The sequence below is a fragment of the Solenopsis invicta genome, chromosome 15 (genome assembly GCF_016802725.1).
Source record: "Solenopsis invicta isolate M01_SB chromosome 15, UNIL_Sinv_3.0, whole genome shotgun sequence".
In the NCBI taxonomy this organism is placed as follows: domain Eukaryota; kingdom Metazoa; phylum Arthropoda; class Insecta; order Hymenoptera; family Formicidae; genus Solenopsis; species Solenopsis invicta.
Genome location: NC_052678.1, coordinates 6,900,157 through 7,357,384, shown reverse-complemented (window position 1 = coordinate 7,357,384; position 457,228 = coordinate 6,900,157). Strand labels below are relative to the sequence as shown.

At 38.6% G+C, this 457,228-nt stretch overlaps 23 protein-coding genes, 3 long non-coding RNA genes and 3 other non-coding genes across 52 annotated transcripts; 17 read left to right on the top strand and 12 right to left on the bottom strand.

Annotated features, from left to right (window-relative positions):
- The first annotated feature begins 34,095 nt into the window (after nt 1-34,095).
- On the top strand, nt 34,096-35,343 carry LOC120359638 (THAP domain-containing protein 5-like). Its single transcript, XM_039457830.1, has 2 exons — nt 34,096-34,564; nt 35,046-35,343. The coding sequence occupies exons 1-2, from the start codon at nt 34,412-34,414 to the stop codon at nt 35,199-35,201; spliced, it is 309 nt and encodes a 102-aa protein (XP_039313764.1). The 5' UTR covers nt 34,096-34,411; the 3' UTR covers nt 35,202-35,343.
- A 5,999-nt stretch (nt 35,344-41,342) lies between these two features.
- Nucleotides 41,343-54,723, top strand: LOC105198922 (HEAT repeat-containing protein 5B). Of its 5 annotated transcripts, none has more exons than XM_011165776.3 (34): nt 41,343-41,576; nt 41,800-41,994; nt 42,109-42,320; nt 42,398-42,545; nt 42,618-42,728; nt 42,795-42,978; nt 43,052-43,212; nt 43,436-43,685; nt 43,740-43,883; nt 43,968-44,218; nt 44,294-44,405; nt 44,492-44,744; nt 44,826-44,935; nt 45,014-45,177; nt 45,586-45,618; nt 46,064-46,138; nt 46,279-46,836; nt 46,915-47,104; nt 47,203-47,372; nt 47,446-47,767; nt 47,844-48,110; nt 48,183-48,364; nt 48,443-48,688; nt 48,802-49,021; nt 49,258-49,539; nt 49,641-49,803; nt 49,878-49,993; nt 50,086-50,370; nt 50,452-50,688; nt 50,888-51,039; nt 51,112-51,325; nt 51,569-51,583; nt 51,702-51,847; nt 51,924-52,100. In XM_011165776.3, exons 2-34 carry the CDS (start codon nt 41,866-41,868, stop codon nt 52,098-52,100), a joined length of 6,279 nt encoding a protein of 2,092 aa, XP_011164078.1. In that variant the 5' UTR covers nt 41,343-41,576; nt 41,800-41,865. The 5 variants fall into 5 exon arrangements, with proteins under 5 accessions (XP_011164078.1, XP_025994537.1, XP_025994539.1 ...); XM_026138752.2 differs by having other exon boundaries at nt 41,343-41,580; XM_026138754.2 differs by lacking the exon at nt 45,586-45,618.
- A 144-nt stretch (nt 54,724-54,867) lies between these two features.
- Nucleotides 54,868-59,334, top strand: LOC105198923 (prostaglandin reductase 1). The gene is made up of 4 exons (XM_011165777.3): nt 54,868-55,219; nt 57,304-57,595; nt 57,841-58,114; nt 58,759-59,334. Exons 1-4 carry the CDS (start codon nt 54,910-54,912, stop codon nt 59,098-59,100), a joined length of 1,218 nt encoding a protein of 405 aa, XP_011164079.1. The 5' UTR covers nt 54,868-54,909; the 3' UTR covers nt 59,101-59,334.
- A 725-nt stretch (nt 59,335-60,059) lies between these two features.
- On the top strand, nt 60,060-62,353 carry LOC113002668 (prostaglandin reductase 1). 2 transcript variants are annotated; one of them, XM_039458120.1, is made up of 3 exons: nt 60,060-60,477; nt 60,773-61,067; nt 61,709-62,353. In XM_039458120.1, exons 1-3 carry the CDS (start codon nt 60,372-60,374, stop codon nt 62,148-62,150), a joined length of 843 nt encoding a protein of 280 aa, XP_039314054.1. In that variant the 5' UTR covers nt 60,060-60,371; the 3' UTR covers nt 62,151-62,353. The 2 variants fall into 2 exon arrangements, with proteins under 2 accessions (XP_039314054.1, XP_025994544.1); XM_026138759.2 differs by having other exon boundaries at nt 60,071-60,477; nt 61,563-61,761.
- Nucleotides 62,354-63,128: 775 nt separating this feature from the next.
- Nucleotides 63,129-66,628, top strand: LOC105198926 (methionine aminopeptidase 2). Its single transcript, XM_026138758.2, has 6 exons — nt 63,129-63,335; nt 63,964-64,038; nt 64,146-64,471; nt 64,760-65,164; nt 65,587-65,854; nt 65,963-66,628. The coding sequence occupies exons 1-6, from the start codon at nt 63,188-63,190 to the stop codon at nt 66,166-66,168; spliced, it is 1,428 nt and encodes a 475-aa protein (XP_025994543.1). The 5' UTR covers nt 63,129-63,187; the 3' UTR covers nt 66,169-66,628.
- Nucleotides 66,598-116,981, bottom strand: LOC105198925. The gene is made up of 6 exons (XM_011165780.3): nt 116,736-116,981; nt 115,555-116,049; nt 82,046-82,100; nt 71,281-71,440; nt 69,905-70,076; nt 66,598-68,694 (listed from the first exon to the last, which is right to left on the bottom strand). The coding sequence occupies exons 2-6, from the start codon at nt 115,951-115,953 to the stop codon at nt 68,608-68,610; spliced, it is 873 nt and encodes a 290-aa protein (XP_011164082.1). The 5' UTR covers nt 115,954-116,049; nt 116,736-116,981; the 3' UTR covers nt 66,598-68,607.
- A 2,092-nt stretch (nt 116,982-119,073) lies between these two features.
- On the top strand, nt 119,074-122,435 carry LOC105198927 (dihydrolipoyl dehydrogenase, mitochondrial). The gene is made up of 7 exons (XM_011165782.3): nt 119,074-119,264; nt 119,834-120,119; nt 120,193-120,559; nt 120,637-120,981; nt 121,117-121,208; nt 121,328-121,653; nt 122,022-122,435. Exons 1-7 carry the CDS (start codon nt 119,220-119,222, stop codon nt 122,085-122,087), a joined length of 1,527 nt encoding a protein of 508 aa, XP_011164084.1. The 5' UTR covers nt 119,074-119,219; the 3' UTR covers nt 122,088-122,435.
- Nucleotides 122,436-123,053: 618 nt separating this feature from the next.
- Nucleotides 123,054-125,157, top strand: LOC105198928 (histone deacetylase 3). Its single transcript, XM_011165784.3, has 2 exons — nt 123,054-123,376; nt 123,459-125,157. The coding sequence occupies exon 2, from the start codon at nt 123,470-123,472 to the stop codon at nt 124,769-124,771; it is 1,302 nt and encodes a 433-aa protein (XP_011164086.1). The 5' UTR covers nt 123,054-123,376; nt 123,459-123,469; the 3' UTR covers nt 124,772-125,157.
- An 86-nt stretch (nt 125,158-125,243) lies between these two features.
- Nucleotides 125,244-180,473, bottom strand: LOC105198929 (cytospin-A). Of its 7 annotated transcripts, XM_011165788.3 has the most exons (14): nt 168,459-168,638; nt 167,201-167,334; nt 155,769-155,866; nt 149,746-149,901; nt 136,753-137,113; nt 131,903-132,271; nt 131,601-131,813; nt 131,075-131,530; nt 130,488-130,923; nt 128,160-130,091; nt 127,521-127,715; nt 127,166-127,339; nt 126,666-127,048; nt 125,244-126,505 (listed from the first exon to the last, which is right to left on the bottom strand). In XM_011165788.3, the coding sequence occupies exons 3-14, from the start codon at nt 155,852-155,854 to the stop codon at nt 126,416-126,418; spliced, it is 4,851 nt and encodes a 1,616-aa protein (XP_011164090.2). In that variant the 5' UTR covers nt 155,855-155,866; nt 167,201-167,334; nt 168,459-168,638; the 3' UTR covers nt 125,244-126,415. The 7 variants fall into 7 exon arrangements, with proteins under 7 accessions (XP_011164090.2, XP_011164088.2, XP_039314087.1 ...); XM_011165786.3 differs by lacking the exons at nt 167,201-167,334; nt 168,459-168,638 and adding an exon at nt 179,528-180,473; XM_039458153.1 differs by lacking the exons at nt 167,201-167,334; nt 168,459-168,638 and adding an exon at nt 173,548-173,566.
- Nucleotides 153,516-153,587, bottom strand: Trnac-gca. The gene has a single exon. It is a non-coding gene; the product is annotated as a tRNA-Cys (tRNA).
- On the top strand, nt 169,653-174,104 carry LOC120359687. 2 transcript variants are annotated; one of them, XR_005576445.1, is made up of 3 exons: nt 169,653-171,244; nt 172,638-172,900; nt 174,062-174,104. It is a non-coding gene; the product is annotated as an uncharacterized LOC120359687 (long non-coding RNA). The 2 variants fall into 2 exon arrangements; XR_005576446.1 differs by having other exon boundaries at nt 169,711-171,244; nt 172,732-172,900.
- On the top strand, nt 174,101-185,282 carry LOC105194723 (slit homolog 2 protein). The gene is made up of 5 exons (XM_026138756.2): nt 174,101-174,135; nt 175,064-175,490; nt 176,647-176,992; nt 180,470-181,057; nt 182,495-185,282. The coding sequence occupies exons 2-5, from the start codon at nt 175,096-175,098 to the stop codon at nt 184,031-184,033; spliced, it is 2,868 nt and encodes a 955-aa protein (XP_025994541.1). The 5' UTR covers nt 174,101-174,135; nt 175,064-175,095; the 3' UTR covers nt 184,034-185,282.
- A 154-nt stretch (nt 185,283-185,436) lies between these two features.
- Nucleotides 185,437-185,509, top strand: Trnak-cuu. Its single transcript has one exon. It is a non-coding gene; the product is annotated as a tRNA-Lys (tRNA).
- Nucleotides 185,510-185,788: 279 nt separating this feature from the next.
- Nucleotides 185,789-185,860, bottom strand: Trnam-cau. Its single transcript has one exon. It is a non-coding gene; the product is annotated as a tRNA-Met (tRNA).
- A 4,475-nt stretch (nt 185,861-190,335) lies between these two features.
- Nucleotides 190,336-198,715, top strand: LOC105198940. Its single transcript, XM_026138751.2, has 6 exons — nt 190,336-191,262; nt 191,728-192,078; nt 192,157-192,374; nt 192,634-192,777; nt 193,619-195,078; nt 195,318-198,715. Exons 1-6 carry the CDS (start codon nt 190,959-190,961, stop codon nt 195,688-195,690), a joined length of 2,850 nt encoding a protein of 949 aa, XP_025994536.1. The 5' UTR covers nt 190,336-190,958; the 3' UTR covers nt 195,691-198,715.
- Nucleotides 198,716-200,169: 1,454 nt separating this feature from the next.
- LOC113004675 (kanadaptin) lies at nt 200,170-203,676 on the top strand. Its single transcript, XM_026138762.2, has 6 exons — nt 200,170-201,532; nt 201,680-201,969; nt 202,096-202,238; nt 202,323-202,483; nt 202,570-202,935; nt 203,009-203,676. The coding sequence occupies exons 1-6, from the start codon at nt 200,699-200,701 to the stop codon at nt 203,438-203,440; spliced, it is 2,226 nt and encodes a 741-aa protein (XP_025994547.2). The 5' UTR covers nt 200,170-200,698; the 3' UTR covers nt 203,441-203,676.
- A 656-nt stretch (nt 203,677-204,332) lies between these two features.
- Nucleotides 204,333-206,077, top strand: LOC105198931. The gene is made up of 5 exons (XM_011165793.3): nt 204,333-204,559; nt 204,702-204,839; nt 204,948-205,054; nt 205,150-205,276; nt 205,757-206,077. Exons 1-5 carry the CDS (start codon nt 204,523-204,525, stop codon nt 205,837-205,839), a joined length of 492 nt encoding a protein of 163 aa, XP_011164095.1. The 5' UTR covers nt 204,333-204,522; the 3' UTR covers nt 205,840-206,077.
- A 150-nt stretch (nt 206,078-206,227) lies between these two features.
- LOC105198941 (roundabout homolog 2) lies at nt 206,228-325,125 on the bottom strand. Of its 2 annotated transcripts, XM_039457965.1 has the most exons (12): nt 324,095-325,125; nt 323,993-324,014; nt 285,514-285,822; nt 226,677-226,830; nt 221,895-222,025; nt 220,914-221,180; nt 219,390-219,670; nt 217,862-218,374; nt 217,020-217,250; nt 216,326-216,664; nt 214,422-216,240; nt 206,228-214,298 (listed from the first exon to the last, which is right to left on the bottom strand). In XM_039457965.1, the coding sequence occupies exons 3-12, from the start codon at nt 285,611-285,613 to the stop codon at nt 214,120-214,122; spliced, it is 4,014 nt and encodes a 1,337-aa protein (XP_039313899.1). In that variant the 5' UTR covers nt 285,614-285,822; nt 323,993-324,014; nt 324,095-325,125; the 3' UTR covers nt 206,228-214,119. The 2 variants fall into 2 exon arrangements, with proteins under 2 accessions (XP_039313899.1, XP_025994548.1); XM_026138763.2 differs by lacking the exons at nt 323,993-324,014; nt 324,095-325,125 and adding an exon at nt 313,921-315,506.
- LOC105198933 lies at nt 322,308-368,561 on the top strand. 8 transcript variants are annotated; one of them, XM_039457967.1, is made up of 8 exons: nt 322,308-322,430; nt 326,798-326,845; nt 334,243-334,375; nt 345,624-345,881; nt 361,534-361,780; nt 362,260-362,586; nt 363,625-364,308; nt 364,790-368,561. In XM_039457967.1, exons 5-8 carry the CDS (start codon nt 361,541-361,543, stop codon nt 365,000-365,002), a joined length of 1,464 nt encoding a protein of 487 aa, XP_039313901.1. In that variant the 5' UTR covers nt 322,308-322,430; nt 326,798-326,845; nt 334,243-334,375; nt 345,624-345,881; nt 361,534-361,540; the 3' UTR covers nt 365,003-368,561. The 8 variants fall into 8 exon arrangements, with proteins under 8 accessions (XP_039313901.1, XP_039313903.1, XP_039313900.1 ...); XM_039457966.1 differs by lacking the exon at nt 322,308-322,430 and adding an exon at nt 325,217-326,211; XM_039457969.1 differs by lacking the exons at nt 322,308-322,430; nt 345,624-345,881 and adding an exon at nt 325,216-326,211.
- LOC105198936 lies at nt 326,761-329,781 on the bottom strand. Its single transcript, XM_011165807.3, has 2 exons — nt 329,077-329,781; nt 326,761-328,346 (listed from the first exon to the last, which is right to left on the bottom strand). The coding sequence occupies exons 1-2, from the start codon at nt 329,274-329,276 to the stop codon at nt 328,094-328,096; spliced, it is 453 nt and encodes a 150-aa protein (XP_011164109.1). The 5' UTR covers nt 329,277-329,781; the 3' UTR covers nt 326,761-328,093.
- On the bottom strand, nt 329,948-333,154 carry LOC105198935. Its single transcript, XM_011165806.3, has one exon. The coding sequence runs from the start codon at nt 333,120-333,122 to the stop codon at nt 331,494-331,496; it is 1,629 nt and encodes a 542-aa protein (XP_011164108.1). The 5' UTR covers nt 333,123-333,154; the 3' UTR covers nt 329,948-331,493.
- Nucleotides 335,913-339,000, bottom strand: LOC105198934. The gene is made up of 3 exons (XM_026138767.2): nt 338,756-339,000; nt 337,502-337,677; nt 335,913-336,448 (listed from the first exon to the last, which is right to left on the bottom strand). Exons 1-3 carry the CDS (start codon nt 338,814-338,816, stop codon nt 336,179-336,181), a joined length of 507 nt encoding a protein of 168 aa, XP_025994552.2. The 5' UTR covers nt 338,817-339,000; the 3' UTR covers nt 335,913-336,178.
- LOC105198932 (defensin-2) lies at nt 355,411-359,280 on the bottom strand. The gene is made up of 2 exons (XM_011165794.2): nt 359,100-359,280; nt 355,411-356,484 (listed from the first exon to the last, which is right to left on the bottom strand). The coding sequence occupies exons 1-2, from the start codon at nt 359,230-359,232 to the stop codon at nt 356,288-356,290; spliced, it is 330 nt and encodes a 109-aa protein (XP_011164096.1). The 5' UTR covers nt 359,233-359,280; the 3' UTR covers nt 355,411-356,287.
- A 196-nt stretch (nt 368,562-368,757) lies between the features above and the next one.
- Nucleotides 368,758-372,104, bottom strand: LOC105198937 (peptidyl-prolyl cis-trans isomerase). Its single transcript, XM_011165809.3, has 3 exons — nt 371,722-372,104; nt 369,970-370,323; nt 368,758-369,677 (listed from the first exon to the last, which is right to left on the bottom strand). Exons 1-3 carry the CDS (start codon nt 371,923-371,925, stop codon nt 369,606-369,608), a joined length of 630 nt encoding a protein of 209 aa, XP_011164111.1. The 5' UTR covers nt 371,926-372,104; the 3' UTR covers nt 368,758-369,605.
- A 3,944-nt stretch (nt 372,105-376,048) lies between these two features.
- On the bottom strand, nt 376,049-422,804 carry LOC113004672. Its single transcript, XR_005576406.1, has 4 exons — nt 421,294-422,804; nt 421,076-421,153; nt 377,446-377,584; nt 376,049-376,887 (listed from the first exon to the last, which is right to left on the bottom strand). It is a non-coding gene; the product is annotated as an uncharacterized LOC113004672 (long non-coding RNA).
- LOC113002627 lies at nt 379,434-405,170 on the top strand. Of its 4 annotated transcripts, none has more exons than XM_011165812.3 (3): nt 379,434-380,074; nt 392,676-392,927; nt 401,000-405,162. In XM_011165812.3, the coding sequence occupies exons 1-3, from the start codon at nt 379,921-379,923 to the stop codon at nt 402,664-402,666; spliced, it is 2,073 nt and encodes a 690-aa protein (XP_011164114.1). In that variant the 5' UTR covers nt 379,434-379,920; the 3' UTR covers nt 402,667-405,162. The 4 variants fall into 4 exon arrangements, with proteins under 4 accessions (XP_011164114.1, XP_025994532.2, XP_039313649.1 ...); XM_026138747.2 differs by lacking the exon at nt 379,434-380,074 and adding an exon at nt 384,458-385,598 and having other exon boundaries at nt 401,000-405,170; XM_039457715.1 differs by lacking the exons at nt 379,434-380,074; nt 392,676-392,927 and adding an exon at nt 396,378-397,876 and having other exon boundaries at nt 401,000-405,170.
- A 913-nt stretch (nt 422,805-423,717) lies between the features above and the next one.
- On the top strand, nt 423,718-426,415 carry LOC105198938 (mRNA-capping enzyme). Its single transcript, XM_011165811.3, has 3 exons — nt 423,718-424,935; nt 425,055-425,187; nt 425,278-426,415. Exons 1-3 carry the CDS (start codon nt 424,016-424,018, stop codon nt 426,007-426,009), a joined length of 1,785 nt encoding a protein of 594 aa, XP_011164113.1. The 5' UTR covers nt 423,718-424,015; the 3' UTR covers nt 426,010-426,415.
- An 886-nt stretch (nt 426,416-427,301) lies between these two features.
- Nucleotides 427,302-428,470, top strand: LOC105198939 (transducin beta-like protein 2). Its single transcript, XM_039457716.1, has 3 exons — nt 427,302-427,723; nt 427,815-427,997; nt 428,087-428,470. Exons 1-3 carry the CDS (start codon nt 427,492-427,494, stop codon nt 428,311-428,313), a joined length of 642 nt encoding a protein of 213 aa, XP_039313650.1. The 5' UTR covers nt 427,302-427,491; the 3' UTR covers nt 428,314-428,470.
- On the bottom strand, nt 427,491-428,966 carry LOC120359628. The gene is made up of 2 exons (XR_005576407.1): nt 428,596-428,966; nt 427,491-427,709 (listed from the first exon to the last, which is right to left on the bottom strand). It is a non-coding gene; the product is annotated as an uncharacterized LOC120359628 (long non-coding RNA).
- Between the last annotated feature and the right edge of the window lie 28,262 nt (nt 428,967-457,228).

The following is a 457,228-nucleotide window of genomic DNA, read 5'->3' as shown; positions in this document are numbered from 1 at the left end:
TACATTAACATTGATATTAATACATATCAATACGTTTATGCCCATATTTTGCACAATCATATTTTTACTTAAAAAAGAAGTTTAATAGTAACAGAGAGAATTTGGTTCTTTAATAAAGAAACATTCATTTTACGCAGTACTTAAAAAATAATTGTAACTAACATCGCATCATATGATGAAGAAGAAATAAATGTCTTTCCACGAATAAATATACCATCTTTTTATTTTTACATAATTCTTTATTATTTAAATGTCTTCAAATTATGCTTTTGAAAAAAATAGCTTTTTTAATTTTTTTAAATCTTGACGCAACTCTCTCTCTCTCTCTCTCTCACTCTTTCTCTCTTTCTCTCTTTCTCTTTTAACGTGATTGTCCTTTAATTGTTTAGGCCTTCAGTTAGAGAGAGAAAGCATCGCGGTGATAGACATGGAGCAAGCGGCGATGTTATCTCTATGGATACCCTCCTCTTCACTCCCCTCTCGACCCATCATGTTTTCCGTGCTACGTTTAGGCCGTAAAATTCAGAAAGAGGATTTCGGACGATTTCTGCGCAGGGACGTAGAGAGACTAGAAAGCGCCCACTCTTTTTTTTTATGTTAAAAATAGCATATGCATGCATACGCATGATTTACAAATGACAATACGCGGGATTAATATGGCACAATAAATAATAATAATAATAATAATAATAATAATAATGTAAAAAAAATCAATGAAATATATGGATACTTGAGTATTATTTTTATTCTCTAACTTACAAACGTGAAGATTATTGATCTGATTTTAATACAACCTTTCAACAGTTTTTACGAAATATCACGTAAAGATTAATCAAAACTTTAGAAAAAAAAATTAATAAAGAATTATATAATAATATACGATATAAGGTATTAAAGTGTTAATCAGTAAAGTAACGGATTTTAATCAAATTCTTCTCGATATTAATCGATGGCAATTGTGGAAATGATGGAAATGGGATGGCAATGGGATGGAAATATTGGAATGAATGCAACGATGTTAATGGAATGGCAATAATGGAAATGATGACAATGACAATATATATAGCCTGACGGCAATGACGATAATGGTGGAAATGATGGCAATTATGACAATGTTCTCGATGTTAATGATGGCAATGGAATAGCAATATGGAAATAGAATCGCATAATGAAATGAATGCAATGATGGAAATGTTATCAAAAAAATGGCAATGATGGCAATAATAAAAATGGTGGCAATGTCGGCAGTGGCGGCAATGGCGTAATAATAATGGCAATGATGAAAATGGGATGACAATGATGGCAACGATGGCAATAATGACAATGATGGAAAAGATGAAAAATAGGCCATCCCATTGGTTGGCATTGATGGAAAGAATACAATTATGGAAAGAAGGTAGTTACATTAAATCTTTTGTTTCGGCTGGCCCGAAATTTTACGCATTTCTTGTATTAGGAGTACAAATTGAAAACCGCCGTTTTCCAGTAGATGGCGCCAGCGGTAAATGCTGGCGTCAAACGTTAGATCAAAAATTTTAAATGTAAGGTTGGGCATCTGGCAACAATTCCTTATTATTGCAGTTGTGAATTTTTATCGGCGTTATATATTTTTTTGTGATCGTAAATGTCGAAATTTGTGCCCAATAAACGTCATTTGCGGGAAGTTTTGCTTTTTGCCTTCAATTCGAAAAAATCTGCGGCTGAGGCGCGTCGAATGATTGTAAAAACTTATGGTGAGGCTTCCATTAGTGAAAGAACGTGTCGAGAATGGTTCCAATGCTTCAAAAGTGGTGATTTCGGCGTAGAAGACAAGGAGCGTCCCGGACAGGTGAAAAAGTTTGAAGACGCACAATTGGAAACATTACTGAATGAAGATTCATCTCAAACGCAACAGGAGCTTGCAGATTCATTGGGCGTGACTCAACAAGCTATTTCACATCGTTTGAAAACCATGGGAATGATCCAAAAGCATGGACACTGGGTGCCATACGAATTAAAGCCGAGAGACGTCGAACGGCGTTTTTTCGCGTGCGAACAGCTGCTCCAACGGCAAAAACGGAAGGGTTTTCTGCATCGTATTGTAACCGGAGATGAAAAGTGGATTCATTATGATAATCCAAAGCGAAAAAAGTCGTGGGGCTACCGCGGCCATGCATCAACATCGACGGCCAAGCCAAACATCCATGGCTCAAAGCTCATGCTGTGTATTTGGTGGGACCAGCTCGGCGTGATTTATTATGAGCTGTTGCAACCGGGTGAAACCATCACAGGAGCTCGCTACCGAACACAACTAATGCGTTTGAGCCGAGCATTGCAGGAAAAACGGCCACAATACGAGCAAAGACACGAAAAAGTGATGTTACTGCACGACAACACTCGGCCACATATTGCTCAGGTCGTTAAAACCTATCTGGAAACATTGAAATGGGACGTCTTACCTCATCCGCCGTATTCTCCTGACATCGCCCCTTCAGATTACCACTTGTTCCGATCAAGGTCCGTGGATTGGCGTTGGAGGGGAAGGAAGGTCGTTGCATCCACTTCAACGATGTGGAACGAAAATGGCGGCGGCCATACTTTTACTGCACACTCGCTCACTCACACAACTAATAGCTGTAGTACCTTACTATCTACGTACATACACTAACACTGACTCGCTGTCTCGAAAATGGCGGCTATGCAACGACCTTCCTTCCCCTCCAACGCCAATCCACGGACCTTGGTTCCGATCAATGGCGCATGGCCTGGCTGAGCAGCACTTCCATTATTACGAAGAGGCCAAAAACTGGGTCGATTCGTGGATCGCCGCAAAAGACGAGCAGTTTTTTCGACGCGGGATTCGTATGCTGCCCGAAAGGTGGGAGAAAGTAGTGGCCAGCGATGGACAATACTTTCAAGAATAAGTATGTAACCATTTTTCAACAATCAATCCTCAAATTTTGACAAAAAACGGCGGTTTTCAATTTGTACTCCTAATACGTAAACCCGATGGTAGTATCGTAGAAATTTGCAAAGCTAAAGGTATAACTCTTAATTTTGCAAACAATAAATTAATCAACTATTATTCTGTCAGATCACTCGTTACAGATAAAGGAGATACGTCTTCGATACGAGATAACACTTCATTTTGACTCTATCAGACGTACGGAGCTTCATAACGTAATAACGAGTACAGAGAGTAAAACATGTAAGCAGAGATTTGATAAACGAAGACGGTATGGGCCTTATGGGTCGTTACCATACGGTCATTGTAATTTATAATTATTTGTTATATAATTGTATTTTTGAGCTTTTGAATAAAATATCTATGTATTATCAGAAGTTTATCGATTTTTCTAATATTTACCTGTATTATAATATAAAAGTTTTTAAGTAAAAACATCAGCCACCAAGCGTTATTTGTAAAAATGGATACACGGTGGAAACACCCTTGGACCTCTATGATCTGCAGTCCCATAGGCTGTGGTAAAACCTTTTTTGTGAAAAGATTTTTTCGGAATATGAATTTTATGAGTGATACCAAGTTTGACCGAGTATTATTTTACTATTCAAAATGGCAATCAGGTTACACCGAATATGGTGATAATGTCGAATTTCGTGAAAGTCTACCGCGAAATGATGACTACGCTGATGATCCACTGCCAAAGCTTATTGTTATTGATGATCTCATGCACGAAGCATCCGATAACAGTGTTATAGATTTATTCACGAAAGGGAGTCATCATAAAAACCTTAGTGTCATTTTTATTACACAAAATTTATTTTACCAAGGACGTGGTATGCGCGATATTTCATTAAATGCTAATTATATAGTTGTGTTTAAAAACCCAAGAGATCGGGCCCAAATACAGCATTTAGCGCGCCAAGTTTACCCTAAAAATACACGGTTCTTATGGGAGGTATATAACGATGCAACTACACCAGCACACGGTTATTTATTACTTGATTTAAAGCAATCCACACCGGAGAGTTGTCGTTTTTGCACCCATATATTTCCTGATGTTAAGTACCAACATGTTTATATACCACGTAAAATACTAAAAGATAGGAGTACCGCACAGGAAATATCAATAATACGTATCTAATACTTTTACAAAATTTATCTGATATATAGATGTGTTTTTTAATGTGCTTAAATACGATCATGAATTCAAATTTTGTCAGTAGTCAAAATGTTTTTCATCTTGGTAGACAATGACGATACCATCGATGAGTTAACAGTTGAACAATTACAATTTATACCAAAAATTATTTTACTACGGGAATTCGGTAAGCACATAGATTATCTGTGGGATAAGCTTCCTGAGTATATAAAGAAAGATCCAGAAGTGTGTAGTTATCGCCGTTGTTTAAAACATTATAATCAAGTGACTCGACAACTGCATATTGATGGCCCAACGCCGCTAATTAAAGATTGTTGTAAAAGTAACAATAAAAGATCGGCTATTTAGTAAAATTTATAATGGCACCGCCCGTGCATATCTTATTTGGTCAAAAACACACCGCAATACTACGGGCCTTATGTCACCTCAGTAATAAACAGCGTGTTGCTATCTTGAAAAAGGCCGACCCAAAACTTATTAGGTGTATATGTGAGTGTGCTTTAAACATATTACGCGGTAATGTGGCTCTTAAACACTCATATAAGCGTCGTTTGAAGCGTCATGCGAGCATATTGCGACAATTAGTTGATAAACACGCTTCTTGGAAGAATAAGAAACGGTTAATCGTACAGCGAGGTGGTTTCTTACCTTTATTATTAGCACCTATATTAGGCACCGTGTTATCTTGCCTTATAGGTGGAAACTAAAAAATAATGGAACACGCAAAAAAAATGGTTTTGATATCCGAAGAAAAAATTGCGCATTAACACGGACATCGAACGATAGAACAATTCAAACTTCTGGTACGACGATAAGCAGACTAGATAAAGAAATGCTTGAAATTCCCAATTCAAGCAAATTTGCGGACGAAAGAGAAAAATGCAAGGCTTACTTGCAAACGTTACAACGTTACCTGTATTTTGTAGAAGAAGCAAAACGCAATATACCTACTAAATCTATTAACACTTTGATTGACACTGTTTACAAAACAAAGCAATCAAGATATTCGGAGGATGAAGAGGTAAAAACACCGGAACAAAAAGATTGTTTAGACGATTTATTTATTCTGGATAGCGTACCATCAAAATATCGACCAAAAGCTAGACTCTTATTAAATCATGGAGTAAACCTGCGGCTATTATTGCAAATAACGATGATCATACAAAACCCGGGACACACTGGGTCGCTACGTACGTCGGAAGGGACGGCATCGAACACTATTTCGACAGCTATGGGTTGCCACCCATCATCACCCAACATCTCAAACGACTTAGAAGAAACTGCAAAATCATACTCTACAAACCTCAACAATTTCAAAGCAACACTTCTGACGTGTGTGGACAATTTTGTGACATGTTTGCGCATCTTATGCGTACTGGGTTTGGCATGCATAAGTTTCGTGATATTTTTTTGAACGAATTATGACGAAATGATAAAATAGTTCGCGACTATTATAATTCGTATGTAAAACGTCATCAGCATTACATTTCTAAAAAAATCCATTTACTGGTGGCGGTATTTCAAATTTGTACGGGTCGCTGCGGCCTCAAAGTTGTTATTCACGAAAATAATATATCTTACATTCCGAACAAATATGTAACCACCTAACAATTACAAGAATTGATGTATATTTTGAACGATATGTGATCAATAAAAGTTCATAATTAATAATGATACTTTTGTTACTACTGTATTTTTAAGAATGTATAACCAATAAATATATATATATATATATATATATATATATATATATATATATATATATATGTATATATTAAACGATGTGCTTAATTTAAAACCAACCTCCCATAAATTAAGTTAAGACTGAATCTTCTTTTGCAGTAAATAAAAAAATTTTTTATTAAAACAACTATAAGACATAGAAAATGAAAATTGAGGTAAATAATGTTGGAAAGATGTTGCAACACAAAAAATATGAAAAAAGTCACTTAAAAATTTCACAAAAAGTTTTACTCAAAAATTTCGAAATTTGACTGATATAAGTCTTTCCTTTTTCAATTCAGAAATTCGAAACATCATGATAAAAGGTATATATCTTCTGTGCGCTATCAGAACACAGAGATATTGAAGAAATTCGGAAAAAAACCAATTTTACTCAAAAATTTCGAACTTTGACTGATATAACACTTTCGTCTTTCACTTTAGCGGTTGGATCCAGTATGATAAAAGTTAGAACTCTTATCGGGGATATCAGAACAGAGAGATATTGGAGAAATTCGCCAAAAAAATTTTACTCAAAAATTTCGAAATTTGACTGATATAAGTCTTTCCTTTTGCAGTTCAGAAAATCGGTACATCATGATAAAAGGTATATATCTTCTGTGGGCTATCAGAACACAGAGATATTGAAGAAATTCGGAAAAAAACCAATTTTACTCAAAAATTTCGAACTTTGACTGACATAACTCTTTCGTCTTTCACTTTAGCGATTCGATCCGCTTTGATAAAAGTTAGAACTCTTCTCGGGGCTATCAGAACAGAGAGATATTGGAGAAATTCGCAAAAAAAATTTTACTCAAAAATTTCGAAATTTGACTGATATAAGTCTTTCCTTTTTCAGTTCAAAAATTCGAAACATCATGATAAAAGTATATATCTTCTGTGGGCTATCAGAACACAGAGATATTGAAGAAATTCGGAAAAAAACCAATTTTACTCAAAAATTTCGAACTTTGACTGATATAACTCTTTCGTCTTTCACTTTAGCGATTGGATCCAGTATGATAAAAGTTAGAACTCTTATCGGGGATATCAGAACAGAGAGATATTGGAGAAAATCGCAAAAAAATTTTACTCAAAAATTTCGAAATTTGACTGATATAAGTCTTTCCTTTTTCAATTCAGAAATTCGAAACATCATGATAAAAGGTATATATCTTCTGTGGGCTATCAGAACACAGAGATATTGAACAAATTCAGAAAAAAAACAATTTTACTCAAAAATTTCGAACTTTGACTGATATAACACTTTCGTCTTTCACTTTAGCGATTCGATCCATTATGATAAAAGTTAGAACTCTTCTCGGGGCTATCAGAACACAGAGATATTGGAGATATTCTCACAAAAAATTTTCCTCAAAATTTTCGAACTTTGACTGATATAAGTCTTTCCTTTTTCAGTTCAGGGATTCGATACATCATGATAAAAGATATATCTCTTCTTAGGGTTATCAGAACACAGAGGTATTGAACAAATTCGGAAAAAAACCAGTTTTACTCAAAAATTTCGAACTTTGACTGATATAACTCTTTCGTCTTTCACTTTAGCGATTGGATCCACTATGATAAAAGTTAGAACTCTTCTCGGGCATATCAGAACGCAGAGATATTGGAGACATTCGCACAAAAATTTTACTCAAATATTTCGAAATTTGACTGATATATGTCTTTCCTTTTTCAGTTCAGAAATTCGATACATCATGATAAAAGGTATATATCTTCTGTCGGCTATCAGAACACAGAGATATTGAAGAAATTCGGAAAAAAACCAATTTTACTCAAAAATTTCGAACTTTGACTGATATAACTCTTTCGTCTTTCACTTTAGCGATTGGATCCGCTATGATAAATGTTAGAACTCTTCTCGGGGCTATCAGAACAGAGAGATATTGGAGAAATTCGCAAAAAAAATTTTACTCAAAAATTTCGAAATTTGACTGATATAAGTCTTTCCTTTTTCAGTTCAAAAATTCGAAACATCATGATAAAAGTATATATCTTCTGTGGGCTATCAGAACACAGAGATATTGAAGAAATTCGGAAAAAAGCCAATTTTACTCAAAAATTTCGAACTTTGACTGATATAACTCTTTCGTCTTTCACTTTAGCGATTGGATCCAGTATGATAAAAGTTAGAACTCTTGTGGGGATATCAGAACAGAGAGATATTGGAGAAATTCGCAAAAAAAATTTTACTCAAAAATTTCGAAATTTGACTGATATAAGTCTTTCCTTTTTCAATTCAGAAATTCGAAACATCATGATAAAAGGTATATATCTTCTGTGGGCTATCAGAACACAGGGATATTGAACAAATTCAGAAAAAAAACAATTTTACTCAAAAATTTCGAACTTTGACTGATATAACACTTTCGTCTTTCACTTTAGCGATTCGATCCATTATGATAAAAGTTAGAACTCCTCTCGGGGCTATCAGAACACAGAGATATTGGAGATATTCTCACAAAAAATTTTCCTCAAAGTTTTCGAACTTTGACTGATATAAGTCTTTCCTTTTTCAGTTCAGGGATTCGATACATCATGATAAAAGATATATCTCTTCTTAGGGTTATCAGAACACAGAGGTATTGAACAAATTCGGAAAAAAACCAGTTTTACTCAAAAATTTCGAACTTTGACTGATATAACTCTTTCGTCTTTCACTTTAGCGATTGGATCCACTATGATAAAAGTTAGAACTCTTCTCGGGGCTATCAGAACAGAGAGATATTGGAGAAATTCGCAAAAAAAATTTTACTCAAAAATTTCGAAATTTGACTGATATAAGTCTTTCCTTTTTCAGTTCAAAAATTCGAAACATCATGATAAAAGTATATATCTTCTGTGGGCTATCAGAACACAGAGATATTGAAGAAATTCGGAAAAAAACCAATTTTACTCAAAAATTTCGAACTTTGACTGATATAACTCTTTCGTCTTTCACTTTAGCGATTGGATCCAGTATGATAAAAGTTAGAACTCTTATCGGGGATATCAGAACAGAGAGATATTGGAGAAATCCGCAAAAAAATTTTAATCAAAAATTTCGAAATTTGACTGATATAAGTCTTTCCTTTTTCAATTCAGAAATTCGAAACATCATGATAAAAGGTATATATCTTCTGTGGGCTATCAGAACACAGAGATATTGAACAAATTCAGAAAAAAAACAATTTTACTCAAAAATTTCGAACTTTGGCTGATATAACACTTTCGTCTTTCACTTTAGCGATTCGATCCATTATGATAAAAGTTAGAACTCGTCTCGGGGCTATCAGAACAGAGAGATATTGGAGAAATTCGCAAAAAAAATTTTACTCAAAAATTTCGAAATTTGACTGATATAAGTCTTTCCTTTTTCAGTTCAAAAATTCGAAACATCATGATAAAAGGTATATATCTTCTGTGGGCTATAAGAACACAGAGATATTGAAGAAATTCGGAAAAAAACCAATTTTACTCAAAAATTTCGAACTTTGACTGATATAACCCTTTCGTCTTTCACTTTAGCGATTGGATCCAGTATGATAAAAGTTAGAACACTTATCGGGGATATCAGAACAGAGAGATATTGGAGAAATTCGCAAAAAGAATTTTACTCAAAAATTTCTAAATTTGACTGATATAAGTCTTTCCTTTTTCAATTCAGAAATTCGAAACATCATGATAAAAGGTATATATCTTCTGTGGGCTATCAGAACACAGAGATATTGAAGCAAATTCAGAAAAAAACCAATTTTACTCAAAAATTTCGAACTTTGACTGATATAACTCTTTCGTCTTTCACTTTAGCGATTCGATCCATTATGATAAAAGTTAGAACTATTCCCGGGGCTACCAGAACAGAGAGATATTGGAGAAATTCGCAAAAAAAATTTTACTCAAAAATTTCGAAATTTGACTGATATAAGTCTTTCCTTTTTCAGTTCAAAAATTCGAAACATCATGATAAAAGGTATATATCTTCTGTGGGCTATAAGAACACAGAGATATTGAAGAAATTCGGAAAAAAACCAATTTTACTCAAAAATTTCGAACTTTGACTGATATAACCCTTTCGTCTTTCACTTTAGCGATTGGATCCAGTATGATAAAAGTTAGAACTCTTATCGGGGATATCAGAACAGAGAGATATTGGAGAAATTCGCAAAAAAAATTTTACTCAAAAATTTCGAAATTTGACTGATATAAGTCTTTCCTTTTTCAATTCAGAAATTCGAAACATCATGATAAAAGGTATATATCTTCTGTGGGCTATCAGAACACAGAGATATTAAACAAATTCAGAAAAAAACCAATTTTACTCAAAAATTTCGAACTTTGACTGATATAACACTTTCGTCTTTCACTTTAGCGATTCGATCCGTTATGATAAAAGTTAGAACTCTTCTCGGGGCTATCAGAACAGAGAGATATTGGAGAAATTCGCAAAAAAAGTTTTACTCAAAAATTTCGAAATTTGACTGATATAAGTCTTTCCTTTTTCAGTTCAAAAATTCGAAACATCATGATAAAAGGTATATATCTTCTGTGGGCTATCAGAACACAGAGATATTGAAGAAATTCGGAAAAAAACCAATTTTACTCAAAAATTTCGAACTTTGACTGATATAACCCTTTCGTCTTTCACTTTAGCGATTGGATCCAGTATGATAAAAGTTAGAACTCTTATCGGGGATATCAGAACAGAGAGATATTGGAGAAATTCGCAAAAAAAATTTTACTCAAATATTTCGAAATTTGACTGATATAAGTCTTTCCTTTTTCAATTCAGAAATTCGAAACATCATGATAAAAGGTATATATCTTCTGTGGGCTATCAGAACACAGAGATATTAAACAAATTCAGAAAAAAAACAATTTTACTCAAAAATTTCGAACTTTGACTGATATAACACTTTCGTCTTTCACTTTAGCGATTCGATCCATTATGATAAAAGTTAGAACTCTTCTCGGGGCTATCAGAACACAGAGATATTGGAGATATTCTCACAAAAAATTTTCCTCAAAATTTTCGAACTTTGACTGATATAAGTCTTTCCTTTTTCAGTTCAGGGATTCGATACATCATGATAAAAGATATATCTCTTCTTAGGGTTATCAGAACACAGAGGTATTGAAGAAATTCGGAAAAAAACCAATTTTACTCAAAAATTTCGAACTTTGACTGATATAACTCTTTCGTCTTTCACTTTAGCGATTGGATCCGCTATGATAAATGTTAGAACTCTTCTCGGGGCTATCAGAACAGAGAGATATTGGAGAAATTCGCAAAAAAAATTTTACTCAAAAATTTCGAAATTTGACTGATATAAGTCTTTCCTTTTTCAGTTCAAAAATTCGAAACATCATGATAAAAGTATATATCTTCTGTGGGCTATCAGAACACAGAGATATTGAAGAAATTCGGAAAAAAACCAATTTTACTCAAAAATTTCGAACTTTGACTGATATAACTCTTTCGTCTTTCACTTTAGCGATTGGATCCAGTATGATAAAAGTTAGAACTCTTATCGGGGATATCAGAACAGAGAGATATTGGAGAAATTCGCAAAAAAAATTTTACTCAAAAATTTCGAAATTTGACTGATATAAGTCTTTCCTTTTTCAATTCAGAAATTCGAAACATCATGATAAAAGGTATATATCTTCTGTGGGCTATCAGAACACAGAGATATTAAACAAATTCAGAAAAAAAACAATTTTACTCAAAAATTTCGAACTTTGACTGATATAACACTTTCGTCTTTCACTTTAGCGATTCGATCCATTATGATAAAAGTTAGAACTCTTCTCGGGGCTATCAGAACACAGAGATATTGGAGATATTCTCACAAAAAATTTTCCTCAAAATTTTCGAACTTTGACTGATATAAGTCTTTCCTTTTTCAGTTCAGGGATTCGATACATCATGATAAAAGATATATCTCTTCTTAGGGTTATCAGAACACAGAGGTATTGAAGAAATTCGGAAAAAAACCAATTTTACTCAAAAATTTCGAACTTTGACTGATATAACTCTTTCGTCTTTCACTTTAGCGATTGGATCCGCTATGATAAATGTTAGAACTCTTCTCGGGGCTATCAGAACAGAGAGATATTGGAGAAATTCGCAAAAAAAATTTTACTCAAAAATTTCGAAATTTGACTGATATAAGTCTTTCCTTTTTCAGTTCAAAAATTCGAAACATCATGATAAAAGGTATATATCTTCTGTGGGCTATCAGAACACAGAGATATTGAAGAAATTCGGAAAAAAACCAATTTTACTCAAAAATTTCGAACTTTGACTGATATAACACTTTCGTCTTTCACTTTAGCGATTGGATCCAGTATGATAAAAGTTAGAACTCTTATCGGGGATATCAGAACAGAGAGATATTGGAGAAATTCGCAAAAAAAATTTTACTCAAAAATTTCGAAATTTGACTGATATAAGTCTTTCCTTTTTCAATTCAGAAATTCGAAACATCATGATAAAAGGTATATATCTTCTGTGGGCTATCAGAACACAGAGATATTAAACAAATTCAGAAAAAAAACAATTTTACTCAAAAATTTCGAACTTTGACTGATATAACACTTTCGTCTTTCACTTTAGCGATTCGATCCGTTATGATAAAAGTTAGAACTCTTCTCGGGGCTATCAGAACAGAGAGATATTGGAGAAATTCGCAAAAAAAATTTTACTCAAAAATTTCGAAATTTGACTGATATAAGTCTTTCCTTTTTCAGTTCAAAAATTCGAAACATCATGATAAAAGGTATATATCTTCTGTGGGCTATCAGAACACAGAGATATTGAAGAAATTCGGAAAAAAACCAATTTTACTCAAAAATTTCGAACTTTGACTGATATAACCCTTTCGTCTTTCACTTTAGCGATTGGATCCAGTATGATAAAAGTTAGAACTCTTATCGGGGATATCAGAACAGAGAGATATTGGAGAAATTCGCAAAAAAAATTTTACTCAAAAATTTCGAAATTTGACTGATATAAGTCTTTCCTTTTTCAATTCAGAAATTCGAAACATCATGATAAAAGGTATATATCTTCTGTGGGCTATCAGAACACAGAGATATTAAACAAATTCAGAAAAAAACAATTTTACTCAAAAATTTCGAACTTTGACTGATATAACACTTTCGTCTTTCACTTTAGCGATTCGATCCATTATGATAAAAGTTAGAACTCTTCTCGGGGCTATCAGAACACAGAGATATTGGAGATATTCTCACAAAAAATTTTCCTCAAAATTTTCGAACTTTGACTGATATAAGTCTTTCCTTTTTCAGTTCAGGGATTCGATACATCATGATAAAAGATATATCTCTTCTTAGGGTTATCAGAACACAGAGGTATTGAAGAAATTCGGAAAAAAACCAATTTTACTCAAAAATTTCGAACTTTGACTGATATAACTCTTTCGTCTTTCACTTTAGCGATTGGATCCGCTATGATAAATGTTAGAACTCTTCTCGGGGCTATCAGAACAGAGAGATATTGGAGAAATTCGCAAAAAAAATTTTACTCAAAAATTTCGAAATTTGACTGATATAAGTCTTTCCTTTTTCAGTTCAAAAATTCGAAACATCATGATAAAAGTATATATCTTCTGTGGGCTATCAGAACACAGAGATATTGAAGAAATTCGGAAAAAAACCAATTTTACTCAAAAATTTCGAACTTTGACTGATATAACTCTTTCGTCTTTCACTTTAGCGATTGGATCCAGTATGATAAAAGTTAGAACTCTTATCGGGGATATCAGAACAGAGAGATATTGGAGAAATTCGCAAAAAAAATTTTACTCAAAAATTTCGAAATTTGACTGATATAAGTCTTTCCTTTTTCAATTCAGAAATTCGAAACATCATGATAAAAGGTATATATCTTCTGTGGGCTATCAGAACACAGAGATATTAAACAAATTCAGAAAAAAAACAATTTTACTCAAAAATTTCGAACTTTGACTGATATAACACTTTCGTCTTTCACTTTAGCGATTCGATCCATTATGATAAAAGTTAGAACTCTTCTCGGGGCTATCAGAACACAGAGATATTGGAGATATTCTCACAAAAAATTTTCCTCAAAATTTTCGAACTTTGACTGATATAAGTCTTTCCTTTTTCAGTTCAGGGATTCGATACATCATGATAAAAGATATATCTCTTCTTAGGGTTATCAGAACACAGAGGTATTGAAGAAATTCGGAAAAAAACCAATTTTACTCAAAAATTTCGAACTTTGACTGATATAACTCTTTCGTCTTTCACTTTAGCGATTGGATCCGCTATGATAAATGTTAGAACTCTTCTCGGGGCTATCAGAACAGAGAGATATTGGAGAAATTCGCAAAAAAAATTTTACTCAAAAATTTCGAAATTTGACTGATATAAGTCTTTCCTTTTTCAGTTCAAAAATTCGAAACATCATGATAAAAGTATATATCTTCTGTGGGCTATCAGAACACAGAGATATTGAAGAAATTCGGAAAAAAACCAATTTTACTCAAAAATTTCGAACTTTGACTGATATAACTCTTTCGTCTTTCACTTTAGCGATTGGATCCAGTATGATGAAAGTTAGAACTCTTATCGGGGCTATCAGAACAGAGAGATATTGGAGAAATTCGCAAAAAAAATTTTACTCAAAAATTTCGAAATTTGACTGATATAAGTCTTTCCTTTTTCAGTTCAAAAATTCGAAACATCATGATAAAAGTATATATCTTCTGTGGGCTATCAGAACACAGAGATATTGAAGAAATTCGGAAAAAAACCAATTTTACTCAAAAATTTCGAACTTTGACTGATATAACTCTTTCGTCTTTCACTTTAGCGATTGGATCCAGTATGATAAAAGTTAGAACTCTTATCGGGGATATCAGAACAGAGAGATATTGGAGAAATTCGCAAAAAAAATTTTACTCAAAAATTTCGAAATTTGACTGATATAAGTCTTTCCTTTTTCAATTCAGAAATTCGAAACATCATGATAAAAGGTATATATCTTCTGTGGGCTATCAGAACACAGAGATATTAAACAAATTCAGAAAAAAAACAATTTTACTCAAAAATTTCGAACTTTGACTGATATAACACTTTCGTCTTTCACTTTAGCGATTCGATCCATTATGATAAAAGTTAGAACTCTTCTCGGGGCTATCAGAACACAGAGATATTGGAGATATTCTCACAAAAAATTTTCCTCAAAATTTTCGAACTTTGACTGATATAAGTCTTTCCTTTTTCAGTTCAGGGATTCGATACATCATGATAAAAGATATATCTCTTCTTAGGGTTATCAGAACACAGAGGTATTGAAGAAATTCGGAAAAAAACCAATTTTACTCAAAAATTTCGAACTTTGACTGATATAACTCTTTCGTCTTTCACTTTAGCGATTGGATCCGCTATGATAAATGTTAGAACTCTTCTCGGGGCTATCAGAACAGAGAGATATTGGAGAAATTCGCAAAAAAAATTTTACTCAAAAATTTCGAAATTTGACTGATATAAGTCTTTCCTTTTTCAGTTCAAAAATTCGAAACATCATGATAAAAGGTATATATCTTCTGTGGGCTATCAGAACACAGAGATATTGAAGAAATTCGGAAAAAAACCAATTTTACTCAAAAATTTCGAACTTTGACTGATATAACTCTTTCGTCTTTCACTTTAGCGATTGGATCCAGTATGATAAAAGTTAGAACTCTTCTCGGGGCTATCAGAACAGAGAGATATTGGAGAAATTCGCAAAAAAAATTTTACTCAAAAATTTCGAAATTTGACTGATATAAGTCTTTCCGTTTTCAGTTCAAAAATTCGAAACATCATGATAAAAGGTATATATCTTCTGTGGGCTATCAGAACACAGAGATATTGAAGAAATTCGGAAAAAAACCAATTTTACTCAAAAATTTCGAACTTTGACTGATATAACCCTTTCGTCTTTCACTTTAGCGATTGGATCCAGTATGATAAAAGTTAGAACTCTTATCGGGGATATCAGAACAGAGAGATATTGGAGAAATTCGCAAAAAAAATTTTACTCAAAAATTTCGAAATTTGACTGATATAAGTCTTTCCTTTTTCAATTCAGAAATTCGAAACATCATGATAAAAGGTATATATCTTCTGTGGGCTATCAGAACACAGAGATATTAAACAAATTCAGAAAAAAAACAATTTTACTCAAAAATTTCGAACTTTGACTGATATAACACTTTCGTCTTTCACTTTAGCGATTCGATCCATTATGATAAAAGTTTGAACTCGTCTCGGGTCTATCAGAACAGAGAGATATTGGAGAAATTCGCAAAAAAAATTTTACTCAAAAATTTCGAAATTTGACTGATATAAGTCTTTCCGTTTTCAGTTCAAAAATTCGAAACATCATGATAAAAGGTATATATCTTCTGTGGGCTATCAGAACACAGAGATATTGAAGAAATTCGGAAAAAAACCAATTTTACTCAAAAATTTCGAACTTTGACTGATATAACTCTTTCGTCTTTCACTTTAGCGATTGGATCCAGTATGATGAAAGTTAGAACTCTTATCGGGGCTATCAGAACAGAGAGATATTGGAGAAATTCGCAAAAAAAATTTTACTCAAAAATTTCGAAATTTGACTGATATAAGTCTTTCCTTTTTCAATTCAGAAATTCGAAACATCATGATAAAAGGTATATATCTTCTGTGGGCTATCAGAACACAGAGATATTAAACAAATTCAGAAAAAAAACAATTTTACTCAAAAATTTCGAACTTTGACTGATATAACACTTTCGTCTTTCACTTTAGCGATTCGATCCGTTATGATAAAAGTTAGAACTCTTCTCGGGGCTATCAGAACAGAGAGATATTGGAGAAATTCGCAAAAAAAATTTTACTCAAAAATTTCGAAATTTGACTGATATAAGTCTTTCCGTTTTCAGTTCAAAAATTCGAAACATCATGATAAAAGGTATATATCTTCTGTGGGCTATCAGAACACAGAGATATTGAAGAAATTCGGAAAAAAACCAATTTTACTCAAAAATTTCGAACTTTGACTGATATAACCCTTTCGTCTTTCACTTTAGCGATTGGATCCAGTATGATAAAATTAGAACTCTTATCGGGGATATCAGAACAGAGAGATATTGGAGAAATTCGCAAAAAAAATTTTACTCAAAAATTTCGAAATTTGACTGATATAAGTCTTTCCTTTTTCAATTCAGAAATTCGAAACATCATGATAAAAGGTATATATCTTCTGTGGGCTATCAGAACACAGAGATATTAAACAAATTCAGAAAAAAAACAATTTTACTCAAAAATTTCGAACTTTGACTGATATAACACTTTCGTCTTTCACTTTAGCGATTCGATCCATTATGATAAAAGTTAGAACTCTTCTCGGGGCTATCAGAACACAGAGATATTGGAGATATTCTCACAAAAAATTTTCCTCAAAATTTTCGAACTTTGACTGATATAAGTCTTTCCTTTTTCAGTTCAGGGATTCGATACATCATGATAAAAGATATATCTCTTCTTAGGGTTATCAGAACACAGAGGTATTGAAGAAATTCGGAAAAAAACCAATTTTACTCAAAAATTTCGAACTTTGACTGATATAACTCTTTCGTCTTTCACTTTAGCGATTGGATCCGCTATGATAAATGTTAGAACTCTTCTCGGGGCTATCAGAACAGAGAGATATTGGAGAAATTCGCAAAAAAAATTTTACTCAAAAATTTCGAAATTTGACTGATATAAGTCTTTCCTTTTTCAGTTCAAAAATTCGAAACATCATGATAAAAGTATATATCTTCTGTGGGCTATCAGAACACAGAGATATTGAAGAAATTCGGAAAAAAACCAATTTTACTCAAAAATTTCGAACTTTGACTGATATAACTCTTTCGTCTTTCACTTTAGCGATTGGATCCAGTATGATAAAAGTTAGAACTCTTATCGGGGATATCAGAACAGAGAGATATTGGAGAAATTCGCAAAAAAAATTTTACTCAAAAATTTCGAAATTTGACTGATATAAGTCTTTCCTTTTTCAATTCAGAAATTCGAAACATCATGATAAAAGGTATATATCTTCTGTGGGCTATCAGAACACAGAGATATTAAACAAATTCAGAAAAAAAACAATTTTACTCAAAAATTTCGAACTTTGACTGATATAACACTTTCGTCTTTCACTTTAGCGATTCGATCCGTTATGATAAAAGTTAGAACTCTTCTCGGGGCTATCAGAACAGAGAGATATTGGAGAAATTCGCAAAAAAAATTTTACTCAAAAATTTCGAAATTTGACTGATATAAGTCTTTCCGTTTTCAGTTCAAAAATTCGAAACATCATGATAAAAGGTATATATCTTCTGTGGGCTATCAGAACACAGAGATATTGAAGAAATTCGGAAAAAAACCAATTTTACTCAAAAATTTCGAACTTTGACTGATATAACCCTTTCGTCTTTCACTTTAGCGATTGGATCCAGTATGATAAAAGTTAGAACTCTTATCGGGGATATCAGAACAGAGAGATATTGGAGAAATTCGCAAAAAAAATTTTACTCAAATATTTCGAAATTTGACTGATATAAGTCTTTCCTTTTTCAATTCAGAAATTCGAAACATCATGATAAAAGGTATATATCTTCTGTGGGCTATCAGAACACAGAGATATTAAACAAATTCAGAAAAAAAACAATTTTACTCAAAAATTTCGAACTTTGACTGATATAACACTTTCGTCTTTCACTTTAGCGATTCGATCCATTATGATAAAAGTTAGAACTCTTCTCGGGGCTATCAGAACACAGAGATATTGGAGATATTCTCACAAAAAATTTTCCTCAAAATTTTCGAACTTTGACTGATATAAGTCTTTCCTTTTTCAGTTCAGGGATTCGATACATCATGATAAAAGATATATCTCTTCTTAGGGTTATCAGAACACAGAGGTATTGAAGAAATTCGGAAAAAAACCAATTTTACTCAAAAATTTCGAACTTTGACTGATATAACTCTTTCGTCTTTCACTTTAGCGATTGGATCCGCTATGATAAATGTTGGAACTCTTCTCGGGGCTATCAGAACAGAGAGATATTGGAGAAATTAGCAAAAAAAATTTTACTCAAAAATTTCGAAATTTGACTGATATAAGTCTTTCCTTTTTCAGTTCAAAAATTCGAAACATCATGATAAAAGTATATATCTTCTGTGGGCTATCAGAACACAGAGATATTGAAGAAATTCGGAAAAAAACCAATTTTACTCAAAAATTTCGAACTTTGACTGATATAACTCTTTCGTCTTTCACTTTAGCGATTGGATCCAGTATGATAAAAGTTAGAACTCTTATCGGGGATATCAGAACAGAGAGATATTGGAGAAATTCGCAAAAAAAATTTTACTCAAAAATTTCGAAATTTGACTGATATAAGTCTTTCCTTTTTCAATTCAGAAATTCGAAACATCATGATAAAAGGTATATATCTTCTGTGGGCTATCAGAACACAGAGATATTAAACAAATTCAGAAAAAAAACAATTTTACTCAAAAATTTCGAACTTTGACTGATATAACACTTTCGTCTTTCACTTTAGCGATTCGATCCATTATGATAAAAGTTAGAACTCTTCTCGGGGCTATCAGAACACAGAGATATTGGAGATATTCTCACAAAAAATTTTCCTCAAAATTTTCGAACTTTGACTGATATAAGTCTTTCCTTTTTCAGTTCAGGGATTCGATACATCATGATAAAAGATATATCTCTTCTTAGGGTTATCAGAACACAGAGGTATTGAAGAAATTCGGAAAAAAACCAATTTTACTCAAAAATTTCGAACTTTGACTGATATAACTCTTTCGTCTTTCACTTTAGCGATTGGATCCGCTATGATAAATGTTAGAACTCTTCTCGGGGCTATCAGAACAGAGAGATATTGGAGAAATTCGCAAAAAAAATTTTACTCAAAAATTTCGAAATTTGACTGATATAAGTCTTTCCTTTTTCAGTTCAAAAATTCGAAACATCATGATAAAAGTATATATCTTCTGTGGGCTATCAGAACACAGAGATATTGAAGAAATTCGGAAAAAAACCAATTTTACTCAAAAATTTCGAACTTTGACTGATATAACTCTTTCGTCTTTCACTTTAGCGATTGGATCCAGTATGATAAAAGTTAGAACTCTTATCGGGGATATCAGAACAGAGAGATATTGGAGAAATTCGCAAAAAAAATTTTACTCAAAAATTTCGAAATTTGACTGATATAAGTCTTTCCTTTTTCAATTCAGAAATTCGAAACATCATGATAAAAGGTATATATCTTCTGTGGGCTATCAGAACACAGAGATATTAAACAAATTCAGAAAAAAAACAATTTTACTCAAAAATTTCGAACTTTGACTGATATAACACTTTCGTCTTTCACTTTAGCGATTCGATCCATTATGATAAAAGTTAGAACTCTTCTCGGGGCTATCAGAACACAGAGATATTGGAGATATTCTCACAAAAAATTTTCCTCAAAATTTTCGAACTTTGACTGATATAAGTCTTTCCTTTTTCAGTTCAGGGATTCGATACATCATGATAAAAGATATATCTCTTCTTAGGGTTATCAGAACACAGAGGTATTGAAGAAATTCGGAAAAAAACCAATTTTACTCAAAAATTTCGAACTTTGACTGATATAACTCTTTCGTCTTTCACTTTAGCGATTGGATCCGCTATGATAAATGTTAGAACTCTTCTCGGGGCTATCAGAACAGAGAGATATTGGAGAAATTCGCAAAAAAAATTTTACTCAAAAATTTCGAAATTTGACTGATATAAGTCTTTCCTTTTTCAGTTCAAAAATTCGAAACATCATGATAAAAGTATATATCTTCTGTGGGCTATCAGAACACAGAGATATTGAAGAAATTCGGAAAAAAACCAATTTTACTCAAAAATTTCGAACTTTGACTGATATAACTCTTTCGTCTTTCACTTTAGCGATTGGATCCAGTATGATGAAAGTTAGAACTCTTATCGGGGCTATCAGAACAGAGAGATATTGGAGAAATTCGCAAAAAAAATTTTACTCAAAAATTTCGAAATTTGACTGATATAAGTCTTTCCTTTTTCAGTTCAAAAATTCGAAACATCATGATAAAAGTATATATCTTCTGTGGGCTATCAGAACACAGAGATATTGAAGAAATTCGGAAAAAAACCAATTTTACTCAAAAATTTCGAACTTTGACTGATATAACTCTTTCGTCTTTCACTTTAGCGATTGGATCCAGTATGATAAAAGTTAGAACTCTTATCGGGGATATCAGAACAGAGAGATATTGGAGAAATTCGCAAAAAAATTTTACTCAAAAATTTCGAAATTTGACTGATATAAGTCTTTCCTTTTTCAATTCAGAAATTCGAAACATCATGATAAAAGGTATATATCTTCTGTGGGCTATCAGAACACAGAGATATTAAACAAATTCAGAAAAAAAACAATTTTACTCAAAAATTTCGAACTTTGACTGATATAACACTTTCGTCTTTCACTTTAGCGATTCGATCCATTATGATAAAAGTTAGAACTCTTCTCGGGGCTATCAGAACACAGAGATATTGGAGATATTCTCACAAAAAATTTTCCTCAAAATTTTCGAACTTTGACTGATATAAGTCTTTCCTTTTTCAGTTCAGGGATTCGATACATCATGATAAAACATATATCTCTTCTTAGGGTTATCAGAACACAGAGGTATTGAAGAAATTCGGAAAAAAACCAATTTTACTCAAAAATTTCGAACTTTGACTGATATAACTCTTTCGTCTTTCACTTTAGCGATTGGATCCGCTATGATAAATGTTAGAACTCTTCTCGGGGCTATCAGAACAGAGAGATATTGGAGAAATTCGCAAAAAAAATTTTACTCAAAAATTTCGAAATTTGACTGATATAAGTCTTTCCTTTTTCAGTTCAAAAATTCGAAACATCATGATAAAAGTATATATCTTCTGTGGGCTATCAGAACACAGAGATATTGAAGAAATTCGGAAAAAAACCAATTTTACTCAAAAATTTCGAACTTAGACTGATATAACTCTTTCGTCTTTCACTTTAGCGATTGGATCCAGTATGATGAAAGTTAGAACTCTTATCGGGGCTATCAGAACAGAGAGATATTGGAGAAATTCGCAAAAAAAATTTTACTCAAAAATTTCGAAATTTGACTGATATAAGTCTTTCCTTTTTCAGTTCAAAAATTCGAAACATCATGATAAAAGTATATATCTTCTGTGGGCTATCAGAACACAGAGATATTGAAGAAATTCGGAAAAAAACCAATTTTACTCAAAAATTTCGAACTTTGACTGATATAACTCTTTCGTCTTTCACTTTAGCGATTGGATCCAGTATGATAAAAGTTAGAACTCTTATCGGGGATATCAGAACAGAGAGATATTGGAGAAATTCGCAAAAAAAATTTTACTCAAAAATTTCGAAATTTGACTGATATAAGTCTTTCCTTTTTCAATTCAGAAATTCGAAACATCATGATAAAAGGTATATATCTTCTGTGGGCTATCAGAACACAGAGATATTAAACAAATTCAGAAAAAAAACAATTTTACTCAAAAATTTCGAACTTTGACTGATATAACACTTTCGTCTTTCACTTTAGCGATTCGATCCATTATGATTAAAGTTAGAACTCTTCTCGGGGCTATCAGAACACAGAGATATTGGAGATATTCTCACAAAAAATTTTCCTCAAAATTTTCGAACTTTGACTGATATAAGTCTTTCCTTTTTCAGTTCAGGGATTCGATACATCATGATAAAAGATATATCTCTTCTTAGGGTTATCAGAACACAGAGGTATTGAAGAAATTCGGAAAAAAACCAATTTTACTCAAAAATTTCGAACTTTGACTGATATAACTCTTTCGTCTTTCACTTTAGCGATTGGATCCATTATGATAAAAGTTAGAACTCTTCTCGGGGCTATCAGAACACAAAGATATTGGAGAAATTCGCACAAAATTTTTAGTCAAAAATTTCGAAATTTGACTGATATAAGTCTTCCCTTTTTCAGTTCAGAAATTCGATACATCATGATAAAAGTATATATCTTCTGTGGGCTATCAGAACACAGAGATATTGAAGAAATTCGGAAAAAAACCAATTTTACTCAAAAATTTCGAACTTAGACTGATATAACTCTTTCGTCTTTCACTTTAGCGATTGGATCCAGTATGATGAAAGTTAGAACTCTTATCGGGGCTATCAGAACAGAGAGATATTGGAGAAATTCGCAAAAAAAATTTTACTCAAAAATTTCGAAATTTGACTGATATAAGTCTTTCCTTTTTCAGTTCAAAAATTCGAAACATCATGATAAAAGTATATATCTTCTGTGGGCTATCAGAACACAGAGATATTGAAGAAATTCGGAAAAAAACCAATTTTACTCAAAAATTTCGAACTTTGACTGATATAACTCTTTCGTCTTTCACTTTAGCGATTGGATCCAGTATGATAAAAGTTAGAACTCTTATCGGGGATATCAGAACAGAGAGATATTGGAGAAATTCGCAAAAAAATTTTACTCAAAAATTTCGAAATTTGACTGATATAAGTCTTTCCTTTTTCAATTCAGAAATTCGAAACATCATGATAAAAGGTATATATCTTCTGTGGGCTATCAGAACACAGAGATATTAAACAAATTCAGAAAAAAAACAATTTTACTCAAAAATTTCGAACTTTGACTGATATAACACTTTCGTCTTTCACTTTAGCGATTCGATCCATTATGATAAAAGTTAGAACTCTTCTCGGGGCTATCAGAACACAGAGATATTGGAGATATTCTCACAAAAAATTTTCCTCAAAATTTTCGAACTTTGACTGATATAAGTCTTTCCTTTTTCAGTTCAGGGATTCGATACATCATGATAAAAGATATATCTCTTCTTAGGGTTATCAGAACACAGAGGTATTGAAGAAATTCGGAAAAAAACCAATTTTACTCAAAAATTTCGAACTTTGACTGATATAACTCTTTCGTCTTTCACTTTAGCGATTGGATCCGCTATGATAAATGTTAGAACTCTTCTCGGGGCTATCAGAACAGAGAGATATTGGAGAAATTCGCAAAAAAAATTTTACTCAAAAATTTCGAAATTTGACTGATATAAGTCTTTCCTTTTTCAGTTCAAAAATTCGAAACATCATGATAAAAGTATATATCTTCTGTGGGCTATCAGAACACAGAGATATTGAAGAAATTCGGAAAAAAACCAATTTTACTCAAAAATTTCGAACTTTGACTGATATAACTCTTTCGTCTTTCACTTTAGCGATTGGATCCAGTATGATGAAAGTTAGAACTCTTATCGGGGCTATCAGAACAGAGAGATATTGGAGAAATTCGCAAAAAAAATTTTACTCAAAAATTTCGAAATTTGACTGATATAAGTCTTTCCTTTTTCAGTTCAAAAATTCGAAACATCATGATAAAAGTATATATCTTCTGTGGGCTATCAGAACACAGAGATATTGAAGAAATTCGGAAAAAAACCAATTTTACTCAAAAATTTCGAACTTTGACTGATATAACTCTTTCGTCTTTCACTTTAGCGATTGGATCCAGTATGATAAAAGTTAGAACTCTTATCGGGGATATCAGAACAGAGAGATATTGGAGAAATTCGCAAAAAAAATTTTACTCAAAAATTTCGAAATTTGACTGATATAAGTCTTTCCTTTTTCAATTCAGAAATTCGAAACATCATGATAAAAGGTATATATCTTCTGTGGGCTATCAGAACACAGAGATATTAAACAAATTCAGAAAAAAACAATTTTACTCAAAAATTTCGAACTTTGACTGATATAACACTTTCGTCTTTCACTTTAGCGATTCGATCCATTATGATAAAAGTTAGAACTCGTCTCGGGGCTATCAGAACAGAGAGATATTGGAGAAATTCGCAAAAAAAATTTTACTCAAAAATTTCGAAATTTGACTGATATAAGTCTTTCCTTTTTCAGTTCAAAAATTCGAAACATCATGATAAAAGGTATATATCTTCTGTGGGCTATCAGAACACAGAGATATTGAAGAAATTCGGAAAAAAACCAATTTTACTCAAAAATTTCGAACTTTGACTGATATAACCCTTTCGTCTTTCACTTTAGCGATTGGATCCAGTATGATAAAAGTTAGAACTCTTATCGGGGATATCAGAACAGAGAGATATTGGAGAAATTCGCAAAAAAAATTTTACTCAAAAATTTCGAAATTTGACTGATATAAGTCTTTCCTTTTTCAATTCAGAAATTCGAAACATCATGATAAAAGGTATATATCTTCTGTGGGCTATCAGAACACAGAGATATTAAACAAATTCAGAAAAAAAACAATTTTACTCAAAAATTTCGAACTTTGACTGATATAACACTTTCGTCTTTCACTTTAGCGATTCGATCCATTATGATAAAAGTTAGAACTCTTCTCGGGGCTATCAGAACACAGAGATATTGGAGATATTCTCACAAAAAATTTTCCTCAAAATTTTCGAACTTTGACTGATATAAGTCTTTCCTTTTTCAGTTCAGGGATTCGATACATCATGATAAAAGATATATCTCTTCTTAGGGTTATCAGAACACAGAGGTATTGAAGAAATTCGGAAAAAAACCAATTTTACTCAAAAATTTCGAACTTTGACTGATATAACTCTTTCGTCTTTCACTTTAGCGATTGGATCCGCTATGATTATGATAAAAGTTAGAACTCCTCTCGGGGCTATCAGAACACAGAGATATTGGAGATATTCTCACAAAAAATTTTCCTCAAAATTTTCGAACTTTGACTGATATAAGTCTTTCCTTTTTCAGTTCAGGGATTCGATACATCATGATAAAAGATATATCTCTTCTTAGGGTTATCAGAACACAGAGGTATTGAAGAAATTCGGAAAAAAACCAATTTTACTCAAAAATTTCGAACTTTGACTGATATAACTCTTTCGTCTTTCACTTTAGCGATTGGATCCACTATGATAAAAGTTAGAACTCTTCTCGGGGATATCAGAACAGAGAGATATTGGAGAAATTCGCAAAAAAAATTTTACTCAAAAATTTCGAAATTTGACTGATATAAGTCTTTCCTTTTTCAGTTCAGAAATTCGAAACATCATGATAAAAGGTATATATCTTCTGTGGGCTATCAGAACACAGAGATATTGAAGAAATTCGGAAAAAAACCAATTTTACTCAAAAGTTTCGAACTTTGACTGATATAACTCTTTCGTCTTTCACTTTAGCGATTGGATCCGCTATGATAAAAGTTAGAACTCTTCTCGGGGCTATCAGAACAGAGATATATTGGAGAAATTCGCAAAAAAATTTTACTCAAAAATTTCGAAATTTGACTGATATAAGTCTTTCCTTTTTCAGTTCAAAAATTCGAAACATCATGATAAAAGGTATATATCTTCTGTGGGCTATCAGAACACAGAGATATTGAACAAATTCAGAAAAAAACAATTTTACTCAAAAATTTCGAACTTTGACTGATATAACACTTTCGTCTTTCACTTTAGCGATTCGATCCATTATGATAAAAGTTAGAACTCTTCTCGGGGCTATCAGAACACAGAGATATTGGAGATATTCTCACAAAAAATTTTCCTCAAAATTTTCGAACTTTGACTGATATAAGTCTTTCCTTTTTCAGTTCAGAGATTCGATACATCATGATAAAAGATATATCTCTTCTTAGGGTTATCAGAACACAGAGATATTGAAGAAATTCGGAAAAAAACCAATTTTACTCAAAAGTTTCGAACTTTGACTGATATAACTCTTTCGTCTTTCACTTTAGCGATTGGATCCATTATGATAAAAGTTAGAACTCTTCTCGGGGCTATCAGAACAAAGAGATATTGGAGAAATTCGCAAAAAAAATTTTACTCAAAAATTTCGAAATTTGACTGATATAAGTCTTTCCTTTTTCAGTTCAAAAATTCGAAACATCATGATAAAAGGTATATATCTTCTGTGGGCTATCAGAACACAGAGATATTGAACAAATTCAGAAAAGAAACAATTTTACTCAAAAATTTCGAACTTTGACTGATATAACACTTTCGTCTTTCACTTTAGCGATTCGATCCATTATGATAAAAGTTAGAACTCTTCTCGGGGCTATCAGAACACAGAGATATTGGAGAAATTCGCACAAAAAATTTTCCTCAAAATTTTCGAAATTTGACTGATATAAGTCTTTCCTTTTTCAGTTCAGAAATTCGATACATCATGATAAAAGGTATATATCTTCTGTGGGCTATCAGAACACAGAGATATTGAAGAAATTCGGAAAAAAACCAATTTTACTCAAAAATTTCGAACTTTGACTGATATAACTCTTTCGTCTTTCACTTTAGCGATTGGATCCGCTATGATAAAAGTTAGAACTCTTCTCGGGGCTATCAGAACAGAGAGATATTGGAGAAATTCGCAAAAAAAATTTTACTCAAAAATTTCGAAATTTGACTGATATAAGTCTTTCCTTTTTCAGTTCAGAAATTCGAAACATCATGATAAAAGGTATATATCTTCTGTGGGCTATCAGAACACAGAGATATTGAAGAAATTCAGAAAAAAAACAATTTTACTCAAAAATTTCGAACTTTGACTGATATAACACTTTCGTCTTTCACTTTAGCGATTCGATCCATTATGATAAAAGTTAGAACTCTTCTCGGGGCTATCAGAACACAGAGATATTGGAGATATTCTCACAAAAAATTTTCCTCAAAATTTTCGAACTTTGACTGATATAAGTCTTTCCTTTTTCAGTTCAGGGATTCGATACATCATGATAAAAGATATATCTCTTCTTAGGGTTATCAGAACACAGAGATATTGAAGAAATTCGGAAAAAAACCAATTTTACTCAAAAATTTCGAACTTTGACAGATATAACTCTTTCGTCTTTCACTTTAGCGATTCGATCCATTATGATAAAAGTTAGAACTCTTCTCGTGGCTATCAGAACACAGAGATATTGGAGAAATTCGCAAAAAAAATTTTCCTCAAAAATTTCGAAATTTGACTGATATAAGTCTTTCCTTTTTCAGTTCAGAAATTCGATACATCATGATAAAAGGTATATATCTTCTGTGGGCTATCAGAACACAGAGGTATTGAAGAAATTCGGAAAAAAACCAATTTTACTCAAAAATTTCGAACTTTGACTGATATAACTCTTTCGTCTTTCACTTTAGCGATTGGATGCGCTATGATAAAAGTTAGAACTCTTCTCGGGGCTATCAGAACAGAGAGATATTGGAGAAATTCGCAAAAAAAATTTTACTCAAATATTTCGAAATTTGACTGATATAAGTCTTTCGTCTTTCACTTTCTCGATTGGATCCAGTATTATAAAAGTTAGAACTCTTCTCGGGGCTATCAGAACAGAGAGATATTGGAGAAATTCGCAAAAAAAATTTTACTGAAAAATTTCGAAATTTGACTGATATAAGTCTTTCCTTTTTCAGTTCAGAAATTCGATACATCATGATAAAAGGTAAATATCTTCTGTGGGCTATCAGAACACAGAGATATTGAAGAAATTCGGAAAAAACCAATTTTACTCAAAAATTTCGAACTTTGACTGATATAACTCTTTCGTCTTTCACTTTAGCGATTGGATCCACTATGATAAAAGTTAGAACTCTTCTCGGGGATATCAGAACAGAGAGATATTGGAGATATTCTCACAAAAAATTTTCCTCAAAATTTTCGAACTTTGACTGATATAAGTCTTTCCTTTTTCAGTTCAGGGATTCGATACATCATGATAAAAGATATATCTCTTCTTAGGGTTATCAGAACACAGAGGTATTGAAGAAATTCGAAAAAAAACCAATTTTACTCAAAAGTTTCGAACTTTGACTGATATAACTCTTTCGTCTTTCACTTTAGCGATTGGATCCAGTATGATGAAAGTTAGAACTCTTATCGGGGATATAAGAACAGAGAGATATTGGAGAAATTCGCAAAAAAAATTTTACTCAAAAATTTCGAAATTTGACTGATATAAGTCTTTCCTTTTTCAGTTCAAAAATTCGAAACATCATGATAAAAGGTATATATCTTCTGTGGGCTATCAGAACACAGAGATATTGAAGAAATTCGGAAAAAAACCAATTTTACTCAAAAATTACGAACTTTGACTGATATAACTCTTTCGTCTTTCACTTTAGCGATTGGATCCGCTATGATAAAAGTTAGAACTCTTCTCGGGGCTATCAGAACAGAGAGATATTGGAGAAATTCGCAAAAAAAATTTTACTCAAAAATTTCGAAATTTGACTGATATAAGTCTTTCCTTTTTCAGTTCAAAAATTCGAAACATCATGATAAAAGGTATATATCTTCTGTGGGCTATCAGAACACAGAGATATTGATCAAATTCAGAAAAGAAACAATTTACTCAAAAATTTCGAACTTTGACTGATATAACACTTTCGTCTTTCACTTTAGCGATTCGATCCATTATGATAAAAGTTAGAACTCTTCTCGGGGCTATCAGAACACAGAGATATTGGAGATATTCTCACAAAAAATTTTCCTCAAAATTTTCGAACTTTGACTGATATAAGTCTTTCCTTTTTCAGTTCAGGGATTCGATACATCATGATAAAAGATATATCTCTTCTTAGGGTTATCAGAACACAGAGGTATTGAAGAAATTCGGAAAAAAACCAATTTTACTCAAAAATTTCGAACTTTGACTGATATAACTCTTTCGTCTTTCACTTTAGCGATTCGATCCATTATGATAAAAGTTAGAACTCGTCTCGGGGCTATCAGAACAGAGAGATATTGGAGAAATTCGCAAAAAAAATTTTACTCAAAAATTTCGAAATTTGACTGATATAAGTCTTTCCTTTTTCAGTTCAGAAATTCGAAACATCATGATAAAAGGTATATATCTTCTGTGGGCTATCAGAACACAGAGATATTGAAGAAATTCGGAAAAAAACCAATTTTACTCAAAAATTTCGAACTTTGACTGATATAACCCTTTCGTCTTTCACTTTAGCGATTGGATCCAGTATGATAAAAGTTAGAACTCTTCTCGGGGCTATCAGAACACAGAGATATTGGAGATATTCTCACAAAAAATTTTCCTCAAAATTTTCGAACTTTGACTGATATAAGTCTTTCCTTTTTCAGTTCAGAAATTCGATACATCATGATAAAAGATATATCTCTTCTTAGGGTTATCAGAACACAGAGGTATTGAAGAAATTCGGAAAAAAACCAATTTTACTCAAAAATTTCGAACTTTGACTGATATAACTCTTTCGTCTTTCACTTTAGCGATTGGATCCAGTATGATAAAAGTTAGAACTCTTCTCGGGGCATATCAGAACAGCAGAGATATTGGAGAAATTCGCACAAAAAATTTTACTCAAAAATTTCGAAATTTGACTGATATAAGTCTTTCCTTTTTCAGTTCAGAAATTCGATACATCATGATAAAAGGTATATATCTTCTGTGGGCTATCAGAACACAGAGATATTGAAGAAATTCGGAAAAAAACCAATTTTACTCAAAAATTTCGAACTTTGACTGATATAACTCTTTCGTCTTTCACTTTAGCGATTCGATCCATTATGATAAAAGTTAGAACTCTTCTCGGGGCTATCAGAACAGAGAGATATTGGAGAAATTCGCACAAAAAATTTTACTCAAAAATTTCGAAATTTGACTGATATAAGTCTTTCCTTTTTCAGTTCAGAAATTCGATACATCATGATAAAAGGTATATATATTCTGTGGGCTATCAGAACACAGAGATATTGAAGAAATTCGGAAAAAAACCAATTTTACTCAAAAGTTTCGAACTTTGACTGATATAACTCTTTCGTCTTTCACTTTAGCGATTGGATCCAGTATGATGAAAGTTAGAACTCTTATCGGGGATATCAGAACAGAGAGATATTGGAGAAATTCGCAAAAAAAATTTTACTCAAAAATTTCGAAATTTGACTGATATAAGTCTTTCCTTTTTCAGTTCAAAAATTCGAAACATCATGATAAAAGGTATATATCTTCTGTGGGCTATCAGAACACAGAGATATTGAACAAATTCAGAAAGAAAACAATTTTACTCAAAAATTTCGAACTTTGACTGATATAACACTTTCGTCTTTCACTTTAGCGATTCGATCCATTATGATAAAAGTTAGAACTCCTCTCGGGGCTATCAGAACACAGAGATATTGGAGATATTCTCACAAAAAATTTTCCTCAAAATTTTCGAACTTTGACTGATATAAGTCTTTCCTTTTTCAGTTCAGGGATTCGATACATCATGATAAAAGATATATCTCTTCTTAGGGTTATCAGAACACAGAGGTATTGAAGAAATTCGGAAAAAAACCAATTTTACTCAAAAGTTTCGAACTTTGACTGATATAACTCTTTCGTCTTTCACTTTAGCGATTGGATCCAGTATGATGAAAGTTAGAACTCTTATCGGGGATATAAGAACAGAGAGATATTGGAGAAATTCGCAAAAAAAATTTTACTCAAAAATTTCGAAATTTGACTGATATAAGTCTTTCCTTTTTCAATTCAGAAATTCGAAACATCATGATAAAAGGTATATATCTTCTGTGGGCTATCAGAACACAGAGATATTGAAGAAATTCGGAAAAAAACCAATTTTACTCAAAAATTTCGAACTTTGACTGATATAACTCTTTCGTCTTTCACTTTAGCGATTGGATCCAGTATGATAAAAGTTAGAACTCTTATCGGGGATATCAGAACAGAGAGATATTGGAGAAATTCGCAAAAAAAATTTTACTCAAAAATTTCGAAATTTGACTGATATAAGTCTTTCCTTTTTCAATTCAGAAATTCGAAACATCATGATAAAAGGTATATATCTTCTGTGGGCTATCAGAACACAGAGATATTGAACAAATTCAGAAAAAAAACAATTTTACTCAAAAATTTCGAACTTTGACTGATATAACACTTTCGTCTTTCACTTTAGCGATTCGATCCATTATGATAAAAGTTAGAACTCGTCTCGGGGCTATCAGAACAGAGAGATATTGGAGAAATTCGCAAAAAAAATTTTACTCAAAAATTTCGAAATTTGACTGATATAAGTCTTTCCTTTTTCAGTTCAAAAATTCGAAACATCATGATAAAAGGTATATATCTTCTGTGGGCTATCAGAACACAGAGATATTGAAGAAATTCGGAAAAAAACCAATTTTACTCAAAAATTTCGAACTTTGACTGATATAACCCTTTCGTCTTTCACTTTAGCGATTGGATCCAGTATGATAAAAGTTAGAACTCTTATCGGGGATATCAGAACAGAGAGATATTGGAGAAATTCGCAAAAAAAATTTTACTAAAAATTTCGAAATTTGACTGATATAAGTCTTTCCTTTTTCAATTCAGAAATTCGAAACATCATGATAAAAGGTATATATCTTCTGTGGGCTATCAGAACGCAGATATTGAAGAAATTCGGAAAAAAACCAATTTTACTCAAAAATTTCGAACTTTGACAGATATAACTCTTTCGTCTTTCACTTTAGCGATTCGATCCATTATGATAAAAGTTAGAACTCTTCTCGGGGCTATCAGAACACAGAGATATTGGAGAAATTCGCAAAAAAAATTTTACTCAAAAATTTCGAAATTTGACTGATATAATTCTTTCCTTTTTCAGTTCAGAAATTCGATACATCATGATAAAAGGTACATATCTTCTGTGGGCTATCAGAACACAGAGATATTGAAGAAATTCGGAAAAAAACCAATTTTACTCAAAAATTTCGAACTTTGACTGATATAACTCTTTCGTCTTTCACTTTAGCGATTGGATGCGCTATGATAAAAGTTAGAACTCTTCTCGGGGCTATCAGAACAGAGAGATATTGGAGAAATTCGCAAAAAAAATTTTACTCAAAAATTTCGAAATTTGACTGATATAAGTCTTTCGTCTTTCACTTTAGCGATTGGATCCAGTATGATAAAAGTTAGAACTCTTCTCGGGGATATCAGAACAGAGAGATATTGGAGAAATTCGCAAAAAAAATTTTACTCAAAAATTTCGAAATTTGACTGATATAAGTCTTTCCTTTTTCAATTCAGAAATTCGAAACATCATGATAAAAGGTATATATCTTCTGCGGGCTATCAGAACACAGAGATATTGAAGAAATTCAGAAAAAAAACAATTTTACTCAAAAATTTCGAACTTTGACTGATATAACACTTTCGTTTTTCACTTTAGCGATTCGATCCATTATGATAGAAGTTAGAACTCTTCTCGGGGCTATCAGAACACAGAGATATTGGAGATATTCTCACAAAAAGTTTTCCTCAAAATTTTCGAACTTTGACTGATATATGTCTTTCCTTTTTCAGTTCAGAAATTCCATACATCATGATAAAAGGTATATATCTTTTGTCGGCTATCAGAACACAGAGATATTGAAGAAATTCGGAAAAAAACCAATTTTACTCAAAAATTTCGAACTTTGACTGATATAACACTTTCGTCTTTTACTTTAGCAATTCGATCCATTATGATAAATGTTATAACTCTTCTCGGGGCTATCAGAACACAGAGATATTGGAGAAATTCGCAAAAAAAATTTTCCTCAAAAATTTCGAACTTTGACTGATAAAACACTTTCGTCTTTCACTTTAAGGATTCGATCCATTATGATAAAAGTTAGAACTCTTCTCGGGGCTATCAGAACACAGAAATAGTGGAGAAATTCGCAAAAAAAATTTTACTCAAAATTTCGAACTTTGACTGATATAAGTCTTTCGTTTTTCACTTTAACGATTCGATCCATCATGATAACAGTTAGAAATATTCTGGGGGCTATCAGAACTAAGAAATATTGGAGAAATTTGCAAAAACAGTTTTACTCAATAATTTCGATTTTTGACTGATATAAGTCTTGCATTTTTCACTTTAGCGTTTCGATCCATTATGATAAAAGTTAGAACTCTTCCGCGGGCTATCAGAACACAGAGATATTGGAGTGTGGAATAGGCAAGGTAGGCCGATTTGCAAAGAACTAAAGGTATTAATATAAAGAACAGACTTTTATTATCCCATGATACATATGTAGGAGATGCGGGCGAGAGTGTATGTATATGTGAGCGCGGATGTAGGTGTGTAAATATGATTGCGTTTGTGTGTTACTGTGGAGCGTCACTCGAACAGTCGTCGGCTGCGGGTTGTGCGTCTCCTCTCTGTTCTTGGTCGTCCCGCGTCGGCGGACGGGATGTTGGTGTCGGTGGGTCGATATCCGATTCGTCACCGGCCACAGGGTTACTAGGGTACTATATTAAGGAGGAATATGCATCCGCCATATTGGCTCCTAGTCAGTGCCGGGAATTCAAGCAAAGTAAAGGCATCTAATTTTGTTTTACATAAAATTTTGTGTTTTACATAGACTTAAGTATATAAAATGGGCGCTTGCAGTGCAATAAATTGTAAAAATAGGAGTGAAGCCGGGTATCAAACGTTTCGCTTTCCAAAAGAAGGCGAAAGAAGAAAGAAATGGCTTATAAACTGTCGGCGTAACAAATGGATACCTTCCTCAAATTCAAGATTATGCGAGGTATATGTTGTATTTATTTATCACTAAATATTTAACACTTATATTTATCAATAAATGTTGTTTTACTTCAATCATTTAAAATACATAAGAAATGAAAGTTGAGGTTAGAAACTTTTTCATTCTTCAGTAATGCCCATTTCTACCAATATCTAGCTATATAGATTAACTTTTTCTTTCTTTAATTTTTTAATTCTAAGAATTGGAAAGATAAGAAGTAAATTGAACTGAGGTCAAAGTTAATCTGCGTTGGTGGAAATAGGCACAATTGTTTTAAAGATGACGTTTCAGAGCTTTTCTGAAAAATTAAAATTTTTCTGAAATTTTTATAATTATTTATGATTGTGAATTCTTTATGAAATATTTTTGCTGTATGAATACTAAACATAGAAAGCAAATATTTTCTTTCTATGAATACTGAACAAACATTTATAAGATATTGTTTAATTGTTTCTTCTAAGTTCTAATTTTATTTCTTTTGCAGATTCACTTTGAAAGCTTTCAATTTGAACAGCATAGGCAAGATGGGATAAAAAAATTAAAAGCGAATGCTATACCAATATTATTTAATGTACCAAATCCGCCAAAAATGATTAACAATATAAAACAAAAATGGTTTTCTATTATTTTTGTCTTTTAAATTAAAATTTTTTTAATTGATTTGTATAAAATTAATTATATAATAATTACTGTAATAAGTTTACACACGTATATATAATATATATTTAAAATAGGTTATTAAAGTTTGTTAACATTGTTAATTAACACTAAAACATATGGTTATAAATTTAAATTTAAAAAATAATTTAATTATGAAATAGTTAAATCAAAATAAAAATAATTAATAAATTTTTTCTATTCTTTCAGGAGTGCCGATCCTATTTGCATGAAATTTCCTTTGATACTACAATACAATTCAAGTATTTCTTGCTCTGACGAAAATGGTGCTCACTCCAATTCTATTTCTACAAATAATTCAAATGGTCCTAATATCTCGTAAGAAATATTCCTTTTTTCTTTTTTAAGAATTATAAGCATCAAACAAAATTCATTTGCAGTCCGTATCTTTATTCGTAAATTAATAATAATAATAATAAATATAAATTCATTCTAGAAAAAATTACGGAATAAAGTATAAATCAAGGTACGAATGCTGTTGAAGACTTTTGATACCATCTCTTAAATTTCTATTTTTATTAGTTACTTCTAAAAGTTCATATCTACTTTTGTATTTTTTATCGTTTTCATCGGTAGTACTAATTTAATACTTTAAATAATTTTGTTCTATAAGATATGAATTTTATTAAATTTATTTTTTATTTTTTAGATCCACTCTTCTTGAAGTGAGTAGTTCATCAAATTCACATACTATTGGAGTACCTGAAAAAGAAAATGTTAAAGCATCAGTTAAGCCACAGTTCAACTGTAATTGCAATATGTTTCAGCAAAAAAATATGCAATTAAAACAGGAACTAAATAAGGCCAAAGAAATTTAAAAAATATGTTTCTCTGAAGAACAAGTTAAAGCACTGCAAAGCGGTACAAAAATAAAATGGAGTAATGAGGCTATATCACAAGCTTTAAGAATGCGTTTTGCTCTCGGACTTCATGGATATAATTATTTAAGATTAAATTGCAAATATCCACTTCCTCATTATTCTACTGTGACGCGAAGAATTGCAAATATTAAGATCGACTTCGGAATTTTTTATGATTTGTTAGATCCTTTGAAATCTAAAATTGATGGGTTACATCCTAATGCTAAAGATTGTATAGTTTCAATAGACGAACTAAAAATAAGTGGAAAATTAAGTTATGACAAATGTGAAAAAAAATGTACGGTAAAATCACATTACCTTCAACTGCAAGCGGTGAAAGTAATCATGTAACACTTGTTTTAGCAAGAGAACTTTCTGCAACTTGGAAACAAGCTGTAGCTGCTGAAATAACAGGGTCAAGAACGGAAGGCTCTGATATGCGTGAATTCGTTCTAAACATCATAGAATGTCTCAGTAATGCAGGTCTTAACGTTAAAGGCATCGTTTCTGATATGGGCTCTAATAATCGCGCGATGTGGACGTATTTAGGAATAGAGGCTTCAAGAAATAATCGTGTGACATCATTTTCTTTTCATGATCAAGTTATTCACGTTCTTGCAGACGCGTGTCATTTAGTGAAAAATTTGAAACAAGCAACACAAACACATTGTATTTTTTTATCAGAAAATATTCAAAAAGCTCAGCAATTACCAACTAATGTTGTTAACGGAAATTATATTACTTTTTTATGGAAAAAAGAAGTAGAATCTGCAGTAAGTCTGAGATTGTTACAACATCTAAATTATATAGACATCTTTCCAACTAATTTTTCCAAAATGCATGTAGGGTCTGCTATTAGATATTTTGATATTAGAACAGTTGCAAGCTTAGAAACAGCAGTACAGTTAAAATTATTACCATCTGAAGCATTAACTACTGCTTGGTTTGTACGACTAATTTGTAACTGGATTAAAATGTGCACATCACGCGTTAGGAAAACATCTATAACAAAAAGAAACAAAATAAAAAAATACAGTTTTTAAATGATTTTATTGATATAGTTCAGGACATGCAAATTGAAAAAAGTGGCTGGAAACCTCTCAATACAGGTTTAATATTAACTTCAATTTCAATAATAAATTTAACGAAATATGTTTTTCAGCAAAAATATGACTTTTTTTTAACAAGTCGTACCACACAAGATGCCTTAGAAAATTTATTTTCTCAGATTCGAAGAAGGACTAGTGCTATGCCAAACGCACTTGGAGTACGCAGAGCTCTACAATATATTATAGTTTCGCAATATATTGGCAGTGTGAATAACTCGAATTATACGGAAGATTCAGATTATATTTTACTCGATAATCTTATAGATAGTTACACTGAAAGTATCAACAATGTTTCGCAAATTAGTAACACTTCAGTAGAATCTGTAGATTTGGTCAATTTTAATCAATATACCAATCTCGATGCAGCCATATTATACTACATTGCCGGAAGTACCATAAATGCAATCTTGAAACTTAAGATTTGTGATATCTGCAAACAATTTTTAACATGTCAAGATACAACTGGAATTCCTGATGAACTTCGTTGCTTTTCACACTATTCGAATATGGGAGGCTTAAAATTTGTCGGTATCACAATATTTAATTTTATAATGTATTGCGAAAAAAACATTTTTATATACGTATTATATTTTTTTTTTTTAAGTTGTTTTATTCACTTGCAAATAAAACTTTGATACATTTAAATTGTTATGTCATATAATATATTTTTGAATTGGCAGCATTACGTATTCAACATCATTGGCTTTGAAAGGCGCGCCAGCTGCTAGGAGCCAAAATGGCGAATGCACATTCCCTCTTAATGAAGGCTGTGTTCCGATATAACTGCCAGTACTGGCAGTGGTGAAAAATCCGTTCCGTTATTGGTACGCAGCGCACTGCGACAGCATCTAGTAACATCAATGACGTCATGAATGGTAGCCATATTGCCACTGTGACTACTGCAGCTTCCAAGGTGAGGTAGCTACAGTGCAATATGGCTACTATGCTGTTCCGAAATACGATGCTATAGCAGTGCTGGCAGTAATGCAGTAATATTGGAACAGTTGTGACAGTGTACTGTCATGACGTCACATTTACTGCACTGCCAGTAAAAACGGAACACAGCCATAGTACCTTAGGGTTACTAGTGGCCTGACTGGGCGACGACGGCGTTTGTACCGCCACGTCCTTCCCTCTAGGTGTGCGGGGGTCCGTCGTCTTCCAAGGTTTCGTCCTCAAGGTGACAGGGATGAGCCTCCAAGGTAGCGAGGTGCGGAGCTCCGACTCGTCCTTACTTGGTCGCTGGGCTGGTGGTTGCGACCGGATGGGAAGGTCCCTTGCTCGAATTAGGCGTTTCCTCGGTAGAGTTAGCAAGTTCTGCCTGGGCCGTAGACTCCTGGGCAGGAGTCGGTCAATTGAGAGTACAAAGTACTCAACAATAGGTTACTTCAGATGCCGTTACGGTACAGAGGCCCCTAGGATCTCACTTTGTGAGTGCGAAAAGGCTGCTGGGCTTGGTTCCGCCCGCGCTTATATCCCCTTGGTGGATGCTCTTTAAACACGAAAAAGCGTCCGCGCTCGGCCGCGTCGCCACCTCGCGGCGGTAGCGCGCACTAGCGTTTGGCGAGCGCGCGTCCGCGAGCGCGCGTAATGGTGGCGCCTAATGGAACGGCTGCCACAGGAGAAATACACAAAAACAATTTTACTCAAAAATTTCGAACTTTGACTGATATAAGTTTTTCGTTTTTCACTTCAGCGATTCGATCCGTCATGATAAAAGTTAAAACTCTTCTGGAGGCTATCAGAACACAGAGATATTGGAGAAAATCCCCAAAAAAGTTTTACTGATAAATTTCGAAGTTTGACTGATATAAGTCTTGCGTTTTTCACTTTAGCGGTTCGATCCATTATGATAAAAGTTAGAACTCTTCCGGTGGCTATCAGAACACAGAGATATTGGAGAAATTCGCAAAAGAAATTTTACTCAAAAATTTTGAACTTTGACTGATATAAGACTTCCGTTTTTCACTTTAGCGGTTCGATCCATTATGATAAAAGTTAGAACTCTTCTGGAGGCTATCAGAACACAGAAATATTGGAGAAATACGCAAAAATTTTTACTCAAAAATTTGGATCTTTGACTGATACAACACTTTCGTTTTTTACTTTAGCCATTCGATCCATTATGATAAAAGTTAGAACTATTCTGGGGGATATCAGAACACAAAGATATTGGAGAAAGGCGCAAAATGTATTTTACTAAAAAATTTGGAACTTTGACTGATATAAGTCTTGCTTTTTTCACTTTAGCGGTTCGATCCATTATGATAAAAGTTAGAACTCTTCCGGGGGCTATCAGAACACAGAGATATTGGAGAAAATCCCCAAAAAAATTTTACTAAAAAATTTCGAAGTTTCTCTCTAAATCTGAATCAGTGGATAATCACTGACATCAGTGCCAAGTATGCTACTGGTAATCAGTGACTATCCACTGATTCAGATTTAGAGAGTTGACTGATATAAGTCTTGCGTTTTTCACTTTAGCGGTTCGATCCATTATGATAAAAGTTAGAACTCTTTCGGGGGCTATCAGAACACAGAGATATTGGAGAAATTCGCAAAAAAAATTTTACTCAAAAATTTCGAACTTTGACTGATATAAGTCTTTCGATTTTCACTTTAGCGATTCGATCCATTATCATAAAAGTTAGAACTCTTCTGGGGGCTATCAGACTCAGAAATATTGGAGAAATTTGCAAAAACAATTTTACTCAAAAATTTCGATTTTTGACTGACATAAGTCTTGCTTTTTTCACTTTAGCGGTTCGATCCATTATGATAAAAGTTAGAACTCTTCCAGGGGCTATCAGAACACAGAGATATTGGAGAAATACGCAAAAAAAATTTTACTCAAAAATTTCGATTTTTGACTGACATAAGTCTTGCTTTTTTCACTTTAGCGGTTCGATCCATTATGATAAAAGTTAGAACTCTTCCAGGGGCTATCAGAACACAGAGATATTGGAGAAATACGCAAAAAAAATTTTACTCAAAAATTTCGATTTTTGACTGATATAAGTCTTGCTTTTTTCACTTTAGCGGTTCGATCCATTATGATAAAAGTTAGAACTCTTCCGGGGGCTATCAGAACACAGAGATATTGGAGAAATTCGCAAAAAAAATTTTACTCAAAAATTTCGAACTTTGATATAAGTTTTTCGTTTTTCACTTTAGCGATTCGATCCATCATGATAAAAGTTAGAACTCTTCTGGAGGCTATCAGAACACAGAGATATTGGAGAAAATCCTCAAAAAAATTTTACAAAAAATTTCGAAGTTTGACTGATATAAGTCTTGCGTTTTTCACTTTAGCGATTCGATCCATAATCATAAAAGTTTGAACTCTTCTGGTGGCAATCAGAACACAGAAATATTGGAGAATTACGCAAAAAAAATTTTACTCAAAAATTTGGATCTTTGACTGATACAACACTTTCGTTTTTTACTTTAGCCATTCGATCCATTATGATAAAAGTTAGAACTATTCTGGGGGATATCAGAACACAAAGATATTGGAGAAAGGCGCAAAAAATATTTTACTAAAAAATTTGGAACTTTGATATAACTCTTTCGTTTTTCACTTTAGCGATTCGATCCATTATGATAAAAGTTAGAACTATTCTGGGGGCTAGCAGAACACAGAGATATTGGAGAAATACGCAAAAAAAATTTTACTCAAAAATTTGGACCTTAGACTGATATTACTCTTTCGTTTTTTACTTTAGCCATACGATCCATTATGGTAAAAGTTAGAACTATTCTGGGGGATATCAGAACACAAAGATATCGGAGAAAGGCGAAAAAAATATTTTACTCAAAAATTTGGAACTTTGATATAACTCTTTCGTTTTTCACTTTAGCGATTCGATCCATTATGATAAAAGTTAGAACTATTCTGGGGGCTATCAGAACACAGAGATATTGGAGAAATTCGCAAAAAAAATTTTACTCACAAATTTCGAACTTTGACTGATATAAGTCTTTCTTACTAGAGGTACTCTACATCCGTCGTGTCGGATACGATGCATTATACGAAGTTGCGTCGCAATGCATCTTCAAAAGTGGCTGGTTTGCCGCAATTGCGACAGTCCTGCCACCACCAGACGTGGCCTGGACTTGGAGTGACCCAGTCTGATCTGTCCTAACCTTGCTGTCAAAATTTGTCATCCGCACGGAGGTGGCATCGTTCGACGTTGCGGAAATTCGGAGTTTCACGGAGGCAGACTACGACAACGCCTGGGACGATGCGGTTTTCGAGACGCTACTAATCTGCACGAGCGCGAAAGTGATGGAGTGACGAGGGATGCATGGTGCCACGAAAATGTCTCTTCACATCGATTGATGACATCTGAACCGCTGTTTTCTGTGGTGTGTAAGTCCACGTCGAGAGTTCTATCGCGTTCTCGCGTATATCCATGCGACAGACCCTAAAAGACAATAATACACGACAGACATACCCCGATAATGTCTTGGTATATAACATTATATTTTTTCTCAACACTTTAAATCCAAGCCTGTATGTCGTTAGCCAATAATATTGTAAAGTGGCAGAGAATCTGTCACTGTGGAATTTAATCTAATTGCATTGTAGGAGGAGATTGAGTGACATTTTGAGAGCAGCCTGTGCGTGCGTGCGTGCGTGCGTTTACTTAAAACAATGATGGAGTTGAGTCATAGTTTGACCCTCAATGAGGATGCTCTTAATCAAATTCCGGAGGCTAAGCGACCAGTCTTCATTTTTGAATGGTTGCGCTTTTTGGACAAGGTTCTGGTTGCCGCTCAAAAGGTATTGGTTTAAAACCTTAATATTGATAGCTGTTGTATGCATTAGAGGAAAAGTGAAATTATTCTGTCGAAACATTTATGATAAATTTTTAATTGTGATAAATCTTGTTTGAAGAGTGACATTAAAGGATGCCAGCAAAAGTTAGTTGAGCAATTAACCAGGCACATGCAAGGAGCGCCTGGTCCACCAACCCGACGTCTCATCGCAAGATGCCTGGCAACTTTGTTCAGCGTAGGAGACACATTCCTGCTCTTTGATACTGTCAACAAGTGCAATGATATCTTGAGGAATAAGGATGATTCGCCAAGCTTTTTACCCACAAAACTGTGAGTGTTGATCACTATTAATTTTGTTAGTTTAATTTGAGATAATTCTGCAATACATATACATGTCATTTCTCTAGAGCTGCTATCTGCTGTGTGGGATGCATGTACGAAAAACTAGGAAGAATGATGGGCAGGTCGTACGAGGAGACTGTTCAGATCCTAATAAAGTCCTTGCGTTCCGCGGAATCGCAAACACGTATAGAAATTATGCACACGTTAGAAAAGGTGATGAACAATCTTGTAAAAAATGTTGAGCTATTTAAATAAAATTATGTAATGTGTTTTTCCTTCAATTAGGTGTGCGCTGGTATGGGATCTGCGATAACCAATGTGCACAAGGAGATATACAAAGTTTCCAGGCATTACCTGACCGACAGAGTGATGGCAGTGAGATGTGCTGCTGCCAAGGTACTTATATTTTAAAAGATGTATTGATCATGTGCTTCGTTTTCTACATTTACAATAATTTTACAGTGTTTGTTGGAGATGTTGAATCATGCTCCATTTTTATATACGACCGAAATTGAAAGCGTCGCAACGCTATGCTTCCGGGCATTTGAAGGTTCAAATTACGAAGTGAGATGCTCCGTCGCTAAATTGCTTGGCACTTTGGTAGCAATGACGCAGCTTCCTTCACCTAAGATAAAAAATCCTACAGGTATATACAAATGAAGATATATTAAGGAAATATATGCACTAAAATTTTACTGTAACAATCTATATTTTTATAGTTGCACACAACAAAGGTGTTAAGCAGGCATCGCTCGAAGAAGTGTTAAATATCTTAATGTCTGGATTTTTAAGAGGCGGCGTCGGTTTTTTAAAAGGAACTGGCGAAATCATAAAAGGAAGTTCTAGTATAAATAGAGAAGTGCGAGTTGGAGTGACACATGTAAGCAATTATAAAGATGCATCTTTAACACTTTCACAATACAAATTTATGTGACTATGCGAAAAATATTGTTATTATATTGTTATTTTTTAAAAAGCAGAGTTACATAAATTTTTTTATTTGCTATTTTGTTTCTATTGCATTGAAAAGTCTTCAATTTTATTGAGGAATATATTTTTCCATAATAAAACATCTCGCAAACGTTTGATGATCGCCATTACAGGCGTACGTGGTATTTGTTCAAATGTTGGGCGGTACTTGGCTGGAACGAAACATTGGCGCGTTAATCGCCCACGTTTTAGACCTGGTTACAAACCCGAAAGCCGCTAGCTCGCACGTCGAGGCGGTATACTCGCGTAAATGCGTGAATTTTATATTACGCGGTACCATTGGCAAGTTATTAGGGGAAGGCGCTCAAGCAGCTGCTTGCAAAGAGATAGCGCATATCATCTTAAAGCAGATGAATTCCATTGGTAAGAATAATAAATAATGTATATTTGTGCGTAATCTTAGTGTGGTCTTATTAGATTTCAGTCCGGAAAACGCCAAAGATTGCAATCAGGAAACATTATTCAGCCAACACTTATTAGTGTGTGCGCTACAAGAAATGGGCAATCTGATACTGGGATTAGGTACTACAGCCACGAATTTGTTATCCGATCAATCTCTAAGTATGTATTCGCATATATAAAATATCTTGTTATTTCGATGTAGAAATAATTTGGAGAAAACGGTTAATTGTGCATTTGTCGCAGGTCTGATTGATGCCATAATGGCCGTTTTGGTGCATCCGTGTCAAGCGGCTAGATTAGCGGCTTCCTGGTGCTTACGATGCATATGCGTGGCGGTACCGAGTCAAATAACACCTCTGATCGACCGCTGCGTTGACGGGATTGAAAATATGCGTAGCTCACCGGAAGCTATAGCTGGTTATAGCAGTGCTCTTGCCGCAGTGCTGGGAAGTGTTCGTCTGTCACCTTTGGGAGTCCCTCACACCAAGGGAAAGGTATACACGCACTTATATGTCATCTTTTATTATATTAAGCACGCGGGGTTAATTTATCGAGTTTTTGATTTTCAGATAATTTTCAATACAGCGGAAGAGCTTTTAAGAAGCGCGAGTCAGAACAGTCGTTTATCTTTAAATCGTACGCATGCAGGATGGCTATTAATAGGAGCGATAATGACTTTAGGTATAGATATAATATTCAATGATGTCTAATAATTTAAATAATTTAAATATGAGTTGTATATGCATATATAATTTATATGTATTTAGGTACGGCAGTAGTAAAGGGCTTGTTACCGAGAATGTTACTTCTATGGAGAAATTCTTTCCCGCGTTCGAACAAAGAACTCGAGAGTGAGAAAGCTCGCGGTGACGCTTTCACGTGGCAAGTGACTTTGGAAGGACGTGCCGGCGCATTATCCGCTATGTATAGCTTCCTGTTACACTGTCCGGAACTTCTGAACGACGATATTACACGACGATTACTCACACCGATCGAATCTGCTCTGGCAATGTTGACGAAGTAAATATTAATATGGTTATTATATAATGCGGCAAAGAAAATATTTTGAGTGATTCTACAACTAGGATATATCTTTTTCAGTTTGTCTCCCGTTTTGAAAAATTATGGCCAACAATTGAAAGCTCCTGCGGCTATGGTTCGTTTGCGCTTATACGAAACGCTGTTGTTGCTACCACCGCAAATGTTCGAAAGTAAAATCTATATGCACTATAAAATCTATTAATATTTTATTCCTCGATTTGCCTGCATTAATATTTGGTGTCATACAGGTTCTTACACGCATCTTTTGAGGATGCTAGTATCGGAGTTCACGCTTACAGATAATCCAGGAAATACAACTACTTCTTTATTGAGTGTAGTTTGTCACGCTAACGATTCTGTGATTCTTGGTACGTGGCTACAGGAGACTGATCATCGTACAATAGAAGACCAAGTGAGTAAATTTGTCTATTTATTTTATATTATAATAATTGTGTGTTTTTATTCCAGTAAATAACATCTTTGTTTCCAATGCTTGGCTAGTGTCATTACTTGTTTGTGAATGATTCTTGTTTAAGAATTAAAAACCTTACAAAAGTATCACTGTCTTAAAGAGAGTCTTCAATTTTCAGACCAATTAATTTTAATTCTACATGTTTTATATACAATTCATACCTTTTTCTAATATTCAATAACAAAAAATTGTAATTAAAACATATGGTATTGTAAAATCTTTCTACTTAAAATTTATATCTGTACAATTCATATTTTATTTAACAATTAACATACAAACTCTCTCTTGCAATGTAACTTTTTATAAAAGATAATTTTTGCGTTAACTTTTAAATACCCTCGTGTTTAGATGGAACCAAACAGAAGGGCAGATTTGGAACATGTGAGTAAGGTGTTCTGTAAAACATGCCTTTTGTTTTCTTATTTTGGTTTTTTCTTTGCTTTCATTTATACATATATGCATATAAAACTATTTTATGTATAAAACAGATTTTTTTATACCCGCTTCATTTTTATATTATTATATTATTTTATTTTATTATGTTATTAATTGATTATAATATTAGTTAACATGTATAGTATTTTGTTTTTTAATTTGAATATAAAGAATATTTTACACATTATATACACATTCTATAATGTATTTATTATATAACATTTTATTCACGTAAGTTTGAAATAATCTATATCTTATTTATGTTAATAAAAAAAGTACATTTATCTGTATTAATTATTTAATACTTTTTTTAGGATTTGTATGATGCAGCTTTATTTTTTATTACAATCTAAAATTTGTACTTTATTATAATTTACGATCTTTCTTTCAGCTTCAACCAAATAGTGCTGCAGGATCTGGCGCACTGGAACATAATACATGCTGTCTTTATAGACCAATGCCACACGTAAGTTTAAGTAGCCATTCCCTATAATATGTAAATAAATTTAAAAAGTCCACAATACTTTTACAAATTAGTTTTCAAATTTTATTATTGTGAATTATATGGAGAAAATTATAATACGAATTTATTGCGTATGATTACAGTTTGAAATGATTCCTGGTCCCTTGCCGTTAGGTGTAGCAGTAATTGATTTATCAGTTGCGTTATTCGGCCAGATATTCCCACGTGTAGCAAACAAGCACAGACTGCAGATGTTGGATCATTTTAGCGAGTGCATAAAGCATACCAAATCTGGAAGACAGGAAGCAATACAAATGAACGTGTTTACTGCTGTATTGAGTGGCTTGAAGGGTCTCAATGAGGCAAAAACAGGCTTCGGACAAGAGGACGTCAAGAAATCTGCTACTAATCTTATCATCAGTACGCTGGTCAGTAGCAATCCTATTCTACGATGGGCAGCGGGAGAAGCGGTTGGCAGAATGGCCCAGGTGATCTCCGATCCCAAGTTTACCGCGGAATTGGCGCAGACTAGTTTTGATCGTTTGAAATCGGCGCGTGACGTGGCCAGCAGAACCGGCCACTCGTTGGCGTTAGGCTGCCTTCATAAGTACGTCGGCGGAATGGGCTCTAGCCAGCATCTCAACACTAGCGTTAGCATCCTGCTCGCGCTTGCTCAGGATAATTCGTCTCCTGTAGTACAAGTAAGATAGTGCCATGTTGCTTTATTTTCATGATATATATTTTCAGCAAAAAGTTACAAAATAACTTTTTTTTTTAAGGTTTGGGCATTGCACGCTTTAGCTCTGATAGCTGATTCCGGTGGACCAATGTTCAGGGGTTACGTGGAACCTACGCTATCCTTAGCACTTACTCTTCTTCTCAATGTTCCTCACTCTTACATTGATGTGCATCAATGCATCGGAAAGGTTTTATCGGCGCTTATCACGACGATAGGACCAGAATTGCAAGGTAAATACATAACTTAACTGATTATAGAACAATTGCAAAGTATAGTTGATTATTGAAGTTTTTGAGTAATATAATTTGCTGAACAATTGATTTTACAGGCAACACGTCAACGATTTGCATGGCACGGTCGTCATTTTTGTGCGCGTGTGCCATTATGCAGGATCATCAGGATCCACTTGTCCAAGCCGAAGCAACCGGCTGCCTTCAACAATTACATCTCTTTGCACCTAGACACGTCAATTTGTCTTCCCTTGTTCCTACATTATGTGTAAGGCTTCTTTATAAACACTATACCATTTATCATAAAGTTTTCATAATTTTACTTGATTAATCTTTTACAGCGTACACTATCCAGCAATCATTTGCTTCTGCGTAAAGCTGCAATATCGTGTCTTCGGCAACTTGCTCAGCGCGAAGCGAAAGAAGTATGCGAGCACGCGATGACACTGGCTAACGAAAGCAGAGACACTAATGTAGTAGAAGGTCTCGTTATTACTGAGACCGGTCTTCCAGGCGTGCTATTCAGTATGCTGGACACGGAAACTGATAGTAAACTAATTAAAGATATTCACGATACTTTGACGAGCATGCTACAGATACTAGCGGCTGATAACTTGTCTCAATGGTTGTCACTTTGCAAAGATGTTCTCACGATAGCCACAGGTAACAGTCGAATTCTTCTTTTAATTAATCGTTGACGAAAAATTCCTTGAATGATATACTCTGTTTTGTTACATAGAATCGAGTACGATCGAGGAAGGTAACGCGGCGAATGCGGAAGATAGCACTGCTGATAATGAATCAGCAGATGCGGAGGGTGATGACGACCAAGCTGAGTTCCACGCTGACGAATCTACCAAACAGCGACCGTCTATCACACCGAGATGGCCAACGAGAGTTTTCGCGGCGCAATGCGTCCGACGTATTGTCGCGGCTTGCATGAATAACAAGCAAGCGCACTTTGATCTTGCCCTGGCCAAAGAGATGCAGCAATCTAAGGGAAAAGGTATGATTAATAAAGCTCTAACATTTCCATTTCTTCACAGACTTGATTTTTATACTCGCTGGAATCTTACAGGAGATTTTCTGGTATTACATCTGTCGGACTTGGTGCGCATGGCTTTCATGGCCGCGACGAGTGATTGTGATCCATTGCGGCTCGAAGGTCTCAAAACTTTGCAAGAGATTATTGATAAATTCGCCAAAGTTCCCGAACCGGAGTTTCCCGGACACTTATTGCTCGAGCAGTTTCAAGCACAGGTAAATCTCATGTTATTTTATTTTTTTACAATTGCGTTTAATAATTATCATTGTTAAATAAATGAAATATGTTTGAAGGTCGGAGCTGCTTTAAGACCAGCCTTTTCCGCGGAAACACCATCACATGTTACAGCTGCAGCCTGTGAAGCTTGCAGCGCGTGGATCGGTAGCGGCGTCGCTAGGGATCTTAATGATCTACGAAGAGTACATCAGTTACTTGTGTCATCTCTGGAAAAATTAAGAGAAGGTAACACTCGACCACAGTTGTACAACGAGAGCTTGTCGACGTTGGAGAGATTGGCGATTCTAAAAGCATGGGCAGAGGTATATTATTAAATATTAGTCTCTATATTCAATATAGAAATAGCATAAGCAAGGACAAAAGAGAGATCTAAGCATTGTAAGAAAAAGAAAATTAAATTTGACTTTTTCAACAGGTATATGTAGTTGCGATGATAAGAGATGGATCCGCATTGAACAGCAAAGATACGACTAATCGAAACGCAAATCAAGTCGACGAGGTCAACGAGGAGGATTTTGGAGAATTCGAATTTCAAAGCGAAAGTTTATTGAGCCTCGTACAGCCGGAGCTTCTGAGTCTAAGTCAACATTGGTTATCCGCGTTGAGAGATCATGCATTACTTTCTTTGCCACCAGGTATTTTTTAATACATTGAAATGTAATAATGCAGAATTATGTAAACGTTAATATTAATGAGTAATAGCAAATGAAGTTTTTATTTCAATAAGATATATGACATATTAATTTATGATAGATACATGTTTTATTGAAATAAACTCTTCTTACACATTATCATATTATTATGTTTTTATATTATGCATATTTTTTTTAGATTTATTTAACTAATTAAAATTATTATCATATCTTCTTAGAATTCTCCAGTCAATTACCGCACGATGGTGGTGCTTTTTACACGACAGACACTATGGAATCCGCGCGTCCTCACTATGTAGAATCGTGGGCGCCAATTCTTCACGCCGCAACTCTCTGGCTCAATGCTAGAGGATTCGAAATCGGAGACAGTAATCAGGAAAAAGCGACGACAAATCTCGCTAATAATAACAATCATCATAATAATAATAATATTAATAATAACGATGAATCCGCTACTTCTAAAACTAACGCAAATGTTGAACGTTTTCACTTGTTATTTGGTAAGTATATAATGTATAAGGCATTAAAATGCTTAAATATAATATCAACATTTACTTTATACGTTTATATAACATTCTTTTTTTATTATAATTATTCGCAGGTATATGTATGGAAGCTTTGTGCAGCCCTCGCTCTTCCGAATCCCCGCAAAATATAAAGACATGTTTAAATGCATTATATACATTACTCGATTCAACATGGGCACGTAAAGTCTTTATCTCGGATCGCTCCTTGCCCATCGAATTATGTAATGTTCTTCATAGGTATGTACACATGTGCGAAAGTACAATTTATTTTTCTATCATATAATAATATTGATACATTTATTGCTTTAAAGATTACTTTTAACACGAGAGAGTTATGTCATTCAAATGATAGTGATGGAAGTATTGAAACAAGTGATGAAAGCAGCGCAGGAAGATCTTGCTGAAAGGAAAAGGTTGAAACTCAAAGGTACGCTAACTCTGAAATTATTTTCAGTAATTTTAACAATTTTTTACATTGCATACACGTATATTAAAAAAATGTATACCTTTTTATAACAGATAATGCATCGACACATAAAGAAAGCAATGAAACGGTAGAAATGGATTTGTTGGGCGAGGGAGAAGAAAGCGGCGAGCTCACGCCTGGCAAATCATTAGTGTTTGCTGTCCTGGAGGTGTGTCTGTGTCTCCTGGTGCGACAGATACCAGCGTTGAATCCAAATCCTGGCGGTGCCACTGCCATCTTATCTCAGAAGGGATATGTACCATCTGAGAAGAGTGGCAAGCTGATCGCATCATCCCTTAATATAATGGAATCTCTTCCCACTTTATGCTCCCCACAAGGTAGTCTTGCAAAGTGCCAACGTAATTAAATACGTTAATGTTAATTAATCGTTTCATAGTAATTTATCCTGTTTCTTAAAGGTGCAGTGGCAATTCTCCCGACGCTGCTGTATCTGGCGACAGGCGTGATACGCGAAACCGCGGTGCGTACAGACAACGATAACACCAAATCCGGTTCGGAAGCGCCAGTTCATGCCGCATTGCACTGCGTCAAGAGTCTTATCAGTAACAAATACGCGCGGGATCACAGGAGTGAGGAGCAATGGACGGGGTTACTGCGAAGCGCGCTTGCCAAGATTATCGATCTTGCCAAAACAGGTATGTTAATTTTAGCCTTTATAGGAGGAATATGGAACTAAACGTATGTTTTATTCATAAAATATCAGAATTCAGAATGAAATATATATTATACGCACGTTCCTCATATCAAAATATATGACATTTTTATAATAGTAATTGAAAAAAGTAATATGTATATATTTTACTTATTTTTATTTTATCTGTTTTGCTTTTATAGGCCATGATGAAACTAAAATGGATGAAGTGGCGATGATGCTAGGTATCGCAGTATTTGTGTTGCACGCGTCACCAGACGTAGTGAGCGCTCCGAATTTGCAATTTCCATGCATTAATCACTTTCGACATGCTTTCCAATCCGAAAACCTAACGGTGAGCTGATGACACTAAGAAAAAAATATTATTCATAATTAGATCTTGAAAATAATTGAATAATCTTGCTAGGTGAAGCTGAAGTGCGTGCAAACGTTAAGAACGATATTTCTGCATCCGGAACGTAATATAAGCACGCCGTACATTCATGCGCTCGCACCGCGATTGGTAGAATATCTATATAGCGACAAGAGCAAACAGGTGACGAATGACATGGACTTGACTTTTACGCTGGAGTGCATCAGTACAGTGGAAGCTCTCATAGGACTTGCCGATCTCCCTAATCGTATGTTACTTAAGCTGCGTTCCACTTGATGCTACAAATGCTTCGAAGTATTTGATTAACCTTTTGGAACAAAGAATTTTACAAATTGACCAATTAAAGGATGCTCCGAAGCTTTTGTAGCGTCAAGTGGATCGTAGCCTTAAATTGAACTTATGAGAAATCTCTACTATAAAATTGTTTTACGATTAGCTCATAGAACGTTAATGCAAAATGTTAATGTAATATATGTTACACGCTATACAGGAGATCTGTTACAAGGTGTGTGAAAAGTGCGGTCTCATAATTTCTTAATATGTTAATCAATTATTAATCATTTACTAAACATATATATTTTGAGTGTGTTTATCATACATGTGATATTTCATGAAATTACCAGGTATCCAAATGTTGACTTTGCTCGTACCAATTTTAATCAATTACCTACTGGAAGGAGACGAGCTCCAACGTGCTACTAAATATCAAGCGAGCCTCCATCAACAAAGTTTTCAGTGGCTCAATAAGATTGGGCCGAAGTATCCGCAAGTACGTAATTTCAAAAATATCTTCTAATCCCGAGTGATTCGAGTATATGTAAAAAAAATTGTTTTTGTATCTTTAGGAATTTAAGACGCTAATGTCGCAGTCCACCGAGCTGAAAACTAAATTGGAAAATGCTGTGAGAACCACCCATCAGCAAGCGCAACGCCACACCCGGCCAGTTGATCCTGTAAAACCACAGATCAAGATCTCCACGCCATCGATCAAGTTAAAAACCGATTTTTCCAACTTCAACTAAAGGAGATAACAGATAAGAGATAATTTATTAAGACCTCAGTAAGAGAGATTAACATAAATATAACGATATTAGCGTTTTTGTCGTAGATCCAATCGTGTTAACGCGATTGACTTCACCCAACAATTATCAATTATATTGAGCGAATCGAATTAATTGCTGTTTACCACATCTTAGCATCGTGATAATTATAAAGTGATATTTCCTCGTTAGAAAATTATACTTGACTGTACTTAGAGATAAAAGAATTAGAAGAAACATTAGTGACATTACAGGACAGATGTAAAGGAATAGGTGATGGGAATGGGAAAATCGATGTCGGACGATCAATTAATTGCTACTTTGAAATGATACTTATCTTACATTCTCATCCCATTTTAACTTCTTCATTATCAAGTACAATAACGTTCCTGATTTTCCAGTTGTGCTTTCTAAAGTGCAAAAAGATAACTTTATATCAGACTTTCAAATTGTGTATATATATATGTAGAAAATTTAGCGTATAACATAGAGATTATTAATTTATTTAATGATATAAATAAAGATGTTGATATATATTCTCACCTCACTACTTTGATGGATTATGAAAGAGATAACAACTAATAATTTATTCCGTGAAAAGTGTGTGGTGTTAAAAAATTAAATGACTGCAAGTGTAATATGCACAAACAAAGTTATATAGATAATATAATATAGATATTTCAGTGCTCATTCAAATCATTAATCTACGACTTGTAAGCTTTATTTTTAAATAATTTTTATTGTAACTGACTGTAACCGATAATTTTTAATGTAATCGATAGAATTATTTATTAACGACAAATTATTGTCACATGGGTTTTTTCGGGAAAATATTTGCCATAAAACAAATGATTAAAAATTAATATGAAATATAGACTGTTTTAACCCAGAACATATTTAATATTCTTCTGATAAGAAGACTGATAACTTCCTGTTTTGATTTAATGGTTTTTAATACACAGACGTGAAGAAAAAGTAAAAATGTACACATGTTTGCGTATCTAGAGTTGATAAGTGAGGTGGCAATTTCATCGAACGAATGTCTGTTCTGACATATCGAAAATAATACCGAGCCTTTTTTTTGTATCATGAATTTTTGTAAGAGTGATCTTTTTTCTAGATTGCAATGAGATATACGAGAAACGCTTTCGGTAAATTAATACCGTATAAATGCTGGGCATTACAGCAAAACGATCCATAAAATTTAACAATTTCTTTTGCATTCGATCTTTAAATAATAGATTGAAGTCCAATGGGAATGAAAAGTAAGAATGTACTGTGTGACATAAATCCTTACAGAAATATAATACCAGCAATATTAAATTGGCAAGTAATTATTATTTATTTTTAGTATTAAAAGCATTAACCAACAGTGCTTTTAATACTAAAAATAAAAAATAATTATTGGTCAATTTAACACTGTTATTATTATACTTCTATATAGGGAAATGTAAGAAATTAATACCCTTTTTTGAATTTAGTCGCATTATTGCGTTTTCGCCTTAGAAAGACAACGCAATAGACGACCACATAGATTAGATACAATTTTGAGATTGCCGGAGTTGCAGCACGGATATTGATTAATGTTTTTACATGGATTACGGACCATAATCGCGCAACGATATTACAATGCAAAAAAACGTAAAAGAATTGTATAAATTCCTAAAGATTTCGTCTCTTCTTTGGGTTCACAAATACAAAACTATTTTTTTTCCAACTTTTATTTGAAGTTCGGCGTGGCGAGTCTCGTGATGTCTGTATATAATTCAGTTTGAATTGTATGGTAGATCTGACGTAGTGCATATAAATTTTATAAGGTAAACCGAGACGAATTATTATAAAAATGTGGAAAGGATTAGATGCTCGATAAATATGTTCTACTATTTTTATATAATTATTTTAGGAATCCTGTTGAGATTGTTTGTAACTTTTAATTGCGTGCTCCACGAGAGGAGCACAGCCATTCACACATATAGGATAATTATGCCTAAAATGACATATCTTTTTTTATTAAATTTTATTTTGCAATATTTAAAAACTATTTAGATACACTCTCAGCATAAACATAATTTGCTAATATAAATGTTTAAAAACCTTCATTACCTTGACATATTTTTGTAATAACTTATAAACGAAAAACGTAATTATTTATTTTGCCCTGAGATATTGGGCAAAATGGCACACGAATATTATCCAAGATGTTATTTAAGGTATCCAATTTAAAAACAAAAGTTAATTATGAAAGTGCAACAAAAATTTATAAAAAAACTTAATGATAAAACATGAAAAGATTGGGCGCGTTTAGCACTCAACATGTTGAGATATTCTTCTAGATCATTCAATCAGAGCTTTAGATCTAGAAAAATATGCCAATAACAGCGAGCACTCGCTCAACTGTTGAGTGCCCATTTTATTCCAGTATGTCGTATTAAACACAATTTTCCCTATATATATTGTGTATATTTCTCTGATCAGCGCACTTCCATGTACCGATCAAGCGTCGCGTTTCGATTGATAATTTTCTTCGATAAATATGGTACAAAATTACAGTGTTGTATTGCGTAACTGCTGCAGTTTTGACGAGAAATAAAAATAACCGATTATACTCAATCGCGTATTCTGTTACCTTGTTACGTAAGTGTTCAATATACAAATTTTTTTAATCTTAGTGCCCACGTTTTACGTGGAATATTGATAAGAAATGATAATTCAAGTTATCCGCTTCTCCCCACTTTAAGAGATTCAATCCTATTTACCTGGAATGACTTTCAACTTGCAATACAAATAAAAGATGATCGTGACTAACATGTTCAAAGTATTGAGGCGCGAGTTATTGTCGTGGAATCATTGGAGAAGATTGGAATTCATTGATACAAGAAATAAGTTGATAAAAGAATTTGCCCGTTCCTTTTGCAATAACGCTGGTGAAATTGTAGCGACAAGACCGAATTCAACAAGCTCTTGGATCCGACAGTTTTCATCACACCCACGCAAGATGATGAAAGCAAAAAAATATGTGCTGGTGAAACATTTTGAGAACGAGGTGAAGCCAACGGATCTACAATTGGTAGAGGAGGAGCTGCCGAAATTGCAGGATGGAGGTAGGAAAAATGACATGAGGAGCATAGTAGAAAAACTTGAGCAGTAAGGGCCACTTTCACCAACGCCGATTAACTTAATCGCTGATTAGTCTATCGGAATTGACTAATCGTATTTGTTGTTAAGTAAAAACGACAAATGCGATTGGTCCATTCCGATAGACTAATCAGTGATTAAGTTAATCGGCGTTGGTGAAAGTGGCCCTATAATGAATCAACCGGTGAAGAACTTGAGACATAACCTAGCAAAGCTTTATGCGGCAAAATTTCGCTGGCACTTCTACTCCCAAATGCAAAGCAACATTGAAAAGCTGTCACGCCTTATCTTTTCACGAAATGAAGAAAAAAGAAAAGTCAGCATGAGATAGCGTTTTACCTCCGTTGATTACATTCCATTTTCATTACCAAAGCAGCGTTAAAAAGTTATAACATAAAAAGTGTCATTTATTTTTTGCCTGTGATTATTAACGTATAAAAATCATTTATCAATAAAATCAACTATTAATTAACTAATAGATTACAATATATATTTATATTCGGATTTTCTGCAAAACTTGTTTTTTGTGCCATATTTTTATTAAATTATCATTTTTATTGATGTATTACAAATTATTACAATTTTTTCACGTTTATTTTACTTTTATTTAATATTAAACAATAGAGATATTTAATATTAATAAAAGTTATACGACCATTCCTGATAATATTATATGAATATTGTATGAAATATGATTTACTTTTTATTTTTAAATTATCAGGAATATTATAATTTTTAAATAGTTGTAAAGTTTATAAATATTTTATTCATAATAATTTACATTAATTTTTGAATAAAAATAATATTGGTAGAAAATTTTCATAATATTCTGTTACGGATGTTGAAATAATAATATTCCACAAATATTATACAAAGTGGACATAACATTAATATTCCTATAATATTTAAAAACATTATATGGAATAATATTTTTGGAATATTATTTTAATATTATTTTAATTTTGAATAATATTTGAATAATATTTTAGGAATACTGTAGCGCATAGAATATTTAATGAGTTGAACTTTGAGCCTTCATTGAGTCACTTTAGCGAGAATCAATAGAGTGAGGATAAACTTAGTTTTTTTTTTTTTGCTGCATGATTTGGCATCTTTACAGTTTAACCACACAGCACACAAATATCTCAAGAACAAAATAGTGTTTTTACAGTAAAATATTTTACTGTAAAAACAAAACAATAAATATTTTAACAATGAATATTTCATAGAACTAAACATAGACGCGATTAATTTACATATCTTATTCAAGGCGCATTGGTAAAATGATCTGCACAAAATATACAGCATTAATTTCTTGATAAATAAACAAATTGTTTTATTTAGTAATAAGGATATAGATTGGTACTGCGAAAGATAACAAGTGATTCAATTTCATTTTTTTTTTAATTTATGTAATTACAATTTCATTGAAATATGATTAAAGGTCTCTACAAAAAAATATGCAAAAACACCTGCGATTAATTATAAATTCAAATTTACTGTTCTATTTTTAAAGATATGCTCATATCACTGTTTTGTTAACAATCACTGCTTGTGTTCAGCAGAAAAAGTAGTTCTTTTTACATCTGTTGTAAAATTCTTTAAGATGATTGGTTTTTGCTGTTAATACCTATCGGATCTGAATGTATAAATCAATCATATAAAAGAATTTTACAATAGTTGCAAAGCAGCTTTTTTCGCTGAACGCAATCACTGTCTCTTCCCCTGTTGTACGCTCAGCAGTCTGATTTAATCCACGTTCTATGTGAGGATCTTCACATATATCTTTTGGCTTATTTTTTTTTATTACCTCTCCACTATCAGACTTTTCAGAATTCTATTGTAAACTTTCACATGTACCTCTCTATAAATGATTCTAAATCTTTCAACATTAAATATATTGTTATCAACTTATAAAATATTATCATTTAACAATTTTTGCATAGTATATTGAGTATTTGATTCCTCCCTTTTTTGCTCTTAAGCAATAGTTAAATTTGAATTTTTCTTTTTTTAGAGCTTTTAGATCTTTTATATCTTTTTCTTCTAGAATATCTCGCGGAAGCTGAGTATCTTTCTGTGGACCCATACATGAGACCGTATGTACAAAGATTTCCAGTTGGAATCACGATGATCGGCGGTCAGGTCGCCAAGATCATAGAATCCAAGAATCCGGATTTCCCGGTCGGCAAGAGGGTCTGTGGGTACCTAGGCTGGAGAACTCATACAATTGTCAAACCAAATACCCCGGATAATCCCATAATGAATCAACCAGCGTACATTTTGCCAGACATGGGTGATTTGCCACCCTCTCTTGCCTTAGGTGTGTTGGGAATGCCGGGGTGAGAATTTTTGCAAACGTACTTATACCATCACATTACCATGACATGCACTCATATACTTATTGCATCGTGAAAAAGACGTAAAATAAAATTTAACGAACGAAAAAGAGCAATTATGTCTTTTATTTGCTGCGACGTTGATTTGTACTTCGAGCTTTATTCATGAATCAATACTAGCATTAAATAAAAATTCTTGTTTGCAAGAAGATATAAATTATTTACACGAAGCTCTTTTCTGTTTATAGCAACACGGCGTATTTCGGCTTGATGGAGCTATGCAAGCCGAAATCTGGCGAAACAATTGTCATCAGCGGAGCCGCTGGTGCGGTCGGATCGCACGTGGGACAGATTGCCAAAAATTTGGGTCTGACTGTAATCGGTATATGCGGCTCCGACGAGAAATGCAAATGGCTCACTGAGGAATTGGGCTTCGACTCTGCCATCAATTACAAGACCGCACCGATCGCGTCCAAACTACGCGAAACCGCTCCCAAAGGCGTTGATTGCTACTTCGACAATGTGCGCATTGATAAAATAATATTGTTTTACTTCAACTTAATTACACACACGTTCAGATCATTGCTTTTCTATAACTTTTCTTTAGTAACTCTTGACAGAATATTTCTCACTGGAAGCAAAGATGATCATCTATAATTATCAAAATTTTTGTGATACATCACAATTTTGTTAATACTAGAAACAAATGCCAACAAATAATTTCTACTATTAAGTATATTAAACAGATTTTTTGCAAAAAAAGAAATAAAAATGCAAGAAAATTGATTTAATCTAATTATGCCCCAACAAACATCAAATTACAGTTATATAAATGTAATTTTCTACTCAACAATGTAATTCTTACATAGCAATTATATTACTGAGTAAAAAATTATAACTAATATTTATATAATTATAACTTATATGTACTGGGATATATATATATATATATATATATATATATATATATATATATATATATATATATATTTACAAAAGTTATTGAGCACCTTAGAAAATGTACTTCTATAAATTGGAGTAATTTTAAAAATAATTATAAAGTAGTCATTTTAACTTTTTTGGTAGCTCTAGTGTTAAAAGATTTATTTGATTAAAAGATATTATTTTCTCCTCTAAAATTTAATCTATTTTAATTAACTTTGTAGGTCGGCGGGGATATCTCGAGCACAGTCATGTATCAGATGAATCTGTTCGGCCGGGTAGCCGTGTGCGGGAGCATCTCAAGCTATGACGCGGACCCCTCGTCCTTGCCCAAATGTACGATTTTACAACCTACTCTCGTATTCAACCAATTGAAGGTGGAGGGTTTTATCGTTACACGCTGGATTGATCGTTGGAATGAAGGAATTGGATATAATTTGAAATTAATACGCGAGGGCAAGCTCCGTTATCGCGAGACTGTGACCAAGGGCTTCGAGAATATGTTCGAAGCGTTCACCGGCATGCTGCGCGGCAATAACACCGGTAAAGCGGTCGTGCAGGTGTAAACATTGATTGGCGTTGAAATTTAACGTTTCTCACAAGTATTCCTGCCCGCTCACAATTTCATATCTAAATTTTTAATATTTTTAATATTTTTAAAAGATTAAAGGAATGAAACCTGTTCTTTATATGCACAAAATGTATACATTGTAATATGTAACTGTTCAATTTGTATAGACAAATATTACAAAGGTAATTATACATATAAGAAATAAATCATCACAAATATTTTTGAAATATTTATAGATTTTTCTTTCAAAATCCATTTAAAACCAATATGCGATATTTGCAATAAAATTACTACAATTGCTTGCGATTTTAATGCATTTATTAACATAATATTCATTCTAAATATTTTTATGTTTTTGATAAATCTTAACACTAATTTTTCTGTTTATTTAATCAAAATTTTATTATATTTTTAATCTATCAAACTTCAGTGTACCTTTAAATCGCAATTGACAGAAATCTTGTCCGATAAATATGTACAATTATGCATAGCGTTGTATTACATAACTGCTCGAGTTTCTAGATAAAATAACTCTTTGCTTTCCAATCGTTTGTTTTAGCGATTATCTTGCAAAAAACCATTGATAAGATAAAACTCAAGCTACTATTTATTTCAGAACTATTAAACATGAAATTCTATAGAGTGCGTTTCGTTAGTCTTCTTCTGCTTTTTTAAGAAAAACTCTAAGCGTATTTCAGTACATCTAATTTGCATATCTTTGCGTAGATATAGAAATGACTCATGTGTGAATACAAAAAGTTGTGAAGGATATTTAAAGCAGTGTAAAAACGTTTTAGAACTTTATAGTCGTTATTGCTTGTTTTCTTCGCAGTAATTGTAACAAAATCACTGCAAACTTTGGAGAAAAATTTTTTATAATAACCTTGCTCTCTATTCTATATTATTTTTAAAAAATTGTTATATTTTAATTTTTGAAAATTTCAGGAAAAATATCGTACACTTTTTCAGATTTTATAAATTTTTTCAGAAATTATAGAATTTGAAATCTTGGAATTTTTTATTTATATGTATGAAGAAAAAATATAGACTCTTTTAGCTTTTCTGTAAAGTGTTCTATGAATAAAAGAAATTTTTTATAAATTATTTTTTATACAGTTATACAGAAATTGTGAAAAATTTTAACATTTATATAAACATTCTAAATATTATATTAAGAATTCTCTAGAAATATTTGCATCAAGAAAAAAACTGAATTTGAATCTCTTAGTCTTAGATCCAAAAGTTTTCCTGAGGTAATTATGCAAGATGGTGAAAGCGAGAAAATACGTGACAGTAAATCATTTCGTGAACGAAGCACAGCCGACGGATTTAAAATTGTTAGAAGAGGAATTGCCACCATTACAGAACGGAGGTAGGAAAAATAACATAATTGTGACAACTGCTATGCCAGTATATCATCGATAAGTAATTAATAAAAATGAGCATGTTACTGCAAGTATGCTCTCTACCTTCCCATGGTTGTATAAAAGATATAAGCAAATTTAAAATTCGAAAAGAATTTATAAAATTTATTAATTATTAAATTACAAGATCAATACGACTCTCTTTTAATTATAGACATTAATTTTATTATTAGATATAAATAATTATTTTTTGTTAAATAATTATTGGAACGAATATTGAAATCATATATTTTTATCTTCTAGAATATCTTGTAAAAGCTGAATACTTTTCTGTGGATCCGCATATGAGAACGTACATGCGAAAATTCCCGCTTGGAAGCACGATGCTCGGTGGACAGGTCGCCAAGATCATAGAATCTAAGAATCCGGAGTTTCCGGTCGACAAAAGGATCGTCGGAAACCTAGGCTGGAGAACTCATACGATTGTCAATCCAAAGATCCCTGCTGATGCTACGTTGATTCATCAACAGCCGTACATTTTACCGGACATAGGTGACTTGCCGCCGTCTCTTGGCCTAGGTGTATTGGGAATGCCGGGGTGAGACTTTTTGCACAAATTTTATGTGTTTACATCACTCTACAATGACATACACTTAACTCGCGAAAAAGAAACGTAAATTATTAATGACTATAACAATAAAGAAAAATAATTCTATTTTTATAACTTAATAAAAGAAGTTAATAAATCATATGCTAATGGATCTTATTATATGTTACAAATTATTCAACTTTTGTTTGTTAATTGTTTAGTAATTGATTGATTACTGTTATTATGTTTGGATAAACTAACTATTAATCTATAAGTACTAAATTTTTCATTAATTAAACATTTGTATGAATATAAAAAAAGGTGATAAGGTAAATTATAGACGACTGAAACTAAATCGTTATGAGATCAGTGAAGCAGTTGTGATATAGCATGCTAGAAAAATCAGGGAGTTTAAATCTCTTCATTAATTTTTTCTAATTTTTACACATGTCATTGAAATTATTTCACTAAAGCTTGATTATAAATACCACATTCTTTTTTCAGTGCCTTAAATTAGGCTGTGTAATTTCAAAATTTATGCTGCCAATACTGAACATGTACAATATATGTAACGTAAACAATAAATACTCATATTTAGTACCAGCGGTGTATATCGGAAGTCTATGTATACGAAGCTTTCCTGTTTGCAGCAATACAGCATATTTCGGCTTGATAGAGATATGCAAACCAAAGTCTGGCGAAACAATCGTCATCAGCGGAGCCGCCGGTGGAGTTGGCTCGCATGTGGGCCAGATTGCCAAAATTCTTGGTCTGACTGTAATCGGTATATGCGGCTCTGACGAGAAGTGCAAGTGGCTTACTGAGGAAATGGGCTTTGATTCCGTCATCAATTACAAAACCATGTCGGTTGCATCTAGTCTACGCAAAGCTGCTCCGCAAGGCGTTGATTGTTACTTCGATAATGTGCGCGTTGATAAGATAATATTACATCTTAATTCAATTAAAAATACATCATTGCTTTCAATAATAATTCTTATCTTCTTTGGTCAACTCTCGACAGAATTTTTTAGCAAAAACGTCAAAAATAATCATTGTTCACTGTCTACGGTTAAAAAGTCCATTTGTACCTGATTGAAAACTATTTTCTCTCTGATTAGCTAAACTTAAAATCCACTTTAATTAACTTTACAGGTCGGTGGAGATATCTCTAATACGGTCATGTATCAGATGAGGCCGTATGGCCGGGTAGCCGTATGCGGTTACACCTCGAGCCTCAATGCGGACGCTTCTTCCTTGCCCAAGTCCACGATCCTGCAACCGACGATCTTGATCAACGAATTAAAGGTGGAGGGCTTTATTTATACGCGCTGGATTGTTCGTTGGGACGAAGGAATTGCACAGAATTTGCGATGGATACGCGAGGGTAAACTTCGTTATCACGAGACAATGACCGAAGGCTTTGAGAATCTGTTCAACGCTTTCATCAGCATGCTGCGCGGCGAAAACATCGGCAAGGCGATCGTCCGTGCATAGATATCGATTGGGATTGCGAGCTAATATCTTTTTCAAGTATTCCTGCCCACTCGCAATTCCATAACTAAATCTTCAATGTTAAATTCACATTCCTGAAAAATTGAAGAAGTGAACTTTTGTACTATGTCAACTCCTTTTCGTGTTTTAATGTCAATCGAGACATTTGGACACTCAAAATGCCATCGTAATCGGAACAACATTCTTTTTTAAAGATAAAACTTAATTAAAGAATATCCAGCTACTTTCCTTGTCAACCAATTCATTTTATACAATTTATTCAATGAAAATGTTTTAAGAAAATTTTGTGCTTTTCTTTTCGCCGAAAAAATTTTTATTACCTCTGTAAAATGATATAACACAAAACTAACAATAAATTATTGAACTACTGTTATACAGTATTGTATGCGTGTAATGTAAATTATACTTTTCTTGTAAACATCAAATCTTGATCAAAATTAACTTTTAAATTTCTCGCGCTTTTACCTTGCGTCGGAATAATATCGGTAAAAATGCTCGTTACCCGGCAGGCGGTCGGTAATCCTATTCCGGTTCTCGCACACGTTTTTTTACGCGGTTGCGACGGAGCGGCGGAGTTCCGTACGCCGCGGCATTGTTTAGCCGTCACATTACCGAAAATGGCTGCCGTGTTGGACGAAGTCGGCAAATCCGCTGAGAAACTCGTGGACGAGGAGAAGGTCGACGAAATCGTCGACGGCGAGGACAAGACCGGAGCGGCGGAGGCCTCGAAGAAGAAGAAGAAGAAAAAAAAGAAGAAGAAGGCCGGTGCGTTCTGTTCGAGTGTTGTCCTTAAGTGATGGATCTCTCCCCGAGTGTCACGCCTCGATTTCACGCGGCACGCGTTTTCCCGGTTGACGATTTAATGAATTGTAGATGTAGCCGGTCGCGAGGTCGCCGGAACGATTCACTCGCGCCTAAACGTTCTGCGACGAATGAAGTGAATACGTCGTTCACTGAAATATGTACTTGAGTATATTTGAAATGGAGCAGTGAGCTTGAGAAGTTTCAAGGCTGGATATTTCTTCTCCCAAAAATGCAACGTGGCGTGAAAACAATTTGTACTTATGTAAAATGTTGACAATTGCCGGCCGAAATGTTGACAAATTGACCCTTTTCTCTATGCGTGCTGTTGTCGATTTTTTTTTAAGTGTAAATATGAGTTGAAAGTGATAAGCTCGAGACAAGTTGTACGTCATTTAAATACTACAAATTGTAGGAAAAATACATATTTTGCTTTTCTAACATATGGAGCATTATTTTTCTTGGCTTTTCCTAAACTTATGTTTAACTATAAGTTTTGAACTCTATACAATTCATATGTGTTTTTAGTTTTTAATGAGAAATTGTATTATTGATCCTATATAAAATATTAATATTAGATATGTTCGTACAGGTGCTGGAGAAGCTAGTGCAGATGTGCCAGAAGGGGAAGAAGATAAGCCTAAGGATGATGAAGCAGTGGCCGAAGGTATCATCTAACTGTTTCTAGTTCTTCTATACTTTTGTAACTACAGGTTACAAAATCAACATTAAATGATTCTTGACAGTAATAACAAATTTGATAAAAATTTTTAGGCACCACTGAGGTGACCGAGAACAATGGTGAGAGCGAGGAGGCCAAGAAGAAAAAGAAGAAGAAGCGCAAACCCAAAGATAAGGGTGGCGTTAAGCAGCAGACAGATCCGCCGAGCATTCCCGTGTCAGAATTATTCCCAGATGGTAATTTCCCAGTGGGACAAGTGATGATTCACGGATCCGCTGGGATAGACGACAGAATGGCGAAGATGCGCTTCACGAGCGAGGAGGCGCGCGCTCTCGACAGAATGCACAACGATATTTACAATGAGGCCAGACAGGCGGCCGAGGCGCATCGACAAACCAGAAAGCATATCATGAAATGGGTAAGAGAACTAGATATGTTCTCGCAAAACTTGAGTTTTCAATTCTTAAACATGGTTTACATAATATTTTAGAATAAACATCGAAATATATTTGAATAAGCAATATAAATTGATCGTTCTTACAAATATATTTTTCTTTAATCTGTTCTTTCCTATTTATAGGACAGCATTTTCTCTAATTTTTTTTTTGTATCTGTACACAAGTATTTTCTTAAAATAGTTTGTTAAAGCTTTTTCAAAATTAAAATAAAACAAAATCGGAAATTAATGAGTTAATGAATTTCACAGATCAAGCCAGGAATGACTATGATAGAGATTTGTAACGAGCTGGAGGAAACCGCTCGAAAACTGATAGGGGAGGACGGCCTCCTGGCCGGATTGGCGTTCCCGACCGGCTGCTCCCGCAACCATTGCGCGGCTCATTACACTCCGAACGCCGGTGATCCAACCGTACTCGAGTACGACGACGTCACTAAGATCGACTTCGGTACTCACATCAACGGACGTATCATCGATTGCGCGTTCACTTTGACGTTCAATCCCAAGTACGACAAGTTGATCGAGGCTGTTCGCGATGCCACCAATACCGGTATCAAGGCTGCCGGTATCGATGTGCAACTGTGCGACGTCGGTGCCGCTATTCAGGAAGTTATGGAATCATACGAGGTGGAACTGGATGGCAAGACGTATCCGGTACGAAATATAGAATTATTTGCTTACTATTTGGATTTATCTTTGTTATTTTTGAACAGCTATCTTAATTGATTTTAACGAATCAAGCTGTGAGAATGTATGAAATTTCAAGTTTAATTAGAACTTGAACTTTAATTTGATATTTAAAAATATTTGAAAACAAACTTATCATACTGAGATCGGCAAAGTGTAATCAGTAAACCTTTCTTACTAGTGGAATTTATGACTAACTTTGTTATCTTTAATAGTAAGTATACTTTTACGGATTTTAATGATATAAGGCTGCAAGAATATATGAAGTTCCGAGTTTAATCGCAAGTGTTTAAATTTTAATTTGACATTTAATTACGGAAATATTTAAAAATAAACGTCAATGTTAAATGCGATAAAGATTTAATCAGTGGATTAAATTTTTTTTGTAGGTAAAATCGATTAGGAATCTAAATGGCCACTCGATTTCACCTTACCGTATACACGCCGGGAAAACGGTGCCGATAGTCAGAGGCGGCGAGGCGATCCGAATGGAAGAGAACGAATTTTATGCGATCGAAACCTTTGGATCTACCGGTAGAGGCGTTGTTCACGACGACATGGAATGTTCGCATTACATGAAGAGTTTCGACGCCGGTTTCGTGCCATTGAGACTGCAGAGCAGCAAGTCTCTTCTCAACACTATTAACAAGCACTTCGGTGAGAGAGAAGCTTTATAAAATATTTAATTATTATTTTAAAAAAGTAATAACAGCGTGATCTCAGCATTCGAGCATACTCATCATTCTATGTATATTTGCGTTTCAGGTACGCTTGCTTTTTGCAAGCGCTGGTTGGACCGCGTCGGTTGCACCAAGTACCAAATGGCGCTGAAGGATCTCTGTGAGAAAGGCGCCGTGGAAGCGTATCCGCCGTTGGTCGACGTCAAGGGCTGTTACACTGCTCAGTTCGAGCATACCCTCGTTCTGCGTCCTACGTGTAAAGAAGTCATCTCCCGCGGTGACGATTATTAAAGTCGGTCGTTGTTTTATGTGAATTATTATCGGATATCAAGGTGTATTTTAATCTCGATGTAACATCAATGTCAAAGCATCGTATTTCACGATGTGCGATGTGATAACAGTAATCATTGTAATACGTTAGTAATATGGCATTTCTGAGTGTGATGTACTATCCGTAATTTCGTTTTTTCTCATAAAAACATCGCAGTGACGATATTATGAATTCCGATATGAATGGTAAAAATGTACCGGCAACATTTATTATACACCAGATGTTTTCATGTACGTCTTAGGGATACATTTTCGCGGTTTGTTTCTTTTTTTCTATTGATATGTGTACTTCGAGAAGAGGGTTTGTATTCGTTGTATTCGCAACGTTTTATTTTATCCACTTTATTATTGGTTCCTTACACGTTGGAAATGGAAATGACGGGGTTGATGTTTAGTGTTGAATAAAATATATTTGGAATCCGAGATTTTATCATTGCGACGATCTCTCAAGGTCCTGAATATATCATGATTAAGTTTATGTTAAAACGACAGAAACTTAGCATATACATACATGTGACAACTGTACAAAAAGAAAACGAAAGTATCCTCCATTTGTGGCTCCTTTATCGGTTGGATATACGGATATATCTCCTTACTTAAGCGCGAATTACATATTATAAGATCCTCATGTGGATCCAGGTTGGTAAATTAAAGTTGTAACAAATTTAACGGCTTACATTATTTTTGACCTAAGATGCGCTGCACGCCCCTTCGCAGGATTCGTCAAACATAATGAGCCACGAAATACAGTTAATATTAAACGTCGATTCGATACTTAAATACGATTAATAATAATTGTTACTATGCAAGGCAGACGTCGGATTTCTCGTTCTCATTACCGTGTAACGAAGTATAAGAACACATGGTCCCGCGGGGTCCCGACTCATTTATCTTTCGTCTCCTCGCGGAAACTACCTTTACTTCCAGGTGGCATCATTTCCATACAATCGTAACGATGCAAATTTTGTTATATTCGTATAAGATCTGGAAATTCCAAATGATTTGTCGTCACAGTTGCGCTAACTCGTGGCGTCGGAAGTCACCGCGACAACTTTATCAACGAATCGTACGATTAGTTATACACTTTGCTTTCGTGAAATCGTCTATATTATAGTTTAGCTTGAAGAGGCTTGTTCCACGATGTTTCCAATCGAAGATAAAGACGAAATAATGCCACCGTCGGCGAGCTAAACCTCGTACAAAATACACTCTTTCTACGTGCCCGAAATCGCGTCGAGGATCGTGGACTTTCAAGAGGGTAGGGCAGGGATCGTCGCGCTTTCGGCACGAAAAGAACTCGTCCAGAGACGTGGATACGTATCGCGGATGCCCTAACTCGTGCTCGAGCGATTGGTACCATGGTATCGTTTTGCCCGTAGCGAATTAATGGTTTTTATTATCATTGCGGGGACGAATGTTCCATCGGCGTCATTTTTGTAACATGAATTTTGAACGTTTCCGAATTAAAGAGAACGCGTTACGTATCGCTTAAGGTCAAAGGCTCGGACCAGAGACAGTTTTTGCCGACAATACGTCGTCCACGAATAAATTCTTTCGCGTTATATCTCGCCGTCTACCGCTACTATCTATTGTCGATCTGTCCTACTGTGTTACTATCATGTCCTCGCGACGAATCTCCGTTTTTATAAGAAAAAATACGCCGGTTATTATATCCGAGTCGACGTTCACACGTACAATATAACTGGATTACCGTATTTACGATAACTACCATATATAATGACGTTATCGCGCCGACATATTAATTGGTCGTCAAGCTAAGCTTGGCATACGCTCATCTACTATTAAACGAAGACACGTGGTTGGTTGCTGATTGTATTGTTGTACATACATCGAGACACCCGATATGCGATGCGCTTTATGAGAATCATTTGTGTGCCACTTGATCCAGAGCAATACGCAAATACGACACCATAATTTACGGTGCCTAAACCCTGACACGTCGTAAAGATAGTGTCCTAATCTTCAAGACACAATGCGACGTCGTTTGGTCCTTCGCGTTGTTTGGGAATGATTTTACGGCGGATTGGCGCGACGATGAGGCGCGCTAACAATAAGTATTATCGAGATAGAACCTCCCCTCTCCCCAGCGACCCTCTCCTTGCGCTCGCGATGGCGATCAAATACGCGCGCTCGTTATTACGTCTCATTGCCTTATCTTAACGCCTATTAAGACTTAACGCCCGTTGCAACACGCGCCTCTCGACACGCGCTTCTCGACGCGCGCCAAATGACGCCGCTAATAATCCTCGTGCCAATGTTATCGGGTTATGCATATGTACATTGATTATGATCGATAAGGCGCCAAAGGGTGAAATTACGAGTCGTCTTTAGAGCGGATCGTTTCCTTCACCCGGGCGCGATCTTCGATCCTCGCCAGCTTCACTGGGACTCGGTGCGAGGCCTCAACTTCGCCCTCGCCGTTATCAGGAGATTGCTTGGCTCCGTCGTCGTCCGCGATTGCTCCTGCTACAAAAAGATTAGTCTTCGTTTAATCAACGTATGCGGAATTTAGCTTGATCACCAGTTGCAAATTTCGAAAGAATACAGAAAAAAAAATTGAACTGCATTATTTTACAGAAATTATAGAATATTTATGCGTTTTCTGTAATTTTGAGAAAAAACGAAATACGTAGTCAGAGATATTTTGGTCGGCAATTTAAAGCTCTCAGAGTTCAACTCTTAAACACAGCATAAGAGGAGAGATCCAATGTTGAGAATAACTTTGATTGCAATAAATATTTTTCAATAAATTTTTTAAAATGAAAGTTTAGAGTTTCAAAATTATGATTGGATAAACGGCATTGCCGAAAAACGATCTATTGTGAAATTATTAAGGAAAAATCATTAAGTGAAAAAAATAAAGATTTGTAAAAAAATTCATTTATTTAATTAAATCATATAGCAACAAAAAACTTTTAAGGACCTTAAAATACGTTTTAAAATTAAAGAGTGATACTTAAAAGAAAAAAATTATGGCATTGTTATTTCTTTTAAAGTTAGAATTATGTAATAAGAGAAATATGATGACAAAAAACTTTACTTCCGTGCCGTTTGAATTCTATTTAAAAGCTCTGAAGCGGATTAACGTCGCGAACAATAATGAAGAAGTCTAACTTTTTTTCTCCTCTTAACCCGAACCTTCTTTCTCATTCCTTCTTCACATAGAAAACGATTGCAATTTCCTATAGAGTCTCCCAGATTCAATGTTGTGTTTAAGAGTTAAGAATTCCACTCTCTAAATCTGAATCAATGAAATCTTATTGAGTTGCAATGTTGTATTTATAACTGTGATAATCATTGATTATTTACTATTTTTCAGTGATTCTGATTGAGAGGATGGCACTCTTACCGACCAAATCAGTGTATTACCATTGAAAAACAGTGCATATATCACTGATTGATATTTTATAATAAATATATCTGACAAAATAAAACTATTCATTGTTTTTCAGTGAAAAATACACTGAATGTTCCGATTTAAAAAATATGAGGGTAAAGGTGTTAAACGATGATCTTTGAGGATTAGAATTGAATGAGTTCTCTTAGAATACGAAAACTCAAAAACTAAATAGTCTCTTTCGAGGATTTGAAGACGTAAGGATTCAGATGTCAGAATCTGAAATCTAAGGATATAATAATTTCAAAGAAAAAGATTAGGTAATTGTGCTCGGATTACCGTCAGTTGAATGTGTCTCGCTCTCTGCTCGATCGCCCTTTGCAAGGCAGTCCTGGGATCGTCCTTGTAACTTTCCTCGCGGATCCTCTCAGCCTCCCTCCTCGACGCAGCCTCCCTCTGTTTCTCCAGGGCACGTTGCAGCTCGCTCTTCTGGTTCAAGACGTTCTTGCCACTGCAGAAAGAAAGGGAAGCTTAATTGAGATTTAGTGTATTCAGGTCAATCCTCTCTAATTAAAAAACAAGAGCGGCTTTGGCCGCTACAATTATGTAACAATAATTTCCAGCGAAAGATATAAAAGGTGAAGTGTTTTTGGGGAATGTAAATATCGAATGTGAAATTGCATGTAAATGAGAATTTAAAAAGTTCTCGAGCAAATGAAACGCATGAAGATTTTTGCGCGCATAAAAATAAGGATGTACGCGTTGATTTTACAGACGAGATAGGAACGCGCCCGTAAGATTACGTTGTCTCGATCGCAAGTGGAAAAACCACGCGTGCGAATTGGCGTGAATTACGTGCCAAGGTAAAAGTCGGTAAGCGTGAACCGCTTAATTCCATCGAAGCGTGAAGAATCGCAGGTGCGGCATGCCGTACAAGTGCGGCCGCGCGTAGACCGATTAGACGTAAACAAGGAATTAACGTGGAAAACGCGTTTGATTATATATCGCGGCCTGACCGCGATCGAAAATAGCGTAATCGCGCGAGAAATAACGTTTCCACGAGAGGCGAAACTCTCAGACGTACGCGCGGTGGTCTCCGCACGATCTCCGATACTCGATCGCACGCTCGGATTCGCGCGCAATAAAAATAAATCTGTTGCATATAGTGGTGCCAGCTTTCATCAGGAAGTTTTTACACGCGGCTAATCGGCTTTCCATTTTCATTGCGAATATTACCTCTACTCGCGGCATTAATTAATATATTAATTAATTCTGCACGTGCGCGGGGGCAGAGAAGCGATAAAGTATTTACTTTAGGGATCTTTCGAAATTCCGGCCTCGCAGACCGCGCAGATAAAAGAATGTTTGCCTGAACGTGAAGAATTTACCGTTATAGAATTAATGAAATTGTAAAAACATTCGGAGAAACTATAGATAATCAATTCAAGAGAAAATTTTGTATCAAAAAAATCTTAAGAAAGGAAATTTAAAGCATCCTGCGATTAATTTTATAGTAATTCCGACAGAAGAAAAAAAGGAACAGTAAGACGAAGCGTTTCTAATTTATGCTTTTAACTCGAATAAAGAATGTGTTTATTGACCTTAAAAAAAAAAAAATTATAATCTATCTCCACTATAAAAAATTTCGTTTGTTATTTTGCCGAGATAATTTCGCTTGTTACTGGAAGCTAAAATTTTGAAGCGATTCGACTTACATTTTCTGATTGAAAAGTAATTCCCTGTGAAGGTCCTTATGATTAGTGGAGATAAGGCAAGGGTTATACGGTTTTCTCGGCAAGATCAGGCCGTCTGGTCCCATGTGAGGAGCCGGCGGTGGCGGAGGCGGTACGCCCAGAACCGGTGCCATCTTCTTCCCTGAGAGAAAAGAAAAATTCAATAAATAATCCTACGAGATCAAAACAAGACATCGTATTTGCATGACAATTACGAGTTCTTATATTTTAATAAATTTCCAATTTTCAAGGAATTATTTCACTTTTGCAAGAATTCAAGAGAAATTCTTAAATCTTGAAATTGAACATAAAATAATATTCTATTACACGTAACCGAATAAATAATGTTCAATTTTTCCAAGTTATTGGAAAAGTGAATTAAACCACTTTTGCTGCTGACCGTTTTATTTGCTGCAGCGAAAGTAATCGCGTGGATGAAATCGAACAGTTTCGTTCACTTGGCTCTTCAGCCTCATTACAAAATTGCAACGTTAACGTTACGTTATGAAATTCCAATTAAAAAATATTTTTGATGTCTGAAACAATCGAGGAGACAATGGCGAACGATTTTTCCGGCGATCTCTCCATAATGGAAGAATAGGTGAACCGATACTATATAAATTGTTTTCTTCTCGACAGAATGGCGACTCGACCGATGCACACGATCACTCCCAAGATTGGCGAAAGTGTAGCCTGCGTTCAATAAGTATTCACCCTCCAACAACGCTATCCTCGTCCTGACTGAGCTACCCTGTTCGCACATCGTCGTGGTATCGCGACTGAAACGGAACTTCCTCACGTGAGGTATGTAGCAAAGAGAGAAAGAGAAGTTCTATATATTTTTGCATAAGGCTTCGCGGATATAGCGTTAATGGGATCAGGGTGCCGCGCGAGTTGAAATGGTCGCGGTTCAAGGTGAAACAAACGGTGCGCGTTTCCGTTGCGATTGAACCAGGTCGAGCACTTTAGCCCTCTTCTTTAGTTAGGTCTACATTCGAAAAAGGCACGCGAGAGGCACGACGCGACGGGTCGCTTAAAGTATACGTTAACGATCGAACAATTTCTGACATTGATGGACACCGATCGATACAGATCTCCCGATAGGACAGTTATTAAATTATATGACGAAATCTTGCGCAAAAATTATAATTTGCAATCATGTTAGGTATATTTACAAAAGTAGATGTAAAAGTATTGATCTTTTATAAAATATTCATAACCGTTTGCGCATGTAATTTCGAAATAGTATTTCGGCAAAACTATGACGATGTTGTTTCATTTATTTTTAACATTGCGAGTCCTATTTATTATATTAAAAAGAGAAAAGCTGAACTGTGCGAGAAGTTTAGCTAAAAAAAAGTAGACCTATAATTTTTGATGATGAATGTAATACATATCGATCGCTATGAATTGAAACAGGCGCGATAAAGGGTTGGCGAAATGGTTACGAGGACACTTGCCGCGACGTTCGTCTTGCGTGTCCGAGTGTTCTACTTCGGTTCTATACTTCCGTTCCCTTTGCGGGAGAGGACGCAACGCGGATTTCCAGATAAAAATCGTACCGTTTCGAAATTGCAGCTTCACGCTTAAGAATCCGCGTTCGCTGTTTCGATGCTTCGCGTCGCAATTTTCCTCGGTACGTTCGTGTCAGACCACGCGCCGAAGTTTGAGGACTGCGAATTGAACGAAGATTGAGGATTGCGAATTCAACCAATCAAAGCGAAACGAATTAGAATTATAATTATCCGAATGGTTGAATTCTAATCTTCGATTCGCAATCCTCAATCTTCAGCGCGGCGTAGTCTGATTTTAGCTTCAGGTTTGCTACGCGACAACAATCCAAGTGTACAATATGCTGGATACATTTGTCCGTTGCTTATCATCATTTATACAAGATACCACGGCTCTACCAATAGATTGATACAGACTGTCATTTCCGCACGCTCGTCTAGATAACGTTTCGAAATCGCTAGTCAAGTTGAAAAGCTAAAATGACGCTCTTCAATAGACGCTGTTAAATCGATTTTCGTTCGAATTTTAACAATAGAGTAGGGTCGATGGCCAGAGAACGACCACTTCGTTCGTTTTATCGATGAAAATATTACAGCGTAATTAATAACAAAATTGTGTAGCCTTATAATATTCATATATAAAATAATATTAATTTTTTATATATCAAGATTGACAGAAATATACAGAGTGTAAATAAATAATTGCCGAATATTCTAGGGACGTATTCTCGTCGATTAAGCGTAAAGTATGAATTTAAATCTAAAAACTTAGTTTCTGAGATAAAAAGAATTTTATCGTGAAACAGTGAAATAAATAAATAAATAAATATATATATATATATATATATATATATATATATATATATCGAAAAAGAAGCAATTGATTTTATGCAGAAATGTGTTGGAATAAAGCATAAAATGTACTTGATTTTTTTGATAGCTCAACTTTAGCACTTTTATGCAGAATAACTATACAAATTATATTATGTAGACAAAAATCATATAACTCTATCATTTAAAAATTGGAATCATATAAAAAATTGATTCTTTCGAAAATTGATTTTACTATTAAGTATTTAAATCCCCTTTCAGATCACACGATTTTTGTCTGACACTTTTTGTTTCACAATAAAAATTCTTCAAGAACCAAGCGTTGCCTGGCCCATGTTCATTTAAATGTTTCTTTTTTTCTTTTAATGTTTGATCGATGGAAAATGATGTTCTCCAGAATATTCGACGCTTATTCATTTACTTGTATATGCGAACGTGATCAATCGAAGGATCGCGATTCACTTGCAAATTTCTCGTGAAAGTTGCGAATTGGATGCTTCTCGCGTTACATTCGCACCATGGAAAAACCGAGTAACTTTATTTCGAACCGCCCGAGAGATGAAATGTTCGATCGAGTCGTGAAATGAGGTCGCGAAAGTAAGCGAACAGTTTCGTTCGCGTGCATAGCGCGAACTGCATATGCGATTTTATGGAAATCCGGTGACAGGTGCCATTAGGAAGAGATCATGATGCTAATTAAGCAACCTCAAATTATACACGTTCGATAAAAAGGCTCAAATTAAATTAAATTAAATTTCTTCTTAAATTTATCGTTAAGTTTATACTTCTCTCGTAAATGACATTACGATTAAAAAAAAAAAAAAAAAAACTCGCGACAAAAGTATTACGCGTACGACGGAAATAACGCTATTTTCTTATGCTCAGGGGAAAAAATTAAACGTCACCGGGAAAGACACTTCTTAGCCGGTTGTTCACACTCGGCTGCGTTCACTCTCTGTTTATTTGTTCGCAGAGTCATTGACTTGACGCGACGGTGCATTGATCCGAATTTTTGAAAGCGCAAGATAAGCTGGCATAACGCGTACGTACGACTAACGCAACGCATCATTAGGCGTAGATAATGCGCAGCACCGAGAGATAAACGTGTACTCGAGCCTGACAATTAGATACGTGCGCACGTAATCAATGACTACAAGTACATCTCCATTTTTTGACCTTTTCCAAGTGCTCTAAAAAATATTCAAATCACACGCTGTGAGAACTTCCCCGATAATTGCTAAAAAAAAAAAAAAAATCAACAATTCATTATTTCATATACAAGCAAAATTACAAAACCTTGAAAGGATTTGATAATCTTAAATATATAATTTGCTAACATTTTTGTTTCTTTATGTAAGCAAATTATATGTTTAAGATTATCAAATTCTTTCAAGATTTTAGATTTTTGCTTATATGCGAAATAATGAATTGTTCATTTAATACTAATTTTTTTTTATGTAATTATTTCGTGTGGCAGCTACAGCATTTCGCACCACCGTGTTTACATTAATTGACTAGTAATATTTTTTAAGTAGAAAACACGACAAGCTTGTTTCGTGTGCTACTTCTGTAAAATCTAAGTTAAAACTTCATATGTCAATGACACCCAACACGTACCAGAAAGCACGTGATATAATTTACATATGTATATAACTAACAAAAGTTGATTGATCATTTCACACCACGCGCATCTACACGGAATCAGTGCTGGAGAAAATGGATGAGATAAAACATAGAGAGAGAAAATTCATTTATTCATGTCCATCTCCAAATGTAAAATGAATATCTGTATAAATGTTGAAATACTATTTGCTTTTTTTTAAATATTTACGATGCAAAACATTTTTTAATAGAATTTTTTAGATACATCCTTCAAATAAATATTTCTATTGAATCTGTTTCAATTTTTCTCCAGCACTGCACGAGATTAATAACGTCAATTTTTATAATTTACGGCGCTTCGATTCTAGCGGGTATTCGCGTATTTTCATCGAACGGCATTCGGTTTAAATTCATCGAAGCATGATGCACAAAAGGTGACGTTGCGCATGACAATCGGAAGTCCGTTACACGATCGTCTACTTACTACGCGTCGTCGCGCATCGCCAGCCTCGCATGGAAAGTATCACTGATCTCGATTCAATTTACAAAAGATCGCTACGTAAGATAGCTTAAAACATTACACCAAACCGGAAAAAACAAGTCGACGAAAAATTATACGCGGAGATAAAAATTTGTACATCAATTTACGGTCGTAAATAAATTTTATAGTTATCATAGCGAAAATATACCTTCATTTAGATCTCCGATTAAGATGTTTTTTTTAAGCGGCAGCGAGTAGAAAAAACAATATTAATTATTTATATAGGCCCTCGCGTAATTTAAGGAACAATGGCATTGTTTACATATATCATATGATTAAATATAATAATTTTTATTATAAAATGTGCTTGTAAATGTAAAACAGTTAAAAATTTTTATTATTTATTACAATGCGCAATTAAAATTAATATTAAAGTGTACGTATTAAATTTGGATTTTGACAAATGTTAGCGGAATCTCGAAAGATATGATCGAATGCGTTGGAAAAAAAATCGCGGAAGACATACATCATGTTTCGTAAAACGTTCTTTCATTGCCATTCACACACGGAGCTGAAAAGAGACCTCGTGCAAAGTCACAGAAAGTGCATGCAGGTAACAGGATAACAGGATTATATAAGAGCGCATATGTTATGTTTATCACTTTTTGCATTTCGGCGAAAATAACTGAATTTCGATCGGCCGCGCGTATAATCATACGGTAATATAATTCTTCTATTACTACACGCGCATGCGATTACGTTTCGGCTCAACCAAACAGCATTGCACAACATTGCACGTGTGCTGCGATCACGAACTAATAAGATTTTAAACGATTTATCAAGATTGTTTCTATTTAGCACTCATTTAGCAACCATTAATCTATGTTTTATTAAACGCATACTCGATCTTTCTATCTTGATGTTTCTCGCAGGAAAAAAAATTTGTTGAAAAATTAAAATATTTTTAGTCCGATACGTTTAATTGAACATTGGGTTCAGTAGCTACTTAGTTGCAAAAAAAGATACAATCTATTAACGTCAACTATTAAAATTAATAACTCAAGAATTAATTGAATCAATTCATTAGTTGAACGTATATTGGACTAAATATTTTAGTTTCTTCAACAATTTTTTTTTAATACGAAATTCAAGAATCATTTCACTTTTTTAAACGTAAATAACTGAGCGTATAAATTTTTATATTTTACAACAGAATTTCCCATTATAAGATACAAATAAAGAAAACAATCCGCGGATTGTGAAGAGAAAGATGCGCGAATCGGAAGATTCGGGGCAAAATCTCAAAGGCCCCAGTTTCAGAAGATTTCGGGAATGCAGAAACATAGATAAATATAATGATCCTAGAAAACGAGGGCAATACAATTTCGGAGAAAAATTCGAAAAGTCGTAAAACGTCGATTTATAATTGCCCAATTTATAATTGCCAATATCAGTATTTATATCTCGGAGCAAATACGCTGTGATTCGGAAAAGAACGTGCAATCAAGGCGGTACTTTGTCGGGAAATTATCTCGTTTTACGATAATCAATAAAGTTTCTCGAAAAGGGACGTTCTTGGAAACCGGTGCTTTCCTTCAATTCGTCAGTTTCATTCACTGATGTAACAGTCGTCAGCGGACTGTCAGTAATTCGCTCTCTCGACGTGGGCGGCCCTGGTCGACGACGTCGTGAGAGGATCCGAGCCGGACCGGATCCGGATTGTTGGATTTTACGAGCGGAAAGTGAATTTCGCGCCCGGGACGTCCGGCGAGGCGCGACGTCGTTAATCGCGTGCGGAGCGGAGCGGAGCGTGTTTTACAGCCTCGCGGTACCCCGAAGCGAGACGGACGCCGAAGGAACGTATACGCGCGGGCGTGCGCGGGATAATGACGAGAGGCGTTTGCGAGATCCGAATCGAAAGTTTTACGGCCGCGAGATATCCTTCGCAACGACACTTTCCACGATCTCTCGATAAGCAAAAACCGTAACTCTCACTTTCGATACCGATCACGAGCGATCTCGAGGAGGTTTTAGCGCGAACCATCGGAGAATTTACGAAGCTATAAAGAATTATCGAGCGAGACTATAAAATTTTATTCGCGTACATCTCTGTCCATTTCAATCTTACTTAAAGGCTCTTCGAATGCATTATCGACTCGTCCTCGAAACATTTTTTCCCCAATGTTCAACGTTTAATGTTTATTAGTTTAATATTCAGATATCGTATTAAAGCTCCTCGCAGTGAATCAATGATAAGAGTTTAAGTAAACGGTAACCCATGTAAAAATTTATTTAAGAATGGTCTTAAACGTAACACGAGGCTTTGATCATTATTTATTAAGGACGCAATAAGAAAAGTTTTCTCATTTTATTTTACGAGTCCTTTATCGGGATTTGATAAGAAAGTTTTAACTCCATAATAAATATTTATAATACATATTTATTAAGATTGATTTATCAGGATTAATGAAGGATTTATAAATGGCACGACATATGTATAAAATAAGTATTCGATAAGTCCATGTTCAGCCCTACAGAGTAGACATAATAATTTTTTATTTAAATCTTATTTTACAGTGAGATCTATATATGATTAAAGTAGAAAGCAACGGAAACCCGATTCTTTTAATTTCTTTTTTCTTTCCATATAAAGATCTCGTGAACAATTTGTTGCATGCCATACAAGGCCCAGATTTGTATTCAGGTCAACTAATCGGGCTCTTATTAGAATATTACCAACATATATCCCATACGGGAACATTCTGTTTAATCGCGATTTGCTTAGAAAAATTTAGACCGTAAAGAAACTTGTGGAAAAAAACAATGCAATAATGAATATTGAAAACTTGAGATGATAAATGATAACGTAGAGCCATTAAACGAGATCTGATTGTTACATCTTATTTCAAAAAAATTAGATTACTCTCTCGGTAAATGAGCTCGTTCTAATCGTGGATTTCGTAAAGGCTCTAAGCTCGGGAGAAACTGCGCGGCGCGGACAAAGTCGTAACAATTAAGGCCTTAATCGCAGTTACGGTATAATCGCTAATTATTCATTAACAATTAAAATCTAATTACGAAACCATCCGCGTATCGTGCAGCGGTTAATTACGGTTATCCTTGAATTATCCTGGCGGAGAAAGATTATTAGACTCATCAACAAGACACGCGGCCGCTTACGCTGTTTCGATCAGCCTTACGTTACGTAGTATGACCGCGGTATGAATCAAAGATGACGTAATGATCTAATAATCCGCGACGCGATACGAATCCGCGCGATATCCTCTAGTGTTGCATCCATCCTCTTCCGCCTTCCTACTTTCACCGACCGAGCCTTATCTAACTTCATCGCTACACGCAATTGGTTTTCCACGTTAAACAAAAGCTCCAGTAAAAAAAAAAAACTGTAGCAATAACGGCGTTGCTAATTGCTATCGACGATTTGCAGTCGACATAATGATCGCAAAAAAAAAGAGACTCTGACGACCGAAGGATAAAGGTTGGAAAAAATGCCGCACAAAAGGGGCCTGTTATAAAATAAATAATGGAGGAGTTTCTCTGTAATCACTATCCCTGAATAATATTCGCCTTGAATAATATTCATTGCTACAGCCTACGTATAATTTGAAACGAATGGCACGTTTCGCTCGTTCTTCATTAATGTCGAAAGTCGCGTTGTCTTAGCGGCACTATTTAAATCTCAAATTTACACTGGATAAAAAAAGTTTTTTTTTGTTTTCAAGTGAATCTATCCATTTTTAACGTCACATTAATATTAAACGAAACGCTTTATATAGATCACAGTTAGATCTTAATGCTGACATTTATAGTGTGATATTATATACACTTTCAAATTCACGAAATTGCATCGAATAATTTTTCGGTATTAAAACAGTTCTAAGTTGAACAAGAATTAATAAAATCACGATATTAAATTGAAAGTGAATTTAATCATGACTAACAAGCATCTAAATGTGTGAAACTTTTCCCCCTTAAAAAAGCTGTAAAGAATTTTAACGTTATCTCCTGGATTTAAACAAATATTAACTAGAGTAAAATAATTTATATCTAAATTAAGGAAATATTTTTTAAATCAAATAAGTGACGTTAAAAGAAAAATATATTTACTTGACAATAAAAATGTTCAGTGTAGAAATAATTATAAGAGGAACTTAACATTAAATAACAAAGAGAATTCTCAAATCGCAAGATCAGGGAACGATTTTATTTACGCGATATTACTCGAAAATTAAAGAAAGTTCGTTCGTCGGTATCATGCGAACACTACACAGCATGCTCGGGACAGGAAAATTACACGGTGCGGGGGGTCATTCAAATTTACGAAGTGTGTCCGAAGGGATTAATCTCCGGGACCGAGAGGAGCGTCCTGCTCGAGATGACGCGGCGGATCTCGAATTAACGAGTACGCAGGGAGAGGAGACTAGGGCGGTGCGGCGCGGCGGGTGAGACGCGCGTAAAGCCGGCTCGGGACGTAATTTTCAGGCAGATGTGCGGCCGCGGAAGGGAGATCATTGCACCGGCAAGGAGCAGCTGAAGTAGCGTGAGAAAATGCGGCCGGATCATCGTGGTCGCCGTGTGTTGTTGTCGGCACACGCGGCGCCCGCCGCCCGTCGTTCGCTCGCCACTCGGCCCGGGCGCGTACGATAGTGACCGAAGGGTAAAGTCAGGGCCGTCGCAACGACGTCCTTGCCGAGGACGACGTGTTACGTCACCGAGAAAAAAACACGCTTTTTCCTTCAACGAGACCGCCTCACGTCTCTGCTCTGTGTTATTCTCATCCGGGAAATCCGTGTGTCGTATATAAAGCGCGAGCGCTACCCCCCGGTCGCGTCGTGCCTAGGCCCTAAATAAACTGACGAGTTCAGACGTACGACGGGATAATTTGTAGACAGGCAGATTAACATGCATCTGCCTTTAGCACGTTTGGCTAGGCGATCTTTGGAGCGGTAGAGTGGTTGAGAATCAAAGAGACATTTTTTCGAAAAGTTTAATAAACGATTTTTTGAAAGTACTCTTTGATAATAAAGAAACGATATATTAATAAAAGTTGTGGATAGAGATACTTGAGATATTTTCTTTTAAAAACTACAAATAATTAAGATAAACTTTCTCGAGATTCGTTCTAATATTCGCGATATCTTTTTTAATCTTTGATTGTAATTCGTTTACTAACATAATCGCAACGTAGTAAAATAACGCAGTCGCATTCAATTCTAAAAAAAAAAAGAAATTGAAAAATCGAATTATATCGAGATTTGTAACAAAATAAATGTTTTTGTTAAAAATGATTCTTCTATCTTTACAAGAGCGAATGTATTTAGAACAAACGATATTTTAGTATAAACGGTCAGCGATCGGAGCGTGTACTGCAACTGGCGCAATTATCGATGGAAACAGCTGTGATTTTTATGCAAACATAAACGCGACGCAACTATTAGATATAAGCGTGTCGCATAAGCGATGATAAAAAGGCCGATGCGTGGCGCGCTTGATTTACGAGGGGAAAACCACAGTGCAAATTACAGCCGAAGTTGTAAAAAGGCCGAGGCCGTAAATTTACGAGTGCGAAACGTCTCGAACATTAGGACTCAATTAGAATGATAATGAGTAACACACGAACGCGTCACGTTTCTCCCCTAAATAAAATCGCACATAATTTTTAAGTATGCAATCCATGCATTTTATATGCCAAGACTTCGAGAGCGAGAGAGAGAGAGAGAGAGAGAGAGAGAGAGAGAGAGAGAGACAAACGTTAGTTTCACAAAGTACTTAACTGATGCAAAAACAGTCAGTAAACTACGCGTGTTAAATTGTGAAAGTCATCGTAATGACTGAGTAATTAAATAAAATCAATCATAGAAGTCTAAAGGTGAAAACTTCGTTACATAAAGTTCAGCTATAGTTTAACAAACTTAACAAATAGGTTATAAATAATTCACACTTTATCCGAATTCATTCCTAATATAAAGAAACCATTAAGCTAATAATTATTTAATACAAGTTCTCAAATAGATATTTCAAATAAATTGCCAATAATGATCAAAAATTTAATTATATATAATAATAATTATAAATTATCATTTACATAAATTAAAGACTGAAGGGAAGGCGTCGAAAGACTTTCGTACAGTCCTGAGCTGCCTCATTGACGGACTCCTTTATGTTGTGGGATTTCGTCAATGAAACTAAGGTACCGCATCAAATGAATCTAATCTCGTTGATTGCGTCTCTTTATGAAGGAATGAATGAGTAAGGAGAGAAAAAGAATCGGGAAGAGAGAGCGGTCCTTTGAATGACTCACCGTTTGTCAAACCGTCGACGTCGTCCGTGTCGCACTTGAGACCGTTAGTAATCACCTGAAACACATACGTAGACATGATTAACGGCGGCTTATAGTTACAGTTAACGTACGGAGAGAGATTCCAAGCATTTTACACTGAGCGACGAGCAACTGTATATCTCGTAAAAAAAAACAATGACGGACAACGATCTAATTAACAGATAAACCGACAAGCTTATAAAATTCGTCGGGGCATGTCTATCTAAATTAATTCCTGAAATTATTACAGCTCGTTATTTAATTTTCGCATTCCTCTCTCGCAGCTGACGCAATCTTCAATTTATTAATTTAGTCTCGAAATAATTTCGATACGTTGTGCGGTGAAAGAAATTCCGCATTTTTCAAGTGTTATTAAATTTGTTATCTGTATAATTAATCTATATTATATTCTTTATATAATCGTATTATATTATATTATCTTGTATTAATTTTTGGTATTAAATAACGTTCAGCTACGTTCACCACTTTTGCATTCTGCCTCGCCCAAAGGTTGAGGAAGAATCGAAAGCCGCGTACATTCGCGGGCGGCGTCACGGCTTCCTGTCGTCATATCGTCATCGATGATTTCACTGAGATATCACTCTTACTTGGCCGTACGCCAACGGCATTCAATTACAATCGCGATCCCGATTGCCGCATCTTTGCGAAACGCCATACGTTTCCACGGACTCGTGTAAAATCGGATAAAGCTGCTTCCGGTTGGTATCTGCGAGATGATGACTGGCAATTGCAACGGTTTTCCATCCGGCATGCAGACTGTGTGCACCGCTACACAGCCGGTCGTCTATCATAATCGCTAAGCATATATAAACATGTCGAAAATCAAGTATCACGCATGAGAAATGTATGTATTTTTTTTTTAATCGCGCAAAAATCCCATCATCAAGCGTATGCTAATGACATGAAATTAGTTATCCGTCTTGCGATGCAACACAAGAGATACAATCCTGAGAAAGCCATTCTAATCCTTAAACGCGCAATTTGTTTCCGCTATCCACACGAGAAAATCCTTTCGAGCGGGTCTTGCAACATGAGAAAATTAATGAAGAAAATCTCTTTCGCCAGCTGATACGTAAGTCATAGATATCTTGGAAAAATTATCGCTTACAATACAAAAACCCTCTATTTGTAATACAAGCCTGGGCACCCAATCATTTTTTTTATTTATTTATTTATTTAAAAAGGTTCAAAAAAATCTCTAAAAATTCATAAATATTTGTTAAATTTCTAGAATAAATGTCTGTACTTTGTTTTAGAAAAAATATAATTTAATATAATTTAATTAGCAAAGATTAATCATTCACAAATTAAGTCAAAGTGTAATGTTATTTGAATTAAAAAATTTATAATAAATGCATATAGAAAAATGACTCTAGAGATTTTTAGTTTAAGTGTGAAGTTTAGAAAAAAAAACAGACACTCCAATTTCTTAAAAAAATTAATTATTCAAGTTTATAAAAATGAGTGATTTTGAACGGGCATTTTTAACAAGTATTTCCTAACAAGTACAAAATAAGCTTATATGCAAAGCAATAAATAAATGACCAAATAGTGAGCACAAGAAGATAGACGTTTATTTGTATAAATTTTATTATCTATGTAACAAACACGATTCTTTTACTTAGTTCTCATCAATGTTTTGATAAATAATCAAAATGTCATTTTGTGAACGTTTTGCGACAGTCGCGAATAATATAAACGGTTACTGTAAATAAACATTCTGTGAAATTTCATGAGAAAGGGAGCGACTGTTTGATTGGAAGTATTAAATAAATTAATGGTTGGAGAGAGGAAGCTTCACATTTGCGCGACATTTGTATAATTATATATAAGAGCAGAGAAATAAGACCGTACAAATCATATAAAAAATCATGCGTTGACTAATTGATAAACTTAATTTCCGTCTTTATATATGATTCTTTTTAAGTCTAGTTGTTGAGTTTAAGTCTTAAGTCTAGTGTTTTTTTTTTTTTTAATTCTTCTGTGGATCTTTGTAAAGATCTCATAAATCAATTTAAGGATTTTTAAATACTTTATTACAAAAATAATGTCTTCCCCAACAGGTTCAATCAATCAAACAACGAGATATTTAGATTTGTAGTAAAAAGACCTTAAAATTACCTTTACATAAAATTAGTTTGCAAGAAAGAGAGATATCGTCAAGCTATTTAACGCGTTTTGAAAAAAAAAAAAAAATTGTAAAATCTTTATCGCGTGTCTTTGTGGCACATTCTTTTAAAACGTTTGCTGAATACAAATGGAAAGACCTGTTGACACATGAAATTTATGCGTGGTCCGAAGCACTCTCGATTTCGTATAACTGGTTATGGAAAACGATGATTACCGGGTTCACATAATATCGCATCACGGGATCGTATCGAGCTCTGTCCGATGAATGAAAACTTCTACGTCAATTTATGCCTGATGATGCCTGAACATCACATCCAATGATGAAGGACCATAGTTATCGCTAACAGCTTCCGCCCTTGATTTCGGCTGCCGATAGCGCCTCTTCGAATGCCACGTGCAAGTAAAAATAAAATAAAATGAAATAAAATTATAATAAGCATGTTGCATTCGTCGTACCGTCATGATTTTTTTATAAAAAATATTTAAAATAATAACTTCATATCAATCTTTATGACAACATATTAATAAGAACGAGCTTATTCGCTGCAGTGTATAATTAAAAAATTGTTATTTATTAAGCGCGTGTTTAAAATCGCTCTTTCAAGCGAATTAAAGAGTTCGCATCAAAATTCAGGAATTTTATTTATCCTGTATTTCTCTCAAATATTTCTCGTCTTATTTCTCGTGTTATTTTTTTGCACATATGTACACGTAGAATTTTATAAATAAAATTCTGCAAATTATAAATTGTTTAAACTTGATATTAGCCAGCAGAATTTCGTTGAAAATTCATTGAGACGATATGACTTGTAGATCAAGAACACTGAACGTGCAAATCTTATATAGAACGTGTTTTTTTTTCGCCATTCATATGCAAAGCTACTGGATCTAATACAAAGATAACACGCCGAAGTGCACGAAGGTAACAGGACGAGAGGACTATAAAAGAGCGCACGTGCCGTTTTTGCCACTTGACTGCGACAGAAAAAAAGTCTTTTTATTTCGCATCATTTTTTTCTCATTTCAACTTCTCCAGAGATACTGGCACATACAGTGTACAAAATATTCTGGTAGGATATTTTTCAAAACTTAATATTTAAAAAGTGAACATTATTGCGTAGCAATTTATAAATAAGCCATATATTTATACAATCTACATTTGTTAATAATAAATTGCTAATTAATGTTTACTTTCTAAAAAAAAATTTTTTTTTAATATCCTCTTTAAGAATATTTTTTACACTCATTGCATGCATTTGTTTATTCTTTTTATTAATTCTAATATTGCTAATAAAAGCAAAATAAATAATATTAATTATATTAGATCTTTGTGTTATTTTCGTTTTCGTTTAATTGCTGTGCTTGTAAACAAAATAAAATCTAATTAAAGAAAAGATGAAATCACTTTTATTACTACAAATATTTTTTTTAAGTGGGTCAATTTGTTTACGCGTTAAACAATGAGATACGTAAGAAAATTATAATTCAATCTACTGATTATCTAGAGGTACTTACGAAGCGATGACTACGATAGATATATCTTGCGCTATCGCGATGAGGACTTTACGAAAACCATCATTTCAATTTGAGAAAGTTGCCAGTTAAAGGAACCGGGTCGCCTAACGAAGACGTTCAAACGCGAGAAAGAAGCAACCGCGCCCGTCGAGAACCCAAGGAGAATCAGCTTTGCGTCGCTATTTGCACACAGTTCGACGTTTCTCCTGACCGCCACGAAACGAAATCACCTTAACCACCTTAACGTATATAGACCGTAAGCAATTTCGCGGAGCATCCATCCTATTGTGTGTAGCTCGCTGCGGCGCGTAAAATGAAGCCGCTAATTGTATACCCCTCTCGCACGCGCGTTCGACCGCACGCGCTCGAAAAAGCGGGTTTTCGTCCTCGAGGGCTGGTCGGTGCTGTTTATACGTTTACACATGCGGCTACGGAGTTTCGACGGATTCGGTGTGTCGAAGGGGAACCCCGGCCGGGTGTGTTCCCCGGAAGGAAGTGGAGGGTATTAATATTTCTCGCACGACACTGACGGGACGGGGGAGCCGGCAATTGTTGACGGTGGTTACTCAATCTACTCGCATTTGCATCACGACGAGGGAAAAAAAAACACGAAGACCAGCTGACCGAATTGTTTGGGGGGATCGGACCTTTGCGATGCGCACGGGAGATATTGTTTGAGATTATTAAAACAATTTGAGAAGAGAAAAAGAAAGAGAGAAATAATTCTGTTAATGAATGTGAGAAATTTGGTGTATCTTCACACTTTTTTGTGCGTTTAAATTGTTATGATAAAACATGCTCGAAGGGCTAATGAAAGCTGAACTTACAAAACATAGTCCTGTTAATGATTCCGGATAACATAAAATTAGAAAGAACAATTAATTATTTTTTTAGAACTGAGTCATTTAAAATATTAAAGAAAATATATTTTCTATATTTGTCACTGCAAATATAGAAATATGCTACATTTGTACACTGAGAAAAAAGTTAACTCGATAAAATATTGTACATTTAATTCGCAGCGCGATTTTTTCAATTATATTACTTGTACTGAAAGAAAAAAATTTTTTTTAATGCAAAAATACATTTTCTTAAAACCATATATATTTTAATCCATTTGTTTATTCTGTTAAAGTAAAAATATTTACTTTTAATAAACATATTACCTCATATCATTTTTTACATTTAAATAATGATTTTATAAATAAGCTAATATTATTAAATTTCATAAAATTATTTTCTTAGATTAAAAAATCTGCAATTATCTTAAATATAAAAATAATCTAACAGTAAATATTTTCTAAAACTACAAGAAAAAAGTACTCGATTAAAAATTATTTCTTAATTTTATTTACATAAAAGATACTTCAATTAAGAAATGTTTAACTTAACAGTAAGTAAATAATTTTTCATTTTAAAATATTTTTTTCTCCGAGTGCACATATATTTAACTTAAGTACATAAATAAATTTGAACCAAAGAAATCGTTATGAATTAAATGCAATCAAAAGTTAACGACATTTTTTTCTCAGTCTATACATTACATGCTTCATTTATCAATATCATATTGATAACTTAAAATTTTTTACATAGCAAATTTATATGATTGAACGTTGATCGTCTACAATTGCATCGATATTTTACTCGCAGTGAATTAATTTATGAGCGATTAATTTATGACGTATGCGCGTTTTCTTCGCGTATCGTTCGCCTACGTACGAATTACATGCGTTCCATCGTAATGACGATGCATCGACTTGTTTCGCTCGATGAGACGCGCGTCAACATCGCGCGCCAACAATGGGCCGGGGAAAAGCGCATTTGCATACACACGGCATGAATGTACACGCACCGTAACACTATTCCATCTTCTTACGCGGTGCGAAGTTCAAGGGAATTTTCTTCGTTTTTTTTTCTCTTCTTTGCCAAGAGCAACCGCCGCCGTCGCGGCGAGCAAAGCGAGGAGGAAAAATCGAGCGCGCCGTCGCGCTTCTGAAAATTATGTTTCTCGCGAGAAGATTATTCCGGTAATGCGCTGCCGCATCGCCTCCAATGCAGTTCTCGTCCCGCGGCCTTTTGCCTCCGTTCTATCGGAGCTGTCCCCGAAACGGCTAATTTAACGTTCAAACACCCGCGTAAGAGCGCGCATTTTCTCTTCGGCACAGAGCGATAATTGTCCGCGATTTATTTCCACCGACCGGTCACGAGGCGAGGGAAGCCGAAGGATATCCTCCCGTCGCGGCCCTAGAAGTGAACACACCTAGTTCCCATTCGCTTAGATCGCTCGGAGAGATACTTTCGCTCGTAACTATTCCTTCTTTCATTTCGAGCTTTAACGTGCGGAATGCACGGGTCGCCCTCTCCCTCCCCCTCTCGGCTTCTTCAAATTTTCTTTAAGTACTTATGCACGGATTCGTACAACTATAAAAACAAACGAATGCAAATTGAAGCAATTTGAGAACGTAAAACGAAATTTATTTCTCTATCGATTTTCTAAGCTGACTCTCTTTTATTTCGATATATTATTTTACTTCGAGGATCGGCGATAAAGATGTTTGACGCCGCGGCTTGATGGTCTCGCTCACCTGCCTGTCGAGATTGACTGAAATTTGCAATTCAAAGGACGCGAAAACATTCCAGAAGAGATCGTAAATCTCGCTTTATTCCCCCGTTTACATAATCCACATTAATCGGAGTGGCTTGTTTTTAAAGTCCGTATCTCGAGCTGTGGATATAATTGACGTCGCGACGCGACGCAGCAATATGCAGCGGTCGTGACAGAGCGATTTATAATTCCTACAGTCTAAAGTCGCTCCCACTGCCGCACCGGTGCGCCGTACTTAACAACATAAACTTTACGACGTGCCGGATGCACCGTGAATATCCTGATTATTTCTCCGAGAGTTCCTTCCGCTTTCGATTTTCTCCGGTCGCACAAAGAGCGTCGATGAGCGGGAAAGCTGGGTGCACGTGGAACGAAAAAATGCATTCGGGCACGCAACGTTTTGCTTCAATAAATATTCAAATGTATAACATTATATTTTATACGCGTGCTGCAGTCACGAAATTAATTATCCGAACACACGAGATATTGGGAATTAATTTTATGCTACAAATCAAAAGTATACTTTTGGTGAAGGTTTAAAGATCATTGGCAAAGTTTTCACTTCCGATCGAGCTTTCCCTTAAAAATGATATTTAGTAAATTTTTATAGCATAATAAACTTTCAAATAAACTTCCGCATTTGTAGCGATGTTTTCAGTTCAATTTATTTATGTGCTTCATTAACAAGTTAAATATATGTGAGTAATATAAATTGAACTGAAGAAATCACGCTACGAATACGCATTTCTTAGTCTACAAATGGAGCATTTCTATATTTGTAGTGGCAACTACAAATATATACACGGAATACGCGCGTCGACACATGCACAATTTCTTCCTTGAGAAAAAAAAAATTAACGCGAAACAAAACTGCCAATTGCGCCTTGGGATGCGCGATCGATTTTCCGTGTCGAACCTATTCGCGGTGGGTGCGGCCAGCTGCATCCGTTCTCCTCATCTCGCGTATATATCGCGGGTCTGAGTTGACGTAATAAATGGTAATTACGCGAGACTTCGATTGGTTATGGGATAGAATCGGGTCCACGGGAGCGCTTTCTCCCGGTAGCTCTCTTCCGGCGCTTCCTTCTTCTAATAATTTATTGGCCAAGAACCCGTTCGACTGCTCACTCGCACAACTCGCAAGTTGCGAAAGAGCCGGCGCGTAAAATTTTATATACTCGCATAACATCCGCGATAATTACGTCTCGGGTCGGCAACAGAAGCGTTAGGTGAAGCATTTTTATAATTAACGCTTTGTTCGTCATGTAGTTATGAAATTAATTGTCCGGATACCAACAGATTATTTTATGCTACATTATTCATCATACATTACACGTTAATATTTATTTTAACATTATAATTTTACTTATTTCATTTTTATTTGATTTATTTACATATTTTAATTTAATATTATAATTTTTTTTAAGAAACTCGATTGGAAGTAAAGAGTCTAGATAATGATACACTTCTTCCATAAAAAAAATATGCCTTTGTACACCAAAGAAAAGAAGAATGTTCTTGTTTTGAGAATATCCTTATTTTCAAAATGTTATTGAAAAGAGATTACATAACGGATATAATTTACATACATGAAGAGATTTTGTATAGTTTGATCAAGAAAAATATATTCTCATTATTTAATAATTTTCACGAATTGAGAGGACAAATCATCGAAAAAAAAATAATATCCTCAAATCAAGAACGAGAATTTTTTAATATGTATATTATCAAAATAATTATATTGCGATTTTTAGAGAACTATTATAATATTAAAATAAAAATATATTTTATTAAAAGTTAAGATTACTAAATTCTTAAAAGATTAAATTATATATAGGCAAGATTATTATTATTTCATATAAGTAAAAATATAATTTTTTGTGATTATGCATGAAACTCTGACCGTTGAAGAAAATATATTAGTTTTAGTTTGACACTAATATTTGATATCGTTTTTATTGTAGCACAAAATAAACTCAGTGTCCTATTTTCGTGACTGAATATAAGATCAACTCGTTTATTTAATTATTCTGCCACACACAATTTCATCACATACGATAGAATATTATCTCTCATCAAATATGAATTTAACATTCAGCTAGATGGACAAAACTTGTTTGTTTTAACGTATCTATCCTAAAAGGAATTTAATCTACCTAAAATATACATTTATAGATAAACAGATATAACGATGCGAAAATTAGCAATGTGATTAACACACGCAAGCGGAAGAGCCAATGCCCTCGATAAGTCTTGCGTAATTTTTTCTTCGGCAATTTTAACTGCGTCGTCGAAAATTGACGGTGCGTTTGTGCCATTTTCGTGTGAACGGGGGACTTGTCTTAATGACGATAATCATCGAATGACCGATTAGGCGCAGCTGTGATATCCGGCGCCGTGATAATCGGGACGATCAACGATGATCACGCCCGTCTGTTTCATAATATTCACCCAGCGAATAACGCGTTACGTTCGTAAGAAGTATATATAAATCCCTTGTATCTTTTTTATCTCCACATCGCGAGATACGTAGCTCGTTCTTGCGCATTGTCCGTATCTAACTCGACGGAAAGAGACAAACTATAAACTATATGTTTTAATCGTTAAAATTAAAGACCAAAAAATCAGAGCAAGTCATCTTCCAAAAAATCCCAAATTTTCGTTTGCTTGCTAAACTGTTCGGAAAAATTGATTTTGCCAAAGTACCTGAAAACATTTAGTTGTATACAGATCTGAAAATAATTTTATCAGACCATCAAAATAGTTATGTATTATTACGCTCAAGCTAATTGTTAGAATGTCAAATCAAAATTTTTTGCTTGTCATACTTGAGTGTCCCACATAATTATTTTACACTGCAGGAAAAAGAAATAATTGTAATTGATATAATTTAACTATAATGGTCATTTTCAGTTATTATATTATTTATATAGTTGTTTTAGTCAAATTATAGTTATTAATTGTTATTATTGCGTAAATACTAAAAGAGAGTATTTAAAAAATAATTACATTCATTTTAATCGTGATTTTCGCTACATAGAAATGTTTATTATATGTTCACTATTTATATCTTGCTATTTTGCTATATTAATATTTGAAATTATTATAATTTATAATAAAATTTTAAATGTTATATTAAAAATATTATATGTAATAAATAATATTTGTAAATAATATTTATAATAAAATTTAGAACTATAAACACAAGATTATTATACTAACATTAAAGTAGTAATAACTATAAGAAAGAAGCTCTTAACTATAATTATTTTATCAATTGCAATTATAGTCACAAATACAAAACATCTTTTTTCAATGGAGCTAAATTTTTAGGCATTTCAGCAAAATCGTTCTTTCTTACGTTTTACATTAATTAAATATCGTATAGGCGTAAAAATGAAACGTTTCGAACGAGATATTGCGATTTGCGTCTCTCCACGATTAACGTAAAAGTTTTTCACTTTCTCGCTTCTCTCGTTGAGAATCCTAAACGAAGAGAACGAAAATCCTTCGAAGGCGAGAAGAGTACCTTCGTTTTATCGGCAGCCTGCGATCGGTCAAGGATACTCCGATAAATACGGAACTCGTGCTCTTGACACGGCGCATCGGTCTTACCTCGTCCGCTCCATTGGATAATCAACACGTTCGCCCACCAAGGACTAAATGAAAAACCGACTACGATAATGCTTCTGGTCGACTTCTTTCCGCTGTTACGAGCTGCTAACGAGAATCGTCGCGCAAACGATACTGTGTGATGTGCGAGAGACCGACAGCATACGTCATATGTGGCGCACGTGTTTACAACGGTCGAACGATTGGAATGTACGACGTGGTTATCGTGATACGAGAACTATACCAAATATCTGCGACCTTCGAGTCAAATCTCTCTCTGCCGAGTTTTAAAACTCTCGAGGAATCTCGACGATCATCCTTCAAACGTCGCCGGAAGAATCGTCGCAAGATAAGTTCAGCTAAGACGATCTCTCTGAAAAAGATAATCTCCAGAAGTTTTCGCGACTCTGCCGCACGCGATAAGGCGCTTTTGACATCCTGGTGGAACCTCCGGCGGGGTTCTCCAAATAACCACGGAGTTACCGTGCGTGCAATTGCGATCTAAATATTTTCGTATCTCGCCACAAATGGTAATGATTATTCTCTAAATGTGTTTACGCACAATCCCCAAGAACCGTGAAGACATCCTCTAAACACTCCGGAATCTCCCTCGCATGTGGCAGAAATCAAGTGACTTCCAAGAGAGACAGAATCACGGGCGTGACATTGCGACCGATCAACCCAATAATGTTCGGACAATACAATAATCCATCAATATTAAATTAAAAAAGAATATTTTGTAATAAAAAAAAGAGAAATTAAGAATACGAGAAAAAATAAATTTTGTGACAGTTATCATTAGTTTTTTATTTTATATGAACTATTTTATCATGCTATATACACCGTCAAAAATGTCATGAAATTCAATGTATCTTTAAGCTGCACATCAAATTTAATGTACATAAAATTTAATGCGATTATAACTGAAAAGCATGTGCATGAAATTTAGTGCACTTTTGACAACATTAAAATTTACATAAAATGTATATCAAACGTTTCTAATATGTACCTTGAAATGGCCTAATACATTTGTTTACGTTACATTACGTTAAACTCTGCTGCCGATTTTTAACAGTAATTAAATCTAGATCGTACGAGATAAAAAACTAATGATAATTGTCTCAAAGCTTATAATAATCCGATTCGTCTCGGTCCATGCTCTCGGTCCATGCTACAAATTCAATTACCTTTACATTAAATCTTAATATCGAACTTTTCGCGAGACACCCGAGTCTTCCGTTGTAACAACCAAAGAAAAAAACCGAGCGTATAAAATACGTACCAGGGCGGATGTTACGGCCTCGCAGCCGAAGTGCCGTGCGAGAGCGCTGCTTTGATGTCACGCAGCAGCAGCAGCGCGAGAATATATCTCGTTACTTTTACTCTCTTATCCGTCCGCGCGCGTGTTACGTCGTTACGTGTTGGCTACGCGCTCTTGCAGCCGTATTTACGACCGACCCGCTCGCCCGACGCGAACTGACTGACAGCCGCCACGCCGCGCGCCGAGACGCGGACAGCGCGCGCGAGACGCGAGGCGCGCGGGCCGACGACGAGGACGGGCCGGCGGCGAGCACGCGACCCCGTGGTGCGTTGTAAGTTGTAACGGGTACCTCTTACGCTATCTTCTACGCACCTCCTACGGCAGCAACGGCCGTGAATCTGCTGACATTCACGGAAAATTCTCTACAAAGAATAGATCGCACAAGGGTGGAGGAGAGCGAAAAAAAATCCCTTCCCCCCCACCTGTACTTGGCGTCGCGACGGTTGATGCTAGCCTCTATTTTTATGAGACGCGCAAACAGTACGCTCGCAGAGTTTCAAGGATAGAGCCTCTTTGCGCATTTAACACAAGGACCACGCTCTAAAAGAGCAGAAGGTCTAACGGACGAAAATAGAATAGTATTTAACACTTAATGCACACCTAAGGACATTTGTCCTGAGTATTTTTTTTAATATCAAGGACACCTGGCTAAACAATGATCTCTATCTCGTTTCTAAAAAAAAATTTGGCATCTAGAGGACAGGCCTAGTACATTGCCGGCCTGAATTCGTACATGTCCTTTATTTAGGATGCTTCAGAAATTCATCCTGGGGGACACGAATAACCCAGGATGTCTCTCGCGTATAAAGCGAAAAAAAATTTTTTTTTTAATATTCAATTTATTTTCATTTATATTGCAAGAATTTCGTGGATTATTTTTAAAAAAATTTAATTTTAAACTAAACAGAGAGCATTGTTATCACACTGCGTCGAATAAAAAAAAAGGAGATTCTAACCACAATTATTTTACCATGCAATTATAGTCAAAAATATCAAACGCTTTTCTCTGAGTGTAACAGCTTGGAATCTTACATCTCTAAAGTTACGATGATTTTTACGACACTTTATTCTGAGACAGCAGAGTCGAGTGTGAAACGACATTCTGGGTTTTGGATGTTTCTCAGAAGAGTAAAGGGAGACATTTTCTTTCTTTTAAAAATCGCACCGCGACACTTTTGTGCCACGAAATATACAGAAGAAATATCAGCGACCAGAAATGCATTTGCCAGTATTTTGCCGATGCAGGCTCGGGCAGTCGGATTGCAATGCTCAGTAGTCAGTAGTCCTGCGGTTCCACGGCGCAGGGTTCACGGTCGTGGGAACGAGCAATTTCCTCGTAATCCGTTACAATTATTTCACGCTTGTGAGAGATGGCTGATAAACGCGCAAATTGCAGCGCGTCCAGATATCGATTCAGATATCGATCGCGATCGTGATTTCGCTTGATCCATTTGAGTGTTATCAAACGCTATTTATCTAATGGAATCGAGACCGGTACCTTCAATATCTTCTCGACGATAAAGGCTCGGAAGGCCTTTTATCTTTACAAGTAAAAGAAATCAAAACGTATTGTTTTTTAAAAATAAAAAATTGAAGTATAATTCTAATGAGTAAATCAACATATGATATGTGAATTTTAATACCTTTAAGAGCCACCTTCGTTAGTAGCGTAATGAATTTACAAAATAAAATTAAATATACAAACGTTTCAATTCTGGTATTGGGTCCTCATCGGTGCAAGGTACACTGTTAAAAATAGGCAACAAAATTTAATATAATCTAACGAAAGCGAATTTCGAGCAAATACATCAAAAACATTTAATGTTACCAAGAGTGCACTAAATTTTATGCACATACTTTTCAGTTATAAATACATTAAATTTACTTTAAATTTAAATTTCATGACATTTTTTTATATAGTGTACAATAATTAACACTAAAGGGGATCCAACTAATTGTAAGATCGAAACGAGATTGCATTTGTACATTTTATTTTTTTAATTCATTACGCACGATTAATAACGATAGCTCTTACAGGCATTAAAATTTATATGCGTCATGTATTATATTTTCTCTTTCCCTTCCTCCAAAGTTTAACAGTTTGGATAACATTACCTTTGCCTGCTACAGAAAAATATCTCGAGTTTTCGCACAATGCGAAGTGCGTATACATCGGACACGCACTACGATTCGTAGCACCGTAATAGTCTGCATACGAGCAACAAATCGTCCGTCAGTTCTCTTAACGATGTCGATCGTTATCACGCCATTATCGACACGAGGCGATTGCAGATAATTTGCTTCTCCGACGCACGTGAAAATCGAACAAACGACAGGAGAACGATAGGAAAAAAAAAAGAAAAAAGGATCGCGATCGACACTCCGCGAGATCGTGCGTGCAACTGAATCCCAGCCGAGAAAACGTGCTACCTATCGAAAGCACCTGTACCACCGGCGTACACTTTCACTCTCTCGTAATCGACAACAGACTACCGAGCCATTTGAACGAGTCGATTTATGGAATTTTTTTTCTACTGTGCCGACACATCAGCGTCGTCAATAATTAAAATCAAAGGTCTTATAAACGTTGTAACGTATTGTTGAGTGAAAAAAATAAAAAATTTTTCGCTGAGGGAGGTATATGCAGAGACAGAACAGAATTGTCTTACCTCAAAATTTAACGCGAGGAGAAAGTAAAATTTGCAAAGTATACGCATGCTACGGCAAATATTACGCGACTAACAAACGCGACTACAGATTTCTCATGAATCATCCCGTGAGCAAAAAGTACAAAAATGGAACTTGAATTCTATTGTTACAGAGCGTGTTTATGCTTCAGCGCGAACAGATCGACCGAGTGTTAAAGTTCATCGGAAAACTGCAGTTCCGATGCAACTTCGTGACGCAGATGCAGCCGGGGCGATCAGAACAAAGTCACTCGGGGAACTCCCGAGAGTAGGAAACTGCGGCTAATTGAAAAGTTGCGGCGCATCATTCGATCGCGGTAACAAATGACGGTTGCATTAAGACGTCGATAAATTCGCGTTGATCTAAAACTCAATTAATCCTGCTTCGAGAGAGTACGTATCTGTTGTAGACGCTAATCAAATTATTGTACATTTCACGTAAAACTCAAGATAAATTTTCTTTCAATATTAAACTATTAGAAAAAAAAGTTATGTAAAAAAAATTATCTAAAAACAAATTTAATGAATCACAATTTTATTGATCGCACCAGAATACTTTTAGTAAATAATGGAAAACAAATAATGGGCAGAGTGTTAAGTGAACTTCAGTATGTTTGACCCTGCGGGTTTAGGTCGGAGATATCGTAAAAAAAAAAAAAAAAAAAACACGTAAATTGGGTAAGTATATCGCATATTTTTCGAATATTTCACATTTCCACGGCCGCAAACGCGAAGCGAATCGGCCCGTGAGATCGAGACTAATCGAAAAGCTGCGAGATGTTTTTCAGAGAGGCATTGAACAGCGGAATTTCTGTCGCCATATAATTCACGGCGCCTTTCCCTTACGTGACTCCATAATTTACGGCATTTTAGAAATTAGACATGCGCTACTGCATATCTTATCTGCGCCATTTATCCCGACCGTTTCCATATGCACAACGAACGTATCGATGAAAGTTCGAGGGCCGCGTTAATTGCAAATCGTCAATTGTGAGGCGCAATGTTGCGCTTAATATATGCAATTTATACAAGAGGAGTAGAAATTAAGGAAATAATTACAAGATGCGATACAAGTAACGCTGAGAAAACAAATTACAAGATACACGTTAATTAAAATTACCAACATTTGCATCATTAATTAATTAACAAATTAACTAATTTAATAAATTAGTAGTTGATTTATATTTGAATAGCGTGCGCTAAATGTTGAAGTTTAATTTCAGTTTAACTTTTTTTAATTTTTATAACTAGAAGAGGAGAAAGACTAAATTAAGTCGAGATCCAAGTTAATCTACATCGGGGAAAATGAACATATCAGTTCCTGGATCCTTCGAGCGACGAAATTTCAAATAATAAAAACGTGCCAATTGATTCCCTTTTTTTCCTCCTGCGTGTAAGGATAATTCGATGTTACGCAGCAACGTAACACGCAAATTGACAGAGTGACGAATGCTGCGGTTAGGACATCTCTCTCTCTCTTTCTCTCTCTCTCTCTTCCTCTTTCTCTCTCTCTCTCTTCCTCTTTCTCTCTCTCTCTCTTCGATGACGATGGCTCTCTGGTCGATTGAACATGCGTACGCTCTCGTCCCGCGGCGCGGTGCGTTCGACCATTTAGAAAGCGAGCGTGCGTCGTCGCACTCGACGCGCGCGTAGCTTTGTTTTCTCGCCCTCCCTGTGAGAATCGGGGAAAAGCGAAACCGAATATATGCGTGTGCATATACACGTCCTCCCCAATCTCCGCGTTGCGCGGAGACAATGAGAAACGACGAGCGAACTGCCGTGACTGTTGTATGTACATACATACACATTCGCGACATCGCGACGACGTGAGTTTCCATCTTTGATCGATATCAAAGGAAAAGGAACGTTTTGGCTCTCTGCCCTGCGAAATGAAGTTGATTTAGTAGCAGAGAATAGCAACGAGGAGAAAGACAAGCGGTTCTTTTCGCGAAACTTTTCACGACGACACTATCAGAAATTGCACGCACTGAGAGGAAAGTGTCTACTACTTGTGTCTAAAATCGTATGATAAAATAGAAATTCTATTTTTATAGTTATTACTGCTATAAGGTTAATAATAATAACTTTACATTTATCATTCTAACAACTATAAAAAAATATATAAGTTGTGATAATTTCAAATATTAAATTATAATGAAAGATCAAGATATAGATGGTGAAATAAACATTTGTAATAAATCATACAATTATAGTTAGTGTAACTATTTTTTCAACATTTGCTTACTGTCTTTACGTAGTAATAATAGCTATAATTTGCACGGTTAAAACTATAAATTAAAAAAAGAAGATAATAAAATGACTCATTATAATTTTGTTAAATAACTTTGTTAGTAATAAATATTTTATATTAAAACTTCAACAATTATATTCATCAAAATTGTTGTCTAACAGATTCTAAACTCAAAGTAATGAAATATTTATTACTTAAGATGTAATTTATAAGAATGTGACACTGCATAATCGGTGGAAGAGAAAAAATGGTGGCTAGCTCAAAAATAAATTGAAAAAAATTAGTTTAAAAAGTTTAAAAAACATAGTTTACAAAATTACAAAATTATATATTTTTAATTACCCAACGTATAGAATTTTCCTGATTTAAAATTTTCCTGCGTTCAAAAATATTTCTAATATCCATACTCTAATGTTCATAATAGTCATAACTCTCCCTTTCTTCTCTACATAGTTGACACCGAAAATGATGATAAATTATAGCTAAATTATGGTAACTGCGGCCATTTTTTTTCTCAGTGCATTTTTTCTCAGTGCATTTCCATTTCCAATATTTCATTATGTTGTCGGATGTAAGCAAATCGCACTCCAGATTTTCGATGTCAACGAGAAAGCTCGAGAGCGCGGTGCGTTCGCTGCAGAGATTTCGAGCACCCATAAAATCGAAGTAAAATGTGTCCGCTGGGACGGAGAGTTACAAATTATGGCGCATCGATCACCCTAATTATCATCGCTTCGCAATCGTCGCTCTTTACACGCGCTTCAAAGCCCTCGTCTGCCAGTTTCACGCGCACGTGCTGGTAACAACACAAAAACGGCAACGCGAGAAATCGTGTCTCCTTTTCGAGCCGCGTAATAAATTACCGTTTTCGCGTCGTTAACGCGCCGCGATGCGCAAGGTTAAGCCGTAAAAGTCACATCATTGTGAACATGAAAATTCGAATCTATAAACCCATACGTTAATTAAAATTCTGTGTCGAGAGACCTTTAAATCCTCAACTCTGCAACTATCCCGTATACGTCTCTTTGTTCTTTTCTGTTGACAAGAATACCCATTACTCAACCTCGCTTACAACACAAATGATTGCGCTTTTCAATTGCAGTTTTAACACAAAAAAAGGCAATCGAATTACGATAAATCTTTTAAATTCCAGGGAAAAAAATGTTTTCATAGATAATTATATATAATTATATATGTTCATATACGTGGGTAAAATTATATAATTATATAAAATTTTTTCCGGGTTCTTTAGTTAGTAGCATGTGAAATAATTCGCAACCAGTATGAGAAACGTTAAAAAGTTGTTCTGTATTTAAATATAAAATCTTGTATCTGCACACACGTATAATATAAAAAATATTTTACACGTATATATATGCTTAATTGTCTGATCTACGTTTTTTCCAGGAGCCAACATTTACTTCGCCGCGTGTATTCGCGGACGCGTGAAAATCGCAATCGCTCATCGACGCCAACGCGCGGCTTTTATGAAAATCGACGAAAATTAGCGCGAGCTGGTTCTGCTCTCGCGGCCGCGACGAATTTTCCCGCGTAGAACGAATTCCTGGCCTTAAAACGGCCGCTTTCCGCCGCGTTCACGCGCCGTGAAGTTCCTGCTGCCGGCAATGGTAATATCCCAGCCGCGCTCTATCGTTAGAAAGTAAAACGCCAGAAGACAAGTCGCGGAGCGTCTTCTGCCACCATCTTCGCCGCTAAATGTCGCGATGAGCAAACACGCGATGAGCAAACAATAGCGAAATGCGCACCTCGGGGCGACAGGCTCTCACTTCCTTCAACGATGCAGCTAGCAGCAGTAGCAGCTTCTACGCGGACGCGTTCGATAACAAAAGTTGCTTCCAAGTGAGACTAACGTAAGGCGGAATTATGCAGATTTTCTACGCGACACGGAATTTTCCGTGTTCCGATAAGAAAACGGTACTCGCGCGTTTTTTCGCAATTATGAGAGACCTGACCTTCGCTTGCCAGTTGCTCACGGAAATTATGTTATGCATCTCGTTTTGCATCCCTTATTTCGTTTACGCTTGATTTTATGAACTCGTTTAAGTTGAAACTTCAAAGATTCTTGACGTGAGATTTTAATTAATGGATTTAAATAGACTCGACTTCTTATTAGGATCTAGATTCTCTAGATTCTTGCAGGTTTTCGGTCATAGATTTCGCGACTTATAAATATTGATTTAGACATATTTTTGGTCCAGTAGATATAATTATAATCATTGGTATCTCCGATTTTCATCTCTCTCTCTCTCTCTCTCTTTACGAAAATAACTTATATTCAACATTAATTATTAATTAATTATTAATTCATACACAGCAGAAATAAAATTTTGCAAAAATCGATATTGCGAACAATCCGTTTTCACTAACGATAAAGTGTTCCTTAGATAATTCCGAAAAGCTGGAATTTTACTGCGGCAGATGTAACAGCAGGTTGAATCACGGAACTATCGCATTCGCTTTTTTTTTCACATGTACGAGAACCAAATAGTAGACGTCGCTGCCATAGGAAAGTGTTAATGCATGGTTATTGCGGGAGCGAAGCGCCTATCAGTGCGGTAGCGATGGAATCATTAAAGTGCCACCAAATTACAGCCGTTCCTCGCTACGCGTCCGTGAAATCAGCACGTTGTCTCTCTTCCGTACTCTAACGAATCCATCACTGAACTAAGACATATACGAAATACACAGTCGCAATCGTAGAATTATAGAATAAACCTCTAGTAGTTTTCTTTCTTCCGACAAGGAAGTGCAGCTGCTCCAAAGCGTCAACGCTCCTTCCGCGCTCGATTCAACTTCGAAATTCAAATATCTTATTTCTATTCAATTCGAAGTCTGCTTTGTTTCGACAGAATCCTTACATTTAAGATTGAATTCGATATACGTGAAAAATTTGCGATACTAAAAAAAATTTATTAAAATTCAAAAAACGCGTCGTATGCAAATACATTGTTCACTAAAATTAAGAAAAACATATTAAGAAAAATTTTTTTAATTTTAATATATCATATGTTTACATATGATCGCATTTTTTAAATTTTAGTAATTTTTCTCAATGTGGTCAACCTTCTAATCGTATTCAACGTCTTTTCCAATCTAAACATTTTTATAAAATGCATTAACAGAGTTATAGATAAGTTAACATATTTTTTTAACTCAATTAAGTTAAAGTTAATTATTTAGAAAATTAATTTTGTTTTGAAATAATTGCAATACATAGATCGAATAAAGATCAAATAAATTTTATTTTATTTGTAAATTAAGCGGAAAATAAGTGATAAATTATGTAAAATATTGAGAAATATTGTTTCTTTAATTATGGAAATATACTTTTTTACAATTCTTTTCTTTCGCATAGATGAACTTTTAACTTGAGAAAAAAATTAATAAATTAATTGTATTAAAAAATTTTATCTAACCTTCTTTTATACAATTATAAAATAAAAGATGTGGCAAAATATTTTAATACGATAAGATTTTAATACGTTTTTAATGCTAGATCTACTTTGATCCTGAACGGTCAGGTAAAATAAACACGATCAGAGGATTAACTATCAATAACATCCGACTATCTTCCGTAGCTTGAGCTTTTATAATCGGTTAATAAATTAAATTTTACATTCTGCCAAAAGCGATTATACATGCTAATCCGCGCCATGGTATCTCGTACATACATTCAATCAGAACGAGCCCGAGTGCATGTTCGGATCGGAAGCGAACACCTGGCGAACGCGATCCTGTGCACGCCACGTTTCTCCGCGGTGGATTATGTAAAACAAAAAGTACCGGTCCAACAGGATCGCCCGCAACATTCTATCGTTAGAGAGACAAAGAGGGAGAGAAGAAAGAAGGAAGAAGGAGGAGAGCGACGGAGGGTCGGACGGGGAGAACGCGTGCATTGCATCTGCTCTCGCCGTGCATCGCGATGCGAGCGCGGCGAGCTCGACTTTTGCGTGTTCCGACGGCAATAAGCACGGCGAAAAAGCGTTAACGCGCGATTAGCGGCATGTTAAAGTGCTGATCGTGGAGCGAACGTGGAGCCGTCGCGACTTCTAACGTCGACGACGACGAGACGCCTCGAGCGAGACTTTCTTACCCGTCCGCCTCCTTCGCGCGATCTAATTAAACCTATATAACATACGTTCGTTTGCACTTGTCTCGAGCGCATTTTTTGCGCCCTCCCGCCGGAAATTAACTGGGTTGGCGTCTCGCGCGAAATTCCGCGGCGCAAAAATTGCGGCGGCTTTCTCATAGAAATCGCGATGTCTACGGAATTACGGTGGCCGATATGATCTACGGCGAGACACTTTTACCGTCTCCTTCGTCTCTCTCTCTCGGCGGGCCGGGCGTGCACACGCGAACGCGCGATTTAATCGATTCCGCTTGATAATCACCGGTGTGACCGTCTTTAGAAAGCGGCCCTCTACCGCCGGCGATCATGTAGCGTCGCGAGCGCGAGCGCGAGCGCGCCGTCTGACCGTTACTTTAATTGAGATGAGTCACGTTGCAAATGTTATTAATACAATGATCGGCTCGGTAATGATTAAAACGACGTACGGCTCGGCCGATGATTTCTCTCCGTGCCAGCGGCGCACAGTGCCAGTGGGATGATGCAGTGCAAATCTAGCTGGACGAAATTCCAATTTTTTGCAAGACAATAATAGAATTGTATTGACAAGAATTTTTATGACTAATTTCTATAATAAATTTAGAAAATAAGCTTTTCTTGTGAGCAAAAATAAATAGTTTGTTAAAAAGTTGGACGATTATTAGAGTAGATAATAATAATTATTATTGGACAAGTTATTTATGTTTCTTGTTATTCATAGACTGCCTCTACTCTTCTACTCTTCTAAAAAAGCAATCCTTTGAAATTCATAATTTTGAACCGTTTCCGAACTAGAGGGTAGAGGCTTGATTTATTTAAAAATATCAATTTCTTTTAGTTTCGCTATAGAATTTTATCCCACTATCTCGAATGCATGTATATTACACGTTTCAGTGATGAAGAAAATATCCGCGATGAACGAATTACCTCGATCTATCATTGAAATAGAAATTAAACTTTTTTCTTAATCAAGTCTGTTTGTCACCTGTCTCGCGTTGATTCAACAGGCTGTCGGTCATCATGCCGTCGCTAAAAGAAAAAGATGATAAAAGAACACCGAGCAATACACCCGATCCGGTCAGTGGCGCGTATCGCAATTGATCGATACAATACGTGATCGTTAGAAAGTAAAACAGCATCACGCGCGGCAAAGGCGCCGGGATTAACATCGGATACGGCGATCGGCAGATCGTGATCGGCGCGATCTTTCACTTTAATAATCGCGTCTCTCGTGACTACGGACAAAACTGTTAGTTAGACTGCGTTTAGGTGTAGCTTCGAAATTGCGCATTCAGTAAAATAGCACTGTTTCTGTATGCGTATTGGTGAATTTGCGACACGTAGATGCGGATCCTTTTTTCGAAGGGAAACGACGAATCGACGTGCTCTCACGCGATACTTCGAATAAAACGATCATTTACGGCTGCATTCGTATTCAAAACCAATGTAAAGCAGATTCTCGCGAGTAGATTTTTTGCGAAAAAAAAAGAAAGTCGAGACTTGAGCGAAATAAACGATCTTTTATAGTTTTAATAATTCATAGCAGAGGAAACGGATAATAAACTTTTTTTTATACAAAAGATTTATATACAGAAAAATATCAATTCTATTGTTAAGAAAAGCGATTACTCAATTCATTTTTTTTTCTTTTAATTACGGTCTTTAATAAGGAATATTTTCTTGATAATTGTCTTAAAATGTACAAGTTTTAGAAAAACTCATTTTCCTATATTAAAAAACAAAAATTTTTATTCTTTTAAAGAATATTCTTATAAAATTGTGTCGTAGAAAAGCAGGGATGAGTTAATATATTTCTTAATTAAATGAAGTAAAATGAATGGCTTATAAAATTAATTTAATTACATTAAAAGTTACTTAAACAAAAAACTAAGTAATCAAAAGTTACGTTAAGATTAAATTAAGTTAAATCATATTAAATTAGAAACTCACAAGTTTTTAAAGTTAGATTATTCAAAACGATTATAATATGAATCATCAAACAAACTCAATATTTCATTTATAAATTATGTTTATATAAAATAAACAAAGAAATTATTTTAAATGAATATCACTTGTTTCAAGTAAATGATGAGTATATCTTAAGGCTATTCTGAAGAAAATATTTCTTGCAAAGATTACATAAAGGAGAAAACTAAAAATTGAGTAATCACTTTTCTTAGCACGGGAATGATAATTTTCTGCGTGTAACGACTACACGTTAAAAAATTATGCATTTAAAAGTAAAAAATTCGCCGTCGAGTTTGCGCTAATAAATATTTCTGTCTCCGAGAAAAGTCGACCCTGCTACTTGCTACTGTACACGAAAGTCGAGAACTCATCACGCGTAATAAGGGAAAAAGTGGCGGCTCGATTTCTTCGGCGTCATCATCTGAGTTAAAGGGAACGGAACAATGGCAAGTGCAATTTCCGCGAAAGAGAGAAAGAAAGAGAGAGAGAGAAAGCGCGTGCGGATTCGCCTTTCTTAGTCAGAGACTCATAATCGCGACGTTTTCAAGGGCCGTTTTCGCGGAACAATCACGGTGGTTGTACTCGACTTCGCGACAGGGTACGTCCTCGAGATCAGCCTCGTCGTCGTCGTCGTCGTCGTCGTCGTCGCCGCCGCCGCCGCCGCCGCCGCCGCGGCTGTGGCCTTCGCCCTTACATTTAATTACCGCCCAAAGAGAGGGAAATGCTCTCTGTTAGGCATTATTAGCTTCCGTCGGCGATTTAATCGAAAGGACCCGTTTCCCACGTCGGAAATGATTTCGCACCCTGTATAAAGAATGCGCGTGTCTGCCGCACGGAAACTAGTTTCCGTGAGCGGCGAGCAACCAGTTTGCAGTTTAATTAATGCCGCAAGACCTGTAGCCTGCCGTTTGCCGCTTCGAAGATACGCGAGAGGTGCATGTTTGTGTCTCGCCCTGAATCGTGCGACAACGCGTTATCTATTATCTCGTCAATTAACTGTAAAATCCGACCGATCAAATTGCGCGAGATCATCCTTGATAGCGCGCGCCGAAACGTGTAACTTTCGCTTCCGAGGTGGACGCGCGATTAAGCAATCTATTATCTGTGCTAATGTGCCTTTAATCACAAAAATAATTATATCTATAATAAAATCCTTACGAAATGTTTCTGAGTCAACAAAAGTTACAAGGTGTGCGTTTTCGAGAGTTTGGAAAAATATCAAATACAATAGATTCCATTGGAATATTTATTTGAATGTATCTATAAAAAATACTATTTGAAACAAGTATTTTGTATAGTGTATGTATAAAAAAAAACAAATAGTAATTTGTATTCACATTTATTGACAATATTTATTTTATATTACGATAAACAAGTTATATTTATTTTCCACTGTTTGTACTAATTTTCGTTTTGTACTGAAAAAATAGAAAATAGGAATAATTTATTTATCGGTGATATATCAAAATGTCTTATCTTAAAGAAATGTAAATTCTAATATTTGCTTTTTTGTGCATTACGCAAAAAACTTATTTCAATCAAATAGTATTTTTTATAGATGCATCTTTTAAATATTTCCATTACTATTTTCGATTTCAACTATTTTTTCCAATACTGCATTCTACTTTCAGGATCTTTCAAACTCTTATTTATCTTCCCTATCTGTATATTCGTTATTAGATTTGAAAATAATTTAGATTTAGAAAATATTTAGAATTGAATAATAATTTCTCTAAAATCTCTAAATGTATCTAATTAGTCGTTGAAATTTTGATAATGATTACTCAAATGAGAATTACATCGAATTATTTCCATGCTAATTAGCGATTACGTTAACAACTGGATGATTGTCTACACTTTGTTACACGTGTAGCCACAATAATCACATGGTCATCGATAAACGTTATCTCACATTAATTAGTCGAGTGTAACAAACTTTATCGATCGAAAACTGTTTACACTGCCCGTGCCAGTAGGAAGATTCCAAAAGCGTAAAATAAATATTAAAACGCAATTTCTATCACGATTACAAAAGAATCGAAAGCTGAGATCCTAAAAACTTTGATTTTACTGATATGCAAAATCAATTTAAAACTATTTAATTAACATTTAATTAACTTCTTTACAATTGAAATAGATCTTAGGCGCGATAATTGATGTATTTTTGCCGTACCACTAAAATTATAATGCATTCAAATTCGCAGCTAATTAAAATTGGTTCTACACTGATTGTGCGAACAAATTTTCTAAATTTCAATAAATATTTATTAAAATTTAATAGATTCTCCGTCAGTGTATCCGTATGAATTTTAAATACTTTGCTCTTTGCAAATTGTTTCCGAAAATAGGCATGTGATGCCGACGAGATGCGAACAGCGTGATTGCGAGAAAAACAGCTGCGGTTGCGTACCGATCGCACGTTCGTCGATCGCCGATGACGAAAGAGGGTTTCTACTTCGCACATACGTATGTAGAACGGGCGTGGTGTGTCGCGAAGGAAGGCGTTTTCCCGTTCCGTTACGCAATTGCCCCGCGACGACGACGCTCCGCTCGCGATCGTCTCTCACCCGCTCGCCGATCCGCGACTCGTGCACGTATTTACACACCCGGTTAGACATTACGTTACACATATTCGCAATGCGGTGCGGGCGGCGCGAAAGGAAGACGAAATTCCAAGGTTGCGATACCGCACGGCGCCCGAGGTTTATTATCGTCGACGGCTCGTTATCATTTTTTTTTTCGACTGCGAATATGTATCTGGGTGAACATCCGAAGTCTTTGAATTCCTTCGTAGAGCAATCAACTCGAGCGCGATTCCAATCGGCCTGATTCTTTTTACAAACTCTCCTACTCCAGTTGATCTACACCGAGGAAAAAAATTGTTAAATTGACTAAGTTTTTTAACTTGATTAAATTTCTTCAGTTCAAGTATTTATGCGTTTAACACAAATACATAAAAAAAAATATATATATATATTTAATTTAAATACATAAATACCTAAATTGAAGAAATTTATGATAATTAAGTTGAAAATTTTAGTCAAGTTAACAACTTTCTTTTCTCAGTGTGCGTTATATAATTTTTTTTAAAAGCAAATTTATATTGAGCATTTAATTTTGCATTCGTTGATATTTCGAACTCAAAACTAAAAGTTTGAAAAATATAAATAAAAATGTAAATTTGCTATAAAAAAAAAAAACATAAAATACTTTTCTAGGCTTTATGTTTTTCTGTACCGTTCTTCGACTTTCTGTCATTCTCTTTCTCTTTTATATACAGAAATAAATTACTTTGATTTTAGCATGATATTAATTTAAAAAAACACCATATTTCGTGTTCGATCAATTGATGCGCTAAAAACAAGTTGCGGTGCAGCTCGACTGCAATTCTACCGGTACGGCCGTGTATTGTTGCAGAGTTTGCCGATATATGCATTGACCTGGCCCTTGTGGCTTCGTAGAAAAAAAAGAAAATTAATTTATTTAGTGGGAAGTCGAAATTGAAAACGATAACGAGCTCAAAATAAAAATTTCCAGAAAAGCAGCGCGACATTTCCGCATATATTTTATTTGGAAAATAATAACTCTTCAAAAATTAGATTCGATATATACATTCGATCGTACGATCAAACTTTCAGATAATCACACTTAATTCGAAATAAAAGATAAAAGAATATTTTAAAAGCTGAAAATAGTTACATATACGAAATTAAGTACAGATTACCGCTTAAATCCCATTGATAATTTTAAAACGTAAGTATTTCTTAACTGTACACCTCTCGTTGATATCTGAGGAATTTGAGGTCGACAATTCCATAGGTATTTTCGTCTCTATGCGTCACGTACATGCGATACCGCGATTCGGCGTAACGGATCTGCGTCATGTACGTATGTGCAACGCATGGCGGAGTTAAAATTTGAATTACAATTCTCTCGAATTGTCGGGCACTTGTCGGGCGCGCGAAAACAAATGGCGTAAAGAGAAATGAGTTTTCTACTGCCGCTAAATAAACCTATTAAATAAAATCGCGATGTATAATTGCGACGTTCTTTCATATTCATATCCTGGAATGTTTGTTAACGTTTGACGGATATTTATTCGCGAAATCTTCCAAAGTACGTAATATGGTATCGAAATTTCTCTTTTTTCTTCTTTCTCTCACACATTCATACACACACACGCATAATGTGTAAATATTTTTCTTTACCTCCGTCATCAACCGTTACTTTCGACCATTCAATTCTCCTCGCGGGCCTAATTGCGGAGGCCTCGAAATCGGCGTCTCGCGCAGCAGAGCGTAAAGAATCGTCGATCGAAAACGGCGAGCCGGAATCTCGGTTTTACGAGCGTAGCCCGACCGCGCCGCTGTTACGTCGCCAAGCTGCGAAACACTCGTTCTTCGGGGGACCGGTGAAGTCACGCTGTTGTGCTCCTCACGCGTGAGGGAAGTGAGAGAAAGAGAGAAAAAGGATAGAAAAAGCCAAGCGAGACACGCACGGGACGAGAGATTACCACGACGGTGGCTTCCCGAAGCGGAGCACGCAAGGAAAAATGTTTAAAGCACGAGCGTAAACATCGGACTGACTGACGAGACTACGCGCGCCGCTGCGCCGCGCCGCCCGTGTGCGAGAGAAGCCACGCGCGCCGCGTCCGACCTCAACAGGCTGCTTTCATAACGAAACCGCCGCGCCGGATAGAAGATGCACCCGTGGGGATGCAGTTTGCATCTGGTTGGTCGGCGGTCTGGATCGAGCAACCTTGCGAATGCGACGCGCGCCTCGACGCTCGCCGTATCGTCATTGCGTATGTTGTTGTATTATATGCAAGAACGTACAACACGTAACGTATACATAATGCGACGTGGTTGTGCAACGGTAGATATGGTTACGTAAGAGGTAGCTCAAGACACAGTTTAGAAACAGTTAAAAATTTAGAATAATTAATATAACATTAAGTGTTACGTGTTGACGAAATTAAAATCAAGATAAGGTTGAAAATCATAAAACGAATGGTCATAGCACAACCTCAGCGCTCAATATTATTTCTTATGTGATTTCACGTGCATTTTCTTTAAATTATGCGCCGTTACTTTCATTCTTGAACGCAATTTTTAAATGAAATAAAAAAAAATTATATTTATATTTTATTTTTATCTTTGAAATATTGGTGATGCATTTCTTTTCATACATTCAAAAAAAATATTTTGCCGATATAGATAGATTTCTGGATGTCATAACAAAAAATTATCGCCATTTTTTGTATCTGATAAATTCTTGATTGTTACATATAGAATTTATAGTATATAGAATTTATAGATATTTTAGCAATTCTTCTAAAAAATTTAGGTCTGATTGACTCAATTATATAGTCAAATTTTATAACGAGTATGATTAGCCTTAACAATAGACTGAATAGGCGCCATAGAAAAATTTTCTTTCTAAATTTCATGAACAGTTCAGATATAAATTTTGTCTCTGCTATTTAGATTCGTTAAGTATCAAACATATGTAATAAGTATCACGATGTTTACTAATCATTTATCTACCTTAGTTTATTTTTTACAGTAAAAAAATTGTGACTGTATTTGACCATTATTTTAAATGTATATTTGCATCTATTTTATGAGAATACTTCATTAAAGCTCGTTGTAGCATTTTAGGACGGATTGTCAGATGATGAAATTAAAATACATTGATAATACTTGCTAAATATTCAGAAAAGTAAAATTATTTTTAGTTATACTAATCAAATATTTAACTAACATTATTTCATTCAACATTTGGTAGCTATTGCCACAAATTCTTTTTTCCAGTATCAAAAAATATCCTATCGAAGAAAGTCGGCGATAATTTCAGAAATTGCAGAATTTATATAAAACAATCTGATAAAGATAGGTAAAGAGATGGAATTTTCAAACGAACGTTGATTCGGTGTTCGTCTTGGCCGCTAACTCGATCGAGCTTAGGTGGGTTATTAGCAAGCAATCTCGGTAAGATGATAATTTCATGAAGGATCGATTGAATATTTATCAGCTGCGTTCCCGAGCCGCCTCTCCTCGCCCCGGCAATTAATCGTCGTCCCCCGAAATAGCAGCTTCCTCGTCAATATCGTAACGCTGCCCGCTGCCGGTCGTCGACCCCCGGTTGCACCGTGTAACCGGTGTGTATTTCGAGCAAATTTCCAGCTAATTCTCAATTCCCCTCACTCCGCGCGAGCACATTCGCGTCTATCTCCTTACGACGTATGTACGTAGCGGAAAATCGTGATATCGGCACACTGCTTGGCTTGTCTCGAGGACCCGGGTTCCCATTTGCATCGTACTCGCCGTTACTTCCCAAAAGATTTACGTATATACCAAAACGACAAAAAGGACGAATAAATATCACGGGAACTACAATAATTCCCACACCAAACTGAATTTATCTCTCGCATTATACACGCGGGAGTGAGAACGACCAGATATCAACTTAAAAACCTATAATGACACTTAGCGAGAAGAAAAAGATATTTGTTCTATTATCTTAAAAATGGAAATTGTTGAAACTTGTAAGAAAGGAAATATGAGGAAAAATACCAAAATGATAGCAAATGTAAGAAGAAAGAGAACGTAAATAGAAAGAGAGAGAGGTAATTAGAAAGCTAATATTGTCTACACTGAGAGAAAAATTTTTTTAAATAAAAAAAATATATTTTCTTAAAACCACATATTTTAATGCAAGCATTTGTTCGCTTTGTTTAACTGAAAATATTTATTTTTAAGTAAATAGACGTATTACCATAAGTATTAGAATTTTAACTATGTCCGCCTCAATAAGAAAATATCCTTTAAATTATAAAAAAATTTTTATAATTTTTATTTCATCCTAGTTTAACCGGAAAGATTAAATTACTGTGGTGCAAGCTTTGTGAACGCCCCTTAATCCAAATTCCGCACAAAGGCAGGCGTCCGATGGAAAAGAACCTGCTACGGGGCCCGCATCTTCCCTCCAGACCCTAATTCATCTCAGAGCCCTACAGGTTTTACAATCACCTTGCCTACCGTCACTAATGCGACAGTTCTGAGAATTTTAGAAACGACGCATCTGTCATCCGCAGCCGTCCACGGCAATTCTCACCCGAGACGTTTCCTCAAAGTAAAACCCGGCGGAAAAATTTCTCGGCGCATCAACGAACTTAAGAGCAGAAAATCGCTCGTGATTTCTAAATAATTTGTAAAACTACACACACACGTGCTCGCGCGCACACGTGGCAGGATTTTTATAATCTCTCTTTCTCCAAACTGCGAAACGAATTAAGAAAAGGCGGAGAAAAAAATAGGCTTTATAAATTTGTCTAGTATCAAATTCTCGATTTTACAAAAGAAAATATTTGCGTGTGATATTACACTGTACTGCGTGTTATATTAATTTATAATCGTACGTATTTTTTTTTATATATTGCACGTATTGTATTTTGCAGTCCGATAGTTTTAAATCTACTCTTAAATTTCTGACATCTCAATTTATTGTAAATATATATGTTTCAATTCATTATGATATATCAGAAATTATTCTTACGAAATTCACGTTTTTCTCTAATGCTCGATTTCTCACACCTCTCAATACATTGTTAAAAACGTGAAATTCAATGTATTTTTAAGTTACACATTAAATTTAATAAAAGTATCTATGACTGAAAAGCATGAAATTTAATGCACTTTTGACGCATTAAATTTAACAATGTAATTTTAATCTTTCAGATAAAGACAACCGTCAAATAAAAATTCATTTCTTTTACTGAAATCCCTGGTTACGTATCCAATGGCTAGTTATTCTTCATATTAATTCATTTCGACACAAAATGTACTAGAATTTACCATATTCTCTGGGAGATATCTCATAGATTATCTAGAGGTAACGAAATTGGGCATTACTCAGATTAAAATCAATCTTATTTACGCTCAGTTTTCACGCAAGCTATTGCCCAATGTGTAGAATCCTTGCCACCTAAATCCATGAGCATAATTTTATAAACTTATACTCGATGGCAAAAAACGTATCCAGTTGCTGAAACTGGACGAATCGGATCGTATGAACGGAGATATGTGATAAAAATGATGAGAGTCTAGAAAGTGAAGGAGCCGTAAAACGGTACCGAGTTTCTTAAGCCTCTCAAGGATAGCAGGCATGTGCGTATCAAGTGGCATAAAATGCCGGTTTTGAATCTATTTACGCTACTACTTTATCCCCGCACATGTATAATGCTCTAATATAATGAAATATAATGAAATAAATTATTGCGGTAGACCGCATCACGAGAGATCTGTATAATCTCTGGTAATGAGTGAAAAATAAGAGTTCTACTATAAATTTTGCCAAATTTCACGTTAATTAGCGAAACGCGCCGACAGACGAATCTAATATATACCTCATTAAATTTTTGTAATTTTCGTTTTTATTCTAGATTAATCTGAAAGATTAAAATGTAACGCGAAGACTTGCACAATTAAAATAACAGGGACACGATTTTCTGAAAAAACTTTTAATATCTTTACTTCCTCAATATTTACATCGATGGAAAAAATTCCTTAATAATTATTTATTCGAATAGTACTAATACAACGTTTACTTATACATAAATATTCACACTCTATAGGAAAAAAATTATACTTAAATTGAATTAGTGGTTCTTGTACTAAATAAATTGTATATTTACATCGCAGTAATTATTTCATTAATATTATTCGAATAAATACTGATTAAAATTTAGTAATGCATCCTTGAGCTTTTTCATGCATTACTTACTTTTGATAGATCGTTCTCTTTTTTTCACTAAATATATACATTGAGAAAAAGAAGTTGTTAAATTGACTAAATTTTTCCACTTGATTAAATTTCTTTATAATTCCAGTATTTATGTATTTAACTCATACATAAAATACTTGAACTTTAATTCAAGCATTTATATATTTAATTTAAACATCTATATATATTTAAATACATAAATACTTAAAATAAAGAAATTTAATCAAGTTGAAAATTTCAGTTAAGTTAACAACTACTTTTTTCAGTGTTCTAAGTTTTTCATTAAATATATTTGGTCCAAAGAACTTAACGTAATTAAGCCAGCTTTTAATACATCGAAATCAAGATATACTCGAGTTAAATTGGTAGTATCGACAATTCTCGAACTGAAGTTCTATTAAAGTTATTAAAAATTGAATGGAAGGAAAACTACTGCCTAGTTCTCAATAAGATCTCCGAGGTCTAATGATACGAGAACGGTATATAATTTCTACATGATATCTTGCGTGCGCGCATGACCACATCTCCAGGTTGTTCCTGATCAATGAAAGGCGGAATTCCTTGATTGCGCGTCCGGGAAAGCAAACCTTGCGTCATAAACCTCCCGCACACCTCAATCGTTGCGTCCATCTCGAAGGAAAAAAAAAAACGTGTCGAGGCGCGAGATTTCACCGACAAAAGCGAAGGCCGGCGCCGATTCCGCGCGAGCGAGTTCGCGAGTTTCTTCGGCGAGGCGTGTGACGCTTCCTCCGATACTTCAGCGAGATTCTCGCGCGGGTCGATAGTGCACCCGTACAACACACGTCTCTCGTCGGCCGAGAGATAAGTACCGTTGCGACCGGACCAACGTCAGCCACCGGTCCTGATACGTGTCTTTCTACCTGTTCCGATACGCGCCGGGCTAAATACAGCGAGATTTTTTTTTCCACCACAAAAACACGTTCCTTCTCCGAGAAATTCAACGCAATTCTTTCCAGTCTCACGTAACGCGAAAAAGTCACTCGTGACTCACGCTTCGCGACCGACCGCTCCGAACTCTTTATCTGCGATTTTTGTTGTCGCACGTGCAACACGCGGCGCGGTCACGTTTCCTGGCGATATATCGCTGTTAATCAATAACGCTTAATTTCTCGCTGCGTACGGAAAAACGGGTTAAACCAGTAAAAAGTACTGAATGCCAGTGCATGGGAAATGCACGAGTCGCGTAAAAACGCCGATTTGATTGCGAGTCTCTAGAGAAATTGTCAGAAGAAATGCCGTTCGATCGAATTCTCGTTAAAAAATAAAAGGAAAAGAAAAATGAATGACTCTCGAGATGCAGAACGCTTTTAATAATAAGTATATCGTTGGATATGTATCCTTGGATAGACGCGCGATACATATTTAGCTTCTCTGTAGCTATTTTATGAGAATCTCGACGTTAATAAGTGAACCAAAAGAGTCAAGAAGAAACGTGAGCCGATCGATGCTCCACATTGTTTCTTGATCTAATGACCTAATATTTCTAAAAAGGATGTCTTAAAAAAAAACCAACAAGCATCTAAACATAGCATGATCCACGTATAATCCGATTATCTCAATGACAAAACGGTACAAATTTATTTCGTCTCGAATAATTCGTGCTGCGAAAAAGGCATGAAGTAATCGCATTCTTCAAAAATCTATGCGTCCTTTCAAATGAAAACAGTCAACGATAAGATTCGGGATGCGATTAATTAGCCAAGCCTCTCGAAAATCAAACCGATCAACCTTGTGCAAATATCTCTCAATTTTTAGTACCGACATATAACAAATTGGCTTATATAATTTAAGGATGTATGTTTCACATCTCAAGTGTTATTAAAAATTTTTTAATTTTATATTGTTCTATTATTACATTTGAGTGTATGTATAAAATTTAAGCATATTTCTCTTATTAGTTTACAATTTAATTTTTTGTTTGCTCCTGTTATTGCTTCTTGTTATACAAAATCGCGTAAATTTATTTATTTTGATAAGAAAGTATTATTATATAACTTAAATCAAAATTTTTTACGTATATTAATAAAACGCTAATAAATATTCATTTGGATCCACTTTCTCCTTTAAAGATTATTTACTTAAACTGTGCAGTGAAGTACGGTCATTTTTGCTGCAAAAATCATTATAAACCAATTTTTCGTTTTCTTTTTGCAATTAGTTTCAGCGTGAAAATTCGGGCATTTCCAACAAAAATTTTTTTTGTTAATTAGAAAAGAAAACTAAATGTAAGAAGCCTTCAGTTTTTAATAGTTCTATAATTTTTAGCTATTATACAGCCAAAACATCCTTAAGATTCTCTTATGCTTGAGGATGTAAGAGTGAAATTCCGTCTGGGCAAAAAAGACCCAGTGTGCATACGGAGAGTTAATTCGCGAAATTGATCGGTTTAATTTTCTTCTTCCCACGAGACGTTTATTTGGCACAATTCACTGCTTGTTTTTTCCACGTACCTCGCTCGCGTGTTCGCAAGGGGAAGGCACTTTGGCGGAGAGTTCCCTCAGCAGGTCCTCGGTGCTCGCGGCGTCGGCCGTATCGGCGGAATCGTCGTCCGCTGCGCCGGATGCGGAGCCGGGGGTAGTGACGCCGCCTTCCTCACTGTCGTCGCCATCCTTCTCCTTCGTCGTCCGCTGCTCGTGCTTCGAGAGCAGCTCGCGCTGCTTCTGGAAGAACTCGGGCTCGCTGAAGCACTTCTCGAGGCTGGCGGCGCGCTGGAGGGTCGTCGGCGAGCTCGGGGTCGAGCGCGAGAACTCGAGCTCGTCCCGCAGCAGGTTATCCGCGCTCTTGTTGCATATTCGAGGCGGGTCCTGGTCGCGGAACGTCCTGCGCTGCCCCTTGGATACCTCGCACATCGCGCGCTAACCAGAGAATGCCCTTCGTAGGGTGAAAGCCACGCGGCAGCGCACCTCCAGCGACATTTCACGCGTACATTTCACGCGGACGAGCGCCTGAAAGAATTTCCAATAATTATTACGGATCAACGAGATGATTCGCGCATGGCGAAAGGACATGCGTTTAAAATAGATTTTGAAGCATCGTCATTGCACTGAGAAAAAAAGATGCTCGAAATTTTACACATGTAGGAAATTATAAATTTATTGCACCGAAATAAAAATTTATTCCTAGCAAATGAATCAATAAGAAAAATAAGATGTATTTCACAGAACTTTATCTCGTCATCGCAATCAAATCTCTTTGCACACAGTAAATATCGAAGAAAACATCGTAAGTAACATTTATCTCGACTTTCTTTCGCGGTGTATCATCGCAGAATACACCCGTTCTGCGCGACATAGGTTAAGTTTCGGAATTTCTTTTGCATTCGCACATGAGCGTCGTTAATAACGGATCGGCGTTAATTTATATTTGATATCTACGAGACGCAAGTATAACGCTGTCTTATCCTCGGACAACGAAGACTGCTCGCTTCGCGAAACGGCGAATCGTCTGGCGAGTAAATCGAACCGTACGCGAGAGGTGACAATTGAGAACAACCGCCACTTTCGGTCGCAGTGGTCGCACCCGCGGCGCGAGAACTTTCGGCATTTTCCGAAGGAAGGGACGCGCTTCGTTGAACGCGCGGAGCGACGTTCTCCGGAACACGCGAAATCCGTCGAGGACGGATGGGACTTACCTCCCTTGACCCGTGTCTCGTACGAGGTCCTCGGCGAGGACGCTCCGCTATCAGCCGCGACGACGCGCAGACACCACCAGACGCGAGACTACCTCTCCGAGGAACGACCAGGGACGACCACCCCGCGTGCGTCATGCGGAAGGACATCTGTTGTCCCTCGCCCGCGGCACCCCTCGGCGAGCGTCTCGCTCAACCCTAACCTCTCTTTCTCGCTCGCTCGCTCCCGCGAGTCCCGCGTCGCGGCGTCCCTCCTTCTCCCTGATCTCCCTCGCACGTACGCGGGAGATCGTTACGCTCGGTACTACGCACGCGTGATGTAAAATGTAGAGGGTGGCGCGAGGAAAAGCGCCCTGGCGCCAGTGTCGATGAAAATCGCCACTGTCAAGGGTACGTTATATGATTCGTTCTAGTTGAAGATGGTCTTTTAATAAATTTATCTCGAAAATTATGACGAGATGATGTATGATTCTAATCTCAGACACGCTTATTGTTATATGCAGAGCTGTGCAAGTTAATATATTCTTTAATTAAATAAAGTTAAATGACTTTATAAAATTAATTCTGTTAAAAATTGTCAAAAAATTAGCTCAATTAAAAGTTACATTAAGATTAAATTAAATTAAGTTAAAAATCAAGTTTCAGAAGCATTATGAAATATATATTTGTAATTTTTTAAAGTTAGATTAACTACTTTTATATACTTTTGATATAACAGTATGGATCATCAAATAAAATTTTAATATTTTATTTGTAAATTAAGTTTATATAAAAGATTGTTTTTTATGTAAAAACGTATTTTTTATATATATTTATATATATATTTTTTTTTTACATAAAGAAGGTTAATAAATTAAAATTTAAAATAAAGAGTGTCTCAAAAACAAATAATTAAAGTTAAAAATTGAATCATTTAAAATTAACCAAGTTATGTTAAAAGTTATCAACTTTTTTACTTTATTACTTAACTTTCAATTACTTACTGACCAGCCCTGGTTACATGTATTTTTTTTCAATTCTAATATTGGTAAAAAAAAAGATTTTTATCATAAGATTTTTAACTCTTAATTCTTTCTTCCTTATTTAATTACTTGAACTTAGATTGAATAAAATCTAAGCGGAGAAAACAAGATCATTATTTTCTAATTTTAAAAAATTTTCCTGAACAAATAAAATAGACAACTTTCCAAAATGTAACTTTAAGCTGCTTTAATTCTGCTATTGCTTTTTTTTTAATTTACGTTTCTTTTCTTTTTGCATACGTGCAGTTATTATAATCTATGACATTTAAAATGCAGGAGGCGTCGCTACGCAAAGGGGGCCCTTCGGAGACGCGTTTACATCACTGCTTATTCAACTCTATCTCTCTCTCTTTCCCACCCCTTTCTCGTTCCCCGCCCTTTATCTATTCTACCACTTTTATTATTATCGCCGTCTCTTTCTCTCCAATTACCCCGTTACCATTCCTTCTCTCTCTTCTCGAGTTTCGCTCTTCGCCCTTTCATCCCCTTATCGCACCAATTCACGCTCCCTTCCATACTCCGTTTCTTCCCTTCCTTTCGCTACGGTTTTTCCCCTCCCTCTTCTCCACCGCGCGGTCCTTCGAATCTACCCCAAAGAAAAAATAAAAAAAAGAGGAAAATTGTGGGGCTGGTCGTGAATTATGCCGTCGAGGGGATGCGCGTAGGCGAAACGACGACGCTTGCCGGCGTCGCGACGCCACCTAAAACGCTCATGCGTCAATCGATCCGAGACTTTCGCCGAAGAAGCACATTCTTCGGCGTGTCTCGGCGTTCTTATCAATCGTCAGAAATTCATCTTCGTCGATATCTCTCTTCCTTTAAAACGGAATAAACTATAATTCGATACTTATCTCGCGAACAAGTTGCAAGACTTTTTTTGTTTCTCTTCTGCATTTTCGAATATGAAAGGAATGTTACGACTAATCCATTTTTCGTCTAGATCTAGTTTTATAAATTTAATTTATAAATGAAATATTAAATTTTTTTGATAATCCATATTCTAATCGCTTGGAGTAATCTAACCTTAAAAACTTACGAGTTACCAATTCAGTATGAATAATGCTTTCAAAATTATCTTTTAACTTAAATTGATTTAACTTCCAATTAGTTTTTTATTCGTGCAACTTTTAATATAACTCAATTAAGTTTATAAGCCATTGGCTTTGACTTAATTTAGTTTAAAAAAATATATATTAACTTACCAGCTTACCTGTTCAATTTTGATTAAAATTGTTGCGTCGTTTCCTACGCATGAACTAGATGAATCTCCGATTTTGAACCTCTAGCGCCATCTCTCGGTGGAATCCACGAACTACGTTTGTTCTATGATCGCTGGCGTATCGGCAGTGCAAGACGACCTGTCGCGATAACCGGTAGGCCTTCCAGTTTCACTGCCGCACGAGTTTTTTTCCCTTTCTGTCCCTCCCCCGTGTGTTGTCGGGATTCAGGGTATATTTTGAAAAGTATGATGCAAGCAAGTCTGTGGAACCTGGTGACCACGTCGGTCAGGGTAAGTCGGACGGATAAACGAATTGTCATTCATGTGACATTATGCGGACTAGATTTCACTTGGATATCTCTTTCGTAACATCTCGTAAGCCAGACCGCCAGCGTGGTTCTGGTCTTTAATTTATTAGTGAGAATTTCTGGCCCGTACAGATCGCCAGAGTTATCCCTCAAATTCTTAGGAATACTCTAAAAAACACTCGGAGTTTTTATATTACATGCGAAGGTAGCTTCACGAATTGGTTATGTCATTGCTTTCTCTGTGTTAGTGTGTCTCTTCTCAGCTGTCCCACGTTACACCTTCTGCACTCAAAATTAAATATTGAAAAGGCAAAAAATTGAATGACAATGGAGAAGATTTAGCTGAATAAAAGCAAAGTGATAACATAGTGATAAGAATTTTTAAAAAAAGTAATAAATTTTATTTGTACATCCTTGACTGATAAATAAATATATTTTTATTTGTTTGTCTTTATTTTTTATGTACCGATATATACCTTTGTTTTGCAATTGTCAATGTCTTGTCAAGTATCGGTGAGTGTTGTAATAGATATCATTTCTGTTTCTTATCAGCCAACATGCATAAAACGTGTTCTACCGGGTTTGACGGCTACCCAGCAGCGCAGGTATGCCAGCACGTTAGACGCAGACATAGTGGTGATCGGGTCTGGCCCCGGTGGATACGTAGCGGCGATTAAAGCCGCTCAATTGGGCATGAAGACCGTGTGCGTGGAGAAAGGCCCGACCTTGGGAGGAACGTGTCTTAACGTTGGATGCATTCCATCAAAGTCGCTCTTAAACAATTCACATTACTATCACATGGCACACAGTGGGGATTTAGCGAACCGCGGGGTCGTCGGTGAGTAAACCGAGTTAAAATCGCATTTATCAGCAGTCGCGTTATCACACGAGACTCTTATGACTCTTTGCAGTATCAAATGTTACATTGGATCTCAACAAGCTTATGGAACAGAAAACGAACGTGGTCAAAGCCTTAACCGGAGGTATAGCGGGCCTGTTTAAGAAGAACAAGGTTGAATGGGTCAAGGGTCATGGAAAGATCACAGGCAAGAACCAAGTCACTGCCTTAAAGCCCGACGGATCGACAGAAGCGACTATCAACGCGAAGAATATTCTGATAGCGACCGGTAGCGAGGTCACGCCCTTCGCCGGCATTGAAATCGACGAAAAGCAAGTTGTGTCCTCAACAGGTGCGTTGTCACTCAGCGAAGTCCCCAAGAGACTCATTGTCATCGGTGCTGGAGTCATTGGACTAGAATTGGGCTCAGTTTGGCAGAGGTAAATCTACTAAACTTGCATTTAAAAAAATCCTTTAACGTAAGAAAGATACCTCGCTAAAATTATCATCTGCACAGACTGGGTTCCGATGTAACGGCTGTTGAATTCATGCCAACGATCGGCGGCATGGGTATCGACGGGGAGGTCAGTAAAACCATGCAGAAGGTACTCGCGAAACAAGGTCTGAAGTTTAAACTGGGAACGAAAGTCACAGCTGCTAACAAGCGCGGCAATGAAATTGTTGTCTCCGTTGAGGACGCGAAGGATCCTAGCAAGAAAGAGGACTTGGCGTGCGACGTATTGCTGGTATGCGTCGGTAGGAGGCCCTACACGCAAAACTTGGGTCTAGAAGATATGGGCATCGAGAGGGACGAGAAAGGGAGAATACCTGTGAATAACCGATTCCAAACGGTAGTGCCTAGGTAACTGTACATTTTTTATTGGAAATTAAATGCTATTATTTTGATTCTAGTTTCTTGAAATATCTATGACGGAATTATGTCAGTAATTGAGTTAATTATTTTATCCAGTAATTGTTTGTATAACTAAATTCACAGTATTTACGCTATTGGTGACTGCATTCACGGGCCAATGCTGGCTCACAAGGCTGAGGATGAGGGCATAATCACAGTGGAAGGTATTACCGGAGGTAATTATCATTTGCATTATAAGTACAATTTATCTCGTATCACTTTAGTGCTAAAGATACAAATGTGAACTTGTTATTATCAATATAATTAAACATGAACTATATCATGATACATATAGGTGCGGTTCATATCGACTATAACTGCGTACCGAGCGTGATATACACGCATCCAGAGGTGGGCTGGGTCGGCAAGACGGAGGAGGATCTGAAGAAGGAGGGCATTGACTATAAGGTTGGAAAGTTCCCGTTCATGGCAAACTCCCGGGCAAAAACAAATCTCGAAACGGACGGTTTCGCCAAGGTGCTTGCCGACAGCAACACGGACAAGATCTTGGGCGTGCACATGATCGGACCGGCCGCGGGAGAGCTCATTAACGAGGCGGTTCTCGCGATGGAGTATGGTGCAAGCGCGGAAGACGTTGCCCGCGTATGCCACGCACATCCAGTAAGTATTCAACGTTAATTTTATATCAAACAATTGTTGCTTTGCACATAATACATCCTTTCGATTAATTCTCTTGATGGAGCAAAATAATTGATATGATTAAAAATTATTTTTTAATTCGTTCTTTCTTTTTCTGTAATACCAAAATTTCTGGTAATACCACACGTTCAGAAATTTTGTGCAAAAAAAAGAACAAATTAAAAAAAATAATCCTTAATCATTTAAATTATGTTGCTTATTGTACTTGACTTAAAATCTTGGTTGACGACGAAGCTGAAATCAATTTTGAATTAAAATTTGCATTAAAAATGAAAGAAAGATTTAAATAAATTTGAATTATTTTCTGATACACATTTCTTTTTTTTCAGACATGCGCCGAAGCGCTCAGAGAAGCTCATCTGGCAGCCTACTTCGGCAAACCCATCAACTTTTAAGTTTATATGAAGAAAGGACAAATCATTACACACTTGTTAGTCCTGATTGCGTTTAGCATTAAACGTGCTTGTCCCTTCCATAACTTTATTGGAGGTAACATATTTTACGGACAAACACGTTTAAATTCCCCCCCGCTAAACGCGCATGATTTATGCGGCTCTTTTGACTTCACATCGTAGCCTGGATCTAGTCTACGTATCAACGTCTTTGCATCGCGCTAATGGTAGCGTATCGTATAAGAGAACTACGATTGTAAATAAAAGCCAACTACGCGAAAATGTGTAAGTTTGTCTCTGCCCGGTGATTATTGTATTTATTATGAATAAACGAAAAATGCGGCATTGTAATCTCGAAATTCTTCAAATCTTCGTTTTGAAAGGAGATAAAGAGATAATATAGATGTAAATATAGATAAGAGAGAGAAACAGAGAAAAAGCTTAATGTTATCAATTTCTGACTTTTAATCACTTAAATTTCAATAGTTATTTTAATAGACAAAACAAGCGTGCGTTACAAAATTTTTGATATTACGTAATTTTATATTTTTTACTTTGTTAACCCCTCAATACATATAATCAAAATACGCGATAAAAAACTTCGAGAATTCGATACAATGCACTTTTTCAGATATATAATATATATGCATATATATATATAACAAAATAAACTTTCGTAATATCATCGGTCTTTAATAGTATCTTATCTATGAAAGAAAATTATTTCTTAAATTTACCTAGAGTTCCATTAAACTGTCTCCATAAATTTGAATGAAAACTAACTCTAATTTAAATTGAATGTTTTATATATTTCTAGAAAAAAAATTGAGTAATAGCAATGCATTTTGCATTTCTTTTGAGCGCATAAACAAAAAATAATTTGTAAGTTCTACAATTTTTTTCTATTTCGGTTTTCAGTTCGATGTTATTTAATTGTTCGCACTCGGCTGGTCACGTGATACGATTTTTGCCGACGTCCCTTTGTGTACTCGCGCGTCTGCGACGGAAAAGACCGATTCGAACGTACTTGGCGTTTCGTGGTATTTGGTTCCATTTTGACGAAAATACTCATAAATAGTCATGCGAATTAGTCAGAATTAGTCGCCAGTGAACACCAAGAGCTCGACGAGAGTTGAACACGGGATTTCGTCACCACATTAAGGGCACAGGTAATTTAGAACGAAATTTTAATTCATCGTTCTCTTAGTTGCCCTAACCTGTCCGATTCGACGCTAATGCATCAGGATCGTCGAACCAGGACAGAATTCTTCGACATCTAGGAGGAATATGAGGTGTGTATTCGCGTTTTCCTCGACGAGCACGGATACATATGCCCCCGTGTACTGTGACGCTCACTAACCTTACGTCGCGCAGATAATCTCGACATGAGTTATAACAAGAAGGTAGCGTACTTCTACAACCCGGAGGTGGGTAACTTCCACTACGGGCCGGGCCATCCCATGAAACCGCACCGGCTGTCCGTGATCCACAGCCTCGTGCTCAACTACGGCCTCCACAGGAAGATGCAGATTTACCGGCCGTACCGTGCCAGCACCCACGACATGTGTCGCTTCCATTCGGAGGACTACGTGGAATTCTTGCAACGCGTCACGCCGCAGAATCTGCAGGGTTACACCAAGTACCTGAGCCACTTCAATGTGGGAGATGATTGTCCCGTGTTCGATGGTCTCTTCGACTTCTGTTCTATGTATACCGGCGCCTCGCTGGACGGCGCTACCAAGTTGAACAACAATTGCTGCGACATCGCCGTCAACTGGAGCGGCGGGCTGCACCACGCAAAGAAATTTGAGGCGTCCGGCTTTTGTTATATTAACGACATTGTGATCGCTATCCTGGAATTGCTTAAGTACCGCGCTCGGGTGTTGTACATTGACATAGATGTACATCACGGGGACGGCGTGCAGGAAGCCTTTTACCTGACCGATCGTGTCATGACCGTGTCGTTCCACAAGTACGGCAACTACTTCTTTCCCGGTACTGGCGACATGTACGAGATCGGTGCCGAGAGCGGTCGTTACTATTCCGTAAACGTGCCACTAAAGGAGGGTATCGATGACACATCATACATTCAGGTCTTCAAGCCCGTCATATCCCACGTGATGGAGTTCTTCCAGCCAACGGCGATAGTGCTTCAGTGCGGTGCCGATTCCCTCGCAAACGATCGACTCGGTTGCTTTAGTCTTAGCACGAAGGGACACGGCGAGTGCGTAAAGTTCGTGAGGGACTTGAACGTACCGTTACTGACTGTTGGCGGTGGTGGTTACACTCTGCGAAACGTTGCTAGATGTTGGACCTATGAAACATCTCTGCTGGTGGACGAACAGATCAGCAATGAACTACCATATACCGAGTACCTAGAGTATTTTGCACCTGACTTCACTCTACATCCCGAGGTCGTGACCAGACAGGATAACGCCAACAGTAAGCAGTATCTAGAAGCGATCACAAGGCATGTTTGTGACAATCTTAAGATGATTCAACATTCGCCCAGCGTACAAATGCAGGACGTCCCATGCGATGCGTTACCACCTGAGGAAGAAAGACAGCCCGAACCAGACCCAGATTCCCGACAGAATCCACAAGACACGGACAAGATCGTCGAACCGGCGAACGAATACTATGCTGGCGACAAAGATCAAGACAAGATGGACGTGAGCGATTCGTGATAAAAACAATATTACGAAGTTTACGTGAAAATGATCGCGCGTTCGATCCTACGTACAATGTTCAGATTTAACAGAAGATTTAACAGAATTAAATACAAATATGCATTTGGACTTTATCAATATCGATCAACAACAAACTGCTGTAAAGTGTGCTGAGATTATTTTCTACTGATTCCAAGACACTAGACGCTATTGTGCAATTATTGAACTTATAACTTTTAACAAAACTAGTAATGTATGGAAACAAAACGAAGAAGTATGTTATCTGAATACTTTTTTAAGTACGAAAAAGCTGTAAATATGGAAGCTGTACAGACTGATTTCTTTATACTGACGATGAAATAAGCATATTTTATTTTCAAATAAATCTTGCAAGGATTTTCAAAGAATGTGTAAAACACATACACGTGTATTTCAAACACTGAATTTGTTTATCCTAATATTGCTGAAGAGAGAAGAAACAAATTTTTTCGTTGAAAAAATGATATGCGATACGGATCACTCAGGATATCCGAATCTTAAATATCCATTAGGCAAGTTTATTGTTTTACATCAGACAGCAATATCCGTATTGTCTACAATGATACAACGACGATGAGGACGATATTAATAGCGATAATAGTATAATAATAGTAGTAGCAATAACGATAACGTCTGTATCTCTGTCTCGGAGCTATCTTGCTATATCACAGAGAACTTAATCCTCGCACAACATAATGGTTTTTTTAGAGCTCTTTTTTTCCTTAACAAGAGAGTAGAAACGTAAAACGATTCTCTCGGGGACGTAGGGATGGAGGAGGGGACGGACCTCTCCGCTTGGTAAGAGCACTAAATGCGCGACTAATTGCAATAAATTAGATCTCTTAAATTAAGGCGCTTTGTTCTGTACATTCGTTTTTTTGTAAACTCTACAAAAAGTCTCTCGAAAAATAATACACGTACAAAAATATTCGGTACGAGAGGAACGCAAATACACTCGACTTCCGATTTACTCTTTGCAAAAACGGTGCAAAAGACTACGAGGCAGAGGCAATGCGTGTGTACTCTTTGTGAGAACGCGTATCGCTGGACCTTTGAGGAACACCGCACGCACACGATTATTACTTTCGTTTGCAGAAAGCTACTCACGAAACTTGCAATTTTACTTGGCTCCTCTCTCATTCGACATACGAAAGATTCTTCCCGACTTCGCTCGTGCCTTATAAAGCGCACACGTTATGCATGCGTGTGTATGTGTACATATATATATGCAAATATATATATATGTATATATGTGTATATATATATATATATATATATATATATATATATATATATATATAAAGTTTTCAGTCTCATAGTAACGGCAATTCCATTTGGTGTTTGGTCTTCCATCGAACTTTTTGCATGCTTCAGCGGCTTGTACATTTTCCGATTGGAAACTATATACAACGCGTACGGGGCGTGAAGATAAAATTAATAGGCAGTGCTGATCCAGCTGATCCTCGATAAACGTTTAGAATCTTTCTTGCTGCATAGCTTTCTTTTCATCATAAAATTTGCTTGACTAGATGCTATTGTTCTTACTCGTTCGCTTCACAATGCCGAGCGCATTCAATGGTAGCACGTACCGCCTGACAGGCGATGTAATAGAACGATGATCAGTTACGTTTCGAAGTGCTTGTAAATGCTAGTCACGTACGTCATGACTTGTTGCCAATCAGGTCGCTCGAGTTGACACATTTCACCAATGTTCTGTGGAAAGAATAATTTACTTTCATAGGAGGATATACTCTTAGCAATTAGATGTACAATTGCACAACAATTGAAATATTTTATAAATTATTTTAATAAGTTATACTGTGCTTATGTATACTTTTACAACTATTCAAGGATGATATATCAGTCAACTTACTAAAGTTGTTGGTATGCCAACGCTCTCAGCAGCAGAGAAGGCGATCGAGAAGTTTCGCCGCTTTTCGACCGGCGTCAACGTGTCGTACGGTACCTTTCTCGGCAGATAGGAGTGCAGAATCGCGCACAATGCTAGGCCATCGTTCCAGGAACTGCTGAAGTTAGTGATATCGATATTCCGGTATCCTATTGTTTTATTCTGACACCATTTGAGTAATGCGTTACGCTTGGATCCGCCGTTCTTGACTAAGCCGCACAGAGGATCTTTACGTTCCGATAGATCAGTGACGCTGTTTCGACGCACGAAATCGATCGCTTTGGCATTCAAAGCAGCCGAATCCAATAGCTCACCCGGACTCAAAACCACAGGAGTTGATTTTGTTTCTGTGTATCAATATTCAAAGTACACGATTAAGTACGAAAAACGTCAAAATGCACAAAATTTCGTATAATTTATATTGTACGAGTGTTATAGGTTTGCAAGATTTTACTGATAATTACCTGATACTGGTTTTTTTGTGATTGTAGATTGTGTTTTATTGTTATTTGTCGAATTCGCTGTGCAGATTAAATTGTTGATTTGCTGCTGATCTCTGAGGGGAGTCTTCAAAGACATGATATCTGTAGTCCCAATCGAATTTAAAGACGACGTAGAGCTGCTACGGCTTCCAGGTCCTAAAATAAAACAAAACGGTATTTTTAATTTCGAGTTTTTACTTTTGAAATATATTAAAATTTGATAAAATAAAATATTCTTTTATTTATTATTTCACGTTGCAATTTCGAATAAATAGCATCGCGTACAATGTATATTGGCAATCGTTAATGTACTTGAAATTGTATTATAATCACTTACCGGCCTTAGCTTGCTTCGTGGCATTTTCGATGCTCTCGATCAGACATTTTACAGAAAGCCTCGAATCCTGACGCGAAATGTTCGCCTTTCTACGAGCAGCAATCTCTTGCTGCACACTCGTCAACACCGATTGTTGAGTTTCCGTCGGCGTACTGGCCGGCCTCGTAGGCGGTTGTTGTATCACTTTTTGATTAGCTGAAAGATTTCCAAATATTTTATTACAGTACTTAGCGAATCACTATGTACGAATAATTCTGCGAACAAATAATAAGCAATAAGCCATAAAATGGTTTGTACATAAAATGAAGCACAGATAATCGGTAATTAATACACTTGGACAATTTCGAAAGTCTCCTCCATTCACGATAGACAATGGTACGCTCATATGGATTAATTCAATAAGGACAGAATGACTTCATGATAGAAATATAAGTAAGCGAGTATATCGTAGCGTGTGAAGATACCGATAAGTCAAAAAACACAAAAAAAGCCAAGTGACAGTCAACCAGGGGACAACACGAGTGGCGCAATGTAGGTGCTAGCGATGCGAAGATACGCAAGTCTCGCCTAGATCGGGGAGCCGGGACGGACAACAGGCCGAATTTTGCAAGCGGTTCCCATATTAAGAGAGCGACTTACGGCCGCAAGACTCGCTCATATACGAGCGTCGTTTCGACAGCGTCCGCAATTCCACATCTTCTACGATCGTCTCAAACTTTTCTCTCAAGGATGACGTCCGTCCCAACGACGGAGGTTGATCCGATTCCAAGTCCACATTACTTTGTGTCATTTTAACTTCCTCGCTCATTGTAGGAAGCTTACTTTCAGAAGTCACTTTCTCGATATGAAAATCATTCTCGCTTGACAGTATGCTACCTTGCAGAAATCTTATGCGATTCAATCGATTTATCTCGCTCGGATTTGAGCACTGTAATACTTGTTTATTACACACTGACGATCCAGTATGATTTACCTGATTAACAGAAGATTCCGAGATTGACTTCGCTTCATTCTCCTCGAATGATTGAAATGAATGAATATTCGAAACTGCTGTTGGCCTGTCTAATGAAACAACTGGAATCGAGGAACATTTGGATTTATATGCGATTTCGGAGGGCGTTAACAACGGATACGATTTCCGTCTCATTAGAGGAACGTTTAGTAAGTCGTGAGAACTTTTTATTTCCTCACATGTGACATTTATATTTGTCGTAGGCGACTTTATTTCGATATTTTCATCAGGCGAACTTAATATTTTCGATTCTTCAAGCGTATCAAGAACTTTTTTATCCCCTGGCGCAATATTAAGGCATAAAGGCTTTGTTGAAATTTGGTCATCATCGATGATCACGTGTTCTGCTGTCCATAACTGATTATTACATGATGCTTCTCGTTCTTTTGTTTCATCGTTTAAAAGAAAAGATTCATGATCCTCGTATTTCGTTTTCTGTGATTTTTCTTTATTATCGTGCGTACTGCAACAGTTATTAAATTTGTATAATAACTCAGCATTTCTTGTTTGTGATTCTGCAATCGTTTTTGATTTCAAAGTTGTCTCATCCAAGATAGAGTCAGGTACTTCGCAGCTCGGTTTTGATTCATGTTTAAAAAACAATTGCTTTTGCTCATTACTGTTTTCCTTTGATTTCAGACAAACGGACGAATCCGAAAGCGCTTTTGCATTCCTAAAGTCTGGATCTGCGGGTTGTTTCGTCAAATCTACGCTCAGCGTAGTCGAAGTTTCTACTAATGTATCATCTAAAGATGACAGATTCGCTTTGGCATTGCCTAGACTAGACAAGTTAACTTGAGGGCTGCTGTAACTCCTTTGCAACAACCTTCCCATTTCCGGATCGACCTCGAACTTGAGGTCGTTCATCGCGCTCTCCACGCCGGAAAATATGTAATCTTTTGGCACGAAGAAACGACTGTTCGAAATGTTAATGCCGTATGAGTCTCCGTTGACGTTTTGAATACTGCGAATACTTTTCAATAAGGAACTCTTGGTCGTCGCATCCTTGTCGGACGTGTCGGTAACGGTAATATACAATTTTGGATAATCTTCCGCATTTATTGGGGATTTTTCAGATGAATTGTGAGAAATCCCGTCTGATTCAAAGTCGTCGAAGTAAAATTTGGACGATTCGGTCCTTGAGACTTTCGATTGTCTCGAATTCTCGTTTGCCGAACACTCGACCGTTCCATCCGTGACGCATTCGGTATGCTGGCTGTCGATGTGATAAGCAGGACAGTATTCAATCTCCTCGCCGGAAATCAATTTGTCCTCTAATTTGATGGCTTCCTTGAGTGTCGGCGTGCCCGCTGCGGTAACTAGATTATCATTTGGCAAACCGAGTCCGCTTTGATTCACGGTATCGACGTCCTCAAGCCTCGCTTTATACAATTCCCGGCCGCTCATTGTTGCTTTGAACAAGGTATTTCGTAACGCGTGCTTCCTTGAGTCGTAACGCTTCTTTAGAATCATCCGACCACGCTTTAATAAAACGCTCGCCAATTTCTCTTTATTCCCGTTAGTGACATCGAGTGCCTTGCAACTCACTACAGTGCTATCTAGTATGCAGTCCAATTGAGGAAAAAAGGAACAATTACAAAATTAATAAAACTTTCATTAACAAAATAGCTATATATATATATATATACCATATATATATATATATATATATATATATATATATATGTATGTATGTATATAGATAAAGAAAATAAAGAAAATTAATATTTACAGCAAATTGATTTTGTTTCATTAGGTAATCCTTTTTTCCGATGATTTTACAAAATTTTTTCGTCTGTTTGTTTTAGAAAGTATTATGTGATAGTATACCATAGATTATACATTTTTTACTCTATTATCGTTAAATCTTCACGATCTTGTTCGTCACATGTTACAATATACTATTACATAACAGTTTTCATTTTAAGAGAAGTCGATCGTTTCCGTTTATTTACCTTTGTTAAGTTTATCAAGTTGTGCCTCCAGCGTTCTCAGTTTATCTCTCTGCGCCTTGTTCTCCATGACCACGCGCTCCAACTCGCTCTGGGCTTCGGTCTTAAAATCATTGGCGACTCGCACGGTCATCAGCAAATCTGTTTGGAACTGCTCCCACTCAGCGCTCTCCTGTTCTCTCAGTTTACGCTCATCGGCCAACGCGCGCTCCAACTCGTACTGGCACGTTTGCACCTCGCGTTCTCGTCGTTGAGCCTCGCTCAACGCGGCCTTCAGCTCCCGTTTATCCTCCAGGTGCCGTTGACACTGCGTCTGCAGTTCCGCCAAGGAATCTCGGACGAGCTGCAATTCCGTGCTCACAGACAGTCGCTCGTCTTTCAATTGAGTCAGCCTGTATTCCAAGTCGTCTATAGCGGACTTGGCATTATTTCGTGCCACCTGAAATTTTATTTGCATTAGAACTTATTTATTATTTGCATAAAAAAAAATGTACTTTTACATTTTTGTAGTTTTAAGAAAAACTAGTTGCTCTCTTGATCAAAAAAGCTCAAAAATTTGTGTCTATTCTACACATACAAAACAAACGTACTTTATATTCTTCCTGAAGCTGTGAGTATTGGTCCTTCAACCGATCGTGGTCGCAATGTGAGCGCGCCAACTGTTCCTGCAACGCCGCCGCCTGCGTCTCGAGCGTATCTTTCTCCCTTCTGGCCGCATCAAGCAATTCGTCCGCCTCGCTCTTGTTCTCCAGCTGTCTCGATTGTTCCAACTCTTCGATCTTCGCCCGCGCGTTATCCAAAAGAGTTGCCAATCTACTGATCTCTATACTGCGATTCGCGCCTTCCTGCCTGGCCTCTGCCAATTCCATGTCCAGCTGCTTCCGTTCGACGTTCACCGCGTCCACCGACGCTTCTAGTAACTCGACACATTTCGTCAGACGTTCAGTCTCCGCCGCACTAGCGTCAGCGGTCGCTCTCAGACTCTTCAATTCACTGGTCAGCTCTTCCTGCTTTTGAAGCAGAGTCTCTCGTTCCTCTTGCGCACTCTGTAACAGTATGAGTAATCAGTAATCGGTCGCCATTTCGCGTTTACACGTATAAATTTAGTGCACTCACTTTCAGAAGGTCCACAAGTTTCTGTTCCCTCTCTGTATTGTAACCCTTAGATGCTTCCTGCGGCTGTTCCTCCCTTAAAAGTAACCCCTGCAAAGTGTCAACCTTGGAACGAGAGTCTTCCAGCTTCTCCGTCTGACGGCATAGTGATTCCAAAAGGACTCCCTTTTCCTCCGTTAGCCTCTCATTGTCCGCTTGCAACTCTGTCAGTTGTGCCTGTGTGATTAATAGCATTAATTCATTAAAGTTTGTATTCGCTCATCTCTATATGATGTCTCCTTCAATACTAACAAATCAAGGCATACCTGCAAGTCGCTCAATTCCTGAATAGTCGCCTGTAATTCCTCATTTGTAGAATAATGCGTTTCCTCCATTTGCAAGATCCTGTCCTGCAGGCACGCGACCGAGACCTCGGACATCGAGCTGGAGGAGTGCTTGTCCCAGTCCGGCGTGGTGCACTGAGCTCCTTCCTGAGGTGTACTGGTATTGTGTGCCGAACCATCGTCCTGGGGAATGGCGATGGAGGCTGGCGCAGAGTTGTGGAGCCTCGAGGCATCTAGCAACAACTGTTGCTTCTCCGAGTCTGACAGTGGAGAGTGCGCCACGTCCCTGAGACGAGCGCGAAGAGCCTCGTTCTCCTCGGTAAGACGCTCTAGCTCCAGACTATGCTGCTCCTGTTTATCAAAACGACAAATAACGTGAAAATCATTGACTAACAACTCTCTAGTAAAGCAATTTCGAGACACAGATGCGGTTTTTCAAGGCAAAATCAGGCTCTGGAGTATCTACACCGAAACAACAATGTAATTATTTAATTACGACTGTAAACCAACGTTCAACAGTTATATTTATATCACGGCCTCGTTTTGCACACAGGGACTGGAATATCCTACGATACGACACTGCGCGACTGCAGAGACTCATAAAAAAACGGTGATGATGCTGGCAATCATAACATTCGCGGTCTCGTTCCTGCTTGCAGAAAAACACATGCCAGCGTGGAACGACGCCGCTGAAGAGCGAGACGTCTCGTAAATATCGCGCCGACGGGAGAAGGGGGACCAAGGGGGAACGAAGAAACGGAGCCAATCCGGCTTCGAGGTTAGAGTCGAGCGAGCGTAAGGAGCGTATACGACGCGGACGGCGCCGGTAGGTCGGAACTCGCGGAACTTCGCGGGCGTACGCGGACGGCGATCGCGCGTGGACGGGGACGGTGCGCGGCTCCAACTACGCGAAATTATGCGCGCGGGCTTTACCGTGGGTGATGAGAAGCAACGCTTTTTCATATCGGATTCGCTCGGCCTCCCCGGCTCTCTTCCTGCGTAAACATCCCCGCTGCGCTCTACGCCCTCTGGCTCCGTTTTCGAGCACGCAAAAACGACTCTTCGTGCCCTTTCCCTCTCTCTCTCTCGTTCGCTCCCTCGACCCCTCCGCGTCTCTCTTTCTCTCTTCCTCGCTCTAATGCTCTAACGGTTATGTCGGTTACACGAACTCCGGGACTGAAACCGGTATAATTTCCGTCGAGTTCAGATTCCGACGCTGCGGCTAGCCGAAAATGATCCCCGCGTCCCGTTCGCGACGGCGACGGGAAACACGCCGACTCGCGAAACTTTCCGTTTCGCCACCGTAGCGTCGAAAATTCAACTCGTCGGGATTGCGTAACGGAAAGGGTCAAAAGGGTTCTACAATCGTCCTGGCAACGATCGTCGGAGAGGGGGAATGACGCGTCAGGGTGCTGCGTCCCGCGGAAATGGTTTTGTAAAACTGTAATATTCTCCGCGAGGATAGCTGCAGATTTTTATGTCGGAGTGAAACGAGCGTGAAAGAGGGACGGTTATGGCAAAATGCAACAATTTGCAGGTAGAAAGGAATCCGAGAGAATAATGGAATCCGTTTTTCACGCAGCGTTCCGAGCATTGTCAAAGAATATCAAAGGGATTCTCAGGCCGGTTATTCGTAAATAATTTTCAATATTTAATTGAGAGAAAAAAATAAATGACTGAATCAATGAATCTGTAATTAATTACGCTTTCAATCGAAGATTGAAAATTGTTTACGATTATAATTAGAGGAACTTTCGGGAGTCGATATTTTTTAGGAAAACATATTTGTGGAGATTTTACTGAAGAGAAATGCTGTAATATGAATTAAAACGTAATTCGATTCTCAATTAATTGAATCGCGAACTGTAACGAAAATATAATAAGTAGTTGATTCATCTAAATTTTATTCATTCATCGATATTTGTAATTGCTTTCAATTTCAATCATTTTGCTTCGTCAATACCGTTATTGAATTAACAAGATATTTTCAATTATAAACTGATACTTTCATTGGTTGATTCAACAGCATTTTTTCTTTTGTGTAGAGAAGTTTCTGAGATTTAAAAATAAAACGCTTTCTTATGAATTAAACAGCAAACAAGAAAAACGTGATTTTTATCAACAAAAAAAATCGTAATTTATATATCAATTTCTACCAAAGTAGATTGAATCAAAATTTTTACATATATCAATAAAACTTCAATAAATATTCATGCAAAATTCATTTAAATCTACTTATTTAAAAATTAATTATTTAAAGCTGCAGTAAGATATAGAAATTTACGCTGCAAAAACCATTATAAATATAAATCTAATTTTTTATTGTTTTCTTCTTTGCAACTAGTTTAGGACCAAAATTCGGACATTCGCGACTAAAACTGTACGGTTAGAAAAAAAAAGAATAAACCTAGAGAAGCCTGTAGTATTTAAAATTTCGAACTTTTAATTAGCTCGCATTGTATAGCCAAATCATCTTTAACATAAATGGACATTCGGCATGAAAACGATTAATATAAGATTAAAAAAATTGAAAGACTAATTCTCGAATAAATTTTGAAGGAACCAAAATCTAATCTTCAAAGTTAACTTGATCCCGAAATAAATCTCTTGTATCAGATACATTTTTGAAACAGCCTGTAACGTCAAAACGCCGGCTAATCTAAATAAGAAGGGAAATAAAAGCGTATCTCTTACTGGATCGATCTATTTAAGTGCAATTTAGATGCAAAGCGGATATTTTTACAGCCGTATGGCAGTCGTCCTCGACCGTGCCTTATGTTGTCTTCCTTCTACGGTACGCGGAAAAAAAACCCCCGCGAAAGGAGGGGAGAGAGGGAGCGACGCAGGTATGCACGTGTGCAACGTGCACGCTAGGTACGACGCTCACTTACGCAAGGGGGAAAGGGAAGGAATTATGCGGGGCGTCAACGTCAACTGCAGATGAATCAGAGCGACCGCGACGGTGCGACGCGGTATAATTCATTTATCGAGCGCATTTTGCGACGCACAAGGCGCTAAATGCGCCTTGCATTCCACGCGTCATTATTTTTCAGCCGACAGAAATGGAGTACGAATGATACATTGCGTTGGAACTGCGCGGAAAACATATTTTCCTCGCAGTAAATCGTACAGCTGCGAACTGAATTCATTCAACACATTTCATGGGCGTATGCGAGGAAAGCATGGCAGGACGCTTGTCTCCTAAATTATGAAAATGATTCTGACGAAAAATTGAATGTTCTTTAGCCAACGCGGTTTTCATTTTATTTTTTGGGGTGTGTTCGAATTCCCTCCTGAATGTCCCCTAGGTATCATTTTATCCTTGTCTAACATTTAAACATTAAGAATAAAATGACATCTGGGGGCCACTCAAGAGGGGAACTGAACTACTGGGAAAGATAAAAAAAATTGAAAGAGAATTTATTAGAAGTGTTAAAAGAAGTTAACTTTCTTCTCAGCGATGAAATATAGCCTGCATATTTCCTTAGTTCAATTGTACACGCGAATGCCATTGAAAGGTCTCTCATACAAAAGGTGAAAATCTGACTGCTGTTATCAATGTCAAAAAATCGCCTCAATGCACTATGTATGCTAAGTGTGAAAAATGATGCGATAAAAAAGAAGAAGTTGGTTGAAGATCCTCGAAAACTGACATCAGTATAACTATCTTTGATAAATTTACTGTGAAGATGAATTTTGGTCAGCCTCTGATTGAAATCCTAGATACGGTTTAATTCTAGCAAAATTATTTGATCAATCAAATTTTCGTTTAATTTTACAAATAAGATAATTAAATTTTAATAAAGAAACGTATTAGATTAGAAGTGCTTTAAATTTTTAGCTTAAAGTCATAACTACACTAAACATAAAATAAACAAGAAGAAGAGTCTGCTTTCCTGTATATCAAGGTAAACACATCCGAAATAACATGCTAAAGTTTATTTCAGTCGCGCAGTACAAAACGAGGAGAAGAACGCGAGGCATTATTGTAGAATAATACCGGATTGTGTGGAGATGTTCATGACACATTTATTTATATCAGCCGACCTTTCACTTCCGATAAGGAAAGAACCTCTTTGAACCCTTTCGCCATCGGGACGAATTTAAGCTTCCGTTGACCCACTTGAGTGAGGAATCTTGGAGATGAGAGAGTACGAGAACAAAATAACATTACGCGCACTTGATGCTGTCGGTTACGTTGCATAATAAAAATAATACGCAAAGAACGATGATCGTTTATCGCTTTTAATTTTAAGAAAAATAATTCAAAAGCCACGTTGAAAGGAATAATGAAGATAATTAATCTTTAAAATCCAATCTACGCAGAAAACAAATTATTATCAAATCAACAATGATATATTCTTATTCATATGCTTATGAGAATATGATTGTTAGTTTGATACTAATTTTTTTTCCATGTTGCGTATATGCCACACCCAGGTATAGCAACAGAATAATGTTACTGTAGTATTTGAAAATTTAGCTAGATGCAGATCAGAAAATAATTTTATTTTGGACTATCAAAAATAAATATGTAAGACGTTCGAGCGTGATGACACTGCTACAAAACATTTTAGCAACCAACTCAAACGTTCAATATAAATTTTTCAATGATTCAACATAATTATTTTTAGATCTGTATTTCAGCAAAATTATTCTTTCCGTGTAGGGAACGAACGAACGAACGAGTGACCAGAAACGACTTCTGTGAATGATCATCACGCAACATTCATGTAGCAGATATTATGTAAAAAAAAATATATATATAACAGTTGCTCTTGAATAATCAGAAATTATTTGTCGAGCTAATGCTCGATTGTTTAGATGCTCACCTTGAGGGAAGCTAGCTCGGCACGCAGCTCACGCAGATTCTGAGCATCGGAGGCCGCATCACGCAGGTTCGCCTCGAGACGTACACGATCCTTACGCAGGGCCTCGACTTCGCGCTCCAGCTCCTGCATCCTGGAGGCCTTTGCGGGGCCCTTCGACGCCGTCGTCGCTTTCGTGGGCCTGGCCGGCTCCTTGTTGCCCAGGGAGCCGGCCCAGTTGTTCCCGGTCGACGAAACGTCGCTCTTCGCCTCCAGCGAGGAGGCACTCGGCGCCTGGCGCAGCGACGCCGATTGCTGCTGTTGCGCCGATTGTTGTTGTTGCTGCTGCTGCTGCTGCTGCTGCTGCTGCTGACTGGGCTGTCCTCTGCGAAACAGCGATTTGAACTTCATCATGGTCACTCGACTGGTCACCGCGTAATTCAGACGATCCCGTTTCTCGTAGAACGAGGAGACTCCGACTTCGAGAGTCCGCGAGAGGAAAGAAAAACGCGAAACGGAATGATTCTTTTTTTAGATCCGAATCTCGTCGACGAGGCGGAACGCCTACGACCTGGAACGACCCTCCACGCCGTCCACGAACGATGACATCGTCGGCCGTTCCCGTTAACGGGTGTATCCAGAACTTGGACAGGAAAAGGAAAGCGAGCGGGACGGCACGACCGTCATCCTGTCTCCTCCGGTTACGACGTAACGAACGTAATCGTCGCTAGGTCACGGATACGAGTCGCCGGCGACTATCGCGAGCGCGGAGGCGTTCGATAGCAGAGTCCTGTCTCCCGATTAGATGTTCCCGCGAAGGACGCGAGTATGTCGGCGTACGACGAGACGACTGAACGACGAAGGTGGACGTTCTGATCGCACGTGCGCCGCCGGAGAGCCCCTTTAAAAATGTTTCTTAAATCGATACGTAGCTTTCTGTCACGTTTGCAAAAGAAAAGATCTAAATTAGCACTTCGCAGAGATTCCTTCGCAGTGCACTTCAACGATTCACTTAGAACCCTTATTGTCGACCCACATTGGGGAGCACTTAATCCACGCGATTAGTCACTTTGAGGGGCGATCGCAAAATCGTACGTCACAGTCCCGCTACCATCATCCATCTATTTAGATAGAGATAGATAATTAATATTTGTGTAAGTAGCTTCTCGCTACAAAGATTCCGAAATTTGCAACGAGAGTTCCTCAACTGTGTTCGAACGACACTCAAAAGTCATTAAATTTACGTGCGAATCTACGAACAGCCCGAACAATGGAAGCGAAAATTCGAAATGCATCAATTCACACGATCATATAACAGATAGAAAATCCTTTTATCTTCTCGTCGAGAAACAACCTCCGATTCACTCGATCTACGCGACGAGCATTAGAATACATTGATTAGATTCCCACGTCCGTCACGCGACTGCAATCCCATCTCGGAACGCATCCAGGTGCGTCTTCCGATGCGTTCAGCCTCCGGCGTGTTTCGTCGCATAAGAAACGCCGCCGCTTCGGCAATTTTACCGAGCAGCATCTTCGCGTCTGAGAGCGGCGGTGCCTCGGTCACGGTCCAGAAGCCGGCTTTCTCTCGTTATCCTTCCGTTTCAGGATGCGCCGATGGCGACGGCAACGTTACACAACAGGAGCGAGCCTCGGTCGCCGTATCGCGTGGCGCGCGCTCGTCGAGGAATTCCGAGATTCGTGCGTGAAGCGAGCGACCTCGAGCCACTTTTTTCCTCGATGTCTCTTCCTTCGCCTCCTCCTCCTCCTCCTCCTCCTCCTCCTCCTCCTCCTCCTCGTCGGAAGGAAGGAACGAGGCGCGACCCCGGAGACCGAGAAGACGTTCTAGTCTCGTCGCGTGGCGACCACTTGTTGCTCTCTCGGATTCGGCCAACGACCGCGAGACGTTTCGCCGGGCACGCCGCGGAAGGACGCCCCAGTGTCCTTGCGATGGCGCGGACCTCTCAAGGATCCCCAAGGACGACGCTCGCGCGAGTCGACGGACGGTCCTCGAAGAACGATCGGAATTTCAATCGGAGCGAGAAGGAGGACGGGCGTCGTTCCTTCTCACGAATGCGTATCGCCCCCGATTAATAATTTCGTCCCGGTGGACAATTCCCGGGCGGGGCCGCGTCCCGACGACGATATCCCGGACGACGTTCGGGGAAGAACGCTCGACGAGAACGCTCGAGTGAAGCGGTCGTAGAGCATCAGCAGCGACGACGACGACGACGACGACGCATACCACGCGACGGTGCATCGAGTACTGAATACTGCTGAATACACGAGCATTCGGCACGATCGTCCCCTCCCGTGTAACTCTGTCCCCATCCCTTCTCTCTTTCTTTCCTGCTCTCGTCGTCCGACCAAGGCTTTTCTTAGGCGGCCGCCTCGCCGGACTATACTCGAAGGGCCAACGAGTCGTAAGTGCAGCCTAGAGGTCGTACTTGGGCCGCCGCATTCGTCGGCCATTGAGGAATTCTCCTCGCCGCGAATTCTCTCCGCGTGATCCGCGCCGTCGCCTTTTAAAGAGCGTAATTGCGGGCCACTTGCGGAATAGGCCGCTGCCCGAGACCGAGAGAGATCACGGACGCACGTGGGATGCGCGAGGCTCAAATTTAATAACGCTGGATGGTACCTCAAATCAAATTACACGTGACTGACGCAAATCTTTGAAACGTAAATGCGCTAATTTGCACATTCTTATTACATCTGACGACGGGGGCGCCTCGTGTAAAATATACAATTCTGACGAGCAAATATCCCATGTAAATGCTACAATATTCCTAGAATATTATACGAATATTAATAAAAACATAATTTTTCAGCAACATTGCAGCAATAGTAAACTGTCCATTTCAGAAATATTAATAATGTAATGTTGCAGCAACATTGTAACAACATATATAATATTAATAGCTGCAGCATTATGTATCAATATTTCTGAAGCGAACATTATATTGTTGCTGCAATATTGCCGAATGTAATTGTAACAATATTTTGCAATATTTTTGTTAGTCTGTGCTATTACGAGCTGTTAATTCATATTTTTTCCGAGCTTCACGATCGAGCGCGAAATACGATCTAACGAATTCAACGTCTTAAATGAATGTAATCGTCTCAAGTGAATGCATCTGCGAAATGTCAATTAGCGGATTCGTTAATTGAATCGCCAACTCCATGCGCACTTAACACAAGGAGAGGGTTAGAGGTAAGAGCCGATCGCGGTAATCGCATGGATTAGCAATCTCCGAGCGGCTGCTACACAGTCGATTGCCCTTTGACGCGCTTCGATCACTTGGAATCGCGTTGATTTTCGATCAGAGAGGAAGGAGAGACAAAGAGAGGGAGAGAGATAATTGCCCGGGTGGGTTGGTGGGACGGGAGAGACCAGAGCCGTCGAGCTCTTGGGAACGGGTACGCGCCTCGTCGCCGTCGAGGATGGCACGATCGGGGGGAAGGGAAGGAGAAGAGAGAAGCGGAGGAGCTGCTTAAGGAGGCCACACGGAATCCGCAGACGTCTCACCGGTCGACCAGTTTTCTCATACGGTCGACATATGGTATGTACCCGGTGGCCGAAAGGTCTCCTTGCCTTCGCAATGCGAGCCGCGAAGTAGATAAATCTTTTCTCTGCCATATTCCGTATATACCACGCTCCCTCATTATGTGCAGCCATCTCGATTTGATTACTCATACCTGTCTCTCGAAATTACGCCAACATCTAAATCTACATGAGCTTTGTATACTTGTAAATGCACGTAGGCACTGTAGCTTCTCTCTTTCTCTCTCTCTCTCTCTCTCTCTCTCTCTCTCTCTCGATAAGTACTCGTAACTGTACCTAGACGAGGAGAACAAAGAAATTTTTATCGTTGCAAGGAGTTAGCCGAGGAGCAGGATGGAATGGCATGTTCGAAACGTCAAACCTAACTGTTTACCACTCGCTAGATGGTCGAATGACAGGCATATATTGCTATCGACCGTGTTTAGTTATTATCGATGCGTCAGTCGTAAAAGTATTTATGATATAGCTTACAACGTGACTAATAGCCTACGGTGTCACGGATTCCCGAAATTTATTAGAACGATCAATAAAGCAGAATTTGCTTTAGACACATTGCGGAAACACAGATCAAAGTGTTTATTGTACATTATAATTCCATTTTCTATATCATAAACATAATTCAATTTAATTATTAAATAATAAAATTAATTAAATAATAAAATATTAAACTACAGTCTATAAATATGGTTTATTTAACCTCTCCCGAATATTTTTTGTACTAACAATAAGTCCAATATTTTTGCAAACAAGCTGTGACACTTGTACAATTATTTTGAATTTTGAGCTCCATTGAGATGTTTACAAATTGGCCCCAAATTTTATAAGAAATACTTATTTATAAAAAAAAATTATCCTGCATAAAAATGTGTCCAGTTTGAAAATAAGGACCACCCTAATGTACAAATTAAAAAAATAAATAAATAAAACCGCTCTCTTCGTGTAAGAATCTAAAATCTTTTTTGATAAACTTATTTTTAAAGAAATTCCGAACAAGGGTGTTTCGATATTAAAAATTTGAAGAAGAAATTAAATTGAAAGGTAGACGACATCGATCGCATATGCCGTAAACTCACTCGTCCGCGATATGGGGTCCCATATTCCGCAGGAGCACATGCCGGGGACCCGGGTAGGTTGTATATTTGCACGTGCGCCCGAACCTCCGCCCGGGGCAAACCGGTATGCGTTTTTCCGGCCGACGGAAATACGACACTCCTCGACGACGCGGTCCCTCGAGCTCTCTCGTCAGCGGGTATATGAGCCGCTATACAATGGCCTCGAGTAAAAATGTACGATAAGCTGCAGTTCGCGCCAGATTTCCCGCATAATCGCCTCTACACGATTTAAAATCTTAGATTTCGCTCTCTGCAAGGCTATCTCACATTGGGAATGAGGGAAAAGTGAAAATGCTGCGCAGGGAGCAGAAATTCAAGTCAACAAAGAGAAGAAACGAAGTGTGAAACGCTCAGAAAAATGCGCAGTTATGTCATAATATCACAGTTCTCAGAAATAAATACAACGAACACGTGAATTAAAATTATTCATTCAATTTTAAAAGCTTATTGTTGGCTCCAAACTTTTCCACACTTTTATGAATTATTTTGTTTCTCGAAACGATATAAAGAGATTCTTAAATTATAGCTCTATATTTTCTTTTATATTTATGACTCAACTGTCGATCCCGATACAAGCAACCAAGTGTGAACGAGTAAGCAACAACGGCTGTTCGTTGTGCGAATCGACGCGGTGTCGATTTTCGTGCACGTGGCGAGACGATGAGTCCCCGCGATGGTAATGCTCAGAAGACGAAGTGATCGAGTCGGACGTGAAGCTCTGTCTGATCGCGCGATCGGTGAGATAACATGGAACAGAGACGGCACTGTGCCCTCGTGTGGCATCCATGGACCGTTCGATGGGATTCCGTTACGATGAATACCGATAGAAATTTTCGTTCGTTAGAATGAAGCATATTATTCTCGATCATTAAAAGCAGAATATAAATTTTCACTCGATTGCCTCTAGTAGAAACAAATACTGGAAGATTTGTACGTATGTCTGTATGCGTGCACGCGGAAAGAATAATTTTGCTTCAGAAATAGAGATCTGTATCAAATATCTATTTGTTTAAATTGAACAAATATTTAAACAAGTATCTTATTTACTTTAAAAAAGCCAGTGTCGTTTCTTGAAATCAAATAAATTTTTATTTTCCTCAAAGATATTTTCACTTCAATTAAAAAAAAAACCCAAGTTGAAGAAACGATTTAAACATACATAACTTTTTTTTGAGTGGACATGGCATGAATAACGAATTTTTTTTTGCACACCGTATATTGCAATCTTGCATTCTTAAACTTGAAAAAAAAAATCTGCAGGAAAGAGATACATTGCCTACAGGATGCATAAAAACAAAAAAAATTAATCGATTAAATTAAACTCTAAGAAAGCGGATGGGAAGAATGGCAAATTGCATTTATTGAGACGAGTGAAAGTTATTCGGGATAAATTTATCGGACGATTTTACGTCGCGCTTTCTAAGTATGTTCAACGAATTTATAATCGGAATCGCATGCGTCGGTCGTGCGACGTCAATTCAGGCCTTCGAAAAAAAAAACGTCTCGAAATTTACGGATCTGTTTATTAATCGTTATTCATCCATGCCATTAATATTTCGATATCGTATCACTGTGATGCGTAAGCAGTTATTAGCGCGCATACCGAAGCCGAGGGCTCCGGTACGATTAAAATTTCATGCGGAGCGTGCACGATACGGTGTCGTCGTCGTCGATGAGCGTCTCATGGATTTACCACATGGAAATTTATACATCGCAATCGCGGGCCGAGATAAAAGTGTTTGTCGCGTCTCCCGTGAGTTACGTGGCCTCACCTGAGAGAGCAAACACATTTGCATGCGAAGTCGCGACGTCGCTAATTTAAGCGCGCTTTAGATTCAGTATCTTTGATTCTCGGCTAGTAACTCAGGGTAAAATATACTAAACCTTCTAACGAGAGAATATTCCGCGAAGAAAATTACGGATAAATGATAAATTTACGCTCGGAGTTAGAAATTTATATTTTCTTCCCTGTCGTTGAAAAAAAATAATCGCACTTGAATAGTTATGAGCGTAAAAAAAATGCGTTCAATTATATATTTCACGGCGTTTTAAGATATCTCGTATCTCTGTCGTTTCTTATTTCAATTACCACGATTGATTTATCGCCCCAGACACTTTCATGTATTTAGAGCTGCGAGACCATTGCGAATTACGGCAATCGCGTTGTTTCGACTAATAGAATAAAAAAATTCTGCGGAGTAAAATTAAATTCTTCCATTTTCAAGCGTTATCAGAGGTGTCCAATTGCAAAGGCGAACGCTCGAAATAAAAAAAAGAACGGCTTCGTTTTGTCGAACGGCCTCGGGCTCGCTCTTATGTACTTTTATCTGGCTCGAACAAGACATAAGTAGATATCCTTATCGCAAGGTGTAGGATACAAGTTGGCAGTTCGAGAAAAGCAGTATCGACCGCTGACGTCACTCTGTTCATAAAGGTGTTTCTAGTTGAAGAGAGATAAATGTCTTCGAGTCGCGCATTAAAATTATGCAATTGTCATAATCGTGTGAAAAAGGGGGAGAGAGAGAGAGAGAGAGAGAGAGAAAGTGACAGTGGGAATGCGCGTCACGACGAACTAGATGCTCGAGAAAAGGGGGGGGAAAAACTGCAGGAACAAAAGGGAGAAATCTCTCTCGAGAAACGGGAGAAATCGGAAATACGAGATCGAGGTCCGTTTGCACCAATGTACATACAGTTTGACTTTAAACTCGGCTTAACTTTCTTTCCATCTTTTTCTAGTTCTAAGAATTAGAAAAAGACAGAAAGTAAGTTAAGCCGAGTTTAAAGTCAAGCTCACATTCGTGCAAACGGACCCGAGAGTCGAAAAAAGAAAAGATAGCGTTATATTTATTGCTCTGTAAATGCAGCCATATGCGCAAACAAATATTGTGACAGTCGTGTGTCACGCACACGCACACGTTAAGAGAAACCATGGTCACAAACATGTAAGAGAGACAATTTAGACATTTTAATAACTATTATGATTAAACTGTACTTGTATAGAGTAAACCTTTCTCTGTATTTTTAGGGCAAGAACAATTCTGTATATGGTACAGTGTCCTTGTAGTAAGTGAAGTATAAACATTTTGCATTATAGATAGTAAAAAAACAGATTGCAAATATGTGTTTCTTGGCAAAGATATCTTTTAAAGTTATTTTATGATGATCCAATAGTAAAATATTGTTTCAGAAAAGCAAATGTAAACTATCTTACATATAAGCTTGCTTCAATATATAAATATTAAATATAAACGCTTTGTCAGAGTTGTAATTGAATGGCTCGCAGCTAGCTTGAGTTAAGCTGATTTTATGTAAATACAAGTCAACTTGTCCCATTGGGAAAAAAAAGTTGTTAACTTGACTAAATTTTTCAACTCAAGTTAAATTTTTCAGAACAAGTATTTACATATTTGACTTAAATATATAAAATACTTGAACTTCAGCTAAAGCATTTTTATATTTTACTTAATTATACACATATATTTAATTTAAATACATAAATACTTGAACTGAAAATATTTAATCAAGTTAACAACTTTTTTTCTCAATGTACTCACGTTCGATTTCAATCATTTTATTACAACAAATTACTATTATAAATAACAAAGTAACATGTCTAATGTAGAAACTTTTCTTTTAACTTAATAATATATCACTTAGATTTAATCTCAAGCTAAAAAACATTAATACGAAATTTTGGAAATTTACTTGCTTTCTTTTGATCAGATTTTTCCTTTTTTATTGTAATTTATTTGAATTCAAATAAAACTTTGGAAATAATACTTGTGCTATGAAAGAGATATTTTAGAATAACTTTTCCATTGTTTCTTTCGCCATAAAAACATAAATAGAACGCAATGCCAACGAGTCTCTCGATCTGCTCTGCGGTTTTTCGAGCTAGATCCTTATTACTTGCACTCTAATTTTCATCAATTTTCTGCGATTCGCGATGATCTTTCCGAATCATCCTACATCTACGGGAGTTCGCGCTGATCGGCGAGGCCAACCGTGAACGACACGCGGATGGAAGCGTGGCGGATAGCGGTCCAGGCATCATTTCTTTCAAGAGCGAACGACGCGACGTCACTCGCGTGCTCATCGTCTCATCGTTCCTTTCTCTCTTCTTTTCTCTCTCTCTCTCTCTCTCTCTCTCTCTCTCTCGAATGCGAGAGAAGTCAATTGGCTTCTGCCCTTCTTTGGAGACCCTTTCGTTTAGAGCCGCTCGTTTCCTCCGCGCGGCGGAGGCGGCCGCTTAATCGCTCGGCGCACAGTGGCCACTCTGTCGGGCCCCGTTCGCCTCGCGACGAAACCGAGGGACAGCGTTTAAACGCTCGATACATCACGGCGAACCGTGGCTTGCCTTGCTGTTACCGCATCGTTAAATCGAGTGCAGACGCCATTGGGATCGCAGGACGTCCACGGACTTTGGAACAGAGCCTTCGTACAAAATCGCCCGTCATGCTACGACTATCCTTTCCTTCCCATATTTTTTTTTTCAGATTTTCCAATTGATCATTAGCGATGGGTTTCCTATCTTTTCAACGATACTTGGAATTCATTATTTCTATGGCGTTAAAAAATACCTCATTGTTCAAATTCAAAGCTTGACAATCGATGAAGTTGCCAATGTATCATTGAGGAAACAAAATTTTAAAAAAATTAAAAATATATAATTATATAATACAAATATCACTTTGTAACGTTACAAGCGTGTAATATTATTTAATATTCTAATTTAATAATATTCTATCTTAAACTTAATTTAATAAACAATATTCGTATAATATTCTAGGAATATTGTGCGCATACAAGGAATATTTGCATTCAAGTTGCTATAATTGTTAAGAAAAATCTAAAATTAAACTGCTATTCTATCATTACTCTCTTTCACATAAATTTAGGTATTTCCAAAATTGTTTTTTAAAAATCGTCTTCCGATCTCGTAATCTTGAAGTGATTGCAGTCGGCATTCGATTACAATAATCCGGACGTCGCGAATGACGACGTTATATTGAAAAGTGAGTTTCTACTTAGCGCTCTCGCGCAGGAAAAATTCGATTACGACTCTCCGTGAGTTCATATTCACGGTGTGTGTGCGTCTTCTCCCGCGGTTTTACGCGAGGCCGGCGCAAATTACGGCGAACGCACCGGCGCGCGTCGCGCCACCCATTGACTTTTGATTCACTGGGTATGTGGGTCGAAGTGCCGCTCTCATTGCCAGAGTGGGTCGTCGGTAGCGATGGGCCTGAGACCCACGCGTGTACACACGGAGCATCGATGAGGTATTAACGCAGAACGTACGAGTTTACCAATGATTACCAATGACTTACGCGTGCGCGATATCAGATTCGCGAAACGCTAAATTTATGCATACTAGATACGTGTATTGTGTATGACAGATATATAGAACACAGTCAAGGAACTCTGAAGGCTAAAGGCTGCAGAGAAAAAAAAATTTTCTTTAAAAAACAAAATATTTAGTCTGATACGATCGACTAAAGAGTTGATTCAACAATCATTTAGTTGCATGAAAAAGAATATAGTTCATTAATGGCAATTCAAATTTTTTAGGATTAATTTAAGAATTAATTAAACCAACTCAATATTTAGTTACACGTATCGGATTTAATATTTTTTTTAGTTTTTTAATAATTTTTATTTTCAGACTCCATTCTGTAGCGCTTCATTGCGGAGCTTCATCTGCCACTTTGCAGGCCTTCAAACTCATAAGTTACTTTTCAAGGGCCTGTCATCTTGTCGACGACACTTCGCATTGAATTCAAATCCGGGGACGGACGGAAGCCGATCTAGCTACTTTTTTTGTTGCAGCTGTTGTTGCAAGTTAGAATAAAATCAGACTATTCAAAAATGCTTATTTCATAGAAAACTTGAAAAGAATATCCTAATTCAATTAAAATAATAAACTTCCGTCTTTCGCTATATATCTGTAATTGTACATATTAATTTTTTTCTTTCAAATTTTCATTATAAATAAATAAAAATTTAGCTATTCATTATAGCTAAAAATTTTCTTTACTAAAATTAAAATTTATAAAAGAATTTGCAAGCGAAATCTGATGATGTCAAATATGGCGCAGCTTCGATAACGCAAATCATCGGCATATTATTGTAACCTCGAGGTTTAAACTGGTTTAAACCGTGCGGTGCAGCATGAACAGTCCGCCTCCTTTTATCGGCGAGCGATATTTCGAAAGATTCGCGAAATCCAGCCGCCGAGGAGCGGGAAATGAGAGAAAGTGAGCAGCGAATGCGAATCGCGCGAGACGCGAATGCGCCTCGAAGTGCACTAAGGAAATCTCGATATCCGTTGCAATGCAACGCGACAATGTGCGAAAGATAATTGTTTTCGAACCCGAAATAATCGACTATATTTTTATAATCTTTCCATATAGAAGGGCTCGATACTTTTTAAAACTTGATAAAATCAAACTATAATTGTAAAATGTATAATAAAAAGATATTGAGAATTTCTATTCAATAGCTTTCACTAAGAAAAAAGATGTAAACTAAATTTTTCAAAATTAAATATACACTGACAGAAAAATTTTTTTAAATAAAAAAATACATTTAAATAATGATTTTACAAATAAGAAATCTGATTATCTTGAATATAAAAATAATTTAACAGTAAAATTTGTCTAAAATTACAAAAAAAATCTTTGAATAAAAATTATGTCTTCATTTTATTTACATAAATATTTTAATTGAGAAATTTTAAATTTGACTGCAAGTAAATAAGGTATTGGAATCTACCGAGTAAATAATATTTTTGTTGTAAGATTTTTTCCAGTATGTACATATATAGTTAAGTTAAATATATAAATGCTTAAACTGGAGTATTTTATACATTTAAGTTAAATATATAAATATTTCAGCTGAAAAGATTTAATCGAGTTGACAAATTTAGTCAAGTTGACTTTTTTCTCAGTGTATGGATTTTGGAACTTTTTCATCTATCTAACCATCAATGATTAACGGGTACGTATACATATATAGAATTTTCTCTTCTTCATCCAGTAGAGATCTCATTACATTTGTGTTACAAGATTAAATAAATGTATCGAGTCAATACAGCATTACGTGTTGCCTCATACATTTTATTACGCTGTCGATTATCATGAAACTCGTTCCAGCGAGTCTGACGATTTATTTATTTCTGAGGTAACGTCTGGGTTCGCTGAACTCGCGTTATAAATCAGTAATGAAAAATCGAACCGGTCGTAATCTGGCTGAGCATATTTTCGGCGAAAGACCAATCTATCGATTGTGCATCGAAAATACGACGCCAATTAAGCGCGTTTAAGTTACACGTCGACCTGCCGCTTTTTCATGCCACTTTACGATATATGTGATACGACAACCGTATCAGGATCAAGGGAGATAAGAAAAAAGACAGAGCTCGCGCGTGTAGGAAATTCTCAATTGACCGCCAAGTGCCATAGCGCGTTCACCTGGGAATAAAAATTGATAGACACGGAAATAGAGCTCCAATACTGCACTAGATACATCGAGGTCAACGAGGAGAACGCGCGTGGCATTAAGGCAAAACGATTTTGCTGAAATATCTGAACATTTAGTCAGATACAGTCTGACAATACCTTTATTGGGCCATCGAAATAATTATGACGGATGTTCAGACGTGACGAGCAAGATTACAAAATTTTGACACTCTAGCAGTTAGTTTGAGAGTCCCAACATAATTATTTTGATGGACTAACAAAATTACTTTTAGATCTGTATCCAGTTGAATTTTTAGATGCTTTAGCAAAAAACTGTTCTTTCCGTGAAGAAGGTGCCAAGTAAATGTTTAAAAAATCATGCTATTAAAATACAAGGAAAAATGATAGAATGAAGGAACCTGGAAAATGCGCTCAGAACACCGGCAAAACAGAAATAACCGACGATGACGGAAAAACATGTGTGTCGCGCGCCTTCGCGGGAATCCACCTGTTACGTAAAACGATCAACGCTGTATCTCGCCGACCATCAAGATCGCGGTCGGACATTCGTCGCGGCGACCCGGCGCGATCCCGGCGACGACGTCCTCGCGGCGTGCCGGGATCGCCGGGAGATATCCGGAGATAATACCCGGAGATATATTCTTAATACCATTCAACGCGCGGCATCGAGAAATCGCGGGGGAAAGGAGCCGCCGGCGTCCGGGTCGTCGAACCCCGCCGTCCGCGAGAACTAGCGACGTACGGGCGCGCATCTCGCGCATCTTTTTCCCGTCTCTGCCTCTCCTTGTCACTCTCTTTCCCCAAGTTTTTTGCAACGGACGAGCACACATGCGAGATCGCGAGAAATGCTCGAGGACTCACTCACTTTAGCTGCTGGTCCCCCGGCTTTGTCGCCTTGCCTCCTTGGACGACTTTCCTCGCCGGTCTCCTCGTGCTGAAGAGCGACGCGACCGGGTCCCTTTTCCGCCCCGCGCTCGGCGCTGCTCTAGACGCTGGTGCCGCAGGCTCGGCTGGTTTCGCCCTGAAATCCCACATTAATTGGCTGTGGATTAAACTGAGGACTGGCGATATTTTTTTTCTTAATTAACGGAGGCATTGACCGCGGTTAATTGGTCGAATCGTCAATTAATTTTTTCTTTTCGGGAGAGAGACAGTCATGAAGATGGACGCTATCTTCGAGAGGCGCCACATTAATATTGATATTAATTCCCTAAAAGTTAAACGTTTAGGGTACGTACACGAAAAAAATAGTTTTACTAATTGTAAAGCATCAAAAAATTTAGCTGAATACAGATCTGAAAATAATTTTGTTGGGCCATCAAAATAATTATGTAGGACCCTCAAGTCGCTGGAATGTCGAAACATTTTGCAGTATTATTTATCACATTCTTCATTCATCATTTTAATCGTCCAGCCAAATTATTTTCAGATTTATAGCCAGCTAAATTTTTACATATCTCAGCAAAAAAAATCCGTTCTTTCCATGTACGAAAATCATTTGTGTTTAAAAATATTTTTAAAAAGTAAAGAGATAAAATATTTTACAGATATTGTTATCGGGTTACATTTCCATCGTATCGTCTCTCAGTCTACTACATTAATTCTCGTCTTTAACGAGTATAGAAATAACTTTCGACCGTATCACATTCGGGTCACAATTGAGGATACGTTTATATTACACGCGTCTCTGTTACATCAGGGATATATTTTATTCATAAAAGTGCTAGAATATTCTGTATTCCCGCCAACAATTTCCAGATCGTATCGATTTCACGCACGGCCATTTACTCGCGCCCACAACGGCGAGGAGACCACGAGCGACGCGCGGAGACAATCGTGTAGTCCGCAATTTCGTTGCTCAATAAAAATCGGAGGCGGTGGAACGATCGTCCGCCCGCGCGATAATGATCGTTCTAACGCGGGTTCTAATGTAGGAAAGCCGCTTATTCTCTCTCTTTCTCGTTGCGCAAAGAATCGATAGAATTAGCGTTACGTAAGTGCCGCCGCGCGCGTAGTAACGCAATGCGATAGCGCAGAGGAGTGCGTATACGGTACAGGTGATTAACGAGGAGGATTGTGTAACGTTTGTGCGTGCGTTAACCGTTCCCCTTTGGTATTCCCCCGCGGGAACAATCAGGAGGTACGGGGGCGGTCGGTTTCGCGCACCGACGCTAATTTCGTTATCGCGCGCGTTACGGCGGCGAAGTCATAATCGTCGAGAGAACAACGTCGTCGGGAAAGCTGACTAATGAGACGACGGCTTTACGCTAATACATCGCTTAATTTCTTAGTGACTTTCATACTGGACTGACAAAATACTTTTCATCGGACAAAAAATTATTGGCACACGTTTACACATAGAGAAAGAAATTAAAACTTAAATTACGTAACAGTATCAATAAAAATATAATAAGAGAGAGAAATAGATATATTTTATTTAATATATATGTATATTTATTATATATATATATTTTTATGTTACGTAACTAGTATTAAAAATTTTTAATAATAAAATTAATGTTAACAATATATTTTTAAACATTTGAGATATTTATTGTGTAAAAATATTGTTAATATTAATTTCAATATTAAAAATTTATGTATATACATATAAATTGAAATAAATATATATATGTTCGTACTATCTTTTCTCAATCATCGATGTGTTCATTTTTATGTAAACATAAAAGAATCACATAATCGTGTGTAGATTCGAAATAAGTTCTAGATAAACAGCTCGTATTACGTAAAGCTCACAGGAAATAATCAGGCTAACGAGCAAAATAATGTAATCTGCTAAGAACATCGTTTATTAATGTCGTTGTCTGTTTCCGACAGAATAAAACAAAAAAATATCAAAAACTGAAACCAAAAAGTTGTACGCTATGCTTCGACTCACGGAGACTTCATCAACAGCGACAAATAATGATTATAGATAGATTATCACGATTCTAAAAGTAAATGTCAGTTAGTTGCTAATTTCGATGCTGCCTATTTTCAGTTTTGTCGTCGAGGACGAATTCGCGCATTTGGAAAGGACGAGAGGCAGGATCGGGACACTCGAGAATCCAATTCGACGAGTTTAGCGTATCGACGGGTTCCAGCGGTGTGTATAGGCCACTTGATGAGGTCAGTTCGATCGCCGACTGCTGGTCAATGCCCTCTCGTCGGATCCGCCTGTTGCGAACGTACGATCGATCGATCGTATGATCGCTCAACGAATCCGGATTGATTTCGTTCTAAGCAACGTTACCGCACCTGGTTAACAACGCTCACCTGGCATTAAATTATGAGCAATTTGTCGTGCCGCAGATAAAATCGAACACAAAGCACGAGTTGTATTTCGTGCCGATGAGAGAAATCTGACATGTCGCCTCTTCTTGAGAAAATAGAGAATAGAAAAAAAAAGATTTAAATGTTTTTGATAGGCGACGTAAAAAAAAAGAGAATTATTAATTCAATCAATCACGAAAATAACATCGATAGCGCGTGCTGACTGTTAAGTAAACTGTAACACAAGAAGCTAAGTTATTGGTAAGGTTTAACGTCCCAGTCAATTATTCCGTATAATTTCCGATGTATCAAGGATAAGCTTGGGTGGATTTTTCGTATGCGTGTACGCCGCGGTTATCAGACATTATGTAAATTGAAAGAAAACGAGCCTGAGTCACCAGGCGACTGCGTTAAAAAAAAAGTTAAAATAAAGTAGATGCACGCGCATTTTTCCGGCTTGCGCGACGAACACGTAGCATATAGAGGAGCGAATCTCCTAGAGGAGACGGTCGTCACCGAACCGGCTCGCGATAATAACACCGGTCCACAGCACGTGCGACGGTCACCCGTTTATCTCCGTTACGTGGCGTTCCCTCGTACGCGAGAATTGGATTCTAAGCGATAAAACGCGACGTGAATTTACGGGAGCGTTCGCGGTAATTCTATCTGCGAGAACACTATCTCACGTTAATCGCGGCCAAGAGAGGTTGCGACACACCTTGCGCCTTCTACCTATTATTAATCCAGGAAAGTTACACGCGGGTAACATCCACCGCGAAGGAGCTATATATAAGTTTCACAGAGAGATTCATTTATTGCGTGCCACGCGCGCGAAAATTTCAGTAGGCTATTACGAAAACGGAAATTAATACCAGAACTACTTAATGATCTCATTATTGTAACGAGAAAATTCCTCTCTAATATGTTAACTACTGAAAGCGAAGAGAAATTTAATTTAAGAAAATAAACTAGCTACACAGAAAAAAAAGATATTCTTGTTTTGAGAAAAAAATTATCGTAATAGAAAATAGCGATATCTTCAAACCAAGAATTAGAATTTTTAATTACTAGGATTATCAAAACAATCATATTAAACTCTTTAAATGATTATTATAATATTAAGATAAAAATATAATATTTTATTGACATTTGAGAATTCTTTAAAGCAGATTATAATTTTTTTTTATGTATATACGAAGCGATAATGGTTAAAATATATTACTTTTAATTTGATACTACTGTTTTTCCGTGTAAAAAATTTCTCCCTTAAAACAGTTTAATAATAATTTTTTTTCAATCAAATAGTAATAACGCAGTTAATAAAATGAGAATTTTATTTAACTATTAAAAAAAAAAAACGACAGGGGACACCCGGGTTTGAACCGGGGACCTCTCGATCTGCAGTCGAATGCTCTACCACTGAGCTATATCCCCAATCATACTCACTACTCTCTAAATTACATCTTTCTTCATTGGCACATTAAAATCTTGCTTCGATAAATGTATAACAAAATTGTATGTTAAAAAAAAAATTAAATATCCAATAATAGTGTATGTATTAAATGTACCTATTTAAATGTTTTCAATTTTAATGTATCTTCTATTTATTTTGTAAAATTCTACAATACTTCCAGGCATTTCCAGTATTAAAAAAAGATACTAAATTATTTCGAGCTAAATAAAATGTTTTATGACTGAAACGAATTAGATGCAATTTTCCGATGTATTAAACGATAAAATCTGTCAAGTGAGATTTGGACGCTGAATGGTTTCTCGAATCATAATAAAGGATTCTCAGAAGTTAAGACGAGAAGCCGTCTGTAACGGCAGGTGGATAACGGGCTTCCCGGAAAACTAATGGCAGGACCGGTTTTTCGATCCGTGACGGGCAAGGAATTCGTCCTTAATATCGCGACTATCACGGTTACAGTAATAAACGTCTTTATTACGCTATTTTTTTATTAAATACAAAATAGATGACGTGAGAACATGTCACTTACAGTTTTATTTTGTAATGAAACTAATTCTAATGTGTGTCTGATATGACAGCTCAAATGCATCATTCTTTTTCTTTTAGACAAGGATTTCCTTATTCTAGTTCTTGCTGTGACTCTCCCGTTTGCACATGTGGAAGTCACGTTTTGCATCCGCTCCTCCTTCTTGTCGTCGTCCTCAGTTTTTATTTTCTTAACTAGAGATCCTTCACACATCTTGATAAAAAAAAATTAATACCAAATCAACAATTATTGTCTCATGTACATGTAAGTAAAAATGTAAAAATGTAAAAATCTTCTTTAAAGAATTCAATATTTTGATATTAGCAGACATAACTTGCTTATATGACAAAATTTCGAATTATTTCTCAAGAAAAATATATCCATCTTTATTCAACAATAATTTTTATGAGTTAAGAGAAAAAAAGTCGAATAAAACTTTCTTAACAATATCTGTAAGCCAATTAAAATTTTTTTAATTATCATCAAATTATATTGTGCTCTTCAGATGATAATATTGAAATAAGATATTATAGTATTGAAATAAAAGAAATGTTTGTATATATATTGCTAAAATTTATGATTATCAAATTCTTTACAGATTTTATTATATTATTTATAACTGTATATTTATTTTCTTGGATATATGAGACAATGATTGGCTTGACACTAATTTTTTTTATTATGTAATACTCAGTACTTTTATATCTTTTTTTTTATTCTAATACATAATCGCGAAGCTTTTTACATAGGGTCACTTTAGATATGATGGAAGTTTGTCATTGTACTAACATCTCCATAATTCTCATGTACATAGAAGTGGATAACTTCTCCTGTTTAATCATGTCTGAAATCCCTGTTTTTGCGTAAATACTTTTGATTATGATTGGTCGATTTGTTTACGACCTTACGATTACGAATAAATTTTTTTTACGTGTGATAGCTTTTAGGATCGTCATAAGAATGCCTTAACGTCATAAGGCCTTACAATAGACGTAAACAGGTCTTTATTAAAGGCCTGAGCATCTAAAATATAACGAATGGGTCATAAAATACAGACCAATCAAAAGATGGATCTGATTACCGCAACTCTTATTTTAGAATCTCTAGTAACAATTGCATTGTAGACTCTATATTATGCAATGTTATTTTTCTATTACGCGCGCGACGATGAAACTGCATACTGGCGTTCTCTACAAAGTGACTCGTTCACTACACAAAATCGGTCATGAATGCGCGGTCGATAATATAGGAATTCGTAAAACCGTATATAATTATTTTTTGAACACACACATTGTAAAAGTTGCAATAATTATTGCTCTCATATGTTGTATTAAAACATGTTCACAATTGCTTTTAATATATTAACATTTTCAATTTGCTCTTTTAGGATTACAATTCAAAAAGCTATCGTTGTTTATATATTCAAACCAACTTTTTAGCGTTTTATATATATCAATAAATATTCTGAAGTTTGTATATAATAATTCTCTAAATATTACATTAACGAATTTGTGTAAAACTGTGCATTTTCGCAGCTTGGATTATTTGTGGGTTCGCCCAGCAAATCCAGCGGAAATTTATTGTTATCCATAATGGCAATTATAAAATATGTACTTACTGGCTTCTACTGGGCCTCTTCGCAAGCGGCTGTATATTTTGCGTGGTCCGCTTAAACGGCGCCCGGCCGCCCGAACCCACGGACATCCCGCTTCGAGCCTGAAAGAAACGACATTCTCTAATGAGCACCCCCGTCTCGAATACAAGACAAATCACAAGTAACTGTAATCATCTTACGACTTAACGATAATTAAAGTTAAAGTCAAAAGTTCTGTGTAACAGTTGTAAGTAACGCGAAATAATTTAGTGACTAATTTTATACATTGACGAGAATTACGCTTAAAAAAAATATATATATAATATCTCTTGTATAATACTGCACTAACAAGCAGAAAAATGCGTTTTATTATCACGCAAAGAACACACCCATATAAGAAAATTTAATTAAATTAATTCAATTAATTGTTTAAAAAAAGAATTAAAAAACTCAAGTGTTAAACAGAACCCGAGAACTCTACGATTTCCTACGCCTCGATAAGCGTGAGATTAAAGAACGTAATTAAAGAACGCTCGCAGATAACGCAATCTTCGGCGATAACGTCTCGCGCGGAGATTACCTCCGGCAGAAATAAATAATTAGGAAAGAGGGGCGCGATGGGGCGAACACGCATTAAAACCGCGCTGCGTTCCACTCTGTTTCGCGCGCGCGCGTGCACAATAAGGAGCCGACAATTAAATCGCCGAGTTATAAGCCGTTACACACGTGTTTGTCGTATCGCGCCGGGATTACCGGGGGGATCGGGATTACCGGGGGGATGAGGGATTTAATAAAAAGCGGGACGCTATCGCCGATCCGGATCGTTCGCGAAACTCGCGTCCGACTTGCGGTCTCTCTTTTAGTGGGCCCGCGTGCCCGATAATCACCGTGCGCGCACGTGCGACACGCAGGTAATTATCCCCGGGCGCGCATTAAAAACAAATAATTATCGGCGGCTAACGTTTCCGTGACGCTCTGATTCGGCCGTGATTTATGCGTAACAGCTGGATGCGTAATCGGACGCCGTAAACGCGGGCAATTACACGCTGGGCGGTGACAGGTCTCGGATCACTTCGGAAACGCGTTACATCGATCAATATTATTGATCGTTTTATTATCGCCGCGCCTTAATAATTATGACACACAGACTTATGACACACAGACGACGACGACACGAGGCATATAAATAAAAGAAACTAATTTTTTTTTGTACGTGTAGAATTGAAACGCACAAATTTATCGCATTGCGTGTAATTAATTGCGTAAGTATTTGCGTAAATTATCTTAATGATCGAGAAACTACCGAATACTTTATAGCGGAAAAGTTAGACTGATAATTTATGAAGTTTAATTGTGAGGGGAAAGGTCAATATATTTAAAAAGTTACGTTATATAAGTAATTTTTAGATATTAAATATTTAAATTTTTTTATTAAAATTTCGGTCTTTATAAAAATTTGTTTATTTCGCTTCCACACAGTGCATATAGACACCAAATAGATTCAATATTTTTATTAATCATAGTAAAACTTCTAGATAAGATAAGAACGAATTATTACAGTACAGATACCGATTGCTATTTTTGGCCGAGCAGTAACTATATTAAGAATGAAGGATATTCTGAATTATATTTATTTCTAAATTCATACGCCGTCGCACTTTATAGACAATTTTGCCCAAATGTGTATCACGATTTAAAAATTGCGGAAGACTCGATGGATACGGTCGTGAATTATCTTGTCTTATCTGTTGCTATACATATATTGCAAAATAAGGCGTTTTCTAGGTAATCTTTAATCTACATTTGAAAAAGAAAATAATAACTAAGTATATTTATAAAAGGTACTTTCATGAGGCAAAGATTGCACTCAGTGAAATAATGTTTAAATTAATGAAATAGTTTCTTAATTTGATATGGTTTTTTTTAAGTTAAATTAAAAATATCTTTGAAGAAAATAAAAATTTACTTAGTTTCAAGAATGACATCATTAGTCTTTTTTTAAAGTAAATAAATTATTAGTTTAACTTAAATAAATAATTTGCTATTCAAAGAAAGAATAAAATGTAAAAAGTAATTTAGTTGTTCTGGTTTTACAAATCTATTACTTTCATTTAAAGAACGAGTGCACAATCAAAGTATTATTTTTTTAATTCTAATAAAAGGTACAACCAAAAGATTTTTTCAAAGTAACTTTTCTTTAACCATGTAGCAATGTACAAATTTCGTTGATTCTCACAAATATTTTTTGACTTAAAGAAACTTTTCTCTGGGTGTGCAGTACATCTAAGAAGTATGCAAATACGCAACAGGCGATATGCGGATGCGCGAGAAGATATTACCGAATTCCCGCCCAGCGCATCTAGAAACTGCCGGATCATCTTGAGCAGCAGATAAAATCCCGCATTGAATCACCGTCTCGCGCAACGCACCACGTCTTACGTTACACACGCGAGAGGAAGCCGGTCTTACACCCGCTGTGAACCGTCGCCGATGCGGGTTTCACACCTCCGCGAGATTAAACGCGCTCCCGTCACCGAAGAGACGCGCGTCGATACTCGATCCTCCCGAAGAATCGCGCCCTCGCGCTAACGGGAGCTGCGCGAGAAAAACGTCGTCGAGCGATCGCGCGCGGACCGTTATCGGCGCGCGACTTCGCGATTTCCGGCGAAACGCCGGAGAGAATCGCGCACCAATTCGACGGAAAACCGGACACGAAGTCGGCTTCGAAGCGCGGGAAGATGGTGAAATATTATTTCGAACGGAGGCGCGGTGGACCTTCGCCGACACACGCCGCGATACTCGGAGAAGCGCGTCCGAAGACTAACTGAGAATTCGAACCGGCAAGATAACAACGCGTTGCCAGCGATAAGCTAGAAAATATCTAGAGGTAGGTGTGTATATATATGTGCATTCGCGAGCGCATATACGCCTACACAAACGCGGAGCCTTAAGTCCGATACAAAGTTGTATCCGTCGAACAATTCGCTGCCACTTCAGTTGCCACGTTGTCCGCAAATATAAATATTTATAAAGTTTCATTATTTCATTTTTATATTTTTTATTAATAGTGTTTGCTACTGTCAATATAAAGTTAATCATCTATAATAAATAAAAAATACCTTCATCTTATCATTATTTAGATTAATACAAATGTGTATTATTTTCATTTTTATCTTGGATAAAAAAAGTGTCATCTTTTTTAATTTATTTAAGATAATATGAACAATAACGAGGATGAAGTATATTGTCCTTCCAGCCTCAACCTCCAAGTTATTCTAACGAAAGAATTTTTCAAAATGATAACAGAGTTACGCTCCGAAATTTACTGTTGCATTTGCGTATTGATTCCAAAGAGCAATATCTTTCATTAAATTAAAATATTTGAAGAACTTTTGTTTTTAAGAAATAAAGATTTCAAAATAAAAATATGAATATACATGTATTCTCATATCCTAAATTGTTTTGCTCGATAGCGATATCATCTACAAATTCATCTAGACAAAATTATACATAATTTTATCTTTCATCTATATAAATTAAAATTAAATTATCTTTATCTTATCTAAGTTACATTTACATGTAATTTATCTAATCTTCAACTAAATAATTTTAAGTTACCTAAGCGCAACATTGTTTATTAAGTAATCTCTCCATTTTAATATTAACAGTCTCATTCATTTTGATAATAATCACTTGCGCTCTCTCTCTCTCTCTCTCTCTCTCTCTCTCGTAATTTTATTGACGTATGTAGCGATTTAATCGCGCGAGGAAAGAAGCATGAAACCGTTCGAAGCTCACCGGAATGTCGGCTTTATCTCTGACACCTGGGACCCTTTCTGATCCCGATCCCCGATCCTCAATCGCATCGCCGCGTGCGGATCGACGGCGTTATCGCGCCGTCCCGCGAAAACACGGCGGATCGTGCGGCAGGATTTTGAACCGCCGCGGACACCACAGCACCAGGCGACTTCGATCGGAAGGCTATACGTCCGTATACGTGCGTATACCTTGCGAAGGTTCATCGAACCTCGGGCGCACGTACCGGCTTCTCTCTCGGCCAATAATAAAGATGCACGCCCGGTACGTAACTACGCTCTGTACATACGTACCTAAGTACTACCCTGCACTCATACCCCGTTCTCTCTCTCTCTTCCTTCCTCTCTTTCTCTCGCCACGAAAGACTCTAAGTGTATACGGGGTGTCCCCGTATAAATCTACCGCGTCCTCGCACACTCAAAAAAAAAAAAAAAATGTTTTGCTGACGTAGGTAGATTTCTAGGTGTCACGACAAAAATTTAAATTTTGCTACTTTTTGTACCTGCTAAAATTATTGTGTGTCACATATAGAATTTATAGCAGCAATATTTTAGTAATACCTTTTAGAAAATTTAGATCTCATTGCCAATTATACAGTCAAATTTTATAATAAATTTTATTTTCGCTACTCTAAGATTCCCCTAAATCTTTGATTTGTTGTTCAAAACGTTGCGATACTAGAGTATAATGCTTGTAAGTTACGTGAATCGAAATGATTTGCTAGTTACGTACGGAGGCCGCAGGATACAAATCAGGATGCGAATCGTCGCGAGGCGAACTGTTGTTTGGACTCAGAATTTCTGGCTCCCTGAATCGCTATATTCTCAGCACGACTTTTCGAATCGTTCTCGCAACATTCTTGAACCGTTACATTCTCGGATCGTGGATTCTAGGTTGCGCAACGTCCCCCCCTCTCCCACCCCCCGTGACTGTGTTACGTTCTGCGATTCTCGGTACGCGAATGGCAATAATATCTCCGGTGATTTCTCGTACCCCTCCGGAAAATCGATCTTATCGGTTGACCCGTCTTCCTTGATCTTTCTCTCGAATTTCAATCCAAAGATCAGTCCTTTCTGTAATAAATACACGTTGCTCAGATCTGCTTCGTGATAAGAGCGCGCGCATTGAGAACGTTCATGCGTCTCTTTCTGTGGATTTCTTTTGATATAAATTACCAATATTTCTAAATTATTCTAAGAAATTTCAATTAAAACATTTTTTTAGAAATATTCATCATTGAATAGAAGAAAACATATTGCATCTTTGAATTCTTTTACAATAATTACTGTTGTTTATATTAATATATTATTCTAATTAATATGATTCATATTAATAATTATTCCAATTTATTATTGTCACACGCATTACAGTCAGCGATTAAAATATGATTTTATACCCTTGGATTTTTCTGATTTATATGGAGACAAGATTTTTTTCCGAGATCTTCAACGTAAATAAACCAGCTTAGTTTTCCTCGGAAAATTTATGCGTACACCCCGTATACACGATCACGCATTTACGCCTGCCTGTTTAGTGGCGACTACGTCGCGTGTATCTTTCGTGCACGGGAATTGGAATTCCTGCGGAACGGATCATTGGCTCCCGATGATCCATTCCCGCGATCGCAATAAAAATCGCGACGGCGCGGCGCGCGGCGGCGAGACGACGACGACGACGACGACGTCGCTCGTAGCTCGTGGCAAGCGCGAAAGTGTACGAGGGATATAGTATCGGCTTTACGCGGTGCGTCGCGCGGCACGATAACGGGACGAGCCGGGATATTTTCGTGTTTGCTGATATTTACGACATAGTACACGCGACGCGCGTTTTACGGCCGTTCGCGGTATACGCCGAGAGACGTTGCGTCAAAATTATTCTAATTGCGATATCGTCGACCTCTTCCTCGCGCGAGCGCGAGCGAGAAGCCAACAACCGCGAACGCGCAAAAAACGCGTCGATGATCTTGCAGGACGAGCAACTGCCATTCCGCGAGAAGTTTGTTTTATTTTATTACAATAATTATAATGCGGATATACGCAGAGTCTCGATGAGAAATCTCACCGAGGATCGGAATAGACGAAGAATATCGGGAGCGAAAGAAAATCTAAGAATTCCAAGATTCAAGTTCTTTTTTTGCCAGAACGTTTCAAAGAATTCGAGTATTTAAAAAATTCGAGAGAATCGGAAACGCTCAGCCGCAGCAAGATCCGAATATACCCTAGCGTTTTAATGGGTTCAACGGTCCAAGGCAATTGCCTTGGATACTATTACTATGCATTATACACGCGTACGTACGTACATGCGTGCGTGCGTGCGTGCGTGCGTGCGTGTGTATTAAGCAATCACATACCAATTTCTCTCCGAAGGCGCGCTAAAAAGGCAATCCCGCGTTCCGTCGAGCGAGACTGCCGCAGATGCATCGGAGATGATAGTTATTGCTCGCGTTATCGGCGACACGGCGAGTCGTCGTCGTCACCGTCACTGTCATCGTCGTTGTTGTCGTCGTCGTCGTCGTCGTCGCCGTCGCCTTCGATGTTTCTCGCTTCTAGCCGCAGGGTGTGGCGGCGATTGGTCTTTTGCCTACACTTCGCCGGCGACAGCGGCAGCAAATGCAACGGCAATGTAACAGCGAGGCGCGTATTACGCTAGCTTCACATCGCACAAATGTGCACGCGAGAGAAGCGGTTCTCCTCAATCACTTTCCCGATTTGCGCCCGAGTACACTCGGCTTATATCTCCAAGTGCAAAGATACAAGTGCGTAATGAAAAGTAAACGCGGATCTTGGCGTACGTCCAAAGCTAAACGTACATTTATCTTAGTCGTGTCGTTAATATGAAAGAAGAAAGATATATTGAAAAGAAATAAAAGAAAACTCTAAACGAGCCGATCGTGTTGCTTTATTTAACCCATTCCCACCGTATTATTAATAGTACAGCATCTTTCCAATTTTTTTTTTCATGTGTACTCAATATTTTTCTCTTTCTACACGAAAAGAACAATTTTGCTTATTAAATACAGATCTGATAATTATGTCGAACCATTAAAAAAAAAAAAAATGTATCGAATGTGTTTAACTTGGTTGCTAGAATTGCAGCAACATTCATATCATGCTTGGGCGTCCTATATAATTATTTTGATGGCCCAACATAAAATTATTTTCTGATCTGTATCTAGTTAAATTTTCAAATGCTGTAATAAAAATTTCTTTCCATGTATATTTGAATATTAAAAAATATCAAATAAAAAAAGTCAAAAACTAATGCATTAAATTAAGAGACCTAACTTTTTGCTACCAGAATTTCTTTGCATTTCTAATGACGTACACTGAAAAAAAAAGTTGTTAATTTGATTAAATTTTTTAACTCTATTAAATTTTTTCAGTTAAAATATTTATGCATTTAAGCATTTATATATTTAACTTAAGTACTTGAACTGAAAAAATTCAATCAAGTTGAAAAATTTAGTCAAGTTAACAACTTTTTTCTCATTCCATTTTTTCGGAGATTTCACTTTCGAATATCAAAGATCAGATTTCACCGATCAGATCCCATGTATGTTATCTCAGCTCTCGCACTTTCAGTTATATTTGTTATCGTGTGTTTCAGTTCACTGGAATGATTTTCACGGGCACAGCGTGGAGGCAGCTTTAGAATCGCGCGGCCTACACGCGCGAACGGACGCGAGCCGCGCTCTTCTCCCCTTCGAACGAACGGATCGCTAACCTTTATCGCCTATCTTCGACGGTGATCGCGTTCGCTCAACCGATCGCGAAATTGACTCGCGCGAACAGGTGCGCGCGTTTATTAACGCGAGCGCGACGACGCACCGCTGGATTTCGCTTTCCGCGGAGAGATGCGCCGCTGCGCCGGCCGTCCGCGAGGGACAGAATCATCGCGATGGATCGGCGCGAGTGCGTGCATCCACAGATGACACGCGACGATACGAGTTCAACCAGCGACGACGATCTTGTTCCGGATTGTGTGACTATGTATGGCGAGTCAGCCGATCCGATAAACGAAGATGAAATTTTTGTAGCGCGTAACGATCGAGCCGAGTGTCATGTTCAGATCATGCTGCAAGTATCGGAAAGAGTAAAATGAATCAACTCTCTACATTCTTTGGAGTGAAATTTCATCTAAAAGAGTGGAATTTCACTCTAATTGTGTGAAAATCCTACCACTCTTTATCAAGACTAGCAGAATTTTCACACTTTTAGAGTGGGATTCCACTCCAAAGAATTTAGAGAGAAGACCGTGATTTGTAAACAACAATTTAAATCGAGAAAGAGCTATACGATCACGTAATAACAAGATCTTGGTACTCAATCAAATTTTTTCAAGATTTCATAATTTTGCTTATATGTATAATATATAAGATATGATTGTCGATTTGATAGCAATTTTTTTTCTGTGTGATGTTAAGTATCTTTAAGATCTTCCCACCCCAAAAAAAAATAAATTTTGGATTAAGGGAGCGCCATTGACATTTTCAACCTTTTGATGAATACCGATGTTCATTGATAACAGATTGTATACATATGTATCCTATTTTAAATTTGGCATGTTGAAGCCTCGTCTTTTTTCCGTGAGAATGTAAATTAGCTAATTTATTAATTGTTTAATTAATAAACATAAATTCTAAATTTATATTAATTAAATTTGAAAAGAATAATTACTGCACTACAAATCCAAATGTGTAATTTTTCACACACTTAAGTGTATAGAACTCGTAATTTAATATCGATACACGTCTAAGCGTATAGAAAAGTATAAAAATTACACGCATAGAAATATAAAAAAAAAAAAAAAATGTCTACACGTTTCACACATTTAAGTGCGTAAAAATTACACATTTGGATTTGTAGTGTAATACGCTTCTATTTAATATCCGTCACTAAATTATAGTAAGCAGGTTCATATAACATAAGCGTGAGTGCTATCTTTTCCAAAGTTAATGCTCGATTAACGGATTTACCGAGGCGCACGCGAGATTGAATTTAAACACGCTTTGTTTCGTCACAGATGAAGCAGCAATATTTGCTTCCTCGTTACCACGGTGTTACATTAGTACCGTTATGCGTGCATTCTAAAGAAAATCATAAGGCGAATGACGAAGCTGTCCGAGTGCAATCATGACATCCACGACGTCCCTTTTTTGACGAAAATTTAATGTCCCTTTAATTTATGGTGTGACTAACTCTCTGCGCAAAACCATTACCGACGACGTAGCTAAAAAAGAAACGTGACACTGATTTTAATCCCCACGTGCAGAGAGCTATCTTTTACCCGCATAATCCCTACATCGTATTTACAAATTTATGTACGTTCCGCGTTTACAGTGTCTCATCGTTAAACTTCTCAATATCATTCCACGGATTCTTCGGGAATCTTACGATCGTTAAGGGAATTAGCGCTCGAACATTCACGCCGCTCGTTATGCTTGATTAAGTCAGCGGGATCGCGGAAGCTCTGCTACTCGGTACACCACGCCGTACCCCATGCGGGTCTTATTTACGTCTGCCGCGGACACCGAGACAATCCGAATCCGAAGCTCCCGAGCCGCTCTTCTCGACACAATCCCAGACTGGAATGTCCGCGTAGATCCCACATCCCACCGCGTCCTCGGTATGCGAATCGCGCGAACCGACGTGAGAGGAATCCGGAAGGACGCACCTGCACATAGGTGATATCCAATTTTCGCCTGCCGACGACCACGGCGCCGTCCCGTCCGAGGAGACGTGGTCGTAGATCGGCGAACGATCCGCGTAATCCTCGATCGAGTTCCCTCCTCGCGAGGAGGAGACGCGTCCGATTCGGCAGTTCAATCCGAACTGACCGCGTCCCATGCCACTCCATTCCGCCACCGTTCCTTTCGGTCTTATTCCGCGAGTGATCCCACTCTCTTTCTCTCTCTATCTCACTCAGTCTCAAAGTGAGGCTCCCTCCTCTCAGCCGGGTCCTTCTCGCGATCTCCATCACTCAGACTCTCGTCGGTGTCGCTGTACCCAATCTCTCTATCGCCCGCGGTGCGTCTCGCTGGCAATTAGTTCATTAAGATAAGACCCGTCTCGGAATTAACGGAAAGGAAGGGACACTTATCCAACCGGGCGAGCAAAGTATCACGGAGCAGGACAAATCGTCGTATCTCGCCCAATTACTATGCTTGAGAAAGGTTAGATAAGTCGTATCTTGTTAAAGATGAAATAAGCTCATACGTTGCAAATAAACGCTCGGATCATTTAATGCGATATAGTTGCTCTAATCTAATTTTCCAAGGGTCTATTTCTCCTCTAAATATGTATTCGTGTGCATAGACTTGTGTCTTGGTATATTTTTTTTTCACACACAGAAAAAACACTAGCCTTAATAAATTATAATAGAATAAATTAAAAGTAATATATTTTATTTAACAATTATTGTTTCATGTATAAAAACAAGAAATTATATTTTTATATATGAAACAATGATAGTTTTGTTATACCAACACTAAGGAGAAAAAGTCGTTTACGTGACTAAATTTTTCAATTCGATTAAATTTTTTTAGTTCAAATATTTATGTATTTAACTTAAATATATAAAATATTTGAACTGTAGAAATTCAATCAAATTGAAAAATTTTGGCAAATTAACAACTTTTTTTCTCAGTTAATATAATTTAATCTCCTTTAAAGAATTTGATAATCTTAAATTTCAAAACAAAAATTACATTTTTATTTCAATATTATAACAGTCATTTAAGAGTGCAGCATGATTGTTTTGATAACGATAGTATTAAACAATTCTAATTTCTCATTTGAAGATATTGGTATTTTCTATCCAATACTTTTTCCTCTCAGCTGATGAAATTATTGAATAATAATACAATTTTCTTGATAAAACTAAACTAGATAAAAATATCTTCATATAAGCAAGTCTGTTTAACGCTAAATAATCTCAATAATGTTAATATTTCAAAAATAAAGATATTTTTAAAATATAAATATCTTTTTTTTTGTAAAAATGTAAATTATCAATTTCATCTTTCGTAACATTTCTGTTTGAATTATACCCGCATTCCACTAAATTGCAATCTAGAGCTCCAAGAGTGACGATCTCGTCATCGTTGCCCTTTGAGATGACCGATGATGCATCATTTAATCGTCTCTGATGAACGTTACGAGAAGTCGTCACGTTTAAGCGGAACTCGGAATCCGGTTTCAGAAATTCTGCTCATTTTATAAACTCATGCAAAGTTTCAATTATCTCGCGAATTTTTAGAACAATGATTATCGTGATGAAAAAACCTCGAAAAATCGACTATCAACTGTAGACTGTAACTACAACCAAAATCTCGTAATTTCCAATGCCAACGCAAAGTACAGTACCAATTTCTTGCATAACCAAATCGCTCGCCGTTCACGAGCACCCCGCGGAATTTTTCCGGCCGCCGCTGGCCTTGGTCTTAGCTAAGTGGGTGACCTTCTGACCTAATCGCCGCTAATTTCATTTGCTAGAAACCTGCCGTCACACGGCTGCGAAACCGCGCGTCCGTCGTCACGGCGGCGGCGTCCGCTCGCTCGCTCGCATTTTTACGCGTCGCAGCATCGGAGAGCTCGCCCGCCTGTCTGTCGCGCTCCAAATACCTGTTCGGCTCTACCCACCTGCCGTGATTATGGCTCGTGGCGTCCCACGTAAATCTAGCCGCGGCTCGCGACGGGGGAACCTCGCGCTACCGTCGTGAGAATCCATTTTTCCGCCAGTTGCACTCTCCTTCCGGCTGCCCTCGATCAGAACCCTGCATCGAGCATATATATATATATAGAAGAAAATTGCAGTCTGCTTCCTTCTTTTTTTCTATCATCTCTCTCTTCCCGGATCACCGAAAGAGGGACATCGGCTATCTTCCCCATTACACATTCCATGTAGTTTAAAAATTTTTTTATTATTTATAATGAGTATAAGTCGGTACATGTAGAAAGAACACTGAATAGAATAAGAAAACTGAATGTAACGATAAAATGTTATTATTTTATAAATATCTCTCTTTTTTTATAACGTATAATATATCAATCGATATTTATTTTTACAAAAAAATTTTTAAGCCGTACAAGAATATTATAAAGAAATTCTGAAACCTTCAAGATCCCTCGATATGCCAATGTCAATCACGTATTACAACTTCGATAAGGCGATCGAATGCAATCTCTTGTTACGCGATAACATTGCAATGAATATTCGCGACAATGAATTTTCAGAGTATTACACGAAAGTACTGAAATACAAAATGCGTTACTGCGATTCTTTAATAATTTAATAATTTAATAAAAAATAAGATAGGCGTTTAATTGTAGTAATTTCCACATATACAAATACACAAAATCTATATTAACAAGGTCGCGTTTATAAAATTTGGAAGCTGGAGCCCAAGGGCTTATAATCTTCAATCTAGGAACGTTTCCCCTCTCTTTTCCTTCTAATAAATAAGCAATAAATAATTAACATTTTTAATATCTATTAAACTATTAACAAGTAACCAAAACTTACAGAGAGAAAAAAAATTCCTAAATTTTAATAAATATTTATTTATTATATCAGTGTAAGAACAAAAATAACTCAAAAAATAAAATATCTTATTATCCCTTTGGCGCTTTAGTGCCTTAGGGCTCCAGTCCCATGAGCTCATAGATAAATCCGTTACCAATTATCTCAAATAATTTCACTTGAGATCCACGTTCTCCAACTGAGGAAATATGATCGCACGTCACGCAAAGGACAAATCTGGAATTCATACGCCGCGGATAAGAGACGGATAACGACTCTACGGAATAATTGACAGCACCGATCGCCGTCTCGTTAATGACATATCTAGATCGTACGACATTCGATCGCCGCGGACCATGCGATTTCGCGTGTACTCACGGAGCTGTTCGCGCGACACCATGGAGATGCTGTTGATCATCGCAGAGAGTCGAGGATCGCGCGATGCTCGTTTCGCAACGACGATCGTCGTGTCGGCGCGGCGGTAGCGAGCGTACGAGCGAAGGAATGAACGCGGAACTGCATGCGTCGCGAACGACAGCCCGCGCGAGACTGCCGGCCCCCCGATGACGACGCATCGTCTTTGGCATTCGGCTTGGATGGGCAAAGTAGACGCATGGATGGGTGGATGGATAGATGGATCGATGGACAGACGCCGCGAAGCCTCTAAAACGCGCGGGCGCGATTTTTGTACTTTTCATCGCGTTGAGTATCCCGTCGAACGCGCGATTAAGCTCCGAGCGCGAGTCTTCCCTCGAAATAATTAAAATTTACTCAAAACTGACAGGTGTTCCTAATCTGTCCCTCGAATGAAGAGATTAGTGAAATCTCGATATAGTACCAACTCTTCTCACGCCTGAACTGTTTATTTTCTTTATTCGTGCCAACTTTGCGTTTAACGTGTACTCGATTATATTAAACACATAAGATTAATCATCGCGGAAATCGATTAATTAATAAATGTAATTCATGTGCCCGCGCATAAATTACAACCCTATAAGCGCTACAATATTATTTAATATTAATAAAAAGTCATTATAAATATTATAAGCGTCCACTTCTAATATAATAGATAATATTATATGAATATTATATGAGAAAAGTGAATAATATTTATTTCAATATTTTAAATTATCCTAGGATTATATTAAGAATATCCTAGCTAACTTTTAAATATAATAATTATAAAGCTTATAAATATTTTATACATAACAATTTACATTAATTTTTTAAAATAATATTAGAACATTTTCATAATATTCCACTAATATTAAAATAATATATCATGAATATTATATAAAGCGGATATATAATATTAATACAATATTTTTATAATATTGAAAAATATATTTTCGGAATAATATTCTTGGAATACTATTTTAATATTATTTTAATTTTTAATAATGTTGTAGCGCTTATAGAAAAAGCATTAAATGTCGCAAAATTTTCAAGAAAATTTCTGACGCTATGTAATGTAATGCAATGCAAGTCATTTGATTTGCATTGTAGTTTCCTTTTTCCAATTCTCGCTATCTTTGATTAGATCGCCATCTTCCACGATGACTTAATTGAATTAATGGCACGTAAATGAAAAACATGCGTGAAGCGTTTGTTCGTTCGTTAATTATGCGCTTCCCAAAGTGCAATTAGACCTTCGTGAGTTGTATGATGTAACGCGCATTTCTGGACTAGGCCGTGACATTGCATAACGTATTAATTGCGTATATCGTAACACGTGAGTAGCGTGGAGTTATCGATGCACTGGATAATATAATAACACACTGCTGGACATTGTCGTCTCATCGTAATTACAAGTTTCTTAGGGGCAGTTACGGGTCTATATCATGTATCCATATTAATGTTCTAATACGCTTTTTAATTCGATGCAGCTTGAGTGCAAGAAAATAATCGATCTACTCTTTGCTCGAAGCTCAATTCGTACTTATTTAAGGTTGATATGTCGAGCTGTTTGACTGAATTTTCTGTTTGCAGGACGTGTGTGCCTAAGAATCTATATTTAAATTTTAATAATAGATTTTCTCATCAATTTGTAATCGACTTTTTGTATTTGAATTTAAAATATCGATGCAATTAGATAACAAAGTCTTGGCATTAATTTAAATTGAATTAAGCCTTGATGCTATAAAAGTTTTAAGTTCAGGTTTAAACATGAAGATTCAATGCCGCTGAAAACGTTTCCTCCGGAGAAAAGTCGATTGCAAAACGGTCGACGCGAATACGCTTGCAAGTTCAAGTCCACTACCGCTATATCCCGCGCCTTCATAAATTTTCTCTTCCACTTTGCCAAGGAGAAGCCTTGCCAACTCTGCTTCTTGAAACGTACGCTTAGAAAAGTACGCTTTACCTTAAAGATCGAATCAGCGAAAAATTTGAAAACTCGTTCATCTTTATTTGTACTCGAGATACCGGAATCGACGATTCGCGCAAAAATTAGAAATCGACGACAACGTACGCGGAAGAGGATGAAGACAGAAGAGATCAGACGAAGGGAGACAACGAGCGGAGCGTTTTGAAACGGTACGTGTTTCGTCACGCTAGCCTGTGCACCGTGTACGTGCGCCGTCGTAAATGCAATCGTCCACGAGGGACCGAGACAGCGGCAGAAGGAAGAAGAAGAGGAAGAGAAGTGGACGACCGAGGGAGACGAGGAGGGACCTCGACATCGTCGTCGTCAACGCGTCGCGAGAGACCTTGGCGGTCCGAAGAGCGTTACCATTTTCGCGGGGCGTAGTAGCGGATTGACGCAGGTGTGGACCGATCGCGCGGTGCCATAGGCCACGCGGAGTACTCGATTACGCGGCGTTAGGGTGGGGCACGAAAGGGCGCGGGCGTTTTCACACGGGGTGAAAAAAAAAGGCCGAAGGTGCGGACGGAGTTCGATCGTAAGAAGCGACCTCGAACTGACGAACGGTGGGAAAAATCTGTCGCGATCTCTGATCGCGACGGTGACGCTTCGTTAAATATCTAACGCTAAATGCCCGTATCTGATCCCGATGCCTTTCAAACCGTGTAGAACTTTTTTATCAAATCATTTTCTGGAACGATACGTTCGTAATTTTCAAAACCGCAACTCTCCAAAGTTCTTCGTCTAACATCACCAATTGATTCTACGTGGATAATTCAGAAGTGTATCATTATTAACAAAGGTAAGGAGAACGCAGTTGATATTAACTAATTAGAACTTGTACAGAGCGAACGGTCTTGCTGAAGTATTTAAAAATTTAGCTGGATACAGATAAAAATAATTTTGTTGCTAGTAAAATAATTATATAGCAAACTGCAAGAAATGTTGATATTCTAACAATTAGCTTGAACATTTTATATAATTAATTTTATGATCCAGTAAAAGTTATTTTGAGACTTGCATCTAGCTAAATTTTTAGATACTTTTATAAAATCGCATGTATTTTTCGTTTAATTATTAAAAATGTTTTGCTTAAATGAACTACAATTCTTCTTCATGTAAATACGTATTCTCTAAATTTTTAAGTAAAAAAAACTACTCAAAAACACAAGCTCAATTTTCACTCTTTTAGAATGATGTCTCATTCTATGATGCACAGACACACTGAAAAAAGTTTCTTGTGTTAAAATTATTTCCTTGATTTAGATAAACATTAGTTAGTATAAAATCATTTCTTTTTAAACATGGGAAATATTTTTTTAACAAAAGAAATGATGATAAAATAAATATATTTACTTGGACATAAAATTTTTTTCTAGTGTATAAATAAATAAATAAATAAATATATATATATATATACATATTATTTAAATGTAAATGTTATACGGAGAAGTGTTCACGCGACATTTCCGCATCTCCTCTTTCCTCGCGGACCTTGCAAACAAAAATTCACTGTCAGCCACCCCCACTCGTCCGCGTAGCATATTACGCGTCTAGTTTTATGCCAAACTAGAGCGCGCTGTGCTAAAGATAGGTCGTTGCAGGCAGGAATCGGTGTGCATCCATTACCAGCGTTAGGGAACAAGGGCAACCTTGGCCTTACGCACTTATATAATGAGGAAGCGGCCGATTCGCGAGCTCAGTTGTTTCGACGCGACACGCGCGAGCGATTGTAATCCGCCGAACGAGAAATGCATTTCCGGATGCATTTCTTTTTTCCCCCCTCTACTCGTGCCGTATCTCTATATCGATTTCAACGCGAAATTAGAACACGTCATTAGAACGCTCTTCGCGCTTTTTGCTTGAGAACAGATTGCATCGCCGATTGCACTACTAGAACGTCTATTACATATACCATTTTCCACGCCAACGCAAGAGTGTTTTTTTCTTTTTTTTTTGCTCGTTTAGTTGCAGCGTTTTTCCGCGCAGTTATCAAGTGCCATTTTAATTTAAAAACGCGATCTTGCATTTTTTTCCCGCCCTTTGAATTTCGTTCCGTCGCGATCGGAGGCCGCTCCGACGACGACGTGGGAAACTTCCACGAGGTAGTTACTGAAAATGCGAGCGACACCGTTCGAGATGGTAGCCGCGCGATCGGAAAAATATAAGTACCATTAAAGGAGCGCGCGCTAAAGGAGCGCGCGCGCCGCTCCGACTGATCGACTGACCGGTGGACGCGGTGGGGATCTCGCCGCTGCCGTCAGGAAAATCAACGTCTCTTCTTGGCAGAAACGGAGGTAGCCCGTGGGTGGCGGCGGCACGACAGACATCGCCGAGGCTCTTCCGCTTTTTTGACAGATGCGAGTGTCAGTGCCGCGCGACGCGTCGCAGTGCCCGTCGAGTGAAGAGGTCGAGCAATTGTTTACGACATTGTTTACGCGGCGTTCGCTCGTTTGCGGTGAGTTAATCCGAAATGTGGTTATAAGATTGCGTATTACCATTCTGAAAATTCTGCCATGATCACCAAATATTTTTTTTTCTTTTTTAAATTTGCTATCTCACGGAAAAAAAAACTTGGATTTAGAATCTCACATTTTATCTGATGTTCTTTTCTACTAATGTAGATAGTTAATCTCGGTTAATTTACTTTTTATCTTTTTATCTTTTTTCTAAATTCTAAGAAGTAGAAAAAGATAGAGATTAAGTTAATTGAGATTAAAGTTAATTGGTTAGACATAATGAACACGAGTTTTTTTCCAATGATTATATGTTGTAAGTTCAGAATATGATTTGTATTTCGTAATCTTTACTCAACTGCGCACAATGCTGCAAATAGTACACGGGAAAAAATTGTCTACAAAAAATAAAATATTTAGTCCCATACTTTCAGTTCAACTAACTATTGAGTTAATTTAGCGAATTTTTTATTAAAAAATGTTAATAGTTGACATGAATGAACTATATCTTGTTTCGTGTAGCTGAATAATTGTGGAATCAATTCAATGTTTATTTGAACGTATCGAATTAAATATTTTAGTTTTTCCACATTGTTTTTATTCACTTTAATAACGAACTAAATAAAATTGAAAAAAGAATTTAATAAACCTGATTTCGAGTTGCGTCTGTTGAAAAGCGTTAAACTCGATGCGGCCTTGATTTTCTTCATTATGGTCACGCGCGCACGAGATCACATCTGTTGAGCAGCCCGAGCCTATTAGAAATGCAAAAAAATCTATTCGACTCTTTTAGTTTAACACTCCGTGCAAACGACATTACGTCAAACTTGTTGTTGGGGACAAAATATCTTCTCAGCGGATAGTACCGTAAAGATTACTACTAACATTTTGAGAGTACGACAAGCGAAGCGCAGCGAAGCTTCGACGAAACGAGAATTTGGCATTGGCCTTATGCATTTAATGCATATGCAAACAAACATAAACACTTTGAGTCTGTTTTTATTCTTTGACCGTGAGATCATCGCAGAACTTATCATAACCGGTGCAATGCGCAAGTGAAGTATCATACGATGATTTATTTTTCGTTATTTCACGTGTTCCTTTATTATTCTTTTGTGTGTATTTTGGATATCAGAATATTAATTTGTCTCATATGATTCTAGGGCTGAAACGATTCCGACGAACTACGAAGTGAGCGAGATTACAGTGAGCGAGATTACGCAATACGAGTTTCCAGGTAGAGAGATGTTCATTTGAATATCATCAAAGCACTTACATTTCGCTTTCAATGCTCAGTATTTCTACTAATAATAATAAATTAATTTAGCAATTATAGTTTTATGATAATTTCTTATTAAGTTAAATTAAGTATAAGTTACTGTTTGGAAAGATTTTAAAGCGTGACGACTTATGTTTGCACTCGCATCATATATGCATGGAAAGAATAATTTTACTGCAGTAGCTAAACATTTAGCTAGATACAAATCAGGAAATAACTTTACGTTTGGCCATTAAAATAATTATATAGGACGTCCAAGTATAATAATGTTGCTGCAAGCAATTTCACATTCTACACTGAGAAAAAATTACTAAATTTTAATAAATATCTGTGTTTGAATAGTTGCAATAAAATTTACTTACAATACATAAATATTTATTAGATAAAAAAATAATAATTAAATTAAATTAGTGATTCCTGTATTAAATAAACATTTATTACTTAATTTAGTAAATATTTCATTGCAACTATTCAAGCAAATATTTATTAAAATTTAATATTTTTTTCTCTCGTTGTAATAATCAAGTTAAACATCCGATACAATTTTTTAAATAGTTCAACATAATTACATTGAGAAAAAAAGTTATTAACTTGACTAAATTTTTTTCAGTTCAACTATTTATGCATTTGACTTAAATACATAAAATACTTGAATTAAAGAAATTCAATCAAGTTGAAAAATTTAGTCAAGTTAACAACTTTTCTTCTCAGTTTTCTATCTATTTTCAGATCTGTAAATCAGCAAACTCGTTCTCTTTCCGTGTATCTTGTTTATGTATTGATTAACATTTTACGTAACATATCTCTCTTTCTTGTCGCGTGCGCCGAGATTTAAACATAAATTTGAAAATAATCATCTATATCAACGTTAATGGCGCTCCTCCAGGTGACCCACTAGCACTGCGATCACGAGGGAGGATGGTCAATTTGATATTGCTGCTTTGGGCGTTGGTCGGCCTAATTGGCGGAGTGCACGGCAAATGCAGCTTAACGGCGATCGCCGACAACGAGCGGTCGATCGCCTACGCCTGCATCCACAGCGACCTGCGCGACCTCGACGTGGTGTCCAGCGAGACCGAGTGGATCGAGTTCTCGGTGTCGCGCTTCCACGCCATCCCCGACGACGCGTTTCGCAACTTCCCGAATTTACGTCGACTGTCCTTCTACAATTGTCACATAAATGTGATCGAGCCCGCGGCGTTTCGCGGCCTGCAACGGCTCGACTGGCTGATATTCCACGGCACGAGGATCCACGCGGTGAGGTCCGCGTGGTTCCACTACGTGCCCAATCTCAGACGACTGGTCTTGGACAGGTATCATTTGTTGTCTCACAGTCTACTGATAAAATTACCGGTAAAATCAGAGAAGGCGCCGTTCGAATGAAATATATCGAGAGAATGTGACGGAATTGTAAGAAACTACTATAGTTTTTTTCAAGCGCTAGTACTGCAGAAAGTGAATTGTTTATAAAGTAATTGTAACGTAAGAATTATTCATTTTATTTTTATTATCAATTAAGAATCTTTTCGTTTCTTCCGTGGCAATCGATGCGACTGCCACATTCGCGATTCCTGCAAAATGTCATCGATAATATTGTTCTGCATCGCCACATCTCAAATTCGAGGCCATCGATAGATCGAGGCCACGTACAGCAGCTTATGTAAACCATCCGTCGGTTATACATTCGGTAATGTCGATGACCCAGTTACTCGTTGCACCATCGCGATAGTGATGTCATTCGGTGCCCAAATATCGACAATTAGATATTAAACGCGATTAACAGAGATCGCAAAGATTAAGCTCAGTGCCTGTCAAAAAAATTAGTTTCAAACGTGAAAAAAAATCTCGAAATCTGAAGAGCTTTAAGGATATATAGGGCATTTCTTAAAACATTAAGAAAATTATTAAAAAATTACAGATCATCCTTAAGTTCTGTTGAAGCAAATATTTCCGACTGTAATAAAATTCCAATTGCTCTAAAATTCTTAATTAATTTATTCGATTTTTAATAAATAAACGAATGCAATCTTTAACATCCCTCCCGTTCTGATGTTGAGTCTAACAGCGCAAAATTCTTCAGTTTTTTTTTTAATTTGTAAGAAAATTGGTTATCGATTTCTCAAAACGTTAAGAAAATTATGAAAAAATTACAGATCGTTTTATATTGCATTTGAAAGTAACAGAAAAAAATGTGACGGTGATTTATTTCTATCTGGATAAAAAATTGTTTCAATAAGGAGACATGTACTCTAATGAAAATATAATTAATGATAAAATAATGAAAAATAAATTATAAAAAAATTTGAATTTTTTAATTAAAATATTTTAAACATTCAAGATGATTTATGTAAATTTCGAGATTCGTGAGTGTTCGCGCTTTCTCCGATTTTCGAAGAGAAAAGAGTTAAAGTACACACTTGTGGTACGCACAGAACATAAGTAAAGCACGTTTGTGTTTCCCCTTTTCAGATGCGGCCTGGTGCACGTCGAGCCCAACGTTTTTCGCATGTTACCACGACTGGAGACCCTGGACTTGCGCGACAATGACCTCGATTGTCTGTCGGTGGAGGAGCTGTCGCATCTGACCGCGCTCAGGACCGTGCGCATCGACGGCAACCCGTGGTTATGCGAGTGCCGGATCAGAATGGAGAGATTCTTTCGCGAGAGATCGATCGTCCAGGAGGTAGAGTGCAGATTTCGACCGAGGATCTGCACTGTGCAGCATCGAATCCCGTCGCAGTGCATGGCGCAGATCGACATCCCACTTCCACCTCCGACGATAACCGTCGAACCGATAGGGCATCCTTATATCGAGGTAAATCAATTGTTTATAATCTAACATGGCGCAACAACTTCATGAAATGATAATATCAAAAGATTCTAAAAACTTTAAAATTATTAAACAAATAAAGAAAGTTAAAATGGATATTTTTCAATGCGTACACTGATTGTGAGAGAAAAATATTTTTGTTTGTTCGTTCAGTTTAGGTAAAAATATTTATCTTTGAAAAAATATAAACATGTTACCTTAAGTATATAATTTTATATTTTTACATTTTTTTTATATTTAAATCATGAATAATGATTTTACAAATAAGCTAATAATGTTATTAAACTTAATTAAATTATGTTCTTAGATTTAAAAAACTGATTGTCTTGATTATAAAAACAGTTTAACAGTAAATGTTTTTTAAATTGCAAAAAAAAATTAATTGTTTAAAAATTACTTTTTTATTTTATTTACATAAGTATTTCAATTAAGAAATTTTTAATTCAAATAAATAAGTTATTATTTACCTATTAAAATAAATAATTATTACTGCAAGTAATTAATTTTTTATGTTAAGTAAAATATTTTATTTTACGAAATTTTTTTCTCTGGGTGTAAGTGTGCAATTAAAAATACATTAAACAGTTAAATTTAAATTAATTAAATTTTTAATTTTATTTATATAATAAGAAATCAATATCATAGAATGATTGAATTTACTTTGATGCCTATACAGAAAAAACAGTTTTGCTAATATTTAAAAATTAGGTATAGAAATAAAATTGAAAATAATTTGCAAAAAAAAAACTGCAAAAGCTTTTGACGTTCTAGCAACCAACTTGAACGTCCTATGTAATTATTTTGATAGTCTGACAAAATTATTTTCAGATCTCTATGCAGATAAATGTTTAAACACTTTAGTAAAACTGTTCTTTCCATATATCACTGAAAAAAACAATTTATAATAATCAAGCTTTGATAAAATAATAATTTCAATTAAATAATTCATTAATAACCAGATATTTAATAATATTTAATAATTATAATAATAATAATCAATCGATAACTAAATATTCCAATCGGTTACTAAATATTATTCAATATTTTTATATTGACAAACATTTAATTGAGCATTTAATCGAAATTATTTCACCAAAGTTTAGTAAGCTAACAGGTAGCTTGATTATTATTACCGAACTGTTTTTTCAGTGTAGGCACTAACGGCACGATAAGATTAATATTTCTTATTCAGAAAAGTTCGAATTGAATATCGAGAATTTAAGATCGCTGTGAAGGTATCAGATAAATACTGCGAGCTTTCCAAACAGATCGTTCATCTCGCAATCTTGTGAAATAAGCTGCGGCCTCATGGAGTACCGATATATCTACAGTAAAGCAATACGACTCGAGCTGCGTTGTTTTTCGAAGTATCGCGTTTCATGGGGTCGAAACGTGGGATGAAGCAGAAACGCCTCGATCATAATTGCGTGTCTGACAATATCGCACAATGTGTCTCGCCGCCATGATTTCTATCGCCTAAAAAACCCATGGTCTTATCGCCATACGCATCGCGGGTGAAAGTTGAAATTTAATACTAACGTTCGCGCATGATAGCTAATTAAGAATGTAATTGCACGTCTAACGACCGTGTAATGTCGTTACTCTCGGTGCCTCTGATCCTATTAACCATTATCATACACACGAAGGAAAATCGTGTGCAATTAATATAATTTAACACGAGCTGTAACGCGAGATACCATAAATGGGTGTAAACTGGTGGCATTTCATTACAAATAATCGGAATCATTCGTAGCGCGAAAAATCGGACGCTCATAAAATTATTTATATCTTTCCTATATACTTTCTAAGTTTCATAAAGTGAAAAGTTAAATTTTCTCCGGAAAAAATAGAATAAACATCGTTTCTTATGGCTGGAGCACAGACTCTTGCACAGCTGTATAACCATATGCATAAGGAAATTGATTGATCCATTAGCACATGCGTAAAGAAATGGACCAATTAATTTCCTTATGTATATGATTATGCAAGAATCTGTGCTCAGACCTTTAGAGTTTTTGAGCAATCTGATGATGTTAATTAAAATTATGACCTATAAAAAATTGAGTTCAAATCGGGGAAACACGTGACGTTCTGAGATATTAAAAATATAGAAATAAAATGCTATAAAATGCGATATTAGCATATCAAAACATATCAGACGTAACGAACACGCGCTTGCACGAACATGTTCGGCTTCCCCCACCCAACTGTGCGAACGTACAGAAACTTTCCGTTGCGGTTGATATATTCGCATTGCTCATTTCAAAAATTGTAAGAAACAATATCTACTTAAACTTTCCCTGAGCACAGCGAAAATAGGCCTCTTCGTAACAGCCCTCTTTCTGTACAAGTTTTAAATACGTCAAAGTACGTTGGTTAACTGTGTACTAAATCACCTGCAATTTTCATTTACTCGTTTTGTTTCTCTTCGCTACATTTATAACCTAAAATTGCCGTTGTCGCGTGCGAACGTTCGTCCCTTCACCGGGAAAATAAATGAATAAACAAACACAAACTCACTTTATCGGAGGACGGAGTCACAGTGGTGGTGGCGGCGGCGGCGGCGGTGGTGGTGGCGCGAGCAACCCTCGCATGCCCGGCATCCCTTCGGGCATCCTTGTTCCCCTTCGACGACTCCTTTCGGATTCCGACGACACTGGTGCGCGGCCTCACCTCGCGACCGACGAAAATTGCGCACGACATGTGGACGACACGCCGCCGGTGGGCGCACCACACACCGGCGGAAAAACGTTTGCTGTCGCGACCGGCGGCGACGCGCGCACAGGTCCGCTCCGGCGAAAACCGCGCGCGACATATGGCGGACGGACGCGCGAATCACGTGATCCGCGGGACGTGCAATTGTTCGCGGGGACGCGCCGACTTCCTGCCGCCCGTCCCCCGAGAGCGACCGACGCGTACGTCCCTCGTCTTGGCGTATCCGACGTGCACGAGATCGCACACCGGTGCAGAAACCGCGCGGTCTCCGGTCTCCGTTCCGATCGACGCGAGCGACGGACGAGCGACTCGAGCGAGGCTTGTCGCGCGCGAGCCGAGTCACGTGACACCCGGGGCTATTGCTCTGATTGGCTCGCCGTGGGACCGACGAAAAGTCGCGCGCGCTACGCAATCGTACTACGCACGACCGATATGAGTAAATACGCGTAGGAGGCGAAGGTTACCGCGTTATCGTCGATGTTATGCGATTACTGCGATTAGCTGTCGCTCTGGTCCTCGTTGACAATTGCATTTCACGAACTTGTATGGAAGATCACAAGTGAAGAGGAGGGGAAAGGGGGGGGGGAGAAGGAACAGAACTCGAATCCCGGCCGTTATAAACGACACAATAACAGACACAAAATGAATCTAGAAATAAACTAACGCGAATTGTAACCGACTAGTACGCTCACCTCTCTGTCGCGATCGCACAACCAAAAATATCTTATCTCGCTCTTTCTCACGCAGGACCGTCCCGGTAACCGCTTCCAGGCGAGCGCGCTGACGTCGCTGGACCGTCTGCCGGACCGGACGACGTGGATCCAGATCACGGGACTGTGGATCGACCGTTTACCCGCGTACACGTTCTTCCGCTTCGGCAACAGCCTACGCAGCCTAGATCTGCGCGATTGCTCGATCGGCGTGATCGAGCCGGGCGCGTTCGCCGGTCTGCATCAGCTGCAACGGCTTACACTCGTCGGTAATCGGCTGCCCGCGGTCGCCGCCCATTGGTTTGGCGATCTCGTCGCGCTCCGCCAATTGGTGCTCGCGCGCAACGGCATCGAGCGCATCGAGCCTGACGCCTTGCGCCCTCTCGCCGGTAGCCTGAGTCAACTGGACTTGAGGTACAATCGCCTACGTTGCCTACCGCTGAACGAGCTGACGCATCTGCGACACCTTCAGCGGATCGAGATAATCGGTAATCCGTGGTACTGCGAGTGCCATAGAAATATGCAGAGATACCTGACGAATCACAACGTGGGATTCGAGATCAGCGGTCGCTGTTACGAGGAACACGAAAATATTGAGGAGCTCGACAGATGGCAGCAGCCGGGCGTAAGTTGCAGCACTTGAGAGAAAATATCTAAAGGCGGTTTTTCGATCACACTTTGATTAATTTAATTGGCGATTAATTCGACGGGATTGCTTAAAACAGAATTTCTAACTATTTAATTGATTTTAATCTAATTTTTTGTTAAATAAAAAATTATCCTAGGATTGGTTACTTTTTTTAACTTAAGTTAAATTAATGGCTTATAAAATTGATTAGTTACAAACAAAAAAACAAATTCAGTTTTTAAATATTGTATTAAGATTAAATTTAATTTAATTTAAGTTAAACTTTATTTTGAAAAACTCTTTTTATATTAAATTTTATATTAAACATAATTTTTAAAAGTTAAACTCTAAATAACCAAACAATTACAATAATAGATAAGGTTGGGCATTTTTTAAATATTTATATTTGAAATACGATTTGTATTTCAGCTCATATATTCAGCTCTGAATTATCAAATACAAATTTAATATTTTATTTATGAATCGAGTTTACATGAATTAACAAAGAAATATTGTTTTTTTATATAAGAATTTATTTTTTTCTTTACAATTTCTTTTTTTTACTTAGTTAAGTTTTTACTTACGAAAAAAGTTAATAAATTAAAGTCTATGTCCTAAAAGCTGGTTAAAGTTAAGAATTAACTCATTTAAAGGTAATTAAGTTATGTTAAAAGATATTGATTTTTTAACTGTATTATTTAACTTTTCATTTTTTAACTTATTATTACCCAACCCAAATGTTAACAAAATGCAAAGTAAAGGTACAATGAAAAGTAATCGTTGATTAAGTTAATCGGAGTTTAGTCACAATCATTCTATTATCCATTTCTATTAATATAGATTTTAACTTTAACTTTTGGTTTAACTTACTTTTTTTATCTTTGTCCAGTTTTAAAATTAGAAAAAGATAAAGAATAAGTTAAAGTTTATCTACATTGATAGAAATGGACTTCAATTTTTCGAGAAAAGATGAAAGTGCTTCACTTTTAACAGTGAGAGAAGATAGATCTTTTCAATTACGATATTTAATCTCTTGTTAGAGATATGCCAATCAAATTTGAATTTCATTGAAACTTATCCCGTATTTATATATTTTTTTATAAGAACAGTCGTCGGATATAAATTCTAAAAGAGCTCGGTATATTTGCCAAAAGTAAATCAAAAGCGAATTTAGTTTACTGATGAGAAGTAACACAGTGAGCAGAACATCTAAAAATCGAAGCATCAGACAACTTTAAGATATCTTACAGAGTTCTTTATGAAATATCTTAAACATATTTCTTACAGATTTCTTAAAGTTTTGTCTTCGATTTTAGACAATATTTAGACAATATCTACGAAATAGCATATTCCAAACAAACCCTTGGATTTTCCTAAATGTTCCTGAAATATTCTTAACAATAATCTCTAATACTATATCTAATCTCTTTTTAGACTGATTTAACAACCTCGGTTGTGGGCCACGTGCATTGGACTACTTTTGAAGAAACTCTGAGCCAGAAAAACATCTCCGTGATAAAACCGCCTATCGAGATTCCCACGGAAAGACCGCCGATTCACAAGGGTATCTGCATGCGGGACAGAACCCAAATGTCGCAGCAGGTTTACACTTGTAGCGGCATCACCTCGCTCAGCGAGCTAAATGCTTTATTACCTCGTTCGATTCACTCTCTTCGCATCGTCCTTTCGAACCTGAAAACAATTCCAACACGAGCGTTCGCTCACTTCGACAGCTGGCTGACTCGATTGGAATTACGCGACTCCAATATCGAGACGATCGAACATCGCGCTTTCATCAATCTATATAATTTACAGCATTTGTCGCTGCACAGTAACCAGCTGAAAACTGTGACACCTGAGGCGTTTGAAGGTCTAACGAATCTGCAGTACCTAGACCTCTCGCGCAATCACATTTACCGGATTCCCAACGAGGTGTTCAACACGCTGTCGCATCTATACAGCCTTGACGTATCCGAAAACTACATGAATTGCCTCGGCGTAGAACATATGGCGCGCATGATGCCGCATCTGAATTCTCTCAAGGTATCGGGCAACCCGTGGAGTTGTCTCTGCGGCACCAAGCTAGCCAGTTTCTTAGACTCTCGCAGAATACCGTACAATCGCGATTCCCTATTTGACATGAGCGACAATTGTTACGCTACCGGATCGCCGACATCTCCCACAACGGTGGTGATCACCCCGTCGACTACTACGACCACCGAGCCACCCTCTATAGGCATCTATAACGAAACCCTTAAGGGTTCCTGCTTCAGGGTTGCCGGATCCACGGAACCACGGTATCGTTGCATAGGTGGCAATTTACAACTGCTGAAGAACATACCGCGTGACGCTGTTTCCATAGAATTTCACGAGGGTCATTTGCCCGTTCTACCGTCCAGCTTTCTTTACGATTTTCGAAACTTGCAGGAGCTAATCATAAGAAACTGCGGCCTGAGAACGATTACGCCCGGCGCTTTCAGAGGTCTGGACTCTTTGGAACGGCTCACCATTCAGGGTAATCCGCTGACGTCGATCGAGGTGGACTGGTTCAACATAGAACGTCTCGAGCGGCTGGATCTGCGCGGTAATTCGATCCGCTACATCGCACCAGGCGCCTTTCGCCACCTGCACAGGCTGGTCTATCTAAATCTCGAGGGCAACGATCTGCAGTGCATCTTTACGAGCGATTTTCAGAATATGCCGAATCTACACATTGTCGAATTTGCCGGCAATCCGCTCAAGTGGCGTTGCCGCATGGATCTAGAGCAGTTTCTCGAGACACAGAAGATCAAATTCGTTAAAGTAGAGAACACGTGCGAGGGCAAGAAAATCATAAGAAACCTTCTCTATCAGAATCGAACCGTCGAAGTGGATTGTCCGCCGGGCTGCTCGACGGCGAACAACATCGAGCTGGGAAAGAGTTCGACATTGTTTATAGCATTTGTATTGTTCTTCGCGATACGGATGCATTAGTCGTTCGGTAAATAAGAGTCAAAATTGTGAGGCCAGAAATAAGATACTCGAAGACTCCGTCTTATCAACAGGCGAAATAGTTTTTCAAATTGATCCATCGTTGGATCGAGAATTACGTTCGGATATTAAATAACGACGTTTCGATCAAATATATAGATGGGAGTGATTTTAATAATCAATAGAGTTCTGGAAGCAAAGTTACCCTTTGCAATAAGCGAGGCTAGATTTGATATTGTTAATGTTGTCATTCAATGTGTTCATACTGTGAAAGCGCTTATAAACTAATAAATAGGTATATTTATTTTTGCGAATACATATATATATTTAAAGTTAAACCTTTTGCAGTAATATTGTGTATTATCGTACATATAGGATAACGCTTTTCGATCTCTAGATACTTCGTTAGATTGCTTAGATCATTAGTACCTGTTTGTCGCACACAGCACAATTACGGACGTTGTCATATCAGATACATCGCGATGAGAATACGATCTAAAGTATCGATAAGAATTTGCAAGAGACTTTAGGGCAACTTCGACCAAATTTTAATTAACTTAAATAACAATTAATTTAACTGCTTAAAACGCAATTTCTAACTACATAATTTGATGACTTTAATCCTTCTTTTTTCTTACACGAAAGAAAGAAATTAACAATTTTGTCCATAATGAAATACAGATATTATTAGATAAATTGATCATTGACTAATTGGCAAAATCGCTTAAAAGTGTAAAGTTTTTAACGACAAAAAAAATACTTGATTCATATTAATAAAATATGTATTACTTAATAAATTGATAAAATTATTTGAAGTTTTACAGAATTATTTGAAGAAATTTTTAATTACATAATTCGTGTTTTTTAATATCTAATCCCTTTTTTACATGTTAAACAATAAAAAATAATAATTTTATCCATATTAATTGATAAATAAGTTAATCGGAATTTGGTTGGTGCACTCATCATACTGCCGACAGGGACCATCATTAAACGATCATCATGAATAAATGTAAAAAAGTTACGTTAAACATTATGTTATAAATGTATATGTTAATTAATGACAGCAAACATATTCACGTGCCATAAAGATCCGTGCGACGCTAAAGTACTTTTTACCTGTGTTCATTTATATTAATATAAAAGAAATAATTGTATATAATATATAGTAAATATACTATCAAGATTGTAACAAAGCTATTTGCTACTGATGCAATGAGTTTTAATAAAGATTTATTTTGTGCAACAATTATATCTGGTCTTTCCTGCAATTTATCTTTACTTCAACTGTTTTTTTTATTTATTATTATTGTTTTAATAACATAATGTTGAAGACTATACAAATATTGATTATTACTGTGAAACTATTTCTATATGTACATATTAAATGATAGACTTGCCGAATAGCCCGGCTAGCTCAGTCGGTAGAGCATGAGACTCTTAATCTCAGGGTCGTGGGTTCGAGCCCCACGTTGGGCGATATTCTTTTATAATTTTTTTTTATAACATTAAAATTAATGTTTGAAAAATGTCGCTAAAAAAATTATTAAATAGACAGAAAACAATATAAAATAGTTTTTATATTGTTTTCCGTCTTATATAAATAAATATAAAAAAAAACAAATAGAAGTAGCATTAAGAATTTGTATAAAATATGAATAAATAAAAGCTGAATATAAATAAAAAAATTAACATAAAAATGTGTAAATAAAACAGCTTTGTTCGTGTATAAATGTAAAAAAAGTTGTATAAAAGAATTAGCAGAACGTGGTTTCGATCCACGGACCTCTGGGTTATGGGCCCAGCACGCTTCCACTGCGCCACTCTGCTCTTGAAAAAATCTTTCCAACTTTTGAATATCACCATTAATATTACTATTACACATAATTTTTTATTAAATTGTATAATAATTAATTTAGAAACATATAGGAATATGTAGAAACACATAGAAAATATATAAGCAGAAATTGGTCATATTTAAAATAACATTATTAAAAATATGTATTTAAAATAAATTAAAATAAAAAAAATAGTTGTTCAATATTTATTATTTATTATTTCAAATAACCTCTTATGACTATTTTGTATTACTATTTCAAATAGAAAAAAAAAATTATTTAATTTTAAATAAGTATTTTAAATAAGTGTTTACCATTGATTATTATAATTAATTTCGATTGAATTTGGCTTTCTTTATTGAAATATAAAAAAAAAACAAGAATTAGTATTATAAATGTACAAGAGTGGCAGAGGATGACGCAATGATCATATCTGTTACTTGTCAGATTTAATTAAAAATTCTATTGAAAATTATATATATATATATATATATATATATATATGTGTGTGTGTGTGTGTGTGTGTGTGTGTGTGTGTGTGTGTGTATGAAAATAATTAATGTACATTCAAACAATTAGACAAAATTATAAAAAATTACTTTATATTTGAAATTTTTTAAATATATATATATATATATATATATATATATATATATTTATTTATTTATTTATTTTATATTTTAAATAAATTTTCGGAATCTATTTCTTATTTTATATTTTAAATAAGTATTATTTTTAATAAGTCTGGAATTTATTTTATATTTTTTATTGAAAATAAGTCGTAGCAATTACTTTATTTTATTGAATTCTGCACGTGGGAAAGTTCTAAAATTTTCAAATATTGCCTTCATTTTCTTTAAGAAAATGTGATGAGCATACCAGTATCATACGTGACTCACGCGCGACCTGGCGAGTCATTTCAACACAACTCGACAAGTATGAACCTGCACACTCTAGTCCGAGCTAGCTGGGGAATGCCCGGTACCGGATGCCACGTGTGTGTCGCGTATCACCCAGCCGACGCGGACAATCGATAAAAAGACGCTAACGAAACCCGCGAAGGCCGCGCTAACGTAACGTGCACACATCAGACACACGTCCTCTTTGGTGATGCGTGCAACAAATCACGGGAAACGTCAACGTAACGAAAAATTCGCGACTAATTACACAAACGGCTTTATCCGTTGGAAAAGAAAAAGATCGGAGATTAAAATCAATTACGGTCTCGGAGAACTATCATGAATGTGGAAAAGTGTGACTTGCAGTTAACCGTTTTTATTCTCTTTCGCTGCGTTTAAAACGCGAAGATATATGAAAAATACGATTTACGATTTCGAGAATCTTACTTTTGAGCGATAACCAGATTTGCGCGCCCTTACGCAAACCCTACGAATCCGCCTGACCAATGAGAATCAAGTTAAGTAGCCGAGAATTGTCCATTTGTAAGTGGACAAGCCTAAATATGAATAGATTATATGAACGCGTTTGTTTGTCATTTATACGAATACCAACTTAAATAACGTTAAACGCGGATATAAATAAAAAAGAGCATGAACGACACATGATGCGGAGTTTATAACACAGCGCGTGTACACGGCTGTGGAAAATAAATAACGCATCGGTGGCCCTTCTTTCTATTTTAGTCAATAAAGGACAGATGGCGCCGGCAGTGCCGTTCGATACGCTCGCGACAAAAAGTAGGACGGGCGGGCCTGCGGTTTATCGATTTGCGATTGGAAACAATCTCAAATTCCTTCTCGGAAAAAATCCTCGAGGCATTCCCTTACGACCGAAAGGTATTCTCATCTTCCTTCCGCTCTTTTTCCATCGCAATGAAGAGCTAATCGCCGCTTGATTCACGTAGTGCGAATTTCAATAGTCACGAATCGCGAACGGCGGCGGCCATCTTTTCCGAGGGAATGATGCAATCGATGACACATTTCGACCTAGCCAGATGTTCAATTTTGTGAACGACGTGCGGACGAATTTTCCGGGAGCCGCTCGTTTCGCTTGGCTCGTCGAGATCGAAGTCCAGAGTTTGGTTGAGGATCAGCGAGAGCGCCTCCCCCGAGAGCGGAGCATTTCCGCGGACTTTAGTCCGCGGGTCGGGCGAAAGTCGCCAGCTGGTGAGAGCTATTTTGAACGGCGCGATGCGACGTTGCCACGCTTCGCCTACGTCGCGATCGAACAAGTTCAAACACGTGCCCCACCATGTTTTGCCCGCTCAACGCGTACAGATAACTGCCACAACGTCTCGACAAAACGACGGCGTCCGGAACTTTTCCGTGCTCCGGACAAGCACAGCTGCGTTCTCGTCGATTTTAGGCCCTTTATCACGACCCGTGCCAACAGAGAGTCGTCGTTTCCCTGAAATTTCTCTCCGCCGGAGATGAAGAATCGTTGAAAGCGGGAGGGACAAAAGAGGCTCACGTGAGGCTTGAATATGTGAAAACAACGTATTCAAGAAACCCGAAACTTTACATATTTCGGGAGATCGAAGGTTGAAATGCCTTCGGAAAGATGGGGACGCGGTGCGACGGGATTCCTGATCGAATTTCAAAATTAAACAGCGGGAGCGCTCTGGACAATTTTTCTAGGTGCGTCATCTCTCGCGACGACAATGCCGAGCTGGACAAGAAATCAGGTTGCTTGCTCACGGAGCAAGTACGGTGAGAGAGCGCGGGGACAGAGAGAGAAAGAGAGAGGGAGGGTGGAAGGGAGACGGAGAACCGAACGAAAGGAAGTGCGGCAACGTGGCGCGACTGCGTGAGCGGAGATGCGCGGCATGAATATAGCTCCGTGAGGTTTGACGGGCGAGCGCGTCGAGCGGGGTGACGGGAAGGAGGATCGAGCGTCGAGCGCTCGTAGCGCGAAGGGGTGAAGGGGAGACAAGGGGGAATGCGAAAGCGCGGGGAGCAGGGGGCGCGGAAAACTTTCCGCAACGGTGGGGATGCGGCCGGAGAGGAGCGGCGCGTTCCTCGGCTAGCGCGACAGCGGAGCGAGGGGGAACGTGCCGCCGGCTGGTCGCAGCCGTGCGCGCGTGCGATACGACGACCAAGGCGACGCGTTACTTGGGCAGGCTGTTGGTGCCTTTTGGAAATTTCATAAACTTCGTTCGTCCATCTCACTAGTCTTTCATCCTGTTCGAACGCTGCGCGCAACTAGCGTACCGATACGCCGTATTTAATCCTTAACCTTAAACCATAATTCGCGCCTCGACTGACTTGGAAAGTTGGTTCGACTAGCCGCTCACTTCATGTCTATTGTCTTTGAAAAAAGGCACGAGTACGCGCTCAGATACATAAAAAAGGAAAAAGAGACAACATGATCGGAAGAAACGGATCTAAAGTTTCGATGTCGATCTATTTGGAAAATGAGAGCTTAATTTTGTACGAAAGCTAACTCCTTTTTTACCACGCGGAGAGAAATCGTGCTTCGAATTGAAAAAAAAAGAGAAATAAAATGCCACAAACGAACTTATCGATAGGTGAGAGTGTTTTCTTGAGGGGCGACGCGCCTCGACGATGATTCGAAATAAAGATCGGAAGCCGTGTGCTTAATCGGTAGATAAATAATTATCGCGGGTAAATCAATTCCGAGAGATACGCACATCTAATTTTTTTTTCCTCTTCTGGACGATGAAAGTCGAATACGATAGCTACATCGATCATTTGAGAAAATCTTTGCGAGGAAATTGCAAATCAGACTGTCTTTATTTCGTTTATCGCTCTTTCTTTTATTTTGAAAATTTTGTCGTTATCAGTTTTACGACTACAAAAAAACTATTGAAATACGATAAGTGTTTCTCTTTCTCTTTCTGCCTGTTCTTTTTTCTCGAAACGCGTTTTGTTCGTTGCGCGTATGCAAAAAACTTAATGTTCTTTTTTCTGACTTTTTTTTAGGAATTAAAATCTTCAAGTCTTGTTATTTACGGTACTTGGAATTATTTTGAAATTGTTTCGTGCAAACTGATTTCCGATGGATACTGCATTGCGTCATCTCATAGGATAAAAAGAAAAGCGTTAATCGAAAATAAATTCTGCTCGTAACGTTATCCCTACGCGCCGCTGTAAACAAAAATATGTATACGGCCGCGAACTTCGCGAAGTTCAGAAACGCGCTCTTATCTCGCCTTGTCTATCTTCGGCGTAAAGCGCATTTCTAACTCGCAGTCTTACCGCGACCAATTAGAGGTCCGCCAGCGGGGGAGGCGGCACGTGGCGGCGAAGTAATTGGACGTAATGGGAAAGCGCGAGAGTCGAAAATACATATTACCATGTGACACGGGGCTTAAAGACGTGAAGTACGCGTCACGCGCGGTTCCGTTCCATCTATCGGCGGAGACCGACTTTCAAGGCTCCATCGACGACGATGCGACCCAGCGACCGACCGACCGACGACGACGGCGACGGTAGCGAGTGCACGTATGTTTCCTCGCCCGTCTCACCCTGCGTCGAGATTACCATTGCTGGCACGCGGAAATCGTCGACGGTCGAAGTTCAGTAGCGTCGATCGACGGTCCGCGATTGATCGCACGGCGGCATATTCGAAAACATGCAGCGAGTGCATTCCAAAATCTTCCGCTGCGGCCGTTTCTCGTCGGCGAACGTCGGCCGTGCTCGTATCGGTGAAATCGTTGATGACGAGAGAGGCGCGCGGGAAGGACGAGAAAGAAAGGGAAGGAGAGAGAGAGAGAGAGAAACCGTGCGCGCACGTGTGCGTACATGTGAGTCATGTTCGTATATGTGAGGTCGAGGGCAGCGGGAGAAGAAGAGGGAAACGGGACTCCCCTCTTGTGCTTCGGCTCTAACCATTCGTCGCTGATCCGCCAGTCCCCACCGCTGTCGATTCGCCGCCGACCGCAACGTCACTGTCCGCTCCCTCCCGCGTTGCCTTTCCCCTCTCTCTTTCCCGCGCGCGCGCAGACAGTGCAGTGCGCGCGGACCTACCCAGTAAATGCGAGGCTTCCGTTTGACGAGTATACGTTTCGGTGAGAGAGCGCGTAATAAGCGCACGGTACACGGACAGTTCTTCGTACCTCGGCGACGTCGTCGCCGTCGTCACCGAACGGATAGTCCCCAGGCGTCAGCATGCCGCTCAGCATCGGCGTTAACCTGCGGGTGACCGGCCACTGTAATCAGGGCGGTCGCAAATACATGGAGGACATGTTCTGCGTGGCGTTCCAACCGACACCGGACGACAAGGACCTGGAATACGCGTTCTTCGGAATCTTCGACGGCCACGGAGGCGGGGAGGCCGCAACTTTTGCCAAGGAACACCTCATGGACATCATCGTGAAGCAGAAGAACTTTTGGAGTGATCGCGACGAGGATGTGCTGCGAGCGATCAGGGACGGATACATGAACACGCACTACGCGATGTGGCGGGAGCTCGGTACGAAGAACACGATTGTATCCGCAAGCAATCCATTTTAGCTCTCTCGCGCGAATTTTAAATTTGCCGTCGCTAAGTAACTGTCGCTACGTCGTCCCTCGCAGTGACGATGGTCTCCCGTTGAGAATTTCTGTTATCGTCCCGCGTATTTCCCCCACCACCGCCGTCGCGACTAGGCCTGATTAGGTTAGAGTTTAGGTTATGTAATTCTTCGAGCTAACCTGAAAATTTGATTTCGAGGGGCGGCGGGACAGGCGATGCGCAGCTTCTTACGTCGCATCCTCTGTCCGCGAATCCGGATCGCGACGACTTCGCGGCGGTATCGTCGCGCGAGCACACACACACACACACGTGCGCGCGCGCGTTAAGCGTAACGGGCGCGTCGACCTTGATCGCAGAGAGCTCGTGCTTTGTATCGCGTCGCGAACCTTGAATATCATTGAATTGACGTTATTTTTTGCGCAGACAAATGGCCGAGAACCGCGTCCGGACTGCCGTCTACGGCTGGGACAACCGCCAGCATCGCCTTCATACGGAAGGGCAAAATATACATAGGCCATGTAGGAGATTCCGCTATCATATTAGGATATCAGGCAGAGGGTGAGACTCAGTGGAGGGCAAAAGCACTGACAAAAGATCACAAGCCGGAGAGTGGACCGGAGATGACGCGCATACAAGAATCGGGTGGAAAAGTAATCAGTAAATCTGGTGTCCCAAGGGTTGTGTGGAATAGACCTCGCATTGGGCACAAAGGTCCTGTTCGAAGATCCACTCATATGGATGAAATCCCGTTCCTCGCAGTAGCCAGATCTCTAGGTATGTGTAAATTCGCGAATATCCCTTTATACGCGATAGTTTTATGTAAGATAGAGTATAAACAGAATTTTATTTTAGGTGATTTATGGAGTTACAATTCTGAATTGGACACTTTTGTCGTCTCTCCTGAGCCAGATGTGAAAGTTATTCCAGTTGATGTTAAATCACACCGTTGTTTAATATTTGGTACTGACGGCCTATGGAATATGTTATCGCCCCAAGTTGCAGTAACTATTGTTCAAGCCACAGACAGACACAATGAAAAACATTTGATAGCCTCTCAGCAGACTGGTGGTGTAAGTATTATTTTATAGTAGGTCTGCTTTGCTACACTAGACTGCATTAGAATTTTAATTCTTGGCTTTGTTAAAACATACACATATAACAAATATAAACATATCTTACTTTAAGTTAACAGAGAGTTTATATTAATTCTGCTGTAAAAATTACTTATTACTTATCTATACAATTATTAAGGTGACAACGTTTAAGTTGTTGATATATAATATGATAACTTATATTACATATAGTAAGGTATATGAATCTTTTTGATAGGCTGATATGGGGCAAATGTGGATAAATCCTTCAAAAAGTCTTGTGGATCGTGCATTGGAGAAATGGTCATCGACGAGATTACGGGCAGACAATACCAGTGTTGTAACATTAATGTTGGATCCATCAGGACCATGTCGTAGTGAGGTACAATTAATCAATGTTGTGCACTATTAGGTATAAGTACGGTAACTAGGGACAAATTTACGTACTTCCGTACTAAGGTACCTTTTTTTTCTTTGGTATCTATATCTATACCTAAGTACAATTTCTTGTACTACCGGTCTCTACATTAGGTACATTTTATTTACTCTTTGGATGATACTTTTCTGCATTAAATGCATGTTCAACAAGCGCGAAATTCGAGAAAAATATTTCATATAAATTTTTTTTATAATTGGATATTTAAAATTGGAATATAATGAATGTTTATCAAGTTTCATGTCTGTTAAATGTGCATTTAATGCAGGGCAACAAATTTTAACACCGCGACAAAATAATTTGTCCAATGACAATTTTAAATGTTTAATATTTTTGAAACAGTGCGTAAACGTTTAATGAATTTGAATAAAACTAGTTGATCATTTTACAAGTTACTTTTTTTAATTTTATGTTGAACTTTGAGGTACTTGTATCTAGGTTTTTTTTTGTACCTATACCTCGGTATATTTTTTCTAGAGTACTTGTAATTGTTCCTGAGTACTGAAAATGAAGTACATTAGGCAATAATAATATTTTTAAAGAAATTAAAGAAACTTGATCTAATGTTATCTAATTTAATGTGTGTGTATAAATAAAATTTATTGTGTAATAATTATTACACAATAAATTAAATTAATATAATGCGTGCAAATAATTCATATAAAAATGTTGAGATAAAAGGTTCAAATTTTTAAACTTTGAGTGTTAATCAAGAATTTGTAGAAAATGTAAGATTATCATGGTTATAAAACCAATATTTTAGCTTGAATATTTTTTTCTGTCAAAGGTACTGTTCAATCAAAAGAAAGATCGCGTTATACATCATGGGATAAATACGCCAATTACAACGAAAGAGCCTGAAAATGTCGACGAAATCAGTCCAAAAGCTCCAACGCCATGCATGCCAATACCGTTGCCAAGCGCTTCCACGGATCTTGACATTGATTCCAAACAACCGGACTCATCAAATGGGAATGAAGAGACTGTCGATCAGATGTCACAGTCGGAGACAGCTTCGTGTCCCGAAAAATCAATTCTATCAGAGATTGATACTTCATCGGAATTACAAGAGACCGCGATAGACAAGAATATTGAGACTACTGATATCGGCGAAGGTATTCAGGTTGCCGAAGTCTCCTCTAGTCAAATGCTAGAAGAATCTGGAGATACGGAAAATAAAAGAGCAAATGAAACTAATTACGAAAAATTGGAACATATCGAAAACGACAAAAGGCAAATAGCAGCACAGAATGAAATTGAGAAAGCAAAAAATGACGATGCGCAAACTCCGATCCAATCGAATCCAAAATCGAACAAGTTCATCGAGCCTAAAGAAATCATAACCGAGACAGGAGTATCTAATGTGGTGCGGCAAAACACGTTTTCTGGTGTAAACAAGGAAATGCTTCAACCCGTTCCCCTCGTAAACAGGTTACGTCGAAGCGGCATCGTTTCCGTTAAGAGTAACAGTTTCGACAATGGTGAGGTAAAAAACGGCGTTTTGAACGGATCTAGGCATAAGCAACACCCTTTATTTCCCGCGAGGGCGGACGTCGGAACGATAAAGCGACGACACAGTCTGAGCGCCTCTCAGGCTCAAAATACCTTCACCGATGTCACGCCGACACCTGATCCGAAGACTTATGTGAGCGTAAAGTTGCGGTACAGAGTAACGAAATCGTCTGTTGCGGAAAGCACGACGATGGAAGAGATGACGAAAAGTGCATCGAAAACAAACGACGACTGTGCCATAAATAATAACAAACGCAGGCATAGTGCGATCACACAGACGTCGGTTTCGTCGTCCGGAATTAATAACAGCTGTACGCAACAAGAACCTTGCGCGAAGAGGAGAACGCGTTCCGAGGACCAACGGCATAGTCCCATTGATGAGAATGATCCGGCCAATCAAACGGTAGAAAATGCTAATGCTCGATTGAGTTGGCCCACGTCAGACAGACGTTCGGATTCGTCATTGAACGGCGCCACTTTAACGACGCTCTCCTCATCATCGAAGACGTTCCAACGTAGAAGTTTAGGCAAAAAGGCTACGCCTGTTAAAGCTATTAGAAGATCGTCTATCAATTGTTCGACTCGACTGCAACATCTAAGAGGTAGTTTTGGCCTACGAGATTGGGACCAAGGAAAGAATAACCGAACGAACAGTTGTAACAATAGAAGGACATTAAATAGGACAGTAACGATAATCGATCCTACGGATACGACGATGCCGCAACGATGGCTAAGGTTGGTTTATATTTCTTTTTTCCCAGATTATAATTTTTACATACTATTTGACGATATTTGAATAAAGTTAAATTTTTATTTTTTGAAACGATATAGACATTATTATTCATATTCAAGATTAACGATTGCAATTAAATAGAACACAAATCGTTAAAATTGTATCGTAGATTACCTCTTATCGATGTATAAAGATGCTCTACGAACTTTAAATAAACTTTGTTAATTTCTATTTTGTTTAGATCAGACACAATGGCGGCAACACCTGTGAAAACATTACGTTCACGTAACGTAGATATCGCCGGACATACAATATCTGCGCAATTAGTTCATCAATACGGAGTAGTGAAGCAAAATCGATTGTCTCTACCGAACAAGTTGAAGCAACCCGCGAACAGTGGATCGCTACAATCGAGTAGAGTCAGGTCTTCCTCATTGTCAGCCAATAAATTTAAACAAGCGAACGGTAATGGTGGAAGCGTGAGTACTTGCGCGACCATAAATCCTTCAACAGCAGGTTCTACATCTGGTATAGCCAAGAAAGTCAAATCACCGTATAATCCTAGTGCTCGATCCCTGAGCACACGATCTCGAATCAAACGTCTTGGAAAGTAAGAGGAATGTTAACGGCTGTTTGCGGATTCGCGAGTTTCTTAGGGTATGACACTTACCCTTCGCTATCTGCGAATCATCTAGTTACAGTATAAAGAGCGATTGTTACATGCATTTTATGTCTTTAAAACTTCCCCTACTTTTATCTTTAAAACTACATACATATTATCTTTTATTCGAGATATTTACTATGAATGGGGCCTGAGCACTCTATAAGTTATGTTTATTCCATTTTTATTACTCCATTATTATTTCATTTTTTAACATAAAAGAAATCAGATAAATATAAATTATTATAGTAGGATTATTTTTAAGCATGTGTTGAAATTTGATATCGCAATCTACACAAATACTTATATCTATTTGTGACAATTATTGATTCGTCGAATTGTATTTGTATTTTGTTGGAATTATTTACACTGACTACTTTTTTTATGTTCGCATGAAGTGCATATATCTTTTATTTTATAAAATTGTCTTCTTCATAGAAATAAATTGCTACGCTCTCCCATTCTATTTATTAAACATTTATTAATCATTAATTCCTTATAAAGGATATATACAATCTCAACAACTCTAAAATGGAACTAGTCATTCTTAAAAAAGTGTTATATTCAAAATTTTCTAGATAGCTTACAAAACTGTGCTTTCGCAATTTCTGATCAAAGATTGTACCATTCTCTCTGATATATAGATAGATACTAAAAATGCAAAGTGTTCGTACGTTTAAGTCGAGTCAATTGGCATACAGAGAGAGCACAGTCGAGGGACGATAAATCGTAAATTATTGCCCCGAGAAAAATTAAAAATTAAAAATACGAAAAAAAGATATTCCCAATCTTTTGTATGCTTTCCAATATTCTCGTAGACTAGCAAATTACATAGGACAAAAAAATGAAAGTATGTTTAAAGTAGCCTGACAATAAGAAGGTACGGTTGCGTATGAAGACATGAGTTCGTATGCATATCTCACATTTGCACATTCTCAGTGATAACTATTGTTTGCAATCTTAGACCGATTAAAGCTGACCAAATGCTGTAGGGCTGAATACGGAATACGAATGCGTATGATTCGTGTAACTGCACATGCGTGCATTCCTAGAAGTAATTTTCCCCTCATTGATTCCGCTTGACGATCGCAGTCTTCGACGATAGCTCGAGCAAAGAATTTGCAAGTCAAAAAGGCACCGTATTTAGAGAATACTTATGATTAAGCTATTGAACCATTTTCTAGTATGTAGGATATGCAATCACATTGATCTGCCTTGGCTGAGTACGGAGTGGTTGTTGAATAATTGCGTGTAGATAGAATTGTAAGGATAATTATATAGTTGAGGATAATTGGCAGCCTTTATCTCGCGAGTACATCGATATCGTTTCGTAGATGTAAAGTTATAAATTGTTGCATAGATAAATAATGTATGAAAAAAAGAAGATTTAAATTCACATCTCTGAACAGATTCCAAACGCATGGTCTCGAACAACGACCACTCGGTACGAAGCACCAAAACGACTGTTTAAAATCTAGGATTATATACTTAGGCGGAATATGTTTAAAGCATAGCTAAAAAACAATCGAAGGAGTTCAAAAATTGCTATCTCGGCAGGAACAATTGTACAACAATTATGTTCCAAATGCAAATGTGCACTTTCATACTAGTGATCTAATAACAATTAAGTCATCGGAGATAAGAAAGATTTATATCTGATATATTTATCTGATATTAATATATATACACATATATATATATTAATCTCAGAAATAAAATACAGTGTATAATAATCTTCTATATCAGTCTTTCATAGTCATCATTTTATCTTAAGCAAAGAAAACGAGGACAATTCAGGATGAAAATTCATTATTTGATTTCATCATACAGAAATTACGCACAACGCGTTTGCTTACATTTTATCGTACAGAAATCTGCTGTTTGAGTTTCACTTATTATTTATATGAATGTAATATCATTTCCTGTATTGTTTGAATTACTTGTGCATCTAGAAGAATGTTTCAGAGAGCAATCTGATGCAAGGATCAGAGTAATTAGAGTTAAAATACATTTCGGAATATAGTCACTTTAAGATTTATACATTTTTAAAGAAAAGGGGGAGAAAATGGAAAAACTCTGATGATACATATTATAATAAAGTGTAAAACGTTAACCACGTATATAATAATTATTGATATCATGTCGACTATTTATTAACTAGCTTTTAAAGGTGATTTTCTGTGTACATAAAATCGTGTGAATTATATATGCTTAGAGAGTCGTTTGGGAGCTGCTTAGAGACTATCACTGAAACGAAGACGAGAGAAAAAGGAAAGAAAGGGATGACGCGTGCCTACAATAGTTACCACATATGTGTCTGTGTGTATGTATGTGTGTGTGCTTAGATAAGGGATATATCTCCGAGGAAAGTTTAAAAGTAGAGCGAGGGACAGAGCCAAGTTACCGAGGAGAGAAAGAGAAAGATGTTATGTATTAGTTAACGGCGAGGATTTATTTTAAGAGTATTTATCGTTTTTTTTGGTGCATGCCCACAGGTCTCACGCTGCATGTAAATACAGTGTTAATAGACTTATATACGTATATAACACAGAAATTGTATAGATAAAACTTGAAATGATTATGCAGCAGAAAGAGGAGCAAAGAGCCTCGGGCTTAGCGTTCGTTCGTCTGTTAAACAAATTGCGGGGTGAAACGAGTGTAAAGTAAAAATCGAATCTACCCCCTGCGCGCCCGTAGATTTATCATTTGTTACATCGTAAAGAATATGATGAAACTGAGTATTTTTTAAGAGGCGAGGAGTAAAAAGATTTATGGCGTAAAACGCGAGAGAACTGTTAGTGAGAAGAAAAATATTATATAGCGCGATTTATCTCAGGTTAAGAGAAAATATTGCGGCAAAGGGGAGAGGGGGTGTGAATAGATATCGGAGAAACTTGAACAAATGTGTGATCACGTTTATATAATCTGTATATTTTAATTAAATAAACTGAGATATATAAATCCTATTATTAAACTGACGCTCAAGTCTCTGTTTCTGCGATTATGCCAATTTGCGACGAGCGTAAGAAATAAAAATAAGAAATTAAATTTTAAAGATTTTGTCATAAATTCAGTAACATTTATTCTGAATCTGATTGTAAACTGCAATTATTTTAAGTGCGTCTTTTTATATAGAAGTCTTAAAAAAATTTATTATAAATTTTAATTAATTTTCAGTTTCATGTCACAATAAAAATGACTGCTTTTTTTGTGACATAAAAGTCGTAAATGAGCGCCAAAAAAGATTTTAAGAGGATCCTATGAATACCGATCGCAATACAGAATAAATTAATTTTTGAATTGATTTTACATCACAAAATCCTTTTGTAGAATAAAAGTACGCATAAAAAAATACTTGGATAGGATAAATTTTATAAGAAAATCGAAAGAAAAAAAAGAAGAAGCCTGAGAATGGACATTCCCACGATTTAGATTATAGCTGATGCAATTTTTCGAGGCCATCTCTACATCGTGGATATACATTACGATTTTTTTTTTTACATATACATCACGATGTCAATGTACCTCGGAAAGCACGTCACGCGACAGTTGGTACACCTGACGAAGGAAGTGCCAAACGCGCGGACATAAACTTCAAATTTGCCCTAACGGCTTTTGCGCGATTTATTGAGTCGCCTTGTCGCGATTTATGCGAGCGCAATCGGAACGAGGCGCGAATACTGAAATGCAGGGACGAATAAACAATAAATATAAATGAATTGACTCACCGTTCGCCGCTGGTCGCTCCGTTCAGCTTCGTCTCGGTTGCAGCTCTCGAACGTTTTCTGATCAAAGATCCTCCTCACGACAATTCTCCTCCTCTTGATTCACACTTAGCACGAACGCGCGAAACTTCGCTTTCGATACTTCCGGTACTCACGCCGAAAACTCGAGATACGGGATACGGGGTAACGGAGAAGACGCGATTGAATGCGCGATGCGACTTTGCGTCGTCCCGTTGCTGTCTGAATGACACGGAATGTTCAAGATCCTTCTCACGACGATTCGTCTTGATTCATTCTTGGCACAAACGCGATCCTTCGTTTTCGGCACTCTCCAAACACTCCCGGTACACATACGCGTCTGAAACTCGGGATACGAGGCAACGGAGAAGATGCGAAACACCGATTAAACGCGACACGACTTCGCAACGTACACTTCGTATTCGACACGGCGGATTTCAGTACGAATGCCCGACATTTCATTTCTTTCGACACTCCACGGCACTCTCGAAACATTCGCTCGTATCAAAAACTCGTACGGGACGACGAGGATGCGAGTTGAAATGCGCTACGACGCGCCACGACCTTCCGCCGTGCTCCCTAACCAACCGACTGCTGCTACTGCGTAGCAGCGACGGTAGCGCCGGTAGCGGCGCAGCGGCGCGCAGGCGCGGCCACGCGCCAGTCACGCTGCTACGCACTCTACGCAGTAGCAGCAGCCGGTCGGTTAGGGAGCACGGCGGAAGGTCGTGGCGCATCGCGGCGCATTTCGACTCGCATCCTCGTCGTCCCATACGAGTTTTTGTGTTTTTGATGCGAGCGAGTGTTTCGAAAGTGCCGTGAAATGTCGAAAGAAAAGTCAAGAGTCCAGGCATTCGTGCTGATTCGTGCCAACATCCGTCGTGTCGGATACGATGCATAATGCGAAATCGTGTCGCGTTCAATCGTGTTTCGCTTCTCCGTTGCCTCGTATCCCGAATTTCCGTGAGTATCGAGAGTGCCGAAAACGAAGGGTCGCTTGTTCGTGCCAAGTGTGAATCAATACGTAGGTATCTACATACGTACGAGAGGAGTGGAGTCGTTTATGACAGTTGATAGGTTATGTGCAGCCCAGTGTGATCGTAGTATCCAAACATATTAAACTCTGAAGGTGCTACGCGATAAATTATAACGATATAAACAAGAATTTATGACTTGACTGTTTCCCCTGTCATAAGAATACTTTACAAGACTGCTGCTATGGAGGCGAACGAACGCGATCCTGTAACTTCCCGTCTTGAGGATACTCCTACCGACAACGTTGATGCAAGTAACGGCGAGGCGATTTCCGAATCGCCAACGTGCGAAAACGAGCAAAGCGTCGAGAAGTCAGAAACGGAGGACGCATCCGAGCCTTTTCAAAGCGGTACGGATGACACCTGCAAGGAAGCAGGATTCAAGAAGCCGCTTCTACTGATCGGCCCCAAGCGGGGTAAGATCGGAAAAATTCGAACTGTGAGCAACGACACGGCACGCCCACCGTCCGAAGTGTCGTCCGTGAGTAAGGAAGCTGTCGAAACTACTGATCCACAGGACGATATCGAAGACACTAGCAGCATTAAGTCAACATCGAAAAAGCCCATGGAAGAGAACGTTTCGTTCGACACAGGAAACGTTCCCATACCGTATTTGGAGCCAAAATGGGGCGGGCAACCAGCTCAGGAATATAAATTAGAGGTTCTTAAGTCAGGGATGATTCTAGACAAGATTGACCTTACCAAGAGAAGTTTTTATGTGGTAGGGAGGTCGCTCTCTTGCAATTTATCTCTTGCTCATCCGACGATCTCGAGGCATCATGCGATTATTCAATACAGAGCAACAGGAGATGAGAAGAACTCTACAGGTTTTTATTTGTACGATTTGGAGAGCACTCATGGCACATTCTGGAATGGACATCGTATAAAATCAAGAACCTATGTTCGCTTGCATGGTGGTCATATGATAAGGTTTGGTTGTAGCCACAGAAAGTACATTTTGCAAGCTCCACTAGATGATCAGGAGGAAGAATCCGAGCTGTCAGTCACTGAACTCAAAGTTGGTATTATTTATAATTAAATTAGTGTGCGATTAGCTTGACATTAGTATTAAGTAAAATATCACATAATCATTATTGTTTAACATTCTACTAGTCATTTTAAAATTTTTCTAAAAGTATAATTTCCAAACAATATTTGTTTATAGGAAAAACGATTGGAAGAATTACGGGAACGAGAGATTAGACAGCAAGAACAAGAAGAAGCAGAAAAGAGAGCCAGAGAGGCTGAAGAGAATGAGGGTATTGATTGGGGAATGGGAGAAGATGCTGATGAGGAAACAGATTTGACAGAGAATCCTTACGCTTCTATGGCAGATGAAGAACTGTATTTAGACGATCCCAAGAAAACACTGAGAGGCTGGTTTGAAAGAGAGGGATATGATTTGCAGTACCAAGTGGAAGAGAAAGGGATAGGCCAATTTTTGTGTTGGATAAAGTAAATATAATTATTTGAAATATATAAATTCTTTTATGCTGTGTTATTTTAAGATTGTCTGCATATAATGCACTTTGTTTTTTTTTACTTTTTATGCATATTATATAAAAATTAAAACAATTTCAGTTTACCTAAAGAGTGTTTTGGCGGTCGTTCCATGAAGGCTGAAGCTCTTGTCAAAGGAAAGAAGAAGGAATCCGTTGTTCAATGTGCTTTGGAAGCCTGCAGAATCTTGGATAGACACGGATTATTGAGACAAGCTAATCATGGTAATATGCATAATATGAATAGTATAGTAATACTGTTAAATGCAATCTGCTTTGTTTCTAATTAGTGGTGATTATTGATTACAGAGAGTCGAAGAAAGAAAGCAAGGAATTGGGAGGAAGAAGATTTTTACGATTCGGACGAGGATAACTTTTTGGATAGAACAGGAACGGTAGAGAAGAAACGTGAACAGAGAATGAAATTAGCTGGGAAATTTGAGGAAAGAGTTGAGACATATAACTCATTGGTAATGCTCATTTTGTTTACTTGCGTCTACATTGTGTGATATTATAAATGTATCTTTAATTAAAGATTTCATTGATATAATTTCAGACTGAGAAGCATAGCGAGATTGTGAACAAAATTTCACGTTTGAATGATCGCTTAAAAGAAGCACAGGAAAATAATGCTAAAGCGAAGGAGTCCAACGAGGATTCGTTGGATGCCTTTATGTCTAGTTTAAACACATCTACTTTAAGTAAGAGCGATATAACAAAAATGAAAGTGGAATTGCAGAATCTACATAAAGAAGAAATGAAACTTGTTAAATTAATAAATCTTACGAAGCCGGCTGATTTACCACCTCTTGTCAGTCAAGTGCAAGTGGAGGAAAGGAAGGATAATCAGCAACAAAAGTCAAAACTTTCTATGAGAAAGGTTTCCCAGCTTGAAAGAAGAAGAAAACTTTTTGAAGCAAACGTAAATAATTTATTTTTGTATTCTCTTATTTTTTATATAAAAATGTTTTATTTACAATTAAAACTTTTTTCAGAACAAAGGTGAATCTTATAGTAATAATACTATGAATGAAGAAGAAGAAGAAGAAGAAGATGATGACAATAATGTTGGTGGACAGGAAGAGGAAAATAAAGAAGATGGAAAAAAAATAGAGAAAGGTGCAGATGTACATAATTTTGAATGCAAAATATCTACACCACATAAAGATGAAACAGAATTGAACGACAGCGTGAAAAACGACGACAAACCGTGTATTATGAAAAGTGTCAATCAAGAAACGAGGAAATCAAATGTTAACGCTGCAGACGACAGGAAACGAAAAAAGGATAGTAAATCGGAGAAATTGAAAAATATGAAAAAACAATATGATCAAGATGTCCACTCGGATGATTATTCTACGTGGATACCGCCACAAAACCAATCTGGAGATGGAAGGACGAACCTTAATGATAAATATGGATATTGAATTAGCTCTAGTGCGCTATATATGTAAAGCTTTGTGTCCATGATGCTAAAAATCGGTGTCGAATGGCGAGAGAATGGACTAATCGCATTAGTCAGTTGACGATATAAATGCGACCAATTCTCCCTCTATCTCGGACCATCGGACCACCAATTTCTAGCATCATGGATACAAGACTTAAAAACCGATGTAAATACTTTCCATTAAGAATTTGACGTTAAATAGTATTATAAAAGGGATATTTATTTTATTACACCTGAAATGTACATTAAAAATCATACATATATGTAATCATATATATCACTTTTGTTTAAAACATTTTTTTTTTAAATACTTCAGTTTTAATATTTTTGCATATTTCTAAAATTTTTTCACTGTGTATATTAACAAAAGTATGCTTATAAATCTGTCTTTTTTTTTTAGAAGAACTTTCGCTGAACAGTTTTACTTTTCTCATTTTCTCTTAACATGAAAAAAAGAAAGGTAAACTGTGCAAGAATTGGTGTTAAAAGATTTTTTTCTCAACTTTGAGTTTTGTTATTGTCACGAGATTTTTTTGGGAAAATAAAAATCCATAGAGAGGGAAAGAGAATATTTTTATTCTCCCAAAAAAACCTAATTCTTCTAAGTCCTTAGCAACTAGTAACGATGGTTTCGAGTCAAGTTCAGGGGGTCGATCATGAAACTTTTTCCCTAAAGGGGAAACGTGAAAAGTGAAAAATTTCTCCATTCACATCAACAGTAAAGATTTTCACTTTTCACGTTTCCGCCCTAGAGAAAAAGTTTCATGATCGACCCCCAGCTAAAAAGAAAAGGCATATTACTCCAGTGCGCACAGAAATGGTAACACTAGGGAATAATGCTTCATTCACATGACGATCAACTCCCAAAGTAACCACACGAAGTCGAAGGTGGTTGGTTGTTGTCTCTTTATGCTTCTATGCCACTTTTGTGCGCAACAGTCATTATATTGTCAAACTGAAACAGGTGGATTGAGCTAGATTGTCCATGGATTTTGTCGATTCTCGAGTTGTGACATGTAAATCAACGTTTTGAAAAATTTCATCTTTGAAATACAAAGGAACATGGAGCACGTCAATAGTCCGAGCTTTCTTCAAATGAGTATGTATCGTAGAAACGTACACAAATATGTCGACTAATGTTAATTTACATATTTGTATTATCGCGATTATTTTCGCTTCCTACTTCCTGGAATAAACGTCATGCTCGCGAAGCAATTATCCACAGGTCTTTTGTATTTCAGTTTGGGTGCCGATAGCTTCCGTAGGATGGTATATCGTGGGACTCGGGATCATCGCACTGTACACGTATCCATATATTCAAGAAAAATTTAAGAGCTGGAATATCGCAAAGAACCAGCGGGATGTCGCACTCGGGAAGAGTGAGTCAATGATTTGTCTTTTGACAGTCTAATTTTTTATTTGACTTATAACAAATTGCAGTGTGACATTATGATTCACTTCACTTTTTGTGTTAATTGTATGTTTAGAGACTGACGAATTGCCACAGTTATCGGCTAATGTAGAAATGGCGCGACAGAAGATGCAAGAGGCATATGAGAAGAGTCTTGCTTTAGCACAAATCAAAGAGGAAGAGGTATTGTTCACTATATGTTGTTCGATACATTAAGATACATTTTGCTATTTATATTTCTTTAATACAAATTGGAGCACTCTATCTCTTTTGTTTAGGAAAAAGAGAAAAAGAGGCAGAAGGTTTTGAAAATCCTGGAAAATAAGAATGTAGGTACAAGACTCGGTGATGCAACTGATAATGAAACTCCTAGTACGAGTTCAAGATCGACATCATTAAAATCAGGTAACATTCAGGATCATTTCAACCAAACCCTTCAATTAAATTTAATTAGAAACTTGTTGACACAAGAAAAATAGTTTATTATTAGATCAAGTTACACAATTATCTTCTTTTCTCTTTATAATACATTTCATTGATCATAGTATCGAATATATTTTATAGTTTTAACATAGAAAGATGGAATTTATTTTTTTATTATAATGAATACAAGCTGTTGGTAACACTGCTGATCAAGTTAATCCAAGTTCGTTAAAATGACTCATTGTTTTAAGTCACTTCTAAAACCTTGTGTCCACAATGTTAGAAATTGGCCTGAGATCTCTGACAAAGAAAATTGACCAATCACATTTATCAATTTGCCAGAATTGTTCAAACATAATTGGTTGATTCTCTCTATTCAAGATCTGATTTCCAGCATCATGGACACAGTGCTTAAGATAAATTTAAATGATATGATACTAATATATATGTATTTATTTGCAGGGTATAATCCCTTGATGGGTGACAGCACTCGTGGATATCGTCCTCCTAAACGGACTTGTTGTAAAAAGGGTGGATGTGGTTAACCATGATTCTATAGACTTTCATGAAAAAGCCATTCACATTCTTCCTACTTAACGATCGTGAAAGTAAGACAGGAAGTAACTAGGGAATCAAATAAATTCCATTCCTTGAACTAAGGTATTTTTTACAAATTATAAAAATTATCAAGAATTGGTGTATGTGCAATTGTTATATCAACGTTAATTCGTAATGTGTATAATATTCTTAAGCTTTAATAAATTAGAAACGAGATGAATTTTATCTGTCAAATCAATAATTTTATCATTAACATAGAGATATAATTTTATATACTTTCATTATTGACGTTTATATTAATTTTACAATTAATTAATGAAAAAGCGATGCGTTGTATGCTACGTGTCGGTGAAATTCTAGATGAAACATAGGCCCTTCAATTTTCAACATTACCTTTTATTAATCATTATCAGTATAATATATGCAATGATATATAATCAGCATACGTCGCTTTATACGTGTACGTGGTACTTGACAATAGCAACTGTTACAAATTATCTACAGTCGTGCGCGTGTATGTCTCTATGTGTATGTATACGTGTGTAACGTGTGTCTTTGTGGAGTATGCACGCTCCTATTTTTTTACTTTTAAATCTCGTCGCGATTTCGCACGTGCGACGATCGACGGTCGACAAAGAGAGACGAAAGCGGCGCGTGTCTCTCTCCCGTAGTAAATAAATTATAAAATTAACTATATAAAAATGCTTATCATTTCCATTTATTCGCTGTATTTACAGAATATAAAAAGGAAAGCTTGAGCTAAATACGCGTCTCCACGAGCCCTAGTGCACGTGTGCCCACGGCGAGTATCGTAATCACACGTGTGGGGCCCGTGTAAAACGCAATCCAGAGAAAGAGAGATGAACAGAAAACGGCTATTTCTTTTTTCCTCTCTTCCTCTCTTATATTGCCTCTTCAATTCGAAATCACTATTTCGTGTTCTTAATGATATGAATTACTTTTACGTAGCTCTAGCTCTCTAACGGTCTACTTAATCTTTGAAGCGCAATCCAGGACCAGTTGCTTGCACCAACGTTAATCGATCGGTACTACTCTGATGTATTTAATTTTTCTACTTTAGACCCAGGCTGCCTCAGACTTAAAAATTATATTAAGAATACTTCGACGAACGCGGAATTGACTTTCCTCCTCGGGAGGAATATTGGAGTGAAGTTGCTATATCATTCTCAATATTGAATATCTCGAGTAAGTTTCACTGAAAAAGATTCTATTATTAACATTCGATTCCTAATATATAATCAGGACTTAAAAATCGTCATTAAAAAAAGTTGATCCCAAATTCGTCGATATATAATCGAAATATTTTCTTCATAGATACCCTGCAAAATAAATCTCATAAAAAATGCATCGATCAGTTCAATTGGTGCAGATATCGGCCTTTGTCGTTGCATTCGGTAGTCTTGGCAGCACCAAGTTTAAAAGTCCGGAGAGCGTCTCTCGCGAAAACGGCAAACTCTGTCTCGATATCACTACCAGATATGAGTTTACAGATCGAGATTTCGTGTTTTAAAGATTTATGCGATCGTGCTGCATTATTTATTAATGACCGCAGTTTTATTAACAAATAGGCTCGTCGGTTAGTCGATACCCAGTAGGCAAGTAACATTAACATTTAGAAACGTCAGTTTCACATATATTTTTAAATGTTGTATAAACATTTTAGAAAGATTAGTTGATAGTACATGATTTTTTTTGAGACATTGTTGAAATATTTTAAAAAGTCCAAGTCTCGGTCAAAGTTTTGTTTATATTGATGTTCGTACACCTCGATAGAACATTAATTAAATTATATGATGAAATCTTGCATAAAAATTATAAATTTGCAATTATGTAGGTATATTTACAAAAATAGATGTAAAAGTATATTGTATCTTTTATAAAATATTGATAACTGCGCATATAATTTCGAAAGAGTATTTCGATAAAATTATAATGATATGTCGATTCATCTTAATGATATATTTGCAAAAATTAAATTTAGAAAGAAACTGTTTAATAATTGAAAAATAAATATTTTAGCTGCATTATGTATAAAACATTTAGAAATATAATTAATTAATTTATTTCATTAATTCGTGGTGCCATTATTGTGTATTATTCGCATAATAATGTTGTCTATCGGGGCAGATTCGAAAACACGTTACATGTTATGGAACATTATTGTAATAGTATAATAATGATTTTATGCCTACTGGGTTAGCGAGAAACATTTATTACGCGCCTTCAACGAATTCGTCTGACTTGCTCGACGAATGTTTGTTTCAGGGGTGTATGATGTATTCATGTGTGTAATGTGTTAATCGTGTTAAATGTCGTTTACGCGATCCGCGCAGTTTTGCAAGTTAAACGTTAGCGTGTTTTATACAAGTCCTCTCAACCATCGTAACAACAATACAAAGATGACAAATTATAAAAATAATACGTTATCTCTTCTCTTTCATTCCTTCGCGCATTGATACGATGGTTTGGCAGCATGTCCGTTGGCTGAATCACGATCATTTAGGAATGGAGATACCAGACGCCTTCCGAAAAGGTCACGATTCTGTAGCCTTCGACGAGATGTATGTATATATCTGTATGTGCATGTAATAACCCTTTCCCTCGATAATATGCGACTGCATCTCGCCGATCCGAGGCCGCGCGTATAATTTGCGGATCCACCGCCGCTCGTCGTGTCAAACGCACAGATATAAACGGTACCGATCATCGTTGATGATCCAAACGCCTCTGTGCAGAAACGTTCGCGATGCACTCGCATCTAAATAGACGCCGTTATCTCGCTGAGAAAGATGCACCTTCGCTCGTCTAACGGAACACGTACCGATCACCCTCAGGGTTCTAACGATGGTGGAAAAGTCAAGAAGGGGTCACACTGTGTGGCTATCAGCCAACTCTGCTAGTTCATACGATTGATCACAACGATGGTATTGGCAGAGTTAACATCCCGAACCTCGTCGGAACGCTGAAGGTAACTCCCGTCGTTCCTGCGGTAGGACGTTGGACAAGCGAAGGTGGAGAAAAAGGCGGAGAGAGCAAGCCTTTGGAAACGACTGCTCTCGCCTCCCGTCTTCCTCGAGGGGTCGTCGCGCGGACCCGCATCGGACGCACGCACAACACACACACTCGTACGTGACGACGGAGATACTTAAAATACGCATCCTATCTAATTACGTGTAATGAGATGCTTCCTTTTAGCAGTAGTCTCGCAATCTACTCCCCTCAACAATTCGCCCTTTTCTTTTTCCGCTCTTTCTGTTCTAAGCCTAACAGTATATTCGAGATGATATCTTCTCCCTGCGTTTTACTTATTTCTTCGCCTGCTTGGATGGACTTTTTTTTTACTTACTGGATATAAATTTACTCGCGCGCGACCGCGCGTCGACGCGCGAATAAATTTATACGCAGATACTCTTATGAAACTATATATATATATATATATATATATATTTATATATATAGTCATGTATCACTATAGGTAGACCTTAAGTTCAACTCTCCGAGTTAACAAATTTAATTCAATATCTCTGCTAATTAATTACTCCTTTTCTCTTTCCTCCCGCACACCTCCGACTACTTCCACCGAAATCGCAATTCCTGCATGACCTATTTCCTTTCTTCTACTTTTACAGAATTTACATATACAGCAGTGGCAGTTTGTTGCGTCGAGTATCTGAATGGATAGTACCTGTCGCATGGGATAACTTCCCCTATTCAGACGGCACGGGACCGAGTGGAGCTAATTGTATTGTGTATGTATAACAAATTTGAGCGATTCACCACGCGCCATTGAACGAGCCGTGCGCTCTCGAGTTCCACGGGCGACACGTACGCGCGCGCGCGCGCGCCGTTAAAATAAACGCTAATCCGTTTACTTGTCACTTAATCGAAAGTCGTAATTAATAAGTGAGTCGCGTACCCGCGTGCACAAAGGAAAGCCACGCCCACGCTTCCCGCGACGGCGTCGTTACGGGGAGGAAAGGAAAAGGGTCATCGCTACGGGCCGCCGGAGTGCCTCGCCCCCGCGTAGCGCGCTATCGCGGTTGAAAAGAACCCGCGTCTCGACGGGGACCCCTTTAAAAATGCGTACAAAATGTCTCGGTTGTGTATATACATTGAAGGAGCTTCGCGCATTACGGATTAAACGGAAATTTAAACAGCGCTCAGCCCCGGCGATTAAAGGCAATCGGCTGTCGCACGCGCGAGCATAGACGGATTTAGATATTCTTTGTCGAATTTGCAATTTTACAATCGTATACTGAGAAAAAAAGTTGTTAATTCGACTGAATTTTCAACTTGATTAAATTTCTTTAATTCAAATATTGTATATATATATTCTTAAATTAAATATATAAATATTTAAAGTTCAAGTATTTTATGTATTTGAGTTCAATACATAAATACTTGAATTGAAGAAATTTAATCAAGTTGAAAAATTTAGTCAATTTAACTTTTTCTTTATGTATAAAAAAAAAGAGCTGAGAGCTACGCTGTCAGTAAATATGAAGCAAATGTGAAGTACACAAGCGGTTAATGATGCTTATAAATTCTTCTCCTATATGAATAATTTCACATAGGAAAGAATAATTCTGAATTTTCTGTTGAACAAACACATTTCTTATGTATCGTAGAAATGTCATGATCCTTTGATTATTAATAACTTTATTAAGAATTAGTTTAGTGTAATTTCAGCAAGACGAATATTGTGCAAAATCTTTCTAATGTATGATCAATGATACAAACTGTCTTTTCTGTTTGAAATTCAACGTATTTATCAATTTTTATATCGTTTAAATGATAAAAAAAATTAATTAAATATACATATAAATCATAATCTGATGCAAAAAAAATAGCAAATTTCAAGCGAAAAAGCATTATTGGCCGCTTGTGTAGATTCAACATGTGTACACAAATTACACTTTCAATATGCATAAATGCAAATAAGCACATTAAAAATAAAATCTTCTAACAATATTCTTATATTAAATATTTCATTCGTTGATATACACGTCCGCATAGGGGTTTCAGTTCTACATTAGATCCGTCTACACTGAAAACCGTACGAAAAACGCTGGTCCGAATCATCCGTAAACGCGACGTCCCGTTCATAAATGCCGCGTACGGACGCGACGTGTACTCCATCCTATTAAAAATGTGCGCTTCAAAGGAGAGAAAGACGAGGGCGACAATAGAATTTCACGGTTCTAATAGTATGCAATTCTTCTTCGACCGCCGTGCAAAAGACGATTTCAATAAGTCGGTCGTTACGAATGCAAATGTACTTCGTTGTGTCTTCCATCTAAAGTCCCATCGCGAAGAGAGTCGGAAGATAAATGGGAAAAAGAATAAGTAGACTTAAATACCTTCTTTTTTTTTCAAGTACAAATATTTTTAAGATTTTCGTGCAAATCGTGTCACCGTTACTATCAATTTCCAAAAATTTTGCTTTCCTGTATTTTTTTCTTTTCACGTGATTTTACGTACTATTTCTGATAGCATTATTAATATAATAATGTTCTAATATTAAAACAATTTATGATTTATAATTATAATTCGTTTCATAAACAAATTAAATCGCGGTAACGAGAGATGGAAATATCCGATAAATCGGAATCAGGTACGCGTTCGGGGATAACGCACTTTGTATCGGCAATATCTTCGAAGCGCACATTTTTGACGAGCACGTTCTCACTTTTACATATCAGGTCATGTGTAATAAAGAGTACATGAGATATCTTACGTATCTATCGCTTACGCGATGCGAGTTCAATCGGTACGGCGTATAAATTAATAACTAATGACTAATCTCGTTAAAGTAACTTTGTACAATTTATACAAGGATGCGTGATATGATAATATATGTATATATAATATGTATATTTTTATATATATATTACGCGTTTTTATTGTTATTTCGTTTCGTTAAAAACGTATCTACTACGTGCGTTCGTTTTGGAAGAATTATACGTGGCCCTTCTTCATGGAGATTAGCCCTCGGTTGCCTTAGGATTTAGGAACGTTATATCCAAAATAATATGCTCCATTTGTCGTGGCCTGGATACAGGTATAGGCTGTTGAAAATAAATGCCACGCTTTGTGAGGCCGGTCGCGATGCCGAGCACGAATCGTTTCGTCGGGCGCGACACATTAATCCTTTCGCTACGACGATTATGCGCCTGCCTATTTGCTAAGCTTTCGTTGTGCGCCGAGAGACACGACTGTAAATCGCCCGTCTCTAATTCTACGCATTAAGGACGACCACATCCAAAACGCCCATTCACATTTCGCGTTTGATCTCGAGCTATTTAATATACAGATAAGAGATGTTATCGTGGACTCAAAATCGAACGAGCTCGTTTAGCGTCAAACACGAGACGTGAATATGAGTAATTGCTGCGTTCTACAAACCGTAATATATTTGGGCATCACGATCGAAAACAATTGGCTTCGTTCGCGGGAAGTGAAGCCTGTCGACAAAAACCACCGTAGCGAAAGGATTATTCCGCGTGCGGAACAAGCAGGCGCATGGTCGATCGATAAGTTAATCTCGTGTACAGAACAATTGTGTACGATTGCCCGCTCGACTGTTTTCGAGGCAATGGCTCGAAATGAAGTCATTTTGACACTAAAATGAAAAAGAGATCGCGAAACTATTCTATACTGAATTAATGTAAAAATCTTGAAGTCTTATTCTCATAAACAAACTCGTCTTGACATATACGTATACTCTTATTATTGCTTACTCTTATGATATTAGAGTCTTACCTCTCTAGAGAATAATATTCACAACACTTTCAATCAAATATTTAGTTACTCGTCATAAAAAATATACTATTAAAAAAAAATCTACTTCATAGAGCTTACTTCCGTGTTCTACTTTTTAAAAAATGGAGATAAACTAAATTATTTGTTTCTGAGCTGTCAAATTTCTCATAGGTAAAATTTGTCAATTAAATAAACAGTTCGCTGCGCCTGCTCGATTCGTGCGCGATTTTTATGCGACCCAAATCCTTATTTCGCGCTCAGGCGGATCAACCTGTTATATCATATATTCTTCTCTCCGTTTGTGCTATCGCCACGTCAAAAAAACGTGACATGTCGCACGGGACATTTATACGCGTGGACATTTATCCCGGAGCGGTCGCGCGAGAACTTTTGTAGCTCGCTGACGCTCGCGAGTTAAAAATGTGACTTTTCGAGTCACTATTTAGGATACAACTTAATCGAACTAACAGTATATCAGCGGGAATGGCAGTATGTAGGGCAGTCCAGAGTATAGCGACGTTCAAAAGGCGTTTAATTGGAATATTAACCCGGCGTGACCGCTCAGGCATTAAAATTTTACTCAAGAAACACGTCGCGATAGCAAACCACAATATATAAGAGAAGATTTTTTTTCTTCCTCTTTCATCTTTCCCTTAATATCTCTCAAAAGTTGGAATCGTTTCTAGCTTTCAGCGTGATAAAGTAAAGAACAAAGAAAATATAAGCACGATCCGATGATACGTTAATCAGTCTATTTGGCAGAGTGTTCAAAGAAAGATAATACTACGCGTCGCCTCTTCTTTCGCGATGTTATCCGTTTTGAAAGCCCTTATCCGAGTACAAAGAATAAAACAATCGACTATATCGCGTACATAACGGGGTCTATCGACGTAGCGTTGAAGCGTCGCGAGCGTCGATTACGAAGTCCACAGTTCTCAAATCTCCAGTGTCGAAATTATGCTCTTACCGCGATAGAAGACCGTTATTGCGCTTCATACAAACACAAGAATACTCTACGAGCTTAAGCTACCGCCACGTAATCAACTAAACGTAAACGTTGTCAGTCATGGAATACTTATTACGCGAAACTTGTTAAATCTTTTCGATATTACGTAATGGATTACGTAGAGAAGAAAGTACGAGATTCGCTCTGACTCATCGCCATTGAGCTCACTCTCTTAATGAGCCTGTGGTATAATCAACAAATCAAATCGATGTACCCTTCCAGCGTACGGGCCGTCACTCAAGAGACGCGATAGCGTCTCATACCAAGTATATATAGAAATATATAGCAACCTTGCGCAAGAGATGCTACGGCATATCTTTTATTATATACACGGCGCACTCAATCAAACCGTACTTGACGAGCGTCCGCGACATTGCTGATTGCGAAACGACCTCCTGTAGTCGAGACTGGGATCGTTCGTTGTGATCGAAGGCCGTTTGTTCAGGCACGTCCTGTATTTACTATGTCCAGGTAGTATTTAGCTCTCACGATGATCACCCAGTCGACTAGACTCCGTCGGAGCGTTCGGATTATTGCCGCTTGCAAAGATACTATTTAGCTTATTGTATCGTTGACTGCCCGTACTACTCATCGTATTAGAGGCCGAAGAATTGTGTTGGCTGTAGTTGCCTGTCCTTGAAAAACCAGGTAGCTTGTCTGAAAGAGATAACGACAGAAATACGTTAGGAATACGCGTGTTTGATCGCTCGAACGAACTCGGGTAGGGATAATTAAAGGGCGAGACGATAAGTTTTCTATCTTTTCCCGGATCGATATTACCTTTACTGCGATTATGCCTCAGTCTCTCCTGCGAATTCGTACTTCCGCACTGCCTCTGGGGAATGCAGGAGTAATTACTGTCGCTACTATACGTGGGCGAGGATGTCCTGTTTCTCCTTCGCGGACTCCTATTACTCCTGCTTCGGGAACCCGTCCTGCTGCTACTGTGACCACATGCGGTACTATAATGCTGTGCGTTGTACTGCATGGTGTCGGCGTACAGGCAGCTCGACTCCGAGCACGAGCAACACGCGTCCGAGTGCGTGTTGGAGTCGCATGATTTCCTGTCCCACTCGTCATTTTCGGGCTGATAAAGATTGTCGTTGTGGAACATTTCGTCCCTGTGCCGATACAGCTCCTCGCTTACGGCGGACGGCGTCAGATGCAACTGTTGATTGTTGGAACGAGCGAACGCGGGATCAGCGCGTACGCCGTAATCGTCCGGGAGACCATTCTGATGGTGGCCGTAAATGACGGAGCCGCTCTCATACTCGTTCTCCTGATTCTTGTAATCGTAATGATTGAAACCCTGCGGGAACGAGGGCAACGGTGGTGGATTCGTCTGCGGCGGCAGCGTCGTGTACCTGCCCTGTGGAACTTGAAGGTTACCGGACTCCGAGTGCTGACTCTGTCCGCCGCCGCCGCCGCCGCCGCCGCTCCAAGGTGTCGGTGACGGGCTGAAGCTATTGGTCACTCTGATGGGCGGCGTAGGCGGACTCTGAGGATTGCACGAGCCGGCGCCTGAGCCGCTGCAGTGATCCAGATCGTTCTGTATGCTTCTTTTGCTAAGATGCGGACTGAACGGCACATGCGGCTGTTGCTGTTGGTGCGGATGTTGCAACTGCTGCTGCTGCTGCTGATGCATCCGGCTAGTGGCTATAGATGTGCCAAGGGGAGGTGGATGCTCAGGCGGCGGCGGCAACATGTCGCACCAGTTGGGCATCGACATACCGGTTTGCGGCGCGTCGCCCGCGGGGCCTGCTATTCTGTACTGTCTCCTTTGCATGTCCAGATTCTCGTCCGCGTAGGCGGCGTCGCCGCCGCCGCTCATGTTGTCGCTGCTTGGCGACACCGTAGACTTGTTGGGCTCCTGATTCGAGTCCAAGCTCGAGTAATCCGGTTTCAGACACGAGTCGCTGGAGTTTGACTTCTGGCAGCTGGTCTCGATCGAGTCTGAGTTACGGCTGCCCACGCAGAGGGTCGTGGTCGCATATGGCTCCGGCGGCGGCGCCTGCATCTGTTTACGCGTGTTGTAGAACGTTGTCAGATTTACTTCGGCGTATTCCGAACCGGCCATGCCCATTATACCGGCTGCCAGCATGTGCTGATTGTTGAGTAACTTGGTTTCGCAGTCCTTATCGTTGGCAGCCTGGAGAGTATTTGTCGGCCGCCAACCTCGTTCCAGCCAGAGCGTGTCCTTATTCAATTGACAGATATCGTTTGCGGTACCCACGGGTACATTTAAATGACCCAGTTGCTTGCTCATCGCTTGCCTGCGTCTCACATACAGGGCGGCCAGCAACGCGGCAATAACGGTGAATATCATCGTTATTATCAACACGAGGAACCACGTTTCCCTGACGACGGATGCACCTCCGTGACTAGGATCAGTACGCGGCGGTAATTGCGTCAGCTGTCCTGGATCCATATTCAATATAGTCGGACTGGAAAAGGGACCCAGCCCGACGCGGGTTTGGCCAGCGACGCGAGCTGTGTATAATCCGCCAGTGGTCAGGCTGTTAATGATCACCGACGTGGTGGACGCGTTCAGGGACATCTGACCTAAGATCTTGTTGCTGCTGTTGCTCTTGATCTGAATCTGTATCGAGCGGATACGAATCGACAGTGAGATATAGATACGTTACTGCGATATACTACTAGAGAAGATTAACGGCGACCCTTACCTTGTAACCGATCAATTGGCCGTTCTGAGTGTTCTTCGGCGGCGGTGACCACCGAACGAACGCCGAGGTCATATTTATCATCCCCACGTGAACGTTCTCGGGTGCGCCCGAAGGCACGTCCTCCAATGTGGTGACCAGCTTCACGTTGCTCGGTCGACCCTCAATTATCTTGTAGAAAGGAACTAGGAAGAATTCGTAGCGCGTATACTTTTTCAAATTGGTAAGCACGTAACTGGTAGCGCCGGCGTTGAGCACCGTAACCATTTGATATTCCGGTTTCTCGGAATCCTCGCGATACCGTATATAAAGGCCCTCCACTAAATCTGCTGCGCCGAGAATCTAAAATTTAAATTCTAGTATGTCATTCTAAATCCTTTGTTGTTATTTTAATGCGTTCAGCTCCCGCACCCGAGTACCTCAAATATTGGCTTTTTTTTTTTTTTTAAGAAAATTGAACGAAAGTTAGTCAATCGTTTATCGTTATTTTTATTTTTAATATAAATATAGACTCGTTAAATTAAATCCGTGTTAAAATAGACGCGTTTGAAATAAATATCTATTAAAAAACAGACAAATGTTTCTGTATTGTCGAATATGTATTTTTAGAAACTTTCGCGTTAGCATCCGCCGCAAAGTCCCACGCGTTGTTATGCTAAATCGATATGAAACGGAATAATGTTGCTCTGACACTTACGTCCCACATGATCTTCACGCTGGTGCTGGTCAACGGTTGCACCTCTTTGAGATGTAAAATCTCGCTGTTCAGCCGATCTCTGGCGCGAGTCAGTTCCACTTGCGGTACCGTATGCTGATTTACGTTAGTAGTTTGCACGAGGTCCGACAGTGGTCCGGGCAGCGAGAGCCCCTGGCTATTTTCCGCTCGTACTAGGAAAACGTAATTGGTCTCCGGCCTTAAATCTGTCACCTGTTGATGGATAAAACGGGAAACCGGATTCGTTAGCCGGACGAATAAAGTAAAAAGTAAATTCTATGTACATACACATACGTATGTATCTAAACGTGTTCCATCCTATTTATTGACCACTGAATGTTTACTTTTTTTTTTTTTATAACCGGACTGCGATATTTGTTCTTCTCGAGAGACGTGTTCCCTTCCTGAAGATCTGATTAACTCCATACCGCGTGCGACAACAAGATTTAAAGTACATTACGTCCGTTTGACAAAGGACATTAAAGCGCTTCTTACGCAGACGGCCATTACTTTGTGGTATTAGACTTTTCGGTCTTTTTATTAAAACGCAGTTCCAACATACACGAAACTTTGATATTAGATTTTTCAACGCGACAGTAAGCGACTTTGGTCTTATCCGGTACGTTACCCAACACCGTAATGTCGCGAACTGTCCTCGCCAGCAAAGCAGCAGCACGCGCTTCAAAACTTTCAAAAAAACAATGTACAAAGGAAGAGAAACTGAAAATGCCTACTCGAGAAGATCGTTGAAACTCGACGCGGGATATATAAGCACCGGGGAAAGGGGGTCAAGTATCATCGTCGATTCTCAATAATACGCTCACCGTGTAGATGTCGTCGACAATGCCCGTGGCCGCCACCACCCAACCGGTGTTCAGGTTGCTGCTGTAGTACTCGATGTTATAGCCGATAATCTTGCTCTGACCCTCGTTGCCCGGGCTCCACGTCAGGGTGACGGAGTTGCTGGTAGCGTTCACTATCCGCGGCTTACTCGGGTTCTGCGGCAGCGCCGAGACGTCGGGCGTCCGATGGAAGCTGGCGCCGGTGCTGACCGTCAAGTACGCCGACCAGGAGGTGTTGCCGGACTCCGAGGAGGCGATGCAGGTGTACAGGCCGGAATCGTTGGCGTGCAGGTCGTCGATGAACAGCGTGCCGTTGATGGCCATCGTGATGCGACCGCCTGGTCGCACGAGCACGCCTTCCTTGTGCCAGTGAACCCGCGGCGTGGGCGTACCGACCGCGCGGCACGGCAACGAGGCGACGCTCTTCAGCGGCAGAGTCTGGTTTGCCGGACCCAGCTCGATTATGGGCGGCGGAGTCTCTTCGATAGACGTCACCTATTTCACCGACGTGACAGGGATTTTATTTCTATCTGCGGAGCTCGGCGAGTGAAAAAGAGAAGTCGGTTGGCTAAACGCCATGTACGCGCTCTCTGCCTTCCTTCTAGGGTATGAGAATAAAGGCGAGTCCGGGCTTCGTAAAGTCTACTTTAATACCAAGACAAATTTTACTCGGGATATATCCCTTCAAGAAAAATGGAATACGTAAATGTTCATAATCCGCGATTGGAACCTATAGGTTCCAATTTTAGTTCGGAGCTTTGCTGAAACCACATCTTTTATTTTCTGCTGTGGCGTCCAGAATATAAATTACGAGCTGACCACACGTGATACTTGGCTACTGTATTAAACGAGTATCCTCCGTCTAACAAGTTCGTTCCAATAACCACGTCGGTGGAAATATGTAATTCAAAAGTTTCTTTTCTATATTACACCTTTCAACTTTGGCCGCGCGGCGAGCAAAGAAGTTATGGGGTTTCCATTCGCCAAAGTAGATCGCTGTAATGCTCCCTATATGTAGATAAGAATTTTATTCCAGAATGTGGGGCAACTCCCCTCAGGCTAGGACCATGGTACCACGCGGTGCACCAGCCGGAATGGTAATTCTGCGCTCATCTGGGAGGGAACGGGGAGAAGGAAGAGGGGATGATATAAATATGTATCGAGAAAATGAACCACTTAATGTGCACACTCGCCTTTCTCTCTCCCTCTCTTTCTCTTTCTTCCTTTCTCTCACCCGAACAGATTTATCTTGCGCGTATATTTTAAACTGTTGCGCTTAGCACGCGACTTTCATTGTCCTACGTGTAGACGCGCGTCATCGTGATTACTGTCAGTTTGCAACTACTCCGAGCTACATTGTAGCGTCGACGTGAAAAATAAAAAAGAAAAAAAGAAAAAAAGCCGTGAGAAAAAAAAATGAGACGTTCGTGACGGAGATTTTCGGGATCGTACGCGACGGCGTACCAGAGGTCGTATCCACGTCGAGACCTGGATTACAAGGCTTACGTACCTGAAGAAATACGGTCGCGGTGCTGGCGCCGGCCTGACTAATGGCGCTACACACGTAGTGGCCCTCGTCCTTCCTGACGGCGCCCTTGATACTTAGACTTCCTTCTTCCGTGACAGTGTAGTGGCTTTGATACGTGTGACCGGGGAACATTAGCTCCTGAGAGCCCTCCCGGGTCCAAAATATCGACGGTTTCGGGGCGCCGCGAGCCGCGCACGAGAAGGTGACGTCGGTGTTGGCGTTTACCGTCTCGTCCTTGGGGAAGTTGGTAAATACCGGTCTCGCTGTGACAAACGATTCCGTTTGAACATGTCGTATAATTTGCGGTAAAAGTGCTTGATTAATCTAAGGATGTATCGGATCTACAGTGCAAACTTTCTTAAAATTTGTTATTAAAAATTAAATTATTTTGAACATTAAGAAAATTTTATTTTTTTGTGTGAGAATTCAAAATAATTTATACAAAGTTTTATTGCGATTGTTTAGTTATTTCGTAAATAAATAAATAAATTTTATTTTACAGAACTGGTCTATGCATCGCAATAAAACTTTACATAAATTACCTTGAATAATTAAAATACTTAAGTAAAAAAGTTCAGACTTTTTCTTATTTGATTAATAGTTAATTTTCATTCAGAGTACATTCAGATAGAAAATCACCGTCAAATTTTTTCTACTACTTTTAAATGCAATATAAAATAATCTGTAATTTTTTCATAATTTTCTTAATGTTTTGAAAACTGTCCTATACATCCTTGATTCTGAGCAAATGAAAATTTTGATATAATATATTTTATATTTATGATTACTCCATTTTAAATACAAATTTTTATTAATTGAGAACGTCGATGAAGAATTTTAAAATAGCCTCAGCAGCGACAGAAATGTTAAAAATATTAAAGATTTCCCTGCTATTTCGATTTATAGTTAATTTAAAATCAATCGACCGAAACTAGATTTGTATTGAACTTCATATTTAAAAAAAAATGTATTAAACTTTATAAAAAAATATCGTGTTTTTTTAATGGGAAATAATAGAGGAGGATTACGGGGCTAAATGAACTTGAAATTTTTCGTTTGAATAAATTCGAAAAAATATGAATTTACAAAAAAGGAAAAAAGAATATGTAGAGGATCGGCAATAATGTTACCGATTACATATGACTGTTGAGAATTCATTCTGTTCGCTCGAGCGTAAAGTTCGATTGTCTGACTAATACCGTGTCCACATCGTAGGCCCCCTCTATATCGCACACTAGGGGCGACTACTCAACAACATGTTCGAATTTTCCAAGCCGCAGATTCGATTTCGCGTCGAATCCAGGCGCAAAAGTCGACATCCGACAGGATGCACACTGCGAGGCTTGATATGCGGTGATAATGCGCGTCTGCCCTCCTCTCTGGCACCCCCTTCACTCGTCACGATAATCGTACACCGGGCGCGTAATTAATTTCACGGTCGAGCGGATCCTCGAGCAGAGAGCGCAGAGAGGACGGGGAAGTGACAGAGGGAGGATTAGTACTCACAGTGCACGGTAAGAGTGGCGCTCGCTGATATCGCCCCGACGCTGTTCTCCGCGTCGCAGATGTAGGTCCCCTGGTCCTGGGGGTTCACCCGCTCGATGTGTAAACTTTTGTCGTTCAGAATGTGCGCCCGGCCTATCGGCATCTTGCCGTCGTTTCGACGCCACAGGATCTCCGGCTCCGGGTCGCCGCCCACCCTGCAGGCGAATTCCGCCGTCTGATCCGTGAGGATCGTCTGGTTCGACGGCATGGCCAGGAAGAACGGCTTCACTGCGAAGACAGAGCGAGGATTTGGTTGGAAAATCCGGATAGCCGCCCGAAAGGGGGGCCCTGGCTCGGTCTGGGCGGTATCCCGAATTACGGCCCGCGGCTTTTCATCGGATTCCGAGCGGCTTCGTGGTCACAAATTGCCACGCGGACGTTATTTATTTAACGTAGTTTAGTTACCGAGGCGCGATCGATCAGCCGCGATTTCAAAGAACAAATGACATTTTAAGCGATCAATGGTATTTAGACGAATCAATTCAATCGCTTACACTTTAATAACGACGCGTCATGAATAAACGACACGTTGCCGCTCGGAATCGGCGAGCGATGACACATCTGATTCGTTCGTTTTCATAAAACGTACGAAAATCGATTATTCGTTGAGACGATAAGTTGAGAAAAAAAAACACGATTAATCGTGTCATATAAACGTGACGGTTGTAAAATATTAAATTAGATAACGCTATCATGGATGAGCAAGACGTAAAGCTATACTTGAACCCGTTGATTCTTGAATATTTTATCCAAATTTGAGACTTAACTCGACGGAGCGGTACTTATCGGACAATCAGGATTAGCGTTAAGTGCGGCGTTAAACCAAGCTAAGCTCGATAGTGTCTACGAATCCGTGTTAGTCCTGGTAGTGCAGGGGAACGCGGGGATGAGGAGAAAATGGGGAGGGGCACGCCCGTGTTACGGGCTTTCGCTAACGCTTACCGTGAACCGTGAGGGTCGCTATCGCGGACTCCTTAGTGCCGACCATGTTTTCGGCGATGCACTGGTACTTGCCCTGGTCGGCCGGCCTCACGTCGGATATCATTAGGTTGCCCCCGTCCACGAGGGTTATCCTGAAACGGCCGATGAACGATTAATCAGGACGCCGCGACGTTTCCTATTCGATAAGAGCGGAGGCGGCGGCGACGACGAAAATTACGGCGATTAATTTCCGCCCGGCGAGATCGACGGCGTCTTTAAGCGCCGCGCGAGCATCGCCCGGGGAAAAGACGTAATGGGTCCAGTAATGGACCCCTATACCTCACGTTATCACATAATATATATGTTTATTATCGTGATACATTATTATCGTATTATGTTACCCAAGTTTCGCAACTTGAGACTGTCAGAGGTGCGGACGAAGGATCGCTCTTCGCGCGAACTGTCTCGCGCGAGGCAAATTCGGGGAGCGAACGGGGCTCGAGCACCCCGAGTACGTTAATCGTTCCGTTCCGGGAGACGCAGTTTGTCTTACCCGCGTGTCGTTTCTCCGCCAGGCGCGGGGGAAACTTTCGGAACGAGACGCGTTTTCGTACGCGCGCCTCGTGCCCTCCGTCCCTGATATTATTTATGCGAGGGAATAAGGCGCGTACTCAAGGCTGCGCGTACTTGACATTCCCGAGCAGTCCTCTCAGCCTCGGAGCGGAGGAGGAAATCGGTTCTTCCCCGCGTCGGCGGTCGCGAGATTAAACGGCCGTCTCGTTGAGGGGGTGCACATGCACAATATCGCGCGTATGGAGAACGGCGTTCGCGACGACGCGAATCGATCGATAGCTCTCGATCGCGCTCTCTAATTTATAGTGTCAATTAATTTTCGCGTCGGTGGTGCTCGATTACCTCTCTCCCCCTCGAGTCCCCTTTGACCTGCTCTCTCTCCTCTCGACGCCGCGTGCGACCATTCTTCCCTCGCTCTTCGTGTCCCGTTTTACCACGTACCGTGCGCTTCGACGAAGAGGAAAGAGGAGGAGGGGGAGGAGGAGGAGGAGGAGGAAGAGGAGAAAGAGGAGGACGCGGTAGAGAGGTGCGCGGTCTCGGCGTTCCGATACGGCCGGATTTAATTCCTATCGGTTGTCCTAATTTATCGCGGCTTCGGGCTTCCATCGGTAAATCCGGCGCGGGGACGGATGGCGGTGATGGAGGAGGAGAAACAAGAGGGAGCGAGGGGGGCAACGGGAGGGAGGGAAACGGGAAGAGACGGGGGTTTCCGCGGGCCGCCGCAACGGAGGAGAGTACCCTATTGATCGAGACGAAGGAGAGGAAAATAGCCGTCGAAACGAGCGTTGTGCGAGTCTCGTTTCGTTTCGTTTCGCTTCGTTTTCGGGCAGCGTGCGCGCGAGACCTCGGAAGAAAAAAAATGTCTCCATTCTCGCTTTCCGTCGGCTTTGCGCCTCGACGACGACGACGACGACGACGACGACGACTTCCCCCTTGAAAATCCGAAAGGTACAGAGGAGAAAAAAGGAAAATCGTATGTCACGTGCTCACGTCGCCGAGTCGGGGTGCCAGGGTCAAAACGTGGAACCCCGCTCCGTCCTGTGAATGACGCAAGTCCATAAAAGAAAGAGAAAGAAGAAATGTGCCGCGGTCCGTCCCTGAGAGTGTTAAGCCAACGTGTACAATACGGTGGTAAGCGACGGTGTAAATGGAAGTAATTACGCGAAATGGAGGAAAACCTAAGCCGTACAGGGATGTTTTCCGCGTGACGAGGCGCGTGACGGAAATAAAAATCGCGATCGTGAGCGCAGCTAATCAATTAGCAATTTATTAAGTCGATAAATTACACGCAACTTTCTACACCGCTCTCTCGTGCTGCAACACCGCGGATAAATTTCTTCGTAATCCCCAGCCACGTTTCTTTTTTCCATCGCGCATTCGAGAGAACTTCGGTAATAAGAACCTTTTTTTTTCCCTTATCTCCGACAGAGAGTTTCGTCGATCGGAAGGGAGGTCGCGCGAGGGTCCGCCGACATTCCTCTTGAGAAGGACAGAGAGAGAGAGCGAGGGAAGGGAACGGGATAGCGGCGCGAAAAAAACTAAGAGGCGTTCAGCGCCCCATGAAAGTTTGATCGAGTCGATCCACGGGGATTCGAGGGAGAAAAAAATCGTCTGTTCAGAGATACGAATGGCAGGCGGAGGTGCGCGGAAGTGTGTCGGGTCGTTACAACGCGGTGGCTCGCGCAAGCGTACGCTTAAAAGCTTCATCCTGGAGAAAGAGAGAACGAGCAAGGGAGAGAGAGAGAGAGAGAGAGAGAGAGAAAGGCAGACAGAAAGGAAGAGGGAGAGAGGTAAAATTCGTACCCCGCCGAATTTATGCGCTGATTCTTGCACCGAAGCGGTGGCGGGTCTCCCGAGCCTGTTCTTCCATCGTTCGGTTGCTCGCTTTCGAATAACGCGATCGTTTGAGACGACACGTAGATAAATACCGGGACATGCCTCTCGCGATTATGCGCTTTATCATACGTCAAATATCATCGGGTGATTTATTATTAAACCGATAAGCCTCAGCGCGGGAAATTTTATTGACACATCGCGTAACGGATTTACTTCCGATTGATGAAAATATCAGCGACGGAATTAAATACAGAGATATTCGATGCATCAACGAGCGCGCCGCGAATAGAAATGGATGATGTTTAAATCCGGACGGATAAATGGACGTGGTTAATTTAATCTGTCGTCTCTTCTTCAAATTTAATTGTAAAATGGCTTATACACTGTATTAATAGAGAGGTTCTAATAAAGTTTAGACGTACATTACGTCGTAACGAGCAGCTGGGTGAAAGAACATTTTAAGCGGACACGTGGGGGTTAAACTGACCCAGACGTACGAATAAATGAATGTTTCTTCGCTTTTGTTTGTGATTCTACCGCTCTCAGTATCTTTTTTCTACATCTTAGTCTTGACTTCAGCCAAGTAGCATCAATAATGCTCGAATATTTTAGCTACAAACAGTAGTTTCTCTCCCTTGGGTCAATTTTTGATCCCCAGCCGACTACGTACATAACTTTTTATGCCATTCGGCGTATTGTTTAAAAGTTTATTTTTAGTTTTCAGATTTTTTAGTTTATTTTTACTTTATATGTATTTAAAAAAATTTTTTTCAATATAAACTTATATTTTTTACACATCAATAATTTTTATCTTTAATAAACAAATGATAATTATTTTCAATTATTTTTTAACAATAAAAATGTGTATTAATATTTTCAATTTTTTTAAATAATATGTTTAAAAGAAATACGACAAAACAAATATGTATAAAAGTAAAGATACTATAATTACGTCACTTTCCGAATTATTACTAACTTTCAACGATCACATTATTTAAGTAATATTTATATACAACTTTGTGTGTTTACACTTCAATTTGAAGTGTAATAATAATTAAAATTTATATAAAAATGCTAAAAAAATACTGTTTTAAATATAAATTTTTCTTAATTTCTAATACTTGCAAATTATTATTTCATATTTAAAACACATGACAGTTTATAATTATTTACAAATAAAACTAAAACATTTTATTTACATATAAAATATAAATTAAAGTGTGACTGACCCTCAGATTGACCCTCGCGCGACCATTTACGTCACAAAAAGTATCGTGTCTGCTTAAGAGTTAACGTGCAACGAGACGAGTCGCGCGCGTGCATCGAGATGAATCTTCCGTTTATCTTCGGTGAGGCACCTACGCTTAAGCCGAGACTTGAGAAAAGCGAAGGCAAACGCGAGATAACCGTCCGTATTCGCGTTAGCGGCGGCGTTTGATACGATCTTTCTCTATTTTTTTTTGTTCTGGCGAGCCGTCCCTTTTACCCCGGCGCGGCGCGTCGCTGTTAGAATTAAGTTAATCCGGAGTTCCATCCTTCCCTTCCTCTTCTTCCCCCTTTCTATCTGCCCTCTCTCACGTCTATAAAAGTAGATTTCCCGGCCGTAATCCCGCGAGCGTAAAAGTTGCTCTTACTGCCGTGACATTATTGCGTATGGAGACACACAGCGCAAAATTCCCGTGTATAGACGCATTCTCGTACGTACGCAGCGACGTTGCAATTTAATCGGAAATAGGCGGAGGCTCGACGACGGATGTGCAATGCACTCGCGCATTTTAAAGGGCCCCGCGGAAATTGCAAATCGAATACGTTTATTATTGTTTTACCAGCCATTCGAGACCCAAGCGACAAGATTGGATTAATCAGCTAAGCGGCCGAGTGACGAGAGCGCGCGGCGCGCGTTAAAACACTTCACGCTTATTTTCGGGTGGATTCAATTTACCGCTACTTTACTCGCTTATGTTTATTGCGGCGGCACACGCGCGATCGCAACGCGTGTTTCTCGCTCGGTTTATTTATTAATATTGCGACAACGCGCGGTGCGTAACCATCCAGAGTTACGGTACGCCTCGTCCGCTTAATGCCGGCGACGAGTCGGATGACAATCGGACAAAGGTAGAAGAAGAAGAAGCGAAGGAAGCTCGTGACTTAAAGTCATTTTCACGCGACAGCTGCACTGGTCCAGTCTCTTCACCCATCGGGCGATGGGTCCCCGAGGGAAGGGGAGAAAGAGGGGCCCGCGGCGTCCGCCGGCAAAATAGTCAACCCCGCATTTAATCATTACGCTTTTTCGCTTCGCGACGGGCGTGCAATTTCGTTGCGTTTTCGGTGCCGTCGCGGTGTGTCGAGCGAAATTCAAAGGGACGGGACCCGCGGGTCACAAAGAAAGCTTACCGTTTTGTCGCTTCCAGGTCTATTATGTGACCGTTCCTCTTCCAATGGAGGGTCGGCTCCGGATGGCCGCGAGGCGGTCCGCACTCCAGCAAAGCCGTCTCCCCGGCGGCGACCCTCGTGTTCTGTGGCTCCGCGCGAAACTCATCCCGCAGCACTGCAACAGACAACAACCCGTCACGATGATGCACCGCTGCATTACAAAGACACTACGTTGCTAGTCGACTGTCTGGGTCGAGGACAATACTTGCTCGCGCGCAACAACAGGAAGCGAGAGAACGTTTGCACTTTTTGTTTTCTCTTCATTTTTTTTTGTTTTTAATGAAAACGAACAAAAGTAGGGTATCCTTACGTTTATATTTTTTTGGTTCTTTATTCTCGAAGTCATTTTATCGAATCATTTTGATTTTTGACTTATTCGCCGAGGGCACTAGTAGTTACGTTCGGTTCGAAGCGCGTCTCTGAAGTTTTAACAAGCTTTCGCAAAAGTCATCCGATTTTTCGCTCGTGTACCGTGAGTGTGGAACTGGGACAAACTAAAATGAATTTCAAACACCGGTGACGGGTCCAGGGGGAAAAAAAAAGAGAAACATATTCTTGGATGACCGAAACGTCTCGTCCTTCCAGTCGGATCTCGTGTAAATAATTCCTCGCTGAAATCTCTCGCAACGCCGTTAAAATATAATTTATTTATTCGATAACATTTATTTGCGTCCCCCCCCCCGAAAACTACACTTTCGATAAGGTCTCTTAGAATTTCTCTAAAATTACTTGGATAGCATTCAAATAAGGAAACTCTAACAACAGCTATTTCAAATGGAGAATATTTCCAGAATACCCATGCGTCTTTAGAAATTTGTATATGAAAAGAACTAGGCGCTCTATTCAACCTTTGTAAGAATGCAGAGGAAGAGAGAAAGAGAGAGATACAATGCGATATATATATGCATAAATATGAAAATATTTGGAAGTTGATAGACATTATTCTTTCGTCAACGGGAGAATTTTAAATCGTGTCGCCTCGAATAGATTAAGGCTTATATTTGAATTGTAAACCAAAGGTTACAAAACTTTAGCGCGATATAAGGAAGCGGAGATGTCGTCTACCATCGGATATTACCGGGTTAAGCGTGGAATGACTGTGGAATGAGACTCCGGGAAACGCGCAGCGTGAGCACGAAGCCAGCCGCGTGCCAGGCTGGAAGCTACGAATTGAAATTTGAGACAAACGGAGGGAAAGAGGCAGACGAGAAAGGGGCAGAGAAAGAGGAGCGAGAGGAGATGGGAGGACGAAGGGAGGAGAGAAAGAGCCCCCGACAAGAAGAAAGGTCGCTTTCATAGACGGCAAGGACGGTTTGAAAAACGTGGGTCGCTATCTCGGGTCCCGAGACCCTAACGATTCCGACGGTGAATCAAATGTAACGCAATTTCTCAGAAAACGAGGGGGGAAAAGAGGGAGAGATAAAGGGGTCGGGTGTGCTTCGCCCGTAGTCCTCGACGTAGTCGCCTCGGTCCCGGGTCCAGCTTTCAACCCCTTTCGCCCGTGTCGCGCAGTGGCACTCTGTAAACTTTCCCCGGGAATGACGTGCGCGAGAGAGGTCGGGAGGAACCTCCACAAACCATCTCATCTCTCCCACGTTCCTCGCTCTTCCAATTCTCCGCGGTGGCGGCGGTGGTCGCCTATGTGTGCCCGCCTTATATGGTATATACCGAATTTACGTGAATCCCATAGGCTACACCGCGCGTACGCGGCAACGTGAAAAATGAGGATTGCGCCCCCGTGGGCCAGGTATACGTCACGTAAATAGGTACACGGTGCATACGGAATCAGGATCAGGATCGGGATCAGGCGCGCTCTTTATAGCCTGGGGTTTCCGGATTATTCGAGACTCTCTCTACTGTCTCAATCTAAAAGGATATAAGATAGCCGTGGATAAATGCGCATGTGAAATGGGAGCGCTTTTCCAAAATCGATTACTGCAATTGCGAGACTAAGTTCGCTTTATTTAATAACGAAATTCCGGTAACATTAATTTAACGATCTGGTTTTTATTAGATGTAAAGACATCGCTCTATTATATTAACTGCACTCTCTGAGAAAAGATTTCTAATTAGAAGGCATAAAATATTTTTGATGTAAGTACTTAATCTTTCTGCAATAAAAAAACAAAGCAGTATTAAGACAAATAAGGTCTGTAATTTCTATTCTCCTTCATCGAATTAACTTATTTTTAGACAAGAATAACACGTGTAAATTATAGCGTATATGTAGTTCAACCCATTTCTTAGTCAAATTGTCGAGTTTCAAAGCGAGCAGTGTTCGTATTAACGTACGAACCAAATCAATAATCAATTCTTGAGTCTTTAACATTTTTACAGTTGACTTGTTCAACTTCATTACTTTAGTTCAAATTGACGATATATTAAGTAGAAGCAACGGCGACGTATAACTAAAAATAACTCACATTGGGATAGAAGGTACACTAATTTCATAGAAAGAAAAATGTTCGCTGTTATAGCTAAACATGTTTTGTTAAAGCTGTATTTGCTGTCCTAACTATAAATTTATGAACTACAGCAAAACGACTTCCTGCTGTTCCTAATACATTAGTACAGTAGCAAAACATGCATGTCTATCAGAATCACATCGTATAGAAACATAAAAATAGTTATCGAAAGTAACCGATATGTCAGTGATACGCAGATAATACATTTAATATAACTAATTAATGTAGTTACCTAGAATAAGAATTTTTAGCTACAGAGTATATTTTGGATACAGCAAATATTTTCTGTAGCTAAATTCATGTATCAGGTGGCTAAACACTTTCAATTAAAATCACAGATAAGATGTTAACTGTCCGTAATACTACCACGTCATTTAGTTATAGCATATGCAGTTTTTAGCTACGACAGCTATTGTTTTTTCCATGCACACTACTTATTTAACAGTATATGTTAATTTTATTTTCCGATACATAGAAGAATAATAGCATTAAATTCAGATGTCATTTCGGTGGGCACAGAAATGACGTTATATTTATTGTATGTTGCATCTACTTCCCGCTGACTTTATTACTTTTTTCCCCACTGTGATTTCTCGAAATAAAAAAAAGGATATATTTAGCGTCAATAAAAGACAATTACTCGCGTGATTGTGCTCGTGATATCTTTTTAAATCTTTATTACAAATGTCTAGACTACCGATGTGACATGTACAGATTAAGATCTCGCTGGAACTGCTCTCATTAGCGCCGAGCTGCGCTATTTTTTTTTTGCGACAGCAAGAATTTTACGGCGGTCATCGTCAGCCGCCAGTCGGACGGCTGGCTGTGCGGCGCGCGCGGCGAAGAAAATCTCAATCTCGCGTCGCGAATCTCGTTTACATTTACATAGAGCGGGACTCGAATCGATAATGTGACACGGCCGGGCGGTGCGCGCGCGAATGTCGCGACATTACACACGGGCGTGTATCGGAGCCGCGCGCGGAGCTAAAATTAGAGCGCGCAAAATTAGAGCGCGCGCCGGCAAAATTATCTGGTCGACGGTATGTACTACGTATATCCGCGCCCGCATTTACATAGGAATGGCGCGGCGTAAGGAGCGCTTTATTTATGCCGCGAACGCCGAACCGCGCCGCGCGATTCTGTCACGCGATCCCGCCCGTTGCCAGTTTCTCTGGACCTGCAGTTAGCCCTTGGACGAGCGGCCTGCATGCTGCGGTCGACGCGCATCACGACGGGAATTATCTCTCTCTCTCTCTCTCTCTCTCTCTTCGCTTTTGATTCGCGAAAGCGCGATTTACCGATTCGCAGCCGAAAGGCTTCCGCGAGCGAGCGCGAGCCGCGTCTCTCCCTACGCGAGCGATCGATATCATCGCACACAGCACTCCCGGGCATCTCGCCGCCGAATCCCCGAGTGTGTTTTCTGTGCCAACGACCGCGTATAATCGATACTTCACAGTTCGAGCCGCAGAGAGGAAAAAAAAGCGAGGGAAAAGAGAAATCATTTTATCGGTCGCGTCGGAAGCGCCGTTCCTACAATCGGCATGAACACACCGCGACCGTGTATCCCGGCGTCGCGGATCGTTAGCCGCCGTAAACCACACACGCACGTTGTTACGTCGCGTACACGCACAGAGGACGGGGAGTTTCTACACGCGTATACAACGGGGTTCACGCACATCGCCACTTCCCTTCCGTGTAATGCCGTTAATTTGGTATTGTAGGCGATCGTGGCTAATGGTTTCCAGCCGGGAGCCGAGTATCGACCAAATTTCGATGACGCCGTATTATCATCGTGCTGCTGAATGCGCTTTAATGAAGCGTGCATCCAGTTGAATAACGAAATGTCTAACCCGGGGCCCCAATTACGCGACAAGAAATCGACATCGTCGCGACCCCGCTCGTCACTTTCGCCGAAATGTTTAGAGGAGGCGAAACTTCGCCGAGCGAGGAGGGGGGGAGGGGGGTCGTTGGTCAGGAAGAAAATGTGTCGCAAAACAGAGAGGCGAAACGGCCAAACTTTGCCACTATTAGCGTCGACGAGATACGGGCTGTTCATGCGGTGTACATGGGTTCTCTATGGGAAATCAACGATCCTCTCCCGAGATCCTGCTTGCTTTAAAGTTGCGCGGGTTAATTTTTAATATAAATATTAGGATATGAATAAAACCTCTTCGCGAGCCTTAAGCGTATACTTAAACTTTTAACTTTACACAGGTGTTATTTTATTTAAGAGAGAAAGGGAGAGAGAGTTGCTGTATGCGCATCGGTCGCCTAAATACTTCATCAATATTTTATATTTGTATTTTGTGTACAAGCAACATTTAATGATAAAAATATGAAATAAATATGAGATACGATGTAGGTAAAAATTTAAGATAAAATCTTGTTTCGTGTGTGCTAACGATATTTTATAAAATCAGATACAACTCATGTTAACTTTTGGTCAATTTATGTAACTAATAACGTAATTATGTAAATTCTATGTTTTCATAAAAAAAGTTTATTGTACAATATTTTACATTTATTGTATGTGTGTACGTGTACATATTTGTAGTTATTACAGCGATAAAATTTGATTTAATTATTGTAAAGATTAAATCAATGTTTTCATATTAAATTTCCTAAATCGTATCACTAAATTTTATTACTAGTATTAATACAAGACTGATAACTGCAAAATTAAAATTGACATAAATAAAAATATGTCAAAAGCTAAAATTAATTCAAGCCAGTTTTATTTCGATATCTTTACCTTTTCGTTGTTAATTATTAAATAATTAATCCTTTTGTTTTAACGAAATATTAATAAACTAAATTAATTACCTATCTCTTGTATTTTCAATTATTTTAAATCGTAAAACTTTCAAAAACACACATCGATTTAGGCAATCGTTTGCCCAAAGCGAATTTTTTACAGCGTGTTGCAAAGAGCTTTATAATAAATTAATTTGTTTTATTGGAGAAAGGTTAAACATTGTTGTAATAGATACCTGAAACATCAAGCTACAATTTCCGTTTATTTCCGTGCAAATCAGTACGAAGTGGAAAACATAAAAAAAAATAACTCAAGTGGTGTGTGCTCGATAACTCCTCTCCTCACATGTAAATATACTAAAAGCAAAAAAAAAAAAAAAAAAAATATGGATGATTAACTTTTTGTCAAATAGAAATAAACTTTCAATATTTCAAAGTTCAAAAAATCTCTATCGTTGGAAATAGAATGTAAGGTTGAAAATTGGATTCGTAATTTTGCACTGAGAAAAAGGTTTATTGAAAACCTCAAACATTTATTCCGATACGTTCAACTAAATATTCAGTTGGTTCAATTAATTCTTGATTAAAAAATGTTGATGGTTGATATAAATTAATTTCTCTTTGTATTAAATAATTGTTGAATCAATCCAACGTTTAGCTAAACACAACGGACTAAATACTTTAGTTTTTCAACCAATTTTTTTTCTCAACGATATATCTTATGCTTCATTATTTTTAACGTCAAAATTCATATAATGTCCTATTAAAACGTCCTTTTATGAGCGGATCATTTCGAGCAGCAGCTTCCCTCTTGCTCGATCACCGGGTCCAATTAGCTCGAGATACGCGTCTCCGTTTGCGGTATCGGCGATCACACTCATCAACGTCCGTCACGTCGCTTTCGGTCCCTCGTTCGCAGGATAATTCCAGTCGGGCAATTACTTAGTCGGCCATTCGTCGACGTTACGTTAAGCGCTTGAACGGACGTCGTTCGACTCTCTCTCTCTCTCTCTTCTCTTCTTCCCGCTCTCACGCTCGCCCTCTCTCTAATCAAGCCTGAATGGCGAGCTCGAGATATCGCGCTAATAGCACCTAAAGCTCCTCGCTTTTCGTTAAAGTCTTTCAAGCACGATGATTCCTGCCCGCCGGCAAGAGGCTACGTTTCCGCGTGCTTTTCACTCTCTCTCTCTCTCTCTCTCTCGCTCTCTTCCTTTCGCGAGCAAGCGAACGCTGGGCGGAAGTTAAAGACGCTAGTTGCCGGCAGTTGGCGGCGAGTGAGTCGCTCCAGCGAAATCTAATCCAAGTTTATACGTGCTTCCAGTCCAATTAGGTACAAGTAGGCACCGGAGCGCGAGGCAACAGCGGCGGCTGCCGCGTCGTCGTCTTGGGACGCGATCCACGTTTCCGTAATAACGACGTTTACGCGATGGGAGAAAGGGAGGGAGAGCAGGAAAACTGGCGCGCGTGTACGCGAGTAAAGCGCGATGGGTTATCCCCGGCGGGTACGAGCATTCCGGTGCTTTAAAGCTCGTAAAGCTCGACAGTAACCGGCCCGCTCTTATTTCGTCGAACTTGCGAGTCTCGTCCGACTTTTCGTCGTTTCCACCCGCCCCCCTCCTTCGATTTCCTCCCTTTCCTCCCCCCCGCCGCCGCCGCCGCCCTTTAATCCCCGGGCGTAGCACGCGAGACGATATTACGGTCGCTATATATAGCGGTGTCGCATCAGCTGGGCGTAACGAGGCTCATCGTTTCTCGGTGAAAAGTTATCAACAGCCCTAACGACGAATCTGCTAGAACTGCGGCGCTATACTTTCAGCGTGAAATCTCCCGGTGAAGTCTCTTCCGCGAAGCACGCCGTAATGCGCGGACACTTTATCCTCGAGTCGTTTCTTAACAAATTTTTAACAAAAGATTGTGCCTCGAAGTATCTCGCGAACTTTCGTTAAATTAAAATCCGCCTGGAATTAAAAAAAGAGAGAGAAGAGAGAAGAAAGAAGAAAGACGAGCGAAGCTCGCTCTGTCGTTTATGCACATTTCTGAAATTTAATGTCGAAGTATAATGCTTTATATATTAAAACGTTAATGCATAATAGCCATTTTATTCGCTATTTCGCCAAATATGTAAAGTACTTTACCGATCTCCTCGGAAAAAGGCTTAATAAATGGGCTCACAAAGCCCTTTACGGTACATCCTAAAGTCGGTTTTTCAAAAAGCGATATCCCGGAGAAGACGAGCCGGTCTCTTTCTCTCTCGTCGCTGTTACTCTCTGCTGCTTCAACCTGTCGTTTTATTACCCTCTCTCGCTCCCCCTCTTCTGACGCTTCTCCGCGCTACCCCCGCTGTTTCTTAACTACTCGTCCAAAGGGATAAGCGGTCGAGCCTTATCCTCCGCGGTAATGAGACAGCGGGCGGTACTTGAACGCCCTTGCAACGAGAGGGAGGAAGGCGAGGAGAGGCAGTGGCGCGTAGGCAAACGACCTCCAATTAACAGATGTTGGATTTGGAGCGAAAGAATTGAAGGACCCTTCCCGCTCCCTTCCCGTTGTTCTACGCGCGCCACGGGCCAACTAATGAGAATGCCATGCACTCTTTTTGCGAGCGAGCGATCGAGCGGACGTGCGCGCACGTGCTCGTGACATACGGGGTGCGAGTGCGAGATATATCCGCGGGCCGCACAACGCGGAAGGTTTCTTCTTTTTTTTTTTTATTTTTTTAGAGAAAGAGAACGCGAGAAGTGCGCGCGAGCGAGCGTCGCGCTTATCTCGCGCGCTTAACGCCGGGATTTTATCGTCACGCTCGAGCGCCTCGCGCGAAGCGATTCTTCCGAGCGGTAACTTTGCATTCAAACGGCGCGAAATGCGATCTCCGGTGCGATCTATCGCGGCGAGAGAAGGAAACCGACTGCGCTGACTAATTTATATTAATAAATAATGCAAACGCGCGCGCAGCGTACGTGTACAGTAATGATAGAATGTCGATCGGTACCTGTTACACGTCGCGATGTACCTATTACTTATCGTTCCCTCCCTCGGGAAGTTGTGCGCTACTCTCGCGACGATCGATGTATCTCGACACGACGACGAGCGGTAACTTCGAGAGGAGGTATTTGCGAAGTCATGTTTACGCAAACTTCTCCCGTTCTTCCCTTTTTTGCTACCTTCTTGCGAAGTTTCGTCGCGCGACTTGAGGTACGTTTTACTTACACCCTGTATACATAACGACGACGACGACGACGACGACGAGGACGACGACGAGGACGACAAGGAGGAGGAGGACATGAGCGAGTAGCTAGACGTCCAGGCATGTACGAGCGTAACCATCTGCGCGCGACAAGGGGGGAGAGACACGAGGGAGATACGAAGCGCAACCCTCGCCGGTATACGTGGTGTGGACCGAGAACCATCTCGGAACGCTTGTACTCCCTTGCTTGCCAGAATGCACGGCACTTGACCAGTTTGGAGGATCGAGAGGGAGAGAGAGCGAGAGAGAACGAGAGAGGCACAGAGACACAAAGAGACAGAGAGAGAAAGGAAGCTCGAATATTGCTCGAACGCGCCGCGTAGCAAATGACGGGAATGTAACGACGAGAGAATAAAGCGGCGGATAACGGGAGGATTCCGGGCGATCCGCCGATGCAACCCCCCCCCTCCCCCCTCGTAGGCCTCCGTCGATTCGACCTATCAATCTTTTCCTTTCATCACGACGGATCACGCACGAGTGAGCTGAAAACTTGGTGGTTACGTGTGCGCGCATTTTATCTCGTCCGATATTCTATTATTTTTTCCAACCATCCTATTCCTTTTTATCATTTCATTTGGCTCTCGAAAACTCACCCTCCCTTCTTCCGAGTTAATCTTTTATAACAGGCTGTATAAGAAACGTTAGCGCGCACCCGGAGACATTTTAAACGGAGCATTTTCTCTCTCTCCCGTGGCACACGACTCACGCGGGCGTTGTGTATATGAAAATGGGAAGGGGGACTGCTAATTCTACTACTCGGGGCGCTCTTTAACGTAGAATTACGCACAACTTTTAATTCGAAACGGGCGTGTGTGCGCACGCCCCGCGCAAATCAACGTCAACACATCACCCGCCCACCGCGATGAAAGGGTTAATCGCTCACGTCGTAACATTTCGGCCCGCTTAGAGATGTATGTTTAGGCCCGGTGGCGTGCCGCGCTGATACAAACAACGGTCGCTTATATTCCCACATCGATCGCGGATATCGTGTTCGTTTATTTCCCCTCCCGTCTGCGATAAAGAATCTCGGCTGTATTTTCACGCAACCGCGCTCGCGAGTGTGCGGTGATATGCAGCTATCGCGTTATCCAGCCGAGCAGGAACGAAAGTTTCGAGTCTGACTCTTAACCCTTTCCGGTTCAGCGGTTTCAATTTACGTCACCTACATTGTATCTTCTACAGCGGAACCGACGTGGCGTTTAACTGCGCCAAGTTCGCGGAAGAGAGAGAGAGAGAGAGAGAGAGAGAAAGAAAAAAAAAACGATCTTTCATACACCCGAACGTACAGACACACACACGCGCGCACGCACGCACGCACGCACGCACGCACACACACACACACACACACACACACACACACACACACACACACACACACACACACACACACACACACACACACGCGCGCGTATCACTTGTCCGTCGAACTAGAATAGAAAAAATATTTGCGCACACTTTGAGAATCGATCCGCCGGAGATCAAATCCGCCAATTAGCGAGTAAACGATCCTCGCTTGCAGCCGGGGCTCGCGCGCAACGTTTGTTTAAAATCATTAGTGGTCCTCCTACCGTGCGGAGCTCCGGGCTCGCACGGAACCCATCGTTAGTGGTTAGAGAAGGATCTGCGACTATAACGGATCGCTCCGGACTACCTATATGCGCTGTATTCGGGTCCAATCCCCGGTCTTTATTTAACCGAAGTATCTGCTCTGGGGGATTTAGTCCTTGACGAACGGGGTTAATTGAAAAATCCGCTCGCGCGTGTTCGGCGTGTTACAAGTGCGAGATATTTCTCGTTTTCTTGACTCCGCGATCTGCGGTTATATCCCTCGATCCCATCTCGCTTGATCTCGCGTGTGCGCCGCGCACGAATCGGGTCTCGAGAACTCGCCGATAAATCGCGGCGCCGAACCAAGGTGGACGGCGGAGAGAAACAGTACGGACAAAATTTTTCACGTTGCCTCCAGCTGAAGGGCAACGTAGGGGGAACAAAGAGAAACTACGTAAGAGTTTCCTCCTTTTTGAACCCCCTTACGATACCACGCTCAAAACGGTTGCCTCAATCCTACCATTCTGCTGGCCCGCTATCTCAAATCTGTTCCTTTTTTCTCATCTATTTTAAATTGGTTCACATAATCCCTAAAAATTGACGAACATATATACTTTCAATTTTCTAGAACAAATGTTGAAACTTCACTTTAGAAAATAATAAAATGTATATAATTTAATAACCGAAGTAATTACAAGTCGGGTAAAAGTGGCATGTGCATGAATAGGTCTGACACGAAATACCTAGGATAGTTGGGAAAAGGTTAATAATTCACGAGCGTATTTCAGCACGAGAATTTATGTTATAAAGCGGTGGGCATCTTTCCTCTCTCTCTCTCGTATGGTGGCTGTCATTACGACAAAGCGCGGTTGTTCTAAACGAAGTTACCCTATGGAGAGGCTTGTGCGCGAGCTGAAAAATTTCCCGGGATGACCAGAGCATTCGCGAGAGACGATGAGAACGTGCGTGCGCACGCGTAACGCGCCGTCTGCTTCTTCTTACGCGGATCATCGTCGTTGCCATGCGTCGTCGTGGAAAAAGCCTCCTTTCCGGTCCACATACATACGCACACACGCAAAACACTCCTCGTAAATCTCCTCCACGGCGGCGGCGACTTCCACCGCCGCACCGCGCCGCGCCGCGTCGTGCGCGAAGAATAGCCCGCATTGAATGCTCGCATAAACGATATTTATCGGCGTCGCGTTATTCGACGATGTTCGAGCCGCGACAATCGAGCCGGCCGATATATTTGTTCGCACGCGTTAAAAGCACCGAGGATGATGCAGATACATCGATGCCTCGCGCGTTTCACATGCCATTGCGTCGTCTGGCGAACGATCGTGGAAAATACGAACTGAAACGGATCGAGTGGCGCAGACCGGTTCCGAAGGCGGAATCCAGGTTGATGAAACAAATTTAATCGACATTTTTATTCGTGTCTCTCTGTTACATATATATATGTACATACAATATATATATATACTGTAAAAGAAAAATACTGTTTCAATCAATTCACGTTATCTTTAGCGGCTCTCGGGAAATAACTAAAAATACGAAATGTAAATACGCCGAGAGGGATATATGTATCTGACACGTGAAATTGAAACCTTAAGAGAGCGACCTTCGTTCAAACAATCGGATCTTCTTGAAATACCTTCTGCGATTTAATATATATCGTTTAAAGAGGCGCCGCGGAGAGCGAGCGAGGCGGACGTCGACGGACGTATCGAATTGACGCTTTTAGAGAACAATTTAATTCAATTGATACGCTTCCGGAATGGACTTCCGGAGAGGACGGGTGGAGAGGAGATTGAAGAGGTACCTATATGTAGTGTACCGCTACAACTATACGTGTAAGCCGTAGTACTCTCATCGAGAGGCTATTCAACGCTGTGCCGCGCCGCGAGAAAGAATCGGAATCGCGCTTCCTCGGCGCGAGTGCACCCACCATCACGCACCGTCGGCGCGCATTCCATCCTGCATAGGCTCCCAAGTACGTGTATACGAGGCCGCGAACGCGCTCCGAGCCGCTTCATATCCGCGCTATCGAGTGAAAGAAAGAGAGAGAGAGAGAGAGAGAGAGAGAGACGGAGAAAGAGGAAGAGAAAGATAGCACGGTCGTTGCCGAGCTAAGAGCGCGTACCATATTCGATATAATTAAAGTGCATAAATAAGCACAATGGTACAAGGAGAGACTCCGGCGGTCGGTCGGCGGTGCAGCGGCGCAGCCTACCTATTCGCCGCCGAAGAGGTAGGCGAGCAAGAAAGGTAAGAGAGTATTCAATGCAAATGCCCGCGGAGAGTTTCTTCTCGGCTGGCACGACCGCGTGCTGCGCCGGGTTTTTCTCTTTCTCTCTCTCTCTCCTCTCCCGCGTGTTTATCTCTTTCTCCGCTCGCTGCATCCGCGGCTACCACGCGTGCACACGTACAACACGTACACACGCTTACGCGGAGGTCCGTATACGGGCCGCGCGATACGCTCGATCGAGGAGGAGGCCCTGTGGGCGAACGCCTGCCTACCTGCACGCGCGTTATAAGCCACTCTCCACACCGGAAGGCTATCGAATCTGGATTTATCTTCCTCCTCGATTTATACTTGCGCTCATACACACTCTCCTTCTTTCACACACACACACACACACACACACGTGCACGCGGCTCGCCGGTCATTATCTGTACCGCGCCGCGCGTTTCGCCGCGGGCCGCGCGGCTTTGCATTTTCAACGTGTCGGTCGGAATACACGAGTCCGAGTCTGACGCTGACGCCGACGCCGCGCCGCTGCTCTCGGCGTCTCGCGGGGATTCCGGGATGTGCGCCGGAATGGATGCAGCGGTTGGGTCGGTCGGTTGGTCCATAGAGACCCGCCTCTCTCGACATGTTGGATATGACGATGTGGCGTCGTGTTATACGCGGTATTACGCGAATCGCGAAAGATATTTCGCAATATTCCTCCGAAACATCGCTTTTGGACTTTTGCTATCGGAAAATCTGCGTTGGATTACGTCAAAATGCTTTCTCTAAAAATGTCATAGTGTTTCACAAGTCCTCGCGCGAAAACACGCAACGAGATGCACGGCTTCTCGCAATATTTATAGGAATCGTATCAAGTAGACGTACTTATCGCCATTCGATAATTTTTCTACCTCGATATGAAAAATCCTGAATAGCAAATCAAATAAATATTTTTTAATTACTCATATTTATTTTAAATTTTGATAATTTTAATAAATGATAATTACGTAATAAATAAATAATTATTCTGTTTTCGTTTTTTAAATTATATATATAATATATATTTTTTAATTTTTAGTTTATTTTTAATAATAAATAATTACATCTTTAATTTTTGCTTTTATAAATTTTTTTTTAATGGCCATGTTCAGCTAGCGCAGATATATTATAATTATAATTATAAACAGCAATTAAAAATCAAATAAAACACCGATTTTTCTACGTAAAAATGATAAGCTTCAATTCTTCCAATAATATCAGTTATATATGTTCGTACGTTTCGATTCTCTTCTCAGACCTCCTTCTGCAAAAATATAAAAATCTCTGCTTACAATATTTTGTCCGATTCAAATAAGTCCCTTGTTACGTATACTGTGATATATCAACTCCCAATTCCCAGATTGTAGGAAAATCTACAAATTTCAGTTGCGAAAACATGAGTTGATACATATCTCAATTTAAATGCAACAATCAGAGCTTTATTGAGATTTTTATATTTTCGCTAAAGAAGGTCTGACAAGGATCAAAACGTACAAATACATGTAGCATTATTGGAAGAATTGAAGCTTACAATTTGCACGCAAAAAAATTAGCGTTTTATTTGATTTTCAATTGTTAATTAGTGTTAGTTTATATCTAAAATTTTAGAGAATCAATCATTGAATTATTGTTATTATTATATATTGTATGTTATTGTAAAACATTGTTTTTTTTTAAATAGAGCTTCAAAAAATTTGCGATTTTATTATAGTTTACAGTTTTTTTTTAACTATTCATTATTCGATATAACGCATTCAGGATAAATATAAATAGTTTTTAATTGAATATATTTATATTCGATATTTGCTCGATATCGATAAATCTAGTTTCGCAAGCGCGGAAATCAATCAACTTGAAATTTGATACTGGCGTTTTTAATCACACTAAAGTACACCTTTGCATAAATGAAAATGTCAAGATTACGTTCTCGAACTGCTTTGTTTTTTCAAGCGAGCTACGAGATTGATTCGGTAAACTTTGATATACTTGTGTAATACTATATAGAACAGAGGTTGCCGCGTATAAACGATACTTTAGCATGTTTCCGAGATAATTAGCATTTTCACCGCTATCAGCCTTTCCAGCGACAAACGTTATCTCGGCGGAAAATCTTTAAAAAATTCTCTCACATTTTAATTAATCTCCTTCTTCCTGCCACGAGTTGAAATGCTTAATAGCACGGCGGAAAATATCCGGTCTGATTTCCAAAGTGTTGTGTATTCGTAACGACCGTCATAAACTTAAAAGCCTAGGACGCCGGAGAGTTAGATGGTACGCGCACGGTTACGTGTACGCTTAAATGGAGACATTTTTTTTAACGTTCGTGGACCGTCGTCGAGCCAGGGCATTGCGAGCCCCCATGAAGGCCCTTATTACAAGTCGTCCCCTCCCCCGTCCGACAAGCGAGCCGCGCTAACGCGCGGATTAAAATCGGCGCGACCGACGCGCGGCGCGGCTAGTAGTAAATCTGGTCGGGCAACGGTGTGATTAAGTTGCAGATAAACCGTCGCATGTTTGCGCGCGCCGCTCTCGCATTTATCGCGAGATACGTGAAAAATTATTTTCGCGGGCGCGCGCGGAAAAATGCGTTTCCCGATGCCCGGTGCCGCCGCGTCGCCAACATCGCCGCGGCCGCCGCGAGACCGACGGGAAATTGTATCGCGAATGTTGTTTTGTTTCGCGGATTCGCAACGCCCGGCTTTTTACACGGTCCAGCGTATTTACGCGACAGTCGGAGCGCGATGCTTTCCGACAGAGAGTAGCTGGATTGTCAACATCCCGATACCGTTTGCCCAAGCCACCCAGAATGTTTTCGATCGGGATTTGAAACCGGTATATAATGCTCGCGAATACAATTTCCAATATCCCATCGGTACGGAGAGATATGCCTTAGATCACATTTTTTTCGCGGATTTGTGTGTAAAGTGCAAATTTAAAAACTCACGGAGATTACATTCGGAGAATCCCTTCCTCCCTTCCGCCCCAGATCAGACTGAATAACTGTGTAATCGTCGAAGAAAAATATCTTTCGCGATATAAACAATGTGAGGCGGAGATTAAATCTCCAGTTATCGACGGGAAGCACGTCTCCCGCGATGCGAGTCGAGTCTCCCGTTCTCACCGAAACGGGACGTGAATATACGGTATACGTCTTCCCCGGGATTACGGAAAGTCGCTCTCCACTCCGGATGGCGTGTAAGTTATATAGGTAGAGGGCTTTCGCTGGAGAGCGCGATATCGAGCGAACGCGAAAACTGTGCAATTATAGCCGACCCATTTTCCCCGAGGACAATATAGCGCGCGCGGGAAAACGCGGGCTGGAATCTAGCCAAATCCAGGCGCGAGAGCGGAGCTTTCTATTCCTACTACGGTCGTCGCTCCGTTAAAGTCGGCTTAAGTTGAGCAAGGTCGCGAGTGCGCAAATTTATTGCCATCCGCGGCGACGGCGGCGACGTCTCGGCGGCTGCGCCGCGCCGGGAATGCGGTTCCGTAAAAGTGCGTATTCGCCAGTGTTCTCTGACAGAAGTCCTCTCCCCACGGTGTGCTCGAGGGTAAAATGCCTTGACCCGTGAGGGAGAAAGAGAGGGAGCGACACGAGAGGTCGCGAACCGCGAGCGAGCGCTCAAACGAAGATTACGAAGTGGAAACTCACGCGAGAGAGAGACACGTATTATTTTTCAACGATCCTCAGCCTTCGAAAAGATAACACTCGCAAGCTTTACACGGCCTTCTTATACCCCGTATTATCATCCTCGTTATTTCAAGATAGCCGCGAATGAAAATTCTCGGAGGATAAACCGCGTTTCCGTTTACCTTGCTGCGTTCAACTCAAAAATTACACACCGAACACCTGCTGCGAGCGGCTTCTAATTATTATTCGGTTGAAAATCCTTCTCCCAAAATGTTTAGACTTCTTCATCCTTGTATATTTTGCCGTTTGCCTAGTCATCATCATTTTCAAGGGTTTGCGGATGAAAGCAAGTGGATGAGAGGGGGAGAGAGAGAGAGAGAGAGAGATAAAGTACTCTGCTAAAACGCGTATCGAAAGGCGATGTTTTCTATTGTATATGCGGTACTCCGCACAGGTTCACCGCACTTCTCCTCTTTTATCTTGGGATACCGCGGCTCTCTCGCGGTTAGTAATAAAACGCTTTGTGCGTGGCTCCGCGCGCTATCTCACTCTCGTATTTGTGCCGCCATTATCGCGGCGTGATAAAGCGTGATGAAGCGGGACGTGTCTGACATTCGTTAATAATGTGTCAGTTTCAATCACTGACTTACTTCCATTGTTATTCGTGCATTACGCTCGTCGCTCGATGTTTAAAACGCAATTTCTCAAAAGATGCGGAGAGTAGGTCACACAGCAGCCTGTTTGCGCTTACGTTTAACAAATCCGATTGAGAATTCATTTACCTAACTGGATATCTCAATCGGCTCGTTTGATCGCCTCGAAACGCGTTTGATATTCGGAGGAAGAAACTGTAATTCTTCACATTTCGGTAAGAAATTTAAAAATAATCCATCCACAAAACGAGAGAAATAATAACCGAGAAGATGATACGAGATAAAAGTACGAGGAGTAGGGTGTAGAAAAAGCTTTCCTTTCCGTTCTCTCCGTTTTCTCTCTAGAAGGAAAGCTTTTTCCAGATATAATCAAGAGTAAAACGTCGTACCTCTGCGACAATACATAAAACTACACAACTCAATTCGCGTCGCTTCGCTTTGTCGCGCGGCGCGCTACAAACTCCGGACAATTCCCGTGTGCTGCCGCGAAGATTTCCCGACGATTCCACCGCGTTAAAACTCCTCTCGAAGTTAGCAAAAAGCGATCCGAGCGAGTGCGCTCGAGGGGTTAATCGATCGCGCGCTTTTCACACCCGGGAGATGATACGCGCCGCGCGGCTGCTGTGCCAGCCGAGTGGAGAGAAGTCAAGAGTGCGGATAGTTGCCCGCTTGTTTGACGATAATGAAAACTTTCTCTCGTCTGTGGCGGCCGGCTGGCTGGGATTTAGAAATAGCCTCTGCCCGGCGGCCGGTCCCGCCTGTCAGGGTGGACTTTTCATCAGCAGCGTGACGCGCGATTGTCCCCATCCGGTCATTTATTTAATCTTCCCTCGGTAATCGAGCCGTGCGAGTATTGTTTTATTGGAGTGTATACCGCGGCTCGATGAAACGCGTTATCGTCGGAGCGCGAGCGCGAATATAATGCCGCGCCCATTACTTAACGCAATTTGGCCGCGATATAACGCACACGCGAGATATTGAGCGCGAGATCAACGAGGTCGATGTGCAACGACACCTTGTTATCACTGTGTAATTACTGTTGCTACCATTTGTCGTATTTATTGTGCGCCCCGCTAATAAGGAAAAAAAATAGAGAGGGATACGGGGATGATGATTCGAATACAGTTAAGGAGGTTAGAGACGAAGCTACGGGGGATGTAACGAGAAAAGATAACAAGATTAAAATAAGATGTAAGGAGAATGGAAGGTTTTACGCAAGAATTAGACAACAAGTGCTAATAAATAAAAATGGGATAAGAGAGGATAGGTGAATAAAGATGTGATGTAAAGATTGCGACAGAAATAAGGAAAGAAAAATTGTATACTGAGGTGAAGTTGTTAACTTGACAAAATTTTTCAACTGGATTAAATTTCTTCAGTTCAAACACTTACGTATTAAATTAAATATATACATATGTAATTATATAAATGCTTAAACAAAAATTCAAGCATTTTATGTATTTATATATTCAAATACACAAATAGTTGGACTGCAAAAATTTAATCGAGTTGAATAATTTAATCAAATTAATAGCTTTTTACTCAATGTATGTAATCAGTGATATTTTTGTGTATTTGATCGTGGCTAGTTAAATAACTGTATACACCCAGAAAAAAGTTACGTTTGAACTGATAAAATCGTTTCTTTACCCTGCTTTTTTCTCAAGTTAAAGTGAAAATACTTTTGAGAGAAAAATAAAAATGATTTCAAGAAATGACGCTTATTAGCATATTTTAAAGTAAATAAATTATTTGTCTAATTCAAACAAATAATTTTTTAATTCAACGAAAGTACTGTCAGAAATATAAAAAAATTTAATTGCTTTGGTTTTAAAAATATTTCTTTCATTTAAAAAAAGATTTGCGTTACACAATTTTTTAAATTTTGATTAAAGAAACAACCAGAAAACGTCTTCAAATCAAAGAAACTTTTCTTTAATCGTAGCAGCAACGCACAAATTTCTTTGATTCAAATAAATATTTCTTTTTTTAGACACGAAGAAACTTTTCTCCGAGTGTAAAGGATTAATGAATGCGAGTTGGTAAAACTGTAAATCGAATCCCTTCCTGGTATATAACCGGAGTAAATTAACTATTTTATCTTACACGTTCCACTTATCTTTTTGTCGCATTCCGTGAATTTATATCCTAATCAAATCGTCTCGGACGTCCCGGGCACACCGGCGAAGCTACGCGAGGAAGATTTTCTCGGAATTAAACACAAAGTAGATAGAATTTTTCCGAAAACACGAAACTCGTCGGCGGGACAGTTTATTTTCATATATCTTACACTGTCCCGCGAAAATATTCGCGTTAGAATGAAATAGGTCGAGTTAGTTTAGTGCCGGGACTGTTTTTAAATCAGAGCCGAATTCGCTCTGGGGCACGCGGTTAAAAAACACCGGCTGTCGTCTTTCGTTTCACGGGCCGCTCTAACAGGGCGTATCTGAAGTTCATGAAAATCTCTCTGTATGAGAGACACGGGACGAACGGAGAGACGCGCGCGTTTCCTTGTTGGCCCCCGTCGCGGCAAAATTCGTGGCGCGAACATAAACACGCGGCGATCCGCGTCTCGGCTGTTCGTAAAGGGCCCGCCGACGCCGCCGATGGGGGCAGATGCCGGCGTTCGTTTACGTTTCGGTATCCTGTCGACGGAAATAGAGCTGCCGCGCGGCAGCTCTCTCTCCTTTATATTTTTTCTTCTCCCCGTTCTCTCTCTCTCTCTCTTCTTTTTCTTTTTTTATTTTCGTTTGTGCACCTCGATACGAGCGCGTCGTTTTCTCCCTTCGAAAAGTTCTCTCCCCGACCGCACAATTCTTTTTACGAGGTAGAGACTAAACAGTTGTACGAGACTAATGCATCGGGACGTCCCAGCCCGTCCCCGGTAAAGGACGACCGCCGAGGGATCGAGAGCGGGGGCGAGAGATCGAGAAGAAACGTTGACGAGGACAAAAAATAGATGCACTTGGTCGTTTCGACTCCACGCTTCGCGCGCGCGCGTCGTCGTCGTTCGTAATAAAACGTCGCATTTGCGCGGAGACGCGCTACGGAATTTCGTACCCGGCTCCGCCGAAAAGTATGCATGCATGCCGGGCGCATCGTAGTCCCTCGCTCGCTCGCGCACGCCCGCGTGGCAATATTCGCCAGGGAAATATACGAAATGGTCTCTCTCTAGGAAAATAGCGCGCTTTTATTCCCAGTACAAGTTCGGTGGCGCGAATTTTTCGCCCGACGCGACGCAAGTTTCATGTCGTACGTCATTGCGAAATCACGCAAAAACCAACATTTCGTCGGCGCCGCCGCCACCACCGCCGTGCTGCATCGGTGCATACGATTGACGCACAATGTTGCGCATTGACGTATCGATATAAAAATCATATGTTATTTTATATCTACAGCCGCGTGTCGCAATGTGCTTTTATGTATCGACATAAAATAGAACAGCGACATTTCGTGTGTCGATGTAAAAATAAATTGAACATTTTTAAATAAATAACTGAAAAAAAAAAAAATTTTATATAATAATAAAAATTTCACGTATGCACACTACGAAAATAAAAACTGCAAAAATGTGTGATACCAAAAATTAGATGGGGATGATATTGTAAAATTGAAAAAGATCCGAAACCGAAAATGATTCATGACTAAAAGGAAGATAAAAAAAGAATTGGAGATGGAGATGAAATATGATATTGTGCCTCGCGGGGCTCAAATAACCATAAAAATACCAAAACCAATGTTTTTAAATCCCAGTCAATAATATCTGGAAGACCGCTGTATATCCATTCCAACAAAAATAAATAAATAAAAAATTAAAAAAATACAATTCACAATTGTACGTGGTGAAGACGAATAGTGAATTGGTAGATGCTTAAGGCCACTTTCCACGATCTAGAATTTGCAACGGAATTCAAGACAAATTTCTATTTATAATTTCTTATAAATTTTTATAAATTATGTATAGAATATAATAAAAATATATCATGGAAAATTCTTTAATACAGTTTTAGTAATATCCACAATTATAATAATATACACTCGTGGAAATAAATTTTGTAAAAGAAATATTTAGAGCAAGTTGTGGCATATCAGAAGACAGCAAAGTAAACTTAATATGCATAACGAACTTTTGATCAAAGATCTTATATCAAAATTTTTTTTAGATTAAATAAAATTGAAGATTTACTTAAGCAATATTTTAGTTTAGAAAGAATTTTTTCTAGTGCATTGGCACGAGCATGTTTATTTTCGCAATTGACAGATTTTACTACGTATAGGCAAGGATATTTTCTTGTGTTCAGTTCATAAACAAGTAACTTGCTCCCGGGACCAAGACATTTTCATGTACCTGTAGATGATCAGATATGACACTAGGTTAAGTTGTAGTTCACGTTATGTCATTTACAATTTACGGATACACGTATACTGCACATATTTTATATGGCATGTTCATATATTCTCTGTATAAAGTTACAAGTAGAATTCTGTCATAAATTGTAAATCATGAGCTTACGATTGAAATTAATGAATTTGGAATAAGAATATATACATAAAAAAAAAAAAACACGGTCGCAGTTTTCGGCGGATCAATCGCAACGTGAAATATACAAAATCCATCTCGTGGTCCCAGGAGCGAAAATGGCAATCTCCGAGTGCCGGAGATGCCGGTGCTCGTCGCCGGACGCGACGTGGTTCCTTCCTCTCCTCTCTTCTCTCGCTAGCTTTTTGGTAAACGGCGCGACAACGGGCTCTCGCTCTCGCGCGTTCATGCGAGCGAGCGAGGCGAACGAGCGCGTTCTGCCTCGGCCACCGATCCGGTATGCCCACGGATTTGGTATAAATAGCAGCACGACGTGCCCGCGCACGGCTCTCAACCAACCGCCCGGGCCCCCGCGGTCCTCCGCCTCGACGCTGGCTAATAGACAACGATAGCCCTTCTTCCCAAGAGACAGCTGTAGCTCTCCGTCTCTCTTCTTCACGCTCTCGGACGAGGCACGAGAGAGCTCGCGTATATGCAAGAGAGAATACCCTCGGAGAGTGCATTTCTGCGCCGTGTGATCTCAACGTACGACGACGACGACGACGACGACGACGACGACGACGACGACGAGCGTCTTTCTAATTTTATGTGCAGAGCGCCGAGAGAGCGTGAACAGCTGTCTCGCGATCAAGCTGTCGTCCGGCACTTTATCTCCGAGCTGCTTTACGCGAAATTCGCGCGCGCTCTTCTCCTCCGCGCGCTCGGCCGAGACCTTAATTCGCGCCAAATTGCCCATCGGGCCCCCTCCCGAGCAATTCAGTTCCTGATTTGTGGGATTGTTTGTTAAGTTCGACTCGCCAGAGAAACACACGTCTGTTCGCCGTTGTTTCGCACGGGGCGTGAATCAACGCTCGCGGAAAAAATCGAGAATACTTGGAACTATTGACAAATCGGTTTAGCTTCTGCCGCCGTGAATGTACATTACTATAAACCGCTTACTATACTGTTAAGGATTAAACAAGTGTGTTGCTGTTACATCGCATATAAAGCGAAATCTGGATTTAATGTTCCCTCGGCTTAATGAAATCGTATGTAGTAAATATCCCCGGCGATTCCGGGCTAAAATTCTATTTAAAGGACGCGCTATTTCCGCGCCGGCCGGTTTAGTAAATCTCCATTTGACGAGGACTACGGTATTTGGTATGAAAATAAATCGATGCTGTAAATCTCGTAGCTCGATTTAGTGCGAAATTTGGGATAATCTGGCGAGCGCGCGTACGTCCCGCCTAGATAGCGCGCTAACAAATCATCAGATTTTATTACGCCCTTCAACATTTGAAATTATTCAGTCCCTCTCCCTGATATACGCAATACGCACTCGCGAATTTCGCACAAAATATTTTATTACAAAAAATTTCTGCATTATATTATTCGAGCGTAAAAATAATTCATTTGCGGCCATTTAATATGAAACGCTTTCGGCGCTACATACCTACCCTCCTATGTACATATAATTTTATAGTATAATTAAAATTAACTGACATACGTTATCTCTTTATATACATTTATAGCAGTACATGCAATAACCTTTTAATTTCCCCCATGCGAGTCGCCTCTTTCATTAACTTCACTGTAAAATTTTGCCGCGGGCGCCACCGTTTCGCCGCCGCCGTCGCTCCGAAATTCGTTCTAGCTGTGAATTTACGCGCGCGAGGACCGGCAGACACGAGTGTGCGGAGAGGATACGTCTCTTCAAAAAGTGATTTCGCGGTGGCTCGATTCAGCGAAAGAGAATCTAATCTTCTCGGGGCCTCGTAAAATCGGGGCTTCATGAGCGCACTTTACAAACGCGAAAGCGCCCCGGGATCGAAGTTCCCTGTCCCTCGCTCTTCGCTTACCTCAGGTTCGTGTATAACGCCTGGCATGCTCGTTACCGGTACGGGTTCCTGACTTATTAGTCCGCTCGCGGGTTCCGCTTTGCGCGCCAAGAACACGCAACCGCGCGGTGGACCATATGGCACATCGCTCGTTTCTCACGTCTCTCTCGTTATCACTGTCTCTCTCGCGTCGTTACTCTTCCCGCGCTATCCGCGCTATCATCCCTCACCGACGGCTGTAATGATTATTTCGCCGTTCCTCTCGGTGGCGAGCGCGCAGCGGGAGCGATCAAAGAATGACCCCTCGTATACCGCGCGGCTGATGAAAGAGAGAGTCTTGAAGAAGGAGCCGTTTAGAAGATTAGAGATATTTAATCGAGAGCACTCCCGATGACGAAAATTTAACTCCCCGAGCATAAAAAAGAATCTCTATTTCGTCAACGATAAAAAGCGGGAGAGAAATTAGCGTCCTTAACACGATTGTGATTTCAAGCTATAAATTTGTGAATTGCGAGATTAGCGGACGTATATTATCTCGTCGACATTTTATTGCCTGCTTATTACAGTATTTTCGATAAAGCGCCTAAAAACATATTTAACGCTTTAATTTATGAGAGAAAGAGAGAATAAAGGTATCAATTTTCCAAAACACTCGGGGAGGATTAAATAAAATTCAAGAACGCGTGCATGATTTAAGGACGCTCGCGATACAGCCGTAGGCACATCTCGATCGAGCGCATGGCAAGGACGGCGCGGGCGTAACGCGGGGGGTAAGACGGGGGGAGGAGTGTGCGCGCCGATTTTTATCGGGGTAGCCGTCGGACTGCTTTCGAAAACAGGAAAAAAAAAAGAGGAGAAAAGGAAATAATTGAAAGACCTCGGGGGCCACGATCGACGCGAATAAAGCGCTCGGACGGACGGACGGGCGCGCTCTCGGAAGAAATGCGTCGGGTAATCAGTCTTCTAGATCTCGATAGTTTTCTCCGGCCCCGAGTCTTCCGTTTACCTCTCGCTCTCCCTATCTAGATCCACCGAGCGCCGCCGGCGGCGAGAAATATACCGGCGCGCGCGGCCGGTATCTTGAATCTTGGCGTTTATTCGTTTATCGGTACCATTCGGCCGGCTCGAGGCTCGGCAGGGCTCTCCCGCGCGATTCCGCCTTGACGTACGTAGACTCGCATGAAAGGAAGCGGCAATTTGTATCTGCAACTCCACCTCTGCTTCCCGTAGCCCGGCCACCGCCCGAGCCGACGTGCCACACGGAAAACTGACGCAAGAAGGTACCCACGGGAGAATAACTGACGGAAGACGCTAGTTTCCCGTACGAGAAACGAGGCGATTATCGCAGTTATGGACAGGATTGTTTGTGCAAACGAGGCGCTAGAGTAAAAAAAAATATAAAAAAAATATATAAAAAAAATACGAGGTGTTGAACGTATCGGTATCGTTCGCGAATTGAGGGAACGTTCCGCCGAATCGAGTTTGAGAAATATAAATAGATAACTCTATTGATTTTCAACGTTAAACATTACATGTTGGAGCGCTGCGAACGCGGGGTGGCGTTATTTTTGACTAAGAAAAGTTTGATTCACATTCCGTCGAATACGCGCGTATTCGCTTTATAATATACAGTATATCTCGCACCCGACGCGCGCTGTACACACATCGCATAAATTAACGAAGGTAGAAGCGGGTTGGGCAAATTTACACAGCCATGTAGAATATTTGTGAAAGCTTTCACTGGAATAACTTTTTAGCCCGCGACGAAAAGGGGAGAGGACAAAAAAAAAGAAGGAAAAAAAGATATGCGCGCGCGCGCGCGCGCTCACACACACGTGCGTGCGCATACGGAATATCTTACACGACGGATGGTTAATGCGTACACGGAATTCCTTCGAGTGGAACAAGAATTATCCCTTTACCGACGTATCTCCGGGGAGGGAAGACGGGGAGGCGAGGGATCGAGATGAAGAATCCGACCGGAGCCGGCTAAGCGCGCACGAGAATCGAGAGAAACTCTGTTTTCAACATCAATTTACGCCCACGTTCTCTAGACGCGCGAGCGAGCGGTGTGGATTAAGTTAGGGATATTAAGAAAGGAGACGCGCGCGACCGCATATTCGCCGAATTGTAATTCGACCCTGCACACCCTCTCCTCTCCCTCTTGGCCGCCGTCATCTCGAACTCTCTTCACTCGCCCTCCGGGATCCTTGGTTCCTTTCCACGAAACGCCCCTTGTGCCGAAGCTACTTCACGCTCCTGTGGGGATTACCCCGGTTGCTGGGGCCGGCGAGGGCATCGAGAAGGAGGGAAAGAGAGAGAAAGTGAGAGAGTGTTGTCGGGAAAATATCTTTTTCCCCCCCGAAACGTTTTCCGACGGTGCCATTCCGCGGAATGAGAGAGAGAATGGTAGAGGCGGGTGGAATGGCGGAGGGAAACTGCGGGAGGGAAAAACGAAGTAGCTGAAGTTTATTGATGGAGGCCGCGGGTAGCCCCATAGGACGGGGAGGGATCCCCCGTCGGAGGGATCGAAGGGATAGGGGGAAGGAGAGAGGATGAGCTCTCTCTGGCTTTCTCGCCCTCTTCCTATTTCTGCCTCTCGCCTTCTCTTCTCTTCTCTCCTTCTCTTTTTCTCTCTTTCTCTCTCCGGATCTTTTCATCCCCCGTTTCCTGGCGCCGCACGCGCTCGGGGTTAGTATCGTTTCACCCTGTCTTGCGGAAACGCGACGGGAAGCTCGCTTCGGTCTCGAATCGATCGATTATCCGAAGAAGCTGTTGTTACGATTACGCGTTCTCTCCGTTCCCTCTCTCTATCTTTCCCCCGGTATCTCTGTTCCCCTCTCATGGCATGCCAAGTTCCGTAGCCGGGTCAGCACGCGATAACGCTGCCGGGACGAGTATCCACCAAGCAAGACCGGTTCGAGCAGAAACAAACGACTACCGTAAACTCCCTCTCTCTATTCATCGCCCTCTCTCTCTCTCTCTCTCGCTCTGCTGCTTGCTCTCGGTCGCCACTCGTCGGAGACTAGCAGGTATGAGAGCTTAACAGAGGGGCAACACGGACTTCCTATTATGAGATACGATCGACCAATGCTACGCGATCGCGTCGGCGATGGATTGATTTCTGTCGTGTCGCCATTAACGCACGTTTTTCCCTCGCGTCGCACACTTCGGACACTTTACCCCGTACTCCCGCCGAGTGTTTAACGCTGTATGTCGCCCCGTCCGATTGTCGGCCACCGTTGACATTTACCCGATTCTCGTATTAGCCAAATAAAGGCGAAAATCGGGCATTTGCTGCGGGCAAGTGCGCGTGAAATATTCAAGCCCCGACTATTATTATATCACGTTCAACGTTAACTGTGTCGGATATTAAAAAATAATTTCCCTTTTTAGATATAAATTTTCAACGACGGATTTGATATGCGACAATATGCATGAAATCGCATTAAGAATACGCTTACTTGTACTATTTTTTTGTACAATTTATACAATTTTAATCACAGCTTTTTAATTGATATTAAAAGCAACGTAAATTCTACAATCTCCCTCTCTCTCAAATTCCGTAATCGCTAATTGCTGAGCCAGTAATTACTAATTTCAGAAATATCATCATTAGACACGTAACATCGTGCTTGATCTCTCTTTATATAATGGCCGGTTGTAACACTCGAACCGTCAATTTTCCAACTCTGCAATAGCGATTACTGTCATCTTCAATTAGCGCCGAAAGTTAACAGGGAACGTCTTTGCCTATGCGTGATCGCGAATAAATACGGCTGTCCGCATAATGCAAACATCCATCGCGTGATCGATAAACGATCGCCGATGATAAACGATCGCCGATGTACGTTCACATACCCTACAGAAAGAGAGAGAAAGAGTGTGTGTGTGTGTGTGCCAGACAGGCGTCACTCTCCGGATGACGCGTATCTGTAACTCGTTGTCGACGATGGCGACGCGGCACACTCATGATTATCAAGCGTATCGCGCCGTTCCAGCCGTCACCGTGGGGTAACCGCCTCATCAAGGATTCCACGAAGAGACTCGTCGACGGGATCTTTACGGGAGAGTTTCAAGGTGAATGCCAGACGCGGCTCCAACCATACTTCTCGCCTCGCCGCCAAATGCCGCCGTCCTTTCGACATATGCCCGCGTTAATCCGTGAGAATTCACGCCTTACTTATACGCCTAATATCCCTTGCAGCTCCGCCAGACGCCTTCGTCCTAAACCTCCGAAAACCAACTAGCACCTAATTTCGAATCGTCGTTATGCATATATTACACCAGATATTATGTATTTTCCAACGGACAATGCTGGTAAAAAAAAGCTTGCAACGTATATTTTTGTACTTGCATCGCACATAATTTTCAAACACCGACGGGATACTTTGCAACGCGAGCGCGCTTGGCGTCTATCTCACACGTTCTCATGAATATGTTAGATAGATGCTTGTAAAAATATTTATCTCTATTCGTCTGTTAGCTTTAAGTATATAGTTTATCTTATCAAAGTCCCTGCGCGATGTCTCCGACGTGTAATATCGCGCACGATTTTATTCCGGCAGCAGCACTCCCGCTGGAACAGAGCCGGCGCTTCATCGTCGCTGAATTACGAGGACGATGAAGATTGCGTTGAATGGCAACGCGCGAGATGAGGCGCAGACAGCCGTGTTTCAGCGTCGATTAACGGCGCGGCTGGTTAACTCAATTTTCCTCTCCGCGTCTATATTACAGGTGTCTATGATCCCGCGAGGGAGAATGAAAGAGACGCGACGGCGGCGAATTACTGGCCCAAGATCGCTTAATTCACGCTGTCGGCGGCGCAGCAACGCGGCCCACGTGTGCCGTGTGCCAGGCCCGAGAACAATGCGTCGGCGTGCGTTTCACGCGCGATGAAGGTTCTCTCTCTTTCTCTCTCTCTCTCCCCCTCCCCTTCTCTCCCGGGTCGTCGGGTCGGTTCTTACCTCGGCAACGGCGACGTAACAAAATATGCGTGCGATTACAGAGAGAAAGGGAAGTCTAATGCAATTTTCAAAGGCCGAGACATACGTACGCCTTCCATTTTTTATCACATCGAGAACACTTTGCTATCAATTATTCGCTAGGCGTGTAACCTAGTAGGAAACGCGCCAATCTCACGTTTCCCGTGCAAACATCGATGCAGTGGATTACAGGGAACTACGTAAGCGCCATTAATAGTGATGATATTCGATGTAGTTTGGATAAGAGAAAAGGAGAAGCATGATGAACAAAACGAAATGTCCTACACTTTCGGCTACGTACCTCAAATGTAAAATTGGAAGAAGTTAAAATAAATTTCATAAAAAAAGATGTACTTAAGTGCATCATGCAGAATCTTGTTGATTTAATCTTTAATAATGTGGCGTGACTTGGAAGTTAAAGATCCGCACATCTATATTTTTCAAGCCTCAATGAATTAATTTACGCTTTCCATTTACCGGATGATTAATCTCTTTAGCGAAAAAAAAAACGAACTTGGTGAAAGAAGAATAATCCCTGTTTCAACATCGTTATTTTCATGTATACGCGATACATGTCTTTCGTCCGGATGTCGAAGCAGTCCTCTTTGCATAAAATTATTGAGCGACAGCCTTCCAAGCGAGAACGCAGCTGTCTTCGTCTTCTATCTAGCAGGCAGTGAACAAGCAATTGGCACCCGGGCTCTTTGCCTGAGACCGAATGGTAGGGGAGGAGTCCTTTATGTGTCGAGTTTCCCTCGGAATGTGTTGGATAGAATGTACTGCGTAGTGTCGGATATCTCGTAGCTCCACTCGAAACTCCGGCGGTGTCACTCCGTTTCTTCGGTATAATCTCCATCTAAATATCATTTTCATCGTGAAACTGTCGTCACTTCCGTGTATTTGAGCTCGTGCCCGATCCCCTTTATCCGATCAGTTGGATAAACACCCGAGGTGTATGCGTAGCGTTCTTTACACGAAACTATCGGCCGCTAATCCACCAATTTGGAATGCAGCTGCCTCTTCCGGTGATCAGACGGTAGGAGCAATTGACACTCAAATCCCGCCGCCTGAGACCCAATCGGCAGCGTCCTTTTGTACGTCGGAGACTCCCCGGAACGGCGTACGTAGGCGATATCTGGTTAGCGGGGTCCAACGCACCGCGAGGCCACTCGATCACTCAATTAGGCCGCGGTGTTGGTAGGCGTGGCCCTCCAACGCACTCGTGCACATATATCACCGGGGAACACACAGAGGACGAGACACATTCGGAGAGGATGCGACGTGTACGCGATGCAGACGACCAGCCCCTACATAGGGTGTCCCAAAGATATCCAGAATCAATTTATGCCTGTGAACGTTCTTTGGTAGATTTCGAGTCGATGGAAATTAACGTTGATAAATTATTAACTATTCATTTATGAATAATTGAAAATATACAAAGTTCTTCTTAGAAATTAAATTAAGATATACTAGAGCAAATGAAAGTTCGTCCCTCATCTCTAATTCCAAGTGGTCCCTTTTCTAAATTTCTAGATTTGCAATTCAAAGTCTCATTGTTAAGATCTTTAAACATTTAAAGTTAAAAGCTCACAATTGTCTAATTCGGATCTATTTCAAGTTTCTCGAAAAAAAAAAAAGAAAGAGAAAAGAAATAACGAACGAAAGGATTCGCAGGATTCTCTCGGAGACACCCAATAGAACGCACACGCTCCACTCTCACCCGCTTCTGCCAGTTATCCCCCCCTTCGAAACAGCGCGCGGACGTACCGACATTCTGGATCACCGACAGCCGATGGCTCCATGCGCGCCATGAATTTGGCCGGGCCGTCCGATTAATTAACTCGTCCTATACGCGGCATTAGCTCGTAAAGAACCGTCGCCGGTGTCCGGGGCGCGGTAACATTTTTCTGAACATCGCTGGTCCGTGAATTTACGCACGCGTGCACGCGCGCGATGTCTCTATCCCGCTCGTCCCGTGCGTGCGTGCGCGCGTACGTGCGTATACCTCGCGCGAACACCGAAATGCGCTTACACGGCAGTTTGCTCAGCCTCGCGCGCGTTTAAAGGGGTGCGCGCGCGGCCGGTGCGGTCGCACCAGCAGTCCTCGCGATTATTTCATACGCGCGGTCCTGCGAGGATGTGTCGTACCAGCCCCGTTAAAAGTGCTCGACACCCCGAGTCTCGATATTACGCGGTCGTGCCCTCGCACTTCGATAACGATACCGTTCGCACGGTGGGGTATTTATGTTCCTGCCGCCCCTCTATATGCACTTTCATTTCGGGATCCTCGCTCGCGCGGTCGCCACACACATTATTCATACTTAAACGTAAACCGTGACCCCAAGATTATTCGCTGGTATAAGCCTCGTACAAATGGACGTATAAATTGAATGGCCATGAATGCCAAATGGTATAATGACATCAGTTGTAATTGATGACAATGTGAGATTTTTCGAGTGGGTTTTTGAAATGGCATAAATCACTCATTTAACATCGATTAATAAATCAGAAGGACGAGGATAAAAACTTGTGCATTATTCTTCCTAATAAATATATCGGAGGTTAAATACATTGCTCTATTAAAAATGTCAAAAGTGACGTACAGTTGATGCAATAATTTCACAGAGAATGGTGATGCTTTCGGTGAAAGTATCATATGTTCGAAAACCAACTGTTAAATGTTGCGCGTCTAGTACCGTGGAACCTGGCCGGTCTAATGAAAAATGCAGCATCGATATCGATACAATGGCGACAGGAAGAGAAGAGCACGCGCGGCCGATGCACTTTCGTTCGATCGGGCGAGTCTCATCGAACGGAGGGGGGCAAGCACAGGCAGTCCACCGTGCGCGCGGCCGGTCATAAAATTAAATGGCACGCGGAAAACGGGCGAACGAGATAGACGGAGAGAGAGAGAGAGAGAGAGAGAGAGAGAGAGAGAAAGCAACATAACGCTTGCGATGTAAAATCGCTTCCTTTCCGCCGTTCCGTCGAGTCAATCGGACAATCGCGGAGCTGAAATCGCGATCGATATTTTCCGGCCGAACGGCTCCGACTTCCTTCCCTCCGTGGAGTATAAATTCTACTTCCGGAGATGGAGAGAGGGGGGGGGGAGGAGGAGGAGGAGGAGAAGGAGTGGTTGTGGCCCATCCACCCACCCACCCACCTACCTACCTACCTACCTACCTACCTCGCGTTCGACGCGTCGGCTTATCGAGTTTCCGCCGTCGTTTAAATCCGGGGAAAAGGGTCTAGCTATCTATTCCAGGAGGCGAATGAGACTTCTGTCTTCGGTTCGCGCCGCGAGAGGCGAACCGATACGAGTGACAAATGCGACTCCGACCCTACCAGCGGCCGTCCCACCCGGCCCTTTTCGCGTCTCTCAATCTACGAACGTATTCCGGAATCGTGCGAGACCACCGAGTAGTGAGCGGTAAATTCGGAGGATCCCGACATTTCCAGCGGTTTTATGCGCTTTTAAAGCGCCATGTTACCGCCCGTACCATACCGCCGCGCCACGCCGCGCTCTCGCTCGGGCTCCGTGTGATCGGGGCGGCCCTTTGTCGGGTTACGATCGATCACCGTCATCGAATTTTATGCCGGCCTCTAAAGTATCACTTTGGGGTCCTCTCTCTACTCTTCTCTCCCGGGCACCGGGAGAAGAGACCGGTAATAATAACTATTACCGGTCCCGCGACACACGGGCTGCTTAGGCGAAACATTTATGCGACAACAACGACCACGCGGGAGATCTAATGGACGTAAAGTTTACAACGGCTTCGTTATATATAAAATAACGAGCACGACCATGATGACGGTGATAACATTCTTAACCCTTGGACGCGCATGCGGAGCCTTTGAGGCCCCGCGGTATTCACTTGTTTTAATCCTGTATCTACGATCGAAATCTCTCCCTCTCCCGTACCACATAATCTCCGAACGAAAAGACAATCTCGCGCGCGCGCTCTCTCTCCCCGAGGCATTAAAATTAATTAATTCGAAATTATTATCATTTCAGTTCGTATAACAGAGCTACGAGGAGAAAATTCTCCAGGGCTTGAATAACTTATTGTCAACTTCGATAATGATCGATAAAGCAAAGCAATAAAAAGGTAGATAAACTGGTCAGAAAAGAACGAGTACGAGACGGTAATTCTAACTTTTGAGTTTTCGAGGCACATCTCCCCTTATCCCGGAACTTTTCAGCGTCGTGCCAACGACAGCCAGACAACGACGGGCGACGAGAGCTGTGCGCGCCGTCGCGCCGTGGCCGTTTCTTCATCGTTGTGAGCGGAACGTTCTCTTCCCTTCCGCGGGATCGAGAAATGCGCGAGAGAGTTTAGGCGAGTATTCAGTACATCGTGCATCGTGTATCTCGCTCCATTTACACGGTTGCTCGCGGGCATCGATTATTTAGCAATCACGGTGTTCCGCATCGTGCGCGGCCACTCTTGCCTCTCCGTCGTCCCCTTTTCACCTTTTCTCTCTCCGGTAATGGCTCCGGCTCCTCGTCCCTTCTTCCCCCTCCCTCCCCCGGCACGGCCAGTCGTTCTCTTCCTCTCCGTTTTGGCCCGGAGCTCCGCTCCGCTCCGGCCGACGCGTAGTCTGCAGGAATTTTTCGCCCAGCAGCGTGCATATCGTTACGGAATAATGCAACGGTAAGCGCTCCAGATAATGACACGCGTGTGTATGTGTATATCGGTCGTTCGCTCGCTTCTCGCGCAATAAAAATAAAAGAAAAAAAGAATCGAAGATTCTATCTTCCGCTGGAGAGAGTACGGTACGTACGTACGTATGCGATCGGCCCGCGGTGAAAAATCGCTCGCGTCCGAGCTGCCGCCGCGGCCGCGCGAAGACGTGGAAGGAACGCAGTGAACGGCCGGGTAGTGAGCATTCATTGAATTCAGATAAGCGTGCCTGTCTCACGCGCGATCGTATATTAAAATATAAAACCGCGTAATGCGGGGTCTTTAATACGGTGCGTTTTTGAGAGATAAAGCGCGAGGATATTAATTCGGGGCGGTCGTTCCTCCAATCGCGATCCGCGAGATCATTTGTCGGCGATACCGCCGTCTTAATGGTAGCCTTCCGGGCCCAGGTATGCGATTTTACGACGCGCAACTACGACTCGTAAAATTGCGCCGTTTCCCGTCGTCGTTACGTATCGTTCCGAATCTGTAATTGAGGAGGACAACGACCGCGGTGCGCGCGCGCGCGCGCCTGCGACGACGCGAAATTGGGACGAACGTTTGCATAAAAGCACATAAATATAAATGTATAAGCGATCCAGAAATTTATGACGCGCATCCTTCTCTTTTTCTTTCTCACAGTGTTTGAAAATATCCAAACGATCGCGACGAAGCGACAAGTCAGAGAGTTTTGTCTGGGATTGGCAACGTTAATTCGCAACGACGCGCCACGCTATAAGCGCGTTGCCTCTGATTAAATTCACCGGCGAAATTGTCGAATCGATATCTTGGAAGGCAAACAATTTTCTGAAGTAAAATATGCATCGCTATTCTCTCCCCGCTACGAGAGGTTCTCGTCTCTCTCTTTCTCTCTGCCTTCATTGGCGCTTTCGTTCTGAGCGCTCATCGAACGAGAAACGTTCAGTTCCATGTTAACGCTTTTGCTGCAATTTGCAAATGGTAGCGTCTAACCGGAGAAATTTCATTGCTGATAATGTTACGTAATGCGACTAAATGTTGAAACGTTCCTCAAAGCGATATTAACTGCACGTGTTTCGAATGTTACAATGTTCCTCCGTTACATCCGATAAATCTGACGCCCGCAATTTTTTTCTCCTCCCCCTCCCCGCAATTTTTCTTCGTCGATCTCTCGTCCTCATCGTGATTAATCCTTTGAGTGCCCGGCCTCTGCCGCCGTGCGAAAAATACCAGACGTGTTTCGCCAGTGAAACACTCCAAGTATAAATATCTCAGCTCGTTTGCAGCTCAGGGCTATAAGGTAACGTCGTTCTACGAACCCCGTCGCTGTCAGCGACTTCATTTTCCGCAAAAATCTCGAGCTACGCTGCCGCTCTAGGGAGTTAATCCACTGAAACGGCAAAAGCGAGCGGTAATGCGCGTCGATAAAACGAACTGGCTTCCAGAACGTGCGTCGTCGCGCCGAAGATCGCGTCTCCTCGAAAGTGCACCGTCCATCCGAACGGATTGCGATGGCAATTAGCTCGTTTCCTATCGGCAATAGGATTCGTGCGTAGGACTCGCTCCGGGTGGAACGAGACGCTGCAGTTTTTCTCGACGTCGCGCGATAAATCCACTACGGGTAATTACGAGGGCTCTTATCCCGCGAGACACACTTCGAGACGGTCGCACTTACGTACGCACGCACGCACGCACGCACGCACGCATGTACGTACGGCGTTCTAATTCCTTTCCCTCTCCCTCCTCGCGGGTGTCACGGAGAACCCGTGTGCCGTAAAAGCGGGTATCGATAACGCTTCGACGCCATGCTCGGAGGCGTTGCAAAAGGCAAGAGAAAGCTGTAGCACTACCCTGGACGTGGCTGCGCGACGGCATGCAGCGCACACTCATTTGAATATAAATTACGCTCACCGAGCCGTGAGCGGCGTCGGCGGCGGTGGCGACGACGACGACGACGGCGGCGGCGGCGGCGGCGGCGGGGTTTGTCCGGTTATTGTTCCGGCGAGATCCTCTCGCGCGAGAGATACTACTTTACGTCGCCTAAAGACCGTTTCGAGATTCCAATTGTAGCATCCTCGCTCGCTAGCCGGTACCCCGGCGCGGCGCGGCTGCCTCCTCGCGCGAGCGATACGTCTCGCGGCGCATTGTGCACCGGTACATCGCGGCGCGGAGCCTGGCGTTTGTGTGGAGCGCGAGATTAACCCCGGAGTTCAGCGCACTGGGGGCTCTCGCGATTGTATGCGCCCGTACACCTATCGAGCGTGGCAAATTTTGCGAACGCGCTTGAAATAACCATTATAGCAGAAGTAAGATTGTACGTTGCGATATATAGAACGTATTCAGTGTGATAACAGTTATATTGAAAATGAGGCAATTGCTTAAAGGATTGCGATTGGATCGTTGAAATACCACGTTTCTCTGCATCTTTCGATTCGTTATTGAGAATATTTTTTAATGCGAGTACAAGCGGCGGAGCTGAGTGATATTTCAGAAACAAACATCGTCCATATTTTCGCAATTTATCTTTCCACCGGTGCTATACTCCATTACCTTGAGTAATGAATGTAAACTATTCATGTGCCATTAGTATTGGAGCTCCGACGCATAAATAAATCGAACATTAAAATCGAACTTTACGTCTCGCGCTTTTAATCTTGGCAAACGTTGTTTTGCATATGTAATACGCGCTCCTATCTTCCTAAATTGAACGAATTATTTAGCATTCGAGGCAGAAACCGATCGCGCGCGCGCGGCTAGTGTGTTTTGTCGAAAATCCAATCCTCTCTCCCGGAGCATTCCTAATTAATGGACCATGCCGCGCGGTCGCCGAACGACGAAACGCGAGAACCGAGAGATGGTTAACGTCGCGAGACGAAGAAAGCGAACTTTACGAGCGTTGGAGTAAGCCGCTCTCGGGGCCTAACGAGAGTCATCTTCCCCGAAGTGTAATTCTAGCGCGCACGAAACGATCAATCGAATCTATTGTTTGCCGTACCGTTACGTACAATGACCGCGAGCAAATTCGACATCCTTGATTGTCCGGCAAATACCGTTGGACAATTCTAGACCTTGTTGAGAACGATCTATACAAGGTATAGATCCCAGAGGTAATGATGTTACAGCGATGAAATGTTTCGGTATAAAACTCGTAATAGATAGATAGATTGTACACTGAGAGAAAACATTGTAGTGGTGGCAACTATAAGGAAACAATGATACAAGTTTTGTTAATAGAATTGTAATATATAGTTAAGTGGACTATATTATAGACTGAGAGAAATCGTTTGGTAAGATCAACCAAAGTAGTGATCAAATGGATTTTGTAATTACTGGTACCAAAAACTTGGTAACATTTAACAAAACTTTTTGTCATTAGTTGTATAAAAATAATTGTTTGGTCAAAACAACTATATATTTAGTAATTATAACTACAAAATTTATTTGTCACTATTTGACCAAACTTTTGTTGATTTCGCCAAACATTTCTCTCAGTGTAGTTATTTGCAACTAAGTTAATGGTTAAGACAATTAATAAAAAATAGTTGCAGTGTACTACATAATATAGCATATTACAACTATTTTTTACAACTTAGTTGCAATAACTGCAATATAGTTCGCTTAACTATACATTATAATTCTATTAACAAAACTTGAATGGTCGCCCTGTTATAGTTGCCACCGGTACAATTTCTTCTTTCAGTGTACCCAGTGATAAAAGAATAATTTATTAGAACAGTAGCTGTCTACGGAACATCATTAAAAATTTAATGTACGGTCGTGTTATTATTATTACCATGAGCGTATAGCAAAATTCTCGTACGTATGCGTCATGGGATAGTTTTGGGAACGAGCACATGGACGGGCCACGTCGTAAACAACTCGGCTAAAACGCGGCGCGGATTAAGCTCGCGGTAGCGTGACGTATAAATCCGAAATTCGCAGCGGGACGCGGTCGCGCTTGTAATTTCGCGAGATCCCAGGCGAGGTTCGGGAGGATAGGGAGTAGTTGGGAACGATTCTATCATTTTCCGTCCCTCCCTGCATGCCCTCTGTTCTCCTTCTCTCCCCTCTGACCCTGCGCAACACCGTCTACCACTGATATATTCAGGATTCAGCTCGTCGCTTATATTTTGGAAGCACTTTCGAAAGTGCATTGGTAGCGGACGGATTTCGGTGATTGACACTGACGGAACGACTGCAAGAGTCGGCCGCACGGCGCGAAAGAGCATCGTATATAAAGCGGGAATGAGCTCCGGAACAAGAGCGAGCGAATGGGAACGGTGGCTGACGAGGGACAAAGGGGAGGAGAGGTGGGAGAAAGAGAGAGAAAGAGAGCAAGCGAGAGCTCTTTATGCAGCCGGCGCGGCACGTATCGGCGATCGTGCGCCGGGGTTCGGCTTGATGAAATAAATGAACGCCAGTGGACGCCGACGGTCGCATCTTAATGAGGCGACTGTCACACAATGAGCCTGCCCAATCAATTATATGCGGACCGCGCGCGGTATGTTTCGTGCCCGGTTACAAGCCGCGCGCTCGTGTCGGCGAGACGGCGATGATACGTGCGCTGCCAGTCACCATCTCTCTCTCTCTCTCTCTCTCCCCCTCCTGGCATCAGTAACATTATTGGCGCGATCGCCGAGCCCCGGCAATTACGATCACGCGACCGGGGTCCCCCGGATCTCGCGAGCGAGAAAACCGCGTTGCGCACGGTTGCGCTGTTGCAACTTTGCGCCAGTTTAGCCCTCATCCGTCAACCCATTTCCCGAACGCGAACGTTAATTATTTTCTGGAAAAGTCACGTTAGGCAAAAAAAAAGAAAAGAAAAAACATACGTACGCGAGCGTACATTTTATCGATTTTGATAAGAGTTTTAATGGGCCCTCAAGAGAGAGAGAGTGGAAATTTATTTCCAGAGAAAACGGATCTTAGTTGGAATTAAAAATCTTTTATCGACCCATCATCACGCTTAATTTGACTGCAAATGCTTCCGAAAACGCTCTGATCGCGAGCGTGCGGGACAATTGAATTAAAAGAGCTCACGTACCGTCCTCCGGTGAATTGAGAGAAGGCCATTTCTCACGGTTACCGATAAACCGTCATATCGCATTCCTCGACATGACGGTTCGCATCGGCGATCGATTATCGATCCAGGCAATCGGGGGAAAAACCGCGGGCGCCGCCGGTGCCGCGTCCCATCCCGTCCCGTCCCGTCCCGGCTCGTCGCGTCGCGTCGCGTCGCGCAGGGAACTCCGACAGATTTGAATCCTAACGCTAAGTTATTCGCTTGTCAGCGCGCTCCCAAGAGCGTCGCGAATAGAATATGACGCCCACTTGTACAACCCATCTCTACATTCATTCCCATTTTTACTCCCACGCCCCGTCCATTCCCATGCAAGAGCGAGCGCGCATGTCCCTCATCTCCGACGACCCGTTCGGGGGGGCGTTTCTCTCTCGTCCTCTCTCGCTCTCTCCTTCTCCCGCTCGCCCTATCCCTATCTCATTCCCTCTCTATCTCTCGGGAGAGATTCTCCCGAAGCAAAAAAGTCCCAGGGTCCGGGACAAGATAAGACATTCGGGCATGCAACCCGGGCGTGAAACGACCCGATCGAATGTCCCGCGCTGGCGTAAGCTCGTTCGCCGCCCGCGCCCAACTCTCTCTTCTCGAGAAGAAGAGATGCCCGATAAACCTTTATGTCGCCGTTCCTTCCTTCGCGCCACCAGCGGCAACGGCAGCAGCAGCAGCAGCAGCCCCAGAATATGGGCGGCGTGCGCGCGGAATTTATTGGAGAGCGGCTGCAGCGCGAACGAGGCTCGTTTCGTTTTCCGATAATAACCGGATGTACGCTCAAGCACTGTCCCGCGCACCCGATTACAACGCGGCGACAACGTTATGTATGTTAAATTGCCTCGAAATTCTATTCATTTGTCCGTTTACGTTTGGCCCTCGTTGACGGGATTTTCGGCAGCGGTCCCGTGAATGCGGCCGAGCAAGCGAAACAGCGAGCACGCCAGCGAAATTTAGTTAATTTACGCGATAATATATAATTACAACTATTATGTTAATCTATAATAATACAAAATACAAATTGCGCATTGAATCGCTGCGGACACGCGCCGAGAGGGATTAATTTATAAAGGGCAGAAAGTTGGAATGTGACGTGACCCCATCTTTTTCGGAGAACACCATCGTTATCCGTCGCCCCCAGGTCCATTTGGACCAAAATCAATTAAATTAGATTGTTCCCCGGTAAGCGATCCTATAAAAGCAGCACGATCCAATACATCCGTATTATTCTTGAGGTTCTTAAATCAATAATGGAATCGAGGTGGAATTAAGATCCGCGCGGGGACATCAAAAATAACAGTGGACAAACGGCGAGTCGAATCGACGTTTCGACAATTCAATTTAAGCGATTGATCCAAGTCGAAGACGGACGACCAGCGAGGGCGAGGGCGAGGGCGAGGGCGAGGGCGAGGGCGAGGGCGAGGAGCGAGGAGAACGACGGCGACGGCGACGGAGCGACGCGTCCACTCCAAGCAAATAAATTAACACTTTTTGTAATGTCCCATGTAATAACGGCTCAAGTTCGAAGGGAACACATTTCGAAACGCATATGAATCCTTTTCCATCCTTTCACATGGACACACACTCTTTAAACAACGCCCACGTAACGCGATACAGCCTACCCAAAAACGGTGAACGTTTTTGTCCCATTCAGCCCGGGCTCGGGGCCCGAATGTTTGTACAGCACGCAGGGCCCCGAGTGGATCCGTTACAAAGGGATCGGTTCAATCGTTTCGAACGATGACGATCGAGATACCCGCGAAAGAATCCAGGGCCTCGCCCCGGAAACGTGTCTCTGCGACGGGCGATCGTTAGCGAGAAACGTGCAAAGTCGACACGCGGGAGACGTGTATTTAGCGTACGTCTCGAGAAACTCGCCTCTCGCGGTCGCGGTAGAGCCGTAATGCACACGCTCGCCCGCGAGCGGCAAAATACCAGTCGGGATTTTTAGGTGAAGAGCGTTGCACGCGAGCGAGCGAGCGAGCGAGGCGGGCGAGAAACGTATTTTCCTCCGAAACGGCACGTTCCCCCCGGGTGCGCGCTCTATTTTCAAGAGCGACTGAGAAAGGCCAAGGAGCAGGAAGAGGTGATCCATGCCCGCCATTGTTACCCGACACTGGGAACGCTCGACAGGAATAGAACATGGAAACCGACTCGCCTGCACCACTCGCCGCCGCTGCCGCCTCCTCCTCCTCCTCCTCTCATCGCGTACGCCCGCGCGCGCTTTTGTCGCCGTTGCAACGCCGGCAATCCCCGCGATTGACACGCCGCATTGTTCGCGCCCGCGAACGGCTATAATTTCATCGTTCCTCACCGCGGATTCCTTACTCCCGTGATGAGAATGTCGAAGCGTGTGCGTGCGTGTCTCCGCTGCCCTACTGCCCGCTTTCGTGGGACGAGGAGGTGTAACCTTTTGTGCGAGGGTTCTTTTTTTTTTCATTTATCCTTTGTTAACACTTCACCGACGAGAGAAGTAAAACTAAGGGATATTACATGGATATAACGTAGATTATAATGCAGATTATTCATATTTGTTAATATGTAAATCCCGCTTACGATGACTTTCAAAGTTAACACCGGAAAAAATTATATTCTCAATAAAAGGATTATATACTTTGCGAGCTCCTCATCGCATATTCTTAACGGACGAGAATATATTCTTCTTCTTTAGAATACCCTTTCAACTTAAGAATATATTCTTCCTGACAAACTTTGGAACAATGACATTTTATATAGATCATGTTTCATTCCACGTTGGCAACTATATTATATATTATAATTTAACATAGCCACAGTGTTTGGTGCTGAAAATCTTGAACATTGTGATTTTTAAATAATGGACGAGACACACGCAGAAAAAAAATTAGCGAAAGAAAATTTTTCTCTTCGTGTAAGCAAATTATGTCTGCTTCAGATTATAAATTCTTCCAAGAAAATTTTATATTCTTGCTTGTATATGAAACGATGAATAATTGATTGATACTAATTCTTTCCTGTGCGGTAATAAATAGTGATTTGAAAAGTTAATTCGTCTCAAATAACATACATGTTTTAAAGACTAATATGTATAATTTTTATTAGTTTGTTTATATTTAACTTTTTAAAACGATAAAAAAGTGCTCCAATAACATTTAATATTTTAAAACCACATTTTCTCGCGTTATGTTTGTGGAAAATAAGTTCTAAAAAAAAAGACTAAATTAATTGTTGACTTGAAAATCAAATTTTGCAATTTAAATTGCAATTCAAGCATTCGTATATTTAACTTAAATACCTAAGTACTTGAAGAAATTTAATCAAGTTAAAAAATTTAGTCAGTTAAACAATTTTTCTCTACGTGTAAAAATTATATTAAGTTTCGTCTGCTACTAACATATCCCTTAGAGAAAAATTTTCTCAAGTTAAGAAAATCCCCTTAATGCCAATTTTAGCAGAGATGAAAAATTCTATTAAAAAATAGGAGGAAAATTCTTAAGTTGTAAATGCAGTTTTTTTCGGCGTATAAAATATACACGTTTCAAAATGTAAAATTTTAAATGGTTTTTCAAAAGCGTTATTAAACGCAATTAAATTAGCAACGTTGCTATTTCCAAAATACTCGACCTGTCGGCGACGTGTCACGATTTCAAGTTCTGATTTTATTTCATAAAATTGTGATTTAATTTGTATTTTTGGATTCGATATTCACCTTGTCACTTTAATAATTCCACGCAATAACGGGTTTCACATCGTTTTTTTATGATCGTGACAAGCATTCAAACTCCATAAATAATCCAAAGGGTAGTCCACAAATGATCGTAGACAATAAGGTACTCGAAGCGAGTCAGACAGACTTCGGCCTCCTCGACGATCGAGGGGGTTCAGAAAGAAGGAGAAAATAAACGCTTACCTTAAGTATAATCGAAAACGGTGGACGAATATCATTGTTGATGCGGACCGGCTAAGGGTGTGTTTCACATCCTTTCTTTCGTCGACGCTCTCCATTCCCGTTTTGTTCGGTCGCGGACGTGTTTCGTCGCAAAAACGTTATTTGAAAACGAGGCTCTCCCTCCGGAGCGGCTGATTGGGGTGCGCTATGGCGAATGAGGGCCACTTGTATTCAAATGTTTCACGACCCTTTTCCCCTCGGCCGGTCTTACGAGCGAACGAAGCGCCCCTTGGCACGGAAGTGTGCGTGCGCGACGGGCACGTGCGTACGCGTGCTTTCCGTGTACGTAGGAGTATAATTACGCGTATGTATGCGTATGCGTTGGCGTATTCCGTCGGTCGCGATCGCACGCGCGCGCGAGCGAGCGTGGTCATGATCCGCATACGTACACGCGGCGTGTGCGTGTGTATCGCGTGCGTGCGTGCGTGCATGCGAAGGCGTACCAGCCAGATCTAACGGAGAAAGGTAGCCTGGCGCCGCGTGTTCCAGCGACACCGTCCGCGGTAGAACGGCCCGAATTTTACGATTATGTTCTTACGTATACCCCTGCCTCGATGTATATACCCCGGGTGTAATTAAACCGGGAAATATTTAGCGCGACGTGCCTCACGCGCGCGACTACACGACTCTCTCTCCCCCTCTGTGTATCGCGTCGCGCCGAGTATTTCGTGAATTCGCCGTATAATGTAGGGTTCGGGTGACACGCTGTACGGGCTTTGCTTTTCCGAGGCAAGAGCCTTATATGTTGTGCAATATATATGCAATTTATTTCGTTGGAATTCTCATCCGAGGCGGAAAGCGCGCTAAATGTTAAGTTCTTCGAAAGTAAAGGTCCCGTGACGCTTGTTTCAGATAAACTCGCGTGGGTTATCTCGACTGCACTTTCATGTATCTTGCGATATACAAAAGTATAAAGCTTTCATCAACGCACAAGAAACGTAGTTTTTTTGTTCTCGTATGTCTGTTATCAGCGGTGACGTCAGGGATGCCGCCTTGGAACGTATCTTTTTTTTTTGTAACGGCACATGTTTCCTCTAATTCTAAAAGAAATTTGAAAAATGAACGAACCGTTAGGTTCTTACATCAGTTCCATCGGATCTTGGAGCGTGGCACCGAATTTCACGACACCTGGTATATAATACGCCTGCTAGACTCGACCGTGGTACCCTTGTCACCGAGAAAAGCACTACACGTTCCATCTAATTGTATCCTCCCCTGGGCTCCTTGCCAGCGATTATGGGAGATAGAAAGCAATCCGCAATTTTCAGGAAGTTCGAAATACAATACAATTTCTGCCCTAGCACACGTAGAGGAAAACCGTAAGCTTAATCCGGCACAGGTATAATATCGTTGGTTTGCGGCGGAAGGCCACAACGGAATTCAAGGCTGATTAATTTTGAGGAAGATAATTTTGAGAATTAAACTAACAATTAAAACACACATGTCCAAGCGCGCAAAAATAATTCACCGCAGAGCAATGTACGATAATTGCGCACCAAATAGAATATTTTACGTATCGGATATATAGTCCCTACAAAGTAAATAAAATTTGGAAATTTGTTCCATGCTGACACACATTAAAATAAACTGCACGCATATGAAAGTTGTGTGAATAAAATTATATTTTTATTTAATAACATATTTTTATAATTTATTTACTCTGTTATTAAATATTAATTATTTTTTTTACAACATTAAGATAAATCTCAACTTTTTGTATAACTTTAATTATTCAAGATTATTTATACAAAGTTCTATTACGATTGTTTAGCTATTTTGTAAATAAATAAATAAGCAAATTTTGTTTATTTTATAGAACTAATCTCTGCATCGCAGAGAAACTTTACATAAATCATCTTGAATATTTAAAATACTTAAATAAAATAATTCAGATTTTTTTATTATTTCATCATTAATTATATTTTCATTTTAGAGCATATATCAACTTCTTATTGAAATAATTTTTTATTCAAATAAAAAATCGTTGCCAAATTTTTTTTAGCACTTTTAAATGCTATATAAAATAATCCAATTTTTTGATAATTTTCTCAACCTATACATCTTTAATAGTGAATTCTTAAGATCTACGTCAAAAATCTTAATATAAATTAAAAAACTGTCAATATATTATGAGCTTTTTAATTTAAATATACGAAAACTAATTAAAGTTGTCAATTAAAGGTAGAGTGTAAAATTCATGTACCGACATTTATTATTTTTACAGCTCGGCTGATATTGATCCTTACCACTTGGGTAATTTTGTCTCGCTATACTGAGGAAGGGACATGACAATTTCTATTAGACGATTACGCGTATTCGCTTCGAAAGGCGGTGAATGACAGAACGCAGAATGCCTCGCACCACTACTCGGTCGAATCCCGTTTCTGCGCGAACGGCAAACACGGTGACTGCGTGTACCCAGTGGCGTGGCACACCTCCCGAAAAACGTAAACACTAACCACCGAGTGTCGAACGTCAAGGCCAGATCAATGCGTTACCACGAATTGTTTAACGTAAAATAAAATAAACGTATGCAATGAGTATTCTTGTTTCCGATCGACAAATTATTAATTATTCTCGCGCGCGTTAAATTAATGATAAGATCGACTTTATTTTACTTTATATGACAGGTCTTACTTTGTGGAGAGAATATCCATGTAAAATAATTTTCTTTGTAATTGCTCCTTTCAGAATCTTTATTAAAGCTGCCGTAACAGAAATGGTATGATTTCGTAATTAAATCAGAAAATAAAATTAAATCGACATAGAAGTATGACGAATCTCATTTAACGATTTATTAAAATCGTACAGGATATAATTTGATAAAATTTTAATGAATTAATTCTGATTTTTCTAAAGAAATAAAGATAATTTTTATTCTTTTAAATTTAATCATGCTTAATATAGTAGAAAGATCAATATTAATTAATGTTATTAATATTCTAATTGGTATAATGTAAATAATATCTAGAAACTAAACGACAAAGTAGCTAAGCGATAAACATCGTCATCATCTGTGAAAATTACTAATTATTCGATACATGTGTAAACAATATTACAAACTAACATTATACGATACTATTGGCTAATTGCAAATTGCAATCGCTCATGATTATGAGCTCCCGTATAAAATTATGAAATTTTGTAATTATTAAAAAAAAAAAAAATATAAAATAATTTATTATTGTGTTTCAACTCCCTCTCAATATATCAAATAAATTTATAAATATTGCTTGAATTGATATTGATACTTTTATGACGAGGTACTTAATGTTTTCGCGCTTGACTTTTTCTAAGAATCATTAGTATCTAGTTTTTATTAAAAGTTTTTAGGGATTATAAACCTGTAGTCAAAATTTTAAAATTTAAAGTGACGGGTTAAAATGAGTTTCACTCAAATTCAATAAAATTTAATATTTTGATCTAGTGGACCATTTTAAATTTTGTTACAGACTTTTACTGCAAATTCATCATCAACAATCCCAAAAACTTGTATGTACCAATTTATATGTAAATATAACAAAATTTAGTATTTTAGTCCGTCACATTAAATCTGGCATTTTGAAATTAAGCAGCAATTTTTTTCACATAGTCCTTACGTTGAGCTTCAAAATGAGTTCAGAAAAAACTCGCTATCTTAATTTTTGTGGAACGACGTACATGCATTTTTCACTTTTGTCTCTTTTTTACGAATTTGTGACGAAGTATGTAGATCAAGAGGGAAACTCTCAAATATTGATTTTTCATGAAGAGTCTTGTCTCTTATCTTTAAAATGAACCCAAGATGAAGTTGCTATCTTTATTTTTGTGGAAAATACGAATTTTTAAAGGTTTGACACATATGCGCCACCAGACACGAAAGGATTAAGAAAAATAATCTACTCAATTGTGGAATATGCTCTGGAATGTATTGCTCTGAGATTCCCAGTATTTCATCGCGTATAAATGCGAATGTTAAACGGCGTCAATTAGATCGCAATCAATTAGTAATGAGTCTAATCAAGATAATACCCGAGATTTTTTCGGTCGAGGAGAAAAAAGAGAGAGAGAGAGAGAAAGAGAAGCGTTATAACCGTATCCGGTGTTCTTAATCTGACGAATCGCTATTCACTCTGAGGAAGCGCTTAACTACTTCTCCGTAATCAACAGTCATCGTGCGCGAGATTCGCGGAACGTTACGTCCGTTCATTCAGCCTTCCATGAGCCGCTCGTTATGGATTTTCAGCGAGCGGCGATATCTTAATTTTACAATGTTATCGTTATTTCCGCCATCCGCCGCCGTTCGTCGCAATTATCGTCAATTACCACCGGCATAATCGAAATGCCGGTGTAACATAACACAGCTTGGTCGAATAGGGGAGGATCCTCTCTACTCGCCTAAACTTGTATTCGCCACCTCGCCCGGCTCACATATACCCTCTTTCTCATTTTCTGGGTAATCTTGTTCACGCTCTTCTCCTCAGACTTGGGCGCACACCCACGCACACATACACATATATTTATACACACACACAAACACGCGCGCATCGTGATCTTCGTCATGGGCCGCCGACCAATCTACCGTAAATTCGCCAAAATGTAACGTCAAGCGGCAAATACGCGGACGACCCCTCGCCCGACGCACTTAGCGCATTAACGCCGAGGAAAATTAGTACAGACTATCACGACGAAGAACGCGCGAGACGGCTATTATTTGCGATTATAACACCTATACTTAAAGCGGACAAATTATAGGGGAAGAGTCCGGATGAGCGTGCTGCAAATAGGAAGTATCCTCTCTTCGTTGTACGCGAATACCGCCTTGGTGTGTACCATGCATTCGTATATACGGTGTTATTATCAATTATAAATGAATGTCGTTATTGACGTTTACACGAGAGACACTAGCACCGATTTTGGGCGATTCAAAACTGAAGAGAACTCGACGAACGTCTTCTTTATTTTTTTTTTCACGGATTATTATTATTTAACTGTAATTCATCATACCTTGACAGCAACGGAATACAACTCCGGAAATAATATCGTAAGAAGCAGGGAAGAATAAACATTAGTATTTACTTCATAAATTTAAATTAATCCTACTGTTTCGATAAGAAGGTTAATGTAACTTCTTATCATTCCATTTATACGGCTATCATTTACAAGACGATTTATCTGGCGCCGCGAGTCGAGTCGCGGCTATAGAAGGAGGAATTAAATATTCGTGACGCGTGCGCGCGCGCGAGAAAGCGCATGCATCAAAACCGAGATAAAACCGAAGAGACACGTTGTAAGCGATTAATCAGCCGAGGGCTCACACAAGTCCTCTCCTCAATCGCGACGCCCGACGCCCACGACGACGCGACGTCGATTTCTTTCGTAACAACCGAAAGGAAATCTACAATATATCACTGATTACTACCCGCGGAGTCCCCCGGATAGGCGATGGAATAGAATAGCTGTTTCGTTACGCAACCCGAAGATTCGATGTAACAGGAAAACGACGCCATGAACCCGACTCTCTCTCTCTCTCTCTCTTTTCCCGTCGATGTATGGTAAACGAGAGGATACCGACGGGGTTGGGCGACCTCGTCGAATTGAGCCGACTTCGAACCCGACTCGATTCGGTTCGAATCGGCCGCCCGATTCAATTCGGTGCGGCTTTGGAGTCGAGAAACTCGGGATCCGGCTGCGACCGACTGCATACGTATTAAATAAGTCGGAGTACGACATAGAGAGGGAAGAGAGATAGAGAGGGGAAGAGAGAGAGATAGGTGAGAGCGCGGTTACCTCGTTAGGGGTATCCAAGTCGCGGGCGGAAGTTCGGGCTATCGCGTTACCACCCTCCGCGGCGTTCGCGTTTGTTTTGAGCTTTCGCAAGCCCGAAGCCTCTCCCCCGCTTCGGGCGATAGAATGAAATTCTCCCCGCGGACGGCTTTCACGCCAAACTTAATTTGGCCCCACAGCCACCATTTTGTCGCGCCGTTCCCGCGAGAGTATCAGCGCGGAAGAGAGAAGGTGGGAGAGACACGAGGAGATAGAAGGAGAAGTAGTTTCCTGTCTCTCGATTTTATTCCTCGGGAAATGATAATCAGAAAAAAAGACGTTTCTCCCCAAATGCCGCTGATCGTGTGTCTCGGTTATTTTGAGCTTATTTTAGTAATATATTACGTAAAATGTGATCGCTTTGAGAGATATAACTGCACGATGCACAGGAGGAAATTGGCACAAGATAAAAGAGATATTCGTGCATGTGCCAATTTTTTCCGCTCCTCCGCTGGGAGTTCTCTATACCGCACGGAATTTCTATCCCCCTCCCGTAGGCCGAGGAATTACTCAAGTGGATTGAGGGATTTGTACGTCGGGAAATATGGAATCAATTAATTATCGCTTCTTGCCCACCCGCGTCGGGGGGCTCGCGCCGGATTAGCCAAATAGATTTAAGGATTTCTAAGAGTAGAGAGATACGAAACTGATTAATAATCTCTTGCCAGCCGATTGCAACTTTCGCGATAAAAAATGCATGCCGCACGCGTATGTACGCATCGTATTACTAACAATACTTGTAATACGCTTGGCAATATTAATAAATTATGCTACACTGTAAACACCGGTTTACGCAGCGTAATTATTTATTCAGTAATCCCGAGACTTGGTATTAATTACCGCTGATTACGGAGAGAAAGGTGCTTTAAATATTACCAAATTTTTGTCCTAATCGGATAAATTGTAAAGCTTGTCGACGAATCTGAGATATCTCGCAGACCGCCGCCGCCGCCGCCGCCGTTACATTTGTCAAGAACAATAGCAGTTGGAGAATCGCGCGCGGGAACGATCGTGCGGTGACCAGATGACGAGAGAAGGGTGGACGCAGAGAGATAGAGAGGCAAAGGGAGGTAATCCAGCGCCCGGATGAAAACGAAAAGAAGAGTGAATCGTCGGATCGAATCGGATTCCGCGATTCGCCGATTGGCGATTGCGAGCATCGGCGGATCTGCTTCGAGAGAGATAAAGAGGGGGATGCAAAAGGGAGATCGGAATGACGGGGTAAAACTCGCTCTCGCGCCGCCGAGTCGTTGCAGTGGCACGGGGCTCTCGACGAGCACAGAATATCAGCGAGAGAGCGATGGATTAAAAGCTGCAAGAGATCCCCACCTTTCGCCGGCTTGTCCAGGGCATAGGTAAAGAGAAAGAGAGAGAGTGTGTGTGTGAGCGAAAGCCACGTCGCGCGGCACGGCGTCGCGACGCCCCGCGCCGCGCCGCGCCGCTCCGCTCCGCTTTGCTCCGCGCGTCGACTAATCGATACACACGCGCGCGCCACGCAACAGACTAGCTAGCTAGCTAGCGAGCGAGTGAGCGAGCGCGAAGCCGCGCGTAAACGAGGGTGTCTAGGTGTTATTTTATCCCGGGTCTTTTCGGGCGGTGGAGAAAGAGCGAGTCGGGGGGATGGAGGTGAAACCGGAGGGGAAGCTCGGGGGGGAGAAAAGGGAAGAGACAGGGGGGTCCAGGGAACGAACGCCCGGCAGCGCGTGTGCGCCTAATTGACGCATTCCGCTTGGAAATTTTTGCCGCGCCATACGCGCCTAATAGACGCGCGCGTCGAGGAACGAAAGTTGAATCACGAGGTACAACGACGATGACGACGATGACGATGACGATGTGGGCGATGACGATAATTCAACTCGTAAAACCCTCTCTTTTTCTCGCTATAATCGCGATATCGTGCTAAAATGCATCGCGTTGCATCAGGTTTATCTGGCGCGCTAACGAGCGCTGCTGTTCGTTCCTTTTCATTATCGCAGTAGATTCTCGCTCTTTCTCTCCCTCTTCTTAGACTTCTCTCTCTCTCTCTCTCGCTCTCTCTTTCCGTCGCTCTGTCGTTTGTGCAAAACGTTCGTAGATATATCGGTATAAAGAAGTTTATTAACCCGCGTGACGCCCGTGAGGTAACTGCGCTGCAGCGCTCGTTCTCGCAAGTAGGGAGAAATTTGTACAGTCATCGAGCGCGAGTTTTGTCGGCGTGCAAAACCCAAGCGAAACCGCGAACCAGGTCGCATCTGGTTTTATCGATTCTGTAATATTAGCTGGAATATATTTCTACAATGTATCAAATCTATTCGTATAAATCATACGTCGTACTTCAAATTGCGTGCTCCGCTAACTTTGTAAATTATATGTTAAGCTTACTTATTCAGGCACACGTTTTGAGTACCGAAATATCTCGGTTATTAAGACGTATATAAATCTCGACTGGTTTACGATCCATCTGTACATTTCCGGTGGCGCTCTCGTGCATTTTGCATTGATAAAATTGTTTCCATTGGTATTTAAAGAAAATATCAATTGGCACTTCATTTATCGGGTATTTGCATATCGGTATTTTTGTTTTCCATATCTTTCGTCGCTAAAATTTTGAGAGTACACAGTAAATAAAATTAAACTCCAATATTATATTAAAACTGAACAAACAAACAAAAATTTTACGTATCTCAAAATACGTAATAATACATTTTGGTACTTCTGGAAATATCAGTCTCAATTATTTCATAAGATCAACAAATCCAGACGCAGACCGATTTTTAGAGCTAAATAACAGCTCGCAAATGCTATTATGCGCGATCCGAATTGAATGCGATAAAAGCAATTAGACGCGAATCGGTATAAAATCGACGTTCCGCTTAATGCAATGGCTCGCGGTATTAAATAAATCCGTATAATCCGGTGTTTCCGAACGAATTGGACAACTAAATTGTAGGCGGGCGGGTAGTTCGTAAAATGCATAATAAAATGTGGTAAATAATTACCGTCGCCGCGCGCGGCCCATTGTTAATGTTAAACAGCCCGATCCTCCCTCCCTCCACCGTGGTAATTCCGGGTGTGCACGCGAAATTTTGCGGTGGGACGGCGTTCGCGAACAACACAGAGCGTTCGAAATTCCTGACAGGAACTGGGCGTTATCGCCGGCTGTTTATACAGTTGTCGGGCAAACATCACGAAATCTTTTACCCCAGTCCCGTCGCGCGGAAAGTAGTTGAGAAAAGTTCCGCGCGCCGGAGATGCAGTTAGGGTGGGATGCAGTCGAGTGCAATGCTGCCCCGGACGACTTCGACGCGCGAGATTCGCCAAATTTATCAATGTCGATCGGTTCGTGTTCGTTAACTCGCATCTCGGCTATTTTCACGCTAATAAAATCGTAAATACGGTACTTGGAACGAGCAAGATAAATAAGCTATACACCGTAAAGAGGAAATGTGTATGCTCGCGAGAGAGAGAGAGAGGAGGCGTATACTTGCGATGCGTTCGAGTGCATCGTGTGCATGCTCGATTACGACGCCAACCGTGAGACACGACGGAAGCCGGGGGGGGGGTGACAGGAGACAGGGGGAGATCGGAGAATTATCATAAAGTTTTCCGCAAGTGAACGCCCGTCGAAGGAACGGAAATCGCGCGACAAGATTATAGATTCTGCCGCCGCCCGTGAATGTCGCGTCAGGAAAATCGCGCCATTGTTCAGGCACGATGGGTGCAGCGAAGAGACTCTCGGCGGTATTCATTGCCAAAATTTTGTCAGGCACGAGAGATGCGGGCAGAAGAAAGTACGGCAGGGGGAGAAGAAATACGGCATGCGGTCGCGGAAGAAAAAAGAGCAAGATTTACGTTCGCGCTGCGCTCTAAAAACACTGCAATAATTATTCTTTAAATATATTATCCGTGCATTTAAACCGCGCGGTGTGTAACGACCGCCGCGACGATCATTCGTATCTTTCAACGGCCGTTTGTCGTAAATTGGAAACAAAGGCAAATAAAAAGTTAACCACCAGAGAGCTCGGCAGTCAATCGCTGCTGGCCCTCTGACGAGAGAATAATTTTCGATTTGGGAGCGGGTTATATAACAAAGAGGCGGCAGAGCGGCGGCGGTTTGCCTTCCAAAAGGAAACTACGGGGCCACGGCGAAACTTGTCAAACCGGCAGCGCGGCGGCGAGCGAGCGGGCGGGCGGGCAGGCGAGCGAGCGGCACGTGTTGTAAAGAGCGCAAGGTTATAACCATTTAATAGCCCGGCCAATAATGAGGGTTGTATCCGGGTACGTAGTTCGTAGTAACATGGACCGGGTCCATGAAGAAAAAGTGAGGAAACGGGGCGCGAGTGGAGCCGTGAAAGAGCCTGGCTTTCGAACGTTGGCCCGGAGGGGAAACGAGAGAGCTCGCGCGGGACGGCCAGGGGGGAGGGAAGGGCAGACAGATGTATGCACCACGTGGCGCGGTACGTGTTGGAGGCATAGAAAATGGGGTGCACCCCGAATAGTCCATTCGTTAGATCATACAGTAAGCTCTCTCTGCGCATTTGTTCCCGCTATACCTTCATCCCGTTTCCTCCTCCTTGGTATGCATGTACGCACGCATGCATGCATGCATGCAACGCCAAGAGATCGAAGGGGGCGACCCCTGCGAGGTAAGTGAAAACCGATAGAGTTTCTAACGTGATGTATAATTATTCGCGAACGGATTTTAGAGGCGAGCCCCGCCGAGTGGCGGGTAGGTATATAACTCTGCCGTGCAGGCGCGGAAGCGCTCGTGTGAATTGAGATGTGCGGACGTATACTTTTCGTTATAACAGCGGTACATAATTACGGCGCGTAATTAGAGTAACGATATGTGTCAATATTAACGAATAAATCATTTGCGATATGTCAATTAATGTATCTTGATATTAATAAATATCATTTAACGTATTTCGCAATAATTTCCAGCGCGATGAGTAAACCGGTCGATCGTTAGTTGAAATAAAATTGAGCAAACGCGGGAACAAAATTTTTTGAGAAAAGAATGAACCATATTATATACCGGTGACATATAAAATAAAGAATCAAACTCGATAAAGCCTTCACACGATCTTGCTCTTTCCTTTTTATTATTTTCCCGCCCCTTCTCCAATTTCCTTTCACATTCTCCCATTCCCAATTGGTTTTACCGTCTCTCTGCATCAAATCAATTACCGTCAGACCTATAATTGCCTGTCACCGCCTCCGACTACGATTTCTTACAAAGGATACCGTGTTCCCCGGTTATAGTCTTTTTCGTGACATCGGTTAAACTTCGTTTAGCTGTAAGCGCAACTATTAACCTGTAATATATCCCGCATTCTAATGAGAGACTCCGGCTAAAACACGCCCGAACTACCAACTTTCAAATGTTATTTTCCGATATGCACTCCCCCCCAAAAAAGCACTTCAAAGAAATTACCAAAACTTTGTCAACAATTCTCGAACGATTCTTCAACCATTTTTCCTTCCACGTTCAATCTGTATAAAACCCTGAGTGTGCAGAATTTCAATTTTTATCAGCGCCGCGGAAGCTAGCGTGGTGGAAGCGCCATCGGACAGATTGACTATTGTCGCACAAAGACGTGTGAAACCAAGAGTGTGACACCAAGGGCACGTGAAAGCGTCGAACGGAACAGAAGCTTCAGCGCGGCACCATTCATTAATCCCCCTCGAGCTTTTTCCATTTTATTGGCAGGACAAACGCGCCGCGTCACATCCGACGTTGTCGCACGGCTGGAAAATTATTATCTCAATAGTCCGATGAATAATCAGCCGGCGGCGACGCGTCGCGCAGGTTTTTAACAATCATCCGTCCGCTCGTTCGCCCGGATATACATCGGGCTGACGAACCCGAAGTGACACTCCACTAAAAACGTATCTGTCTCCGTGACGGTCCCGATATCGCCGTCGCGAGACGTGCCGGAGGAGACAGGAGGCACGTTAGCCTTAATGAAGATTAAATAGCAGCGACATTATACCTATTACCACCTATTTACTCCAATTTATCTTCATTTTCTCCCGTTTATTCTTTGGCGCTCTCGACTCCCCCCTCTCCGTCATCCTCGGGGCTCGCCATCGTCGCCGACGTTGGCTTCGTCGTCGTGAGGTGCGCGATAGCGACGCGTTAAAATAAATAACTTGAGTAGACTCTCTCCCCCCTCTGATAACGTTTAAAGGGAATAAGTACTCGCCTGTCGCCATACTAATCTGTCAAAATTCCGTCGTATTTATCTCGGGGAGGGATGGTTCAATTTCGGAAGTTGGCACGAGCTTCGCGGCTGGTTTGTTCTTCGATGTAGGTACGGTAAAGTTGGGAAACATCAAACTTGAGACGCATATACTCGGGGAAAAAGAAACGGTCGAGCTGGAAGCTTTTTCGTCCTCTTTATCTTTCCTCTTCCGTTTAAATCATTTGGGAAAGCGAAAGAGCAAAACCTTAATTCAAATTGAAACGTCTTCCCTGTGTACATATGTATATATATATATAATTATATATATAAAAGAATGAAGTATAAATTGACTGTTTTATACATTTTTCATCCGCAACATGTCCTAACTTCGATAATTATGCCGCTGGAGCTCACAATTCGTCGAGTTTGCTTAATTTCAAAAACCGGACTCTTTTACCTCGGTTCTCGTTACTCTTTATTTCAGCTTCTAGTTTCGCCGACGCGAACTTCCAGCCGAAGCCAATTATAAATTTGCAAGATATGCTTAACATGAACAACATTTCTTTATATTCCCGTTAGAGAGAAAGACATTTCTCCCTCTCTCGGATGCGGGACTATCTTGCGCCGTGCGTCGCGTCCTGTCGTCTAGGGATAATCTAGCTACTAGTCAAGGGGGATCATCCTCCATATCGTTTTAAAAATATATCTGGGTCATCCGCACACGCCCGTCGTGTTTCTCGGATGCACGAAAGTGACTTCGCTCGCAACAGCTTTATATTGAAAAGTGTATCGGCGGGCTGCTCTTGATATAATTCTTTAGCCAGGAAATAAATCACTGTCAGCGTGATAAATATGTTACTTAATTTAAAAAAAAAAAAAAACTAATACTATGCGTAAGCAAATTTTACAGCGATAAATTGCCCATCGATGTTGAACGTTGGACAAACTACGCGTATCAACAGAAGATATTAGGAGATTTTAAGATGACAGACCCATTAATCAGGATGCAGAAGCAATATTATGTAATAAGGTTTGCGTTTGGGATATTTGAGATAGAGAACGGCAAAGTTACCTAATGTACATTATTAACCGGTATCTATGCAAATTTGGAGAAAGTGTGACGATTACGTCATCTCGTATATTGTAAGGTACAATGAGAAATCGATATGGCGTCACGCGTTACAATTGCAGACGGGAATATGTCCGAGCAGATATAAATATTATAATCTCTTAAGCCTTATGAATGTTTCTTTAAAACATTCCCAAATGGAATGTTTTGAATGAACAAAGAACGGAAAAAAAAGAACCGGTCCGGAGTACACTAACAGGTTCCCAGAAAAGAGCTCCACACGTTCCGTGTGTTGCTCCGCGCGAAAAAGAAAAAAAAATGGGCGTAGCGGCGCCCATGGTCGAGAGCCTTATGGGTGAGCGAGGTACATGACTATTGTGCGTAAGCTCCCATTATAACGCGGTAAAGCTATGCATTATACGGCGATAGCCCGGATCGAGAAGCCGTGTCCGCCTGTCTCCGCGGCGTGCCGGGTCGCGTTCCGTAGTAGAGTGAAAAGGGGGCTGGGGTGCTGATCTCCGGGGCCTATTTATATTGCGCTAGGAATCGGAGAGAGCATGAGTCGAGACTGAGAGAGAGAGAGAGAGAGAGAGAGAGAGAGAGAGAGAAAGAGAAAGGGAAAAGGGAGAGAAAGAGCGACCGGCGCGAGCCACAGCAAAAACAACAAAGGGGCGCAAGAGACGGCTACTTGGCGAATCTAGTTACCGAGAAAGGCGAGGCTCGCGATGCTTAAAACTGCAACGGAGGAGAACGCGACAAAGCACGAGGCAGAGCCTCGTGTCTCTTCGCACCTTCGCATTTTTTTTTCAAAAGAGGATGAGAAAGACTCGAATGTCTCTCAATGTGTACGATTCTGTCTTCCAGTTATAATTTTATGAGAGAAGTTTAGTTTCTTCATTACGAAATGTTGAATTAATTTCCCATTCATTGAATAGAGCCCCTTTGTTTTATAAATTTAAAGTAAATCCTTGCTCTTTTACGAAATTAATTTCACTTCATGAATAATATCATGCTAATTATTGTACAATTGTCAATTACTAATTTATAATGAATAATTAAAAAGATCGGGAAAATTCAAATATATGTGTCAGGTTATAATTTTATAAAAAAGGGACTTGATTTTCTCATTATATAATAGCAAAATGATTTTTCAATTACAGCATTTTTTGATTCTTTTTTTGTTTCATAAAATAAATCCTTACTCTTTTACGAAATTAATTTCATTTCATAAATAATAATCATTCTGGGGTTATATCACGCAATTGCCTATTACTAATTCATTACTAATGATTAAACCGACGTTTAAATTATAATAATTAGTGCAAGAGATTTAAGATTCATACATTATATTAATATAATATAGAAAATGGGGATTAATTCGAGCGAATTCAGCTTCTCCTCGTAATGTGCGTAAGGGTCGCGCGCGGCCCCTCTCCACCCCCTCTTGCGCTATGGCATCCGAATAATTATGGCACAGATGCCACGGCAGAAATTTTATTGCGACGCAATATCAATATTCTGGAGATTCCGGGGCTCCGCGAGATAGAACAGCCGCGGCGCGCGTTCCGGTCCGTTCTCCGCTAAGCACTCCCATTACGGCTGCATATTTAACGTGCGCTGTCGCATAAATGCACGTTACGGATAGCTGCGCGTATTACAATAAGCAATTAACGAGCGATATCGTGTTCTATAAATTACGAAGCTCGGATGCATCGGCGTAACCGATGCTCGCGTACGCGAAACGCGAAACGCGCGGGTGCATCCATGATACGTGAGTGCACGCGTGAGTGTGCATGTACGGAGCTGTGCACACACAGCGGTTATGTACGCGAACTCGAAATAACGAGCCCACGGAAAAGGGAATAACATGGGAGCGGCGTGCGCGATCCGCTCTCGCATTATCGGGATTCTCCATTATCGTTCTTAATCTTCCGTAATGCGACGCGCGCTTATTCGCGATAGATTTCCACCTCCCCTTTTTTTATATTTCCGCGACAGCCAGTACACTCGGATCTTTTTGTCTCCGTGTGAAAATATAGTACACGATCCCGCGAGGAAGAGTGAGAGAGTAGAAATGGAAACGATTCAATTGCAACGAGAACGTTCGGATATTCAATAACCTGACATTCAATATCGCAACGCTACGGAGAGTCGACCGAGTTACACACAGATGTTTCCCAGCGTATTCGACCGATTCCAGAAACGCTACATTGACTCCGGGGCACTAATTCAATTTGTATGGCATCTTTTCTCGAGATCATAATCGGGATTAGCCTGAGCGCGAAGAGAGCGAGGCGACCGGGGGGGGGGGATGCTGCGTGAAAGATGGACCACAATAGAGGGAGGGGGAGGAAGGGAGATCCCCGACTCAACTCGTCGCGTTGCGTACACACGCGGACGGCCGAAGTGCATTCTTCGCCCAGTATAGCAGGCGTTGGTCGGTGTCGCATCGTCAGGCTCGTGGGTAGTAGAGGCGAGGTGAGACGAGCGAATCGGTCGTTACCAACCAGCAAGCAAGCAGGCGAGCAAGCAAGCAGTCAGGCAGGCAGGCAGGCAGGCAGGCAGGCAGGCAGGCAGGCAAGCAGGGCGAACGGGCATATACCACGGACGGGCAGAGGCGAGGGTGCGTCGCCCGGGATATCGATCGCCTCTAAACAAACATGGCTCGTTTTAGTCGAAGGAGTCGACTTCTATCCCGTATAAATCACGGTTATTCCTTCCTGCGCCCGTACATACGGGGTGTCCGTTTTCGTTCGTGTGACACCGACACCGTTGTCGCCCGTCGTCACCGCCACCGCCACCGCCACCACCACCATCACCGCCGCCGCCGCCGCCGCCGCTGTCGCCGTCGTCTTCGCCTTCGCCGACGTTCACTTTGCCTCGCGCAACCTCGCGAATGAACGAGCGGAAGGTGAGAAAAGTCGTTTGGAGGCACTCGAGGCTCTTCCGCGAGGGGAGGGAGCTCACCGAGGGTGAGCCACGGATGCAACCATTTTTACCGTCGGGAAGGGGTGGAGTTTATTCATTCCCTTGTTAACACGGCTGAGAATAGATTGAAATGCATTCCGTGCGGAATTCGGCCGATAAGCGCATTATGAAAGCATTTGCTTTCCGTTTGTAGTTTCCGTCTTTAATTAGAACGTAAACGGGAAAGTAAATTACTTCTCTGCAATTTAAGATGTATTCGAGTAGTGAATATTTTGTCTTCTCGTTAAAAGGCTCGACATTGCATAATATAGTAAAATTAATCTCTATTATTTGAATATATTTTATGAAGAGTGGAAGAGAAATGCGTGAGATTATCGTGAGAGAAAGAGAGAAAGAGCGAGAGAAAGAGACTGTGACGAATGGCACTCCGAGATAAGCAAATGCACCGCGTAAAATTATGAAGTCGTATATAAAATTTTAGAATTTTAACCGTCGAGTATAAAATTACGTTCATTGATGCCTGCGTGCTCTTTTTCACACATGAATTGTATTTACGCTTCGGCGATTTGTTAACTCAACCGATTTATCAACTGGCAATCCCTTGGACCGTAAACTGACATTGAAAAATTACTGGCGCTTGATCTTCGCGATAATGTACAAAAAGCGTATTATAACTGAGTGATTACAACGTTTTGTTTTACACGTCCGAGCGCATAAAGTTTCCTTAGCGAGCGCGAAAGATGAATTTCGCCGATTATGATTTCCATGGAAAAGAGCCCAAGTATATGTGTATCTTATCGGCCCGGCGCCGGCTACAAGATTACGCTAATCGACACCTGCGCGAGAAACAATTACAGACCGGCGCGGTGGACAACGCTTAATCGTATCGCGACTTTAGCTAATCCATACTGCGCCGGTTCACGCAAGAAAGAGAGAGAGAGAGAGAGAGAGAGAGAGAGAGAGAGAAAAGGTGCACAACCCGCGGTCGGTGCTTTTGTCCGAGAGAGTCTACGCTCTCTGGCTTAGCAGCTTGTCATTCTTCGCAAAATCGTCTGACGTAGCGGCGTGTGATGATCGACGCGGATTCTCGAGGTGTCTCGTGGAATTTCTTGAGGCGAGAAGCCCGTTTCACGGGGATTCGTTCCGAGTTTAACGAGCGGTCTCTCTCTTCCTCTCTCGCGTGAACCGGTGTCTGATACGCTACCCGGTATAATCCGGACGTATAAAAAGAAGACGAGAAGGAGGATAAGAAGGAGGCTCTCTTACCTGCGACTGTGAGAGTGGCGTTCCTACTCGGGACGGATCCAGCCTTATTCCGCGCGACGCACCAATATACACCGCCGTCCTGCTCCTTCTTGCCGTGCATCACCCGTAGAAAGAACAGGGATCCCGTAGGCAGCAGGACCCGATGCGACTTGGCGTCCCCCGGCGACGTCTGCACGAGCTCACCGTCCTTGTACCACTCTATCACCGGTTCGGGCTTACCCTCCGCTTTGCAGTTCAACGTCACCGGCTCATTTTTCGCGACTATTATGTCGGACGGGTGCTCGGTTATCCGTGGACTTTTCAGCTGTCCTGAAAGCAAAAAAGGTAACGGAGACTCTTTAGCGGATCTCTCTAGCGACGTGCGACGTGTCGTGTCGTCTTGGCAATCTAATTAGTTTCACCCCTTCAACCGAGATATTTTCGCCGCGACGCGAGAGCGCTTTGCGTTCTCTCACGTTCAAGTTTTTCGTCTCGAGTATAAAGGGGGGGAAAAAAAAGGTAAACACAACGAAGATTAATTTCGTCCAATTAATGCCTTCGCATTTAAACAATGGCTGTCGCCGCGTTTATCCGAAAAAATGTATTCGAATATTTCTGCGATGGTTAATCCATTTCGCTAGCTTAAGATTCTATTTTAGGAACGTATATTTAAGACCCAAGATCTGTTTACTCATTATCGAGTTATGCTAATCGATGTCTGCTGTGAGAAGGTCAACATAAATTATCCGTTATTTCTCGCGTCTGGTTATACAGCACCCCCGCCATCGCCGTCTCGAGACGACACTACGTAACACTGAGATCATATAAATTTATTGGCACATTGCCAATATTAATCTTTCGAAGAAGCCGCCGCCGTCTTGCCAATATTAATATCACGAAGCCGCTGTTTATGTACTCGCGCGATCGAACGCTTTTCTTCGCCGCGCGAATAACATCATGAATTTTCCTCTTGTTTAGCGTTGACTATCCCACCCCATCCTCTATCTCCTCGAGTTTCTCAATTTTGTATGGAGCGGCACACTGCGCAAAGGTGCACCGTGATCTCGTTAATTTTCAAACACCTGGTCGTAAACCAGCTCAGAAACGAAAATTAAATCCGGCTTCAATCCGCCTTATTTTTAAGCACCGTCTCGTAAAATTTTCAGCGCTTAATGCCCGTTGTGCATCGCGCTAGCGTAGAAAAGAGAAAAATTATGTAAAGTTTACATTTGCGTAGTAAAAACTATGTTAATGCAAGCTGTAATTTGTGTCAACGCGGTAGCATTAAATCCATGTAAACTCGATTCGACATGTTTACGAGTCACCGCAATTAGCGGCAATATAGAATCGCATTACTAGGAATTAATGCAAATAATGCAAAACGTTTCGCGACGCATATGGAGATTGCATTTCTAGCATTAATTAATTTTAATTCAATTATTCCCGTTTTTATGCGTGGACGAAGGGAGTGATTTATTGATGAATGCGATACAACATGTGTTTTCATCAACGCATGTAAACAAATCATAAACCGATTTGCCGTGACACACTGGGCGCAACGCTGTTCCGGCTCGGCTAATATTACGTAGCATCTCGCCGTGACATTTTATAAATAACGAACGTACGAATTATGCATCACAATAACTCGAATAACCTGACAGCGACGTAAAAGTGAGGGAGGCGAAAAACAATTATTTTCAATTAGATTTATTATATTGCGTTAATTATTTGCGAGCTTTTATATAGCGTGTAGATTTCGCGTTTTTCCGTCTTGAAAAGAAATTTCCAAAACACGCTTGTCAATCATGAAATCTCTCTCTCTCTCGCACAAAAGCAATCTCTCAAGTATATTCTACACGGGCAAAAAATATTAATTACTGCGCAAATAATCAACTTACGAAATAATTAAAAATTTTTTTAATTACTGTCCGCATGATAGCATCGCAACGCTGGTTGAAAAGCGCGATAGTATTCCAATAGAGAGCCACGGCATCACAACGAGACCATGCGCAACCACCGCCGTGCGACGGATATAGGGGCGATTCCGCGGCGGTTTTTCGCCATTCGCTCCAACAGCTACCAGAGATCATCGCATACGTCCCCGCGCGTTCAACGCGCTTTGACGCACGCACACGTGAACGCGTGCACGTGCGACTCGCGCGTGAGGCATCCAACAACGCGAAAGTCACGTGTATGTGTGTGTAGTACGGGTGTCCTATTTAGATAACTGAATTATGGATGAATTATTGGCCGCCGGTGTATACGTAGTGCAGGTATATAATTTGATAATATCGCCGCCTCTGGCGTCCTATCTCCGTGCCACGAGATTTTGGCTTGCCGTGGTGTACGTCGCTCGCCGAACGTCCATATGCATTATGCGTGCGCGCTCGCTTGCATATACGTGCATATAGTACGTGAGCGGCGCGACGCTTACATTGTCGCGTCGCGTCGCCTCGCGTCGGTGTGAGCGAAGCAACGAGCAGGCAGGTATTAGTCATCGATAGTGGCTCGGATTACCTGTGGTTACACGCATTATTAGATAGGCGCACCGTGCTGCTGTCTAGTCGGGGCATTCCTCCGCGAAAGTGCCTACCGCTCGTGTTCATGTATATTAAAAGGAGAAACCGATAATCGGATAACTTTTACGCAGAGAGAGAATCGATACTTGCGTATCGTAGCTGCGAAAGAGGCTTTTCGACATTTTTTTTTTTTTCTTTCGAAGAAGATAAGTGTAATGGTAAATGTAATAATGAGCGAACAATGGTAATTTGTTACAGAAATAACGATCGTATATTTTATAATTTATCATATATAATTTCTCTTTTGGATCAGTAACTTTAGAGGAATGTAATTTAAAATAAATTATACAGATATAAAATATAACCATCGATAAATTAATGGTTTTAATTATCTACCTTTTAATTACCGAGGTGTTAATCTAATTCTCTAAATTATGAATGGAAATGAAAAATATAATGATAATATGTAATTTAAATATTTACAAAGAGAAAGAATTCCGACCAGAATTTTCGGTATAAAATAATTGAAATTGACTCTTCGCTTTTTTTTTCCCCATAAATGCCGCATCATCAGCAGATCCGATTATTTTCACGAAAGCAAAAAAGTGCAGGTGCAATCTCCCGGTCACTAATGTGAGTAAGGAGGAGGGCACAGGAGAAGCAGAAAAGTGACGAAGCAAATTACACGGGTGCACCTATTATTAGCCCGTTATAAAGGCCACGGACGTTTTTTCCTTTTTTTCTTTTTTTCAGCAATATAGCCTCGTTCGTGTAAGAAATCGAGACCCTGTCGAAATCAGAAAGCGTACGGCAGATGATAAAAAAAGAGAGCTCGATAACACAAGAGGCCGCTTAACTTCGACAGAAACAAAAAGTGCTACACGATATCCCAACACTATATTTGTACTTTCACATCTAAGCTCGGCTATGTATGTACAATTCCCACTTCTTATAAAACGACGTAGAATTCTTCCTATTAATTTAAGGAACGAGCATCTAACGCGAGAACATCGTACGATTTATCTTCGGTCCGGTAGCAAATTTAAGCATGTTATTTTGATGATTGGACAGCGATTGATCTTTAAATTTAAATCGTCAAGAGTTAAATTGGCGGCAGTGATTTGCTCCGTTTGCTATATGAGCGAACCTTAAGCGACATACGAGGAGATTCGTAATGTTTGCAACTCATTATCATACCAGTTTCCACTTTTGCTATCACTAGAGCACACCGTGTGCGGAGTAGACGCCGTAGAAGGCCAACCAGGCGTCATATTCGCTAGTCATTCGCCTCGTTGCCATTGTGTATTCACTTAGCTTTCTCGTGCGTTCGTCGCGCAAGGTTAACGCAAACAGAATCTCGACCTTTCAGTACTTTGTTTAAACAGACGCAAATAAATTATTCAACGGGAAACGCGATCCGGATTTTTTTTATCCTTCACTTGCTAATTATACCGAGAAATATTAAACGATTTGTTTTTAATCCTTCGTTTGTTAACTGTACCGAGGGAAATAATAGAGATATCGAGTGTCTAACAATTTTTCATCATACTTAAAATACCAAGATTTTGAAAAGTTAAAAATATGTTGTCACTGTTATTGTAACACTTTATTGTTATATTAAAAATGTTTCATGTTAAATGTAACTACTTTTTATATATCACTATAAAATGATATTTATTCCATTTGCATTTATTAAAACTAAAATAACTAAAAAAAAGATGATATAATTTTAATTAATAATTTTTTTTGTGATAAAAAAGTCCATAAGAATCATCCTTTCTGGTTTTGTGATTAAAATCAGAAAGTTATATTTTTTATATATAATATCCAATTTTTAATTATAAAACCAGTAAAAATGATTTTATAGATTTTTTCGCTAAAAACGAATTTGCTATTAAAACTGTTCCATCACATTTTTTTAGCTGATTCAGTTTAAAAAAATGTAAATAGCACAAATATAATTTTTAACAATTTTAAATACAATTGTTTGAAAAACGTAACGTACTAGCGCAATTTCATTTCACGTGTTCACTGTAAATGACAAAAGATCTATACAAATTACATCTCGTCTAGTTTGAGGTCTAATAAAAGTTTAAATTTGTTGGACAGTGTATTTAGGTTACACATTCGTACGTTTCATTTAATTACAATTTTGTTTGTACGGCGTGCCTGAAGACTTACAGACGTCGCGTCTAGCATACCAAAATGTTTCGGCACGGATCTCTAGTTTAATGTAACTTTCCTAAGTCCGTAAAATTTAAACGAGGATCCGAATGTGCTCGGGATGTCGAATGCCGTTCTTAACATCGGTTAGACATCCGGGCTGCAAACGCTGGGTGCACGACGCTTAATCCTTTGTTTGAATTATTCAGAGGTGCATGTTGTAGTGGTAACATGCGCCGAGCATTTTCCGAAAAGAAACGGATACGCGCTTTATATGCAAACGAAACAAACAACGTTCACGTAGCCGCCGTCGTCCGCGGGAAAGTAACTCGGGACAGAACGGCGTGTCCGTAACGACGTGTAGCCCACACCCGAGGAACAATCCGTAGTTAACGAACAACTTACGTTACATCAATTTTCCGAATTTTCCCGGGTCTCCTACGATTCCGGATCTCGAAATTGCGCGATACCCCCAACACTCTCTCACGTGTAACACCGCCGTGTTCCGCCATAATCGGATTTCTGTCGCTGCTCGTGCAGAATCGTTCGATATCTATAAATCAGCATAGCGCCAGGTTACGCCAACGGCGAAGATTTATATTGGTCACGTATGCGTGTATATATGTATGTACACGCCACGTTTATCAATAAATTGCATCGGTGTGGTACTTCTTGAATCGTTAAAATAAGTAGAATTTATTTGCGCCGAGAAATACCGTCTCGCAATTTGCGAAAGAGCGTCGTTAAAATTTCAACCTGATATTATTGAGATATTGCTTCTGGTAGAGCACCAGAATTGCTGATCATTTATGAGCTATATTTAAATATTAGACGGATTAAGATCGCAAGCCGTAACGACTAAATTCGTCTCGATCCGCGTGACTGCGCCAATAATTTATGCATCGATGACTGAGTTCGACGCCTTTAACCGATTATGCGCTCGGTGCAGGGTCGTTGTACAGATATGCATATGCACCGTAAGCATACGACTCCAAGGTCTTTGAAAACGTTTGAGAAAATAATTAGCTTTAATATCAAAAAAAAAGAAATCTAGAAAGAAATATTTTAAAATAATATTAATATTTAATAGTATTTAATAAATGTTTAATATTCAATAAAAACTTGATACAGAATTTTACATTTTATCCGAAAATTGAATAGATATTGAATAAAATGGTCTCATTCATATTTGCAACGATTTTAAATCCACTTTACACGATTTATAATTTACAACAAAATTCAAAATATAATTTTATTTATAATTTTATATTAAATTGTGTATAGAATACTCGTTTGTTTCTTTGGCATAGTTGAGTTATTAAAAAATGTGATACGGTTATTAAATACGAGTAAATATAATCAAAGTATACCATAGAGAATTCTGTAATATAATAACATCAGTTTCAATAATATCCACAATTATAGCAATCTTCGTTCGTAGAAATAAACTTTGTAAACGTAAAAAAAATATATGGCATCAGAAGAGAGCAAAGTACATTTAACAAGTTACATAATGAACTTTTACTCGAAGATCTTATAACATATCAAAATTTTTTTTAATTAAATAAAAACAATTTAAAGATTTATTAAGTAATATTTTAGTTAAGAATTTTTTCTAATGCATCGGCATATTTATTTTTATAATTGACAGATTTTATTACGTACAAGCAAGAATATCTTTTTTATGTTCAGTTAATAAATAACTTGCTTCCAAGATCAAGACATTATCACGTAGATGATCAGATATGAGAGCAGGTTAAGTTGTAGTTTATCATTTACAATTCACAGGTATTTATGCATTATGCATATTTCATGCGCCTTGTTTGTTCACATATTTTCTGTATAAAAATATAAATAGAATTCTGTCCCGAATTCTGTTGCAAATTACGCACGTTGCAGATCGTGTAAAAATGGGCTTTTACAAATCAGATAATTGAAGACAAAAGCAATCACAATCTATTGCTCACTGTCTCTTTTTGTAAACATGCAGAATGAAATTCCGCTGTTATTCGATGTTAAACGAACTAGGTATTAAATTTTATACGATTACGGAGCTCTGTGAAAGTTAAACCGATCGAAACGAAGAATTAAACGAGGATTTCTCACTCGGAGGTCGGCTGTACAGGCGCAATAACAATGTCGACGACTTGGAAAACTCCACCACGTGGATGTAACACGCGCGTTGTTCATTTCCTCCTCTATTTCCGATGGCGCCATTTAAATCGCAACTGCCCTAACTAACTGGAAATCGAAGTCCTGCACCGCATTCCCGTCCTCAAGGGGTATGTCGACAGAATGCGCGGGCGCGTATGTATCTGTGTGTGTTTATGAAAGAGGGAGAGAGAGAGAGAGAGAGAGAGAAAGAGGAATAGAAAAGGACAGAGAGAAAGCGCCGAGACCCGATTGCCACGGAGTTTGATTTGTCCCGAACAAGCCCGCGCGAGAGAGGAAGAGTCCTATCTATTGGCATTAATATATACGAGAAATTGCTCGAGAGAACCAACGAAAATCGATGGGCGCCATTAAACCTAACAAAGAACTGCTTGGCGTCCGTGCGCGCCCAATTGCATAAGCGCGGAATAATGCAGTTTTACACAATGGAAACATGAAATGAAATTTGCAATTATAAACGGATCCATCGTTTATACCCTCATTTCGCGTCGCCGTATTGTACCATCCATCATTTACATTCGCATACGAGACATCGACTGTGATACGTAGACGTAAAATTCGTATCGCGCTTGCGCCGCAAAAAAATGGGGGAAAAAAAAACATTTAGCTTTGATTTTATTAAACGCTTCGAATTCGCAAAACCAACAATTCTCATCAATTCCGAGTTAAAACGAAATGCGTACCGCCCGGAGGCAGATCACATAGAGGAGAGGGGCACATGGAACAAAGCCCCTTCGTCGATTTTGATTAATTTTTCGATATTTTACTAAAATATCGCTTTTATTTTTTCCCCCTCCCAAAAGCCCTAAAATTATCGCGTGATAAAATGTAAATATATCAAATATATCAAATGCAAATATATATTAACCTCGCGATTCGGATAATAATCCCGCGAAAATCACATCCAGAGAAATGTAATTTATTAACCCCTTTTTTGCAGCAAATGCCGCAAAACTCGTCGATTGCGTTACGCATTGGAATATCCGAATTTCGCAACGCTGCCGCTCTTTGTCGCGCGAGATTACAAAATCGACTCTTGCGCGCGCCAATCGTGAATTTTAATTCCGGCTCTCGCCGCCCTCCCGCTGGAAAACTTTGTTTTCCACCCCTCTGAGCTCTCTCTTTCTCTCTCTCTCTCTCTCCTCTTCTCCGCCCGCGGCGCGTAATTACATTACACCTACGTCGCAACAGATGTCATCGCCGTTGATCTATTAAATAACGTGATTTATGGGATGGCGTTCTCCCGGCGTATCTCGCGCGCTCGGATGTTCTCTCCCGGAGCATCCGGACCCCGAGAGTCTCGACTCGCCTCGACTCGTTTCGTTTCGTCTCGAGCCGAGAGAGAGAGAAAGAGAGAGAGAGAGAGAGAGACTCGAAGAGAGACGACTACTCTCTCGGCCTTCGCTGGCCCTTTTTCTCGCGTATATCTCGCGAGCTCTATCGCCGTTCTCGAGCGAGCCCTGCGCCCTGCGTCGCGCACACACGCCCGCTCGCAGCCCGCTCGCTCGCTCGTTCGCTCGTTCGCTCTCCTCGCCATCGCGCGCGCGAGATTTTCTTTTGTTCGCCGCGCATCGTGCAGAGAGATGGGAAACAATGGCGGTGTTCGCGGCGAAATTAAAACCGCCTACGGACTTTTCATATTTCGCCGACGAGCTGAGTCTTCGAGCTCGTGGCTCTCCTACGCTAAATCGCCCCCAGGCGTTTCATTTCAGCTTCTCGCGTGTATCAACCGAGAGCTGTACATACACGAACGATATACACAGGGTGCGTGTATCGTTTTTCCCTTTACGAATACTTCCGGCATTTTCAAATTCATTTCTCGTAGACGACAACGTTATTGTAGCAGTTTTAGAAATTCTGCGAATACCCCCTGTCGAAAATGTAAAACATTTTTTGCAAAATACATTACGGAATCGCGATTACGTTTTACGAGATGTTTTCCCTTTGTTTAGAGCAGATTTTATAGGTAAATTTTCTTTCTAAAATTAACATGTCTCAGTGCATTCAATATATTCCATTTACATCGATAACAAACGTGAATTATTTATAAATAACAATGTGAAAAACACCTTATAAATACTCACGTGTCCCACTGTTTTGTTATCTATCTAAAATAATTAAAAAAAATCTTTGAAAATTCATGAAAATATTGTCAAGTTTCTTGATAAGAATAAATATCTATGTTTCGCTTTAAAAAAAATGTAACATAATTTAATTCTTGAAATTAAACTTTTGAAATTTCTAGAAATATCCATGGATAAAAATCGAAAGAATTAAATTTTAATACGCAAAATATCTTTAATTTAATATATGATTTAGTATATTAAATGATAACAAAATTATGATTTTAATAAATGATTTATTAAAGGATAGAACGCATATATATATATATATATATATATATATGAGTTGAGCCATAAAGTAACTCCAGATATCGAAAATTTATTTCTGTGGATTTTAAATTATCGGGAGATTGAACTAATTTAAAATATTCGAGAGAAAAGAACGTTTATCCATTATACGCGAATCGGAAATTATTTATAACTTAATCTTCAATGTTATTTTCCGTATAGCAATATCACGCTTGTTTCCTCGTAGCGAAAGGAAGACATCCCAAATGTCGGATTTCGTTAATAAAGCGCGATTTATTGTATTTAGTTGATTTGTTGCCGGAAGGCAGCGGCGCGATTCAATGGAGGGTTGATTCGTCCGGCACAATAGAGCTCTTCAGGTTTACCGTCGGGATAAAAACCGAACTCATCTCCCGTGGCGAAACGTACGTACGTACGTACGGCAGGCGCAGCGGAGTCGGGAATATCCGCCCGACAGGAAGGAATTGCGTATGCGACTCCCGACAGCCGGAGACGTAATATTCTCATTGTCGGTACATAACAGGCGCCGGGCACTTCCGCGCGTTTTACGCCGCGAGGGACGGCAATCGATAACTTTTTAAAGCGGATAGGCCGCAGCGCGTGGCGGCGGCGGCAGCGACGGCGGCGAAGCGAGGAGCCGAAATATATATATGCGTTACGTACGCGCACGCGGTCGCATAAAATAGAAATAAAGTCGACGTCTCTCTCCGTCTCGTGGATTCCGGCGGAATCGTAACGCAATACTAGTATACCACTTCGCGTATCTAACGGTATCGCTACCGGGTTTCGCAAATGCAATTCCGAATTCCGGACGTACTCCGATATTTGGATATCGCTGGGCCTGATATTGGAATATCCGGATGATTCAAGCGACTTGAATTCTCTGAATATCGCGCGCGAACGAAATTTTGTCATTTTTATCTCGCGAATAGACAGAATAGTAATGTCAAACATGTAAATTCCGCACATCTCTCGCATGCCAATAAATTTCTATTATCAATTGAAAAGCTGAAAATAATTCTCGCCATTCAAGTTGGCGGTGTAAATGGGACAGTATAAAATTCGCCTTCGGATCGTTTGAAGGATTCCGTTAAAGAATCCGGCATTAAGGATAAGGCATTAAGGCTAATGGATCTCGGGCTCTCGCTTCGTTCCACGAAGACGGCGAAGACGCGGTGTACTACGACTAATCGATCGGAGCGTAACATTAATCCCCAAATAATGATACGCGCGAGATATAGCGAGTGTTTTCCCAACGGCTGTCGGTATCGCTAGTCTTAATAGCCATTCTCTACTCGTTGTACGTCCGATGACTTGGCGTATGGCGTCACGACCGCGATGTCAGTATTGATTTACCGTCGGTTTGGTGGCTCCGACCCGTGCTATCTCTCTCCATCTCTCTCCGCTCTCCCGCCATTCTCCTCTCCCATGCTCTCGCTGGCGCTTATCATTCCCATTCGCTCTAATTCGCCATTTCCTCCCTTGTTCTGCTGCGGGGAGGAGAGTCCCGAAGTGGGAAGAGGCTAAAGAAAGGCCGGGCGGGCCAGCCGTTAGATCGATCTATACGGAGGGAAGGAGGACACTCGGAGAGTGCCCTCACAGATTGACGGTAGTTTCTACCTCTCTCTCTCTCTCTCTCTCTCTCCCTCTCTCTTTTTCTCTTTTCCCCCCTTTATGCCTGATGACGACGATAGTTGGCTACCACGAACGGAGGAATAGTTGCACGATGACTCGGCACGCGCATTTCACGCGCGCACGGACTCGAAAGAAAGAGACGACGCGAAGACCGGCTCCGCAGCTAAATGCGTGCGCGTGCGATCACACGCACGTGTGCGTGCGCGTGGGTGCATCGGAGGGGATCGGCCGGAATGGAAGAGACAAACAGACGGGAAGAAGGAGAGGAAGAGAGAAACTTTCTCCATCTCTCTTTCTCTCTCTCTCTCTTTCTCGCGGCAGGCGTCCAAAGGATCTTTTGCCACAGAAATACTTAATTACAACTACGCTGCCGGTAGTTTAGTGTGATTTTAATTTGGTGGCGGTGGCGGCAGCGGGTCTCTCCGGTGGCCTCTCCGGGTTAGCTCCACTTCTCGATCGTTATCTTCTTTTGTGCGTCTGAAATTATTACGGTCGCACGGCTACGTCGTCGTCCCGCTAACGAACGGGCTGATTTCTCCGAGAACGAGTGGAGGAAAAGGCGGTCGGCGGAATGCGCCGCGCGTCGCGCGCAATTAGATTTAAGCGGGAGATCCGCTTTGGAAAAATTGCTCCCGCTTTATCGACCTGTCAGCGGATCTATCTCGTTACAGATTAATTCTTCATAACGCAATTAATTCTCCATTCTACGACAGTATATAAATTCACAGTTTTTAAACGATTTCCCATTGGTTAATAACATTATGTCAATCATAATAATAACGGGTTATAAGTGATGTTCGATAATCGACATTTCATAGGGTAATAATCCTTGTGAAAGATATCGGAATTTTCTGCCGGAATTTTTGCGGAAAATGCCGGCGCTGCTGACGTTGTTCTTTCGGGTTCGTAGAATGATGTTATTTCATAGCCTTGGGCTGAAAGAGAGAGAGAGAGAGAGAGAGAGAGAGAGAGAGAGAGAGAGTTGAAATATTTATACTTAAACTGACCACAGGCAAAATGGTCTGGCATTTTTTTGCGCGAAAAGTGACAGTAGAACTGGCTCGAAAAGTTAATTAAACGTCATGCTTCCACGTGATTAAATGTTAGATAAGAAAAATGGGAATAACTGTTGAATATGCAGTTGATTAATTTGACAATTAAGAGAACACTTGAATCTTTCTCCTTCGTTCAAATTGAAGAAAAAAAAACACAAGAGAAAAAGAGAGAGAGAGAGAGGGAAAGAAAGATTTTGCTATCTATTCATATGTAATTATTCACTCGCGAGATATCGTTATTTACAGCAAGAGGGAGCAGAAGGAGAATCTATCGCGCAACGATTCATTGTACTCTGACGATATCACGCAAATGATTAATTGAAATATTGTTTTACAACGTCGAATACGCGCGTCGCACAAATCGGGCTACGTACAGCGGGAGCATAAAAAACTGCGAAACTCCAGTCAAAAGAATTCAAAGTGGCGGTTGATATCTACCCGATATCGATTATCGATGCCTACTATGGGCTTCGAAATACTCGTGCCCGTACTCAATTGCGTATTACGGATACCAATACCCCCTCCGATTGCGTATTATCGATACCCGGTACGCGCTTCGAGAGCTTTAAATCCGTGCTCAAGTTCATCGATCGCGAGCCTAATAACAGCCGAGACAGAACGAAGTGCGCAACTAATGCGCGATGAAATAATAATCTCTGAAAAATGAGGAATTTTGGAAGACGAGTTAGGTGAGTTTGCGCTCCAACTTAGTAAATAATCACAATTGCGATATACGCGATACGAACGAACGGTTCGTTGGAGAGATCAACGTGGATTTCTCTGTTCTCTTTTTCGGTACATACGACATTCTTAAATTTATGCTTAAAATATTTGTTATTTCAACACAAGGAAAAAAATAGATTGGATAGTTTAACGAAGCTACAGCTTGCTGCGCGTGTTCAACATCTAGAACTAAAGAGATTTGATAGTTTAACAAAGAAATTATGTTTGAAAACAATGTGTAAATTGTTAGAGCAATTAGTTCTTTGCCACAATGAAAGTTGCTAACGTAACAAGTTTTCTTCGTTACAGCAGCAAAAGTATGCGCCATTTTAGCTACCAGTTTTATTAAAAATTTAATCCATATGTTCAATTAATTTTCGCAAAAAGTTGTCTCGCTGTACTTACAAATTTGCTGCGCTATTTTAATAAATGTGATTAGTTATAATCGCTAATTTTATTCACCTATAAAACTTGGCTATTTTAACAACACTCGAAAAAGATTTAACGATTATCAAAAAATATATACTTAATTTATTTGTGCTAAATTATATAAAACGTTTTGGTCAATTCTAGCAATATCCAAGAATAGCCAAAGATGGCTAAATAAAGTCGAAACGTTTTCTATATAAATTAGCTCAAATAAATGAAGTATATAAATAATATCTTTTGATGCTCGTTGATCTTTTTCAGTATTGATTTTTTTGTTTTTATCGACATTTGAGCCAAATGTACTGTTAATTTGCTACTTTAACATGGAAAACTCGCTGTCCGTATATTACAGCTATGGATTGAATCAGCCGAGTTCTTAATTGTTTTAACAAAACTTTTTTTCCCAAACATATTCCGAATATATTGTTCCATGCACGCATCGATTTCTTTTCTTTGTTCCCTGTTTCTTATCCTCATGCTATATCTCGACGGATGCTAACGATCGACGTGGCAAAATCACCCAGTATAAAGGACAGTCACGTTCCAAGGAAGGGTGTCTTGTGTGCACACAGTCGCCGTCAGTTCGTTGACGAAGGGACGGAATTTCGCGGCGCGCACCCTTCGGGACTCCTTCGAGACGGGGTCGCCGAAACTTATAAAAAAATAAGACCGTTTCGGGGAGACTAACGCACACGATCGTTTCACGGAAAAGGGGCCCTTTCTCGGCGAGGCGAGGCGAGGCGAGGGTGCGAAGGGAGAGAGCATCATCTCTTCCCTTCCGCCCACGCCGAACCTCTCTGCCACCCTGCCTGCCTGCCTGCCTGCCTGCCTGCTCCTCTCTCGTCCTCTCTTCCAGTGCGCGCGCACGCATACACCTGTACCTAAAATGGCGATGGGTGGAAAGAAGCCGCCGCTTCTCTCGCTCCCGCGTTCTCTCTCTTTATCTATCTCTGTCTCGCTATCTCACCGCCCCAGAAGAAATTGTCTTACGAGGCGCTCTTATCGATCGTGCGTTTTCCCCCTTGCGATTCTCTTCTCGCACCCCACATCTTCGGCCTTTACGGTCGAGAAAGGGAACTTAACGGGGTCGAAGACACCTTCGGGCCGTACATCTTTCACGAGTCCTGCCGCGCTGTATCCGCGCCGGGAAAGACGCCGTTCTACTCTCTCTCGACGAGAGACAGAGAGCCACAATCAGCCTGCCAACCAGCCAGGCCAGCCAGGCAGCCAAGCCATCTAGCCATCTAGCCAGCCAGCCAGCCAGTCAGCCAGTCAGCCAACCAACCGCGTGTGCCAGCATCGAAATTGTCTGTCGCGACAGAGCGGCGCGCAACATCGAATATTAAAGGCGCCCTAATCGCGAGCGACAGGGTATAATAGCGCAATAATAAGATGATCTTGGCATATCGAGACTCTATACTCTCTCCTCCTCCGAGAATGTCGCGGCACGTGAAGGGGATTATTTCGCTTTCCGCCACAATGTCGGTACGAAAAGTTAATGGGAAGCTTAATTACAGGCTTGCTCGACGCTTGAAAATCGACGCTCGCGTTATTGCGCGCCGGGGAGATTCGAGGTAACGTATACGTCGTAATACAGCGAAATCGCTATTGGTGGTAGCGCGGATAACGACGCAAGTTCAAAATGGATTTTGCTCGAATAGAGAGAGAGATCTTGATTCCGAGAGAGTTTTCTGACGTAGGAAGCGCGAGAGAAAACAACGTTCTGAGTTTTTACCAGCGGCAAGTTTGGTTCGGCTGCGGATTAGCCGAAGGGACCCCTCCGTTAACAGATCGATGGAGAGAACGAAGGAGCAAAGGAGCAAGATGTGCACGCTTACGCATTCGCTTAACGATATTGCTACGATCTCTATCTGAAGCGCGCTGAAATTTTCAGGCCGCCGCCACTCCGAGTTTCCTTTGTGCCTCTCATCCGCGACTATTACTCTGTCTCTCTCTCTTGGTGCATTCATACGGGCCATCTGTGTACGCGCTCGATCTTGATAGAGAGGCCCAGGCCGGCGCGGTATTATAACCGTAATGGTACTCGCGCGAAATAATAGGACCTAATATGCCCTTTCGGAACGCGACGGCGAACTTACTCTGACGGAAATACCTCTCTCGCAGAAGAGTAGCGCGTAACGAGAGAAAGAGAATAAGAAAGAGAGAGAGAGGGAGAGCGCTCTCACGTCTCACGCCGGGTTTCTCTGGCTCCGCTGGGCGAAGTTCAGAAAACATCTCGGCGGATCTCGGCGCTCGAGACCGGGCGGCGAGGAAAGGAAGGCCTGCAACGCGCGCGAACAACGGACTCCTTTGTCCGATATATCGCGCGCGATCTTCTGCGATCTCTCGGTCGCTCATCATCGTCGTCGTCGTCGTTGTCGTCGTTACGCGTGGCCGCCAACAAAACGTAAGCTGTTGGGGCCCCGCGAACAGCCGATTCCTGTCGCGTCGCCGTTACGTTGCGGTGTCCCGCGTCCCCATTTTGTTAAATTAGTCTCTTTGATGTGTCATACGTGTCACGAGCGCGTTCTCCTCTCCCTCCCCCTTTCGTCTTCTCTCGCCCTAATCGCGCGCTACTTTAGACAGAGCTTTCTTTCAGCGCGCAGCAGCGCGCGCCGTAAACGACCGTGACGCGCGGCGAGAGTTTCAAGCCTGGAAATAAGCCGTTTTCCGAAGGTCTATTTTAATTGGCAGGGAAGTCAAGAGCGCATACTCCTGGAAAATCGCCGCGTTGTTCCGTTGTTGCTGCGAGAGAGAGAGAGAGAGAGAGAGAGAGAGAGAGAGAGAGAGAGAGAGAGCGCCTCATCGCAATTATTTCGGAAATAATACCCATGTTGCCTGGAACGCTGGAAAATTTGCCGCTAAATATCGCGGAAATTAGGCATGAAATTGAATTACTGTTGAAGCGCGGATAGCGTAGATCCGCCTTAATATAAAGTTGATTAAAATTATGAAACCGTATCTTGCGCGGAACGCGCGACTAGAGAAGGTATATACGTTTTTCTGCTGAAACGGAATTTGATGGGTCGCGCTTAATAATAAAAACTTACACCGTGTACATTTCCGACTTTTGCCAGTGCAAATACCGGTCCCATTACTGAAGTGAATCAAATTACGGGGGCGGCGGCGGCGGCGGCGGCGGCGGCGGTGGGTGCGCGCGTCAAATAAACGAGGCGGACGTTTTCTTGTCCTCGCTACGCCGAGGTGCTTTACCGCCCAAGGCGGAGACAAGATCCGCCGCTGCTTTACATTCTCGGATTTGTCGTACTCGCGGGTGCGAGGTCCCTGACGCTGTTTTACATTCCACGGTTAAAGCGCGCCTGAACCTCGCTTTTGTACCCGTATGAAATAACTGAAAATCCGCCGTCGCCGCCGCCCGTGTCTGACGGCCCGCCGCCCTTCAAAGTCCGTCACCTTCGTTCTCCCATTAAATCCCGAACGAGAGAACGACGGAGGTGTTTGCGGTAGGAAAGTTTAACCCGTGCGCTCGCTAGACTGCACTAACAGTTTATTTAACGACTACCACCACGTCGTGAAACGTAAAATCGCGTTTCCACCAACTTTTTAACGTTACGTCGCGGTGCAGCCAGCAGGGTCCTTGACCCTCAACACCGACGTGGTCAAACAGAGTCTTTATTAAATGCACAGTGCACTCTATACATCGTTTAATCGAGCGACAGATTTTATTTCGGAATGTTTGGATAATCATCGGTACGTTAACAAAATTGCTAAAAAAATAGAGCGCGTTTAAATTGTTTGTTACATTCTGACCGAGAGTATACCGTTATGCGCGAAAGATTCGTGCCATCGGTCAAGTCATAAAAAAAAATCCAAAAAAGAAAAAATCGATGCAAAAATTTAAAAGTGAAATATCACGCAGATATAAATATGGCGTATGCTGCGACGCTAAGTGATACATAGCACCGTCGATTTCGATTCTCGAACGAGCGTAATCTCCGCGATTAATTTCCAGGGCTCGAATTCGCCGACGACCCAGGCCGACACGCGTATCTTCGCGCGTACGTGTCGCGGCCCCGTGAAAGATAACGCGAAGTCACTTGTCATTCCGCGCGAGAAAGGAACGGGGCCCTGCCTTCGAGCAAGTTCTGATCAGCCCTTTTTAGTCTTCATTCGGATTCCTCGCCGGCGACGCGAGTGAGTGCGAATGGCAGATGGCGGGTAAAAAAGAGGAGAGAGAGGAAGGGAAAAAGGAGAAAGAGAGAGAAAGAGCAGGAGAGAGCGAAAAGAGAGGAAAAAAGATTCGAGCGCGAGAATGCATCCTAACGACACGCGGCATATCTCATTGGAGTGCTCGATGCAGTCGCGCACACGTGCTAAGGTGCGAGGGGACGGGTCGAGTGTGTGACGAAGTAACTAACATTCCTCTCGTGGACGCCGCAATATGCGAAAGACAACGTACAGCCGTCCCATTCCGTTATCCCTCCCAGCCGTGTCCGTTCGTGTCTCGGTATTCACGGTACACGGTGTTTCGTGAGATTTGCATCGAATTCCCCGATAGCGTACCGTCTAATCGATTAAATGGTTCGACACGTGAATGTGTGCCCCGTCCTATCCTTTTGAGAGAGTTGAGTTAAAAATTTCTTTTTTTCCTCCCTTTTTTTGAAGATTTTACCAAGTTCATAAAACGGTGAATCAAACAATCGTTTTCCTGTTATTGGTTTCTCTCACCTAACTGTAAAAGGTTGAATCGCATCGCCATATTTTCTGCACTTTTGAATTTTTCATTGCCTCCGATAAGAGCTCCAGAGTGAATTTCAATTTGGGATTTCTAAAAGAATCTAGTTTATTTTGACTTACTTACGGTTAAAAATAAAGTACATCATGAATAGACAACTAAATCAAATTAAATTTCATTAAAAAAAAATCTTTATCTACGATACTCAGCTTCCTGCCGTTAAATATTTCTAAAAAAGAATTTTGCTCAACAAAAAAAATTTTATTCCACTTTTGGAACAATCTATTTCACACTCACCACTATGTCAAAATACATTAGAGACTTCTCTATAAAATATTTCAGATAAAAAAGCATTCCCAATTTAAATATTTCTTTTAAAATCAAATAAATCCAATTTTTTAAATTATATTAGCTTTTTAAAGCTAACCTGCGTAAAACTAAATTTATATTGAGAGAAATATTATAGAGAAATGTATCAATTTGAAAAAATTTTATAAATAAAAGGTAAATAAAAAAGTTACAGTTTTATACTTCAAATAATATTTCCTTCTTCACTTTTATCATTATTAATAATATAAAAATTGTAAAATATATTGTAAGATAAGCGGTTAGTTAACATAAAATTGTCACAAGAACCAAGCAAGTTCATAACATTTATACAATTTATTTTTGTTCCTTTTAAAAAGGTTTTCAAATATTAAAGCTTACAACTTTGCTATTAATATGTCGGGGAAAAAATAATCATATTTACGCAATGAACAGTTTGAAAATGAGAAGTCTCTTGTTTCCTGAATATTTTACCTCTTGTTTGATTTTTATAGGAAACTCTTCAATTTCACAGAATAATTTTCTGCGTGTTACATTATAACGAATATCATGGATAAATATGCACGATATGTACTTATTGTAAACGTTATTATATTCCGCTCTTTAACAACGAAGGTTACATAATTTTCCATTCAGTCTATTTCCTATTTGCTTAGACGGAATAGAAGCAGACCCGCAATTTAATCAGTAACGTGAATGCAACTGTGGAGACATCGGCAGCTGTTTTATAATTCAGACTATACATAAGTTCTATAAACCATATATGGAATATAAGTCGATCTATAATATCTGTCATTATACCAGCTGGTCGGGCGTGATGCGGTTTATAAGACGGCTCTACCGAGATATATATCAGATTTCTATTATTATCGTATTATGTATTATTCTATTCTTTCTATTATTTCTGTTATCAAGTTTACTATTATCGCATTGAGGCTTTCAAAATACTTTGAAATTTAATTCATCAGACTACCTGTTTCAAACCTTGAATTGGATGATTGTCTCCGATGATTACGAGCGAGTATCCGAAATTGTTCGAGTAAACGGGAACCTTTATTGAACTTTGTCACGCCGTTCGACACGAGTTAATTGCGTATCACGAATATCAACGTCGTGCAAAAAGGATGGGACAGGGGGGCAGACGTGTTTACGTGAAACGACGCTTTCATCGACAGAAGAAAGAGAGGAGATACCCTTTTTTTAGATGACGGCGCTGCCGTTGTCTCGTAGTTGAAACTCTCGGCATTATCCACGTGCCGTTTTTACGAGCCGAGCGAACCGCGGAACAAAGACCATATGTACACGTCAGTCAGTCGCGAAACACTATCTTTAGATTCCTACTATAGATGGTGATTAATTATTCGTGTGTACGCGTCCGCGTTCGTTGTCGTCTAACACGACGAGAGAGGCAGAGAGATAGGACAGAGAGAGAAAGAGAGAGCAAGGAGTCGGCAACCCAGTGGTGGTCGTCTTCGTCATAAATTATTCATCCGCGTGCCGTTTTTGTTTCGCCGGCCGCGTACGCGATATTCCGAGAGTGCGGGTGCATCGATAAAGTCGGAACTGGTTCACGGAGCGAAGCCTCGTATCCCTCGTTGCGTCTCACTGTTAACCGCACATCCGTGGTAACCTTTGACGACCCGACGACGACTATAACTCCGCGACTCGTCCCGGTTTGGACAGAATTTCCGCTCGACAAAGAAATGAGCACCGCGCACCGAGCGATCGATTGTAGCTTCCGAGAGATTTAAATAACATTAAGTCTATTTAATCTACTCTCTAAATCTGTGAAAATCTTACCGACTTGCAATGCTATACTTATAACTGTGATCATCAGTGACTATTCAGTCTTCCACTGTGATTCCAATTAAAACGGGGTGATATTTTCAGATTGAAATCAGTGCACTCTCTGAAAAACAGTGCATGTATCACTGGTTGATTTAGTTCTAAATATAGCAATGAAATCAGACTGTCTTTCAGCGAATAATGCAGAATCTGATTTACGAGCAATAGCGACTTGTTAAGCATATTAATCCTTACACTGAAAAAAGTTATTTGACTGAATTTTTCAACTTGATTAAATTTCTTCAGCTCAACTATTTAACTCAAATACATAAAATACTTGAATTTCAGTTTAAGCATTTATATAATTAACTTAAATTACATGAAATACTTGTGTGTACGTGTGTGAACTAAAAAAATTTAATTAAGTTGAAAATTTTAGTGAAGTTAATAACTTTTTTTCTCAGTGTAATATTCCATATAAAAAAGATACTTTCTTTCAAAAGAAAATGAAAAAACAGTTTGGCTGAAGTATCTACAAATTTAACTAGATACAAATCTTCAAATAATTTTTTTGTGCCATTAAAATAATTATGTAGAACAATCAAGCGTAATGAGCAATTCTGCAAAATATCTTGACATTTTAGCTATCGGTTTAAATGTTCTACATGATTATTTCGGTAGTTAATAAAATTAAATACATTTTTAGATGTTTAACGATCAGCTAAATATTTAACAATAATTACGTTTCTTTGTGGATTTTTGTCTACAAATTAAGTTAGCACGCAGATATATATTGAATTTATTAGGATCTAAAACTTCTTTACTCATTCGCAGTCACTTCAAAAGCATTTCACCTTCTGTGACATTATTTTACATTTGAAAGATGCCACTTCGGATATGGTAACTCGCTCAGCCGTTATCGGACTGAGGACGAAGTCGGAGTGAATGACATGAGTGAATGACACAATGTCGGAGTAATTCGGTAATATTGTTACACTGAGTATAACTCCGAAGTGAGTCAAAATGTTCATCGTTTATTAAGTAATTTTATATTTAACAAATTTAATAAAAGTTTATAATTGGAACTGTACATTAATAACCGCATTTGATTCTCAGCCCTATTTAAATATTGTATTTTCTAAAATTAAAAATTAACAAGACTGCTTATCTGAGCCATTGCTGTTTTTCTCGCGTGAATTAATGAGTGCATATTTAAATACTTATAATTACATGCAATAATTACAAAAACGCATATGTTTTCAATCTTCCCTTTTCGGTGATATTGTTTAAATAAATCTATCACAAAAAGAACATCATTCTTCCAACAGTCTTTCCGTCAAGTGTGCGATCAATCAATCAATAAATAATTGTCACCGTGTATTGACATGTAGACGTAACTTTAAGAAATTGGAAGAAGAACAAATCTTAGAGGAATATTTCAATTTATTTTGAGAGAATAATAAAGGGAACTTTCCAGCAAGAGATACAAATCGACACAGGAGTCGACTCCATCATTCCGTTTTTGTCTCTCATTGAATGTCAAACAAAAACAGAATAACTCCTGTGTCGTTTTGTGTCTCTTGCTGGAAAGCCACCGAAATGTATTTTTTAAATCTCGAGAGTCCATTGTGCTCAGAGAGAAAAAAGTCGAAATATTCAGAAACAAATGTTACTCTTGTGATTTTTCTTCAATATTTATAATGGTTATAAAAAAAATTGATTGTGACGAAATTTACATTTCTGTGAAATATATGTTATTTTTTTATTAATTGTAAAAACAATTTAGTTTAATTGTTGCTGGAAAAGTAAATTAACTTGAGGCAAACTTGTATTTTTTGTAGCAATAGAATATTTAATCACAACAAGGTTGGTCTTTATAAGCAAATATTTATTTCCGGAAATCACACATCCTTAGAAACAAGCCTTTATTTGTTTGAATTGAAAGTTATATGACAGTTATTTGCATTGCGTCATGCAATAGAGCGAGCTTGATGGACTAAGTGCAGTGTAGTTCGGCGTGTCGTTCGGTTCCGCGTGATTTATTGCAGTACTATAAGTTATGGAAAGACAAATTGACACATATATTAAATTTGTTATATCTAGATCGTTGGAGTGACAATTTAATAAGTAAGTTAGTCATCATCATAATATCTTACTTGGATCATCAGTGGCGCCTTTCAATATAGACAAACTGTTGCTTTTCTTTGCTATAAGCTGCATAAGCACGAATGTGTTATATATAACACGTTGTCTACAAAAATCCATAAATTTCTATAGAAAATGCAAACATATACATATTAAACACATTATTATATATCTACGTAATATATATCTCTGCATTTTTTTATAGAAACTCATATTTTTTATAAATATAATAACGAAATATATTCAAATAAAAATGTGTACGAGTATTTCAATAATATTGTGATGTATCCACGCTCGTAATACCATAATACCATTATCAAATCGGATAAAATTAAATTGTGAAAAGAAATAAAAGTTATTCAGTAGAATGTAATTTAATTGATCGAAATTTATCGAATCAAAAGAATTGAAACAAGTTTTCATACTGTTTGTAACAATAAATAACTCATTTCGAGAAAATTAATAATTATTTGCTATTAATATTTATTTCAAAAATAAAATACACGATTTATTTTCTAGAAATAAAATTTTATTTTCCCGTATTTAAATAAGAGATTTATTTAAGTGGAATCAACCTCTTAACATTTCGTAAATAAATTTTTAGGTTTCTTTTTCTCAGTGTTTTTTTATCACTAACAGAATTATTTTCAGATCTGTATTTATAATTATATACATATATATTAAAAAAAATATCGATTATTCGATATTATCGTATAGCGATAAACATATCTAATTCCTGGGTCCTACTTTTGAAGTCCGCATTATGCTGATAACAAATGTAAAAATAACTATAAACATTGCGAGAGAGGGTATAAGTCGCATAATCTTGTTCTAATAGTCTTAACGGTAAATCGTGACGTTTTTTAGAAGCGTTTTATCACACAGTGCACACGGTATTCAACGTAATGTTAAATGCGGTGGCGTGATTAAGACGACGATTTATTGCGACGATACGCGGAATGTCGTCGCGAGCATCGTGCGTTGCAAATCGCGCGTCAGCAGCGTAACCACGCCTAACCGGCCGCTGCTCGCGACGGCGGTGGTTTCTCTAGTTCGCAAACACTTTCATCGCAAGTATGCTGCCCTCCATCCCCCCGTCCGGCTTCCGCGGGTAAGAGCAAAAATGCGCGGTAAATGTATTTTATGTCTCTCCCGACGTAAAAGGCAGGGGAGTCGCAGTATCGACAACGACGGGGCGGTTCGGCGCCGGTTCGCGGCCGGGAAAATGCCTCGTAAAGTTAGGCGATGCGAAAATTCGGGCGTTCTCTGTATCGCTATACACGCAAGCGATATACGGCCGATATTCGCGTTTGCCATGTCGTTGACGAAATTTTCCGTCCGCGGCGGCTAATTTTGCGAAAAGCCGCGCTCTGCGAGCGTGAGAGCGACGAGGCTGGAGGACGCGAACGTTTTATATATAAAGGTATACGTCGAGAGGAGAAACGTAATTTAAAGTTCGGAATATGTGGAACGCTCCCGATGTGTTATAGAAATCCTTTTGGCGAAAGTAATTTAACTAAATCACGTTTAAATCGCATTTTATGCGAGTTATTCTCCCACGTTTTAACAAACATTCTCTCAAAACTCCGAATCATTCGCATAAATTTCCGAGACGTGTGTAAATATCCTGGCGCGAGGCGCTCTCGGTAGCCTTTAGTTACTTTCTAGCATCGATAATTTCAATCGGTGATAGCGATACTTGGAAAAAAATTTCAGCCCCGCCGCGTGCGTGCGTGCGTGCGTCTCGCCTGGCCGTAAAGCCGAGACGTGCTTTAGGCGAGATATGCGTTTTAACTCGCGTCTTATAAAACTGTCACTTTGTACATCCTCGCTTATACGCGCGTCTCCTGTTCGGGAAGCCGGTAAATATGGCGCGCGAGGCTGAAAGAGAGAACCGCCTGTGTGAAAAGGATCTCTAAGGGAGCATGAATAGTCCGGAGGAGCCCGGGATAGCTTCTTACGCGCGCGCGTCAGCGTGCACGGACACCTGCGAAAGCGGAGACGACGACGACGACGGCTTTTCTCCTCGTTGTAAGCCACGGTTTTTCTTTTCTTCTCTTTTCTTTTTTTTTCCAACACGCATTGTCGTCGCGGCGGCGATTGAAGGAGATTAATCGCGGAGTGCGCGTCGAGGGATCAATCGCCGTAATGGCCATTTAAAACGTGTTTCCGACCGAGGACGACGGATCGTCGTCGTCGTCGTCGTCATCGTCGCGCCTCGGCGCCGTGTAATAACCAATAACACGACGGCAATTATATCGGGACTCGTAGTAAAAGGTGAGCGGTCATGCGAGAGTTAGAAAGATAAGGAGAAAAAGACGCGGACGCGGAAACGAGGTAGCCGACAGCCTGATCAAAACACGCGAGAGGCAGAGAGAGAGAGAGAGAGAGAGAGAGAGAGAGAGAGAGAGAGAGAGAAGAGAGAGAGAGAGAGAGTCGAGGAATTACGTAGTTACGGAACGGAATAAACTTGGCTTAATTTATCATTTACACATTGTCCAACCTGCCTTAACATAATCGTCGCGTGCCACCCACCTTTATTTCCCTCACACGCGCGTAATTATATGGAAATCGATATAACTCGTTCAACTGTGAGTTCGTTGCATACTTCCTTAAGGAAATGGAAATAGTTGACTAAGCAATGAATATTATTTCGTCCAATTCGCGAAATACCAGTCACAGACGAAGGCGTTCATTGCGGCAGAAAAGCCGGTGATCTTTTCTGATCGAGTGGCAACGGATATATAATGAAAGGTTTCCTATAAAAGAAAAGAATATAACAAGTCCAACAGAAGTTAAATTTAAAAAACGAAAAACAAAACTTTCCATGCCTTCAAACCGTGTAATGTATAAATATAGTAATTTTTCTTCGAATGTATAATAGGTATAAGAACAAAGTTGGTTCTGATTAACATTTTGAGAAAAGAAAAAAAGAAAAAAAAACCCTTTGATTGATTTGGATCTTACGGGAATGTTATATTACTTGTTTATCCAATAACATTTCACATTTTTACAATGTAAAATCCCTCGGGCGCAAAGGAGAACGCGTTTAACTTCTAATCCAAAGGTCGTGGGTTTGATCCCCACCACGAATGAAACACGAGTGGGATTGAAAGATTCTTTTTTTTATAAACCTTAATAATGCTAAAGGTAAAGAAGAAAACATTAAAGTATAGAGCAATAACTTTGTTCACTTCTACACAAATTTTTTTTTAATTTGTTTTCAACAAAAATAATCTTTTATACTTGTCTTTAAACTTATCTTTTGTAAAAATATGTTGTAATGTTTCTCCGGGCATATAATAGGCATAAAAACAAAAGCTTTGATTAACATTATGAAGACTTATTTAAAAGAAAATAAGACTTTGGACTTGTTTGGTTCTTAAAGGAATGTTATATTTATTATCTCCATCTCACATAATATTTTACATTTTTTACAATGTAAAAGCCCTGTGATGCAGACAATAGCGCTTTAGACTTCTAATTCAAAGGTGGGATCGATTCTCATGAGGAATGGAAAAGCGGAATTGAAAGACTTTTTTATCTATAAACGTTAATAATGCTAAAGTATAAAGCAATAACTTTTTCACTTTTTGTTAACAAAGTTTGCAATTTATTCTTAACAAAAATAATCTTTTAGACTTGTCTTTGTGTAAATATAACAATTTTTCTTCAAACGTATAATAAGTATAAAGTAAAGCTTTGATTACTATTTTAAAGATTCAGTTAAAAGAAAAAAACCTTTGAACTCAGTTCTTGTGGAAATTTTATATCCGTTGCCTGTCTATATTTCCCGTTTTTTATTTGATTCTTGCCAGGAGAAAATTGTTCGCGATACTCCTGTCAGAGAATAAAATTTGGATCTATAACCCAGATTTTTTTTCTAAAATAGACTCGTTTGGTTTTCGTAGCAAAGAAGCCCTTTAAATGATTTTCAAATGCAAAATTATATTAGCCGGTTGTTCAATCTTCAGTTAGACTATGCGGTAATTTATTTAATGGATAAATGTATCTATGTCTGTACATCCATTACATGTCTGCGTGTAGACATAGCCCCATTTATCCATTAGGTAAATTACCATATAGTACAACAACCAGCCCTACGTCTCCAAAACTTGAACTTTCTATCATATTCTCCGATATACGACACAGAAGGATTTATATTTAATTCCGCAAACGCATAATTCGCGTTTATAAGCCGCGACGGAATTGCATCTACAAAAAAAGGGCCATGAAACAAATGCGGAGAGGGAACGCGAAATGTTTTGAAAACCAAATGCTTGCCTACGCGCGCGGAGCACAATGCGGTGGACGCATAAGAATGGAGACTCGTAGTTTTGCTTGAATAACGATAAACATCGCGTTGCAAACAAAAATAAAGCACTACAAGGAGGCCTACCCCGCTCTGCGTATCGTCTATTTTTAGGCGGCTGCAGCATGGAAACTACTAAAATAAATAACCCGACCGTCGGAACTTTCCCTTAATATTCGACGAATCTTGTTTTTCCTACACCCGGTATCGCCGGCCGTCGCGATAAAATGTAAAATGCAACGTGTAACTGGCGCGAGCGAATGATGCCGCTTATACGTTCGAATATGTTCAGTGCATTTGAACGCGAGAACGTAAACGATCTCGAAAACACCGCGAGGGCCACAAACACTGTGTGCTTGGTCGCGTCCCTATATTACGCGGATTTTCAAAAAGCAATTTGTTTCACCGAAAGCTTAAATCTCGTTTATTTTCGATTTAAACAGCGTAAATGCAACGTTATGATTCCGCAGAGAAATAACGTCATGTTTTTTTTTTTTTACGTTTACGATTTGAAAAGCGCAACTCGAAGCCGGTTTCGTAATTAGCCGCCAAGAATAATCGGACTGCGCTTTGACCAATAAAGCTTTTGGTGGAAAAAAAAGAAAGTTCAGGTAAAATTTAATAAACTCGTCGAAATTCACGTGTGTCATCTTCAAAGGAAATAACTCGCGCGCCTAATTAGAAGTACGGGAAAAAAAGGGGAAGGGGATGGGGAAAAGCGAAAATAATTTAAGCAATATAACGAGTCACAGAGTTCAAGATAAAAGTGATATCTCACGAGCTATCTGCATCTGGGGGTCAGATGTGCCTTCATCAAAGTAATTGAGGGTTAATAGAATTGATTTCGGACGAGGAGATGATACCGGGGCCCGTATACGTGTGAGTATTAATGGAGGCTTGCGAATCGAAACAACGCTCTTCCGAAGCCTTTAACAATCGCTCCCCGTTTAAGCGATTAAAAGTTGCTTGCAGTTTAATCAATTATACATTATTTGTTACACGATTGGATGCAATTAATAATAAATGTACACACGCGGCGGTGACGTTGCGGTAAAAATACACAGCAAGTTCGTGAATTATAACTCGTTTCACATTATAACTAATTACGTGCAACCAACGTTGTAACCTCTACGGTTAGAGATTGAGGGAAAAGTTTAATTTGTCACCGCGCGGATTATTTTCTCTCTCTCTCTTTCGCGCCCTCCCCCCTTTCTATTTATTATACGCAGAAATACGTATTTGAAAAATCTTTGTTCTTGCTGCACAACCGAGACGTTAATCATTATATCCCCCGCTCGTACCGCGCTACACGAATCTTATCTCCCCTGTTTTATCTAAAACGCAAATGTTTGACTACACGCGCGCGAGTTAATCTACCATTGTAAATAAATACGGCAGAATCGACGAGAGAGATATCGGGGCCCATCTTTCATTGTGTCGCGACACGAGAGCGACGGCATTTTTCCTCCCCGATTTCTCCAACTTTTTAAGTGTACTCGTGGCAGCTACTCGGGAGCGACGGCGGGAATCGTCGTCCGTGGTTTCCCATTTTCCCTCGACGACTTTAACCGTGTGATGCTTGATGTGCAAAGTGCGTTCTCGTTACGCGCGAACTCGATTTGTGCGGATTCGATGGATCGGCGAAACAACGGGAGGGAGACAGGGTGAGCAAATCAATTTATGCGAATAGGATTCGCTACCGCCGCCGCCGCCGCCGCCGCCGCCGTCGTTGTCGTCGTGGAGAGCTGATCGAATCGCTCGGTGTTTTCGAGCCGAGAGAGCAATCCAGTGCTGGCGTCCGTTGTAAACGCTATCGCGGGAAGAGAGAGAGAGAGAGAGAGAGAGAGAGAGAGAGAGGAAAATTCGTGGGAAAATCAGGAATTGCGTTTAATCTGTCGCGTCGCGTCGCGCCGCGTGCAACGAGGACACCCTGTATACGCACGATATTATTTACGCACGGCGCGACGCGCGCGCGGGGCACGATGGACCGTAAAAGCACGCTAGGGGGGAAGAACTTGCCGAGGGCTGCGAGGGTAGGACAAAGGGGAGGGGTGAGGGAGAAGGGGGAATGAAAAGAGTAGAGAAATCAGCGTACCTTGGACTGTGATGCCGAACGCCGCTAGCAGGAGCAACCGATCGATCAATCCGCGGCACATCTTCATTAATGTATCCGAGGGCTGCCCCCGTCGTGCGTCGTACCCTTTTTCTTCCCCGTCGTGCTGTCCGAGATCGCACGCACGCACGCACGCACGCACGCACAACCGAAACGAGATAGAAGGCACCCGGAGTGCCGACGATCAACACTCGCGCGTCATCGGGCTGCCGTCGGACGACGATCTCGTTAACGGACAACGACGACGGCCGATGTCCTCCTCGTCGACGGACGAACGGACGAACGGACGGACAGACGTTTTCCTCTTCTTCTTATTTCGATGCACCACGGACACACTCTTTGGCGCCGCGTCTTGACGCGCGGCCACGCACACACGCGCGGGGGGGATATCGATACGGGTCGCCGTTAGATCACCGGCGGCAGTGGCAGCAGTGGCGAGCGACGGCGACAGGGATCCGTCGCTCACTTCAGACGGGTGGCCCGTCGCGGCCGGTCCGCGGCCGCGTCTGCCATTGCACGGGGACGAGAGCGGCGGCGAAAATCCATTCCCCTCCTCTCGTACGTTACCTCTCGTCGTATCCGTTAGCGCGTGATAATAACGTGAACGCGGAACTGAACTGCGGAGCCGGGGAATTCAACTCTCTCTCCTCTAGTCTCGTCCGCGCTTCGTTTACGGCGACGAGGGTCGCCCGCTTCCCTCACGGGTTGATCGATGCGCGCACCGCGCCGCTGACAACGCCGTCGTTACGACGACGAGTGTCCATTCTCTACGGGAGCGACGAACGCCGAGCGCACGCCGAGGGGGAGAATAATCCGACTCGGAGAGCCGCGCGGCGCGCGGTCGGTTGGTCGGTCGGCGTGGCGTCAACAGTCGCGCGCGCGCCGCTGTTCCGCTGTCCGATGATCCATCTCGCGCGCGCGGGGGAGACCGCGCGATCCTCGATCGAAGCGGGAGACTGATGGTAGTGGCGGTGGTGGTGATGGTGGCGATGGTGGGATGAACGAGGTGAGCGAGCGAGCGAACGATGGCTCGATCGATGTTTATCGCCGCGCGCCGCGAATGTCACTCGAAACGAGCCGGGGGAACGACCGTTAACTCCCCGCGAACGCGATGTATCCCGTGGGACGTTAGCCCGGACGACGGCCGCGGACGCCCATTTGCCCCGGGTGTCACTCCGCCGTGGGTGCCCGGTGCACCACCGCGGTGTACCGCGTTTCCACGGACCTCTCGCGTTTCTCGCGTTCTCGTCAGGCTGCCCGTCTGCCTGCCTGACCGCCTGCCGCCGCGCCGGTCGCTCGCGAGAACGAAAACAGAGAGACGTGACGTGGTAATAGCAGCGGCGACGGCGGGGAATACGAACCTACAGCCACACTGACGCGAAGACCGATCCGCGACTGGCGCGGGGTACGCAAGCGCCCGTATATTTAGCGCGCCGACCTAACGCCATCTGCGGTACCGGGCGGAACTAAAACCCCATGCCACCTATAGGGTGATCCGCGTGAACGGTGAAACGTTACGAGCTTTTTTCCTCACAGGAAAACTATTAGAGATGGAATTCTTTTTTGGTCATTTGAAGATTCGTCGGGGGGCTATCTCGCTAACAAATGGAGCTCCGCCGTTGCGTCCCGCTGGGGAACAAAAAGCGCAAGCTCCCAAAGCGCAAGCTCCCCTTATTCTTTTAAATTGGAAGCGCTTTTTTCTAACGTAAATCGAGTTTCCTCATCAGTCTGCATGTAAATTATTAGCTAAGATCCTCGCTGCGTGCGGACGCGAAGTGGATATTTTACGAGATTTTCATATTTTATCCCGATACTCTCTCTAACATAAAGGTACACGTAGTGTCTCATAAAATATGCGCTTCCCGATGACTCCACTTCGATACTTCATTTATTTACACGTAAAATGACGAAATAAATTGATCTCTGACACATTCCATGAATAGCTCCGGCGATTAAATTCCAACATGGATCGACTTCACGTATCCGGTGCACGTGACAACACCACTTTATTCAGTCGCGATTCGTGAATAATAATACTCGACTTTCGGGCGTTATCCAGAATCCCCGGGAAAAACATCTCGCTTGACGCTATTGCCTAATCTATTATTAAAAAGATAAACTTCAGCGCGAAACTTTATTGTGACTTTATTCTTCGCGCGTCAGATTCGCCCCCTTCGTTTGATGAAAATTTCAATGATGGTGCTAAGAAGTGAGCGCGGAGATAAACGCGTTCCGCGAATTGAGAACGAACTCGAGAGGAAGAGAAGGGGGAAGGGGGAGAGGATGCTGGATCCGAGCTCGTAAATAAATCATCGTGTGATATCATTTAACTTATTAGGTTTGTTTTTTTTCACATCCTAGAACTGAACTTCTCGCACGGTTTATCTTCTCTCTTTTTCTCTCCGATGTGAAAGGAAAAAGTTAAATCGTACAAGAAGTTCAGTTCTGTATGGAAAAAAAAAGAAAAAAGGATAAAAAAGCCTGTTATCGCGATGAACCGCGTGACAAACAATTATCGTATGCGGTTGTCGCGCGTTCGCGGCATTCGCTGGCACACCATCTACATCTACGAGATCGGATAGCATCACGTTTGAAAATTCGGTTCAGCCGCTATCTCCTCCGCTCTTGGAACACCCTGGACCCGTCGTCGTCGTCGCTGCCGTCGCGAACAGATTTCCCCGTAAGCGCTGCACGCGGCTCTTCGGTCGCGCTCGGCCGCCTTCGGTTCCGCTTCCCCTGTGATCGCGGTGGCTCGGGAATACGGCTCCGCGACGGCGGCGACGACGACGGGACGCAGGATCGTGCTTAGGTATGCACGAATCCCTGCCAATAATAGTGACGGGTGTCATTTTGTTATCTGTTATTGACAATTAGTATCTTTGTCGTCTCTCTCTCTCTCTCTCTCTCTCTTTCTCCTCGAATGTATATTTATCTCGCTTTAAGTGCAAATATTTTTAGGGATTTCGAGCAACACGACCTAATTTTACAAACACTACAATAAGATTATATTTGTCGTGCGACAAATTTTTGAAGCGTGTTGATTGGTTGCAGGATAGAAGATTTTTAGAAATTGGAAAATTTCTATATCTTGTAGCTATTAACACGCTTAAAAAATTTACAGATCAGTGTGATGACATGATAATCCAATGAGCCCAATTGTCAAGAAAAATTGAATTCTAAAAAAGTATGCTCATTGAATTATCGCGTATGCGATTAAGTGCAGTATTGGTTTTTGATCTGGTTTTGAAATAACAGTGATGATCGAATAATAAAATAACCGTTTAAGCTTTTAAACCATCATTAGATATCTAAATCGAGATAATTGATCCAGACTCGAATATTAGATTGTATTTGATATATTAATTGCATTATGTATGATAACTGTATCTAAGCCTTGAGATTTTTATCTGATTCTTTGTTCAGTCCAAAATTAAAAATGGCCAGATTCAAAGTAGGTAACATTTCTATATATTAAATAAAAATATTTGAAATTGGACAACTTCAAATATTTATATGGATGCAATAAAGACTTTTAGAAAAAATAGGTACTCAATATGTCCTAATTACATATTTTTTCTTTTTTGCAAAAAATGATAGAAAACTGGATAATAAAATGATCCAGTTACATTAGTAAGTTTATAAGTTTAGTACGCTGAGACATATTTATTGCTATATTAAAAGTACACAAAGAAACTCTTTTCGTCAACAATCTATTAAGTACAATTAACTCCACAATTGACTTAATTTTTTCCTCTTAAAACCATGACTTGTGAATCGCAAATTAGTAGGTGAATTAAAATTATGATCTGTAGTAATAAAAGTACCAAAAAAATATAATCGATGTGTGTGTACTGGTCTTGGCCGTATTGCTTTTCTTATCTTACAACGAATATATATATTCAATACAGCATTGTAAAGTAAATATAGAGCTACAATAATATGGCCTGCGGACATTAATAACCATCACTTGGTAGTTATAGGAAGCAGTAACTTTCCTACGAAATCATAGATCATGAGAAACACAATCACGAAAATTCTACTTTTGACCTCGCTGTTAATAACAGAATACATAAACTGAGCAGTCAACTGTTGCAAACAAGTTACATTGACAGCCTGTACGATATACTAGAACTAGCATTATTTGTTCAATTTATCACGTAACTACTTAGAAACAGTTATATTGAGTACAGTTACCTTACTACGAATATATACGATATAGTATACAATACATTTAATATACTGTATTTCATTGTTATGCGTATTATAATATTGTGTATAAGTCTGCGAGTGGGTATTTCATATATGGCAAATAGTTTAATTAGTTTCCTTAATCTGATATTCTCACGGGAGAACTAACTTCGACGATTGATACCTTCGCTCGCGATCGGAATACGATACCTCAAATTCAGCGTTCAAAAATACTAGATAGAAATGGAAATATAATCACCGTGGTTGGACGGACAGTTATTACCTAGATGTTTACATTGACTTTGGCTTATTTACATTACATCCAGTTGGTAAATCGCAACATGCCTTTGAATACACGAAGAGCTTAAATCCTACGATCCTACATCGGCGAACCGTTGTGTTTTCGATACCTGGTAAACAACAACATTACATAAAACACCGAAATCCGAGCTATTCGAGTGCTACAAATCGTTTCCAAACTTTCGTTGTAACGTAAAATGAAATGGCGATGACGCGAGAAGTGAAAATTGAGTGAGAAATAGAATCTTTGCACCACGACAGTAAAGAGCACATTAGTCTCAATGTTAATGTGTTCTTTGTTTTCTATTTCTTGCCTTTTACTTCTATGCGCATTGTTTTATGGAAATTGGCGAGATGAAAGCTGACGAACTCCAAAAGAAATAAGAAACAAGTGACAAAAAACACACGATTGTCGATAACATAGCAGCAAAAGGCAAAAAAGCAATAACAGTAAGAGGCAAAAAGGAAGAAACGGAGCAGAAAGCACATTGATTAGCCTTTACGTTGCGCGGAATATAGCAGAAGCGTCTGATTCCGTTTGCGATTGTATCCATGGTGTAAATAATAAAGTGACCCATTCCGACGGATGCGCAGTAGTTGCGCGGGGTTGATGGTAGTGGAGATCTTGTCAGCCAATCAAGTCTTGAAATTGTGCAGAAATTCAATTTCCGATTAGTCGAAGAATTGAGCTCATTAATGATCTCGCTCGCGCATCTCTGGCATTAGACGTAATGGGTCATCTTCTTTTTTATTTACATCATCATGATCGTGTCGCGTCGCGTCGAAGCCACCCGATCGTTTATCGTCGCGTGTCGCGGGGTACGCGGGGCATGTAGAGCCAGCTCTGTGTTTCCCAACCCGACTATTGCAGCAACATCGCAGGTCGTAACGTAAGCGGCTCACCGGCGCAGCGGCGGCGGCGGCGGCGGCGGGCGGGCGATGCCCATCGACCACGCGGTTGTACGGACCGCGTGTGCGTCTCTGTGTTGATACATGCGTGCGCGCGCGACGGCGACGACGAAGCTCGTTTACAGAAAACTCCTCGGCGGGGTATGTGACTGCCGCGTCCTACCTAGGGCTGCCAACTGTTTGGTTTTTACTCCGGACCGTCATAGTTTTCAGGAGTACTGTCTGGCATCCGGATGACACGGGTCAAACGTCGCGTGTGCGTCCGGTTTTTAAATATACTTAATTAATAAAATGAAATTTACATATAATAAAAGGAAGTTTACAAACAGAGGTTGAATTACAGTGAAATTTTTCCATTGCAAGCGTCTATTAGTTAGAGTACCGCGCGAAGCATCCTTTCAAAAAGAATTTCTAACAACAAAACTAAAAATATTTTTCATTTTACACAATATAGTTAATTTTATTACAACTTTATGCATGAAGTATAAAAAAAAAGAGTAATTCTCATATAAGGTCTATAATTTCTATTTTTCTTCATCGAATTAAATAAGGTTGATTTACTGTCTGAAGATAAGAGTAATCATATTAATTCATGTATTAATTTCAATTGATATATTCTTACACTTAAAATAAAAATTTGCTCAATATTATAGCACACGATGATTAACCACAGTTCGAGATTACTGATAGAAGAACGTGTACAAGAGAAAAAAGGTTTATTATTCAATATATTATTTATTTTAACATCATTTCCTCGATTTATTCAAATAGATTGAACATCAGTTGCAAAAACGTAATAAAATTCAATCACTAATGGATAAAAATTAAACGCAAAAAAACATAAAGCATTAAAGAGAAATATATTGGATTAACGTACATATTAAAATCCACGTTAATCCGATCTGCTTTATGTTTCTTGCAGTTAAAATGTATTATCTGTCAATAACCGAGTTTTATTATATTTTTACGACTAAAGAAGACTAAGTAAAATTGAAACTTGTATCGCTGTACTATTTGTTATATCATAGCCACAGATTAAATATTTTTAACTAACATCCGTGAATTTGTTGTTCTTGGCCTATCTTGACAAATTGAATAGTTTTTATTTAAAATAACGAGCAAGATACTCATTTTGATTTATAAAAAACTTTTCTCATTGCAGACAAGCGCTCTTTCGCAAGAAAGATTCGTATACGATGCATTATACATTAATTAACGCATTCATGGAAAGCCTAGCAGCCTTTGTTTATACGTAAAGCGAGTCCTTACGGGCCTTTACGCTTTGAGATGAGGTATTTGATATCTACGAAGCGAACTCTCTTGTGGAGTCTTCGTATAGTGATATATTATTAGAAAGAAAATTCTTCAAAAAAAATCTTCAGATCAATCTATTGTTAATCAAGAATGAGATTCGCCGAATTTTTTTCTAATCTGTCTGAGAAAATTAATAAAACATAGATTACTTTATTGTTTTATTTTTTGTTCATTTTCATTAATTTAAGAAGTTTAAATTAAAAACGCGGCCAATCGAAAACGGATCGTAATGCTCCATAATAATTTCCTGAGAATTTATATACATTTGCAAGTTTCCTTGGATTCCCATTCTGCATTTAAGAATTTTTCCATTTTTGAATAAAATATTCGCTTCCCAATAATAATTATGATTGCTTCTATATCAATCTTATTTTATACATAGAAGAATAACAGCATTGAAATTCTTCCTGTGGATGCAGTGTTATTTAGCGAATCGACCCTCAATTCTCGTATAGCTCTACATGTAAAACACGATTTAATTTCGTGTTTCATGATAAAACGTATTTCATATTAAATAATAGTAGTTTATTGTTGTTTTATTCGGCCAAACTCTGTTTTTGAAACTGAAAAACAATATCGAAAGTAATTTCATATTAAATTTCATATTTATTCTAGTTTTTACGATTGCTATTTCTATCCGAGTGGATTTTATTCCCGCGGAAGAAACGTCCGGCAATTCGGAATGTTGGAGGATTTGGCAACTCTAGTTCTACCCTAAAAGCAGAGTCGCATTCTCGCGAGCCTACCAAACTTATGCGTTTTATTTCTGCGTTTCCTTCTGACCGTCGTTGGCGCCGCGCGCATTGCCTTAGGTAAATATTCCGGAATGCGCTCCAGAATATTCGTTGTAAAGGGAATTGCTTGTAAAACGAAGAAAAAGGTAGATCTTGAAAGACGTGGAAGCGAGGTCGAAAAATTTCCGAGAAATTACTTAGAACCGTGCGGCGCGCGGCGTGCGTGGACTTGTTTATCTTCCGGGAATTGTCGCGCCCGCGGCTCGTCGAAAATAAGAGCGGGACGGAGCTTACTAACGAAGTTGATTTTGTAGTAGTAATTGAAGTGGGATATTAAACGCGATGTGCGATTAAATACATGAAATTTCCCGAAATTCTGTGCCAAGCGCGATAATGGTTGCGGCAAAATTTCATATACGTATCAATATTGGGGAAATCAACAATTTACAATTAATATCGCTCGTCGCGTATAAACGCATTTTGCAGATTATCCCCAAAAACCCTCTATCCCGCGGTATTACGTTTTACAAATTTATCAAAGATCTGGGTCATGAAGGAATTATCGCGTAAAACCGGATTGCGGGATACATCGGCCCTTATCCGTGGAGAATATTCGATAAAAGTAAGTCGCGGTGGAAGAGGGATCACGAGTTTTACCTTTCCACCAACTTCCCGAGAGGCGAGCGGGTTTCAAGCTTTATTTGTTGCCGAAACGGTCGACTTCATAAAATGTCTCGCTCTCTCGAGCCGCGCGTGAGGTATGTAGTAGTTCCTGGAAGCTCGCGCGCTCGCCGTCTCGGGTCCACCAGATAAACATTGTCGAACCCAAGTATTTTCCTCGAAACTTTTTCGAGACCTCGCGCGCTCTCAGGAATATTTTCAAAGTTCGTCTATTTCTCTCGCAGCACGCCCGCGCTCATCGCACGTCTCCCCGTCGTCACCGTCTCAACCCATGATGATCCAACGACACCCGCAACACCCGCGCCGAAGGATGTTCGGATCCGCCACGACAGCTGCGTTTCTAGCATCGAAAGGCACTTATCTGAGGTACTTGTCGCATTCTTTTTTTTCTCTTTCCTCGAGATTCTCCCGCTAGGCGAGTCTCCACACAGCGCGGATGTTACTACCCGACTGCGCGTATCGCCCAAGGATGCGCGACACCTGCACACAAAAAAAAAACGGGAGAAACGCCGCGCCGTGTTTGCAGCGCAATCGGAAAACGACGGGTCGGTGGTAGTATCAAGAGATAACGGAGATGCGAATGAAAGACCGGCTGTGTGACACTCGCGTAGCGGAACTCGAGCGAACAATCGCGCACCCCCAACTCTCCCCCTGCGTGCAAGCAACCGGAAGCTACCCGGCAATGGAAGCAAAGCGCGCGCGTCGCTTCGTTCGTTTTACGAACGTTTCTTCCTATCTTTCTTTCTTTTTGTTGTTTTTCGCAACCTGATTAATCTCGTTTCGCGACTAATCGCGTGACACGGCGACCGATCGAGCCGAACGTGACGACGGAAACGAGCCCGAGTTTTCCCTCCGCTGATAAATCGCACTGACAGCCCTAACCGATTCTTAATGGTGATCCCTGTTTCCATCTTGTCAGCGGTCCAATTAAGATATACGCGGTGTCCCAAAGAAGCGATACTTTTCATCACGAGAACCCGTTCAAAAGCCACAGGCGAGTTTTATTCTTTAAGGAAAAATTTCAGGATAATCCCTTATTCGCTGCAGTCTATTAATTTCATGTAAAAATTTATTAAGGTTTTTATGTAACATGAGTCTTCGATCATTATTTATTAATGAGCGATGTTATAAATAAGGTTTCTTTGTTATTATCTACTGAGACTTGTCAGGATTTAATAAGGAAAAAAAAATCAACTTTATAAATACTTATTTATGAGGATCAGCTTGTAACAATCAGAAAAAGATTTATGAATGATACCTCATGTAAGAAAAAAAAAATTTAATAAGTCGACTTTGTAGGCTATAATGACTCTGTATTTAAATCTTAGGTAATTATTTAGAATAGGAACTTTACCCTAAATTTTAATAAAAATATATTCATCCGATGCGTTTTCATTCAAAATGAAAAGATCTGAAAGAAAAACGTGGCGGTCTACTACGCGAAGTGAATTATTAAGCGTTAAAATTAGCGAGTTAGAGCTGTTAAGATATTTGCCATACTGACTAAGGCCACGGTCCGATTCATGTCCAAAGCGCTATTTGCATCTTTACTGTTCCAGCATAAACAAGAAGAGAATGAAGCCAATAGCGATTTGAGCGCGAATCGAACCGCAGCCTAAATGTATCGACATGGCGCAATATGTATTTACATTACTCGTATCAGCTAACCCGCCCTCTCACCAACGCAAAATTAATTTTAAAATATTTAGAAATTAAGTGTTAATTAGGTGCTCAAGTCTAAAATTAAATGCACGAACCGTTTGGTAAAAAATTAAAAAAAATTTGGGTGGGGCTGAGTTAATTTTACTAGCCCCCTCTCAACAAAAAAAATAAATATTCATTATATAAATGAATAAACAAATGCAGTAGAATTGAGTATTAATTAGATGCTTCAAGAAAAAAATAAAAATAAATAATTTCTCACTCACCGACACGCAGCAGCGGATTGATCTGCAACACACAAATACAAAATCTAGATTAGCGCTTAAACAACACAATTAACATAAAAAAATTAATATAATATTACTCACCACCGGATTGTTCCGCCGTTGCCTGATGTCCCCCGGACCTCCTCCTCCTCCCAGATCTCGTCAAGGCACAATTAACACAGTAACACTCGCGAACGACAGATTAATTACGATCGCGCGTTAATTATTAAGGCAATACTTTGTTGACGGCACTTGTTAATGGCAAAACGACATCACCACGTAGCGAAAGGAACACACGACCACGCGAGGTTATGATTTAGAATGCGTAGGTCGATATTTCGTCGGAACATTTCACCGTCGCACACGAAAACCCATAAGTAGCTGCGCGTACGAAGGAAATTCGTTCGACATCGATGATAAGACGCGAGTTGGTGCGCAATGCGTAAGTCAGACGGAGCTCGCGATTATTTACGGGGTCATCCAAACCTCTACGCCGTCCCGCAACAACAACACGAACGGCACGAACGTTGTTACAAACGAAGCTCGCGGCGAGAGAGGCTCACCGTCGCTAACTTCACGCCATCACGCTAACCCGAAAAAGAACGAAAGATCTAACGCGCGCGTAGCCATCTCAGGTCGATGGCTATTTCATACGAATATTCATTGCACACGAAAACGCGAATGTATCTGTACATGCGAGGAAAATCGGGCGCGAAACGTCTGTTGCGAAGCGACGACGAACACGGGAGCATCGCGGTCTCGCTTCTGTTGCCCAGCGCACGGCGAAGAGTCGACAAACACGTTTCAGGACGACCGTCACCTTGTACAATACGCAGTTCACTCTATACCACTGTGTATAAACATTCGCGAACTGTGGCTGAGACACACGCGACGAGAGATGCCGAATGCCGAAATGCGTAGTTGCGTAGCTACTACGCCATCGCCATAGCCGCCGTCCCATCGACTGTCGATCCGTCGACTGCGGCCCGTCGGCCGCCGAAATACGCACATCGCGGCGGCTCCTCGTCACACGATTGTTGCACGTGTGTCGGCATCGGGCTTTCTGCGGATCTACCTACCGCGATGAAATGCAAGACGATGCAAAACGAAACCGATCCGTCGAACGACTTCTCACCGCCGACCGACGTGTTTCACTACTAGACCGCAACGCGGCGGCGCGGCGCTGCTGTGCTAGTAGCGAAGCGTCGCGATCGGCGGCGAGAAGTCATTTGGCGGCTCGGTTCCGTCTTGCGTTTCATCACGGTAGGTAGATTCGCGGGAAGCTCGATTCCCGATTCGATACACGTACGACGAGGAGTCGCCGCGATGTGCGTATTACGGCGGCCAACCGATGATGGGACAGCAGTAGACGTGGCAACAGTCGACATGCCGGCGACGGCGAAGGCGGTGGCGTCACAACTACGCTACGCATTTCGGTGTCTGCGGATCGCGCCAGCTCCGATCTCGCCGCGTGTCTATCACAGCTACAGTTCGCGAGTGTTATGTACAGTGATACCGAGTGAAACGATTGTAGTGTTTTGACTCCGCCGTGCGCCGGTTGACGAAGGCGAGTAAAGGTTACCGCGGGGGATCGCCGTGTTTATTTCGCTACGGTCGTTTCGTGCCCGATCGTCCTTACATGCACAATGTCTTCGTGTGCACCATACATCAGTGCCGTGAATATTCGTACGAATAACTATCGCCCCGAGATGGCTACGCGTGTGTTTGATTTTTCTCTCGCTCTCTTGCGGGGTGGCGTGATGGCGTGAAGTTAGCGACGGCGAGCGTCTCTCGCCGCGAGCTTCGCTCGTAGCAACGTTCGTGCCGTTCGTACGCGCGCATTCTTGTTGTTGCGGAACGGCGTAGAGGTTAAGATGACTCCGCGAATAACCACGAGCTCCGTCCGGCCTACGCATCGTGCACTAACTCGCGTATTATCATCGATGTCGAACGAATTTTCTTCGTACGCGCAGCTACTTACGGGTTTTCGTGTGCGACGGTGAAATGTTCCGACGGAACATCGATCAGGATCATATTCTCGCACGGTCTTGTGTCCCTTTCGCTACGTGATGATGTCGTTTCGCCGTGAGTTCCGTCAACAAAGTGTCGTGCGTTGCTGAGATAATTAGCGCGCGATCGTAATTGATCTTTCGTTCGCGTTGATCTGAGAGGAGATAGAGGCTCAGGGAGAGCATCGGGCAACGGCGAAACAATTGTGGGTGAGTAACATTATTTATACGTTACTCGTGCTTAAAAAAAATTGTCGACTTGACTAAATTTTCCAACTGATTGAATTTCTTTGTTTCAAATATTTATGTATTTCAGTTAAATATATAAATGCTTGAAATTACTGAAGAAACACTGTGTGCTGCTCGCACACACCTTCTGAGTAACATTAGGAAGTTATCTCTAAAGTTAAAACAAAAATGATCTCTCTTGATAAAAAGTTATGAAAAAATTCATTTCGAAGAAGACGAAAAATCTCTTTCTTCCAAGTGAATTTTTTCATAACTTTTTTTCAAGAGGAGTCATTTTTTGAATCTTTACAGGCATCTTCTTTAATGTTACCCAGAAGGTGTGTGCAAAGTTTCAAGAAATGATCCCTTTTAGAATTATTATTAATATTATTATAAATAAATTAATTTCGAAGAGAGATTTTTCATCTTCTTTGAAGTGAATTTTTTCATAACATTTTTTCCAAGAGGTGTTATTTCTTAAAACTTTGATGCATAAAGAATTATAAATTTTTTAATATTAATTGTGTCGTTTGAGCGCTAATCTAGATTTCGTATTTGTATGTTGCAGATCAACGTGGCGTTACAACTCCGCTGCTGCACGTCGTGAATGATGTTGGTGAGTGAGAAATTATTTATTTTTATTATTTCTTGAAGCATCTGATTAGCACTTAATTTTACTGTATTTGTTTTTTCGTTTACGTAAGAAATATTTATTTTTTGTTGGGGAGGAGGCCAACTTAAACCAGAGAAAGAGAAAGCTCCACCTAATTTTTTTTTTAATTTTCTACCAAACGTTCGAGCGCCTAAATTTCAGACTTTAGCACCTAATTAACACTTTATTTTAAAATATTTTAAAATTTTCTTTTCTTTCCATATAAGAGCCAATATTATATTCAACTTGTTCCATGCTATACAAGACCGATTTATATTCAAGTAAATTAATCAGGTCCTTATTGAAATCACCAATATTTCTACACAGGATGTTTAATGATCGAATATTTTACTTGTCATCATTCGTCTTCTTTCCGAAAGTGTGACTCAATTTCACCGCATCTTGAGAACAATCCGCGTCAATCCATTGCTTTTAGTTAAAGAAAAATTGTCGTGGGATTAACCGGCGAGACCGTCGTTAATATAACAGTTCCGGTACACCCCATAGATAAAGTTAACAAAATTTAATTAATCGAGATTAGCGCCGATCGGCATCGCTGCAACCGGTCCTCACCGCCCATCATGTTACTCTGCAAGATAACCGCTGTCGTTAGCACGACCAGATAAATAGTGTCGCTGAATATTGTCAGGTAACTCGGGCGTAACTCGGGCCGCGTTTTCGCACTCCATTTTTATCTAATCGATACGCGCTCGTTACTTTCCCTATGTCGCGCGCATTAATTACAAATAATGGCTGTACGCACTGTCGCCTGTTCGACCGTTTAATAAATAGGATAAGGCTTAGATTAATAACAGCAGTAACGTATACGCAGAACCGGTTGCGCGATTAATACGTACGTAACTGTATAATCCACTGGTGTAATCACACATTGACGTACGCGAGGTAAACACTAGAAATAAGACTCGGATTCCAATGTAAGACGGATTATAATGACAGGTAGTATTTATATAGCGTTATATAAAGGAAACACAACCGTGAGTTCTTTATGGGACGTTATATAAATTATTTAGCTCCGCTATACATAAGTCGAACTAATTTTATACTAAATCTAAATCTATAATAAGTTCTTTCGACGGGATCGTACAAATCGCATTATTATTAGAATGGATAGGTTGCTTCTCTTCGCTACAAACATCTTCGTATACAAATTTAAGCAGTGTAAGTTGACTATAATTGGACTGCTATTAAAAATTATGAGTCGCAATTCATGCTGCTGCAGTCGCACAAGTCAGAATCGGATTGTGAGCTCGAGCCACTGCTACTGCTGGTTTCAACGCTGGTCGTTCGAAACAATTCCCGTCGAAGATCGTCCGTTATGTGCGATCGTTTATCGGTGGACGACAAGTAATCCAAAAGGTCAGCAACAATTTCACAACGTGGTCTGTTGAAAAATGTACCTACAACCTCGGGAATATCGATGAGCGGCCGCTCCGATAGGACGTGCCTGCGAGAGCGATTTTAATGACGTATCATTAATCTCGAACGATATTCTCGTCGCGTATCAAATATTGTAATTGGCGTTTCGCATTTTTTATAAAATTATTATTAGAGAAGAGCATGAATTAAATATAAATCCCACATAGTAGTACATAAATAACCATAATAAAACGCAAGTGAATGATAAAATAATTAAAATTAAATTGAGTAGAGGAGAAAATGATATTTTATGGATCATTTACATATTATGAGCGTCCGTATTATATTCGTTATTAGATAACGAATTGTTAGAAATTACTTATGGAATTATTTGTTTAGTAGCCATTATGTAGTGGTGCTAATGTCAATGTATAATAGTTAACAATTGTTATAAGGCATCTTCACTTTTGAGCATTTCGAAACTTTTTCAAGATACATTTTAATATTTTATTATACACACATAAGAAGGCATACCTAGAGAAAGATTATGTTAAATTGATAAAATTATTTTTTAAATTTGGTTTTTTTTAAGTAAGTTAAAGTGAAAATACTTCTGAGCAAAAATAAAAATTTAATCTCAGAAATAACGTTAGTAGCTTTTTCTGCAGTGAAAATATTATTTGTTTAAATTATTTATTTAATTTAAGCAAATTATTTTTTAATTGAAAGATGCTCCAAAAATTACCTTCTTCTCTACAAATTTAAGGAATGTAAAGATATATTTTTCTGAAGCAATTATTAGGTACGTGTCATTTTACCTCAATAAAATGGAGATCAAACATCTGATTTCCGGGTGCGCTTTAAGATAAACCTCGTTTTCTTTTCGAGTGATCATTTTCATTTCGTTCAAAGCTCGTTTCTGATCTCTCGTTAGAGCGCCCACATCGTAATTTTGCATGCCGTGCGGTGGATCCGCGGGATGAAAAGCGTTTTGTGCTTTAAAAGGCTTGTCGGACATAATGATCACCGAAATATCTCTTGACAAGGGAGTCCGCTAACGAAGCATGCTTGTCACACGTAATATTTCCCGTGTGTCAAACTTCAAATTATTACTACGTATGACATTTTTTTGCATCTGTTCGAGCGCAAATCCGCGCAGACGCGGCACGACGTGATCCGTAAAATGCGGGAGTAACTTGACCGACAAAAAATTTGACGCGTATAAATTAGCTTTTGTTTTAACGCGAAATAACATACACGAATCTGCACACACACGCGATGCACGGCATAAATATTGATGCAATCTATGACAGCGATACCCAGGCGATGACTCACGTCACGTCCACGTATACTTGCGAAGATTAGCTAACTATAAGCCTTTCTAGTTAGCAGCTTTATGTGAAAAACCCAAGATGAATAGGTATGTACGTATTATGTATTGTATAAATACGTTAAAAAATATATGTAAAATGAATGTTAACTCTAACAATAGAGATAAAAAAACAAAATAAAAATAAATCTGAGCAAGATCGTATTTTATATGAATAAATGCAATTTAAGTGTTAATAGTATAATATATCAATAATATTGTTTCGTAAAAAAAGCAGAGCAGGATATATATATATATATATATATATTTTTTTTTTTTTTCTTTATGCTCGTGAGAGGACACATATGGAAAAAGCGTTATCAGTTGAAACGTACATTTTAATCGCGTTTATAAATTGTTTACATTTCGTTACATAAATGTTGGTCATGGATATTTTCGTCCTGATAGATTCCCTGAGTTTGCGTCGAATATTTTTCTACAATTTTGCATATAAATTTATTTGCAGCTCGTGCTCTTGCATCCTAAAATAATAGAGCAATGCCGCACGAGCGGTTTTACCGCGAAAAAATAAACATTTCAGTTTGTTCTATTTATAATAAAGTATTGCAAGTTAGTCACATATATAGCAGATCGTATCTACATTAACTACAATATTTAATCACTATAAACAAATCGTACAAGCAACAAGCCAGTTGTCATTAATCTTTTTTATCTCTCCTATGCATATACATACGCGATGCGATATCCGTCCTTTATCACATTCTCAGAAATATCTAATTCTGATATTGTAATTGGCTTTAAAAAATTATAATTCTCTTTTTCTTTTTCATAAAAATGTCGTATCGCGAGCAAGGACACTAAATCAACATGTCTTTGATAAGTAGGCCGTCGCTTATCGATTCCACGCGATCGTTATTGCGCTATCGAGGGGATCGTGATTCGAGATAATTTCTTTTCCAGCAAGCCCTACTTGTCGTTAATTGACTTGTTTATTCTCCCATATATTTGACTAGATAACAGAATTTCTATAATACCAGCGATATTTACACGAGAGAGTCTCTTTCCGTCTACCTAATACTGGAGGTACAAAATTGACACACGGCAGAGAATAGAGAATATCTCTCGTGCATTTTACAGTTATATTTTAACCTGTTAGCACAGGAGGCGAGGTTTTTCCCTCGAGAGTAAAGAGAGAGAGAGAGAATCACGTTCTTATTGCGTCTTTCCGAGGTGCAGAGAGATCCACCGTCGTAAAAAGCGCCGCGCCGTTGATGTATCGCTCGCGTTGTACACTAACAGGTTAATATTCTACACGTTGTAAAACAAAAAAAAAAGATAATACGAGCACGCGGGGGCGAGTGATGGCGCGTCGCGAATACGGTAATTAAAATGCCCCGGCAGGAAACGACGTCGCGCCCCGACTCCTTTATTATCCTGCCGCGCACAGTGACGTCGCGCGCCCGAGTTTTTCTGCGACTCATCGCTCGGTTCGCGGCATCGGATATTGCGGCGGCGACATCGTTGATTTTTTTATTCCTTTTCCTCGAGACGGGGACTTTTTCTACAGGTTGCGCAAGAAAATAATGTAAATGCCCGTGAGCGCGAGCAGTTTGCGCAAAACTTAATGACGGGCATGCGGAACTGTCTTACCACCGCAAGATTGCATAACATTGTGTTACAATAGAAGAGGAACATCCGCGCGATTTTCCACGCCGCGGTCGCAATTGATAAGAACTCGATTCGCCACGCACGCATTTTTTTTTTCGCCGACGCGACGGTCCGCGCTTCTAGATCGCGCAAAGTCATTAATTTTACGATGGATCAAGACGCGGAGACAGCCCGTAAATCTCCTAGCACTTTTGACGAGAAGCCACCCTTGAAAGCCTTTAAAGTCATTGGAGTTGTCTACGCGATGGTTGCGACGGTCTTCCGCTTCTTCTTAATGCACCGCAACTTGTTCGTGAGCTTCCGCCGCAATTTCTTGTGAGTAGCGAGCATCAAAAGCCACAGAATCGGCCATATCAGCCGACATATCTTCATCACCACGAGCTTGTTCATGCAAGCGAGGAGCAAGCCGAAGAACCACGGCGCTCCCATCAGCAGATACAGCTGCAAAAAGAGGAAGTACTTCTTTCTGAGGACGTTGGTATGATTTCTCGTCGCTATCTCCGTGCTCCGCTGTATTCGTATGATCTTGTACGTGGTGAACACGAACAGCACATTGTTCCAGAAGAGCGTCAGCAGCGGTATGCCGAAGAAATATATGTTCACCACGTAGTTCGGCCCGTCATGGTAACGGCGGTAATTCGGCTTGAGCGGAAGATCCTCCGGGATGCCGGGGCAAAATTCCAAAATGACAGCGATAACAGCGGGTAAGAAGGCGCCGCCCCACGCGAATGCGCCGTACAGCAGGAGCCGTCTGTACTCCTCCTGACTCGTCTGCTGACCGGATCCCATCATCCAGCGGAACCGCGTGATGGACAGGGCCATGTCGAAGCAGATCACGTTCAGCCAGAACACCGTGGCGTTCGTGAAGTATTGCATTACTATCCAGAGGAGTGTCTCGAAGTCGTCGCTGATCGGGACGCCGCACAGGTTACAGTAGCCGAGAAACAACAGGAAGCATCCCTGCAGCAGCAGGCAGAGGTTGTGACGGAGCACCGCGCGATTGTAGATGCCCTTGCCGAGTTCCGGAACGGACAGGTACACCACGACGACGATTGTGCACAGGATAACATGAGCCAAGTTGGTGTCCATGTAGGTCTGCGCGCCCCAGAAGAATACTGTCCGCAGATCGTTGCAGTGGTAAACGACCTCCGTGTCATCCTCCTTCGACGTTACGTTCTTCGTGCTGATGGAGGTAATAGTGGTAATGGTCGTCACGGTGATGACCGTTGTCGTCGTCGTCGTCATCGTGGTTTTCTTTGCCACTGTCGAGTTTTCTCTGTCCAGAGTCACTTCCGAGCCGGCCTCCGCGCACTTAATCAACACCGTCGTGCCATTGATCATGTTCTCGATACAGAAATCCCTCGGCGCGCGCAAGATGGAACAAATACGAGGAAGGTCGCCTGAACGATGTCTCGAATCAGTGTCGTTCTTCTTGTCGTCGTATCTCAAGCCGTGCACGGTCGCGATTACCATGGTGATTCGCTGCGAATGTTGAGACGAGACGTCTCGCCAAACGTCGTACGTGCTGTAGTTTCGCTTGTTCGGCTCCGCATGGACGCACTCGAGATCCTCATTGAACGCGTAACCGGCGACGCAGCACTTCCACGACGCGCCACGTCGGCGCACGACCTCCGTCGTCGGACGAATCGAATAAGTCGCGATCGAGACTAGGCGTAGCAGGAAAATCACGGCAGACAATGGCACGTGCATTGCTGGTACACCCGATGTCTCACCTCCTCGCCACTGATCGCCACTGTCCAGACTGTGACGGTTGCGAACGTGTCTTCCCGGCGTTTGACAAGTCGGAAACAACCGGCGGCGTCTTGCCAGCGCACACAGTACAATGTCGCTGTGTTTTTCTTCCATTTCTCTGGATGACGCAGCCACGTCAACCACGCGTATCGTGCATTGGTGGTAGAAGATATTCAAACACTGACACTTATCGTATTCGGTTGTGTGAGCCACGGACACGTGCGGTCAACTTTTGCAACTGACCATTACAACAAAATCGTATTCTACGGAGATGAGAGTCTGGAAATCTTTCGATTGACGCATTGAGTAAATATTTTGAAATCGGTTGACAGAAATAGAAAGAAGAGTCACGTGAACTCTGTCTTGAACGTATATTTAATTAAATAATGCGAGACATTTTTTTCATACATTTCTTTTTAAATTTATGTAAAGCCATTATTTTTGGATTATATGTATATTTAATACATTTGATGCCAGACTTTTTATGTAATTTTATTAGATTTTAAACAAATTTTTAATTTGAATGATAAATGAACATTTGGATATACACACATATATGACATCCTTTTTAAATTCTATTTATTTGAAAAATATTTATGATTTACTAATAATTTTATTAAATTTTTATGAAAAATCTTATAAAATATTTTGGAAAATCGTTATTATTTTCGTTAATATGAAGTTTTATACATATAAAATGTAACAAACAAATTAAAAATTTAAAATTGAAATAAATTAAAAATAAAATTGCATAGAAACTGAGCTATTTAATGGCTTTACTGAACGAGATTTGGAAGAATTATTTATAAGATTTTATTTAAGATTTTTAATGGAAATCCAATAAAGTCATAAATAAATGACAAAGATTTGCTAATGAACGTAATTGAATCATACATCCAAGTATTCGAATTTGATTTCAAGTTTGTTCCAATTAGTCATAATGTTAGTTAGGCGCAATTGCATACTTCATCGCATCGCAGGGTTTCGCGACGTAGTACGGCGGCGAAAACTGTAGGTTCGACGTTATCGATTTTACGACCAATTAATCGCGGGACACAAAAGGATTTTTCGTATATTTATGTGACACGGCGTTCACATTTGCCTCGAACGCGCGTCAGTCATGCAGACGTGTGCGTGCCGATTGTGCAAAGAGTTTCCTCCTCTGGTGTCATACGTTTCTCGGTACTCGTCCACGGAAAGCGCTCTAACGTCACGTGCAATGCGATTGTTGCAGGCAATAAATCCCCATCTTGATCCTTCGTGGACGCGAGGAAGATATCGGCGCCGGCTGCGGAATAGCGGAGAACGCCGTGGACACGTGAAGGTGAACGCCGCCGCCATGGAAGGGGGACAAGGACGAGCAAAAGGTAGGGTGATACAACCAGAGTAGTGCGTCAGCGACGGATGTAACTACTATTAACGGTGGTGTTGCTGGTGGTGGTGGTGATGGTGGTGATGGTGGCGGCGGCGGCGGCGGCGGCGGCGGCGGCGAAGAGACGGTCGACTTGAATCGCGATCCTCTCGAGAGAATTGCAAATCGCGAGACCGAGCCTTACGAAATTAACCGTTCGAGTGAAGTTACCGCTAATCAAGCGTGTGATTGGTTTATGTAATTATTATATCTTTGCGTGGAAAGTGCATTTATTGTCCAGATAACTGGAACCGATTTGAAAGTATTCGATAATGCAGATTTATCTTATAAAAATAAAAGATGTAAATATATATTGTTTCATTACATAAATATAATGAAACGATGAACTCTCGAAATTTATGCAATACGAAAATTAGGCAGGACTAATGAAAATAATCGTGCGGTTATTAATGCATAAAAACGTTTATTTTTTAATGTATGTATATGTATATAATAAATTTACTTTATTTAATGTAAATGAAACGCTCATTTTGTATTTGATTTATGTATAATATATTTGGAAAGCGTTATAATTTATAGTTTAACTTGTGCCCATTAATAACCTCGCGGTACTCTCATCAGTCCTGCCTAATTTTCGAATTGTTTAAATATATTATAAAAGTATATTTTGACAGAAATTAATTCGGGTTGAACTGAACTCTTTTAGCCAGTTGTTAATAAATTTATTATTTTATTTTGTATTATAAAATATTATGTATGCAACTGATAATTGCCACCGCAACCAATAATCAATAGATGACGATCCGTCGGCTATGCTGCACAGATATGTCATTAGCCCTAAAAATGTTTTTTAGTAACTATCCATTTTGTTTCTAATTTTTCTGATGTTCTTTCCTCATTTAAGAAAAAAAAAATTTTATTTGCAATTTTAATCTTGCTGAGTTACATGCGGTCGATACTACTGCAACCTCGTCAGCTTCACCATAGAATATCGATGCTAGATGACGCTAGACTCTCGAACAGCTTACGGTCGGTAAATTTAAATGAGACATTGTCGTCCATTTTGTTCCAGGCTTCCACAGTAGCGATGAATTTAGGGTACAAATTGCAGTTTAGTTAGCTGACAAAAGATAATTAAACATTTACTGTATTTGAGACAGACCAACGTTAAGCAGTCGTAAAAGCCAGAACAATTGTTCTTGTAAATTAATTTTACTTTTGGTTTAGCCTCGCTTACTTTCGATTTAACTCTTCCTCTAATATTTGTTGTTGTAATTTGATTGTTCCCTTGGACAATCAGCTACAGTCGCTTTAGAAGCTAGAAGAATTAATCTTAATATTAAAATATTTAATATTAATATAAAAAGATAAAAATATTACTATTAAGAAAAGCCAAGCGATTTGGACTTTGTCAGCTCAAAAGAGAGAGATTCAAGAGTATGTTAACACTTCACCGATGGCGGCTAATATGCTAACACTTTGATCAGCGGACACGTTCAGCCGCATGCAACAAATAAAAACGCTTCCAAAAAGCCACTGTAATTTTTATATTTAAAAATATATATATTTATAAACTTTTGAAAAAGACATAGGGAGGTTTTACATGATAATGAATATAATCTATGCTATATACAGAATGTTATATAAAGAATAGTTTTACGCGTCCCGTCGGCGAAGTGTTAGATTTTCACGGGGTATGTTTCGAATGTTGGGGGGACGCAGACAAATTGGAGCGCCGCGGGGCGCCCGTGCTGGCGAGGGGGGCATATATTGTGATTAGAGGTTTTTATTGACACTGTCAGGACGGGTACATGATAACGGTCAAGACAGCTTGGAGCACGAGGGCCAGCAGGAAGTCGGTTTCTTTGATCGTTAGGTCGTTGGCAGTACCGGTACCGTTGTTGCATAGATTAGTCTCGCAACAGGCAGTGCAGCCGTAGAGTTTGGTGCGCTCGCCGATTATGATGCATCCGGGCTCGCATTTGTTCGTGCAGTTTCTCTCGAGGGCCCACATCTTCTGGCTGGAGGTCGAGTTCGCGGTGCTGGTGGTGTAGGAAAATCGCTTCACCTGCAACATACGGTCTCGTCACTTCGTTTTCCCAATTTCATTAAGTGTGCAGTTTTACCAGTTTTACGGGCTCTCGGTCGGACACTCGGTGTATGAGATTTATACACGCAAAAATTAAACGCGCCATATTCATAATTACATTTAAAAAGAAAGCTGTTTGCTTTATCATCATATGAACCGTCCAGAGAGCCCGGTTGGACGACTTCATATTATTAAGAGCTTTTATGGCGACGTTTTTGCGTTGAAAATTTAAATGCGGACTTTTATGCGAGGATCCGTGTCACAAAGGAAAACCGATAACTCGTCGTATTTTATACGTGGACTTGTATAGTTCGTAGATGAGTGTGATTAAGCCTGTTCTAAGAAAAACAGAATATCGTGCGAAAGTACGGTGGTTATGTTTTTAATGTCTGCATATTTGAGTAACGTATACGCGAGAATATTAATAAATGTAATGCACCATTCATAATTTTTTAACTTAATACTTTAAAACACATTTCTGTTTTAAAATTAAAAATTTGTTAAGGGTTTAAATGATATTTTCCGTGCAGCGTATTTTCTGTTCCGTTTCAACGGATGAAATTCTCTGTATAAATATATCATCTAGTATTTCGATTGTTGTAACTGATAAATAGACAGCCGTGATTCAAAGCATCTCATCCGCGTAATAATTTAACCACACGGATAAACGCTCGTGAACGTGATTGTGTGTGCGAATATGTGTTGAATTAGATATTAATTCGTCTAGATAAACAAGTAACATGGTTTAAATTGTCGTAGCAAGTTTGCATTAATTGCACGCGTGAATTCGCTATGAATTCGTTTGTGAAAATCCGGCTTCCGCAAATATGCAGCGCAATTGGGGAATTATTCCAATTTTGAAAGCTCCGAAAGCAGGTCAATCACATTTCTACGTAATATTGTACTCCGCGCAAAATTTTGTTTGCGTATGTATGTGAAATTATGAAACTTAGCATAAGAATATCGCGTCGCTCGCGTTCGACGTTAATCTTGTTGTGTAGAAACGAAAGGTACAAACCTATCTTGTCTTACCATGCACATTCTTCTGTCGTCCGTGCATTTGTGCTTGAAGGTACTGGAGTTGCCAGTATTGTCAGTGAGATTGGCACATCTCTCACCGTGCTCCATAGTAAAGCATTGATAGCACCACAAATCGTTGGCTCTTTCAGAAGCCGCGTGAGTCCGATGCTCTTTTGACATTAGTTGACCTGTTTTATCACACAAATGTCTATATTACACAAGCGCAATCGATATTAACTAATTATATCAGAAGTTTAAACGTCAAATTGGTCTATGGTTGCTCGATCAAATATTACGTTTATAAATATGTATGTATATATTGAGAAATAAATTTTGTGAAGACTTTGCATGATTCAATAATACTGGTCAGTAACATTGAATCAGTAATACTGATGAGTATGACTATCAATATTTTTATCCTCAAGCATGACCCAAGATTATTTCTGCATTTACATCATTTATGATTGTGAAAGTATACTAACGTTTTCAGTTTTCACACAATCAAGAAATTAGAATTATCATTAACGTTCTGCGTCAATTCATTAGTATTAATCACACGATCACTAATATTCAGTATTTGTTAATAATACTGTATTATTAATCGTGTGTCGTCCGTATTAAAAATAAGAGAAAGAGAAGAACGGCAGATTACGTTAAATAATTTATTTAGATTTCTTTCTCTCTCTCTCTCTCTCTCTCTCTCTCTCTTTTGTTTTCAATTTGCCTCACTTTTTGCGAGGATTATCAAAGATAAATTTATACTACAGAGATAAGTTTATTGATTGTCTTTATATATATGTATATACACACATGCACGCACGCATGCACGCACGCACACACACACACACACACACACACACACACACACACACACACACACACACACACTGTGGTGTTACAAATAAAAAATGCTTCGAGATAAAAAATTCCTTTTAAGCGTATTACGAATTCAATATCGCTAATCTGATCAAATCTATCTGAATTCAAAAATCTTTATTTATTTGCAATCGTACGTTGTGCGTGATGTATAACCTCTCGTTTACAAAAACCTTTTTTCTAAAAAAGAAAAAAAAACGAGCAGCGTTTTCTGCTATACCAGCATTACATCGAAAGAACTTTTAACTTCAACGTCTTTTCAGAGTCGCATATTAAGATCTCTCCGATTAAACTGTATTACAAAAGAATTTTTGCTACGCAACTTTGATATTCCTAAAAATGACAGTACATCACACAAGTATATTCTTAGTCGAGGTATTGCGCACTTACCGCTCGTAAGGGCGATCAGTGTGACCAGCAGGAAGCACGTGATAGCGACGTATACGTTCATCTCGGAGGGGTCTGGCCTCGTCGCGAAACTAAACTGATCGCAATGACGATCCGACAAGTGGGCGGCTCACATGTCGCGAGATTGCCTTCGCGCGATTCGCATGCCGGGCTTACGCGGCAGTAGCGAAACATCCGGACGATGGTCCAGCCAGCGGACGGCTGTCGGTTCCGCCATGCTGCGTCGGCGTCGACGCCTGCGTCACGGCTGCGTCGGGCTTGCTCTAGAAACCTCGAAAGTCGAAAATCAATATTCGCGAAGGGTTGTGGGATTTGTCTCCCCACAGCTACGACCCGCTCGACGTCAGACCGTTGCGTGCGCGTCGCCGCCGATCGCCGTCCGGATGAAACCTGAAACAACATCTGAGACGAAGGGTACCTGAACTCCGCGTCCTCTCCTTCATCACTCTCGTTATCCGCATGCGGTGCGCGATCAATCTTGGGGGTGAAACGCTGGGAAACGCCATCATGTCGCTCTGACGATTGTAGTAACCCTTCGCTAAGGCTTTAATCATCGGTGATGATTGTCGACGACGGAAAGGATGAAGCATTTCGTCGCGAGCGTCGAATAAAAGCGTGAACGTCGGCGTGATCGATAGAGGCGTTTGAAAAGTCCTTGGAACTTGTGGCGAAAAGTTCGAGGTTCGATGCACGATCTCAATTAACAACATTCAACAGTCTTTTAACGTAGCTTTTGTAAACGTTTCTCTAATTAATTCGGAATCAAATTTTTATATAAAAAAAGCAGGAACTGACAACAATAATAAATTCTTTAATTATTTAATTATTTTGTTAAAATGTAAATATGATATTTTTTTTAAAAATGCTACGCACTTTCAATATTTCATTTATATAATGGCAGATAAAATGTTTTGCACATATGTAAGATAAAATATTTTTTAAACAAAAATGTGCCTTGACGCTATTAGGAGTGTAGGCTAGTGACATCTAGTTTGAAAAGAAGCGATGTGATAGAGTACATGGTAAGGTATATTGTAACCCGATTTAAGCCATTCGATATTATCCCGAAGGATTTTTTTTTTATTAGATTACGTACATACATTTACGTAAAGCCGTAAACTATAAAGTGATAATGTAAATCAGCAATAATGGGAATCTTTTTCTTATCGTTTTTACGAGAATTTCTCATTCTTGAAGGTTTTATCCCTCACTATCCCTTTTTTATGTATAGTCGTACTCTAGAATCACCAGAAGCACTTTTCTCACGTGTTAGTGGGAATCATAAAGATTCCCTTTATGTCTTTTTTGCCATTTGTAACCGCCGGCGACTTTCAATATTACAGAAGAAAACATTCTTTTGAAATATCTTTGCGATAGTTTGCAAGAATGCGAAAACCACCACCCGGCGGTCCCATCCTAATATCTCCGTTTTTTAATCATCCATTTTCAAAAGATTAAATAGGAAAATAGTTAAAGTTTGTTGGAAAGCGGATTTGCCAAAGTTTATAATGGATTTACACGTGCACCTGCGGTAGCGTTTCACCACTTTAGCATGTTCGGACAGTTCTGGACATGCTGAATTAGCCACACACACACACACACACACAACACTTAGTGGTGTCATACTGCGACGATCTAACAATCTAACAATCCAAAGTTCTGATTGGCCTAACGCGATGCTCGCATCGCAGTAAGGTATATGCCCGTCATCCAGCAGCATTAAATAAAGCTGTCTACGTACGTACATTATCTTCTCTTTCCTTTTTAGTCCCAATTTCGATAGCGGTCATATCCTGCTTATCTTCAACGTTAATTGATCAAGACAACTTCGTTGCAGAATTATTCCTAGTGCCTCTTATGTTTATTTCTATCTTTGTAGATTAACCTTAATCTTGGTTTAACTTACTTTTTCTAAAAGGTAGAAAAGGACGGAGCAAGTTAAACTGAGATTGAAGCTAATCTACACTAGTAGAAGTGGACAATAATCGTTCATTATGTAATGGAGGTATGTAACGGCTGGATGTAAAGAATATACGTACGCGTATAAATCCTTCGAAATATGTGTTTATACCAAACGGTATTGTAAATAATTTGTAAGTTTTCGAACAAAGTTTCTTACTAGTTTTCCTTATCAAATCTTGTTTATCCTTTCGGAGATTTAGTTCGCTATGAAACGTTACAATACGTCTTTCTATTTAACTATACGTATAATCCGCCGTGTACTAAAACTTTGAAACAAGTGAACAATACACAATACACTGAACTCTCGTCTCTCCAGGTAGCAAATTAATACAGAACATTAATCCGTGGGTTACAAATTCCCTTTTTTTACAGAGAGCTCTTTATAAGAATATATTTTATAAATATTTATAAAACATACACGCTGACATTTTTACGAGATAGTTCCTGTGAGTTAGTATTAACTGCGTATTAATATTTTAACACGTCTCTCCACTTTTATCCGTTATATTGCGCGTCAAGAAAACGGAAAGAATTTTTTCTTCGAGACGTACCATCTAATAAATTTCAGGCGGTACATTCGCCACAGTCTATATTGCACCTGCACATTGCAGGGGTGAATACCCGCAGGGGAATCGATTTCAGGTTTCCCAGACAGCGACTGTTATGACTTCTACCGGCGAATGAACCTCTTTTGATATATCAGCGAGCATTGAGAGACGATATTTAAGGAAAACAGAAACTAAAGACGTAGCAAACGTGAATTGACCTGATACCTTTATTATAGGATGGAAACGATACTGATCGAGATATTTCAGAACTATTTTATTTAGTACATCATTTTCATGACGTCATGTATTTTATTCTGTAGATTTGAAAATTAACTATCAAGCTTTCAATTCTGTTTTTCTGTTATTATAATAATAATATCACGCTAATAGTAACACGAATTTAGCTTCTCGGCATATATTATAAATCGCCATTATCTGTTTAATAAATGATAATGTGATTAATTAAACCGATGCTGTATCGAGTAATTATATTAAATCGTGTATTTGTGATTGCATTCTTTTCAAGTGTTTCTTTTCAGAAATATTTGCTTTTGTTCGCTGAAAATTCCTCTGAAGCTATTATCTTTATAAACTACCATTTCAATACAAAGTATTTATTATATATAAATTGTAAAGGTATTCGTTTCAAAGAGTCAAATCATAGAAACGTGTAAGTCTGTCAAGCGGCGCGTATGACGCGATTGACTGTTTCGGTGGCACAAGTGCGCGAATTGCATTCGTCATTTCCAAAATACCAAATTTCGATATTTGCACAGAGGATGTCAACAACGGTTTACAAATACCGATGGACCGGACCCCTCGTGCTACATGCAGTCGACGTGCAGACAAGCACGGGAGCTTAATGTCACCGGATTTCGCGCGAGAGTATGTAATTCGTCTCGTCGCGCGTTATCCTATCGATCTTGTCCGAGATAAAAATGAATGAAGCGCGAATAAACGACGAAATCTGTCGGATCGAAGGGGAAGAAATATCCCGCGCGATAGGTCAGTCTCGCGGTGACGCGCTTGCGAGACGTCCGGTCAATTCGTGAATCCATGAAGAAGCATTTCGCGACGGAGGACAAGCTTTGATATATACATCGGGGAAAGTTCTATCCCCGAGAAATAAATTGCACTGAGGTAGAGAGTGAGAGAGAGGCTCGTAACTTTTCCAAGACTCGCCACGTCGTCGTTCGCGCGACGCGTAAGAAACCTCTCGGTAACGTCGTGCGAGGTGGAAGAGAAATGTCGGGCAATAAGTTTCGCAGTCTCTAATATCATTTTATGGGCCGTCTCGCAGGGCGAATAACTTTCGGACGACGAAAATTGTTTACGACGCGAATTTCGTGCGCGTTTCACCCTTGTTATGTACTAAATTAAGGGGAAATATTCAGGCGCCTACGCACCGCTGCTTATAACGACATATTTTGCGTTCTTGAGAAAAATTGAAGAGGATCGGTGGACCACGATTTTGGAATGTTTAATATATACGGCAATTAGCTCTGTGAAATTGTGTGGCTCTCTCGGGCAAAATCTCTTGGACTTAACTAGAGGTCTCATTGAATATTTATGAGGTTTTATACTGCTTTCTTAAATCTCAGTTTGTAAACACGTGCGACCTCTTAATTTAATTTCTTCTTAATTTTATGTGCGAAGAAAAAGGAACAGCCGCATAATGCTATGGGCGACTTTTCAGGCATTTTGTACAACGCCCGTGTAGAGCATCGCGAGTAAGACTTCTCGAGTAAAGCTGCTGATAATCGTTGTCTTGTAATGCGCGTTAGACTTAATCGCGAGATGCAATAAATGACTGCAGCTCCTCGCGCGTAGTCGAGGCTCTCAGACTCATAATACGCTTAAGCCTCGCAAATCTACCTATGCTGTTTTCCCCTTTAATCGCTCCGTTTGCAGCTGGTTTGCTGCTTCTACTTGGCGCAACGACGCCCCGTCGCCGTTTAATAATCGCATAAAGTTTCGATTGCCTCCACGCGTAGTCAGCGTAGTCGGCATTGTCACCGACAAACATCGCGTGTACACGGAATTTCGTCGTTGCGGTGAGAACAATCGGATCGCTTTAGAGAGTTGTGTAAATAAGTATCGAGCTCTTTGCACTTTGTTGGACGCACTTCGTCTCTATTACGATCTGTGACTTTGCGAGGGATGCGAAAATCTGTCGCTCTATTGCGTTTTAATCTCAAATATTAGGAAAAAAAAAGATGATTTTATTCGTCACGTTAAACAAGAGTTCTTAGCGTTAGAATATTTTTTTATCTCGTTCTCTCTTTCACTGACTGCAGATTAATATGTTTTCGTATCACTTAAAGGTTCGCGCAATTGAGGTAAATCAAGCACTCGCGTTCGTTCCAATTTCGTGACAATTGTCGTTACTTACGACGACCTTCGATAGGAAATTTAATACCTCGTTTCCACTCGTCCACTCTTCCGCGTGTGGTTGTATTGTGAAATTGCCGATATATTTCGCTCCAAGTAAAAAGCATAAAGGTTTCGCATCTTTCATCATTTACGACCTTCGATTTCTGTACGTTTCCCTCATTTTCTATTCCACGTGCGCTTGCACCTTCGAAACGTCGTCTTTCCTATAAGCTGACGTGAAAAATATCATCAAAATATCAGGACGAAGCTGACACAAAGAAGAATCTTTTTTACTTTTATATCATATTTGAAATATTTCTTTATTCTTTCGAATGATAAGAACCAATTTCTCTCTAAGTGCAACAGTTCAAATTCTCTTATCATCCTCTTCTGATCGCCTTTCAGTTGTACAAGGTTTAAAATATATTAGGATATTTCTGTGTTAGAGATGATTCGAGAGTGCAAATTTTGAATTTTGAAATTAATGACTTTTCTGCCTGTTAAAAAAAAAAAAAAATAACTTTGGAACTTTTGTACAAATAAGTATTGAAATTTCCACAACGGATTATCTAAATTTTGTAATAGTTTTATAATAGTTTATACGTGTATAATAGTCTATCGTCATTTTGCAACGCGGTAATAATTTCACAACATACTGATAGGCTCAATGAGATGCTGAAATGACGGTAACTATGAATATGACAACCGTTTGAAGCAACTAAATGACAGTTCGAGTAAAACCGTGGCACATCCGCACAAGGACTGACATTTTGTAAAATTTATTATTTCCGGTTATCATGTTGCTTCTTACGCGACGATGAATTTTCCCGGCGCAAGATAATCATGAAACTTTTCCTCCGTCTGCTGTGTGCCGCAGTTATTTTTCGTACGCTTTAACCCGAGCTTATTATCGTAACGCGTGGTAGAAGAGAGTGTCGCATTACAATATACAATAACGCCATTACAGTATTATCAGCTTACTACGTAATAATGTAACGTGCACCGGGAAAACAGGCGCGTCGCAGAACATCGTGTTATATAATGTAAAAGATATTTCAACGTGGCGCGATGTGCTCGACTCCTACGAGTCAGTTTTTTAACTTCGAGAGCAATTTGCATTCTAAAAATAGAGCTGAAATGAGTTTACGTGGAAATTTTTCGTATCTCTGTATGCATATTTAAAAACTTTCAGCGTAAGACACACATATATACATGTATCGCGTCGCGTTGGACTCGAGCGAGTTAACGCTGCAACGTCGTTGTATCGGAAGTGTTGCTTCGACCTTTTTCGAGTCCCATGCCCACGCGGAACATCGTCGGTCGACGTTCTCCTCGAGAGAGAGAGAGGAATGGCTCCGTCGTTGATGCCTCTGTCGTTGCGCCGCCGCCGTGTCGATTGCGCAATCAATTTTCCTCCGAGAAACGTCGCATGGTCAGCTGGCATCATTAAATTATGTGCCAGTGTTTACACCGAAGCAACACGTGAAACGACTCCTCCGTCGCCGCCTCCGACATCCGCTCCGCGCGGTACTACGCCACCCCCAGTGAGAGAGTCGAGCCACCCCCTCGGCTCTTGCCCGGATCCAGCGGAATGTACTTAAACGACAGGAAGGTGCACGCGTCGATTGGTCGGGCGAACCCCGGGTCGATGGTGAGAGGGGCGCCGGGTCTTTCGCGAGGCTCGTAGTGCCGCTCTGACCACCGTCGCGGCTGGGTTTACTCGTCGTCGCCCTTAACTTGGTAAGACCGCCGCGATCGCCCGTAAAGATCTATCGATATCCACGTACGCACGACCGATCCCGGGATCCTGGATCTCGCCCCGTGATCGATCGCGCGATTCCGGCCGGCGAGCTGGCGGCTAAATTTTAACCGCGCACGAACGATCGCGCGGAACGATCGCGATGGAGCGATCGCGGTGGTGCGACGTGTTGTAGTTATAAAGGGCGCCTGCCGTGTACGTGCCATAGGTGCAGCGGACGGATCGTTCGCGGGGTCGTTACACCGAACGAGGAGCCGACGGTGCCGGCGGTGCGGTGCGTGTGCAACAACGAGCCAGCGAGGGATCGGCGAGGAGTATAGCGGGTAGGCAGTAGTGGTAGTACATCGCGCGGGGTGGTGTGCCTGCCAGCGACTCCAGCGAGTGGATCGCAGTCGGACCGTGAATGCGGCCGTGTTAACAAACCCCCGGGATCAACATCGCCTCGCTCGCGGCCGACAATTCTACGGTAGGTGAGATATGTTCCGTCAGTTTAGCCGCTGCGCCGACCGCGCGCGAGAGCGGATCGCGAGCACGCGTTTTACCGATCCCATCGATTCCACCACCCTCGCGAGCCTTGGGGCTTTTGAATGTCCCGCGACATCGCCCCTGATACCGCACGCGAGGGATAGCGCGATAGGTATTCGAAACTTTATCGCCCTTGGCACGACGTTGCTCCCCTAATTGGCTCGGGAGTAAGCCCGGGATAACGGTAATGAGGGGCGGCGTTCTACTTACACGATACCTCGTGTCCTTAGGGCAGGAACCCCTGAGATACACGATCATAATTCACATAGGTGACTCGTGTTACTGCATGTGTATTGAGAAACTTTCGCAAATGGAGATTGATTATTTCGTACTCGCCCTGGAGCTAATTATTTATATTATGTTAGTTGATGACGTGAATATTTTAATGATACATTATTGCGACGATCCATGAAAACGGGCAATTTATAAATGAATCTATGTGAAAAATAAACTTTTTCTTAAAATGATCAAGAGACGACTCTACGTTCAAGAAAAAACCCACGGGAATAAGCTCGCTAGGTTGTATTTATTGGCGGCATAATGGAAAAACCGTGTAGATTGCTGTGAGCCTCCCTTAGGTCCGTGTTCTCTATTATTTATGCGATAATTACTGCTTTCTAGGTGGAAATGTTTATGTTTTTTCACTCGTTAGGTTTTACCGTTCAAGTGAGCACTTAAAATTTCATGCAACATAGAAATTAAATGCGATGAATAGAATTTGCCAAGTGTCAGCGAAGCGAATTTACATGTACAAGTTTATATTTAAATATAAACTCAGTTGATGGAACACAGTTTACCGTTTCTAAATATTATGGCAGCAATTTTACAAACGCGTTTGATTAAAGGGAAACTTGTTACTTGTGTTGATAATGCACGAAATGCACGCGCTACACGTGCATATATTAAAAATAAATCGGGGGGGATATCGAAGGTATCGGTAAGATTTCATTAAAGTCTCGTGCTTCGGACTCTAACTTCTTCATTTTATCCCGCGAATCGAAGAGTTGATCCTCTGGCAAAGCATTTGCCTTCTTCGATCGCGAATCCAAGTCCCTATTTTTATTCCGCAATTAAGAAAGCTGACACTCTTTGCTTTATCAACTCAATGATCATCTTAACCAAGTTTTCTCTCCCCGCCTCCGAAAATCCGTTTTGCCGCGTTGCATTAGCAACAGCCGAATACGGGGATTATCGACGAATCGATAAAATCTTGACGGTCGGTCTAATTGACAATTACAAGCCGGGGCAGGTTTATATAGCTGTGCATTCGCAGCGGATGATTGGCCCCGATAATTTCGGCCTTTGCCGGCCGTGCCCCAAATGAATCGCTTCGTGTACCGTTAGTCAGAGCGGAATAGAACAGGGTTCGACAGAAACGGTAACCCTTCAAACTTCTCCCATCTCCCCGAGAGACACTCGATCGAACAAAGTGCAGTTTTCATCAGCGACTTCGGATCTAAATTTAGACAAAAGCGCAAGTCAAAAAGTAATCTTGGAACAACGCGAAAAGGTTAGCGGATGATGCGAGGCAACAGGGAAGTATATTACGCGTTTATAAATAATCCTCGAATCTTTTTCCGCTCGGTTTAATATATTATCAACGTGAAAGTTTTATAATTAAGTGACGCGAGCAATAATGATAAAATGTGTCTTTAAAAATACAACGAGTTACGTAAAATAGAAATAAATTTATTTATCTCAATAAAAATTCTTTTTCCGCGTTTGCTCCGAGTGTTAGTGGATGACTTGCATTTGGATTTGCATTTTTGCAACAAGTTATTTTATTTTAGCTATGCACAAGCATTTCGTGATATTTTTTTTTTTTACTCACAAAACGTGTTCGGTATTTTCCAGCATTTAATTGTCGTGCGTAATGATTAAATGCCGTTCCGCGAGTCATTTCATTATTTCAACTAAAAGTCTGCCTATGAAATACTATTTGTTACACGAAACGATTGAAAATTGCGACGATGAAATCTATTACCTACTCTGCGATAAAATGGGGGCAATGACGGTGACAGCGTACTTGTACAGTACATGATCTTTCTGCAATGAGGTTTCGATCGGTTACAATCTGTAACACGATTTGCTGCAAACTTGCCTTTAAATGAACCTTTGAATGCTTTGAATTACCGTACTGCTAACAATTACTGCGAATGCACTGGGAAAGGTTTTGCTTAACGACTGATACAAATGTCGATTGACGAGAGAAAGAGAGAGAGAGGATTCAGTCTAAATTACACTATTAAAGATAAATTGCGCTGCGACAAAATTAGAACGTGAAAACACAGAGGTATGCTTTCTCTTCTATCATACTACACGTATACACACACACACACACACACACACACACACACACACACACACACACACACACACACACACACACACACACACACACACACACACACACGTATGTATGTATGTATGTATGTATGTATGTATATACGTGTTATCAATGTATAAAGATGATAATATTAAGTTATGACATTGCCAAATGTTTAACGAATCTTAAATTAACACTTCAGCACGCTGTTTTTCAGCACCTTCTTGACACACGTTGGGTTGAGTCGCGACACTTCTGAGTTATAAAATTTCCGTTGTACTTTTGCAAGTAAAAAAAATTCCTCAATGACTCTTACGTATAGTTCAACGTCCCTCAAAAGTATTTGTATGGTTGTTTATTTAAAAAGTTGTACAAATCGTATAGAATTGTATAAATTGTAATAAAAATTATATAAATATTGTAACTAATTGCAGTGCTCTTAGTTTTTCGAGCAATAAAAAATTCGCAGGAACAAATTGTCAAATCGTGTTTACGGAGTACGGAGTGTTAAAAAAAGCACGTCATTGCGTTATGAAATTAGCGAAAGCAGCTTTCGTTTCTGCGTCGTGCGCAGACGCCGGATGGAAGAGGAAAGTGGTTTTATTTAAAAATTTTATAAAAAAAAGTTTATATTCCTTTACGTGCATTCGGTATATTTGATCGCAAAATAAATACCAATTTATTTGATTCTTACCGTTGGCCATAAATTTCCGTTATCTATCCGTCTTAATAGCATTTCCTCGAGCTCCCGGATTGTTACGTATAAATAGAAACTGGAGGTATAGCCGGCGGGATTAAATCGCTCGTTTGCCACGCAAATTCTTTGAAAGAAAGGGCGGTCGAAATAGAAGAGAAAAGGATGAGACGAAGGAGGCAGAATTAAAACGCGTCGAGACGACCAACTCGTTCTCCGGAAATATTTGCGACGATAGTCGGTATCCGAAGTATTTAATTAAGGAGGAAAGTCCCGTGGTCGCGTGTCCTTGCGCTTTGATGCCGGACGCACCTCGGCACGTATATCCCGAAGCAAAACAAATTTCTACGTAAAGGAAACTCGACGTCAAATAGGACGTCTTTCTTATATATATATAAGAAGATTCTTCGAGCTTCATTTCGAGCGGTAGGAGAGGACTCGTTATCGCCGAGGGTGAGCGAGATTCTCATCGTCGCCGTGCGTCGCGTCGTGAGTCCTCGAGAAGCTCGGGAAGGAGGGACGAGGAAGATTAATTCCCATAAAAGGCTCGATTCCGTATTTATTGCCTCGCGTAACTTCGATAAGTTGCTCGTGCTACCTCGCACCTCGTCTCACCGTGTCGTCTCGCAGGCACGCGTCATCCTCGTTCGGTGGTGAACGCTGTTACTTACATAACGTCAGTGCAGTAATTACACGGTACTAAATGTCCATCAGGTGCAAAGGGATGCTGCGCATTGAACAAAGAATGGAAGTTAACGAGGCAACAGGGACGACGCGAGAGAAAGAGAGAGAGAGAGAGAGAGAGGAAGGCCAAATGAATTGTCTTTAATAGTCATTCTGTCGTTGTTTCGTAGGAAACACTCTGCGGAACATTTCACGCCGGACGAGGAAATGAGAGAAATTTCACATTTCCAATTTCTGTTGTCTTTCTCTCTCTCTCTCTTTACAAAAGAGTAATTATGTATCCAGCCTCACCTTGAACGCGCATTTTTAATCTTACAACGTCGTCGCGAGTTAATTGCTAATTAATAATAATTAATATCGGAGTCGGTATAATATCCAAATATGTGTAATATTGATCTTCATGCCATAACTGTAATTGATGGAAAGCTGGTTTAAAGTACTTAGTTAATTAGAGGAAATTGAAAACGACATTTATGTCATGCATAAAATAGCATTGATATAAATAAATGGAACAGTTACGTTAAATGATACAGTTTTTAATTATTATCGATGCGATTTCTGCAAAGATTTTTCGATTAATTTCGGAGATCGGAATTACGAGTATATATTCGAATTCAGATCATACGGACCGATACTTCTTCGAGATTAAATTCCACAACGATATTCATTGTTAATTTTAACCGAGATTTTTATATTACTTGAAAATTTCAAAATAATCATTCAAAAGATGAAAATAATTTTAGACTTGATGCTCTAATTATGAACGCATAAAATGAGGGCGATGTGATGGAGAAATAGACTTGGAATTGAATTATACCTTGACACAATATGATGTTAGCGAATTAATACGTAACTAAAAAATATTATCTCTCCGAGACATCAATTTTTACATCCATCCCTTTTTTCCGCCCGGATTTTCCGTTGCTCATCTCGTTCTCCTTTGCGCGGATATCATCACTCGGCGAATAATTTTGCATTCATTCCGAGGAGAGCCGAATGAAATCCGACGTTACACATTGAGGGGAATTAATATCGGATGATCTCGCGGTCGCCGGACGATGATCCATCTCGCAGCATTTGTTTAACGAGGAATCGGTCACGAGTGGCTCGTGTAATGCCGTTATAATTTATCAAGCGTAACGGCGTAGGGATTAATCCACACGCCATTAAATCGCCACCTGGCGATTTTCATACCACCGCGAAACATTAACGGGTTCCGTTTATAGACGGTCACCGCACGGCGGCAGTCGGCGTCGATCGCGTTATGCACGAGACGGAATAAAAGCGTGACGTCAAATACTGTGCACCCGTATTACGTCACGTAACAGGGTTTGAAGGGCGGTCGGTTCGCGCCCGCCCGACCGCGCTGCGCCGCGCGGTATCGGCCATCGTCGTCATCGTCGTCATCGTCGTCATCGTCGTCGCCGCGTGCACGTGAAAGATTTTTTTTTCGTTATACCCTGGAGGCGGCTGGTGCGAGCCGACTTCTCCCCTCGAGATTACTTCGACGCAGTGATTAAGCTCGCGCGAGAGAGTAAAAGGGAGGGATTTTTAGACCTGAAATCCGTGCGCGGTGGTCGCGCGAAGCTCGGCGCGTGATAGTATTAAATTTAGTTTTATACGTTTTATTCCACGGCGGATTTAGAACTCTTCCCCGAGCAAGGGCACTCTTTTCTTTCCCCTCTTCCGTCATTCGGAGAAAACGAGGCAGGTTTGGCAGACCGTAATGGCCATAATAATAATTTTAATCATAATTGGGAACTTTCTAATTAACGTTCTACGTCGTTATTACGTCGCATAATGTTTTTTTGATGCCTTTGCCTATTAATAGATAGAGGAAGAAGCTTTATAAGCGTCTACCACTGGCGCTAATCGACACGTTGCGCGGCTCTCTCTCTTAAAATAAAATCCGGTAGTAGACGATCGCATCTAGCGGTAAATGAGGTATGTAACTTTGCGTCTGAGAAAATAATCGGGCGAGGATTTATTTACTCTGTCAGCAGTATTCTCATCACACCGCCGTTGATTACTCTCTTCTCTCTCTCTCTCTCTCTCTCTCTCTCTCTCTCTCTCTATCGCGATTTTTCTTTCTTTAGGCATTTCTTTAATCTTGTCTTCTCTTTGTGATAAATGTCACGTCATCTTTATGTTTGCGAATCAACATCTGTTATGCTTTACATTCTCTATGTTTGTAGATCAACACCTGTTACGCTTTATATTCTTAGAGAGCTTGCCCTAGAATATTAATAAACGCTCAGTCAGTTAGTTGGCCTCTCTTTCTCAGAGGCCAAGCTCGTCAGTCCCAAAGTTCTTTCGTTGGCATGCTGCTAATGTACTGGTGACGCGTTCGATGCAACGCTAACCCATTGGGAATAGTCTCACCCCATCTTGCGGCAGCTCGGCACCTGGCCACCTTTGAAGCTCAAAAGCCACGCTTGTAGTAACACTATCGATCGAAAAGGTTTTACTGCTAAGGGCGCACTCACAGGCACTTTCGTTTATCGGCTGTCGCGCCACTGTTCTTCGCCCGGTGAATCCCATTTGAGAATCGCCAACGTTGAAATTTCCGGCAGGCTGAGCTTCGAAGGATATCGGAAGCGGTAAGGATGGGAAACGGAGAGAGAAAAAGAGAGAGAGAGAGAGAGAAAGAGAGAATGGAGACAGATGAGAGCGAAACGATGTGATTTATTCGAATGCAACGGAAATGCCTGACCTTCTCTCTTCCGTTTCACTCGTTATTGAATCCTCTTTGCGGTGTTACGGCGTAATTGACTCTCGCTCCATAAACTCTTACCCTCATGTGAATTAACTTAAATTTAACCCGCTGTTCGAGCAGCGCGGTTCGTTACGGTAGCTTCAAAAGCAGCGGATCTGTTCCGAGCGAATGGTACGATCTGATTGATTACGTTGCCTACGTTTTGCGCATTTTCTCGCCGCGCGCCGAACAAATCTTGCTTTCTTTCCAGTCTGCAAATCCCGTCGCCTGTTTCAAGCGACCGTGTCGGTCTCGACCGAGCGACCCAAAAATATATTGCATGTGCAAGTGCGCTGAATAAATATTGCGTAAATTAAATTGTGCCGCGCAATACGCAATCTTGCTCTCGCAAGCGGCGAATCTTGTCGCATTGTGCATTAATATTCGCTGCACAGTTGGAAAATTGATATTAAATTTACACACATCTCGCGTCTCAAATGGTCCATTCCTGTGTTAATTTAACGCAAGATGAACATGTTGGAAAGTAACATACATATTATGTGAAAAATTAACACAAGAAATGCAACACTTGAACAAAGTTTGGAAACGAAATGTGGAAACATATTTCTTCGATAAAATTAACATTTATATGTAATATGTTAACACGTACATTTTATTCATTTATCATAGACTTTGTGTTTTAAAACTACATTATTTTTACACTATTTGTTTATTTGCTCATAAATTGTGTTACAGAAATGTTCAATTTAATCCAAAAGTTTTAAGTAACATAATCACATTACGTTAAATTAACACTTAGTTATGTTAAATGTTTAACACAACAATTTTAAGGAGAACCGGTTTCAATATAAATACAAAATATTTTCTACTGTATAAAGTATCTCTAAAATATATCTAACATCGAAGGAGAGACCCTTCGCATTAAATATCATGTATTTCAATATTCTTCTTAAAAGCAAAATAATATTTGTTCGGAAGTACTTATGAAAATGTGTTACAAATCTTGAAAGAGATCCCTTAATTTAATGAAACCTTTCGCCGCTTCCTTTTTGAGAAAAAGAGAAGCTCCTCGAAACTACGTCAAGAATAATCTGCGAACATTTTCGCACAAGCGGCACGAAGGCATAGGCAATAAGATGCTCTTTTTGTTGCCCTCGCAGAGAACGCGCGGAAAAATCCAAGATTAACGTTCGCATTCACAAGATTAATGTTCGTTATTCAATGGGAGAAGTTATTTTCTCTCGTTTGTATATGTTTCGTCTCTACGAGCGAACTAGGTACTCTCGCTGTGTCGCCGTATAATATTAACGTCGCGCGAACAATGGGACTGGAGAACAGCTCGCTTTATTCCGATATATTGGTCGACGAGTGTCGTTCCATTTGCCGACTTCAGTCGGCGGCGAGTGAGAATTCTTGAGAAGGCTGCGTGTAGAATAGGCAAGAGTTCAAATTCGCTCGAAAAGCGAGATTCTTCTCCAAAGGCGATGACTTTGAAGCGACGCTGACGTCGACCCGTCTCGTCGACGCTCGTCGACGCTCGTCGATTCCGCATGGCTCGGAAATCGAATTAACCGTGGCATTTTGATCAAAGCGATCTTTCCTCGAACTCCATCTCACGATTTTACATATGTACTTTTCTGTCTCTGTTATCTCTCTCTCTCTTTCTCTCCCGAAGGGAAGACCCGTTCCATTGAAATAAATTCAACGTCGGTTTGACGGTGAACCGACTGACGAACCACCTCTCGAGAACGCAGAATGGAGCCGCCACCACCTCTGTTTTACATCGCCTCGGAAATTGCACGTAAAGTGGTTCCGCGGAGCGAATATTGAGTATTCTCGAACCGATAATTTGTGCCGTGGGTCACGTAACTGCGCCACGTTCAGTTGCCGACGAGTCTGCCGTTGAAACTTTTATCGCGCAGGCGGGCCATTAATTGTTGCAAATTTTCGATTCCTCTCACTGTCGAGGTCGCGGCGACAAAAAAAAGAGAGTTATGCGCCCAACATCTGGTCGGACACACCTTCTAATACATATACACGATACCGCTAATGAAACTGTCGTCTGTTGTAAAGCGAGAGAAGGACCGTCGTAGAAGCTTCTATCTCGTTCCATTAAGGAACTACTCTCCGGCTAATCCGATTTTGTCCTAATCCACGTTTGATCTCTCTAATATCTTCTTATGGGAATGCATCCAGATACCTTTGAGAGTGCCCTTCCAGAGTATCAGTTTTCATCGTGGATGACCCTTATCGTGCGAGTATAAGTAGAAACGGAGGGTCGAGCGGGAGCCGAGTAGAGGATTTTCATATGTGCGTGATCAGAAATGATACGAGCGTCCGACGTTCGTAGCATTATGTAGTTGAACGGCGCATAAATTTAAAGGACGTCCGAAAGTCGAGCTGACATTTGAAAAATCGTAATTTAATTTAGCAAGTCAAAGATAAGTGTCTCTCGAACATATCGGGTGCGCTGCAATTACGTGAAATGTGAATAATAATTTAGTCTCGCGTTTTTAGGGATTTTTTGCGCATTGAGATGCAAAATGCATAGTCGATTTATTGGAGAGACGTCCGAGCGCAGGTTAGAAGGGGGCGAGATACGCGTTATTGATGATTGAACCTTAGTGATCGTCCTCCCTCTGTTCGGTACATTTAAAATTTAATTCTAGATTCCATCTTCTGGGATAGGTTGGATCATTGTTCAGCGGCGATCCGTGTTCAATACACATTCGCAAACGCACGAATCAATATACACAGCGCGCCGAAAGGTATTACGTTAGTGATTGGATCCGCCAACGTGTGGAACTATCGACCGAACCCACATGTTGCTTTTATATCAGGAAATAGACTTTGAATAGACCGGGCAAAGGTCAATTATCAATTCGCAGACATTCTGTGTCCAATTAATTGCTATCATTATCATCTATTTCACTATATTAATGTTATTGAAATTTTAACCTGATAAAATGAATAAATTTGAAATTAATTTATGTTTCCTATTTATGATACGCAAATAATTATTTACGAAATCGCAATCGCTTTACAAAATAAGTATATAAAAATTGTACGAATTTTTTATTATAGAAATGCTGTTGCTATCGTAACGCAATTAATTAATTATTCTGCCTAATCTAATGACTTTTACTTTAACAAACTAATAGATAGCTAATTATAGTAATCGTTACTAATTGCCAATTGCCAATTTATTTTATTGCCTTGCGGGGACGAATTCACAGAACAGGTTGTAACATAAGTAACATGCATAAACATACTTGCATTATGTTCAATGAACAAGAGTATACAGCTGAAAAATCTGTAAGTATCGATTCACATAGTAATCGATTTTATTTGGAATAATATGTTATAAATATTTGCGATAACTATTCGATATCAATCGCCACGTATTCGCTTAAATAATTTTTACGAGATATACGTTCGGTCGAAATTTTATCCGCGCGCCATAAAAAGGCGACCCCGATGTCGTCTGACAAATGTTATGTAAATCTCCTATCACAGCGCCATTACGATAAACGATTTAATTAACTTCCATTAATAACGTCGATATCGCTTCTCGTCAATTTCCCATGAAACGTCCGCGTCGCGACGCTAACGCGAACAAGAAGTGTTATTCTTATTATCAACGCGCTCGGCAGCGGGAGCGATTAAAATAATTATCGTTAATAACAACGTTATCCATTATTTCGGCGGAAATTTGCGCGGAGGAACAATCGAGGCCGGGACTATCGATCAGGTGATTTAACCGTGTCCCCCCCATAATCTCCCATGAATATTAATTCGGATTACAATACGACGGCGTTCACCAATGTACCGTGGGACAATGGGTGACAGCGAGGGTGCGAGAGATCCGTGGGACGTTGCGTTGGCCGGGTTCGGATTCGATTGACGATTCGAGGGCGAGCGTGACGCCTAATTCCTACAGACGCAGATGCCGTCGCGGCAGCGACCGCCCCGGCGACGCTGCGCCAGGCATTTGGCCGCGCAAGCACTGTGATTGATGGTCAGCCACTTGGACTGCCAGGACAGAAGGTCGCAGGTCACACGCCGGTTCCGAATCGGCGGCAGGTCCGACGGCACCTCGTCGTACACTGGATCCTCGATGGTAGCTGCAATGCAATTCCTCCGCTGTACTTTCCGGTAATGGTAGAGAGAGGCAGTGGGTATCGTGTTTTATGTACATTTCACAAATATCCGGTATCTCGAGAGTTTGCGTAACAGGACGTTGGACTAATGCAGAGGAGGTTTCATCAAGCAAGATGCGTGTATACTTTTTTTTTGTGAGGGCGAAGTCAACTCTTCTCCGTGCATCACTCTTGATATTTAAAGCGAGAAAAATAAAAGAGTTCTTGAAGAAATTCAAGAAGACTGATTACTTCTCTTTTTCTTCCTGTTTTCAAATATTTAAAGTTTTATATTGGAAATTTATACGATTCTCGCGAATTAAACTTCAAACCTTTTACGTGACTCTAATTATGAAAATAATTTTGATATTTAAATTAATATTTAAGAAATGTGTAGTAAGATCTTTGGAAGCAGGTTATTTAGCACGTAACTGAATACGACGAAGATTATTTCTAATTCAGCATTCGGAAATGATACGGTAACTCGTAATAATGGAATGACTCGTCAGTAGAAAAGGTCGTGTTGTACTCGGTGTGAAAGGATATCGACAGCATATTATCAGAGTATGTTAAAAGGGTATATATGCCACTCAATCAGAGAGAGAGAGAGAGAGAAAGGAGAGGAGAGGAGAGAGGATATGTGTTACAACTATTATGCAGCGCGAGACAAAAGGCAGCGTATTTTGGCCATTTATTACTCTATTGCAAAGTATCGTCGTATTGCACCTCGACGACGCGAAAACGAAGTTACGTAATATTCAACGAGCCGGACGTTCATTATAAATATTTTAATTATCAATAAAAAATGTCTTAACAAGATTCGAACTTGATACCTCGATGAATAAATCTCTGACAAAGTGAAAATTATATTCGAGATTAATTACAGCTTATTAAGATCGCTTTATCATCGCGGATTTGCTTCGTGACTTCGTTTTCATTTTACCATTGACGAGAATTTATTCGCGATCTGTCTCGGTGAAATCATATTTTCTATTTTAATTTCTGACTCTGAGAGTGCGGACCGTCACACTGGCACTTAATTTCGCATCTATTTAATTTGTTCTATTTAAGCAAAAAGGATTTTATTTTATGACCACTGTTGAAAAATTACGTCTCTATGTACATTTAGGGTGCGACTATTGAGATCCTTGGAAAGCCCGTTACCCATAGACTCTGTCCATTTTTCTTAGTTTGATGCAGTTTTATTGAATATGGGGACGGTGAAGTCAATTATTTATCGATCGCCAAACCGATTACTTTATATTATTAAAGATGATTAATAGTTTGTAATTGAAACTATTGGCATCTTTAGTAATCTAAGTAATCGGTTTGGCAATTGTTTATATTGTATGTAAATATATTTACTTAATCCCGAGTAAAAATTTTTATGTGTAGTATATAAATATATATTATTATATACAATTTACATATGATTATATTTTATCATGTATTTTGTCGTGTATAATCTGATATAAAGTAATATATTTACACATGTGGACAAATATTACTTTATATCAGATTATGCACGACTAAATACGTGATAAGCTATATGTATATGGTTTCATGATATCCATATGTGTAAACATATGGATGAATATTACTTGATATCAGATTATGCACGACAAAATACATGATAGCATACAATCAAGTATTTAAATACATGATGTCATATTTAATGTTATATGATTATATATAATAGAATGTTTCAGATATAAAATCATATATATTCAAATATGATTTTATGTATAAGTACATATCATTTCAAATTTAATTATATAAAGTCATTAATATTATGTGATCTAACGTAGAACTATATATGATTAATCATATATTTCACGATTTCATACAAGTAAACCAGTCAAACATAATTTTATATATAAGTAGATACATAAAGATTTAAAAAGATATCGCGAGCACAATCACGCGAGTAATTGTCTTTTATTAGCGCTTAATTTACCTAACTTTTTTATTTCGAGAAATCAGGGGAAATAAAGCGCAATAAAGCGCAGAAGCAATAAAGCGCAAAGTAGATGCAACGTAAACACAAGGCTCCATCCACGGAAAAGATTTCTGGATCCAATGCTGTTACACTTTTATGTATCATAAAATAGAATTAATGTACACTGTTAAATTAGAGTCGAATTCCACCCAATTTAAATTTTTATTTTTAATCATTTTTATAGGTCGCCGTTGCTTCTGCTTAATACGTTGGAAATTAAAATTAAAACAATGAAGTTAAACAAGTTAACTGTAAAAATGTTAAATTTGGCTCAAAAATTCATTATCTACTAAGTACCACGTTAATGTGGACACTACTACTTTGAAACTAAGCAATTTAACCACAGAAACGAGTTAATTAAATGAGGTTGTTCTTTTAACTACATATTTTCCGTTGAAATAATAACTTTCGACACACACACACACACATAGAAGTTAAAAGTAACAAAATGTTATTTAACTCAAGGAATTTATTTAAATTTGATTCTTTAATATTCAACAATGTATTAATTAATTTACGAATAATTGCGCAATAATTATCGCTCTGACTTCTATTAGTCCGTTTACATCTTTAATGTTAAAATTTTCAAATATATGCTTACTCAGTTCGTAAGTAGGTCCGTCGTAGACAGCCGGTAGCACGTTGGCCGAAGTGTAAGCCAGCACGGCGAAGACGGTGAGAATAGCGAGCAGCTTCATGACCGCGGGACGTACATACAATTTCCTTGTGTGCATTCGAATTCGTCTCGAGCAACGTTGTCCTTAAGGACATCGCGACGTCGCTTTATATATCTCCTCGCTGCCGGCGAGAACATCCTTTTTCCCGAGTCCACTTCCGTCTAGGTCCGTCCCCGCCTTTCCTCCTCGGTGTCCCGCCACCGGAATCTCCGCGGCTTCGCGCTCGCTATTTCTACATTTGCTGACCAGATCCGTCACTGACCTACGTATCCGAATATTAATTTCCGGTATTATCGCCGTTACCGGGACGACTGGGAGAGCGAGAGAGAGAGAGAGAGAGAGAGAGAGAGAAAGAGAGAGAACGAGTGACGAAACGGGTCGATCGATCGCTGCATTTCTGTCGTTGAACGGAAGCGCGGAACGTGACTATAGCGCTCGCGAGAAATAAGTGAATTAAAAAAGAAATCGACAGGTATTCATTCCGTGCTATTCAATTTCTGAACTTGAACGGAAGCAGGCTACCGTGAAGCTTCTCGGAAATTCCTTTATTCGTACTTTCGACACGCGCCGACATATTACATAAAAGAGAAAATCTATAATGGAATACCGAATATTGTACGAAAGGCAAATCTATCTCTCTCGGCGTGCATTTCAATTATGAATAAGGGATCCGTTTTAAATTTTCGATTATGCCGACCAAATTAGATCTTTTGCGGATAACAGGCCGCAGCGCGCAGATATTAAATAATTAAAATTTCCGCATTACGGCCACAAAAGCGCTGAAATTTATCGGAATGAAATTCAAAAGTCAATCGGAATAAACAACTCTCTCTCCCCCTCCTCCTCCCCCCCCTCCATTGTACCTGGTTCCTGTCGTTTTAATCGACGCGGCTAATAAACGCGGCCTACGTGTTTTGCATACCCGAAACGTCAGCAATTTGTTTGTGAGGGAGACGTCACGGTGCCGGTTAAACTGTGAATAAACAATTGATGATGGAAAGGTAATGCTGCAGCGGTCGCAGGTTGATCGCAAATTTCATTAGCGTGAGCTATAGCCGCTGACCCAGATACCGAACAAAAATATGACTCCTGCGAACACTAAATATTTGCTTAACTGCGCAAATGTAACGTTTAATGCGTTACTGTTATTCCGGACATATTTTTTTTTCCTTTCCGCCGCATTCGCGGGCGTTGCATCCCAGGTAAATATATTTATGGGGATTTAACACCGAAACTACTCCCATTACACGGGCGTGATGCACGAAGTCACACGAGGGGGAGAAGGGGAGCATAGTACGTTCCGGATATATCAAATCGAAATGCTCGCACGTGCTCGGAATTATATGACCCAAATAAGATTATATATCACATACGTGCAATGCTTTTTCCCCGCGCCGGTACGCTTGTCTTCGTGGTAAATAAAAAGTTCTGCTGGGAATCTCTCGAATCTCAGTAACGCATACATTTGAGAAATCTCGTTATTTGTTCGGAATCTTAAGCAGCATGTGCGCTGTGTGTTATTACAGATGGGACTGAATAATGATTATCAGCGAAACGAAGGAAATGTTTGCGATAAAGGATAAGATATCCCAGTGTTTCGTACTCGCAGTTTCTATCTTTCGATAAAACTTGAGAATTGATAAATGTTAGTTTTTCCTCGATTGAGCAACAACAAACATACGTGAGAGAAAGACAAATGTTTGTGATGTTTACAAAATTAATAATTTATTTAATATCTTCAGTAGAACGTTTCAACTGTTCTTAGTCATCCTTAGCCTTATATTAAAATTCACTCTCCACGAGTGAATTTTACATATTGGCAAAGGAAAATGAAAGTTAAAAACATTAATTTATTGGTAGCTTGATAATTAGAAATTTTTATGTACGTTTTTCCTCGTTTTTGACCCAGAAAACAGTCTTATTGGAAAATTTAATTTTGGATTTTTCTTCACCATGGGAGGCTACAAATAAATGCAGCTTTATTAATTTTTATTTTTTAAACACGTTATATTTATATGTAACATTGTATGTGGCTTGTTATTTATAACTATTTCAAACTATTTTCATATTTTTTTTCAAGCAATAATATTTATCAAGTTATGAAATAATAAGGCTGAGAATGATTAAGTATAGTCAAAACGTTCCACCAGAGTAATTAAATAAATAATTAATTTTGTAACATGAAAAACATTTATATGTGCTCGTTATTGAACTCTCTCGCTTGTGTTTGTTTGTTATTAAAGGGAATTATCACGATATCGTAATTAAAAAGTTCAGATTTTTGAGCGAAAAGGTAAATAAAAAAAAAAAGTTGGATTTATCATGGACCTATTTAAAAGCTTAGAAAATATTTTCAAGGGCAGAGATGAGGCGACAGTCGTACTGTCCGAGCTCAAGCGGAAACGGCGTCGGCGAGCCGCTGATTGTCGTCGAGGAAAGCACGCTGGGCGAGGAAGAAGCGGATCGCTGCCGCGCGGAATCGCCGCCGCGATGCGTCGACCCAGACTCGCCGTCCTTGAATCCCTATCTGCTGTCGCCGTGGAGGGACGCCAGGAAGCACTCCTTGCCGACGCCGCAGTGCACATCCGGGATAACCGCATCCCAGGTACGGGAAATCCTTCGCGGTCGGCGCTATCGATATACCCGCTTTATGATGCAGCATGCGCACGAGAAATTCGAAATAGACTGTTCTCTGAACGCAAAAGTAATCGCGGTATCGAGCTTGCAGAATAAAAAAGATTATATATATATATATATATATATATATATATATATATATATGTTGAAATTAAAAAATAACATGTTACGTTAAGAGAAAATTTTTAATGAATAAAAACGTTTTGATTTCTTTCAACTTTTATTTTAATTTAATGTTTCATTTTCCCAATGACGTCAGCATGTTAATGATTTTTTAAAAACTGCGGTGGAAGTCGATTTTTAAATAAATTCAGCTCTCGCGCGAGAATTTCCCGATGAAGCCGTCCGGTCAGTTTAATTTCTCTTTCTCGTGCGATAAGATAAAGCGTGCTGGATGATGGTGTCGGTTAGTTGGTCTCCTCATCTTAAATTGCACGCGGTGATTAGGTGCGACGGCTGAGCGAGCGCGGCGGAGAAGGTTCCGGTCCATCAGCGAGGGAGGCTGCTTTCCTGGCGACGCTCTCGCAGACACCGGCACCGCAGTCCGGTGGCCGACGGCATTCCGTCGTCACGATCTCCAGGGTGCCAACCACCCTGTTCGGGCGCAATCGTCGCGAGTCCATCGCCGCGTTTCCTATGGGAGGCGCAACCAGGATATTACAGAGCCGACGGGACTCGTCCACCGGGTTGACCGGTCCGCCCAGCAACAGCGGGAGCACGCACAATTTGCAGCTCGACATTATGGATGACATCGCCGAGATCAAGGCCAGAAAGGTAGATTGTGTAATTCCGCATTAGACGACATTTTTAGAAGCAGTAATAGAGTTCATTGTAGTAATCCTTGCATGAATAATATAAAGATAGGATGAATAACAAACCATAATGATGAGATTATTACAGTTCTCTCTCTCTCTCTCTCTTTCTGCTGGTTTAATCAAAAGATAAGAATCGGGCCTCATGATAACTACTTGTAATCTCATGATAACCACTTAGGCTTATTAGGCTGTTCGCTATTGATTTTTATCATGGCTACCCATCTGTATTCCTTTGCCCTCGAAATTAAATATGTAAAAGCCGCGCGGTCCCTCACAGGAGTCGCAATTCTAAAACAATTTTAGCAACATAATACGTTTAAAATTCAAGAGATTTCATATTTTATAAAGATGATAACAAGATCGGCTTTAGAATAAAAACGAAAAGTAGAATCGTCTAATTATATACCCAGCCGACACAATTTGCAACTGCTATTTGGGAATAATACTTTATATAATATTTCGTGATATTTATATCATACATGTAATTACTTGTATCTATTGCTTCCTTTTATGTAATATAAATATGCAAACGCCTACATATTATTTATGTAAGTATGCAATGCTTCAGTACATAGAATTTGAACGTCAGAACTCTGTACACGTCATGCAAAGAAGTAATTAATTAAAAAAGTAATTAATAAAAAGTACCATCATCGTTACTTTTGAAAGAGAATAAAATTATAATATAGCATTGCTGCAATTTTCGCGTTATTTGAAATGTGATACTGAAACTTATAGCTATTGTATCATAATTATAGTGAACACATGACTGTGTCGACTGGGTAGTTTTTCAATCGAAAAATTTCTTAAAGAGAATGACTCGAGTCCAAAAAGTGAAAAAATTGTTAGAGTTTGCATCTAACTCTCGCTTGAAGAGAAAATAGTGCACTCCATTAGCAATTGATAGACAATTTTATATTAATTCTATATATAGACAGCTCTCTGTCGTTTCGTTTAAGCGGGGAGCTCTCTAATCGTGCTCGTACACGCGTCCCAGGTCCGTTTAAAGATGTACAAGACACCGTCTCGCGAGCGCGTATGCGAGATTCAACCCCTGGAGGGCAACGGCTCCGCGACGCAGAAATACATACAGCATCAGAAGCGCCGGTTCTCCGAGTTCTCGGCGTCGGTCGCGGCGTCGACGTCGGCCCTGCGTAGACGCGCGTCCGAGATGACGAGGCCGCTCTCCGAGATCGAGATACCCGGCACGAGTGCGATGGCGGCTGGTATCACGTGCTCCAACACGGACCTGATATCTATCCTGAGCTCCCTGACGTCATCCGCTACCGAGATAAACACGTGCGGCACGTCGGACGCGTCGAGCGCGAGGGACGAGCAGAAATCGAGTTGGTCCTCCAAAACGGCGGAGCAGAGGCGCAGCCGGCTCAAGAGCTCTCGGTCCAACAGCTTCGACGTCTCTATCCTGCACAGCACCAAGAGCAAGACGCCAACCAGCAGCGGCAAGAGCACCATCGGCACGTTCATAGCGCCGAGCAGCTGGTTCGCCAAGAGGCATCAGCCGATCTCGAAGAAGAGCCGATACGATGAGGAAAGCGCGACGACGTTCAAGCTCGACAAGTCGAGGGTGGTCAAGACTGTCAAGGACACGCTCTCGAAGAACGTGAATTCAAAGCACAAGGTAATCTGGGACGACAGCAGCGGTACCAAGGTGGACGCTCAGGTAAATGAACGTTATAACGCACGCTCCGTTCAGATGGAGGGGTTCAGACTAAACAAGCGAACGTATTAAGGAGCGAACACTTACGCCGGTACTGTTCTCTCACAATGGTACTCGTTGAAAAAGCAAGTTGTTTATTCGTGTTTATTTGCGTTCGCTTGCTTGCTCTGCGTCCGTCTTTGTACAAAATAGAAGGTGGAGTTTTTGATAAAAATATCGAATCTAACTATAGAAAAACCGATGGAATATAAATGAAAAATAAATCAACATTGTTTTTTTTCGTCGTCAAAAATGCGTCAACGAGCATTGAAAAAGAAAAGTCTAAGAAACGTTTAGACTTATCACGATGAACTTTAGACAAAGTTTTGCGTCAGACGTTTAGCATATATTTTCGTTTGCGCATCCAAGGTAATAATGTCACGTCGTAAAAAAGAGACTAAGGTCGCGTAAAGGTAAAATTTTTCGCTTGATTCGGTATTGATAGGTGCTCGGTAATGCCATCGAGAAGATCCTCACTTCGGGCCACCGAGGAAGCGACGCGGAGGCGTCGGGCAGCTCATCCGGAAAGCCATCCGTGTCGCCGAACAAGTCGCGCACCAGCAAGGTCGCCAGTTGGTTCACGAGCGGGAACAAGGAGCAGGAGCAACCGGACTGCGACTCGATCTGTTCCACCCTCAAGGACCTCTTCGTCAAGTAGTGCATCACCGCCGGACCGTCTCCCGCGTCGATTCGTATGTTTCGTTTGTAAACAAGATCTACTGAATTGACAGGACGAGTTATTTGCTGCACTGCCGCTGTTTATTTATTTTATTTCTTTTTCGCCGAATGAGTTCCACATCCGAGCTAACTCCGGCGCAAATCCGAAGAGATCTGCTGGAATAGTTCTCTTGTTTATCCTCTTGAATTGAGTAAGGTTCGAGACTGCGAGAGAGATCGGGAAGCGAGAGAGAAACGCAGAGAGAAAAAGATCAAAGCGCTGCGGAAGATTACAGGTTTGATCGAAGACTGTTGCTATTTTTCTCCTGTCTCTCTTACGCATTTCTTCACACGATGAAATAATTCAAGACAATCTCGCGTGCATCTATCTTTCACAGAGCACGCTCGAATATCCGATGTTCCTTCTCATCCTCGAAGGAGATTTTGAATATTTATTTTATCATATCCTGGAGATTGGTAATGAATCCGTCAAAAATATTATTGAATTTGTGAGGCTTCCCCGTCGACACGAAATTTCGTTTATGACCTTACACGATATTTTGCTTATGTAGTAAAGACAGCCATCAACACGTTCGGTTCATTTGGTAACATTTAATGAATATTAAATTCGTGATTTCATTTATATCGCAAAAAATTGATATCTCGTTGAATACGGCAATTTATGAAGAGCCGAAGGTCTTTGCCAATACATTTGCGCAAAGATAAGAGCAAGCGTAAAATGTAGTCCGTAAACGTTGAGTACGATATTTACGGGACTATTTTCGCTCTCTTATCCTTCGTTTATTTCGATTATCCTATACATCTTCCGCGGTCGATTGCACTCATGATCGCCGCGAGATGATAGATAACGCGATCTGTCCTTGTCCACCCTGAACGAAAACACAATTACGCACAGATAATATATATACATATATATACACACGCGACATATTATTTCAATAGTGCAGACATCGAGAAGAAATCGATTATAAAACTATTTTCATAAGAAACAATTATTTTTAGTAATGTGTCATTTTTAAGTTGTCGTCGAGCGGACGATGTTACGTTGGCGCGAAGGAATCCTAGGAATAAAATTATGACATAAGAGAGCATTCTGCACTGCGTATTTCTCGTATATTAACGCAGGATAATCATAAACGTTAATCTAATCCTTTGCTGGCCAAAGGAGATTCGCACGTTATAACTCTAGTAGATAATATATTCTGAAGGGAGGCGCACACACACACACACACACGCACACACACACACACACACACACACACACACACACACACACACACACACACACACACACACACACACACACACACACACACACAAAGGAAGTGGCGGCTGGACCGGTTAACTGCGCGAGGAGGGTAATTTTATCTGTCGTCCTTCTTCCTGTTTCAACGGTCGGACTTGTATCCGTTTTCGGTCGACGTTTCCTCGACCACCATTTCGACCGCACGAACCACGCCATACTGATAGAAGTATACAGATATGTGTGGTCGTAGAGATATGTGTGTAAAAATCGTCGTGTACATTTAATAAACGATGTACAGCAACATTATACACGGGATATATGCGCGTACGTTACGTGCGTGTATGCACATTACGTTTCAAGCAGAAAACATATTCACGTGGCAACCTCTCGGGGATTATATGTTTCAAAGGAACATGCGATCGCGAGTAAGATGGGAATTAATTAAACATCTGACGGAGCCACAAACGAAAACTGATGAATGAGACTGTGGTCCTGAAAATGCATTTTTCATGTCTATTTCATTCCTCGATCGTGCTTGCGCTTGATAATATTCTGTTCCTAAATTTTACATGGTAAAATAGAGAGAATATGTTATATTATTTTTCTATATATTTATGCTCTTTCCATGTAGCTACACATTTTCATTCTCAAAGGGAATTCTCCAAATTATTTCTTTCTGGAGTTTTATATTATCCGACACAATAGTTAAATGCTAAATATAATTTTATCATAGAGTTATGATTATCTCTTATGATTATGTATAATTAACGTTATTGATTTCGCTTAGCGGTGTGATTAGAATGTGATTATATAGAATGACAATAGATAATACAGTTCGTAATCTTCATGCTGCTTTATTAAAAATTTGAAACAGTCTCTTCGATTCATATTAAATTAATAGCTTCAGAATGTAATATGAGTGTGAACTTTATGTGTTGTCGTTTTAGATAACTACAATCGTAAAAATTTATTTGAAAATTTACGATAAAAAGTACGTTTAAACGAAACGGTGTGACTTATAGATTACGCATTATTTCGATACATACACGTCTCTTGATATATCAATGTTATAAGAAATGTTCCAAAGATAATAATCGTTGTTATTGAGAATTTTGAAATCTATACGGAACTGATTGCGTAATGTGATTACCTTGATCTGTATGAACATCAGAACTTATTTATGGGAAAAAAAAACATACGATGTGAGTAGAGAGTAAAAATACTTAAATGTTCTTCGATTGATAATCAGAGTCTATATAAATCCGCGTAAGTCTATAGTTTTTCTTTACATCATAAAAATTATATTGGACGAGTAGAAGCAGCGTTAAACAAATCTAAAACAAAGACGGAAGTACAAATACTAAACGAACGATTAAAAGACCAAAAGCGTGTTATTTTGTCTCACTGGATTGAGTAATAATTCGAATAAGTAATTTCTGACGCAAATAGCAAGTCGTCTTTCTCCGAATACCATAAATCCCAACCCTTAATCTTCTCAACGATTCTAAAATCAAATATTAATCAAATTGAGAAGAATGAAGAAAATTACTTGTTATTTGCGTTAGAAGAGTCATATATATTTAACACTGTCAATCCCCACGAATGATTTTTTACTTAGATAGTGAATATATTAGGTTATTTACGAAATAAAGAGGACCTTCTATTTTCGATATTTCTGGTATAATAAAAGATAATATCACGATACTTTGAAGTGTTATTCAATAGTCTCCGTTGTTATCGATAATACGGTCTTAGACCGGTATTCATAATCGATTCTTATATTTAAGATCGTCTTAAGTATCACTTTAAGATGCCATCAACCAATCAGCGAGTTGTATTAGCATCTTAAGACGTTGCTTAAGACAATCTTGAAATAAGAATCGACTATGAATACCGGCCCTAGATTGTTGGTAGTTTACTAACACCATTAAGAGTTCCATTTTCATTCAAGAGAGAATTAAAAGATACTATTGTATTTTGTAAATGACCTAATATTTTCACTTAAATTTAATAATGGTAGCAATATGAAAATAATTTATGAAATTAGTTGACAAATTATCCCAGTTATAAATTTTTATGGGCGTTGTGTTCAAAAATTGTGGAGGGATAAAATCTGTTTGCATATCGTTTAGATTAGCGCACATCCCGTTTGTATGTTACTTAGATTATCGAAAAGTGTCCTAAGATTGTAAATAGTACTGGTGCTGTATGTTCTATCAATGTTCTCGCAGCAAATTGATAAAACATGAATATGAACAAAGTAAAATATACGTTGATCGTAAATGTTGCAAAAGGTGTGTGTTATTCGTGTATTAATTTTCCAACCTGAATACAATCTGTAACAGAAGATAAGGAAAAATTATAGGTGTGATTTTTTTATCTTCAGGAAAATAATTATTTTGAAAGTAAAAAAATTATATATGAATAGATCGAGATGGTTTAATACAAAATTACAGTGGTACAAATAACATACAACAGATTTTTCTTTCTGAAAACAATTTTATTTTTAAGAAATCGAAACTGTTCAGACTGTTGCAACTACATTTTTCAACTTGGTGTTGTATTACAGTAAAATGGTATCGCTTTCAGGCATTACCTGCATTACGACAGGCAAATAGGATGTTTCTTTTTCGGCAGAGAGAAAAGGTATATATTTATAAAAAACATACAATGAGGATTCTCTAATTGTGATATACATACATGTACAATACGCATGATAAATTAAAGAATATATAACGTTCAAGAGAAATGCATCAGTTAACACACTGGAATCAATACATCAATTATTGATTTTAAACTCTGAAATACCTATCCTAATATTGAAGAATATTCGTACTTTGAACACTCACTAAAGTATAGGATGGTACTGAAAAATTTGAGCTCATTGCATTTGTGTCTTTCCGTTATATTTCCGTTACTTAGCGATACTAAGCGAGTGTATTTGTGGAAGAATATGGATTTCACACAAAAATCCAAAACAGATTTATTATAAAAACATGTGTCGATTGTGGAACGAAGCAAAGGAGATTACAAAATTAGGAAATCCTTCTTCGTAAAAAAAACTCACACTGCAAACAATTTTTTATCCTCTGGTGAAAAAGAGCAACTCGAAAATAGATAGAAAATAGATAGAAAACAGATAGAAAATATTACAATGCAGGCAACTTCATTTGTTTCTACAAAATTGGATAAGTTTGAGTTTCCGTGCTCAATAACAAATTATGAGCGTTTATAAGAGAACCTTGGTCATTAGGAATGGACGAAGTAGGGCAATAAAGACAGCAAATAGGTATGCAACAGCTAAATAAAAATGCAGTCATTACAGTATCTAGTGGATCTACAACTCTCCGGAATCCGCTATTATGATCTTTTTGGATGTCTTGCCGCTTTGAGAACCCATGGCCTCCAACTGAAAACAATACATAAATAATACATATTAGTTAGGTTGCAGATATTGACAAAAAGTAATTTGTTTATCAAGCAAAAAACCTTGGATAAATTATTGATTCTACCACTTTATATAGAAACAATTTAAAATGAAAATAACTGTCATATTTGTGGGATATCATGTGACTCTATGTGAGAGTGATAGATATGCAAGTGATAAATCGCGAGGTTCATACATCCCATATATACAAATTTTTTAATTTGTAATTTTCAGCGATTCGCAGATTTCTTTAGATTTAGATGGAGAATCATACCTTTCTAACAACATCCATCCCTTCGATGACTTTTCCGAACACGACGTGCTTTCCATCGAGCCAGCTGGTCTTGGCACTGGTGATAAAGAACTGGCTGCCATTGGTGTTGGGGCCGGCGTTCGCCATAGATAATATGCCAGGTTCGGTGTGAGTCAACTTGAAGTTTTCGTCCTCGAACCTAGTGCCGTAGATGGACTTGCCACCGGTGCCATTGTGGTTGGTGAAGTCACCACCTTGACACATGAAGTTCGGAATCACCCTGTGGAAACTGCTACCCTTATAGCCGAAACCCTTTTCTCCGGTACAAAGCGCGCGGAAATTCTCCGCCGTCTTGGGAACGACATCCTTCCTCAACTAGAAAAATTATGTAAAAATGTGGTCAAAGTTTCTACATCATTATTGTGTTATTAAAGTTAGTGTTCTTTCATTGTCATAGAGCATGTCAACAAACAAGATAACACAACACTTACAAAAGAACACTAACTTTAGACAATTTTGCGTTTGAAAACAAACCGTCGTCCTTGAACAAGCTTATTTTGTCCGAAAATCAATATATTGATTTTTCCGCGGCCACCTGTTCTTAAGCCCAGCCGGCATTGCCAAAATGGGTATAACAATATACTTTACATATATTCTATATATACATTTATGTTAATAATAAAATATTTTACGCGCCAAGCATTTAAATACGCGATTTATACTCGTCAAGCAACAAGAAAAAAATTTATTTTTAGATTTCATAAAGTCGTATCACAAAGAAATTTTAATGATTAAAGGAAAACGAGTGATACAGGATAAATATACGCTAATGCTCCAGCTCGCGCCATCTGTGTTTAAAATTCTAAACTCGTGTGTTAAAAAAACCGATGCTCTTGCATTATGTAAAAATATAAAATTGCAATCGTGTGCGAAAATCTATGTTTAGCCTAGTACAAAGTCGCTAATTATATAACACAAATTAATACACTCGATACCTTTATTCAGCGGAAGTTCTCTTTACGGTGAAAAAAATCCACCTGTTTTGATGAAAAAAATAATAAAAACTTCGTGTCTCGCACAAATATGCATCTGTCAATTGATCGTAAATCTCAGAAAAAGCTGAAAAGAGCGCCTTATCTTATCGGTCGTATTGCTAAAATGTAATAACCTTCCGCAGGAGAGCGAACGACTTTTTTCTACATCCTTATCTCAACAACGGAGTAATTACAGCGTCCGCCAACCTTCCGTGAATCTAAAATAGCTTTCGCAATCCGATACCGAGGTTAGCACGGACGCGTGGAGGAGTGGGAACACGTTTTTTCGGGCACGCACGCGGTTGCTCGGCCGGCCGCGTGTCGTCCATGGAAAATTTTACAATGGCCAAAACGTGTGCATGCTCGCGCAACCGTGACACATTGCCAACGACGACGGTCGCGCTCGTCGTGACTCCGCACGATCGCGTCCTTGTAACGACAATCGCCGATCATCCGTTTGTCGTTTAGCCCGTCGAGATCACTCGAGTCACCCGCCCGCACGTTGGCGACGACAGCGGCGGTAGCGGCGGCGACGGCGACGACGATGACAACAACGACGACGACGACAACGAGGGAGTGCACGATCGTCACGCGTGAGTCGAGAACCCGGTCGAAATCACCGCGAACCGGCCCGGTGGAAAAATCAAGATGGCCAGGCATGCCGGGATCACAAGGAGCGCGGTCAAAGCAGGAACGTCGGTTGGCTTTACATCGCGATTGCACGTTAATTTCAGCTCACCTCCATCACGATGCGGCCCACGGGCTTGTCGTCCGCGGTCATGTCGAAGAAAACGCGTGGCAGTGCCATGTTCTTAGCTGCTGCGGCGAAACTTCGTAGGAGCGTGTCGAGGGACGGTCGTCTCGGCCGGGCGGTGGCTCCGAAATGGCTCGGCTGCCTGAAGGTCGAATCAATTGACAGCCGGCAAATCGATCTCAACGCCATTCCTGAAAACCCGCCGGAAATCGATTCCACGCCGAGCGATCTGCGCGATTCAGCCTACGACGCAGGTTTTGGCGGTTTTACGGTCTTTTCGCCGGTTATTCCGCCAAAATATTATGTAATAAAAGGAACGTTTTCGGTTAGAATTTGGCTGGCGTCGAATGAAACAGCGGTGTCGTGACGCCGGCCAATCGAATGCCGTGCCACACGGCCGACCACGACAACCAATCGGATATCTCGACGTGGATTTTTACCGTCGGCGCGTTACCATCAGTAAAACGTCAAAATTTCTAGCTGTTAAATGAACAGCTCTTTTTAATCGCAATCTCATGTTCACGTAATTAATGATCTTGACAATTAATGCTGTAAATTTCAAGATTATTTCTACATAAATTATTTACGTGTAATTTACATTATATTTACACAAATCATTTTCATGTAGACAATGTGAGCGACGTAAATTACTATAAATTAGATAACAACACAGAAATATAAGACAGAAAAAAGTAATTAAGTTACAAAGTTGTTAATATATCTGACTTTAGTATTAAAAAATAAAAATATATATTAAAAATTAAAAAAATAAAATATTATATAATTTTCAATATTTCAGATAATAGACTTCTGCAAATCTTTTATAATAATATACATATGTATAACAATTACAGTTTGCATACATGATACGTAAAACATAGTTTACACAATTTACATTGTAATATGAATTGTTTATAATTTACAGGCGAACGCCGAATCATTAAAAATTTTCAATTACAAGTAGATTTTGAATCAAATTTTGTGCAGTCACGCTTTTTTATCTACGTGTCGATTGCGTAATGCGTGCGATCCCCGCTAGAATGCGCCAGTTGGCTGTTTTATAAAAACTTGTATGAAATTGGCTAGATGGCTCTGCCAAGCTTATCTTTTTCATCAATATAAAAAAAGCTCATATGAAATAGCTGAAATAGTGTAAAAGTAAAAAACATAAAATATTATTTTTCCTATATAATTGACTAATTCGCATTTGTAACCACTTGAATTTATTGCTAACGAACTCGCGAATCCCATAATTGATGATTAATGTCAATTTTTTCTAAAGTTACTTTTTTTCAGTTCATGTCTTCGTGTCTGATTTCAAATTACTCCTCAATGAATTTTTTTTTAGTTGTCGCAACGTGATGAAATATTTAGATTCTTCGGATGCTTGCTTTTGCATATTTAAATTATTATACCGTTCTCGATTTGTGTGTGCTCTGTTCAAAAAAAGGATGTCGAAAGTGACCGAACGAGATCCCAGCAGGAGACTGCTAATTATTGACACAAGCCGGCGACCGGCGAGGGAAAGGGGGAAGGAGACTGTTTGTAAATACACGAGAATCTGATCTCGACGTCTGGCACTACGATTTTGCGTATACTGTCGTATTTCAGCTCCATTGTGTTATGGAAACACATTGACGAAACTTAGCAATTGACAAGAGACAATTGAAGATTACTCAGCTAACACGCATGCTTAAAAAATATCTAAAAGAGATCTCAATATTTTATTGTTTGTGTATGTCTAAATAACGTCTTTAAGATATCCTTTAGATGTCTTTTAGGCATGCGTTGCTATCTGAGTAATGATTCAATCAAATTCCGACTGACGTTTCAGATAGCAAGCTGACGTTATTTGACGATACTTTGACGTCAAAATGATAACAAATAACTTCAGCTTGCTACTTGAGAGCCATATCTATTAATTTAATGTATATTAATTTTAATCTCTGTCTCTGTCTCTTTCTCCCTCGGTTTAACTTATTCCTATATACTCGTTTCCAATTTTTAGAGCTCGAAAAAGCTAAAAGAGCAAGGATGAGAAGTCGTTACTTTGCCGTTACTTTACCTTTTACTTTACCGTTACTTTTATTTTTTTATAATGACTATTTGATGACAAATTTTATAACGGTAATTTGATAAGGCGAGACTTGGCAAAGAGTCATTTTTGACAAGCAACTCGTTATTATACGCATTACTCACTGAAAAAATGTTAGGTGGTTCGTTACGTAATGTTACAGTAAAGTTACAAGCTAATATTTTTCAATGAGTAACGCATAATGATGAGTTGATTGTTAAAAGGGACTATTCCAACCCTGGCCTTACCATTACTATTATGGAAAATTATAATGTCATTATCAAATTATAAAAAAAGTAACGGTAACGAGTAACGGCGTTATTTATTATAACTCGTTACTTCTCATCTCTGGTAGAGTAAGTTGAGATTAAAGTTGATATACTTCGACAAAAACGGACGTAACTCGCGAGCGACGATTTAAGTTAAAATCAAATTGCTCACATCAGTGTTATACTTCCAGTTTGTAATATTTCCTAAACCAATTTGTCCAACTATTAATTATTCTGTCTACGTTAATGAAATGTTGGTGTTGTTTGACAAAGTCGATCGTCCAGTTAAATTACGTGCAGGAAAATTTCATTATCGTGTTTGTTAAGAAAAACCATTTTTTTTAAGTAGCGGTTATCTTTACGAAGAATATTTTCTTGATAATAATCTTGAAATACACTCATCATATTTATTTTACAAAATTCTGTACATACACACACACACACGGAAAGAAACATAATACTATGAATTATTTAAATTATAAATAAATATTACTTTTATTTCAAATATTTTATAAGTTTATGTATTTTTAACTCTATCATAAGCAACTCGTTCATCAAATTTATTTAAAATTACTTTAAAGCCTAATTTAATACTTCAATCATTAATTTAAAACAAAAACTTGATTTGATTAATATTCTGATTTTTTTCGATAAAATTTTTTATTTTTTGAAAGAGTATAAAAATTCTTTTTTGTCGAGTCTATGATAATGCGTCTTTTTAAAATTTGTTATGAATGTATTAAGACAATTATCAAGAACATATTCTTTGTTAAAGATAATCATCACTTGCTGAAAGAAAAGAAGTAAATTAAATCGACACCCGTATAACTATGATCGCAATGTCAGCCGACAATGCTATAATAATTTCTTAATTTAAAAGTGTAATTAATCGCTTTTCTTAGCAGTAAAATTTATATTTTTTTCGTATGCAGCTGATTCAAAGTCGTCGCAACTTTTATGATTGTTGCACGAGAAATGACTCGCGCAGCCAAATCGGTCAGTCTGATTACCGACGCCAGCTTAAACTAGATAATAATTTCATCATTAACTTATTAATCCTGTCAACCGTTACGAGTGCTTCCATCGTGAGCGTTTCGATTATCCCCCTATCTGTCGTTTTACTTCTGCAGCACGTCCGTCGCTGACACGGTGCCCGAGCACGAGCGTGAGAGTCGAGAATCGGGGACGAAGGCGTTTGAAATAGGGAAAAGTAACGGGGCGAGTAACGGGTTGGACGTTTAATGCATTCTGCCGCGACCGCTTCGAAACCATTTTATTTAGATAGGTCGTCTACGCGACGAATGGGAAAATGATTCGATAATTATACTGAATCAAACGTCGAACGTAGCCGCGATCAAAGATGAACGCGTTCAGTTTGTATTCTCCAATTTAAAATCTTTTCGACCGTGACGAATACTCGTAATCTCTCGTGCTACAAAAAAATATTTATTATTTACAATCGAGAGTGAGACATCCTGCCGAGCCATCGTCTGTTTCGCTGAGTAAGACGTGTAATTATTCAACTCACGAACGTCACGTGTCTCGTAATTTTTTACTGCATGAAATGATTCAGAAATATTTCTGAAATGTTTCATTACAGGTATCGAAATATTTCAGAACTTTTCTATGAAATATTTCTTGAAATGTTTTGGAAATCTTTCAGAAATATCTCGAGTAATTTTTCATAAAATATTTCAGAGAACATTATTCAAATATTTATAAAAATTTTTTTAATGTTTCAAAATATCTTTGTAATGCAATTTACCTTTTCAAAAATGCAGAGATGTTTCTAAAAAAATCTCTAAAACATTTGTAAATCATTTGATGAAACATTTCATAATTAATAAAAGAAAATTCGTGAAACATTTGTGATATATTGTAGAGATATATTAAAGAATATTTTGTGAAAGATTGTCCATAGATTTAAAAAAAAATATATTTGAAATGTATTTGAAATATTTTTCAATACTGAAAGATTCAAAACAATCTATTAGAAATATTTCTTATAATATTTGTACAATATATTTCTAGAATGTTTTGTGAAATATTTTAATGTATAATATTTTTAAACGTTTTTAAATATATATTTACGAAATTTTCTGAAATGTTTCATTAAAACTTTTCAGAAAATGATTCACAACAAATATTTCATGCTGCGCGAGCTTTCGCGAGGATGAGTGTTCTTGCGCGCACGTTTATGCCATAAAAATTCGCGAGCGAGTAAAAAGAAGTACGCCTCGTCGAAGGACACGATTACGGCGACCGCGATTATGCGGTTTTTTTCTTTGCGAAAAGTTTGCCGCCTCCGATAATACCGCGCCACACGCAAAAGCGTCGTAGAATTTCGTCACGCTGAAGACGACGTAAAATGCGTATTGTTTCCAGGCCGTTTATCAATTCGCATGACGCGGATCGAGTTTTCTTGGAAAACGGATCGGAAAGAAAACTGCGACGTTTTCTAGGATCACGGACGTGAATTCGACGAAAAGAGCGGTTTCTTGCTATAAATGGTTTTTCCTCTATCTCGAATAGTTTATTTCCAACCGGAAGATGTCAAATGCAAGCCGTTATGCGATTGCGGTAACAAAGTAACATAATCGTGAGAACCACCGAGAATGTAATACTTATAAAATGAAATGGTTAATTGTCGCACGGAGGAAATGCTCTCCACGATCCACATGGTTTAAATCGAGGTGTCGCGCTCTAAAATTAGATCCTAGAATCCAGATGTTTGTGACCAAGAGAGTGGTCCTCGAAGAGGCCTCAATAATTTGAGAATACGCGTTCCAGTTCCAATGCAAAGCGATGCTAAAAGAAAAGAACATGTTTACTTTTTTGTGATAACAAAGATTTCAATTTCAAAACTACATGCTTGAAATGAGTCATAAAATGTTTGTAGGTGTATAGATGTAATTTTATTATTTAGTTATATGAATCGCTGGCTGCCGTGACAGTGGTCGACCTGAATGCAGAGAGAATTAAATTAAAATCAAATTAAAATTTAATTTATTATTTAATTATTATTAAATTTATTAGTCTAAAGGCTTATCGTCTCCTACTTCAATTCAATTTATTACGTACTTAAAGATTTTAATTCAATTTCCTTTACTTTTAAAATCCTTTAATTAAATTTATTGCGCACTTATGAAATTACATTAATATGCAAAATGTATAAATGGTAAGGCCGTAGCAAGACCGTCAAGGCTGTGTCAGACCGTAGGATGAAAATTGCAGTGACTAGAATTTGCCAGTCAGATAATTTTAATTTTAATCCATTTCGTTTTAATTAATCTCTAATTTCAAAATGTATAGCTTAATACGTACTTTTTAAAAATATGTTAGAAAATATAAAAGGAGATTACTCACATTGTGCGTATTGGAGGTTGAAGATTGCGACTTGTGATGATTAGAATTTGATCGATCAAATAATTTCAATCCATTTCGTTCTCATTAGTCAAATTCTCCAATTTCCAATGCGTGGCTTGATATAGACTTTTTATAAAACCTATTACAGAAAATATACAGAAAGATTAAATATTAGTATCAAATTAAACTAATATATTTTTTTCAACAATTATTGCTTGATATATAAAAAGTTGTATTCTTGCTTATATATGAAGTAATGATAATCTTGAGTATACGAGTATATAATTTAATCTTCTTTAAAAAATTTGATAACCTTAAATTTTAGTAAAATACTTTTATTTTGATATTATAATATAGCCCTCTAAAGAGAGAGAGGTCAATATGATTATTTTGGTAATAATAATACATATTAAAAAAAAATTCTCATTCTTGGTTTCAAGACATTATTTTCTATTCAATACTTTGTCCTTTCAATTCATGAAAATTATTATTAAATAATAAGAATACGCTTTTTCGATAAAACTATACAAAATCTCTTTATGTAAATTACAAAGCTGTTTAAAGCTACTTAATTTCTTTTTAATATTTAACATTTAGAAAATTATTTAGGATATTCTCGAAACATTTTAGTGAGATAAACCAAAATTTAGTTAAATAATAATGAAATAAATTACTAATACCAAAAACAGTTACATTTAACAAAATATTTGATAATTAGTTGTATGAAAATAATTGTTTGGTTACGGCTACAAATTGTTTGGTTGATCAAAACAGTTACATATTTAATAATTACAACTATAAAATTTATTTGATCACTATTTAACTGAACTTTAATTGATCTCGGCAAATATATTTTTCTCAGTGCAGAATGTTCTCTTTTTTCCGTGCAATGTATACAAAAAGATATTGTTTCATCCCCGTATTCCCCCGTATTCCCCCGTATTCCCCCGAATAGGTTGTTGATCGTCGGAGAAACGTTGGTCCGCGTGTCGTCGCGACGCGAGCGGGGAGAGAGATGGGGGAGGTGGCAAGAGGGAGATAGAGACGTGGTAGGGGTCGGCGCGCGTCTCGGGAGCGCGGATCCGCGAGACGGTATATACCGGTACACGATGACTCGCCGCGGCAAATACGCGCCACGCCATTTCACGGGAGGAGAAGAGTGTGTCACAGTCGCGGTTTATTACACGGCCTGAGCCCGTGCGCGCATCATCGTCGCCGTCGCCACCGCAGTCGCTTACGTAAGTCGTCGCATTTGATGCGATACGATTTAGGCGGGACTCGAAGGAGGTTGGAAAACGCCAGCGGCTAGTACTCCGATACATCGAACGCGATACACAATTGTATCTCGAGCACGGTGAAGAGACACGCTCGACGAGGATCCTAGGGATCGTGGCGACGGGGAACTCGAATGCCACCGTTTCGCGAGATCGTACCGTGGCACGGTGATCGACGACGGCTCTCCTATGTCAACACGACGACGACGCAGCAACGTGGGGACAGCGTGGGTCCCGCCGTCGAGGACGCTCGCCGGGATAACCGGGTTGCCACTATCGTCGACCAAGAGCCGTGCCTACGTCCGTGTTCCGAAGTACTCCGACTGGACCCCGACGGCGGAGGATGCAATCGCGTGCGCCTAAATCGCCGCGTGGACCTCGAGTGATATGTACGTACTCGAATCTTGTATCGCGCGCGCGACGTACCGTGAATCCGCGTGTGACAGCAGCAGAGCTGCGTGAGAGGAACCTTCGAAATTTCCCGCGCGACGATAAGCGCGCGGCAACATCCGGACGGCGAGGCGTTAATGACATTTAAAAAAGAGACAGCGGCGAGAATCGCTGCGCACGTTCGAACGCTTACATCGCGCGGCGATTTGTAACTCGCGAAGAGAGAAGAAAAAAAAAATATCACGATTTCGCTGGTCGTCGACGTGTCGCGAGTCGCATCCGACTGTAGTTTCCAGAGTCCATGGTTCCGGTCACGTGATCGCGGGAACTTGCGGCGTACCTTCGCGAGGGGAGCGCAATTCGCCCGATCACTCGGCAGTTCGGCCATCTACGAAACTTACGTACTCCGTGCTCGTTGATGCTGGTGGCGAGGTAACCGCTCGCAGGTTTTCGGAACACGCGCCGGCTGCAGCAGCAACGCGCGCGCACGTTGTTGTACGTACACGCGTACATGCGGACTGGCGCGAACGCGGGATAACAATACGCATACACGCGCACTCTCTTCCGCTACTACCACCATCTCTCGCTCGTCGTCGTTTCGTGGTGCCGCTCATCGCGGGGCCCTCGCATCGCGAGCTTTTCCGCGGCTTTTTTCCCGTCCTGGCACGTGCTCGTACGCGCGCGCGCGCGCACGTTGCTACACGCGCGGGTGTGTGCTGCTGCCGTTGTTGTTGTTGTTGTATGTCACGCGGTGTGCGGTGCTCTCGCGACAAGTGCCGGCCGAGACTCCGTTCGTTGCACGCGGCTGAAGATGGAGAACACGACGTGTCCGACAAGCGTGCTGGATAGCGTGAGCGTGCCCGGCCTGATGATGCTGCTCGCCACGTTGATCGCCGGCGGGATCATCCTCGTCATCTGCTACGCCATGAATCGGCGGTCGCGTTCCCGCCAGGATTCGCAAAAAAGTAAGCATCCCTTCAGTCATCCCCCCAGCGTTAGTAGCCGCCCCTCCCCCTTCCTCCCTCTCGCGGCTGTGGAATCGCGCACGCACGCATGCACGCGATACTTGGCGCCTGCCGAGCGGAAACCGGTCTGTTATTAAATGTCCCACACTGGCGGCGCGCTGCACGCTCCGGGTGCTGCTGGCTTGTCAATCACGTTTCTCTTCCTTCCGTCAGCATCCGCGGCTCGCGCGTTCTCGCGCCAATTTCGACGCGTTTTCCCTCGCGGCGAATTTATCTGTTTCTTGCAAACTCCTACTTTCGTCTCTTTCTCTTTCTCTTTCTCTGAGAAATAAGATCGTAAACTTTTACTCGGATAAAAAATTGGCAGTAAAAGTTTTGCCGTAAGAAATATCGAGTGGAAGATTTACGATTGGACCGAAAAACATGAAAGGAGACGCGATAAAAGAAAAAAAACGAAAGTAGACGTGAGTCACGAAGAGTCACAGACCGGGTTTTTTTTTTTTTTTTTTTTAGATGTTTTGATGATCATTTTGTTACGGGCACTTTTTATATTGAGAAAAAAAAATGATTGCACTACCAAATTTAACTATAAATTTATTATCCATTTCGGTGTCAACTGTATATTAGTGTTTATAGTTGTTTTAACTATGCAAATTATAATTTTTAATTATTGTAACACTACGTGAATAATAGGACTGATAAGTTAATTTCTTTTAATTAAATTAAATTTAATGATTTATAAAATTAATTTAGTTATATGAACAAAACACTGTGAAAACAAAAATTACATGAATACAAACAAAAAACTGAATAATTTAGCTTCATAAAATCATTCATTTTTAATTTAATGTGAATAATGCTTTTCCAAATTAATTTTTAATTTATATTAATTTTGAGAAGAGCATTATTCATATTAAATTAAAAATAAATAATTTTTTAATGTTAGATTATTCAAAATAGTTGTAATATGAATCGTGCAACAAATTTTTGATATTTTATTTATAAATTAAATTTGTATAAAATGACAAAGAAACGAGGGGGAATTCACAACCCAAAATTTTGTACACCAATGCCGATTTTTGGCATTGCTGTAAAACACTGCCGACATTTTTGTACACTGCCGAGAATGCTTATTGTTAGTCAATGCCTACAATCCCGTCAATCCTATATTAAAATTAAGGCAATGCCATGCAATTATGAACACTACCGCGTGCCCATTATCATACGCCAATGCCTGCCCAAGAATTCTAAAGCTTTCCCGAAGTATTCAAAAATTTTTGTGCTCAACCCCATGATCGAAAAACCGACTCTGAAGTGAGCTCACCACTCCCCAACCACTGACGACAATGCCGTCAATATTATAGGTCACTGCTTACTTTTTTCGGCAGTCCACTGCCGAAATTTTGTACACCAATGCCGGCTGTGAATTTCCCCTCGCAAAGAAATATTGTTTTTTATATAGAAATATAATTTTTTCTTCTTTTAATTTTTTTTCTTTTATATAGATAAATTTAAAAAAAATTATTAACAATGAAATTTTAGATTCTGAATAATAAATTAAATTAAAATATTAAATATCTTAAGAGTCACCCGTTGAATTTTTACGGATCAAAATTTATTACAACTAATTAGATGCTGATATTAAATCATGCCTTACAATCATAATATGCTGATTAGTAAATTTTTAATAACTGCTTACGTTTCGATCATCTTTAGATCCTCTTCTGCGTCGTTTATAATAGACTCAAACTTTTAGCCGTAAGAAATTGGCCAATAATATTTATAGAAGAATAAGCAATTATGTTTAACCAATTTCGTACTACTTAAGACTTTATTGTAAACGATGCATTCAGTGCACAACTGTTAATGCTTACTTCACCGAAAATCATCGACTCCACTTTTTTTCTTCTCGACTCGTTCTCTTATTTCACAATGCCATATAATTTTGCATAGATAAAATAATATGGAAAATATATTCAATTTTAATATATTAATAAGTTGATATATTATTAATTTATTAAAATTGAAAATATTTTTTTTTACCCGATTTTTTCCCTTGTCAATTATTATATCTATTGAATTTATTATTGCATTTTATTATTATTATTTAGTTTTTATTCTTTACTATATTAGTTTTAATTTGATACTAATATTTGATATTGTTTTTTCTGTGCGTAATTAAAATCTAGACGTAAGAGATAGCATCTATGATTGGACATTTTTTTATCAAATCGAAAGAGAGAGAGAGAGAGAAGAAATAAAAATAAAGAGAATAAATGCTTAAGAATCAAGAAATTTAGATCACTATTGAGTGATTTGTATGTTTAATATTCTACATCTATTAACCGAACACGATCAATCTTAGATGTCAGTATTTGTTGGTACTGATAGCATTCTTGACCGTGTAAAATCTCTTATTGCTAATAAGAATTTACACGGTCAGTAATGCTGTCAGTACCTACAAATGCCGACATCAAAGATGGATCGTTTTCGGTTAGTTTTACTAGCGTAACGAAAAGCGTTTGATTCTTTTGTCCAAACTTTTAACACAGTCCTCTAGTTAAGGTAAAAGCGTATGCAGGTATCAAACTTATAGGGTCACTGCACCAGTAAATGATCAAATGAGAAATTGGACCAGTCAATGAATAAACATAAAATAACTTAATACAATTACATTTTCAAATAAAAAAAATTACATTTTAATAAAATCTGCATGAAAATTAGATTTCAACAATATTAATTAATTTTGCAGTTTATTATTTTAATAGTTTTTCTAAACAGTTATTTATTGGCGATTGTTCAGCGACTGGTGCAGCAGCGACCCTATATGCCCATTTTCCGCTTCTGCAAATCGGCAGGAGGCCCTTCAGAAAACTTACATTTTATTTCATACTGAACAAGAGAAAAATATGTATCCGATTCTGTGTAAGTTTCATTAAATGTCGGTCGTGATCAAGAAGCGTTAGAGGAAACGGCATGTTTCTTCGCGTCATAACAAAATACATATATTACAAAAAAGAAACAGAAAATCGCTACGCTCAGACGATGCGCTGCCGCAAAAATGATAAAGTTTCTTCCCGATAAAATTCTCTGGAGATCGCACGGTCGGCCGGACGCATCGTTGATTCGCGTCGCGGGTTTCCCGTTAGTTCCTGCGATTAAGCGCGTGTCCTGTTTATCTTTTTATCTTTGATATCTCTCTTTTATTTCGCAAAAATGAAGCCGCAAAGCGACAGAAGTCGTAGAAGCGCCTTCCCGCGCGAAACCCCTCGCGTTTCGATAAATGCGCGCGACTACGGTTTCCGTTAGTCGAGGTGTCGGTCCCGTTAACGTACGCGTGAAATTCGCGTGACGATGCCGCGGCGTGCGGACGATCGCAAGCGGAAGACTCGTGGTATAATCGCAGACACGGTGCGACGGTACGCGTGCTTGCGTGCGTTTCGCATCGGTACCAGCCGGCTCGGTGCTAGTAATGTCACCGGGGCCATTTAAAATGGTGTTTAGAGGTGACGCAAAGTTGTTGCATTTAGACCGCTGCGCTTTGCAACCTAGGATCCAAATCTAAAAATAGAACAGAGCTATGAAACTCGGAGCACGCGTGCAGGAATTTATTGCATCTCTGCCGTTAATTTGTTGTCTCACACTCGAGCTTGTTCTCGTAATCCTTTCAGTAAAATTGAAGACGCTGATATCTTTTTATTTTAATCTGTTTTGAGAATTTTTGCCAATATAAGCTTTCGCACGTTATTTCTTCATGAAAACCTGTATATACTTTAAAGTTGTATATATGTATGACATTTCTCAAACAAAAGAAAATTATGAAAAAATTATAGATTGTTTTATATTGCATTTGAAAGTAGTAGAAAAAATTTGGCGACGATTATCTATCTGGATAAAAAGTTACTTTGATAAAAAGTAGATATGTGCTTTAATGAAAATATAATTAATAATGAAATAAGAAATAATTAAAAAAATCTGAATTTTTTTATTTAAGTACCTTAAATATTTAATATGATTTATGTAAAGTTTCATTGTGATGGAGATGTCAGTTTTGTAAAAAAAAAACTAAATTTATTTGTTTAGCTATTTACAAAATAACTAAATAGACAATCACAATAAAATTTTGTATAATTTATTTTGAACACTTATAGTGCTTATAAAAAAGAATTTTTTTTAATGTAAAAAGTAATTTAGTTCTTAATAACAGATAGAGTAAACAAATTATAAAAATGTAATCTTATTCACTTTACTTCGCGATGACCATATGTCCGATATATTCTTAATGTTTTAATTATTGGCTTAATTAAATCAGCTTAATTATTTTAGTTTAATAAAGCTTTATATACAGAATATTTCTTTTGTTTGTGGATAATGATCATAAACATAAATAAGAACTATTTTCATTAAAGAATTATTATTTTATAATATTATCTAATCGTACATGAAAATATGACTCTCAAGAGTAATTCTCTTAATCCTCCCATTTGCATTGTAGCCATATGGCTCAAAGTTATGAAATAAAATAGTATAATATCTGTATTTTTTATCTTATCTTATCTGTGAATATATTGGTTCCTTTTAAATCTTGTACAAGCGGGCCTAACACAAATTTATATGATGGCACGTATTTATAAACTTGGTAAACAGAGTATTCATAACAAATACGAACGGGTATCTCTTAAATATGAGACGCGAATTTCTTAAATGTATGAATGAAAGGGTTAAATCAGAAAGCTGGAAAGTCATGATTATGAAAAATTTTCAGTCAGTTTGAATTTTCTTCGAATTTATGAATGAAACGTTACATCGCGGACATACGCAGAACGTCAATCAAATTTTTGGCTCAATAACAATAACTCGCTGTGCCAATTGTGGGGAGGGCGGATTAACATTAACTGAGGATTTTGCATTTATTTTACGATATCGAGAATAATAAAAAAAAAACTTTTTGAAAAGAGAGTTCAACAAACTTTTACAACATCAGATTAAATCCTTTAGGCTTTGCGGACCATGAGGAGCAGAATCAAGAATATTATATAAGTGCTTGTATGCAATAAGATTGCTTATATATAATAAGACAAAAAACGTAAATTTCCACGTAAATTTTTTTATTCAAGTCATTCTGTTTATATTGATGTAAATGTCCGTGGACTGTAGTTTATTGACCTTTGCCCTTGAACGTTGCACGTCAAATGACATGCGTCATTCATCGTTACGTGTTATTTTTATATGTCTTGTTTCTTATTTTACTTTATCGTTCGGACGACTGTTATGCACGAACAATGCCCGCGAATGAAACTCCGTACGATAATTTTCTCGCAAACGATGCGCAGTAAGGAACGGCGTAATTTAATCGCATGCGGAACGTGCGGAGAAAAGGGAAGGGATGACATTGTGTGCCTCGCGATGATTTTCTTCCATTTCTTCAACGTAAAGAGAAAGGCCTGTTGCATGTGTATCGAATCGTTCGAAGGGGGAAGACAAAGACGCTGCGAGAGAGAATACGCATCTTCCAGCGAGAGACGTAAGACAGAATATATTAAACAAAAACATAGAATATCATTTTATTTTATTTTTTTTATTTTGTTTTTTATTTTAATTTTAGTTTTGTTTTTAGTTTTGATTTTTAATTTTGTATTATTTATTGTTGCGCATTCTAGATTTTATTCTAGATTGCATCGACAAGGGAATTTGTTATACTAAAAAACGAAATATGTAAAGTTCTTTTGTGATTTTTGTTTTCAAAGAATATACTCGAAATTCGCGTTTACGGATTTTTATGCGATTCAAGAATATTTCAAGAATGCGATTCAAGATTATTTCAAGAATGCGATTCAAGATAATTTCGTTTTAAAGAATATTTCGATTTTTCTTTTCTAAATAATTTATGATCTTATATAAGCTTCTTTGTATTTAAGAGAAAGAAAGCCGAAAGAAAATTTCTTATTTTTTCCATTCTCTTTATAATATATGTAAATTTACCTGACATAGACTAATGTTCTGTGGAAAAAAAAGAGCAAAATCTTTAAACGCAAATATTTCAATTTCCTCTTTCTAAATGATTTACGATCTTATATACGCGTCCTCGTATTTAAAACAAAGAAAGCTGAAAGAAAATTTCTTATTTTCTCCATTCTTTTTATAATATACGGAATTTTACATGGCATGGACCAATGCTCTGTGGGAAAAAAGAGCAAAATCTATAAACACGAATTTTAGGAGACACACGAGAGGCTAAGTAACGATTCGCGTACGCGTGCAAAACGCGAGTTTTCGTAGCGCTTATATTATGCACATTAATTCTAGCATACTCATTGTTCCGTTTTATTACATGACATAACGTTTTTATCACGTTATAATTGCACAATTATATCGTCGTACGCACGCTTTGACATTCGCAGAAGTCACGCAAGTCACGCAAAAATTTTTGTTCACGTGCGTTTGCAACAGGTGTTTGAATTAATTATCTATCTAAGGCTTAAGACAGTCATGCCAATTATAAAGCGACTTATTATAAAATAAGCGCTGATATCATTTCATCACGATTTTACCGTTTAACTTAAATGTATCTCTTCATCTGCTTTTCGCCATTGTCGAGTTGAACATTGACAAAAATAAATGTAATAATTAGATTTGGAAAGATCTAGAAAGATCTCTTAAATGTATACAGTTTATTTAAAGTGTTAATATTAAACAAATTTCCAAATTTTATTTACTTTGTAAAAACTATATATTTTGTACTTCCTCGATAATATTCTTGATTTTCAATATTAATGATTAAGAAATATTTATTAGGACCGGATATACGAAAAATTTTTATATTTACAGCAAAGCACATATTTTAATTATTAATATAGACTTTTCTCGATGGAGGGTAGATGCAAGAGACAGAGTACTGCTTGCTAGAATTCGAAACAGCATAAGATCCTCATTAACTTCTCTACGGAGTTATGCTGGTAGGAAAAGAATGGCCACATGCAGGGAAAAAGAAATTAACGGACTTGCCTAACAATGAGCGTAGAAATTTCCAGAAGCAATGGTCAAAATATTTAGGCTGCAGCTACCGTAAATGACCTTCTACTGGTCTCGGGCTGGTCCCTTTATAGGTTCATTGTACGTTCTAAGTTTTCATTCACAGCTCAAATTTTTGCTCGGGATTTTTCTAGAAGAAAAAATTTCTCTTTGAAAAATAAACTGCATTCGGTATTTTATAAATTTATAACTTTCAGAGTAATCCCGTTCGCAAAGCCGAATCTATCGCTTGGCGGTTGCATCGCGCGGGTGGCGGGGGGGGAGGGAAGAACGAGATTGCATATATATATATTCCGATCGGGCGGCATCCTAGCATGCGCTTCGCTCGCGACGATATAAATAAACTGCGTATACGTGGACGTATCGCGTGCGTGCACGTCGATCTCAGACGGCGACGAGAGGAACGTTCAGGGACATAGCGTAACGAAAGGACTACGTGGGCGGAATGCATAAGCAGCGCGTATTCCCGTTGTTAAAATTTTGGAGCGCGACCTTGCTTACTTCAGTGGCAAGTCCTCGTTCGTCTCACGCGGCCTCGGGTAATCATGCTTTACAATCGCAAACCTGTGACATGCACATGTACGATACACTTGGGTCGTATGGTATTGGTTAATGAGTTTTTTTCCTACATTTTGCGATTTATAATTTTATATTTTTATATTTTTATTTTCGAAAGAATGTATATGCCGTAGGCATCGAACGTTATAAATCTGACTTCCAGGCAAGATAATCAACAAGAAAGTAAAATTACAAGTGTACTTTATTGATCGAGAGGTTTAAATTACGTGTTTGCGGATTACTCATATTAAATTCATTATACGTTTAATACGTAATTAAAAGAAAATATTGCAGAAAAATGTTTCTTATTTGAAAGATATTTAATCGTTGAAATACGTCGAATAATAAATTGTCATCGCATTACGAAAGAATATTACTGTTTTTCAAATAACATTCTATGCATGGTAGAAAGACAAGGGTAATCTCTTGCGAATCGTAATGACGACCAGCTACCGTAAGTGACTTTCTACTGGCCTTGAGCTGATCCCTTCATAAAGTCATTGTACCGTTTTAAGTTTTCATTCACAGCCCAAATTTTTGCTTAGGATTTTTCTAGAAGAAAAAATTTCTCTTTGAAAAATGAACTGCTATTTTATAATTTATTAAAAAGCTGTATCTTGCTTACGCTATCATACGTCACATTAAGCGGGAAATTGAACTGTTCTTACAATGGGCATATTGCAACATGCGATACAATTGACACCGCGTAAGGGCCAGTTTTACAATCTTCGGTTAACTTAATCGATTGATTTTTCTATCGGAATTAATCAATCGCATTTGTCGTTAAGTAGAATTGACATGAAATAACCAATCACGGTTGACACGTAACCGGTCAGTTAAATTAACCAGAGGTTGTGAACTGGCCCTAAGACAGTGAATCACTTTAAGTTTCTTTATTAATAAACCTTAAAGGGGCGGAGAAATGTTGCTCCTTTATGGGATGGAGTGGGGGTTCTTTGTCTATGAACCTTTGTCCATGAAATAGTACCTGAAAGGTTACTCGAAATGCCTAATGCTCGAAAATTTTCGATTACTGCGACAGTTCGACCGGCATCTTAGTCACGAACGGATCGTTCTTCGAGACCTAAACGGCAAAGTAAAAGTAGCATCGGCACGAAAATTAGATTGAAAGTTACCAATTTAATTCCGATTTTAAATTGGATAACACTTTTGTCGTGTTTATTAAATCGCAGTGTTTGAATATTATCAAAATGTGTTTCACATGTGCATCGGAGTGTGCATCTATCTTGCCACTGGAAACTTTCCTCTACGTGATGCAGAACCCGTTCATGCACCAATACTATTATGAAACAGTAGCAATAAGACATCAACTTTTGCAGTATAAAAGTAAGATTTTTTGCAACAAATTTTTTATCTTCCAAGCATCATAATTTGTATAGTATTTTTGGAAAAAAAGAGGTTTTTTTTGTTCAAAGTTACTTCAAGCGTCAGAAAATATTTAACTACAAAATAAGGTTTTTGAGTAAAAAAAATTGCGTTTTTACAAAGTATAAAGGTAATATTTTTTGCAACAAATTTTTTATCTTCCAAGCGTCATAATTTGTATAGTATTTTTTGAAAAAAAAAAAAAAGTTTTTTTCCAAAGTTACTTTAAGCATCAGAAAATATTTAACTACAAAATAAGGTTTTTGAGTAAAAAAAATTGCGTTTTTACAAAGTATAAAGGTAATATTTTTTGCAACAAATTTTTTATCTTCCAAGCGTCATAATTTGTATAGTGCTTTTTGAAAAAAGAGGTTTTTTTGTTCAAAGTTACTTTAAGCATGAGAAAATATTTAACTACAAAATACGATTTTTGAGTAAAAAGTTTGTGCGTTTGTTCGTTAATAAGAGGCGGAGAAACGTTGCTCCATTATCGGTGGAGTGGGGGTTCTTTGTTAGTGAACCTTTGCTGAAATTTTACCTGAAAGGTTGTTCGAAAATTTTTTAATTACTACGACAGTTTGACCGGCATCTTAGTCACGGGCGGATCGTTCTTGAGACCTAAACGGCAAAGTATAAGTAACATCGGCACGAAAATTAGATTGAAAGTTACCAATTTAATTCCGATTTTAAATTGGATAACACTTTTGTCGTGTTTATTAAATCGCAGTGTTTGAATATTATCAAAATGTGTTTCACATGTGCATCGGAGTGTGCATCTATCTTGCCACTGGAAACTTTCTTCTATGTGATGCAGAACCCGTTCATGCACCAATACTATTATGAAACAGTAGCAATAAGACATCAACTTTTGCAGTATAAAAGTAAGATTTTTTGCAACAAATTTTTTATCTTCCAAGCATCATAATTTGTATAGTATTTTTGGAAAAAAAGAGATTTTTTTTGTTTAAAGTTACTTCAAGCGTCAGAAAATATTTAACTACAAAATAAGGTTTTTGGTTAAAAAAAAATTGCGTTTTCACAAAGTTTCCCGCATTTTGGATAATTTTAAGCTTTATATTCGAGTTCAACAGATCGAATAACATAAAGATAAACTGTTTTTACGCAATCAGCTCATAGACAAATTTTGACCCTGAATAGCCATCGTTCTTTATTGTATATGAATCTTATTTTAATAACGTTATTCCATTTCTTTCAACTTAGATCTTTATTTTCAAAATATTCAGCACAAACAATTAAAATCAAATGACTATAAAGATGAGCTTGTTTTAATAATTTGTAATTAAACCGGCTCGTCTTCTAGGTATCTAATGCGGGAAAAGACAAATCATAAAAATATAAAAATAGTTATAGCTTCGAGGCAATAGAAAATATCTTGGATTCCATTGGGATGGAAAATTTGCAGAATTCCGCGTGATGGGAAATTTCCAGGATTCCGTACAATTTTCATAATTCACAATCCGTTTTCCACGAGTGCACATAGACGGCATTATCCGAGAGAAAATTGTTCGAGGAAAGAGGAAAAAAAATGCTAAAATCTCGATCGCTTATATTTTTCCGTAATTACGAGATCGTACGCCGCATTCTTCTTTTATTTAAATAATTCAACGTCTTATCAAGTTTTTCCTGTCAAAAGTGATATTCTTGGAGTATTTGTTAAGCAGATGTATCGCAAAACATGTAGATCGCGCGAATAACTTAATATCATTGCGCAATCAACAAATTAATACCGTGTTTATGCTCGAAGTATACGCGCGCGAATTGTCTGACAAATATGACGGAAAACATCGATGATGTTGCATTATCGTACGATTTGCGCAAACAGCGATTGCCTTATCACACGAATAGTATTGAGTATTTGAGATTATATATAATACAAATAGTAATAATATTCATTATTTACGATATTTATTTGTAAAGATGTGTTAAATTTCACGCGATTGTGATTGCATAATTTGGTGACCGATGATGCATACAGCATCGTCACATACTTCTATTAAAGTTTTTCATTTTATGCCGTTACGAAAAGACAAGGCATGACCGCGTTAATAAAATGGAATTACAATAAGCAGCAAACAATTTAACGAAATACTTTCAATCATCCGCGCTTATAATTATAAAGTAATATTATGAGATGATAAAACCGGTTCTGTAACATAGCTATTTAATTGCTATCATGACTTTGTAGAATTACGAGACGACGTAATAGTCCGTTTATTTTATAGCTTCTATACAACTTCTTGTATTTCTAATATTTTTAACAGGTTAATTTTACTATGTATAGAACGTAAGTTACGAAAGTTTAATGTTGCCCAATGACTTTGCAACCGCTCATTTCTAAATATCTTTTATATTTTATAATATAAAAACATATATTTTAAATATTTTTGCGTGACGAAATTGCGATGCTCATTACGATGCATTCAAAAATTACGTATAACTACTTTTATGATGTCTTTCAGTATTTTTAGTCCTATATACTTATTTATGATGCAGTGAGCGAATGGCAAATGTGCATTGTTCTTTTATAGCAGAATATTTTATTTCTTGATGCTCTGTTGTTATTGGAAAGAATATCTGCTTAATGCATATGTAGTATGTACATACGCTACGTGTTGTAATTACATGCAGTTATGTCATTAAAAAATTGATATTACAAGCGTAACATAAAATTTGATGGATAACATGTGCCTTGCGAATATTTTTAAAATTGAAATTACGTATTTGATAATTTTGAGAATAATATTTTAGCAAACAGACATAAATAATTGATTAGCAATCAGACATAAAATAATCTATACTTTTTCAAATATCAAGATCTACATAAATAGGTGAAATTAAAGAGAATTGTCTCAATTCAATAAAATCATAGCGAAATAAAATAATGTCGATAAAGAGTCGACACTGTATATTCGCATGCATAGCAGTACATTAATCATTAAAAAATAATATATAAAAATAAATAACCGTTTTTTGTATAGTACAATACAAATAAGTAATCGCAAATGATAAATTTATGACTCACCGTTAAATACAAATTAGCTTTATTGTTGAACCAATTAACATAATTGAATCAAATTCCAACAAGTTAAAAATTCAAAGTAGGTACATTGAAAGAACGATTTTGTTGAAAATACAGATATGAAAATAATTGTTGGATTATTAAAATAATTACATTGCATTATTTAATAATGGAAGAGATGAAGAATCGAAAGGATTATCGATTTTTCAGAGGATTGTCTTTTCAGATTTTGAGTCCATTATAATCTCAACTCGGGTCTACTACAGGCTAGTTTTATGTTCTAAGTCCCCCCCCCCCTTTTTTACGGGGAAATCTATCATGGGGAAATCCATCCATCCCCCCACTCTTGGGAAAGAGGGGAAAGTTATGTCAGATTCCCTTACAAACTCAGTTTAGATCATAATGATCGTTCCTATATTAGCTGTAAGTTACAATGTCCGACTTATCTTTTCTTACTTATTATTTCAGTTTATTGTCTTCGATTTTATCTCACGCAAATCCTAAAGTAAAGTTTCGACTTGAAATTGCGGGATTGCAATTCGCTCGGACTCGGAGTACTAATCTTTATTACATTTTACGTTATAGCGGAAGAATGTTACGAGGGCAGAAATGAAATTCGTCCAGCATCAGAATCGCTCATGCTCATCCCATCATCGCCACCGGTATCAATGCAACCTCGTGAGTTCGGCAATAAACGCGCGAAGAACAAGAAACGTCGAGAAGCTCATCAAGAACGAGTTCATCCTTGGATGATGGGCACTCTGAAGGGACACACCGGGCTGGTAAGCGACATGGACTTTTCCAGCAACGGCAGATATCTAGCGAGCTGTGCCGACGGTACGTACTCCAAACGAATAATTTAAAAAAAAAAAAGGAAACGTTTGCTAGCTTCGCTCGCGTAACTCTAATCGATGACATAATACACTTGGAGGATGTTACATCACGGAAATTATTCGCGACATTCATAGTGTCACCCGGAAGCTGACACGTAAAGAATTCACTTCGGGGCAATCTATCTTATTTGGCAAAATTTACATTAATGTTTGTTATTTTTAATGTCGTATATTACTTTTTCATAAGAGCAGATAATAAAGATTTATTTTTTTAATTGCAACGTGCACAGTTGGAAAATTTGTGTTAAACTTAACATATATTACATGTCTAGTCAAATTTTTGTGTTAATTATTTTAAAAAGTAAATAATTTTCAAGTTTGAATATGTATATGTATAAAAAAAATTTGGGACATGTAGGAAGATTATAGTTACGGTGTCGTCGTAAGAGTTACGTTACAGCGAGAGAAAGCTATCTTCTATTTTTAATTCATATCGATTTGTCAATGTAACGATCCACACGACGCGAGGACAGAGTAAATCACGCGCGACTAACAACTTAAACGTGCAAATCAAGTAAATCCATTTTTATACGCCGGACGTGTGTATTGTGATAATTCGTGTGTAGATAACTAGCTCGTATTTAGATGCTAGCGGCATAGTATCGCCCTTCTCTTTCTTTCTTTCTTAGCTGATTTTCCATTTTGCAAACCGCACTTCTCACTTTTACAAACTTCTCGTGATTTAGCATCGATCGATGAAGTCTTCTCTCGTGTATAGGGTCGTTGCACCAGTCGCTGCACAGTCGCCAGTAAATGACTGTTTAGAAAAACTATTAAAATAATAAGACTTCAAAATAATCAATTGCAGAAATTAATTGATATTGTTAAAATCTAATTTTTATGAAGATTTTATTAAAATGTAATTCTTTTTATTTGAAAATATAATTGTGTATTAAGTTATTTTATATTTGTTCATTGACTGATGGTGCAATGACCCTGTATCATTCGTAACAGTTTTTTTCCCCCAAATAATTCCACCGTTTTTTTTTTGTTTTGTGAACGATTTATAGTTCCTCCTTTAGAAATGAGGATTTCTTGTTTCTGTTTGTCTTCGTTTTGCATAGAGTAAAACGTAGTACGTGAGTCAGAGACAGATAATAACAAGAAATCCTCGTTTCTCAAGGAAGAACTACGGATACGATCGTTACTTTAATCTGATTATTGTGGAGGATGTAGTGTATCTTTGATCAATACTAATGCCGACATCTCGTAAAAGAGGAATATTTTATCTCTACCGACAATTGTACGTTTAAGCAACGTGAATAGCCGACATACATTTTACAGAGTAAATTATGAAGTTTCGAGTTAGATACCATGCCGCTAAAGGTAGATAGGAAAAAAATACCATATTGCGGAAAAAGGATAATCTAATAACGCCCAGATATGAAATATCGATTAAATTTTTACCATTAGATAAGAATACTCTGTTAGATTGCAAATGAAGATCGCGATGAACGGATTTCGTCTGGCATATTAGAAAAAAAATTCAGTGAGTCATCGAGGAAACGCGTAATGATCTATCGATATACAAAATTTTGTTATCTTCGTAATACGCATTACAATTTTTTTTTCTTCCTTTGTCGTTTAAAGCGTTCAATTTGGATAAGATACGATAAGATGCGAGACGCACATCAACTGCGATGCGTAAATTCGTGATTCCGTTTAACCCCGCCCACAATTTGCGAACTTCCTTTTGATCTTTGAGCTTCTTTTGCTTCTTTGTTCTTAAATTCATTTTTCTAGAGGTTGTATTGAAAGGGACCCGGACCGAAAGGTTTTTCCAAATTAAAATTTTGCCTGAATTTTAAAATGTACTACCTGAAGGGGGGTATGACCTGAAAGGCAGTAGTACATTTTAAAATGTCTATTTTTCTCTTCACGTACACACATACACAGTTTACTAGAATAAATATAGAAAACAGTCTTTTTTTTATTTTAAATTCGTCTCCTCACGCGAGTAACAATAACTATAAAAAAAAACGTTAAAAAAATAATAATTTTTAGTTTCCGTTTTAAACTGTAAAATTCAGCTACAAAAAAAAACATCTATGTATAGATTAAAAACAAGAAAAAAAACTAAGCCGATAATAATTTTATATGTCGGCATTATAAACTTTATTGAATTTGGTTTCAATTTCGATTCATGTAAAAAAAAAATTATAAATTTTCGATTTCGATTCCGATTCGGTTCGGATCCCTGGTTGAAGGCAACTTTCGGCTTGATTTTCGTGTAGACGCCTACCATCTCCACTTCGGCAACGAGATGCCGGATATGTTTAACAATAAATAAAACGGGCGTCTCGCTTCTCTTTTGTCTCTTTGTCGTAGCGGTCGTACCGACAAAATGTTTCAGTAGAGAAATCAGTTCCATCGCATGATACCGCTGCTCAGAGCATTGCATGCCATAATCACGTGACGTTGTCATCCGATAGCTTATTGCCGAAATGCGAGCGATAAGGTAGGGATAGCGGGCATGTTCGACACGAAAATCAGAATGAAAAAGTTGCGATTAACGCCGACCACTGGTCTAAATAATTCAGTTCATCAGCACTGACAAACGCGCGAATAAATCGAAGATTTTATTCCGCAATTACTATTATTATTATAATTCGTTTTAGCAGGTTAAAAATCTGATTTGGTTACGTAAAAGCGAAAAGAATTAAATAACATGAATATATATTTGTCACTTATTTCTTTTTTTATATTATTGTTTCGGTGAATAAAATGCGAATAAAATTTGCGGCGCCGCACGAATAGATTAAATTGAATCACGAGACAGTCGAATCGGTTCGGTGCGGTAGGTATACAGTCTGGCGCGACTATTAGGTATATCTATGTGTATCTAGGTATTTACTTTGCATGAAGAAACATCGCGGTCGCGTAAGCGTGGAAAAATCGACAAGCTTGATCATTAACATTATCTCATTGCCGGGAATTGCCCCACTTTTGCATGAAAAGAAGTAAAGTCCAGATCAAAATTGGAAAAACTGGACTTTTGGGAAGATAGTTCGTTCCTAGGCAATTTTAGTGACATTATTATTAACGAAAATATGTTATAAATCATTATTTATGTGACGACATTTTTGTATTATAATATAACTAATATTTCTTAATTTATTGTTAGAGGAGCATATCACTGACACGTACCAGTCACCTAAATCGTATCAATTTTTTTCTTACAAACTTTTAAAAAAATACGATGCAATTTTTCATCAACTAATTATAGCTGATAATAATTTAGCATTTTATTCTGCATGCTTATGTTTTTATAAAAGTAGATTTATTGTACAATATTTTATATTTATATTATTACAAAATTATTACAATTATTATATAAAATTGAAATAATTTAATAAAATTTATTATACATTTTTAAATCATATCAAGCAGAAACATTATTCGATAATTGGAAATTTGATGACTCTTGTTTATTTATTTATCATTTGTTTATCATGCTGTAATATGATGCAGTGTTTATGTAGTTATAAAATGATAAATATGCCCGGTCTATATTCGATAAACGAAATATTAAATATGAATTCCCGTATCGAATTCACTAATCGTTTTATTATATTATTATGTATGAATATTTTTTATTTTATTTTGTGATTGTTATAATAATATATATATAAATCTTTCCAACCAAATATTTTATTATTTTAATTCGTAAATTCACTATTTTCAAAGGAGATATGCTTTTGGAAACCGACAGATACGATTTAGGAGATTGCTTGTTTTATCACTCGTATCTTTTACATTACGCCATAAAAAGGATCATGAAAGATATAAAATAACAAATGTTAACTTGTTCTCGGCGAAAGGTTAAGGAGTAGGTACCTTAAATATCAATTGACGTCCAATTTCACAATATTAACTTGCAAATCATTAGTATCAAACAAGAAAGTATTAGTACAATTTTGGCAACTCTCTCTTATACGTTTATTAGTTCTTTTGCATACGATCATATGTTACACTGATTATTTCATTGCGACACGAGATTCTATAACGGAGTATCACGACGATGTTATCTGGGATTATCCAGCTCCCAGACTCGTCGCACGGATACATCAACAGATACGCTCTAGATATATACGCGAACGAAGCTAGATAACAAAAAGTCACGCGTCAATAAATAACAGTATAATAATCAGACCGCATAATAAATCAGCTTCCTGGTCGAATAATCGACAGTTATTAAATTAGCTACAAATTCCAACGGGCTGTCATTAATTTCTCGTCTGCGGCAGCACTGATCGCACTGCACGGTCTCTCATTAGTCAGACTCCAATTCGAGCGTCTCTCTTGGGCTACCGGAATTGCTGGTCGGCGTCATTCATTTCGCGTCATAATCCGTTCGACGGAAATTATCGCGGGAATCCTCGCGCGGTTCCCGCGTCCGCGTAACGACTTAGTCACGCTTCGTCGGAAAGTTGTACCGGGTTTCCTCGAACGAATGAGAGAGAGAGAGAGAGAGAGGAGCGGAGTGATTCTATTAAATGACGCAACGGTACATATTGGAACGACGCCGTCATACTGCATTCCGTTAGCCGAGCAACAAGCGATTCCCTCTTATGTCCGCTTCTTCCCATCTGTATGTGCACGTCTCCGCCTGCCTCTGTCTCTCCTTCCGTTTGCTCTCGCGGGCCTGTCCTCGGCTCGCTCTTACCCGTTTGGGCGCGCAGTTGGCTCAAATTCAATTGCCGATATCCCGCTTGTGCGACGAAAACTTTCGGCGCGTTTCGGCGTTACTCGCAAATCTACGTTTTATCCTCTATCGACACGTGGCTAAATCTGATCTCGCGTGACTTCGGATGACGTCTCCGAAGAGGTATCTGCGATGGAAGCTTACGAGCCGAAATCTCGAATTTTTAAAGAATTTTGCGGGGAAGTCAAGTAAGTAAAAATACTGCGAGAAATTGAATCGATATACAATTAAGATGTATACGGGATTATCAATCATATTGCTGTATTTCTAAATAATTCAAACGGCCAGCGTTGCATGCGACTTAGCTTTTGCTTTCCTGGAAAATCCGAAGTCAGGCAGTCCGGAAATTTGAATATATTTTTATAACGAAGCCCCGAGAAAAATTTTATGAATATTCAAATACTTTTTGCTATTAGGTTGACGCAAAAGATTCGTCACATTTGTTAAATAAACTTGGAAACTTAATTTTAACAAAATTAAAATGTAAAATTGGTACTGTTTTATTATTCTTTGTGTTTAATTTATTTAGACAGAACTTTTGTAATATCCTTTTTCCAACTGTTTTACGATACGAAGATCTATAATTCCTTTGATGGAAAAATCAGAGAACTTCAGCATCAGCCCAATACTTTCTCCGCAAGAAACGCATCGCTTCTTGGAAAGTCACGTTTAAAATAAACTTGAGGATAATTTTTACATTCGACAATAGGTGTGGAAACGATATAAAGCACAATCTGCGTACGCACAGGACGCATTAAATATCTGTCATTGTAAATCCCATCGGTCATGATATACTTTTTCGAGCGCGTTATACCTGGCATTTGCGAATAGGGGCTCCGTACGCGCGATACTTGCTTCGCGAGATGTAGTATTCCTCCATCGGCCACTATGCGGGGCGACCATATGCAACCGAGCTATTTTTATCTCGACGAGCGTCCAAACATGCGAACGACGCGCAAATTTATCGCGAGGACGTGACTGAGGCGGCTGACCGGCGAAAAGTAACACACGTCACGTCCTTTCTTTTCATCGGTTATAGTAATTAGCGAAAGTCGCGTGTTGAGCGCCTCATCGAGCTTACCTCCGGTTATTTTTACAACTATCTCGAGAGACAGCTTAATTGTCTCCTCTCGCGGCGGATTGTTTCTCTCTTCTCTCCCGATTAGCAATCAGAGCGCGAAGCGACGTTAGCGCGAATCGTGATGGCGATTGAATGAAATAATCGCATCGAATTAGACATCCGCTCGAAGCGAGGCGATTGTCGGGAGGAGTTGGTAGAAGATCGCTTCTCCCTAAAGAAAGTCTCTCGTTTGACTCGCGTTTGTGTGAGCGACGACACGTTAGAATGATTGTAAAGCCTCTGTGCAGATTTAATCTTTTACAATATCCGTTCTACATGTCTTACAAACGGCCTGCGTGCACCTCAGCGTGGAGAATTACATTTTTCTCTGTGGGATTCTTATCGGAGGAAGCTTCAAAATTGCGTCTTTAGGATGAAGAAACAATAGGAAACGAATCGATTACTCATCGCTTCAGGTAACTGAAGCATACGTAAAACGCAGCTGTCGCTTGTGCCATGCGAGCGAGCGCTCTTTCGAATAAAAAGCCGAGTCCCTCCTCGCGATTTCTCTGTTCTCGAACGCGCCGCCGCGTGTCGCGGATCACGCATCGTTCCCTCTCGCAGCGGAAGCCGGCGTACTTTCCGTAAATTTCAGGATTCCCCTTCCCTCCGTTCGGGGCGGAAATATCGCGGTGCGTCAACGCGTTCGCACAACGAGATAACACGGGCTGCGAATGAAAACAACGCGCCGCCGCGTGGCCGTACTCGCGCGCGTCTTCCAGAAATTAAATCGCGAACGCGTACTCGTCGTCGCGGAGGCGACAGTCAGCCAGATGGTTTTCTCTCGCTATGATCTGCCTCGCGCTGCGAATCGCCGCGCCTACGAATCGAGTGGCGCGAACAAGTCGCGAGTGCCGCTGAGCGACGTATCCAACAGCACGTGGACGAGATGTGGGTGGCACGAACGGCTGCGTACGTGACGTTTCTTTTTCTCTCTCTCTATCTCTCTACCTTCCTCCAGATTTTTATTTGGATTCGATCTAACCCTTTACGTTTACCCTACCTCTACTTTGTACACCAAGTGTTGTCATCTCTACTAACGTACTTCCGGCCATGTTATCATTGCCTTTGTCTTCGCGGAGTCTGGACAACAAAAGTCCAACAGGTGTCCTATCCACATCTAGGAACACGTTAATCCCATCTTTTGTTCTCAGTATTTCTTAGAGCTGCGCACAAAAGAAGTTTCTCTAAACTTCTTCGATTAAAATTCGATTAAAATATATTCACCCCATCTATTGGTTATTCATTGGTTGCACCTCTTCTAGTTCTTCGCTTTTAAGACCATCGCGCGTAAAAAACGTTTTAGTCGTAATCGTAAGATTGTAAGCATGTCGACCAATCATAGTCGAGCATTTTAAAATGTAAGATGTATTTTTGATCGATTTGTTTATGGACTTACGGTTACGATTAACTTTTTTTTTTTTTTACGTGCGACGGCCTTTACACTCGTTCTTTCACCACGTAGTTCGTTTCCGTCCAATTGTCGCCTATTATGAGAGTAATCTGACCGACGTTTGAAGGATTTCACGAACGTCCTTCTATCGCGCGATAGCTTATTTATCGGATAATCGCGTGTCGAATTTCGCATGCTTTTTTCCGTATACACCCACGATGAACGAAATAATGTCAGTCTTTATCGGTTCTGTTTGTTGTACGAACGCGTCACCGCGAGACGAAAAAGGCCGAGGCAATTTTTGGGTCAAGAACTCGCGACGCGGTCGCCGCCCGCAGCACACCATTTACTTTTTTGCCGAAAATCTACATTCTTCTTCGCACAAAGCGAAAACCTCTTTGTGATTTTAATTACAAAGGTATACGCGCCGCGCGGATTATCATAAGATCACATGAATAAATTTTGTGAATTCTTATCTGTCTTTTCTCAAAAGGAATGCAAACGGCGGTTTTTGCTTAACGATTTCGATTTCTCTCAGGACCAAAATCTCGCGAGAGCACCTTGAACCATTAGACATCGGATTTGCTTGTCTCTTCACATTGTGCCAGCCATATTTGTATCGAATATTAACAGAGATTTCTTCATTTATTAGAATAAGTAAAGAAAGAAAGAAAGAGAAAGATAGAGAAGGGTCAAATTTGCATGCGCGTGTAGAAGTGTGTGTGTGTGGACATGTTTAGCAATGTAGAACTGCGAAGAGTAACTTACGTTATATTTGTTTGTTCCTATGAAATAAAGATGAGAGCTTGCGAGAGACGAGAAAACATATCCAGTCCTCCGGGCAGTACCATATGTATAAGAAAAAAGAGTCCAAGAAGAAGACATCGTCGTCGCTGCAAGCTGACTGCAAAGAATCGCAGTGTTCCCCACGTCGCGAAGATAAAGAGTCAGGGAAAGCGTCCAGGAGCAGGAATCGGTTTCAACACGTCAACGTGTCGGAGGAGCCTTCGTCTCACGAGGTGTTCACCAGCGACACGTCCAGCAATGACGATGTCCCGGACGAGAATCAACAACTACTACTGCCGTTTCTGAGCAACATACCTGCCTATCTGGCACCCTCGATAAGCGAATACACGCTGTCGCCGAAGGAATTGTTCGAGCATGGTTACCCCATTGAATCAGTTTTCTGTCCGGGTTACGTGGTGATAAAGAGTGTACCGTATCCGTCGGGTCCCAAGATTGAGAGTGACAGCGGCCAATACAGCAATTCCAGCTCGTCCGACAATTCCGAACAGGAGAGCTCGTCCGATAACGAGAAGAACTTCTACAATGGAAACAGTCCCGACATACAGAAAAATCATGATAAGAACAGCGCCGAAAATGGGGAAAGGTGCGATAGCGACAGCAGTTCCGACAACGAGAAGAGTTCGGACGATAAGAAGAGCTGCGACAGCGAGAGCAGCTCCGACAATGAGAAAAGCCGGAAGAGCTCTGAAAATGAAGACAGCTATGACAGTGGGAGCCATTCCGGCAGTGAGAACAGCCCATGCGGCAAGAGGTGTTCCGAACACGAGAAGAGCTGCGACAGGGAGGGCAGTTCAAACAAGGAGAGCTCCGACGACGAGAGCAGTTTTGACATTGAGAAGAGCCTAGACAGGGACGAATCTGGCATAGATGGCAACACAGGGTTTCTGGAGAGAACATGCGCCAGATGCCGAAAGATCTTCTACACCGATCAGAACGGCGAGTATATGCACGTAGAGCGTTGCGTCTACCACTGTGGCAAGCTGTTTCACCGCGCGATCGACAACAGCTGGTACCATACGTGCTGCAACGGGTCTAGATTTTCGCGCGGCTGCGCCGAATGGAATACGCACGTATGGACCGGCCTAGTCCCCGGAATCAACGGGCCTTTCGCGGATTATGTGCACACCGTGCCGTCCCCGGTGTTCCAACACGACAACAATTACGGCATCTACGCGATGGATTGTGAGATGTGCTTCACACTGCATGGTCTGGAGCTCGCTAGAGTCACCGTCGTTGACTTGTACGGTCAAGTTGTATACGACACGCTCGTCAAGCCGAGCTCTGAGATCATCGACTATAACACGAAATTCAGCGGTATCACGGAGGAACTCATGCTGAACGTCACCAAGACTCTTTCAGAAGTGCAGCATGACTTGCTGAATTTCATCTACGCCGAAACGATTCTGATGGGCCACGGTCTCGGGAACGATCTCAGGGCGTTACGCATGATCCACAAGAACGTCGTCGACACTAGTGTGTTGTACCCGCATCATTTCGGTTTGCCGTATCGAAACGGCCTCAAGAGTATAGCGCGCAGGGTGCTCAACCGGAGGATACAGGAAGAGACGCACAACTCCATCGAGGATGCCTTTGTCGTGGTGGACCTAGTGTTGCAAAAAGCCCATGACGATTGGCAGCGTCTCTTGTCCGGTAGATAAAATCGTCGCGTCGAAACAGGACTCGTCTACGTAAGAGAGAACTTACTTGCTAGAAGGATTCGCGGTGAGATCATGAAGCGCGTGCTATTGAAAAATTATTTATATGAGAATTGAGAACGGACCGCGCTTTTTCCTATAGTGTTCCAAGGGTGAATTCTGTGATATTACACATATAGTGCAATGCGTTCCTTACGTGCGTTCCTGCGTCCGCTTTTGGTGATAAGGGATGCGATTGTAATCACGCACACAATACATAACACAGACGTAACACACAGCGCGGATGTAATTGACGATCATCAACGGAGAAGTTTTACAACGGACTACAACTTGCGGTCGAACATTTCTCGATGACTTGAAATTTGTACTATTTTTCACTCTTTGTACTACTTTCCATACTACTCTATACTATTCTACTATACGCTACTATTGCTATGTATGCTATATGCTTTTACCTGACTACTATCGATCTGACTTTTTATCTTAAAACTTTATCTCGAACTTGCTAATTTCTATTTTCGAATTGAACGACGATCGATTATTGATTGAGCTCTTTATAATTCAGACTATTAGTTACGTTCGACTACTATTAATTAATCGGAGCATTAATTTAAATTTATTCAATTTCATCACTCCCCGGTATGCATTTTTTTGTATATGTATATTCGTATGTGTTTTGTATTGTATATACGTAATTTTCATAGCGTTTTATATATACTTTGTACATATTATATCGTCATTGGATCGCATTTTTGTATTCGCAAAAATATGTGTATTCGTGAAAATCTACGTATTTAAGAAGGATACGTATGCCTTCATTATTTAGTGTAATGTATCACTTCACGCATTCATCCTATATCATGCCTACGATCCGTCATCAAGCATACGTCATTCGACATCAACCTTTTTTTTCCCCGCGGGTAGAACGAGCGACGTCATTCATGCTGGTGGGTAAGTGCCTCTCATTTTGATTTTCATTGATGATTCGCATTTAAATTCCGCTTGAGATGACACCGTGAGACAACAGATTACGAGTCAAACGAAATTACGATGCCGATCATTTTGTTAACGTGGCTCGCCAACTTCAAAAAGTAAAAGAAAAATACTTGACTCGTATACTTTATAACTTAATTAACTTAAATTAATTAGTTTCATTCTCCGATTAAAATTTTCTCGTTTAATCACACTGGCGAAAAATTGATTCAAATTTATTAAGAGTCAAAAAGGCTCGTCTATTGCTTGTCTTTACGAATTGCAGGTTTTGTGCAAATAGACGCAGCGGCATAGAAGGACGCGCAAAATTATGCGTGCATATCAACTTTATATTGTTGTTCAACTTTATATTCTTGTTATCAGCTGCAAGGTTTTCTCTTTATACGTGCTACCAAGTGCGATCTTACGGCACAAACAAAGTTGCGAGCCACGTACTGTTATCATGCGTATCGGCACGTGTGTGATACACGCGTGTAGCTTTATGTCAGTTTTCGATGACACTCGGTGAATCGTCATAATTGTATCGACATTCGCGCGTATAATAATAGACATGTACCAATTATACTTTCATATGAGAAACTGCCAGCGCTTTTATTGATAATCCTCATCGCATGTAATCATCTCATTTCACTTCATAATCATATAATGGCGGAATTGTCTTTATCGATAACGTATGTAATATTTAAGTGTAAATGTACCGCACCTACTTATAAGCAACGCGGAGTTTTGGCCGATTTTATAACGATAGTATTATACCTTGTACAATATATATTTATATATATTTTTCTATCCTCGCGTATCGTAATTTTGTACATAAGTAGCAATTAGCGACGAGTAAAATTACTTTCAGCGCTTTGTTTCCTCTTTTTTTTTGTGATTTCAATATGAAAACGAGACGGCGGAATAAATTTCGTGAATCTAAAGAGAAACAGCGGCTAGAGAAAAAAAAATTGAGGTCAGTAAGTTTTACTCATCGCCATCAATTTTAAAGCTTGACGGACAATTAGTGTAACGTGATTGAATGACGAAAAGTGAAGCAAAAAGGTAAAGTTGCGCTTTCGCGCCAACTAATTATGATCTCACTACAGATTTCGCGCAAAATCGTGCGTGATAACGCGCATTATGATTTTACCAGTAATCCCGATGTAACCGCAGTTTAATCATACAAATCTTACAAGAATGTCAATTTGGTGAAGATCAGGGAAGTCCCATTGGACACTCAACCTGGTCAAGTGCAATTGATAATTTTAATATCATAATATTCACAATTCATAATATTAAAATTATCATTTATAGAATTTATAATATTTTAACGTTACAAATTTCAATAATTTTTCCAGTGATGTACAGTGATAAGTTTTAAAATAAGATAATTTTAAGACTTTTAAAATCGAAGGCGAAGAGTATCCCGCAAAATGTTTACGGGAAGAGTGTCCAACGAATTTTTTCCCTTTTCAGGATTAAAGACATACATTGTCATACAAAACGTAAATATATGTTGATTATGAAATATATAGCGTTTCTGTGTGCTTTTATTTGGAATATCTTTTCCTCGCTCCCGAAACATTTATACACCTCAACGTACAATGCGTCTAATTGTAAGTCAGGAATCGGCAAAGTTTTTTTTTTCTGTAAACGGCTAGACAGTGATACCCATTAAAATAAAAATAAAACGTTTATAGTCGTAAAAATAAAATATTTTTATCTTTGAATCCAAGAGACACTGAATTTTATGTAATTTTCATGTGCCGTAAGATATTAATTTTTTTTCTTTTGTTTTTTTTATTCGTTTAGTTCTTTTGTTCTTGTTTTTTTTTTTTTTTTATTATGTAAAAACAAAGTTTAGCTCGTATACAAAAACGGGCTACAATTTGCCGGCATCTGATCTAAACGCGAAAGATTGTGGCTTTCAGGACTCCGAAGTCCTTTTGCGTCTTTATGCGCGAAGGAATCGTGGCGTCGCGACGCGAATGAAATCATTGGAAAGTGTAGGATTTTTCACGTGGAAAGTCGGAGGCCCTCTTCTCCTTGTACCCATCCTATCTCGCGACGTTGCGACGCGACGATCGTTTTTACGAGCGGCGTGTTTGTTCAAAAGTGCATTGCGTGAAGAGACTGTCTGTCCATCCTGGTTAATGATATTCCTCGACGATGCTCACAGCTTTGCACCATACCATTAATTCTTGCCTTGTGTGTCGCCGTTTTTCCTCGGATAAGAAATAAAAAGGAGGAAGGACGAATGAAAAATGCATCGTCGGACTGGCGGAGCACGCTTCTCTTGTTTACATCGGCGCCGAAGAAAAAAGTTGTCAGAATTCGAATACCTGTCGATATTTGCTCGGATAATTATTGACCAGTCAAGCAAAGACAGTGACGTTGTTTGTAATGTTTGTATTGATAATTAGATGATGAAACCTGCTAGGCACGCGACTGTGCGTCCGCGTGTGCTGACTAATAGGCTCGCTGATTATGTTCGATTCACGTATCAAAAATCATTTTGTATTGGACTCCAATTGAAATAGCTAGAATCAATTTACTAGAAATTTCGCATTGAAAATATCTATCTCTTGAAAATCGATTTAAAAAACCAAGTATTTATAAAATAAAGTGTTTCATTTAAGATATATTAGACGTATAGTCTGCAAAAGTTCGAAATTAAAAACGTATTAATATATATACTTGCACACTTTACAAGTAGTTTAATATTTTTTTTATAAGTACTTTAAGTAATCAAGATTATTTATATAAACCTTTATTGCGATACGAAGAATTGTTCTATAAATAAATACGTGAATTAAACTTCATTTATTTATTTTATTTATTTATAGAACAAGTAATCTCTGTAGTGTCATAAAACTTTGCATAAAAAATCTTAATTATTTCACGTATTTATAAAAAAAATAGAGATTTTGTTACAATTGCTACACAAATAAAAATGTTATAAGATTTGTTCACGTTGCTTGGAACTCCCAAAGTTGCATTCAGATTTCTTCCCAAACATCCCCCAGGTCATTTTATCCTTGTCTAATATTTGGCAAACAATAAGGATAAAAGTACCCCCTGGGGGATACTCGGGAGGGAATCTGAATGCATTCTTGACAGAAAGCAAAAATGTTGAATACAAGAAAATTCGATTCTCTGTTAAAATAATTGATTTACAACAAAATCGTGTGGAAAAATCGATTGAAAAGTCGGTCTATTAAAAAAAAACTAATTTTCTAAAAAATCGGATCGTAATCGAACGTCTCTATTAAAAAACATTGTTGTCCTCGTCGGTCGAAATCTGCAAAGCAAAATGCTAATTGACACGCGCGTTTCCGCTTCGCTCGAAATGCGTCGCGAACGGGACGTGAACTTCGACCACGTGAATTTCTTTTCGCCTCGCATGTATTTCAACAGCCGTTGCGTTCAAAGCGGACGCGCCGATAACGATCGGATCGGCGAGGTGCAATGTGCTCATCGATAAACGCGTCGATGACTGTCTCGTTAACACAATCTGTAACGGTGTGACTTATGATAAATTTTCGCGTCGCCAGTTATTGCACGATTCGGTGAACGCTTTCGATCATTGATCTTCAGGCCGTCAGACGCGACTGGCTCGATAAGCGTGAAAACTCAATTGACAATGCTTCCCGAGAGAGTTAACGAAAATTAATCGCGCGAATCAATCTGATCGTAGTAAATGATGACACAGCTCCTGAAGCTCTTCTAATAGAAAGATAAGATTCAAGTCTCGTCGGATTAACATTTTTCCATCTCTTCCGTGTTCCCGTTACCGCACGCGATAGGCATATAAAAACTCTCGCAGGCCTCGGCTGCGTTTTCTTTTTCCCCTGGTAGTAATGTCGTCAGATACACGAGACTGGATGTATGAAAAAATGCCACCGTATGCATGCATAAAGGAGGTTACGCAATAACGTTACCGAGGAGAAAACGACGGCGAACGTAGGGGGAAAGAGGGAAGAGAGAAACCGTTATACGGACAGCAACCGTTAAATGAGGCTCTTCGCTTAGTTAATGATGGTTCGGTGGGTGTTGGTACTGACGGCGCCATCGTTTTGAGCTTCGGATTTTTTCAATCTTTGAGTACGCGAAGGAGGAAGGTGAGTAGGGTCGCATCAAGCGCGCGCCAACCGAATCAACGAGGCTTGATTAAGGATGTATCGGACATGCACGGTTCCTGCAAAGTAAATAAAATTTGGAAATGTGTTAACATTAACACTTCAAATAAATTATGTGCATATGTGAAAGTTGTGTGAATATTTAATAATTTTTATAGTTTACTCTTGTTATTAAAAATTTCAATTTTTTACAACATTAAGAAAAATCGCAACTGTTTGTGTAAGTACTTGAAGTATTCAGCATGTGTGCACAAAGTTACATAAAGTTTTATTGTGATTATCTGTTTAGTTATTTTGTAAATAAATAAACAAATTTTATTTATTTTACAAGACTGATCTCTGCGTCGCAATGGAACTTTACATAAATCATCTTGAATGTTTAAAGCAATTAAATAAAAAAAATTCAGATTTTTTATTATTTTCTATTTCATTATTTTATTATAAATTATATTTTCATTAAAGCACATGTCTACTTCTCATTGAAATAACTTTTTATTCGGATAGAAAATCATCGCTAAATTTTTTTTGCTACTTTCAAATACAATAGAAAATAATCTGCAATTTTTTCATGATTTTCTTAAAGTTTTGAGAAATGTCTTACACATCCTTAAGCGCCGACGTTCTTCACGTGCTTTTATTCCTAAATCGTTCGTCGAGCACGAAATTACAACGTTGCTTCGTCGTTTCCATTACCAAAAATAAAGACTTGAAAATTAGACAGAGAGAGAGAGAGAGAGAAACCAATTTTGATGACGTCTTTTAAACAAAACAAAATTTGTCGACGCGCTGCTGCGAATTTCACAAAATTTCTTTTTATCTCAGCAGTTATTTAACGCATGTGCACCGCAGTAGAATTATCGCAAACATGTAACGTTAAAATATTATGTAATACTCGTACAGTTAAATAAAACTGTATCCCCATGTGTACCAGCGTATTTTTGTATTTTACGTTATTATCTAGATATTAGATGCCACTTATCTTTTATAAGCGTTAAAAAGAATTGCGATAAAGGGGTCCAGATTCACCAATGACCTCCATTGAAAGCCATTAAAAAATCTAGCGACAGTAACGGATGACCGTCATGGCAATCACATGTTAATGACATGCCCTAGAGACATTATTATGCTCCAGCTCTCATTTCCTCTACTCTTTTTTTTCGTTTCAAAGTAATAGAGTGCATAGACGGCTGCGCCATCTTATTTCACTTTCATTTTCATTTCATTTATTTAAGTCACTGTTTCCGATCGATTCTCGCTCTTGTTGCTATTCATGTAATTCCATTGCTAAGTTTTCTTAATAGCGTGTTTGTAAATTTAAATGCGATTTACAAAATCACGACCCCGGAAATTTCAATAGCATGACGCAATTGCACGATATATCTATTGAGTTTGTAAACAACCGGTGCGATTTTAGTACGGATGTACTTTGCGGCTTGTCCGCGGGGTAGATTAGATAAGGAATTGGCTGTTGAGACGTATTTAAATTCAAAGGTGGAAGTTTGCAATAATTATCGTGTCGAGGATGCTGATCAGATTATTGTTATCAGATCGTGATTAGCAGCGTCGTTCGCGAGTTGCCGCGCGGTGTTTGCCATACGCGATGCTACACTGATAACACTTAGCCTCATTAAAAATCTAGCGGTAATGACAATAAATCTAATTAACGGCACCGACTATACTCTAACGAGAATTCTGACTTATGATGTATTCTTCATAGATTTAGATTGACACGTACTTCCCGTTCTTGACGCAATGCCCCACGCCTACGTCTCGGATTAAAGAAGAGAATAACGAGCTGAGAGAAATCGATGATAGCCATAGTCCGGAAAATCGAAAGCGTTGCCCAATCGCAATAAATCCTCTCCAAAAGGTTTCGTAATGCTGCATGTCATCTCGTCGTTACTCTTCTTACCAAGGACAGAACAGTAATGGAAAGATACTCGCTGGAGATGCAATCAAAGTATTGTGTTTCTCCACTTTTTAATGTGTCTTTTAAACGCATATAGAAAAGTTTAGTTCCACTTAAAACGAAGAATTTCAGTTGCTCTGTCACTTTATTTTGAATATGCGTTAAAGCTTTTCGAAATTTTAATTCAATTTCGCCAAACGAAAAAAAAAACGTCGATTTTTTGCAAATATCGCAGCCTTAATGATCGTTTATTTATACATCCAAGATGTATCGACCATCAACGCATAATTTATTTTCTTCATTATCTTAGTGTTAGATGTTATCACTGGCTCTTGTTAACAACGAGTCGGAAAATTCACTTAGCATTTAAGCAAACAGTAATTACGCTCGGAACTGTTAAGCAGTTGCATAACTAAGAAATAATGAGAGCTTGTATTTTTGTACCAGCTATCTTTTTCAACAAACTCTTCAGAGAATTTCATATCGGGGGAAAAAACAACTTAATTCGTCACGCTTTCTGCGTGTATCTGCAATCAATTAAAGGAAATCCCGACGATGTCCAGGCTAGTTAAAGTTCTGATTTTTAAAAAAAGAGCACACTATGTGAGAGATGTAATTTTTACATTACGAGACAATGAATAATTTGCGCTCTTCAAAGAACGAAATCGCTAAGCAATCCCTAACGATATAGAGTCACGAACGGCGTTCGATATACCTACATGTATACTATCTCTTCAGCATTCACGTACTTTCTCTTCACGAACGCTGAGTCAAAGTAAGAAAAAAAAGTAATGTAGCGTCACGTGGCTAGAAGAACGAGTTAGAAAACTAAATTTCGAGAGTTTAAAAAATTTCTTTTGGAATATTGATGAAAGAGAGTTACGCAGAAAGAGACTAGAAACGTTGCTCGGCTTTTCCCCCCCGCCCCCAATATTTTCTATACATTAAACGTGAATAAATGCACTTTGTAATGACGTCAATACCAAGCGTACACGAAAGGAACGGTTTTGCTGAAGTACGTAAAAATTTAGTTGAATACAGATCTGAGAACGATTTTGTCAGACCGTCAAATCAATTATGTCTCAAGTGTTCGAGCTGATTGCCAGAAGGTCAAAACTCTTTGTAGCACTGCTCGTCATGCTTGAACGTCCTTTATAATTCTTTTGATGGTTCAACAAAATTGTCTTCTGTATCTAAATTTTAATTCTGTAACTGAACTTTTACATATTTTAACCAATTCGTATCGTTCTTTCCGTGTGGAAAAACAACACGATAGTTCTGATAGAGAAACTTTTAACGCGGTAGGAACAAGATTTTTAGTGATCGTGTTTGAATGAACTTAAATCCTTAATTGACCTCACGCTCTTATTTATTGGGAATACGTTGACCACAATCGAAGCTATTTCCATCGGTTTAGCGCACACGTTTTCCTTGTATACGGGCAAGATCAAAGCGTTGTGGATATCTCGTTAAAGCGGTCAGATGCTGAAATATACGTTAGGTCGACCTTTAGCCCAAAAAACCGGCGCGGCTTCACCGAGAGAATTGGTAATCGGTATTCCCCAGATATAATCGCGAGACCCTTGACTTGACTGTTAACATATTTCTACATAACTACAGAGAGTCTGCCTTTATCCTTTCAAAATCTCCTTTCGTGATTGCCAGTGACACTAATGCGCGCGCGATCCTTCGTAAGCGCAATTGTGCGAAGCTCCATTCATCGATGGTATGTACACCTAAACGAAGCGATTATATCGTAAAAATTATACCGTTCGGAAACAAGCTCGTATTGCGTGCGTAAATACGAGAAACGAGCGCATAAAATGCATATCTGACATATCGCGAGAATCATGTTTTATTTATAGGATCTTTTCCGCAAACACCGAATACATGTAACGTCATGTAACAAACACATGTGTTATACCTATGTTACATAGCATTGCATCTACGTTGCATTCGGTGTTTACTAGGTTGATGTAAAAAAAAGAAGAAGTTATTACCGCACAGAATCAGAACACTTTGAAACGTTTTGGAAAAATTCTCCGAGACAGAGAATCCCTGTTGCTGGGGCAGCAAGAAAAGAAAGAAAAGAAAAAAAATGTGCATTTTGGAGAGAAAATGCGGACACCTTGGTCGACTTATCAACGCGCGCGCGCGCGCGCGCGCAATCAGTGTCCACCGGTCGTCGAGGACACGGGAGATTTTTACGCGGGTCATGGACGTCGGTCGTTTTAAATTTATCTTTCACGGTCGCCTCTTATTAACGGTCTCCGTATGAGCGGCGGCCGCCGGGTCGTTCAACTTGATTGAATTTGCCCCCGAGATACGGAGATTCGAGGTGAACGATCGGCCGCGAAAATCTCGCGAATAAAACGAGCGATATGTTGAGATACACACTAGCCTGTCGTCGTGCGACATTCGATGATATATACTCGACGCCTTTCTTCCCGTTAATCGGATACGTTGCGCGAGACAACGTGAATCATGGAAATTTCGCAACGATCCGACGGTCACTATGCAGGCATTGTAAAAGTGCCATAAATCCCGGGAGCGTTCGAGCTTCTCTCAATTACATAAATATGGAAGAGACACTCTCGCTTAATTGTTATCTTTTATTCCCATTGTTACTTTTCATTCTTTACAGTCGACAGGTTTTAAATTTCCTAATTTAAGCATCCGGACTGACTTCGGAATGAATAAAAATTGGACTTAGAAAGCGTTGCGAAATACATTATAAAATACTAAATAGCGGGTACTGAACGGTAATATGATACTACAACGTGGAGGAGATCGTAATAATATCGTAATAAAATGCGGCAGTACCCATAAATAGATTCTTTCCTTCCCCTTTCGATACAGCAAACTGCAATATTGTGATTATATCTGATTCAGCGAGCACACACAGTGCAAAATGAAGCTTATTTTCCAATTACTTTTGATATATATATATATATATATATATATATATATATATATATATATATATATATATGTATGTATATATATGCCAATTATGGCGCTACACTGACAAAAATTTAAAGGTTCAGAAGCGAACGTTACTTGTGACGTTTCCTTCAATATTTATCGGTTCTAACAAGTTTTAATTGTTATGGCGGAATATACATTTCTGCGAAATATATCTCATTCTTCTTATTAATCGATCTATTCGTTAGAAATAAAATTTTGTTTCGCCATTTAAGTAAAAATTGATAGAAAGATATTTGAATAAAGATTTATTTACATATATTTACATCCCGCGAATAAAAAAAATATTTTTAAGAATCTTTTTTTTAGTGATAGGCTGTTGTTTTCATTTCTTATCGTTGCATCGCGATTACGTTGCATTTTAAAACGCGAGTATAGTGCGTCACGCCGCAATAATTGACGCAACCGCGTCAATTATTCACGCACACATTGTTCACAATTTATTTACGTTTTATATTAATGATAATGACGAATTAATGAACGACGGCGAGCACGTATACAATCGTAGGACCTGCTCGTTATCGAAGAACTAAAATTTCATAAAATATAACGCGCGGGCTTGTTTGCCCATAAATAAAATTGAAATTGACGAAAGTTACGTAAATCGTCATCGATCGTTGAATGTCGCGTGCATCCGTTTAACGACGTACGCGGAGGTCTCCGCGTTTATTGCCCAATAATCGGTGGCGTGTCAGCAAGAGTGTTTGTTTGTTAACGACCGTATACTTCGGCGTACGCTAATACACGGAGTGTAGTATAAGCACTGGCGCAATATTTGTTCTCCAAATTTGCACAAATGTATTTGATCGGATAGAGCGGGTTTCCTATGGAATATCGGTTTTTTACATTATCGCTCAATCATATTCTCGAGACCTGTGCAAATTTTATTTGCGCTCGTCCCCAATTTACCATCGTTGCCATTTTCTCCCTGACTTGGTGACTCATAAAACTTTCGAAATTATCTGGAATAACTTTTACAAATTTTTGCTGCGAACAAAAATTGTGAAATGTGTAGCGCGCAGGTTAAATATAATATATTGTAGACATATCTCGCATAGCCTCGACGACCTAACAGTTATTTTTAATTATTATTTTTATATTATATAAAATATTTATTATTTTATATCATTTCACATTATAATATAATAATATAAAGTTTTTTAAATTATATTATTATGTATAACATTTATATTATTATTTATATTGTTATTATTTTTAAATTATTTGCGTTTAGATAGCAAAATTATCCTGTTTCATAGAATTGAACGATCAATTCGGTTTATCTCTGTAAATTTATACTAAGATAAGATTTCTCTTCATCATCATGATTTTTATACCACATTTCGTAATTAGATTTGCCTTTTACTTTTTCATTTATAATGCGACTTTTTATAACGCGATATTCACTGTAATAGTTAATTAACGTAACGATAAAATGACAATACGGCACAGTACAATATAATAGAGTTCATTACTTCGGCGTTTTGATGAGCTTATTAGAGTTTATCAGGGCAGACCAGGCTACGAAGGTGAAAATCATCGTGGCGCGATAACGATGCAACAACTTTCTTTTGGCGTCATCTCTGTCTTTTTCTCTTTCTCTTTTTCTCGACGAGCACATTTTATTTTCCGCGATAGAAAGGACTGCGGCGAGTCCCGTGGCGAAGAGAAGAAGGACGTAACGCGGAGGCGTTAAACTTTCTCTTCGAGTTCGCGCGCTATCAACAATGCTCCACCTTGAACCGTCATCTCAGACGATCATGTCCCTCCCGTATCAAAATCAGGCTAAATCAGGAAACGCGATATTTCGAATTTGAAATAAATTCAATCCGGGATTAATTTCGCAGTAATTGTTTTAATTGAAAGAGAGCGTGCAATTTTTGACTCATCAGATTTAAAACGAATCACACGACGAGCGTGCACTGAAAAAGAAGTTTGGTAATAATAATCGAGCCTAGATGATGGTTACTAAATTTTGATAAAATAATTTCAATTAAATATTCGATTAATGTAAGCAAATATTTAGTAATATTTAGTAACCATTTGGTAACTGTTTAATAATTGATATAATTATGTTTGGCTACTATATTAAGCCTTCGTGATTCAATGTTTTTTTTCGCTGCTTTCTTAATCCAACCGAATCACTCGTGCCTGATAATATTTTTAAAAGAACCTTTTGGCTCTAAAAAAATCTGAAAAAATTCTGGTACACTCTGCAACATTCCAAAATACGATTTCACATTTGTCTAATGTCTCAAAACGTTTTTCACTTCTTTTTAATGCAATTGTTAAATATTTAGTTATATCAATCAAATTTAATTAAAATTATTTAATTAAAACTTGGTTATTATTACTAAACTCTTTTTTTATTGTGACAATAGGCAGAAATTGTGTTAACGACCAATCTACGATTGATGTATCATTGACTTTGTTATCACGTTTTGATTTAGCTTCAACTGTAACTTGTACTAATTGTAAGGATAAATTTTTTTTTTATATAACGACGTATGACTAATTCTGTCGCTAAATTAAACGTTATCGTGATTGATGAACGTGATTGATCGATTTGAGCGTAGTAAAAATAAATTTCCTTGTACTTCTCTCTGTCGAGAAATACAAGGAAATTTGAATGATTCGGAATCGTGATTCGATCAATTCTACTAGCTTTTTCACGTAGAATATTGATCAGGTAACATTAGCTGATCTACCTATCTACAAATGCAAGTAGGTATTTTGTTTCATACGCTATTCTCTTTGTTGCGTGATAAGTTATCATGCATATCGTGGTTAGCCGATACTTGTATCTCCTTCGATCATAATGCCACATGCATCTAATCAGAGGTCAAACGTATAAAGCTCACGCAGCTAATCGCCTAATCTCGATGTATTCTTATTGATAACGGACGGCTCATTATAGTAGCATCACGCGCGTATCATTTTCCCGGAAGCGATCTAAATCGTTACGAGGAACTGATTACATCAAATTTTTGCAAATTCACGTTTCATTCGAATCACTAAGTAGGCTTACACGACGCGTATACGTCGACATATCTCATCGCGTTATTTTAAAGTCAATTTTTCTTTGAATAATTTTTTTTTAGTTAAACCACTGAAATTGGAAGACGTCGTTTGACCTATGGAGAACAGAGTAACGGGATTTTACGTTGTATAAAAATTTTCTCGCTCTCGGACGAATTTTGCCGTGTCGTCGAATCAGAATTCTGACTGGTGCTCCAGATATGTCGACTTCATGCGGTCGACTTTTAGGCTTCGGTGCAGCCGCGATCTCGCGTCACGTTTCGGGCTCGCGATTCGGAGTCTCGGACGAGGGCCGCGGGCATCGCCGCATTTAGAAAGTGTGCCGTGAGAGGATGATAATCATAATCCAGACGTCCGATGCGCGCGCGAGACGCTGGATGAGTAATCAGCATTGAACTTGCAAGTGCGAGATAAATCGCATTGTTCCTCCGCCACGCCTGGCCTCCTTTCGCGCGCTGATCCGCTCGCAGTTGCCAGCGAGACCAGCCGATTAATCGTGTGTACACCCGATAGCCGCTGTCGGGTGTCGATGTCAAGGAAATTTCTACGTAAGCGCAGCCGATTAGAAATTTTGATTCTTAAAATGAAGAAATATCAGAATGCTCTTGCGCGTTGTTTTTTTTTTTCCTGTATGGAGTTTCGTGGCAATGGAAGATAAGATACAACTGAATTAATTTAATGTATGTTCTTTTTAAATTATCATCCGTCAATGAAGAAATTAATAGAATTGGAAGAAAAAAAGTTAAATAATTTCAATTCTATTCTCTACATTTTATTAGTGACTGTCAAGTATATAGAAGCTAACTATAAATAAGCACTTTTAACGCGTTTAATTGGATTTAAAGATTATAACAACACATATTTGCCTTCAAGAGGATTTGAACGTGACTCAGGATCGCGGCTGCACCGAAGCCTAAAAGTCAACAGCCTTGATTAAGTTTGCATGCGACGTAATTTAAATTGATTGATGTGGAAAGAAAGGTACACGTGGGTATTTCATCAGACTATCGGATTAATCTCTGACGAGACGTTCGACGATGTGAGTGCCGTTTAATTTTTCCTATTGGAATCTTATCAAAGGAGACGTTGCGACGGATATGATAAAATGCGCGTATGTCATGCGTTACGCACGCAGCACACGCATTCGCGAGGACACGAGCGACAAGAGTTCCGAAAATAGACACATTTTGCACTTTGCGGACTTGACTGGCAATCCTTGCCTATTCCGGCGAGTTTCTCGCGAAAAGAGAAACAGTTTGACACGTTAACGTGTTATCTGCCAGCGAGTAGTTTCATACTTTTTTTTTTTTAATTTATTAATACGTTTTGTTATGCAGTAGAATTTACATAAGCATAAGTAGTAATAAAATATTTTATAATATGAGTGGACAAGGCTAACATCTTTAGATGCGATTGAAGGATTTCTTACTTTGTTATCTAATCATCAGAATTAGGTAATGACCAGTTAAAAAAAGTGAAAAGTTAAACAATAAAGTTAAAAGTTGATAACTTACGTTCGTTATCTATTGTATTCATTTTTAAAATTTACGTTTACGTCCAGCGTAAAATATTTATAAATATTATAAGTATACTCATAAATATTTATAACGAAATATTTATAATGAAGTGAAAGAGCTCTGTCGCTCTGGTGTTTTTTTTTTTTTTTTCTAAACTTAGAAATGCAAAGCAAAGTATATCTTTTCGAAGTGTTAAAAACAAAAGTTAAAAATAAAGTAGCGGAGATACAGAAGTCAAAAGTTTCAAGTGAAAATCGAAACTTCTCTCGTTGGATCTTTTGTTGATCTTGAGTGACCATTTTTCCTCTCTATACTAAAACTCGTTCACAAGTTTCACATGAAAGTCGAGAAAACGGGTTAGCTGATCTATCGCCGAGATAATGAAAGTGTAATTGCTATGATAAGACTTGGAGAGGACACGAGAAACGATGTTCATTTTAATAAAGTGTAACATTCTGAAATTAAGAGCGTTTAATAAGAGGACTCTTCGTACTTGATGAATTTAACGAGAAACGACGTGAACATTGTGTCTAGAGAGATACTATACGAAAGATATCGAGAATCGCATATTTTATTCAGCGCGGAATTTCCTGGATAAAGAGACGCTTCACTATGCGTTCGTTTGAATCGCTTAAGCGCCAATTGCATTATCTCTTTTTGCGCCTGTAGAATAATTAATTTGACGTAAGGACGGATGAGTTATACGCTAGTGACGATCGATCAGCACGTTTCGCAATGCTACGAAAGTACGACGTAAGTGGCGAAAATGAATTATCGATGACGAACGACACGTACGCGGATAATATATATTTTGATATCCGGTCGTATACGTGCTCGCGCGACGAGGCGCGTCGGTTATTTTGTCACTGGGCCCACGTTTCCCGTTTCTCTTTCGTGGCACAAAGGGGACGACGAAGAAGAAGGAGCCCCGGGATCGGTGACGAACGCGGCCGCGTGTCGCAATCCGCAAACAAAAGCGGCGGGGCCACGTGCTCGCGCGTTTTCCGTCGGAGATTTCCCAATCATCCTCGACGGTTCGTCCCGCCTCCGGAATATTTAACAATCGCCCCGGTCGAATTCAATCTCATCTTGAAGAGAGAGAGAGAGAGAGAGAGAGAGAGAGAGAGAAAAGTTCTACACTGATAAAAAGAACTACTCGATTCAAATATGTCATTATATCATCAAAGAACTCATTTACATCGAACAGCTGAATATTACTTGTAAATATTACTGGCTTGATATAAATTGATGGTTTCTTTAATAGTATTAATAATTTAATTGCACTAAAAGTAATTTTTTCTCTCACACAGCGCATGCACGGAACGTAAAATCGATGAAGTTGTTTCTCAACTGAGAAAAAAAGTCAAAATACCTGTATTTGCAAGCAAATGTTACTTGTGACATTTTCTCCCTCTTTAATATTTATTGGTTATAAAAAAAATTAATTTTGATGACGCAGTATACATTTCTGCCAAATATATCTTATTTTTTAAAGTAATTGATTTATTTGCTAGGAACAAAATTTTAATACGTTACCGTATTTAAATAAAGAGTTATTTTGGCGAATAAATTTGTATATTTCCACAAATAAGTTTCGAAGCATCCTCTTCTCAATGTCACTTCATAAGCTCGAAAAAAAAAATGTGATGCTTTAAAAAAAGAAATAAAATTTCCATAAATCTTTGTTATCTTAAAAGGTTGTGTAAAAGCGGATTTAAAAGAATCAAGATAATTTATGGCATGTCAAATTGATTCCAATAAATCTTAAATTCATTGCCTTTAATCTTGTTGTAGATAATTTTGTTGCGAAATCGCGCAACAAAATCGTAATGAATCTAGAGTTTTAGAGATCTGAACGTTGTGTTGATAAAATGAAAATCTCATATTTGCCCCGTTGCATAATTAATACGTAAAGTTGTTACGAGATTTATTGCTTTCGTTAGAATTTTCAGTTTCGGCGTACTTACAATTTTTATGCCCCTCGCGTTCTTGAAATTGCGGTGATTAAACGAAGCTTATCTTTGCCATTAAAAAAAAAGCCGCAAGTAGGTCATCTCGCACGCCGCAAGATAAGGTGTTTACGACAACGTCGCGTATTTCCTTTCGGTTTCGCATTTATCGAGACACGACGATCTTTATCCGTTGTTCGCGGAATTCTCGCGCGCCATTCGTATAAACGAGTTTCCGCAGGAAGCTTGTCTCCAATTAAAGTATCTTCCATCTTCACCGTGGCTTTCGAAAGGCCACAGGTTGTCCCGGGTCATAATCGAGCTTAAATTCAGCGCGTGGCGATAAGCCGCACATTGGTCCGAAAAGGTGGTTTGCTGCTGAAAAGTCCAAATTACAAAATATAACTGAAGCTGGAATTTATACTGCCGATATATAGAAGAATGTTTATATATGTATATTGTAAGAAAAATTAAAATAATATCGCCTTTCTAGCTGGAAATCCAAATTGGGAAATACGCGAACGCTAATCGCCCCAGCACACGATGACTTTAAAAGTAAATTACATCACGGTATTATTAATAAAATGAACATATTGTTAGATTCTCTAATTTTTCTTTTACAAATCGTGTAAACAACATTAATCTACTGAGAACCGATAAATCTTTTGGCTGATTTTTACAGTTTTACACGTAAAATTTTGTTAACTACGTCATTGTATTGGTCTATAAAAAACAAATGGCACCACTTCAGAACTGATATATTATTATTACTTCGTAATAAATGTATAAGTGTATATGAATGTAAAATAGGCAATGAAATTCACTTAAATCTTAAATCATCAAAAGCTGATATATTGCTTCCTCTAAAGGTTAAACCGTTTTGCAGCTATGTTTGCAAAATGCTGCTGTAAAACACATAATCTGACAAAAATTTACAGATTTCAAGGTTGTCGAAGTCGACCGGAGTGATGAGTTACCTGGTTGCTTCTTAATACTGCAGATTGACTCTATAAGATCCAATAATAAAATTTCATTTATTAATGATTTTTATCGTGAGTCTCATGAATATAAATATTTCATTTTTTTCTTTATTGTTTAGTGAAGAATATATGTACTTAAAATTATGCATATAAATGTTCACATTGATACTACCCTGGATATAAAAGTTATCGAATTTTGAGCAGCAAACCACCTTTTGGGATCAATGTGCGCCGGCCGGCTGGTCGGAGCTCTCCTCGACGAGATGCCAAATAGAAAGACGCGGTCGCGCTTTCTCCGGCCGCGTGCGTGTTATAACGCTCGCACGAAGATCTGTCTCTGCTTTTCCGTTCGTGCCGTGGAACCGATAAACTTCTCGCTTGTGTGACCAGCAGATTTGAATTATTCATTATACACAGATTATAATTTCGATAATCGTTCGAATAAATTGAAACGGCTCTCTCCAATTCCAGAGGACGATGGGACGTTCACGTTGTGTCCCTTTCGAGTATCGCGCTCTGATTCATCTGAATCGACAGTGGGTCATACGGATTTTACGAAAATCGCCACCGTAAATTGTTCGCCGAGGCAGCCTTTTAACGCGGTTAAATTCTCGTGCAGCGCGAAATAAATCGACACGGCCGTGGCGCCGATGACACGCCGGATCCTCAAGGCCGGAATATTTTTCTTCGTCGGCAACCACGGCGATTTCCCTTGCTGCTGTATTTGCGCGTACTCCTCGTTCTTCACCCCTTCCCCCCTCCCCCCTTCATCGTGCTTTCTATTTTCGACGGTACGAAACCGTGACCGTGTATGATCGCGGCCAATATTTATCCGAAGGAAGCATACGGTTAATACGAATGTACACACTAACATGCAGTCTTGTGTTTACTAAGAAATCGAACGTTCGAGAATCGTTACCGTTTCGAAATCCCTGCGTCATTCTTCTTCCCGGTGCTAAAAGATTGCTCTCCAGTGTCTTTCCCTCTTTTCTCCCGCCTAAAAATTTTATTTTTTCTTTAAAGTATATTTTAATAAATAAAGTTTTGGCAATTTTTGTGTGTATGTACGTACACAACTTTATAAATTTGTATGTAATTCATGTATCAATTTATATATTAAATACATAAAGCAAATACCTGATGTCTCCATCGAAATAAATTGATGCATATTTTTAACATAACTTGATGTTTTATCAATTGTGATCAGTGATATGTCTCGCGTATGTACTTTTATATAAATACCTAGAGAGTGCGTTAGTGCGGAACAGTGCAGCCAACCAAATGCTCCATTGTACCAAAGCTCACTTCAACTAGAACCCTAGATATCTGGAAAAGAAGCGAATGATTGGTATTACGAGCCCTGATTGGCCATCGCAAATGCTAATAGGTTTGTTCGAGTTGCTTGAAATCCTCAAAAATTTTTGCACTCGAGATGAAATAAATATATATTCGATCGTAAGAAAGAGAGAAAGACGACAAAAAAATTAATTCAAAAAGGGCAGCAACACGAACAGGCCTAATGATGTAATTTACTACGTTTAAATTATAAATATTTCTTTAAAGAATGGAATGACTAATTGGCCAGTTTCATACGGATGTTATTAAGGGCCACTTGCACCAATGCCGATTAACTTAATCGGCTGATTTTTCTATCGGAATTGACCAATCGTATTTGTCGTTAAATAAAAACGACAAATGCGATTTGGTCAATTCCGAGAGACAAATCAGTCGATTAAGTTAAAGTTGGTTTATAATAGCCGTAACCATAAGAATTTGACCAATTATGGTCGATTTATAAAAGAATAGTCGACTACGATTGGTAAATTTCTTACGGTAACGGCTATAAACCAACTCTTAATGGTGATGTGTAAAGTGTAGTAATTAATTCGGCAATCATTAATAACATGAATCACAGATATCTATCTAACAACTAGATCGCTACCTTCGGCTGAATAGCTGTGTCCGACAGGATATCCGGATTCGGCCATCTTACCCAACAAGAAAATGGCGTCTACGCGTAGATTAGGTTAGTGCGTATGTGTTTGACAGGTTTGACAACTAAACCGGTTAACCGCTGAGCACCGTTGAGCATATTAATTGCGATTATCGAGTGTGTTTTTTCGATATCGTGCCATAATGACAAGCAAGAGCGGCATTAGAGCGGCATTGGAGCTGCCATTTTGTTGTAGGTAACATGGCTGAAACCGGATATCCTTCCTGCCTCAATACTGTCATATGCTAATGCCACAGGTTAGCGATCTAGTTTAGTATAGATATCTGTGACATGAATGAGCCTTGCACACTGAACGTGATGGACAACGAGCGATGAGTGATATCCAATGAGGGCTCTGTATCTTTATAAATACAGTTTTTAAGTTTTGCCTCGACTCTACGTTTATATTTCGCGCGCTACGTACGCTGCGACCGCGACATTTCGAGGCTCTCGATTCACCGACGGATAATCGAATCGCCTGATACGCAGTTGCACGCAATGGCGGATACCATGGTTGACGTCGTTGCCTACAGCATGTTTTGGTGATCCCGTTAAATTATGGATTAAGGGCCAGTTTCACAACTTAGTTTAACCGGAGTTTAAACCTTTAAACTTGGTTTACGGTAAATATTGTGTCCCACAACTGTCTTAAACCTCGGTTAACGTTGTTAAACTGCGGTTAAAGTTGAACGGCGAAATTCGGGCGTTTAAGGTAGATAACCGAGGTTTAATACTGCAGCGCCACTGCTTTCAGTAATCTTTCGAGTATTGTACTTCATGGCTGATATCTCCACGGAATTGTAAAAAGGTTATGTTGCAAGATATGGGTCTGGAATATATGTTATCGTCATCTGACGATGAAGATTTTGTGCAAATAATAAATCGACGCCCGAGAATAATTAGAAGACGACCGTCATATTTTGAAGAATTTGATGACATTGATTTTTATGCTCGATTTCGCTTAACCAAGGAATCTGTTACTGCAGTCTAAGAGAAATCAAAGAAGAAATTTCTTATAAAACAGAACAGTAAAAATAGTTTTGTAATATTATTAAATTAGTACTTATAGATTACATACTATAATTACGATGACCATATGTGTTTTTCCAAAGAACAGTTTTTTTTTTATTTTGAGTGGCTGTCTTTTAGATTTATTTATTTTTTTCAAAACTCAATTTTGTCTTTCATTCTAATCTGTTGTTCTTTATTTTATGAGAAATTTTTTTCTAATTAGTGTTCCAATGTTTAATGTACTTAATAAAGTGTAAATTTTTACAGTAACAATTGAATTTAATTGTTTAGTTCAAACTGATTTGGAAACATGTAAGAAGAAAACTTTAAAACTTTTAAATTTGTTCATTACTTTTTGCCTTGGTGTATAGAACCTGTAATATCTCATTCCCTACTCTTCGGTAACAACCAATCACACTACTTGTTCTAGAAGAAAGATAAGTCTGTTGAAGTTTCTTCGCATAGATTATAGGTTTACGTAACCTAGAGTTAAAATTTGGTTGTGAAACGCGATAGAAGTTTAACCGTGGCGTTAAACTTGACGGTAGTTCAACTAAGCTCGGGTTAAACCCAAAGTTGTGAAACTGGGCCTAAGATCGTTTTGCCGCTTTTTAATTCCTAGGGAATTCGCCTTCGTGCGCAGGCCGTACGGGTTTCGTGGCAAAAGTGCGCCGGAAAGTTCTGCCGGAAGCGTCGTACGCTCGGCAGGCAAAGAAGTAGGTTAGATTCTTAGACATCTAATCAGAACGTCTGTTATCCCTCGTAGACGCCAAAGTGAAATGCCGGACCGTTCATCGCAGGATTCCTACTTGGAACGTACCTTTTCACATCTGTCTCACCCTTAACCGAACGAAAATGTCGAGCGAGAGTAAAGGCTATCGCGGGGTGCCACCTCGCTGGCTCGACTGCCCGCGCAAAGCGATGAAGCTGATCCAGGGTAAGTTTCTGGCTTTCAAAACGCCTCTGTCCTCGGCTTACGACAGCCAGGTGTCCGAGGGATGTCGCTTTACCCTTGATATGCTCTTCGACTATCTGAAAAGTGAGAAACTAAAGATGGGTCTGTGGATTGACCTGACCAATACGTCAAGGTTTTACAATAAGGAAAGTATAGAGGATTACAATTGTAAATACGTGAAACTGCAATGCCGTGGCCATGGCGAGACCCCGTCTGAGGAGCAGACTCGCGCCTTTGTCCAGCTTTGCAGCAATTTCATTGCTCACAATCCACTGGAGATCATTGGTGTGCATTGCACGCATGGTTTCAACAGGACTGGTTTTCTCGTAATTAGTTACATGGTAGAGGTAGACGGTACCAGTGTTGACGCTGGTCTAGCGGAGTTTGCCACTGCAAGGCCACCTGGAATTTATAAGGGTGATTACATAAAGGAATTATATAAGAGGTATGACGACGAGGAAGATGCTCCACCACCACCCGCAAGACCGGCATGGTGTCTGGAATACGACGATGCCAACGTCCCGGACTTGGACGAGGGACCAAGCACAGAGAACGAAAGTTGTGAGGAGGAGAAAAGTGGCAAGAGAAAGAGACGCGAGAACTCTTTTAATAGAAATCCAGTGTTTATGGCTGGTGTACCTGGTGTTACTCCTATACTAGAAAAAAAGAAGCTATTCGGAATCCAGAGGCGAGTCCAGGAGATCTGTGGTTGGAAGGATTCAGGATTTCCAGGTTCTCAGCCTGTATCCATGGATTGCGACAATATAATGCTGTTACACACAAAGCCATATAGAGTATCTTGGAAAGCTGATGGTACAAGGTCAGTTGGAAATTTATTTGTTACTTTTAATGTCACTTCCATATGTACATTGAATATTTAATGTACAAAAAATGAAAAAAAAAGCTTCATAACTCATATAACTTGTTTTTTTTGTTTAGGTACATGATGCTAGTACAAGGTGACGGAGAAGTATTTTTCGTAGACAGGGACAACTGCGTTTTTGAAGTAAATGGCTTGAAATTTCCACATGGACGAGAAAACCGAAGTCTGAGAGATACTTTGATGGATGGTGTAAATATTTTTATATCTTTCCTAATAGCTGTTTTATAGAACTATGGAAAACATTGGAATTGTACCTTCTACATAATCTTAATTTTGCAGGAAATGGTAATCGACAAAGATAAGGGTAAAAATATTCCTAGATATTTGGTGTATGACGTTATTATGTACGACGGACAGGATGTTAGTAAATTACCATTCGATCCTGATCGTTATTCCATTATCGAGACTAAGATAATCGCCGGTAGAAACAAAGCTATGAGGGAAGGTCGATTGATAAAAGAACGGGAGCCGTTCTCAGTGCGACTGAAGTACTTCTGGGATGTGACTCAGAGCAAGAGTCTGTTGGGCGAGAAATTTGCTAAGCAGCTCTCTCACGAACCGGACGGTTTGATATTTCAACCTGCCAAGGAGAAATACTGCACGGGAGTGTCCAGGGAGGTCTTAAAATGGAAGCCGCTATCGTTGAACTCTGTAGATTTTAAATTGAAGATCGTCACGGAGTCAGGTGTGGGGATTGTGCCACGAAAGATCGGTCATCTTTATGTGGGTGGATTGAGTACGCCGTTTAGCACAATAAAGATCACCAAGCAGATAAGAGACTTGGACAACGCTATTGTCGAGTGTAAATTCGAAAATGGTCAATGGGTCTTCATGCGTCAGCGAATAGACAAGTCGTATCCCAATTCCGTCACAACCGCCGAGTCTGTGTGCAAGAGCATCAACAAGCCGGTTACAAAGGAGCGGCTATTGGATTATATCGAGAGATACAGATTTGCACGGGATGACGCAGATCTTATGCCACCACCAAACAAAAAATCTAAACTATCTTAAATGCATTGTATCATTATCATTATTATATTATTATCAATCATAAATGTGTCGCGATTTTTACAACGCGATGTTTCAACAATTGTCCAAGGAATGAAGACTTAGAACGATCTATATTTATTTAATTAGAATTACAGACAATTTTAGTTCCGAGGAACTTAATTTTAGTCCGCTATAGTTACAACAAATTTTAATTGATTTTTTAGGAATGTTAAATAGGTTGAAAATAATTGTATAATATCTACTTGCCTACTATAGAATAGAGAAGAAAAGAATAATGAGCATCATGAATAATAGACCATTCACTAGAGGTCCTCCCAGCGTAATTAATTACGTATTTAATTTTGTGATAAAAAAAAGAACGCGCTGTTCTTAATCAGGATTATTTTTTATCAAAATATTTCAGTTTGTTTTCATTGTAAAATATACATATTTTGATGACTTGAGATTAATAATTGTTGAATAAAAAGACTTTGTAATAATATATTCACGCTTTATTATTATTTACCTCACATTTAATTAATAGAATAAAACGATTATATGTTTATTTCTTTTATTTATCAGTCCTTTCTTAATAATATTATATTCATGATACATTCTATTATATTCAATATTTTTATTTGAGAGAAATAATAGTATAATTTAAAAAAAAGAATTCATGAGAAAAATTAAAAAGAAATGCAGGATAAAATTTATTTGTAGACTTGTTTTTTGGAGAAAAATGATTCTAAAAATTGGAAGCTGTTCCATAATGTAGTTAAGAATTCTTTTATATGGCACAAAAGTTCATCTTTTTTATATTTTTTTACATTTTGCATTTGCAGATCGTACCGTACTGCTGTGGTACGCGAAGGACTTCACGTCGAAAGACCGCAAATCTCTACGCGTTAACATAGAATTTGATCACGCGACTTTGATACGTTGGTCCCCGGATGGAAAGGCATTTATCATTCACAAAGCCGTAGCCAATACTATCGAAGTGTACAAGATCGCAAAGAAACCGGACGGTCACTTGGCCTCTGCAACCAAGGCTCTGGAGTTTCCACAGGTTTAATGATTTTGTCTTTGTTATTTATTCAAAATACTTATTGTTTATATCTCTCAGTAAAAATTTTTAAAAAATAATAGTAAATAATATAATTGTGTTATATATTTTGTGTTTCATCTAGTATTATTTAGTCATGATTTAAGTTACTGTATAAATTTGATACTTTGTAGAATCTTTTTATGTATATTAATGTTTTTATTACTACAGCGTCACACCGATGATGTTGTTGGAATGGATATCGCGTGCACCGGCAAATACATCATCACGTGCAGTAAAGTGAACGATCTCATTATATGGGATTTGAAGGGACAGACGTTGGCGACGGTGGAGATGCATTTAGGATCTACTTATCGGGCACGTATATCACCTTGCGGCCGATTCGTTGCTGCTTCGGGTAAACTGTTTCATGTTAAACAAATCATACAATTTCGCCAGCTATGAGAAAAATATATATTTTATCTTTTAATACTTTCCACTCGCAAGGCTTTACACCGGATGTGAACGTGTGGGAGGTGGTCTTCAGCAAATCTGGAGAGTTCAAGACAGTGGCCAAGGCATTTGACCTCGCTGGGCATACGTCCGGAGTTCATGATTTCGGTTTCAGCGCCGATACTAGCCAGATGGCCACCGTGTCTAAGGACGGGACATATCGTTTCTACAACACAAAAAGTAACGTAACAGTATTACTAACAAAATAACTACGATCTAAGCGTGAAATGTACGAAATTCTTAAATGCAACGCGCGTTTGTTCCTTTTCAGTCGAATTCGAAAAGGGAGAAGATCCGCACGTTTTGATGACCGGCACTTGGAACACGACGTCACCAGCGAGCCTCGTCTTATCTCCGAACGCGGAGGTCCTCGTGATCGCCCATGGATCGTCAATATCCTTTTATTCTACCATTACTGGTGCTCTGGATACCACCATAGAAGATATCTTTCTTGGTAAATAAAATTACATATTCAGTTTACATAATTAATTTTCGCGATGCATTTAGAGAACTCTTGTCAAACTCTTCAATTTTCTTTTACAGGACCAATAACATGCCTGGCATTCGACGCTATGGGAGAATATCTGTTGGCTGCGGGCGATAAACATATCAAAATTTTTCGCAATGTGACTGGATACCGCACCACAATAGAGTCTGCTAAACGCAAACTGGAGCAGCGGCAGACGCAGGCGACGAAAGAACGTTTGGAAAAGATGATTCGCGATAACAAGGAATTGCTCGAGAAGCTGGGAGAAAAATGTCCAGAATGACAATGAATTCGCTCTCCCTCCATTGTCTTATGAAGAGATTGATTAAAGATATAAATAAAATTATCTCGGGGTCTAATGCTTTCTATATCATGTAAATATTAATACATGAATTTATCTATTTTCTGCAAATAAAGATAATTTTCGTATGCATGAATAACCTCCAAACATTTGATTCTTAATGTCATCTACATTCTACAGTAAATTTACATATAGATTTAAATAAATTTCAGAAATCTGTGTAGGCGACATTAGGAATAAACTGTTTTTTTTTTTTAACCTTACCCTACTCTTCCTCTATTTTTTAGCTCATTATGCGTTTCTAAAAAATTGTTCTAAAACTTTGAACTTATGTTCTACGTAGTACGATATAATACAATAAATACAAAAATTGTACATAACCTCAGTTTAACCAATCTATAATCTATCTGCAAAAACGGATTATATTTTCTATTTACGAATAAAATAGACGAATTAGAAAACACTTTGTTTTCTAAATTCACTTCAAATCTATCATATAAATAACGATATTAAATTCGATCGCAAATTAATATTCTAATTAAAATATGTAACAGTATATTATATTTCAAACATAATGAAAATAAATACAAATAAAGTTAGATTATAATCAAGACAGCCAAACAGTATTATCAGAGAGGAACCTGAGAGCGGCCACGGCGGCCTTTTTCCTATAACGCTTCGAAACTCCCGTACACTAGTGACGCACATCTATTCTGGTCAGAATAGGAACTACGTGTCACATCCATTTTGCAACCCGCCGTTAAAAACAGTGTGGATGTTAGCACGGACAACAACCCACATCCATCTCACGAGAAATGGATGTAGGTTGTTGTCCGTGCTAACAACATTTTGCTGCAAATAAAATCTGACGCGTAACGCGTATGTTGCATCCAGAACAGGGGTCGAGAATGTGCACAAATGATTAATTACGTCTACTTTCGCGTAATTTTTTATTTATTATAGTCTGAATTATTTACATTAACATTGATATTAATACATATCAATACGTTTATGCCCATATTTTGCACAATCATATTTTTACTTAAAAAAGATGTTTAATAGTAACAGAGAGAATTTGGTTCTTTAATAAAGAAACATTCATTTTACGCAGTACTTAAAAAATAATTGTAATTAACATCGCATCATATGATGAAGAAGAAATAAATGTCTTTCCACGAATAAATATACCATCTTTTTATTTTTACATAACTCTTTATTATTTAAATGTCTTCAAATTATGCTTTTGAAAAAAATAGCTTTTTTAATTTTTTTAAATCTTGACGCAACTCTCTCTCCCTCTCTCACTCTTTCTCTCTTTCTCTCTTTCTCTTTTAACGTGATTGTCCTTTAATTGTTTAGGCCTTCAGTTAGAGAGAGAAAGCATCGCGGTGATAGACATGCAGCAAGCGGCGATAATAATGTAATAATCAATGAAATATATGGATACTTGAGTATTATTTTTATTCTCTAACTTACAAACGTGAAGATTATTGATCTGATTTTAATACAACCTTTCAACAGTTTTTACGAAATATCACGTAAAGATTAATCAAAACTTTACAAAAAAAAAAATTAATTAAGAATTATATAATAATATACGATATAAGGTATTAAAGTGTTAATCAGTAAAGTAACGGATTTTAATCAAATTCTTCTCGATATTAATCGATGGCAATTGTGGAAATGATGGAAATGGGATGGCAATGGGATGGAAATATTGGAATGAATGCAATGATGTTAATGGAATGGCAATAATGGAAATGATGACAATGACAATATATATAGCCTGACGGCAATGACGGCAATGGTGGAAATGATGGCAATTATGTCAATGTTCTCGATGTTAATGATGGCAATGGAATGGCAATATGGAAATAGAATCGCATAATGAAATGAATGCAATGATGGAAATGTTATCAAAAAAATGGCAATGATGGCAATAATAAAAATGGTGGCAATGTCGGCAGTGGCGGCAATGGCGTAATAATAATGGCAATGATGAAAATGGGATGACAATGATGGCAACGATGGCAATAATAACAATGATGGAAAAGATGAAAAATAGGCCATCCCATTGGATGGCATTGATGGAAAGAATGCAATAATAGAATGCAATTATCGATTCCTGAATGACACGAGCTTGCTGCTGTATTTGGGCTGCAGCCATATAATATTTCCATTTCATCATAGAATGGACAACGTTTAGTTGCAGTTCCACTAACATTATTATCTCTTTGGCATTTAAAGTATGCAAGTTTTAAATTTTTTAATTTTAGCTTTATCTGCTCTGCAGTTTTATTGTAACCTCTTTGTTCCACTAATGAAACAAGTAGCCGGAAAATTTCAACATGTTTATGTCTTTTTCCATCCATTATTGATAATATTTGTTTTTCCGTGCATAATTCTAAAAAAACACGCGTCTCCTCTTCTTCCCAATTTTGTCTTTTTTTACACATTATAATAATTATCGCAGATTTATTTTCACAAGACGAAGACATAATTAACTATTAACTGAAGAAAACTTGAGAAAACCTAAATCGCCAATTACATAATACGATAATATTTTATCATGATGGATCAAATCGCTAAAGTGAAAAAAGTAAGACATATATCAGTCAAAGTTCGAAATTTTTGAGTAAAATTTTTTTTGCCAATTTCTACAATATTTCTGCGTTCTGATAACCCCCAGAAGAGTTCAAACTTTTATCACGATTTATCGAATCGCTAAAGTGAAAAACGAAAGACTTATATCAGTCAAAGATTAAAAGCTTTGAGTAAAATTTTTTTTGCGAATTTCTCCAATATCTCTGTGTTCTGATAGCCACCCGGGGAGTTCTAACTTTTATGATAATGGACCGAATTGCTAAAGTGAAAAACGTAAGACTTATATCAGTCAAAGTTCGAAATTTTCGAGTAAAATTTTTTAGCGATTTTTTCCAATATTTCTGTCTTTTGATAGCCCCCAGAAGATTTCTAACCTATATCATGATGGATCGAATCACTAAAATGAAAAACGAAAGACTTATATCAGACAAAGTAAGAAATATTTGAGCAAAATTTTTTTTGCCATATTCTACAAAATTTCTGTGTTCTGATAGCCCCAAGAAGAGTTGTAACTTTTATCACGATGTATCGAATTGTTGAACCGAAAAAGGGAAGACTTATATCAGTCAAATTTCGAAATTTTTTAGTAGAAATTTTTTTTGCGAATTTCTTTAATATCTCTGTGTTCTGATAGCCCCGAGAAGAGTTCTAACTTTTATCATAATGGATCAAATCGTTAAAGTGAAAAACGAAAAAGTTATACCAATCAAAGTACGAAATTTTTGAGTAAAACTTTTTGCGAATTTCTCAAATATCTCTGTGTTTTTATAGCCCCCAGAAGAGTTCTAACTTTTATCATAATAGATCGAATCGCTAAAGTGCAAGACGAAAGAGTAATATCCGTCAAAGTTCGAAATTTTTGATTAAAATTGGTTTTTTTCCGAATTTCTCCAATATCTCTGTGTTCTGATAGCCCACAGAAGAGTTGTAACTTTTATCACGATGTATCGAATTTTTGAAGTGAAAAAAGGAAGACTTATATCAGTCAAATTTCAAAATTTTTGAGTAAAATTCTTTGTGTGAATTTCTTTAATATCTCTGTATTCTGATAGCCCCGAGAAGAGTTCTAACTTTTATCATTATGGATGAAATCGTTAAAGTGAAAAACGAAAGAGTTATATCAATCAAATTACGAATTTTTTGAGTAAAATTTTTTGCGAATTTCTCAAATATCTCTGCGTTTTTATAGCCCCCAGAAGAGTTCTAACTTTTATCATAAAAGATCGAATCGCTAAAGTGCAATTCGAAAGACTAATATCAGTCAAAGTTCGAAATTTTTGAGTAAAATTGGTTTTTTTCCGAATTTCTCCAATATCTCTGTGTTCTGATAGCCCACAGAAGAGTTGTAACTTTTATCACGATGTATCGAATTTTTGAAGTGAAAAAAGGAAGACTTATATCAGTCAAATTTCAAAATTTTTGAGTAAAATTTTTTTTGTGAATTTCTTTAATATCTCTCTGTTCTGATAGCCCCGAGAAGATTTCTAACCTTTATCATTATGGATCAAATCGTTAAAGTGAAAAACGAAAGAGTTATATCAATCAAAGTACGAAATTTTTGAGTAAAACTTTTTGCGAATTTCTCAAATATCTCTGTGTTTTTATAGCCCCCAGAAGAGTTCTAACTTTTATAATAATAGATCGAATCGCTAAAGTGCAAGACGAAAGAGTAATATCCGTCAAAGTTCGAAATTTTTGATTAAAATTGGTTTTTTTCCGAATTTCTCCAATATCTCTGTGTTCTGATAGCCCACAGAAGAGTTGTAACTTTTATCACGATGTATCGAATTTTTGAAGTGAAAAAAGGAAGACTTATATCAGTCAAATTTCAAAATTTTTGAGTAAAATTCTTTGTGTGAATTTCTTTAATATCTCTGTGTTCTGATAGCCCCGAGAAGAGTTCTAACTTTTATCATTATGGATGAAATCGTTAAAGTGAAAAACGAAAGAGTTATATCAATCAAATTACGAATTTTTTGAGTAAAATTTTTTGCGAATTTCTCAAATATCTCTGCGTTTTTATAGCCCACAGAAGAGTTCTAACTTTTATCATAAAAGATCGAATCGCTAAAGTGCAATTCGAAAGACTAATATCAGTCAAAGTTCGAAATTTTTGAGTAAAATTGGTTTTTTTCCGAATTTCTCCAATATCTCTGTGTTCTGATAGCCCACAGAAGAGTTGTAACTTTTATCACGATGTATCGAATTTTTGAAGTGAAAAAAGGAAGACTTATATCAGTCAAATTTCAAAATTTTTGAGTAAAATTTTTTTTGTGAATTTCTTTAATATCTCTCTGTTCTGATAGCCCCGAGAAGATTTCTAACCTTTATCATTATGGATCAAATCGTTAAAGTGAAAAACGAAAGAGTTATATCAATCAAAGTACGAAATTTTTGAGTAAAACTTTTTGCGAATTTCTCAAATATCTCTGTGTTTTTATAGCCCCCAGAAGAGTTCTAACTTTTATAATAATAGATCGAATCGCTAAAGTGCAAGACGAAAAAGTAATATCCGTCAAAGTTCGAAATTTTTGATTAAAATTGGTTTTTTTCCGAATTTCTCCAATATCTCTGTGTTGTGATAGCCCACAGAAGAGTTGTAACTTTTATCACGATGTATCGAATTTTTGAAGTGAAAAAAGGAAGACTTATATCAGTCAAATTTCAAAATTTTTGAGTAAAATTTTTTGTGTGAATTTCTTTAATATCTCTGTGTTCTGATAGCCCCGAGAAGAGTTCTAACTTTTATCATTATGGATGAAATCGTTAAAGTGAAAAACGAAAGAGTTATATCAATCAAAGTACGAATTTTTTGAGTAAAATTTTTTGCGAATTTCTCAAATATCTCTGCGTTTTTATAGCCCCCAGAAGAGTTCTAACTTTTATCATAATAGATCGAATCGCTAAAGTGCAAGACGAAAGAGTAATATCAGTCAAAGTTCGAAATTTTTGAGTAAAATAGGTTTTTTTCCGAATTTCTCCAATAATTCTGTGTTCTGATAGCCCACAGAAGAGTTGTAACTTTTATAACGATGTATCGAATTTTTGAAGTGAAAAAAGGAAGACTTATATCAGTCAAATTTCAAAATTTTTGAGTAAAATTTTTTTTGTTAATTTCTTTAATATCTCTCTGTTCTAATAGCCCCGAGAAGATTTCTAACCTTTATCATTATGGATCAAATCGTTAAAGTGAAAAACGAAAAAGTTATATCAATGAAAGTACGAAATTTTTGAGTAAAACTTTTTGCGAATTTCTCAAATATCTCTGTGTTTTTATAGCCCCTAGAAGAGTTCTAACTTTTATCATAATAGATCGAATCGCTAAAGTGCAAGACGAAAGAGTAATATCAGTCAAAGTTCGAAATTTTTGAGTAAAATTGGTTTTTTTCCGAATTTCTCCAATATCTCTGTGTTCTGATAGCCCACAGAAGAGTTGTAACTTTTATCACGCTGTATCGAATTTTTGAAGTGAAAAAAGGAAGACTTATATCAGTCAAATTTCAAAATTTTTGAGTAAAATTTTTTTTGTGAATTTCTTTAATATCTCTGTGTTCTGATAGCCCCGAGAAGAGTTCTAACTTTTATCATTATGGATCAAATCGTTAAAGTGAAAAACGAAAAAGTTATATCAATCAAAGTACGAAATTTTTGAGTAAAATTTTTTTGCGAATTTCTCAAATATTTCTGTGTTTTTATAGCCCCCAGAAGAGTTCTAACTTTTATCATAATAGATCGAATCGCTAAAGTGCAAGACGAAAGTGTAATATCAGTCAAAGTTCGAAATTTTTGAGTAAAATTGGTTTTTTTCTGAATTTCTCCAATATCTCTGTGTTCTGATAGCCCACAGAAGAGTTGTAACTTTTATCACGATGTATCGAATTTTTGAAGTGAAAAAAGGAAGACTTATATCAGTCAAATTTCAAAATTTTTGAGTAAAATTTTTTTTGTGAATTTCTTTAATATCTCTCTGTTCTGATAGCCCCGAGAAGATTTCTAACCTTTATCATTATGGATCAAATCGTTAAAGTGAAAAACGAAAGAGTTATATCAATCAAAGTACGAAATATTTGTGTATAACTTTTATGCGAATTTCTCAAATATCTCTGCGTTTTTATACCCCCCAGAAGATTTCTAACTTTTATCATAATAGATCGAATCGCTAAAGTGCAAGACGAAAGAGTAATATCAGGCAAAGTTCGAAATTTTTGAGTAAAAATGGTTTTTTTCCGAATTTCTCCAATATCTCTGTGTTCTGATAGCCCACAGAAGAGTTGTAACTTTTATCACGATATATCGAATTTTTGAAGTGAAAAAAGGAAGACTTATATCAGTCAAATTTCAAAATATTTGAGTAAAATTTTTTTTGTGAATTTCTTTAATATCTCTCTGTTCTGATAGCCCCGAGAAGATTTCTAACCATTATCATTATGGATCAAATCGTTAAAGTGAAAAACGAAAAAGTTATATCAATCAAAGTACGAAATTTTTGAGTAAAACTTTTTGCGAATTTCTCAAATATCTCTGTGTTTTTATAGCCCCCAGAAGAGTTCTAACTTTTATCATAATAGATCGAATCGCTAAAGTGCAAGACGAAAGAGTAATATCAGTCAAAGTTCGAAATTTTTGATTAAAATTGGTTTTTTTCCGAATTTCTCCAATATCTCTGTGTTGTGATAGCCCACAGAAGAGTTGTAACTTTTATCACGATGTATCGAATTTTTGAAGTGAAAAAAGGAAGACTTATATCAGTCAAATTTCAAAATTTTTGAGTAAAATTCTTTGTGTGAATTTCTTTAATATCTCTGTGTTCTGATAGCCCCGAGAAGAGTTCTAACTTTTATCATTATGGATGAAATCGTTAAAGTGAAAAACGAAAGAGTTATATCAATCAAAGTACGAATTTTTTGAGTAAAATTTTTTGCGAATTTCTCAAATATCTCTGCGTTTTTATAGCCCCCAGAAGAGTTCTAACTTTTATCATAATAGATCGAATCGCTAAAGTGCAAGACGAAAGAGTAATATCAGTCAAAGTTCGAAATTTTTGAGTAAAATAGGTTTTTTTCCGAATTTCTCCAATATTTCTGTGTTCTGATAGCCCACAGAAGAGTTGTAACTTTTATAACGATGTATCGAATTTTTGAAGTGAAAAAAGGAAGACTTATATCAGTCAAATTTCAAAATTTTTGAGTAAAATTTTTTTTGTGAATTTCTTTAATATCTCTGTGTTCTGATAGCCCCGAGAAGAGTTCTAACTTTTATCATTATGGATCAAATCGTTAAAGTGAAAAACGAAAGTGTTATATCAAAGTACGAAATTTTTGAGTATAACTTATTCGCGAATTTCTCAAATATCTCTGTGTTTTTATAGCCCCCAGAAGAGTTCTAACTTTTATCATAATAGATCGAATCTCTAAAGTGCAAGACGAAAGAGTAATATCAGTCAAGGTTCGAAATTTTAGAGTAAAATTTGTTTTTTTCCGAATTTCTCCAATATCTCTGTGTTGTGATAGCCCACAGAAGAGTTGTAACTTTTATCACGATGTATCGAATTTTTGAAGTGAAAAAAGGAAGACTTATATCAGTCAAATTTCAAAATTTTTGAGTAAAATTCTTTGTGTGAATTTCTTTAATATCACTGTGTTCTGATAGCCCCGAGAAGAGTTCTAACTTTTATCATTATGGATGAAATCGTTAAAGTGAAAAACGAAAGAGTTATATCAATCAAAGTACGAAATTTTTGAGTAAAATTTTTTGCGAATTTCTCAAATATCTCTGCGTTTTTATAGCCCCCAGAAGAGTTCTAACTTTTATCATAATAGATCGAATCGCTAAAGTGCAAGACGAAAGAGTAATATCAGTCAAAGTTCGAAATTTTTGAGTAAAATAGGTTTTTTTCCGAATTTCTCCAATATTTCTGTGTTCTGATAGCCCACAGAAGAGTTGTAACTTTTATAACGATGTATCGAATTTTTGAAGTGAAAAAAGGAAGACTTATATCAGTCAAATTTCAAAATTTTTGAGTAAAATTTTTTTTGTGAATTTCTTTAATATCTCTGTGTTCTGATAGCCCCGAGAAGAGTTCTAACTTTTATCATTATGGATCAAATCGTTAAAGTGAAAAACGAAAGTGTTATATCAATCAAAGTACGAAATTTTTGAGTATAACTTATTCGCGAATTTCTCAAATATCTCTGTGTTTTTATAGCCCCCAGAAGAGTTCTAACTTTTATCATAATAGATCGAATCTCTAAAGTGCAAGACGAAAGAGTAATATCAGTCAAGGTTCGAAATTTTAGAGTAAAATTTGTTTTTTTCCGAATTTCTCCAATATCTCTGTGTTCTGATAGCCCACAGATGAGTTGTAACTTTTATCACGATGTATCGAATTTTTGAAGTGAAAAAAGGAAGACTTATATCAGTCAAATTTCAAAATTTTTGAGTAAAATTTTTTTTGTGAATTTCTTTAATATCTCTCTGTTCTGATAGCCCCGAGAAGATTTCTAACCTTTATCATTATGGATCAAATCGTTAAAGTGAAAAACGAAAGAGTTATATCAATCAAAGTATGAAATTTTTGAGTAAAACTTTTTGCGAATTTCTCAAATATCTCTGTGTTTTTATAGCCCCCAGAAGAGTTCTAACTTTTATCATAATAGATCGAATCGCTAAAGTGCAAGACGAAAGAGTAATATCAGTCAAAGTTCGAAATTTTTGAGTAAAATTGGTTTTTTTCCGAATTTCTCCAATATCTCTGTGTTCTGATAGCCCACAGAAGAGTTGTAACTTTTATCACGATGTATCGAATTTTTGAAGTGAAAAAATGAAGACTTATATCAGTCAAATTTCAAAATTTTTGAGTAAAATTTTTTTTGTGAATTTCTTTAATATCTCTGTGTTCTGATAGCCCCGAGAAGAGTTCTAACTTTTACCATTATGGATCAAATCGTTAAAGTGAAAAACGAAAAAGTTATATCAATCAAAGTACGAAATTTTTGAGTAAAATTTATTTGCGAATTTCTCAAATATCTCTGTGTTTTTATAGCCCCCAGAAGAGTTCTAACTTTTATCATAATAGATCGAATCGCTAAAGTGCAAGACGAAAGTGTAATATCAGTCAAAATTCAAAATTTTTGAGTAAAATTGATCTTTTTCCGAATTTCTCCAATATCTCTGTGTTCTGATAGCCCACAGAAGAGTTGTAACTTTTATCACGATGTATCGAATTTTTGAAGTGAAAAAAGGAAGACTTATATCAGTCAAATTTCAAAATTTTTGAGTAAAATTTTTTTTGTTAATTTCTTTAATATCTCTCTGTTCTGATAGCCCCGAGAAGATTTCTAACCTTTATCATTATGGATCAAATCGTTAAAGTGAAAAACGAAAAAGTTATATCAATCAAAGTATGAAATTTTTGAGTAAAACTTTTTGCGAATTTCTCAAATATCTCTGTGTTTTTATAGCCCCCAGAAGAGTTCTAACTTTTATCATAATAGATCGAATCGCTAAAGTGCAAGACGAAAGAGTTATATCAGTCAAAGTTCGAAATTTTTGAGTAAAATTGGTTTTTTTCCGAATTTCTCCAATATCTCTGTGTTCTGATAGCCCACAGAAGAGTTGTAACTTTTATCACGATGTATCGAATTTTTGAAGTGAAAAAAGGAAGACTTATATCAGTCAAATTTCAAAATTTTTGAGTAAAATTTTTTTTGTGAATTTCTTTAATATCTCTGTGTTCTGATAGCCCCGAGAAGAGTTCTAACTTTTATCATTATGGATCAAATCGTTAAAGTGAAAAACGAAAAAGTTATATCAATCAAAGTACGAAATTTTTGAGTAAAACTTTTTTGCGAATTTCTCAAATATCTCTGTGTTTTTATAGCCCCCAGAAGAGTTCTAACTTTATCATAATAGATCGAATCGCTAAAGTGCAAGACGAAAGAGTAATATCAGTCAAAGTTCGAAATTTTTGAGTAAAATTGGTTTTTTTCCGAAATTCTCCAATATCTCTGTGTTCTGATAGCCCACAGAAGAGTTGTAACTTTTATCACGATGTATCGAATTTTTGAAGTGAAAAAAGGAAGACTTATATCAGTCAAATTTCAAAATTTTTGAGTAAAATTCTTTGTGTGAATTTCTTTAATATCTCTGTGTTCTGATAGCCCCGAGAAGAGTTCTAACTTTTATCATTATGGATGAAATCGTTAAAGTGAAAAACGAAAGAGTTATATCAATCAAAGTACGAATTTTTTGAGTAAAATTTTTTGCGAATTTCTCAAATATCTCTGCGTTTTTATAGCCCCCAGAAGAGTTCTAACTTTTATCATAAAAGATCGAATCGCTAAAGTGCAAGACGAAAGAGTAATATCAGTCAAAGTTCGAAATTTTTGAGTAAAATTGGTTTTTTTCCGAATTTCTCCAATATCTCTGTGTTCTGATAGCCCACAGAAGAGTTGTAACTTTTATCACGATGTATCGAATTTTTGAAGTGAAAAAAGGAAGACTTATATCAGTCAAATTTCAAAATTTTTGAGTAAAATTTTTTTTGTGAATTTCTTTAATATCTCTCTGTTCTGATAGCCCCGAGAAGATTTCTAACCTTTATCATTATGGATCAAATCGTTAAAGTGAAAAACGAAAGAGTTATATCAATCAAAGTACGAAATTTTTGAGTAAAACTTTTTGCGAATTTCTCAAATATCTCTGTGTTTTTATAGCCCCCAGAAGAGTTCTAACTTTTATCATAATAGATCGAATCGCTAAAGTGCAAGACGAAAGAGTAATATCCGTCAAAGTTCGAAATTTTTGATTAAAATTGGTTTTTTTCCGAATTTCTCCAATATCTCTGTGTTCTGATAGCCCACAGAAGAGTTGTAACTTTTATCACGATGTATCGAATTTTTGAAGTGAAAAAAGGAAGACTTATATCAGTCAAATTTCAAAATTTTTGAGTAAAATTCTTTGTGTGAATTTCTTTAATATCTCTGTGTTCTGATAGCCCCGAGAAGAGTTCTAACTTTTATCATTATGGATGAAATCGTTAAAGTGAAAAACGAAAGAGTTATATCAATCAAATTACGAATTTTTTGAGTAAAATTTTTTGCGAATTTCTCAAATATCTCTGCGTTTTTATAGCCCCCAGAAGAGTTCTAACTTTTATCATAATAGATCGAATCGCTAAAGTGCAATACGAAAGAGTAATATCAGTCAAAGTTCGAAATTTTTGAGTAAAATTGGTTTTTTTCCGAATTTCTCCAATATCTCTGTGTTCTGATAGCCCACAGAAGAGTTGTAACTTTTATCACGATGTATCGAATTTTTGAAGTGAAAAAAGGAAGACTTATATCAGTCAAATTTCAAAATTTTTGAGTAAAATTTTTTTTGTGAATTTCTTTAATATCTCTCTGTTCTGATAGCCCCGAGAAGATTTCTAACCTTTATCATTATGGATCAAATCGTTAAAGTGAAAAACGAAAGAGTTATATCAATCAAAGTACGAAATTTTTGAGTAAAACTTTTTGCGAATTTCTCAAATATCTCTGTGTTTTTATAGCCCCCAGAAGAGTTCTAACTTTTATAATAATAGATCGAATCGCTAAAGTGCAAGACGAAAGAGTAATATCCGTCAAAGTTCGAAATTTTTGATTAAAATTGGTTTTTTTCCGAATTTCTCCAATATCTCTGTGTTGTGATAGCCCACAGAAGAGTTGTAACTTTTATCACGATGTATCGAATTTTTGAAGTGAAAAAAGGAAGACTTATATCAGTCAAATTTCAAAATTTTTGAGTAAAATTTTTTGTGTGAATTTCTTTAATATCTCTGTGTTCTGATAGCCCCGAGAAGAGTTCTAACTTTTATCATTATGGATGAAATCGTTAAAGTGAAAAACGAAAGAGTTATATCAATCAAAGTACGAAATTTTTGAGTAAAATTTTTTGCGAATTTCTCAAATATCTCTGCGTTTTTATAGCCCCCAGAAGAGTTCTAACTTTTATCATAATAGATCGAATCGCTAAAGTGCAAGACGAAAGAGTAATATCAGTCAAAGTTCGAAATTTTTGAGTAAAATAGGTTTTTTTCCGAATTTCTCCAATAATTCTGTGTTCTGATAGCCCACAGAAGAGTTGTAACTTTTATAACGATGTATCGAATTTTTGAAGTGAAAAAAGGAAGACTTATATCAGTCAAATTTCAAAATTTTTGAGTAAAATTTTTTTTGTGAATTTCTTTAATATCTCTGTGTTCTGATAGCCCCGAGAAGAGTTCTAACTTTTATCATTATGGATCAAATCGTTAAAGTGAAAAACGAAAGTGTTATATCAATCAAAGTACGAAATTTTTGAGTATAACTTATTCGCGAATTTCTCAAATATCTCTGTGTTTTTGTAGCCCCCAGAAGAGTTCTAACTTTTATCATAATAGATCGAATCTCTAAAGTGCAAGACGAAAGAGTAATATCAGTCAAGGTTCGAAATTTTAGAGTAAAATTTGTTTTTTTCCGAATTTCTCCAATATCTCTGTGTTCTGATAGCCCACAGATGAGTTGTAACTTTTATCACGATGTATCGAATTTTTGAAGTGAAAAAAGGAAGACTTATATCAGTCAAATTTCAAAATTTTTGAGTAAAATTTTTTTTGTTAATTTCTTTAATATCTCTGTGTTCTAATAGCCCCGAGAAGATTTCTAACCTTTATCATTATGGATCAAATCGTTAAAGTGAAAAACGAAAAAGTTATATCAATGAAAGTACGAAATTTTTGAGTAAAACTTTTTGCGAATTTCTCAAATATCTCTGTGTTTTTGTAGCCCCCAGAAGAGTTCTAACTTTTATCATAATAGATCGAATCGCTAAAGTGCAAGACGAAAGAGTAATATCAGTCAAAGTTCGAAATTTTTGAGTAAAATTGGTTTTTTTCCGAATTTCTCCAATATCTCTGTGTTCTGATAGCCCACAGAAGAGTTGTAACTTTTATCACGATGTATCGAATTTTTGAAGTGAAAAAAGGAAGACTTATATCAGTCAAATTTCAAAATTTTTGAGTAAAATTTTTTTTGTGAATTTCTTTAGTATCTCTGTGTTCTGATAGCCCCGAGAGGAGTTCTAACTTTTACCATTATGGATCAAATCGTTAAAGTGAAAAACGAAAAAGTTATATCAATCAAAGTACGAAATTTTTGAGTAAAATTTTTTGCGAATTTCTCAAATATTTCTGTGTTTTTATAGCCCCCAGAAGAGTTCTAACTTTTATCATAATAGATCGAATCGCTAAAGTGCAAGACGAAAGTGTAATATCAGTCAAAGTTCGAAATTTTTGAGTAAAATTGGTTTTTTTCTGAATTTCTCCAATATCTCTGTGTTCTGATAGCCCACAGAAGAGTTGTAACTTTTATCACGATGTATCGAATTTTCGAAGTGAAAAAAGGAAGACTTATATCAGTCAAATTTCAAAATTTTTGAGTAAAATTTTTTTTGTTAATTTCTTTAATATCTCTCTGTTCTGATAGCCCCGAGAAGATTTCTAACCTTTATCATTATGGATCAAATCGTTAAAGTGAAAAACGAAAAAGTTATATCAATCAATGTACGAAATTTTTGAATAAAACTTTTTGCGAATTTCTCAAATATCTCTGTGTTTTTATAGCCCCCAGAAGAGTTCTAACTTTTATCATAATAGATCGAATCGCTAAAGTGCAAGACGAAAGAGTAATATCAGTCAAAGTTCGAAATTTTTGAGTAAAATTGGTTTTTTTCCGAATTTCTCCAATATCTCTGTGTTCTGATAGCCCACAGAAGAGTTGTAACTTTTATCACGATGTATCGAATTTTTGAAGTGAAAAAAGGAAGACTTATATCAGTCAAATTTCAAAATTTTTGAGTAAAATTTTTTTTGTGAATTTCTTTAATATCTCTGTGTTCTGATAGCCCCGAGAAGAGTTCTAACTTTTATCATTATGGATCAAATCGTTAAAGTGAAAAACGAAAAAGTTATATCAATCAAAGTACGAAATTTTTGAGTATAACTTTTTTGCGAATTTCTCAAATATCTCTGTGTTTTTATAGCCCCCAGAAGAGTTCTAAATTTATCATAATAGATCGAATTGCTAAAGTGCAAGACGAAAGAGTAATATCAGTCAAGGTTCGAAATTTTTGAGTAAAATTGGTTTTTTTCCGAATTTCTCCAATATCTCTGTGTTCTGATAGCCCACAGAAGAGTTGTAACTTTTATCACGATGTATCGAATTTTTGAAGTGAAAAAAGGAAGACTTATATCAGTCAAATTTCAAAATTTTTGAGTAAAATTCTTTGTGTGAATTTCTTTAATATCTCTGTGTTCTGATAGCCCCGAGAAGAGTTCTAACTTTTATCATTATGGATGAAATCGTTAAAGTGAAAAACGAAAGAGTTATATCAATCAAATTACGAATTTTTTGAGTAAAATTTTTTGCGAATTTCTCAAATATCTCTGCGTTTTTATAGCCCCCAGAAGAGTTCTAACTTTTATCATAAAAGATCGAATCGCTAAAGTGCAATTCGAAAGACTAATATCAGTCAAAGTTCGAAATTTTTGAGTAAAATTGGTTTTTTTCCGAATTTCTCCAATATCTCTGTGTTCTGATAGCCCACAGAAGAGTTGTAACTTTTATCACGATGTATCGAATTTTTGAAGTGAAAAAAGGAAGACTTATATCAGTCAAATTTCAAAATTTTTGAGTAAAATTTTTTTTGTGAATTTCTTTAATATCTCTCTGTTCTGATAGCCCCGAGAAGATTTCTAACCTTTATCATTATGGATCAAATCGTTAAAGTGAAAAACGAAAGAGTTATATCAATCAAAGTACGAAATTTTTGAGTAAAACTTTTTGCGAATTTCTCAAATATCTCTGTGTTTTTATAGCCCCCAGAAGAGTTCTAACTTTTATCATAATAGATCGAATCGCTAAAGTGCAAGACGAAAGAGTAATATCCGTCAAAGTTCGAAATTTTTGATTAAAATTGGTTTTTTTCCGAATTTCTCCAATATCTCTGTGTTCTGATAGCCCACAGAAGAGTTGTAACTTTTATCACGATGTATCGAATTTTTGAAGTGAAAAAAGGAAGACTTATATCAGTCAAATTTCAAAATTTTTGAGTAAAATTCTTTGTGTGAATTTCTTTAATATCTCTGTGTTCTGATAGCCCCGAGAAGAGTTCTAACTTTTATCATTATGGATGAAATCGTTAAAGTGAAAAACGAAAGAGTTATATCAATCAAATTACGAATTTTTTGAGTAAAATTTTTTGCGAATTTCTCAAATATCTCTGCGTTTTTATAGCCCACAGAAGAGTTCTAACTTTTATCATAAAAGATCGAATCGCTAAAGTGCAATTCGAAAGACTAATATCAGTCAAAGTTCGAAATTTTTGAGTAAAATTGGTTTTTTTCCGAATTTCTCCAATATCTCTGTGTTCTGATAGCCCACAGAAGAGTTGTAACTTTTATCACGATGTATCGAATTTTTGAAGTGAAAAAAGGAAGACTTATATCAGTCAAATTTCAAAATTTTTGAGTAAAATTTTTTTTGTGAATTTCTTTAATATCTCTCTGTTCTGATAGCCCCGAGAAGATTTCTAACCTTTATCATTATGGATCAAATCGTTAAAGTGAAAAACGAAAGAGTTATATCAATCAAAGTACGAAATTTTTGAGTAAAACTTTTTGCGAATTTCTCAAATATCTCTGTGTTTTTATAGCCCCCAGAAGAGTTCTAACTTTTATCATAATAGATCGAATCGCTAAAGTGCAAGACGAAAGAGTAATATCAGTCAAAGTTCGAAATTTTTGAGTAAAATTGGTTTTTTTCCGAATTTCTCCAATATCTCTGTGTTGTGATAGCCCACAGAAGAGTTGTAACTTTTATCACGATGTATCGAATTTTTGAAGTGAAAAAAGGAAGACTTATATCAGTCAAATTTCAAAATTTTTGAGTAAAATTTTTTGTGTGAATTTCTTTAATATCTCTGTGTTCTGATAGCCCCGAGAAGAGTTCTAACTTTTATCATTATGGATGAAATCGTTAAAGTGAAAAACGAAAGAGTTATATCAATCAAAGTACGAAATTTTTGAGTAAAATTTTTTGCGAATTTCTCAAATATCTCTGCGTTTTTATAGCCCCCAGAAGAGTTCTAACTTTTATCATAATAGATCGAATCGCTAAAGTGCAAGACGAAAGAGTAATATCAGTCAAAGTTCGAAATTTTTGAGTAAAATAGGTTTTTTTCCGAATTTCTCCAATATCTCTGTGTTCTGATAGCCCACAGAAGAGTTGTAACTTTTATCACGATGTATCGAATTTTTGAAGTGAAAAAAGGAAGACTTATATCAGTCAAATTTCAAAATTTTTGAGTAAAATTTTTTTTGTTAATTTCTTTAATATCTCTCTGTTCTGATAGCCCCGAGAAGATTTCTAACCTTTATCATTATGGATCAAATCGTTAAAGTGAAAAACGAAAAAGTTATATCAATCAAAGTACGAAATTTTTGAGTAAAACTTTTTGCGAATTTCTCAAATATCTCTGTGTTTTTATAGCCCCCAGAAGAGTTCTAACTTTTATCATAATAGATCGAATCGCTAAAGTGCAAGACGAAAGAGTAATATCAGTCAAAGTTCAAAATTTTTGAGTAAAATTGGTTTTTTTCCGAATTTCTCCAATATCTCTGTGTTCTGATAGCCCACAGAAGAGTTGTAACTTTTATCACGATGTATCGAATTTTTGAAGTGAAAAAAGGAAGACTTATATCAGTCAAATTTCAAAATTTTTGAGTAAAATTTTTTTTGTGAATTTCTTTAATATCTCTGTGTTCTGATAGCCCCGAGAAGAGTTCTAACTTTTATCATTATGGATCAAATCGTTAAAGTGAAAAACGAAAAAGTTATATCAATCAAAGTACGAAATTTTTGAGTAAAACTTTTTTGCGAATTTCTCAAATATCTTTGTGTTTTTATAGCCCCCAGAAGAGTTCTAACTTTTATCATAATAGATCGAATCGCTAAAGTGCAAGACGAAAGAGTAATATCAGTCAAAGTTCGAAATTTTTGAGTAAAATTGGTTTTTTTCCGAATTTCTCCAATATCTCTGTGTTCTGATAGCCCACAGAAGAGTTGTAACTTTTATCACGATGTATCGAATTTTTGAAGTGAAAAAAGGAAGACTTATATCAGTCAAATTTCAAAATTTTTGAGTAAAATTTTTTTTGTGAATTTCTTTAATATCTCTCTGTTCTGATAGCCCCGAGAAGATTTCTAACCTTTATCATTATGGATCAAATCGTTAAAGTGAAAAACGAAAAAGTTATATCAATCAAAGTACGAAATTTTTGAGTAAAACTTTTTTGCGAATTTCTCAAATATCTCTGCGTTTTTATAGCCCCCAGAAGAGTTCTAACTTTTATCATAATAGATCGAATCGCTAAAGTGCAAGACGAAAGAGTAATATCAGTCAAAGTTCGAAATTTTTGAGTAAAATTGGTTTTTTTCCGAATTTCTCCAATATCTCTGTGTTCTGATAGCCCACAGAAGAGTTGTAACTTTTATCACGATGTATCGAATTTTTGAAGTGAAAAAAGGAAGACTTATATCAGTCAAATTTCAAAATATTTGAGTAAAATTTTTTTTGTGAATTTCTTTAATATCTCTCTGTTCTGATAGCCCCGAGAAGATTTCTAACCTTTATCATTATGGATCAAATCGTTAAAGTGAAAAACGAAAAAGTTATATCAATCAAAGTACGAAATTTTTGAGTAAAACTTTTTTGCGAATTTCTCAAATATCTCTGTGTTTTTATAGCCCCCAGAAGAGTTCTAACTTTTATCATAATAGATCGAATCGCTAAAGTGCAAGACGAAAGAGTAATATCCGTCAAAGTTCGAAATTTTTGATTAAAATTGGTTTTTTTCCGAATTTCTCCAATATCTCTGTGTTCTGATAGCCCACAGAAGAGTTGTAACTTTTATCACGATGTATCGAATTTTTGAAGTGAAAAAAGGAAGACTTATATCAGTCAAATTTCAAAATTTTTGAGTAAAATTCTTTGTGTGAATTTCTTTAATATCTCTGTGTTCTGATAGCCCCGAGAAGAGTTCTAACTTTTATCATTATGGATGAAATCGTTAAAGTGAAAAACGAAAGAGTTATATCAATCAAAGTACGAAATTTTTGAGTAAAATTTTTTGCGAATTTCTCAAATATCTCTGTGTTTTTATAGCCCCCAGAAGAGTTCTAACTTTTATCATAATAGATCGAATCGCTAAAGTGCAAGACGAAAGAGTAATATCAGTCAAAGTTCGAAATTTTTGAGTAAAATTGGTTTTTTTCCGAATTTCTCCAATATCTCTGTGTTCTGATAGCCCACAGAAGAGTTGTAACTTTTATCACGATGTATCGAATTTTTGAAGTGAAAAAAGTAAGACTTATATCAGTCAAATTTCAAAATATTTGAGTAAAATTTTTTTTGTGAATTTCTTTAATATCTCTGTGTTCTGATAGCCCCGAGAAGAGTTCTAACTTTTATCATGATGGATCAAATCGTTAAAGTGAAAAACGAAAGAGTTATATCAATCAAAGTACGAAATGTTTGAGTAAAACTATTTGCGAATTTCTCAAATACCTCTGTGGTTTTATAGCCCCCAGAAGAGTTCTAACTTTTATCATAATAGATCGAATCTCTAAAGTGCAAGACGAAAGAGTAATATCAGTCAAAGTTCGAAATTTTTGAGTAAAATTTGTTTTTTTCCGAATTTCTCCAATATCTCTGTTTTCTGATAGCCCACAGAAGAGTTGTAACTTTTATCACGATGTATCGAATTTTTGAAGTGAAAAAAGGAAGACTTATATCAGTCAAATTTCAAAATGTTTGAGTAAAATTTTTTTTGTGAATTTCTTTAATATCTCTGTGTTCTGATAGCCCCGAGAAGAGTTCTAACTTTTATCATTATGGATCAAATCGTTAAAGTGAAAAACGAAAGAGTTATATCAATCAAAGTACGAAATTTTTGAGTAAAACTTTTTTGCGAATTTCTCAAATATCTCTGCGTTTTTATAGCCCCCAGAAGAGTTCTAACTTTTATCATAATAGATCGAATCGCTAAAGTGCAAGACGAAAGAGTTATATCAGTCAAAGTTCGAAATTTTTGAGTAAAATTGGTTTTTTTCCGAATTTCTCCAATATCTCTGTGTTCTGATAGCCCACAGAAGAGTTGTAACTTTTATCACGATGTATCGAATTTTTGAAGTGAAAAAAGGAAGACTTATATCAGTCAAATTTCAAAATTTTTGAGTAAAATTTTTTTTGTGAATTTCTTTAATATCTCTGTGTTCTGATAGCCCCGAGAAGAGTTCTAACTTTTATCATTATGGATCAAATCGTTAAAGTGAAAAACGAAAGAGTTATATCAATCAAAGTACGAAATTTTTGAGTATAACTTATTTGCGAATTTCTCAAATATCTCTGTGTTTTTATAGCCCCCAGAAGAGTTCTAACTTTTATCATAATAGATCGAATCTCTAAAGTGCAAGACGAAAGAGTAATATCAGTCAAGGTTCGAAATTTTTGAGTAAAATTGGTTTTTTTCCGAATTTCTCCAATATCTCTGTGTTCTGATAGCCCACAGAAGAGTTGTAACTTTTATCACGATGTATCGAATTTTTGAAGTGAAAAAAGGAAGACTTATATCAGTCAAATTTCAAAATTTTTGAGTAAAATTTTTTTTGTGAATTTCTTTAATATCTCTCTGTTCTGATAGCCCCGAGAAGAGTTCTAACCTTTATCATTATGGATCAAATCGTTAAAGTGAAAAACGAAAGAGTTATATCAATCAAAGTACGAAATTTTTGAGTAAAACTTTTTGCGAATTTCTCAAATATCTCTGTGTTTTTGTAGCCCCCAGAAGAGTTCTAACTTTTATCATAATAGATCGAATCGCTAAAGTGCAAGACGAAAGAGTAATATCAGTCAAAGTTCGAAATTTTTGAGTAAAATTGGTTTTTTTCCGAATTTCTCCAATATCTCTGTGTTCTGATAGCCCACAGAAGAGTTGTAACTTTTATCACGATGTATCGAATTTTTGAAGTGAAAAAAGGAAGACTTATATCAGTCAAATTTCAAAATTTTTGAGTAAAATTTTTTTTGTGAATTTCTTTAATATCTCTGTGTTCTGATAGCCCCGAGAGGAGTTCTAACTTTTACCATTATGGATCAAATCGTTAAAGTGAAAAACGAAAAAGTTATATCAATCAAAGTACGAAATTTTTGAGTAAAATTTATTTGCGAATTTCTCAAATATCTCTGTGTTTTTATAGCCCCCAGAAGAGTTCTAACTTTTATCATAATAGATCGAATCGCTAAAGTGCAAGACGAAAGTGTAATATCAGTCAAAGTTCGAAATTTTTGAGTAAAATTGGTTTTTTTCCGAATTTCTCCAATATCTCTGTGTTCTGATAGCCCACAGAAGAGTTGTAACTTTTATCACGATGTATCGAATTTTTGAAGTGAAAAAAGGAAGACTTATATCAGTCAAATTTCAAAATTTTTGAGTAAAATTTTTTTTGTTAATTTCTTTAATATCTCTCTGTTCTGATAGCCCCGAGAAGATTTCTAACCTTTATCATTATGGATCAAATCGTTAAAGTGAAAAACGAAAAAGTTATATCAATCAAAGTACGAAATTTTTGAGTAAAACTTTTTGCGAATTTCTCAAATATCTCTGTGTTTTTATAGCCCCCAGAAGAGTTCTAACTTTTATCATAATAGATCGAATCGCTAAAGTGCAAGACGAAAGAGTAATATCAGTCAAAGTTCGAAATTTTTGAGTAAAATTGGTTTTTTTCCGAATTTCTCCAATATCTCTGTGTTCTGATAGCCCACAGAAGAGTTGTAACTTTTATCACGATGTATCGAATTTTTGAAGTGAAAAAAGGAAGACTTATATCAGTCAAATTTCAAAATTTTTGAGTAAAATTTTTTTTGTGAATTTCTTTAATATCTCTGTGTTCTGATAGCCCCGAGAAGAGTTCTAACTTTTATCATTATGGATCAAATCGTTAAAGTGAAAAACGAAAAAGTTATATCAATCAAAGTACGAAATTTTTGAGTAAAACTTTTTTGCGAATTTCTCAAATATCTCTGTGTTTTTATAGCCCCCAGAAGAGTTCTAAATTTATCATAATAGATCGAATTGCTAAAGTGCAAGACGAAAGAGTAATATCAGTCAAGGTTCGAAATTTTTGAGTAAAATTGGTTTTTTTCCGAATTTCTCCAATATCTCTGTGTTCTGATAGCCCACAGAAGAGTTGTAACTTTTATCACGATGTATCGAATTTTTGAAGTGAAAAAAGGAAGACTTATATCAGTCAAATTTCAAAATTTTTGAGTAAAATTTTTTGTGTGAATTTCTTTAATATCTCTGTGTTCTGATAGCCCCGAGAAGAGTTCTAACTTTTATCATTATGGATGAAATCGTTAAAGTGAAAAACGAAAGAGTTATATCAATCAAATTACGAATTTTTTGAGTAAAATTTTTTGCGAATTTCTCAAATATCTCTGCGTTTTTATAGCCCCCAGAAGAGTTCTAACTTTTATCATAAAAGATCGAATCGCTAAAGTGCAAGACGAAAGACTAATATCAGTCAAAGTTCGAAATTTTTGAGTAAAATTGGTTTTTTTCCGAATTTCTCCAATATCTCTGTGTTCTGATAGCCCACAGAAGAGTTGTAACTTTTATCACGATGTATCGAATTTTTGAAGTGAAAAAAGGAAGACTTATATCAGTCAAATTTCAAAATTTTTGAGTAAAATTTTTTTTGTGAATTTCTTTAATATCTCTCTGTTCTGATAGCCCCGAGAAGATTTCTAACCTTTATCATTATGGATCAAATCGTTAAAGTGAAAAACGAAAAAGTTATATCAATCAAAGTATGAAATTTTTGAGTAAAACTTTTTGCGAATTTCTCAAATATCTCTGTGTTTTTATAGGCCCCAGAAGAGTTCTAACTTTTATCATAATAGATCGAATCGCTAAAGTGCAAGACGAAAGAGTAATATCCGTCAAAGTTCGAAATTTTTGATTAAAATTGGTTTTTTTCCGAATTTCTCCAATATCTCTGTGTTCTGATAGCCCACAGAAGAGTTGTAACTTTTATCACGATGTATCGAATTTTTGAAGTGAAAAAAGGAAGACTTATATCAGTCAAATTTCAAAATTTTTGAGTAAAATTCTTTGTGTGAATTTCTTTAATATCTCTGTGTTCTGATAGCCCCGAGAAGAGTTCTAACTTTTATCATTATGGATCAAATCGTTAAAGTGAAAAACGAAAGAGTTATATCAATCAAATTACGAATTTTTTGAGTAAAATTTTTTGCGAATTTCTCAAATATCTCTGCGTTTTTATACCCCCCAGAAGATTTCTAACTTTTATCATAATAGATCGAATCGCTAAAGTGCAAGACGAAAGAGTAATATCAGGCAAAGTTCGAAATTTTTGAGTAAAATTGGTTTTTTTCCGAATTTCTCCAATATCTCTGTGTTCTGATAGCCCACAGAAGAGTTGTAACTTTTATCACGATATATCGAATTTTTGAAGTGAAAAAAGGAAGACTTATATCAGTCAAATTTCAAAATATTTGAGTAAAATTTTTTTTGTGAATTTCTTTAATATCTCTCTGTTCTGATAGCCCCGAGAAGATTTCTAACCATTATCATTATGGATCAAATCGTTAAAGTGAAAAACGAAAAAGTTATATCAATCAAAGTACGAAATTTTTGAGTAAAACTTTTTGCGAATTTCTCAAATATCTCTGTGTTTTTATAGCCCCCAGAAGAGTTCCAACTTTTATCATAATAGATCGAATCGCTAAAGTGCAAGACGAAAGAGTAATATCAGTCAAAGTTCGAAATTTTTGAGTAAAATTGGTTTTTTTCCGAATTTCTCCAATATCTCTGTGTTCTGATAGCCCACAGAAGAGTTGTAACTTTTATCACGATGTATCGAATTTTTGAAGTGAAAAAAGGAAGACTTATATCAGTCAAATTTCAAAATTTTTGAGTAAAATTTTTTTTGTGAATTTCTTTAATATCTCTGTGTTCTGATAGCCCCGAGAAGAGTTCTAACTTTTACCATTATGGATCAAATCGTTAAAGTGAAAAACGAAAAAGTTATATCAATCAAAGTACGAAATTTTTGAGTAAAATTTATTTGCGAATTTCTCAAATATTTCTGTGTTTTTATAGCCCCCAGAAGAGTTCTAACTTTTATCATAATAGATCGAATCGCTAAAGTGCAAGACGAAAGTGTAATATCAGTCAAAGTTCGAAATTTTTGAGTAAAATTGGTTTTTTTCCGAATTTCTCCAATATCTCTGTGTTCTGATAGCCCACAGAAGAGTTGTAACTTTTATCACGATGTATCGAATTTTTGAAGTGAAAAAAGGAAGACTTATATCAGTCAAATTTCAAAATTTTTGAGTAAAATTTTTTTTGTGAATTTCTTTAATATCTCTCTGTTCTGATAGCCCCGAGAAGATTTCTAACCTTTATCATTATGGATCAAATCGTTAGAGTGAAAAACGAAAAAGTTATATCTATCAAAGTATGAAATTTTTGAGTAAAACTTTTTGCGAATTTCTCAAATATCTCTGTGTTTTTATAGCCCCCAGAAGAGTTCTAACTTTTATCATAATAGATCGAATCGCTAAAGTGCAAGACGAAAGAGTAATATCAGTCAAAGTTCGAAATTTTTGAGTAAAATTGGTTTTTTTCCGAATTTCTCCAATATCTCTGTGTTCTGATAGCCCACAGATGAGTTGTAACTGTTATCACGATGTATCGAATTTTTGAAGTGAAAAAAGGAAGATTTATATCAGTCAAATTTCAAAATTTTTGAGTAAAATTTTTTGTGTGAATTTCTTTAATATCTCTGTGTTCTGATAGCCCCGAGAAGAGTTCTAACTTTTATCATTATGGATGAAATCGTTAAAGTGAAAAACGAAAGAGTTATATCAATCAAATTACGAATTTTTTGAGTAAAATTTTTTGCGAATTTCTCAAATATCTCTGCGTTTTTATAGCCCCCAGAAGAGTTCTAACTTTTATCATAAAAGATCGAATCGCTAAAGTGCAATTCGAAAGACTAATATCAGTCAAAGTTCGAAATTTTTTAGTAAAATTGGTTTTTTTCCGAATTTCTTCAATATCTCTGTGTTCTGATAGCCCACAGAAGAGTTGTAACTTTTATCACGATGTATCGAATTTTTGAAGTGAAAAAGGAAGACTTATATCAGTCAAATTTCAAAATTTTTGAGTAAAATTTTTTTTGTGAATTTCTTTAATATCTCTCTGTTCTGATAGCCCCGAGAAGATTTCTAACCTTTATCATTATGGATCAAATCGTTAAAGTGAAAAACGAAAGAGTTATATCAATCAAAGTACGAAATTTTTGAGTAAAACTTTTTTGCGAATTTCTCAAATATCTCTGTGTTTTTATAGCCCCCAGAAGAGTTCTAACTTTTATCATAATAGATCGAATCGCTAAAGTGCAAGACGAAAGAGTAATATCCGTCAAAGTTCGAAATTTTTGATTAAAATTGGTTTTTTTCCGAATTTCTCCAATATCTCTGTGTTGTGATAGCCCACAGAAGAGTTGTAACTTTTATCACGATGTATCGAATTTTTGAAGTGAAAAAAGGAAGACTTATATCAGTCAAATTTCAAAATTTTTGAGTAAAATTCTTTGTGTGAATTTCTTTAATATCTCTGTGTTCTGATAGCCCCGAGAAGAGTTCTAACTTTTATCATTATGGATCAAATCGTTAAAGTGAAAAACGAAAAAGTTATATCAATCAAAGTACGAAATTTTTGAGTATAACTTTTTTGCGAATTTCTCAAATATCTCTGAGTTTTTATAGCCCCCAGAAGAGTTCTAAATTTATCATAATAGATCGAATTGCTAAAGTGCAAGACGAAAGAGTAATATCAGTCAAGGTTCGAAATTTTTGAGTAAAATTGGTTTTTTTCCGAATTTCTCCAATATCTCTGTGTTGTGATAGCCCACAGATGAGTTGTAACTTTTATCACGATGTATCGAATTTTTGAAGTGAAAAAAGGAAGACTTATTTCAGTCAAATTTAAAAATTTTTGAGTAAAATTTTTTGTGTGAATTTCTTTAATATCTCTGTGTTCTGATAGCCCCGAGAAGAGTTCTAACTTTTATCATTATGGATCAAATCGTTAAAGTGAAAAACGAAAGTGTTATATCAATCAAAGTACGAAATTTTTGAGTATAACTTATTCGCGAATTTCTCAAATATCTCTGTGTTTTTATAGCCCCCAGAAGAGTTCTAACTTTTATCATAATAGATCGAATCTCTAAAGTGCAAGACGAAAGAGTAATATCAGTCAAGGTTCGAAATTTTAGAGTAAAATTTGTTTTTTTCCGAATTTCTCCAATATCTCTGTGTTCTGATAGCCCACAGATGAGTTGTAACTTTTATCACAATGTATCGAATTTTTGAAGTGAAAAAAGGAAGACTTATATCAGTCAAATTTCAAAATTTTTGAGTAAAATTTTTTTTGTTAATTTCTTTAATATCTCTCTGTTCTAATAGCCCCGAGAAGATTTCTAACCTTTATCATTATGGATCAAATCGTTAAAGTGAAAAACGAAAAAGTTATATCAATCAAAGTACGAAATTTTTGAGTAAAACTTTTTGCGAATTTCTCAAATATCTCTGTGTTTTTATAGCCCCCAGAAGAGTTCTAACTTTTATCATAATAGATCGAATCGCTAAAGTGCAAGACGAAAGAGTAATATCAGTCAAAGTTCGAAATTTTTGAGTAAAATTGGTTTTTTTCCGAATTTCTCCAATATCTCTGTGTTCTGATAGCCCACAGAAGAGTTGTAACTTTTATCACGATGTATCGAATTTTTGAAGTGAAAAAAGGAAGACTTATATCAGTCAAATTTCAAAATTTTTGAGTAAAATTTTTTTTGTGAATTTCTTTAGTATCTCTGTGTTCTGATAGCCCCGAGAGGAGTTCTAACTTTTACCATTATGGATCAAATCGTTAAAGTGAAAAACGAAAAAGTTATATCAATCAAAGTACGAAATTTTTGAGTAAAATTTATTTGCGAATTTCTCAAATATTTCTGTGTTTTTATAGCCCCCAGAAGAGTTCTAACTTTTATCATAATAGATCGAATCGCTAAAGTGCAAGACGAAAGTGTAATATCAGTCAAAGTTCGAAATTTTTGAGTAAAATTGGTTTTTTTCCGAATTTCTCCAATATCTCTGTGTTCTGATAGCCCACAGAAGAGTTGTAACTTTTATCACGATGTATCGAATTTTCGAAGTGAAAAAAGGAAGACTTATATCAGTCAAATTTCAAAATTTTTGAGTAAAATTTTTTTTGTTAATTTCTTTAATATCTCTCTGTTCTGATAGCCCCGAGAAGATTTCTAACCTTTATCATTATGGATCAAATCGTTAAAGTGAAAAACGAAAAAGTTATATCAATCAAAGTACGAAATTTTTGAATAAAACTTTTTGCGAATTTCTCAAATATCTCTGTGTTTTTATAGCCCCCAGAAGAGTTCTAACTTTTATCATAATAGATCGAATCGCTAAAGTGCAAGACGAAAGAGTAATATCAGTCAAAGTTCGAAATTTTTGAGTAAAATTGGTTTTTTTCCGAATTTCTCCAATATCTCTGTGTTCTGATAGCCCACAGAAGAGTTGTAACTTTTATCACGATGTATCGAATTTTTGAAGTGAAAAAAGGAAGACTTATATCAGTCAAATTTCAAAATTTTCGAGTAAAATTTTTTTTGTGAATTTCTTTAATATCTCTGTGTTCTGATAGCCCCGAGAAGAGTTCTAACTTTTATCATTATGGATCAAATCGTTATAGTGAAAAACGAAAAAGTTATATCAATCAAAGTACGAAATTTTTGAGTATAACTTTTTTGCGAATTTCTCAAATATCTCTGTTTTTTTATAGCCCCCAGAAGAGTTCTAAATTTATCATAATAGATCGAATTGCTAAAGTGCAAGACGAAAGAGTAATATCAGTCAAGGTTCGAAATTTTTGAGTAAAATAGGTTTTTTTCCGAATTTCTCCAATATTTCTGTGTTCTGATAGCCCACAGAAGAGTTGTAACTTTTATAACGATGTATCGAATTTTTGAAGTGAAAAAAGGAAGACTTATATCAGTCAAATTTCAAAATTTTGAGTAAAATTTTTTTTGTGAATTTCTTTAATATCTCTGTGTTCTGATAGCCCCGAGAAGAGTTCTAACTTTTATCATTATGGATGAAATCGTTAAAGTGAAAAACGAAAGAGTTATATCAATCAAATTACGAATTTTTTGAGTAAAATTTTTTGCGAATTTCTCAAATATCTCTGCGTTTTTATAGCCCCCAGAAGAGTTCTAACTTTTATCATAAAAGATCGAATCGCTAAAGTGCAATTCGAAAGACTAATATCAGTCAAAGTTCGAAATTTTTGAGTAAAATTGGTTTTTTTCCGAATTTCTCCAATATCTCTGTGTTCTGATAGCCCACAGAAGAGTTGTAACTTTTATCACGATGTATCGAATTTTTGAAGTGAAAAAAGGAAGACTTATATCAGTCAAATTTCAAAATTTTTGAGTAAAATTTTTTTTGTGAATTTCTTTAATATCTCTCTGTTCTGATAGCCCCGAGAAGATTTCTAACCTTTATCATTATGGATCAAATCGTTAAAGTGAAAAACGAAAGAGTTATATCAATCAAAGTACGAAATTTTTGAGTAAAACTTTTTGCGAATTTCTCAAATATCTCTGTGTTTTTATAGCCCCCAGAAGAGTTCTAACTTTTATCATAATAGATCGAATCGCTAAAGTGCAAGACGAAAGAGTAATATCCGTCAAAGTTCGAAATTTTTGATTAAAATTGGTTTTTTTCCGAATTTCTCCAATATCTCTGTGTTCTGATAGCCCACAGAAGAGTTGTAACTTTTATCACGATGTATCGAATTTTTGAAGTGAAAAAAGGAAGACTTATATCAGTCAAATTTCAAAATTTTTGAGTAAAATTCTTTGTGTGAATTTCTTTAATATCTCTGTGTTCTGATAGCCCCGAGAAGAGTTCTAACTTTTATCATTATGGATGAAATCGTTAAAGTGAAAAACGAAAGAGTTATATCAATCAAATTACGAATTTTTTGAGTAAAACTTTTTTGCGAATTTCTCAAATATCTCTGCGTTTTTATACCCCCCAGAAGATT

Coding starts and splice junctions, on each gene's coding strand:
- LOC120359638 (XM_039457830.1), top strand. CDS start 34,412: ATGGGCGCTTGCAGTGCAATAAATTGTAAAAATAGGAGTGAAGCCGGG. Junction 34,565..35,045: donor CAAATTCAAGATTATGCGAG/GTATATGTTGTA, acceptor TTTCTTTTGCAG/ATTCACTTTGAAAGCTTTCA.
- LOC105198934 (XM_026138767.2), bottom strand. CDS start 338,816: ATGAACGTATACGTCGCTATCACGTGCTTCCTGCTGGTCACACTGATC. Junction 337,678..338,755: donor ACTGATCGCCCTTACGAGCG/GTAAGTGCGCAA, acceptor GTGATAAAACAG/GTCAACTAATGTCAAAAGAG. Junction 336,449..337,501: donor ACGACAGAAGAATGTGCATG/GTAAGACAAGAT, acceptor CGTATGTTGCAG/GTGAAGCGATTTTCCTACAC.
- LOC105198935 (XM_011165806.3), bottom strand. CDS start 333,122: ATGGAAGAAAAACACAGCGACATTGTACTGTGTGCGCTGGCAAGACGC.
- LOC105198936 (XM_011165807.3), bottom strand. CDS start 329,276: ATGTCCGACAAGCCTTTTAAAGCACAAAACGCTTTTCATCCCGCGGAT. Junction 328,347..329,076: donor TTGATCTCCATTTTATTGAG/GTAAAATGACAC, acceptor TCGCTCTCGCAG/GCACGTCCTATCGGAGCGGC.
- LOC105198939 (XM_039457716.1), top strand. CDS start 427,492: ATGAGAAAAATATATATTTTATCTTTTAATACTTTCCACTCGCAAGGC. Junction 427,724..427,814: donor TCGTTTCTACAACACAAAAA/GTAACGTAACAG, acceptor GTTCCTTTTCAG/TCGAATTCGAAAAGGGAGAA. Junction 427,998..428,086: donor CATAGAAGATATCTTTCTTG/GTAAATAAAATT, acceptor TTTCTTTTACAG/GACCAATAACATGCCTGGCA.
- LOC105198940 (XM_026138751.2), top strand. CDS start 190,959: ATGCCGCTCAGCATCGGCGTTAACCTGCGGGTGACCGGCCACTGTAAT. Junction 191,263..191,727: donor CGCGATGTGGCGGGAGCTCG/GTACGAAGAACA, acceptor TTTTTTGCGCAG/ACAAATGGCCGAGAACCGCG. Junction 192,375..192,633: donor CCTCTCAGCAGACTGGTGGT/GTAAGTATTATT, acceptor TCTTTTTGATAG/GCTGATATGGGGCAAATGTG.
- LOC105198923 (XM_011165777.3), top strand. CDS start 54,910: ATGATCGTGACTAACATGTTCAAAGTATTGAGGCGCGAGTTATTGTCG. Junction 55,220..57,303: donor GCCGAAATTGCAGGATGGAG/GTAGGAAAAATG, acceptor TTTTTCTTCTAG/AATATCTCGCGGAAGCTGAG. Junction 57,596..57,840: donor GGTGTGTTGGGAATGCCGGG/GTGAGAATTTTT, acceptor TTCTGTTTATAG/CAACACGGCGTATTTCGGCT.
- LOC105194723 (XM_026138756.2), top strand. CDS start 175,096: ATGGTCAATTTGATATTGCTGCTTTGGGCGTTGGTCGGCCTAATTGGC. Junction 175,491..176,646: donor AGACGACTGGTCTTGGACAG/GTATCATTTGTT, acceptor TCCCCTTTTCAG/ATGCGGCCTGGTGCACGTCG. Junction 181,058..182,494: donor ACAGATGGCAGCAGCCGGGC/GTAAGTTGCAGC, acceptor ATCTCTTTTTAG/ACTGATTTAACAACCTCGGT.
- LOC105198925 (XM_011165780.3), bottom strand. CDS start 115,953: ATGTGCGAGGTATCCAAGGGGCAGCGCAGGACGTTCCGCGACCAGGAC. Junction 82,101..115,554: donor CTTGCGAACACGCGAGCGAG/GTACGTGGAAAA, acceptor TATGTGTTTCAG/GTGATTACTAACGGTCTCAA. Junction 71,441..82,045: donor CGTCGACGGTTTGACAAACG/GTGAGTCATTCA, acceptor CTTTTCTCTCAG/GGAAGAAGATGGCACCGGTT.
- LOC105198937 (XM_011165809.3), bottom strand. CDS start 371,925: ATGGCGTTGAGATCGATTTGCCGGCTGTCAATTGATTCGACCTTCAGG. Junction 370,324..371,721: donor TGGGCCGCATCGTGATGGAG/GTGAGCTGAAAT, acceptor TAATTTTTCTAG/TTGAGGAAGGATGTCGTTCC. Junction 369,678..369,969: donor GGATGGATGTTGTTAGAAAG/GTATGATTCTCC, acceptor TATTGTTTTCAG/TTGGAGGCCATGGGTTCTCA.
- LOC105198929 (XM_011165786.3), bottom strand. CDS start 179,710: ATGTCGTGCGCAATTTTCGTCGGTCGCGAGGTGAGGCCGCGCACCAGT. Junction 131,531..131,600: donor AACTTGTGGACCTTCTGAAA/GTGAGTGCACTA, acceptor ATACTGTTACAG/AGTGCGCAAGAGGAACGAGA. Junction 127,049..127,165: donor CACAAAAAAACCAGTATCAG/GTAATTATCAGT, acceptor ATTGATACACAG/AAACAAAATCAACTCCTGTG.
- LOC105198932 (XM_011165794.2), bottom strand. CDS start 359,232: ATGCACACAAGGAAATTGTATGTACGTCCCGCGGTCATGAAGCTGCTC. Junction 356,485..359,099: donor CGGACCTACTTACGAACTGA/GTAAGCATATAT, acceptor ATTGCATTGCAG/CTACCATCGAGGATCCAGTG.
- LOC113002668 (XM_039458120.1), top strand. CDS start 60,372: ATGGTGAAAGCGAGAAAATACGTGACAGTAAATCATTTCGTGAACGAA. Junction 60,478..60,772: donor GCCACCATTACAGAACGGAG/GTAGGAAAAATA, acceptor TTTATCTTCTAG/AATATCTTGTAAAAGCTGAA. Junction 61,068..61,708: donor GGTGTATTGGGAATGCCGGG/GTGAGACTTTTT, acceptor TCCTGTTTGCAG/CAATACAGCATATTTCGGCT.
- LOC105198938 (XM_011165811.3), top strand. CDS start 424,016: ATGTCGAGCGAGAGTAAAGGCTATCGCGGGGTGCCACCTCGCTGGCTC. Junction 424,936..425,054: donor TGGAAAGCTGATGGTACAAG/GTCAGTTGGAAA, acceptor TTTTTTGTTTAG/GTACATGATGCTAGTACAAG. Junction 425,188..425,277: donor GAGATACTTTGATGGATGGT/GTAAATATTTTT, acceptor TTAATTTTGCAG/GAAATGGTAATCGACAAAGA.
- LOC113004675 (XM_026138762.2), top strand. CDS start 200,699: ATGGAGGCGAACGAACGCGATCCTGTAACTTCCCGTCTTGAGGATACT. Junction 201,533..201,679: donor TGTCAGTCACTGAACTCAAA/GTTGGTATTATT, acceptor ATTTGTTTATAG/GAAAAACGATTGGAAGAATT. Junction 202,239..202,322: donor ATTGAGACAAGCTAATCATG/GTAATATGCATA, acceptor TATTGATTACAG/AGAGTCGAAGAAAGAAAGCA.
- LOC105198931 (XM_011165793.3), top strand. CDS start 204,523: ATGGAGCACGTCAATAGTCCGAGCTTTCTTCAAATGA. Junction 204,560..204,701: donor TCCGAGCTTTCTTCAAATGA/GTATGTATCGTA, acceptor TTTGTATTTCAG/TTTGGGTGCCGATAGCTTCC. Junction 205,055..205,149: donor CACAAATCAAAGAGGAAGAG/GTATTGTTCACT, acceptor TCTTTTGTTTAG/GAAAAAGAGAAAAAGAGGCA.
- LOC105198928 (XM_011165784.3), top strand. CDS start 123,470: ATGAGTTATAACAAGAAGGTAGCGTACTTCTACAACCCGGAGGTGGGT.
- LOC105198941 (XM_026138763.2), bottom strand. CDS start 313,987: ATGAAGATGTGCCGCGGATTGATCGATCGGTTGCTCCTGCTAGCGGCG. Junction 217,251..217,861: donor TTGTCGACGACATCTACACG/GTGAGCGTATTA, acceptor ATCCATCAACAG/GTGACAGATTTAAGGCCGGA. Junction 216,241..216,325: donor GCCAATTGATCGGTTACAAG/GTAAGGGTCGCC, acceptor CGCTCGATACAG/ATTCAGATCAAGAGCAACAG.
- LOC105198927 (XM_011165782.3), top strand. CDS start 119,220: ATGATGCAAGCAAGTCTGTGGAACCTGGTGACCACGTCGGTCAGG. Junction 120,120..120,192: donor AGCGAACCGCGGGGTCGTCG/GTGAGTAAACCG, acceptor GACTCTTTGCAG/TATCAAATGTTACATTGGAT. Junction 121,654..122,021: donor GCGTATGCCACGCACATCCA/GTAAGTATTCAA, acceptor CTTTTTTTTCAG/ACATGCGCCGAAGCGCTCAG.
- LOC105198933 (XM_039457967.1), top strand. CDS start 361,541: ATGAGGCGACAGTCGTACTGTCCGAGCTCAAGCGGAAACGGCGTCGGC. Junction 362,587..363,624: donor CCGAGATCAAGGCCAGAAAG/GTAGATTGTGTA, acceptor CACGCGTCCCAG/GTCCGTTTAAAGATGTACAA. Junction 364,309..364,789: donor GTACCAAGGTGGACGCTCAG/GTAAATGAACGT, acceptor CGGTATTGATAG/GTGCTCGGTAATGCCATCGA.
- LOC105198926 (XM_026138758.2), top strand. CDS start 63,188: ATGGCTGCCGTGTTGGACGAAGTCGGCAAATCCGCTGAGAAACTCGTG. Junction 64,472..64,759: donor GAAAGCATATCATGAAATGG/GTAAGAGAACTA, acceptor TGAATTTCACAG/ATCAAGCCAGGAATGACTAT. Junction 65,855..65,962: donor CACTATTAACAAGCACTTCG/GTGAGAGAGAAG, acceptor TTTGCGTTTCAG/GTACGCTTGCTTTTTGCAAG.
- LOC105198922 (XM_039458119.1), top strand. CDS start 41,866: ATGATGGAGTTGAGTCATAGTTTGACCCTCAATGAGGATGCTCTTAAT. Junction 44,406..44,491: donor AGGAGCGATAATGACTTTAG/GTATAGATATAA, acceptor ATATGTATTTAG/GTACGGCAGTAGTAAAGGGC. Junction 45,178..45,585: donor ATCGTACAATAGAAGACCAA/GTGAGTAAATTT, acceptor CCTCGTGTTTAG/ATGGAACCAAACAGAAGGGC.
- LOC113002627 (XM_026138747.2), top strand. CDS start 385,304: ATGTCTTGTTTCTTATTTTACTTTATCGTTCGGACGACTGTTATGCAC. Junction 385,599..392,675: donor CGCATCTTCCAGCGAGAGAC/GTAAGACAGAAT, acceptor TTTACGTTATAG/CGGAAGAATGTTACGAGGGC. Junction 392,928..400,999: donor TCTAGCGAGCTGTGCCGACG/GTACGTACTCCA, acceptor TATGAAATAAAG/ATGAGAGCTTGCGAGAGACG.